The sequence below is a fragment of the Mobula hypostoma genome, chromosome 8 (assembly GCF_963921235.1).
Source record: "Mobula hypostoma chromosome 8, sMobHyp1.1, whole genome shotgun sequence".
In the NCBI taxonomy this organism is placed as follows: domain Eukaryota; kingdom Metazoa; phylum Chordata; class Chondrichthyes; order Myliobatiformes; family Myliobatidae; genus Mobula; species Mobula hypostoma.
Window position 1 is genome coordinate 161,361,548 of NC_086104.1, and position 576,716 is coordinate 161,938,263.

General features: G+C 43.5%; 3 protein-coding genes across 10 annotated transcripts; all 3 read left to right on the top strand.

Annotated features, from left to right (window-relative positions):
- The first annotated feature begins 208 nt into the window (after window positions 1-208).
- On the top strand, window positions 209-113,472 carry LOC134351135 (annexin A4-like). Of its 3 annotated transcripts, none has more exons than XM_063057240.1 (13): window positions 209-313; window positions 31,105-31,154; window positions 45,246-45,333; window positions 47,367-47,461; window positions 52,797-52,910; window positions 64,363-64,453; window positions 74,206-74,285; window positions 81,238-81,294; window positions 82,229-82,322; window positions 95,325-95,420; window positions 95,505-95,563; window positions 98,121-98,243; window positions 112,307-113,472. In XM_063057240.1, exons 2-13 carry the CDS (start codon window positions 31,146-31,148, stop codon window positions 112,361-112,363), a joined length of 963 nt encoding a protein of 320 aa, XP_062913310.1. In that variant the 5' UTR covers window positions 209-313; window positions 31,105-31,145; the 3' UTR covers window positions 112,364-113,472. The 3 variants fall into 3 exon arrangements, with proteins under 3 accessions (XP_062913310.1, XP_062913311.1, XP_062913313.1); XM_063057241.1 differs by lacking the exon at window positions 209-313 and adding an exon at window positions 581-699; XM_063057243.1 differs by lacking the exon at window positions 209-313 and adding an exon at window positions 11,415-11,488.
- A 31,596-nt stretch (window positions 113,473-145,068) lies between these two features.
- gmcl1 (germ cell-less, spermatogenesis associated) lies at window positions 145,069-354,109 on the top strand. 4 transcript variants are annotated; one of them, XM_063057246.1, is made up of 15 exons: window positions 145,069-145,316; window positions 154,296-154,419; window positions 162,656-162,752; window positions 194,106-194,203; window positions 209,806-209,918; window positions 212,723-212,788; window positions 223,678-223,762; window positions 226,794-226,884; window positions 261,115-261,255; window positions 270,883-270,952; window positions 277,220-277,295; window positions 295,770-295,880; window positions 298,878-299,023; window positions 316,178-316,265; window positions 321,554-324,464. In XM_063057246.1, the coding sequence occupies exons 1-15, from the start codon at window positions 145,183-145,185 to the stop codon at window positions 321,560-321,562; spliced, it is 1,449 nt and encodes a 482-aa protein (XP_062913316.1). In that variant the 5' UTR covers window positions 145,069-145,182; the 3' UTR covers window positions 321,563-324,464. The 4 variants fall into 4 exon arrangements, with proteins under 4 accessions (XP_062913316.1, XP_062913317.1, XP_062913314.1 ...); XM_063057244.1 differs by lacking the exon at window positions 321,554-324,464 and adding an exon at window positions 342,531-354,109 and having other exon boundaries at window positions 145,071-145,316; XM_063057247.1 differs by lacking the exons at window positions 316,178-316,265; window positions 321,554-324,464 and adding an exon at window positions 342,531-342,678.
- Window positions 354,110-358,398: 4,289 nt separating this feature from the next.
- On the top strand, window positions 358,399-485,068 carry tgfa (transforming growth factor, alpha). Of its 3 annotated transcripts, none has more exons than XM_063057248.1 (6): window positions 358,399-358,507; window positions 391,040-391,087; window positions 475,186-475,303; window positions 483,012-483,161; window positions 484,112-484,242; window positions 484,706-485,068. In XM_063057248.1, the coding sequence occupies exons 1-6, from the start codon at window positions 358,465-358,467 to the stop codon at window positions 484,711-484,713; spliced, it is 498 nt and encodes a 165-aa protein (XP_062913318.1). In that variant the 5' UTR covers window positions 358,399-358,464; the 3' UTR covers window positions 484,714-485,068. The 3 variants fall into 3 exon arrangements, with proteins under 3 accessions (XP_062913318.1, XP_062913319.1, XP_062913320.1); XM_063057249.1 differs by having other exon boundaries at window positions 484,112-484,215; XM_063057250.1 differs by lacking the exons at window positions 358,399-358,507; window positions 391,040-391,087 and adding an exon at window positions 400,987-402,342.
- Window positions 485,069-576,716: the final 91,648 nt, after the last annotated feature.

Genomic DNA, 576,716 nt, shown 5'->3' on the forward strand with positions numbered 1-576,716 from the left:
TTGGCAATCCCACCTCACAGGCGACTTCTTCCCAGAACCTGGCAAATGCTCTCCTCTAAGGATAAAATAATGTTTCAGTCTGTTCTCCCCTTTTGATTCCCGCGACTTTTACACAAATTACTTTATACAGAATACAGTTTACGTTACAATTGGTTTAAGGGACCAACATACGCTCAATGTGTGTGCTGATTTTTCCTGTCACGCACAGCTTGCTCGTTGGCTCCACGGAGATGTCCCCGCCCAGACTTTGCATATAAAAAGTAGGCAGCCATTTTCATTTAGAAATATTTACAAAGATTTTACATCCACGAAGGTAAGATTTCACTTTTTAGACATTAAAGTTATTAAGCGGTACTGAGGTAGCACAGTAAGCTATTCTGCTCACTCGTGTTTAAAAGTTGATCGGGAAGTTTACACTGTCGATTCGGGTGGGTAACTGGGTGCATTTCAGTGACAAGCAACTCTTTCAGTTGGTTTCACAGAGTTTACTTACTTCAGTCACTGGCGAGTCGTGTCTATTCTAAGTTTTTGGTCCGACTCGCATCCACTCGCTTACAAGCCAGGACGTGTCACCGCGTTGACTGAAGGGACCAGGTCCTCCTACGGAAAAAGTAGATAACTTTGGAACAAATCTGAAATATGGATGGATATAAATATTTCTGGAAAAAATCCTTATCTTTTCGGAATTTGGAATAAATGGTAATTTCTTACTGGGTTAATTTAATGTTTGCTTTCCCGTTGAGGCCAGTTGATTTTACCTGTCGCCCAGGTAATGGGCTTCAGTCCCTAGACTGAGGGTCCCCTGCTCTTCATTTCCCAACGATTACAGAATGATTCTTTAAAAAAATAAACACGCAGGGGAATGGTGAATGAAATGTGTACAGCTAAATTCGAAGATCTGATTACATTGTGTGTGTGTTTTTCCGCCTGCTTCCTGAATTTTCCAGTTAAAGTTGGGATCAGATTGTCCCTGCATTTTAGAATGCTTTATGTGGAACAGTACAAAACAGAGTAAACCCATAAACCTAAAACACAAACAGGAGAAAATCTGCAGATGCTGGAAATCCAGGCAGCACACACAAAATGCTGGAGGAACTCAGCAGGCCAGGCAGCATCTGTGGAAAAGAGTACAGTCGATGTTTCCGGTGGAGACCCTTCAGTAGGACACAGTTCATTTTTCTGTCTGAGACCTTTTGGCAGTGTCCAGTTGAAGGATCTCAGCCCAAAACGTCGGCTCTACGCTTTTTGCATAGATGCTGCCTGGCCTGCTAAATTCTCGAGTGTGTGCTGCAGAGACGCAAGCCTTGTGGCCTACCATGTGCTGGAATAACAAAACTAATCCCTGCTCTCTACACAATGTCCCTATCCCTCCATTTTCAAAGTTTGAAGTAAATTTATTATCAAACTATGTATATACCAACAACCCTGAGATTCATTGTCGTGTGGGCATTCAAGATTCAAGATTCAAAAAACTTTGTCATTCTAACCATACATCAGCTGTGCAGGGCAGAATGAGACAGTGTTTCTCAGGGGCAGTGCAATCATAACATAACAAACACAACACTAAATAATAAACATAACAATAAATAGTAAAACACAACAGCAACATGTCAGTTAAAATCAGTTATATGTGTCCAGTGCGAGTTAAAAGTGTCCAAAGTAGAGTCAGGTGGAGCAGCTATTTAGCAGTCTGACTGCCTGTGGGAGGAAGCTGGTTAGTAGCCTTGTGGTTTTAGTTTTGATGCTCCTGTAACGTTTGCCTGATGGCAGAAGAACAAACAGTTCATGGAGAGGGTGTGAGGGGTCTTTAATGATGTACCGTGTCTTCTGGAGGCATCGACTCTGAAAGAGGTCTCGGACAGAAGGTAGGGAGACCCCAATAACCTTCTCTGCTCCCCTAACCACCCTCTGCAAGGCTTTTTTGTCGACAGCACTGCATCTGGAGTACCAGGTTGTGATACTAAAGGTCAGCACACTCTCAACCACGCCTCTGTAGAATGTAGTTAAGATGTTAGTGGGGAGTGATGCTTGTTTAAGCTTCCTCAGAAAGTGCAAAGTAGAACAAAGAAATACAAAAGAATCAATTTAAAAATAACACACATATTCATGCATATTCATCCACCTTCCTAGGAGCCACTCAATCCCCTCTATTGAATCTGCCTCCTCTACCACTTTTGACAGTCTGTTCCAAACACCCACCATTCTCGGGGGCAGTGGGGGGAGAGTGAACTTGCCCTGCCGTTCCTTTGAACTTGCCACTTCTCACCTTAAATCATACTTTCTGGTGTAACACATTTCCACACTGGGGGAAAAAGATAACCGTCTATCTGCTCTATCTCTGTCTCTCATAATGTGGAAGTACAAAGGGTTCTTGGGGTTCGTGTCCATAGATCCCTCGAAGTTTCCACACAAGTTGATAAGGTGGTTAAGAAGGTGAATGGTGTGTTGGCCGTCATTAATCAGGGGATTGAGTTCAAGAACCACAAGGTAATGTTGTAGCTCTAGAAAACCTCATTATAGGAAGGATGTGGAACCTTTAGAGAGGGTGCAGATGAGATTTTCCAGGAGGCTGCCTGGATTTGAAGGTGTGTCTTGTGAGGATAGGTTGAGTGATAGAGGGATTTTTGGAGCAAAGGAGAGAGGTGACTTGATGGAGGTGTACAAGAGGCAAAGATTGAGCAGATAACCAGAGACTTTTTCTCAGGGTGGAAAGAGTTAATGTGAGGGGGCATAATTTTAAGGTGAATGAAGGAAGGTATGGGGGGGGGGAATATCATCAGTATGTTTTTTTTTCACACAGAGAATAGCAGGTGCATCAAATGCCCTGCCAACTGTGGTGGCTGAGGCAAATGCAGTCGGGACATTTAAGAGACACTTCAACAGACACAACATGATGGGCAAAGGACCTGTACTGTGCTGTAATGTTATGTGTAATCTTACAATCACCCCTCAGTCTCTATTGTTCCATAAAAACAACCCAAGTTTGCCCAACCTCTCCTTACAGCACATACCCTCTTACTCCAGGCAACATCCTGGTGAACTACTGCTGTGCTCACTCTGAAGTCTCAGTATTATTACTATAATGGGGTGACCATAATTGAATGCAGTAGCCCAAACGTAGCCTAACCAGAGCTTTGTAAAGTAGCACCTTCCTAACTCTGAACTCAATGCCTCAACTAATAATAAAGGATTGTAATTATTATTACGATTACGTGATCCTGTATAAAGGGGAATCATGTGCTTGGAGGTGAAGGATCTGGGTGAGTGGCTGAGTACTTTATCAGTATTGACCATGGAAAAGTAAGCGGAGGATAGTGGAGAGAGCTAGTATAAGGTTGAGGAAGAGTTAGTGTCATCCTATAAAGAACATTGTGGAGGCAAAGTCCCAAGGGCTTGATCAAGATCTTTGTTCTGTTGCTTAAAAATGAAAATGAGGATAATCCTGGTCTTGTGTCAGAGGTAGGGAAACTATTAGAGAGGGTACTTGGGGACCAACATATGGCTAAATTTGGGAGTTAGCATGACTTTGTGCAAGGAAATCATATGAAAATTAAATTTCTTGATGAAGGTAGAGCTGTGGATGTTGTCTACATGGATCTTTGCAAGGCATTTGACAAGGTTCCTCATGGTAGGCTCATCCTGAAGATTGAGGTGCATGGGGTCCATGGTGATATGACCATTTGGATTTGGAATTGGCTTGCCCATAGAAGAATGGAGGTAGTGGTCAATGGGACTAATCTGGCTGAAGGTGTGTGACGTGGTATTCTGAAGGGATCTGTACTATGACCTTTGTTTGTGATATATACTCAGTGGCTACTTTATTAGGTGTCTATATATCACACAAGTGAGTGATGATAAACTTGACTCTGATATCGGTGTGTATTATGGACTGAGAGTGGGAAGAGGGCAGGGAGAGGAGAAAGAATGGGAAGCACCAGAGAGTCATTCTGTAAGATGTTATTTGCCTGGTGTCTCAGGGCTGGGTGTTTCTGCACCCACACCATTCCCCACCCCTAGCATTCCTTCTCTGCCTCCTATCCCACACCACCCCCGCAGCATTCCATCCTCACCGTTCCCATTATCCTTTGCTCCCACCAGATTTACAAACTCGCTGTAACTTCATATAACCATATAACAATTACAGCACGGAAACAGGCCCTTCTAGTCCGTGCCGAACGCTTACTTTCACCTAGTCCCATCTACCTGCACTCAGCCTATAACCCCCCATTCCTTTCCTGTCCATATACCTATCTAATTTTTTTTTAAATGACAAAATCGAACCTGCCTCTACCACTTCTACTGGAAGCTCATTCCACACAGCTACTACTCGCAGAGTAAAGAAGTTCCCCCTTGTGTTACCCCTAAACTTTTGCCCCTTAACTCTCAACCCATGTCCTCTTGTTTGAATCTCCCCTACTCTCAATGGAAAAAGCCTATCCACGTCAACTCTATCTATCCCCCTCATAATTTTAAATACCTCTATCAAGTCCCCCCTCAACCTTCTACGCTCCAAAGAATAAAGACCCAACTTGTTCAACCTTTCTCTGTAACTTAGGTGCTAAAACCCAGGTAACATTCTGGTAAATCTCCTCTATACGCTCTCTATTTTGTTGACATCTTTCCTATAATTCGGTGACCAGAACTGTACACAATACTCCAAATTTGGCCTCTCCAGTGCCTTTGTACAATTTCAACATTACATCCTATACTCATCCCAACTCCTATACTCAATGCTCTGATTTATAAAGGCCAGCATACCAAAAGCTTTCTTCACCACCCTATCCATATGAGATTCCACCTTCAGGGATTATGCACCATTATTGCTAGATCCCTCTGTTCTACTGCATTCTTCAATGCCCTACCATTGACCATGTATGTCCTATTTTGATTAGTCCTACCAAAATGTAGCACCTCACACTTATCAGCATTAAACTCCAGCTGCCATCTTTCAGCCCACTCTCCTAACTGGCCTAAATCTCTGTGCAAGTTTTGAAAACCTACCTCATCATCCACACCACCACCTATCTTAGTATCATCTGCATACTTATTAATCCAATTTACCACCCCATCATCCAGATCATTAATGTATATGACAAACAACATTGGACCCAGTGCTGATCCCTGAGGCACACCACTAGTCACTGGCCTCCAACCTGACAAACAGTTATTCACCACTACTCTCTGGCATTTCCCATCCCATTCATGTTAACAAATGCAGTACTGTGCACATTTCTTAGGCACCCTAGCTATATATATGTGTCTTAGACATTTGCACAGTTCTGTACATCTGTACACCTGCTCGTTAATGTAAATAACCAGCCAATCGTGGCAGAGCTTAATGCATAAAAGCACGTAGACATGGTCAAGAGGTTTAGTTGTTTGTTGTTCACACTGAACGTCAGAATGGAGAAGAAATTTGATCTAAGTGGCTTTGACAATGGAATGATTGTTAGTGCTAGATGGGATGCTTTGAGTATCTCAGAAACTGCTGATCTCCTGGGATTGTCACTAACAACAGTCAAGAGTTTATAGAGAATGGTGCGAAGAATAACGAGCATCCAGTGAGCGGCAGGTCTGTGGGTGAAAACACCTGGTTAATGAGAGAGGTTAGAGGAGAAAGACCAAAACAGTTCAAGCTGACAGGAAGGCAACAGTAACTCAAATCACCATGAGTGGAGTACAGAAGAGTATCTCTGAATGCACAACATATCGAACCTTGATGTGGATGGTCTAAACCAGCGGTCCCCAACCACTGGGCCGCGGACCGGTACCAGGCCGCAAAGCATGTGCTACCGGGCCGTGAGGAAACGATATGATTTGGCGCTATGAGTCAGCTGCACCTTTCCTCATTCCCTGTCACGGCCACTGTTGAGCTTGAACGCACGCGAGGTCATGTACCCGCACATCATTTATGTCAGCACGGGAAGGCGATCAACTCCTCGAGCTTGTAAATGACAGCGGGCTGAAAAGTATATTTGACGTAACACCTCTACTGGCATTCCGGATCAAAGTCAAGGCTCAATATCCTGAGATAGCCACAAAAGCACTGAAAACGTTGCTTCCAACATATTTCTGCGAAGCGGAGTTTTCTGCAATGAATGCAACGAAAACGAAATTGCGGAATAGACTGGACATAAGGAACCCCCTTCGAGTATCGCTGTCTCCCATCACCCCTCAATAGGACAGTCTTGTTGCAGGGAAACAAGCCCAGGGCTCCCACTGATTCAGCGATATTGGTGTGTTGCAATAATTTTATATGTTCATACGGGGAAAATATGCACTGTGTGTTTAATATCCAAACGTTACTTAAAATGTTATGATGCTATTGACTTACTTATATAACCTTATAACAATTACAGCATGGAAACAGGCCATCTCGGCCCTTCTAGTCCGTGCCGAACGCTACTCTCACCTCGTCCCACCGACCTGCACTCAGCCCATAACCCTCCGTTCCTTTCCTGTCCATATACCTATCCAATTTTTCTTTAGATGATAATATCGAACCTGTTTCTGCCATTTCTACTGGAAGTTCGTTCAACACTTACTTCAAGCTCCCCTGTCCTCCCCTGACAATTGACTTATCATTGTATTCATGCGAGGAAAATATGCACTGTGTGTTTAATATTAAATTCGTTAGATAAACCCTTTTAGAAACGAAACTGAGTGTATTAGCGACTTATCACCTATATCCAGTTGTGATTAACACCCCCCCCGAACAGAATCGCTAAAAATGATTTGCGGGGGAAAAAGAAATCGGCAAGTGCACTGGTGCCCGCGCAAGGCTTCATGGTCATTGTAGTCTTTCTCTGGGTAAACACAACGTATTTGACTGCTACTCTTGTCCGTTGGCAACCCTAACCCCCCCTCCCCCCCCCCCCCCCCCCCCCCGGTCAGCCGGTCCGCAAGAATATTGTCAATATTAAACCGGTCCGCAGTGCAAAAAAGGTTGGGGACCCCTGGGCTACAGCAATAGACGACCACAAACATAATTTGTGTCCACTGTTTAGGGTCCAGGATGTACCTAATGTGATCATGGAACATATAATGACTTAAATGAAAATATAGATGGGTGGATCAGTAAGTTTGCAGATGATATGAAGTTTGGTGGCATTGTGGATAGTTAGAAAATTGCCAAGAATACAGAGGGATATAGATTAATTGCAGATCTGGGTAAAGAAATAGCAGATAGAGTTGAATCCAGCCAAGTGTGAGTTATCCTTTGGGAGATCACCTGTAAATGGACCCTATACTGTTAATGGCAGGACCTTAACAGTGGATGAAAGGTTACAGTATACTGTATGTCACCTTCTGTCAGTTCCCATTCCACTCACTCACTATCCTGACTAGGAGAAGTGTTGTGGATCCCGGTTGTCCCTTGGTGTAATTATGGAACTGCTTGAAAAGCTGCACCATCAGGATTCCTTTGCCAGAAAAACATTACAACAATTTAAAAACTAAAAGCTTCCTGAAGGTGGTAAGAAATGTGGAATAAATACTGGCCTTGCCAACAATGCCAGATCCCAGAACTAAATTAAAAATTACTTTAAATATTTTTATTCAGTTAGTTGGGATGATAAATTCTGACTGTCCAAAATGTTATAAAACCATGATGGTTGATCTTGCTACAAGAATCAATCATTTCTAATCTAAAAGCTACTTTCCTGTCAACTGACCATACTGCAAAGTGATTGTTTATATCCCATGATTTGCACTAATTGAATAAAGTACATAGAACTCTGTGTGAATCACAGTAACATCTTGAATTACACTGAGGCTACCACCATCTGAACCATTTATAAGGTCTGTTATTTATAGGCCAACATGTATTGACTGCACTCCTCTATTTGGGGTGCTGTGCATTCGTACAGAATTGTGAAGGCACAGTGGGAGTCTCTTGTTGACCTTTGACTTTCATACAGCTGCAATATTTTTATGTACAATACCCTTCAGAAAGGTGCATGGATATAAATGAGTGCATTTAAGAGGTTTGTCATGTGATTGTTTTAGAAATGAGGGGGTTTGTTTTGGTGTAGAAACAAGCTGAGCGAAAAGGCACTTAGGAAATGGACAATTGTGCTTAATCTTCTGGCTGCCTTCCTCTGCTACCTTTCTGCTCTCCGAAACCCCTGTGGTCTTTGGGACATGGGAGGAAATGGTTAGTACCCAGGAAGACCTATGTGGTCATGGATAATGTGTATACTTCAAATGACTGCTGGAGTTCAGGAGTGAAATGATCACATTTAAAATGTGTGGAACAAAGAAATAAAAAATCTCTTCTTAAAAATTGAATGAAATGCCTGTCTGACAAGGTTTATGACTTGTGTTAATACCTTTAGCAAAAATCACTGCTGTATGAGGAGAAGGGAAAGATAAACCATGCCATCAGTTGTCCAATGCTTTGTCTCTTTTACTTGATGATCTTCTTGATCTCATGGTGAAAGATCTGGAGGGTTTAAACTAATTTGGCAGGGGTTGGGAACCAATGTGAAGGAACTCAGGATAGAATGGATGGTAAAAAAGTAAAGACAGCATGCAGTCAGACTGTCAGGAAGGGCAGGCAGGTGATAGGACTTAGTTATAGACAACAGGCTGAGTATCAAATTATTAGGGATGCAAAATCAGAAAGGATAGCAAATTCGGTACTCAAGGTGTTGTATCTGAATGCACATAGTATAAGAAATAAGATGGATGATCTTGTTACAATATTACAGATTGCCAGGTTTGATGGTGTGGCCATCACTGAATTGTGGCTGAAGGATGGTTGTAGTTGGGAGCTGAATGTCCAAGGTTACTCATCCTTATATCGGAGGGACAGGAAGGTAGACAGAGGGGGTGGTGTGGGCTCTACTAGTAAAGAATGGCTTCAAATCAGTAGACAGATGTGACATAGGATCGGAAGATGTTAAATCCTTGTGGGTTGAGTTAGGAAACTGCAAGGGTAAAAGGACGTTGATGGCAGTTTTTCTAGAGGATCCCCAGCAGTGGCTGGGAGGTGGACCACGGGTTACAACAAGAAATCAGAGCATTGAGTTGGGATGTAATGTTGAAATTGTACAAGGCATTGGTGAGGCCAAATTTGTATTGTGTACAGTTTTGGTCACCGAATTATAGGAAAGATGTCAACAAAATAGAGAGAGTACGGAGGAGGTTTACTAAAATTTTACCTGGGTTTCATCACCTAAGTTACAGAGAAAAGTTGAACAAGTTTGGTCTTTATTCTTTGGAATGTAGAAGATTGAGGGGGGACTTGATAGAGGTATTTAAAATTATGAGGGGGATAGATAGAGTCGACGTGGATATGCTTTTTTAATTGAGAGTGGGGGAGATTCAAACAAGAGGACATGAGTTGAGAGTTAGAGCAAAAGTTTAGGGGTAACATGAGGGGGAACTTCTTTACTCAGAGAGTGGTAGCTGTGTGGAACGAGCTTCCAGCAGAAGTGGTGAGGCAGGTTCGATGTTGTCGTTTAAAGTTAAATTTGACAGCTATATGGACAGGAAAGGAATGGAGGGTTATGGGCTGAGTGCAGGTCGGTGGGACTAGGTGAGAGTAAGAGTTCGGCACGTGCTAGAAGGGCCAAGATGGCCTGTTTCCATGCTGTAATTGTTATATGGTTAAATAGAATAGGCAAGTCAAAAGGGCAATGTTATGGTAGTCATGGGAGATTTTAACATTCAGGTCAATTGGGGAAAATCAGGTTGGTAATGGATCTCAATAATGAGTTTGTTGAATGCCTAAGAGATAGCTTTTTAAAGCAGTTTGTCATTGAGCCCACGAGGGGATCAGCTATACTGGATTGGGTGTTATGTAATGAACTGGAGGCGATTAGGGAGCTTAAGGTAAAAGAGCCTTTAGGAACCAGTGATCACAATATGACTGTGTTCAACTTGAAAATTGATAGGGAGAAAGTAAAGTCTGATGAAGCAGTATTTCAGTGGAGTAAGGGAAATTACAGTGGTATGAGAGAGGAGTTGGCCAAAGTAAGTTAGAAGGAGCTGCTGGCAGGATGTCAGCAGAGCAGTAATGGCGTGTGTTTCTAGGGAAAAATGAGGAAGGGGCAGGACATGTGTATTCTAAAAATGAAGAAGTACTCAAATGGTAAATTAGTACAACCGTGGCTGACAAGGAAGTCAAGGCTATTGTAAAATCAAAAGAAAGGGCATACAACAATGCAAAAATTAGTAGGAGGATAGAGGATTGGGAAGTTTTTAAAAACCTACAGAGAGCAACTAAAAAAAATGATTAAAAGGGAAAAGATGAAATATGAAAGTAAGCTAGCAATTAATATCAAAATGGATCGTTAAAATTTTTTCAAGTATGTTAAAAATTAGAGAGAAATGAGAGTGGATATAGGACTACTAGAAAATGAGGCAGGAGAAATAATAACGGGGACAAGAAGGTGGCTGGTGAACTGAGTATTTTAACATAGAACATAGAATAGTACAGCACAGTACAGGCCTTTCGGCCCACAATGTTGTGCCGACCCTCAAACCCTGCCTCCCATATAAGCCCCCAACTTAAATTCCTCCATATACCTGTCCAGTAGTCTCTTAAACTTCACTAGTGTGTCTGCCTCCACCACTGACTCAGGCAGTGCATTCCACGCACCAGCCACTCTCTGAGTAAAAAACCTTCCTCTAATATCCCCCTTGAACTTCCCACCCCTTACCTTAAAGCCATGTCCTCTTGTATTGAGCAGTGGTGCCCTGGGGAAGAGGCGCTGGCTGTCCACTCTATCTATTCCTTTTATTATCTTGTACACCTCTATCATGTCTCCTCTCATCCTCCTTCTCTCCAAAGAGTAAAGCCCTAGCTCCCTTAATCTCTGATCATAATGCATACTCTTTAAACCAGGCAGAATCCTGGTAAATCTCCTCTGCACCTTTTCCAGTGCTTCCATATCCTTCCTATAGTGAGGTGACCAGAACTGGACACAGTACTCCAATTGTGGCCTAACCAGAGTTTTGTAGAGCTGCATCATTACATCGCAACTCTTAAACTCTATCCCTCGACTTATGAAAGCTAACACCCCATAAGCTTTCTTAACTACCCTATCCACCTGTGAGGCAACTTTCAGGGATCTGTGGACATGTACCCCCGGATCCTTCTGCTCCTCCACACTACCAAGTATCCTACCATTTACTTTGTACTCTGCCTTGGAGTTTGTCCTTCCAAAGTGTACCACCTCACACTTCTCCGGGTTGAACTCCATCTGCCACTTCTCAGCCCACTTCTGCATCCTATCAATGTCTCTCTGCAATCTTTGACAATCCTCTACACTATCTACAACACCACCAACCTTTGTGTCGTCTGCAAACTTACCAACCCACCCTTCTACCCCAACATCCAGGTCGTTAATAAAAATTTGCATCGGTCTTCACTGTGGAAGGCAGTAACAGTGTGCCTGATGTTGTAGTGTGTGAAGGAAGAGAAGTGGGTACAGTTACTGTTACAAGAGAGAAGGTGCTCAAAAAGCTGAAAGACCTAAAGGTATGTAAGTCACCCGTACTAGACAAACTGCACCCTAGAGTTCTGAAAGAGGTAGCGTTAAGAGATTATTTGAAGTGATCTTTCAAAAATAATTGGACTCTGGCATGATGCCAGGGGACTGGAAAATTGCAAATGTTACTCCACCCTTTAAGAAAGGAGGAAGACAGCAGAAAAGAAATTATAGACTAGTTAGTCTGACCTCAGTGGTTGGAAAGGTATTAGAGTCCATTATTAAGGAAGAGGTGATAAGAATACTTGGTAACACAGGACAAGATAGTACAAAGTCAGCATGGTTTCCATCAGGGAAAATCCTGCCTGATGAACCTGATGGAATTCTTTGAGAAGATTAAAAGTAGGATAGATAAAGGGGATACAGTGGATGTTGTATATTTGAACTTTCAGAAGGCCTTTGACACAGTGCCACACATAAGACTGCTAACCAAGTGAGAAGCCCATGGTATTACAGGAAAGTTGATAACAGGGTTAGAGCATTAGCCGATTGGTAGGAGGCAGCGAATGGGAATAAAAGAATCCTTTTCTGATTAGCTGCCAGTGACTGTTGGGGTTCTGCAGGGGTCAGTGTTGGGACCACTTCTTTTTATACTGTATATAAATTATTTAGATGATGGAATAGATGGCTTTGTTGCCGAGTTTGCAGATGATACAAAGATTGGTGGAGGGGCAGGTAGTGTTGAGGAAACAGGTGTAGGATACAGAAGGACTTAGACAAATTAGGAGAATGGGCAAGAAAGTGACAAATGAAATACAATGTTGGAAAATGCATGGTCATGCACTTTGGAAGTAAAAATAAATGTGCAGACTATTTTCTAATCGGGGAGAAAATCCAGGAATCTGAGATGCAGAAGGATTTGGGAGACCTTGTGCAGAACACCCTGAAGGTTAACTTGCAGCTTGAGTTGGTGGTGAGGAAGGCAAATGCCATGTTAGCATTCATTTCAAGAGGTCTAGAATACAAGAGTAAGGATGTGATGCTGAGGCTTTATAAGGCACTGGTGAGGCCTCATCTAAGAAAAGATGTGCTGGCATTGGAGAGGGTCCAGAGGAAGTTCACAAGGATGATTCTGGGAATGAAAGGGTTATCATACGAGGAATGTTTCATGGCTCTGGGTCTGTACTGTACTTGCTGGAATTCAGAATGATGAAGGGGGATCTCATTGAAACCTTTTGAATGTTGAAAGGCCTAGGCAGAGTAGATGTGGAAAGGATGTTTCCCATGGTGGGAGAGTTTAGGACAAGAGGGCACAGCCTCAGGATAGAGGGGCGCTCTTTCAGAACAGAGGTGCGGAGAAATTTCTTTCGCCAAAAGGTGGTGAATTTGTGGAATTTGTTGCCACATGCAGCTGTGGAGGCCAGGTCATTGGGTGTATTTAAGGCAGAGATTGATAGGTTCTTGCTTGGACACGGTATCAAAGGTTACGGGGAGAAGGCCGGTAACTGGGGTTGAGGAGGAGATAGAAAAAAAGGATCGGCCATGATTGAATGGCGAAGCAGAGTCGATGGGCCAGATGGACTCATTCTGCTCCTATGTCTTATGGTCTAAAAGCAGGGAACCACGAGTTGAGGATAAAAGGATGTGAATAAAGAGATGAATATAAGACATTCTGCAGATGTTAGAATTCCAGAGTAACACCCACAAAATGGGCACCATAGTATCATAGCAATTAGCATGAAGCTGATACAGCTTGGGGAATTCTGGAGTTCAGAGTTCAGTTCTGGTACCGTCTATAAGGAGTCTCTGTACATCTTCCCTGTGGAATGCGTGGGTTGAGTTAGATATGGCCCTTGTGGCTAAAGGGATCGGGGGTATGGAGGGAAGGCTGGTACAGGGTTCTGAGTTGGATGATCAGCCATGATCATACTGAATGGCGGTGCAGGCTCGAAGGGCCGAATGGCCTACTCCTGCACCTACTATGTTTCTATGTTTTCCCCGGGTTCGGGTTCCTCCCACAGTCCAAAGGTGTACCAGGTAGGTTAATTGGTCATTGTAAAGTGTCTTCTGATTAAGCTAGGGTTAATCAGGGTTATGGAGTTGTTGGGGGCAGTGTGGATCGAAGGGTCTACCTAATCTGTGCTGTATCGCTGAATAAATAAATCGATTAATTAATTAAACTGCTGGCAGAACGAGCAGGTCGGCAGCATCCATGGAAATGAACAGTCGATGTTTTGGGCCAAGACCCTTCTTGAGGACAGGATTAAAAGAAAGTAACTTTTTTAATGAGTATGTTGGTGAAATTAATGGGATGATATGCCAATAAAAAAATTCTCTTAGTCCCAATAACAAAAGCTTTAAATGGTGATTACAGAGATGAGAGAGACAGCGATGGCAGATGCTAGAATCTGAAGCAACAGTCTTTGCTAGAGGAACTCAGTGAGTTGAAACGTGACTGATTCGGGTCAAATTTTGACAGTTCCTTTCCACCCTCAGATGCTGCTCAACTTGCTGAATTCCACCTAATTGTTACTACAGAAATAATGAGTTAGTTTTGATCTTTCAGAGTTTGAATTGTTTTGATTTATAAAGCACCAAACGTTGTAGGAAGCAGAGAGGGGAAAAGGCCAAATTTTTGACAGGTCAGTCTAACATCAGAACAAAGTACTAATGTGTATTCTCATGGTGGGAGGACATGGAATATTGTTGTGTTTTGACAGAATCGCCACTAATATGAAATGGAGTTAGACAAATGTGTAATGAGCACATTGATCAGGAGGAGAGCAATAGCATCTACATACTAAAATATATGTTTTAAAAGTGTCACACAGAATTGGGACTTGTAGGTCTGAGGGCAATACAAGAAGGATTGGTTAATGTACAGCAAACACCAAGTTAACAGATCAGTTCCAATGAACTTCAGTTATTTGCCATCTGTAAATAACTTGGATGGGAAAAGGTTCCAAATTTGCTTATGATGCAAAGGTAGTTGCAAAATGTACCAGGGTTGAAGAGCATATTAGAGCATTGAACAATGCAGCACCAAACAGGGCCACTCACCCTGCTGTGTCTGTGCTGACTATGATGGTTGTCTAAACTAATCAAAACTGCCTGACATGGTCTGTATCCCTGCATTTCGTGTCTGTCTACACGTCATTTAAAAAGTCACTATGATAGCTACTTCCACCACCTCCTTGAGCAGTGCCATCCAGGCACCTGCCCCTCTTTTTTAAAACAAAATCTTGCCTTGCAGATTTCTTTAAACTTTCATTAAACTTGCATTTCTTTTTGCACTATTCAGAATGTATTTCAATCTTTGCACCATTCTGCTGTTTTACACTCATCATAGTCATGTTCTATTTATTCTCTGTATTGTTTTCTCTGCCAACTTCATGTACAAAAAATATTTCATTACACGTCGGTTTATTTAACAATAAACTAACCTTTTGCCTCAAGACTATGATATTCTGACACTTTGTCCCTGGAGAAAGCAGCACTAACTGAGGGACTGGAACCTGAGTCGTAAGTCAGTAAGAGGAGGTATCGAGCAGAAGGTAGAAAATATATCGAGGCTGAAATGTGGACAAGCAGGGCTGGTTATTGAACATGGTGTTACTTTTGATAAACTGAAGCACAATAACCTAATTGAAATATTACAGAAAACTTTAGATCTAGATTCAAAAGACCTCCACATAATCAGAAATCTGTACTGGGAACAAACTGCTGCTGTAAGAATAGATGGAGAGGTGAGTCAGTTTACGAAAATCAAGAGGGGCGTTAGACAAGAGTGTGTTTTCTCCCCTGATTTATTTAATGTGTACAGTGAAGCAATATTACAAAAAATAAGAGACATTTTGGGAATCAAAGTTGGTGATGAAAACATCAATAATTTTAGATATGCAGATGACACTGTGTTAATTGCAAGTATGGAGGAAGAACTACAAAACTTAATTGATATAATTGATAAAGAAAGTGCAAAAATGGGTCTACCTATCAATTGCAAAATGACAGAATGTATGGTGATATCCAAAAAGAAGGAGAATCCTATTTGCAGGCTGAGAATAAATGGGGAAGACATTAAACAAGTACAGAACTTTTGCTACTTAGGAAGCTGGGTGACATCAGATGGCAAGTGCGATTTGGACATCAAAAGAAAAATAGGGATGGCAAAAGTCACCTTTACGAGAATGAAGAGTATACTGACCAATACTGAACTAGGCGTGACAACCCACCTCAGAGAACTGAAATGTTACGTTTACCCAGTTGTGTTATATGGCTCAGAATGTTGGACAATGTCTAGTAACATGAGGAAACGAATTGTAGCAGCAGAGATGTGGTTTTTGAGGAGGATGCAAAGAATATCATGGATGAAATGAATATCTAATGAGGATGTCATGAACAGAGCAAACACAAAAAGGAATAATGTATGAGATCATGAAAAGGCAACGTAACTTCATTGGACATGATTAGGAAAGAGGAGTTAGAATGCACGGTAATTATGGGAAAGATTGAAGGGAAGAAAGCAAGATGAAGGCAAAGACAAATGATGATGGAGACAGCAGCCAGAGAACTGGAAATGAATACCAGTGAATTGATCCACTTGACCCGAAACAGGAGTGTGTGGGCCATGGCAGTCGAAGCTCAAACTGGGCATGGCACCTGATGATGATGATGATGATGATGATGATGATGTTACTTGGTGCACAAACTGTTATAGATAAACTTAGAGCCAGGATTGGTATATGGAACTGATATAGCCATTACAGAAATTTAGCTGAGAGAAGGACAGGACTGGAAGCTCTACGTCCCGGAACAGGAAGGTTTGTAAAAGAGCTGGAGAGGAGGGGCAGGGTTGCACAACCGATCAGGGAGAATGTTTCAGCTGTAGTTAGAGGACATGTTAGAGGGTTCATTCACCACAGCACATGGAATCCATGGAGACTTGCTTGATTGGATTCAGAATTGGCTTGGCTGAGGAGACTGAGGGTAGTGAAGGAAGGTTGTTATTTCTGACAGGAGGGCCGACCCAGTGGTGCTCCTCAAGAATCAGCTCTTTTACAAACCCTACTAACAGATTCAAAACATCTCAATTCTTGGCTGTTGACCTGCCAGTTCTTGCCTTCTCTCAACCAAATCTCTGTAATGGCTACAATATCATAGTTCCTATGACTAATCCTGGCTTTATTCACTGTATTTGTAATAACTCGCACCTCTGCAGTGGTCTGGCTTCCAATTGCGGGGGCTAGACCACTGTACCTTCTGAATACTACTAATGCTGATTCACACATATCGGCTGCTGCAGGCAGCCCCTGCCCACCATGATTTATCCTAGGTGAAGTAAATGGGGAAGAAGGTTAAAGATGGAATATAATGTGAGAAGATTGATTTTGGGTGGGAGAACATATTTTAAAAGACAGTGTGCAATTTTTGATATAAGGGATTGCAATACCTTTGTCCAGAAATCAGATTAAAGTGCAGATGGAGAAAGCATTCAGGATGGTGAAGTGCACATAAGTCCATTGCAAAGTGTGACAAGAATACACATAGATTAAGATGTTAGCTGTCCTGTGCTGGCACCAGTGGGATCAGCAGTTGGTCTGCCACCTGTCTTCAGGAGAGAGAGAGATAAGGAAAACAGTGGAGCAGCATTTGGAGATGTTAATGAAGGGACGGGAGAGAGTAACGGAAGGAGAGAGCTGTCAAGATCGGCTCCCCCTTTGAACCCTGAACTGTTTGAAGTGATGGACAGGCGATACCCCAGCAGGGGGATAAAAAGGGACAGGTTCACTAAGGCAAGACACACACGACACCCGAGGTAACGAGACCCTGGAAGCGGTGCGTCACTCACAAGTCGGTGGGAAGTTTTGGAAGGCCGGTTGCGGGACCAGGCCATAGACGCACAGGGGTGGAAAGGCACAATCGACGGGAACCTGGTGTGTGTCCACCCTTGCCTGGGTGCCGGGTTCACTGCAGAGAAACGATCGTATCTGGAAACGGAGGGGTCACGGTCGGTGACCTCAGATGACATCACAAAGGACTCGCCCGAAAGCTGACTGCGAAGGTCTGTGTGTGGAAGCCGTTTTGAATATTCATTTGTTTTGCTCTCTCTCTCCTTCCCCCCACTGTCTGCGAACTGAACTGAACTAAATTGAACTGAACTTGGTGTCACTTTGAAACTGGTCATTTACCCCTAGACAACGATAGAGCTTGATTGATCCTGTTATCTTAATTCTGTGTACATGTGTGTTTATCATTGCTGAACTGTTGCATTTATTATCCTTTTGATTAGAGTACTGTGTTGCTTGTTTCTTTAATAAAACTTTCTTAGTTCTAGTAATCCAGACTCCAACTGAGTGATCCATTTCTTGCTGGTTTGGCAACCCAGTTACGGGGTACATAACAAAAGCAATAAGAGTGTATAAGAAAGCAGGCCAATGAGTTTGCATATGGCTTCAGTGAGACCAAGGCTGGAGTGCTGGGTGTTCTGAGGTCTCCCCTAAAAAGTAATGTATCTGCTCACAAGGAATGTAATCTAAGGTTTTTCTCTTGGTTTCTTGGGGTGTGAAAGTTCAGCCTGGGATAGGCAAAAATGCCTATTGGAATGCCTATGCCTGGGAAATTTTGCTTTTAGAAGGGTGGTATCACATAGAAAGTGCAGAAAAAAAGATGAAGCTGTTGTCAGGATTTGAGAGACTGAGTTGTAGGGAGAGGTTGGACAGACAAGGACTTCATGGAGTGTAGGAGCATAGGAGATTGTGGAATTAAACTTGGACAAATTTGAAACCATGAATTTTCGGTAGTTGAACCAGGATAGGTCTTGCACAGAAAATGACAGGGATCTGTGGAGTGTTGTAAACCAGAGAAACATGAGTAGACTGGGAGACCGCTTTGCTGAACATCTACGCTCTGTCTGCCAGAGAAAGCAGGATCTCCCAGTGGCCACACATTTTAATTCCACATCCCATTCCCATTCTGACATGTCTATCCACGGCCTCCTCTACTGTAAAGATGAAGCCACACTCAGGTTGGAGGAACAACACCTTATATTCCGTCTGGGTAGCCTCCAACCTGATGGCATGAACATTGACTTCTCTAACTTCCGCTAGGCCCCAACTCCCCCTCGTACCCCAGCTGTTACTCATTTTTATGCACACATTCTTCCTCTCACTCTCCTTTTTCTCCCTCTGTCCCTCTGAATATACCTCTTGCCCATCCTCTGGGTCACCCCCCCCCCGTCTTTCTTCCCGGACCTCCTGTCCCATGATCCTCTCGTATCCCCTTTTGCCTATCACCTGTCCAGCTCTCGGCTCTATCCCTCCCCCTCCTGTCTTCTCCTATCATTTTGCATCTCCCCCTCCCCCTCCAGCTTTCAAATCCCTTACTCACTCTTCCTTCAGTTAGTCCTGACGAAGGGTCTCGGCCTGAAACGTCGACTGCGCCTCTTCCTATAGATGCTGCCTGGCCTGCTGCGTTCACCAGCAACTTTGATGTGTGTTGCTTGAATTTCCAGCATCTGCAGAATTCCTGTTGTAAACATGAGTAGATATGGCAAAGATTGCAAATGACATACTCGGGCCAAAAGCTCTAATTCTGTGACATATAGCTCAATAATTCTGAGTTGTTGAGTGAAAATATCCTCTACTTTGAGACTTTTAAAACCTGGGGTCCAAGTCTCAGAATAACGGTTTGTCAACTGAGACCCAAGACGAAGAGGAATTTATTTAGTAATTGACCCAGATGGCTGGTTTCTTGGTGTTTGAGCACATGTGAGGCTTGAGTGAATAGGTTTCTCATTCCAGGGAAATTGAATATGGAGATAGAGTGGAAAATGAAATGAAAATCAATTATTATCTTTTGGAACAAGCTTGGAGCCAACTGTTAGAATTCTTGAATCTATTGTTGACAGAGCACAGATCCTGGATAATATGACCTTAACGTAGACAATAGTAGCTTTTTAGACTGGTGACTAATTCAGTACTTACAGTAAAGATCGCTGAGCTTAAAAGTGCATGACATTGACTTGAGTGCATTATCTAGCCTAACCATTATCTACAAGGTGTGAAAGAGTTGGCCTTGTTTTACAAGTGAGCCATCAGGATAAAGGAAATGTAAACCTGCTCTTATGTGAGTTTGTAGTGGAGATTTTTTTTTCAATGATCTCCTGCAATAACTGAATATGTGGTTTCCTTAATTTTCACTGTTGACGTGTTGATGGTCACTCTGTAGCATTCCTGAGGTGTATTAGGTCATGATTTTTGGGGATGGGGGGGTCATTACTACCACTTGCAATTTACCAAGTTCCCTATTTTGAAATCCCAGAAATAGGTTTTTTAAAAAAATGCAGAAGTGAGTTTTCCATTTCTCTTGTGGATTTTTGAATATTCTGCAGATGTTCAGCACTGCAGAATGATTAATGTTTTTTTTAATGTTTTGCTGCAGTGAATTGGAAACTTCCATCTTGTATAAGCAAAACATACAAAATGCCACACAAAATACTTCAGCCTAAAACGTCGACTGTACTTTTTTCCACAGATGCTACCTGGCCTGCTGAGTTTCTCCAGCATTTTGTGTGTGTTGCTCTGATTTCCAGCTTCAGCAGATTTTCTCATTTCCATCTAATATAAGCCTTTTGAGATAGAATCTCCCAGGGTTGTGTAACCAATAAAGTGTAATTTCGTACCAACCTGAAAAAAACCTCTGAAATCAGAAAAAGCTTTTAAAGACGATAAAGAAATCAGGACAAACCAGTTTGAAATGTGGGTGGAGAAGTGAAGTCTAATCTAGACTGGTGTAAGGTATTGCATTTTAGTAGATCAGCACCCTAAAAGTGGGAACAGAAGTGAGTAGGGTAAGTAAATAGGGGTTTGGACTGCTTGTTTGTCTTTATAGAATGAAGGGACTTGGGTTAGAAGGGATGGTTTAAAAAAAAAGCAAAGATACTGTGCAACCAGACTGTCAGGAAAGGCAGGCAGATGATAGGATACAATTGCAGCCAGCAGGGTAAGTATCAGTGCATCAGGGATGCAGAATCAAAAAGGGTACCAAATACTGTACTTGAAGTGTAATATCTCAATACATGGAGTAAAGAAATAAAGTTGGGTATGATGTCGTGACCATCACTGAATCATGGCTGAAGGATGGTTGTAGTTGGGAGCTGAATGTTCAAGGTTACACATTATATCGGAGGGATAGGAAGGTGGGCAGAGGGGGTGGCGTGGCTCTGCTGGTGAAGAATTGCATCAAATCAGTAGAAAGGTGTGCCATAGGATCAGAAGATGTTGAATCCTTTGCGTTGAGTTAAAAAACTGCAAGAGTAAAAGGACCCTGATGGCAGTTATATACAGGCCTGCAAACAGTAGCTAGGATGTGGATCACAGATTACAATAGATAACAGAAAAGGTGTATTAAAAGGGCAATACTATGATAGTCATGAGAGACTTTAACATGCAGGTTGATTGGGAAAATCAGGTTGGTAATGGATCTCAGAAGTGAATTTGTTCACTAACTATGAGATGCCTTTTTAGAGCAGTTTGTCATTGATCCTGCTAGGGGATCAGCTATACTGTATTGGGTGTTATGTAATGAACCAGAGGTGATTAGGGAGCTTAAGGTAAAAGAACCCTTAGGAGGCAGTGATCATGATATGATTGAGTTCATCTTGAAATTTGATAGGGAGAAAGTAAAGTATGATGCAGCAGGATTTCAGTGGAGTAAAGGAAATTACAGTGGTATGAGAGAGGAGCTAGCCAAAGTAAATTGGAAGAAGATGCTGGTAGGGATGATAGCAGGGTAATGGCACGAGTTTCTGGGAAAAGTGAGGAAGGGGCAGGATGGATGTATTCCAAAAACACAAACACTCATATGCAAAATAGTACAACCATGGCTGACAAAGGAAATCAAAGCTGACGTAAAAATAAAAGAGAAGGCATATAACAATACAAAAATTAGCGGGAAGATAAAGGGTTTGAAAGCTTTTTTAAAAAAAAACTACAGAACGCAACTAAAAGAATCATTAGGAGGGAAAAGATGAAAAATGAAAGCAGCTTGCAAACAATTTCAAGGTGGATAGAAAAAGCTTTTCCAAGTGTATATTTAAAAAAAGAGAGATGGGTGGATACAGGACCATTGGAAAATGAGGCCAGAGAAATAATAAAGAGGGACAAGGAGATGGCAGATGAACTAACTGAGTATTTTCCATCAGTGCCAGGATCCGCTCAGGGGATCTCCCATCCACTGCTACCAACCTTATAGTTCCCACACCCCGCACTTCCCGTTTCTACCTCCTACCCAAGATCCACAAACCTGCCTGTCCTGGCCGACCTATTGTCTCAGCTTGCTCCTGCCCCACCGAACTCATTTCTGCATACCTCGACACTGTTTTATCCCCCCTTGTTCAATCCCTTCCTACCTATGTTCGTGACACTTCTCACGCTCTTAAACTTTTCAATGATTTTAAGTTCCCTGGCCCCCACCGCTTTATTTTCACCATGGACGTCCAGTCCTTATATACTTCCATCCCCCATCAGGAAGGTCTCAAAGCTCTACGCTTCTTTTTGGATTCCAGACCTAATCAGTTCCCCTCTACCACCACTCTGCTCCGTCTAGCGGAATTAGTCCTTACTCTTAATAATTTCTCCTTTGGCTCCTCCCACTTCCTCCAAACTAAAGGTGTAGCTATGGGCACCCGTATGGGTCCTAGCTATGCCTGCCTTTTTGTTGGGTTTGTGGAACAATCTATGTTCCGTGCCTATTCTGGTATCTGTCCCCCACTTTTCCTTCACTACATCGATGACTCCATTGGCACTGCTTCCTGCACGCATGCAGAACTCGTTGACTTTATTAACTTTGCTTCCAACTTTCACCCTGCCCTCAAGTTTACCTGGTTCATTTCCGACACCTCCCTCCCCTTTCTAGATCTCTGTCTCTGGAGACAGCTTATCCACTGATGTCTACTATAAGCCTACTGACTCTCACAGCTATCTGGACTATTCCTCTTCTCACCCTGTCTCTTGCAAAAACGCCATCCCCTTCTCGCAATTCCTCCGTCTCCGCCGCATCTGCTCTCAGGATGAGGCTTTTCATTCTAGGACGAGGGAGATGTCTTCCTTTTTTAAAGAAAGGGGCTTCCCTTCCTCCACTATCAACTCTGCTCTTAAACGCATCTCCCCCATTTCACGTACATCTGCTCTCACTCCATCCTCCCGCCACCCCACTAGGAATAGGGTTCCCCTGGTCCTCACCTACCACCCCACCAGCCTCCGGGTCCAACATATTATTCTCCGTAACTTCCGCCACCTCCAACGGGATCCCACCACTAAGCACATCTTTCCCTACCCCCTCTCTCTGCATTCCGTTGGGATCGCTCCCTACACAACTCCCTTGTCCATTCGTCCCCCCCATCCCTCCCCACTGATCTCCCTCCTGGCACTTATCCGTGTAAGTGGAACAAGTGCTACACATGCCCTTACACTTCCTCCCTTACCACCATTCAGGGCCCCAAACAGTCCTTCCAGGTGAGGCAACACTTCACCTGTGAGTCGACTGGGGTGATATACTGCGTCCGGTGCTCCCGATGTGGCCTTTTATATATTGGCGAAATCTGACGCAGACTGGGAGACCGCTTTGCTGAACATCTACGCTCTGTCCGCCAGAGAAAGCAGGATCTCCCAGTGGCCACACATTTTAATTCCACATCCCATTCCCATTCTGACATGTCTATCCACGGCCTCCTCTACTGTAAAGATGAAGCCACACTCAGGTTGGAGGAACAACACTTTATATTCCGTCTGGGTAGCCTCCAACCTGATGGCATGAACATCGACTTCTCTAACTTCCGCTAAGGCCCCACCTCCCTCTCGTACCCCATCTGTTACTTAGTTTTATGCACACATTCTTTCTCCTTTTTCTCCCTCTGTCCCTCTGAATATACCTCTTGCCCATCCTCTGGGTCCCCCCCCCCCCGTCTTTCTTCCCGGACCTCCTGTCCCATGATCCTCTCGTATCCCTTTTGCCTATCACCTATCCAGCTCTTGGCTCTATCCCTCCCCCTCCTGTCTTCTCCTGTCATTTTGGATCTCCCCCTCCCCCCCCAACTTTCAAATCCCTTACTCACTCTTCCTTCAGTTAGTCCTGACGAAGGGTCTCAGCCTGAAACGTCGACTGCACCTCTTCCTACAGATGCTGCTTGGCCTGCTGCGTTCACCAGCAACTTTGATGTGTGTTGCTTGATTTTCCATCAGTCTTCACTGTGGAAGACACTAGCAGTGTGCCAGATATTGAAGGTGTGAGGGAAGAGAAGTGAGTGCATTTACCCGAGAGAGAAGGTGCTCAAAAAGCTGAAAGACCGAAAGGTACATAAGACACCTGTGACCAGATGAACTGCACCCTAGGGTTCTGAAAGAGGTAGTGTTAGAGATTGTGGAGGCGTAATAATTATCTTTCAAAAATCATTGGACTCTGTCATGGTGCCAGAGGACTGGAAGATTGAAATGTCACTCCACTCTTTTTAAGAAAGGAGGGAGGCAGCAAAATGGAAATTATAGACCAGTTAGCCCGACCTCACTAGTTGGGAAGAGGTTGGAGTCAATCACTGAGGATGAGGTTATGGAGTACTTGGTGACACAGGACAAAAGAGGACAAAGTCAATACTGTTTTCTTGAGAGGAAAATCTTGCCTGACAAACCTGTTGGAATTCTTTGAGGAGTTTTCAAGTAGTTTAGATAAAGGGGATGCAGTGGATGTTTGGATTTTCAGAAGGCCTTTGACAAGGTGCCACACGTGAGACTGATTACCCAGTTAAGAGCCCATGGTGTTACAGGAAAGCTACCCACATGGTTAGAGCGTTGGCTGATTGGTAGGAGGCAGCGAGTGGGAATAAAAGGATTTTTTTCTGGTTGGCTGCCAGTAACTAGCGGAGTTCTGCAGGGATCGGTGTTGGGACCGCTTCTTTTTTTATGCTGTATATAAATGATTTAATGATGGCTTTGTTGCCAGGTTTGCAGATGATACGAAGATTGGTGGAGGGGTAGGTAGTGTTGAGGAAACAGGTAGGCTGCAGAAGGCTTAGACAGATTAGGAGAATGATCAAGAATGTGGTAAATGAAATACAATATTGGAAAATGCACGGTAATGCACTTTGGTAGAAGAAATAAATGTGCAGGCTACTTTCTAAACAGAGAGAAAATCCAAAAATCTAAGATGTGAAAAGACTTGGGAGTTGTTGTGTAGAACATCCTAAAGATTAACTTGTAGGTTGAGTCAGTGGTGAGGAAGGCAAATGCAATGTTGGCATTCATTGCAAGAGGTCTAGAATACAATATCAGGGATGTGATGCTGAGGCTTTATAAGACACTGGTGAGGCCTCACCTTGAGTATTGTGAACAGTTATGGGCACCTCATCTAAGGAAAAAATGCACTGGCATTGGAAAGGGTCCAGAGGAGGTTTACTAAGATGATTCTGGAAATGAAAAGTTAATATATGAGGAACATTTGATGGCTCTGGGCATGTACTTGCTGGAATTTAGAAGGATGAGGGGGGATCTCATTGAAACCTTTCATATGTTGAAAGGCCTAGACATGGTAGATGTAAAAAAAGTATGTTTCCCATGGTGGGGGGGTCTAGGACAAGAGGGCACTGTCTCAGGATAGAGGGGTGTCCATTTAAAACAGAGATGCAAAGTCATTTCTTTAGCCAGAATGTGGTGAATTGGTGGAATTTATTACCACAGGCAGCTGTGGAGCCCAGGTTATTGGGTGTATTTAAGTTGGAGATTGATGCAGTGTCCAATCAAGAATCTATCAAAGGTTATGGGGAGAAGGCCAGGGAGTGGGGCTGTGGATCAGGCATGATTTAATTGCAGAGTGACTCTATGGCCTATTCTAGTGCTATGCCTTGTGGTCTTTTGGTTAGTTTACCAGTTTGTGATTGCTTTGGGGAAGTAATATATAGATTCAGATCCTAAACTTGCCAGACCCCGGTCTGTTTTCCGGAAAGAATCAGAATTGGGAATTCTGCTGTCAAGCTGCCTCTAATGTTGATCCATCTGGCTCTACAAAATGGAGTGGCTGAACAGTAAGATGTTATTTATTGAATCTTACTCTGGGTATATTAATAGATCATTAATAATCCACAGTTGTGCAGAATTTTCAGGAATATTTTGATAGTGGAAGAGGTCAAATGCTGTTCAAGTAGTTTTAAGGAATTACCACAGCTGAGGTAAGCCAATTGCCTGTGGTACAGTTGAGTTCTATGAGCATAGAAGAGGAGTTCTGTTCCGTTCCGTTTTGTTTGTTTTTTTTTGTGAGGGGAAGGGAGATGTTGGGGGTTGACGATCGTGCTGCCTTCCTTTTCTTTCTTGGTTTCACGGCTACCTGGAGAAGTAGAATTTCAAGTTGTATACTTTGATAACAAATGAACCTTTGAACCTTTTGAGAGCAGGTCACCTCAGCTGGGTGTTTGACTCCTTAAACAATTAATTGATTTAGTTCTATGAAGATGCATATTCTACAAAAGGATTTTCAATCTGTGGTGTGAATCCCATTATAGCTACAGAACAAAGAAGTGACTTTTAAATTCCAATGCCTGATGTTGGCTCGGTCCTTCTAGTTTTCTCTGGCTGTGGGTAGATCATCAAGAGTCAACAAGTGACTTGGTATTCTGTATTCATCAGGGAGAGATGTTCCTTTAGCATCAGGTGCTGTTTAAGGATTTTTGTTTTATCAAGCCTAAAACAGCTTTAAAAAAAACTTGTCTATAAATCTGAAGAAAGCAGTCGGTGTTATCGCTTGCCACTTTTGTAGATGGCGTGAGAACTTCCCTTTCTCTAACGGTTGATACTGACGATCAGTCCGGCTGTTAGGATGTCACCAGCTACTCAAGCAGCTAACGCTAATGCTAACCCTGAAGCAAGAAACAAACATTATGTTCGGCCACCATAGAAAATAAAGAAGATTTAAAGTAAAAACTAACATTTAAAAAAATGACATATTTGCCAATTAACATTTTGAATAATCAAAGATATTGTTAAGAAGCAACTACTTAATAAATGGTTTTTTAAAAATCACTTAATTCATTCAGCAAGGCACCAGATTTTACGAACTTAGTAAATGTGTAACATAAATTCAAATCAGTTTGAATTTTTTTCCTAAGCATGACAGCGAAGGATACATCCTTTAAAGAGTTCCAATGGTTCACTGACAGTGAATTAAACATTTCATTTAAACACTGTCAGCTTTATTTTCTAAAGAAGGAGAATACTAGTGGGTTTTTTTCCTCTTCACACCACTATCCCATTATCACTACTTAACTATGTGAGGTGAACAATCTTACTACTGCAAGACCTTGACAGGCAGTAACGTTGTTGTATATAGTGACTTTGTGTGCCACAGGCTTTATTAAATTGGTGGCTATGGCACAAAGTTGCTCCAAATCCAGCTGATTATCTGTTCTGCATGACTTGGTAGACAGCCCATCCTCTTCTGCATTTAGAAGGCTGGGGATTCACAATAAGATTAAAGTGATGTAATATGGCTTTGGCAATACTGTAGAGTCAGTGTTACCCTGCACAGGGGTTCCCAACCTTTGTTATGCCATGAACCCCTACCATTAACTGAGTGGTCCGTGGACCCTAGGTTAGGAAACCCTGCTCTGCTGGAAGTAGCACTTGTCAAGTGCATTGAAACCAAGAGATTGGCTATCCTCCTCTATTTGAACAAAAGCAAGCATTTTCATGGTGTCACAGCAAATATTTGTCTGGCAGTCAATATCACTTTATAGATGTTGTGTTGACTGCTTAACTTGCCGTTCAGTCGGGAAACATGTGAAGTGATAAACTTTGGAAGGTCAAACTTGAGAGTACAAAGTTATTGCAGGATTTTTAGCAACGTGGAAGAACAGAGAAATCTCAGAGTTCACGTCCATAGATCCTTCAAAGTTGCATGCAAGTTTATACAGTGGTTAAGAAGCAGTATGGCATTCTGGTCTTCATTAGTGGGGAATTGAGTACAAGAGCAATGAGAACTCCAGTTAGACCACACTTAGATCACTGTGCTCAGTTCTGGTCACCTCATTACAGGAAGAATGTAGAAGCTTTAGAGGGTGCAAAGGAGATTTACGAGGTTGCTGCCTGGATGAAGAGGCATGTCTTATTGAGGATAGGTTGAGTGAGCGAGGGCTTTTCTCTTTGGAGTGAAGGAGGATAGTCATAGTCATACTTTATTGATCCCGGGGGAAATTGGTTTTCGTTACAGTTGCACCATAAATAGTTAAATAGTAATATGTAAATTATGCCAGGAAATAAGTCCAGGACCAGCCTATTGGCTAAGGGTGTCTGACCCTCCAAGGGAAGAGTTGTAAAGTTTGATGGCCACAGGCAGGAATGACTTCCTATGATGCTCTGTGTTGCATCTCGGTGGAATGAGTCTCTGGTTGAATGTACTCCTGTGCCCAACCAGTACATTATGTAGTGGATGGGAGACATTGTCCAAGATGGCATGCAACTTGGACAGCATCCTCTTTTCAGACACCACTGTCAGAGAGTCCAGTTCCATCCCCACAACATCACTGGCCTTACGAATGAGTTTGTTGATTCTGTAGGTGTCTGCTACCCTCAGCCTACTGCCCCAGCACACAACAGCAAACATGATCGCACTGGCCACCACAGGTTCTGGGTCTGTACTTGCTGGAATTCAGAAGGATGAGTGGTGACTTGATAAAGGATGATAAGAGGCAGAGACAGAGTGGATAGCCAGAGACTTTTTGCACAGGGTAGGAACAGCTAATATGAGGGGACATAATTTTAAGGTAATTGGAGGATAGCGTAGGGGAGAATGTCAAAAGTTTTTTTTTAAAATACAGAGTGGCAGGTTCATAGAACACATGACTAGGGGTGGTGGTAGAAGCAAATACATTAGGAATGTTTAATAGATTGTTAGAAAGACACATGGATGAAGGAAAAATGGAGAACTATACAAGAAGGAAGGTTCAATTTAATTTGGAGTTGGCTGAAGGTTAGCTCAATATTGTGGACCAAAGGGCCTGTACTATTCTGTGTTCTACTCTAAGGTCAACTGTTCCCTCTATACTTGAGGGGAATCTTTTTATACGGGGGTGGTACGGGAAGTGGTTGAAGCAGGTACATGTAAAAGATCGTTGGATAGGTACATAAGTAGGAAAGGCTTAGCGGGGTATGCACCTAATGTGGGCCTGTATGAGCATGGGCCAGTTGGGTGGAAGGACAAGTTTCCATGCTAAGATTCACTCATGCTGTGCTGAAGGCACACCAACAGATCTACTTTGTTAGGAGTTTGAGAAAGTTGGTAGACTTTCAAAGACTTTAAATTTGTGTGGATGTACAGTGGAGAACATTCTGACTGGCTCTGTCACCTGGTATGGAGGCTCCGATGTGCAGGGCTGCAGGGAGTCGTAAATTCAGCCACTCCATCCCCACCATCAAGGACACCTTCAAGAGCTGGGGCCTCAAGAAGATGGTATCTATCATTAACAACTCACAAAATGCTGGAGGAACACAGCAGGCCAGGCAGCATCTAGGAAAAGCATACAGTCCAAGAATGAAAGGGTTATCATATGAGGAACATTTGATGGCTCTGGGTCTGGAATTCAGAAGGATGGGGGGAGATCTCATTGAAACCCTTTGAATGTTGAAAGGCCTAGACAGAATAGATGTGAAAAGAATGTTTCCCATTGTGGGAGAGTCTGGACAAGAGGGCACAGCTTCAGAATAGAGCGGCGCCCTTTCAAAACAGAGATGGGGAGAGATTTCTTTAGCCAAAGGGTGGTGAATTTGTGGAATTTGTTGCCACATGCAGCTGTAGAGGCCATGTTGGCGTTATTTAAGGCAGAGATTGATAGGTTCATGATTGGATATGGCATCAAAGGTTACTGGGAGAAGGTTGGGAACTGGGGTTGAGGAGGAGATTTAAAAAAAAAGGATCATCCATGATTGAATGGCGGAGCAGACTCAACGGGCCAGATAACCTAATTCTGCTCCTATGTCTTATGGTCTTATGAAACTCTTCGGCAGGATTGGCATCTATCATTAAGAACCTTTACCAACCAGGACATGCTCTCTTCTCATTACTACCATCAAGGAGGAGGTACATTAGCCTGAAGATCCACACTCAATGATTCAAAAACAGTTTCCTCCCCTCTGGTCCATAAACACTACCTCATTTTTTTTTTCAGCCCTGTGTTTCTCTCGTAATTTCTAGTAATAATTTTGCATGTTTGCACTGAACTGCTGCCATAAAACTACAAATGTTATATCATGTAGGTCAGTGAAAATAAACCTGATTCTTCATGATCCTCTATCATGACAAACGAGTGGTTAACAATGGCAAATTATTGACAACATCGCATAGAAGGGGGAGAGGTCATTATAAATTCAGTAAATGATCTAATGTGCAAAGTACTAATGTGCCGTGAGATGGCCAGTATGGAAACTTTGGACCACCACGTATGGAAGTACTGTAATTTACTAATTCAGCTAATGACACCTTCCAGTGTTGCTCCAATCTCTGCAATATCCATGTGCTTATCTGTGAACCTCTTCAATGCCTCTATCATACCTATTCCTACCACCAGCACTGGCAGTGCATTTCAGACACCCACCACTGTGTCTTGTCTTTAAAATTGTACTTGCCTCTTCTTTGAACTGTCTAATACCATAGAGCACTTTAAATATCAACCATGGGGTAAAGATCCGAACTGTCTACTTTATCTATACTGCTTACAATTTGATATATTTCTAACAGTTCTGTCCAACCTCTGCTGCTCCAAAGAAATCACACCTTATTTGTCCAACCTCTCCTTAAAGCATAAACCCTCTAATCCAGACAGTATCTTGTAAACCTTTTCTGCACCCTCTCCATAGCCCTCCACCCACTATCCTTCTATAGTGAGGCCCCCAGAAATGACTGCATTACTCCAGATACCACCTAGCCAGAGTTATTTATAAGCTGCCACATAATTTCCTGAGTCTTGAACTTAATCCCTCTACTAAAAAAAAGCAAGCATGTCATATATTTTCTTTACCACCCTATTGACGTGCATTACATGGCCACTTTCAGGGACCTATGGAGTTAGACCCCAAGGTCCCACTGTACATCAGATCTATAGATGTGGCCCCCATGATTCCTTCATTCATGAATGTTATAGACTTGGACCCCAAGATCCACGTGTACATCAATATTCTCACTCAGTAAAATACTTTGGGAATGTCGCCACTGTTCTGAAGCAGAAATTGTGCAACTTGCTTCTCTGTGTGATGTGGATCAGAATTTTTGCTGATATCAATTGGGGATCAAAATTCGCTAGGAGAGCGCAGATAAATCCACTTCACTTTGAATAGCTCCAAGATATCTTCACATTCCCCTCCCGAGAAGACTGTCAAGTCATTGTCCTGTCTGTTAGAAGCACTGAAAAACACAATTCTGTAAGTTGGCACCTAAGTCTTCAGAGTGGAACATAGAACTTGTAATCTTCTACCCTCAGCTGAAAGTACTGTCCAGTGAGCAACAGATGGCAATGAAAGTCTCCCATTGTCTCACCAATCTACAAGCCTTACCAAACACTGAGAATATAGGTTTTGTTAAAAATTGCTCTTCATTCTGCAGTAAATTTCATTGCTGTGTTTGTTTTCCGCAACAGGTAGATCATTTTCTCCACTTGAAGTGTTGTATTCTGTTCCCATGGCAGCTGTAAGTATTCTGATATTTGAACACCATTGCCCCCCACCCCAGCCTGTATACTGTATTGTCCATTGTCTCCTTGTAAACTAAAGTTGATTGTAATGAGATCGGGAAGACACAAGTGTTTCATTGACTTGATGTCTCACTGTTTAGAGTTTAATCACTTGTTTGGTATGTTGTAAAATACTCTCAGCAGGGAAATCCATTGTTCAAACATGGTACTGGTTGGTGTGGAGCTCCAACCTGCTATTGACTCTTATTAATAAAGTAAATCTTCAACCAGGGTGGTAAGTGACGTACAATGACGATCAATAACTGGGCTGTTAAAGGTTTATGGGTTGTCAAGCCAGTGTATATCCTTAATTTCAAAGAGGATTAGTACATTAATATAACTGTAAAGATTACAGTTTTAAAAATCTGTCTTTGACTATTAAATTTTGATGTGAAGACTTGTTTTATTTTTATTTTTAAATATTAACATAATCTTGGGCCAACAGTTTTGCATGTAGAGTGATACTTTTCCTATCTGTCTCATCGGGACTAGGTTAGATCCTCAAATGTCTTGACACTCAGGAACTTGAATTTACTCACTTTCTCCACTTCTGATTTCTCTGGGGGTTGGTTCATGTTCCCTTGTCTTGCCCTTCTTGAAATCCACAATCATCTGTTCGGTCTCACTGATGAGCCCAAGGTTGTTGCGGTGATATCACTTGACTTGCTGGTATATCTCGCTCCTGTACACCCTCGTGTCTCCATGTCTGATTCTGCTATCAATGATTGCATCAGCAGCAACTTTATAGATGGCATTAAGGTATACCTATCTACACAGTCATGGGTATAGCGAGAGTAGAGTAGTGGGCTAAGCACACACCCCTGAGGTGCACCAGTGTTGATCGTCAGCGAGGAGTAGATATCATTACCAATCCGCACAGATTGTGGTCTTCCAGTTAGGAAGCTGAGGATCCAATTGTAGAGGGAGGTACAGTGGCCCAGGTTCTGCAGCTTAGCGATCAGGACTGTGGGAATGATCATGTTAAATTCTGAGTTATAGTCAATGAACAGCATCCTGACATGGGTGTATTGTCCAGGTGATCTAAGGCTGTGTGAAGAGCCACTGAGATTGTGTCTGCCATAGACCTGTTGTGGCGATGGGTAAATTGCAGTGGCTCCAGATCCTTGCTGAGGCAGGAGTTCATTCTAGCCATGACCAACCTATCAAAGCATTTTATCACTGTAGATGTGAGTGCTACTGGATGGATGATAGATCACACTGCTCTTCTTGGGCACTGGTATAATTGTTGCTATTTCGAAGCAGGTGGGAACTTCTGACTGTAGATGAAAGATTGAAGATATCCCTGAATGCTGCTGCCAGTTGGTTGGCACAAGTTTTCAGAGCCTTACCAGGTACTCGATTGGAGCCTGCCACCTTGCGAGGGTTCACCCTCTGCAAAGACAGCCTGACATTGGCCTCTGAGACAGAGATCACAGGGTCAGTGGGTGCAACAGGGATCTTCACAGCTGCAGGTGTATACTCCCTTTCAAAACAGGCATAGAAGACACTGAGCTCACTGCCATTCATGATGTTGGGTTTCACTTTGTAGGAAGTAATGTCCTGCAAACCCTGCCAGAGTTGGGTGCCAACACACTGCAGGACAAAAGCATGAAAATAAAGTATTATAACTTGCTGGATGAACCATGGCTTTTGGTTTGGGAATGTTCAGCAGTTAGAATATTCTATTTTCATGCTTTTGTCCTGCAGTGTGTGGTCACCTGTTTGATATGTATCTGTTAATGAAGGCTGATACTGACCCTTGTTAAATGACTAATTTGTGTGTCTTGTGTCAGCCTCTCCAGAGAGAAGTCTGATGTGAACTGCAGGTCAAGCTGTCAGTTTTATTAACTATAACACCTGAGTGCAAATCTCTGCTTTATAACTTTAAAAACAGAAACATTATTGTTTCTTTCCAGCTGCTCAGTAAGCAGGGGGTTGCAATTCTATTTGCAAGCCATGCTTTTGGAGTTTCATTCTGAGTTATCAATCAAATTAACTTTGAGTGATATGGAAGCAAGAGATTGTTGAGGAATGGTAGAGAATCTGTTTCTTTGGCTATTTGAGTAATAAAACTGGAATTCCCAGCCCAGAAGGAAGCACATTTAACTCCAAAATGACCTTGATCAGGCCACTGATTTCCATCTGTACAGTCACACCCAATTCCATAGAGCTCCACTGGAGATAAAACACTAATTCATGCCATGTGTTACCTCGATTATTCCACTACTTCTGTCTCCTTGTCCCTGCTTTACTGAGTAGTAGTTTAAGCAGAACCTGTAGTGCAGTCTACTATCAGCAGTTTGCAAACATTCAGTTGCAAAAGGTGCTTGTGAGAAACTTTGAAGCACCATCAGCATCAACGTTCTAACTTTGTTCAGGTGAGCTACAAAACTTTCCTGCTCACAAATTTGCTGATCACTTGTTTGGTTTAATAAGACGGATAAGAGCTGTGCGGTGCTGACCCACTGAGTGCCTATTCTACAATAATCCAATTCACCACTATCGCCCGGCCTAGGCTGATCCCATTGGCCGACGTTGTCTGTCCTACACCGATCCTGCCTGAGAAACTATTTGGATCCACCCAAATTTCACTCAACCCTGCAACATCTGGACAGCAAAGATTTTAGAGAGGGAGGGAGAGCAGCCAGATCTCTTGGGACATATTGGTACAAGTGACAGGGGAAGGAAAAGCAATGAGATTCTGAAGAGAGAATTTAGAGAGCTAGGCAGAAGCTGAGAAGCAGGACTTCCAGGATAGTAATTTCTGGATTGCTGCCTGTGCCATGTGCCAGTGAGGATAGAAACAGGACGATGTGGCAGATAAATACGCAGCTGAGAAGCTGGTGCAGGGGGCAAGGCTTCAGGTTCTTTGATCATTGGGATCTCTTCTGAGGAGTTATGACCTGTACCAAAAGTACAGGTTGCACCTGAACCTGAAGGGGACCAATTCTCATGGGCAGGTTTGTTCAAGCTGATGGGGAGGGTTTAGACTAATTTGGCACAGGGAGTGGGAACAGGAATGAAGGGACTCAGGATAGGATGGAAGGTAAAAAAGCAAAGAAAGCATGCAGATAGGCTATCAGGAAGGGCAGGCAAATAATAGGGAAAAATGCAGCCAGCTGGGTGAGTATCAGTGAATTAGGGGTGAAAAATCAAAAAGGCTAGCAAACACAGTTTTATTTCAATGCATGGAGTACAACAAATAAGGTGGGTGATCTTGTTGCACTACTGTAGATTGTCAGGTATGATGTGGCCATCACTGAATCAAGGCAAAAGGATGGTTGTAGTTGAGAGCCAAATGTCCAAGGTTACAAATTATATCGGAGGGATAAGAAGGTAGGCAGAGAGAGAGCGGTGTTTGCTGGTAAAGAATGGCCTCAAATCAGTAGACAGATGTGACATAGGATTAGAAGATGTTGAATCCCTTTGGGTTGAGTTAAGAAATTGCAAGGGCAAAAGGACTTGCAGTTATATCAGAGATAGATGGCCTAAGTTAGAAGGAGATGAGTTATTAACTTCAAACTTTCTGCATAGTCACTGAGTTGAATTGCACATGCATGTAACGAGAGCTGTATAACTCATCTCCATCTACCTTAGGCCACAAACTTATCAATCACCTCTGCTGTGGACCAATTTCTGGAGGTCCAAGATGCCGACTTCTACAAACGTACAAAGAAGAGATCTGTATGCTCCACGACCGCTGGATTAAGTATGTAAATATAGGAGGGGACTATGTTGAAAAATAAATGTGCTAGGTTTTCTAAAATTGACTCCTTCTACCTTAGGCCATGAACTTATCAATCACTGCTCGTTTTACAGGAAAGTTACTGGCATGGTTGGAGCATTGGCTGATTGGTAGGAGGCAGTGAGTGAAGTAAAAGGATCCTTTTCTGGTTTGCTGCCGATGACTAGTGGTATTCCTCAGGGGTCAGTATTGGGACCACTTCTTTTAATGCTGTATATCATTGATTTGGATGATGGAATAGATGGCTTTGTTGCCAAGTTTGCAGATGATATGAAGATTGGTGGAGGGCAGGTAGTGTTGAGGAAATGGGTAGGCTGCATAAAAACAGATTAGGAGAATGGGCAAGAAATTGGCAAATGAAATACAATGTTGGAAATTACATGGTCGTGCAGACTTCTTTCCAAACCGGGAGAAAATCCAAAAATCTGAGATGCAAAGGGACTTGGATGACCTTGTACAGAACACCCAAAAAGGTTAACTTGCAGGTAGAGTTGGTGGTGAGGAAGGCAAATGCAATGTTAGTATTCATTTCAAGAGGTCTAGCATACAAGAGAGGGATGCAATGCTGAGGCTTTGTAAAGCTCTGGTGAGGCCTCACCTTGAATATTGTGAAGAGTTTTGGGCTCCTTATCTAAGAAAAGATGTGTTGGCGTTGGAGAGGGTCCAGAGGAGGTTCACAAGGAGGATTCTGGGATTGAAATGGTTATCATACAAGGAATGTTTGATGGCTCTGAGTCTGTACTCACTGGAATTTGGAAGGATGGTGGGGAGGATCTCATTGAAAACCTTCTATTATTGAAAGGCCTACACAGAGTAGATGTGAAAAGGATGTTTCCCATGGTGGGAGAGTCTAGCACAAGAGGGCACAGCCTCACGACAGAGGGGCATCAATTTAAAACAGACATGCAGAGAAATTTCTTTCGCCAGAGGGTGATGAATTTGTGGAATGTATTACCACATGCAGCTGTGGAGGCCAGGTCGTTGGGTGTTTTTAAGGCAGAGCTTGATAGGTTCTTGATTGGACATGGCATCAAAGGTTATGAGGAGAAGGCCGCAGAATGGGGTTCAGGAGGGGGAGAAAAGGATCGGCCATGATTGAATAGCAGAGCAGACTCGATGGGCAAATGGCCTAATTCTGCTCCTATGTCTTATGGTTATGGTAATTTGGTCTTGCATCAGATGCTCTTTATTGACAATAGCTCAGCATTCAATACTATCATCCTCTCAAAACTAATCACTAAGGTTCAAGATCTTGGCCTCAATACCTCCTTGTGCAATTTCGATTTCCTCATTTACAGACCCTAGTCAGTTCAGATTGGCAACATCTCCTCCACAATCTCCATCAGCACAGGTGCACCACAATAGATAGATACTTCATTGATTCCTAGGGAAATACAGTCTCACAATAGCATTACAAGTGCACATGTATACAAATATTAGAACAGAAGTAAGAAAGAAAAAATAAATTATCTCAAATAGTATAACAGGAGGGGATCATCACTTCCTCAACTATAGGTTGACTCATTATAGAGCCAAATGGCCGAGGGTAAGAATGACTTTGTATAGTGCTCTTCAGGGCAACACAGCTCTCGTAGTCTATTACTGAAAGTGCTCCTCAGTTCAGCCAAGGAGACATGTAGAGGGTGAGAAACATTGTCCAGAATTGTCAGGATTTTCCATCGGATCCTTTGTTCTACCACAGTCTCCAGTTTGTCCAGTTTGACTCGTATAATGAAGCTAGCCTTTCTAATCAGTTTACAGAGCCTGTTGGCATCTCCAGTGTTGACACCATTGCCCCAGCATGCCACCTTTTAGTAGAATGTACTGGTGACAACAGACTGATGGAACATGTGAAGGAGAGGCCTGCATACTCCAAAGGACCTCAGTCTCCTTAGGAAGTAGTGGCTAGTCTGGTCCCTCTTGTACTCAGCCCCTGTGTTGATGCTCCACTCAAGTCTGTCACCAGGTGCATCCTCAGGTACTTGTAGGTCCTCGCCATCAATAATAACGGAGCAGTGCAGGCATATTCTTAAGTCCATCACCATCTCCTTTGACTTACTGATGCTGAGCTGCAGATGATTCAGCTTGCACCATTTGACGAAGTCCTTCACCAGGGCCCTGTATTCATCCTCACTTCCTCCCTTTATACACCAGCTATTGCTGAGTCATCTGAGAATTTCTGCAGATGACATGACTCAGTGGTGTATCTAAAGTCCAATACAGTCCACTGTGGGCCCCAGTGCTGCTTACAGCCATGTCTGACACACAGCTCTGAAACCACACAAACTGTGGTCTGCCAGTCATGTAGTCCATTATTCAGGATATAATGGAAGTGCCAACCTGCATTGAACGGATCTTTTCACCAGCAATGAGGGCTGTATGGTATTGAAACACTTGAGAAATCAAAAGACATGATCCTCACAGTGCAGCCCTGCTTATCCAAATGGAAGTCAGCTCTGTTCAGCAGGTAGATGATAGCATCGTCAACTCCAGCGTGCTGATAGGCAAACTGCCCGGGATCAAGGGCTGATCTGACCAGGGGTTAGAGGTGAGCCAGGACCAGCCTCTCTAGGGTCTTCATGATGTGTGATGCTATGTGCTTAGCCTCCTGCTCTAGTCGCTCTACACTTGGGACTGTGGGCTAAGCACAGCTCCAATACCATCTTCAGATTTGCTGACAACAATACAGTTGTTGGCCAAATCAAAGTTTGTGAATCAGCAGAGAGGAGGGAGATTGTATGTTTTCTATGTTTCTAAAATCTGGCAGAGTGTGCCACAACAATGTCTTACTCAATGTCAGCAAGACTAAGGAGCTGATTATTGACTTCAGAGGAGGAAACCAGATGTCAATGAATTGGTCCTCATCAGGGGATCATGGATGGAGTGGGTCAGCAACTTTAAATTAGAAACATAGATAACTACAGCACAGTACAGGCCCTTCAGCCCACAAAGCTGTGCGAAACATGTCCCTACCTGAGAACTACCTAGGCTTTACCCATTGTCCTCTTTTTCTAAGCTCCATGTAGCCATCCAGGAGTCTCTTAAAAGACCCTATCGTTTCCGCCTCCGCCGCTGCTGGCAGCCCATTCCACGCACTCACCACCCTCTGTGTAAAAATAAAAACACAACAACAACAACAACTTACCCCTGAGGCCTCCTCTGTACCTGCTTCCAAGCACCTTAAAACTATGCGGTCTCGTGCTAGCCATTTTAGCCCTGGGGAAAAGCCTCTGACTATCCACATGATCAATGCCTCTCATCATCTTATACACCTATATCAGGTCACCTCTCATCCTCTGTCGCTCCAAGGAGAAAAGGCTGAGTTCACTCAACTTATTCTCATAAGACATGCTGCCTAGTCCAGGCAACATCCTTGTAAATCTCCTCTGCACCCTTTCTATGGTTTCCATGTGAGGCGACCAGAACTGAGCACAGTACTCCAAGTGGGGTCTGAACAGGGTCCTATATAGCTGCAACATTACCTCTTGGCTCTTAAACTCAGTCCCACAATTGATGAAGGCCAATACGCCGTACGCCTTCTTAACCACAGAATCAACCTGCGTAGCAGCTTTGAGTGTCCTATGGACTCAGACCCCAAGGTTCCTCTGATCCTCCACACTGCTAAGAGTCTTACCATGAATACTATATTCTGCCATCATATTTGACCTACCAAAATGAACCTCATACTTATCTGGGTTGAACTCCAACTGCCACTTCTCAGCCCAGTTTTGCATCCTATCAATGTCCCACTGTAACCTCTGACAGCCCTCTACACTATCCACACCACCACCAACCTTTGTGTCGTCAGCAAATTTACTAGTCCATCCCTCCACTTCCTCATCCAGGTCATTTATAAAAATTACAAAGAGTAGGGCTCCCAGAACAGATCTCTGAGCCACACCACTGGTCACTGGCCTTCATGCAGAATATGACCCGTCTACAACCGTTCTTTGCCTTCTGTGGGCAAGCCAGTTCTGGATCCACAAAACAATGTCCCCTTGGATCCCATGTCTCCTTACTTTCTCAATAAGCCTTGCATGGGGTACCTTATCAAATGCCTTTTTAAAATCCATATACACTACATCTATGGCTCTACCTTCATCAATGTGTTTAATCACATCCCCAAAATACAATCAGGCTGGTAAGGCACAACCTGCCCTTGACAAAGCCATGCTGACTGTTCCTAATCATATTATGCCTCTGCAAATGTTCATAAATCCCGCCTCTCAGAATCTTCTCCATCAACTTACCAACCACTGAAGTAAGACTCACTGGCCTATAATTTCCTAGGCTATCCCTACTCCCTTTCTTGAATAAGGGAACAACATTCATAACAGTCCAATTCGCCGGAACCTCTCCAGTCCTCATTGATGATGCAAAGATCATCGCCAGAGGCTCAGCAATCTCCTCCCTCGCTTGCTACGGTAGCCTGGGGTATATCCCGTTCGGTCCTGGTAACTTATCCAACTTGATGCTTTCCAAAAGCTCCAGCACATCCTCTTCCTTAATATCTACATGCTCAAGCTTTTCAATCCACTGCAAGTTATCCCTACAATCGTAAAGATCCTTTTCCGTAGTGAATACTGAAGCAAAGTATTCATTAACTACCTCCACTATTTCCTCCGGTTTGATACACATTTTTCCACTGTCACACTTGACTGGTTCTATTCTCTCATGTCTTATCCTCTTGCTCTTCACATACTTATAGAATGCCTTGGGGTTTTCTTTAATCCTGTCTGCCAATGCTTTCTTATGGCCCCTTCTGGCTCTCCGAATTTCATTCTTAATCTCCTTCCTGCTCACCTTATAATCTTCTAGATTCCTATCCTTACCTACTTTATTGAACCTTTCGTAAGCTCTTCTTTTCTTCTTGACTAGATTTACAACAGCCTTTGTACACCACGGATCTTGTACCCTACCATCCTTTCCAGGTCTCATTGGAATGTACCTACACAGAACCACACGCAAATATCCCCTGAACATTTCAGCATCTCTAGGAAGAGGTACAGTCAACATTTCAGGCCGAGACCCTTCGTCAGGACTAACTGAAGGAATAGTTAGTCAGAGATTTGAAAGTGGGAGGAGGAGGGGGAGATCCAAAATGATAGGAGAAGACAGGAGGGGGAGGGATGGAGCCAAGAGCTGGACAGGTGATTGGCAAAGGGGATATGAGAGGATCATGGGACAGGAGGCCCGGGGGGAAAGACAAGTGGGGGGGGGAACCCAGAGGATGGGCAAGGGGTATAGACAGAGGGCCGAGATCCTTTGTCAGGACTAACGTTGATGCTGCCTGGCCTGCTGCGTTCACCAGCAACTTTGATGTGTGTTGCTTGAATTTCCAGCATCTGCAGAATTCCTGTTGTTTGTGAGAGAAAGAATGTGTGTATATAAATAAGTAAGGGATGAGGTACGAGGGGGAGGTGGGGCATTAGCAGAAGTTAAAGAAGTCAATGTTCATGTGATCACTATCTCCAAAATGCTCTCCCACTGAGAGACCTGACACCTGACCAGATTCATTTCCCAATACCAGATCAAGTACAGCCTCTCCTCTTGTAGGCTTATCTACATATTATGTCAAAAAACCTTCCTGAACACACCTAACAAACTCTACTCCATCTAAACCCCTCACTCTAGGGAAATGTCAATCAATATTTGGAAAATTAGAATCTCCCACCACAACAACCCTGTTATTATTACTCCTTTCCAGAATCTGTCTCCCTATCTGCTCCTCGATGTCCCTGTTACTCTTGAATGGCCTATAAAACTATGTAATAGTTTCTTCCCCCAAGTCATCAGACTCCTCAATACCCAGAGCCTGGGCTGATACCAGCCTACTTCCCTCTACTGTGCCTATTGTCTTGTTTATTATTTATTGTAATGCCTGCACTGTTTTGTGCACTTTATGCAGTCTTGGGTAGGTCTGTAGTCTAGTGTAGTTTTGTGTTGTTTTACGTAATTCAGTGTAGTTTTTGTATTGTTCATGTAGCACCGTGGTCCTGAAAAATGTCATCTCATTTTTACTGTGTACTGTACGAGCAGTTGTGGTCGAAATGACATTAAAAAGTGATGACTTGAAAAACACCCAGTAGAGTTATTGACTCCTTCCTATTCCTAACTTCCAACCACAGAGACTCTGCAGACAACCCCTCCATGACTTCTTCCTTTTCTGCAGCTGTGACGCTGTCTCTGATCAACGCCCTCATCTGTTTTGCCTCCCTCCCTATCGTTTCTGAAACATCTAAATTCCTCGGTGTTGTCATTTCGGAAGGCCTGTCCTGGGGCCAGTACACAAGTCCCATTGCGAAGAAATCACAGCATCATCTCTACTTCCTTAGCAGTTTGCGAAGATTTGGCGTGACATCTGAAACTTTGAAAACCTTCTTTAGATGTATGGTGGAGAGTATATTGACTGGATGCATCACGGCCTGGTATGGAAACACCAATGCCTTTGAATAGAAAATCCGACAAAAAAGTAGTGGATGTGGCCTGGTCCATCACAGATAAAGCTCTCCTCACCAATGAGCGCATCTACATGGAGTGTTGTCACAAGAAAGCAGCATTTGTCATCAAGGATTCCAGCACCCAGGCCATGCTTACTTCTCGCTTCTGCCTTCAGGAAGAAGGTACAGGAGCCTCCAGCCACTCCAGCAGGGTCAGAAGCAGTTGTTGCCCGTCAATCAGCAGGCTCGTGAAGCAGAGGGGACAACTTCACTCTGCTTCATTTGCCCCATCACTGAAATGTTCCTACACCTATGGACTCACTTTCAAGGATTCTTCATGTTCTCAATATTTATTGCTTGTTTATATATTATTAATACATTTTTCTATTTTGTTACAGTTCTTTGTCCTTTTCACCTTGGTTGTTTGTCCATCCTGTAGGCTGATGTCTTTCATTGACTGCTTTGTGTTTCTTGCATTTACTGTAAATGCCCACAAGAAAACAAATCTCAGGGTTGCATATGATGACATGTTTTCTATGATAAATTTACTTTGAATTTTGTATCCTATTCACCGGCAAGTGGCCCATCACCTCGAGGATTCAAATTCTGCTTGAGTGCTGTCAGAATGCCTGTCTCCACCACCTTTTCAGACTGCATTCCAGACCTCAACCACCCTCTGGGTAAAAATATTATTTCTCTGATCCCTTCTAAACCTTTTCTTGCCTTCAAAAAACACCATCTGGTCTTGAACATCTCTGCCTGGGAAAAGTTTTCTTGCCTCATTCATTGAAGATCCAGTTTCTAGTGTACTCTAACTGCCACAGTAGCTTTTCCCAGTTTATCAATATTGAAATTGGATTTCTACCAATTCACACAATTACTTTCTGGTGTTATCCTTATCCCGTTTCATAATTGTGTTGAAACATAATGAGTTGTGGTTACTATCCTCAAGATGCCGACATACTGCCTCCTCTTGCCTAGCTCCATTGCACACGATTACTCCAGCAATGTCCCATCCCTACCGAGATTTACTGCGGAAGTTCTGTCAGTAGTGGCTATCTCTTTATGGACAAATCATGACTTCTCCCTGAAAATCTGTCTGTTTCTGGAGATTAGAATTGGGTTTATTTTTATGTCTGAGAATAGTGGTTTATTTTAGTTTTAATGTGAAGATTGGAAGTTGGAATTTGGTGGCACTCATTTTCCCCTGAGCTGCATCTTTCATTTAATGGCTGCGTCTCATTAAACTGCACCACTGTGTAGAATGAGTTTTAAAAAAACACTCAACACTAACACATCCAGCTATTGTTGGGGAATCAGACGTGGCAGACAGCCAGCTGCAGTCTCTAATTCTATCTTTTGTTCTTCTTAACTCTCAAACTTGCACAGGATGAACATAGCATTTTGCACAAAAACAGAGGGGTAGCTGGAAAGATTGCACAGCATTTTGCACTGTAAATTGAGATGATTGCTGTGGCTTAAACAGCTTCATTATGCTGAAATGTCTTTGAAATCATTTCATTCTAGTTCCAAATGAGGACAGACACACTGTGGTGATATTTTCCTTCACTAGTTCATTCACTTACATAAATGAAGGTCAGATACATTATTACAATTCTTGGGGCATTGCATATGTACTGGCCTGACATTTACAAGTACATGACAGGGTTGCAATGATGGGTTCTGTACCTTGCAACTTGGCTGGATTTTAAGTGCTGAGGCATATTTATTATATGGTTAATATATTTCACTGTCCTTGCTCATTCCTGGGTAAATGATACTGGTCAGATGTCTTGTTGAAGATGATGATGTTGGTCAGAATTCCAGTGGAATACCTTAAAACCACCATCTACCTGTCATGGAACACACATAAAATTTGCTGGCGAATGCAGCAGGCCAGGCAGCATCTCTAGGAAGAGGTACAGTCGATGTTTCGGGCCGAGACCCTTCGTCAGGACTAACTGAAAGAAGAGCTAGTAAGAGATTTGAGAGGGGGAGGGGGAGATCCAAAATGATAGGAGAAGACAGGAGGGGGAGGGATGGAGCCAAGAGCTGGACAGGTGATTGGCAAAAGGGATATGAGAGGATCATGGGACAGGAGGCCCAGGGAGAAAGAAAGGGGGGAGGGGGGAAAAACCCAGAGAGAGAAAAAGAATGTGTGTATATAAATAAATAATGGATGGGGTATGAGGGGGAGGTGGGGCATTAGCGGAAGTTTGAGAAGTCAATGTTCTTGCCATTGGGTTGGAGGCTACCCAGATGGAATATAAGGTGATGTTTCTCCAACCTGAGTGTGGCTTCATCTTTACAGTAGAGGAGGCCATGATAGACATATCAGAATGAGAATGGGACATGGAATTAAAATGTGTGGCCACTGGGAGATCCTGCTTTCTCTGGCAGACAGAGCGTAGGTGTGCAGCGAAATGATCTCCCAGTCTGCGTCAGGTGTCGCCAGTATATAGAAGGCCACATTGGGAGCACCGGACGCAGTATATCACCCCAGCCGACTCACAGGTGAAGTTGTTGCCTCACCTGGAAGGACTATCTGGGGCCCTGAATGATGGTGAGGGAGGAAGTGTAAGGGCATGTGTAGCACTTGTTCTGCTGGAGTGATATACTGCGTCCGGTGCTCCCGATGTGGCATTCTATACCTTGGCGAGACCCAACGCAGACCGGGAGATCATTTTGCTGAACACCTACGCTCTGTCCGCCAGAGAAAGCAGGATCTCCCAGTGGCCACACATTCTAATTCCACGTCCCATTCCCATTCTGATATGTCTATCACGGCCTCCTCTACTGTACAGATGAAGCCACACTCAGGTTGGAGGAACAACACCTTATATTCCGTCTGAGTAGACTCCAACCTGATGGCATGAACATTGACTTCTTAAACTTCTGCTAATGCCCCACATCCCCCTCGTACCCCATCCGTTATTTATTTATATACACACATTCTTTTTTTCTCTCTCTGGGCTTTTTCCCCCCTCCCCCTTTTCTTTCTCCCTCGGCCTCCTGTCCCATGATCCTCTCATATCCCTTTTGCCAATCACCTGTCCAGCTCTTGGCTCCATCCCTCCCCCTCCTGTCTTCTCCTATCATTTTGGATCTCCCCCTCCCCCTCCCACTTTCAAATCTTTTACTAGCTCTTCTTTCAGTTAGTCCTGACAAAGGGTCTCAGCCCGAAATGTTGACTGTACCTCTTCCTAGAGATGCTGCCTGGCCTGCTGCGTTCACCAGCAACTTTTATGTGTGTTGCTTGAAATTCCAGCATCTGCAGAATTCTTCGTGTTTGCGTCTACCTCTCATGGGAACATTCTGAAGACTTGACCTACTGTGAAATATTCCACCCTAAAAGGAGCCAGTATATACTGCTGCTTCTCAGTGTTGTTCTTGGCACAGTCATATTGAAAGTTCTCTTGAATCTTGTCTGCATTCAGTGTTGCAAACAGAACTAGTGTTCAAGATACTACTCCAGACTAGTATTGGAAAAGCTGGGTTTTGGTTGGTTCCCCATCATGTCAACCTCTTGCAACCCTCTAAGCCTTCCTGATGACTATGTTCTAATTCTCTCCCATGTACAAACTTCAATTTTAATTGCTTCCTTTGACCACCTGACATTGTAAGGTTTTGAGGAGGATTGTCTCTGTCTCTACATTTTAAAAATGTTTTTCAAAACTGAGAGAAGATTTTATCGATATTATGTTTTGTTTTATATCGTTTCATATTTAGAAAAATGAACTGTATGGTGTTTGGTTAAGAATCCAAAAGATGAAGAATAAGAATAGGCTGGAAGAGCAGATCAGAATGTGATAACAAATTTACTTCTGTCAAATTATGTTAAAAAGACTTTATTTTCTCAACAGGTTGGACAACGAGGCACAGTCAAGGAATTTGCTGGGTTCAATTCCCAGGAAGATGCTGCCAAGTTAAGAAAAGCAATGAAGGGTTTGGGTATGTAGATCAGCGAGGTGTATTTTTAAACACTGCAGTGGTAATCTCTAGGTAGCCACTAAATGGAGGAAAATGTACACTTTTACAATATTTTAGTTCTGGTTGTCCACCCCTCAGCCCACTGATCCAATATCCAATAAAAAAAAATGGTCTTTGCTTTGAATTCTGACACTCCAAAGTTGATACTTTTGGGGGGATTCTTGTTTTATGCTGCCCTTTAACAGAAGAAATATTTCTTCTTTAGCACTTCTAACTAGCCTTGGTGTAATATTATGCCCCATTGTTCTTGACTCTCAACACCAGAGGAATGTTTCTTCCTATCCACCTATTCTGAACTTTTAATCATCTTGGATATCTTAATGATATCTGCAGTTGATCTTCAGTGCTAGTGGGAATAGTAGCTTCAACAGTTTTGCAGTTGTGTTTTTCTGTTGAACCACTAAAACGTGAAATATGACAAACTGAAGCTAGGGCAATGGTTTAACAAGAACTACCTTAGCAGCAATTGCTACATGCTGAGGTCAAATGGAAGCCTGTGGTGAGAGAAGTTGAGAGGTGCTATAAATAGTCAATTTCCACCAAATATTCTGTGGCCAGAGTTTAACCTTTTGCTAAATTAGGACTGACTGCCGTTGTTATCCACTTCGACCTCACTAGCACGTTGTTTTGCTCATGCATGAAATTTTCTAAGTATAAAAACACAGACTTCCACATTCTGTTGAATTCTGTCACAACATGGAAATATTTTATACTTGCTACTCGATGTTGAGCAAAGTTTCAGAATGAGCTATGCAGTTGTGTTGGCTTTGTTCTGGAATCATAAGACCTCTTGAGTAACCTGTATTTTTGTTAAGCTCTCTTATTCTTTAAAGAATTAGGCATCACACAATTATCCATCTCCAAATGCTCTTTGCTAGGCCATTTGAAAAACAGGTGGCTTTGTAGTGTAGTGGTGAAGTGCAAGCAACCAGGTTCAGTTCCTGCCGCCCTCTTGAGGAGTTTGTTTGGATGTTCTCCCCATGTCTGTGTGTGTTTCCTCTGGGTGCTCCACTTTGCTCTCACATCCCAAAGATGTATGGGTTAGCAGGTTAATTGGTCACATGGATTTAATAAGGCCTATTAGTGCTGCATTTCTAAATAAATAAATATTTTTTAAAAAGCCATTCCCATGTGTTCTGTTTCATTGGCACTACGCTGATGCAAGTTTCTTATTCCAGAGATGTTTTCTTGCATCCAAAGTCCCCAGTTACTGAGTAGGATTAAGTCTTGTGTTCAATTCATTAATTCAGGGTTTGGAATCCTGATCTAGGCCACTTTACCTCTCTGGCAGGACTACACTGGAGTTGCCATTGTGGGAGGGCCCAGCACAGTGGATAAGAGCATATTTGAAGGTGAAGAACAAAAAGATTAGAGTGAAGGAAGATTGTGTAAAATTTTAGAAGCTAAAAAATTGGACAGGATCTTTGAGTAATTTGAAGGAAGTAGAAGGCAATTTAAACAAACGCAGGAGAGCTGGAAGAGGCCATGAATTGTCCTTGATGAATATGATTAAGGATAATTTCCAAGACATTTTGTAGAAGGTGTGGTGGGAGAGGGGGACGGTACCTACGGATAAGGTCAAGGGAAGGAACTTGTGCTGTGAACGTACTGGTAAGAGATTGCTAGAAGCAGCAATATGATAGCAACAGCACAGACATTTAGACAGGGCAAGCAGGGAATTGGGATACAGACTTTATGCAGGCATTTGGGATGACTTAGATTGACATCATGGCTAGCACAAATGTGGTGGGCCAAAAGGCCTGATCTTGTGCCTTACCATTCTATTTTCTTCATCTTCATGACTTCCTGGAGTTGAAATCTCCCAAAGAACAGGGATACCCAAAGGTATTGTATGATCCTAGGACTCTGCTCTATGGTCTGTCTCCAACTGACTATTCAAGATTCTTTCATACTTTCTAGAGTTTCCTGGTTCTAAACACAGGATTTAATTTTCTGCTTTTTAGACCATAACACTGAAATTTGACATTGTGTAGGTACTGATGAAGATGCCATCATTGAAGTCTTAGCCAAAAGGACTATCGCTCAGAGGCAGCAGATCAAGCTGGACTTCAAGACAGCTTTCGGCAGGGTATGTTTTCAGCTGCAGTATTTCTGTACCTGACTAACATGTACAGCCTTCAAAGTACCATGAAATACACTAATAGCCGATGTTAATATTGAACACTTTAATCCATTGCAGGCCTTGGAGAGAAGAGTTGCCAGGAAACTGGTTTGCTAGATTTAATGAATTTGAAACTTGGATGAATGACATCCAACCAGCTGAGAATTTATTTGTGATCATTGTGCTTATTTCAACTGTGCAGTGCAAATTTGCTAGTGTAGTCCAAAAGAGCAATTCGAGATGCAATAATGCATCTTAATTTTATTCCAGCTGTTCATGATAGATTATATATTAATAGGCTTGATCTGAAAGGTTTTTTATGACTATTTTCCTGAATATGGTAATTAAATCCTTTCCTTCCTCTCATCCTTTTGAGAAACATCTGATTATACCCATCACAAACAAGACACAGTCTGCTAACGCTGGAAATCTAAGCAATACACACAAAATTTTGGGAGAACTCAGCAGGCCAGGCAGCATCTATGGAAAAGAGTGCAGCTGATATTTCAGGCCGAGACCCTTCATTAGGACTGGAGAAAAAAAGATGAGGAGTCTGTAAGAAGGTGGGGGAGGGGAGGAAGAAACACAAGGAGATAATGTGAAATCAGGAGAGGGAGTAGGAATGAAGTAAGAGCTAGGAAGTTGGTGCGAGATGAAGGCTAGAGAAGGGGGATCTGATAGGAGAGGACAAGGCCAAGAAAGAAAGAAAAGGGGGAGGAGATGGGCAGGTAAGGAGATAAAGTGAGAGAGAGAAATAGGAATGCTGAGGGGTGGGGGGCATTACCGGAAGTTCAAGAAATCAATGTTCATGCCATCAGGTTGGAGACTACCCAGATGGATATAAAGTGTTGCTCCTCTAACCTGAGTGTGTCCTCATCGTGACAGTAGAGGAAGCTATGGACTGACATGTCCGAATGGGAAGTGGAACTACAATGGGTGGCCACGGGGAGATCCCACTTTTTCTGGTGGATGGAGCGTAGGTGCTATGAGAAGCGGTCTCCCGATCTACATCAGGTCTCACACCCACTTATCCTTGTGAGCGGAACAAGTGCTACATCTGCCCCTACACCTCCTCCCTCACTACATTTCAGGGCCCCAAACAGTCCTTACAGCTGAGGTGACACTTCACCTGGGAGTCTGTTAGGGTCATCTACTGTACCTGGTGCTCCATGTGTTGCCTCTTGTATATCGGTGAGACTTGACATAGATTGGGAGACCGCTTCACTGAGTACCTACGGTTTATCCACCAGAATAAGTGGGAACTCCACGTGGCCACCCACTTTAATTCCACTTCCCATTCACATTCTGACGTGGGAGTCCATGGCTTCCTCGACTGCTGCAATAAGGCCACACTCAGGTTGGAGGAGCAACACCTTGGGTATCCTCCAACCTGATGGCATGAACATTGATTTCTCGAACTTCTGATAATGCCCCCCTGCTTTAATCTTTCTCCATTCCTATTTCCCTCTCTCACCTTGTCTCCATACCTGCCCATCACCTCCCTCTGGTGCTCCTCCCTTTTCTTTCTTCCATGGCCTTCTATCCTCTCCTATCAGATTTCCCCCTTCTCAAGCCCTGCATCTCTTTCACCAAACAACTTCCCAGCTGTTTACTTCAACCCCTGTCCCCTGGTTTCACCGATCACCTTGTGTTTCTTCTGCCCCTCCTCCACCTTCTTACTCTGACTCATCATCTTTTTTTCTCCAGTCCTGATGAAGGGTCACTGCCTGAAATGTCGACTGAACTCTTTACCATAGATGCTGCCTGGCCTGCTGAGCTCCTCCAGTATTGTGTGTGATTTAAACCCATTTTAACTTTACTATTATGGCTTTGTGAAAAGCATAGTTTAAAAAGGCTATTTTCAAGCTCGATGTTAAACTGAGACTCATCTGCTTTCTTGGGTGCATATACAAGACCCTACGGCACTATTTTGAGTTCTTCCTTAACCATTACATGTATTTTAGTTTAAAGAAGGGGTTTATCTGCATGTTATTTTCTTGCCACTGAAGAAATTTTGCTGTGTGATCATTGGTTGAATGCCGATGACGCCACAGGCAATTCACAGAAAGCAGAAAGTTGAACAAAGAGCAGGAACAGGCCTTTGGCCCACCATATCTACACTGACCAGGGTGTCATACGTCTGTACAATAGTAAATTCAAGTTCTGCGCCTCTTCCTTCTAAAATCTGTCAAGTTATTTGGTTGCTGCACTCTGTTCTGACTCTGCTGCCTTCTGCTGAATATTTTTCAAGCAGCTTGTTTGATTATAGAGCTGTATTTAAATTGGACACCAGTGGTTATTGCTGTATATCAATAACTAGAAGGATTAGAACATTTAGCAGGTTGGAGGGTGTAATCTCACAACTCCTTGGTGCTTACAGCTGGAGTTTTGCGTAATTACTCAAACCTTTTTGCCAAATTTTGAGTCAACAGCTTTATTTAAAAGAAAAAGCATTCATACTAAAACACCACACACAAAATGATGGAAGGATACAGCAGGTCAGGCAGCAGCTATGGAACTGAATAACAGTCAGCATTTTAGGCTGAGACTCTTCAATAGAACCGGTTTAGCATCTGCAGAATCTCTTGTGCTCATACCGGAACATCAATATTGTTTATATTTAATACCGACACCTCTTGCCTTATCAGTGTATCCTCTCTTTCTTTCTTCCTTTAAACCCCCCATTTAAGTCTCCGTTTGGTGTCTAGAATCATTTAAGCACAATATAAAGCTGTATGGTTCTTGTGGTAGGTCTACGAACAACATTCATTTCAATCCCTTTCACCTTTCTTTCCACTGCCCTTCAAAAATAATCACTTATGAAATTTCCCATTTTGAAAACCACAGTTAAGTTTGATCCACTCCACTTTTAACAGATTATACCTATTACATTTCCCTTCAATATGCAGCTACAAAAAGTATAGCTACTACACCACCATGTCTTCTCTCTTGCATACCCTCACATCTCCTCTAACTTTCTGTGTTTCAAGAACAATCCCAAACTATACCTTCACACAAAAATTCCTTGAATTGCACTCAAGAACTCTGATAGATCTCTCTATCCAGTGTGTGGAAGGTTTTATTAGTAACCATCTTGCATTTCTAACTTCCTTTACCCCTTCTTCTCACAGTCATCCTGTCATAGCCCGTAAGGTTCAGAAAGTCTCCTCAAATCTCCTCAATGCATTGTTTTTGGCGAAATCTTAGTTATCCAATCTTTCCACAGTAGCGTAGCCGTTAGCGCAATGCTATTATAGCTCGGGGTATCAGAGTTGGGAGTTCAATCCCAGTGTGCTTGTAAGGAGTCTTCCTATGTGCGTGTGGGTTTGCTCTGGGTGCTCATGCTTCCTCCCACAGTCCAAAAGACCTACTGGTTAATAGATTAGTTTGTCATTGTAAATTGTGTTGTGATTAGGCTAGGATTAAATCAGGAGATGCCATCAGTGCAGCTCAAGAGGACAGAAAGGCCTATTCCTTATTGTATCTCTACATAAAACAAAATTTTTGTAACCCCTTTATTATGGCAGCCCTCTAACTAGATTTTGCATTTTAGCAGGTATTCTACACCTTATAGTAAACTTAACTAGACCTGTTCCCATTTCTACAAGTGACTTGAGCGTTGTTTAAGATGCCAACCACAATTGCTGGAGACTGTTTTGCAAATGAGAAACTGTAACTGGATAATGTAATAATCACAAGATGTGGCCAGCATTTATCGTCCTTCCCTAGTTACCCCATGACATGAACTTTCCTCCAGACCACCTTGAGGACTATTAAAGGTAAATAAAATCTTGGATCCAATATAAACCGCAAAAATTGTGGAAGATTTCAGTACTTGATGCTATTTGTTAGTTAATCTGACAATTCCTATCAGGTATTACAGAATTAATTCTTCAATCTAAATTGCTTAAATGCATTAGCTTTTTTTTTAAACATTCACCATTCTGACAGTCACCATCTCTAGATCCTAAGACATAGGAGCAGAATTAGGCAATTTGGCCCATCGAGTCTACTCCACCATTCAATCATGGCTGAGCCCTTTTCCCCTCCTCAGTCCCACTCCACAGTCCTCTCCCCATAACCTTTGATGCTATATCCGATCAAGACCCTATCAAGCTCTGCCTTAAATACACCCAATGACCTGACCGCCACAGCTGCCTGTGGTAATAAATTCCAGAAATTCACCACTCTAGCTAAAGGCATTGCTCCAGATCTCTGTTTCAAATGGACATTCCCCTATCCTGAGGCTATGCCCTCTTATCCTGGACCTCCCCCCCCCCCCCCGCCCACTGTGGGAAACATCCTTTCCACATCTGCTGTCTAGGCCTTTCAACATTCAAAAGGTTGCAAAGAAATTCTCTTCCCCCACCATCCTTCTAACTTCCAGCGAGCACAGACCCAGAGCTATCAAATGTTCCTTGTACGATAACCCTTTCATTCTGGGAATCATCCTTGTGAATCTCCTCTGAACTCTCTCCAATGCCAGCATATCTTTTCTTAGATAAGGAGCCCGATACTCAAGGTGAGGCCTTACTAGTGCCTTATGAAGCCTTAGCATCATATTCCTGCTCTTGTATTCTAGATCTTTTGAAATGAATGCTAACATTGTATTTGCCTTCCTCACCACTGACTCTACTAGACTATTGGTGATGTACTTGGAGAGGTCAAAACATTGTGTCAGAAGTAGCAGTAAGGTATGCGGACAATATGAAGATAGGTGGAGGGGCTGTAGTTTTGAGGAAGTGTTGAATCCTGGCTGCCAGAGGTATGGGGGATTTGAGGTGATCTGGAGTGTCTGTGAAAGTCACTGAAATAATGTAATTATCAATGAGGCAACTATCTTGCATGAAGAAAAATTGCCAAGAAGGATTTTTAAAACTTGTGTGCTTGGGAAATCACCAGGGAAATGTGAGGATGTCCTCATGGGAGGCAGTGATATGGAGAAGTTCAAACTAAGAACTTTATAGAAATTCTGTATGTTTGTGTTATCCTTGCATAGAAAGTTGCACATTGAATTTGAGGACAGGCCCTATCTAATCCCTAGATAATTTAATGTTGGTGCTGGTTGTCTTAGGATAGTTTTCTTTGTACTCTACACCCAGATAATATCCCAACAGCTATGCTCTTGCCAATGGCTCTTGCTTGACTGTTTCAGTTAAATGTTTATTGATTTAATTATTCTCCTCATTTGGCAGGTGTACCTTTTAAAACGTTCATTAAATGATTTTGTTTAAGGTTGGGACTGGAGTTAATTAACTGACTATCTGTTTGGTGTCTTCTCTTTCCCCACTCCCACTTCCAGGACTTGATTAGTGATCTCAAGTCTGAACTATCTGGGAATTTTGAGATGGTAGTTCTTGGACTGATGATGACTCCTGATGTGTATGATGCACATGAACTAAAGAATGCAATAAAGGTTTGTGAACTTGCTCCCTATAAATAGTTGAATCGCTTGGGAGAGGATGATTGCAAATAATGGATGTATAGTTGCCAATGAAATGTATACTATACTTAATAAGTACAACTAAAACAGATGAAAAAATACTGAGGTGGTGTTCATGGGTTCATTGTCCATTCAGAAATCTGATGGCGAGGGAATGAGGTTGTTCCTGAAACATTGAGTGTGTGTCTTCAGGCTCCTCTACCTCCTCTTGATGGTAGCAATAGAAAGAGGGCATGTCTTGGGTGATAGATGCCACTTTATTTTTTAAAGGTATCACCTGTTGAAGGTGTCCTGGATGCTAGGGAGGCAGGTGTCTATAATGGAGCTGGCTGTTCCCTGCATTCTGAGCCCTTGCAATCTGTTCTCATTGTTTAATGAAATTGTTGAAATTATTTAAACATGGGGATTATAAGGTATACAGTCTTGGGTCTGGTTCACTTTCTATACCTAATCCAAGTTGACATTTAGGAATGTTCTTGGTTCCTAGGAGTGAACATCAGTAGCCTGCACTTGTTCACCGTGGTCAGGAAAGCACATCTACTTCCTCAGAAGGTTAAAGAAATTCAGCATGTCCGTCTATACTGTCACTAAATATTACAAACGCACTGTAGAAATCATCAGCCTATGGTGGTTGTCCACATGTCAGACGATGTTGGTAAACCTGTGGGGGAGAGTTTTTAAAGTGGAAAAGGCAGTTCCACTCCCTCAATCTCAGAAATCCAAGTCCAGTGGCACAAAGAGGCATCACAAACTAAGGTCTCCTTAGTTGCTGTGGATAGCCATAACAACTTCTGTGCCTCGTCATGCCCTTCGATCTCTATGTACCTTTGTAGAACTACCTTCCTGGCTGTTGGATCTCACTGTAGTGTAAGGCCACTGGCTACCCTCACCTGAAATCAATCTATATGTTTATGTTAACTGCTCTGCACAAGACAGTAAGAAGCTGTAGAGATGTGAATGCACTTCGGCACATTGTTAAAAACTAGCCTTCCGTCAGTGGACTCTGTAACACTAAAGCAGCCATCATGATCACTTCCCAGACATCCTCTCTTCTCCCCCCTCCCCCAAGGCAAAAGATACGAAAGCCTGAAAGCATTTCTCACCAGGCTGAAGGACAGCTTCCACCCTGTTACTGAATAGACCACAGGATGGATTCATGACCTGGCCATGTCCTGGTTTTGCTCCTCATGGTCTCTCTGCACTGCACCCGCTCTGAAGCACTCCATTTTCCATTCTGTTATAACTTCTCAACTGATGTATTGAAGTAGTAAAGGAACAGCATAAATGGCATGCAAAACTATTTTCCACTGTACCCCATTAAATGTGAGAATAATAATGCAATTTACCACAAGAGCACTAATCAGAAGAAACAACATTAACTTGAAACTTCATCTTCCTGACTAGATGGGTGACCAAAAGATCCTTTCGAACTATTCAGAATTATTAACAATTCAGATATTCAACAAGGGACCATCCATCCTCCTCATTTCTGTTTAAATGGACATCTCTCTACTCTGAGGCTGTGCCCACTGGTCCTAGACTCATGCACTATTGGAAACATCCTCCGCACATCCACTCTATCTTGGCCTTTCAATATTCAACAGGTTCCATTGAGATTCCACCCCCCAACTCTCTTCTAAACTCCAGCGAGTACAGGCCCAGAGACATCAGATGCTCCTCTTATTCTAATCCTCTCATTCCCAGAATCATTCTTGTGAACCTCCTCTGGACCTGCTCCAATATCAGCATATCTTTCCTCAGATAAAGGGCCCAAAACTGCTCACAATACTCCAACTGCAGTCTGACCAATGCCTTATAAAGCCTCTGCATCGCATCCTTGTTCTTGTATTCTCATCCTCAAAGTCCAAAGTAAATTTATTATCAAAGTACATATATGTCTCCATAATGCAACCCTTAGATTCATTTTCTTGGAGCATATTCAAAAAAATCCAATAACCTTAATGGAATCGATGAAAAATTACACCAATAACCAGTGTACCATTGTACCAAAAATGTGCAAGTACAAAAAGAAAGAAAGATGATAATAAAAATAAATAAACAATAAAAATAAATAAACAATAAATATTGAGAACATGAGATGAAGAGTCCTTGAAAGTGAGTCCATAGGTTTTGGGAACAGTTCAGTGATGGGGAAAGTTAAATTGAGTGAAGCTATCTACTGTTGTTCAGGAGCCTGATGATTGAGGGGTAATAACTGTTCCTGAACCTGGTGGTGTGAGTTCTGAGGCTCCTGTACTTTCCTGATGACAGCAGCGAGAAAACTGTATGAACTGGGTGGTGGGGGTCCCTGATATGGATAGTGCTTTAATGTAGATGTGCTCTTATTAGATTGGGCCATATCCACTATATCTTGTTGGATTTTCGATTCAAGGGCATTGGTGTTCTATACCAGGCCATGCTGCAGCCAGTGGATATACTGTCCACTGCACATCTATAGAAGTTGGCTAATCTTTGCAAACGCCTAAGGAAGTAAAAGCGCTTTTGAATTCAGTGCCTCAACTAGTAAAAGCAAGTATGCCATATCTCTTCTTAGCCACCCTATCAGCCTATGAACATAGACCCCAAGATTCCTCTGCTCATCATAATCAATAAGGGTCTTCCCATGAATTGTGTACTGTCTTAGCATTTTATATTCCAAAGTGCAACACTTCACATTTGGCTGGGTTAAACTCCATCTGTCATTTCTCTGCTTATGTATGCAACAGATCTATGTCCTGTGGTATTCTTTGCCAGTCTTGTACTCTATCCACAACACCAATCTTAGTATCATCTGTAAACTTACTAGCCACCCATCTAGGTTTTCATCCTGTCCTTAATGTACATCACAACTGCAGAGGTCTCAGTATAAATCCTTGTGGATACCACCATCACAGACTTCCAGCTAGAATGTGTCCCTTTGACCTCTACCCTCTGTTGCAGTAATTATTAATTCCGTGACATAAACTGTATGTAATGGCATGTGTTGATTTATTACTGTAAGTTATGAAAAATTAATCTTGATGCTATGAAAATATCATGAAGATTAGATTTTGAGACTTTACTAAAGATCATCCTACATAATGACCAAGTTACTCTGAATATATTGAAGAGAATTTTCAACTTCCATTGAGGTGAAGATGATAGCCTGATGCTGACTTGGTCCCTTTCCATTATTTATAGTATTTAGAACACGCACTTGTTAAATAGAAAATTCAAATATTAACAATGTTGGCTGCTTTCCGCTGGCTGGCTGACTGCTTCTCCCTGCTGTTTGTACACAATTTATACTGAGTCATTAGGAAGCCATCTGGGTCTTCAGTAAGAAATCATCATTACAAACTTACTGGTAACCAATGTTTTCAAACTGGGATCCTTGACTTCGGATGTCCTTGACTGTTCAAATATTTGAACATTCTGAGCCTTGTCAGTCTACTATTTCCTGCATTTATTGTTTCTCTTGCTACAGAAGAAATTCTTTTGGAGAAATGCATTAATTCTAGCATTTCCATTTTGGTGAGGTTTGTTGACAACAAAACCAATTATAGGATGAACGTATTTCTCCAAGAAGAATCCTCCAGCAATCTGCTGGAAGAATTTGGGAGGTCACATGTACGACATGACCAGAAACAAAGACCTCTGTGTGGAAAGGGGATCAAAGATGAGTCCACTCATGGATTGTGAAATGGAACAACTGTATCCAGGTTTGGAAGATGCCCCTTCGTTCTGATTAGATGATCCCAATTTCCTCTGGTCAGCTCTTTGCTTATGTGAACAATTGGATGCGGATGCATAGTAAAGTTTTCAAAGTAAATTTATTATCAAAGTACATACCCTGAGATTCATTTTCTCACGAGCATTCACAGTAGATACAAAGAAACTCAATAGAATCAACTTAAAAAACCACACACGACAAAGACTAACAAACAGCAAATGTGCGAAAGATGACAAACTCTGCAAATACAAAAAAGAGAATAATAATAGTAAATAAGCAATAAATAGTTGTAGAGTCCTTAAGAGTGAGCCCATATATTGTGGAATCAGGTCAGTGTTGGAGCAAGTGAAGTTATCCCTTCTAGTTCAGGAGCCTGATGGTTGAGGGGTAATCAACAACATACACTAGAAACCACTGTTGCTCCTGTCAACAGTTGTAGAAATGACACATTTATCCCTTGATCAGCAGTACCACATCAAGGTATGTCGATTTCAGTGCTCTATAATAAACCAGTGAATCAACTATCTTTTCTCTGAAGCTGATAAGGTTGAGTGCTGAGAGGCTGCTTTGGCCAGGAACTGCAACAAGTGCTCGGTAAGAGTGGGGATCAGAGTGTAAGTAGAGACCACCTACTCAATAACAAAACAAACCGTGGAAGCTGCATTACATCTGGTGCCAGTGCTCGCATTCTCTTTGACTTTGATGGTTTCCATGTTTGGTTGAGCTAGGGTTTTTCTCTTTGGAGTGAAAGAGGATGAGAGGTAACCTGATAGAGGTGTAAAAGATAATAAGAGGTATAGATGAGTGGATTGCCAGTGCGGGAATGGCTGATACAAGGGGACATAATTTTATGGTGATGGAAGGGAAGTATAGGGAAAATGTCAGGGGTAGGTTTTTTACAGAGTGAGTGGTGAGTGAGTAGAACGTACTGCCAAGGTAGTGGTAGAGGCAGATACATTTGGGGCATTTAAGAATCTCTTAGATAGACACATGGATGAATGGAAAATGGAGGGTTCTATGGGAGGGAAAGGTTAGATTGATCTTGGAGTAGATTAAAAGCACAAAGTTTCCATACTGTATTACTCTGACTATGAAGGTACTCTACATCCCTTTGTACTTTCAAGGAGTGTCAATTATACAAACATAAGTTAGCTGCACCTGGAGTATTAGGACTCTTTGATTGTCACACTACAGAAACTGTTTGATTTAATAGAGAGAGTGCAAAAAATATTTACAAGGAGATTAATAGGCTGGGTCTATTCTTCTGAATTAGAGGCAGAGAGGTGGTAGAGCAGGGATTCCCAACCTGGGGTCCATGGACCGCTCGATTTAATAGGAGGGGTCCATGGCATAAAAAAGATTGGGAACGCCTGATAGAGAGGCATGAGTAGTGTAGATAGCTGAAGTCGGTTTCCAATAGTAAGAGTGTCTAAATACCACAGGTTTAGAATGGGGGTTCCCAACCTTTTATGCTATGGACCAATACCATTAAGCAGGTTGGGAACCCCTGGTTTAGAATGAGGGGGTGGAGATTTGAAGGGGATCTGAGGGAAAGTGATTGGTATCTGGAATGAGGTGGTCAATGCAGGAGTGATAACATTGAAGAGCCATCTGGACAGGTACTAGAATTAACAGGGCATAGATGTTACATGGAATTGATGCAGGTAACTGGGGTTAGTAAAGATGCATGTGATGTTCAGTACAGACAGAGGGCTGAATAGCCTGTTTCTGTGCTCCATAACTCTATGACCATGACTTCACCTCCCCAGCTCCGTGAGGCTGAGAATTACAATGATTCACAACTCACTGTGAAGAAATATCTTCATATCACATTTTCACCTTGTACTTTAAAATTGGAGCAGTTTGATCTTGTTTGCTTCTCCCTGTTGGACTAATACAGCAAATGAAAACACAAATGTGTTGGGGAGTTCGGCTATGTCACTAAAACCAACTCCACTGAGAATCAGCTGGTATTCTTCCTGAATGGATTATCTCGTGCTCTCTTACCAATCCTGATTGATTATATGTAAATAAATAAAATAGTAGGTGATTGAATCTGAAACAGAAAATGACTGAATGATATTAAAACCACCCTTGTCTTTGCTAATGTTATTCAAGGCTTGTGAAACTGGTATTTGGATTTTGTCCTTTGGTTATTCTGTTCTACGAAAATACTTAGTTCCTTGTTCTTCATAAAAAATCTGCACAACTTCCTCCCCTCCCCCCCATCTTATTCTTCCTCAAATTCACTGTTTACTCAGTGACCAGGATTTCAACTCTGTTCCCACTATTTTGCTAGGAACCTGGTAGTGATGTCTCTGGTTAAATATTACTGATATGTGAATGACATGCCCTTTGCATCTTGAACTGACAGCCTGATTACATCACTGATTGTATGCAACAATGATAAAAAGCTTTTTGTAACAATCCTTGATTGTCTTTTTAAAGGCAGATTTACAAAAAAATTAAACCTAGCTGTCAATGGGGTCATTTATAAAACATATTGCCATTTTCCTTCTGTTTTCTATCATGCACCTAGTTAAGCTAATTTAAAATGTTAGTTATGATTTAGCAACACTTTCTCCTGAGACGTGGATTTTGGGTCTAATTTCAAATGCAGTTTGAAGGCAACTCTGTAATGCAGCACTGAGAGAGTGCCACACTGGTGGAGATGGCTGCCTTTCATACTAAACTAAATAGAACCCTGAACCCTCCCTAATGGAATTACAAATTACTATCATACTATCAGGAAGAACATAGAAGCATAGAAAACCTACTACACAATACAGGCCCTTCGACCCACAAAGCTGTGCTGAACATGTTCCTACCTTAGTACTACCTAGGCTTTACCCATAGCCCTCGATTTTTCTAAGCTCCATGCAGCCATCCAAGAGTCTCTTAAAAGACCCTATCATTTCCACCTGCACCACCACCGCCAGCAGCCCATTCCACACACTCACCACTCTCTGCGTTTAAAAGAAACAACAACAACATACCCCTGACGTCTTCTCTGTATCTACTTCCAAGCACCTTAAAACTATGCCCTCTCGTGCTAGCCATTTTAGTCCTGGGGAAAAGCCTTTGACTATCCACACGATCAATGCCTCTCAATATTTTGTACACCACTATCAGGTCACCTCTCATCCTCCGTCGCTCCAAGGAGAAAAGGCCAAGTTCACTCGACCTGTTCTCATAAGGTATGCTTCCCAATCCAGGCAACATCCTTGTAAGTCTCCTTGCTCCCTTTCTACGGTTTCCACATCCTTCCTGTAGTGAGGCGACCAGAATTGAGCACAGTACTCCAAGTGGGGTCTGACCAGGGTCCTATATAGCTGCAACATTACCTCCCGGCTCTTAAACTCAATCCCATGGTTGATGAAGGCCAATGCACTGTATGCCTTCTGAACCACAGAGCCAACCTGCGCAGCAGCTTGGAGTGTCCTATGGACTCGGACCCCAAGATCCCTCTGATCCTCCACACTGCCAAGAGTCTTACCATTAATGCTATATTCTGCCATCATATTTGACCTACCAAAATGAACCACCTCACACTTATCTGGGTTGAACTCCATCTGCCACTTCTCAGCCCAGTTTTGCATCCTATCAATGTCCCGCTGTAATCTCTGACAGCCCTCCACACTATCCACAACACCCCCAACCTTTGTGTCAGCAACCCATCCCTCCACTTCCTCATCCAGGTCATTTCTAAAAATAACAAAGAGTAGGGGTCCCAGAACAGATTCCTGAGGCACTCCACTGGTCAGCGACTTCCATGCAGAATGTGACCTGTCTACAACTACTCTTTGCCGTCTGTGGGCAAGCCAGTTCTGGATCCACAAAGCAATGTCCCCTCGGATCCCATGCCTCCTTACTTTCTCAATAAGCATTGCATGGGGTACCTAATCAGATGCCTTGCTGAAATCCATATACACTACATCTCCGGCTCTACCTTCATCAATGTGTTTAGTCACATCCTCAAAATTCAATCAGGCTCGTAAGGCACGACCTGCCTTTGACAAAGCCATGTTGACTATTCCTAATCATATTATGCCTGTCCAAATGTTCATAAATCCCACCTCTCAGGATCTTCTCCATCAACTTTCCAACCACTGAAGTAAGACTCACTGGCCTATAAATTTCCTGAGCTATCCCTACTCCCTTTCTTGAATAAGGGAACAACATCCGCAACCCTCCAATCCTCCGGAACCTCCCCTGTCCTCATTGATGATGCAAAGATCATCACTAGAGGCTCAGCAATCTCCTCCCTTGCTTCCCACGGTAGCCTGGGGTACATCCCGTCCGGTCCCGGTGACTTATCCAACTTGATGCTTTCCAAAAGTTCCAGCAGCACATCCTCTTTCAAAATATCTACATTCTCAAGCTTTTCAGTCCACTGCAAGTTATCCCTGCTATCGCCAAGATCCTTTTCCGTAGTGAATACTGAAGCAAAGTATTCATTAAGTACCTCTGCTATTTCCTCCGGTTCCATACAAACTTTTCCACTGTCACACTTGATTGGTCCTATTCTCACACGTCTTATCCTCTTGCTCTTCACATACTTGTAGAACGCCTTGGGGTTTTCCTTAATCTTGTTGGCCAAGGCCTTCTCATTGCCCCTTCTGGCTCTCCTAATTTCAATCTTAAACTCCTTACTGCTAGCCTTATAATCTTCTAGATTCCCATCCTTACCTACTTTTTTGAACCTTTAGTAAGCTCTTTTTTTCTTGACTAGATTTACAACAGCCTTTGACCACCATGGTTCCTGTACCCTACCATCCTTTCCATGTCTCATTGAAATGTACCGACTCAGAACCCCACGTAAATATCCACTGAACATTTGCCACATTTCTTCTGTACGTTTCCCTAAGAGCATCTGTTTCCAATTTATGCTTCCAAGTTCCTACCTGATAGCCTCATATTTCCCCTTACTCCAATTAAATATTTCCCTAACTTGTCTGTTCCTATCCCTCTCCAATGCTATGGTAAAGGAGATAGAATTGTGATCACTAGCTCCAAAATGCTCTCCCACTGAGAGACCTGACACCTGACCAGTTTCATTTCCCAATACCAGATCAAGTACAGCCTCGCCTCTTGTAGGCTTATCTACAGATTGTGTCAAGAAACCTTCCTGAACACACCTAACAAACTCCACCCCATCTAAACCCCTTGCTCTAGGGAGATGCCAATTAATATTTGGAAAATTAAAATCTCCCACACAACAACCCTGTTATTATTACACCTTTCCAGAACCTGACTCCCTATCTGTTCCTAGATGGCCCTGTTACTATTAGGTGGTCGATATATAAAAAAAAACACCCAGTAGAGTTATTGCTAACTTCTGCCCACAGAGATTCTATAGACAACCCCTCCATGACTTCCTCCTTTTCTGCAGCTGTGACACTATCTCTGATCAACAGTGCCATGCCCCCACCTCTTTTGCCTCCCCTTAGCAAATCTCTACGCCAGGATATTGGTCCCCCTGGGATTCAAGTGCAACCCGTCCTTTCTGTACTGGTCACACCTGCTCCAGAAGAGGTCCCAATGATCCAGAAATCTGAATCCCTGCCCCCTACTCCAATCCCTCAGCCATGCATTTATCCTCCACCTCAGTCTATTCCTATACTCACTATCACGTGGCACAGGCAGTAATCCTGAGATTACTATCTTTCAGGTCCTGCTTCTCAACTTCCTTCCTAACTCCCTGTAGTCTGTTTTCAGGACCTCCTCTCTTTTCCTATCTATGTCGTTGGTACCAATCTGTCCCACAACCTCTGGCTGTTCTCCTTCCCACTTCAAGATACCGCGGACGCGATCAGAAACGTCACGGACCCTGGCACCTGGGAGGCAAACTGTCATCTGCATTTCTTTCCTGCGTCCACAGAATCGCCTATCTGAGCCCCTAAGTATAGAGTCTCCTATCAATGCTGCCATCCTCTTCCTTTCCCTACCCTTCTGAACCACAGGGTCAGACTCTGTGCCAGAGATGCAACCACGTTGCTTCCCCCAGGTAGGCTGTCCCCCCCCCCAACAGTACTCAAGCAGGAATCCTTATTGTTAAGGGGGACAGCCACTGGGTTACTCTCTAGTACCTGCTTTTTGCCCTTCCCTCTCCTGACTGTTACCCACTTCTCTGTCTCCTGTGGTCCTGGAGTGCCCACCTGCCTATAGCTCCTCTCTATCACTTTCTCACACTCCCTGACCAGTCAAAGATCATCGAGCCGCTGCTCCAGTTCCCTAACGCGGTCTCTAAGGAACTGCAGCTTGACGCACCTGGTGCAGATGTGGTCATCCGGGAGGCTGGGAGTCTCCAGGACCTCCCACATCTGACACCAAGCACAGAACACCGGCCTCACACACTTACTTCCTGTCTGTATTCTAAACAGATAACCTACCTCGCCTCGACCCCTTATCGCTTAAGCCCCGTTGAGTCAAAGCCTTCCTACTCTGTCTCCCACTACCAACACGCCCGCTCTGTAAATCTGTCTTCTTTGTAAACTCTTCCTGCTGTTCTCACTGGTCGACCTCCATGCGCTTGCGCGGTCGTGCCCCATTCAAACTGCTGAAGAAATAACTGTCACCTTCTAAATTCTGCTCGCTTTTAAACACAATGAAGTGTTTCAAGTTTTCTGGATTGTATTTATCTTTAGCACAGAATTGATTTTTAAATTTAATTATATATTCCTGGTCTTCAAGTTAAAGTTCAGCTTATTGTCATTCAACTGTACACATGTATACTGCCAAATGTACTGCACAAAGCAGTACATATAACTCTCTCTCTCACACACACACACACACACACACACACACACACACACACACACACACACACACACACACACAAAACATCAAGTAATACTACCATATAATTTAACAAACAGTATGGTGTAGTTAAGACAGGAGTTTAAAAAGTAAACTGTATGATGCTGCTGGTGCTTCATACATGATGAAACCTGGCTGGTAACAGGGAGTTCAGTAGTCTTGTGGCGTGGGGGAAAAAGTTATTTCCCATTCTAACAGTTCTTGGCCTAATGCTATGGTTCCACATGCTTGATGGTGGGGTGTCAGAGAGATTGTTGGAAGAATGGGAAGGATCATGCTAAGAGCTCTGTGTACACATAGATATCTCTGATGGGTAGAAGAGAGATTCCAGTTCTTCATTCTTTCCAAAGTACTCCATTCTTTTTAAAGTTCTTTAAAACAGAAATAACTACACATAAATTACAAATTTTTAATCATTAATGATACCATCTGTTATAACTACAAATCTTGGAAATGAATCCCATAAACTCTCAATCTCCATTTTTGTCTCGATAGTTTCTCACTGGCTGTCATTTTAAGAAAATGTAGACCAGTAACACCAAAGGATAAGTCTATGAACTGACCCATTAACACTGGATTTTGCTGATACAAAATGTCAGTCTCAATCCTTGAGCAACAGCCACCATATGCCAGAAATGATTCATTGCGCAAGGAATTTTAAGATACAATGCAATAAGTTCAGATGCCTAATGGGCTGTTCAGTTTTACAGACATTTATTTTGTTGTTTTTATAGACGTAGAAATTTTTCTAACATGATATTAGATACATAACATTTGATGTATTTGTTGTGCTAGCAATAATTTTTATAGTCTTATGGAACAGGAATTAATCCATCATAAATATGATGCGTTTCTATGAAGTACAAAATGATGTGACTCTGTTTTCATCCATAGGGTGCTGGTACAGATGAAGGATGTTTAATTGAAATTTTGGCTTCCCGGAATAATCGTGAAATCCAACAGATTGTTACTACTTACAAGAAGGGTATTTTCTATGTAAAAATTCTTCTGAAATATAGTTAATACTTCCTGCTAAAACCATAGAGTTGGATATTGAGTTGTGACTGAGGCATATCTGTACTGACTTTAAATGATTGACAATTGTTGCATCAAATGAGAAACAGGTTCATCATGTAACATGAAATTTGTTAACTTAGCAGCAGCACTTCAATGCAATACATAATATAGAAGAAGAAGGAAAATAATAATAAATAAGTAAATCAATTCCAGTATATATGTATTGAATAGATTAAACAGATTCAATGTCCATTTAGGAATTGGATGGCAGAGGGGAAGAAGCTGATCCTGGATTGCTGAGTGTGTACCTTCAGGTTTCTGTACCTCCTTCCTGATGGTAACAGTGAGAAAAGGGCATGCCCTGGGTGCTGGAGGTCCTTAATAATGGACGTTGCCTTTCTGTGACACCGTTCCCTGAAGATGTCCTGGGTACTTTGTAGGCTAGTGCCCAAGATGGAGCCGACTAAATTTACAACCTTCTGCAGCTTCTCTCGGTCCTGTGCAGTAGCCCCTCCATACCAGACAGTGATGCAGCCCGTCAGAATGCTCTCCACAGTATATCTATAGATGTTTTTGAGTGTATTTGTTGGCATACTAAATCTCTTCAAACTCCTAATGAAGTATTGCCGCTGTCTTGGCTTTTTTATAACTGCGTCGATATGTTGGGACCAGATTCGGTCCTCAGAGGTATTGACACCCAGGAACTTGAAACTGCTCACTCCCTCCACTTCTGATCCCTCTACAAGGATTGGTTTGTATTCCTTTGTCTTGCCCTTCCTGAAGTCCACAATCAGCTCTTTCATCTTACCGACGTTGAGTCAAAGGTTGTTGCTGTGACACCACTCCACTAGTTGGCATATCTCGCTTCTGTACGCCCTCTCGACTCCATCTGAGATTCTACCAACAATGGTTGTATCATCAGCAAATTTATAAATGATATTTGAGCTATGCCTAGCCACACAGTCATGGGTATATAGAGAGTAGAGCAGTGGGCTAAGCACACACCCGAGGTGCGCCAGTGTTGATCGTCAGTGAGGAGGATATATTATCACCAATCCGCACAGATTGTGGTCTTCCAGTAAGGAAGTCGAGGATCCAATTGCAGAGGGAGGTTCAGAGGCCCAGGTTCTGTAACTTCTTAATCAGGATTGTGGGAATGATGGTATTAAATGCTGAGCTACAGTTGATGAACAGTATCCTGACATAGGTGTTTATATTGTCCAGGTGGTCTAAAGCTGTGTGGAGAGCCATTGAGATTGTATCTGCTGTTGACTATTGTGGCGATAGGCAAATTGCAATGGGTCCAGGTCCTTGCTGAGGCAGGCATTCAGTCTAGTCGTGACCAACCTCTCAAAGTATTTCATGACTGTAGATGTGAGCGCTACCAAGCAATAGTCATTAAGGCAGTTCACATTATTCTTCATAGGCACTCGCACAATTGTTGCCTTTTTTAAGCAAGTGGGAGCTTCTGCCCATAGCAGTGGAGGTTGGAAATGTCCTTGAATACTCCCGCCAGTTGGCTGGCACAGATTTTCAGAGTCTTACCAGGTACTCCGGGGCCTTCCGCCTTGCAAAGGTTAAAGACAGCCTAACATTGGCCTCTGATGGTCATCAGGTGCAGCAGGGATCTTCGCAGCTGTAGTTATAGTCTCCCTTTCAAAGTGGGCGTAGAGGGCATTGAGTGCATTGGGTAGTGAAGCATCACTGCCATTCATGCTATTGGGTTTTGCTTTGTAGGAAGTAATGTCTTGCTAACCTTGCCAGAGTTGCCGTGCATCTGATGTCACCTCCAACCTCATTTGAAATTATCTCTTCGCCCTTGAAATAGCCCTCCACAAATCATACCTGGTTTTCTGGTACAGGCCTGGGACACCAGACTTGAATGCCACAGATTTAGACTTCAGCAGACGACGTACCTCCTGGTTCATCCACGGCTTTTGGTTTGGGAATGTACAGTAAGTCTTTGTAGGCACACACTCATCCACACAGGTTTTAATGAAGTCAGGAACAACTGCAGCATACTCATCCAGGTTCGAAGATGAATCCTTGAACACAGCCCAGTCCACCGATCCAAAGCAGTCCTGTAGGCATTCTTGTGCTTCCCTTGTCCATACCACCTTGGTCCTCACTGCTGGTGCTGCAGTCTTCAGTCTCTGTCTATACGCAGGGAGTAGAACTACAGCCAGGTGATCAGACCTCCCAGTGAGGGTGTGGAATAGCACGGTAGGCATTCTTGATGGTGGTGTAACAATAGTCCAGTGTGTTGTTACCTCTGGTATTGCAAGTGATCTGTTGATGATAATTGCTTAGTGATTTTGTTTTCAGACTGGCCTGGTTAAAATCCCCCAAAACGATGGTAAAGGCATTAGGGTGCGCTGTTTCGTGCATTTTGATCCCACTGCTCAAATCATCTAAAGCCTGATTGACATTGGCCTGAGGTGAAATGTATACGGCTTCCAAAGTGATCTGGGAAATCTCCCGCAGTAGGTAAAATGGACAGCACAACTGCAAGATATTCCAGGTCTGGTGAGCAGAATTGGGACAGCATTGATATATTTGTGCACCAAGAGGAGTTGATCATTAGGCATACTCCTCCTCTTCTGCTTTTGAGAGACTCTTATAGATATATCCTGACGGTGTATAGTAAACTCGTCGATCTGAATCGCTGCATCTGGTGCAGAAGGGGTTAACCAGGATTCTGTGAAACAAAGGACACACACGGTCTTAATGTCTCTCTGGTTCAGCACCCTAGCTCTGAGATCATTGAAACATAGAAACGTAGAAAATAGGTGCAGGAGTAGGCCATTCGGCCCTTCGAACCTGCACCGCCATTCAGTACGATCATGGCTGATCATCCAACTCAGAACCCTATACCTGCCTTCTCTCCATACCCCCTGATCCCTTTAGCCACAAGGGCCATATCTAACTCCCTCTTAAATATAGCCAATGAACTGGCCTCAACTGTTTCATGTGGCAGAGAATTCCACAGATTCACCACACTCTGTGTGAAGAAGTTTTTCCTCATCTCAGTCTTAAAAGGCTTCCCCTTTATCCTCAGACTGTGACCCCTCGTTCTGGACTTCCCCAACATCGGGAACAATCTTCCTGCATCTAGCCTGTCCGCTCCCTTTAGAATTTTATAAATTTCAATCAGATCCCCCCTCAATCTTCTAAATTCCAGAGAGTATAAGCCTAGTTGATCCACTCTTTCATCATATGAAAGTCCTGCCATCCCAGGAATCAATCTGGTGAACCTTCTTTGTACTCCCTCTATAGCAAGAATGTCTTTCCTCAGATTAGGGGACCAAAACTGCACACAATACTCCAGGTGTGGTCTCACCAAGGCCTTGTACAACTGCAGTGGTACCTCCCTGCTCCTGTACTTGAATCCACTTGCTATGAATGCCAGCATACCATTCGTCTTTTTCACCACCTGCTGTACCTGCATGCCCACTTTCAATGACTGGTGTATAATGACACCCAGGTCTCGTTGCACCTCCCCTTTTCCTAATCGGCCACCTTTCAGATAATAATCTGTTTTCCTGTTCTTGCCACCAAAGTGGATAACCTCACATTTATCCACATTAAATTGCATCTGCCATGAATTTGCCAACTCACCTAACCTATCCAAGTCACCCTGCATCCTCTTAGCAACCTCCTCACAGCAAACACTGCCACCTAGCTTTGTGTCATCTGCAAAACTTGGAGATGCTGCATTTAATTCCCTCGTCTTAAGTCATTAATATATATTGTAAACAACTGGGGTCCCAGCACTGAGCCTTGCGGTACCCCACTAGTCACTGCCTGCCATTCTGAAAAGGTCCCGTTTATTCCCACTCTTTGCTTCCTGTCTGCCAACCAATTCTCTATCCACATCAATACCATACCCCCAATACCGTGTGCTTTAAGTTTGCACACTATCTCCTGTGTGGGACCTTGTCAAAAGCCTTTTGAAAATCCAAATATACCACATCCACTGGTTCTCCCCTATCCACTCTACTAGTTACATCCTCAAAAAATTCAATGAGATTCATCAGACATGATTTTCCTTTCACAAATCCATGCTGACTTTGTCCGATCATTTCACCGCTTTCCAAATGTGCTGTTATCACATCTTTGATAACTGACTCCAGCAGTTTCCCCACCACCGATGTTAGGCTAACCGGTCTATAATTCCCCGATTTCTCTCTCCCTCCTTTTTTAAACATTGAAACAATGTTTTGCAATTGATGTTGGGTATTTTTAAAAGGTTTAAAAAGAACACATTTTAAAATTAAATAGTGGGAAATCAATATAAATTGTGCAGTATTTTGACTAGTAACAGAAATATGCAAAAATGTCTTTGTTGACATTAATGATCTCTCTTTGCTCTATAGTCATAGCAAAAGGAGTAGGATAGAAATGGGTATTTCTGCCCAATTTGTCATACCAAATATTTTCTTGCTCGTCTATACAAATCCAGTGTTAGCACTGTACCCTGCTATGCCTTGTCTATTTATATGTCAATCTAAATGTCTCTTTAAACAACGTGGTTGTTTCTGATTTCACCACCTCCTTCAGCAGTGTGTGCCAGAATCAACCACTACTTTATGGCCAAAAAAATCCCTCATGTCCCCTGGTGGTGGGTGCCTGGAATATGCTGCCTGAGGTGGTGATAGAGGTAGATAAGGTAGATACATTAGGGGCTTTGAAGAGACATTTGGATAGGAACATGAATGTGAGGAAAATGGAAGGATATGGACATTGTGTAAGCAGAAGAGATTAGTTCAGCTTAGTTGGCCATTTGATTATTAATTTATTTAGTTGGGATAATATTGCCTGTTTCTGTGCTGCCCTGTTCTATGTTCTGAACATAATCAAGTTAAAGTTTAATTGTCTTTCAACCATACATGAATATCCGTGAATAGTCAAACAAAACAGCATTCCTCTGCCAAGGTGCAAAGCACAGTGCCAACAGTCATACACAGTACAAGGCACATATAACACATAAAACAACAGTAAACATACATTTGCACAAAAATATGCCTCCTTGTTTTTAATACTATTATCAAATGAAAGTTTATCAGCCCTATTGTTTATGCATCTTGTAATTTTATGTCTGTATATTTGCATTCTCCTCCACATTCCACACACCTCCCCAGGAATGCAGGAACCCAGGGATCACAATAGCCAGTATTTATTTCCCTTGGTGAACTGCCACTTTAATTCCAATAGTAACCCATCCATTAAGTTACAATAGAATGGTTTGTTTGGAATTAAATTGGTCCTCTTGAAGATCAGTGTGGTCATCTGTGCATGGAGCTGAAAAAGATGAGAGAGAGCTCAAATGAACTTGCACCTGTATGTCCTCTGGAGAGACACAGGGTCTATGGAACTGAGGCAAATGAGTACTGAGATCATGGACTGTATCCCAGTTACAGAAGAGGAGGTGTTTGTTATCTTGAGGCAAATTGAGGTGGATAAGGGCTGACAAGCTGTTCCCTTGGACCTAGTGGGAGACTAATGCAGAAATGCCTCAGCAAGGACCTGGACTCACTACAATTTGCCTATTGCCACAATAGATCTTTGACAGACACAATCTCGATAGCTCTTCACATGGCCTTGGATCACTTGGACAATACAAACACCTATGTCAGGATGCTGTTATAGCTCAGTATTTAACACCATCATTCCCACAGTCCTGATCAATAAGCTACAGAACCTAGGCCTCTGTACCTCCCTCTGGAATTGGATTCTTGACTTCCTAACCAGAAGACCATAATCTGTGAAGATTGGTTGTAAGATCTCATCCTCGCTGACAATCAACACCAGTACACCTCAGGGATGTGTGCTCTACTTTCTCTACACCCATGACTCTGTGGCTTGGTATAGCTCAAATACTAATTATAAAATTGCTGATAATACAACCATTATTGGTAGAATCTGAGATGGAGATGAGGGCATACAGGAGCAAGAGGTACCAATTAGTTGAGTGGTGTCGCAACAACAACCTTGCATTCAAGGTCAGTAAGACCAAAGAGCTGATTGTGGACTTCAGGAAGGGTGAGACGAAGGAACACAAAGCAATCCTCACAGAGGGATCAGAAGTGAAGAGAGTGAGCAATTTCAAGTTCCTGGGTGTCAAGATCGATGAGGATCTAACCTGGTCCCAACATACTGCTGCAGCTTTAAAGGCAAGACAGAGGCTATATTTCATTAGGAGCTTGAAGAGATTCAATTTGTCACCTAAAACACTGAAGCTTCTATAGATGTACCATGGAGAGCATTCTGACAGGCTGCATCACTGTCTGGTATGGAGTGCTACTTCACAGGACCAAAAAAGGCTACAGAAAGTTGTAAAATTAGTCAGCTCTATCTTGGGTACTAGGCTCTGTAGCATCCAAGACATCTTCAAGGAGCAGTGCCTCAAAAAATGACATTCATTACTAAGGACTCCCATCACCCAGGGCATCCCGCTTCTCATTGTTAATGTCAGGAGGTCCAAAAACCTGATTGCACACACTCAGCGATTCAGGAACAGTTACTTCCCCTCTGCCATACTATTCCTAAATGGACATTGAGCCCATGAAAACTACCTCACTTTTTTCCCTTTTTTTTTAATACATATTATTTCTGTTTTTGTACTAATTTTTAATCTTATATATATTTCCTGTAATTTTAAGGGCCGTGATAGAGTTATTTAAAATGTCTTTAACCATGGGTGAGAGGACTGGTGGATAGCTAACGTTGTTCTATTGACTGAGAAAGGCTCAGAACATAAGCCAGGAAGCTTCAGGTCACTGATCCTGACGTCAGTAAATTATTGGAAGGTAGTGAAGTGACAAAATATATTCAGTGGCCGCTTTGTTGGATGTAGGAATGGAAAGCGATGTTGACTTCTGCCACTAGCCCATCTACTTTAATATTTGACATGTTGTGCATTCAAAGATTCTCTTCTGCACGCCACCACAGTAACACACAGTTATTTGAATTACTAACACCTTCCTGTCAGCTTGAAGCCACCAGGCCATTCTCCTCTGACCCCTCTCATTGACAAGGCATTTTCATCCACAGAGCTGCCACTCACTGGATGTTTTTTGGGGGTTTTTTTTGTACCTTTCTCTGTAAACCTCTGGAGACTGTTGTGGGTGAAAATCCCAGGAGATCAGCAGTTTCTGAGATACTCAAATCACCGCTTCTGACACCAACAATCATTCCACGATTAAAGTCACTTGGATCACATTTCTTCCCATTTGATGTGAACTATAGCTGAACCTCATGACCATGTCTGTATGCTTTTATACATTGAGTTGCTGCCACATGATTGGCTGATTAGATACTTGCATTAACAAGCAGGTGTATCGAATAAAGTGACCATTGAGTGTATAAGTATTTAGATAGGCAGGCCTGATTAGGAATACTCAATGGGGCTTTCTGCATAGTAGGTCTTGTAATCTACGCAATTCTGTAGATTTTTTTGAGGAGGTTTCAAAGAATGTGGTTGAAGGAAAGGCAATGAATGTTATCAACATGGAGTAGTGGATTGTTGCCTCTAGTTGGAAGACTAGTGGTGTGCTGCAGGGATTGGTGCTGAGTCCATTGTTACTGTCATCTATATCAATGATCTAGATGATAATGTAGTAAACTGGATCAACAAATTTGTGGATGACACCATGATTGGGGGTGTAGTCTTCCTTGCTGTCAACTATCAAAGCTTGCAGCAGGATCTGGACCAGCTGGAAAAATGGGCTAAAAAATGGTAGATGGAATTTAATGCAGACAGATGTGAGGTGCTGCACTTTGGGAGGACAAACTAGGGTAGAACTTGCAGGGTGAATGGAAGGCCTGAGGTATGTGGCAGGACAAGGGGATCTGGGAATACAGATATATAATTCCTTAAAAGTGGTGTCACAAGTACACTCAGGCCCCGCTTAACGCTGAGAATGTGTTCCTCGGAAGTGGAAATCAGTGTTATGTAGGGTCATTATAACATTACATAAATGGATATGTGTGCCTGATATGTAAAAATGAAACCTGAGATGTATGACATATTATTTTATTATACACAGTAACTTGTGGAGTAACAAACACACAAATAGGCCTAACCCATACATCAGTGGAGCAGCAACACATCGCAACAGCAGCCGAGGGAAGCGGGTGGTGATTACATTTTAGAGGAGGGACCAGACTCTGGGTCCTCCTCTAACTTTGCCTTCTTCAAGTAGATGTCAAAATTTGACTGCCTTTTTTTAATTTTCCTCTCATGAAGCAGTTCTCAGTAGCAGGAAATCATGTTGAGAATGCCTCTCTTTGTGTTCTTGCTTCCCTTCCAGTAAAGGTCAGTATCAATGAACATCACAAATTTCAAAGAGGTGCCAACATCAACCTGAAGCTGACCAGCTTCCAAATACCATATCACTTGCAGTTTCACATCCATGCTAATGCTTTTCCAAGACATCTTGGATGCACTGCCCTCACTGGAAGTTGCAGGCCGTTTTCCAGACACTATGGTTGAAAATATTGGAATAAATTGGCGAGGGAGCAAGAACATTTACACACGCGGAGGAGGCAGAGATTGATCTAATACGTGATTGGCTCTGAGTGGCTCAGAGCATATGTAAAGCGCTCTCATTGGCTAATTGAATGTTTACTATAATGTCTGTCACTCTTGAGGGAGTGTTAAGTATTGTTTAGAATGAAATTATGGTTTTTTAAAAAAATCAATAAAGAATTGAATAACCGTGCTATAACGAATCAGCACTATGAGGGGTCTGAGTGTAGTTGGGGTGGTAAAGAGAGTTTTTGGTACAATGGCCTTCAGTCCATTGAATGCAGAAGTTAGGAAGTTAAGTTGAAATTGTATAAGGTGTGGGTGAGGCCAAATTTAGAGTACTGTATGCAGTTCTGTTCACCTATCTACAGGACAGATGTTAATGAAAGGGATATCTTATGGAGATGTACAAAATTTGAAGCATATAGATAGGGTAAATACATATTTTTTTCTCCTGAGGTTCATTGAGATGAGAATTAGAGATTATGGTTTTGGCGTGAAAGGTGAAATATATTTAGGGGTATCTAAGAGGGTGGTGAGAATGTGGAATAATCTGAGCGGAAATAGTAGAGAAGGGTTCAATTGCAACATTTAAGAGACATATAGGTACATGGATGTGGGGGGTTTGGAGAGCTATGGTTTGTATGTCGGTAGATTGGATTTAGGATCAAAATGGGTCAGCACAGTGTAGATGGCTAAAAGGGCATGTTTCTGTGTATTAGTGCTGTATGTGACTCTGACCATATCAGTGTAGAACTGGAGTAGTACATTGGTCACACTGGGTAAAGATAGCTGATCTCCGTTCCTGAAATGGAAGGAAGGGTGATTATGAAAATATAAGTTTTGTGGTTACTGTGACTAAGGTCAGTTTTCCGGAATTCCAGATTATTTCAATTCACTGAATTTGCACCCCATGGCTCATGTAGTGAGATTTGATCTTGCATCTCTGGATTGCTGATCCAGGTTAACTACTTTAACTTGGTTTCCTGAAAGAAATAACTGAGCTGAGAGGGTGATAGAAGGATTTGAACGCTTGAATTAAATTTGTTTTAAAGACACGATTTGGTGTTTGATTGGTTGCCCTGAACAATGGTTTCTGTCATTAGGGAAATGGATTTTGTTCTGTTTCCTTTGTTTTTGGCTTCTATATTACTTGTAGTTAACTAATGATTGGAATCTTATTCTTTCAGAATTTGGCAAGAGTCTGGAGGATGATATCTGTGGGGACACTTCTCACATGTTCCAAAGAGTGCTGGTGTCCCTAGCAACGGTAAGGAAGTGATTCTAGTGCTTGCTGTAGTCACTGCTTGCACAGCTGTGTCAATGTTGCTGCTTTGTGAACAACTTCAGAAATTCAAATGTCAGCGTTGAAAAGGTGTTTTCTGGATCCAGTAAAAATATAAATATGTCCACCATGTGATTAACCTCTAACAGGTTTGAAGAAAGCATCGACAAAGGTTTGATTCACAATATGAAAGTTATCTGTTATGTTTTTCTCTTATTTATATTTGCAGACTCTGATCTGAATTGAAAATTGCTCTTTATCACTTTTAGAATTAGTTGCTTTCCAAATTCACAATTCCTATCATATTTATTATTCTGTGTGTCTGATTATCTCCTTGGACTGTTATTAAAGATGCGCTTAAAAACAGAAGATTCTGGAAACACATGGCAAATTCGGCAATATCTGTGGAAGGAGAGAGAGTTAGTATTTCAGGATGATATCAACTGTTTCTCTTTCCACAAACATTCCTGACTTGTTCATTTCCAATATTTTTCAAAATTTATTTCAAGGTTGCAGTATCAGTGTTTTTTTTTTCATTTTTCAATTATTGATGGAAATCATGATGCATGAAGACCAGTGTTGCACCCAAAGCGATCTGTAAGGTCAAATCTTCCAAATTTCCTCCGTTTCCCCTTCCGTATTAGGGAAAGTTGAGCTACAGCTTTGTTACTCTCTGCTCACTAATTCTAACCACAAAGGTTTGAGGATCAGTATGGTTATTCTTGCCCTGACTTTTAACATTTCTTTCTATGTTGCTGACTTGAGTGGAACTAAGTATTTTGCTCAGAGAAAGATGCACACAAGAGACTGCAGATTCTGGAATCTGGAGCAACAAAACAACCTACTAAGGGTCAAGAGACCACACAAAGTGATGAAGGGAGAACAATGGATGTGGTGTACTGTGGGTTTTAGTGAGATGTTCAACAAGGTTCATTAAGGAAGCAAGGGATCCTGGGAAACATGTCTCTGTGCCTCTGTCTCTCACAGATGACTTGGATGAGGAAGCGGAAGGGAGGGTTAGATGACTTGATGTTTGGTGGTGTTGTGGGCAGACTAGAAGGTTGTTGTAGGTTACTATGGAGCATTGAGAGCATAGATAGATACTTGATGATTGATCCCAAAGGAAGTTACAGAGTCACAGTAATATTACAAGTGCACAGATACACAATATGAGAAGAGAACTAAGAAAGAATTTTAAAAAAAAAACAGGTTAACTCAAACAGTCTAACAGGAGGGGGTTATCACTTCCTGGCTATAGGTTGACTCATTATAGAGCCTAATGGCCAAGCATAAGAATGACTGCCTACAGTGCTCTTTGGAACAGCACAGTTGTCCTAGTCTGTTACTGAAAGTGTTCTTCTGTTCAGCCAATTTGGCATGCAGAGGGTGAGAAACGTTGTCCAGAACTGCCTGGATTTTCCGTAGGGTCCAATGTTCTACCACCGCCTCCAGTGCATCCAGTTTGACTCCTGTAATGAAGCCAGACTTTCTAATCAGTTTACTGAGCCTGTTGGCATCTCCATTGTTGATGCTATTGCCCCAGCACACCACTGCATAAAAGATTAAACTGGCAACAACAGACTTGTAGAAGTCATCTGTGAGAGACAAGGGCCTCAGTCTCCTCAGAACGTAGAGAAATCAAAGAATATGATTCTCACCTTGCTGCCCTGCTTATCCAGATGGGAGCTGGCTCTGTTCAGCAGGTAGGTGACAGCATCGTCGACTCCACTGTGCTGCTGGTAGGTGAACTGCCGGGGATCGAGGGCTGATCTGACCAGGTCAGAGGTGAGCTAGGACCAGCCTCTCTAGGGTCTTCATGATGTGTGAGATCAGGGCCACTGGACGATAGTCATTCAAGAGTTTTGGTTGGCCCTTCTTGGGTAATGGGACCACAGATGATGTTTTCCACACAGTCAGGACCCTTTCCAGGCTGAGACTCAGATTGAAAATGCGCTGGAGAACTCCACACAGCTGCTCAGCACATTCCTTCAGGACCTTGGGGTTCACACCATCCGGTTCCAATGCTTTGCTCTGTCTGAGTTTTCCCAGAGCCCTTCTCACCTTCTCAGTAGTGAAGGTGAGTCCATGATGGCTGGGGAGCTGGTGGAAGGTGGGGGCTGGGGGAATTGTAGATCGGAACAATAGCAGTTGATCTGTGGAGGTGTGGATGGTAGATGCAGGGCAAGAAGGGGATGTAGACAGTGGTAGTCTGTGTTGTTCATCCACTTGTTGGATTGGAGAGATGAGGACAGAGGAGGGGAGGCAGTGTTGCTGACAGAGTGTTAGGTGCCTCAGCACCTGGACTGGTGTGCTCAGGGAGGTGTGAACAGGAGGTCAATTGTCAAACCTATTGAAGTGTTGGTTTAACTCATCAGCCAATTCATGGCTGCATTCTGAGGCTCTACAGCTAGGCCTTGCCAAACCTGCTGTGTGCTACTCTACCTGAACTTGTTCTCCAGCTCTCTCCTGTATTCCTCTTAGCCACCTTGATCTTCTCCTTTAGCTCCCTCTGCACATGTTTCAATTTCTCCCTGTCTCCTGATCTAAAGGCTCTCTTTTGTGGTTGAGAAGAGCCTTCAGATCACTGGTGACCCGTGGTTGTTGGTAGGGAAGCAGCGAACAGTCCTTGATGGTATTAAAATGTCCACACAGAAACTGATGTAGCCAGTGATGCAAGCAGTAAGTCCAATAATGTCCTCCCCATTTGGTTCATAAAGCACATTCAAGTCAGTAACCTCAAAACAGCCCTTCAAGGCCCCAATGGTCTCTAGAGACCATTTCTTTACTCTCTTGATGATAGCTAGCTGTTAATGTACTTTGGGTTTATACAAGGGCATGAGTTGAACCAGGTTGTCATCTGATCTTCCAAGTTGGAGGACAGCCATAGAGCTGTATGCATCTTCAATATTTGCATTCAAGGGATACAGTGTTTTATTTTTGCTTGTATGCTGACTGGGGCTGATAAGTGGCAGATGGATTTCAATCTGGAGAAGTGTGAAGTGATGCACTTTGGAAAGTTGACCTTGAATGTGGAGTACAAAGTTAGGATTCTTAGCAATGTGTAGAAAGAAGGGATTTGGGGTACAAGTCCATAGATCCCTTAAAGTTGGCCTTTGTTTGGGGGATTAAATTCAAGAGCTGCGAGTTATTGTTGCAGCTCTATAAAACGCTGGTTGGTCCACCCTTGCGGTATTGTATTCAGTTCTCGGCACCTCAGTATAGGAAATTTGGAAGCGTTCGAGAGGTGTAGAGGAGATTTATCAGGATGCTGCGTGGATTAGGGAAAATGTCTTATGAGAAAAGGTTGAAAGCGTTATGTTTTTGTTTTTGCATTGGAGCAAAGAAGGAAAAGAGTTGGCAATGTATAAGAGGGGAAAAAAAGGCATAGATAGAGTGGGCAGCCATAAGTGCATGGAAGTCACTGCAATCGGGGAGTGGTTGGTACAAGCAGATACATTAGGGATATTTAAGACTCTTTTAGATAGACACGTGGATGCTAGATAACTAAAGGGCTAGATAAGAGGAGAAGGTTAGATTGATCTTGGAGTAGGCTAATAGGTTGGCAAATCATGGCAGAAGGTCCTATTCTATGTTCTGATTGTTGATCACCAGGAGGGAAGAGGAATTGTTGCCTAGACCTATTTCCTCTTCCCCACAAGTATTGCTCAGTCTGTTGAGTTCTCAAGCAGATTATTTGTTACGCCAGCTATTTTTTTTCATAGCACAGAAACAGGCCTTTCGACACATCTAGTCCATGCAGAATTATTAATCTGCCTAATCCCGTCAACATGCATACTCCTGTCATCCATGTACTCATCCAACTTTTTCTTAAATGTTAAAATAGAATCCACATCCATCACTTCCACTAATAGCTCGCTTCACACTCTCACTGCCCTCTGAGTGAAGAAATTCCCCCTCATGTTCCCTTAAACATTTCACCTTTCACCCTTAGCCCATTACCTTTAGTTCTAGTCTCACTCAACCTCAGTGGAAAAAGTTTGCTTGCATTATCTATACCCGTGATAATTTTATATACTTCTATCAAATCTCTCCTCATTCTTCTACACTCCAGAGAATAAAGTCCGAACTTATTCAACCTTTCCCTCAAGTTCTCAAGTCCTGGCAACATCCTTGTGAATTTTCTGTGTACTCTTTCAATCTTATTGACATCTTTCTGGTAGGTAGGTGACTAAATCTGCAAACAATACACCAAATTAGGCCTTACCAATGTTTTGTACAACTTCAATGTAACATCCTAGCTCTTATACTCAGTATTTCATTTTATGAAGGCCAATGTTCCAGAAGGTTTCTTTATGACCCTATCTATCAGTAATGCCTCTTACATAGATTATTGATCTGTATTCCCAGATCCCTCTGTTCTTCTGCAATCGATGCCCTACCCCTCACTGCAAGTCCTATCCTGGTTGGTACTCCAAAAGTACCTCACACTTACCTGCATGAAATTCCATTTTTCCAGCTGGTCGAGATCCTGATGCAAGCTTTGATACTCTTTCTTGCTGTTCACTACACCACCAGTCTTGGTTTCATCTGCAAATTTGTTGATCCAATTTACCATACTATCATCCAGATCATTGCTATACGTAGATGACAAACGGCACCAATCCCTGCGGCACACCGTTAGTCACAGGCCTCTAGTCAGAGAGGCAACCATCTACTACCACTCTCTGGCTTCTTCCATGAAGCCAATGTCGAATCCAATGGACTACCTCACCCAGAATGCTGAGCCACAACTTCCTTGGAGGTGCCTCACTTGTTAAGACCTTTATTCCCACAGCACAGTAATCAACCAAGCAGTCTCCAAAACAGTCCTCTCACGTGAGACAACACTTCACGTGCAAGTCTGTTGTGGTCCTTAATTAAATGCCAAGGGCAAATCATGCTTGACTAATCTATTGGAGTTTTTCGAGGATGTAACCAGGAAGATAGACTTTCAGAAGGCATTTGATAAGGTACCACATAGGAGATTGGTGGGTAAAATCAGAGCTCATGGCATTGGGGGGAGGATATTGGCATGGATAGAAAACTGGCTGGCAGATAGAAAGCAAAGGGTGGCAGTGAATGGGTGTTTCTCGGAATGGCAGGTGGTGACTAGGGGGGTGCCACAGGGCTCGGTATTGGGACCACAGCTGTTTACGATTTACGTCAATGATTTAGAGGAAGGCATTGTGAATAACATCAGCAAGTTTGCTGATGGTACCAAGCTGGGTGGCAGCGTGACGTGATGAGGATGTTAGGAGAATTCAAAGTGACTTGGATAGGCTGGGTGAGTGGGCAGAAACTTGGCAGATGGCGTTTAATGTGAATAATTGTGAGGTTATTCACTTTGTGACCAAGAACAGGAAGGCAGATTATTATCTGAACAGTGTGGAGTTACGTAAGGGTGAAATACAAAGAGATCTAGGAGTACTTGTTCATCAGTCTCTGAAGGTGAATGAGCAAGTGCAGCAGGCAGTGAAGAAGGCTAATGGAATGTTGGCCTTTATTACAAAGGGAATTGAGTACAAGAGCAAGGAAATCCTTTTGCATTTGTACAGGGCCCTGGTGAGACCACACCTGGAGTATTGTGTGCAGTTTTGGTCTCCAGGGTTAAGGAAGGACATCCTGGCTGTGGAGGAGGTGCAGCGTAGGTTCACTAGGTTAATTCCTGGGATGTCCGGACTGTCTTACGCAGAGAGGTTAGAGAGACTGGGCTTGTACATGCTGGAATTAAGGAGATTGAGGGGGGATCTGATTGAGACATGTAAGATTATTAAGGGATTGGACAAGATAGAGGCAGGAAATATGTTCCAGATGCTGGGAGAGTCCAGTACCAGAGGGCATGGTTTAAGAATAAGGGGTAGGTCATTTAGGACAGAGTTGAGGAGGAACTTCTTCTCCCAGAGAGTTGTGGAGGTGTGGAATGCGCTGCCTCAGAAGGCAGTGGAGGTCAATTCTCTGGATGCTTTCAAGAAGGAGCTAGATAGGTATCTTATGGATAGGGGAATCAAGGGTTTTGGGGACAAGGCAGGAACCAGGTATTGATAGTAGATGATCAGCCATGATCTGAGAATGGCGGTGCAGGCTCAAAGGGCCAAATGGTCTACTTCTGCACCTATTGTCTATTGTCTATATTAATTGTATCTGGTGCTCCTGGCGTGGCCTCCTCTACATCAGTGAGATCTGATGTAGGGTGGGGGACTACTTTGTTGAGTACATTTTTTCTGTCCGCTACAAAAGGTGGGATTTCCCAGTAGCAACCCATTTCAAATCGACATCCCATATCCATTCCGAGATGTTGGTCCATGGCCTCCTCTACTACCACAATGAAACCATGCTCAGGTTGGAGGAGCAACATCTGGTGTTTCATCTGGGTAGCCACCAGCCTGATGGTACAAACATCAATTTCTCTGATTTCCAGTCATTTCTCTCCCCTTCACTCTTGTCTCTTTTTCCATTCCCCATTCTGACACCCCTCTCACCCTTTCTCTTCTGTCCTGCCATCACTTCCCTCTGGCGTCCCTTCTCCTTTCCTTTCTTCAATTGTCCACTGTCATGTCCTATCAGATTTCTTCTTTGGCCCTTTACCTCTTCTACTCATTAACTTCCAGCTCTTACTTCGCTACTCCCCTTCCCCCCACCTATCACCTGCCAGCTTGTACTCCTTCCCCTCCTTCACCTAATTTTGGTTTCTTCTTAATTCTATTCCAGTCCTGATCTGCCTGACCTGCTTGAGTTCCTCCAGCATGTTGTGAATGTTGCTCAGGGTTTCCAGCATCTGCAGAATCTCTTGTGTGTTGGTCTTGAGCTATGTTCAGGTCCGGTTTATCAATAGAACTGGAGCAACTGTTACCCTCAACTGAATTGTACATTACCAAAAGTGTCCATTTCATCAAATGTATCCATTTCATTTTATTGAATGTTGGCATTTTTTTTTCAGGGAAACAGAGATGAAGGAAATTATGTTGATGAGCAGCTAGCGAAGAAGGATGCACAGGTCGGTAGTGGTGTTATAGAGTCATTATATCTCTTACATGGCCAGACCCATAGCTAAAACTATTGCTTCAGAACAGGTATGAGTATCTGGAGACCCTCGCCATGTATTTCATCAACATTTTAAGATTAAGCTTGAAGATGAGACCCCCCCCCCCATTATGCCCTCTCTGTGTGAGGTCACTGTGCTGCTGTGATATTATCTCTGATTACTACTGCAATTCCTTTCCCCATCTTACCTCACTCTCTTATCTCTGAAACATTGAACATTTTGTTAAATACTTTGGTAAAACTCATACAGAATACATTAAACATATTACCCTTATTAACCCTTAATATTATATCTTTAATTCAAATTGGTTGTATCTAATCTCATAGGAAATGAATATTATCTGTCCTTGATTGTGCTTTTTCAATGATTTTATGCAAGTTGAACTATATAGTGTGAATTTTATAATATTTCTTTACCACCAATATTGGGCTAACTGTCCTGTTAATATCTGAACTATCACTTTATTTATCAACAATGAAGTATCAGCACTCTTTCAATTTTGAGACTTTGCCAAGAGAAAATGGAAAAATCCTGGTCAAGGATTTCATTATTCCTCTCTCGTTCCTTTAGACCCTAAAAGAGATTTTCTCAGCCCTGATAATTAACTATCATTTAACCATGTTCCTTGTACTATAAAGGTTTCAAATCACCAAGTAATTCTAATTTTAATTTATGATTTAAAAATTGAATTTGTAAAATACCTTGCTATCTACAGCGATTCACAGACATCTGAACGAAGGGGCTTCCAATGTGGTTTTCATGTGTGGGTTCCAATTCACCAGAGTCTAATTCTGGTTTTGGATGTTGTTTGTGGTTAATCGAGTGATTGCTGAAATTTATTTCAAACTCTGTGTAACCTGAATTTGTTCTGTCTTTCCCCGTGTAGTCACTGTATGATGCTGGGGAGAAAAAGTGGGGAACAGATGAAGTTGCGTTCCTGAGCATTCTTTGTACCAGGAACCCATTGCATTTGAGAAAAGGTAAGGGATGTCTGGTTCAACTACTGAACTCTACCCGTTCAACATTCTGGGTTGAGACATCTTTAGGTTTTTCTTAAGACCATGTCACCAATTTTGTTTTTAAAAACTGTGCAGTCATTTCTGTATCACTGAGCCATGTATGTGCAATGTGCTTCAGAAATTCATGGGGTCCAATCCCGTGCCTGACAAATGAACATTAAATTGGGGTTAACATGGCAACACTGAGGACATACTGTGTGGTTTGAACTGATACCTTTCAAAATAAATGATAAACAAGTGCCCTTCTGCCCTTTTAGATACATTTTAAAGAATCCAATATTTTTTCTTTTCAAAAAGTGCTTTGTGTCCTTGCCACTGTTGAGACCATAAGACATGGGAGCAGAATTAGGCCATTTGGTCTCTCGAGTCTGCTGCACCATTTAATCATGGCTGATCCTTTTTTCCCTCCTCAGCTCAACCCCCCAGCCTTCCCCCATAACCTTTGTTGATGCGGGGAATTATAGACTGGTTAGCCTAACGTCGGTGGGGGGAAACTGCTGGAGTCAGTTATCAAAGATGTGATAACAGCACATTTGGAAAGCGGTGAAATCATCGGACAAAGTCAGCATGGATTTGTGAAAGGAAAATCATGTCTGACGAATCTCATAGAATTTTTTGATGATGTAACTAGTAGAGTGGATAGGGGAGAACCAATGGATGTGGTATATTTGGATTTTCAAAAGGCTTTTGACAAGGTCCCACACAGGAGATTAGTGTGCAAACTTAAAGCACACGGTATTGGGGGTAAGTTATTGATGTGGATAGAGAATTGGTTGGCAGACAGGAAGCAAAGAGTGGGAATAAACGGGACCTTTTCAGAATGGCAGGCAGTGACTAGTGGGGTACCGCAAGTCTCAGTGCTGGGACCCCAGTTGTTTACAATATATATTAATGACTTGGATGAGGGAATTAAATGCAGCATCTCCAGGTTTGCGGATGACACGAAGCTGGGTGGCAGTGTTAGCTGTGAGGAGGATGCTAAGAGGATGCAGGGTGACTTGGATAGGTTGGGTGAGTGGGCAAATTCATGGCAGATGCAATTTAATGTGGATAAATGTGAAGTTATCCACTTTGGTGGCAAAAATAGGAAAACAGATTATTATCTGAATGGTGACCGATTAGGAAAAGGGGAGGTGCAACGAGACCTGGGTGCCATTATACACCAGTCATTGAAAGTGGGCATGCAGGTACAGCAGGCGGTGAAAAAGGCGAATGGTATGCTGGCATTTATAGTGAGAGGATTCGAGTACAGGAGCAGGGAGGTACTACTGTAGTTGTACAAGGCCTTGGTGAGACCACACCTGGAGTATTGTGTGCAGTTTTGGTCCCCTAATCTGAGGAAAGACATCCTTGCCATAGAGGGAGTACAAAGAAGGTTCACCAGATTGATTCCTGGGATGGCAGGACTTTCATATGAAGAAAGACTGGATGAACTAGGCTTGTACTCATTGGAATTTAGAAGATTGAGGGGGGATCTGATTGAAACGTATAAAATCCTAAAGGGATTGGACAGCCTAGGCGCAGGAAGATTGATCCCGATGTTGGGGAAGTCCAGAACGAGGATCACAGTTTGAGGATAAGGGGGAAGCCATTTAGGACTGAGATTAGGAAAAACTTCTTCACACAGAGAGTGGTGAATCTGTGGAATTCTCTGCCACAGGAAACAGTTGAGGCCAGTTCATTGGCTATATTTAAGAGGGAGTTAGATATGGCCCTTGTGGCTACGGGGATCAGGGGGTATGGAGGGAAGGCTGGTGCAGGGTTCTGAGTTGGATGATCAGCCATGATCATAATAAATGGCGGTGCAGGCTCGAAGGGCCGAATGGCCTACTCCTGCACCTATTTTCTATGTTTCTATCCTTTTAAATTCCAGTAAGTACAGACCCAGAGCCATCAAATTCCTCATATGATAACCCTTTCATTCTCAGAATCATCCTTGTGAACTTCCTCTGAACCCTCTCTAATACCAACATTTCTTTTCTTAGACGAAGAACCCAAAACTGTTCACAATACTCAAGGTGAGGCCTCACCAGTGCCTTATAAAGCCTCAGCATCACCTCCCTGATCTTGTATTCTAGACCTCTTGAAATCAATGTCAACATTGCATTTGCCTTCGTCACCACCGACTCAACCTGCAAGTTAACCTTTAGGGTGTTCTGCACAAGGACTCCCAAGTCCCTTTGCATCTCAGATTTTTGGATTTCCTCCCTGCTTTAAAAAATAGTCTGCACATTTAGTTCTACTACCAAAATGTATGAGCATGCATTTTCCAACATTGTATTTCATTTGCTACTTTCTTGCCCATTTGATATGCAGCATAAAAAGAAGTGGTCCTAACACCAACCCCTGTGGAAAACCACCAGTCACTGGAGCCAACCAGAAAAGGATCCTTTTGTTCCCACTCACTGCCTCCTTACCAATCAGCCAATACTCTTACCGTCCCAGTAATTTTCTTGTAATACCATGGCTCTTAATTTGGTAAGCAGCCTCATGTGTGGCACTTTGTTAAAGTCCTTCTGAGTGTCCAAATGTACAACATCCACTACATCCCCTTTATCTATCCTACTTGTAATCTCATCAAAGAATTTCAACAGGTTAGTGAAGCAAGGTTTCCTCTTAAGGAAACATGTTGACTTTGTCCTATCTTGTCCTGTGACTCCAAGTACTCCATAACCTTATCCTTAACAATTAGCTGTAACATCTTCCCAACCACTGAGATCAGGCTAACCAGTCTATAATTTTCTTGCTACTGCCTTCCTCCTTTCTTAAAGAGTGGGGTGACACTTGCAGTTTTCCAGTCCTCTGGCACCATGCCAGAGTCCAATGATTTTTGAAAGATTATTACTAATGCCTCCACAATCTCTACTGCTACCTCTTTCAGAAACTTGGGGTGCAGTTCATCTGGTCTGGGTGACTTGTGTACCCTTAGGTCTTTCAGCTTTTTGAGCACCTTCTCTCTTATAACAGTAACTGCTCTCACTTCTCTTCCCTCACACATTACAACATCTGGCACACCGCTGGTATCTTCCTCAGTAAAGACTGATGCAAAATACTCACTAATTCATCTGCCATCTTCTTGTCTCCTGCTTTTATTGCTCTGGCCTCATTTTCTAGTGATCCTATATCCACTCTCATATCTTTTATTCTTTTACATTCTTGAAAAAGCTTTGACTATCCACTTTGATGTTGTTTGCTGGATCGCTTTCATATTTCATCTTTTCCTTCCTAATGATTCTTTTAATTGCTTCTGTAGGTTATAAAAGTTTCCCAACACTCTATCTTCCCACTAATTTTTGCTTTGTTGTATGCCCCTCTTTTGCTTTTACTTTAGCTTTGACTTCCCTCATCAGCCGTGGTTGTACTCTTTAGCTATTTGAGTATTTCTTTATCTTTGGAATACATTTATCCTGCACCTTCCACATTTTTCCCCAGAAACTCTAGCCTTTGCTGCTCTGCTATCATCCCTGCCAGCATCTCCTTCCAATTTACTTTGGGCAACTCCTCTCTCATACTATCATAATTTCCTTTAATCCACTGAAATACCAGTATGTCAGACTTTACTCTCTCCCTACCAAATTTCAAGTTGAACTCAAATCATATTGAGATCACTTGCTCCTAAGGGTTCCTTTACCTTAAGCTCCCTAACTGCCCCAGTTTAATTACATAACTCTCAATCCAATATAGCTGACCCCCTTGTAGACTCAATGATGAACTCATCTAAAAAGCCATCTCACAGGCATTCAACAAACTCATTTCTTGTAGTCTGTGCAGAGAGATCTAACACTTTGAGTACTGTATTTGCTACCCTTTTTGATTCTCATCACTAATGCACTGATTCTCAACCTGCTGGCTGCAATTTTGTCGTATCATCTGACTGCACGCTATATTTGCTTTTTTTTTAAACCATCCATCCTATCCTGAGTCCCTTCGCTCTGGTTCCCACCCCCTGCCAAATTAGTTTAAATCCTCCTCAACAGCTCTAACACACCTGCCTGCGTGAATATTGGTCCCCCTCCGGTTCAGGTGCAACCCATCACTTTGGTACAGGGCATACCTCCCCCAGAAGAAATCCCAATGACCCAAGAACCTGAAGCCCTGCCCCCTGCACCAGCCTCTCAGCCACTCACTTATCGCTAAATCATCCTGTTTCTACCCTCTCTGCTGCATGTCACAGGTAGCAATCCAGAAATTACTACCCTGGAGGTCCTGTTTCTGAACTTCCTGCTTAGCTCTCTCAATTCACTCTTCGGGACCTCTTTGCTTCTCCTTCCTATGTCATTGGTACCAATATGTACCAAGATATCTGGCTGTCTTCCTCCCCCTCCAAATTACTGTGGATACTATCTGAGATGTCCCAGACCCTGGCAACTGGGAGGCAACACACAATCCAGGTATCCCTTTCATGTCCACAGAATGTCCTGTCAGCTCTGGACATGTTGGCATTCCATACAGTGCATGGCTAGTTGCTTGATCTGCTGTGCCATCTCAGGCAACCAGACAAAGCTTCAAGCCAATGCTTTCATTTTGACCACACCTAAATGACTGGCATGTAGCTCCTCCAACACTTTAGCTCTCAGCATGGATAGTACATAAACTCTCAATCCCCACATAAGGCAAACTCTGACGAGGGCAAGTTTATGTCGGTGCTGGTAAAAATAGGGGACTGGAATTTCTGCTACACATCCCAAGCATTTTAAGTTGCCATGTAGACCTGAGACAGTGTGGAGTCTTTTCTGTTTTCCCTTTGGATCATCAATGCCATAATAGAGAGACTTTCTATTTATATTAGGGAGAATACATCAAGAGGAGTGTTCTCTTTTGTAAATTTCCTTTTCCAAAGGTAAATGGGACAATCCATCAGCATTTCCATGATTGATCGCTTAAATTCAATCTTGTTTTTGTGTCCTCCAAGGACCAGAGCCCATCTCTGCATTCATATTGTTGAAGTTAGTGGAATATTTATCTGTGGATTGAAAATAGACATGAGTGGTTGATGATCAGTAATGAGGGTAAACTCTTCCATACTGGGTGAAATGTTTTACACCCCTAACCAGACTCAAGGCCTCTGTCAATCACAAATGTCACCATTTCATTTGTCTTTTTGAAAGCCACTTCACACTGCTTCGTTCATTGCCATTTCTTCCCAATCTGTAGTAATGAGTTCAAGGGATGGAGCACAGTTCAAGTTTAATTGTCATTCAACCATACATGAATACAGCCAATTGAAATAACATTATACTGGGGCCAAGGTGCAAAACATAGTACCAACAGTCATACACAGCACAAGGCACATACAGCACATATAAAATATCAGTAAAATACAGTCACACAAAGAAAAATGTAGTCCAAGACCCCGAGTCCATGAATATTGCAGCAGTTCGCAGTCAATCACAATACGGCTTTTCTTCTGCCGATAGAACACTGGAGCCTGCTCCAACTCCAGCTTGGACACCGCACCACACTGCTCCCAGAATTCTGGTGAAGTATACCAACTCCAACACCTCTCTCCTGGGTGGCTATAAATAGGTGACACTGGGGCTTGAGGTGTAGTCCTCACAACAACTGAGGCCACATCACTCCCCTACTGTATGTTAATAAATCAGTGAATCGGAATTGTAGCATTCCACATTAACAGTGTCCAACAGGGTTTTGCAATCACGAGCAAAGTGACTAAGATGATCATTCACTGTTAGACTGCACACTGTCTTCACACACCAACTCCTCCAAGGCCTCTCTGACGCAGGCACCAAGTCCTGCTCCTTCAGTTTCTCCACCAACAAGCAATTCGCTGATGGGGTAGGCGTGCAGAACTTTTAAGTTCTTAATGTCCAGCAGGGTCTTATGATCATAAAAAAAAATACATTTGCAGAAGACAATAACACCTTTGGTTGGCCCCATAGTAGCTACTGTGACTGTGCACTTTGCCATCTTGCTGGTAGGAACCTGTATAGTAATTGACAAATCTTAAAAAGGTCTGCAACTGTGACACGTCCTTTGGCCTTTGAGCATCCATGATGTACAGGTGCGACCACAATGAGTGATTTTTGATTTAAAAATTTCACACTTGTTACATCTTACTTTGAGCCCATAATCTTCTAATCGTTATAACACAGTCATGAGATTTTGGAAATGTTCCTTGACATCCTTGCTGATAATGCTGATTGCCTGGGTAGTCATGCAACACCTTGTACATAGCATTCTGCTGGAGCGCAGGTCCAGATGCTACTCCAAAAATAAGCCTGTAATAGAGATAAACCCCTTTCTGAGTGTTTATGGTGAGAAACACATTGGACTCTTCTATCTCCGGTAGGCCTCAACTAAATCCACTTTGCTGACGTGATTCCTTCCAGAAAAGTTTGCAAAGGTGCCGTCCAACTTGGCAAAGGGTATTGATGTACTTCCACTACTGGGTTGATTACCACAGATCCTGACAGACCCATCCTTCTTGGCTACAAGGACTGGTGGCATTGCCCATGGACTCCACTCAACCTTGGAAAGAATTCCTTCGGCCTCCATGCCGTCTAGCACATTGGCTACTTTATCGCAGATGGTATAAGGAATCGGATGAGATTGGAAAACCTTGGTGTGGCATTTTCATTTAACACTACTTTATTCTTGATGTGTTTGAATTTTTCCAATGCCATACTGTGGCATCATTTAGTACCTTTCTTAATTTGCTCTCAGTTGACTCTAATGCAGGGGATGTGACATGCAGATAGTAGATAGATCTCCAATCAAATGACAGTTTTCTGAGCCAAACATGTCCCCACAATGCTGGCCCTCCTGTTTTTACTACACACAAGCCCGAGGTGGCTTTTTGGCTGTTGTATTTCACTGTTACGAATGTCATTCCCACAGACATTAGGTTTCTCCAGTATAAGTTCTTGGATAGATATTTGCAGGCTTCAGTCAATATTTTTGAAATGCAGTTCAAATTCATGTTGTGGCACGGGTCGGTATCCGATTCCATTTTAATTAATTTGCCATTCATTTCTGGCATTGGCCAAACTGATTGTCTCGTGTAAGAGAAAATCTGCAGTTGCTGGAAATCCAAGCAGCACACACAAAACTTAGCAGGCTAGGCAGCATCAATGGAAGAAAGTACAGTTGAGGTTTTGGGCCGAAACCCTTCAGCAGGACTGGAGAAGAAAAGCTGAGGAGTAGATTTGAAAGGTGGGGGAAGGGGAGAGAGAAACGCCAGGTGATAGGTGAAACTTGGAGGGGGAGGGATGAAGCAAAGTGCTAGGAAGTTGATTGGTGAAAACATAGAACATAGAATAGTACAGCACAGTACAGGCCCTTCGGCCCACAATGTTGTGCCAACCCTCAAACCCTGCCTCCCATATAAGCCCCCACTTTAAATTCCTCCATATACCTGTCTAGTAGTCCCTTAAACTTCACTAGTGTATCTGCCTCCACCACTGACTCAGGCAGTGCATTCCATGCACCAACCACTCTGAGTAAAAAACCTTCCTCTAATATCCCCCTTGAACTTCCCACCCCTTACCTTAAAGCCATGTCCTCTTGTATTGAGCAGTGGTGCCCTGGGGAAGAGGCGCTGGCTATCCACTCTATCTATTCCTCTTATTATCTTGTACACCTCTATCATGTCTCCTATCATCCTCCTTCTCTCCAAAAAGTAAAGCCCTAGCTCCCTAAAGAGTAAGGAGACCGAAGGATATGGAAGAAAAAAAGGGAGAGGAGCACCAGAGGGAGGGATGAACAGGCAAAGAGATAACATGAGAGAGGAACAAGGGGATAGTAAATGGTGAAGGAGGGGTGGGGGCATTCCTGGAAGTTTGAGAAATCAATATTCATGCCATCAAGTTGGAGGCTACCCAAACGGGATATAAGGTGTTGTTCTTCCAACCTCAGGGTGGCCTTATCCCGACAGTGGAGGAGGCAATGGATGGACATATCGGAAAGGGAATGGGAAGTGGAATTAAAATGAGTGGCCTCTGGCAGATGGAGCGTAATGCTCGGTGAAGCAGTCTCCCAATCTACATCGGGTCTCACCGATATACAAGAGGCCACACCAGGAGCACCGAACATAGTATATGACCCGAACAGACTCGCAGGTGAAATATCGCCTCACCTGGAAGAACTGTTTGGGACCCTGAATGGTAGTGAGGGAGGAGGTGTAGCAGCGGGTGTAGCACTTGTTTGGCTTGCAAGGGTAAGTGCCAGGAGGGAGATCAGTGGGGAGGAACGAATGGACAATGGAGTCACGTAGGGAGCGATCCCTGCGGAAAGCAGAAAGTGTGGCGGGGGGGTAAGGGTCAGATATGTCTGGTGGTGGGATCCAGCTGGAGGTGGCAGAGGTTTCGGAGAATTATGTGCTGGACACGGAGGCTGGTGGGGTGGTAGGTGAGGACAAGAGGAACCCTATCCCTGGTAGCGTGGAAGGAGGGTGGGGTGAGAGCAGGCGTGCATGAAATGGAAGAGATGTGGTTGAGGGCAGCATTGATGGTGGAGGAAGAGAAGTCCCTTTCTTTGAAAAAGGAGGACATCTCCTTCATCCTAGGAAGAAAAGCCTCATTCTGAGAGCAAATATGGCAGATTCTGAGGAATTGAGAGAATGGGGATGACGTTTTTACAAGTAGCGGGGTGGGACGAGGTATCTTCCAGGTAGTTATAATTGATATCAGTGGATAAGCTGTCTTCAGAGATAAAGACAGTGAGATCAAGAAAGGGAAGGGAAGTGTTGGAAATAGACCAGGTGAATCTGAGGGCAGGGTGGAAGTTGGAGGCAAAGTGGATGAAATCGATGAGTTCAGCATGGGTGCAGGAAGCAGCACCAATGTAGTCGTCGATGTAGTATAGGAAGAGTGCGGGACGGTCACCAGTGTAGGCTTGGAACATAGACTGTCCACGTAGCCAAAAAACAGGTAGGCGTAGCTGGGACCCAAGTGAGTGCCCATGGCTACCCTTTTTGTTTGAAGGAGGTGGGAGGATAGTGGTGGTGGAGGAGAACTGGCTGGGGTCTGGTGTCCAGAAATACAGGGAGAGCTCTGAGGCCTTCCTGGTGAGGGATGGAGGTGTATAGGGACTGGACATCCATAGTAAAAATAAGATGATGTGGGCCAGGAAACCTGAAATCCTTGAAAAGATCAAAAGCATGTGAGGCTTCACGGATGTAGGTGGGAAGGAACTGAACTGGGGGGATAAAACAGAGTCAAGGTATGCAGCTATGAGTTCAGTGGAGCAGGAACAAGCTGAAACAATGGCTCAACCTGGACAAGCAGGTTTGTGGATTTTGGTTAGGAGGTAGAAATGGGTGGTGTGGGGTGCGGGAACTATGAGGTTGGTGGCAGTAGATGGGAGATCCCTGGAGTCAATATGGTTGGTGATGGTGTGGGAGACTGCATTGGTGCTGCTTCTTGTACCCATGCTGAACTCGTCAATTTCATCCACTTTGCCTCCAACTTCCACCCTGCCCTCATTTCACCATGTCCATTTCCGACATTTTCCTTCCCTTTCTCGATCTCACTGTCTCTATCTCTGGAGGCAGCTTATCCACCGATGTCTATTATAAACCAACAGATTCTCACAGCTACCTGGGCAATACCTCATCCCATCCTGCTGCTTGTAAAAATACCAACCCCCTTCTTTCAATTCCTCCAACTCTGCCGCATCTGCTCTCAGGATGAGGCTTTTCATTCTAGAGGAGATGAGATGCACTCTTTTTTCAAAGAAAGGGGCTTCCCTTCCTCCACCATCAACACTACCCTTAACCGCATCTTTTCCATTTCACACACGTCTGCTCTTACCCCACCCTCCTGCCGCGCTACCAGGGATAGGGTTCCTCTTGTCCTCACCTACCACCTCACCAGACTCCGCGTCCAGCACAGAATTCTCCGAAACTTCCGCCACCTCCAACTGGATCCCACCACCAAACACATCTTTCCATCCCCCCCCCAATTTCTGCTTTCCACAGGGATCACTCCCTAAGGGACTCCCTTGTCCATTTGTCCCTCCCCACTGATCTCCCTCCTGGCACTTATCCTTGCAAGCAGATCAAGTGCTTCACGTACCCTTACACCTCTGCCCTCACTACCATTCAGGGCCTCAAAGAGTCCTTCCAGGTGAGGCGACACTTCACCTGTGAGTCTGTTGGGGTTGTCTACTGTGTTTGGTGCTCCTGGTGTGGCCTCTTGTATATCATTGAGACTCGATGTAGATTTGGAGAACACATCACCGAGCATTTATGCTCTGTCCGCCAGAACAAGCGGGATCTCCCAATGGTCACCCATTACAATTCCACTTCCTATTCCTATCCTGATATGTCCATTATCATTGTCGGGATAAGGCCACCCTGAGGTTGGAGGAACAACACCTTGTATTCCATTTTGGTAGCCTCCAACCTGATGGCATGAACATCAATTTCTCAAACTTCCCGTAGTTCCTCCCTTTCCCTCCTCCCCCCCACATCATTTCTCATCCCCTTGCCCCTCTCTCATGTTATCTCCTTGCCAACCCATTGCCTCCCTCTGGTGCTTCTCCGCCCCCCTCCCCCATTTTTCTTTCTTCCATGGCCTTATGTCTCTTTCATCAGTTCATTTCCTATCTCTTTGCTTCATCCCTCCCCCTCCAAGTTTCACCTATCATCTGGTGATTCTCGTCCCCTCCCACACTTTTCAAATCTACTCCTCAGCTTTAACTCTCCGGTCCTGCCAAAGGGCTTCGGCCCAAAACATTGACTGTGCTTTCTTCCATAGGTGCTGCCTGGCCTGCTGAGTTCCTCCAGCATTTTGTGTGTGTTGCTTGTCTCATGTCAGTTTTCACACTGTAAATCTCAAGGTTACACAGTCCTGTGTCACTCTGTCAGCTCTCATCATAATTAGATTTTTCATTAATAGTATGCAGATTAGTGCACTTTTTGAAACTGGACTTTATCTTTTTCTCTTCACTGAGCAATCCATTTTTTTGTCTACCTGACACGCAGAAAATGTAACAAAGTAGGACACATACAAAGAGCAAGTTTCATCTTTAAATCTGCATTAGTCTGGTGTATGTGAACCTGTGCCATAACGGTAACATTATTTGTTTAGCCAGGCCATTTTCTGTTGAGATGTTGTAATTTTGTTAACACTGATTTTCATTCCTGACTGTAATTGCATCTCTGATTGTGGTTTCCATTAATACAGCAATTTCAGCTGCTCTTTTAAATGTGAGTTGTGCTTCAGTTAGGAGCCATTTTTGAATGTTTTCTTGTAAGATTCCACAAACTAAACAATCTCTCAGTGCATCATTAAGCTCATTAATGAACTTGGCAATCTCTTCTGTTCAGCCATATACACTGAAATGGACTCCCCTTCCTTCATTCCACCTTTTGAAACCTAAAGCATTCTACAATCAACAGTGATTTCAATTCTAAATGTTCCTGCATTATTTTCACAATATCAGCAAAGCTCATTTTGGCTGGTTTGTTTGCAGCAAATGAACTTCTAAGCAAACTGTATGCTCTTCCACCCATTACACTCAGCAAAGCTGGTGTTTATTTCTCATTGGCTATTCATTTGCTTCAAAATGCTTCTCAATTTGTGCAGTATACAATATCCGGTTATCTCTTATGTAGTCAAACACGTCTATCTTTCTGATGTAGCCAGCCTTTTCTGCTTTCTTTAAATTTATGATTATTGTCACCTCGTTCTCACTGTTTATGGACCTGTGAATTTTGTTCATTTTTTTTTTAACTCTCTATCTCTGTCCCTTCCCAAAGAAGCACATGCTGTACTCTGTTTTTTACTTGACCATTTTTCTCTTCCTTTTGTGAAGAAACAAACATGTTGCGCTTTTTGTTTTAACTTGAATGTCTCGCTGCACTTTGTAATGTTCCATTCAGCTAGGTCTTCTAAGATCTAGTAACAAACTACAACAAATTCAAAGGATCAAATTGCAGTTGTGTTTATTACTTGCAAGGAACATCTACCTCCATCCGTTAAGTTGGTAGGTAGCTTCAGTCTTGTAGCCCAAAACAAACCACTTTTATAGAGACCAGTAATTAGGTTGTTCCATCCCATAATGGTGTTCCTCTGTTATTTGCATCTGTCTCTGGTTCCTGGCATCTACTCTTCAATCAGTCCATTTGACTTTTGAGGCTTCTTTCCCCTTGACAGCTATGTCCTATTTTTCTGTTGTCAAAACATTCCTTATCATAAATACATCCCTCTTCCCACCATAAGACACACACAGAGTTCTTGTAAGCCTCTCTCCAAACAAAACAAACCAGCATAGCACTCTTGGATCACACAGGTTCCATTTTGTCACATTACATTTTACAAAACTGTAAATTCATTCTGAAATATTAAATATAAAATTCTACCCACTGTTTTGCCATTTGGTCAGATTATGACCAATCTTCTACCTCTGTGGTGCTACCTTCCAATATACTAACCAACACCTCCACAAAAAGCAATGTGAAGCTCATCTGTTTTGGTAACATTATTTGAGAGATGAGTATTGACTGGGTCAAGGCAGACAATTGAGTAATATAGAATTCTTCTTTCTTTAGGCATCTGTTAGTCTCGTGAGACCATGGATTTGCGCCTTGGCAAGGTTGTATGGAAGACCAGCAGTTGCCCATGCTGCAAGTCTCCCCTCTTTACGCCACTGATGTTGTGCAAGGGAAGGGCACTAGGGCCGATACAGCTTGGCACCGGTGTCGTCGCAGAGCAATGTGTGATTAAGTGCCTTGCTCAAGGACACAACACACTGCCTCAGCTGAGGTTCGAACTAGTGACCTTTGGTTCATTAGAGCAACACCTTAACCACTTGGCCACGCGCCAACACACAATATAGAATTAGTGAGCCCCTAATGGTGTACAAGTAGTGAAAAGAGAAGCAATTGTACACCTGACCAGAGTAATAGAGAATGGTCTCTGGTGCTGTACAAACCAGGAATTTATTGGACGTATTAATTTTGCTTGTTATCACCAAAGTGTGTATTCTCTCTTTAAACAGTATTTGAAGAGTACAAGAAGATTGCTAAAAAGGACATTGAGGCCAGCATTAAGGGAGAGATGTCAGGCAGCTTGGAAGATGCTTTACTGGCAATTGGTGAGTTCAGTTACCATGCTTTCCCAACCCCTTTTCAGCATGCAGTTTCCTCTGGAATAACTAACTTCTAATCCTCTCTTCCAGTGAAAAACATGAAGAACCAACCTGCTTACTTTGCTGAGAGGCTATACAACTCCATGAAGGTAAATTAACTGCAAATGTAAAGTCCATTGGTAATCACTCCTGTGGAGGTTTTGTGATGTACTTCTGGCAATGGCTGTAGCTGGTTGAGCAAGAGGAGACAGTCTGGCTTTTGGATTTATTCTCCTTAACTCATTTCAATTGCTGAGACAAAAAGTAGTTAATCAACATGTGCTCAAATCAGAAGCCCAAGAGATTCTGCAGATGCTGGAAACCCAGAGGAACACACTTAAAATGCTGGAGGAACTCAGCAGCCCAGGCAGCATTTATGGAGGGGGGAAATAAAGAGATAATACTTCGGGCTGAGACCCTTCCTCAGTCCTGAGCTGCTGAGTTCCTCCAGCATTTTCTGTCTGTTGCTCTGAACTCCAATCAGTATCAGATTTTGACTCTAGTCTAAGTAAGATCAACAATTTCAGATCATATTTTCTCATTTTCATTTCCAGCTGCAGTTATTTTTCCATTTCCTGCAAGACCCAGAACTAATTTAGTTTCCTTGCACCCTACTGTTGCCTTTGATAATCCCAGGTTGTTGAGATGGCACTACTTGTTCAGCCATGATCTCCAATACAAACCATACACTTGTTGATCCCTTGAACTGCATCATGGGGAGGAGAGTACTAAATGTCCCTTGATATATTACAGTAGGATCTAACTGGTGCTGCCTGCCAAGATACTGGGAGATGAGATCTTCCTGCTGGTGCCCTGTGTTTAACGTAAAGCAAGGGCCAGTCATTTTTCCTCTACCCACTGATGTACATACCACTCAATCGATCATAGCTGAGCCTGTCTCTCAGTGCCACCTTCTCTGACACTAACCTTCCCCCTCCCCATTCTTCCCCACCCATCACCTGCAAGGTCTTGCTCCACTCACTTTGCTTCATCTTTTTATCCTGGCCATCTCCCCTCTATCGGTCAGTTCAGAAGAGCCTGCACCCAAAACCTTTAGATAGAGTCAGGCATAAAGATCTTGCCGATTTGTCAATGTAGCGTTACAATTTTTATTTAATATTTCTTGTGTTTATTTAGTGAACTGGGGAACGAAACTTTAAAGGCTGAATGCATTTTCTGTTAGTGTCAAGATTATATATGCCCCCAGATCTGGAAATCTGTGTTCCAGAGATAAATAGAAAGGCAGTCTACTCCTTGCAATACCAAAGTTTTGCCTTGTGTAGTTGATAGCATGAAATGCTTTTCACAGGAAAATACACTACCTGCAGACGTTCCTCTAGTGTTTCTCTGCATGGAGAATTGAGAGCCAATATTGGCAAAAAGATAATTTGCTGCTAATTCCTTGAGAAATAATTTCAGATGCCTTAACTCAAACTTTCCATATAATCATAAATCAAACACACTTAATATTAAGGCATCACAATAACTCCTGTGGCAAAGGTTCCTCAGTGTCCTTATAAAATATGTGAGTTTTGGAAATCATTTTTGATTTGACAATTACATTGTAGACTTAGTAACTTTGATTTTTTTTTGTGAAGAGACGATGATTGGTGTAAGTACCATTTTGCTAAGTACTTACAGACAATTAAGATCATTCTTTTTTGTCACTTTCATCGCCTCCGTCTGTCTAAGTAGAGAATGGATGCTCCCGTTCCGGGGCACAGACCCGGGCGATAAATATGGAGATCCTGGGCTACCCAGACATCAAGGTGTCCCTCTCGGCCTTGCGGATGTGGTCCAAAGGAATGCAAAGCAGTACATTTGGCATCAGCTTGGCTGCAGGAGCTGCTGGGAGGTGACGTGATATGTCATCCAACCACCTTAGGGGCTCCACTCCAGATTTGTGTAGGGTTTACTCCTTAGCCTTCCCTTCTCCCGAAGATACCCACAAGGCAGTGGGATCCGTAACCCTGGATAGGGGCCCATACCGGGTACTGTCAGCCAGAGCCAGCTGAGCCCGGGACTCGTGTAAGGCAGGGTCGTCACGCCCTGTAGTAGTGACATATCACTTTAGTATCAGAAACTTGCACATTGCAGATCATAGTTAATAACTAATTGTTTTTGTATTAAAGGACAAGAAACCACAGAGCATGCAAGTAATGATATATTCACTGTCACACAAATCCAGACTGCTGCAGCATATTGACTAAAACTACCTTATCTAATGTACCATAATCTCTCAGAATCGCATTTATTATCATTGACTTGTATCGAGTCATACAACACCACAGCATTGAAACAGGCCATTTGACCTATCCAGTCTGTGTGAAATGTTACTCTGCCTAGTTCCATTAGCCTGCACTTGTACCATCACTATCTGTACCCCTCCTATCTATGTACCTATCCAAACTTCTCTTAAATGTTGCAATTGAACTCGCATCCACCGACAACTTGTCCCACTTTTGCAGCACCATCTGACTGAAGAAGTTTCCCCTTAAATATTTCACCTTTCACCCTTAACCTATGACCTCTAGTCCAAATCTCACCCAACCTCTGGGTTGAGGCCTGCAACCCAAAGTTGTAATGAAGATTAACTAGTCTAAAATTAGCCTTTTTGTCCCTAAGGAATGAAAATGAATACCTAACTACATGTTTTCTTGATTATAGGGAGTTGGTACAGAAGACAGCACTTTAATTAGGGTGATGGTATCTCGGTGTGAAATTGACATGCTGGACATTAGAGAAGCATTTCAAAGGATGTATGGAAAGTCTTTGTATTCCTTTATCAAGGTTAGTGCCCAACAATAATAGGAAGTATGTCTAAATGAAATGCACTTTTTTGATGAGTAACCAAAATTTAACTCGTATGTAGCCTTTGTTTTCTATAAAATGGTGGATATTTTGCATTTGTAATTTAGTATAAGCCGAACAGAGGCTCTCATGCCTGTAATTCAGTCACTCAATGGACATAATATTTTGTATTCTCAACTTCAGACAGGATGAATTAAATGCTGTGTGACTAGGCACCGTGATAGCATAACAGTTAGCATGAAAATATTATAGCTTGGGGCATTGGAGTTTGGAGTTCAACTCCGGCGCCATTCTGTAAGGATTTTCTGTAATCCTCCCCATGGATTGCGTGAGATTTCCCTTGGTCCTCCAGTTTCCTCCCACAGTCCAAAGACTCGGTGGGTTAATTGGTCATTGTAAATTAGCCCATGAGATGCTGTTCATAGACTTCAGTTCAGCATTCAACACAATCATTCCTCAGCACCTGATTGGAAAGCTGAGCCTACTGGGCCTGAACACCTCCCTCTGCAACTGGATCCTAGACTTCCTGACTGGGAGACCTCAGTCAGTCTGGATCGGGAGCAGCATCTCCAACACCATCACACTGAGCACGGGGGCCCCCCCAGGGCTGTGTGCTCAGTCCACTGCTGTTCACTCTGCTGACCCACAACTGTGCAGCAACACACAGCTTGAATCACATTATCAAGTTCGCCGATGACACGACCATGATGGGTCTCATCAGCAAAAATGACAAGTCAGCATACAGAGAGGAGGTGCAGCAGCTAACAGACTGGTGCAGAGCCAACAACCTGTCTCTGAATATGAACAAAACAAAAGAGATAGTTGTTGACTTCAGGAGAGCACGGAGAGACCACTCTCTGCTGAACATTGACAGCTCCTCCATTGGGATCGTTAAGAGCACCAAATTTCTTTGTGTTCACCTGGCAGAGAATCTCACCTGGTCCCTCAACACCAGCTCCATAGCAAAGAAAGCCCAGCAGCGTCTCTACTTTCTGCGAAGGCTGAGAAAAGTCCATCTCCCACCCGCCCCCCCCGCTCCCATCCTCACCACATTCTACAGAGGTTGTATTGAGAGCATCCTGAGCAGCTGCATCACTGCCTAGTTCGGGAATTGCACTGTCTCGGATCATGACCCTGCAGCAGATAGTGAGGTCAGCTGAGAAGATCATCAGGGTCTCTCTTCCTGCTATTACAGATATTTACACCACACACTGCACCTGCAAAGCTAACAGTATTGTGAAGAATCCCTGGCACCCTTCACACAAACTCTTCTCCCTCCTGCCATCTGGCAAAAGGTACTGAAGCATTCGGGCTCTCACAACCAGACTGTGCAATAGTTTCTTCCCCCAAGCCATCAGACTCCTCAATACCCAGAGTCTAGACTGACATCTACATCATTTATTATTATATTGTAATTTGTCCTCTACTGTGCCTATTGCCTTGTTTATTATTCATTGTACTGCCCTGCACTGTTTTGTGCACTTTATGTAGTCCTGTGTAGGTCTGTAGTCTAGTGCAGTTTTTATGTTGTTTTACGTAATCCAGTGTATCCTTGTGCTGTCTCACATAGTCTAGTGTATTTTTGTGTTGTTTCATGTAGCACCATGGTCCTGGAGGAATGTTGTTTCATTTTTACTGTGCACTGCACCAGCAGCTTATGGTCGAAATGACAATAAACTTGACTTGACTTGAGGTTGTTATAGCTGGGGTTGGTAGTAGGGATAAGCTCCCACCAGCTATTAAATGGACTGAGTGGTCTGTGTCTCAAGTAGCCTCTGACAACCAAGTACAACTTCTCGCCTTCACATATGGTTTAGTTGCTATACCTGGCAAAACCATTTCTACTGACAGGAGAAGAGACAAAAGCTAGGTTATTGGCACCTTAAAGTCAGTCGCTCTGTGCAGATGGAGATCGTCAGCAGTGGTTGGTAGCTCATCTTGGAGAAGGAAAACTCTGATTTCTAACCTCTGCTGCCTTGCGGCTATACCCACTCATGGAGAAGGCTTCGGGAGTAAACCCGAGGGAAAATGTAGAGCTGGAGTCCGTAAGGCAATTCTATGTTGAGTTTACCGATGACTGACAACTCCTGTGACACCATAGGTGCAAAACTGTTTTGGTCTGTACTGTTCATTTGGATTCATCAATGAGAGGAGCTGCCTGCTATGTGGGCAACAGCTTGCTCTCCATATTGTATTGCCCTGGCTTGCATATCACACAGCTGGGATGCAACATCCATGGTCGACCTCACCCAATGGTGGGCGTTAATTCCAGATCAGCAGTTATAATACATGATATATTTTTCTGTGAGGTTTTGTCAAAGAGCTATTCAGGAAGCAGAAGAGGTGGATAACAAGTTCATCTTTCAAAGATCTGGCATCCTTGTATTATAATGTCTAGTCACCCAACGGGAGCTGTGTATCCATTACTGCTGGGAGCTTCACACAAATCTCCACTTGGAGAAGGATGGTAAAAGTTGGCAGTCCAAGGTCAGGTTACACAGAGCAGTGGGCTTTGAATTCTTGGCTCATCAACACCTTTATCAAAGGGCTATGTAGTTATCCTGTCATCTAGGAAATGATGATTCAGTAGGACCATCTGATTTTGGCCTTGGAGTAAAATCTCAATTACACTACATCTACAAGTTTAAGTATGTGAAGGCAGGTGGGTGAAGAGAAGAATAGATATATTTGGAATTAGAATGGAAAACAATCATAATAGTTGATAATCACCAACTAACAATTGAACTGGGTTTGCTTAAAACTTACTAACATGATGGCTTCTTGAATATTAAGTTAATTTTCTTGGTTAGGGAAATCATTTTAAGTTAGAATTGTGTATTATGGTGTATAGTTCATAATTACATCTGTATTGATGTGTACTATTGATATACGATATTTACCACAGTTAACATTAAGTTTGTCAGGATCTAAATCAATTTTGAAAGGCTTAGGCAATTTGGACTTATTGATTTTAAAATGCAATTCCTACTAGAGTGTTCAAATGAGAGGCTTCAAATGTACTGTGTAAATATGACTACCTCCCTCCCCAGGAATGTGATTTGTATCAAAAATGAAATAGTAACACAGGTACAAGACACTAGAGCCTGTAGAATATTTTACACAGGTGCCTGCATCTTGCTGTGGATTTTGTGGGATTTGGTGGCCATTTTGCCCTATGCAATAACCCATAAGCAACATACACTGTTGCTACTTTATTAGGTACACTTTTGCACCTCGTTAATGCAAATACCTAATCCGTCACTCACGTGGCAGCAACTCAGTGGATAAAAAAATGCAGACATGGTCAAGAGGTTCAGTTGTTGTTCAGACCAAACATCAGAATAGGGAAGAAATATGATCTAAGTGACTGTGACCATGGAATGATTGCTGGTGCCAGACAGGGTGATTTGAGTATCTCAGAAATTGCTGATCTCCTGGGATTTTCATGCACAACAGTCTCTGGAGTTTACAGAGAATGGCATGGGAAAGACAAAAGAAAAATACAGTGAGCAGCAGTTCTGTGGGTGATAATGCCCTGTTTATGAGAGGGGTCAGAAAAGAATGATCAGACTCATTCAAGCTGATAGGAAGATGTTAGTGACTCAAATAACCACACATTACAGCAGTGCTATGCAGAAGAGTGCTAAGCGCACAGCAAGTCACACAGTGAAGTGGATGGGCCACAGCAGCATCTGCACCTAAGTTAGTGGCCACTGAGTCTATTTTCCACATTCAGTAGAGGCTTGATCAGGATCTAAGATTATCCTTATCAAATATTAAACTTTTTTGTGATCTCCCGAACCTCGAGCTATAAAGTAGTACATCACAGGTATTGATGTATATATTTCTGTCTGATCAATACCTGGGTCCTGAGTTCTGGAAACCCACCATATTAGAAAGTTGGCTGACTGACAGGAGGCAAATAGTGGGAATAAAGAGGCCTTTTCTGGTTGGCTGCCAGTGAGTAGTGTGTTTCACAGGGGTCTATGTTGGGACTGCTTTATTTTACGTTGTATGGCAAAAATTTAGATGACAGAATTGATGGCCAAGTTTGCGGATGATACAAGGATAGATGAAGGAGCAGGTAGTTTTGAGGCAGTAGAGAGGCTACAGAGGATTAGACAGATTAGGAGAATGGGGAAATGGCAAATGGAATGCAGTGTTGAGAAGTGTATGGTCAGGTTCTTTGGTAGAGGAAAGAAAGGTGTGGTCTATTTTCTAAAAGGGGAGAAAATCAAAGGTGTAAATGAACTTCGGAGTCCTCTTGCAAGATTCCCTTGTTGAATCAGTGGTAAGGAATGTTAGCATTCATTTTGAGAAGACTAGAATATAAATGCAAGAATGTAATGCTGAGCTTTATAAGGAATTGGTCAAACTTTACATGGTCATCCTTGGAGATATGGGGTCCAAGTGCGGACTGGCCAGTGTACTATAAAGCCTCAGCATTATCTCGTTTTTATATTCTGTTCTCCTTGAAATAAATGCCGATATTGCATTTGCTGCTATTACCAGAGGCTCGACCTGTAAATTAATCTTCTGGGCATTTGCACCTCTGATGTTGCATTTTCTGCCTATTTAGATAATAGTCCGCTCTATTGTTCCTTTTACCAAAATACATTATCATACATTTCCTAACACTGTATTCCATCTGCCACTTTTTTGCCCATTCTTCCAATTTGTCAAAGTCCTCCTGCAATTGCATTGCTTCCTCAGCACTAGCTACCCCTCCACCTATCTTCATATCATCCACAAAATTTTCCACAAAGCCATGATGTGCGCAGCACAACTGACAGGTATGTTTACAGACGTTTTTAATTTCCTCTTTCCCAGTGTAGAGTGCCCTCCTGCTTGAAACTATCCACCAGTGTCCCCATACCAAAAAAGACCAAGGTAACATGCCTGAATGACTGGCGTCCTGTTGCACTCACCTCAATAATAAGCAAATGCTTTGAGAGGCTGGTCAAGGATTACATCTGTAGTATCCTACCACCCAATTGTACAATTCGCCTACCAGCACAACAAATTGTCAGACAACACACTAGCCACTGCTCTACATACCATCCTTGCACATCTGGAGAAGAAGGATGCTTATGTGAGAATGTTGTTCTTGGACTACAGTTCAGCATTCAACACCATAATTTCATCCAGGCTTGACAGGAAGCTCAAGGACCGCGGCCTTGACCCTGCCTTGTGCAGCTGGATCCTGTTAGATTGCTGGCAGGTGGTGAGAGTGGGCTCCCTCACTTCCACCCCTCTGACTCTCAACACTGGAGCCCCACAGGGTTGTGTACTAAGTCCCCTCCTTTACTCCCTGTATACCCATGACTGTGTCACCACCCACAGCTCGAATGTACTAATTAAATTTGCTGATGACACTACATTGATTGGCCTAATCTCAAACAATAATGAGATGGCCTACAGGGACGAAGTCATCTCTCTGACACAGTGGTGTCAAGAAAACAACCTCTCCCTCAATGTCGCAAAAACAAAGGAGCTGGTTGTGGATTACAGGAGGAATGGAGACAGGCTAACTCCTATTGACATCAATGAATCTGGGGTTGAGAGGGTGAACAGCTTTAAGTTTCTTAGCATAAACATCACCGAGGATCTCACATGGTCTGTACATACCGGCTGTGTTGTGAAAAAGGCACAACAGCATCTCCTTCATCTCAGACGGTTGAAGAACTTCCTACAGGGGCATAACTGAGAGCATCCTGACTGGCTGCAGCACTGCATATTGGGTGTATTTAAGGCAGAGATTAATAGGTTCTTGAAATGTAAAAGAAGCAAGAGAGGTTTTCAAACTGCTGGAAAACGGTGCCGGAGAGATAGTAATGGGGGACCAGGAAATGATGGATGAACTGAAATATTTTGCATCAGCCTTCACTGTGGTAGACACTAGCAGCATGGTGGGAATTACAGGTATCAGGGGGCATGAACTGTGTGAAGTTCTCATTACTAGAGAGACTAGAGAGAAGGTTCTTGGGAAACTGAAAGGTCTGAAGTACACTTCAGGGTTCTCAGAGAACTAAAGAGATTGGAGGTTTTAGTATTAATCTTCCAAGAATCACTAGGTTCTGGAATTTTTCTGGAGGACTGGAAAATTGTAAATGTCACACCACTCTTCAAGAAGGGAGAGGGGCAGAAGAAGGGAAACTAGATAGGCCAGTTAGTCTGACCTCAGTGGTTGGGAAGATGTTAGTGTCAATTATTAAGGAAGAGGTCTCGGGGGTATTTGGGGGCACTTGATAAAATAAGCTGTAGTCAGCATGCTTTCCTCAATGGAAAATCTCACTTGACAAATCTATTGGAATTCTATGAAGAGATAACAAGCAGAATAGACAAAGGAGAATTGGTTGATACTGCGTACTTGGATTTTCAGAAGGCCTTTGACAAGGTGCCAGAGAAGAGGCTACCTTGCGAGCTATAAGCCCCTGGTATTACAGGAAAGATTCTAGCATGGATAAAGCAGTGGCTGATTTATCAAAGAGTAGGAATAAAGGGAGCTTGTTCTGGTTGGCTGCTGTAACTGGTAGTGTTCCTCAGGAGTCAGTGTTGGGACCGATTCTTGTTATGTTATATGTCAAAGATTTGAATGATGGACAACGTTTGCAGACAATATGAAGGTAGGTGGAGATTCTGGTAGTTTTGAGCAAGTAGAGAGGCTGCAGAAGGACTTAGACAGATTAGGAGAATGGGCAAAGAAATGGCAGATTCAATACTGTCAGGAAGTGTATGGTCATGCACTTTGGTAGAAGAAATGAAAGGGTTGACTATCAAAATCAGAATCAGGTTTATTAGCATCGGCATGTGACATGAAATTTGTTAACTTAGCAGCAGCAGTTCAATGCAATACATAATCTAGCAGAGGGAAAAAAAACAAAACATAATAAACAAGTAAATCAATTATGTACATTGAATAGATTTTTTAAAAACATGCAAAAACAGAAATACTGTCTATTTAAAGCAAAAGTGAGGTAGTGTCCAAAGCTTCAATATCCATTTAGGAATCGGATGGTAGAGGGGAAGAAGCTGTTCCTGAATTTCTGAGTGCTTCAGGCTTCTGTATCTCCTGCCTGATGGTGAGAGTGAGAAAAGGGCATGCCTTGGGTGCTGGATGTCCTTAATAATGGACGCTGCCTTTCTGAGACACTGCTCCCTGAAGATGTCCTGGGTACTTTGTAGGCTAGTACCCAAGATGGAGCTGACTAGATTTACAACCTTCTGCAGCTTCTTTCGGCCCTGTGCAGTAGCCCCTCCACACCAGACAGTGATGCAGCCTGTCAGAATGCTCTCCACGGTAAAACTATAGAAGTTTGAGTGTATTTGTTGACATGCCAAATCTCTTCAAACTCCGAATAAAGTATAGCCGCTGTCTTGCCTTCTTTATGACTACATCGATATTTTCCAAGTGGAGAAAAAATACAAAAACCTGAGGTACAAAGGGACTTGGGAGTCCTTGCGCAGGATTCTCTAAAGGTTAATTTGCAGGTGGAATCTGTGGTGAGGAAAACAATTTCAATGTTGGCATTCATTTCAAGATGTCTAGAATATAAAAGCAAAGATTCAAAGCTGAGACTTTATAAAGCACTGATGAGGCCTCACATGGAGTATTTTGAGCAGTTTTGGGCCCTTTGAAAGGATGTGCTGAAACTGGAGACGTTTCAAACGAGATTCACAAAAATGATTCCAGGATTGAATGGCTTGTCATATGAAGAGTGTTTGATGGCTCTATTCACTAGAATTAAGAAGAATGAGGTGTGACATTATTGAAACCTATTGAGTGGTGAAAGGCCTTGACAGAGTGGATGTGGAGAAGGTTTTTCCCATGGTGGGAGAGTCTAAGACCAGAGGATGCAGCCTCAGAATAGAGGAGCATCCTATTAGAATGGAGATGAGGAGGAATTTCTTTAGCCAGAAAATGGTGAATCTATGAAATTCTTTGCCACAGGCAGCTATGGAAGCCAATCTTTATGTATATTTAAGGCAGAGATTGATAGATACTTGATTGGTCAGGGCATGAAGGGATATGGGGAGAAGGCAGGAGACTGGGGCTGAGAGGAAAATTGGATCAGCCATAATGAAATGGCGGCGTAGACTCAAGGGGTCAAATGGCCTCATTCTGCTCTTCATATCTTACGGTCTTATGGAATTTGACATAGCGAATCAATAATTTCTTCAGTAAAATCAGTATAAATAAGCCAGTTCTAAAATCTGCAGACAAATCAACTCAAACTCCACGTTGTCAACATCGTCCACTTCAGAAACCAGAAAAGGAAACGTGACTATGTACGATTGTGAATTATACTTAACATGCCAATGAGGTAGGGGGTGACAACCTTTAGTGGGCAGTTTAAATTCCTTTCTGCACTAGTAGCAAAAGATGTGTGTGCACACATACCTTAGAGGGGACATCGCTCATCACACATGAAATACCAGTAGCATTATACTGTTTACTTTTAAACTTGTGTCGTAACTATTATTTGTTAAAGTACTAGTGGTAATATCACCTTAGGTGTTAAATGTGTGAGTGGTATGTACTGTGTGCACCTTGGTATAGACTAGAGGAACACTTTTGTTTGGCTGTATACATGTGTACAGTTGAATGACAATCAACTGAACTTGATAATGCGGAATAAAATGTTATAATTACAGAGGAAGTGCAGTGCAGTGGAAAATAAGGAACCAAACCATAATAAGGTAGATTGAAGTCCATCTTCTGTGCTTTCTAGCTTTTTTCTCTTCTGCTTAATGGAAGAGGAGGGTAGAGATTGCCCAGGGTGGGAGTGTTTTTTTTTGGGGGGGGGGTCTGCTTTACTGAAGCAGTGAGAAGTATTGACATAGTCATGGAGTGGAGGCTGGTTTCCATGATGCGCTGAGAAGTGTCTACAACCCCTGCAGTTTCTTCCTGTCTCGGGTAAAGCAGTTGCCATACCAAGCCATGGTGTATCTAGTTACGATGTTTTCTGCAAAGAGCATATAAAAACTGGTGATGGTAAATGGGACAGGCCATATTTCGTCTGCCTCCTGAGAAAGTGGGACACTGGTATACTTTCTTGTGATTTGACTAAGATGGGTTATTAGCAATGTTCATTCCTAGGAATTAAGTCTTACAACTATCAGCTGTGCCATTGATAGAGACCGGAGCATGTGCACTGCCCTCCCCCCTCCCCCCACAACCCCCGAAGTCAATAACCTGTTGTTTTATTTTGTTGACAATGAGGAAAAGATTGTCATGAGACAATGCCGTTAAGCACTCTTATCTGTTCCTTGTAATCTGACTCCTCGAAATTGAGATTTGACCACTACAGTACCGCCATCTGCTAACTTGTAGACAGATTTTGAACAAAATCTGGCCTTGTGAGTGTACAGGGAGCAGAGTAGAGGGTTGACTTATGGGGCACCAGTGTTGAGGATAATCATTGCAGAAATGTTGGTACCTACCCTTGACCTCCTGACGAGAAGATTGCAACCAGTTGTAGAGGAAGTTTCAACACTTGACACTTAGCCATAATTAAACTCCAATGTATTAATATCTACTTTGGGTGGATGTAAAGGATATTGTTCCAAGCAAACTCAGGGATATTCTCTTTAATGTCCCACCAATATTGATTATTTGACCACTTACGAAATTGTACTTAAAAAAAAAACAACAACCTATTTTACAATGATCTGACCAGGGTGCAATCAATGCTGTATCTTTCCTATGACTTGGGTAGTGTCATTTGCTACCTTGGTCAGTTTGATATTAAGCATCAGAGTTGTACAGCACTGAAAACAAGCCACTTGATCCATCTTGTCCATGCCTTTCAAGATGCCCTCCTGAGCTCGACTACTTTTTCTGGATTCGGCCTACGTTCAGAGTACAGGATTAGGTTGCTTGGATTCAGAACTGGTTTGCCCACAGAAGAGAGGGTGTTGGTCAAAGGTACTAATTCTTACTGGAGATCTGTGATTAGTGGTGTTCTGTGGGGATCTGAGCTGGGACCTCTGCTGTTTGTGGTGTATATAAATAACCTGGATAATGATGTAGATGGGTGGGTTAGTAAGTTTGTAAATGATACAAAGACTGATGATGTAGATAGTGTAGAAGGAAGACTGGCAAAGAATACAGTGGGATATACTGTAGATCAGCTGCAGATATGGGCGTAGAAATGGCAAATGGATTTAACCTGGCCAAATGTGATGTTACATCATGGTAGGTCAAACGTTGAGGCAAGACTCTAATGATGAGCAGAGGGATTTTGGGGTCCAAGTTCATAGCTCCCTGAAAGTGGCTACATAAGTTAATGGAGGGGGGTGGTTAAGAAGGCATATGGCATGATGGCTTTTATTAGTCGAGGCATTAAGTTCAAAAGTCAGGAAGTTGTGTTGCAGCTTTATAAAGTTCTAGTTTGGTCGCTTCTGGAGTATTGCATTCAGTTATGGTTACCCCATTATAGGAAGGAAGTCGAGGCTTTGGAGAGAATGCAGAAGAGGTTTACCAGGGTGTTGCCTGGATTAGAGGGAAAGTTTGGATAAACTTGGGTTGCTTTCTCTGAAGTAGTGAAGTTTGAGGGGAGATCTGATGGAGGTTTATAAGATTATGAGGAGCATAGATAGAGTCACCCTTGGGAAACGTGTAGCACCTGTTTAGCCCCACAATCAGGGTCATGTGAAACCATGGGAGCAGGTGGTGGATGGTCATATGAGCAGCTAGTACATATCTCAAGTCCTGGTTATGCGACCACTGACGCCTGACAGAGTATTGATAATGGCTGGGTTCACCCATCTTGTAAAGACACTGCCCAGAAGAAGGCAATGGCAAGCCACTTCTGTAGAAAACTTTGCCAAGAACAATCATGGTCATGAGACCACAAACGTCTATGTCATATGACACGGCTCATGGTGATGATGAGTATGAGTAGAAAGACAATATCTTTTTTGCAAGGGTTGAAATGTCTAATACCAGAGGGCATGCATTTAAGGTGAGAAGGGTTCATTTTAAAAGAGATGTGAGAGGCAAGTTGTTTTTTTTTAGAGTGGTGGGTGCCTGGATTGTGCTGCATGGGGTGGTGGTAGAGGCAGAAACATTGGGAACTTTTAAGAGACATTTAGACGGGCATATGGATGTGAGGAAAATGAAAGGATATGGACACTGTGTATGCAGAAGAGATTAGTTTAGTTGGCCATTTGATTACTAATTAAATTGGATTGGGACAACACTGTTCTATGTTACATTCCTCTAAAACTTTCCTATCCAAGAACTTGTCCAACTATCTTTTAAACATTATAACTTTTCCATTTTCTCTGGTAGCTCATTCCTTGCTCCTGCTTTCTGCTCTTTTAAAGTAACCAGTTCTCGGGTGTGACCTGAGAGCTTTCAGAACTCCACAAGAGAGATTGCTCCAGGAGGTAGTAACCCCTGGGATATAGGCATTATGACAAGTTGGATCTCAGCTGGGTTAATTGTGCAGTCTGAAGCCTGAGAGCAGATCAATACCATTGGGTTCACTGCTGGGGTGAGATTTTCTTGTTGCTCTGCTTGCTACAATTTAGGAAGGATGTAGTGCAGCGGTCCCCAACCACCAGGCCGCAAAGCACGCGCTACTGGGCCGCGAGGAAACGATATGATTTGGCGATGAGTCAGCTGCACCTTTCCTCATTCCCTGTCAAGCCCACTGTTGAGCTTGAACGCTCGCGAAGTCATGACCCACTCGTCATCCATGTCAGCGCGGGAAGATCAACTCCTCGAGCTTGCAAATGACGGTGGGCTGAAAAGTATGTTTGATATAACATCCCTTCCGGCATTCTGGATCAAAGTCAAGGCTAAATATCCTAAGATAGCCACAAAAGCACTGAAAACGTTGCTTTCATTTCCAACATTTTTCTGCGAAGCAGAGTTTTCTGCAATGAATGCAACGGAAACTAAATTGTGGAATAGACCGGACACAAGGAACCCCCTTCGAGTATCGCTGTCTCCCATCACCCCTCGATAGGACCGTCTTGTTGTAGAGAAACAAGCCCAGGGTTCCCACTGATACAGTGATATTGGTGTGTTGCAATGATTTTATATGTTCATACGGGGAAAATATGTGCTGTGTGTTTAATATCCAAATGTTACTTAAAATGTTATGATGCTATTGACTTACTTATGTAACCATATAACAATTACAGCACGGAAACAGGCCATCTCGGCCCTTCTAGCCCGTGCTGAACGCTACTCTCACCTCGTCCCACCGACCTGCACTCAGCCCATAACCCTCCAGTCCTTTCCTGTCCATATACCTATCCAATTTTTCTTTAAATGATAATATCAAACCTGCCTCTACCACTTCTACTGGAAGTTCGTTCAACACTGACTTCAAGCTCCCCTGTCCTCCCCGATAATTGACTTATCACTATATTCATGTGAGGAAAATATGCACTGTGTGTTTAATATTTAGTTAGATAAATCCTTTTAGAAATGAAATTGAGCGTATTAGCCACTTATCACCTATATTCCGGTCGTGATTAACACCCCCCACCCCCCCGAACAGAATCGCCAAAAACTATTTGCAGAAAAAAATGGCACGTACACACATCCGCATGTAACGCATGCGCACTGGTGCTGGCGCAAGGTTTTATGGTCATTGTAGTCTTTCTCGGGGTAAGCGCAACATATTTGACTGCTACTCTTGTCGGTTGGCAACCCTACCCCTCCACCCCCAGGTCAGCCGGTCCGCAAGAATATTGTCAATATTAAACCGGTCCGCAGTGCAAACAAGGTTGGGGACCTCTGATGTAATGTACTGGAGAGAATGAAGAGGTGATTCATCAGGATTTCTGAGATTAGATGGGCTACATTTGCAAGAAGGCTGTGAGGTGTATATAAACAAGAGGACAGAAGGTTAACATACAGAACAGTAGACTTAAAAGAAATTGGGAGAATTTTTTTCACCAAGTTCCCTCACATTGATTTTAGATGAGCACTTGAAACCCACACATAGAAGGTAATAACTGTGCCAGTGGTTAATACGGATACAATAGGCCAAAAGATCTGGTTCCATGCTGCTGTCTCTGTGGTCACTGTCTATTTTCTTCCAAGTATTAATTTTGCTGTTTGTTAGTGCATTAAGACTGGAAGCACTCTACCAATCCAGTTTCCCCTTTCTGTTCTAATTAAAATTGAGCACAGGCTAGTAATCTAATTTGGATAATTCAATTAAAACTCTGGTATCAAATCCATTCTGGCAAGCTTTGGCTAAAACAGGATGAGAAACTATTTGCTTTTACTTTTTTTGCCTGATCAATCACCAGTTATTCCGTGTTTTTACCGAATCACACAGTTGCAATTAGATCAACAGTAATTTTGCAATGCTCTGTCCAGCCTTTTTGAGAAGACGGTAAAATTATGTTGTTTTAAAACGCAGATTTATTTAAAATGACTATTATATTCCTGACAAACCTTACATTTGTTGCAGTTTGTTGAGTACAATTTAATGTGGCCTGCTTCTCTGTGGCTGATCTACAGTGTGCTTGTGCCACCAAGTGCAAGAAACTGGACTGCACAGTCGAGGGCCGAGTTCAAGATGACATTTTTCAGCAAGTTATTGCTGAATTTTCCCATAGCTTTGGCCCTGAAGCCAGTGATATTAAGTATTCTCAGTGCCTTCTAATACCTTTATTTCACTTGATATGTGCAAATTGTTATTATTAAAGAGCAGGTTTGATTCAGTTTTCATGTCTACCTTGGACACTATTGCAGTTTTCTAGGTAATATTTAACCTAAATACAACATCACTCAGGCGGGTGTTGATAATCTTGTATCTGTTTACAGCAACTACGGTTTCTTTACAGCAATGGGTGTGCTTAATGTACATTGAATTCTCTGGTTATGGTACAAGTACTAAAAAGAAAGTTAATGTTTTGTTATCTGCTAATGAGTAGATAAATTGGGATTCAAAAGTAATTGTAGCAATGGGGTCATAAATGCTTTAAGTATAGATATACATGGTGTGGTAGTCTATCTTTTTAAACCTTGTTTCATTACATCTTGAATTATACATTTTTTTTACTTTAAGGGTGACTGTTCTGGAGATTACAAGAAGATCCTCCTTCAATTGTGTGGCGGAGAATAGCTTGAGCAACACCTTGTGCAAATGGAATGCAGTAGTGGCCTTGCCCTACGTTTAATGACTTAATATGCTTATTGGGGTTTAACTCTTTTTGTCTTAATTATGATCTTTAAATATGCTTTTCTAATCAATGCATTTAAATGTGGAAAGCTCTCATGGGATCCTAAGCAGATGCACAATGCACAAATCAACTCCAAGATCTTATTGCAAACCTGGACATGCATTTGAAAATTGTTTGTAAATTGCTATTCTTCAAAGCCCTGGTGCTGATCTGAACGTTGGAAGCTGGGGCATACATTTTGTAGTTTTTAATGGCCTTCCACTGTGGGACTTAACCCAAGAAGGTATAGATCAAACCATAAATGCATTCTACTACAGTGCGAAATAAAAAGCAATAGCTTGAAGAGAATATTATTTGAAACAATAAATTTTAAAGTTAAAATTCAGTGAGGTTGAATTCTGGTTCCTAGTCCAAGGAAATAACACTTGCATCTTCAAATTAATGTTAGAAAATACTGAAGGGGCATCAAGACAGTGCAGCCGTGTTTTAGAAGGCTTGGTTTTGTTATGTTTTCATAAAAACATAGAAAACCTACAGCACAATACAGGGCCTTTGGCCCACAAAGTTGTGCCAAACATGTCCCTACTTTAGAAATTACTAAGGTTACCCATAGCCCTCTATTTTTTCTAAGCTCCGTGGTGGAATCTGGAATCTCCTTAGCTCTAGAGACCTTAATTGGGAGCAGGGTGTGAGAAATTACTAACAATGTACAACTGAGTAATGATAGTATACAAGATGCATGCAACACCATTTGTCAAATTCAAATTGATTATTCGAACACAAATCCATTGTACTGTGGTGGATGAGTGTGTCTCACTGAATAATTTGTCAGGTGCCACTTGTAAATATTTAAATTTTGCATGGGTACCACTTTAAAACTGGAAGCAGAGAGCCATTGCATTTAAAGTACTTATTTGTAATTCAAGGCTGTTCTGTTTAGATAGTATATTCCATTTTAACTGCACTGACATGGTGACCTATTACATTCCTGTTCCAATATGAACACCTGAATAAAATTCTTATGCCAGCATGAGTGTCCATTTCTGATGCTGCAAGGCACAGCAGCTGCTACTTTCCTTCGGGGAGTGTGGATAGCAGTGCTGTGCAGTTTACTAGATTTGTATGCAGACTAAATCAGATTTACTCTTCTTGGGCTTCCAGCTGGGTACAGGTATCGATTATAACCAATGTTGCGATGACGATCTCTGCCGCCTTCTTCAGGGAGGATGCATGAGTATGTGTAGGCCAGTGGTATTTGTAACCCCCGTAGTCTGTCCCTGCTGATTGGTTAGAACCCATTCAGTCCGTTTCCGCTGTCCCACCTTGTTTACAATTGAATTCTAGTTCTTAGAGCAAGACCTTTGTCTTTATTAAAACTCTATTCCTCTCGTTTTATTTCAATGGCTCCTTTACCATTGGCGTGGCAGAATAGTTTTGTGCTATTGAAGTCAATCCTATGGCCATGGTGGGGGTATAAATATCACTGGACTAGACGTACACAGACATCACCCCAGAAGAAGATGACAGCTTGTCATCGATTGTCAGTTATAATCAATACCTGTACCCGGCAGGAAGCCCGAGAAGAATTTATTCATCAGATATAAATTATTAGATCCTTTTTTAAAATTCAGATTTATTTATCACAAGTGTATTGAAACGTACAGTGAAATGCTTTGCTGGTGGTAACACCAACACAACCTATGGATATGCTGGGAGCAGCCAGCAAGTGTTGCCACATATTCTGATGCCAACACAGTATGCCCACAAGGATCAGCAGAACAACCCAAACAACAACAGCAAAATAAACCCCTTTCCTCCCTCCCTCCCCTCCCATCCACTCACCAACTCATACACAGGCCACCTCCAGGCCTTGGACTTCCCCAGTGAACTTCCAGGCATACTCAGGATAGAGGGGCGCCCTTTCATAACAGAGATGCAGAGAAATTTCTTTAGCCAAGGGGTGCTGAATTTGTGGAATTTGTTGCCACATGCAGCTGTGGAGGCTAGGTCATTGGGTGTATTTAAGGCAGAGTTTGATAGGTTCTTGATTGGACATGGTATCAAAGGTTACGGGGAGAAGGCTGGGAACTGGGGTTGAGGAGGAGTTAGAAAAAAAAGGATCAGCCAGGATTGAAGGGCGGAGCAGACTCGAAGGGCCAGATGACCTAAATCTGCTCCTTTGTCTTGTGGTCTTATGCTCACCCAAGCTTTTGACCATTGGGCCTCAACCTCAGGACGAAGTAACACAGGGTTTCAATCATCGGGCCTCAATTTCTGGGAATGCCAACCCAAGACTTTGACCATTAGGCCTCAGCTTCTGGGCTTGCCAACTTCAGTCTTCAACCAATTTTTGGTATTGACCAGAGGACTCACCTACCCGGGGTCTGTCACCAACCCTCATGCCTCCAGACCCACGGAGTTACCAACCTGGGGGAGGGGGGTGGTCACCAACCTTCATGCCTCCTCCCCACACAGATGTCTGATCCCAGGAACTGTCAAACGGAAGGCTCATTTAATGAGTGCTAGTGACATTGCCTCCACCTTCCACTTCCATGATTGTGTAGAAGATTGTGCTCTGAGGCATCACCTTCATTCATTATACTTTCATTTATACATTAGAGCTTTTTTTTGTAATTAGCCTAGTTTGTCAGAAATAAGAGAAATTTGATGAATATTTGAAATATCAAGGTATTAGGAGTTATGGAGAACATGCAGCAAAGAGATAAGACTAGCATATTCTGAATGAAGGGACTGCTAACTTATTCTGACTCTTATTTCCATGTGGTTCAGAAAACATGTCTATTATTAGTCACATGAAGCAATTTTCACATCTTAACCACTTGGCTAAATCTCTTAATTCCTTGATTCTCTCATACACAATACTGTGCAAAAGTCTTAGGCACTTATGTATGAACCGGAGTGACGTGACTCAGAATAGGACAAATGGTAAGAAAGCAAAGTTAGCGTGTAGTCAGACTGTCAGGAAGGGCAGGCAGAAGATAGAAAATATAGCCAGCAGGGTGAGTATCAGTGCATTAGGGATGCAGAGTCAAAAAGAGTAGTCAAGGTGTTATATCTCAGTGCATGGAGAATCAGAAATAAAGTGGGTGACCTCATTGCACTATTACAGGCTGTCAGATATGATGTTGTGACAGTCACTGTGTTATGGCTGAAGGATGGTTGTAGTTGGGAGATAAATGTCCAAGGTTACATGTTGTATTGGAGAGATAGGAAGGTAGGTAAAGAAAGTGGTGTGGTTCTGCTGGTAAAGAATGGCATCAACATTAGTAGACAGATGAGATATAGGAGCGGAAGATGTCGAATCCTTGTGTGTTAAGAAACAATAAGGGTAAAGGACCCTGATGCAGTTATATACAGGCCTCCAAACAGTAGATGGGCTGCGGACCACAGATTACAATGGGACATAGAAAAAGTGTATCAAAAGATCAGTGTTATGATGGTCATGGGAAATTTTAACATGCAGTTCAATTGGAAAAATAAGGTTGGTAATGGATCTCAAGAGAGTGAGTTTGTTGAATGCCTTGGAGATGGCTTTTTAGAGCAATTTGTCATTGAGCCTATGAGGGGATCAGCTATACTGGATTGGGTGTCATGTAATGAACTGGAGGTGATTAGGGAGCTTAAGGTAAAAGAACCCTTAGGAGCTAGTGATCACAATATGATTTGTTCAACTTGAAATTTGACAGGATGAAAGTAAAGTCTGATGTAACTGTATTTCAGTGCAGTAAATGAAATTACAGTGGTATGAGAGAGGAGTTGGCCAAAATAAATTGGGAAGAGTTCCTGGCAGGGATGATAGCAGAACAACAATGGTGAGAGTTTCTGGGAAAAATGAGGAAAGTGCAAGATAGATGTCTTCTAAAAACAAGGAAATACTTAAATGGCAAAATAGTATAACCATGGCTGTAAAAGGAAGTCAAGGCTAATGTAAAAGCAAAAGAAAGGGCATACAATGAAACAAAAATTAGCAGGAAGATGGAGGATTGAGAAGCTTTTAAAAACCTACAGGAAGCAACTAAAAGAATAATTATGAGGGAAAAGATGAAATATGAAAGCATGCAAGCAAACAATATCAAGGTGGATAGTAAAAGGTTTTTCAAGTATGCAAAAAAAAGATAACAGGAGAGACGAGAGTGGATATAGTACCTCTAGAAAATGAGGCAGGAGAAATGATAATGGGGGACGAGATGGCTGATGAACTAAATTAGTATTTTGGATCAGTCTTCACTGTTGAAGACACTAGCAGTGTGCCAGATGCCGAAGGGTGTGAGGGAAGAGAAGTGAGTGCTGTTACTAATATAAGGTAGAAGGTGTTCAAAAAGCTGAAAGACCTAAGGGTATGTAAGTCACCCAGACCAGATGAACTGCACCCTAGGGTTCTGAAAGAGGTAGCGGTAGAGATTGTGGAGGCATGAGTAATGAGCTTTCAAAAATCATTGGACACTGGCATGGTGCCAGAGAACTGGAAAAATGAAAAAGTCACTCCACTCTTGGGGGGAAAAAAGAGAAAGGCAGCAGAAAGGAAGTTATAGACCAGTTAGCCTGACCTCAGTCGTTTGGAAGATGTTGGAGTCAATTGTTAAAGATGAGGCTATGGAGTACTTGGTGACCCAAGATAAGATAGGACAAAGTCAACACTATATCTTGCCACACACATCAAAGTTGCTGGTGACGGCGGCAGGCCAGGCAGCATCTATAGGAAGAGGTACAGTCGACGTTTTGGGCTGAGACCCTTCGTCGGGACTCATACTAGCTCTTCTTTCAGTTAGTCCTGACGAAGGGCCTTGGCCCAAAACGTCAACTGTACCTCTTCCTATAGATGCTGCCTGGCCTGCTGCGTTCACCAGCAACTTTGACGTGTGTTGCTTGAATTTCCAGCATCTGCAGAATTCCTGGTGTTTGCGACTATATCTTGCCTGATGAAACTGTTGGAATTCTTTGAGGAGATTTCAAGTAGGGTAGATAAAGGGTATGCAGTGGATGATGTATATTTGGACATTCAGAAGGCCTTTGACAAGGTGTCACACATGAGGCTGCTTACCAAGTTAAGAGCCTATGGTATTACAGGAAAGTTAATGGCATGGTTAGAGCATTGGCTGATTGGTAGGAGGCAGAGAGTGGGAATAAAAGGATCCTTTCTGGTTGGAGCCAGTGACTAGTAGTGCTCTGCAGGGGTCAGTTTTGGAACCGCTTCTTTTTATGCTGTATATTAATGACTTAGATGTTGCCAAGATTGGAGATGATTCGAAGATTGGTGGAGGGGCAGGTAGTGTTGAGGAAACAGATGGGCTGCAGAAGGATTTAGACAGATTAGGAGAATAGGCAAGAAAGTGGCAAATGAAATACAGTCAACAGGAATTCTGCAGATGCTGGAAATTCAAGCACACACATCAAAGTTGCTGGTGAACGCAGCAGGCCAGGCAGCATCTATAGGAAGAGGTGCAGTCGACATTTCAGGCCGAGACCCTTCGTCACGAAGGGTCTCGGCCTGAAACGTCGACTGCACCTCTTCCTATAAATGAAATACAATGTTGGGAAATGCATGGTCATGCACTTTGGTAGTAGAAATAATTGTGCAGACTATATTCTATATGGGGAGAAAATCCAGAACTGTGAGATGCAAAGGGATTTGGAGTCTTTGTGCAGAACACCCTAAAGGTTAACTTGCAGGTTGAGTCAATGGTGAGGAAGGCAAATGCCATGTTAGCATTCAAAAGGTCTAGAATACAAGAGCAGGGATGTGATGCTGAAGCTTTATGAGGCATTGGTGAGGCCTCACCTTAAGTACTGTGAATGGTCCTAGGCTCCTCATCTAAGAAAAGATGTGCAGGCATTGAAGAGGTTCCAGAGAGGGTTCACAGGGATGCTTTCCTGAGTGAAAGGGCTATCATACAAGGGACGTTTGATGGCTCTGGGTCTGCAGTCACTGGAATTTAGAAGAGTGGGGGAGATTTCATTGAAACCTTTCAAATGTTGAAAGGCCCAGACAGAGTAGATGTGGAAAGGATGTTTCCCATGGTGGAGGAGTCTAGGACAAGCAGGCACCACCTCAAGATAGAGGGGTGTGTATTTGAAACAGAGATGTGGAAAAATTTCTTTAGCCAGAGTGTGGTGAATTTGTTACCACAGGCAGCTGTGGAGGCTAGGTCATTGGGTGTACTTTAGGCAGAGCTTGATAGGTTCTTGATTGGACATAGCATCAAGGGTTACAGGGAGAGGAGCATCAAGGTTAGGGCTATGGGTAGGAGGGGAAAAGAAGAATCAGCCATTGAATGGCAGAGCAGACTCGATGGATAAATAGCCTAATTCTGCTCTTATGTCTTACGGTCTTGTATATAGCTAGAGTGCTTAAGAGTTCTGCACAGTTCTGTATTTTTCAATGTTGAGTGGAGAGTGAGTTTGTAAATCTGACAAGAGCAAAGGATGTTGGGGATGGTGAGGGTGGAGCACCATGGGAGAGGTGGCAGTGAAGGAGTGCTGTGGTGGGAGGTAGCATGATGCAGACACACCCAGCCCTGAGACACCAGGCAAGGTCATTTGATTCCAAACAATTAGTTTATTGACCATTACAGGTTGTCTCTCTGGTGCTTCCCACTCTCGCCCCTCTCCCTTCCTCTGTTCCCAACCATGATTTGCTTCTTCCCACTCCCTTCCCACCCTCAGTCCACAATAGAGACCTATATCAGGATAAGGGTTATCATCTCTCATATATCATGAAATTTGCTTTTTATGCAGCAGTACAGTGTAATTCCTAAAATTACCACATTACGAGAGGCTTTAACAAAAATTCTACTTTATGCTGAAGAAATGAGGAGGACTGATCTGTACATGTAGCTTGACAATTAACCTCACCTCATAATGGGTTTACTATTTAGTGCATAGTTCACACAGCAGAAATACCTCACCCCAGAATCGTTTTAAGTGTCTCAAACACTGCTAATTCCACACAAATGGAAATTGAAGCAGTTTGGCTGAATAGAGGATTGGTTGTCAGTTTGAAGCAATTCACATTCTAAGAACTTCAAACTGGCCACTTAGGAAACATCATCTCAGGATCGGAATCTGAGAAGCAGCATTACAACATGCTCCTACAATTAAACATGCCTCTGTCTGCAGGCTATTATATAAATCAGTGATGTCAGACATTTAACAAAGATCTACCTGAAATCTGGTCACTAAAAAGGCACTTTCCTGCATCCTGCAGAGCCTTTTAATAAATACAGGCCAGGTGTTCCTGTGGGCTGATATTCTAATCAATGGCACTCTGTGTAAACAGCTAGAGAGAACAGATGGTCTGTTAAACAATCACTGACTAGAACAAGAACCACTCGATGGGAATCAAGCCTGATACTAATTCCAATATGCAATTGAAATACAGTTGTTGAAACTCTTATGAAGAGCAGATTTACCATTGCAGTGGTTATTGCCACACCTCACTATCAGGTGTGCGTAAGCATGCCTGATGAAGATCACCAGTGGAATAAAAAACAGGTGGTAAGCCACAACAGCACATTAGTGCAAGGGGTTTAATTTAGTGCCTGCTGAAAAACAAGCAAAAACTGCCTAAAAGTTGTGAAGATAAAAAGTATTTACAAATAGACAAATATTTACAAAAAATTACAAATATACGGAGGCTTTCTCCATGACACACTTTCTTCTTCTTCTTCTATTTCCGGCTGTTTAGACGCATCGAGGCGTATTACAGCCCTCCGCAGGATGTATAATTAATTATAGAACTTCAAGGAACTGAAATTCTCGAGTTCAACCTAGTCTCACGTATAAACTGAATAATAGACTCTTCAATCAGATGTTGATTCTCTTAATGGCCAAACAAAGATTTAATAGAAAACCAAAATAAATTTAAGCCAGATAGCCTCTTGAACAACATGCTTCTTTCAATTTTGTATCGATTACAGCTCAGCAAAACATGTTGGACTGTCTCTGGACTACCAGTCACATAATCCAGTAGGATGTTTTCCTATTATCTTTAAATAATAGTTTAGCCCACAATGCCCCAACCTAAGTCTTGTAAATTTCACCGTATCTCTACGACTTAAAAGGTAACAATCTAAGACCTTTTTAACTAGTGGGTGACTAGAAAAATAATGCCTGCCCCTTAATTCATTTTTCCAATCCTCCTGCTGCTTCTTCTCTATACGTTTTTTAATCCTACTTCTCAATTCTGCTCTGCCTAGGGGAACTCTAATTTCTACTCGCCTGCTCTGTAAGGAAGACTTTGCAATGCCATCCACAATTTCATTTCCTTCCACCCCAGCATGCCCAGGTATCCATAAAAATCTAACTGCACATCCCATCTTCCCTACTCTAAACAACACTAAGAGAATCTCAATAACTATGTCAGGACGAGCTTCTGATTTACTCCCTTTTATAGACTCTAAGGCAGCAGCAGAATCCGAACAGATGATAACCCTATGTGGTCGACAGTCTTCTATCCACCATAAGGCCCAGAGGATTGCTAATAATTCTGTTGCAAAGACAGAAACACCATCTGAAACCCGGTTACCAATCTTAATTCCAAGTTGAGACACATACATCCCAAATCCTGCCCTACTGCTCTCTGGGTCCACTGAGCCATCAGTAAAAATCTTCAAATAAGATCCGCATTTATTATTTAAATATTCATTTGTGATCAACACTGATGAAATTGTACTGCTTCCTCCTTTAAGCTGAAAAAGGAGGAATAGGTCTACTTCTGGTTCTGGAAAGAGCCAAACAGGGATGGGTGGCAAGCAAATTAGGTCAACTATGTCTTCCTCAGTCAGTTTCAATTTCACAGCCCAGTTATTAACCAAATCTAAAAATGGGTATCTTTTAATTTTACTTTGGCGCTCCGACTTCCCCTGCAAGTGAGCAAATGAGGAGGGAGGAGAAGATGGCAGTGCAACGCAGCGCGTGCAGCCGTTCCAAATTGATATCGTATCTGTGAAGTAGGATGCCGTGCACAATCCTGATTTGATGGAGACAGACGTGAAGAAGCACGGAGGAACATCTGGAGTAACTTCTGAAATGCCTGCTTCGCTGCCGCTGCTACTGTGCGATCGAGAATCTCCGGAGGGGGAAGGCCCCAAATCCTCGGCCTTGCCTATTGCCTGTTGCCGGGGCCGGGGTCGAAGTGCTTGGCAGAGATGATGCTCAGTGCTCGGTGTCGGAGAGCTGGTCGGAGGCTCGAAGTTTTCTGACGGACTCGGAGTCGGACTGTGGTCGGATGCTTCCAGGATGCTGCATCGACAAGTTTGCGGTGCTGGAGGTTTACCGTCTGCGTGAGATGATGGGACTTTCGAGAGACTCTGTGACTTCACCATGCCCATGGTCTGTTCTTATCAAGTTACAGTATTGCTTTGCACTGTTGTAACTATATGTTATAATTATGTGGTTTTTATCAGCTTTTCAGTCTTGGTTTGTCATGTGTTTCTGTGATATCATTCCGGAAAAACATTGTATCATTTCTTAATGCATGCATTACTAAATGACAATAAAAGAGGACTGCGTGTCCTCATAATCTAATCTAAATCTAAAAGACACTTTGATGGACAGCTGTGATTCAATCCATTTAGTTTTACCCAAGCAACACACATCAAAGTTGCTGGTGAACGCAGCAGGCCAGGCAGCATTTTTAGGAAGAGGCGCAGTCGACGTTTCAGGCCGAGACCCTTCGTCAGGACTAACTGAAGGAAGAGTGAGTAAGGAATTTGAAAGCTAGAGGGGGAGGGGGAGATGCAAAATGATAGGAGAAGACAGGAGGGGGAGGGATGGAGCCGAGAGCTGGACAGGTGATAGGCAGAAGGGGATACGAGAGGATCATGGGACAGGAGGTCCGGGAAGAAAGACGGGGGGGGGTGACCCAGACGATGGGCAAGAGGTATATTCAGAGGGACAGAGGGAGAAAAAGGAGAGTGAGAGAAAGAATGTGTGCATAAAAAAGAGTAACAGATGGGGTACGAGGGGGAGGTGGGGCCTAGCGGAAGTTAGAGAAGTCAATGTTCATGCCATCAGGTTGGAGGCTACCCATACGGAATATAAGGTGTTGTTCCTCCAACCTGAGTGTGGCTTCATCTTTACAGTAGAGGAGGCCGTGGATAGACATGTCAGAATGGGAATGGGATGTGGAATTAAAATGTGTGGCCACTGGGAGATCCTGCTTTCTCTGGCGGACAGAGCGTAGATGTTCAGCAAAGCGGTCTCCCAGCCTGCGTCGGGTCTCACCAATATATAAAAGGCCACATCGGGAGCACCGGACGCAGTATATCACCCCAGTCGACTCACAGGTGAAGTGATGCCTCACCTGGAAGGACTGTTTGGGGCCCTGAATGGTGGTAAGGGAGGAAGTGTAAGGGCATGTGTAGCACTTGTTCCGCTTACACGGATAAGTGCCAGGAGGGAGATCAGTGGGGAGGGATGGGGGGGACGAATGGACAAGGGAGTTGTGTAGGGAGCGATCCCTGCGGAATGCAGAGAGAGGGGGGGAGGGAAAGATATGCTTAGTGGTGGGATCCCGTTGGAGGTGGCGGAAGTTACGGAGAATAATATGTTGGACCCGGAGGCTGGTGGGGTGGTAGGTGAGGACCAGGGGAACCCTATTCCTAGTGGGGTGGTGGGATTTTTTAAAGAAAGGGGCTTCCCTTCCTCCACTATCAACTCTGCTCTTAAACGCATCTCCCCCATTTCACGTACATCTGCTCTCACTCCATCCTCCCACCACCCCACTAGGAATAGGGTTCCCCTGGTCCTCACCTACCACCCCACCAGCCTCCGGGTCCAACATATTATTCTCCGTAACTTCCGCCACCTCCAACGGGATCCCACCACTAAACATATCTTTCCCTCCCCCCCTCTCTCTCTGCATTCCGCAGGGATCGCTCCCTACACAACTCCCTTGTCCATTCGTCCCCCCCATCCCTCCCCACTGATCTCCCTCCTGGCATTTATCCGTGTAAGCGGAACAAGTGCTACACATGCCCTTACACTTCCTCCCTTACCACCATTCAGGGCCCCAAACAGTCCTTCCAGGTGAGGCATCACTCCACCTGTGTGTCGACTGGGGTGATATACTGCGTCCGGTGCTCCCGATGTGGCCTTTTATATATTGGTGAGACCCGACGCAGGCTGGGAGACCGCTTTGCTGAACATCTACGCTCTGTCCGCCAGAGAAAGCAGGATCTCCCAGTGGCCACACATTTTAATTCCACATCCCATTCCCATTCTGACATGTCTATCCACGGCCTCCTCTACTGTAAAGATGAAGCCACACTCAGGTTGGAGGAACAACACCTTATATTCCGTATGGGTAGCCTCCAACCTGATGGCATGAACATTGACTTCTCTAACTTCCGCTAGGCCCCACCTCCCCCTCGTACCCCAGCTGTTACTCTTTTTTATGCACACATTCTTTCTCTCACTCTCCTTTTTCTCCCTCTGTCCCTCTGAATATACCTCTTGCCCATCGTCTGGGTCACCCCCCCCCCCGTCTTTCTTCCCGGACCTCCTGTCCCATGATCCTCTCGTATCCCCTTCTGCCTATCACCTGTCCAGCTCTCGGCTCCATCCCTCCCCCTCCTGTCTTCTCCTATCATTTTGCATCTCCCCCTCCCCCTCCAGCTTTCAAATCCCTTACTCACTCTTCCTTCAGTTAGTCCTGACGAAGGGTCTCGGCCTGAAACGTCGACTGCGCCTCTTCCTAAAGATGCTGCCTGGCCTGCTGCGTTCACCAGCAACTTTGATGTGTGTTGCTTGAATTTCCAGCATCTGCAGAATTCCTGTTGTTTTAGTTTTACCCAATATTGCAGGCCCAACTGAATTCATCTTAAATGCAGAGACACTTCTTCCATCTGCACACATAATGCCGGGACTGATGTTATTCTAAAAGCTCCACAACAGAGACCCATTGTCTCAGTTTGCTCCTGCCCCACCGAACTCATTTCTGCATACCTCGACACTGTTTTATCCCCCCTTGTTCAATCCCTTCCTACCTATGTTCGTGACACTTCTCACTCTCTGAAACTTTTCGATGATTTTAAGTTCCCTGGCCCCCACCGCTTTATTTTCACCATGGATGTCCAGTCCCTATATACTTCCATCCCCCATCAGGAAGGTCTCAAAGCTCTACGCTTCTTTTTGGATTCCAGACCTAACCAGTTCCCCTTTACCACCACTTTGCTCCGTCTAGCGGAATTAGTCCTTACTCTTAATAATTTCTCCTTTGGCTCCTCCCACTTCCTCCAAACTAAAGGTGTAGCCATGGGCACCCGTATAGGTCCCAGCTGTACCTGCTTTTTTGTTGGCTTTGTGGAACAATCCATGTTCCAAACCTATTCTGGTGTCTGTCCCTCACTTTTCCTTCGCTACATCAACGACTGCATTGGCGCTGCTTCCTGCACACATGCTGAGCTCGATAACTTCATTAACTTTGCCTCCAACTTTCACCCTGCCCTCAAATTTACCTGGTCCATTTCCGACACCTCCCTCCCCTTTCTCGATCTTTCTGTCTCTGTCTCTGGAGACAGCTTATCTACTGATGTCTACTATAAGTCTACTGACTCTCACAGCTATCTGGACTATTCCTCTTCTCACCCTGTCTCTTGCAAAAATTCTATCCCCTTCTCGCAATTCCTCCGTCTCCGCCACATCTGCTCTCAGGATGAGGCTTTTCATTCCAGGACGAGGGAGATGTCCTCCTTTTTTAAAGAAAGGGGCTTCCCTTCCTCCACCATCAACTCTGCTCTCAAACGCATCTCCCCCATTTCACGCACATCTGCTCTATCACTCCATCCTCCCACCACCCCACTAGGAATAGGGTTCCTCTGGTCCTCACCTACTACCCCACCAGCCTCCAGGTCCAACATATAATTCTCCGTAACTTCCGCCACCTCCAACAGGATCCCACCACTAAGCACATCCTTCCCTCCCCCCCACTACTTTCCGCAGGGATTGCTCCCTAAGCGAATCCCTTGTCCATTCGTCCACCCCATTCCTCCCCACCAATCTCTCTCCTGGCACTTATCCTTGTAAGCGGAACAAGCGCTACACATGCCCTTACACTTCCTCCCCCACTACCATTCAGGGCCCCAGATCGTCCTTCCAGGTGAGGCGACACTTTACCTGTGAGTCGGTTGGGGTGATATACTGCGTCCGGTGCTCCCGATGCAGCCTTCTATATATTGGCGAGACCCAACGCAGACTGGGAGACCGTTTCGCTGAACACCTACGCTCTGTCCGCCAGAGAAAGCAGGATCTCCCAGTGGCCACACATTTTAATTCCATGTCCCATTCCCATTTTGATATGTCTATCCAAGGCCTCCTCTACTGTAAAGATGAAGCCACACTCAGGCTGGAGGAACAACACCTTATATTCTGTCTGGGCAGCCTCCAACCTGATGGCATGAACATTGACTTCTCAAACTTTCGTTAATGCCCCACCTCCCCCCATACCCCATCCGTTATTTATATACACACATTCTTTATCTCTCTGTCCTTTTTCTCCCTCTGTCCCTCTGACTATACCCCTTACCCATCCTCTGGTTTCCCCCCACCTTCCCCTTTTCTTTCTCCCTCGGCCTCCTGTCCCATGATCCTCTCATATCCCTTTTGCCAATCACCTGTCCAGCTCTTGGCTCCATCCCTCCCCCTCCTGTCTTCTCCTATCATATCGGATCTCCCCCTCCCCCTCCCACTTTCAAATCTTTTACTAGCTCTTCTTTCAGTTAGTCCTGACGAAGGGTCTCGGCTCGAAATGTCGACTGTACTTCTTCCTAGAGATGCTGCCTGGCCTGCTGCGTTCACCAGCAACTTTTATGTGTGTGGCTTGAAATTCCAGCATCTGCAGCTTTCCTCGTGTTCGCATTTTTAAAAACAACAGAGTCTAAGTGCTTTGGACTGCACAGTGTCTAGTTTTCCAAGCACTGCCGTAGCAGCGGAACCATAAGCAATACAACCATAATATATAACTGATCTAATCATAGCTAGATATATTAAGTACATAGTTTCCCGCCCTGCTCCCCAGTCGCATCCAGCAATACTTCTCATAACAATTAAAACTTTCTCACAATTTCCAATTGTTTTGTCTATATGAACTCTCCAAGTAAGTCTTTCATCAAACCAGACACATAAAAACTTGAATACCTTGACTCTTTCTAGTGGAGAATCATATAGACACAATTCACAATTGGGAATCTTTCTTCTAAAGCCAAAAATCATATATTTGGACTTAGAAGCAGAAATCCTGAAACCCCATTTATTAGCCCAGTTTTCAACTGATCTTAGCGTCTTTTGTACCTGCCTTAATATATACTTGATGTTTCTTCCTCTTTTCCAGATTTCACCATCGTCTGCAAACAATGATTTGCCAAATCCTGTCCCTACCTGATCAAAGATATCATTTATCATGACATTAAAAAGAACTGGACTAATGACACTTCCTTGAAGGGTACCATTACCTATTTTAACTGACTTGGAGCTTGTTCCACCTATTCTTACTTGAATTGTCCTTTCCTTAAGGAAATCTTTGATCCAATTAAACATTCTACCTCTAATTCCCACATCATAGAGTTTAATTAATAAGCCACCCTTCCATAGCGAGTCATATGCTCTTTCAATATCTAGAAATACACTTACCATTACTTCTCTATTTTGAAATGCTTTTTTAATATCATGATCTAAAAGGGCAACAGATTCCATTGTTGATCTTCCAGTTCCAAAACATTTTGATAGGCAGCAAATTGTCCCTTACTTTCCAAAAAATAAACAAGTCTGTTGGTGACCATTCGTTCCATAGTTTTACAAAGCACTGGTGTTCAAGCTATAGGCCGATACGAACTAGGACTAGACGCGTCCTTACCTGGCTTTAAAACTGGAACTACCACCGCATGCTTCCATTCTACTGGTAATTTTCCTTCTTTCCACACTGAATTAAACAATGCTAGAATTTCTATTAATACAGAATTATCTAAATGCTTAAGCAATTCATAACACAGTCCATCCCTACCAGGAGAAGTGTTTGAACCTGATTGGACAGCTTCCTGCAATTCCTGAACGGAGAAAAACAAATTTATGGAGCTATTGTCATCCAAACTCCTGTCCAATTTTGAACTTTCCTTTAACATAATTTCCTTTCTCAAATCACCTAACTCTCCAGAGCAGTGTTATGCTTGGAACACCTCTACAAACATATCAGCCTTTTCCTTATTGGTTACAGCTTCACTATCTCCTTCCAGCAAAGCTGGGATAGATGGTTTCCTATATATCCCTGACATTCTGTGAATGATCATCCATAGCTGCTTTATAGGTGTCTCAGGGCCCAGGCTTCCACAAAATCTTCTCCAACTATCCCTCTTTGCATTTTTAATTACTCTCCTTGCTACTGCTCTTTCCCTTTTATACTCCATAACATTATCTAACACTGGATACTTCCTTAATTTCCTGTAAGCTCTATTTCTGTTTCTCACTGCTATATCACAATTTTTATTCCACCATGGAACTAATGCTCGAGCCTTAAGTACATTCCGTAGCGGAATAGTCAACTGAGCAACTTTATGAATTATAGAACAGAGGGATTCATTCCAATCGTCTATGGAGCCCTCGCTATTAATCTCTTCTATTATATCCACAGCTTTCTCCTGGTACTCATCCCAATGGGCCAAAGAAAAATTATAACTAGCAGACCTCTCCCCAACTTCTACTATCAAATTTCTACCAAATCTACATAATATAGGATAGTGATCACTTCCTAGTGTGTATCTGTCCATAATATCCCATTCCCCAACCCTAGCTAAATTTGAGGAAGTGATAGATAAGTCTAAGTGACTACAAGGATTCTTTACAGTATTAAATCTTGTAGGCCTTCCGTCATTTAGCAGTACCATGTTGTATTTATCTAGAAACTCCTCTATTACCACTCCATTACTATCTTTACTTTCACTACCCCATATAGGATTATGGGCATTGAAATCTCCAACCCAGATTACTGGGGATTTTACCTTATTCATAATTTCATCCAAATCTGATAACATCATATTATCTGGATTATAAAAGTTAATCAAAGTTATTTGACAACGAGAGCTCCAAACCTCCACAGCCACAATTTCAAGGTTAGATTTAAAATCAAGTTTTCTAAACTGGAGTCCTGCTTATATGAAAGTTGCACACCCTCCACCAGATTTACCTGTTCTGTCAGCTCTCAAACTATCATATCCAGGGATCACAAAATCTAAATGAGGCTTTAACCATGTCTCCTGTATACAGATCAAATCAGGCTTGTCTTTAAAAGTTCCAACAAATCTTTTTAATTCTTGACCATTTGCAGATAAACTTCTTGCATTGCATTGTAATATTAAAAACATCCAAATACTAATTATTGGCCTCTTCATCCACATAAAGCTCCTCCATACCCTCTGATCCCGACAACTGGGGAGTATTCAGTGATTGTTTGTCTGTCATATACTCATGTAATTTTTCTGGCGAAATCTGTTTTATATCAAGGAATCTCTCTGCAGCTCCAACAACTACTTTTATCATATCTGACCTCTTGGCTGTAGTTTTAGCCCCAACCAGTACATCAACAATAAAAGCCAAAAAAGATTCTTTAGTCATCAATAACATGCCTGAAGGAACCATAATTGGAGAACTCGGAATGAACTGACTCCCCATCATTCCAATCTTTTCTTTACTTATCCTTTGCTCTCTATCAACTTTCTTTACTGCTTCAGCATATGATATTTTTTGTTGGATACTAACATCCTGAATCTGCTTTGCCTTACTAAAATACTCACATCCTCTGAACGCCGCTATATGGTCCCCTCCACAGTTACTGCATTTAGGTACCGCTGCCTTACTTGCTTTAATATCATGATCCTCTCCACATTTCATACATCTTCTTTTACCTCGACATGAACCAGCAACATGTCCAAATCTCTGGCAATTATAACAGATAAGGAGGCCTAATGTATTCTCTAACTTGACAAGACATGCACCCAAGATAGACTCTAGTTGGAAGAACATCACCTGCAAAAACCAGAAGAACAAGGGAGTCCCAGTTACCACCTTCTCTTGATTTTAATCGTTTGGCTTCAATCACTCGACCACCTTTAATATTGTCCAAAATTTCCTTTTCAGTCATGCCAGACCAAATACCATACACTACCCCCTTAACTCCCTTCCTTTCTTTCAGAGTAATACACTCCACTTTCACAACCAATTTTCCCACCATTTTAGCACTGTTGTATTGGTCGATATCTTTGCAACAAATTTTCAGCAATCCATTAAACAAAATCTTGGCCTGGAATCCTTTACCTATTTGGTTCCCTAATGCTGCTGCCTCTTTCAAAGGATTAAGGGTTCTAAATCCTCCTTCTCCTTCCTTCTGACCTTTAATATTATACAGAACTATAAATTCCTCCAATTCACCCATTTTCCTCAATTTGTTATCCCCCATTACTTCAGATCTTTCACTCGATGCACCCCTTTTTTGGCTACCCTTACTTCTGGAGTATTCCACAGTCTCCTGCCCTCCCCCTTCAATCTCAACCTCCCGCTCTCCCTTTTGCAGCCATAGGCTACAAACTAACCCTTTCCAAACTACTAGGCTCCTCCATGCCAAAGTCCCCACCCACTCAATCAACAGCCCCAACTGCCAGTCTGGCCCAACCCCAACTCAGCCAACAGTTCAACTCTCCCCAGCCCCCCTCAGCCCAGCCAAGAGCAACTCCTGTCACCCACATGACACACTTTGTTGTTAACTTTCCAATATAACTATTCACCAACTGTCAAATCCAACCTCCACACCTCTCAGCAAAGCCAAACTGAGGGTTTAAATCTGCCTGTGTAGGGTGTAGTGTGCCTGCTCCCACTAAACCAGGCATTATTTTATGATGCCCCAAACTGTCCCTTGGGTCTTTTGGGGCTGTTCTGCTGTCTACAAACCGATGTAACGGTGTGAGTGAAAATAAATGAAACTGTTTGGAATGCCTGTGTCCAGAATCCCTTTTTTTATGAGTTATAAACCAGTAGAGTACATTAACTGAAGGGATTGTTTTACTGTTGGCTGTGTAAATGGTAATCTTCCAAGAACTGCAGAATGGGAGGGCAAAGTGCATGAATTTCTGGGGAAATTAGACCAGGGAGAGAATGAGAAGGAATGACTAACCGGGCAAAGGGACAAGGTTAATGGGAGAATTAGTAATGCCAACCTGTTCTGTCACATCACACCCCACCCCCCACCAACTTCTGGATTGCACAAAATGGCTAATTGGGAGAGAGAGTCTGCCATAACATTATGCTATCTTGCCTTATGACGGATGCTGAAGTGGAACGGTTGTAGAGCCAGGTACCATCTCATGATATGTGCATTGTGGTCTTTCATGGAGTGCTTTGTGGTCGGTCACCGGACTCTCCAAGGCCCACAAGAGCCTCCTTCTCAACAGCTTCCTTGTCTCCTGTGGTAGCAGCTTCCAACAAGGTACAATACCAGGTGTTGTTCTCCCTCTTTACCCTGGGCCAGGACTGCTCTAATCCCCATTGCTGAGCCGTTGACTTGGATGGTGAATGGATTCAATAGGTACATTTAATGTCTGAGAAATGTATACAATATGCATTCTTTTTCTTCGCAAACATCCAAGAAAACAGAGGAGTGCCCCAAAGAATGAATGATAATTAAATGTTAGAAATCCAAAGCCCCCTCCCACGCACAAACAACAGCAAAGCAATGACCCCACCCTTCCCCCACCAGCAAAAAAGCATCGGCACCCCCCCCCACCGAGCACTCAAGTGTGCAGCAAAGCAACAACAAAGACGCAGACCCGCAGTAGCCCAAAGACTACCTGTTCACCCAGTATTTGACATACCAGAGGCTCTCTCTCTCTCCCTAATAAGAGAAAAGGAATTTCCCCCATTTCACGGCGAGAGGGAAGACATAACAAAACAACTCACTGGTTTACGGTGTTAAAAGTCTGCTATATTGCTTTTTCCAAGCTCTGTGCCCAAAGAACTCGGGTCTCTGGGCACACAGCCAGCAGCCAGCTCGCTACTTTCGATCTTCCATGTACTCCAATGACACAACAGATAGCAGCACTGGCCTTGAATCATCCCGTCTCCAGAGCTACAAAAATCCAACACCCTGGAGGCGTGCTAGTCTTCCAGACCGCATCCTTGGCATATCGAAAAGCGGCCGGTGGTAAGGCCCTGAGAGCGGGCCCCATTTCCACAAAGAGCTGAAGTCAGCGTGTAACTCCAGGCGAGGGTCTTCGAAAGGGTAAAAAAGAGATATCAAAGATAAAGCTGTTTCCGAAGATACAAGTAAAGGAGTCACTGTTAGGCACTATCATCCTCCTAAGCTTGCTGAAATCTGGGATGATGAGGACCATCTGGAAACACAAAGCGTCCTTCAGAGTCACAAAGGCTTCCTCGCATTCTTTAGACCACCAGACCAGATTCTTTGAGACTTCAATGTTAGTTCTGTTAGGGTAGCTGCCAATATGGCAAACTGAGAGACAAAACAGCAATACCACCCGATTAACCCCAGGAAGGAGTGGACCTATTTCTTCATGTGGGGCCAGGGACTATTTCTGATGGCCCCAACCTTGTTGACCAGTGACTGAACTAGTCCTTGCCCCAGCTGGTAGTCCAGGTACTGTGTCTCAGTGTGGGTACACTCATACTTCTGGATGTTTAGTGTCAAGTCAGCAGCTGCAATCTTCTTCAGGACATCTTCAAGGTGCAGGTGGTCCTCCCAGCTTGTACTGAAGATAACCACATCATCCACGTTGGCTGCAAAATGCTTCCCGCATCCCCTCAGCACACGGTCGATCAGCCGTTGGAAGGTCACTGGGCTCCATGCAGCCTGAACGACGGGACAGTGAAATGAGAGAGGCCAAGGGGAGTGCTGAATGTGGTGTACATGAGAATCCTTTGCCAGTGGGATCTGCCAATAACCCTTGCAGAGGTCAAAGGTGGTTAGAAACTTGGCATGGCCCAACCTTTCCAGCAGCTCATCAATCCACGACATGTGGTAGGCATTGAACTTGGAGGCGGCATTGATTTTTTGGTAGTCAAAGCAAACCCTCAGGGACCCATCAGGCATTGGCGCACTCACCACTAGGCTGCACCACTCACTCTCAGAGGGATCGATGACCGCCAGGTCCAACATGACACGTATCTCAGCTCTGAGAGGTTCCACCAACCTTTCAGGTACTCAGTAAGGTTGTTGCCAGATGGGGGTGTTGTCCTTCAAGCAAATGTTGTGCTCTGGCATTGTTGTTCAGCCAGAGCAGGACTGGAAGAGTTACTGCTGGAAGACTTGGTTCCTGTTGTTGAGGGGTCAGATGGCCCATTTTGGGCTTTGAAGCTCTCTAAGACTTCAGTCTTCCCTCTGCATTCCATCATCATCTTCAGTCATCTCTCCCATATCTTTCTCCACCTGTTGGACCATCCAGGAAAGGTTCGGGCCCTCTCTTTCCTTCCACTTCTTCAGCAGGTTGACAAGATATGTCTGAGAAGCCTTTCCTTCCCCCAGAAGGAGCACTTCATAGATGACTCGACCTTGCTTCCTCAGGCTCCTGCCACTTGGTCAAGAGATTGTTGGTGGAGGTGGGAAGTTGCAGAAGGGCCTTCTGACCAGGGGTGAACTCATGTTGCTATGCCTTATGGTCATATCAACTCTTCTGGTTCTGCCGGGCCCTTTCCAGATTTCACTCCTCCCTAAGTGTCCAGGTGATCCCTTATTTGTAAGACATAAGAGACAATGCCCTCACCTGTGCTGCCTTGGGACTTGTCCTCCCATTGGTGGCAGAGCAAATCGAGGGGTCCCTGGACATCCCACCCATACAGGAGCTCAAATGGGGAGAAGCCGGTCAATACCTAGAGAGAGGAGGAAAGGCAGCCACTTATCCTAGCCTCTTCTTGTGTCAGACACAGACTTCCTCAGTATGTTCTTAAGGGTTTGATTAAACTTTCAACAAGGCTATCAGTTTGGGGATGATACGGTAAGGTGCAGATACCTGAAATACCCAGCTGGTGATGTAATTGAGACACAAGGCATGAGGTAAAGTTGATGCCTTGGTCAATTAAAAACTCTTCAGGGAAACCCACATGGGAGAAGAGTTGTACTGGGACAGCAATGATTTTAGGTGTGGTGATGGAACACAGATGGAATGCCTCAGGGAACCGGTAGTATAGTCACAAATGACCAAAGTATAATGGAAACCAGAGCTGCTTTTCTCTGGAGGGTCTACAATGTTCATAGCAATACATTTGAATGGAGTGATTAAGATGGGCAAAGGTTGTAGTCGGGCTCTGTCAGTGTGTCAGATGTGATGGGTCTTTTGGCACTCAGGACAGGAGATACAATATTGCTGGACATCAGTACACATAGATGGCCAATAGAATCTGTGGCTTACTCTCAGGTAGGTTTTCTGCTGACTCAAATGGCCGGCCCAGTGGATAATGTGAACAAGGTGTAAAACGAGAGGCCTGCAAACAGGTGGGTACTACCAATCGGTTATGAGGGGTACCTGCCAGATACAAGATGCCATTTTCCGACACATAGCTATCTTCACAGCTAAAGAACCCCTTGTCATCCTCCCCTTCACCTGAGTATACAGAAGAGCCAGAGATGGATCTGCTCACTATAGGGCAGCTATGTTTGTGTGGACCTGCCATTGATCTGTGGTGAGATTTATGGTGTTAGATGGGTTGTCAGGTGTACCTAATGCTTTCTCCAGGCGGCATTTCTGACATGATTTATGTGGCCATTTCCTACCCCCCTCAAACAGACTATCAGCCACTGCCAGCAGTGGCCCCACCCCAGCTTTGATTTGCAATCCTGTCAACGCCGAGCAGGAGAAGATTACAGTGGAGTCAACATTACCCAATAAATCTACTAGGACTGGTAAATCTCTGGCGAAGCCACATCTTCTGACAAAGCCAAAATGAGGGTTTAAATCTGCCTGCACAGGATGTAGTGACCTTGAGACCATAAGACATAGGAGCAGAATTAGGCCATCTGGCCCATCCATCGACTCTGCTCCGCCATTCAATCATGGCCGATCCTTTTTTTCTATCTCTTCCTCAACCCCAGTTCCCGGCCTTCTCCATGTAACCTTTTATACCATATCCAAACAAGAACCTATCAATCTCTGCCTAAAATATACCCAACGACCTGGCCTCCACAGGTGCATGTGGCAACAAATTCCACAAATTCACCACCCTTTGGCGTTAGAAATTTCTCTGTATCTCTGTTTTGAAAGGGCGCCTCTCTATCCTGAGGTTGTGCCTTCTTGTCCTAGACTCTCCCACCAGAGGAAACATCCTTTCCACAACTACTCTGTCTAGCCCTTCAACATTTGAAAGGTTTCAATGAGATCCCCCCTCATCCTTCTGAATTCCAGTGAGTACAGACCCAGATCCATCAAACGTTCCTTGTATGATAACCCTTCCATTCTTGGAATCATCCTTGTGAACCTCTTCTGGACCCTTTCCAAAGCCAGCACATCTTTTCTAAGATGAGGGGCCCAAAACTGTTCAAAACTCAAGATGAGGCCTCACCAGTGCTTTACAAAGCCTCAGCATCACATCCTTGCTCTTGTATTCTAGACCTCTTGAAATGAATAAATAAAGGCATCTGTTAGTCTTGCGAGACCATGGACCTGCGCCTGGAAAGTCTTCACTCTCCAGGGTGCAGGCCTGGGCAAGGTTGTATGGAAGACCAGCAGTTGTCCATGCTGCAAGTCTCCCCTGTCCACGACACCAATGTTGTTCAAGGGAAGGGTAAGGGCTGATACAGCTTGGCACCAGTGTCATCACAGAGCACTGTGTGGTTAAGTGCCTTGCTCAAGGGTACAACACATTGCCTTGGCTGGGGCTCGAACTCACAACCTTCAGGTCACTAGTCGAATGCCTTTAACCACTTGGCCACGTGCCCCCACTTAAATGAATGCCCTCACCTAATTCAGATAAGTGTGAGCAATTGCACTTTGGGAGGGAAAACCAAGACTTACGTAGTGAGGAGTGTGGTAGAACAAAAGGGTCTGGGAATACAGATCCATAATTCCTTGAAATTGGTGTCACAGACACGGTTGTGAAGAGAGCTTTTGGCACATTGGCCTTTATAAATCAGAGTATTGAGTAAAGGAGTTGGGATTGAACTTGAATAAGACATTGGTGAGGCCAAATTTGGAATATTGTGTGCAATTCTGGACACCTGCTTACAGGAAAGATATCAATAAGATGAAAAAAGTTACAAGGATGTTGCTGAGATCTGAGTCACAGGGAAATGTTGAATAGATTGGAGAATGAGGGGAGATGCCAGTGAAAGTGGTGGATATAGGTTTGATTACAACATTTAAGAGAAATTTGAATAGGTACATGATTGGGAGGGGTATGGAGGGTAGTAGTCTAGGTATGGGTTAAGGTTGGGGTTAGATGGGACGAGTCATTATAACAATTTGGCACGGACTAGATGGGCCGAAGCACCTATTTCTATGTCATAATGCTCTGTGACTCTATGAACCCCATTATTATTCTCAGATCCTCATCATTCCCCCTTCATTTCCACTACTCACTTACACACTGGGGGCAATTTACAAAGGCCAATTAACCAATCAGACCACATGTCCTTGGGCCCCAGGAGAAAACCAGAACACCCAGAACAGTATGAAAATTTCAAACATAAGGTTGAAGTTAAAGCTGAACTCTTCTGTCTGAGGCAGCAGTTCTAACAGCAGTTCAAAGTTCAAAATAAATTTATAATCAAAGTACATATATGTCACAATAGAATCAATAAAAGACCGCACCCCACAGAATGGACAAACAACCAAGTACACAAAAGACAGTGCAAATACAAAAAAAACAATAAATATCTGGAACATCAGTTGAAGAGTCCTTGAAAGTGAGTCCATAGGTTGTGGAATCAGTTCAGAGTTGTGGTGAATGAAGTTATCCTTTCTGGTTCAGGAGCCTGATGTTTGAGGGGTAATAATTGTTTCTGAACCTGGTGGTTTGGAACCTAAGGCTCCTGTATCTCCTTCATGATGGCAGCATCAAGAACAGAGCATGGCCTGGATGTTGCAAATCCTGGATGTTGGATGGTACTTTCCCGTGACCGTGTTCTTTGTAGATCTGCTTAATGGTGGGAGGGCTTTGTTTGCACCATCTATCTATTAGAATGTAATATTTCCTTGCTTTTACTTGTAGTGTTAATAGAAGCCTAAAATGATTTTGACCCAAGCCTTGATGGCAGCTCTGTCCTCATCGTAAACCACCGGGTTGTTATGTCTCCCGCTTGCTGTGAAAATGGGGGACACCTCCGTATCCTTTATCACGGAGAGAGAGAACCTGTGATTTGTCGATTGCCGGATGAATTGCGATAGTCTTTGGGGTAACTGCAAGATCTGTGTCTTTGCTATCGCCTAGCTTACACTTGTGCTCGGTAGCAGGTGTGCTTTTTTTTTGCTGGGGGTAGGGGGGATTGAGGCTTGCTGCCGATTACACATTGGGGGAGATTTTAGGATTCTCCTGTTTAACTGTCGTTCATTCTTTGGGGCACTTCCCAGTTTTAGAACGTAGAACATAGAACATAGAATAGTACAGTACAGTACAGGCCCTTCAGCCCACAATGTTGTGCCGACCCTTAAACCCTGCCTCCCATATAACCCCCCCACCTTAAATTCTTCCATATACCTGTCTAGTAGTCTCTTAAACTTCACTAGTGTATCTGCCTCTGCCACTTACTCAGGCAGTGCATTCCACGCACCAACCACTCTCTGAGTAAAAAACCTTCCTCTAATATCCCCCTTGAACCTCCCATCCCGTACCTTAAAGCCATGTCCTCTTGTATTGAGCAGTGGTGCCCTGGGGAAGAGACGCTGGCTATCCACTCTATCTATTCCTCTTATTATCTTGTACACCTCTATCATGTCTCCTCTCATCCTCCTTCTCTCCAAAGAGTAAAGCCCTAGTTCCCTTAATCTCTGATCATAATGCATCCTCTCTAAGTGATGTTTTTGTGGATGTTTGCGAAGAAAAAGCATTTCAGGATGTATATTGTGTACATATCTCTGACATTCAATTGAACTTTTCAAACTTTGAATAATCAATTCTTTTAGCTCCTTCGGCTGCTTGATTTTGGTAGCCTCTTTAATACTATTGGCTAGCTTACTTTCGTACTCCATCTTTTCCCTCTTATTGACTTATTTAGTTACCTTCCGCTGATTTTTTAAGGCTTCCCAATCCTCTAACTTCCCACTAATTTTGGTCTATTATATGCTCTCTCTTTGGCTTTTATGTTAGCTTTGACTTCTCTTGTTAGCCATGGTTGTGTCATCTTGCTTTTAGAATACTACTTCCTTTTTGAGATGTAAATATCCTGTGCTTTCCAAATTACTGAAGAAATTTCAGCCATTGCTGCTCTGCTGTCATCCCTGCTCATGTCCTTTTCCAGTCAGCTCTGGCCAACTCCTCTCTCATGTCTCTGTAATTCCCTTTACTCCACTGTAATACTGACACATCTGACTTTAGCTTCTCCTTCTCAAACTTAGGGTGAATTCGATTATATTGTGATCACTTTCTCTGAAGGGTTCTTTTACCTTAAGCTCTCTAATTGATTCTGGTCCGTTGCACAACACCCAGTCCAGAATAGCTGGTACACTCAAGGGCTCAACCACGAACTGTTCTAAAAAGCCATCTCGTAACATTAGAAACAGAAAAACATAGAAAACCTACAGCACACTACAGGCTCTTCAGCCCACAAAGCTGAGCTGAATATGTCCTTTCTGAGAAATTACTTTGGGTTACCCATAGCCCTCTATTTTTCTGAGCTCCATATACCTGTCCAGGAGTCTCTTAAAAGACCCTATTGTATCCGCCTCCACCACCATCGCTGGTAGCCCATTCCATGCACTCACCACCCTCTGTGTAAAAACCTTACCTCTGACTTCTCCTCTGTACCTGCTTCCAAGACCTTAAAAATGTGCTCTCTTGTGCAGGCCATTTCAACCCTGGGAAAAAGCCTCTGACTAGCCATACGATCAATGCCTCTCGTCATCTTATACACCTCTATCAGGTCACCTCTCATCATCCGTCAATCCAAGGAAAAAAGGCAGAGTTCACTCAACCTATTCTCATAAGGCATGCTCCCCAATCCAGGGAAAATTCTTGTAAATCTCCTCTGCACTCTTTCTATGGTTTTCACATTCTTCCTATAGTGAGACGACCAGAACTGAGCACAGTACTCAAAAGTGGAGTCTGATGAGGGTCCTATATAACTGCAACGTTACCTCTCGGCTCCTAAAATCAATCCCATGATTGATGAAGGCCAATGCACCGTATGAATTCTTAACCACACAGTCAACCGGCGCAGCAGCTTTGAATATCCTGTGGACTCAGACCCCAAGATCCCTCTGATCCTCCACACTGCCGAGAGTCTTACCATTAATACTATATTCTGCCATCGTATTTGACCTACCAAAATGAACCACTTCACACTTATCTGGGTTGAACTCCATCTGCCACTTCTCAGTCCAGTTTTGCATCCTATCAATGTCCTGCTGTAACCTCTGACAGCCTTCCACACTATCCACAACACCTCCAACCTTTGTGTCATCAGCAAATTTACTAACCCATCCCTTCACTTCTTCATCCAGATCATTTATAAAAATCACAAAGAGTAGGGGTCCCAAAACAGATCCCTGAGGCACACCACCGGTGACCGACCTCCATGCAGAATATGACTCGTCTACAACCACTCTTTGCCTTCTGTGGGCAAGCCAGTTCTGGATCCACAAAGCAATGTCCCCTTGGATCCCATGCCTCCTTATTTTCTCAATAAGCCTTGAATGGCGTACCTTGTCAAATGCCTTGCTGAAATCCATATACACTTGGAAGGCACGACCTGGCTTTCACAAAGCCATGCTGAGTATTCTTAATCATATTTTGGCTCTCCAAATGTTCATAAATTATGCCTTTCAGGATATTCTCCACCAACTTACCAACCACTGAAGTAAAACTCACTGGTCTATAATTTCCTCGACTATCTCTACTCCCTTTCTTGAATAATGGAACAACACCCGCAACCCTCTAATCCTCCGGAACCTCTCCTGTCCCCATTGATGATGCAAAGATCATCGCCAGAGGCTCAGCAATCTCCTCCCTCGCCTCCCACAGTAGCCTGGGGTACATCTCATCTGGTCCGGGTGACTTATCCAACTTGATGCTATCCAAAAGCTCCTGCACATCCTCTTTCTTAATATCTACATGCTCAAGCTTTTCAGTCCGCTGTAAGTCACCCCTACAATCGCCAAGATCCTTTTCCGTAGTGAATACTGAAGCAAAGTACTCATTAAGTACCTTTGCTATCTCCTCCAGTTCCATACACACTTTTCCACTGTCACACTTGATTGCTCCTATTCTCTCATGTCTTATCCTCTTGCTCTTAACATACTTGTAGAATGCCTTGGGCTTTTCCTTAATCCTGTCCACCTGTCTGCCTTCTCATGGTCCCTTCTGGCTCTCTTAATTTCCTTCTTTAGCTCCTTCCTGCTAGCCTTTACTTCCTGAGAAAACTAAAGAAATTTGGCCTGTCCCATAAAACCCTCACTAATTTTTATAGGTGCCCCATAGAAAGCATTCTTCCAGGGTGCATCACAACCTGGTATGGAAGTTGTTCTGTCCAAGACCGGAAGAAGCTGCAGAAGATCGTGAAATTGGTGCAGCACATCACTCAAACCAATCTTCCGTCTGTGGACTCACTTTACACCGCACGCTGTCGGAGCAGTGCTGCCAGGATCATCAAGGACACGACCCACCCAGCCAACAGACTTTTTGTCCCTCTTCCCTCCAGGAGAAGGTTCAGGAGCTTGAAGACTCATACAGCCAGATTTGGGAACAGCTTCTTTCCAACTGTGATAAGACTGCTGAACGGATCCTGACCCAGATTTGGGCCGTACCCTCCAAATATCCGGACCTGCCTCTCAGTTTTTTTGCACTACCTTACTTCCCATTTTTCTATTTTCTATTTATGATTTATAATTTAAATTTTTAATATTTACTAATTTTAACTATTTTTAATATAGAAACATAGAAACATAGAAAATAGGTGCAGGAGTAGGCCATTCGGCCCTTCGAGCCTGCACCGCCATTTATTATGATCATGGCTGATCATCCAACTCAGAACCCAGCCTTCCCTCCATACCCCCTGACCCCTGTAGCCACAAGGGCCATATCTAACTTCCTTTTAAACATAGCTAATGAACTGGCCTCAACTGTTTCCTGTGGCAGAGAATTCCACAGATTCACCACTCTCTGTGTGAAGAAGTTTTTCCTAACCTCGGTCCTAAAAGGCTTCCCCTCTATCCTCAAACTGTGACCCCTCATTCTAGACCTCCCCAACATCGGGAACAATCTTCCTGCATCTAGCCTGTCCAATCCCTTTAGGATCTTATACGTTTCAATCAGATCCCCCCTCAATCTTCTAAATTCCAACGAGTACAAGCCCAGTTCATCCAGTCTTTCTTCATATGAAAGACCTGCCATCCCAGGAATCAATCTGGTGAACCTTCTTTGTACTCCCTCTATGGCAAAGATGTCTTTCCTCAGATTAGGGGACCAAAACTGCACACAATACTCCAGGTGTGGTCTCACCAAGGCCTTGTACAACTGCAGTAGTACCTCCCTGCTCCTGTACTCGAATCCTCTCGCTATAAATGCCAGCATACCATTCGCCTTTTTCACCGCCTGCTGTACCTGCATGCCCACTTTCAATGACTGGTGTATAATGACACCCAGGTCTCGTTGCACCTCCCCTTTTCCTAATCGGCCACCATTCAGATAATAATCTGTTTTCCTATTTTTGCCACCAAAGTGGATAACTTCACATTTATCCACATTAAATTGCATCTGCCATGAGTTTGCCCACTCACCCAACCTATCCAAGTCACCCTGCATCCTCTTAGCATCCTCCTCACTGCTAACACTGCCACCCAGCTTCGTGTCATCCGCAAACTTGGAGATGCTGCATTTAATTCCCTCATCCAAGTCATTAATATATATTGTAAACAACTGGGGTCCCAGCACTGAGCCTTGCGGTACCCCACTAGTCACCGCCTGCCATTCTGAAAAGGTCCCGTTTATTCCCACTCTTTGCTTCCTGTCTGCTAACCAATTCTCCACCCACACCAATACCTTACCCCCAATACCGTGTGCTTTAAGTTTGCACACTAATCTCCTATGTGGGACCTTGTCAAAAGCCTTTTGAAAATCCAAATATACCACATCCACTGGTTCTCCCCTATCCACTCTACTAGTTACATCCTCAAAAAATTCTATGAGATTCGTCAGACATGATTTTCCTTTCACAAATCCATGCTGACTTTGTCCGATCATTTCACCGCTTTCCAAATGTGCTGTTATCACATCCTTGATAACTGACTCCAGCAGTTTCCCCACCACCGACATCTTTAATATTTTTAATATTTAATATCTGTAATCCAGGGAATGTGAAGCGCAGAATCAAATATCGCTGTGATGATTGTACATTCTAGTACCAATTGTTTGGCGACAATAAAGGATAAAGTATAAAAAAAAGTATAAAAGTATAAAGTAGCCTTATAATCTTCTAGATCTCTATCATTACCTAGCTTTTTGAACCTTTCGTATGCTCTTCTTTTCTTCTTGACTAAATTTAGTCAAGAAATTCTGGAAATTACGCTTGTTGGGATCCATTTTCCCATTCTACCTACATATTGAAATTCCCCATAATTTAGCCCATTGCTCTACTCTCTCTACACCCATGACTGTGCAGTTAGGCATAGCTTAAATGCCATCTACAAATATGCTAATGATACAACCATTGCTGGCAGAATTTCAGATGGTCACAAAAGGCCATATAGGGGTGAGATATACCAGTTACTTGACTGGTGTTGCAATAACAACCTTGCATGGAATGTCAGCAAGACCAAAGAGCTGATTGTGGACTTCAGGAAGGGTAAGATGAGGGAACACAAACCAATCCTCATCAAGGAATCCGAAGTGGAGAGAGTGAGAAATTTCAAGTTCTTTTGTGTCAATATCTCTGAGGATCTAACTTGGACGCAACATATTAATGCAGATATAAAGAAGGAAAAACAGCTGCTATATTTCATTTGGATTTTGAGGAGATTTGGTTCTTGAAAACTTCTACAAATGTACCATGGAGAGCATTTTGACTGCCTGCAGCACCGTCTGGTATGGTCGGTGGCTACTGCATTTGTAAGATTAGTCAGCTCCATCATCAGGTCTTGGACTGAAACGTCAACTGTTTACTAGATTTCCATGGATACTGCCTGGCCTGCTGAGTTCCTCCACCATTTTATGTGTATTGCTTGGATTTCCAGCACCTGCAGATTTTATGATCTTCAAGGAGTGTTGTCTTAGGAAGATGGTTACCATCATTAAGGACCCCCACCACCTAGGAGATGCCCTCATCTCATTGTTACTGCCAGGAAGTAGGGACAGAAACCTAAGGGTGCATGCAGCTTCTTCCCCTTTGCCATCTGATTTTCTAAATGGACATTGAACCCACAAACACTACCTGACTACATTTTTATTTGTTTTTTTTCAGAAACATAGAAAACCTACAGCATAATACCGGCCCTTCGGCCCACAGAGTTGTGCAGAACATGTCCCTACCTTAGAAATTACTGGGCTTACCTATAGCCCTCTATTTTACTAAGTTCTATGTACCTATCCAAAGGTCTCTTAAAAGACCCTATAATATCCGCCTCTACCACCGTTGCCAGCAGCCCATTCCACACACTCACCACTCTCTGAGTAAAACACTTACATCTCCTCTGGACCTACTCCCCAGCACCTTAAACCTGTGTCCTCTTGTGGGAACCATTTCAGCCCTGGGAAAAAGCCTCTGACTATCCACACGATCTATGCCTCTCATCATCTTATACACCTCTATCAAGTCACCTCTCATCCTCTGTCGCTCCAAGGAAAACAGGCTGAGTTCACTCAACCTATTCTCACTAGGCATGCTCCCCAATCCAGGCAACATCCTTGAAAATCTCCTCTGCAACCTTTCCATGGCTTCCACATCCTTCCTGTAGTGAGGCGACCAGAACTGAGCACAGTACTCCAAGTGTGGTCTGACCAGGGTCCTATATGGCTGCAACATTACCTCTTGGCTCCTAAATTCAATTCCATGATTGATGAAGGCCCATACACCGTATGCCTTCTTAACCACAGAGTCAACCTGCGCAGCTGCTTTGAGCGTCCTATGGACTCGGACCCCAAGATCCCTCTGATCCTCCACACTGCCAAGAGTCTTACCATTAATACTATATTCTGCCATCATATTTGACCTACCAAAATGAACCACCTCACGCTTATCTGGGTTGAACTCCATCTGCCACTTCTCAGCCCAGTTTTGCATCCTATCAATGTCCCGCTGTAACCTCTGACATCCCACCACACTATCCACAACACCCCCAACCTTTGTGTCATCAGCAAACTTACTACCTTTTTGCACTACTTATTTTAACTTAACAATTTAAAAGACATTTATATATAATTACTGTAATTCAGTTTTTTTCTCTGTACTCGTTTATCATGTATTTCATTTTACTACTGCGTTAAGTTAACAAATTTCACAACATATGCCGGTAACATTAAACCTGATTCTGATGACTATTGTAACATTGCCCTTTTACCATGCATTTTCTATCCCCCATTGTAATTTGTGGACCACATCTTTCCTACTGTTAGGGGGTCTGTATATAACTACTATCAGGGTCTTTTTACCCTTGCAATTCCTTAGCTCTACCACAATAATTCACACCCTATGTCACCGTGTATCCATGGACATTAAGCTCCCAGCTATAATTTTCTTTCAGTCATGATAAATGCTGAGTTCCTCCAGTGCATTGTGTATTGCTACAGATTTCCAACTGTGCAGTCTTGTCTCTCCTTTCCATTCAAGTTATTTTGCTGAAAGGATTTTTAATGACTGGCACCATGGAAAGGTATAGACTGCCTGCAAACTTGTGAGTGCAGTTTATCTTATACTACCTGTCTTTCGTCTTGCTGCACGCAAGTTTTTACTGCACCTGTGCATGTGGCAATAAACCAGACTTTGATCTAAGTGATACGCCAAGAAAATGAACCCCTCACAGGTGCGGCCACCATTTTTTCTATCGTTATTACAAGATGCAATGGCTTTCTATGTCAAGACTGCACTTAATTCGGAGGATTAAGTGTGGAAACCGAAGGACTTGAATTTAGACTGCTCAACAAAAATTGCTCGCAACCCTCCCCGCTTTAATTAAGTGCGTGGATTTGATTGGTCGAAACAATCTACCGGCGCTCCTTCCCCAGTTGCTCCCAGCATGCCCCGTTTCAAAAATGGCGGCCGCCAGCGGTGTCAACCGTGGAATTTAAACGGACGGGGTGGCGGGAGAGGGAACTAGTAAAGGAGGAACAGTAATTGAGTGAAGAAGCAAACGAGGGGTAGGAGGGAGGAGAGGAGTAAAGGAGTAAAGGGAGTGGGAGGGTGGTAGTGAAAGTGAGGGAGGAATAAGGGAGTGGGGAGGGGAATAAAGGAGAGGGAGGGAATAAAGGAGTGGGGGAGGAAGAGAATAAAGTAGAGGGAGGAATAAAGGGGTGGAGAGGGAGAGAATTAATAGGGGAGGTGAATAAAGGAGAGGGAGTTAATGGGGAGGGGAGAATAAAGGAGTATAAGGAAGGGGGAGGTAGGGCAACTATGGGCGGCCTGGGTAGCCGGTTGTCGATGGGCCGAGCTGCCACCAATGACTGCGAGTGCCAGCGGAGGAAGCGTACACGGCCCGACTGCGACTGTTGGGAGAACGAAGCCGAAGAAACGAGTGCCCCGCGCAGGTCAGCATTCTGATATTCACATCACTCCTGCTGCCCGCTGCCTAACCTGTCAAGTGCGTCGGCTCAGTCCTGTGTTTAACGGATAGAACACTGGAGAAGGATTGGCGTCCTGCAACGTCAATTGGGTAGTGGGACCTCAGGTTGTACTCCCTGAATTGCTTCCAATGCCGCGGGTCAAGGAATACTGGAGTAACATGATGGTTTAGATAAATGCCTGGAGGATGGGCTTCAAGCTCCTGGATCATTGGGACTGTTTTTGATTAAGATGTGCCCTGTACAAATGGAATTTGTTGCCCTTTATTTAACCAGAAGGAGACGGAGCCTTTCTGGGAGGGAAATGGACAATCAACAATGGGGTCCCTAGCCAAAACGGTGAATGACCATTTCTATCCATAAATGCTGCTGCTGATTTGTGAGAACCTCTAGCACAGGGTTCCCTACTTATGGAACCCAGGTTGGGAGCCCCTGTTGCAGCAGTTTGTCTGTTGCGACAAATTCCAGCTTCTGCGGTCCCTTGTGTATCCATTTTCGCCAGGAGTTTTGCAAATGCTGTGTAGGGTGGTTGAAACTGAATTGGAAATGGAAAGGATGTATCATATTGTTTGATGGCAAGGTGCAGTCACCTACCTACAGTAGAGGTGTAAATAAGGTTGAAAGAGTACAGAGAAAATTTACAAAGATGTTTCCGGGTCTGGAGGCCCTGAGTTATACGGAAAGATTGAATAGGTTCGGACTTTATTCCTTGGAGCGTAGAAGATTGAGAGATTTGATAGAGATACACAAAATTATATGGGGTATAGATAGGGAAATGCAAGCAGGCTTTTCTAATGAGGTGGGACTACAATTAGAGGGGTCATCAATTAAGGGTGAAAGATGAAAAGTGTAAGAGGAACACGAAGGAAACTTCTCCACTCAGAGGGTGGTGAGAGTGTGGAGCAAGTTGCCAGCACAGTGGTACATGCGAGCTCGATTTCAACTTTAAAGAGAAGTTTGAAGTTTGGATAGGTATGTCCTCTGTAGGTGGTATGGAGGGCTATGTTCCTGGTGCAGGTTGATGGGAATAAGCAGTTTAAATGCTTTTGACATGTACTAGATGGGCTGAAGGGCCTTTTTTCCTGCTGTACTTCTCTACGACTCTGTGACTAACAAATGAAGTAAATGAACATCCAAGGAATTCAAAGGCACATGTTATGCAAGGTTTATAACTGCTAATGTAGATTAATTCAAATTTTATTAGCATGGAGTTCTACAATATCATGAGACGTGATTGAATGACGAGCAGGACTAGTAACCCAGTATCCTAGAATATAGAATTTTCAGGTAAGACAATAAATAGGAAGTGAGTATTTTACTATTAGTAAAAGAATGCATTATTTTATTAATGGAGGTTATTCTAGAAGGCTCTCTAAAGTAGGCCTTGGGGCAGAGATCAGAAGCCAAAAGACAATTGTCACTTTGCTGGCTTTATATTACAGACATCTTAGCAAGATATAGATATGTAGAGGAATTGATAGGTAGACAGATATGCAATTAAAGTAGCCTTTTTGTATTGGTGGGGTGTCAATTTTCCGAATACTAACTGATTGTGTTAGTACAAGACGCCCTGAGAGTAGTAGTTGAAGGAGTGGGGTGGTTGTTTCTTTCTTCTATAGAAGAAACAGTGCCCCTCATGACTTGATCAACCAATATAACATCATCCCTCAGCCTTCTATGCTCTGTGCAACTCAAACCCTCCAGTCCCAGTAACATCCTTCTGAATCTTTTTTATGCCCTTTTCAGCTTACTGAGATTTCAGTATGCAGGTAGACTGAGTGATGAATACAGGACTGAAGGTGTTATATTTGAATGTACACAGTATACAGAATAATATAGATGATCTTGTAGCACAGTTCCAGATTGGCAGTAGTGGGCATCACTGACACCTGGCTGAAGAAAGATCATAGTTGGGAGCTTAATATCCAAGGATGTATCTTGTATCAAAAATACAGGCAAATAGGCAGGGGGGATGGGGTGGCTCTGTTGGTAAGAAATGAAATCAAATTAGAAAGAGGTGTCATAGGATCAGAAGACGTAGAATCCTTGTGGGTAGAATTTAGAAACTACAAGGGTAGGAAGTCCCTGATGGGAGCTATATACAGGTCCTCAAACAGTAGTCAGGATGTGGGATATAAATTTCAATGGGAAATAGAAAAGCCATGTAATAAAGGCAATTTTACGATAGTCCTCAGAGATTTCAATATACTGGTAGACTGGGAAAATTAAATTGATAAGTGGATCCTAGGTGGGGGAATTTGAAGAATGCCTGCGAGATGGCTTTTTTTTAGAGCAGCTTGTGGCAATTCGGGATTGGGTGTTGTGTAATAAACCTGATTGTAATAGGAAGCTTAAGATAAGTGAACATTGAGAAGGCGATCATAATATGATGGAAATCAACCCCCAGTTTGAGAGGGGGACAATGAAGTCAGATTTATCAGTATTACAGTGGAGTAAAAGGAATTAGAGGCATGAAAGAGGAGCATGCCAAAGTGGATTGGAAGGGGACACTAGCAGGGATGGCAGCAAAAAAGCAATGGCCGGAGTTTCTGGGGACAATTTGGAAGGTGCAGGATAGGTACACACCAAAGATAAAAGAAGTATTCTAAAGAGAGAATGAGGCAACTGTGGCTGACAAGGGAAGTCAAAGGCAGCATAAAAGCAAAAGGGGGGCATACAATATAGCAGAAAATTAGTGGGATGTTAGAGCATTGGGAATCTTAAAATACCAGTAGAAGGCAACTTGGGGAAAAAAAGCTATTAGTAAAGATGAAATATGAAGGTAAGTTAGTTTAAAATATTAAAGGATGCCAAAAATTTTTTTCAGATATATAAAGAGTAAATGAGAAGTGAGTGGATATTGGACCGACCGCTGGAAAATGATGCTGAAGAGGTAGTAACAGACAAATAAATTGCGGCATTAGTAGTGATCTTTGGAATGGTTGTGGAGGACTGGAAAATTGAAGAGTGGGGTAACATTTACAAGAGGGGAGGGAGGCAGAAGAAAGAAAATTAGAGCAAATAGAAAGCAGAGAGTTGGGATACGTGGTTGTTACTCTGTTTGGCAATCAGTGGTGAGCCGTGTGCCACAACTGTTCACGATATACATTAATGATCTGGAAGAGAGGTCCGAGTGTACTCTATCTAAGATTGCTGATGATACTAAACTGAGTGGAAAAGCAAATTGTGCAGAAGATATGGAGAGTCTCTAGAGAGATATAGTTAGGATAAGTGAGTGGGCAAGGGTCTGGCAGATGGAGTACAATGTTGGTAAATGCGAGGAAATCCACATTGGAAAGAAAATTGGAAGAGCAGATTATTATTTAAATGGTTAAAAAAAATTATAGCATGCTGCTGTGCAGAGAGACTTGGGAGTGCTTGTGCAAGAATCACAAAAGGTTGGTATGCAGGTGCAGCAGGCTGTCAAGAAGGCCTGCAAATGCGATGTTGCCCTTCATTGCTAGAGGGAGTGAATTTAAAAGCAGGAAAGTTATGCTACAACCGTACAGGGTACTGGTGAGGGCACACCTAGAGCTGCGTTCAGTTCTGGTCTCCTTACTTGAGGAATGGTATACTGGCTTTGGAGGCAATGCAGAGGAGGTTCACCGGGTTGATCCAGAGATGAAGGGGTTGGACAAAAGAAACGTAGAAAGCCTATAGCACAATACAGGCCCTTCAGCCCACAATGCTGTGCCGACCATGTACTTACTTTGTACCTAGAGTTACTCATAGCCTTCTATTTTTCTCAGCTCCATGTACCTATACAGGAGCCTGTTAAAAGACCCTATTGTATCCATCTCTACCACAGTCACTGGCAGTCCATTCCATGCACTCACCACTCTGCGTTTTTTTTTTAAATAGCTTATCCCTGACATCCCCTCCGTACCTACTTCCAAGCACCTTAAGGAGGAGACTATGAGAAGAGATTGAGCTAGGATGGTACTCGCTGGAATCAGAAAAATATGAGGAGATTTATAGAAGCATATAAAATTATGGAAGAGATTCATAAGGTAGAGGCAGGAAGTTGTTTCTGCTGGTAGGTGAGACTAGGAATAGGGGACATAACCTCACAATTTGGGGGAATAGATTTTGGGCAGAGATGAGGAGGAACTGCTTTTCCCAGAGAGCGGTGAATCTGTAGAATTCTCTGCCCAATGAAGCAGTGGAGGCTACCCCAGTAAATGTATTTAAGATGAGGTTGGATAGATTTTTGCATTGTAGGGGAATTAAGGGTTATGGGGGAAAGGCAGGTAGGTGGAGATGTGTCCATGCCCAGATCAGCCATGATCTTATTGAATGGCGGAGCAGGCTCGATGGGCCAGATGGCCAACTCCTGCTCCTATTTCTTATGTTCTTGTAGGTCAGTTAGCCCGACCTCAATGGTTGGGAATATGTTGGTGTCCATTACTGAGGATGAGGTTTGGGGATACTTGGTGGTGCTCAATAAAATAGGCCAAAGTCAGCATGGTTTCCTAAGGGATAATCTTGCCTGACAACTCTGTTCGAATTCTTTGAAGAACTAACAAGCAGACAAAGGAGAATCGGTACATGAAGATGTAAGAGCCCGTGGTAGGAAAAATACCAGCATGGTTAAAAGATTGACTGCTTGGCAAGAGGCAAAGAGTCAGAATAAAGGGAGCCTGTTTTGGTTGGCTGTCGAAGACAAGTGGTGTTCTGCAGGGTTCAGTATTGGGACTACTTCTTTTCATGCTATATGCCCACAATTTGGATGTTGGAATTGATGGTTTTGTGGCCTAGTTTGCAGACGATAAAAGCTAGGTGGAAGGGCAGGTAGTGTTGAGGAAGCAGGGAGCCTGCAGAGGACTTGGACAGATTGGCTGAATGGGTAAAGAAGTGCTAGATGGAATATAATGTAGTGAAGTGTATGGTCATGCACTTTGGTAGAAGGAATAAAGGCGTAGACCATTTTCTAAATGGAGAGAAAATTCAGAAAGTTAAGTTGCAAGGGGACTTGGCAGTCCTTATGCAGGATTCTCTAAAGATTAACTTGCAGGTTGAGTTGGTGGTAAGGAAGGCAAATGCAATATTAGACTAGAATATAAAAGCAAGGATTGATGCTGAGGCTTTCTAAGCCATTGGTCAGACCACACTTGGAATATTTTGAACAGCTTTGGGCCCCTTATCTAAGAAAAGATGTGCTGGCATTGGAGAGGGTTTAGATGAGGTTTACGAGAATTATTCTGGGAACGGAAGGGTTAATGTATGAGCATTTGATGGCTCCGGGCCTGTACTCACTGGAGTTTAGAAGAATGGGGGAGGGGGGGAGTTTCATTGAATCCTACTGAATATTGAAAGGTCTAGACAGCATTTAACTGGACAGGATGTTTCCTATCATGGGTGAGTCTAGGACCAAAGGGGACAGCTTCAGAATAGAGGAGTGTCCATTTAGAACAGAGATAAGAAGGAATTTCTTTAGCCAGAGGGTGGTGAATCTGTAGAATTCGTTGCCACAGATGGCTGTGGAGGCCATGCCATTAAACAGAGGTTGATAGGGTCAAGGGTTATGGGGAGAAGGCATGAGAAAGTGGTTGAGAGGGATAATAATCAGCCAAGTTGGAATTACGGAGAAGACTTAGTGAGCTGAGTGGCCTAATTCAGCTCCTATGTCTTATGAACACTCACAGGTCTCTCTTTTACTACTTCTGGACCTGACGTATTCCTAGAGCCCTCATGCTTGGAAGTAAATACTGATTAGTTCAGGTTTGTTTTAGGGCTGTCCAAAGGCTTTCTTAAACTTTGCACTCTTCCCTTTAATGTGACATTGTTCTTTATGTGGATCATTCCTTTTAAATCTGACATTGTTATACTTTTCACAAACAATGAAGTATGCACCTAAAATTTGGAAATGTGCAAATAGTTTTGCACGTGCAGAGTTGTTTTGATGCTGGCTTTTAGGCATTTCAGATGATTAAGGTAGAAAGGTGCCTTCCCATCCATGACTAGAATGAACTCCTGCCTCAGCAAGGACCTGGACCCATTGCAATTTGCCTATCACCACAATAGGTAAACAGCAGATGCAATCTCAATTGCTCTTCACACGGCTTTAGACCACCTGGACAACACAAACACCTATGTCAGGATGTTGTTCATCGATTACAGCTCAGTGTTTAATACCATTATTTCCCTCAATCCTGATTGAGAAGTTGCAGAACCTGGGCCTCTGTGTACCTCTCTGCAATTGGATCCTCCACTCCTAACTGGGAGACCACCATCTGTGTGGATTGGTGATAATATCTCCTCCTCGCTGACGATCAACACTGGTGCACCTTGGGTATGTGCTTAGCCCTCTGTAGCCCACTGTTCTACTCTGTCTATACCCATGACTGTGTGACTAGCCATAGCTCAAATACCATCTATAAATTTGCTGACGATACAACCATTGTTGGTAGAATCGCAGCTGGTGATGAGAGTGCATACAGGAATGAGATATACCAACTAGTGGAGTGGTGTCATAGCAACAACCATGGACTCAACGTCAGTAAGATGAAAGAGCTGATTGTGGACTTCAGGAAGGTAAAAAGAAGGAACACATACCAATCCTCATACAGGGATAAGAAGTGGAGAGAGAGTGAGCAGTTTCAAGTTCCTGGGTGTCAAGATCCCTGAGGATCTAATCTGGTCCCAACATATTGATGTAGTTATAAAGAAGGCAAGACAGCGGCTGTACTTCATAAGGAGTTTGAAGAGATTTGGTATGTCAACAAGTACACTCAAAAATTTCTATAGTTGTACTGTGGAGAGCATTCTGACAGGCTGTATCCTGTCTGGTATGAGGGGGGCTATTGCACAGGAGCAAAAGAAGCTGCAGAAGGTTGTAAATTTAGTCGGCTCATCTTGGGTACTAGCCTACAAAATACCCAGGACATCTTCAGGGAGCAGTGTTTCAGAAAGGCAGCGTCCGTTATTGAGGACCTCCAGCACCCAGGGCATGCCCTTTTCTCACTGTTGCCATCAGTTAGGAGGTACAGAAGCCTAAAAGTCACACACTCAGCGATTCAGGAACAGCTTCTTCCCCTCTGCCATCCAATTCCGAAATAGACATTGAACCCTTGGACACTACCTCACTTCTTAATATATATTATTTATGTTTTTTGTATGATTTTTTAATCTATTCAATATATGTATACTGTAATTAATTATTTCATTTTGTTCTTTTTTTTTCCTTCTATATTATGTATTGCATTGAACTGCTGCTGCTAAGTTAACAAATTTCGTGTCAAATGCCCATGATAATAAACCTGATTCTGAGTTAAAATCCCACCTTGGCAAGTAGGAACATTAAATACACCCGAGCAAAAGCGAGATTGTTAACATTTAAAAACAAAATCCACTTTGTCGTTAGTATTCAACCCCAGTGTAGTCTGGCTAAGATATGTCACTTGTCCTGCGTATGTGATACCTTTGTGGCAATTAAAGATGAATAATAAACATCAAAGAGTATTGAAGAAACAAAAGGGCCTTTGTATACAAAGTGACAGTGTCGTTAGGTAAAATGAAGAAGTAGTATACTTCATTATTTGGGGCATAGAGACAAGAGCAATGAAGTACAGGAAGAATGTGATTGCACTGGAAATGGTGCAGAGGGGATTCAAAAGAATGTTGCCTGGATTCTAAGGTTTCAGTTATGAGAGATGGGATGGTTTTGCTCTCCTTAAAGCAGAGGTGACGGATGGGGATCTGTGCTGGAAGTTATGAAAAGCATGAGTAAGTGCTCAGGAAGAAGCTCTTGGTTTAGGCAGAAGAGTCTAAGCCAAAGGGCAAAGAGCTATGGACTCGACTCGCACCCCCCCCCCCGAGCATGGTTGCAATCTGGAATGCACTAACCGAGAAGATATTGGAGTCAGGCACTCACACAACCTTTAAGATACTTCTCAATGAGCCCTTGAATTTCAAGGCATACCAGTCACAAACAAGAGGCAATCTGCAGATGCTGGAAATCCAAGCAACACACAAAATGCTGGAGGAACTCAGCAGGCCAGGTAGTAACCATGGAAAGGAGTACAGTTAACGTTTTGGGCCGAGACCCTTCAGCAAGACTGGAGGGAAAAAAGATGGAGTGGATTTAAAGGGTGGTGGGGGGGGAGGAGGGAGAAACCAAGTGATAGATGAAACCAGGAGGGGGAGGGATGAAGTAAAGAGATGGGAAGTTGGTTGGGAAAGAGATACAGGGCTGGAAAAGGGGGAATCTAATGGAGGACTGAAGGCCACGGAAGAGAGAAAAGGGGGATAAAGTATTGATTTCCCTAGACAGCAGATGAAGAATAACAACTTGCTATTTGGGGTAACTCCCAGCTGGTACCTTGGCAATCCCATGTCTTCCTGCCCCCCTCCCCCATTCCCATTTTAATAACAAAAATCAGGAGAGTGGAGAAAAATTAAGCAGGAACAACTAATATACTTCTAATGCCATCTTTTTGATCTCATTTTGTCTGGGGGGAAAAAGAACCTCAAGATTGGATCACGTTCACTCTGTGGAACTAAGCCCAGCAGTGTGAAGTATGCTGCTTTTATCTCATTTTACACACCAGAAAGCATCAATAGTAAATAAACTTGAGGATTTGCAAATTTAAATTAAAGCAAACATCTGGTTGTGAATTTCATAGCAGCAATTCGGGTTTCCTGGAATATCTGCATTCAAACATTGAATTCTCATGGTTTCTCCTGGGAAGTGGATCGTAAGTTGTGCTGCACAATTTAAGTTGCTGTCTTGATCTCAGTTATGTATATTTGGCAAGAGTCAGAGAATTTACTGCTGGATTGATGGCCTCTACTTTCAGATTCATTCCTCCATCTTCAGACCTGTCCTTAACCTGCCAAAGCAGCACATCAAAAGCTGTGCCAATTACTTAATTTGTCTGCTGCACTATTACAGCATGTTTAATTTTGTTGCTTTTGTTTTAATGCCAAGTTCTGTTGACTTTACAGAAAGAAGCTGAAAAGCACTTCCAAGTATATTTATCAGACTCTTTTCCTCGCTGGAGAAAACAGTGATATCACCATCTGTGCCCTGGGACAAGAATGGCATCTACATAAGATATATCTCTGTCAGGTAGGAGATTGAACCCTTTACTACCCTGCAAAAGATGCTTGTAAAAGTAAAAACACTATTTACCATTTCTTCTATGAGATCTATTTTCACATGCCCACAACTTTTCAATAATTGAGATTCTCCACTCCATCAGATCATAATTGGGAGAACTGTGAGGGTAGATCCTGAGAGAGTCCAGCTTGAGAGTCTAGAGCTAGGAAATGTGGGCTGGGTTGAAGGGGTTGCTCACCTGTAATTTAGATGAGAGAAAAAAATGTTATGTACTCAGAAGCCTGTGAACCTTTAGAATCTTCACTGATCCATCTCATAGGTGACTAGGCTTTCATGAATTTATCTTAAGTATGGTTTAATTAATTTGCCTATCAGTCTTCTCCTTTGGGCCCTTCCACCTGTTCCTATGTTTTCCCTGCTCAGCTTTACAATTCTCTCAGTACCATCTCCAGTGGCAGAAAGACACATGGTGAACAGTTCAAGTCAGTGATGGATAGCAGGTTGTTTGATGTGGAATAGTATGTGCAGTTCTGGTTGCCATATTACAGGGGATGAATGTTATTGAGAGAGTGCTGAAGAGATTCACCAGGGTGTTGGGATGAAATATCTTACTTATGAATATAGGTGACTCCTGTTTCCATCCAGGGGGTCAGTGTGGACATGGAGGATTACAAATACCTGGGGATACGAATTGACAATAAACTGGACTGGTCAAAGAACACTGAGCCTGTCTACAAGAAGGGTCAGAGCTGCCTCTATTTCTTGAGGAGACTGAGGTCCTTTAACATCTGCCGGACGCTGCTGAGGATGTTCTACGGGTCTGTGGTGGCCAGTGCAATCATGTTTGCTGTTGTGTGCTGGGGCAGCAGGCTGAGGGTGGCAGACACCAACAAAATCAACAAACTCATTCGTAAGGCCAGTGATGTTGTGGGGATGGAACTGGAATCTCTCACGGTGGTGTCTGAAAAGAGGATGCTGTCTAAGTTGCATGCCATCTTGGTCAATGTCTCCCATCCACTACATAATGTACTGGGTGGGCACAGGAGTACATTCAGCCAGAGACTCATTCCACCGAGATGCAGCACAGAGCGTCATTGGATGTCATTCCTGCCTGTGGCCATCAAACTTTACAACTCTTCCCTTGGAGGGTCAGACACCCTGAGCCAATAGGCTGGTCCTGGACTTATTTCATAATTTACTGGCATAATTTACATATTACTATTTTAACTATTTATGGTTCTATTGCTATTTATTATTTATGGTGCAACTGTAATGAAAACCAATTTCCCCCGGGATCAATAAAGTATGACTCTGACTACTATGACTAGGTTAGATAGGTTGGACTTGTTTTACTTGCAGCAAATGAGGTGTACAAGTTACAAAGCTATTGATAAGGTAACAACCCCTGTTCAACATCTTCGTCAATATCACTCCACAACTCTATTCATTACATTGGTGCCAGCTGCTTCCTGCACCTGTGCAAAACTCATCAGTTTTATCACCTTTGCTACTAACTACTACTCCTTTTCTCAAATTCATGGACGAATTTGCTCCCTTATCTGGATCTCTGTCTCCATTTCAGGAGACAAACTAATCATTTTCTATAAACCCGTTGAGCTCCACAGCTTCCTAGAATACACTCTTACCGTCTTCTCTCTTGTAAAGATGCCATCCTTCACTCCCCGGTTATAGAAACATAGAAAATAGGTGCAGGAGTAGGCCATTCGGCCCTTCGAGCCTGCACCACCATTCAGTATGATCATGGCTGATCATCCAACTCAGAACCCTGTACCAGCCTTCTCTCCATACCCCCTGATCCCTTTAGCCCCAAGGGCCATATCTAACTCCCTCTTAAATATAGCCAATGAACTGGCCTCAACTGTTTCCTGTGGCAAAGAATTCCACAGATTCACCACTCTCTGTGTGAAGAAGTTTTTCCTCATCTCGGTCCTAAAAGGCTTCCCCTTTATCCATCATATCTGATGTGAAGATAAGGCCCATCATTCCAGAACATCAGATATCATCTTTATCAGAAAACCAGCCTTCTGCTACGGTTGGTGGAGCCCTCACTTTCATTCTTTTTGTTTCTTGGACATCTGCTTTCACCCAGTCTCCCTCCAATTGGAATAGAGATAGAGCTGCCCTACTCTCCTTTCATCTTACCAGTGTCTGCATTCATTGTTTGTCATTTCCAACAGTGCAATGCATTCTCACTACTAGCCACATCTTCTCCCAACCCCTTTCACCTTCTACGGGATCATGCTTTGATCTGATCATCCCTCTCTACCTTTCCCTCCCACGCCAGGAACTTTCCCCTGCCACCTCAGGAGGTGCAACATTTGTTTTTGCATTTCTCTTCTTGTTATTCAGGAATTTAAACAGTGGCCTCCTCTGCAGTAGTGAGACTAAGTGCACGTTAGATTGCTGATTCTCAAAGCACCTGCATTCTGTTTGCAGTGGGCCCTCAAGCTCCCAGTTGCATGCTCTTCCCATTCTCTCAATGATGTGTCCATCCTCAGTCTTTCCTGCTGCAGGAGTGAGGACTGACACAACTTGAGGGACAGTACTTCCTATTCAGCTTGGGTGTTCTATAGTGGCGTGACGTTCATTGTCTTCCAATCTGCCGGGGCCTGCCCAGAGTCCAGAGGATTTTAGTAAATTATCTCCAAAGCCTCTATTATAATTTCTACCATTTCTTTCAGTACCCTGGGATGCATTCCATCAGGACCAGGGGACTTGTCTATCTTCAGGCCCACAAGTTTGCTCAGTACTAAAAAATGCTGGTGAATGCAGCAGGCCGGGCAGCATCTACAGGAAGAGATACAGTTGACGTTTCGGGCCGAGACCCTTTGTCAGGATTAACTCAAAGGAGATAGTAAGAGATCTTTCAGTTAGTCCTGACGAAGGGTCTCAGCCCGAAATGGTTTTCAAATCTCTTACTATCTCTTTCAGTTAGTCCTGACGAAGGGTCTCGGCCCGAAACATTGACTGTACCTCTTCCTATAGATGCTGCCTAGCCTGCTGCGTTCACCAGCATTTTTTATGTGTGTTGCTTGAAATTCCAGCATCCGCAGATTTCCTCATGCTTGCTCAGTACTACTACTTTAGTGATAGCTATCATATCGAGGTCCTCATTGCATTCATAACGTCTTTTTGGCATGTGTCCTCCACCGTGAAGATTGATACACAATAGTCATTCAAAGCCTTGGCCATTTCCTCATTACCCAATATCAATCCCCTCTTCTCATCCTCCAAGGGACCTATGTTCACTTTGGCTACCTTTTTCCGCTTAACATAATTATAAAATCTTTTACTATCCATTTTTATATTTTGTGCTAGTTTATTTTCATAATCTATCTTCCATTTCTTTATTGCTCAGTTAGTGGTTCTTTGCTTTCTAAGGTAAGGACATGTTCGGCACAGCTTCGTGGGCCGAAAGGCCTGTATTGTGCTGTAGTTTTTCTATGTTTCTATGTTTAAAGTTTTCGCAATCTTCCAGTTTCCCACTACTCTTGGCGACTTTGTACGCACAAGCTTTTAGTTTGATGCCTTCCTTATTTCCTTAGTTATCCAAGGCTGGCTCTCCCCACCCTTACCGTCCTTGCTTTTAACTGGAATATACTTTTGTTGAGCACCGTTGATAGATAAATAAATAAATACATACATACATCTCTTTGAAAGTCTTCCATTTTCCTTAACCATCCTACCACATAGCCTGTCTACACTAGCCAAATCCTCCCTCATCCCATTGTAGTCTCCGTTATTTAGGCATAATGCACTGGTTAGAAGCATTTAACCAGTATAGTTGCTACTGTTTTCAAAGGTAATTCAGCACTGATTTCTAAGGGCCAATTATGGATCAGTAACAAATGTTGATTTTCCATATCTCAAGAGAATTAAAGAAAATCTTTCACCTGCATTTCCATATCAATTTTGCAGTAAAATTGATCAGTGAAATCCCTGCAGAAATTCTATCCAAAACAATGTCAGACCATTAAAGAATGTGTGACCTGTACAAAAGGGCCAGTTTCCACTAGAATCCGAGGGGGACCAACATCCTTGTGGGCAGGTTTGCTAGAGCTGTTGGAAATGGTTTAAGCAACCTATTCTCATAAGGCATGCTCTCCAACCAAAGCAACATCCTTGTAAATCTCTTCTGCACTCTCTATAGCATTCACATCCTTCCTGTAATGAGGTGACCAGAACTGAACACAAAGTACTCTCACTAAGATCTTGTATAGCTGTAAGATTACCTCATGGCTCATGAACTCAATCCCATGGTTGATGAAGGCCAACACACCATGCATCTTCTTGGCAACACTGTCAACCTTCACAGCAGCTTTGAGTGTCCTATGGAGACGGACCCCAAGATCTTGCTGATCCTTCACGCTGCCAAGAGTTTTACCATTAATATTATATTCTGGCTTCAAATTTGATCTACCTAAATGAACTACTTCACACTTATCTGGGTTGAACTCCATCTGCCACTTCCCAACCCAGTTCTGCATCCTATTGATGTCCCACTGTACCCTCTGACAACCCTCCAGACTATCCACAACACCTCCAGCATGTGTATCATCGGCAAATTTACTAACCCACCCTTCTACTTCTTCATCCAGGTCATGTATAAAAATCACAAAGAGGAGGGGTCCCAGAACAGATCCCTGCTGAACACCACTGGTCACCGTCCATACAGAATACGAACCATCCACAACCACACTTGGCCTTCTGTGGGCAAGCCAATTCTGGATCCACAAAGCAAGGTCTCCTTGGATCCCATGCCTCATTACTTCCTGAATGAACCTCGTATAGGGAACCTTATCAAATGCCTTACTGAAATCCATATACACTACATCCACTAGTCCAGCCACATCAATGTGTTTTGTTACATCCTCAAAGAATTCAATCAGGTTCCTAAGGCATGACTTGCTCTTGACGAAGATATGCTGACTATCCCTGTGTCTCTCCAAATGCTCATAAGTCCTCCCTCTCAGGATCTTCAACAACTTGCCCACCACTGAATTATGGCTCGTTGGTCTATATTTTCCTGGGTTATCTCTACTCCTTTTTTTTGAACAAGGGAACAATGTTTGCAACCTTCCAATCCTCCTAATACTTCTCCCTTCCCTATTGATGATGCAAAGATCATCGCCAGAGGCTCAGCAGTCTCCTCCCTCGCTTCCTACAGTAGCCTGGGGTATATCTCATCTGGTCCCAACAATTTGTATAACTTTCAAAAGCTCCAGCACATCCTCTTTCTTAATGTCTATACCCTCAAGCATTTCAGTCCACTTTAAGTCATCCCCACAATTGTCAAGGTCCTTTTCCCTTGGGAATATTACAGATTACAAATGTAAAACACAAAACAATTGATTGCATAAGTATTCACCCCCTATCTCTCTCTCCCCCCCGCCCTCCCCCAGTGAAAGATCATTGGTAATGATCTTTCAAGAATTACTAAATTCTGGAATGGTTTTGGAAGACTGGAAAATTGCAAATGTCAGTACATTCTTCAAGATGGGAGAGAGGAAGAAGAAAGGAAACTCTAGGCCAGTTCGTCTGACCTCAGTGGTAGGGAGGATGTTGGAGTGGATTATTAAGGATGAGATCTCAGTGTACTTGGAGACGCATGATAAAATAGGCCAAAGTCAGTATGGGTTCCTTAAGGGAAAATCTTGCCTGACAAATCTGTCTTAATTCAGAGAAATTCAAGAAATAACAAGCAGGATAGACAAAAGAGAATCGGTGGATGTTTTGTACTTAGATTTTCAGAAGGCCTTTGACAAGATGCCACATATGAGGCTGCTTGACAAGCTACGAGACCATAGTATTATAGGAAAGATTGTAGCATAGATAAAGCACTGGCTGTTTGATAGGAGGCAAAGAGTGGGAATAAAGGGAGCCTTTTTTCATTGGCTGTCAGTGTCTAGTAGTGTTCCACAGTGGTCTGTGTTGGGACCGCTTTTTATGTTATATGTCAATGTCTGGATGACGGAATTGATGGCTTTGTTGCAAAATTTCCAGATGGTGTGAAAATTGGTGGAGGGGCAGGTAGTTTTGAGGAAGTAGAGAGGCACAGAAGGACTTAGACAGATTAGGAAAATGGGCAAAAACGTGGCAGATGGAATACAGTGTCGGGAAGCGTATGATCATGTACTTTGGTAGAAGAAGTGAAAGGGTTGACTATTTTCTAAATGAAGAGAAAATACAAAAAAACTGAGGTGCAAAGTGACTTGGGAGCCTTTGTGCAGGATTGTGAAGGTTAATTTGCATGTTGTCTGTGTTGAGGAAGGCAAATGTGATGTTAGTATTCATTTCAAGAAGACTGGAATATGAAAGCAAGGATGCAGTGTTTATAAAGCACTGGTGAGGCCTTACTTCGAGTATTGTGAATAATTTTGGCTCCTTATCTTAGGAAGGATCTGCTGAAACTGGAGAGAGTTCAAAGGAGATTCACGAAAATGATTCCAGGATTGAATGGCTTATCATTTGAAGAGTTTGATGATTCTTGGGCCTGTATTCATTGAAATTCAGAAGAATGAGAGGTGACCTCATTGAAATCTATCAAAAGGCCTTGACGGAGTGGATATGGAGAGTTGTGTCCTTTTTAGAAGAGAGACAAAGAATTTCTTTAGCTAGAGAGTGGTGAATCTGTAGAATTCTTTGCCCGAGACAGTTGTGGGGGGCCAGGTCTTTATGTATATTTAAGGCAGAGGTTGATAGATTCTTGATTAGTCAGGGCATGAAGTTATACAGGGAAAAAGCGGAGGATTGGGATAGAGAAAAATTGGATCAGCCATGATAAAATGGTGGAGCAGATTCAAATGGCCTAATTCTGCTCCTATATGTTGTGATCTTGCGGTCTTGTTATGAGATGAGGAATTCTTAAAGTAAGATCATTGGTTGTAGGAACATTTCACTGATGGGGCAAGTGAGTGTAGTTATCCCCTTCTATTGAAAAGCTTGATCGTTGAGGGGTAGTAACCATTCTTCAACCTGGTGGTGCAAGTCCTGGGGCTCTTGTACCTTCTGCCTGATGGCAGCAGCAAAAAGAGAGCATGAGCTAGATCGTGGGAATCTATGATGCTGCTTTCCTATGATAGTGCTCAGTGATTTGGAGGGCTTTACCCATGATGTAATGGGTTGAATCCACTACCTTCTGTTGGATTTTCTGTTCAAAGGCATTGGTGTTTCCATACCAGGCGTGATGCAGCCAGTCAATATACTCTCCATTACACATCTACAGAAGTTTGTTAAAGTTTTAGATGAGGACTCCTAAGGAAGTACAGGCATGCTTTCTTTGCAATTGCATTTACATGCTGGGTTTAGAACTGGTTCTCTGAAATAGTAACATCCAGGAATTTAAAGTTGTTAACCCTCTCCACCTCTGATCCTCCGATGAGGTCTGACTCATGAACCTTTGGTTTCCCTGTCCTGAAGACTATAATCAGTTCCTTGGTCTTGCTGACATTGAGTGAGAGATTGTTGTTACGATAGCACTCAGCCATATTTTCATACCCTTCTGTATGCTAATTCACCACTACCTTTGATCTGGTGCACAACAGTGGTCTTGTTAGCAAACTTGAATATAGCATTGGAGCTGTGCTTAGCCACACAGTCATAGGTGTAAAGTGACTAGAGCAGGGGGCTATACATACAGCCTAGTGGTGCAACTGTTTTGATGGAGATCGTAAGAGGAGATTTTGTTACTGATAAACCCTAACTGACTAGAGTCTACAAGTAAAGAAATCCAGGATCCAATTGCACAAGGAGGTATTGAGGCTAAGGTCTTGGAGCTGCTTGATTATTTTGAGGGGATGGTCATGTTGAATGCTGAGCTGTGATTAATAAAGAGTATCCTGGAATATGCATCTTTGCTGTCCAGAAGATTATCAGATAAAATATCCAAAAGATGCGTGGTAAATTGTACCCTTAGTCTTGTGTCTTCCCTGTAGCTACTGTCTCCCATCTCACCATGGGACCATTCCAAATTTTATAAGAACAAAATCTATAATTTCAGTGTTTAGCAGTTTCAGATTGGATCAATGTGGTAGGAATGACATACCACCATGGAACTTCACTCTCATCCCAACTTTGCTGCACTGCTCAAGCAGCCTAAAAGATGTGTCATGCTATCTTTCAATTAAGTAATGTCTGCTTCAAGACTGCTTCAGATCTGTTGGGCTGGTGCTGAACAGATTTGTACTGTCACCAATTCAATATTTTATTCATTTATCCTTTACAGTCTGGTTACTTTTCAAGTATGTTCAGCGGATCATGGAAGGAATCAAATATGAACTATATAGAACTTGAGATCCCAGATCAGAACATCGACTCCGAAGGTATGTCATTTTTGTTTTCTTTACAGGGTGTAAAGTAGCAGATGTGAGGATTGATCTGTCATTTAGTGTTACTTCATAGAGTATCCAGTATGCTGCAGAGTAAATGCAGAAAAGAAAGAGTGAAGGGAATCCTTTTCAGATTTTTCCTAAATTCTGATATACAGGGCCTTGTGATCTTCCCTAATAATTTCAGAATGCTGAGAAATGATGTGGGTGTACTGCATTAAAATTGAAGTTCAGATGGAACATAGAGCAGAACTATGATGTTGTGCCGACCTTTTCACCAGATGTAAGATTAATGTAACCTTTCCCTCCATTTTTCTATCATCCATGTGCATATCCAAGAATCTCTTAAATGTTCCTAATGTATCTGCTACCACGCCACGCCACCCCCACCCCCAAACAAGCAAGGCAGTAAGTTCTAAGCACTTGACATTCTCTGGAAAAATAAACCTTCCTCTGACATTCCCCTTGTACTTCCCTCCCAACATCTTAAAAGTTTTCCTGGATTCTATGCTTCCTGAATTTCTGAAAGAGCCTCACACACAAAATGCTGGAGGAACTCGGCAAAGCATCAGTAGAAAAGAGCAAACAGTCGACATTTTGAGCAGAGACCCTTCAACAGGTCCTGAAGAGGTCATGGGGAACCTTGTCTTTCTTTCTTTTTCAATCTTTTTATTAAGTTTCAAGATTAACAAACGTAACAATAATAGTAATGGTACATAGAGATTGGGATTACAATAATAACAGTTAACATATTGAAGATGTTATTATTCCAAATAATAAATGTAGCTTAACCTCCCAATCTCATAGTAACTGACCATGAAAAAGATATTTGATAAAGAAAGAAAAAAGAAACCCCCTAAAACTTAAAAAGAAAGAGTTAAACCAAAAAAAATGAAACAAAAGCTTGGGCTGTCATATTACATCGGCTAAAATTATTATTTGTCGTTAACTCCACTCCTCTATATTTGAACAAAACATTACTACAAAGGGTTTAGAAAGGGTCATCTTACATCATATGAAAATATTGCATAAATGGCCTCCAAGTTTCATCAAATTTAACTGAAGGATCCACAGTACCACTCGTAATTTTTTCCAAGTTTAGGTATGCTATCGTTTGGGAAAACCATTGAAATGTAGTGGGGGGATTAGAATCTTTCCATTTAAATAAAATGGATCTTCGGGCTATTAATGTAACAAATGCAATTAGACGACAAGCTGACAAGGATAAAAGAGTAGAGTCTTATCACTGGTAGTCCAAAAATTGCAGTAATAGGATGAGGTTGAAGATCAATACGCAGTACTACTGAAATAATATCAAAAATATCTTTCCAATATTTTTCTAGAAGAGGACAAGACCAGAACACATGTGTCAAGGAAGCCACCTTAGAATTACATCTATCACAAACAGGAATTATGCGGCAATAAAAACGAGCTAACTTATCCTTGGACATGTGAACCACCTTAAATTGTATCAAGGCATGTCTAGCACACATTGAGGAAGTATTGACTAATTGAAGAATTTTTTCCCATTTCTCTGTAGATAAAGATATTTGAAGTTCTCTTTCCCACTCATACTTAATTTTATCAGATGTACCTAGACATATTTTCGTAATCAAATCATAAATAATTGCTATTAAACTCTTCTGATAGGGGTTTAAAACTAAAATTTTTTCTGTAACTTCAATTTGATGTGATATCAGAAAGGTAGGTAAAGTAGCATTCAAAAAGTTTCTAATCTGTAAATATCTGAAAAAGTGTGATCTAAGCAAATTATATTTATTATACAACTGTTCAAAAGACAAAACAATCATCCATGAATAAATCACGAAAACATGTTATTCTCTTTGTTTTCCGTAGAAGAAAAGCTTGATCAATTCTAGATGGTTGAAAGAAAAAATTAGATATAATAGAACTTGACAGGATAAATTTGTTCAATCCAAAGAATTTACGAAATTGAGACCATATTCGTATTGTATATTTAATTATTGGATTTATCATTTGTTTATTCAATTTAGTAAATGCAAAGGGAAGCGCAGCTCCTAGAATAGAAGCCAGCGAAAAACCCTGTACAGACTCCCGCTCGAGGTTCATCCATCGTGGACATTGAGTTTCATCCAATTCTTGTGTCCACAACGTTAAATATCGAATGTTGATTGCCCAGTAGTAAAATCTAAGATTCCGCAAAGCCAAACTGCCCTTTTATGATTTCTGTAAATATTTCTTACTTAACCTGGGATTTCTATTCTGCCATATATATGAAGAAATTTTTGAATCAACTAGATAACGGGGTGACCTGTTGGGGCACCCTTTGAGAGAAGAGTAGTGCAGTCTGATGTGACCAGAATGAACATTAAATTTTCTTGAATGCTATTGCTATCTCTTTGATTTGGGAATTAAAGAAGAAAAACTCAGCTTATTAAAGAAGAAAGATGCATAGCAAGACAAATATGTGACCAGAATGAACATTAAGTATCCATGAAGTAAATTTGAAGGAATCGGGCTTGCTGGTTCGGGTCTGGAATTAAATGTCCGATGTAATGACGGATTTGGCCTTGAATAACCACAGAAGGATTCCATCAATTCCTAGTTAGAATGACTTCTTTGGCACCAAAGGATGTCATTTGGAAGAGGCAATTGTATTGTCTGATGTTCTTCCTGAACTCGTGTGCTATAGGTTCATCATTGCTGTACAAATTGAGGAGTTCATTAGGTAGAGGCTGCAAATTGCCTATCCTGACCTGTCCCTTCATACATCAGAAATGTGTGGTTTCTCCAGTGAATAGCAAGGTAGGACAGTGAGGGCATACTCTGGTCATCGAACCAACATCAATAGAAATGTGACGGCATGCGAGTCATGCATTTTGCCTTGCTCTTTCTCTGTCGAGGTATTGTCGTCTTCAGCAACTCTGTGCTGCATATTCTCGAGTTGATCTTTCCTTTTCTCCCATGTCTCTTCCTCTCTCCTCCTCCTCTGCCTGTTTTTGTCATTCTGGAGACGCGCAGCCCTTTCATCCTTCGTCTCTTCATCTCTTCTACCATTTGTTCTTTCTCTCTGATTCTGGAGTCGTGCAGCCCTGGCCTGATGGGATTCTTGTTCTCTCCTCTGTCTGTGCCTATTGTTGTCATTTTGGAGACGTGCATGCCTGTCATCCTCTGTCTAGTCTTCTCTCATGTTTTTTTGTCCTGACTCTTTGATCCTGGAGTCGTGCTGCCCTGGCCTCATCCAATTGTTGTTCTCTCCCTCTCCTTGCTGCTTCCCGACAACGTTTGGCATCATCTCTTGACCATAATGCCCCCCTTCTCTTTCCACGTGGCATAATTAGGCTATCCATATATTTTTACCCTAATGTCTGATAGAAGATAGGAAGCAGTAACACCAGAGCCTCAAGCTGCTGAGGCTGGCCGTGCGCATGCATCGGGCTGTGAAGTCCCGATTTCCATGATGGCCGATCGGGTCTCGGGTGAAAGGAAGCCTGTTGATTTTTGGTGAATGAGCAATTTTATACGAATATATAACTCTGAACTTTGCCTGCATTCTGTAAGTTAGCGCATTTTAATTCAATTTAGCCAAAAAAAAAGCCGCTCTAATGCACCGTTTGCGCTAGTTGGAGGTCACAAACAGGCAAACAGACAGACAGAGTATGAGAGTTTTAGTAGTATATAGATAATATGAAAAAAAAATTGGGGATAAAAATTGATACAGCCTGAAATAGATTCAGAAATTTAAGTAAAATAATCATCTTAATAGTATTAATTTGACCAATCAAAGATGAGGACAATGGGGACCATTTAATAAACTGTTGTTTAACATGATCAATTAAGGGTAAAAAATTAACTTTAAATAGATCCTTATGCTTCTTAGTAATTTTAACACCCAAATAAGTAAAATAATCAGTAACTAATCTATAGTTGATTGTCTATAAATTGGAACTAGCATATTTAATGGGAAAAGCACACTCTTATCAAGATTCAGTTTATAACCAGAAAAACTACTAAACTGAGCAAATAGTGTTATTACTGCAGGGATGGATTTCTCTGAGTTAGAGATATATAGTAACAGGTCATCTGTATATAGTGATACTTTATGCGTCCCATTCCCACGAATAATACCAAATATATTAGGTGAATCTCGAATAGCAATTGCCAAAGGCTCCAGGGCAATATCGAAAAGTAAAGGGCTTGAAGGATAGCCCTATCTAGTACCTTGAAAAAGCCTAAAAAATGGGGATCTCTGATTATTGGTAAATACAGCAGTCAGAGGTGTACGATATATCAGTTGAATCCAGGATATAAATTTTGAGCTGAAATTAAATTTCTCAAGTATAGCAAATAAATATTCCCATTCAAGTCTGTTAAATGCCTTCTCGGCGTCAAGCAAAATAACACATTCTGGAGTTTTAACTGAAGTAGTGTATACAATGTTCATGAGCCTCCTAACATTAAAATGTGAGTAACGATTTTTAATAAATCCTGTCTGATCTTTGGAGACAATTTGTGGTAGTACTTTGTATATTCCAATTGCTAATATTTTGGAGAAGATTTTAGAATCCACATTCAACAAAGATATAGGTCTATATGATGCACATTCAGTGGGATCTTTATCTGTTTTAGGAATTAGTGAGATAGATGCTTCATAAAAGGATTGTGGTAATTCACCTACAGATATGGCATCTTTAAAAATTCTACATAGCCAGGTAGAAAGTACATCTGAAAAAGATTTATAAAATTCAACTGTATACCCATCTGGGCTAGGTGCTTTACCAGAAATCATCAAAAAAAATTGCTTTCCTTATTTCCTCTTCAGTAATGGGTGCATCTAATGCTAAACATTTATTGGCTGGTAATTTCGGAATATTTAGTTTCTCTAAAAATTCATGCATTATGGTAGGATCATCAGGAAATTCTGATTGATATAAATTGGTATAAAATTCTTGAAAAGATTTATTAATTTCATCATGGTCAACCGTCAAATTACCATCCCATCTACGAACTTTATTAATCTGAAGTTTCACCAATGCAGCTTTCATTTAATTAGCCAGTAATTTACCCGATTTATCACCATGTATGTAAAATTGACTTAGTTTTAAGTAATTGATTTTCGGTCGAGGCTGTTAATAACAAACTACGTTTCATCTGAAGTTCAACTCTCTCTTTATAAAGCTCCAAATTAGGAACAATAGAATACTTTTTTTTATCAATTTCTTTAATCTTATCAGGGGAACAGTATCAAACGTCTTATTAAGTTATATACACCATATCTGCCACTCTATCTTCTATCTCTCTATCTTCAATTTCAATCAAGCTCATGAGGCATGGCCTACCCTCTCAAAGCAATGGTGACAATCTCTAATCTGACCATGCTTTTCCAAATGCTCTTAAATCCTGTTTTTTTTTAAAGAATCCAATCCAATAAGGATCCAAGGAAACCTAGCAGTATAGATTCCAAATTGCTCACAGAAGACAGGGTGTTTGTAAGTGGAGTGTATTCAGACTACAGATCTGTGACTTGTGTTTCACAGGAATCTGCTTTGGAGCTCTACTCTTTGTGAGTCATATAATGCTCATTTTATAAATGTCTTGTCTAAAGAAGTGGAAGGATGGACTCTGTTTGTAGATGACACAAAGGTTGGCGTTGTTGTGGATAGCTGAGAATATTGTCAGAAGTTGCAATGGGATATTTTTAGGATGCAAAGATGGTCTGAGAAGTGGCAGATGGAGTTCAATCCAGTAAAGTGATGAACTTTGGAAAATTGAATTTTAATGCAGAGTACAAGGTTAATGGTAGGATTTTTAGCATTATGGAGGGATCTTGGGGTTCACATCCATAGATCCCTCAAAGTTGCCATGCAGGTTGATGGGGTGGTTAAAAAATAGGTCGTATAAAATTCCACCTTCCAACCACATTGGATCCTTTCCAGTTTACCTACTGCTCAAACCTGTCCACTGATGACGCCATAGCCTTGGGCCTTCACCCTATCCTCTCCAACCTAGAAAATGATGCCTCATATGCCAGGATGTTGTTTATGAATTTCAGTTCAATATTTACCATGATCATTCCTCAGAGTCTCGTGGGTAAACTGTCCTCATTGCAACTCAACACCCCTTTTTAACTAGATCTTGGACTTCTTGACAGGAAGTCCTGTCAGTCTGAGTTGGCAGCAACATCTCCAGCTCCATCACACTGCTTGCTGCTGTTCACACTGCTGAATCATGACTGCACTGTCAGATCCCGCTCAAGCTGCATCAAGTTTGCTGAGTATACAACAGTATTTGGCTTCATCAGCAGCAATGATGAGTTGGTATTCAGAGAGGAGGTAGAGAGGCTTGTCAAATGGTGTGAGAACAAACTGAGGCTTAACATGGACGAGACAAAATAAATGATTGTGGACTTCAGGAAATCATGGGTTGATCACTCTCCATTGCACATCGATGGCTCTGCTGTGGAGAAAGTGAACAGCACAAAGTTCCTCGGTGGACACATAACAGGTGATCCAACCTGAGCCCACAACACTTGGTTAGTCAAGATTGCACTGCAGCCTCTTTACTTTGAGAAGATTGACTTACTCAAGGCTCCCCGACCCATTCTAATAGCCATCAAAAGTGTCCTGTCTGGTTGCATCATTATGTGCTATGGGAGGGTGCAAGGCTTCAGACTACAAGTTCCTACAGAGGATAGTAAAAAATGCTTATTTATTAATATAATTATTCAGGTTCCTATACCGGCACCTTAGCAATGAGAAGAGGGTGATGAGGGACCTTTTTGATGGATGCTGCCTTTTGAAGGTGCTTTTTAATGCGGGGGAGGTTAGTGCCCATGATGTATCTGCCTATGTCAACAACTTTCCCAGTCCTGTGCAGTGGCCTCTCCATAATAGACTGTGATGCAACCATTTAGAATGCTGTCCTTGGTATATCTGTAGGAATTGTGTCTGTGTTTGGTAACATACCTATTCTCAAACTCCTAATGAAATATAGCCACTGTCATGCCTTCTTTGTAATTGCATCAATATGTTTACCTCAGGTTAAACTGTCAGGGATGTTGACACCCAGGGACTTGAAACTGCTCACCCTTTCAGGATCTGATCCCTCGATGAGGACTGGTGTGTGTTTCCTTGATTTCACCTTCCTGAAGTCCACAATCAATTCCTTGATCTTACTGATGTTGAGTGCAAGGTTGTTGCTGCAGCACCACTCAACCAGCTGATCTATCTGTATGCCTCATCATCACCATCTGAAATTCTGGCAACAGTAGTTGTGTTGTTCACAAATTTATAGTTGGCATTTGAGCTGTACCTAGCCATACAGTTGTGCGTGTGGAGACAGTAGAGCAGTGGGCCAACCATCCTTGAGCTGTGCTAGTGTTCATTGTCAGTGAGGAGGAGATGTTATTTCAAAATCACTCAGACTGATCTCTTGGCGAGCAAGTCAAGGATCCACTTGCAGAGTGAGGTAAAGAGGCCCAGGTTTTGGAGCTTTTTGATTAGAACTAAGAGTATGTTTATGTTGAATGCTGAGCTGTGGTCAATAAACAGCAGCCTGACACAAGTTTTACTGTTGTCCAGGTCAGGGGTCACCAAACTTTTTTGCACCGTAGACCGGTTTAATATTGACAATATTCTTGTGGACCGGCCGACTGGTGGGCAGGGGGAGGTGCAGTTGGTAATCATGAACGGGATATAGGTGATAGGTCAACTATAAGTGGCTAATACACTCAATTTTGTTTCTAAAAGGGTTTATCTAATGAATTTAATATTAAGCGCACAGCGTGTATTTTCCTCGCATGAATATAGTGATAAGTCAATTATAAGTCAATAGCATCATAACATTTTAAGTAACGTTTGGATCTTAAACACACAGTGCATATTTTCCTTGTATGAACATATAAAATCATTGCAACACACCAATATTGCTGAATCAGTGGGAGTCCTGGGCTTGTTTCCCTGCAACAAGATGGTCCTATCGAGGGGTGATGGGAGACAGCGATACTCGAAGGAGGTTCCTTATGGCCAGTCTATTCCGCAATTTAGTTTTCCGTGCATTCATTGCAGAAAACCCCGCTTCGCAGGGATATGATGTTGGAAATGGAAGCAACATTTTCAGTGCTTTCGTGGCTATCTCAGGATATTCAGCCTTGACTTTGATCCAGAATGCCGGCAGAGATGTTATGTCAAACATACTTTTCAGCCCACCATCATTTGCAAGCTCGTGGAGTTGATCTTCTTCCCGCGCTGACATGGATGATTCACCAGGGACATTCACAAATGGGTCACAGTCCTATTCCTTTGCACGTCTTGGGTCATTTGCGGTTGAGAAGTAACGCTCGAATTCTGTCGACAACGAAGATAGGTTATCGTGCACCAGCTGTGAGAAGGACGGTGCAACCTCAGTCTCTCCCAAAATCCCAGCTAATGTTGGGGACATGTCAAATATGCCCCTGTCCACTCACTGTCCCCACAGTTCCAGTTTGGCTTTGAAAGCAGACACTTTATCTGCCAACTTGAAGACAGTTGTCATTCTCCCCTGAAGTGACAAATTGAGTTCATTGAGCAGGTTGAAGATGTCACACAGATAAGCGAGTTTTGCTATCCACTGCTCGTCACTGAAGTGTGCTGCGAGTGGTGACTTTTTTCCTGAAAGAAATCTCTGTAGCTGCTCTCTTAACTCAACAACCCTGGCCAGGACTCTCCCCTTTGATAGCCACCTGACTTTAGTGTGTAATAGAAGACATTTGTGCTCTGCATCCATTTCCTCGCAAAGCTGTTCAAACAGACGTGAGTTAAGGGCTTTTGCTTTGATGTGATTCATAACCTCAACAACATCACTCAATACGCTGTTAAGATCAGGTGACATTTTTCAGCTAGCTAGTGTATGACAGTGTGTAGACTGGCATTCAGGAGCAACCTCTGACTCGGGTAGTGAAACCAGACAGCCGTCCAGTCATAGCTGCAGCCCCGTCTGTGCATATTCCAACACAGAATGACCAGTCCAGTTTGCCTGATGTGTACTCATTCAAAGATTTGAATAGTTCTGACCCAGTTGTGTTAGTTGGCAGTGGCAGTGCACACCATATCCTTGTACACATCGTCTTGCTAATACCCAAGATGGAGCTGACTAGATTTACAATCCTCTGCAGCTTCTTTTGGTCCTGTTCAGTAGCCCCCCGCCCCCATACCAGACAGTGATGCAGCCTGTCAGAATGCTCTCCATGGTACATCTATAGAATTTTTTTAGTTTATTTGTTGACATGTCAAATCTCTTCAAACTCCTGATGAAGTATAGCCGCTGTCTTGCCTCCTTTATAACTACATCAATATGTTGGGACCGGCTTAGATCCTCAGATCTTGACATCCAGGATCTTGAAACTGCTCACTCTCTCTTCACTTCTGATCCCACTGAGAATTGGTATGTGTTCCTTTGTCTTACCTTTCCTGAAGTCCACGATCAGCTCTTTCGTCTTACTGACATTGAGTGCCAGATTGTTGCTGCGGCACCACTCCACTAGTTGGCATGTCTCACTCCTGTATGCTCTCTTGTCACCACCTGAGATTCTACCAACAATGATTGTATCGTCAGCAAATTTATAGATGGTATCTGAGCTATGCCTAGCTACACAGTCATCTGTATAGAGAGTAGAGCAGTGGGCTAAGCACACACCCCTGAGGTGCGCCAGTGTTGATCGTCAGCGAGGAGGATGTGTTATCACCAATCCACACAGATTGTGGTCTTTCGGTTAGGAAGTTGAGGATCTAATTGCAGAAGGAGGTACAGAGTCCCAGGTTCTGCAATTTCTCAATCAAGATTAGAGAACATATCTATAAAACTACAAAACATAGCAGCAGAATTAGACCATTTGTCCCATTGAGTCTGCTCCACCATTCAATCGTGGCTGATCCTTTTCCTCCCCCCCCCCCCCCCGCCATCAGCCTCACTTCCTGGCCTTCTCCCTGTAACCTTTGATGCTGTGTCCAGTGAAGAACCTATCAAGTACTGCTTTAATGTCCTGACCTTCATAGCTGCCTGTGGTAATAAATTCCACAAGTTCATAACCCTCTACACTAAAAAGCGTGGATTGGGACAGGTTGTTCTCTGGCAAAGATGTGATTGGTAGGTGGGAAGCCTTCAAAGGGGAAATTTTGAGAGTGCAGAGTTTGTATGTTCCTGTCAGGATTAAAGGCAAATTGAATAGGAATAAGGAACCTTGGTTCTCAAGGGATATTGCAACTCTGATAAAGAAGAAGAGGGAGTTGTATGAAATGTATAGGAAACGGGGGGTAAATCAGGTGCTTGAGGAGTATAAGAAGTGCAAGAAAATACTTAAGAAAGAAATCAGGAGGGCTAAAAGAGGACATGAGGTTGCCTTGGCAGTCAAAGTGAAGGATAATCCAAAGAGCTTTTACAAGTATATTAAGAGCAAAAGGATTGTAAGGGATAAAATTGGTCCTCTTGAAGATCAGAGTGGTCGGCTTTGTGTGGAACCAAAGGAAATGGGGGAGATCTTAACTAGGTTTTTTGCGTCTGTATTTACTAAGGAAGCTGGCATGAAATCTATGGAATTGAGGGAATCAAGTAGTGAGACCATGGAAACTGTACAGATTGAAAAGGAGGAGGTGCTTGCTGTCTTGAGGAAAATTAAAGTGGATAAATCCCCGGGAGCTGACAGAGTGTTCCCTCGGACCTTGAAGGAGACTAGTGTTGAAATTGCGGGGGCCCTGGCAGAAATATTTAAAATGTCGCTGTCTACAGGTGAGGTGCCGGAGGATTAGAGAGTGGCTCATGTTGTTCCATTGTTTAAAAAAGGATCGAAAAGTAATCCGGGAAATTATAGGCCGGTGAGTTTAATGTCAGTAGTAGGTAAGTTATTGGAGGGAGTACTAAGAGACAGAATCTACAAGCATTTGGATAGACAGGGGCTTATTAGGGAGAATCAACATGGCTTTGTGCGTGGTAGGTCATGTTTGACCAATCTGTTGGAGTTTTTCGAGGAGGTTACCAGGAAAGTGGATGAAGGGAAGGCAGTGGATATTGTCTACATGGACTTCAGTAAGGCCTTTGACAAGGTCCCGCATGGGAGGTTAATTAGGAAAATTCAGTCGCTAGGTATACATGGAGAGGTGGTAAATTGGATTAGACATTGGCTCAATGGAAGAAGCCAGAGAGTGGTGGTAGAGAATTGCTTCTCTGAGTGGAGGCCTGTGACTAGTGGTGTGCCACAGGGATCAGTGCTGGGTCCATTGTTATTTGTCATCTATATCAATGATCTGGATGATAATGTGGTAAATTGGATCAGCAAGTTTGCTGATGATACAAAGATTGGAGGTGTAGTAGACAGTGAGGAAGGTTTTCAGAGCCTGCAGAGGGACTTGGACCATCTGGAAAAATGGGCTGAAAAATGGCAGATGGAGTTTAATACTGACAAGTGTGAGGTATTGCACGTTGGAAGGACAAACCAACGTAGAACATACAGGGTTAATGGTAAGGCACTGAGGAGTGCAGTGGAACAGAGGGATCTGGGAATACAGATACAAAATTCCCTAAAAGTGTCGTCACAGGTAGATAGGGTCGTAAAGAGAGCTTTTGGTACATTGGCCTTTATTAATCGAAGTATTGAGTGTAAGAGCTGGAATGTTATGATGAGGTTGTATAAGGCATTGGTGAGGCCGAATCTGGAGTATTATGTTCAGTTTTGGTCACCAAATTACAGGAAGGATATAAATAAGGTTGAAAGAGTGCAGAGAAGGTTTACAAGGATGTTGCTGGGACTTGAGAAACTCAGTTACAGAGAAAGGTTGAATAGGTTAGGACTTTATTCCCTGGAGCGTAGAAGAATGAGGGGAGATTTGATAGAGGTATATAAAATTATGATGGGTATAGATAGAGTGAATGCAAGCAGGCTTTTTCCACTGAGGCAAGGGGAGAAAAAAACCAGAGGACATGGGTTAAGGGTGAGGGGGGAAAAGTTTAAAGGGAACATTAGGGGGGGCTTCTTCACACAGAGAGTGGTGGGAGTATGGAATGAGCTGCCAGACGAGGTGGTAAATGCGGGTTCTTTTTTAACATTTAAGAATAAATTGGACTGATACATGGATGGGAGGTGTATGGAGGGATATGGTCCGTGTGCAGGTCAGTGGGACTAGGCAGAAAATGGTTCGGCACAGCCAAGAAGGGCCAAAAGGCCTGTTTCTGTGCTGTAGTTTCAATGGTTCTATGGTTCTGGCTGAAGAAATTTCTCTGCATCTCTGTTTTAAATGGATGCCACTCTATGCTGAGGCAGTCCCCTTCTGTCCTAGACTCCCGCACCATGGGAAATATCATTTTCACATGCTACCATGTCTAGGCCTTTCAACATTTAAAAGGTTTCAATGGGATTTCCCCTCATACTTCCAAATTCCAATGAGTACAGATCTGGAGCTATTCTCATCTAATAACATTTTCATTCCTGGAATCATCGTTGTGAACCTCCTCTGAACCCTCTCCAATGCCAACACATCTTTTCTTAGATGAGGAGCCCAAAACTGTTCACGGTACTCAATGTATGGCCTCACTAGTAAATTTATAAAACCTCAGCATCACACCTCTGCTTTTGTATTGTAGACCTCTTGAAATGAATGCTAATATTGCATTTGCCTTCCTCATCACCGACTCAACCTGCAAGTTAACCTTTAGGTTGATCTATACAAGGACTTCCAAGTCCCTTTGCATCTCAGATTTTTGGATTTCTCCCTGTTTACAAAATAATCTGCACATTTATTTCTACTTCCAAAGTGCATGACCATGCATTTACCAATATTGTATTTCATTTGCCACTTTCTTACCTTCTCCTAATCTGTCTAAGTCCTTCTGCAGCCTACCTGTTTCCTCAACATTATCTGCCCCTCCAACAAACTTTGTATCATCTGCAAACTTGGCAACAAAGCCATTTATTCCATCATCGAAATTATTGATTACACCATTAAAAGAAGCAAGAGTGGAGTGACTTCTTCAATTTTTCGGTCCTCTGGCACCATACGAGAGTTCAATGATTTGTCTGTCCTGCTACCTCTTTCAGAATACTGGGGTGAAGTTCATCTGGCCCAGGTGACTTGTGTACCTTTGGGTTTTTCAGCTTTTTGAGCACCCTCTCCCTTGTAATAGTAACTGCACTCACTTCTATTCACACCCTTCAACATCTGGCACACTGCTATAGCCACTTTCATCTCTTTTATTTTTACATACTTGAAAAGCTTTTCCTTTCCACCTTGATGTTGTTTGCAGCTTGCTTTCATATTTCATCTTTTCCCTCATAATGATTCTTTTAGTTGCTGTCTGTAGGGTTTTAAAAGCTTCCCAATTCTGTCTCCCCAATAATTTTTGCTTTGTATGTCCTCTCGTTTGCTTTTATATTTGCTTTAACTTCTCTTCTCAGCCACGGTTGTACTGTTTTGCCATGAGTATTTCTTTGTTTTTGGAATACATCTATCCCCACCTTTCCCATTTTTTCCAGAAATTCACGCCATTGCTGCTCCACTGTCATGCCTGCCAGCATCTCCTTCCAATTTACTGTCGCCAACTTCTCTCTCATACCACTGTTAATTTCCTTTACTCCACGAAAATACTGCTATATCAGACTACTTTCTCCCTATCAAATTTCAAGTTGAACTCAATCATATTGTGTTCACTGCCTCCTGAGGGATTTTTTACCTTAAGCTCCCTAATCACATCTGGTGTATTACATAACCTCCAATCCAGAATAACTGATTCCCTAGCAGGCTGAATGACAAACGGCTCTAAAAAGCTATCTCATACGCATTCATCAAACTCTCTCTTGAGATCCATTACCAGCCTGATTTTTCCCAATCGCCATGCATATTGAAATCTCCCATGACCATCATAGCTTTGCCCTTTTGACACCCCTTTTCTATGTCCCATTGTAATCTGTGGTCCACATCCCAGCTACTGTTGGGAGGCCTGTATATAACTACCTTTAGGGTCTTTTTACCCTTGCAGTTTCTTAACTCAAGCCACAAGGATTCAACATCTTCCAATCCTATGTCTCATCTCTCTACTAATTTTGAATCCATTCTTTCCTGGCAGAGCCATGCCACCTCCTTTGCCTACCTTCCTTTCCCTCCAATGCAACGGGTAACCTAGGAGATTCAGCTCCCAACTACAACCATCCTTCAGCCACAATTTAGTAATGGCCGCAGTGTTATATCCAGACATCCCACCCTGCAAAAACTCATTTCAGGGAGGTAGCACCATCAAATTGCGGGAGACTTCCGGGAGAGGTGGGATGTCTGCAATAGAATAGCTCCTTAGCAGGTAGCCAGCTAGTTTAAATAACGTTAGCTATGCTAATGAATGAATGACACCTGTTAAACTCACCTCAACGTCTTTTACAATCTTAACCTACCATGGGCAATAGAAAAGTCACTGTTGCAAACAGCGCAGCGAGCAACACTGTCATTATTTTTGACCCCTATTAGGCAGGGGTACACCTTAGGGTAGTCTGGGGTGAAGTACGTTTTATATTTTCTTTTTTTGGAACAGTTTCGCGTCGCGCGCGCTCGTTCTCTCTCTCTCTCTCTCTCTCTCTCTCTCTCTCTCTCTCTCTCGCTTGCTCTCTCTCGTGGTCGCTTTCTCGCTCACTCGCGCTCTCTCCCTCTCCGCTCACTCGCTCGCACGCTCTCTTGTTCTCGCTTGCTCTCACGCTTTCTCTCTCCCTCTCTCCCTCCCTCTCTCTCTCCCTCTCTCTCTCCCTCTCTCCCTCTCTCCCTCTCTCCCTCTCTCCCTCTCTCCCTCTCTCCCTCTCTCCCTCTCTCCCTCTCTCCCCCTCTCCCCCTCTCCCCCTCTCCCCCTCCCCCCCTCCCGCGCTTTCTCTCGCGCTTTCTCTGTTGCTTTCTCTCGCTCGCTCTCAAAAAAATTGATTTCCGTGACATTGTATATAATTTGCGGGCATCAGGGAGCCACTATTAATATGCGGGAGAATCCCGGAATTTCTGGGAGAGGTGGGATGTCTGTTATATCTGACAATCCGTAACAGTGCAAAAAGATAATCCACTTCATTTCTTGTACTTCGTGCATTTAGAAACATTGAAGCAATTTGAGTATTATATTTGCTACCCTTTTTGATTCTGCATACCGAATGCACTGATACTCACCCAGCTGGCAGCAATTTTGTCCTATCATTTGCCAGCCCTTCCTGACAGTCTGACTGCATGCTTACTTTGTTTTTTTATCATCTGTCCTATCGTGAGTCCCTATACTCCAGTTCCCACCCCCTGCCAAGTTAGTTTAAACCCTCCCCAATAGCTCTAACAAAGCTGCCTGCGAGATTATTGGTCCCCCTTGGGTTCAGGTGGAATACAACACTTTTGAATAGGTCGTACCTCCCCTAGAAGACATGTCTTATGAGGAAAGGTTGAGTGAGCTCGGGCTTTTCTCTTTGGAACAAAGAATAAGAGGAGACTTGATAGAGGTGTTTAAGATGATAAGAGACATAACTAGAGTGGATGAGAGGGCAGCATAATTTTATCATGATTCGAAGAAAGTATAGTGAGGGGGTTGCCAGAGGTAGGTTTTTTTTTAACAGTTTGATGGGTATTTGGGACATGTTGCCAGGAATGGTGCTAGAGGCAGATACATTAGGGACATATAAGAAACTCTTAGGCACATGAATGATAGAAAAACAGAGTTATGTTGGAGGAAAAGTTACATTGATTTTAGAAGATAAAAGGATGGTCCAACATCGTGAGTTGAAGGGAATGTTCTGTACTGTTCTATGTTCTGTTTATATCAATAGCCCACCATTGATTTAGTACTCACTGAACTGTAAGGGTGAGAAGGTTTTGAGATTGATGTACAAAAGTGATGACTTGGTGCACTAGGTAATCAGCTTTTCAATGTGAAATATGTAAAGCTGTTGGTCATTAATTTATGGTTCTCTTGATTGTATCTATGACATGCCCAGAATTGTCAGAGAATTTGATATGCGGTCTATTAGAACACCTGTGCTAATTTAACAAATTGACACTTTGACTTTGAGGGTCACCCTCGCGTAGTAAAATTCCATGCATCAGCCTGACCAATCTGTATGCTATAGATTTTAAGTTAGCATTTTCCAGCATTTTATTTCCTGAGGTTTTATGCTTCAAGGCAGATTGAATAATTTAGAGTTGCCATAACCATCAAGATATTTAGTACCTGAAGTCAGTGTTAGTTTGTAATAATCAGAGCTTTAAAACTTGTTGCTTTGCACATGTGCCATTTGTTCATGGTGTTGCCATACAAAATAGAATTAGCAGTATAATCAGTATGGCTTCCCAGTTAGTTCAGGACTTAACAAGCACAAATGCACAAGCAATGCAGAAAATTGTCGCCCAGTGCAATAATTTAATGGAGATATTTATGGAGCCACTTCATCTGATACAACCTTAAAGTAACCTGTAGGGATGATTCATAAAATAAATGATACCTTTATTTGTGCCTGAGCTTCTGAGATTGTGTCAAAATGACTTTTTAACTTTAGTCTTCATCTTTCAGTAAATATTGATTCATTACTTCATGTCAGGAAGTTCAGCTGCAGCAGATGGGGCCTCTGTGTGGAGACAGCAAGCATAGCTTTCCAGCTTAAGGTTATGAATCACTATTATGCCTAGGCAATAAGCTGCAGGCTGTTACTAATCAGCAGAATTAACCAGTGTCAGTAAAATCTCTTGCATGTGCCAGCATGTGCTTTCTGGTGGAATGTGGCAGAATACATAGAAACTGTAGTTTCCATTTTAAACACTGTAAGGATAACTATCTTTCATCTTCCCCTGTCAGCCCCCACCAGCAAAGGATCTGAGTCTTCTACTACCAGAACCTTCAACTTTTGACCTTTATCACATTGCCCAGCAACAGAGAATGTGAAAATCTCCTCTGAGTTGAACAATGAATGCCAGCACTGGTGGGTTCTACAACATCACCCCCTCAGCCTCCTGCATTCCAGAAGGAAAAATGTGCAGTCTGACCAGTTTCTCCTTAAAATTCTAGCCCTCTGTTATTACAGGTCCACAATCCCTTATCCGAAATCCTTGGGGCCAGTTGCATTTCGAAATTCAGAGTTTTTCGGATTTCAAACCCCCCACCCCCCCATACCAGAAAACATGTATGCTCAAGTCCCTTATTTAACCTGTTTCAGTATGGTGGACTTTAGGACCCAGCGGCGCACCAAACCTACGCACATCCTCCCGTATACTTTAAACCATCTCTAGATTACTTATAATACCTAATACAATGTAAATAATTGTTATACTGTATTGTTTAGGGAATAATGGCAAGAAGAAATTTTATTTCCAACAAAAGCATTCAACAAAATATAAAAATATACAGCTTCGAACGAACTGAATCAAACACATAGTAAATGACTTATTGGAATAAATGTAGAACGTCACTGTCACTATAAAACTTCAGTAACTTGTCTTTCTGTTTATTTAAATCATATACAGTGGTAGTTCCAACACTATTTTCTTCAGTAAGATGCAGCACAGACACACCATGATCAAGCTTCTGCAATAACTCCACTTTTTGCGTTATTGATAGAGAAGATTCCTTCTCTTTTTCTCATTGTTACCCATAGGGGTATCTGCAGCTCTTTTTGACATTTTCACAGTGAAATTAAACGCGAAGTCAACAGTGAACACAAAATATCAGCGAACAGCAAATGCACATGTAACCAGTACAAGTGCTGAGCCACAACTGACATCTGGCGGCCTCTGCTAGTGCTGCCACGTCGCACCTGAGTGACGTCAGCTGTTGGTGAAAAAAACTTCGGTTTTTGGAGCTTTTTGGATTTCAGAATTGCGGATAAAGGAATGTGCACCTGTAGTAGCATCCTTGTTAAGCTTTCTGCAACCTTTCTAACTTAATAATATTTCTATAGCTAGGCGACTAAAACTACAAATAATTCTCCACGTATGGTCTCATTAACAATGTATACAGTTTTAAAGTGACCTCGACTCTTGTGCTCAATGTGCTGACAAATTGAAGGAAAGCACCTTCTACACCACCCTCCTACTTGCATCACCTCTTCCAGAGAGCTATGTACTTGTACCCCTAGGTTCATCTGTTCCACAATACTTCCAGGGTTCTTCCGTTCAAGTTAGTACATATATCCTGCGAAATTGCAGCACTTCCAGGTTAAAGTCCACATGCCATTCCCTGGCCCACTTTCCCATTTGATCTCAATCCTGTAGATACCTTCGTCACTGTCCACTGTATTAGCAATATTGGTTTCATCTACAAATTACTAATTTAGCCCACTTTCCCATTTGATCTCAATACTGTTGTAACCTTAATTCATTGTCCACTGTATCACCAATGTTGCTGCCATCCACACCTCACCGACCATGCTGTGTACATTCTCATTCAAAACATTAATATAGATGCTGAACGTGGCTAGAGCCAGCATGGATTCCAGCAGCACAGTGCACCACTGGTCACAGACCTCCAAACTGAAAAACAACTCACCACTATCACCCTCTGAATCTTACTACAAAGCCAATTTTAATTACAGTTGGCTAGCTCCAACTGGATCCATTCTGATCCAACCTTCCGAAGCAGCCTACCGTTTGGGTCCTTTTGTAAACCTTGCTAAAGTCTATTTTGATAACATTTAACATCCTGTTCACCTCTTCAAATAAAAACAAAACTATCAAATTTGTGAGACATGATTTCCAATGCACAAAGCCATGGTGACTATCCTTTGGTTTCCAATGGAGGTAGATTCTGTTTCTCAAATCCCATCTAGTAATTTTTGCATGTATACTGTGGAGAGCATTCTGACTGGTTGGATCACCTTCTGCTATGGAGGGGCCACTGCACGGGATCGGAAAGTGTTGCATAAAGTTGTAAACTCAGCCAGCTCCATCATGGGCTCTAACGTCCTCAGCATCGAGGACATCTTCAAAAGTTGATGTTTCTGAAAGGTGCCATCCATCATTAAGGCCCTCCATCCCCAAATCACCCAGGACATGCACTCTTCTCTTTGTTGTATTTAGTGCAGTGCTGTATTTTTTTGGCAATTTACTTAATTGTCAGCAGACATCATTAGTATCTGTTGAGCATCTTGTACTGCCTATGCCTTCTTAACCATTGACTCTTCTGGTGTTGCAAGTGTTCCTTTTCCCTCATTGTCCTCTAGCACACCTGCAATCCTGGATTGCTTTCCATCACCTCTGCATCTTCTGAACTGAGCCCTGTAAGGGCTTTCAAAGGTTCATTACATTCCTCTGTCATTCTACCTTCTTGCTGTACATCTTCCTCCTACCTTTCCTTGATGTGCCTCTTGTTGCTTAGTGTAGTGCAGCGGTCCCCAACTACCGGGCCGCGAGGAAACGATATGATTTGGCGATATGAGTCAGCTGCACCTTTCCTCATTCCCTGTAACGCACTGTTGAGCCATTACGCGCACGTCGTCCATGTCAGCGCGGGAAGGAGATCAACTCCTCAAGCTTGCAAATGATGGCGGGCTGAAAAGTATGTTTGACGTAACATCTCTGCCGGCATTCTGGATCAAAGTCAAGGCTCAATATCCTGAGATAGCCACGGAAGCACCGAAAACGTTGCTTCTGTTTCCAACATATCTGTGCGATGAATGGAACGAAAACTAAATTGCGGAATAGACTGGACATAAGGAACCCCATTCGAGTATTGCTGTCTCCCGTCATCCCTCGATAGGACCGTCTTGTTGTAGGAAAACAAGCCCAGGGCTCCCACTGATTCAGCGATATTGGTGCATTGCAATGATTTTGTATGTTCATACGGCGAAAATATGCGCTGTGTGTTTAATATCCAAACGTTACTTAAAATGTTATGATGCTATTGACTTCCAGAAGGGTTTATTCGTTAGATAAACCCTTCTAGAAACGAAATTGAGTGTATTAGCCACTTCTCACCTATATTCCGGTCGTGATTAACGCCCCCCCACCCCCCGAACAGAATTGCCAAAAACGACTTGTAGAAAAATAATCGGCGCGTGCACGCATGCGCACTGGTGCTCGCGCAAGTCTTCATGGTCATTGTAGTCTTTCTCTGGGTAAACAATGTATTTGACTGCTACTCTTGTCTGTTGGCAACCATAACTACCCCACCCCCGGTCGTCCGGTCCGCAAGAATATTGTCAATATGAAACCGGTCCACACTGCAAACAAGGTTGGGGACCCCTGGTGTAGTGTAACTAGTGACTAGAGATCCTTTGGAAAAGCTGTGATTGCTGCTCTTCTGTTCCTTATTTTATTATCTGAGTTTGCAGGTTAGCCAGGTTTCGTAGAGATGAACAGCCTTTCGGTAGTTTCAGCATTTTCCCTCCTGGTACTGGAGTGTCCTGTAGTTTTGGCAAACTACTAAGTTGATGCCAAGTTTGAAACTAAACAATATTAACCAAAATAGTCTTAGATAAAATAATTCAAAGCTTGCCAGTAATGGTGGAAGCTTCATTATCTGGGCTTCTATATTGTCCTAGAAAATATTCACTTCCGATACACAGACCACATATCCATTTTGCTAATCCCTACATACAAACCACTGGTTAAACAAGTCAAACCAGTTCACTGGAAGATCATATACATTATTGAAGTATTGGTTACGTCCTTTTCCCCGGTATCTTTTGTATGTTCTGTTTCCTCTCCGGGTCTGTGGGTCGCGCCTATTGTCAATCCTCCTTGTTATGGGTTGACTTTAGGATTTATGGAGTCTATTATTAATTTTGTCTCCTGGAATACTAATGGTCTTAATCATCCTATTAAAAGGAAAAAAGTTTTTAAAGTGTTCCGGAGACTTAAAGCACAAATTTTATTTTTACAAGAGACCCATGTACGGAGGGGGGACAGACTACGTTTTTTCAAATTTTGGAAGGGACAACAATTTCATTCGAACTCCAATGCTAAGATTCGAGGCGTCTCTATCTTTATAGACTCCTCAGTTACTTTTATACAACAGGATATTATCTCTGATCCGAATGGTAGATTTTTATTGGTTAGTGGTTTATTATTTAATAAAAAAGTAGTTTTGGTTAATGTTTATGCTCCTAATATGGATTGTCCGGAATTTTATAAATCATTGTTTGATCAGTTTCCGAATTTGAACGAGTTTTCATTGATTTGGGGCGGAGATCTTAATACCTGTTTATCTCCAGCTTTGGACCGTTCGGCTCCTTTACGGACTTTACCTAATAAATCTGCAAATTTGATTAATTTTTTCCTTTCTGATTCTGGGTCGACGGACATTTGGCGTTTTCTGCATCCTCAGGAAAAAGATTTTTCCTTCTTTTCACATGTTCATCATTCCTATTCAAGAATTGATTATTTTTTCATTGATTCTCGTCTCATTTCTTCAGTGATTAAATGTGATTATGATTCTATAACCATTTCGGATCATGCTCCACTTAAGCTTTCTATTAAAATTATGGCCAATATACCAAACAATAGACAATGGCGTTTTAATTCGCTGTTGCTTCAGGACTCGGACTTTGTTAATTTTATGAATGAACAGATTGAGCTTTTTTTTACAATTAACCATACAGAAGATATTTCGGTTAACACTCTTTGGGACACTTTTAAAGCCTATATTCGGGGTCAGATTATTTCGTATTCCGTTGCTTTGAGGAAGAAACAGAAGCAGGAGGAGATGGTAATTGTGGACAAGATTAAAGAAATTGATAAGAAATATGTTATGGCTCCTTCTGAGGAGCTATACAAACAAAGAACTGAACTTCAAATGGAACACAGTTTACTACTCTCGTCCTCGATTGTAAACCAATTAAAGAAAACAAGAAGTGATTTTTATGTTCACAGTGATAAAATTGGCAAGCTGCTGGCTAATCAATTGAAATCTAATTATGTTAAATCTCAAATCAATCAGATTTATAACCAAAATGATCGATTGATATTGGATCATGTGGGGATTAATCAAACCTTTTGTGATTTTTATTCTTCTTTATACCAATCAGAGTCTCCTCGAGATTCTAAATATATGAATGATTTTTTAGATAAGTTAGACTTCCCTCTGATTTCACAGGATATGTCTTCTTTATTAGATACTTCCATTACAATGGATGAGATTAAGAATGTTATTTTTTCTATGAATCTGGGGAAAGCTCCTGGCCCTGATGGGTTTACCGTTGAATTTTATAAATGTTTTGCTTCTTTATTGATTCCTTGGCTCTATAAGGTTTTTGAGGCTTCTTTGAAACTTGGTAAACTTCCGGAATCTTTTAATAGAGCATCAATTTCTTTAATACTAAAGAAGGATAAAGACCCTGCTCAATGTGCATCTTATAGACCAATATCTTTATTAAATGTTGATTCTAAAGTTTTTTCTAAGTTATTAGCAAATAGACTAGAAAAAGTACTTCCTTCTATTATTTCGGAAGACCAAACGGGTTTTATTAAAGGTCGTTACTCTTTTTATAATATTCGTACATTGTTAAATATCGTTTATACTCCCTCACAAAATGTTCCTGAGTGTGTTATTTCTTTAGATGCCGAGAAAGCTTTTGATAGAGTAGAATGGCCTTATTTATTTAAGGTGCTTGAAATGTTTAATTTTAGCTTGAAATTTATATCCTGGATTAAACTGTTATATTACTCCCCTGTAGCCTCGGTTCGTACTAACTCCTTAAACTCACCTTTTTTTCCTCTCTTTCGTGGTACTCGACAAGGCTGTCCTCTTAGTCCCCTATTATTTGATATTGCATTAGAACCTCTTGCAATTGCTATTCGAGAATCTTTAAATATTACTGGGATAACTCGGGGATTAAAGTCCCATAAATTATCACTCTATGCTGATGATTTACTTTTATATATTTCTAATCCTGAGAGATCCATTCCTGCTGTTTTAGAGTTATTAGCACAATTTGGTCTTTTCTCAGGTTATAAATTAAATCTTAGTAAGAGTGAACTTTTTCCGATTAATAAACATCTTCCCTTATATTATAAATTTCCATTTAAATTGATTAATAATTACTTTTCATATCTTGGGATTAAAATTACTTGTAAACATAAAGATTTATTTAAGACTAACTTTTTACCATTAATAGACCATATTACTCAACTTTCATCTAAATGGTTTCCCTTATATTTAACTTTGATTGGTCGTATTAATGCAGTTAAGATGTTTTTTTTGCCAAAATTTTTATATGTGTTTCAGGCATTACCAATTTTCGTTCCTAAATCTTTTTTTGATAAAGTTGACTCTAAAATTTCTTCATTTATTTGGCAGAACAAGAATCCGAGACTGGGTAAAATACATTTACAGAAAGCTAAGAGAGATGGAGGTTTAGCATTACCTAACTTTAGATTTTATTATTGGGCTATTAATATTCGACATATGAAATTTTGGTTACTTGATCGGGACATACTATTTATTCCTAAATGGGTAGCATTGGAATTACAATCTGTTCAGGGTTATACACTTGGTTCTATTTTAGGTTCCTCTCTTCCTTTTGATTCGAAACGTCTTAAGCAGGTCTCTAACCCGATAGTTAAATATGCTTTGCGCATTTGGTTTCAATTCAGAAAATTTTTTGATCTTAATCAATTCGGGTTAGCGATTCCTATTTTAGGTAACATATTTTTTCCTCCCTCTTTTACGGATCGCGCTTTTCAAACTTGGAAGACTAAGGGTATTTTACGGTTTTTGGATTTATTTTTAGATGGTTCCCTTATGTCTTTTGAACAATTATCTAACAAATATAACTTATCAAGAATACATTTTTTTAGATATTTACAAGTTAGAAATTTCCTAAGTACTATACTTACTTCCTTTCCAATGCTTCCTCCTATATATATTTTAGATTCGATAATTAACCTTAATCCATGTCAGAAAGGTGCATCGGCTATGATTTATAATATTATTATGAAACTTAGGAAAGCTCCATTTGATAAGATTAGGGTAGATTGGGAACAGGAATTGGGGCTTACCATTTCTGTGGATGATTGGGGGCAGATTTTACAATTAGTTAATACTTCCTCTATTTGTGCTAAACATTCCCTAATTCAATTTAAAGTGGTTCATAGAGCACATATGTCCAAAGATAAGTTAGCGCGTTTTTACTCGCATATTAATCCTTTCTGTGATAGATGTTCGGGGCAGATAGCCTCTTTAACTCATATGTTTTGGTCTTGCCCTACTTTGGAAACTTTTTGGAGAGATATTTTCAATATTATTTCTAAGGTATTAAATATAGATATCTCTCCTCACCCTATTACTGCTATCTTTGGACTACCTAAAATTTCTAGTAATCTTTCCCCTTCAGCCCGTAGAATGATTGCATTTCTTACTTTAATGGCGAAAAGATGTATTTTACAACATTGGAAAGAGCTTAATGCTCCAACTACCTTTTTTTGGTTTTCTCAGACGATTTTATGTTTGAATCTGGAGAAAATTAGAAGTAACCTTTATGATTCTTCATTTAAATTTGAACAGATTTGGGGACCTTTTATTCGATATTTTCATTTAATGTAATATTTACCCTTCTTGTTTTCTCTTCACTGTTTTAATGGAGGTTGGGATTGAGGACGTGATTTTAAGTTTAACTCTGTTTGGTTTCAAGTTAGCCCATTGCTTTGCTTTGCTTTTAGTTAGTTGCACGGTGGGTTTTTTTTTGGGGTTTTTTTTTTCTTTTTTTCCATTGATATATATAAAATCTAGTATACTATTATGTTATCTTGGTTTCTTATGCTTAAATTACATTGTTTGTAGTATTTTCTTTTTGGTATTGTTATCTTTTGGAATTTTATTATACTTTAACATTGTATTAATGTTTATATGGCTTACCTTTTTTGTATACTTACTCAATAAAAAGATTTAAAAAGAAAGAAAGAAAGGAAGATCAGGACCAGGCTACAGTGTGCCACCTCAGCACTGCAAGACTATTTTGAAGGCTTGGACTGGAGCATACTCAGGGAGGCGACTACCTACAATCATCAAGTCAATGTTGATGAATATGCGAGATCAGTGATTGACTACATAGGAAAATGCATTGAGCATGTTACTGTGTTTTGCCCTTACTAGGGCAAATCAGAAACCATGGCTGACTGCAGAGGTTTGTGCAGTGCTTAGGGATCAGGATGCTGCCTTCAGATGGGGAGACAGGACAATAATAAGGTCAGCAAGAGCTGCATTATCTCATGTCATCACGAAGGGAAAGTGAGAGTACTCACAGAAAATTCAGACATCTTTGTGACAGCAGGGACACGTGACGATGTGGCGAGTTATATAAACCATTACCGATTACAAGTCCACCTGGAATGACAGCGATACCTCCCATCCTGACAGGCTGAATGCCTTCTATGCATGATTTGATGCAACAAATAATTTAACATGGAGGAAAGTTCCCTTTTCCCCTGAGGAACAGACACCTCTTTCGGCAGCTGAGGTGAGGAGGATTCTAGCCACTGTAAACCCATACAAAGCTGTGGGGCTGAATATCAAATCTGGTCAGGTGCTGAGGCATTGTGTGGCCCAGCGAACATAGGTCTTAATGCGCATTTTAAGTATCTCTTTGAAACAGTCCACTGTCCCTGCAGACATTAAGGCAGCTTCCATCATCCTGGTGCCCAAGAGAGGGACAGAAACAATTAATACCCAGTGGCACTGGTTTCAACAGTCAGTGTTTTGAGCAGCTGGTAATGGATCATAAAATCCCACCTTCCAGCTATATTGGACCCTTTCCAGTTCACTGACAGCTCAAACACTCATGATGATATAGCCTCAGCCCTCCATGCCATCTTGTCCAACTAGAAAACGATGACTCGTATGCCAGGATGTAGTTCGTCAACTTCAGTTTGACATTTAGCACAATCATCCCTCAGAAGCTGGTGAGTAACTGTCCCCTTTGGGACTCAACACCCCACTCTGTAACCTGATCTTTGACTTCTTGAGGGAAAGACCACAGTCTATCCAAGTTGACAGATCTAAGCTGGACCCAAAACACCACCTCATTAATCAAGAAGACACAGCAGCGTCTACACTTTCTTAGAAGATTGAGGCATGTAAGGTTCCCTGTCCCCATTCTTAATGACTTTCTACAGGAGTACTATTGAGAGTGTCCTGATTGGCTGGATCGTTGTGTGGTACGGAAGCTGCAAAACAGTTATATAAAGAGTAAAAGGGAGCTGAGAGTTGATATTGGACCACTGGAAAATGATGCTGATGAGGGGGACAGAGAAATTGCAGATGAACTTAATGAGTACTTTGCATCTTCCTTCACTGTGGAAGACACTAGCAGTGTCCCAGAGGTCTATGAGTGTCAGGAAGCAGGAGTGAGTGCCATTGCTATTACAAAGGAAAAAGTGCTGGGCAAACTCAAAAGTCTTAAGGTGGGTTAGTTACCTAGGCCAGATAGACTACATCCCAGAGTCCTGTGAGAGGTTGCTGAAGAGATAACGGGTGCATTGGTCATGATCTTTCAAGAATCACTTATTCTGGCATAGTCCCATAGGATTGGAAGATTGCAAATGTCACTCCACTCTTTAAGAAGGAATGAAGGCTAAAGAAAGGAAATTATAGGCCTAACCTCATTTGTTGGGAAAGTGTTGGGGTCCAATATTAGGGCTGAGGTTTTGAAGTACTTGGAGACTAATGATAAAATAAGTCAAAGTCAGCATGATTTCTGTCAAGGAAATCTTAGACAAATCTGTTGAGGTTCTTCGAGGAAGTAACAAGCAGGGTGGATAAAGAAGAGGCAGCAGATGTAATTTACTTGGATTTTCAAAAGGCATTTGACAAGGTGCCACACATGAGGCTGCTTAACAAGATAAAGTCCTATGGCATTAAAGGAAAGGTATTGGCATTGATAGAGAAATGGCTGACACACAGGAAGCAGCGAATGGGAATAAAAGGGGCATTTTCTGGTTGGCTCTCAGTGACTAGTGGTGTTCCTCAAGTCTGTATTGGGACTGCTACTTTTCACCTTGTTTGTCAGTGATTTGGATAATCGAATTGATTGCTTTGTGGCAAAGTTTGCTTATGATATTAAGATGGGTGGAGGTTAGGTAGTGCTGAGGAAGCAATGCGTTTTGCAGCAGGACTTAGATTGGAAGAATGGGCAAAAAGGTGGCAGATAGAATAGAGTATTGGGAAATGTATGATAATGCATTTTAGTAAAAGGAACAATAGTGCAGACTATTATCTAAATGCGGTCTCGGTTCAAACATAGTGCAGAGGGACTTAGGAGTCCTTGTGTCAGACTCTCAGAAGTTTAACTTACAGATTGAGCCTGTGGTTAAGAAGGCAAATGCAATGTTGGTATTTACTTCAAGGGGAATAAAATATTCATTGGACTCTGGCATAGTGCCAGAGGACTGCAAAATTGGAAATGTCACACCATTAAGAAGGTGGCAAAGTACTGTCATTCTTTGCTATGACAGTAAAGAATATCCTGCCATCACCGAGGTCTCGTCACTAGAACAGCTATTATTTACCTTTTACTAGTGCTGCACACTGCATGCATTTTTGAATTATGTTTTATTTACTTATTTCTGGTAATATGTGCTGTGTGTAATATGTTTTGTAGGTGCATCGTGGTCCAGAGAAACTTCTTTTTATTTGGCTGTATGTACAGTCAGATGACAATAAATTTGAACCAATTAGAAATTGTTCTGACTAAAAACAAAATAATGATTACAGAAACATATTGACTAATCAACTGTCAAAGGGTTTTATCATCCCACTCACTGCAATCTTTATTAGCTCTTCAGCTCATTAAATTTGCTTCATATCACATCAGAGGGTAAAGTTCATCTTTTAAGATAGCTGACTGCAATTGTAATACTGGTCTAAACTAAATGGATCATTCTTGCTGCATCATCAAGTTTACTAAAATTTAAACTAGAATACAAGAACATTTGTACACCAGTAAACTGGGACAATTGAGATTTGTAATGATTGCTTCTGTGCAGGGCACAGATTGTTGCTGAGAAATGCATGCAGATCCTCGCTAATTTAAGAAGAAAGAAGCAACAGCAGCTAGTTCAGCTCCCTAGAGACTGTTTCAGTATTCATCGAGATCATTTGTAATCTGTAACAAATCTGCATCTGCAATTTATTTCCTTTTTCCATCTTTTTATTAGTTTCATAATGATAAACATAATGTCGTATTGATACAAAGTTATTGGGATTACATTGTTGTAGTTAACATATTTAAATATAAACCCAGTTGGCACATGGGTATTAAACCTCCCAATCGTACAAGATACAAATATAATATACAAAAAAAGATAACATGAAAAAGGAAAAGAAAATAACCCAAAAGAAAAACTAATCTAAACAATGCTAACCAACGAAACTGAAGAAAGAAAAAGACATGGGCTGTTGTGTAATGTCAAAAAAAAGAACCATTAGTGTCGTCGACTCTGCTCCCCTCAACATATACTAAAAAGAAATGGAATTGGTTTTGGAAAAGGTCAAATTACATCATATGGAAATGTTGAATAAATTGCCCTCCAAGTCTTTTCGAATTTAATAGAGGGGTCATAAATAACACTTCTAATATTTTCTAATTTTAAACACAACATAGTTTGAGAGAACCAATGAAATGTGGTGGGAGGATTGATATCTTTCCAATTCAGCAAAATGGATCTTCTAGCCATTAATGTAAGAAATGCAATTGTCCGACGAGCTGAAGAGGTTAAATGATTTAGTTCTATCATTGGTAACCCAAAAATTGCGGTAATAGGGTTAGGTTGTAAATCAATACTCAGAACAGTTGAAATAATATCAAAAATATCTTTCCAGTATTTTTCAAAAAAGGACATGACCAAAACATATGAGTTAAAGAAGCTATCTCAGAGTGGGAATTTATTTCCAAATCCCTTTTTTATCCTAAACATTAAACTTTTTAAGATTATGGAACATGAAATGCTAGAGGAACTCAGCAGGCCAGGCAGCATCTATGGAAAAGAGTATGGTCAACGTTTCGGATCAAGACCCTCCAACAGGACTGGAGATTCTTCAGCTTTGTGTGTGTTGCTTGGATTTCCAGCCTCTGCAGATTTTCTCTTGGTGTTTAAGATTATACTGTTTTTCTAGAATTGCCCTTTCAGAGGAAATAGATCTTCTGTGTGTATGCTGCTGAAAAATGAAATTAGCAGGAATATCTGTTTATTGCTTTCAAAGGTCCTGCACATTACTTTACATAACTAATAAAAAAATTATAATCACCCATGGAATAATAGATTCCAAGTGTCATTCATAATTTCTGGTTTGTAATTTCATAACCTTCATGATACCATGACCACTTTATAATTTTAAATATTTCAGTCTACTCATCCCTTGGCTTAAACTTCTGTAAATGTAATGTGAGTATGTCCCCTTCTAACAATTTATACCTTTTAATCTCAGTATCAGAGTTTGGATGGCAGGGTGGAGATGCATCTCCACGAAAGGTGTGTAAGGCACTCCTTTCCTCCATTAGCCTGCGTGTCAACCCTGGGCAAGGTGTAGCACCTACTTAGCCCCCCCCCAAAATCAGGGTCACGTGAAGCCATGGGAGCAGGTGGTGGATGGTAGTATGTGTAGCTGGTGCATATCACAAGTCCTGATTAGATGACCACTGACACCAGGCAGATAATTTCTCCAGAGTACTAATAATGGTTGGGGTCACCGTCTTGTAAAGACACTGTCCAGAAGGTGGCAATGGCAAACCACTTCCATAGAAAAATTTGCTAAGAACAATCATGGTCATGGAAAAACCAGTTGCCCACATCATACAACACAGCACATAACGAATGAACGATCATAGAGTTGTATAGCAAAGAAACAGCCCTTAGGCCTGTCAGATCTATATCGACCTCTATGCCTATCTATAGAAGGCCAATAATACTTGAAAGTTTGTAAAATAACTGTCCAATAGTAAGAGTTGCCCTAGAATCCTTTGTTTGCTTTATCTTGCCTTGGTAAGTTCAGTGACCTTGGTTCCCAGGTTTGAACAGAAAGGCTGTACAAAGGAGAGTTCTGCTTTCAGGGGTCCGGCTCGGCCTGCTGACTGCACTATGTCTGCACAGTCTCTGTCAGCTTAACATCTTGACTTCCTGTCTTTGTGAGCTTTCACACAGGGAAAAGCTGTACAAAGACTCTGCATTCTGTTTAGTTAGCACACACTTTTAACTCTTGCTTTCCTGTAATTTCCGTACACTTATGCTTCCAATTTCAGGGAACTATGTACTTGTAGACAATTGTCTGTCTTTCCTACAGCACTCCCTTGGGCCCTGCCACTCACTTCTTTGTCCTGCCCTGGTCTAACTTTGCATCACTGTGTACTATTTTGTGTTGTCTTTTTCCAATGTTTAATGAGGTAAAGTGTCCAGGTGTTGATACAGTGCTCTAGATAGAATCAGACCTGTTGATGTTAACGAGGTCATGTCCAGATAACTATTCATAATTATCTGTAGCCTTTCAAACATGCCAATACAAGATTCAAGATTGTTTAATATCTTTTCCTGTACACAATGTCACCTTATACACATTTAATCTTCATGGCTTTCAAGAACTTCAGCCCACTAGTTTGTTCAAACTAATTTAGAAGATTTGCTTCATTATAATGAGATGCTTGTTTTGGCTTTTCAGTTTAATAAATCGACAGCCCTGCATAGTTTATCAGGCCCAGAAGAGGGTGCAGCAGTGCAGCATACTTTCAATTGTGAGGGAGTAACTGTCTCTCACTATTCTCTCCTTACTCTTCTACTTGTGCTGCTATTTACTTAGCACATCTTGTAATAACAGGAGCTTGTTGCTGGGGTAACTAATTGCTCCTGGTACTCAGATAAATCACCTTGCAAAAGTCAGACACAAGCACAAGCTGAAAGGTCTGCACCCTGAAATGTCAACTGCTTATTCCTTTCCATAGATACCACCCTGACCTGCTGAGTTCCTCCAGCTTTTTGTGTGTGTAGCAAAAATCAAAGTTGAGATAATTGTCATATGTACGAGTTTAAGTTCTTCACTGTGTCTACAATGATAGATTTGAAGAAATTTGCAGAAGCAGAAGGTTGACATCCTGTCCATCGTGCCTGTTCTATTTGCAAAAGCTAATCAAACCATTCTCAGTTCCTGGCACAGTCCATAACCTTGCACAATACACTACATCATTTGCACATCCAGATGAATCGTGATTAGTATTTTTGTCTCCAGTCGTCAGTAGGCTCTAGAGTGGAAAAATTGATTCCCTAGCACCCCTCCAATCCTTCTGCCCATTACCTTAAATGAGTGCTCCATGCTTATTGAGCTGACAGATAAGGGAAAGAGAATCCAGGATCTGGGAAGGTACTTATCAATCTGTGAAGGTCTACCTATCTTCTGATAAAACTGTTACTGTGTTATTCTCTCCTCCAGCACTACAAGTGACATTTGGCTCATTGTACAGAGACGATGTGTTAATCCAACCCAGTCGAGTGGTAACAATTCTGGCAGCAGCCTGTATGCTACAGCTGGTAAGAATCAAATTAGGAGAATCATTTGGAATTGAAGCAATTTGTGACACCACAATTATCATTTTGCTCCCCCACTTTTCAAATTAATTTAGAAAAAGTTCTCGACAATTCTAAGTATTCAGGTTGCCTCAATTAGAAAATATCTGCATTATTGCTATGGCTTATACAATGAACCCTTGCATATATTCTCAGTCACAAAGTATAATGAATTCTACTCGTATATGGAAGCATTAATAGTAATGTTCCATTTAACCATAATAACTGTATTGAACCTTGTATTCAATTTTATGAATGATGTGTTTGCAGTTCAGTTTGCTATGGAAGACCTGCTTATTGAACTAAAATGTAGATTGTAAACACATATCAGCTTACATGGCAGCTTTGAAACATGCAGAGTTAACATTTTTGATCCCTGATCCCTGACTTTTGTGAAATTTTTTAGTATTATGAAATGGCCTCAGTTGCAGAATTGGATCTGTCTCTGAGCATCATGCTTTAACAACGATGAGAAGGCTTTGGAGAGTCTATGTTATTTCCTAGAATAGACAGGAATGAGGGACTACATGTTCTATGTATGAACCAGAGAAATTATACTAATTCTCATTCAAGCAAGATGACCAAGAAGTAACCTGGTATAGGTGTATAAAATTGTGAATGATTTATCTAATGTAAAGAAAGAGGGAAATTATTTTGAAAGACAGTAACAAAAATGCACAGGTTCGCGATGATGGCAAATGAAATGGAACCGAGGCTAAAGCATGGTCTCCTTGTTTTTCTCCTTTTGCAAAGTTAGACCAGTGAAATGGCAGGCAGAGCAGCAGTATTCCCCTTTTGTAGGATATGAGAAGTCAGGGAGAACTCATGTGTCTGCCTATCCTTCCTCAGAAACTCCCTAAAAGCCATCTCTGCTTGTGCGTCAACTGCCCCATCAAGCCCCGGCAAGACGTGCAACTGGCTACAGTTCTTTGTGGGCCACATTAGGGAACTGGAAGTGGATGAATCAGGATCATTCAGGAGGCTGAAGAGTTGATAAACAAGAGCAATAGTGGCCGTGCGTCTGGCACTGAGTCTGGCCCTGTGGCTCAGAAGAGTAGGGAATGGAAGAGGGTGGTGGCAGTAATAGAAGACTCTATAGTTAGGGGGACAGATAGGTGATTCTGTGGGCGCGAAAAAGAAACACGGATGGTAGTTTGCCTCTCAGGTGCCAGGGTTCATGATGTTTCTGAACACGTCCACAATATCCTGAAAGGGGAGGGTGGTATATATTGGTACCAACGACATGGGTTAGAAAAAGGGAGAAGGTCCTGAAAACAGGGAGTTAGGAAGGAAGCTGAGAAGCAGGACCTTAAGGGTAGTAATCTCAGGATTGCTGCCTGTGCCACGCGACAGTGAGTATAGGAACAAAATGAGGTGGTGAATAAATGCGTAGCTGAAGGATTGGAGCAGGGGCAGGGATTCAGGTTTCTGGATCATTGGGACCTCATCTGGGACAGGTGTGACCTGTACAAAAAGGACGGGTTGAATTTAAATCCGAGGGGGACCAATATTCTGGCAGGGAGGTTTGCTGATGCGATTAGGGAGGGTTTAAACTAGATATGTAGGGGGGTGGTAACCAAAGTGAAGCGGCAGGGGATGGGGCAGTTGACGCACAAGCAGAGATGGCTTTTAGGGAGTTTCTGAGGAAGGATAGGCAGACGACAGAGCAAAGATGCACTCAGCCTGATTGTTTAAGATGCGTCTATTTTAATACAAGGAGTATCATAAACAAGGCAGATGAACTTCGAGCGTGGGTCAATACATGGAACTATGACATTGTGGCCATTACAGAGACTTGGATGTCTCAGGGGCAGGATGGCTGCTGAATGTGCCAGGCTTCAGAAGTTTCAAAAAGAACAGGGAGGGAGGCGAAAGAGGTGGGGGTGTGACATTGCTAATCAGGTATAGTGTCATGGCTGCAGAAAAGGAGGAAGTCATGGAGGGATTATCTACTGAGTCAATGTGGGTGGAAGTCAAAAACAGGAAGGGGGCAATTACTCTACAGGGTGTTTTTTTACAGACCCCCCCAATAATAACAAGGACATCGAGGAGCAGATAAGGAGACAGATTCTGAAACAATACAATAATAATAGGGTTGTTGTGATGGGAGATTTTAACTTTTCTAATATTGACTGGCATCTCCTTAGAGCAAGGGGATTAGCTGGGGTGGAGTTTGTTAGGTATGTTCAGGAAGGTTTCCTGATGCAATATATAGATAAGCCAACTAGAGGAGAGGCTGTACTTGATCTGTTATTGGGAGGTGAACCTGGTCAGATGTCAGTTCTCTTGGTGGGAGAGCATTTTGGAGGTAGTTATCATAACTCTGTCTCCTTTACCATAGTGCTGGAGAGGGATAGGAATAGGCAATTTGGGAAAACTTTTAATTGGGGTAGGGGAAATATGATGCTATTAGGCAGGAATTTGGGAACAGATGTTCTCAGGGAAATGCACAACAGAAACGTTCAGGGAACATTTGCATGGTGTTCTGCATAGGTATATTCCATTGAGGCAGGGAAAGGATGGCAGGGTAAAAGAACCATAGTGTACAAAGAAACACACACAAAAATTGCTGTTGAACGCAGCAGGCCAGGCAGCATCTATAGGAACAGGTACAGTTGACGTTTGGGGCCGAGACCCTTTGTCAGGACTAACTGAAAGAGGAGATAGTAAGAGATTTGAGAGGGGGAGGGGGAGATCCGAGAAGACAGGATGGAGCTAAGAGCTGGAAAGTTGATTGGCAAAGGGATACGAGGCTGGAGAAGGGAGAGGATCATGGGACGGGAGGCCTAGGGAGAAAGAAAGGGGGGGGAGCCCAGAGGATGGGCAAGGAGTTATAGTGAGAGGGACAGAGGGAGAAAAAAGAAAGAGAAAAAAAAAGGAAAAGACAAAACCCAGACTCCAGCACCATCAATGCGGGTTCCAATGACCATGGATACCTTCACAGCGATTGCGCAACCTCCAACTGCGACTCCAGCCTTGAACTCCAGGCCGGGTCTTCACATGCTGCTATTGTGACTCCTGTCTCCCCTTCCCCCACCACCACTCTGCAACCCCGTCTTCCTCATCACCCATCATCTACTCCTGGGCCCTCGGAGGCTCCTTCTTTCTCTCACCCCAACCCTCCCCACTCCACTGACACCACCAGCCTCCCTCCCCCAACCCCCTCTTATCCCAGCTCTCATCCGTGCCGGGTCTTTACCATTCCCTCCAACTGTCTGAGGCAGAATGCTCTGTCCTCAGTAAGGGCCTTACCTTTGTCCCCCTTCACCCACACCTCAGTGAGTTCCATGTTCGCCATGACGCTGAGCTCTTCATCTGCTGGCTCTGTCTTCAAGCCTACTTCTTCGGCAAGGACTCTCCCACCCCCACCAATGTCCCCTTCTCCCGTCTTCAACCCTCCTCCTCTTCATGGACACCTCGCTCTGGTCTTCTGCCTGCTCTGGATCTCTTTATTGCTAACTGCCGACAGGACATCAACCGTCTCGACTTCACCACACCTTGTTCCCATTCCAACCTCACTCCTTCTGAATGCTCTGCTCTCCACTCTTCCGCACTAATCCTAACCTTACTATAAGACCCCGCCGATAAGGGGGTTGCTGTTGTCATCTGGTGTACTGACCTCTACCTTACCAAGGCACAGCGACAAATCGCGGATACCTCCTCTTATTTACTCCTCGTTCATGACCCCACTAGGGAGCACTAAGCCATTGTCTCTCACACCTTCACCAACTTTATCAGCTCAGGGGATCTCCCATCCACTGCTACCAACCTTATAGTTCCCACACCCCGCACTTCCCGTTTCTACCTCCTACCCAAGATCCACAAACCTGCCTGTCCAGGTAGACCCATTGTCTCAGCTTGCTCCTGCCCCACCAAACTCATTTCTGCATACTTTGACACTGTTTTATCCCCCGTTGTTCAATCGCTTCTCACCTATGTTCATGACACCTCTCATGCTGTGAATTTTTTCAATGATTTTAAGTTCCCTGGCCCCCACTGCTTTATTTTCACCATGAATGTCCAGTCCCTGTATACCTTCATCCTGCACCAGGAAGGTCTCAAAGCTCTCCACTTCTTTCTTTCTTTTTAAATCTTTTTATTGAGTAAGTATACAAAAAAGGTAAGCCATATAAACATTAATACAATGTTAAAGTATAATAAAATTCCAAAAGATAACAATACCAAAAAGAAAATACTACAAACAATGTAATTTAAGCATAAGAAACCAAGATAACATAATAGTATACTAGATTTTATATATATCAATGGAAAAAAAGAAAAAAAAACCCCAAAAAAAAACCCACCGTGCAACTAACTAAAAGCAAAGCAAAGCAATGGGCTAACTTGAAACCAAACAGAGTTAAACTTAAAATCACGTCCTCAATCCCGACCTCCATTAAAACAGTGAAAAAAAAACAAGAAGGGTAAATATTACATTAAATGAAAATATCGAATAAAAGGTCCCCAAATCTGTTCAAATTTAAATGAAGAATCATAAAGGTTACTTCTAATTTTCTCCAGATTCAAACATAAAATCGTCTGAGAAAACCAAAAAAAGGTAGTTGGAGCATTAAGCTCTTTCCAATGTTGTAAAATACATCTTTTCGCCATTAAAGTAAGAAATGCAATCATTCTACGGGCTGAAGGGGAAAGATTACTAGAAATTTTAGGTAGTCCAAAGATAGCAGTAATAGGGTGAGGAGAGATATCTATATTTAATACCTTAGAAATAATATTGAAAATATCTCTCCAAAAAGTTTCCAAAGTAGGGCAAGACCAAAACATATGAGTTAAAGAGGCTATCTGCCCCGAACATCTATCACAGAAAGGATTAATATGCGAGTAAAAACGCGCTAACTTATCTTTGGACATATGTGCTCTATGCACCACTTTAAATTGAATTAGGGAATGTTTAGCACAAATAGAAGAAGTATTAACTAATTGTAAAATCTGCCCCCAATCATCCACAGAAATGGTAAGCCCCAATTCCTGTTCCCAATCTACCCTAATCTTATCAAATGGAGCTTTCCTAAGTTTCATAATAATATTATAAATCATAGCCGATGCACCTTTCTGACATGGATTAAGGTTAATTATCGAATCTAAAATATATATAGGAGGAAGCATTGGAAAGGAAGAAAGTATAGTACTTAGGAAATTTCTAACTTGTAAATATCTAAAAAAATGTATTCTTGATAAGTTATATTTATTAGATAATTGTTCAAAAGACATAAGGGAACCATCTAAAAATAAATCCAAAAACCGTAAAATACCCTTAGTCTTCCAAGTTTGAAAAGCGCGATCCGTAAAAGAGGGAGGAAAAAATATGTTACCTAAAATAGGAATCGCTAACCCGAATTGATTAAGATCAAAAAATTTTCTGAATTGAAACCAAATACGCAAAGCATATTTAACGATCGGGTTAGAGACCTGCTTAAGGCGTTTCGAATCAAAAGGAAGAGATGAACCTAAAATAGAACCAAGTGTATAACCCTGAACAGATTGTAATTCCAATGCTACCCATTTAGGAATAGATAGTATATCCCGGTCAAGTAACCAAAATTTCATATGTCGAATATTAATAGCCCAATAATAAAATCTAAAGTTAGGTAATGCTAAACCTCCATCTCTCTTAGCTTTCTGTAAATGTATTTTACCCAGTCTCGGATTCTTATTCTGCCAAATAAATGAAGAAATTTTAGAGTCGACTTTATCAAAAAAAGATTTAGGAACGAAAATTGGTAATGCCTGAAACACATATAAAAATTTTGGCAAAAAAAACATCTTAACTGCATTAATACGACCAATCAAAGTTAAATATAAGGGAAACCATTTAGATGAAAGTTGAGTAATATGGTCTATTAATGGTAAAAAGTTAGTCTTAAATAAATCTTTATGTTTACAAGTAATTTTAATCCCAAGATATGAAAGGTAATTATTAATCAATTTAAATGGAAATTTATAATATAAGGGAAGATGTTTATTAATCGGAAAAAGTTCACTCTTACTAAGATTTAATTTATAACCTGAGAAAAGACCAAATTGTGCTAATAACTCTAAAACAGCAGGAATAGATCTCTCAGGATTAGAAATATATAAAAGTAAATCATCAGCATAAAGTGATAATTTATGGGACTTTAATCCCCGAGTTATCCCAGTAATATTTGAAGATTCTCGAATAGCAATTGCAAGAGGTTCTAATGCAATATCAAATAATAGGGGACTAAGAGGACAGCCTTGTCGAGTACCACGAAAGAGAGGAAAAAAAGGTGAATTTAAAGAGTTAGTACGAACCGAGGCTAGAGGGGAGTGATATAACAGTTTAATCCAGGATATAAATTTCAAGCTAAAATTAAACATTTCAAGCACCTTAAATAAATAAGGCCATTCTACTCTATCAAAAGCTTTCTCGGCATCTAAAGAAATAACACACTCAGGAACATTTTGTGAGGGAGTATAAACGATATTTAACAATGTACGAATATTATAAAAAGAGTAACGACCTTTAATAAAACCCGTTTGGTCTTCCGAAATAATAGAAGGAAGTACTTTTTCTAGTCTATTTGCTAATAACTTAGAAAAAACTTTAGAATCAACATTTAATAAAGATATTGGTCTATAAGATGCACATTGAGCAGGGTCTTTATCCTTCTTTAGTATTAAAGAAATTGATGCTCTATTAAAAGATTCCGGAAGTTTACCAAGTTTCAAAGAAGCCTCAAAAACCTTATAGAACCAAGGAATCAATAAAGAAGCAAAACATTTATAAAATCCAACAGTAAACCCATCAGGGCCAGGAGCTTTCCCCAGATTCATAGAAAAAATAACATTCTTAATCTCATCCATTGTAATGGAAGTATCTAATAAAGAAGACATATCCTGTGAAATCTGAGGAAAGTCTAACTTATCTAAAAAATCATTCATATACTTAGAATCTCGAGGAGACTCTGATTGATATAAAGAAGAATAAAAATCACAAAAGGTTTGATTAATCCCCACATGATCCAATATCAATCGATCATTTTGGTTATAAATCTGATGGATTTGAGATTTAACATAATTAGATTTCAATTGATTAGCCAGCAGCTTGCCAATTTTATCACTGTGAACATAAAAATCACTTCTTGTTTTCTTTAATTGGTTTACAATCGAGGACGAGAGTAGTAAACTGTGTTCCATTTGAAGTTCAGTTCTTTGTTTGTATAGCTCCTCAGAAGGAGCCATAACATATTTCTTATCAATTTCTTTAATCTTGTCCACAATTGCCATCTCCTCCTGCTTCTGTTTCTTCCTCAAAGCAACGGAATACGAAATAATCTGACCCCGAATATAGGCTTTAAAAGTGTCCCAAAGAGTGTTAACCGAAATATCTTCTGTATGGTTAATTGTAAAAAAAAGCTCAATCTGTTCATTCATAAAATTAACAAAGTCCGAGTCCTGAAGCAACAGCGAATTAAAACGCCATTGTCTATTGTTCGGTATATTGGCCATAATTTTAATAGAAAGCTTAAGTGGAGCATGATCCGAAATGGTTATAGAATCATAATCACATTTAATCACTGAAGGAATGAGACGAGAATCAATAAAAAAATAGTCAATTCTTGAATAGGAATGATGAACATGTGAAAAAAAGGAAAAATCTTTTTCCTGAGGATGCAGAAAACGCCAAATGTCCGTCGACCCAGAATCAGAAAGGAAAAAATTAATCAAATTTGCAGATTTATTAGGTAAAGTCCGTAAAGGAGCCGAACGGTCCAAAGCTGGAGATAAACAGGTATTAAGATCTCCGCCCCAAATCAATGAAAACTCGTTCAAATTCGGAAACTGATCAAACAATGATTTATAAAATTCCGGACAATCCATATTAGGAGCATAAACATTAACCAAAACTACTTTTTTATTAAATAGTAAACCACTAACCAATAAAAATCTACCATTCGGATCAGAGATAATATCCTGTTGTATAAAAGTAACTGAGGAATCTATAAAAATAGAGACGCCTCGAATCTTAGCATTGGAGTTCGAATGAAATTGTTGTCCCTTCCAGAATTTGAAAAAACGTAGTCTGTCCCCCCTCCGTACATGGGTCTCTTGTAAAAATAAAATTTGTGCTTTAAGTCTCCGGAACACTTTAAAAACTTTTTTTCTTTTAATAGGATGATTAAGACCATTAGTATTCCAGGAGACAAAATTAATAATAGACTCCATAAATCCTAAAGTCAACCCACAACAAGGAGGATTGACAATAGGCGCGACCCACAAACCCGGAGAGGAAACAGAACATACAAAAGATACCGGGGAAAAGGACGCAACCAGTACTTCAATAATGTATATAGCCCAAAGAAAAACAAACTAAAACGTGAAGCCCCTCCCGCCACCCCCCAGCCCAAGACCCCAAGGCAAAATCTAAAGCAGACCCGCCAGAAAGAAGCAAGCGCTAAAACTACCCCCATGACTTCCGGTATACGCTCCCTAAAAAAAAGGTATAAATATGAAAAGGATCAGCTAATTGTAAAACAGTAAAAAAATAAGTAAAAAAAAGTTAGCTCAATTAGAATACACACAGAACAGAACAAAAGCCGGAAAATATATATTAAAAAAAAACCACAATAAACCTCAAACTCATGAATAGACACAGCAACAAAAAAAAAAATAGGATTATTAACATAAAGTGATTATAAAAAGCAAAACAGAATAAAATTTAAAAAAAACTACAAAATTTAAGGCCGCACAGGAAATACGTAAGATGACAAAAGGGAAGTAACCACCCAGAATCCCCTGGGAAAAGAAAGAAATGACGCAGTTAAAAAGAAAGTTTAGCAGCCATATTAAGAAATCGAAAGTAAACTTTTCTGCCCAAATAGGGCACAGAAAAGTTAAAACCAACCAATTCACAGCCTCCGATCAACGGAGAAAATTAAAAAGAAGGCAATTAAGATGTTGGAGATGAAAGTTGATCCAGATAACTCTGGGCATCCGATGGAGAATCAAAAAAACGAAGGGCTCCATCTAACATGCGAATCCTTAGACGTGCAGGGTACAGCAGCGCTGGTCTTAAATCCATCTTATAGAATTCCGACATCACGGATCTGTAACGGACCCGTTGGTCCCAGATTGGTTTACTGAAATCTTCCACGAATCGGAACTTAAGATCCGAAAAATCAATGAAACCTTTAGATCGAGCGAATCAAAACAGTCTCTCCTTGTCTTGAAAGTAATGAAAACGTAAGATAACATGCCTAGGTCTATCTGACCTAGACGAGTATGATGGGATTCTGTGAACACGATCCAGTAGCGGTGGTTGGTCAGGAAATACAGTAGGGAATGCATCTTTTAAAAGTTGGGAGAAATATTTCATGGGGTTGTTAGCTTCAACGGCTTCCCTGACGCCAATCATTCGTAAATTCTGCCGTCGCATTCTAGATTCCAAGTCAGAGTTTTTAAAAGTCAAAAAGTCAAGTTTCTTCTTCATTACATTAATTGTTTCTTCGATTTTCCCCATCTTAAGCTCACTTTGTTGCGCGGATTTTTGAAGATCAGATATAGCCGACTGATGTTCCGCAATACATGTTTGCATCTTATCAATTAAATCGGCAATTTTCTGGAAATTAGTTGAGATTTCCGTATGAATCAGGTCTTTAACAAAGCCCGCAATTTCCGTACGAATCATCTCCCTAACAGAGGTTGAAATTTCCCTCTGAATTAACTCCGATATCGCTTTCAAAGTCACCGGTGATTCAGTCGGAGGAAGATCCGTAGCTTTCGGTTTAACCGGAGGTTTACCATCCTTGCCGTCTTTCCCGTTCTTAGACATAGCAGATCTAAGTATCATCCAATTGTCAGAGAATTCAGTTTAATTCAAAGTATTGTAAAAATTGATGCCTTAATAGTTAATTAAAGTATAGCTGACCATAGAGAAAAAAACTCAGAGGTAATGGAGCGAGTCAAGAACGCGACTTCACTCCATGAGCGCTACTGGAAGTCTCCTCCACTTCTTTTTGGATTCCAGACCACATCAGTTCCCCTCTATCACCACTCTCCTCCGCCTAGCGGAATTAGTCCTTACTCTTAATAATTTCTCCTTTGGCTCCTCCCACTTCCTCCAAACTAAAGGTGTAGCCATGGGCACCTGTATGGGTCCCAGCTATGCCTGCCTTTTTGTTGGCTTTGTGGAACAATCCATGTTCCAAGCCTATTGTGGTATCTGCCCCCCACTTTTCCTTCGCTATATCGACGACTGCATTGGCGCTGCTTCCTGCACGCATGCTGAGCTCGTTGACTCCAAAAACTTTGCCTCCAACTTTCACCCTGCCCTCAAGTTTACCTGGTCCATTTCTGACACCTCCCCTCCCCTTTCTTGATCTTTCTGTCTTTATCTCTGGAGACAGCTTATCTACTGATGTCTACTATAAGCCTATGGACTCTCACAGCTACCTGGACTATTCCTTTTCCCACCCTGTCTCTTGCAAAAATGCCATCCCCTTCTCGCAATTCCTCCGTCTCTGTCGCATCTGCTCTCAGGATGAGGCTTTTCATTCCAGGACGAAGGAGATGTCCTCCTTTTTTAGAGAAAGGGGCTTCCCTTCCTCCACCATCATCTCTGCTCTCAAATGCATCTCTCCCATTTCACGCACATCTGCTCTCACCCCATCCTCCCGCCACCCCACTAGGAATAGGGTTCCCCTTGTCCTCACCTACCATCCCACCAGCCTCCGGGTCCAACATATAATTCTCCCTAACTTCTGCCACCTTCAACGGGATCCCACCACTAAGCACATCTTTCCCTCCCCCCCCCGCCCCGCTTTCTGCAGGGATCGCTGCCTACGCGACTCCCTTGTCCATTCGTCCCCCCCATCCCTTCCCACCGATCTCCCTCCTGGCACTTATCCTTGTAAGCGGAACAAGTGCTACACATGCCCTTACACTTCCTCCCTCACCACCATTCAGGGCCCCAGACAGTCTTTCCAGACATTTCACCTGTGAGTCGGCTGGGGTGATATACTGCGTCCGGTGCTCCCGATGCGGTCTTTTATATATTGGCGAGACTCGAAGCAGGCTGGGAGACCGTTTCGCTGAACACCTACGCACTGTCTGCCAGAGAAAGCAGGATCTCCCACTGGTCACACATTTTAATTCCACGTCCCATTCCCATTCTGATATATCTATCCATGGCCTCCTCTATTGTCAAGATGAAGCCACACTCAGGTTGGAGGAACAACACTTTATGTTCCATCTGGGTAGCCTCCAACCTGATGGCATGAACATTGACTTCTCTAACTTCTGTTAATGCCCCACCTCCCCTTCGAACCCCATCCCTTATTTATTTATTTATTCACTTTTTTTCCTCTTTTTTTCTCCCTCTGTCCCCCTCACTATAACTCCTTGCCCATCCTCTGGGCTTCCTCCCTCCCTCTTTCTTTCTCCCTAGGCCTCCCCTCCCATGGTCCTCTCCCTTCTCCAGCCTTGTATCCCTTTTGCCAATCAACTTTCCAGCTCTTAGCTCCATCCCTCTCCCTCCTGTCTTCTCCTATCATTTTGGATCTCCCCCTCCCCCTTCCACTTCCAAATCTCTTACTATCTCTTCTTTCAGTTAGTCCTGACAAAGGGTCTCGGCCCGAAACGTCGACTGTACCTGTTCCTATAGATGCTGCCTGGCCTGCTGTGTTCACCAGCATTTTTTTGTGTGTGTTGCTTGCATTTCCAGCATCTGCAGATTTCCTCGTGTGATGGTGTACAAAGGCTGTGGAAAATCTAATTAACAAGAAAAGCTTACGTAAGTTTCAAGAAACTAGGTACTGGTAGAGTTCTGGAGAATTACAAGGTTGCCAGGAAGGAGCTTAGAATGAAATTAGGAGAGCTAGAAGGGGCCATGAGATGGTCTTGGCAAGCAGGATTAAGGAGAACCCAAGGCATCCTACAAGTATGTGAATAGCAAGAGGATGAACCTTGTGAGAAAAGGTCCAATCAGGTATTATAGTGGAAATGGTTGCATTGAGTTGGAGGAGGTAGTGAGGGTACTTAATATTTTGCTTCAGTATTCCCAAGGGACAAGGGCCTTGGCAATTGTGGGGATGACTTGCATCAGACTGAAACGCTCGAGCATATAGGCAGTAAGTAAGAGGATGCGCTGCACCTCTTGAAAAGCATTAAGTTAGATAAGTCACCGGGACTGGACGAGATGTACCCCAGGCTACTGTGGGAAGCAAGGGAGGAGATCGCTGAGCCTCTGGCGATGATTGTTGCATCATCAGTAGGGATGGGAGAAGTACTGGAGGATTAGAAGGTTGCAAATATTAGTTCCCTTGTTCAAGAAAGGGTGTAGAGATAACCTAGGAAATTATAGACCAGCGAGTTTTACTTCAGTAGTGGGAAAGTTGTTGGAGAAGGTCCTGAGAGGCAATATTTATGAGCATTTGGAGAGACAATCTGATTAGGGATAGTCAACATGGCTTTGTCAAGGGCAGGTCATGCCTTATGAGCCTGATTGAATTCTTTGAGGATGTAACAAAACACATTGATGAAGGTAGAGCAGTGCATTTCAGTAAGGCATTTGATAAAGTTCCCCATGCAAGGCTCATTCAGAAAGTGAGGCATGAGATCCAAGGAGACCTTGGTTTGCAAGGAAGGCAAAGGGTGGTTGTAGAAGGTTCGAATTCTGCATGGAGGTCATAAGACCATAAGACATAGGAGCAGGATTAGGCCATTTGGCCCATTGAGTCTGCTCTACCATTCAATCATGGCTGATCTTTTTTTCTATCTCTTCCTTAACCCCAGTTCGCAGCCTTCTCCCTGTAATCTTTGATGTCATGTCCGATCAAGAACCTAGCAATCTCTGCCTTAAATACACCCAGTGACCTGGCCTTCACAGCTGCATGTGGCAACAAATTCCACAAACTCACCACCCTTTTACCAAAGAAATTTCTCCACATCAGTTTTGAAAGGGCGTCCCTCTATGCAGAGGCTGTGCCCTCTTGTCCTAGACTCTCCCACCTAGGGAAACATCGTTTCCACATCTACTATGTCTAGGCCTTTCAACATTTGAAAGGTTTCAATGAGATCCCCCCTTATCCTTCTGAATTGCAGCGAGTACAGACCCAGAGCCATCAAATATTCCTTATATGATAACTCTTTCATTCCTGGAATCATCCTTGACAACCTCCTCTGAACCCTCTCCAATGCCAGCACATCTTTTCTAAGATGAGGGGCCCAAAACTATTCACAGTACTCAAGGTGAGGCCTCACCAGTGCCTTATAAATTCTCAGCATCACATCCTTGCTTTTGTATTCTAGACTCCTTGAAATGAATGCTAACATGGCATGTGCCTTCCTCACCACTGTCTCAATGTGCAAGTTAACCTTCAGGGTCAGTGGACAGTGGTGTTCCACAGTGATCTGTTCTGGGACCCCTCCACTTTGTGAGTTTTATAAATGACCTAGATGAGAAAGTAGAAGGGTGGGTTCGTAAGTTTGCTGATGACACAAAGGCTGGGGGTGTTGTGGATAGTCTGGAGGGTTATCGGAGGTGACAGTGGGACATCAATAGGATGCAAAACCTGGCTGAGAAGTGGCTGATGGAGTTCAACACAGCTAAGTGTCAAGTGGTTCATTTGGTAAGTCAAATTTGAAGACAGAATATAATATTAATGATAAGACTCTTGGCAGTACGGAGGATCAGCGAGATCTTGGGGTCCGGTCCATAGAAGACGTATGGTGTGTTGGTTTCATCAACCATGGGAATGAGTTCAAGAGCCGTGAGGTAATGCTACAGCTATACAAGACCTTAGTTGGACTCTACTTGGAGTACTCTGTTCATTTGTGGTCACCTCATTGCAGGAAGGATGTGGGTACTATAGAGACATTGCAGAGGAGATTTTCAAGGATGTTGCCTGGATTGGGGAGCATACCTTATGAGAATAGGTTGAGTAAACGTGACCTTTCCTCCTTGGAGCGACAGAGGATTAGAGATGACCTGATAGAGGTGTATAAGATGATGAGGAGCGTTGATCGTGTGGATAGCCAGAGGCTATCACAAGGGGGCATAGTTTTAAGGAGCTTGGAAGTAGGTACAAGGGGGATGTCAGAGGTAAATTTTCACACAGAGAGTGGTGGGTGTGTGGGATGCACTGCCAGCAAAGATGGTAGAGGCAGATACAATAGGGTCTTTTAAAAGACTCTTAGATAGGTACATGGAACTTAGAAAAATAGAGGGCTATGCAGTAGGGAAATTCTGGGCAGTTTCTAGAGTAGGTTACATCAGCAGTCCCCAACTACTGGGCCACAAAGCATATGCTACCGGGCCGTGAGGAAACGATATGAGTCAGCTGCACCTTTCCTCATTCCCTGTCACACACTGTTGAACTTGGACATAGGGTTGCCAACTGTCCCATATTTGCCGGGACATCCCGTATATTGGGTTAAATTGGTTTGTCCCGTATTTCCCCCGCTAAGGTACAGCGTTCCTATGAAACCTTTCGTGCCGAAATGGCGTGAAGCGAAGAAGCAATTACCATTAATTTATATGGGAAAAATTTTTGAGCGTTCCCAGACCCAAAAAATAACCTACCAAATCATACCAAATAACACATAAAACCGAAAATAAATAACACTAATATATAGTAAAGCAGGAATGATATGATAAGTACACAGCCTATATAAAGTAGAAATAATGTATATACAGTATAGTCGGGAAGATGAAGGCAAAATCAATTTGTGTGAGGAGAAAAATCAGCACGTAGGCGCATGTGCACATCGCATACGCACGTCACGCATGCGCAGACAGGTGCCTGCGCAAGGCTTCACGGTCATAGTAGTCTTTCCTGGGGTAAAGTGTCCTGGGATTTGACTGCTACTTTTGTCCCTTATTTGGGAGTGAGAAAGTTGGCAATCCTAACTGTAAAAGACATGTTGAGGTGAGTTTAACCCTACTTGAACACCCCGCCCACCCCCGGTCGGCCCGTCTGCAAGAATATTGTGAATATTAAACCAGTCCGCAGTGCAAAAAAGGTTAGTGACCCCTGGGTTACATAGTCGGCACAACGTTGTGAGCCAAAGGGCCTGTGATGTGCTGTAGATGTCTATGTTTCTATAACGATAGGAAGGTTACTAGGGCAGGACAATATATACCACAGATTATATCAGGAAGCAAGAGGAGATGCTGGGCCATTGACAATTATATTTTCATTCTCGCTGGCCACAGGAGTGATACCTGAGGATTAGAGGATGATAAGTGTTCTGTTGTTCAAGAAAGATATTAAGGGTAATCTTGGGATTATAGACCAGTGGTGGCCAAACTTTTGGAAAGGATTCCTAATCAGTTAGAATTTATTTTTCCTAAATGAAGGGGAGTTGGTGTTGAAGATACTTTTGTTAATCAAAGGGTTTAGAGGGTTTGGCGAAAGAGTCAGGAGTTAAGTATGTTCTCATTAAATGGTAATGAGAACACATGGGCAGATTCTTTGGAGGACACCTCTGGTTGTGTTGGGTGACTTCGATCGTGCAGTATTATAGCTCCGAACACGTTATTGCTGCTGTGTTTACATTGCTTTTACTCTCTTTGTTTGCTGAAGGACAGTTTGATTCAACAGTGTGGTGAAACTATGAAGGAAACAATCAGTTCCAAAACTGTTTGTGGCTTCTATGCAGCAGCTGAGACTTATGGCTTGGACTCAGTAATGCAGAAGTGAGTACTGGAAAATATTCTGATATTTGCTTTATAATTATGTCACATTGTTTCCACATCATGGTTGAGAAATCTGCCTTTTGGTTCTGTCAGAGTATCAGCTCAACAACACACACAAAACGCTGGAGGAACTCACCAGGCCAGGCAGCATCTATGGAAAAGAGTAAACAGTTGACGTTTCGGGCCGAGACCCTTCATCAAGACTGGAGGGAAAAATAATGAATTCAGCATAAGAAGGTGGGGAGAGGGAAGGAAGAAATACAAGGTAGTAGTTGATAGGTGAAACTGGGAGAAGGGGAGGGGTGAAGTAAAGAGCTGGGAAGTCGATTGGTGAAAAAGATAAAGGGCTGGAAAAGGCGAATGTGATGGGAGAGGACAGAATGCCATGGAAGAAAGAGAAAGGGGGAGGAGCACCATAGGGAAGTGAGGGGTAGGTAAGGAGATAAGCTGAGAGAGGGAAACGGGAATAGGGAATGGTGAAGGAAGGGGGTGGGGCAATTACTGGAAGTTCGAGAAATCGATGTTCATACCATCAGATTGGAGGCTACCCAAACGCAATATAAGGTGCTGCTCCTCCAACCTGAGTGTGGCCTCATCCTGGCAGTAGAGGCCATGGAGAGACATGTCAGAATTGGAAGTAGAATTAAAATGGGTGGCCACCGGGAGATCCCATTTTTTCTGGTGGATGGAGCATAATCTCCTAATGTACATTGGGTCTCACTGATATACAGGAGGCCACACAGGGAGCACCGGATGATCCCAACAGACTCACAGTTAGAGTGTCGCCTCAAATGGAAGGACGGTTGGGGCCCTTAATGGTAGTGAGGGAGGAAGTGTAGGGGCAGGTCTAGCACTTGTTCCACTTGCAAGGGGTATCAGCTAGTGATTCTACTTATCTCCATACATTCAGTTGTGTCAGCATGAGCTCTAACAGCAGATTTCTCTCCTGTATATATTTTGCTCTCAAGTCAGTGCCAGGGATGGACTTGCTCTGATTTCAGACTTCCCTCTAACTTGAGTTATTACCCCCCAACCATCAGGCTCCTGAACCATTGTGGATAACTTCATTCACCTCAACACTGAACTGATTCCACAACCTACAGAGTCACATTCAAGGACTCTACAACTCGTGTTTTCAGTATTATTTATTTATTCTGTATTTGCACAATCTGTATTCTTTGCACATTGGTTGTTTGTCAGTCCTTGTGTGTAGTGTTTCAATAAATCTATCGTATTTCTTTGTTCTACTGTAAGTACCTGCAACAAAATGAATGTCAGAGTAGTATGTGGTGACATATAGGTACCTGGATAATAAATTTACTTTGAACTTTGAGCAGCTTCTTCTCTTGCAGTAAGAATATGCTCATGACCCTGGCTGATCCTCTGGCCTGTCTTTGCTCAGCGCACTTACTGCTTCCATTGTGTGCAAGGTGTTGGATTGAGTACAGAAGATGTACTTCAGATTTTGTATCACGCTCAACAATACAGCATGGTTCCAACAAATGAATGTTTTGAAATTCAGACTCGTATGAAGGCTTTTTAGGGAACATGATACTATTTTTGAATTATGAATTTTCAGATCATAATCTGATGCCCATAATCTCCTAAATATTTCCTGACACAGTTGCTATTCATCCTTCATCCTTTCCCTCACTCTCCCTTCCATCATTAGTCTGTGGGTTTATTTTCGTTCCAAAGTATTTACATAGCAGTTTGATAGCGTTCTATCCTGTATTTCATAAGGACATAAAATTATGTAGATTATTTGTTGCTTCAAGTTTGTTCTGCCTTTCATCAAGTTCAAAGTTGATCTAGCACCTTAGCACCATTTTCTTCCAGTTTTCGCACATCTCAGTTTTCTGAGCGTTTTGGATCACTATTTTGAAAGAACTTAGACTGAGGTTCCATAACCTTCCAGGAAAGAGAATTCTAAAGAGTTACCACCTTCTGGGAGGAGAATTCCTTCTTCTCATCCCTCAATGAAATCATCTCCCATTCTGATAACTGATGAATCAGTGAAGATTGTGTGGGCGCGTGGCCAAGTGGGTTAAGGCATTGGACAAGCTACCTGAAGGTTGTGAGTTCGAGCCCCAGCCGAGGAAACGTGTTGTGTCTTTGAGCAAGGCACTTAATCACACATTGCTCTGCGTTGACACTGGTGCCAAGCTGTATGGGTCCTAATAGTGTTGTGGAGAGGGGAGACTTACAGCATGGGCAACTGCTGGTCTTCTATACAACCTTGCCCAGGCCTGTGCCCTGGAGAGTGAAGACTTTCCAGGTGCAGATCCATGGTCTCGCAAGACTAACGGATGCCTTAAAAAAAGTGAAGATTCAAATGTGTTGGCTCGTAATAAAAGTGAACAATTAATCAGGGCAGGTAGCAACTGTGAAGTGTTAACCCTCAAAATTTCCCTGATGGTGAGTGCCTATTCGCAGAAAGACCTCAGGTACAAGAGAAATCTTGGACTGTCTTTGAACAAGAGGATCTGTGTCGATACCTGAATCTTTTTACAAATTGTTGATCTCAGTAGAAATCTGGATACAATAGGGGCTTTTAAGAGCCTCTTAGATAGGTACATGGAGCTTAGAAAAATAGAGGTCGATGTCCTAGGGAAATTCTAGACAGACTCAGGAGTAGTTTACATGGTTGGCACAACATTGTGGGCTGAGGGGCCTGTAATGTGCTGTAGATTTCTATGTTCTATGTTATTTTTAGTAATTAGAATAGACTACAAAGCATAAAGGTGCCGGAGCCCCAAAGCCTATCTGGTTTTTGCTAAATTATTGAATTGTTTTAATTACAGGTGTCTTGAGTGGCTTTTGAACAATCTCATGACTCACCAAAGTGTTGAACTCCTGCGAGAACTGAGGTAATTCAGACTTTTTTTCTTTTTTTTTTTGAAGATCCAACCCTTTTATGGACAAAGAACTGTAAAGCATTGCTTGTCATTGAAGTCAAAATCAGATTTATTATCATTGACATATGAGTCTTGTATTTACCCTATTGGTACCCCTCATAATTTTGTATACCTCTTGCAAATCCCCTCTCAATCTTCTACGTTCTAAAGAATACAGCCCTAACCTATTCAGTCTTTCCTCATAACTCGAGTCCTCCAGACTCGGCAGCATCCTTGTAAATTTTCGCTGCACTCTTTCAACTTTGTTAACATCTTTCCTGTAAGTAGGTGAACAAAACTGCATACAAACCTCCAAATTAGGCCTCACCAGTGTCTTATGCAACTTCAACGTAACATTCCATCTTCTGTACTCAATACATTGATTTATGAAGGCCAATGCTTCCTTTACGACCACATCTCCTGTGACACCACTTTGAACAAATTATATACCTGTATAAGCAGATCCCTTTGTTCTACCACACTCCTCATTGTCTTACTGTTCACTGTGTAAGACCTATCCCGACTGGTCCTACTGAAGTGCAAACCTTGCATTTGTGTGCATTAAATTCAGTCTGCTATTTTTCAGCCCATTTTTCCAGCTGATGCAGATATAGATGAAAAACAACAAGGGATCCAGCACCAGTCCCTGTGGCACACCACTAGTAACAGGCCTCCAGTCAGAGAGGCAACCCTGTACTACTACACTGGCTTCTCCCAGGAAGCCAATGTCTAATCCAGTTTACTTAACTCACCCTGAATGCCAGACAACTGAACCTTCTGGACCAGACTCCCATGTGGGACCTTGTCAAATGCCTTACTAATGTCCATGTAGACAGCATCCACTGCTTTGCCTTCATCCACTTTCCTGGTAACTTCCTCAAATCTCTAAGATTGGTTAGACTTGACCTACCATGCTCAAAGCCTGCTGACTATCCTTAATCAGTCCTTGTCTATCGAAATACTTATCTATGCAGTCCCTTTCAATACCTTCGAATACTTTCCCACAACTAATGTCAGACTCACTGGCCTGTACTTGTTTATGTTTAGAGAATTCTTTGAACAGTGAAACAACATTGGCTATCCTCCAATCCTCTAGTACTTCTCCTGTAACTAAGGATGTTTTAAATATCTCTACTAGGGCCCCAGCAATTTCTGCACTTGCCTCCCATAAGGTTCAAGGGAATACTTTGTCAGGCCCTGGGGATTTATCCACCTTAATTTTCCTTAGGGTAGCAAACACCACCTCCTCTGTGATCTGTACAGGGTCCATGCAGTAGATGCACTTTGCCTCATTTCTATAGACCCTGTATCCATCTCCTGAGTAAATATAGATGCAAATAACGTGTTTAAGATCTCCCCTGCCTGTTTTGTCTCCACACATCAATTACCATCCTGATCTTCCACAGGACCAATTTTGCCCCTTGCAATCCTTTTGCTCTTAACATACCTCCAGAATCACTTAAGATACTCCTTCACCTTCTCTGCTGGAGTAATGTCATGCCTTCTTTTAGCCTTCCTGACTTTTTTTCTCAAGTGTTCGCTTGCATTTCTTATACTCCATAAGAACCTCATTTCTTCCTGTTTGCTAACACCTGCTATGTACCTCCTTTTTTCTCTCAATATCTCTTGAAAACCAAGGTTCTCTACTCTTGTTATCTTTGCCTTTTATTCTGACAAGCTTTGTACTCTCAAAATTTAGTTTGAAAGTCCTCCCGCTTTCCAAGTACACCTATGCCAGAAAACGGCCTGTCCCAATCCACACTTGCCAGGTTGTTTCTGATACCATCAAAATTGGCCCTCCTTCAGTTTAGAATTTCAACCCTCGGACCAGGCTTATCATTTTGCATACTTATTTTGAAATTCATGGGATTGTGGCCACTGGAAGCAAAGTGTTCCCCCTACACAATCTGTCACCTGCCCTGTCTCATTCCCTAATAGCAGATCCAGTATCACATGATCTCTCATCGTGACTTAAACGTACTGATGAAGAAAACTTTATTTATTTATTTATTTATACATTATTGTCACCAAACAATTGATACTAGAACGTACAATCATCATAGCGATATTTGATTCTGCGCTTCCCGCTCCCTGGATTACAAATCGATAGTAAATATTAAAAATTTAAGTTATAGATCATAAATAGAAAATAGAAAAATGGGTAATAAGGTAGTGCAAAAAAACCGAGATGCAGGTTCGGATAATTAGAGGGTACGGCCCAGATCCAGATCAGGATCCGTTCAGCAGTCTTATCACAGTTGGAAAGAAGCTGTTCCCAAATCTGGCCGTACGAGTCTTCAAGCTCTTGAGCCTTCTCCCGGAGGGAAGAGGGATGAAAAGTGTGTTGGCTGGGTGGGTCGTGTCCTTGATTATCCTGGCAGCACTGCTCCGACAGCGGGCGGTGTAAAGTGAGTCCAAGGACGGAAGATTGGTTTGTGTGATGTGCTTCGCCGTATTCACGATCTTCTGCAGCTTCTGGTCTTGGACAGGACAACTTCCATACCAGGTTGAAGATACTGAACGTATTTGCCAACTCTATTCCATCTAGTCCTTTTACAGTATGGGATTCTCGGTCAATATCACCTACTATAACAGCCTTATGTTTCTTGCAATAGTCTGCAATCTTATTATAAATTTATTCCTCTAAACCCCTAGGACTGTTGGGTGGTCTGTAATATAGCCCCATTAACGTGGTTATACTTTTCTTATTTCCCACTTCCACCCATAACACCTAGTCTAGTTCTTTAGTCTGTCCTGATAGAGCACTGCCATGATGTTTTCCCTCCTGCTCTCACATTTAAAAAAACAATGGAACCTCAGAATATTGAGGTGTCAGTCCTGTCCCTCCTGCAATAAAGTCTCACTAAAGGCACAATGTCATAATTCCAGGTGCTGAGCCATGCCCTAAACTCATCCACCTTTCCTGCGATACTTCTTGCATTGACGTATACGCAGCTCAGGACACAAGTCACGCTATGCTCAAACTTCAGTGAGTGAGTGGGCCAGTGAAGGAGTGGAGCTTTGAGGCTTTGGCTCGAGAGATTCTGGCAGTTTTGGCAGTTGGACTGTGCAGTCAAGTCAATCAAGATTCTGAATAGCTCAGACTCAGCAGAAAGCAGCTGATTGGGCAATCGAGGTCAGATGACCAAGCAGTCTGAAAAGTTCAAGCAAATGAATAGAGGGGTAGCTCAAGCAGAGCGGCCAGTGAGTGAGTGGGCCAGTGAAGGAGTGGAGCTTTGAGGCTTTGACTCGAGAGGCTTTGACGAGAAGAGGCAGAGGACTTTACAGTGCCTCCTGAGACGGTGATGTGCCTCTCATGTGAGATGTGGCAGTCTTGGGGGGACTCCCCTCTCCCGCAGAGTCACATCTGCCAGACGTGCATGCGGCTGGGTGATCTGGAAGACCATGTAAGGAATCTGGAGCAGCAGCTGGATGACCTTCAACTCATAAAGCAGTCATAGATGCAAGCTACAGGGAGGTAGTCACACCTAGGCTGCCGGAAGCAGGTCACTGGGTGACATTCAGAAGGGAGAAAGCGAAGGTGTGTAGACAGGTAGTGCAGAGCCCCCTTGTAGCCATTCCCCTGAATACTGTTGGCGGGGACGACTGACCAGGTGTGAGCCACGGTGGCAGGGCCCCTGACACTGAGTCTGACCCAGTGGTGCAGAAGGGTGGGACGGAGAAGAGGAGAGCTGTCGTCATTGGAGACTCTATAGTCAGGGGAGTAGACAGGAGATTTTGTGGACGTGAGAAGGACACCCGCATGGTTTGTTGCCTCCCGGGAACCAGAGTCTGAGGTGTCTCTGACCGGGTGCATGACATCCTGGTACGAGAGGGAAAGCAACCAGAAATCGTGATATATGTTGGTACCAACGACATAGGCAGGAAGAGGGATGAGGTCTTGAAGTGTAAGTTTCGGGAACTAGGCAGAAGGCTGAAGAACAGGACCTCAAGGGTGGCGTTCTCAGGATTGCTGCCAGTTCTACATGACAGTGATGGTAAGAATTGGAGGAGACGGCAGTTGAATGTGTGGCTGAGGAGTTGGTGCAGGGGGCAGGATTTAAGATTTTTGGATCATTGGGATCTCTTCTGGGGAAGATGGGACCTGTACAGATTGGATGGGTTGCACCTGATCTCGAGGGGGAGCAATATCCTTACGGGTAGGTTTGCTAGCATGGTTCAGGAGGGTTTAAAATAATATGCAAGCGGGATGGGACCCGCAGCGATAGAGCAGTGAAAGAAGTGCATGGAGTAAAGCCAGATCTAACATATAGAGAGGCTTTGAGGAAAGAGAAGCAGAATAAAGGGTGTAAAGGTAGTAAGGTAGAAGGGCGAAAGTGTGTTTACTTCAATTCAAGAAGCATCAGGAACAAAGGTGATGAACTGAGAGCTTGGATACATTCATGGAATTATGATGTAGTGGCCATTACAGAGACTTGGCTGGAACCAAGGCAGGAATGGATTCTATTCCTGGATTTCAGTGCTTTAAAAGGGATGGGGAGGGGGGAAGGAGAGGAGGGGTGGCATTACTCGTCAGGGATACTATTACAGCTATAGAAGGGGTGGGTAATGTGGCAGGATCCTCTTTTGAGTCAGTATGGGTGGAAGTCAGGAACAGGAGGGGAACAGTTATTCTATTGGGAGTATTCTATAGGCCCCCTGGTAGCAGCAGAGATACCGAGGAGCGGATTGGGAGGCAGATTTTGGAAAGATGCAAAAATAAGAGAGTTGTTATCATGGGTGACTTTAACTTCCCTAATATTGATTGGCACCTGATTAGTTCCAAGGGTTTAGATGGGGCAGAGTTTGTTAAGTGTGTCCAGGACGGATTCCTGTCACAGTATGTGGACAGGCCGACTGGGGGAATGCCATACTAGATCTAGTGTTAGGTAACGAACCGGGTCAGGTCACAGATCTCTCAGTGGGTGAGCATCTGGGGGACAGTGACCACTGCTCCCTGGCCTTTAGCATTATCATGGAAAAGGATAGAATCAGAGAGGACAGGAAAATTTTCAATTGGGGAAGGGCAAATTATGAGGCTATAAGGCTAGAACTTGCAGGTGTGAATTGGGATGATGTTTTTGCAAGGAAATGTACTATGGACATGTGGTCGATGTTTAGGGATCTCTTGCAGGATGTTAGGGGTAAATTTGTCCCGGTGAGGAAGATAAAGAATGGTAGGGTGAAGGAACCATGGGTGACAAGTGAGGTGGAAAATCTAGTCAGGTGGAACAAGGCAGCATACGTGAGGTTTAGGAAGCAAGGATCAGATGGGTCTATTGAGGAATATAGGATAGCAAGAAAGGAGATTAAGAAGGGGGTTGAAAAGAGCAAGAAGGGGGCATGAGAAGGCCTTGGCGAGTAGGGTAAAGAAAAACCCCAAGGCATTCTTCAATTATGTGAAGAACAAAAGGATGACAGGAGTGAAGGTAGGACCGATTAGAGATAAAGGTGGGAAGATGTGCCTGGAGGCTGTGGAAGTGAGCGAGCGAGATCCTCAATGAATACTTCTCTTCGGTATTCACTAATGTGAGGGAACTTGATGACGATGAGGACAATATGAGTGAGGTTGATGTTCTGGAGCATGTTGATATTAAGGGAGAGGAGGTGTTGGAGTTGTTAAAATACATTAGGACAGAGAAGTCCCTGGGGCCTGACGGAATATTCCGCAGGCTGCTCCACGAGGCGAAGGAAGAGATTGCTGAGCCTCTGGTTAGGATCTTTATGTCCTCGTTGTCCACAGGAATGGTACCAGAGGACTGGAAGGAGGTAAATGTTGTCCCCTAGTTCAAAAAAGGTAGTAGGGATAGTCCGGGTAATTATAGACCAGTGAGCCTTACGTCTGTGGTGGGAAAGCTGTTGGAAAATATTCTTAGAGATAGGATCTATGGGGATTTGGAGAACCATGGTCTGATCAGGGACAGTCAGCATGGCTTTGTGAAGGGCAGATCATGTGTAACAAGCCTGATAGAGTTCTTTGAGGAGGTGACCAGGCATATAGATGAGGTAGTGCAGTGGATGTGATCTGTATGGATTTTAGTAAGGCATTTGACAAGGTTCCACACAGAAGGCTTTTTCAGAAAGCCAGAAGGCATGGGATTCAGGGAAGTTTAGCCAGGTGGATTCAGAATAGGCAGAAGGCAGAGGGTTGTGGTGGAGGGAATACATTCGGTTTGGAGGGTTGTGACTAGTGGTGTCTTACAGGGATCGGTTCTGGGACCTCTACTTTTCGTGATTTTTATTAACGACCTGGATGTGGGGGTAGAAGGGTGAGTTGGCAAGTTTACAGATGACACAAAGGTTGGTGATGTTGTAGATAGTGTAGAGGATTGTCGAAGATTGCAGAGAGACATTGATAGGATGCAGAAGTGGGCTGAGAAGTGGCAGATGGAGTTCAACCTGGAGAAGTGTGAGGTGGTACACTTTGGAAGGACAACCTCCAAGGCAGAGTACAAAGTAAATGGCAGGGTACTTGGTAGCATTGAGGAGCTGAGGGATCTGAGGGTACATGTCCACAGATCCCTGAAAGTTGCCTCACAAGTAGATAGCTTATGGGGTGTTAGCTTTCATAAGTCGAGGAATAGAGTTTAAGAGTCGCGAGGTAATGATGCAGCTGTATAAAACTTTGGTTAGGCCTCACTTGGAGTACTGTGTCCAGTTCTGGTCGCCTCACTACAGGAAGGATGTGGAAGCATTGGAAACGGTACAGAGGAGATTTCCCAGGATACTGCCTGGTTTAGAGAGTATACATTATGATCAGAGATGAAGGGAGCTAGGGCTTTACTCTTTGGAGAGAAGGAGGATGAGAGGAGACATGATAGAGGTGTACAAGATATTAAGAGGAATAGATAGAGTGGATAGCCAGCGCCTCTTCCCCAGGGCACCACTGCTCAATACAAGAGGACATGGCTTTAAGGTAAAGGGTGGGAAGATCAAGGGGGATATTAGTGGAAGGTATTTTTACTCAGAGTGGTTGGTGCCCGGAATACACTGCCTGAGTCAATGATGGAGGCAGATACACTAGTGAAATTTAAGAGACTGCTAGACAGGTATATGGACGAATTTAAAGTGGGGGGTTATATGGGAGGCAAGGTTTGAGGGTCAGGACAACATTGTGGGCCGAAGGGCCTGTACTGTGCTGTACTATTCTATGTTCTATGTTCTGATTCCTTACTTTGTCTGCGGTCTTACTAACATCTGCCTCCACAGCCTCTCCACTAACTGTTCTGGCACTCTGGTTCCCATCCCTCTGCAACTCTAGTTTAAACTCCACCAGGCAGCATTAACAAACCTTCCCGTTAGGATATTAGTACCCCACCATTTCAGTGCCACCTTCCCTGGAAGACTGCCTAATGATCCGAAAATATTATGCCCTTCCTCCTACACCAACTCTTTAGCCAAGTGTTAAACCATATTATCTTTCTAGTTCTGGCCTCACAAACACGTGACACAGGTGGCAATCCTGAGATCACAACCCTGGAGGTCTTGCTCTTTAACTTAGCACCTAACTCCCTGAACTCCATGTGCAGAACCTCGTCACTCGTCCTACCCACGTTATTTGTACCTACACGGACTACGACCTCTGGCTGTTCACCCTCCCACTTAAGCATGCTAAGGACTCAATCCAAGAGGTCCTGGATCCTGGCACCCAGGAGGTAATATATCATCTGGGAACCTCAGTCCATTCCCCTAACTAATGAATCCTCTATCACTGTGTGTGCCACTTCTACCCCCCTTCCCTTCTGTATCACAGAGCCAGACTCAGTGCCAGAGACCTGATCACTGTGACTTTTCTCTGTTAGATTTACCCCACCTCCCAACCACAATATCCAAAGGGATATACCTGTTGTTGAGGTGGATGGCCACAGCGGTACTCTGCATTGACTCCTTATCCCCTTTCCCCTTCCTGACTGTCACCCAGTTTCCTGTGTCCTGCACATTGAGTGTTACTACCTCTCTCACTCCCCCGAATGATCCAGAGTTCATCCAGTTCCAGTTCCAACTCGTTAACGCGGATTGTTAGTAGCTGCAGCTGGATGGACTTCTCACAGTTGTAGTCGTAAAGGGTACTGGAGATCTCCCTACCTTCCCACTTCTCAGAAGAGACGCATTCAACTATCCTGTCTGGCATCTCTACTGTCCTAACTGAGCAGATATAAAAAGGAAAGGATGAAAAAAAAATTAATCCTGAGTTTTTCTTTTCTTTGCTTTCTCTGACTGAAGCCTCTCCTTACTGAAGCCTCAGAGGTAAAGCCGCAAGGTCACCACTCTGACTTTGTCCACTGAGAAAGTCAGTACTTGCCCCTGCCTTCCTTTAATTTGCTCTTGCAAATCAATCTGAAGTGTGTATTAGTCACTGGTCAAAGCTCAGTTATGGTGTCGCAATCCACTGCTGCCTTTTTCTACTCAGGTAGGGACCTAAGTGAAATCCCCTGCACTCAAACTTCTGATATCCAGATTGGTCACTGGACTGAACTCAATTACACTGCAGCAATCCACTGCTGCCTTTTTCTACTCAGGTAGTGGACCTGAGTGAAATCCCTCTCTCTCAAACTTCTGATGTCCAGATTGGTCATGGGTAGTCAGACTCCTCCCTTGGAGGGTCAGACACCCTGAGCCGATAGGCTGATGCTGGACTTATTTCATAATTTACTGGCATAACTTACATATTGCTATTTAACTATTTATACTATTTTCTATTACTATTCTATTACTATTTATTATTTCTATGACTATTACTATTTACTAATAGTAATATTACTATTACTATTTCTATTACTGTTTATTATTTATGGTGCAACTGTAATGAAAACCAATTTCCCCCGGGATCAATAAAGTATGACTATGACAAAGGGTCTTTGACTCTTTGAGTCGCATAGAGTCTTGTCATCTTCAGAAGTTTTCTGATGACTCTGCCATAGTTGGATGCATCAGCAAGGGAGATGAGGCTGAGTACAGGGCTACGGTAGGAAACTTTGTCACATGGTGTGAGCAGAATTATCTGTACCTTAATGTGAAAAAGACTAAGGAGCTGGTGGGAGACCTGAGGAGAGCTAAGGTATTGGTGACCCCTGTTTCCATCCAGGGGGTCAGGGTGGACATGGTGGAGGATTACAAATACCTGGGGATATGAATTGACAATAAACTGGACTGGTCAAAGAACACTGAGGCTGTCTACAAGAAGGGTCAGAGCCGTCTCTATTTCTTGAGGAGACTGAGGTCCTTTAACATCTGCCGGACGATGCTGAAGATGTTCTACGAGTCTGTGGTGGCCAGTGCTATCATGTTTGCTGTTGTGTGCTGGGGCAGCAGGCTGAGGGTGACAGACACCAACAGAATCAACAAACTCATTCGTAAGGCCAGTGATGTTGTGGGGATGGAACTGGACTCTCTGACGGTGGTGTCTGAAAAGAGGATGCTGTCCAAGTTGCATGCCATCTTGGTCAATGTCTCCCATCCACTACATAATGTACTGGGTGGGCACAGGAGTACATTCAGCCAGAGACTCATTCCACCGAGATGCAGCACAGAGCGTCGTAGGAAGTCATTCCTGCCTGTGGCCATCAAACTTTACAACTCTTCCCTTGGAGGGTCAAACACCCTGAGCCAATAGGCTGGTCCTGGACTTATTTCATAGTTTACTGGCATAATTTACATATTACTATTTAACTATTTATGGTTTTATTATTACTATTTAATTATTTATGGTGCAACTGTAACGAAAACCAATTTCTCCCGTGTTCAATAAAGTATGACTATGACTAAAGCTCAGTGTTGACTATCTGGCACCGAGTCTGCCTCCACTGCAACTGCCAGATCCACTGAGTTCCTCCAGCAGTTTGTTTTTCACTTATGATTATAGTATTTGCCATCTTGTGTCTCAGTTAATGTAACACTGAAATGGCTGGAATGACTGGAGCAAAGCAACTTGCAAGGAATTTTAATGTAGTTATTTACAATTACTATCAACTAAACATGGAGAAATTGTTTCCACAGTAAAGTCTTTAATCTAGGTACGTAGGTTTAAGCTAACCGCAGAAGTACAAGGAGTAGATGAAAATTTTTTGCACATAGCAATTCAGTTTACATTGAGTGAAAGGCTGTTGGACAGCAACCTACAAAAGGAAATTGAATAAATAAAGTTATAGAGAGTCACAGCATAGGGACAGCATGTTGGGCCCACTGCATCTGTGCCAACCACCATGCCTATCTTTACCAATCCCACTTTTTCAAATATTTGCAAAGGTAACATTTTCAGGATCACAGTGAAAAGAGCAAAGGACTGGGATGAGTTGGAGTGCTTCTTTAAGAAATGGCAATTTGAGCCAATTTCCAATTGTGAAATAAAATTCCATAAAAATATTGCTGATCGATTGCTCAAAACAGATACCAAAATGTATGAAAATATCCCTCTTATTACCAACAAATATGACTGAGAAGCTTCCCCCTTTACCACAGGCTTTGAAATTCTGATGTACAGTGGTTATCATGGGACTGTCATGTTCCTGGTCCTACAGTGGTTACCATAGGACCAGGTGATGTTCCCTGGTCCTTCAGTGGTTACCATGGGACCTATGTTCCCTGGTCCTTCAGTGGTTACCATGGGACTGTGATGTTCCATGGTCTTATCCCTAAACCATTACCATGGAGCTGACACAAGAACTAACCATTATCCTGTTTGTATTTCAGGAGTTCCAACTAAAGCTGTCCTTCATTCAGTACAGCTTTTAGTCCAGTAGAGGATGAAATCAGTTTCTCGATGTTTACTATACACTCAGAAAATAACCAAGCCTCTTATTATTAATATTGCTGTTGGTGGACCATTAGCTCAGATAATGATATATTTTTCTTTCCTCATCCAGCATAGATCTGATGGGGAAGCTGGTGAGCTCTCCAGACCTGTTTGTAATGCAGGTGGAGATGGATGTGTATACTGCACTAAAGAAGGTACATGCTTTTCATCCTTTATATTATGTCTTTAACCAATGCTAGGCAATGAACCAGGTTAGGTGACAGATCTCTCAGTAGGTGAGCATTTTAGAGACAGTGACCACAACTCCCTGAACTTTAGCTTAGCCTTTGACAGGGACAGGAATAGAACGTACCTATTGAATGTTGAAAAGCCTTGATAAAGTGAATGTGGAGAAGATGTTTCCTATACTGGGAGAGTCTAACATCAAAAGACACAACCTATGAATAGAGGGGCGTCCTTTTACAATGGAGATTAGGTGGAATTTCTTTAGCCAGAGAGTGGTGAATCTGTGGAATTCATTGACACAGGCAGCTATGGAGGCCAAGTCATTGGGTATATTTAAGGCAGATGTTGATAGATTCTTGATTAGTCAGGGTATGAAGGGATACATGGAGAAGGCAGGAGGTTGAGACAGAGAGAGAATGTTATCAGCTATGATGAAATGGCGGAACAGACTCACTGGGCTAAGTGGTCTAATTCTGTTCGTATGTCTTGTGGTATAGAAAAGTACTTAATTGGGTGATGGCAAATTATAATTTTATTAGACAGGAATTTAGGAGCATAAATTGAGAACAAATATACTCAGGGAAATGTGCAGTGAAAATACAGGAGTTTAGAAAGCATTTGCATGGAGTTCTGGATAGTTTTCTCGCATTGAGGCAGGGAATGGATGGTAGGGTGAAGGATCCATGGTTGACAAGAGAAGTGGAACACCTCGTCCAGAGGAAGGAGGAAGCGTACTTAAGGTTTAGGAAGCAAGGATCAAACAGGGCTCTTCAGAGGTATAAAATAGCCAGGAAGGAACTTCAGAAATGACTTAAGTGAGTGAGAGGATGACATGAGAAGGCCTTGGTGAGAAGGATTAAGGAAATTCTCAAGGCATTGTACACATTTGTGAAGAACAGGAGTATGATTAAAGTGAGGGTAGAACCACTCGGGGATAGAAGAGAAAACATATATCTAGAGTCAGAGGAGGTTGGGGAGGTTCTTAATGAATATTTTGCTTCAGAATTAATCTGTGAAAGAATCCTGACTGTGTAGAAGTGTAGAAATTTGCTTGGCCACAGAAGACAAAAGATGGTAGTAGATAGAGCATCTTCTGCCTGAAGGTCAGTGGCAAGTGGTGTTCCACAGGGATCATTTGGAACCCTGCTCTTTGTGATTGACAGATTTCAATATTTAAATCCAAGGTTCTTTTAGAAATCAGGAACAAAGCATAAAACTTGTTGCATCACGATTATTTTATCAAGAGTTGATAAAACAAGAGAACAGGAACTGAACGGTGACTGGGGTCTTACTATTGGAAGAAGAGACAAACTAAAGATGACATCTAGCATGAAACAACTACTTTTATACCCAAAAGATTAGAAAATTCCATAGAGAAGAGACAACTGATTAGAAAATACTTATTCAATATTGCCATAAAATCAACCAATGAGAAAATACCAGCCTCTTAATGAATGAACAAAGAAGCTTTAGAATTATACTTTGTATAGCTACTAGAGGCTTATTAGACTGTTATGTATATAAAGACTTCTTAAAATACAAACAGATAATTGATTGTTAAACTGTAAAGAAAGTGGCAATTAAAATTTAACAGTTGGATAAATGACTTGGATAAGGAAGTGGCAGGGTGGGTTAGTAAGTTTGCAGATGGCATAAGTGTGGCAGTGTTGTGGATAATGGAGAAAGTTGTGGAGTGCACCGTGGCTTTGACAGAATGCACAGCTGGTCTGAGAACTGGCAGATGCATTTCGAGTTGGACAGGTTGGTTGGCATGGATGAATTGGGAGAAGAACCTGTTCCCATGCTCTGTTACTCTTTGAAGATTATAACTGCACCTGACCATTACAGAGGAGCAGGTCATAAGGCAATGAGGAAATAGGATTTGGAGTCAGTTAAAATGCCGGCTGAAGGAACTATGGATAAACATTGACATTATAAATACACGAGACAAGCCCAGAACTCTTCACCAAACATACTGCACTGAGGACTGGCCTTTCCTGATCCTTAGTTCCTAAAATTGGTACTCCCTTGGGGAACAATCCAGAGTTTAGAGAGATTTTTTACTTTTTTTGATAGTTTTAATAGCAATGACAAGAATGGCCCAACGGGAAGGCAGGTACTGTATTTTACTGATAGTTACTAACTATTCTGGATCCGATTCATATCTATACTGCTAGGGTTCAGTTATTAGACTGCTCCATTGCCGGGATGAGAAGATAAATCAAAATGTTTGGTGACTGCGGTTCAAAAATTAAGTTACTGATATCCGTTCACCTGCTTGCACACCGTGAGGTGTGGCTTTTAATGGGTGAGAGATTAATTTTTACCAAATTGTTTAAGACAGTGTATCTCAAACACTTCTGTGTAATGATCATCTCCCCCAATCAGAATATTGATTTTAATTCTGGAAACTTCTGTAAAATATTAATAACTGCTGAACAGCTGTTTCACCCCTTTCCTATGCACATTCCTCAACTTGAGGTATTGCATGTACCTGTGGAAACGTATTCATAATGGTAGCAGTCTACCTTGTTTCTACTCCCAGGACAATGGTAGTTTATTGGTGTGGGGTAGATTGTAGGGTTCCAATGAAGACTAGTACCCAAACAGAAATCAAACTGAGCTTCCAGAGTTTATCTACAAGGAGGCTGCAAAGAATACATGGTATAGCAATGGGGAAAATGGCCATCTGTCAAGTTTCAGGCTACGTTCATTATAAAATTTATACTTTATAAAACTGACACAAGCACAACTTTGCGCAACGATCTACATATGCTTAACCTTCCAGTTCATATGTTGCTTCAGCTAAAGTGTAAACAATTTTCAGCATTCAATATCAGCCATTCTCCCTCCATGACAGTCTTTGTTATTGTAACTATGAGGTATAGTTGGCAGAGTAAGTGTGCAAGTAGCTTGTATGGAGTGCAGAGCGAAACCTGCTATATTAGCACCTCAGCACTTTTGATTCTGTATTAATTGAACCTGTAATTTTTTTTGCAGTGGATGTTCCTGCAGCTAGTGCCCTCCTGGAATGGATCCCTGAAACAGTTATTAACTGATGCAGATGCCTGGTTTTCAAAGCACAGAGAAGGTAAGTGGTAACTTCTGCAGTTACATGGAACCAATAACAACTGAGGTGTTAAAGCAGGTGATTGAGAATCAAGCATGTGTCCCGTGAATTCCCTAGGAGGGAGCATGCCCAGCCAGAGGTCATTAAGATCATAAGACATAGGAGCAGATTTAGGCCATTCAGCCCATCGAGTTTGTTCCACAATTCCATCATGGCTGATCCCAGATCACACTCAACCCCATACACCTGCCTTCTCGCGATACCCTTTGATGCCCTGATGGAGCAGGAAATGATCAATTTCCGCCTTAAATGTACCCACGGACTTGGCCTCCTCCACAATCTGTGGCAGAGCATTCCACGGGTTCACTACTCTCTGGCTAAAAAATTCCTTATCTCTGTTCTAAAAGATCACTCCTCAATTTTGAGGCTGTGCCCTCAGATCCATATAGCCTCCACCATAGGAAACATCCTCTCCACATCCACCCTGTCTTGTCCTTTCAACATTCAGTAGATTTCAATGAGATTCCCCCCCGCATTCTTCTAAATTCGAGTGAGTTCAGGCCCAGAACTGCCAAATGCTCCTCATATGTTAATCCCTTCATTCCTGAAACTATTCTCGTGAGCTGCCTCTGGTGTTTGTCGAATGACAACACATCCTTTCTGAGATATGGAGCCCAAGACTGTTGACAATACTGCAAATGTAGCCTGACCAGTGTCTTATAAAGGCTCAGCATTATCTCCTTGCTTTTATATTCTATTCCCCTTGAAATAAATACCAACATTGTATTTGTCTTCTTTACCACAGACTCAACCTGTAAATTAACCTTCAGGGAGTCTTGCGTGAGGACTCCTAAGTCCCTCTGCACGTCTGATGTTTAAACGTTTTCCCCATTTAGATAATAGTCTGACTATTGTTTCTATTACCAAAATGCATTATACATTTCTCAACACTGTATTCCATCTGTCACTTTTTTTGCCCATTCTTCCAATTAATACCAACAACATGGATGAGGCCCTACAGAATGAATATAGAGAGCTAGGCAGAAAGTTAAAATGCAGCTCCTCGAAGATGGCAATATTTATAATCTATCTTGAGTGATATGTTGTTTCGGAGGGATAGGAAGGTCGGCAGAGGGGATGGCGTGGCTCTGCTGGTAAAGAATGCCGTCAAATCAGTTGAAACATTTTACATAGGATCGGATGGTGTCGAATCCTTTTGGGTTGAGTTAAGAAAATGCAAGGGTGGAAAGACCCTGATAGCAGATATATACCTGCCCCCCAGCAGTAGCTGGGATGTGGACCACAGACTACAACAGGAAATAGAAAAGGTGTGTCAAAAGGCCAATGCTATGATAGTGATGGGAGATTTAAACATGCACGACGATTGGGAAAATTGGGTTGGAAATGGATCTCAAGAGAGTGAGTTTGAATGCCTACGAAATGGATTTTTAGAGCAGTTTGTCGTTGAGCCTACTAGGGGATCAGTTATACTGTATTGGGAAACACACACAAAATACTGGAGGAACTCAGCAGGCCAGGCAGCATCTATGGAAAAAAGTACAGTGGACGTTTCGGGTTGAAACCCTTCAGCAGGACTGGAGATAAAAGGCTGAGGAGTAGATTTGAAAGGTGGGGGAAGGGAGAGGAAAACACCAGGTGATAGGTGAAACTTGGAGACGGAGGGATGAAACAGAGCTGGGAAGCTGAAAGAGTTACGGGTTTGGAGAAGGGGAAACTGATAGGAGAGGACAGAAGGCTATGGAAGATAGAAGAAAGTGGCAGGGGGGAAGGAGCACCAAAGGGAGGCGATGGGTGGGCAAATAGATAACATAGTCATAGTCATACTTTATTGATCCCAGGGGAAATTGGTTTTCATTACAGTTGCACTGTAATATGTAAAATTATGCCAGTAAATTATGAAATAAGTCCAGGACCAGCCTATTGGCTCAGGGTGTCTGACCCTCCAAGGGAGGAGTTGTAAAGTTTGATGGTCACAGGCAGGAATGACTTCCTATGACGCTCTGTGTTGCATCTCGGTGGAATGAGTCTCTGGCTGAATGTACTCCTGTGCCCAACCAGTACATTATGTAGTGGATGGGAGACATTGTCCAAGATGGCATGCAACTTAGACAGCATCCTCTTTTCAGACACCACCGTCAGAGAGTCCAGTTCCATCCCCACAACATCACTGGCCTTACGAATGAGTTTGTTGATTCTGTTGGTGTCTGCTACCCTCAGCCTGCTGCCCCAGCACACAACGGCAAACATGATTGCACTGGCCACCACAGACTCGTAGAACATCCTCAGCATCGTACGGCAGATGTTAAAGGACCTCAGTCTCCTCAGGAAATAGAGACGGCTCTGACCCTTCTTGTAGACAGCCTCAGTGTTCTTTGACCAGTCCAGTTTATTGTCAATTTGTATCCCCAGGTATTTGTAATCCTCCACCATGTCCACCCTGACCCCCTGGATGAAAACAGCAGTCACCGGTACTTTAGCTCTCCTCAGGTCTCCCACCAGCTCCTTAGTCTTTTTCACATTAAGCTGCAGATAATTCTGCTCACACCATGTGACAAAGTTTCCTACTGTAGCCCTATACTCAGCCTCATCTCCCTTGCTGATGCATCCAACTAAGGCAGAATCATCAGAAAACTTCTGAAGATGACAAGACTCTGTGCAGTAGTTGAAGTCCGAGGTGTAAATGGTGTAGAGAAAGGGAGACAAGACAGTCCTCTGCGGAGCCCCGGTGCTGCTGATCACTCTGTCAAGCACACGTACTGTGGTCTGCCATGAGACAGGGACAAGGGGATGGGAAATGGTGAGGGTGGGGGGTAGGTGGAGGCCTACTGAAAGTTTGAGAAATCGATGTTCATGCCATCAGGTTGGAGGCTACTGAAATGGAATATAAGGTGTTGTTCCTCCAACTTAGGTGTGACTTTTTTCCTGACAGTGAAGGAGGCCATGAATGGACATAGGGAATGGGAAGTGGAATTAAAATGGGTGGCCACTGGGAGATCCCGCTTGTTCTGGTGGATGGAGTGTAGATGCTCGGTGAAGCGGTCTCCCAATCTACGTTGGGTCTCGGCGATGTACAAGAGGCCACACCAGGCGCACCAAACACAGTACATGACCCCAACAGGCTCACAGGTGAGGTGCTGCCTCACCTGGAAGGACTGTTTGAGGCCCTGAATGGTAGTGAGGACAGATGTGTAGGGGCATATGAAGCACTTGTTCCACTTGCAAGGATAAGTGCCAGGAGGGAGATCAGTGTAGAGGGACGAATGGACAATGGAGTCGCATAGGGAGCGATCCCTGCGGAAAGCAGAAAGTGGGGGGAGAGGGAAAGATGTGTTTGGTGGTGTGATCCAGTTGGAGGTGGCAGAGGTTTCAGGGAATTATCTGCTGGATGTGGAGGCTGGTGGGGTGGTAGGTGAGGACAAGAGGAACCCTATCCCTGGTAGCGTGGCGAGAGGATAGGGTAAGAGCAGACGTGTGAAATGGAAGAGATGCCGTTGAGGGCAGCATTAATGGTGGAGGAAGGGAAGCCCCTTCCTTAGAAAAAGGAGGACATCTTCGTTCTTGAATGAAAAGCCTCATCCTGAGAACAGATGCAGCAGAGACAAAGGAATTGAAAGAAGGAGGGTGACACACATCAAAGTTGCTGGTGAACGCAGCAGGCCAGGCGGCATCTCTAGGAGGAGGTACAGTCGATGTTTCAGGCCGAGACCCTTCGTCAAGACTAACTGAAGGAATAGTAAGAGATTTGAAAGTGGGAGGGGGAGGGGGAGATCCAAAATGATAGGAGAAGACAGGAGGGGGAGGGATGGAGCCAAGAGCTGGACAGGTGATTGGCAAAGGGGATATGAGAGGATCATGGGACAGGAGGTCCGGGGAGAAAGACGGGGTGGGGGGGGAATCAGAGGATGAGCAAGGGGTATAGTCAGAGGGACAGAGGGAGAAAAAGGAGAGTGAGAGAAAGAATGTGTGCATATAAAAAAAAATAACGGATGGGGTACGAGGGGGAGATGGGGCATTAGCGGAAGTTAGAGAAGTCTATGTTCATGCCATCAGGTTGGAGACTACCCAGATGGAATATAAGGTGTTGTTCCTCCAACCTGAGTGTGGCTTCATCTTTACAGTAGAGGAGGCCGTGGATAGATATGTCAGAATGGGAATGGGATGTGGAATTAAAATGTGTGGCCACTGGGAGATCCTGCTTTCTCTGGTGGACAGAGCGTAGACGTTCAGCAAAGCGGTCTCCCAGTCTGCGTCGGTTCTCGCCAATGTATAGAAGGCCACATTGGGAGCACTGGACGCAGTATATCACCCCAGCTGACTCACAGGTGAAGTGTCGCCTCACCTGGAAGGACTGTCTGGGGCCCTGAATGGTGGTAAGGGAGGAAGTGTAAGGGCACGTGTAGCACTTGTTCCGCTTACAAGGATAAGTGCCAGGAGGGAGATCAGTGGGGAGGGATGGGGGGGACGAATGGACAAGGGAGTTGCGTAGGCAGCGATCCCTGCGGAAAGCAGAGAGAGGGGGGGAGGGAAAGATGTGCTTAGTGGTGGGATCCTGTTGGGAGTGGCGGAAGTTACGAAGAATAATATGTTGGACCTGGAGGCTGGTGGGGTGGTAGGTGAGGACCAGGGGAACCCTATTCCTAGTGGGGTGCCGGGAGGATGGAGTGAGAGCAGATGTACGTGAAATGGGGGAGATGCATTTGAGAGCAGAGATGATAGTGGAGGAAGGGAAGCCCCTTTCTTTAAAGAAGGAGGACATCTCCCTCGTCCTGGAATGAAAAGCCTCATCCTGAGAGCAGATGCGGCGGAGACGGAGGAATTGTGAGAAGGGGATGGCATTTTTGCAAGAGACAGGGTGAGAAGAGAAATAGTCCAGATAGCTTTGAGAGTCAGTAGGCTTATAGAAGACATCAGTGGATAAGCTGTCTCCAGAGACAGAGACAGAAAGATCTAGAAAGGGGAGGGAGGTGTCGGAAATGGACCAGGTAAACTTGAGGGCAGGGTGAAAGTTGGAGGCAAAGTTAATGGAGTCAACAAGCTCAGCATGCGTGCAGGAAGCAGCGCCAATGCAGTCGTCGATGTAGCGAAGGAAAAGTGGGGGACAGATAGCAGAATAGGCACGGAACATAGATTGTTCCACAAAGCCAATAAAAAGACAGGCATAGCTAGGACCCATACGGGTGCCCATAGCTACACCTTTAGTTTGGAGGAAGTGGGAGGAGCCAAAGGAGAAATTATTAAGAGTAAGGACTAATTCCGCTAGACGGAGCAGAGTGGTGGTAGAGGGGAACTGATTAAGTCTGGAATCCAAAAAGAAGCGGAGAGCTTTGAGACCTTCCTGATGGGGGATGGAAGTATATAGGGACTGGACATCCATGGTGAAAATAAAGCGGTGGGGGCTAGGGAACTTAAAATCATCGAAAAGTTTAAGAGCGTGAGAAGTGTCATGAACATAGGTAGGAAGGGATTTAATAAGGGGGGATAAAACCGTGTCGAGGTATGCAGAAATGAGTTCGGTGGGGCAGGAGCAAGCTGAGACAATAGGTCTGCCAGGACGGGCAGGTTTGTGGATCTTGGGTAGGAGGTAGAAACGGGAAGTGCGAGGTGTGGGAACTATAAGGTTGGTAGCAGTGGATGGGAGATCCCCTGAGCGGATAAAGTCGGTGATGGTGTGGGAGACAATGGCCTGGTGCTCTTTAGTGGGGTCATGATCGAGGGGTAAATAAGAGGAGGTATCCGCGAGTTGTCGCTGTGCCTCGGCAAGGTAGAAGTCAGAGGAAAGAAGGGGGGTGGCGTTTTTACAAGTAGCAGGGTGGGACGAGGTATAGTCCAGGTAGCTGTGAGAGTCGCAAACGACAGGATTTCTGCAGATGCTGGAAATTCAAGCAACACACATCAAAGTTGCTGGTGAACGCAGCAGGCCAGGCAGCATCTCTAGGAAGAGGTACAGTCGACGTTTCAGGCCGAGACCCTTCGTCAGTCCTGAAACGTCGACTGTACCTCTTCCTAGAGATGCTGCCTGGCCTGCTGCGTTCACCAGCAACTTTGATGTGTGGAGCTGTGAGAGTCCATTGGTTTATAATAGACATCGGCAGATAAACTTTCTCCGGAGATAGAGACAGTGAGCTCGAGAAAGGGGAGGGAAGTGTCGGAAATAGACCAGGAGAATTTGAGGGCAGGGTTGGAGGCAAAGTGAATGAAATCGACGGGCGGGTACAGCATGGGTACAGGAAGCAGCACCAATGCAGTCTCCCACACCATCACCAACCATGTTGACTCTGGGGATCTCCCATCTACTGCCACCAACCTCATAGTTCCCGCACCCCACACCACCCATTTCTACCTCCTACCCAAAATCCACAAACTTGCTTGTCCAGGTAGACCCATTGTTTCAGCTTGTCCCTGCCCCACTGAATTCATATCTGCATACCTCAACTCTGTTTTATCCTCCTAGTTCAGTTCCTTCCCACCTACATCCGTGACGCCTCACACGCTCTTGATCTTTCCAAGGATTTCTTCGTTGAATCTCCCTAACGCAGAGAAATTTCTTTAGCCAGAGGGTGGTGAATTTGTGGAATTTATTTCCACAGGCAGCCGTGGAACCCAGGTCATTGGTTGTACTTAAGGCAGAGTTTGAGAGGTTCTTGATTGGACATGGCATCAATGGTTATGGGGGAGAAGGCTGGGGATCAAGGCTGAGGAGGGGAAAAGGATCAGCCTTGATAATGGCAAGGTCTGCACACCATCGTAGTCTTCAGAGTTAATGCAGTGGAGTTTTCAACATCGCTGCCTCTCCCAGATGAGCTAAATCTTTTTTACGCTCAATTTGATGTTGCCAATACTGAGCCCCTGAAGAGAGCCACTGATGCGATCGAGAGCTGAGGCCGAAGTACGCAAGTGTTTCCAACGAGTGGACAGCGCAAGGCTGTGGGACCAAACTGCATCCCAGGGTGGGTTCTCAGAGTGTGCACGGCACAACTGGCAGGTGTGTTTACAGACATTTTTAATCTCTCCCTCTCCCAGTGCAGAGTGCCCTCCTGCTTCAAAACATCCACCATTGTTCCTGTATCCAAAAAGACCAAAGTAACATGGCTGGACGACTGGTGTCCCGTCACACTCACCTCCATAATAAGCAAATACTTTGAGAGGCTGGTCAAGGACTACATCTGCAGCACGCTACCAGCCACAATCTGGACCCCCTACAATTCGCCAACTGACACAGCTGATCAACAGATGTCACAGTAGCCACAGCTCTACACACTGTCCTTACACATCTGGAGAAGGAGGATGCTTCTGTGAGAATGCTGTTGTTGGACTACAGTTCAGCATTCAACATCATAATTCCCTCCAGGCTCGACAAGAAGCTCAGAGACCTCAGCCTTCACCTTGGCTTGTATAGATGGATCCTGGACTTCCTTTCAGATTACCGGCTTTTGGCAAGAGTGGGCTCCCTCACCTCTGACCCTCAACACAGGTGCCCCTCAGGGCTGTGTACTAAGCCCCCTCCTTTACTCTCTGTGCGCCTATACCTGTGTAGCCACCCACAGCTCTAATCTACTAATTAAATTTGCTGACGACAGCACTGATCTCAAATAATATTGAGGCAGCCTACAGAGAAGAAGTCATCATCCTGACACAGTGGTGTCAAGAAAACAACCTCTCCCTTAATATTGCAAAAACAGGAGCTGGTGTGGACTACAGGAGGAATGGAGACAGACTAACCCCTATTGACATCAGTGGATCTGGGGTTGAGAGGGTGAACAGCTTTAAGTTCCTTAGCATAAACATCACCAAGGATCTCACATGGTCTGTACATACCAGCTGTGTCGTGAAAAAGGCACAACAGCTCCCCTTTCACCTCAGACAGTTGAAGAAGTTTGGTATGGGACCCCAAATCCTAAGAGCTTTCTACAGGGGCACAATTGAGAGCCTCCTGACTGGCTGCATCACTGAATGGTAAGGAAACTGATTTCCCTCAATCGCAGGACTCTGCAGAGAGTGGTGCAGACATCCCAGCGCCTCTGTAGATGTGAACTTCCCACTATTTAGGACATTTACAAAGACAGGTGTGTAAAAGGTGCCCAAAGGATCATTGGGGACCCGAGTCACCTCAACTACAAACTGCTTCAGTTGCTACCGTTCGGGAAATGGTACTGCAGCATAAAAGCCAGGACCATCAGGCTCCGGGACAGCTTCTTACACCAGGCCATCAGACCGATTAATTCATGCTGATACAACTTTATTTCTATGTTATATTGACTGTCCTGTTGTACATACTATTTATTATAAATTACTATAAATTGCACATGTAGACGGAGACATAACGTAGAGATTTTTACTTTTCATGTAGGTGAAGGATGTAAGTAATAAAGTTAATTCAATTCAATGGCGGAGCAGACCCAATGGGCCAAATGGCCTAATTCTGCTCTTGTGCTTTATGGTCTAGTGCCTTACACTTTTGAGGTTAGGAATGGGAGTAAAAGGCAGATTTGTGGCTGAAGAACTGGTGCATGTATGAGGGCTCCTATTCTTGAATCATTAGGGCCTCTTGTGGGGCAAAGGTCACCTGTATAAGAAGAACAAATTGCAGCTGAATTGGAAGAGAATTAATATCCTGATGAAGGGATTTGCTTGTTCCGTTGGACAGGAGGAATAAAAGCCTTAAGTACCACACGACCAGGTTCAGGAACAGTTATTACCCTACAACCATCAGGTCCCACACCAGCAGGTCCAGGAACAGGTATCACCCTACAACCATCAGGTCCCACACCACCAGGTTCAGGAACAGTTATTACCCTACAACCATCAGGTCCCACACCACCAGGTTCAGGAACAGTTATTACCCTACAACCATCAGGTCCCACACCACCAGGTTCAGGAACAGTTATTACCCTACAACCATCAGGTCCCACACCACCAGGTTCAGGAACAGTTATTACCCTACAACCATCAGGTCCCACACCACCAGGTTCAGGAACAGGTATCACCCTATAACCATCAGGCTCTTGAACCAGCGTGGATAGCTTCAATCACCACTGCTCTGAATTGATTGTAGGTTCTATACACTCACTTCCAAGGACTTTTAAAAGTCGTGTTATTTGCACATTTGGTGTTATGGTCATTGGTTGTTTGTCAGTCTTCATTTATATAATTTTTGTAAGTTCTATTATATTTCTTTTTTTTTACTGTAAATGCCTTTAAGAAAATGAATTTTAAGATAGTTTATGCTAACACCCATAAGGTACATCTACCTTGATTATAAGTTTACTTTGAACTCTGATTATATTGCAGTTGTTTATGTCACTGGTGTGGCTTGTACTTGGGGTTCTGTGTACAGTTTTGGTCACCCTGTTTCAGAAAAGGTGTGGTTATAGTGGAAGTAATACAAAAAAGATTTACAAGGATATGCCAGGTCTAGAGGGATAGGTTCTTCAGGCTAGCTCTTCATTCCTTGGAATGTATGAGAATAAGGTGTGACCTTATATAAATCTTTAAAATTATGAGAGGCATAAATATGGTTTATGGTAATAACCTTTTCTCCAGGCTAGGGGGCTATGTTTAGGGTGAGAGGCGAATGATTTAAGAAAGACCTGAGAGGCAACGTTTACACACACAGGGTCATACATCAAAGTTGCTGGTGAACGCAGCAGGCCAAGCAGCATCTGTAGGAAGAGGTGCAGTCGACGTTTCAGGCCGAGACCCTTCGTCAGGATTAACTGAAGGAAGAGTGAGTAAGGGATTTGAAAGTTGGAGGGGGAGGGGGAGATCCAAAATGATAGGAGAAGACAGGAGGGCGAGGGATAGAGCCGAGAGCTGGACAGGTGTGGTGAAGTCAAGACGGTTGATGTCCCGTCGGCAGTTAGCAATAAAGAGATCCAGAGCAGGCAGAAGACCAGACTCTTCCACCCGCTGCTGCGTTCACCAGCAACTTTGACGTATGTTGCTTGAATTTCCAGCATTTGCAGAATTCCTGTTGTTTACACACAGAGGGTAGTGAGTTGCTGGAATAAGCTGCCACAGGAAGTGGTTGAGGCACATAGTTAGAATAATTTTTAGAATTATTTGCATGATACATGGAGGGGAGGGGCTTTGAGGGATATGGGCTAAATACAGGAATTTGGGACTAGTTAGGTGAGCACTGTGCTGAGCATGGACCTGTTGGGCCAATGCACCTGTAACCGTGCCTAATTGCTCAATGACTCTGCAACTACCCTGAAGGGCTTAAACTTGTCTGACGGGAGGGTGGGATCCAAAGTAGTAGTGACGCAAATGAGAAAGTTGAAGCAAATGTAGAAATTACAATAAACAAGTTCGGTAGGTAGAACAAGTAGGCACAGAACAAGGAATAAGGAAGGGCTAATAGAATAAAGTGCAGTTATTTTAATGCAACAAGTTTGTCAGGTAAGGCAGATGAACTCGGGGTATGGATAGGTACATGGAGTATTTCAGAAACGGGACTGGCAGCTCAGTATTCTAGGGTACAGGGTCATGAATTAGAGGAGCAAATGATTATGAAGATCAGAAATATGTAGGCATAATTGCTTTGCAATAGAACCTTCAGCCTGCAATATCTGTCCTGACCATGATTACAAATTAAATTAAACTTATCTGCCAGCACATAATCCATATCCTTCCATTGCATGCATATTGACATGCCCATGTAAATGCTTCCTAAATGTCATTGTTGTGTCTGCTTCCACCATTATTCATATTTCATTGTGATCCACAGGGGTCGGTGTTTGGACCACTTCTTTTTATGCTGTATATAAATGATTTAGATGATGGAATAGATGACTTTGTTGCCAACTTTGCAGATGATACGAAGATTGGTGGAGGAGCTGGTAGTGTTGAGGAAACAGACAGGATGAGAAGGACTTAGACACATTAGGAGAATAGGCAACAAAGTGGCAAATGAAATACAACGTTGGAAAATGCATGGTCACGCACTTTGGTAGTAGAAATAAATGTGTGGACTATTTTCTAAACTGGGAGAGAATCCAAAAATCTGAAATGCAAAGGGACTTGGAAGTCCTTGTGCAGAACAATCTGAAGGTTAACTTGCAGGTGGAGTCGATGGCGAGAAAGGCAAATGCCATGTTAGCATTAATTTCAAGAGGTCTAGAATATAATATCAGGGATGTGATGCTGAGGCTTTATAAGGCACTGGTGAGGCTTCACCTTGAGTACTGTGAACAGTTTTGGGCCCCTCATATTAGAAAAGATGTTTTGGCATTGGAGAGGGTCCACAGGAGGTTCACTAGGCTGATTCCAGTGATGAAAGGGTTATTATACGAGGAACATTTGATGGTTCTGGGTCTGTACTCACTGGAATTCGGAAGGATGAGGGGAGGATCTCCTTGAAACCCTTCGAATATTGAAAGGGCTAGACAGAGTAGATGTGGAAAGGATGTTTCTCATGGTGGGAGAGCCTTGGACAAGAGGGCACAGCCTCTGGATAGAGGGGCCCCTTTCAAAACAGAGATGCGGAGAATTTTCTTTAGCCAAAGGGTGGTGAATTTGTGGAATTTGTTGCCACATGCAGCTGTGGAGGCCAGGTCGTTGGGTGTATTTAAGGCAGAGATTGACAGGTTCTTGATTGGACATGGCGTCAAAGGTTATGGGGGGGGGGATGGCCCGGAACTGGGGCTGAGGTGGGAGGGAAAAAGGGATCAGCCAAGATTGAATGACGGAGCAGACTCAACAGGCCAGATGGCCTAATTCTGCTCCTATGTCTTATGGTCTTATATTTAAGGCACCCAAGATTCTGTTTTTTTAAAAAAAAGTAACAAAGTTCAAAGTACATTTTGTTGTCAAAGTATGTGTACTTTATACAACGAAGAAAGTCTCGATGTCTGATTGATTTAAGAATTGGAAGGGTCAGATTAGGCAGCAGGGTTCCAGCCCTAGAGTGGTCTGAGAGTGAGGAATAACCCCAGTGTTTGAACAATTTAAAAGCTGGGGCAGATATAAAAGGTCAGGGTGTCATGACCAGAGGCTGGGCCGGTCGCTGCTCTGCAACATTTACTCAGTTGCACACTGAACCGAGGCTGTGGCATGCTCCAGCTGCAGTGATGCATGGCTTTGTGTCTTTCGTAAAATTTCAGTTCCGAAGCTGTTTGCATACTTTTATTGTTTGCATGATATGTTTTCTTCTGTCTCTGCTCATTAGGTGATTGACAGTCTTTTTTTAATGGTTTCTTTTGAGGATTCTTTGAGGATATAACGAGTGCAGTGGATAGAGGGGAACAGATGGACGTTATTTACTTGGATTTCCATAAGGCGTTCGATAAAATGCCACATAAAAGACTTATCCGTAAGATAATGATCCATAGAGTTGGAGGTGATGTATTAGCATGGACAGAGGATTGGCTAACTGATAGAAAGCAGAGAGTGAGACGCATGGGTGTTACTCTGGTTGGCAATCAGTGGTGAATGGTGTGCCGCAGGGGTCGGTGCTGGGCCCGCAACTGTTCACGATATGCATTAACGATCTGGAAGAGGGGACCGAGTGTAGTGTATCTAAGTTTGCTGATGATAGTAAATTGAGTGGAAAAGCAAATTGTGCAGAAGATATGGAGAGTCTGCAGAGAGATATAGATAGGTTAAGTGAGTGGGCAAGGGTCTGGCAGATGAAATCGAATGTTTGTAAATGCGGGGTCATCCACTTTGGAAGGAAAAATGAAAGAGCAGATCATTATTTACATAGTTTAAAAAATTGCAGCATGCTTCTGTGCAGAGAGACTTGGGAGTGCTTGTTCATGAATCACAAAAGGTTGGTTTGCAGGTGCCACAGGCTATCAAGAAGGCAAATGGTATGTTGGCCTTCATTGCTGGAGGAGTTGAATTTAAGAGAAGGGAGGTTATGCTGCAACTGTACAGGGCACTGGTGAGGCCGCACCTGGAGTACTGTGTACAGTTCTGGTCTCCTTACTTGAGGAAGGATATTCTGCATTCGGAGGCTGTGCAGAGGAGATTAACCAGGTTGATTCCAGAGATGAGGGGGTTAGACTATGAGGAGAAATTGAGTTGCCTGGGACAGTACTCGCTGGAATTCAGAGGAATGAGAGGAGATCTTTTAGAAACATATAAAATTATGAAAGGGATAGATAAGATAGAGGCAGGAAAGTTGTTTCCGCTGGTAGGTGAGATTAGAACCAGGCGACATAGACTGAAAATTTGGGGGAGTAGATTTAGGACAGAGATGAGGAGGAACTGCTTTTCCCAGAGAGTGGTGAATCTGTGGAATTCTCTGTCCAATGAAGCAGTGGAGGCTACCCCAGTAGATATATTTAAGACGTGGTTGGATAGATCTTTGCATAGTAGGGGGAATTAAGGGTTATGGGGAAAAGGCAGGTAGGTGGAGATGAGTCCATGGCCAGATCAGCCATGATCTTATTGAATAGTGGAGCAGGCATGATGGGCCAGTGGCCTACTCTTGCTCCTATTCCTTATGTTCTTATGTTTCTTTGTTTTGTGGGTGCCCGTGAGGAGACAAATCTCAAGGTTACATAATGTATTATTTTGATAGTAAATGTACTTTGAACCTTGAGATTCATCTCCTTACAGGCAGCCATGAAACAAAGAACCCCAATAGAACCCATTAAAAATAAAAGAAGACTGTCAAACACCCAGTGTGCAGAGACAAAAAAAAAATGTGCAGACAATAAAGCAAGCAAACAACATTCAGAACTGAAGTTCACAATGTCCGGCATCACTGTGATGCCAATCCAGAAATCCACTAGTTGCAGGCCACAGGCTCAGTCTATCGCAGAGACAAGCAAACCCTGTGGAGCAGTGAACCGAACTGGCCAGTCTCTTGCTTCTGACTGTGACAGCTTGACCATTTTAATCTGGCCCAGTGCTTAAATTATCCAAACCTCAGATTGTTCTTCGCTCTCGAATCGGCTCTGCCATCTTGATTCGGCTGGTATCTGACCTTTCTGATTCAGCTCGGCTCTAAAATCAATCAAACCTCGGATCTTTCCTCGCCTTGGCTCTGCCGCGTCAAATTGCCTCCAAGTCCGCTCCAGCAAGTCTGGACTGGACATTCTGCCCCATTGAGACCCCAGCCCACACTGCAATAATGCTAGGTCATACAGGCAATTCAGCTCTACTCCAACAGGGAATCCACAGGCCACTGTTTGCAGCGATAGTTTATGACAAAAATGTGAATAATGAAGTATTTATTTGTTTTCTATGTTTCATTGGACACCATCAAGTAGTCGCTAGGCTTCACCAGCACCACCTTAAATCAGAACATCTGAGCCCTGCACATCTTCAAAATTTCTCCTCTCACCTTAAAGCTATGTTCTCTACTATTGGCATTTCTACATTGGGGAAAAATAACTCTGACTATCTGCTCTATCTATGCCTCTCATAATTTTTGAAACTTCTATAGGGTCTCCCTTGAGTTTGTGATGCTCTAGACAGAAGAATTAGTTTGTCTAACCTCTCGTTATAGCTAATATTTTTGAATCCAGACAGCAATTAGCTGAAACTTTTCTTCATTCTCTCCAAAGCCTCCACATAATACAGTGATCAGATCGCACAGGAACTCCAATGTATCCTGAACAAAGTACAGTACAGCTTTCAGCTGCTGAACCATGAATGTCACATGCCTTCTTTACCATTCTGTCCACTTGTGTTGCCTGTTTCAGGGAGCTTTTTTTTATAAATTATATCTGTTTTCTACTATTTTTAACCTAACTAATTAATATATATCATAATTATATTATAATCCGAAAGTACAGCGTTCCTATGAAACCTTTCGTAAGCTGAAATGGCGTAAAGCGAAGAAACAATTACCATTAATTTATAAGGTAAATTAGACCTTCAGCTTGGTGGTAAGGCTGAGTCCTCTCCGCTCCCAGACGTTCTCACGGAGTCTCCCAAAGGTGGCGCTGACTTTGGCAATCCTGTTGTTGACCTCAGCGTCTATGTTCACTGCGCGAGAGAGTATGCTGCCCAGGTAGGTGAAGTTGTCGGCTGCCTGGAGGTTCTGGCCCTTCACCGTGATGCGCGGCTCCTGGTATGGCTTTCCTGGGGCAGGCTGGTACATAACTTCGGTCTTTTTGGTGCTGGTAGTGAGACCGAAGTTGTCGCAGGCTTGTGAGAAGCAGTCCATTTCACGCTGCATCTCCTGCTCTGTGCTGGCCTTGAGTGCGCAGTCATCAGCAAACAAGAAGTCTCTGATGACAGTCTCTTGCACCTTTGTAACTGCCTGCAGGCGCCTAAGGTTGAACAACCTGCCGTCAGTCCTGTACCTGACGTGGATTCCTTCTTCGTAGTTACGGAAGGCATCTGTCAGCATGGCAGAGAATACCATACTGAACATAGTCAGGGCAAGAACGCAGCCTTGTTTGACGCCATTTGTCACTGGGAAGGCCTCCGACTCGTCGCCGTCATCCAGAACTTTCACCATCATACCGTCGTGGAACTGCCGGACGATTGTGATGAACTTGCTGGGGCAGCCAAACTTCTCCATGATCTTCCACAAGCCTTCTCTGCTGACCGTATCGAAAGCCTTGGTTAGATCGACAAAGGTCACGAAGAGGTCGCTGTGTTGCTCCTGGCATTCTTCCTGGAGTTGGCGCGCAGCAAAAATCATGTCCGCGGTCCCACGTTCAGCACGGAAGCCGCACTGGCTTTCTGGGAGCAGAGCTTGCTCAAGATGTTGGAGAAGGCGGTTGAGCAGGACGCGGGCCAGAATCTTCCCCGCAATGGACGAGAGGGAGATGCCTCGGTGGTTGTCGCAAGACTGGCGGTTGCCTTTCCTCTTGTAGATGTGGACTATGCTGGCATCTTTCAGCTGTTGCGGGACCTGTCCCTTTTTCCACATGGACTGGAAGAGTACAGTCAGCTTTTGCATCATGACAGGGCCTCCTGCTTTGTATACCTCAGCAGGGATTGCATCGGGTCCTGGCGCTTTGCCACAGGAGAGTTGCTTCACTGCCTTCCTGACTTCATCTACTGTGGGGAGGGTGTCAAGGTTCTTGTTGATCTCTACCTGGGGCAGGCGGGCAATGGCCTCGTCGTTGATGTCGGCAGGGCGGTTAAGGACGTTGTTAAAGTGCTTAGCCCACCGATCCAGAATCTGCTTCTTCTCTGTTAGCAGCTAAGTCTCATCTACGTTGAGGAGGGGTGAAGAGCCGGAGGACTGGGGTCCGTATACAGCCTTAAGCGCATCATAGAAGCGCTTTTATGTCGTGGCTGTCTGCATAGCCCTGGATTTCATCGGCCTTTTTGCTGAACCAGCTGTCCTGCATCTCGCAAAGTTTTTTCTGCACCTTTCTTCTTGCGTTGGTAAAGGCATCTTTCTTGGCTAGCAACGTGGGGTCGTTCTAATGCGCTCTGTAATGTTGATGTTTCTCCATTAGTAGTGCCTGTATTTCTTCATCATTCTCATCGAACCAGTCTTGGTTTCTTCGGGTTGCTGGTCCGAGATGTTCGAGGGCAGTAGTGTAGACAGCGTCTCTGAAGGCCGTCCACTGTTCCTCAATGCTGGTCCCGTCATCCTGTGGTGTGTCTGGCAGTCTGCCTTCAAGGTCATTGACGAATTCTTCTGCAACCCTGCTGCTTTTCAGCTTGGAGACATTCAGCCTCTTTGCAGTCTTCAGCCCTTGGGGTCTTCTCATGGGCAGAATGCGAAGCCTGGACCTCGACACAATGAGGCAGTGGTCGGTCCAGCAGTCAGCACCACACATGGCTCTCGTCACTCTGACATCCATCCTGTCCCTCTTCCTGGTGATGATGTAGTCAATCAGATGCCAGTGCTTCGAGCGTGGGTGCATCCATGATGTCTTCTTACAGGTGGGTAGGCGGAACAGGGTGTTGGTGATGACAAGGTCGTGTGTGGCACACGTCTTGAGGAGTGAAGGCCGTTGTTGTTAGACTTGCCAGTGCCATGTCTTCCAATGATCCCTTCCCAGGCTTGGTAGTCTGTCCCTACTCTGGCATTGAAGTCCCCGAGAACAATGAGCTTCCCTGACTGTGGGATTGCTGAGATGAGGGCATCGAGTTCTTCATAGAACCTGTCTTTAATGTCATCTGGGTTGGTCATGGTGGGAGCGTAGGCACTAATCAGCGTAGCACTCTTCTTGTTTGCAAGTGGGAGCTGAAGTGTCATCAGGCGGTCGTTGATGCTCTCTGGGTGCTTGGTGAGTTTACGGGCGAGGTTAGAATTGATGGCAAATCCCACGCCTGCCTCTCGTCGTTCAGCGCTGCTGCGACCGCTCCAGAAGAACGTGTATCCACCACGACGTTCTGTCAGCTGGCCCTTGTCTGCTAGGCGCGTTTCACTGAGAGCTGCTATGTCCACATTGTAGCAAGCTAGCTCTTTTGCAACCAGTGCAGTTCTTCTCTCTGGTCTGTCTGCCTTGATGTTATCTCGCAGAGTTCTCACGTTCCATGTGCCAAGGTTGAGCACCATCACTTTCTTCTTCACTGTTGTAGGTCGACCGCTATGAGGGATCCCCACCAGCCGTGGTAAGCTGGCCAGGGTGAAGTGAAGCAGACTATGTTTGAGGCACCTTTTCCAGCCCCTTCCTTCATGGAGGTGAGCAGAGCGATCCTAAAGAGGGCTGCTCAGACACCCAGGGGGCTGCCGAACTCAACTGCTGCTTTGGTCCAGTAGAGAGTGACCCTATGCCCTGGGCCGCCTGTGTGCACAAGTTTAAAGCAGGCCCTGCCGCCGTTTCTCGGACCTTACTTCACGGAGATAGACGCTAATGGCGGAAGGGAATGCGGCACAGTGTCTAAGGGACAGGAATCTGCTGGAAAAGGATTTTCCAGAGTTACATCTGTCGTTATATCCAGTACTAAGAAAATTTGCCCAGAGTTATATCTGTTGTTTTGGAACGACGTACAGATGTGAACAAGCATTTTCAGCCATTACTGGATGCATAATGTCTTTATTTCGTTCACCACGATCGAAACACTTAATTATGTCCAGTTTTACACTAGACGTAACACCCTTAGGAGCTCTCTTAGGCTTTTCTGACACCTTAGGACATATCTTGCTAACAGATGCACAAAATAAATCGAGATAAAACACAGATGCTCACAGACATGTTTCTAAGCTATGGCGGCTTGATGCTGAGTGTAGTTCCCGGGGAAGGCGCTTGGCGGCGCCACGCTCGCTGCTCGGGGTGTGCACTGCCTTGATAATGGCTCACTGCAAAACCAACGCTGAACGCTATTTTCGCCTTTTGCCTTTTTTTCATAAGAGCAAAAATCCTCGTCGGATTTCTTTCGGTTAGCGAAAACAGGTACTAATATAGGTCTTTCATAAAAGATAGAGAATATATATATATATAGGTGCGTGTGTGTGTATGTATGTACGTTTGTATATATACACACATACACATTTATATGTATGTATGATTTGCACTGAGGACACAAAATGCTACCCTGCATAGCACTGATTCGTTACAATGCCATTAGAGTAAACATTCAATCAACTAATGAGAGTGCTTTACATAGACTCTGAGCCACACACAGCCAATCATGTATTAGTTCACACTCTGCCTCCCTGTGTGTGTAAACATTCTTGCTCCCTCCCCAATTTATTGCATTTTTTTCCACCCAATATGTCTGGAAAACAGCCTGTGAGTGTAGTATATGTGTGATGTCTAGGAAAAGCATTAGCATGGATTTGAAACTCCAAGGACTTCAGGCAGAATCAGCCATCCAAGGCATCGTTGAACTAGTCAGTGAAGTGGGATTAGAGGATGTTAATGATGGCGGTGTTGAACAGTTACTGCATTCTCATGATGAGTGCATTAATAACAAAGAACTTCCAGAATTGACAGAGCAATGCACCCCGGGAGAATCTGAGGACACAGATGGGGAAGAGGAAACACCTGTAAGAAACCTCACCACAAAAATCCTCAGCGCTAGCATCACCATGATCGCATAGATCATGGACCAGTTCATCGATAATGACCCTGACTGGGAGTAAAGTAGGAAGGCAAAGAGAGGTGTTCTCAACATGATCTCCTGCTACGGAGAACTGCTTCATGAGAGGAAACTTAAAAGGCAGTCAAATCTCAATGCTTACTTGAAGTAGAAGCCAAAGTCAGAGGAGGACTGGTCCCTCCTCTAAAATGTACCAACCACCCGCTTCCCTCCGCTGCTGCTGCCTAGGTTAGGCTTATTTGTGTATTTGTTACTCCACAAATTACAGTGTATACATAAAATAGTATATCGTATTTTTTTAATCAGGCACACATGTACATTTATGTAATATTATAATGACCCCACATAGCGCTGATTTACCCCGCGTAACACTCTACCTCCAAGGAAGCATCCTCAAGCATTAAGTGGGGTCTGAGTATACTTATTTATTTATTTCTTGTTTCTATATTATCATGTATTGCATTGTTCTGCTGCTGCTAAGTTCACAAATTTCACGACACATGCTGGTGATAATAAACCTGATTCTGATTCTAAGATGTCCCTGTACATCAGGTAGAAGCAGAAATGGTAGCTGCTTTTTATCTGTCCTTTATTGACAGGAACTGCTATAATGCTAATGGATTATATGGGGCAGAAGCTGTTATGTTTTCTGAAGCAATATGCCAATGGCCTACTAAAGGAAGGGCTTTGCTTGACCTCCTCTTTGTGAGGCTGTGCAAGTGGGTAGTGTGTTGGTGGGGGAGCAATTACCATAATTCTGTTTGTTTTAAAATACTTATGAAAAAAAAATAGGACTTTATATCACTTTGTGATTTGGAAAAGATGCATTCATCATTAAATGGTCTTGCTATTTCTGTGCAATGAAGACAGGAACATGCAGCAGAAGCTAATGTACTTGCCATATGGGAAAGGTGTTTTTATTGCTGCTCAAGCCCGTTGAAGGTAAGCAGACTTCTTACAACAGCAGGCAGACCATCTGTTTTCCTTTGACATTTGAATTACCTATTTGGAATCAGGATCAGAATCAGAATCGGGTTTATTATCACTGACATGTGATGTGAAATTTGTTAACTTAGCAGCAGCAGTTCAATGCAATACGTAATCTAGCAGAGAGAGACTGTGTACATACATCTATTGATGCTTCTGGACACATCTTCAGTGATGTTCCTGGAATCATCGGGTGTTTCGGGTCTTTCAACATCATACAACCTCCTCCAGGTGACCCAGCCGGGGCTGATCAGACCCCAGCTTGTGTCCAGATGGCTAGCAGAGAGAGAAAAAAATAATAAATAAAATAAAACATAATAAACAAGTAAATCAATTACATATATTGAGTAGATTTTTTAAAAATGTGCAAAAATAGAAATACTGTATATTTTTTAAAAAGTGAGGTAGTGTCCAAAGGTTCGATGTCCATTTAGGAATTGGATGGCAGTGGGGAAGAAGCTGTCCTGAATCGCTGAGTGTGTGCCTTCAGGCTTCTGTATCTCCAGCCTGATGGTAACAGTGAGAAAAGAGCATGCCCTGGATGCTGGAGGTCCTTAATAATGGATGGTACGATGTCCTCAGGTTTTAACCTCCAGAGAGCCCAGAAACTATGTACACTGTCACATCCTTCCTGTCTGTATAGAATTTGAATACCTTATTTTCTGATGGCTGAAAGAACTACTTGCCCATTGTAAAATGAAAAGTACATTTAGTGGCCAAACTATTAGATACACCTGTACACCTGCTTGTTAATGCAAGCAATCAGGCAATCATGTGGCAGCAACTCAATGCAGAAAAGCATGCAAACATGGTCAAGAGGTTTAATTATTGTTAAGGTGAAACATCAGAATGAGCATGAAATATGATCTGTGTGACTTTCATCATGGAATGATTGTTGGTGCCAGGCAGGGTTGTTTCAGTATCTCAGAAACTGCTGATCATCTAGCATTTTCACACACAACAGACTCTAGAGTTTACAGAGAATGATGTGAGAAACAAAACATGTCCAGTGAGCAGCAGTTCTGTGGACAAGAATCTTTGTTAATGAGAGAGGTCAGGAGAATGGTAAGACTAGTTGAAAATGACATGAAGGTGACAGTAACTCAAATAACCACGCATTACAGTGGAGTGCAGAAGAACATCTCTGAACAAACCTTGAAGTGGATGGGCTACAGCAATAGAATACCTGTACCATGAACGCACAGGAAGTGACCACTTTAGTAGATACAGGATGTTCTAAATAAAGTGGCCACTAAGTATATATGAAAGCCTGTCGAGTCAATAAATCCACTCTCTCTGCACTAATCCCTACTTCACCATCAAGCCGGCAGACAAAGGGGGTACTTTTGAAGTCTTGCAGACTGACCTTTACCTTGCTGAGGCCAGGCAGCAACTCGGATACCTCCTCTCACTTACCCCTTGAAAAAGACACTACACAGCAGCATCAGGCCATTGTCTCCAGCCCTGTCACCAACCTCATCGACTGGAGATCTCCCCTCCACTGATAGTTCCCTTACCCTGCACTGTTTGGTTCTACCTCTTACCCATTGTTTCTGCCTGCTCCTGCCCCACTGAGCCTCTGCCTCCATACCTCGACTCCATTTTATCCCCCTTGGTTCAGTCCCTTCTCATCGATATCTGCAACATTTCAATTACCTGGCCCTGAGAACTTCTGCTCCACCTGCAACAGACAGAATTTCCCATTGGCCAACCATTTTATTTCCACTGCCTATTCCCATTCCAACATGTTGGTCCATGGCTTCCTCTACTGCCACTTAAAAGGACACAATCAGATTGGAGGAGCAACACCTCATATTCCATCTGTGTAGCCTCCAACCTGATGGCTTGAACCTTGATTTCTCCAGCTTCTGGCGTTTTCTCCATCCACCCCCTTCTTTCTTTTCCAATGCGGGAGGGGGATGGCCTAATTCTGCTCCTGTGTCTTCTGGTCTTAATACTGCACGGTGGGGTTTAAACTAGAGCGGGAGGGGGATGGCCTAATTCTGCTCCTGTGTCTTCTGGTCTTAATACTGCATGGTGGGGTTTAAGCTAGAGCTGGAGGGGGATGGCAACCAGAGTGCCAGAACAGTTAGTGGAGAGGTTGTGGAGGCAGATGTTGGTAAGTCCTCATATAAAGTCAGAAATCAAAAGAGAGAGCATGGCGTGACAGGTGTCCGAACTGTGTACATTTCAATGCAAGAAGTATCAGAAAAGGCAGATTAGCTCGGGGCATGGATCAACATCTGGAATTATGATATTGTAGCCATTAGTGAGACTTGGCTGCAGGAGGTACGGGATTGGCATCTCAATATTCTGGGGTTAGATATGACAGAGTGGGAGTAAATAAAGGAAGAGGGGTGGCATTACTAGTCGTTAAATGTCAAGGCACTGCTCCATCAGGACAGACTGGAGAATTTAACTCGAAGCAAGTTGGGTGGATCTGAGAAATAAGAAAACTATGACCACATTAATGGAGCTGTATTACAGATCACCCAACAGTGTGAGGGATTTAAAGGATCAAATTTGTAAAGGGATCACCCACTGTTGTAAGAAATATAAAGTTATTATAGCAGGTGATTTTAACTTTCTACATATTGACTGGGAATCCCATACTGTAAAAGGACTAGATGGGATAGAGTTTGTCAAACGTGTTCAGGAAAGTTTCCTTCATCAGTACGTAGAAGTCCCAATGAGAGAGTGTGCAATACTGGATCTGCTATTAGGGAATGAGACACAGCAGGTGACAGAGTTTGTGTAGGAGAACACATTGCATCCAGTGATCACAATGCCATTAGTTCAGAGTAAATATGTAAAGAGATAGGTCTGGTTCACGGGTTGAGATTTTAAACTGCAGAAAAGCCAATTTGGATTCTATCAGAAATGATGTGGCAAGTGTAGATTGGGATAAGCTGTTTTATGGCAAAGGTGTACTTGGAAAGTGGGAAGCCTTCAGAAATGAAATTTTGAGAGTACAATGCTTCTCTGTACCTGTCAGAATAAAAAAATAAAGATAAAAAGTGTAGGGAATCTTGATTTTCAAGATATATTGAAGCCCTGTTTAAGAGAAAAAGGGAGGTGTATAGCAGGTATAGACAGGTAAGAACAAATGAGGTGCTTATGAAGTATATGAAATGCCAGAGAACAGTTAAGAAAGAAATCAAGAGGGCTAATAGAAGGCATGAAGTTGCCCTAGCTGTCAAGGTGAAGGAGAATCCTAAGGGATTCTACAGATATGTTAAGAGCAAAAGGATTGCAAGGAACAAAACTGGTTCTCTGGAAAGCCAAAATGGTAATCCATGTGTGGAGTCAAAACAGATGGGGAGATCTTAAATGCATTCTCTGCATCTGTGTTTGCTCAGGAAATGGATACAGAGTTTGTAGAAGTGAGGCAAAGTGGAATCAAATTCATGGACCCTGTACAGATTACAGAGGAGGTGGTGTTTGCTACCCTGAGGCAAATCAGAGTGAGTAAATCCCCAGGGCCTAACAAGGTGTTCCCTCGGACGTGACGGAAAGCAAGGCAGTGTAGGTTCTCTACGTGGACTTTAAGGCATTTGACAAAGTCTCGCATGGGAGGTGGTAAATTGGATTAGACGTTGGCTTCATGGGAGAAGCAAGGGAATGGTAGTAGATGGTTGTTTCTCTGGAGGCCAATGGTGTGCCGCTGGGATCAGTGCTGGGTCCATCGTTGTTTGTCATCTATATCAATGATCTAGATGGTAATGTGGTTAACTGGATCAGCAAATTTGCGGATATCACCAAGATTGGAGGTGCAGTGGACAATGAGGAAGGCTATCATGACTTGCAGAGGGATCTGCATCAGCTGGAAAAATTGGCTGAAAAATGCCAGATGAAACTTAATGCAAACAAGTGGGGTGTAGTAGAACAAAGGGATCTAGGAATACAGGTGTAAAATTTGTTGAAAGTGGTGTCACAGGTAGGTAGCGTTGTAAAGAAAGCTTTTGGCACATTGGCCTTCATAAATCATTGTACTGAGTATAGAAAATGAGATGTTGTGTTGAAATTGAATAAGATATTAATGAGGCCCAATTTGGAGTATTGTGTACAGTTTTGGTCAGCTTCCTATAGGAAAGAATTAAACAAGGTTGATTGCAGAAAAAAAATTTACAAGAATATTGTTGGGTCTGGAAGACCTGAGTTATAAGGAAAGATTTAATAGGTTGTGACTGTATTCTTTAAAATGTAGAAAATTGAGAGGAGAATTGATAGAGATGTACAAAATTATGAGGAGTATAGATAGGGTAAATGCACGCAGGTATTTTGCAGTGAGGTTAAGTGGGACTACAACCATAGGTCATGGGTTAAGAGTGAAAGGTGAGATGTTTAAGGGGAACACGATAGGAAACCTCTTCACTCAAAGGTCATGAGAGTGTGGAATGAGCTACCAGCACAAGTGGCCCATGTGAGATCAATTTGAATATTTAAGAGAAGTTTTGGTAGGTACATGGAAAGGGATATGGAGGGCTATGATCCCGGTGCAGGTCAATGGGAGTAGGCAGATTAAATAGTTTTAGCATGGACTGGTTTGGCTGAAGGGCCTGTTTCTTTGTTGTTCATCTCCATGACTCGTGGCTCTTGAACTCAATCCCTCAACTAATGAAAGCCAACACAACATGTGCATTCTTAACAACCCAATCAACTTGTGTGCAGCTTTGAGGGATCTATGGATGTGGATCCCAAGATCTCCCTGTTCTTTCACACTGCCAAAAATCATGCCATTAACCCTGTAGTCTGCCTTCAAATTGGACCTTGCACTTCATACTTTTCCAGGTTCAAATCCAACTGTCTCTTCTCAGACCAGTTCTGCATTCTTTCAATGCCCCATTATAATCTACGACAATCTTCAACGGTATCCACAACTCCACCAATCTTCATGTCATTTGCAAACTAATTAATCCATTTCCTAATCAAAGTCATTTATTAAAAAAAATCACAAAGAGCAGGGGTCCCAGAAAAGAACCCTGCAGTTACACTTAAACAACAGGAATTCTGCAGATGCTGGAAATTCAAGCAACATACATCAAAGTTGCTGGTGAACGCAGCAGGCCAAGCAGCATCTATAGGAAGAGGCGCAGTCGACGTTTCAGGCCGAGACCCTTCGTCAGGACCCTTCCTGACGAAGGGTCTCGGCCTGAAACGTCGACTGCGCCTCTTCCTATAGATGCTGCTTGGCCTGCTGCGTTCACCAGCAACTTTGATGTATGCTGCAGTTACACTGCTCATTGACCTCCAGGTAGAATGCTCTCCATTTGCTATTACCCTCTCAAGTCAATTATGAATCCAAACAGCCAAGTTTGCCTGGATCCTATGCCTCATAACTTTCTGAATGTGTCTACCATGGAACCTTATCATGCGTCTAACTAAAATCCATATATGCCATATCCAGTGCTCTACCTTTAAATGCATTTTGCCACATCCTCAAAGAATTCATTCAGACTCGTGAGGCATGATTTGCCCCTTACAAAGCCATGCTGACTATCCTTAATTAGACTGTTTTTCCAAATGCTCGTAAATCCTATCTCTAAAAATTTTCTCCAATAACTTGCCCACGACTGAAGTAAGACTCGCTGGTCTTTATTTCCCAGTGTTATCCCTATACTTTCTTAAAGGAATAGTATTCACCACCCTCCAGTCTTCTAGCACCACACCTGTGGCCAGTGATGAGGCTTATACCAGAAAACCAGGTATGATTTGCAGAGGGCTATTTCAAGGGCGAAGAGGAATTCCGAACAAGGTTGAAGGTGACATTGGTTGCACAGCAACTCTGGCAGAGTCTGCAAGACATTACTTCCTACAAAGCAAAACCCAGTAGCATGAATGGCAGTGATGCTTCACTACCAGATGAACTCAATGCCTTCTATGCACACTTTGAAAGGGAGAACACAACTACAGATGTGAAGATCACTGCTGCACCTGATGACCCTGTGATCTCCGTCACAGAGGTCAATGTTAGGCTGTCTTTAAAGAGAGTGAACCCTCTCAAGGTTTAGGTCCTGATGGAGTATCTGGTAAGGCTCTGAAAATCTGTATCAATCAACTAGCGGAAGTACTCAAGGATATTTTCAACCTCTTACTGCTATGGGTGGAAGTTCCCACTTCATTCAAAAAGGCAACAATTATACCAGTGCCTAAGAAGAATAATGTGGGCTGCCTTAATGACTATCGCCTGGTAGCACTCATATTGACAGTGATGAAATGCTTTGAGAGGTTGGTCATGACTAGACTGAATTCCTGCCTCAGCAAGGACTTGGACCTATTGCAATTTGCCTATCACCACAATAGGTCAATATCACTCTCCACACGGCTTTAGACCACCTGGACAACACAAACACCTACGTCATGTTGCTGTTCATCGACTAAAACTCAGCATTTAATACCATCATTCCCACAATCCTGATTGAGAAGTTGCAGAACCTGGGCCTCTGTACCTCCCTTTGCAATTGGATCCTCAACTTTCTAACCGGAAGACCACAATCTGTGAGGATTGGTGTTAGCATATCCTCCTCGCTGAAAATCAACACTGGCACACCTCAGGGGTATGTGCTTAGCCCACTGCTCTACTCTCTCTATACCCATGACTGTGTGGCTAGGCACAGCTCAAATACCATCTATAAATTTGCTGATGATACAACCATTGTTGGTAGAATCTCAGGTGGTGACAAGAGGGCATACAGGAGTGAGATATGCCTACTATCGGAGTGGTGCCGCAGCAGCAACCTGGCTCTCAACGTCAGTAAGAGGAGAGAGCTGATTGTGAACTTCAGGAAGGGTAAGATGAAGGAACACATACCAATCCTCATAGAGGGATCAGAAGTGGAGAGAGTGAGCAGCTTCAAGTTCCTGGGTGGTCAAGATCTCTGAGGATCTAACCTGGTCCAACATATTGATGTAGTTATAAAGAAGGCAGGACAGCAGCTATACTTCATTAGGAGCTTGAAGAGATTTAGTATGTCAACAAATAACCCTCAGAAACTTCTATAGTTGTACCGTGGAGAGCATTCTGACAGGCTGCCTCACTGTCTGATATGGAGAGACTGCTGTCCAGGAGCGAAAGAAGCTGCAGAAGGTTGTAAATCTAATCAGCTCCATCTTGGGTACTAGCCTACAAAGTACCCAGGACATCTTCAGGGAGCAGTGTCTCAGAAAGGCAGCATCCGTTATTAAGGACATCTAGCACCCAGGGCATGCCCTTTTCTCACTCTCACCATCAGGCAGGAGATACAGAAGCCTGAAGGCGCACACTCAGCGATTCAGGAACAGCTTCTTCCCCTCTGCCATCCGATTCCTAAATGGACATTGAATCTTTAGACACCATCTCAATTTTTTTTTAATATATAGTATTTCTGTTTTTGCACATTTTTTCTAATTCTATTCAATATACATATACCGTAATTGATTTGCTTATTTATTATTATTATTTTAAAATTTTATTTATTATTATTATTTTTTTTTCTCTGCTAGATTATGTATTGCATTGAACTGCTGCTGCTAAGTGAACAAATTTCATGTCACATGCCGGTGATGATAAACCTGATTCTAGTTCTGAAGATCATCCCAAAGGCACAGCAGTCTCTGCCCTCACTTCCTGGGGTGTACCTGTACAGCACTGGGGACTGATGTTTTTCAAATGTTCTATCAACATGTTCTAGTATATGAGCCTGTTTTATCCTGACCTTACAAATGTCAAGGTCTCTCTCACTGCTGAAGGAAGGTATTCATTAAGAGCACCCTCCCCCCACCTCTTCTGTCTCCAGACACATTTCCTCTTCTATCCTTGATCAGTCCTACTCTCACTGTAGTCATTCTCTTGTTCCTCACATACTGTTCATGTAGAAAGTCTTGGGTTTTCATTAATCTTGCTCACCAAGGCTGCCTCATGCCCCCATCTAGCTCTCCTAACTCCATTCTTCAGCTCCTTCCTGGCTTCCTTGTATCCTCTATAGAGATTGTCTGATCCTTACTTCCTCATAGTCTCACCACACACTACATCTACTTGTAAACCAACTGCCCCAATTTCTGACCTGTCACTCAGGTTCTCATCTCCCTGCCAAACTAGTTTAAACCCTTCCCCAGCAGTTCCAGCAAACCTGCCCACAAGGACAAGGATATTGGTCCCCCTTGAGTTCAGGTGCAACCTGTCCTATTTTTGTACAGGCCATACCCTTCCCAGAAGAGACCCTAATTATCCACAAATCGGAACCCTTGCCCTCTGCAGCAATTTTTCAACTACACATTCATGTGCCAAATCCTGTTATTCTTACCCTCACTGCAACTTGGCACAGGGAGCAATCCAGAGATTACTACCTTTTGAGGTCCTGTTTTTCAGCTTCCTCCCTAGCTCCCTATATTCTGTATTCAGATCCTCATCCCTTTTCCTACCAATGTCATTGGATACAATATGTACCATGACTTCTAGCTGGCCCTTTTTAGAATGCTGTGGATATGATCTGAGATGCCCTTAACCATGGTACTTGAGAGTCAGTATGCCACCTGAGTGTCTCATTCATGTTCACAGAATATCCTGCCTGCTCCCCTAGCTGTTGAATCCCCTATCACTACTGCACTTCTCTTCAATCTCCCCCTTTCCCTTCTGAGCCACAGAACCAGAGTCAGTGCCAAAGACCTGGTCACTCTGGCTTTTCCCTGACAGGTTGGTTCCCTCCCCCCATCCTCCCCCCAAAAGTATCCAAAGTGACATACCTGTTATTGAGGGCAACGGCCACAGGGGTACTCTGCACTATCTGTTGATTCTCCTTTGCTCTCCTGACAATTCCCCATCCAGCCGCCTCCTGCAACTTAGGGGTGAATGACTTCCTGTGGCTCCTATCTATCATCTCCTCATTCTCCCATATGAGCCAAAAGTCATCCAGCTGCAGTTTCTGTTTGTGAGGATTAGTTATCGGGGAGACTGGAGATCTCCCAATGTTCCCACATCTGACATGAAGAACACACTATTGATCCAAGACCCATACTCACTATACTACCAGGCAAAGATGAAAGAAAACTTACCGGAAAGCTTCTTCAACTTCTGCCTCCCCTTGCCAAAGTTTCGAGCCATTCTAACTCTGTACCATTACCACAATGGCCGCTCCCATAATGGCTGCTCTGCTTAAACCTAACCTCTTTTTATTGGCCTTTGCCAAGTGTCTAATTACCCAATGATCTCAAGAGCACCAAATAATCTAACTGGTCCTGTTGGCATTTTTAATAATCGCGCTGAAAATCCATAGGCCAACGGCTGTGTCAACGCCAAAGAGCGCCGAATGATTGGAAGTTCACAGGTAACCACAGGTAAAGCAAGCAAGAGGGAAGGTAACTATATGTTGTTCTTCTGTGCAAGAGAAAGAGTATGAAATGGACTCACTAGAATTATATGGTGATCTAGCATCTGAAGAATCTCTTGTGTTAGTAAATTCACAGTGCCAACTCTCATACACTTCCTCATACACTGGAATTTATTCAATCGTTGCATCCCACTGAATTTACTTAACTCTTCCCCATTTACTGGTAACCATCTTTAATTACCAAACTTCCTTTTCCTTTCCCATCCACCAAAGAGTGATGTGCCAGAGCCATTTAAGTTTTGACATTCAGTAAAAAAAACAGGTGAAATTTCTCATAGTTGATAAAGTATGGCAAGGCCCCATTAAGAAATAGCTCTTTTCACAGATTCCATAACATTATTGTTTGTCAGCCTCCAGTCTTACCAGCACTTTCACATTGTTTGCCCCATTTGCTTGGCTTTTCGTGGTAACTCAATATATTTAGTCATTTTAAAAGCAAATACCTTCCCCAACATTTATTTGGGTGTAAAAGCAGCATTTTGTTATGCTGTGGTACAATTACAAAGCTGTTAATGTGTTTCAATAAATTAAGGTAGAGCCAGATATCAATGGAATAACTTGCTGGCTAAATCATTTTTTAGTTAGCTCATTATATCCACACCATTTGGTGACAATTTGGAATTGTCAGACTGTATCATTATCCTCCTTATTCATCATATGTATTAAACCTCTCTCCCCTCCCCCAAGATATAGTATGTCTTGGACAAATATGTTAACAACCACAAATTAATACTGCCCCTAGATATCTTCAATACCTAATTAATGGACATTATGACTTCACACATTTCTGGAAGGATACTGTAATTGACAATGTGTTAATGTTAAATAAGGATAGTAATAAGTAAATATAATGCTGCCTCTATTAAACTTGTCCCTTAATTCTCAGAATGGATCTGTCATATGCTAAAGATGAATTTGTGATCTCCCAAGTCATGTCAAGTCAATTCGCTTTTAATTGTCATTTCGACCATAAACTGCTGGTACAGTACACAGTAAAAACGAAACAACGTTCTTCCAGGACCATGATGCTACATGAAACAACACAAAGCTACACTGGACTAAATGAGACAACACAAGGCTACACTAGACTATGTAAGACAACACAAAAACTGCACTAGACTATAGACCTACACAGGACTACATGAAGTGCACAAAACAGTGCAGGGCAGTACAATAATAATAAACAAGACAATAGGCACAGTAGAGGACAAATTACAATATAATAAATGATGTAGATGTCAGTCTAGACTCTGTGTATTGAGGAGCCTGCTGGCTTGGGGGAAGAAACTGTTGCATAGTCTGGTCGTGAGAGCCCGAATGCTTCAGTACCTTTTGCCAGATGGCAGGAGAGAGAAGAGTTTGTATGAGGGGTGCGTGGGGTCCTTCACAATGCTGTTGGCTTTACGGGTGCAGTGTATGGTGTAAATGTCTGTAATGGCAGGAAGAGAGACCCCAATGATCTTCTCAGGCTGACCTCACTATCCGCTGCAGGGTCTTGCGATCTGAGATGGGACAATTTCCGAACCAGGCAGTGATGCAGCTGCTCAGGATGCTCTCAATACAACCTCTGTAGAATGTAGTGAGGATGGGGGGTGGGAGATGGACTTTTCTCAGCCTTCGCAGAAAGTAGAGACGCTGCTGGGCTTTCCTCATTGCAGTCTTTGTATTTTATATGTTTAATTGAATAATACTTTCTTTGTAGCTGCAACATTATATTCTGTATTTTGTTTTTACTACCTCAGTATATTTATGTAAGTCCTGATCTGCCTGGATGGCACACAAAGAATGTTTTCACTGTTTATTGGCCAATAAGCCAATACCAATACTAAAATAACAGTTAAAGAATCCATCATTTTCAGATTGATTATAATCAATGACGGAGTATCTACCATTAAGGTAGTTCATTTTTAGAGCTCAGTGGGTGCAACAGTTGAAACAAAATAAATCTCTTGACTACTTGTCTGTGTGGTTCCCGTACGGGCAGAAATGAATTGCAACAGAGCCTTCCACTAATTGACATCTGAGGAGTCTGCTCAATTCTAGTACTGCTGATGGAATACATAATCAACATAGACTCATCCAGGAAATAGAATTCCTTTTCCTTATCAGTCTACTGTGTCTACATCTGTTCCTCATCGAGCATCCTTCTATTCTACAAGTGGACCTGGTTTCAGTTCTGTAAATATTAAAATAAGAACATAGAATAGGTGAATCTGTACCAAAGCATCACATGTTGTCTAATCTTTTTCTCCCTCATCTGAGATCATCTGTTCATCCCTATAATAGATTGTTATTAATTGCAAATGACTTTCACTTTTCTTGCATTCTTCATACCCATTGCCCCTAATTCAGAATGAAGGAGAAACCATAGAAAAACTACAGCACAGAAACAGGCCTTTTGGCTGTGCCGAACCATTTTCTGACTAGTCCCACTGACCTGCACACGGACCATATCCCTCTATACACCTCCCATTCATGTATCTGTCCAATTTATTCTTAAATGTTAAAAAAGAACCCGCATTTACCACCTCGTCTGGCAGCTCATTCCACACTCCCACCACTCCCTGTGTGAAGAAGCCCCCCCCCCAATGTTCCCTTTAAACATTCCCCCCTTCACCATTAACCCATGTCCTCTTTTTTTCTCCCCTTGCCTCAGTGGAAAAAGCCTGCTTGCATTCACTCTATCTATACCCATCATAATTTTATATACCTCTATCAAATCTCCCCTCATTCTTCTACGCTCCAGGGAATAAAGCCCTAACCTATTCAACCTTTCTCTGTAACTGAGTTTCTCAAGGCCCAGCAACATCCTTGTAAACCTTCTCTGCACTCTTTCAACCTTATTAATATCATTCCTATAATTTGGTGACCAAAACTGAACACAATACTCCAGATTCGGCCTCACCAATGCCTTATACAACCTCATCATAACATTCCAGCTCTTATACTCAGTACTTTGATTAATAAAGGCCAATGTACCAAAAGCTCTCTTTATGACCCTATCTACCTGTGACGCCACTTTTAGGGAATTTTGTATCTGTATTCCCAGATCCCTCTGTTCCACTGCACTCCTCAGTGCCTTACCATTTACCCTGTATGTTCTACCTTGGTTTGTCCTTCCAAAGTGCAATACCTCACACTTGTCTGTATTAAACTCCATCTGCCATTTTTCAGCCCATTTTTCCAGTTGGTCCAAATCCCTCTGCAAGCTTTGAAAACCTTCCTCACTGTCCACTACACCTCCAATCTTTGTATCATCAGCAAATTTGCTGATCCAATTTACCATATTATCATCCAGATCATTGATATAGATGACAAATAACAATAGACCCAGCACTGATCCTTGTGGCACACCACTAGTCACAGGCCCCCACTCTGAAAAGCAATCCTCTACTACCATTCTCTGGCTTCTTCCATTGAGCCAATGTCTAATCCAATTTACCACCTCTCTATGTATACCTAGTGACTGAATTTTCCTAACTAACCTCCCATGCGAGACCTTGTCAAAGGCCTTACTGAAGTCCATGTAGACAACATCCACTGTCTTCCCTTCATCCACTTTCCTGGTATCCTCCTCAAAACTCCAATAGATTGGTCAAACATGACCAACCATGCACAAAGCCATGTTGACTCTCCCTAATAAGTCCATTGTATATTGCACATTGTATAATCGCTGTTGTAAGAACCACGGTAGCCATTTTATTGCCAGCAAGATCCTAGAAGCTGCTGTATAACCTGCTTTTTTTTTGATTGAGGGAAAAAATGCTAACAGGATACCAGTGACAACATAACATTTCTTTAAGATAGTGCCCAGGATCTTGTATTACTACCTAAGAAAGCTGAGTGGGACCTTGGTTTAATGTCTGTCTAAAATTTGGCAACTTAAATAATGTAGTGCTGCATCAGTACCCATTTGGGAAATGTCAGTCTGGTGTTTTATATTTGAATATCTGTAATGGGCTATGGATCCATAATCCTTTGACTTAGAAACAAGAGCATTACCCAATGAGTCACAGCTGAAAATAATGAAAATTACTACCAATATAATGGAATGGAAATCACATAGAAAGAGGTGCTATCCCTATAGATAGTGACTTCAACACAAGCACTCATTGCACCTAATTTTATTTTACTTAAGCTACACTTTTATGATATGAGTTAATTCTCCTTATACTACCTATCACCTGTAGCCTAAAGAGAGGCTATACGTGTCTAATAGTAGAGTAGCTCCATACGTAGGGAAGCTACACTGAAGTTCATTGATTCTCAAGTTACATTTATTCCACCCCACTCCCTTTTCACAAACTCCATTAACCTCCAAGATATTCATATTCCTCCATTTGTGTTTCTTGCCCATGTCGAAATTTAATTGCTCCTCCACTGGGGGAGTGGGGGTGGGTCCATTCCTTCAGATGCCTGAGCCCAAGGCTCTTACATCCCCGTCTTAAGTTTCTTTGCCCCTATACCTCCCTCTTCTTTAAGATTCTCTTCTTTTGACCAGTTTTTGTTACTTGCCTGCATCTATACATATATGTGGTATTTTTATATGAAAGTACTGCTGTGAAGCACTTGGAAAATGTTAGTTATATTAAAGGTTTAATATAAATGGATATATGGTAACATGGTAGAAAATATAATATCATCACAGAAATGACAATATAGCTTGGGGCGTCAAAGTTTGGAGTTCAATTCCAACGTCCGCAATCCAAAGACGTACTGTTCAGTAGGTTAATTGGTCATTGTAAATTGTCCTGTGATTAGGCTGAGGTTAAATAGGTGGGTTGCTGGGCAGCACGGCTGAGTAAGGTGGAAGGCACTATATCTGTAAATAAATAAAAATATTCTCTAGATTTACACTCACATTCTGATCCAGAATTAACAAAGGCTTGGACCAAATGAGGAATATGTTGTAACTGTGATTTAACATTTTGTATGAAATAACAGATTGATTTATTCTTTCACAAAGAAAACTGCAGTTACAACAGCTTCCTGGACACAGAACAAGGACAAAAGTTTGCAAAAGTGTTTTCTCACATCCGGCTGCAATACATCATCAACGACCTGACATCTGCTAAAATTATTGAGCGGGACATGATTATCTCTTCAGGTGAGTAGTGTTGTTTACATAACATGATCCTCTTAGTTTCTATCTGAAGACATTTGTCACCTTAGCACTGACCAGAATAGAAATATTTAAGTAGTTTTCTCAACCGGTATGCCTGGAGTTTACATTTAGAAAATGTTAATATGTTTATGTTTATAGAAATGACTATTAATGACTGCAGTTGGTTTTGTACGAATGATTTATGTTCTGTATCTGTACCCCATTGAATGTATCTAGCTAGAGAAACAAGCCAACTTTTACCCAGAAACTTTCTGATGGTTTGTTAGATCAGTGTACTGACTCTGTACTGTAGTGCTATTGAAGTGGACACCACTATAAATCTAGTTCTTCTGTCAAAATACTGCCAAGAACAATGGTGTAAATACTCTGTCTGTAAATTGTTCTCACATGGCTTTGTACACTAGTAACATCCTGGTGCTGATGAGTGAATAAAACCTCTTGTATGTTTCTTTCAACACACAAAAATTGCTGGTGAATGCAGCAGGCCAGGTAGCATCTCTAGGAAGAGGTGCAGATGACGTTTTGGGCCAAGTCCCTTTGTCAGGACTAACTGAAGGAAGAGCTAGTAAGAGATTTGAGAGGGGGAGGGGGAGATCCAAAATGATAGGAGAAGACGGGGGATGGAGCCAAGAGCTGGACAGGTGATTGGCAAAAGGGATATGAGAGAATCATGGGACAGGAGGCCTAGGGAGAAAGAAAAGGGGGAGGGGGGGAAGCCCAGAGGAAGGGCAAGGGGTATAGTGAGAAGGACAGAGGGAGAAAAAGGAGAGAGCGAAAAAGAATGTGTGTATATAAATAAATAACGGATGGGGTACGAGGGGGGGTGGGGCATTAGCGGAAGTTTGAGAAGTCAATGTTCATGCCATCAAGTTGGAGGCTACCCAGACGGAATATAAGGTGTTGTTCCTCCAGCCTGAGTGTGGCTTCATCTTTACAGTAGAGGAAGCCGTGGATAGACATAGCAGAATGGGAATGGGACCTGGAATTAAAATGTGTGGCCACTGCTTTCTCTGGCGGACAGAGCGTAGGTGTTCAGCGAAACGGTCTCCCAGTCTGCATCGGGTCTCACCAATATATAGAAGGCCGCATTGGGAGCACCGGACGCAGTATATCACCCCAGCCGACTCACAGGTGAAGTGTCACCTCACCTGGAAGGACTGTCTGGGGCCCTGAATGGTAGTGAGGGAGGAAGTGTAAGGGCATGTGTAGCACTTGTTCCACTTGCAAGGATAAGTGCTGGGAGGGATGGGGGGTACGAATGGACAAGGAAGTCGCGTAGGGAGTGATCCCTGTAGAACGTAGAGAGAGGGTGGGAGGGAAAGATGTGCTTAGTAGTGGGATCCCGTTGGAGGTGGTGGAAGTTACGGACAATTATATGTTGTTTCCTCTCTCTCCTTTTTCTCCCTCTGTCCCTCTCACCATTTACCCCTCGCCCATCCTCTGGGCTCCCCCCCCCTTTTCTTTCTCCCTCGGCATCCTGTCCCATCATTCTCTCATATCCCCTTTGCCAATCAACTGTCCAGCTCTTGGTTCTATCCCTCCACCTCCTGTCTTCTCCTATCATTTCGGATCTCCCCCTCTCCTTCCCACTTTCAAATCTCTTACTAGCTCTTCTTTCAGTTAGTCCTGACGAAGGGTCTCGGCCTGAAATGTCGACTGTACTTCTTCCTTGAGATGCTGCCTGGCCTGCTGCATTCACCAGCAACTTTTACGTGTGTTGCTTGAATTTCCAGCATCTGCAGATTTCCTAGTGTATGTTTCTTTTCCTTTTTTAATAATACAAAAGATAGCTGCCATTGGATTGGAAGTTAATGAAAGAGATATACTTGCCCAGGCTATTTTTATTTCTTGTTGAATTGACTTAAAGCTTGTACTCAGTGTTTCTTGCTGGGATTTTTCCTAAAGAGGCCTGCATGCTTCAGAGATTTTCGGTGCTTGTTTGTTGGCCCATACAATGTATTTTTGAAGGCTGTTGTATCCCTGTTCTCCAGGGGCTTTCATTTCCAGAAAGATGTGAACTTCGAAGAACATAGATCAGTACAACACAGGAGCAGTCTTAGACCATATCAACCATAATATCAATTTAGACTAAACTCGTCTACATGCACATGATCAATATTCCTCTATTCTCTGCAAGTTCATGTGACGGTCTAAATGCTGCCTTTTGTAGGTCGTCAGCTGTAGTCCAGGTGAATTCAAGGGATGGGTGGAAGTTGATAGCAAAGGTGATAAAATTGATAAGATGTGTCCCATCTATTCAGTACTACTGAATGAATATTTAGCATTTTCCTTAACACTCACTCTGCTGATGTGGGTGGGATGTTCCTGGTGCCGCTGGTTCCTCCTTGTCTTTCGGTGTCCATGGCTAGATGTGGTAGACTGCACAATTTGAGTCTGATGTGTTTGTCCTGAAATCGCTTAACTGTCTCGATTGCATAGCAATGTCATAACACCCTCATTAAAAATAACGATTAATAAAACTCTTTAGCCAGCCCATAACCAAGTCTTGACCTGTACCCACTGCCATTTGATCATACCGTACACCCACAGAGCTGATTGTGATCTCCTCCCACTTCCGTCCCCAAACTCCCACAACCTGACCTTGGATTCCTGTCCAATATGACATCTAACTTCTAGAACCCGGGAACAAACAGAGGAAAGGCCTTGAGCCTCGTGAAATGTTGCAGCTGCAGCCATTTATGTAAAATGTATTGCCCTGTTGTCTATCACTCATTTAAAGTAGCTTACCCAAAGAAAAGAGTTTCCATAAGACATAGGAACAGAATTAGGCATTTGGCCCATCGAGTCTGCTCTGCCATTCAATCATGGCTGATCCTTTTTTTCCCCTTCTCAGCCCAACCTCCCCGCCTTCTCCCTGTAACCTTTGAGCTGTGTCCAATTAAGAACCTACCAATCTCTGTCTTAAATATACCCAACGACCTGCCCTCCACAGCTGTCTGTGGTAACAAATTCCACAAATTCACCACCCTCTGGCTAAAGAAATTTCTCCACATCTCTGTTTTAAATGGACGTCCCTCCATCCTGAGACTGTGCCCTCTTGTCCTAGACTTCCCCACCATGGGAAACATCCTTTCCACATCTACTCTGTCTAGGCCTTTCAACATTCGAAAGGTTTCAATGAGATCTCCCCTCACCCTTCTAAATTCCAGTGAGTACAGATACAAAGCCATCAAACGTTCCTCATAGGATAATCCTTTCATTCCTGGAATCATCCTTATGAACCTCCTCTGAACTCTCTCCAATGCCACCACATCTTTTCTTAGATGAGGAGCTCAAAACTGTTCACAGTACTCAAGGTAAGACCTCACCAATGCCTTAAAAAGCCTCAGCATCACATCCCTACTCTTGTGTTCTAAACCTCTTGAAATGAATGCTAACATTGCATTTGCCTTCCTCACCACCAACTCTATCTGCAAGTTAACCTTTAGGATGTTCTGGACGAGGACTCCCAAGTCCCTTTGCATTTCAGATTTTCAGATTTTCTCCCAGTTTAGAAAATAGTCTGCACATCTATTTCTACTACCGGTGCATGACTATGTATTTTCCAATTTTGTATTTCATTTGCCACCCTCTTGCCTATTCTCCTAATCTAAGTCCTTCTGCAGTCTACTTTTTTCTTCAAAATTATCTGCTCCTCTACCAATCTTCATATAATTTGCAAACTTGGTAACAAAGCCATTTATTCCATTCTAAACCATAGACAGCATTAAAGAAGTGGTCACTAGCAGCCAACCAGAAAAGGATCCTTTTATTCCCACTTGCTGCCCCCTACTAATCAGTCAATGCACTTACCATGTTAGTAGCTTTCCTGTAATACCATGGACTCTTAACTTGGTAAGCAGCCTCATGTGTGGCACCTTGACAGAGGTGTTCTGAAAGTCCAAATATACAACATCTGCTGCATACACTTCAGCTATCCTATGAGTAATCAAGGAATTCCAACAAGTTCATCAGGCAAGATTTTCCCTTAAGGAAAGGAAACCTGTATGGCTTTACATCAGCTTTGACTTCCTTTGTCAGCCACAGTTATACTCTTTTACCATTTGAGCATTTTTTTTCCCACTCACGCTATTGCTGCTCTGCTGTCATCCCTTTGGGCATCTACTTCCAGTTTACCGTGGCCAACTCCTCTGTCATACCGGTGTAATTTCCTTCACTCCACTGAAATAATGCTACGTCAGACTGTATTTCTCCCTATCAAATTTCAAGTCGAACTCAATCATGTTGTGGTCTGCTAAGGCTTCTTTTACCTTAAGCTTCCTAATCACCATCGGTTAATTACATAACACCCAATCCAGTATAACTGATCCCCTAGTAGGCTCAACGACAAACTGCTCTAAAAAGCCATCTCATAGGCATTTAACAAACTCGCTCCCTAGAGATCCATTTCCAACCTGATTTTCCCCAATCGACATGCATGTTGAAATCTCCCATGACTATCGTAACATTGCCCTTTTGACATGCCTTTTCTATTTCCTATTCTAATCTGTAGTCCATGTCCGAGCTACTGTTGGAAAGCCTGTATATAACTGCCATCAGGGTCCTTTTACCCTTAGTTTCTTAACCTAACCCTCAAGGATTCAACATCTTCCAATCCTATGTCACAACTTTCTACTGATTTGATGTCATTCTTTCCCAGCAGAGCCACACTGCTGACCTTCCTATCCCTCCAATACAATATGTAACCTTGGACATTCAGCTCTCAACTACAACCATCCTTCAGCCACGATTCAGTGATGGCCACAACATCATACCTGACTATCTGTAATAGTGCAACAAGATCATCCACCTTATTTCTAGTGCTCCATGCATTGAGATATAATACTTTGAGTGCTGCATTTGCTACCATTTTTGATTCTGCATCCCTATTGACTGATACTCACCCTGCTGGCTGCAATTATGTCCTATCATCTGCCTGCCCTTCCTGACAGTCTGACTGCAACCCATTTTTGCTTTTTTACCATCCATACTATCCTGAGTCTCTCTACTCCAGTTTTTACCCCCCACCAAATTAGTTTAAATCTTCCTCAACAGCTCTAATACACCTGCGCGCAAGAATATTGGTTCCCCTTGGGTTCAGGTACCTGTCACATTTTTAACAGGTCATACCTCCCACAGAAGAGATCTCAATGATCCAAGAACCTGAAGCCCTGCCCCTGCACCAGTTTCCCAGCCACGCATTGATTTGCCAAATCATTCTGTTTTTACCTTCATTGGCACGTGGCACAGGCAGCAATCCAGAAATTACTATCTGGGAGGTCCTGCTTCTCCTCTTTCTACCTGGTCCTGCTTCTCCTTTTTCTACCTAACTCTAAATTCTCTTTTCAGGACCTCTTTGTTTTTCCTGCCTATGTCATTGGTACCATTATGTACCAAGACATTCGGCTGCTCTCCTTCGCTCTCCAAAATGTTGTGGACACGATCAGAGACATCCTTGATTCTGGCACCTGGGAGGCAACATACCTTTCAGGTGTCCCATTCATATCCACAAAATCTCCTGTCTGTTCCCCTAACTGTTGAGTCCCCCATCACAACCGTCCCCTCTTCTCCCTGTTTCCTTTCTGCACCACGGACCCATACTCAGTGTGAGTAACCTGGTCTCTGTGGCATTCCCCTGGGAGCTCATCCCCCGCAACAGTATCCAAAATGATACACTTATTATTGAGGGGAATGGCCACAGGGGTGCTCTGTGCTAGCTGCCCATTCACATTTCCACTTCTCCTGACAGTCACCCTGCTACTCTTCTCTTGCAACTTCGGGTGACTACTTCTCTGTAACTCGGATCGATTATCTCCTCACTCTCCCGTACAAGCCGAAGGTCATCCAGCTGCTCCTCCAGATCCCTAACACTGTCTTCAATGAGCTGTAGCCAGATGCCCTTCACGCATATCTATTTCCCTTGCAGACTCTGGGTCTCCCAGGACTCCAACATCTGGCATGAAGATCACACAGTTACCATTTACTACACTAGGTACAGCAAGAGAAAAAGGGAACCTTAATGAATACTTGCCCAGAGTCAGCACCTCTTTCAAGCCGAAGTTTCTTTTGAGCCAACTCTCCTACTCTCACCACTGGCTTACTCCCAACAATGGCTGCCCCACTTGTCCCTTCTGTACTTTTAAACCACTTTGACCTATGAGAAACCTTGTTGCTGTGGCCTGCTCCTGCTGCTGATTAGGCCGTTGGAATGAGTCTGAATGCCTGCAAAACTCTCTCTTTAAACAAGTTTCAACAACCTGCAAGAAAACCCGTTGTCGTGGCCTGTTCCTGCTGCTGGTTGAGCTGTTGGAGTCAATTTTCCAGGTGTTTGTCACGTGCATGTTAGACATTTAAATAAATCATTATTACAGTAATTGGTATGGATTACTGAAGTGTAGGTAGAAATAACACTTGAAAGTTGTGGTTTGGTTAGCCATGATAAATCCAAAGTAAAAATATTGCTGGATGTCTACCTGACAAACAGAAGTAACAATACTCCAGAGGTACAGTGCCTATAAAAAGTACTTACAAGTCTTCATGTTTTATTGTTTTACATTGAATCCCAGTGGACTTAATTTGGCTTTTATGACACTGACCAACAGAAAAGACTCTTGTGTCAGAATAAAAACAAATTTCAATAATTTGGTCAAAATTTATTATAATTGTTAAACACAAAATAATTGATTGCATAATTATTAACCCCCCTCAAGTCAGTATTCACCTTTGGCAGCAATTACAGCCTTCAGTTTGTGTAGATAGGTCTCTACCAGCTTTTCACATCTGGACACTGCAATTTGTCTCCATTCTTCTTTACAAAACTGCTCAAGCTCTGTCAGATTGCATGGGGATTGTGAATGAACAGCTCTTTTCAAGTCCAGCTACCATTTCTCAACTGGATTGAGATCTGGATGCTGACTTGGCCACTCCCGGACATTAAGTTTGTTGATTTTAAACCATTCCTGTATTGCTTTGGCTTTATGCTTGAGGTCATTGTCTTGCTGGAAAACAAATGTTCTCCCAAGTTGCAGTTTTCTTGCAGACTGCATCAGGTTTTCCTCCAGGATTTTCCTGTATTTTGCTGCATTCATTTTACCTTCTACCTTCACAGGCCTTCCAGGGCCTCCTGCAATGAAGCATCCCCACAACATGATGCAGCCACCACCATGTTTCACAGAGGAAATAGTGTGTTTTTGATGATGTGCAGTGTTTAGTCTGATGGCTAAAAAGCTCAATTTTGGTTTCATCAGACCATAGAGCCTTCTTCCAGTTGAACTTAGTGTCTCCCACATACATTCTTGCAAACGCTGTCCAAGATTTCATGTGAGGTTTTTTCCCCCCAACAGTGGCTTTTTCTTTGCCATCTATATACTACTAAAACTTTCATGCTCTGTCTGTCTGTTTGTCTGTTTGTGACCTCCAATTAGCGCAAACGGTGCATTACAGCGGCACTTTTTTTTGGCTAAATTGAATTAAAATGCGCTAACTTACAGAATGCAGGCAAAGCTCAGGGTTATGTATTCATATAAAATTGCTCATCTGCAAAAATCAACTGGCTCCCTTTTAACCCGAGAGCCGATCCGCCATCATGGAAATCGGGACGCGACAGCCCGACGCATGCTCACGGCCAGCCTCAGCAGCGACACCTACCGGAGCAAAAGGTCAGGGCAGCTCTATTTCGAGGGGTCACATTCTGTTAATTACCATCAGCATGTGCAGGGTTAGGATGGATCTAACTGCCACCCATCAATAAGAGAAACTTAAATCTTATTGTAATGACGTACTTCGAGACACCCATAAAACCCTTTGCTGCAGTCAAAGGACAGCAGTGACTATATCATGTCCATTTAGGAGAGTGCTAACCACATCAACAAGAATAATCAGCATCCTTTGGTGTTACTGCTTTGTATCTTCTATCCAGCATTAGGGTAAAAACAAAAAGGTCAGCCTAATTATGCCGCGTGGAAAGGGAAGGGGGACATTATGGTCACGAGATGATGCCAAACGTCGTCGGGAAGCGGCAAGGAGAAGGAGAGAACAAGAATCGGATGAGGCCAGGACCGCACAACTCCAGGATCAAAGAGTCAGGACAGAAAAAGATGAGAGAAGAAGAGACAGAGGAGGAGAGGCATGCACGTCTCCAGGATCAGAGACAAACAACAAATAGCAGAAGAGATGAAGAGACAGGAGATGGAAGGACCGCAGCACATCTCCAGAATGATAATGAGAGGCACAAGGGTGGCAGATAAACCAGAAATGATGCCATCAAAAGTGTCCTTCGTTAAAAGAGGAGGAGCTATATTTGCTTTGCTACGCATCGTTCTTCTTTAATAAACTGAGATTTTCCACTTCAGTTTCCAAAGCAAAGCAATACCAATAGCATTCAGGAACATTTAATGTTCATTCTGGTCACATCAGACTGCACTACCCTTCTCTTAAGGGGTGCCCCAACGGGTCACCCCGTTGTCTAGTTCTCCCATAAAGCTGTGACTGGTGAAGCACCAGAGCAACAGTTGTTGTATGCAAAGTCTCTCCCATCTGAGCCACTGAAATTTGTATCTTCTCCAGAGTTATGATAGGTCCCTTGCTGACCTCCCTCACTAGTCCCCTTTTTACACAGTCGCTCAGTTTTTGAGGAAGGCCTGATCCAGGCAGATTTACAGCTGTGCCAAATTCTTTCCTTTTCTTGAAGATTGCCTTAACTGTACTCCAAGCTATATTCAGTGACTTGGAAATTTACTTGTATGCACCTCCTGATTTGTACTTTTCAATAAACTTTTTGTGGAGTTGCTTGGAGTGTCCTTTTGTCTTCATGGTGCAGTTTTTGCTAGGATACTGACCCACCAGCAGTTGGAACCTCCAGATACAGGTTTATTTTTACTACAATCAATTGAAACACCTTGATCTCACAGCCAATCTCCATTTAACTAATTATATGACTTCTAAAGCCAATTGGCTGCACCAGTGATGATTTGGTGTGTCATATTAAAGGGGGTGAATACTTATGCAATCAACCATTTTGTGTTTTATATTTGTAATTAATTTAGATCACTTTGTAGAGATCTGTTTTCACTTTGACACGAAAGAGTCTTTTCCTGTTAATTAGTGTCAAAAAAGCCACTGATTCAATGTTGTAAAATAATAAAACAGGAAAACTTACAAGGGGGTTGAATACTTTTTATAGCGACTGTATGTGAATCCATTTGACAATGACCGAGGGGAATTGTAAATACAGTTTTTATTTTGGGGTACTTAAAAAAAAAGTCTTCTTACTGTAAGAGCTGCCAGACACATTCAAACAGTATCCAAAACATGATTCCCTATGGAATTGTTGCCAACTTAACCTTTTTTTTAATGTTAAACATGAGACAAATTTACCAATTGCTGAACTGCCAGAGAAAGTATTATGTATGATTTTTGCTGAGCGGTCCTGCATTAATATCTCACCACATGTCAACTGAATGCATGTTGGTGCTTCAGTGCAATAAGAACCAGTTTTGAGAACTGCTGTGGAGGGAGTGTAACATTCCTCTTTTTTTCAATCCTGCCTATTCTAATATTGCTGAGCTGTGAAGTCTTTCCATGAATCTAACAACGAGTTCTGCTTCTCAGACTGGCTTGCCGCCGTATACAAGCAGCAGTGGTTTGCTATGCTGAGGACTGAGCAAGACAATGACCTTGGGTAGGTGGTCTGACTTTTATCAAATAATGTTGTTACTTATCTTTTAAATTACAAGTTTTGTGATAGCATGGGTTTTCATTTATTTGGCCAGGATTCAAAGAGAAAGCCACAACCTTAAAGTAGAACAATTAAACTGTATAAAGCTATTAATTCCACCATCCAGAGGACCTTCTTGGAAGCACCAACTGTATTCTTTGCCATAGAATAATACAACAACTCTTTCATGCTTTCCAGAGCAAATCCTTTTGGCCCGTGTTTCACCCATATCCCTGTAATTCAGGGGTTCCTGACCGTTTTTATGCCATGGACTCTTACCAGTAACCAGTAATCTGTGAACCCGAGGTTTAGTACCCCGCTCTAAATCTTTCCTATCAATCTACCTGTTTGAATGTATTCCAAATATTTTTTAGAATATAGGCAACTCCACAGCCAAGAATCATTTAATTTGAATAGACTCAAAGAGGCAACACACATAAAATGCTGGTGGAACGCAGCAGGCCAGACAGCAACCGTAGGAAGAAGCACAGTTGACGTTTCGGGCCTGTCCTGACGAAGGGTCTCGAAACATCATCTGTGCTTCTTCCTATGGATGCTGTCTGGCCTGCTGCATTCCACCAGCATTTTGTGTGTGTTGCTTGAATTTCCAGCATCTGCAGATTTCCTCGTGTTTGAGACTCAAAGAGGAGCTGACTTGACCTTGTGTTTGGTACCAACAACAAAGAATGTACCTAGATTCCTTAAGGCTTAATTCATCTTGTACCAGTAGCTCATTGCAAACCTACTCTAAATCAGACCCAATCATGTTGAAGGGTCTTGGCCAGAAACATCAGCTGTACTCTTTTCCATCGATGCTGCCTGGCCTGCTAAATTCCTCCAGCATTTTGTATGTGTTGCCAGTCTCCAAGATTCCAGTTTCTCAACTTCTATCCCCTTCTATCCTCCCCTCTCCTAAAGATTCTCTGCAACGGAACAATGAGTATGATATCAAATGCCACAGACTTCTTTGCTCAATGTGGAGGCTTATGGCATTGGGTACTTTGTCTATCTTCATCTCAGCACACCATCAAGGGCCTGGGACAAAATTGTCCTGGGCTACACCTACACAGTGGCACTTTAACACACATATTCATCTATTGCCATGATATGATCTTACCAAAGCTTTTCTTTACTACAGTTAGACTTTCTTTCTACAGGAAGAGTTTAGGAGATTATGGACCAAATGCTTGCCCATATTAAATGAGATTATGGCAAATGGGACTAAGCTGGATAAGCATCTTAGTCAGCATGGACCAATTGTGCTGAAGAGCCATACATAGAACATAGAAGTCTACAGCACATTACAGGCCCTTCAGCCCACAATGTTGTGCCATCCATGTAACCTACTCTAGAAACTGCCTAGGATTACCCAACCGCGAAGCCCTCTATTTTTCTAAGCTCCATGTACCTATCCAGGAGTCTCTTAAAAGACCCTATTGTATCTGCCTCCAGCACCGCTGCTGACAGTGCATTCCACGGACCCACCACTCTCTGTGTGGAAAAACTTACCTCTGACATCCCCTCGGTACCTATTTCCAAGCACCTTAAAACTATGCCTCCTCGTGTTAGCAATTTCAGCCCTGGAAAAAAGCCCCTGGCTATCCATACTATCAATGTCCCTCATCATTTAATATACCTCTATCAGGTCACTTCTCATCCTCTGTTGCTCCAAAGAGAAAAGGCCAACTTCACTCAACCTGTTCTCATAAGGTACGTCCTCCAATCCAGGCAATATCCAGAAATAACAGGTTATTTCTTCAGTGGTTTGATTGGGGCATGACTGCGCAAGCGCATGCACGTCAGCCAGTGAGAACAGCGAGAAGAGTTTAAAAGGAGACACCTTACAGAGCGGGAGGCAGAGTAGGAAGGCTTTGGCTCAACGGGGCTTTGGCGATAATGGGTCGAGGCGAGGTAGGTTGCCAATTTAGAATACAGACAGGAAGTATGTGTGTGAGGCCGGTTTTCTCTGCTCGATGTCAGATGTGAGAGGTTCAGGAGACTCCCAGCCTCCCGGACGGCCACATCTGCACCAGCTGCCAGGTGCATCAAGCTGCAGTTTTTTAGGAACCGTGTTAGGGAACTGGAGATGCAGCTTGATGACCTTTGTCTGGTCAGGGAGAGTGAGGAGGTGAAAGAGAGGAGCTATAGGCAGGTGGTCACACCAGGGACTCGGGAGACAGATAAGTGGGTAACAGTCAGGAGAGGGAAGGGCAGGGATCAGAGGCTAGAGAGCACCCCTGTGGCTGTACCCCTTGACAATAAGTACTCTTGCTTGAGTACTGTTGGGATCAGCCTACCTGGGGGAAGCAACAGTGGCTGCACCTCTGGCACAGAGTCTGACCCTGTGGCTCAGAAAGGTAGGGGAAGGAAGAGGATGGCAGCAGTGATAGGGGACTCTATAGTTAGGGGGTCAAACAGTCGATTCTGTGGATGCAGGAACGAAGCACAGATAGTAGTTTGCCTCCCAGGTGCCAGGGTCTGGGATGTTTCTGATCGCATCCAAGATATCCTGAAGTGGGAAGGAGAACAGCCAGAGGTCGTGGTACGTATTTGTACCAACAACATAGGCAGAAAAAGGGAGGAGGTCCTGAAAGCCAATTACAGAGAGTTAGGGAGGAAGTTGAGAAGCAGGACCACAAAGGTAGTAATCTTGGGATTACTGCCTGTGCCACGTGATAGTGAGTATAGGAATAGACTGAGGTGGAGGATAAATGCGTGGCTGAGGGATTGGAGCAGGGGGCAGGGATTCAGATTTCTGGATCATTGGGACCTCTTTTGGGGCAGAAGTGACCTGTTCAAAAAGGATGGTTTGCACTTGAATGTCAGGGAGACCAATATCCTGGTGGGGAGGTTTGCTAAGGCTATTAGGGAGAGTTTAAACTAGAAATGCTGGGGGGTGGGACTAAACTGAAGAGACAGAGGAAGAGGCGGTTGGCTTTCAAATAGAGAAAGCTTGAAGACAGTGCGAGAGGGAGGATAGGCAAGTGATGGAGAAGGGACGTGCTCAGGCCGATGGTTTGAGGTGTGTCTATTTTAGTGCAAGGAGTATTATGAACAAAGCAGATGAGTTTAGAGCGTGGATCAGTATTTGGAGATATGATGTTGTGGCCATTACAGAGACTTGGATGGCTCAGGGGCAGGAATGATTACTTCAAATACCAGGCTTTGGATGTTTCAGAAAGGACAGGGAGGGGGGCAAAAGAGGTGGGGGTGTGGCACTGTTGATCAGAGGTAGTGTCACAGCTGCAGAAAAGGAGGAAGACATGGAGGGATTGTCTATGGAGTCTCTGGGTGGAAGTTAGTAGCAGGAAGGAGTCAATAACTCTACTGGGTGTCTTTTATAGACCACCCAATAGTAACAGGGATATCGAGGAGAAGATAGGGAGACAGACTCTGGAAAGGTGTAATAAAAACAGGGTTGGCATGGTGCGAGATTTTAACTTCCCAAATATGGATTGGCGTGTCCCTAGAGTGAGGGGTTTAGATGGGGTAGAGTTTGTATGGTGTGTTCAAGAAGGTTTCTTGACACAATATGTAGATAAGCCTACAAGAGGAGAGACTGTACTTGATCCGGTATTGGGAAATGAACCTGGTCAGGTGTCAGATCTCTCAGTGGGACAGCATTTTGGAGATAGTGATCATAATTCTATCATCTGTACCATAGCACCGGAATAAGGGGAAATATGAGGCTATCAGGCAGGAACTTGGAAGCATAAATTGGAAACAGATGTTCTCAGGCAAATGTTCAGGGGATATTTGCGTGGAGTTCTGCAAAGGTACACTCCAATGAGACAGGGAAAGAATGGTAGGGTACAGGAACCGTGGTGTACAAAGGCTGTTGTAAATCCAGTCAAGAAGAAAAGTGCTTACGAAAGGTTCAAAAAGCTAGATAATGATAGGGAGCTAGAAGATTATAAGGCTAGCAGGAAGAAGCTCAAGAAAGAAAATAGGAGAGCCAAAAGGGGTCATGAGAAGGCCTTGGTGGACAGGATTAAGGAAAACCCTAAGGCATTCTACAAGTATGTGAAGAGCAAGAGGATAAGACGTGAGAAAATAGGACCAATCAAGTTTGACAGTGGAAAAGTGTGTATGGAACCGGAGGATATAACAGAGGTACTTAATGAGTACTTTGCTTCAGTATTCCGTATGGAAAAGGATCTTGGTGATTGTAGTGATGACTTACAGTGGACTGAAAAGCTTGAGCATGTAGATATTAAGAAAGAAGATGTACAGGAACTTTTGGAAAGCATCAAGTTGGATAAAGTCACCGGGACCAGACGAGATGTACCCCAGACTACTGTGTGAAGCGAGGAAGGAGATTGCTGAGCCTCTGGTGATGATCTTTGTATTATCAATGGGGGTGGGAGAAGTTCTGGAGGATTGGAGGGTTGCAGATGTTGTTCCATTATTCAAGAAAGGGAGTAGAGATAGCCCAGGAAATTATAGACCAGTGAGTCTTACTTCAGTGGTTGGTAAGTTGATAGAGAAGATCCTGAGAGGCAGGACTTATGAACATCTGGAGAGGTATAATGTGATTAGGAATAGTCAGCATGGCTTTGTGAAAGGCAGGTCATGCCTTACGAGCCTGACTGAATTTTTTGAGGATGTGACTAAACAGACTGATGATGTTAGAACAGTAGATGTAGTATATATGGATTTCAGCAAGGCATTCCTGACAAGGTACCCCATGCAAGGCTTATTGAGAAAGTAAGAAGGCCACTTGCATTAACATTAAGTTCTAATTCATTGACTGCAAAAAAAACCTAACAAAGGAACAAATTTTAACTTTTACATCGGTACAATTCAGAAAGTTACAATAAGCTGTAAGTATCTTCCACTTACAAGTGGAAGTCTGACACTAAATACCTATCTTTTCTCTCCTTCAATTTGGAAGTGGTATGCAAGCTGACCTATAGCATCAATTCCAAATTTTCTTCAAACTGTGTCTTCATGCATGAGACATGGTGAAAAAGCAGAGCTTCAAAGTGTAAGGGTACAGGCCATTTGTGTTTTTCATCTGGTGGTGATTCAGTACTGTCAGTGCTTCTACAGCATCATTTTTGGATTCCCACTCCAACAGGCCAGATAAACTCCTGTCAGTTTACCTTTACCACAAAACAGCCTGTCCCAATCCATCAAAATTGGCCTTTTTCCTTCAGTTTAGTATCTCAACCTGTGGACCAGACGTATCTTTTTGTATATTTACTTTGAAACTAATGATTTTGTGATCATTAGATGCAGTGTTCCCCTACACAAACTTTTGTCACCTGCCTTGTCTCATTCCCTTGTAGTAGATGCCTATATCTCATTTTCTTTCATTGGGACTTCTACGTACTGGTGAAGGAAACTTTCCTGAACACATTTGACAAACTTCTATCCCATCTAGTTCTTTTACAGTATGGGATTCCCAGTCTATATGTTGAAAGTTAAAATCACCTACTAAAACAACCTTGTGTTTCTTGCAACAATCTGCGACCTTGCTACAAATTTGTTTCTCTAAATTCCTAGGACAGTTGAATGGTCTGTAATAAAGCCCCATTAAAGTGGTCATACCTTTCTTATTTCTCAGTTCCACCCATAATACCTCACTAGTCAAGTTCTTTAGTCTGTCCTGACGGAGCACTGCCATTACATTTTCACCACCCCTCCTCATTTAATCCCTCCTGCTCCGTCACGTCTAAAACAACAGAACCCCAGAATATTGAGCTGCCACTCCTGCCCCTCCTGCAACCAAGTCGCACTAATGGCTACAATATCATAATTCCAGTTATTGATCCATGGCCTGAGCTCATTCACCTTTCCTATGGTACTTCTTGCATTGAAATATGCGCAACTTGGACACTAGTTGCACCGTGCTCAACTTTTTAATTCCTGACTTTGTCTGAGATCTTATCTGCCTCCACAACCTCTCCACAAACTATTCTGGCACTCTGGTTCCCATTCCCCTCAAATCTAGTCTTGCTAATGTCCTGCTTCAGCCTGGTGTCTGACCTACCTTATATGCACTGTAGTCTTGCTAATGTCCAACTTCAGCCCAGTGTCTGACCAACAGTATATTCAGCATGGTCTTCCTAATGTCCCACTTCAGCGTAGTGTGTGACCAACAGTATATTCACCATAGTCTTGCTAATGTCCCACTTCAGCCCATTTCAGGCTGTTTCACAGTTTGACAATGTGCAACATTTAGCATTGTAAAGAGATTTTAAATAGAGTTTGATCTGGTCCCTCTAGGCCAAAGGAAATAAACAAGGAAATGTTTGAAATGCACAGCATGCGATGTGGAAGAAAACTGGCCAAAGATGGTGATGTAAGTACGAAGGATAAAGAATTCCTCATGTCCCCCCTTGACCTAAAGGTATTTGCTACTAATACCTTTGTGTTTAAATATACCACATTGATCACTGTGATATATTTTAAAAATATTGAACAAACTTGATCTTTTTATGTAAAAAAGAAACACCAAGAAATCCTTTTGAATTAATATCATTAAACAATTGTACTGCACAGTACTCACTGCACCTTATGTTTCAATTCTAAAATTTGGTTCCATTGACTTTCTGTGGAGTTGGCTGTACAGTTGTTATTGTTAGTATGCTTAATCAGATTAGATTTGATAAAGTGAAAATGTGTTTCACTGACTTTCTAGGATTCTTTGATGAACTCCCAGAGAGGATTGACAAAGATAGCACAGTTACGTTTTTGTCTCTCTAGTTTTGAGAGTTTTGATATGGTTTTGAAGTGCAGTCTCTTCCAGAGAGGAAGCAGATGTCTGACAAGCTGGATGGGTAGTTTTGTCATGTGTTTCTTGCACCACTTATGCAGGACTTCTGCACTCCCATTTCACACATCCATAGAGTTGTACAGATAGAAACAGGAACCTTTGCCCCATTTTGTCCATACCAATTGAGAAGCCTACATTTGGCACATATTCTGCCAAACATTTCCTTTCAATGTACTCGCCTAAACAGTTTAAAAATGTTCTTGTATTCACCTCTACCATCGCCTCTTGACAGCTCTATGTGGAAAAGTTTGCCTTTTCAGATCCTTACCAAAATTTTCCCCCCCACCTTAAACTTATACCCTATAGTTTTAGACTTCCTCTCCTGGGGGAAAAAGTCTGTGACTATCTGCTGCATCTATGCCCTTCATAATTTTATATGCCTCTATAAGGTGTCACCCCTCAGTTTCCTAAACTCCAGTGAAAACAGTACCAGCCTTTCCAGGTTCTTATAATTCAAGCCCTGAAGTTCTGTTAACATCCTTGTAATTTTTTTCCCACCCCTTTCTTCTTTCCTGTAGCTAGGTGACCAAATTACACACAATACTCCATGTGTGGCATCTCAAATGTTTTATACAATTGTAACAGGACACCTCAACCCTTGTACAGTGCCCTGACTAATGAAAGCAGCATGTCAAATCTGTATTCGGCAGCCTTTTTAACTGTGTCACTGCTTTCAAGTAATGATAGCAACACACATAAAAGTTGCTGGTGAACGCAGCAGGCCAGGCAGCATCTCTAGGAAGAGGTGCAGTCGACGTTTCAGGCCGAGACCCTTCAAGTAATGATGTTTCATTTACAATAGTAAAATAACAAGGGGGGGGGGGGAAGCTGCTTATTGTGTGTTGTCAGGGCACCATTTGCTCAGTACTACACTAGGTTATGTTGGTTGAGCCTCAGTCAGGTTTAATATCACTACATAAGAACATAAGAAGTAGGAGCAGGAGTCGGCCATCTGGCCTGTCAAGTCTGCTCCGCCATTCAATAAGATCATGGCTAATCTGGCCATGGACTCATCTCCACCTGTCTGCCTTTTCACCATAGCCCTTAATTCCCCTACTATGCAAACATCTATCCAACCTTGTCTTAAATATATTTACTGAGGTAGTCTCCACTGCTTCATTGGGCAGAGAATTCCACAGATGCACCACTCTGGGAAAAGCAGTTCCTCCATCTTCATCCTAAATCTACTCCCCTGAATCTTGAGGCTATGTCCCCTAATTCTAGTCTCACCTACCACTGGAAACAATGTTCCTACCTCTATCTTATCTATCCCTTTCATAATTTTATGTTTCTGTAAGATCTGCTCTCATTCTTCTGAATTCCAGCAAGTACAGTCCCAGGCGACTCAATCTCTCCTCATGGTCTAACCCCCCTCATCTCTGGAATCAACCTGGTGAACCTCCTCTGCATCGCCTCCAAAGCCAGTATAGTCGGCCCTCCGTATCTGCGGATTCAACTAACTGCGGATCGGGATTGAAAAAAACCTGGAAATTCTTTCTCCAGCACTTGTTAGAGCACAGATCCTGACATTAGTATTATTGAGCGTCCTTATTCCCTAAACAGTACAGTGTAACAACTATTTACATAGCATTTCCATTGTATCATGTATTATAAGTACTGTCATCTAGAGATGATTAAAAGTATTACTCATTTGAGCATTGTTCACCTTGCATCTCATTCGTTCGCTACTTGTGTTGTGAGCGAGAGGAAGGAGTTTAAGGCTAGTAAGGGATGGCTGGCTGACTATGTAAAGCGCTACAGCCTCAAGAACTTAACGATCACAGGAGAATCGGCATCGGCTGATGTCGAGGCAGCATCAGCATTCCCAGAAGAGCTACTATAGTTGTGTCTGTACTGAACGTGTACAGACTTTTTTCTTGTCATTATTCCCTAAACAATACAGTATAACAACTATTTACATAGCATTTACATTGTATTAGGTATTATAAGTAATCTAGAGATGATTTAAAGTATACGGGAGGATGTGCGTAGGATATATGCAAATACTGTGCCATCTTATATAAGGGACTTGAGCATCTGCAGGGGGTCCCAGAACCAAACCCCCGCGGATATGGAGGGCCGACTGTATACCTTTCTTTGAGTAAAGAGACCAGAACTGCAGGCAGTACTCCAGATGCACTTCACCAGTACCCCTGCTCTTAAATTCAACCCCTCCAGCAATGAAGGTCAACATTCCATTTGCCTTCGTGATAGCCTGCTGCTCCTGCAAACTAACCTTTTGTGATTCATGAACAAGCACTCCCAAGTCCCTCTGCACAGCAACAGGTTGCAATTTTTTACCATTTAAATGATAATCTGCTCTTTCATTTTTTTCCTTCCAAAATGGATGACCTCTCATTTACCAACATTGTACTCCATCTGCCAGACCCTTGCCCATTCACATAACCTATCTATACCTCTCTGCAGACTCTCCATATCTTCTGCACAATTTGCTTTTCCACTCAATTTAGTATCATCAGCAAACTTAGATACACTACATTGGTCCCCTCTTCCAGATCATTAATGTATATCGTGGACAGTTGCGACCCCTGTGGCACACCACTCACCACTGATTGCCAACCAGGTTAACACCCATTTATCCCAACTCTCTGCTTTCTATTAGGTAACTAATCTTCTATCCTTGCTAATACATCACCTCCAACTCTATGCATCCTTATCTTATGGATAAGTTTTTTATGTGGCACCTTATCAAACACTTTCTGGAAATCGAAGTAAATAGCATCCATCTGTTCCCCTCTATCCACTGGGCTCATTATATCCTCAAAGAACTCTAGTAAGGACATGAATAGCTGAATTCATGCTATGTCTGCCTGATGGATCTATTTCTTTCCAGATGCCTCGCTATTTCTTCTTTAATGATAGCTTCAAACATTTTCCCAACTACACATGTTAAACTAATTGGCCTATAGTTACCTGTCTTTTGCCTACATCCTTTTTTGAACAGTGGCCTAACTTTTGCTATCTTCCAATCCGCTGGAACCTGTCCAGAGAATTGACTTATCTATCTTCAGGCCCACAAGTTTGCTCAGCACTACCTCTTTAGTGATAGCTATTGTATCAAGGTCCTCATCTCCCATCACATCCATAGTCTCTCTCTTTGGCATGTTAGATGTGAAGACCAGCATAAAATAGTCATTCATAGCCTTGGTCATTTCCTCATTACCCAATATCAATTCCTCCTTCTCGTCCTCCAGGGGACCTACATTCACTTTAGCCAGCCTTTTCTGCTTCATGTAATTATAAAAACTTTTACAATTTGTTTTTATATTTTGTACTAGTTTATTTTCATATACTAGCTTCCCTTTCTTTATTCCTCGTGTAGTGGTACTTTGTTGCTTTTTAAAGGTTTCCCAATCTTCCAGTTTCCCACTACTCTTGATGATTTTGTATGCACAAGCTTTTAGTTTGATGCCTTCTTTTATTTCCTTAGTTATCCAAGGCTGTCTCTCCCCACCCTTACTGTCCTTGCTTTTCACTGGAATATACTTTTGTTGAGCTCTGTGAAAAATCTCTTTGAAAGTCTTCCACTGTTTCTCAACTGTCCCACCAAATAGCCTGTGTTCCCAGTCTACACTGGCCAACTCCTCCCTCATCCCATTGTAGTCTCCACTGTTTAGGCAGAATACACCGGTTTTAGATTGAACTATTGCACCCTCCAGTTGTATGAGAAATTCACTCATACTGTGATCACTCTTTCCAAGAGGATCCCTTACTACAAAATCACAAATTTTACCTGTTTCATTGCACAGGACCAGATGTAAGATAACACGTTACCTTGCAGATTCAGTAACATCCTGTTCAAGAAAGCCATCATGGATGCATTTTATGAAGTTCTCCTCAAGGCTGCCTTGACCAACTTGATTCACCCAATCTGTGCGCAAGTTAAAGTCCCCCATGATGACTGCTGTTCCATTCTTACATTCTGTTTGTTGCCTGTGCCACTGTAATGTTATTATTCGGTGGCCGATAGACAAATCCCACCAGTGATTTTTTTCACTTTACTATTCCTAATCTGTGCCTGGATGGATTCACCATTCTGCACCTTAGGTCTTATATCGTCTCTCAGTATCACCCTGATCTAACCTTTAATTAAACGCACTACCACACCTTACTTACCTGCCTGCCTCTCCTTCTATATTATCTGATATCCTTGGATATTTAATTCCCAGTCCTCTCCACCCTGCCACCACGTCTCTGTAATGGCCACTAAATCATACCTCTTTTTACTGATTTGAGCCACAAGTTCTCTGACCTTGTTTTGAATACAACGTGCTTGTAAAATCTTGTAATCTTTTACTTTTTTTCACTTGACTTTCCTTCAGGCCATTCTTACTTTTTTAATCTTTTGTTTTTTCTTTATCTTTGTCCACACTTTTCTTTTTTACTTTATCCATACTTATTCAATCTGTTGAACCGACCCCCCCCCCACTACTTAGTTTAAAGCCCATTCCACAGCCCTAGTTATGTGATTCACTAGGATCCAGGTCCCATCAGGGTTCAGGTGGAGTCCGTCCCATTGGTACAGCTCCCTCCTTCCCCAATACTGGTGCCAATTTCCCATGAATTCAAACCCACTTCTCCCACACCAATCCTTGAGCCATGCATTTAGCTCTCTAACCTTCTTGATCCTATGCCAACACAAGGAAATCTGCAGATGCTGGAATTTCAAGCAACACACATAAATGTTGCTGGTGAATGCAGCAGGTCAGGCAGCATCTCTAGGAAGAGGTACAGTTGATGTTTTGGGCCGAGACCCTTCATCAGGGGATCCTATGCCAGTTTGCATGTGGCTCAGGTAGTAATCCAGAATTAATATCTTTTTGGTCTGTTTTTTAATGTAGTCCCTAGCTGCTCAAACTCCCTCAACAGAACCCCTTTCCTCATTCTACCTGTGTCGTTGGTACCCACTTGGACCACAACTGGATCTTTCCCCTCCCACTACAAATTCCTCTGCAGGTCAGATAAAATGTCCTGAACCCGGGCACCAAGCAGGCAACACAGCCTTCAGGATGCTCTATCCTAGCAACAGAGAACTCTGTCTATTCCCCTGACAATACTGTCCCCAATTACCACTACATTTCTCATCTTTCCCCCTTCTTCAATGGCTTCCTAAACTATGGTGCTTCAGTTAGGTTGCTCATCCTACTGCCAGCACTGTCATCCACGCAGGCTCCTCCAGCACTGTCTCTTGGATCCCACTACCTGCCTCACTTGTCCCTGACCACAGACTGAATTTGAGGCAGCTAATCTAATGGGTGTGACTACCTGCTGAAACAGAGAATCCAGGTAACTCTCTCCCCACCCCCCCCCGCCCCCGATGTGCAACAGCGTTTGAAGCTCAGATTCCAGGTCATCAAATTTGAGCCTGAGTTCCTCGAGCAGGTAACACTTACTGCAGATGTGGTCACCAGGAACCACAATGGGGTCCAACAGTTCCCACATCATGCAGCTACAGCACACCACCTGATCCTGCATTATCCCTTTATTTAATTAGCTGCAATTTAGTGACTTTTTATTCAACCACTACAAAAGCCTACAGTCGACCTTCACTAATCTGACAACCTGTAATCCGGTTCCTTCGATAATCTGGCACTGATTTCAAATTTTTTGCGCAACTGTAATTTTAAATTTCCCAGGCCACCGTACCAATCTGCTGCGCATTATTTTGGTTGCGCTAGATCTGCTCACGTGTTGACACGCTCTTGTAAGCACAGACAGGCAATTCTTGCTTGTTTTCCTGCATTTATTAATATCATTTGCATGAGGTGTGGCCACCTGGCACCCGCCCATCTCATCCGCCAGCGGCGGGGGATCTGGCACACGCTGGGTTGATCCGCCTTCTTGCCCGCCTGCCGGCAGTCACGCACTGCCCTCTGGCATCGCCTGGCTGGCACTCTGTTCTCTGCTACCTACGACCTCAGATCAGACGTGGCGACCCGCTGAATTTAAGCATATTACTAAGCGGAGGAAAAAAAACTAACGAGGATTCCCTCATTAACTGCGAGTGAAGAGGGAAGAGCCCAGCGCTGACTCCCCGGCCACTTGGTGGTCACATGAAATGTGGCGTATAGAAGATCTCCTTTCTCCGACTTCTGTTTCTGCTCACCCAGATGTGCTGCCACCAACATCAACAAGTTTTGAAGAAACTGTCGTTCCAGTTTCAGCACTAGTTCCTGATGCTTCACTCATTTTTCAAGATTAAGATGTTGATGATCCTGACAACCCCACACTTGCAGACATATAACTTTGCCTGAAGGTATATTAAACATCTCACTTTAGAAGCAGAAGTACTCAACTGTTCTGTATAAGTTAATTCCTGTACATTCACCAGTATCCTTTATTTTATCTGTGCCTGTGCAGTATATTATTTTATTAAAATTTCACTTGCTACTCATTTAATACTTCTGTTTCATTATTATCTAACTTGTACTGATTTACATGATATTTTAAAGGTATGATGAGGCGGTTAGCTATTGCTTAATGTAATCCTTCTGTAATTTGGCATTTTCACTAATCTGGCACTCCTCAGGTCCCAATGGTGCCGGATTATAGAAGGTCGACCTGTACTTACCTGTGTCTCTTTGCCATAGCCTCGTCAAAGTTCCCACACACAATGGCCGCCCTGCATTGACACTGCTTTACTTTTATTTGCTCCTGCTAATGAATCACGAATTGATTGGTCTGTTGCTGATGCGCCGAACCCCGCAAAACGCTCTTTTAAAAAATTTTTTCTCTTCTCCCTGACCTGTGCGAAGCTTGCTCTCTCTGTGAATTGATTGATCCAGTGCTAATGCAAATTATATGTTATGAAATCTGTGTTGAAACAGCCGTACATTGTAATACGTAATAATAAAAACTATAAGTTACATATATAGTACAGAAATAGAAAAAGAAATATTGAGGCAGTGTTCATGGGTTTATTGTCCATTCAGCAATCTGTTGGCAGAGGGGAGAAACTGTTCCTAAATTGTTGTGTGTGTGTTTTCAGACTGCTGGACCACTTCCTTAATAGTAGCAATGAGAAGAGAGCATATTTTGGGTGATCCTTAATGATGGATGCCACCTTTTTGAGGCATCACCTTTTGAAAGTGTCCTGGATGCTGAGGAGGCTAGTTACCAGGAAAGCCGATGAAGGCACGACTGTGGATGTTTTCCCGATGGACTTTAACAAAGCATTTGATAAGATTGTGCATGGAAGGTTGGGCAAGAAGTTTCAGTCACTTGGCATTCAAGATGAGGTAGTAAATTGGATAAAACATTGGCTTTGTGGGAGAAACCAGAGAGCAGTAATAAATGGTTGCCTCTCTGACTAGTGGTGTGCCATAGGGATTGGTACTGGGTCCTTTGTTATTTGTCACCTACATCAGTGATTTGAATTATAACGTGGTTAACTGGATCAACAAATTTGTGGAGAACAGCAAGACTGTTTAATGTTATTTCCAGTACATGTGTCAGGGTAGCGAAAAAATTGTTAGTCCAGATCTGATGCAGCACAAAAAAATGACAAAGAACATAATTTAAAAAAACACAATAAATACATTGATTGTATAAGAATTAGGCCACTCAGCCTATTGAGTAAGCTCCAGAGATCAAGACAACTAAGAGGTGGTCGCAGAAGGCAGAGGAATGTTTACAGGATAGCTTTGAGTCAGTGGGCATGGCCATGTTCAGGAACTCATCTGAGGACCTGAATGACCACACCAAGGTTGTTACAGACTTTATTAAAACAGCTGTGGATGAGTGTGTCCCCACGAAATCATTCAGGCTTTAAAAAGAAACATAGAAAACCTGCAGCATAATATAGGCCCTTCAGCCCACAATGCTTATGTACTTACTTTAGAAGTTACCTACTGTTACCCATAGCCCTCTATTTGTCTAAGCTCCATGTACCTATCCAAGAGTCTCTTAAAAGACCCTATTGTATCCACCTCCTCCACCATCGCAGCCCATAGCAGCCCATTCCACGCACTCACCAGTCTCTGTAAAAAAAAAAAAACTTACCCCTGACATCTCCTCTGTACCTACTTTCAAGCTCCTTAAAACTGTGCCCTCTTGTGTTAGCCATTTCAGCCCTGGGAAAAAGCCTCTGACTATTCACACAATCAATGCCTCTCATCATCTTATACACCTCAATCAGGTTACCTCCATTCTCTGTCGCTCCAAGGAGAAAAGATCAAGTTCACTCAACCTATTCTCATAAGGCATGCTCCCCAATCTGGGCCACATCCTTGTAAATCTCCTCTGCACCCTGTCTATAGTTTCCACATCCTTCCTGTAGTGAGGTGACCAGAAGGTCTGACCAGGGCCCTATACAGCTGTAACATTACCTCTCAGCCCTTGATCTCAATCCCACAGTTGATGAAGGCCAATACACCTTATGCCTTCTTAACCACACAGTCAACCTGTGCAGCACTTTGAGTGTCCTATGGACCCAGACCCCAAGATCCCTCTGATCTTCTACACTGCCAAGAGTCTTACCATTAATATTATATTCTGCCATCATATTTGACCTACCAAAATGAGCCACCTCACGCTTATCTGGGTTGAACTCCATCTGCCACTTCTCAGCCCAGTTTTGCATCCTATCAATGTCCCGCTGTAACCTCTGACATTCCACCACACTATCCACAACACCCCCAACCTTTGTGTCATCAGCAAATTTACTAATCCATCCCTCCATTTCCTCCTCCGGGTCATTTATAAAAATCACGAAGAGAAGGGATCTCAGAACAGATCCCTAAGGTACACCACTGATCACCGACCTCCATGCAGAATATGACCTGTCTACAACCACTCTTTGCCTTCCGTGGGCAAGCCAATTCTGAATCCACAAAGCAATGTGCCCTTGTATCCCGTGCCTCCTTACTTTCTCAATAAGCCTTGAATGGGGTACCTTGTCATTAGCCTTATTTTTCAAATGTACGTAGAAACATCAAACATCAAAATATATAGTGAAATACATCACCTGTTTCAATGACCAACACAGTTTGAAGATGTGCTGGGGCAAGCCCGCGAGTGCCGCCACAGTTCCAGCATCAATATAGTATGCCCACAACTTACCATCCTGATCCCTAATAAGACCATAAGATATAGAAGCAGAATTAGGCTATTTGGCCCTTCGAGGCTCCTCCACCATTTCATCCATTTTCTGTTTCAGCCCCAAAATCCTGACTCCCACTCCACCACCCCCGTATCCTTCATGCTCTGACAAATCAAGAATCTATCAACCTCTGCCTTAAGTACACTCTGACCCTGCTTAATGCTGAGGATGCATTCCTTGGAGGTGGAGTGCTATGTAAATCATCGCTATGCAGGGTCATTATAACATAATGAAAATGGACGTGTGTGCCTAATTTAAAAGAAAAACACACGATATATGATATTTTATGCATACACAGTCATTTGTGGAGTAACAAACGTGCAAATAGGCCTAACCCGTACATCAGCAAAGCAGCTGAGGGAAGCGGGTGGTGGGACCAGGCTATGGGTGCTCCTCTAACCTTGGTTTCTTCTTCAAGAAGGCATTGAGATTTGACTTAAGTTTCTTCTCGTGAAGCAGTTCTCAGTAGCAGGAAATCATGTTGAGAGCACTTCTCTTTGGCTTATTGTTTCAGTCCCAGTCAGGGTCTTTATCGACGAACTGGTCCATGATTTGTGTGATCGTAGTGATGCTAGTGCTGTGGAATTTTGTGGTGAGGTTTCTTGATGCTGTTTCCTCTTCTCCATCTATGCTCCATCCTCTTCACCCAGGATGTGTTGGTCTGCCAGTTCTCGAAGTTCTCGGTTATTAAGGCGCTCACCATGAGAATGCAATAACTATTCAACATCGTCATCATTAACGTCCTCTATTCCCGCTTCACTGGCCAGTTCAGCGATGTCTTGGATGACTGGTTCTGGCTGAAATTCTAGGAGTTTCACATCCATGCTAATGCTTTTCCTAGACATATCAGATGCACTACCCTCACTGGAAGTTGCAGGCCATTTTCCAGACATGATGGGTGGAAAAAAATTGGAAGAAATTGTTGAGAGAGCAAGAATGTTTACATATGCAGGGGAGGCAGAGCATGAACTAATATGTGATTGGCTGTGAGCATATGTAAAGCGCTCTCATTGGCTAATTGAATGTTTAGTGTAATGGCAGCCGCTCTTGAGAAGTTTTAAATGTTGTTTAGAATGGATTTTTGTTACTTTAAAAAATTTCAATGAATTAAGTAACTACGTTGAACAAATCAGCACCATGCGCGGTCTGAGTGTGTACTAAAAGACTTGGCCTTCACAACTGCCTGCGGCAACAAATTCCAGAGGTTCACCACTCTCCACGTCCACTCTAAATAGGCCTGCTGATGTTTGGAAAGTTTTACCACCCTTTGTTTTAAACTCCGAGTATAGGCCCAGAGCCATCAAACACTCCTCATATGTTATTAACACTTTCAGTCCTGGGATCCTGCTCATAAACCTCCTCTGCACCTCTACTTCCTTAGGAGTTTGAGGAAATTCAACATGATATCTAGAACGTTGACAAACTGCTATGGATGCATAGTGGAGAGTATACTGACTGCTTCATACCATTCCCTGGTATGGAATCACCACTGTCCTTGAACGGAAAATCCTACAAAAATAAGTTAAATCTTGCAACACAGGGAACAGCATAGCTTCGCTTCCAGCTGAGCTCAATGCCTTCTGTGCTCACTTTGATCACCAGAACAGGGAGGAACCATCGCGCACCCCGTGTCTCTTGATGATCCTTTGGTCTCAGTACCTGAAGATGACATGTGGCTTGCCTTTAAGAGAGTGAATCCAAGGAAAGCATCCAGTCTAGATGGAATACCCGGCCAAGTACTAAAGACCCGTGCTGACCAAAAAGTTGGTGTATCCACAGATATCTTCAACCTCTCGCTTCAGCAGTGTTTGGTACCTACCTGCTTGAAGCAGGCTTCAGTTGTACCAGTGAAGAAGAACATGGTAACCTGTCTAAATGACTATCACCCAGTGGCACTTACATCCACAGTGATGAAGTATTTTGAGAGACTGGTGTTGAAATGCATCAGCTCCTGCTGAGTGCTGCCTTGGATTCGCTCCAGTTCACCTCCTGAAACATCTGCTGTAGACCTGTTGCTATCTCATAGGCTCTTCACACAACTCCACATCTGGATAGCAAAAATGCATACATCAGGGTGCTCTTTATCAACTACAGCTCAGCATTTAACACCAACATCCCTCAAAACTGATCAGTAAATTCTAAGACCTGGGCCTCAATGCCCCTTGTGAAATTGGATCCCGGATTTCCTCATTTATAGACCCCAGTCAGTTTGGGCTGGCAGAAATATCTTCTCCACAATCTTCATCTGCACAGGAACACTGCAGGGATGTGTGCTTAGCCATTCTACTCGCTTTACACCAATGACTGTGTGGCAAAGTACAGCTCCAACACCATATACAAGTTTGCTGATGACACCACTATTATGGGCTGTATCAAAGGGCGTGATGAATCAGCATATAAGGAGGGAGATTGAAAATTTGGCTGAGTGGTGTAATAACGACAACCTCTCACTCAATGTTAATAAGGTCAACGAACTGATTCTTCAGAAGAGGAAAACCAGAGGTCCATGAGCCGGTAATCATTGGTGGATCAGAGCTGGAGAGGGTCAGTAACTTTAAATTCCTGGGTGTCACTATCCCAGAGGACCTGTCCTGAACCCATCTTATAATTATTCTGAAGAAAGCACGACAGCGTCTCTACTTTCTCAGGAGTCTGCGGAGATTCAGTACTTCATCGAAAACTTCAGCAAACTTCTATAGATGTGTAGTGTAAAGTGTGCTGACTGGCTGCATTATGGCCTGGTATGGGAACACCAATGCATATGAGTGGAAAATCCTACAAAAAGTAGTGGATTTGGCCCAGTGTATCATGGGTAAAACTCTCCCAACCATTGAGCACATATACGTAAAGTGTTGGCGTAGCAAAGCAGCATCCATCGTTAAAGATACTCACCACCCAGGCAATGCTGTTTCTTGCTGCTGCCATCAGGGAGAAATTACAATTGCCTCAGGACTCGTACCACCAGGTTCAAGAACAGTTACTACCCCTCAGCTATCAGGCTCTTGGGAATAACTACACTAATTTAAGAGCTCTTTTGTCTTGTTATTTCATGTTCGTTATTTATAACTGCATTTGCACCATTTGCTGTCCATTGTTTACAGTTACTGTTCTACAGGCTTGCTAAATATGCCCATAGTAAAAGAATCTCAGGGTTGTATATGGTGATGTGCATGTACTCTGATAATAAATTTTACTTTGAACTTTGTACTTTGAATTTTGTGTTGCTATTTATTATTATTGTTATTTATTTCTTTTTGTATTTGCACAATTTGTTGTCTTCTGCACTTTGGTTAAATGCCCACGTTAGGCAGTCTTTCATTGATTCTGTTATGGTTATTAATTTATAGATTGACTGAGAATACCCACAAGAAAATGAATCTCAGGGGTGTATGTGGTGACATATATGTACTTTGATAATAAATTTATTTTAAACTTTGACCTTCTAATGTCAGTACATCCTTTCTTAGATATGGAGCCTAAAGCTGCTTATAATACTCCAAATGCCTTTAGAATCTTAGCATTACATCCTTGCTTTTATACATGTCCATAGTTGATATCAGGCACAGGAGTGTCTATACATAACTGACTGACAGGAAATGATAAAGTAGTGGTGGTAGGGTGGGTTCGTGAATGGAGGTGTTGATCAGCTTTACTGCTTGGGGAAAGTAGTTATTTTTAAATTTAGTGGTCCTGCCATGGATGCTGTGTAGCTTCTTCCGCGATCGAAGTCCATGATATTGCTGTCTTCTTTCTGGCACCGTTCTGTACAATGGCATGCAAAAGTTTGCCCCCCCCCCCCCCCCGGTCAAAATTTCTGTTACTGTGAATAGTTAAGTGAGTAGAAGATGAATTGATAACCAAAAGTCATAAAGTTCAAGATGAAACATTCTTTTCACCATTTTAAGCAAGATTAGTGTATTATTTTTGTTTTGTACAATTTTAGAGTGGAAAAAAGGAAAGGAGCACCATGCAAAAGTTGGGCACCTCAAGAGATTTGAGCTCTCAGATAACTTTTCCAAGGTCTCAGACCTTAATTAGCCTGTTAGGGTTATGGCTTGTTCACAGTCATCGTTAGGAAAGGCTAGGTGATGCAAATTTCAAAGCTTTATAAATACCCTGACTCCTCAAATCTTGTCCCAACAATCAGCAGCCACAGGCTCCTCTAAGCAGCTGCCTAGCACTCTGAAAATTAAAATAAATGATGCCCACAAAGCAGGAGAAGGCTATAAGAAGATAGCAAAGCGTTTTCAGGTAGCCGTTTCCTCAGTTTGTAATGTAATTAAGAAATGGCAGGTAGGGCCAGCTGGTGGCGCAATGACATAAGCACCAGACTCTTGAACGGAGAGGAGACTCCTCTCCCTCTCCCTCTCCCTCTCCCTCTCCCTCTCCCTCTCCCTCTCCCTCTCCCTCTCCCTCTCCCTCTCCCTCTCCCTCTCCCCCTCCCTCTCCCCCTCCCTCTCCCCCTCCCTCTCCCCCTCCCTCTCCCCCTCCCTCTCCCCCTCCCCCTCCCCCTCCCCCTCCCCCTCCCCCTCCCCCTCCCCCTCTATCCCCCTCCCCCTCTATCCCCTCCCCCTCTCCCCCTCTCCCCCTCCCCTCACCCTCCCCCCTCACCCTCCCCCTCCCCTCTCCCTCTCCCTCCCCTCTCCCTCTCCCTCCCCTCTCCCTCTCCCTCCCCTCCCCTCTCCTCTCCCCTCTCCTCTCCCCTCCCCTCTAATCAAGATTAGAGAACATATCTATAAAACTACAAGACATAGCAGCAGAATTAGACCATTTGTCCCATTGAGTCTGCTCCACCATTCAATCGTGGCTGATACTTTTCCTACCCCCCCCCCCGCCCCCAGCCTCACTTCCTGGCCTTCTCCCTGTAACCTTTGATGCTGTGTCCAATGAAGAACCTATCAAGTACTGCTTTAATGTCCTGACCTTCATAGCTGCCTGTGGTAATAAATTCCACAAGTTCATAACCCTCTACACTAAAAAGCGTGGATTGGGACAGGTTGTTCTCTGGCAAAGATGTGATTGGTAGGTGGGTCAGCCTTCAAAGGGGAAATTTTGAGAGTGCAGAGTTTGTATGTTCCTGTCAGGATTAAAGGCAAATTGAATAGGAATAAGGAACCTTGGTTCTCAAGGGATATTGCAACTCTAATAAAAAAGAAGAGGGAGTTGTATGAAATGTATAGGAAATGGGGGTAAATCAGGTGCTTGAGTATAAGAAGTGCAAGAAAATACGTAAGAAAGAAATCAGGAGGGCAAAAAGAAGACATGAGGTTGCCTTGGCAGTCAAAGTGAAGGATAATCCAAAGAGCTTTTACAAGTATATTAAAAGCAAAAGGATTGTAAGGGATAAAATTGGTCCTCTTGAAGATCAGAGTGGTCGGCTTTGTGCGGAACCAAAGGAAATGGGGGAGATCTTAAATAGGTTTTTTGCGTCTGTATTTACTAAGGAAGCTGGCATGAAATCTATGGAATTGAGGGAATCAAGTAGTGAGACCATGGAAACTGTACAGATTGAAAAGGAGGAGGTGCTTGCTGTCTTGAGGAAAATTAAAGTGGATAAATCCCCGGGACCTGACAGGGTGTTCCCTCGGACCTTGAAGGAGACTAGTGTTGAAATTGCGGGGGCCCTGGCAGAAATATTTAAAATGTCACTGTCTACGGGTGAAGTGCCGGAGGATTGGAGAGTGGCTCATGTTGTTCCGTTGTTTAAAAAAGGATCGAAAAGTAATCCAGGAAATTATAGGCCGGTGAGATTAACGTCAGTAGTAGGTAAGTTATTGGAGGGAGTACTAGGAGACAGAATCTACAAGCATTTGGATAGACAGGGGCTTATTAGGGAGAGTCAACATGGCTTTGTGCGTGGTAGGTCATGTTTGACCAATCTGTTGGAGTTTTTCGAGGAGGTTACCAGGAAAGTGGATGAAGGGAAGGCAGTGGATATTGTCTACATGGACTTCAGTAAGGCCTTTGACAAGGTCCCGCATGGGAGGTTAATTAGGAAAATTCAGTCGCTAGGTATACATGGAGAGGTGGTAAATTGGATTAGACATTGGCTCAATGGAAGAAGCCAGAGAGTGGTGGTAGAGAATTGCTTCTCTGAGTGGAGGCCTGTGACTAGTGGTGTGCCACAGGGATCAGTGCTGGGTCCATTGTTATTTGTCATCTATATCAATGATCTGGATGATAATGTGGTAAATTGGATCAGCAAGTTTGCTGATGATACAAAGATTGGAGATGTAGTAGACAGTGAGGAAGATTTTCAGAGCCTGCAGAGGGACTTGGACCAGCTGGAAAAATGGGCTGAAAAATGGCAGATGGAGTTTAATACTGACAAGTGTAAGGTATTGCACGTTGGAAGGACAAACCAACGTAGAACATACAGGGTTAATGGTAAGGCACTGAGGAGTGCAGTGGAACAGAGGGATCTGGGAATACAGATACAAAATTTCCTAAAAGTGTCGTCACAGGTAGATAGGGTCGTAAAGAGAGCTTTTGGTACATTGGCCTTTATTAATCTAAGTATTGAGTATAAGAGCTGGAATGTTATGATGAGGTTGTATAAGGCATTGGTGAGGCCGAATCTGGAGTATTGTGTTCAGTTTTGGTCACCAAATTACAGGAAGGATATAAATAAGGTTGAAAGAGTGCAGAGAAGGTTTACAAGGATGTTGCCGGGACTTGAGAAACTCAGTTACAGAGAAAGGGTGAATAGGTTAGGACTTTATTCCCTGGAGTGTAGAAGAATGAGGGGAGATTTGATAGAGGTATATAAAATTATGATGGGTATAGATAGAGTGAATGCAAGCAGGCTTTTTCCACTGAGGCAAGGGGAGAAAAAAACCAGAGGACATGGGTTAAGGGTGAGGGGGGAAAAGTTTAAAGGGAACATTAGGGGGGGCTTCTTCACACAGAGAGTGGTGGGAGTATGGAATGTGCTGCCAGACGAGGTGGTAAATGCGGGTTCTTTTTTAACATTTAAGAATAAATTGGACAGATACATGGATGGGAGGTGTATGGAGGGATATGGTCCGTGTGCAGGTCAGTGGGACTAGTCAGAAAATGGTTCGGCACAGCCAAGAAGGGCCAAAAGGCCTGTTTCTGTGCTGTAGTTTCTATGGTTTCTATGGAAGAATGGGCGAAAATCCCCCAAACAAGAATGGAAAGACTCTTAGCTGGCTACAGAAAGCGTTTACAAGCTGTGATACTTGCCAAAGGGGGTGTTATTAAGTACTGATAGGGTGCCCAAACTTTTGCTTCGGGCCCTTTTCTTTTTTTGTTATTTTGAAACTATAAAAGTTGGGAATAAAAAAGTAATCTTGCTTAAAATATTAAAGAAATGTGTCATCCTTAACTTTATGCCTTTTGGAAATCAGGTCATCTTTTACTCGCTTAGCTATTCATAGTAACAGAAATTTTGACCAGGGGTGCCCAAACTTTTGCATGACACTGTATATATTTTTTTGATGTCGGGTGGATTGGTGCTGGTGATGCGTTGGGCAGTTCTGATTACCCATTGGGTCTCACTGATATACAAGCCACACTGGGAGTACCAGATACAATAGATGAAACCAACAGGTTCACAGGTAAAGTGTCACCTCACATGGAAGTACTGTATGGGCCCTGAATAGTAGTGAGGGAGGAGGTGTAGGATCATGCGTAGAACTTCTGCTTACAAAGATAAGTGCCAGGAAGGAGCTCAGTGGGGTGGGATGAATGGACAAGAGAGTCGTGTAGCAAGCAATTCCAGCGGAAAGCAGAAAGTGGGGAGGAGGGAGGATTTGCTTGGTGGTGGGATCCCATCGGAGATGGTGGAAATTACAGAGAATTATATGCTGGATGTGGAGGCTGGTGGGGTGGTAGCTGGGGGCAAGAGTAACGCTCTCCCTGGTGGGGTGGCGGGAGGATGAGGTAAGGGCAGATGTGCGTGAAATGGAAGTGATGCGATTGAGAGCAGCGTTAATGGTGGAGGAAGGGAAGCCCCTTTCTTTGAAAAATGAGGACATCTCCTTAATTCTGGAATGAAAAGCCTCATCTTGAGAGCAGATGTGGTGAGGCGGAGGAATTGAGAGAAGGAAGGTTATGGCATTTTTACAACTAACAGGATGGGAAGAGGGTGGTTCAGGTAGCTGTGAGAGTCAGTGATTTTGTAATAGATGTCAGTGGATAAGCTGTCTCCAGAGACAGAGAGATCCGACACCTCCCTCCCCTTTCTTGATCTCTCTGTCTTTATTTCTGTGACTCCATCAGACTATATCTGTGCTGTACTGCTGTCTGTTAAGGGACTGAATCTGTGCTGTACAAGTCTGAGACTCTCAGGGACCATAAGACCATGAGATATAGGAGCAGAAGTAGGGCATTTGGCCCATCGAGTCTGCTTCACCATTCAATCATGGCTGATCTAATTCTTCCAGTCATCCCCACTCCTCTGCCTTCTCCCCGTACCCTTTGATGCCCTGGCTAATTAAGAATCTATCTATCTCTGCCTTAAATGCACCCAATGACTTGGCCTCCACACCGCTCGTGGCAACAAATTCCACAGATTTACCACCCTCTGACTAAAGTAATTTCTCCACATCTCTGTTCTAAATGGACATCCTTCAATCTTGAAGTTGTGCCCTCTTGTCCTAGACTCCCCTACCATGGGAAATAACTTTGCCATATCTAATCTGTTCAGGCCGTTTAACATTCAGAATGTTTCTATGAGATCCCCCTGCATTCTCCTGAACTCCAGATAATACAGCCCAAGAGCTGCCAAATCTTCCTCATATGGTAATCCTTTCATTCCTGGAATCATTCTCGTTAAAGTACCAAATACTGGTCTTAAGGTGTTATACTTAAATGCACGCAGCATAAGGAATAAGGTGGATGATCTTGTCGTACAGTTACAGATTGGCAGGAATGATATTGTGGCCATCACTGAGACGTGGCTGAAGGATGCATGTCTCTGGGAGCTGAACGTCCAAGGATACACGGTGTATCAGAAGGATAGGAAGGTAGGCAGAGGAAAATAGAGGGCTGCGCGATAAGGTAATTCTAATCAGTTTCTAGAGTAGGTTACGTGGTTAGCATAACATTGTGGGCCGAAGGGCCTGTAACATGCTGTAGAGTTCTATGTTCCTTCCGAAATCCCTGTATTCTTTTTTCAGGACCTCATCCCTTTTTCTACCTATGTCATTGGTACTAATTTGTACCACGATTCCTGGCTGCTCATGCTCCCTTTTCAGGATATTGTGGACACATTCAGAAAATCATGGAACCCGCCCCTAGAGGGCTAACTACTATCCATGTTTCCTTTTCATGTCCACAGAATCGCCAATATGTCCACCTAACTGTAGAATCCACTATTACTGCTGCCATCCTTTTCAGTTCCCTAACCTTCAGTGCCACAGAGCTAGACTCAATGCCTGAGGCATGGCCACTGTTGCTTCCTCCGGATAGGTTTTTCCCCCACCCCCCCAACAGTACTCAAAATAGAGTACTTATTGTTGAGCAGGGCGGCCACAGGGGTGCTCTCCATTATCTGGCATTCACCCTTCCCTTTCCTGACAGTTACTCATTTATCTGTTTCCTGTAGCCTTGGGGTGCCTGACTCCCTGTAGTTCCTATCACTGTTTCAGTTTCCCAAACAAGCTGAAGTTCATCGAGGTGCATCTCCAGTTCCCTAATGCAGTCTCTAAGGAGCTGCATCTCGATGCACCTAGTGTAGATGTGGCCATTGGGGAGGCTGGAAGTCTCCTACAAATCCCACATCTGACACCCAGAACAGAACACTGGCCCTGGAGACATACCCCTGATTCTCTCGAGTTATTTAAGAAATAAGCAATGAACTTATCCACTTACCTTGCCTCCGCCTGTTCTCACCAAAGCCCTGTTGAGCCAAAGCCTTAGTACTCTGACTCAGACTACTCTGATGATTACCACTCCACTGGGCAGTACCTCTCTTTTATAGAGCCTGGGTTTGTAAAGCTCTTCGCTGGACCTGCACGAAAATGCTTCTGCTGCGTCTGCCCAGTACTTCAATCTACGATGCCGCCCTTCTCTGCGACTCTAATGGATTGTATCTTGCCAACATACACAATGGTGTGACCTCCTGTATATTGGTGAAACTGGTCGTAGACTGGGAGACTGCTTCGCTGAGCACCAATGCTCTGTCAGCTAGGAGAAGCGAGAGCTCCCAGTGGCCACCCATTTTAATTCCTCTTCCCGTTCCCATTCTGATATGTCAATCCGTGACCTCCTTTACTGTTGCAATGAGACCACACTCAGACTGGAGGAACACCACCTAATATTTCGTGTGGGTCGCCTCCATCGATTTCTCGAACTTCCAGTCGTGGCCCCCCTCCTTCACCATTTCCCATCTCCTTTTCCCTTCCCCACCTTATCTCCTTGCCTGCCTCCCTCTGGTGCTTCTTCCCTTTTTCTTTCTTCCATAGCCTTCTGTCCTCTCCTATTAGATTCTCCCATCTCCAGCTCTGTATCTCCTTCGCCAATCAACTTCCCAGCTCTTTACTTCACCTCTCCCTCTCCCAGTTTCACCTATCACCTTGTATTTCTCCTTTCCGCGCCCCCCCCCCCCCACCTTTTAAATCTACTCCTCTTCTTTTTTTCTCCAGACCTGCTGAAGGGTCTCGGCCCAAAACATAAGCTGTACTCTTTTCCACAGAAGCTGTATGGCCTGCTGAGTTCTTCCAGCATTTTGTGTGTGTTGCTTGGATTTCCAGCATCTGCAGATTTTCTCATGTTTGTGCCTGTATCTGTGCCATTCTGCTCAGTGACTCCAAGGAACTGTACCTGTGCTATACTGCCCTGTGACTCTGTAAGGGACTGTACCTGTGCTATTCTGCTCTGTCACTCGAGGGAACTATATCTGTGCTGTATGCCAGAGTCTCTTAAGGAACTGTATATGTGCTGTCCTGCTCTGTGACTCCAAGGGACTGTAAGGACTGTATCTGTGCTGGATTGCTCTATGACTCTATGGATTGTATCTGTGCTGTGTGGCTCTGTGACTCCGGGGGACTGTACCTGTGCTATGCAGCTCTGTGACTCAAAAGGACTGTATTTGCATTGTATTGCTCTGTGATTCTAGCAAACTGTATCTGTGCTGTACAGCGCTGTAACTCTAAGGGACTGTATTTGTGCTATACTGCTCTATGACTAGGGGATTGTGTCTGTGCTGTACTGTTATGTGAGTCTCAGGGACTGTATCTGTGCCGTTCTGCAATGTGACTCTCAGGGACTGTATCTGTGCCATTCTGCAATGTGAGTCTCAGGGACTGTATCTGTGCCGTTCTGCAATGTGAGTCTCAGGGACTGTATCTGTGCCGTTCTGCAATGTGAGTCTCAGGGACTGTATCTGTGCCGTTCTGCAATGTGAGTCTCAGGGACTGTATCTGTGCCGTTCTGCAATGTGAGTCTCAGGGACTGTATCTGTGCCGTTCTGCAATGTGAGTCTCAGGGACTGTATCTGTGCCGTTCTGCAATGTGAGTCTCAGGGACTGTATCTGTGCCATTCTGCAATGTGAGTCTCAGGGACTGTATCTGTGCCGTTCTGCAATGTGAGTCTCAGGGACTGTATCTGTGCCGTTCTGCAATGTGACTCTCAGGGACTGTATCTGTGCCGTTCTGCAATGTGAGTCTCAGGGACTGTATCTGTGCCGTTCTGCAATGTGAGTCTCAGGGACTGTATCTGTGCCGTTCTGCAATGTGAGTCTCATGGACTGTATCTGTGCCATTCTGCTATGTGAGTCTCAGGGACTGTATCTGTGCCATTCTGCTATGTGAGTCTAAGAGAAGGAGCAGGTCAGCCATAATCATGTTGTTTCCCAGGACGGGCTTGAGGGTATGAGTGGCCTAATCTTATTATTTCCTTATGTTCTTTTCTATTTGCAGAGCAACTGTAAATGCTTATTTGTTCTTCATCAGTGGTGGCATTGAAGAACCAATGAACTATTTTAACGCACTGACGAATTTTTTTCTTTTCTTCCTCCCAGTACTGCTGGCGGTGGACTGGTTTCAGCTTTGGGTTTGACCTGCTAGTTACATATACAAATCGGTTTATCATATTCAAGAGGAACACCCTGAGCCAGTCCTGCAGTGGCGCTGTGAGCCTGCTGCCTCGCAGAAACATAGCCTACAGGTAAGTTTCAGATAAGCTCGGCACGGACTTGAAGGGCCGAGATGGCCCGTTTCTGTAAACAACAGGAATTCTGCAGATGCTGGAAATTCAAGCAACACACATCAAAGTTGCTGGTGAACGCAGCAGGCCAAGCAGCATCTATAGGAAGAGGCGCAGTCGACGTTTCAGGCCGAGACCCTTCGTCAGGACTTCTGTGCTGTAATTGTTATATGGTTATATGGTAAGGGTTTGACAGAAGCAACCACAGCTTATTCAGGAAGTATGGTAGTGATGGTGGAGTCTGTTACCATTGCAGGTATATAATGTATGTACCTTTCACAATTGCTGCTGATATCTGATTCAGATCAAAATGCAATCGCTTGTTGGAGGGGGAGAAGGAAGGTTCCTGGTGAGAGCAGTTTGCATATTGATCAATATGATTTAAAGATAAGAGGACTTGTGTTTAAATAAAGACTCTTGGGAAGATTTATTGAGGATTAAAAGAAGAAAAATGACCATTACAAATATGCTAGTGATTGACAGCATGAGGAAGCATATAAAATATCAGGCTCAGACAATATATTTTATCTCTAAATCATCTCAGCTAAAATTGGAGTGAAATGCTATGCTTAAGTGTCTTAAAACACGTCTCTGAAAATGCTACAAGGATGATATTGAATTTGCATTGTAAAATACACAGCAATTCCAACCTGTTTGCCACCGTACTATGTTTAAAGTTCATGTTTCTCTCTGACAATGAACTCTCAAGCAGGCTGCCAGACTACCAAAGTGAACATGTAGAAAAAGGTGTGCTGTTTTCAGCTAGTATGATATTTTCAGATTTTGTTGCCAAGGGGCCAAATTCAATTGCAAGATAGAAGGGAGTCAGTCATAGATTCATAGGAAGTACCAGAGGATCTTGTTCAAAAGCCATTTCTGCTGATTCTGTGGCTATGACTGGAGTAAAGAAATGAGTGCAGTCCCAGTCAATTGTATTATGGCAGAGAGTAAGTGTGATCAGCCATGACAGAATCTACAGGCAAGTTGAGAAGAACAATGAGATAGGTGCCTTTGTGAAGTAATCACATGAGCTGACATTAGCTATTTTGGTACTGAGGAATTGTTAGTCAGAGGGATTCAGGAGTAGAACAACAGGAATTCTGCAGATGCTGGAAATTCAAGCAACACACATCAAAGTTGCTGGTGAACGCAGCAGGCCAGGCAGCATCTCTAGGAAGGGGTACAGTCGACGTTTCAGGCCGAGACCCTTCGTCAGGACTAACTGAAGGAAGAGTTAGTAAGAGATTTGAGAGGGGGAGGGGGAGATCCAAAATGATAGGAGAAGACAGGAGGGGGAGGGATGGAGCCAAGAGCTGGACAGGTGATTGGCAAAGGGGATATGAGAGGATCAGGTCATGATCAGACCTCACTTATTGAGAAATAATTTCCAACACAATCGTCTCCTAACATACCTGATACACTCATGAGTATTTTATTTTGATAAATTCTTTCAATTTGGTGGACCTTAAATGACTTCAACCTGATTTATATGAACATTATGGACTAGCTGTAGCTCGCACCTGATAGTTGTAGCACTTCCCTGATCTATAGGAACATTATGGAGTAGCTGTAATTAAAAAGTCTAATTAGTTGTCTCAATGAGAGACGAAGAATGATGATTTAATTATTCACTGCAAAATAGAATTTTACTTACAAAGCACAGCAAAATGTTGATAGAGCAGCAAGTTGGGTTAGTGAAATTATTTGGAGAGTTTCTGACTGTAGAACAGCACTTTCTCATAAATCATAGTTGCATTAGAAGCTGAAACCCTAATGGGTCCAAATAATATTAGATTAGATTAGATTAGATTCATCTTTATTGTCATTGTGCCGAGTACAGATACAAAGCCAATAAAATACAGTTAGCATCTAACCAGAAATGCAAAGAATAGTGTTATTTACAAAATAACTGCGAATAAAAAGTAAGTGCTACAGCACACAAATATAAAAGTACTGAGACAGTACAATATGGGTGCAGTACTGCTTAGTGCTGTGATGTGAGGTTCAGCAGGGTCACAGCCTCGGGGAAGAAGCTCTTCCTGTGCCTGCTGGTGCAGGAGCGGAGGCTCCTGTAGTGTCTGTTGGATGGGAGGAGAGTAAAAAGTCCATGGTTAGGGTGAGATGCATCTTTGATAATGCTTTTCGCCCTGCCCGGGCAGTGATTATGGTAGATGTTCTCAATGGTAGGCAATTGGGTGCTGATAATCTGCTGGGCAGTTTTCACCACATGCTGGAGTGCTTTGCAGTCTGATACGGGACAATTGCCATACCACACTGAGACATAGGTGGTGAGTATGCTCTCAACGGTACAGCGGTACAGTCCGTCAGTATCCTGGGACAGAGGTGAGCTTTCTTGATGTTCCGCAGGAAATAAAGGCACTATTGCGCCTTTTTGATCAGGATGGAGGAGTTCAGGGACCAGGTGGGATCCTTGAAAATGTGGACACCAAGGGATTTGAAGCTTGATACACGCTCCACTACAGCTCCGTTGATGTAGATGGGGACATGAGGATGGCTCCTAGCATGGCTAAAGTCCACAATGATGTCCTTGGTCTTCTGGATGTTAAGGGCCAGGTTGTTCTTGGCACACCACGCGGCCAGGTGCTGGACCTCATCCCTGTAGGCCGTCTCGTCATTCCTCTGATCAGGCCAACCACCGTGGTGTCATCTGCGAACTTGATTATGGAGTTAGAACCATGTACAGAAACGCGGTCATAGGTGAAAAAGGAGTACAGAAGAGGGCTCAACACACAGCCTTGAGGCACGCCGGTGTTCAGGGCGAGAGTGGAGGAGGAGAGGTTGTCTAACTTAACTGATTGGGATCTGTTAGTCAGAAAGTCCAAGGTCCAATTGCAGAGGGATTAGCTGATACCAAGCTGGCGAAGTTTAGCGATCACGATATAAATGTGCAAACTCTAGTCCAATAAACATTGTCACATGGCTGGGGGATGACATCTGCTAGATTATCCAAATCCATCTTAAACCAAGGATTTTGTCCTTTTTCTCTTGTACAATAGTGTGCAAGGCAGTGCATTCAAAATAAGTTTTTATTGAAGCCAGTTTCAGTGCAGATCTGCTACTGTATACTTAGTGCATAACAAATGGCAGATTTCTCCTCCCATATCTGCTGTAGAGTCATTGAGTTGTATAGTCAGCAAATGACTCTTCAGCCCACCTTGTCCATGCTGACCTTTGTGTCCTTCTACTCTGATCTTGTTTGCCTGCATTGGATCATATCCCTCTCAGTCTCATCTATTTAAGTGCCTGTCTAAATACTTAGTTATCAGCAATGATTTCTACAACCTCTCCTACCAAGAAATTCCAGATCTCAACTATTATTTTATGTAAAAAACACTTTCCCTAAAATCTTCTTTAAAACTCCTTTCTCTCACCTTAAATCTGTGCCCTAAAGACAAGAGAATCAGTAGATGCTGGAAGTCCAGAACAACATGTACAAAATGCTGGAGGAACTCAACAGGTCAGGCAGCATCTATGGAGAGGTGTAAACAATCAACATTTCAGCCTGAGGCTCTTCATCATAGGTTTAAATAACACATAATGTTGGAGGAGCTCAGCAGGTCAGGCAGCATCTATGGAGAGGTATAAACAATCAACATTTCAGCCTGAGGCTGATCATCATAGGTTTAAATAACACATAATGATGGAGGAGCTCAGCAGGTCAGGCAGCATCTATGGAGAGGAATCAACAGTTGACCTGAATAAACATCTTATCCCGAAACATTGACTGTTGTGCTTTTAAAGGATAGAAAGTGATGAAAGTATGTGGTCTATCAGCGGCATCTCACAGGTCAGCGGTGCTTATTTAAAAAGGGAGCTTCAAGAGTGTTTGTCCATTGTACGTGGCCTGTCGGCAGCGTCAACAGAGCTCTACGCACTATATAAAAGTACAGAAGAGATGAGCGGGGCTACCATTGTCAGGAGTAGGCCAGTGGCGAGAGTAGAAATGACAGGCTTTGGCTCAAACAAGGCTTCAGCTCGGAAGAGGCATCAGCTCTGTGTAAAACATTTGTTAAGGTTTCCTTTTTGTTTTTCTCCCCTCCCTTACTGTAGCATTTAAATGGCTGTGGTGTGCTCTTTGTGCCGGATGTTGGAGAACTGGGAGATCCGGAATCTCCCGGGGAACTACATCTGCGTGAAGACCATGTTAGGGATCTAGACCAGCAATTGGATGACCTTCAGCTTGTACGGGAGAGCGAGGATATAATCGATCAAAGTTACAGAGAAGTGTCACCCCAAAGTTGCAGGAGGCAAGTAACTGGGTGACCGTCAGGTGAAATGGAAATAGGCAGTTAGAGCAGGGCACCGCTGTGGCCATTCCCCTCAAAAACAAGTCTACAGCTTTGGATACTTTTGTAGGGGATGACCTCCTGGGAGAATGCCACTGGGATTACAGGCACTGAGCATGGATCTGTGGTACAGAAGGGAGAGAGAGAGAAAAAGGGAGCGTAGTGATAGGGGACTCGATAGTGAGGGGAATAGACAAGAGATTCTGTGGACGTCAACGTGTCACCTGGATGGTATGTATGTTTGCTCCCAGATGTCAGGGTCAGAGATGTCTCATCGCGTCCACAGCATCTTGGAAAGGGAGGGGGAGCAGCCAGATGTCTTGGTACTGTGACAATAAACCAAGTTATCAGAAGATTGATGCTAATGAGAGAGAGAGAGAAGTGAGACAATGGAGAAACATTCAAAATGCTAATAAGAGAGAAGAGAAAGATTAACGAGAAAGAAACACATTTCAGAATTTTGACAGACCGGTTGCTTTGAACCTGAACTGTTTGAATTTTGATGGACAGGCGATACCCCAGCAGGGGGATAAAAAGAACAGGTTCACTAAGGCACGAGACACACCACGAGATCACGAGATAACGAGACCCTGGAAGAGCGGTGTGCCCCCACAAGTCGGTGAGAGTTTGGAGGTCTTGTCGCGGGAACCGACCATAGACGCACAGGGTGAAAAGGGTACGATCAGTGGGAATCTGGTGTGTGTGTCCACCCTTGCCTGGGTGCTGGGTTCACTGCGGAAGAACGGTCGTATCCAGAACGGAGGGGTCACAGTCGGTGACCACAGAAGACATAAAAAGGGTCCGCCCGAAAGCCAACTGCAAAGAACATCAAAGGTCTGCTGAATCAGATTTGCATATCTCTCTCTCTCTCTCTCTCTCTCTCTCTCTCTCTCTCTCTCTCTCCCCCGCCCCCACGGCACAACAGCGATTACTGCGAACTGTACTAAGCTGAACTGAACTCTGCGTCACTTGAGACTGATCATTTTACCCCTAGACTGCGATAGAGCTTGATTGATTCCTATTACCCTAGTTCTGTGTACATGTGTGTTTTATCATTGCTAACCTGTTGCATTTATATCCTTACGATTAGAGTACTGTGTTACTTATTTCGTTAATAAAACTTTATTAGTTTCTGTTAAATCAGACTCCAACTAAGTGGTCCATTTCTGCTGGTTTGGCAACCCAGTTACGGGGTACGTAACAGTACACATTGGTACGTATTGGTACCAATGACATAGGAAGGAAAAGCAATGAGGTCCTGAAAAGAGAATATAGAAAGCTAGGTAGAAAGTTGAGAAGCAGGACCTCCCAGGTAGTAATATCTGGATTACTGCCTGTGCCAAGCTCTGCCATTCAATCATGGCTGATCCGTTTTTTTTATCTCCTCCTTGACCCCAGTTCCTGGCCTTTTCCCCGTAACCTTTGAAGCCATGTCCAGTCAAGAACCTATCAAACTCTGCCTTAAATACACCCAATGACCTGGCCTCCACAGCTGCATGTGGCAACAAATTCCACAAATTCACCACCCTTTGGCGTAAGAAATTTCTCCGCATCTCTATTTTGAAAAGGCACCCCTCTATCCTGAGGCTGTGCCCTCTTGTCCTAGACTCTCCCACCATGGGAAATATCCTTTCCACATCTACTCTGTCTAGGCCTTCCAACATTCGAAAGGTTTAAATGAGATCCCCTCTCATCCTTCTGAATTCCAACGACTACAGACCCAGATCCATCAAATGATAGGCAGCATCTCTTGGAAGAGGTGCAGTCAACGTTTCAGGCCGAGACCTTTCGTCAGGACTTAGGACATCCTAGAGATGCTGCCTGGCCTGCTGCGTTCACCAGCAACTTTTATGTGTGTTGCTTGAATTTCCAGCATCTGCAGAATTCCTGTTGTTGTTTGTTGTTTGCCATCAAATGATCCTCGTATGATAGCCCTTTCATCACTGGAATCAGCCTTATGAACCTCCTGTGGACCCTCTCCAATGCCAGCACAACTTTTCTAAGATGAGGGACCCAAAACTGTTCACAATACTCAAGGTGAGGACTCACCAGTGCCTTATAAAGCCTCAGCATCACGTCCTTGCTCTTGTATTCTAGACCTCTTGAAATGAATGCCAACGTGGCATTTGCCTTCCTCACCACCGACTCAACCTGCAAGTTAACCTTTAGGGCTCCCAAGTCCCTCTACATCTCAGATTCCTGGATTTTCTCCCCGTTTAGAAAATAGCCTACATATTTATTTCTACTACCAAAGTGCATGACCATGCATTTTCCAACATTATATTTCATTTGCCACTTCCTTGTCCATTCTCCTAATCTGCCTAAGTCTTTCTGCATCCTACCTGTTTCCTCAACACTACCTGCCCATCCACCAATCTTTGTATCATCTGCAAACTTGGCAACAAAGCCTTTTGTTCCGTCATCTAAATCATTTATTTACAACATAAAAAGAAGTGGTCCCAACACCAACCTCTGTGGAACACAACTAGTCACTGGCAGCCAACCAGAAAAGGATCCTTTTACTCCCACTCGCTGTCTCCTACTGATCAGCCAATGCTCTAACCCTGTTAATAACTTTCCTGTAATACCATCGGCTCTTAACTTGGTAAGCAGCCTTATGTGTGGCACCTTGTCAAAAGCCTTCTGAAAGTTCAAATCTACAACATCCACTGCATCCCTTTTATCCTACTTGTAACCTCCTCAAAGAATTCCAACAGGTTTGTCAGGCAGAATTTTCCCTGAAGAAAACCACGCTGACTTTGTACTATCTTGTCGTGTGTCACCAAGTACTCCATCACCTCATCCTTAACAATTGACTCTAACATCTTCCCAACTACTGAGGTCAGGCTAACTGGTCTATAATTTCCTTCCTGCTGCCTTCCTCCTTTCTTAAAGAGTGGAGTAACATTGTCAATTTTCCAGTCCTCTGGCACCATGCCAGTGTTCAATGATTTTTGATGGAGACAGACGTGAGAAGCAGAGGAACATCTGGAGAAATTTCTAAAATGCCCGGTTTGCTGCCGCTGCTACTGTGCGATCGAGAATCTCCAGAGGGAAGGCCCCAAAATCCCCGGCTTTGCCTGCTGCTGGCGACCGAGGCTGAGGTCGAAGCGTTCGGCAGAGATGGTGCTTGGTACTTGGTGTCGGAGGGCTGATTGGAGCTCGAAGTTTTGGACGACTCAGAGTTGGACTGTGGTCGGGCATGGCAGGGAGAGTTTTCTTCCTTCTCCCATCTGCGTGAGATGTGGGACTTTCGAGAGACTTTGAACTTTTTTACTGTGCCATGGCCTGCTTTTCATCGTTATGGTATTGTTGCACTGTTGTAACTATATGTTATAATTATGTGTTTTTTGTTTGTTTTTCAGTCTTAGTCTGTCCTGTGTTTCTGTGATATCACACCGGAGGAATATTGTATCATTTCTTAAAGCATGCATTACTAAGTGACAATAAAAGAGGACTGCGTGTCCTCATAATCTAATCTAATCTAATCGCTGGTCCCTTGTTGCCTCTGGTTCATTACATAACACTCAATCCAGTGTAGCTGATCCCCTCGTGGGCTCAACGACAAACTGCTCTAAAAAGCCATCTCTTTGGCATTCAACTAACTCACTTTCTTGAGATCCATTACCAACCTGATTTTCCCAATCAACCTGCATGTTAAAATCTCCCATGACTACCATAAGATTGCCCTTTTGACTCTCTTTTTCTATTTTCTGTTGTAATCTGTGGTCCACCTCCCAGCCACTGTTGACTGTATATAACTGCTATCAACGTCCTTTTACCCTTGCAGTTTCTTAACTCAACCCACAAGGATTCAATGTCTTGTTATATGGAGCTCAGAAAAATTAGGGGGCTATGGTAATTTATCAGGTAAGGACATGTTTGGCACAGCTTTGTGGACCGAAGGACCTGTGTTGTGCTGTAGGTTTTTTTATGTTTCTATCTTCCGATCCTATGTCACATCTTTCTACTGACTTAATGCCATTTTTACCACCCCGTCTGCCTACCTTTCTATCCCTCCGATATAATGTGTAACCTTGAACATTCAGCTCCCAACTACAACCACCCTTCAGCCATGATTCAGTGATGCCTCAACGTCATACCTGGCAATCTGTAATATTGCAACAAGATCATCCATCTTATTTCTGATACTACATGCATTTAGTTAAACACTTTGAGTACCATATTTGCTATCCTTTCTGATTTTGCATCCCTAATCATTTGATACTCAGCCTGTTGGCTGCAACTAAGTCCCATCACCTGCCTGCCCTTCCTGACGATCCGACTCCCTTCACTCCGGTTCGCACACCCTTCTTGAAAAACGAGGACATGTGCAATGCCCTAGAATAGAAGGCCTATAGGAGGGATGGGTTAGTAAATCTGCTGATGACACAAATGTTGGGGATGTTGTGGATAGTGTGGAGGGCTATCAGACGTTGCAGCGGGACACTGATAGGATGCCAAACTGGGCTGAGAAGTGGCAGATGGAGTTCCACCCAGATATGTGTGAAGTGGTTCATTTTGGTAGGTCAAATATAATGGGAGAATATAGCATTAATGGTAAGACTCTTGTCAGTGTGGAGGATCAGAGGGATCTTGGGGTCTGAGTCCAGAGGACACTCAAAGCTGCTGCGCCGATTGACTCTGTGGTTAAGAAGGCATACGGTGTATTGGCCTTCATCAATCGTGGGATTGAGTTTAGAAGCTAAGAGGTAATGTTGCAGCTATACAGGGCCCTGGTCAGACCCCACTTTTTAGATTATGAGGACACTCAGTCCTCATTTATTGTCATTTAGAAATGCATACATGCATTAAGAAATGATACAGTGTTCCTCCAGAGTGATATCACAAAAAAACAGGACGAACCAAAGACTAATACTGACAAGACCACATAATTATAACATGTAGTTACAGCAGTGCAAAGCAATACCATAATTTGATAAAGAGCAGACCATGGGCACAGTTAAAAAAAAGTCTCAAAGTTCTGATCGACTCCTAATAGTCCCCAATAGCAGGCAGCAAAAGGGAGAAACTCTCCCTGCCATAAACCTCCAGGCGCCAACAACTGCTGATGCAGCACCCTGGAAGCACTGGACCACAGCCGACTCTCGAGTCAGTCTGAAAACTTTGAGCCTCCGACACCGAGCACCATCTCTGCCGAGTGCCTCAACCCTGCTCCAGCCGCCGAGCAAAAAGCAAAGCCGAGGACTTGGGGCCTTCTCCTCCGGAGACTCTGGATCACACAGGAGCAGCGGCAGCAAAAAAGACATTTCAGAAGTTTTTCCAGATGTTCCTCCGTTCTCTCACATCTGTCTCCATCAAATCAGGATTGTGCACAGCACCCTACTTGACAGATTACAGATATCATTCACTGGAGTGGCCGTGCAAGCTGCGTCATGCTGCCATCTTCTCCTCTTCTTGGAGTACTGTGCTAATTTCTGGTTGCCTCACTGTAGGAAGGATGTGGAAACTATAGAAAGGGTGCAGAGGAGATTTACAAGGATGTTGCCTGGATTGGGGAGCATGCCTTATGAGAATAGATTGAGTGAACTCGGCCTTTTCTCCTTGGAGCGACGGAGGATGAGAGGTGACCTGATAGAGGTGTATAAGGTGATGAGAGGCATTGATCATGTGGATAGTCAGAGGCTTTTTCCCAGGGCTGAAATGGCTAGCACGAGAAGGCACAGTTTTAAGGTGCTTGGAAGTAGGTACAGAGGAGACATCAGGGGTAAGTTTTTTATGCAGAGAGTGGTGAGTGCGTGGAATGAGCTGCTGGTGACAGTGGTTGAGGCGGAAACAACAGGGTCTTTTAAGCGACTCCTGGATAGGTACATGGAGCTAAGAAAAATAGAGAGCTATGGGTAGCCCTAGGTAATTTCTAAGGTGAGGACATATTCAGCACAGGTTTGTGGGTCGAAGGGCCTGTATTGTGCTGTAGATTTTCTACGTTCTATCCTAAGAGCAAATGTAGTAAAGAAACTGAGAGAAAAGGATGTACATCCTTAAGAGATATGGTGGGAAGAATGTTTGTGGATGGGTACTGTTTGAATACTTGCAAAAAGAAGCAGAGGCCTTTAAGAAGTTGCTGAAGGGGGATGGAGATATATAAAGACTCTGTTATCTAAAGTGAAGCCAAGGCTGTGGCAGCAACAAATTGGAAGTTGCCAGAATGGTGGCAAGCATGCGAGAGCCTACCATGGCAATCCTGGTAAAGCCTCTATTGAGGATTATTTTCTCTGCAACAGAGCGGGGGAAGTCAGTGGGGGTTGGTGAAGACGCAGCAGTAGGGAAAAGTATAGGGTCAGATAGTTGGCTTTCAGGCTTCATCCCAAATAGGAAGTCAGTTATTAATCAAGGGCTATATTGACAATAGTACAGTGTTGTGGCACTAACTATAGTTGGAAAAAAGTAATGCCTGTTTCATGATTTTTTTTTAAAAAAGTAGGTTGATGTATTGTAGTATCCGTTCTCTTAATCTACTGCTAATTTGGCTTCCAAAGAGGAAGCATTGCATTGTCGACAATAAATGCAAACAATGCATTGGGAAACCGGTATTTTCAATTCAATCTTTATCATAAATGGCACATTGAGATTGTTGAACCTGAGGCTTTATCGCCTCTCTGCAATGTTTCACTGCTAAGGCTAACATAATGGCTTCTCTGTAGCGGTAAGCGTAGTGGTAAGCGTAAAGGAGGGGGGCTGGCGGTTCTGGTAAATAACAGATGGTGCAATCCTGGACATATTACGATCAAGGAATGGGTCTGTAGCCTGGATTTTGAACTTTTTGCTGTTGGACTCCGGCCATATTATTTGCCAAGGGAAATCTCGCATGCAATTGTGGTTGTTGTGTACATCCCCCCCTCTGCCAACCCGACGTCAGCATGTAACATCATTTACACCATCATACCCAGACTACAAACCCAGCACCCGAGTGCCCTCATTACCGTCTCGGGTGACTTCAACCAGGTTACCACGGCTAGAGCACTGCCCAACTTCACGCAGTATGTGAGCTGTACAACCAGAGGACTCTGGATTTGATGTACGCTAATGTTAAGGATGCATACAGCTCCTCTCCCCTCCCCCCACTGGGAAGGTCAGATCACAACCTGGTGCATCTAAAACCCTGCTACGTGCCTCTGGTGAAGAGTAAACCTGCAACCTTGAGGACAGTGAGGAAATGGTCGAAGGAGGCTTATGAGGCGCTCCAGGGTTGTTTTGAGGTGACAGACTGGCAGGCAGTCTGTGAGCCACATGGAGAGGATATTGATGGGCTCACAGAGTGCATCACTGATTATATCAACTTCTGTGTGGACTGAAATGTTCCGACAAGAACTGTCCTTTGTTATTCAAATAACAAGCCTTGGGTGACAAAGGACATTAAGGACATCCTGAACGCTAAAAAGAAGGTGTTTAGAGATGGAAATAGGGAGGAGCTGAGGGCAATACAGAGTGACCTGAAAGCCAGGATCAGGGAGGCTAAAGACAGGTACAGGAGGAAGCTTGAGTGGAAACTCCAGCAGAACAACATGAGAGAGGTCTGGAGGGGGATGAGGACCATCACTGGGTTCCGGCAAACTAGCAACAGAGGAGCGGAAGGCAGTGTGGACAGGGCCAATGAACTTAACCTGTTCTTTAACAGATTTGACAATGTGGCCCCTGCCCATCCCACACATGAGCCATCTGTTGTCCGCCCCCAACCAACACATATTCCACTCTACCTTCCTACCCCTCCTCACAGTCCCCCACCTTGCTTTCATGACTATACCCCTTCGCCACACGAAACCACAGCTGTGGGCTTCACAGCTGTACAGGTGAGAAAACAGCTGAAACGTCTCAACCCAAGCAAGGCTGCAGGACCGGATGGTGTCAGTACCAGGGTGCTCAAAGCTTGTGCTCCTCAGCTATGTGGAGTACTTCGCCATGTATTCAACCTGAGCCTGAGGGTCCAGAGGGTTCCTGTATTGTGGAAGACGTCCTGCCTCGTCCCTGTGCTGAAGACACCGCGCCCCAGCGGCATCAATGACTACAGACCAGTGGCATTGACCTCCCACATCATGAAGACCCTGGAGAGACTTGTCCTGGAGCTGCTCCGGCCTATGGTCAGGCCACACTTAGATCCCCTCCAGTTAGCCTACCAGCCCCGACTAGGAGTTGAGGATGCCATCGTCTTCCTGCTGAACTGTGTCTACGCCCCCCTGGACAAGCCAGCGAGCACTGTGAGGGTCATGTTTTTTGACTTCTCCAGTGTGTTCAACACCGTCCGCCCTGCTCTGCTGGGGGAGAAGCTGACAGCGATGCAGGTGGATGCTTCCCTGGTATCATGGATTCCCGATTACTTGACTGGCAGACCACAGTACGTGTGCTTGCAACGCTGTGTGTCCGACAGAGTGATCAGCAGCACTGGGGCTCCACAGGGGACTGTCTTGTCTCCCTTTCTCTTCACCATTTACACCTTGGACTCCAACTACTGCACAGAGTCTTGTCATCTTCAGAAGTTTTCGGATGACTCTGCCATAGTTGGATGCATCAGCAAGGGAGATGAGGCTGAGTACAGGGCTATGGTAGGAAACTTTGTCACATGGTGTGAGCAGAATTATCTGCAGCTTAATGTGAAAAAGACTAAGGAGCTGGTGGTAGACCTGAGGAAAGCTAAGGTACCGGTGACCCCTGTTTCCATCCAGGGGGTCAGGGTGGACATGGTGGAGGATTACAAATACCTGGGGATATGAATTGACAATAAACTGGACTGGTCAAAGAACACTGAGGCTGTCTACAAGGAGGGCCAGAGCCGTCTCTATTTCCTGAGGAGACTGAGGTCCTTTAACATCTGCCGGACGATGCTGAGGATGTTCTACGGGTCTGTGGTGGCCAGTGCTATCATGTTTGCTGTTGTGTGCTGGGGCAGCAGGCTGAGGGTGGCGGACACCAACAGAATCAACAAACTCATTCGTAAGGCCAGTGATGTTGTGGGGATGGAACTGGACTCTCTCACGGTGGTGTCTGAAAAGAGGATGCTGTCTAAGTTGCACGCCATCTTGGTCAATGTCTCCCATCCACTACATAATGTACTGGGTGAGCACAGGAGTACATTCAGCCAGAGACTCATTCCACCGGGATGCAGCACAGAGTGTCGTAGGAAGTCATTCCTGCCTGTGGCCATCAAACTTTACAACTCCTCCCTTGGAGGGTCAGACACCCTGAGCCAATAGGCTGGTCCTGGACTTATTTCATAATTTACTGGCATAATTTACATATTACTATTTAACTATTTATGGTTCTATTACTATTTATTATTTTTGGTGCAACTGTAACGAAAACCAATTTCCCCCGGGATCAATAAAGTATGACTATGTAATGTTCCACTGCTAAGGTAATGGTTTCTCTGTAGCAGCAATATTTGGGTTCTGACTAGAGACAATGGGGCATGTTAGCCAATGAGCGGGATGTTCTTTCTTGTGTGTCTGGGGGCAGCGATTTCGCGGTCTTTTGCCAGGCAGAGATGAGGAGAGAAGACGTGAATGAAGAAAGTTGGTAGACCGCCAGACGAAGTGGACTTGGAGTGGGGGTCCGAAGGTCAGCGACAATCGGAGGAGGTTGATGGGGGATGAGTGGCCTTGTCAGTGGGCTTCAACGTTGTGCATCAGACTGTTTCATGAGAATGGGCCCAATTCCTGAAGACATAGTGGAACCTTGCTCCAAGAGTGTTGCTACAGGTAGAGAGCATAAATACCCTCTCTGATCATCTCAACAAAAAATAGAGGGGGGCTCGTCTTACAAGACTGTTGGGGACCCTGAGCAATCAGGTCATCGGGCTGGGCACCCCTGGCTATCTGGTCCATTCTCATCTGATCCATCTCAGCCGCCTGAATGACGCCTCTGCACTGCAAACAATTAAGCTGCCTCTCTAGCCGAAAAGTAAAAGCAGAAAGCATCTCCCCCTTCTCCTGACACATGTTCTGAAACCCCACCATGAGCACCATTTGAGCAGCGGTCGAAAAGGGTATTTAGGCTATCTGTATAACACTCTTGGGCATGGTTCCACCTAGCCTTCAGGAATTGGGCCCATTCCCATGAAACAGTCTAATGCGCAACGTTGGAGCTCATTAATAAGGCCGTTCATCCCCCATCGACTTCCTCCGATTGTCGCTGACCTTCGGACTCTCGCTCCAAGTCCACTCCATCCAGCAGTCTACCAGCTCTCTCCATTCACATCTTCTCTCCTCATCTCCCCCTGGCAAAAGACCGTGAAATCGCTGCTCCCAGACACACAAGAAAGAACAACATCCCGCAGTAGGAGTTCTGGAAGGATGTGGAAGCTATGGAGACGGTGCAGAGGAGATTTACCAGGATGTTGCCTGGATTGGAAAACATGTCTTATGAGGCAAGGTTAGCAGAGCTGGGACTTTTCTCTTTGGAGTGTAGAAGGATGAGAGGGGACTTGATCGAGGTCTACAAAATTATGAGAGGCATAGGTTGAGTGGATAGCCAGTACCTGTTTCCCAGAGCACGAATAGCAAACACCGGAGGACATATGTACAAAGTTAAGGGAGGGAAGTTTAGGGGAGACATCAGGGGTAAGTTTTTTACACAGAGTGTTGTGCGTGCCTGGAATGACTTGCCAGGGATGGTGGTGGAGGCTAAAACATTAGGGGTATTTAAAAGCCTCTTGGACAGGCACATAGATGAAAGAAAAATAGAGGGTTACAGGGTAGTGTGGGCTTAGTACGTTTTTTTTAAGGAATATATGGGTTGGCACAACATCGAGGGCCGAAGGACCTGTACTGTGCTGTAGTATTCTAGTGTCTAGTATCCACACGATCAATGCGCTCCTGTGCTCAATACTTTGAATTATGAAGGCCAAAGTGCCAAAAGCTTTTTTCACAACCCTAATTACCTGTGTCGCCACTTTCAATTAAGGACCTGTATTTCCTGATCCTTTGTTCTAATACACTGTTCGGTGCCCTACTGTTCACTTTGTAAGACCTATCCCGGTTGGTCCTACCGAAGTGCAACACTTGCAGTTGTCTGCATTAAATTGCATCTGCCATTTTTCAGCCCATTTTTCCAGCTGGTCTAGATGCCACTGAAAGCACTGATAGTCTTCCTCACTGTTCACTATGTTGTTGATGTCATCCACAAACTTGCTAATCCAGTTAATCACATCATCATCCAGATCATTGAACAACAAAGGACCCAACCGTGATCCCTGCGGCACTCCACTAGTCACAAGCCTCCAGTCAGAGAGGCAACCACCTACTACCCCATTTTGAATGGCGAGCAACCAACCTCCCATGTGGAACCTTGACAAGTGCCTTGCTAAAGTCCATGTAGACAACATCAACTGCCTTGCTTTCATCAACTTTCCTGGTAACTTCCTCGTAAAACTCTAAAAGGTTGGTTAGACACGATCTATCAGGCATGAAGCCATGCTGACTATCCATAATCAGTCTATGTCTATATAAATACTCCTATATCCAGTCCCTTAGAATACCTTCCAGTAACTTTTCCACTATTGATGTCAGGCTTATTGGCCGATAATTTCCAGGTTAATATCCTTAGAGCTTTACTTAACCATCAGAACAACATTAGCTATCCTCCAGTTCTCCCATACCTCAGCTGTCACTAAGGCTTAATTAAATATCGCTGCTAGGGCCTGTGCAGTTTCTGCACTTGTCTCCCACAAGGTTAATGGAACACCTTGTCAAGCCCTGATTTGTCTCAATACAGCAAACACTTCCTCCTCTGTAATGTGTACAGGGTCCATGAAGTCGATGCTACTTTACCTCACTTCTATAGACTGTGTCCATCTCTGGAGTAAACACAGATGTAAAAAATCCATTTTAAGATCTCCCATATTTCTTGGCTGCATGCACAGATTACCATTCTGATCTTCCAGAGGACCAATTTTGTTCCTTGTTATCCTCAGGATCCTCCTTCACCCTCGTCTGCTAGGACAACTTCATGCTTTCTTTTCGCCCTCCTGATTTCTTTCTTAAGTGTTCCCTTGCATTTCTTATACTCCATAAGCACCTCATTTGTTCCTACCTGCCTATACCTCCTTTTTTTTTTTCTTAACCAGGGCCTTATTATCTCTTGAAAGCCAAGAGATAGTTCATGAAGGTGTTGTCAGAACTATGAAATTTCAGTTAAGAAAGATTGAATATGCTTGCTTTCATTGAAACAAAAGAATCTAAGTTGTATATGAAATTATCTGAGACCCAGACAAAGTGAATCAAAGGGACAGCCTACTTCCCTTATTGGAAAGCTAATATCTAGAGGACATAATTTAAGGGAACTTAAGGAAATAAGATTTCATTCAAAGAGTAGTTGCAATTTGGAGCCCACTGCAGTAGCTTGGTGGCTATTAAAGCTTGAGAAGTTCCTAAGTTCAGAGTTCAATTCCAGTTCAGTTTCTGTACATCCTCCCTGTGAATTGCGTGTGTTTTCTACAGGTTCTCTGGTTTCATCCAAACCAGGTAGATTTGGTCGTTGTAAATTGTTTCATGATTAGGATAGGGTTAATTGGGTTTGTTGGAGGTTGCTGGGGCGGTGTGGTTCGAAGGGCAGAAAGGACCTACTCCACGCTGTATCGCTAAACAAAAAAAAAAGTATAGAGTGTTGCCCTTCATCACTGTTTTAAAAAATTACCCTAATGAGAACTGGTGTGGTAATCTGTGCCCATAAACAGAGAGCTGGGATTAGACTAAATAGTTCTTTTTATGGCTTCATCCGAAGTAGATTCAAAAGAAAGTACTTTTGGAACTGATGTTACCTTGATTTTATTTTATATAAATCCTATTGTTTGCAGATTAAGACTGGCGTCATTTGACAGCAATGGGAAAGTGATCTGTAGTCGATCAGCAGGTTACCAGATTCTGTCACTGGAGAAAGACCAGGTACGGTACTATGAACCCATCAATTCGTAGTAGAAAAATGCATGTGCTGTATTCACAGGGAGTACTCTGACTTATTTTAAAACCCCCTGTTCTAAAGGATCAGCATGTCAGAGATCATCTGTGTTAACACTGAAACCAGGAACTCAATTTGTAAATAATCAGCCAATTTAAAGCAGTGAAGCTCTTTAGAAGTTTTTAGACTGACAGCTCCTAATTTCTTATTGTTTTGAATAATCCATGACATTATTACCATAAAGGTATGTAGGGTAACATAGTAGGTGGAAATGTATGTAATTCACAACCAACGACATTGAGTTGATGTTTCACTTTAAGAGGCTGGTCTGACGTGATGACTTAATTACGTAAAAGGTTTTAGCACACTTTGTGTTCAGATTTTGGAGTTTAGTAGATGTGTTACAGTCCTTTTCTTCAACATAAAACGCCTCACGCGGTTTTATTTGCAAAAACCTATATTGGTAATCCCAATGCTTTAGGATGATACCAGAGTTATTGAACATGTTGGCCAACGCAGTTACTTTGAAACTGCCAGAGTTTTGGGAGCAAAATGCCATAGCTTGGTTTGTACAAGGCGAGGCCCAATTCATGCTGCGAGAACTCACCACCAACGACAGCAAATTTTTTTTATGATGGTAGTGTTGCTCAGTAATTCCACAGCCATGAAGTGGTGAGTCTACTAGAACACCTGCCTGCACATAATAAATACTGGTTGCTGAAAACTCCTCTTTTATAGACTTTTAGACTGTCAGAGTCTGAGCGCGCCAAACTGATGCTCCATTTGCTTGGCCTCGATGATGGTACTAAGCCTTTGGAGCTAATGGGCTGCTGTTGTTTCTCCTCGGAAGTCACTATCCTCATTTTATTTCTAAAGAACTCTTCATGCAGCAAATACCTGATCCAGTTTGCATAGCCCTCGCTAATACATCCATGAAGGACAACAGGGAGCTTGCTAAAATGGCTGAGAGTCTACACTCAGCCAGGCAGAGATGCCTAATTCCTCATTTCCCTGCCTGAATAAGTCTCAGCAAGGCCTCCAACATGCGCATGCAAATCAGAATACTAACTAATGCTCTAAAACAGACTACACTGAGTCTGTGTTTTCATCATGCCCATTTTGGTATGGATGCTAGAAAGTCCTGAATGCCTTGCAGCTTCAACAGAATCAGAATCAGCTCTGTTATCACCGGCATGTGATGTGAAATTTGTAAAGGTAGTAAGGTAGAAGGGCTGAAGTGTGTGTACCTCAATGCAAGAAGCATCAGGAACAAAGGTGATGAACTGAGAGCTTGGATACATACATGGAATCATGATGTAGTGGCCATTAAAGAGACTTGGCTGGGACCAGGGCAGGAATGGATTCTCAATACTCCAGGATTTCAGTGCTTTAAAAGGGATGGGGGGGGTGGGGGAAGGAGAGGAGGGGCGGCATTACTGGTCAGGGATACTATTACAGCTACGGAAAGGGAGGGTAATGTAGCAGGATCCTCTTTTGAGTCAGTATGGGTGGAAGTCAGGAACAGGAAGGGAGCAGTTACTCTATTGGGGGTATTCTATAGGCCCCCTGATAGCAGCAGAGATACAGAGGAGCAGATTGGGAGGCAGATTTTGGAAAGGTGCAAAAATAAGAGGGTTGTTATCATGGGTGACCTTAACTTCCCTAATATTGATTGGCACCTGATTAGTTACAAGGGTTTAGATGGGGCAGAGTTTGTTAAGTGTGTCCAGGACGGATTCCTGTCACAGTATGTGGACAGACCGACTAGGGGGAATGCCATGCTGGATCTGGTACTAGGTAATGAACTGGGTCAGGTCAGTGGGTGAGCATCTGGGGGACAGTGACCACCACTCCCTGGCCTTTAGCATTATCATGGAAAAGGATAGAATCAGAGAGGACAGGAAAATTTTTAATTGGGGAAGGGCAAATTATGAGGCTATAAGGCTAGAACTTGCGGGTGTGAATTGGGATGATGTTTTTGCAGGGAAATGTACTATGGACATGTGGTCGATGTTTAGGGATCTCTCGCAGGATGTTAGGGATAAATTTGTCCTGGTGAGGAAGATAAAGAATGGTAGGGTGAAGAAACCATGGGTGACAAGTGAGGTGGAAAATCTAGTCAGGTGGAAGAAGGCAGCAAACGTGAGGTCTAGGAAGCAAGGATCAGATGGATCTATTGAGGAATATAGGGAAGCAAGAAAGGAGCTTAAGAAGGGGCTGAGGAGAGCAAGAAGGGGGCATGAGAAGGCCTTGGCGAGTAGGGTAAGGGAAAACCCTAAGGCATTCTTCAATTATGTGAAGAAAAAATGGATGACAGGAGTGAAGGTAGGACCGATTAAAGATAAAGGTGGAAAGATGTGTCTGGAGGCTGTGGAAGTGAGCGAGGTCCTCAATGAATATTTCTCTTTGGTATTCACCAATGAGAGGGAACTTGATGATGGTGAGGACAATATGAGTGAGGTTGATGTTCTGGAGCATGTTGATATTAAGGGAGAGGAGGTGTTGCAGTTGTTAAAATACATTAGGACAGATAAGTCCCTGGGGCCTGACGGAATATTCCCCAGGCTGCTCCACGAGGCGAAGGAAGAGATTGCTGAGCCTCTGGCTAGGATCTTTATGTCCTCGTTGTCCACGGGAATGGTACCAGAGGATTAGAGGGGAGGCAAATGTTGGCCCCTTGTCCAAAAAAAGGTAGTAAGGATAGTCCGGGTAATTATAGACCAGTGAGCCTTATGTCTGTGGTGGGAAAGCTGTTGGAAAAGATTCTTAGAGATAGGATCTGTGGGCATTTAGAGAATCATGGTCTGATCAGGGACAGTCAGCATTGCTTTGTGAAGGGCAGATCGTGTCTAACAAGCCTGATGGAGTTATTTGAGGAGGTGACCAGGCATATAGATGAGGGTAGTGCAGTGGATGTGATCTATATGGATTTTAGTAAGGCATTTGACAAGGTTCCACACGGTCGGCTTATTCAGAAAGTCAGAAGGCATGGGATCCAGGGAAGTTTGGCCAGGTGGATTCAGAATTGGCTTGCCTGCAGAAGGCAGAGGGTGATGGTAGAGGGAGTACATTCAGATTGGAGGATTGTGACTAGTGGTGTCCCACAAGGATCTGTTCTGGGACCTCTACTTTTCGTGATTTTTATTAACGACCTGGATGTGGGGATAGAAGGGTGGGTTGGCAAGTTTGCAGACGACACAAAGATTGATGGTGTTGTAGATAGTGTAGAGGATTGTCAAAGATTGCAGAGAGACATTGATAGGATGCAGAAGTGGGCTGAGAAGTGCCAGATGGAGTTTAACCCGGTGAAGTGTGAGGTGGTACACTTTGGACGGACAAATTCCAAGGCAGATTACAAAGTAAATGACAGAATACTTGGTAGTGTGGAGGAGCAGAGGAATCTGGGGGTACATTTCCACAGATCCCTGAAAGTTGCCTCACAGGTGGATAGCGTAGTTAAGAAAGCTTATGGGGTGTTGGCTTTCATAAGTCGAGGGCTAGAGTTTTAGAGTCGCGATGTAATGATGCAGCTCTATAAAACTCTAGTTAGGCCACACTTAGAGTACTGCGTCCAGTTCTGGTCGCCTCACTATAGGAAGGATGTGAAGGGAAAACCAATTTCCCCCGGGATCAATAAAATATGATTATGTGGAAGCATTGGAAAGGGTACAGAGGAGATTTACCAGAATGCTGCCTGGTTTAGAGTATGCATTATGATCAGAGATTAAGGGAGCTAGGGTTTACTCTTTGGAGAGAAGGAGGATGAGAGGAGACATGATAGAGGTGTACAAGATAATAAGAGGAATAGATAGAGTGGATAGCCAGAGCCTCTTCCCCAGGGCACCATTGCTCAAAACAAGAGGACATGGCTTTAAGGTAATGGGTGGGAAGTATAAGATATTAGAGGAAGGTTTTTTACTCAGAGAGTGGTTGGTGCGTGGAATGCTCTGCCTGAGTCAGTGGTGGAGGCAGATACACTAGTGAAATTTAAGAGACTACTAGACAGGTATATGGAGGAATTTAAGGTGGGAGCTTATATGGGAGGCAGGGTTTGATGGTCGGCACAACATTGTGGGCCGAAGGGCTTGTAATGTGCTGTACTGTTCTATGTTCTAACTTAGCAGCAGCAGTTCAATGCAATACATAATCTAGCAGAGAGAGACGAAAAAAAAAATAAAATAAAACATAATAATAAATAAGTAAATCAATTGCGTGCATTGAATAGATTATTAAAATATGTGCAGAAACAGAAATACTGTAGATTTTAAAAAGTGAGGTAGTGTCCAAAACTTCGAAGTCCATTCGGGAATCGGATGGCAGAGGGGAAGAAGCTGTTCCTGAATCGCTAAGTCGGTGCCTTCAAACTTCTGTATCTGCTACCTGATGGTAACAGTGAGAAAAGGGCATGCCCTGGCTGCTCGAGGTCTTTAATGATGGACACTGCCTTTCTGAGACACCGCTCCCTGAAGCTGTCCTGGGTTCTTTGTAGGCTAGTGCCCAAGATGGAGCTGAGTAGACTTACAACCTTCTGCAGCTTCTTTCGGTCCTGTGCAGTAGCCCCTCCATACCGGATAGTGATGCAGCCCGTCAGAATGCTCTCCACAGTACAACTATAGAAGTTTTTGAGTGTATTTGTTGACATGCCAAATTGCTTCAAACTCCTAATAAAGTTTAGCCACTGTCTTGCCTTCTTTATGACTACATCAATGTGTTGGGACCAGGTTAGATCCTCAGGGATCTTGACACCCAGGAACTTGAAGCTGCTCACTATCTCTACTTCTGATACCTCTATGAGGATTAGTATGTGTTCCTTCGTCTTAACCTTCCTGAAATCCACAGTCAGCTCTTTCATCTTACTGACGTTGAGTGCCAGGTTGTTTCTGCAGCACCACTCCACTAGTTGGCATATCTCACTCCTGTACACCCTCTCATCACCACCTGAGATTCTACCAACAATGGTTGTATCGTCAGCAAATTTATCGATGGTATTTGAGCTACACCTTGCCACAGAGTCATGTGTATACAGAGAGTAGAGCAGTGGGCTAAGCACACACCCCTGAGGTACACCAGTGTTGATCGTCAGCGTAGAGGATATGTTATCACCAATCCGCGCAGACTGTGGTCTTCTGGTTAGAAAGCTGAGGATCCAATTGCAGAGGGAGGTACAGAGGCCCAGGTTCTGCAACTTCTCAGTCAGGATTGTGGGAATGATGGTAGTAAATGCTGAGCTATAGTCGATGAACAGCATCCTGACGTAGGTGTTTGTGTTGTCTAGGTGTTCTAAAGCCGTGTGAAGAGCCATGGAGATTGCATCTGCCGTTGACCTATTGAGACGATAGGCAAATTGCAATGGGTCCAGCTATATCCTGGCATGTCCGGGTATGTCTAGAGAAGATAGGCACGTAGAGGAAAATTCACGGCCAGCGCATCAGGACATTGGAAGTCTTTGAGCATCCCTGTGAATGCCAGGGTCATCTACTGTTCATTACGGACAACCTTTCAATATAATGTTTCCTGTGTGACATGGGTGTTTAGGTGAGTGTGCAGCTGGCATCGCCTATTGGTGAGAAGGCAAAGAGTGATGAAACCTGGCTGAAGGCAAGGTCCAGATTTATGGAACACAACGGGTGACACTCTGCTTCAGTGGACAATGTTACACATGGAACTTCATCCTAGCTAAACGGGCTAGACTTCTGCTCAGTGCAGAATTCCTGAGTGCCCAAGGACTGTTAGTTGACCTTAAGAACTGCTGGCTTTTGGATGTCAAGGACTTTGGGCCGTTATCCTGCTCCCCCAGTAGGAACCCCACAACAGCTCTGTCATGCGCATGCAGCACTGCATGCAAGTTTACTCAACTGCTGTGCGAATTCCCAAATCTTACTTAGCCCTCATTCTCCACAACAGTCACAAAACATCGGGTTGAGTGCCACTTTTCTGCAACTGGCCTGCCAGACCATGTCTGTGCATGTAGACTGGACCCAGACAAGCTGGCAAAGTGAAGGGTGAGCTTGCCAACAAGACTTGGCATAGTCCTGGGCTTTGCCCCTCCATATGGTGCCTATGTCCGATAGTGGTTGCTGCCCATGTGGCGATTACTGACGCCTTAACAAGGCCACCACCCTGATCCTTACGTGATCCCATGCATCCAAGACTTTGCAGCACATTTATCTGGAAAGTTAATTTTTCCAAAGTCAATTTAGTTAGGGGCTACCATCAGGTGCCTGTGTGCTCAAAGGATATTTCCAAGCAGCTGTGAAAACCCCATTTGACCTCTTTGAATTTCTGTGCATGCCATTTGGGCTGAAAAATGCAACACTGACTTTCCAATGGATAATGGACTCTGTATTAAAAGCTGAATTTTTATTTTTGTTTACCTGGATGATATACTTATTATCAGTACATCCAAATCCGAATCCGTATCCTATCTCTGCAAACTTTCCAAGTGCTTAAGCCAATATGGGCTGATTATTACCCTGCTAAATGCCAATTTGGGTTGTCAGCCATCGCATCTCCACAGAAGGTGCAAAATCACTCCCATCAAAAGCAGTCGCTGTTACAGATTTCCCACCGCGCCACACAACTGAAAAAAACAGCAGGAGTTTTTAGATAGGGTTCATTTCTATCACCACTTCATTCCACAAGATGCCGAACTTATGTGCCCTCTGTATAGTGTGCTTAAAGGTAATACCCCAGTCAAGTGCTTGGCTGGCCAGCGGACATGACCAGAGCATTGATGATACCAAATGAGCTCTTTCTAACACAACCCACTCACCAACGCACCTATAACCATTATTACTGGCATTTCAGACTATGCTGTGGACGCTGTGTACGAACAATTGGTTGGAGGCGTGTGGCAGCCGCTCGCCTTCTTCAGCTGGCAGCTCAGTTCCCCCTGAAAGGAAGTATATCACGCTTAACCTTGATCTATTTGTCTGTCTGTTCTTTTTGTTTTCTTTTAAAGGGTCGCCATTTCAAAGCGTTTGTTGACCACAAACTCCTCATGCATGTGATCCTCAAATATCAGACCCTTGCCATCAGCAACGCCACCTGGCCTACATATCCAAGTTCACAACTGACATACAACACATCAAGGGGAGAAATAATGCCATGGCTGATCGCCTTTCATGGCCAGCCATACACACAGGGGGTGGCTATGTTGGCATGGCAGCCAACCAAGCTACTGACCCAGAAGTCCAAGCTTACAAGCAGCAGTCATGGGCTTACGGTTAGCTAATATTAAATTAGAGGAAGCAGGGGTTTCTCTTCTTTGCAGTATCTCAACCGATTGCCGTTGCCCCATCGTGCCCGCAAATCAGAGGCAGACTGTTTTTGACTCCATACGTGGCCTTGCATCTGGGACAGAAGGCCTCACAGAAAATGGTTGCACTAAAGTTTGTATGGCATGGCCTTTGAAAGGAAGTATGTGATTATTGCCTGTGAGCAGTGCCAGCGGGCAAAAATTAACTGTCAAGTTGAGGTGATATTGGCACCTTTTGAGATCCCTAAGTGACGGTTTGACCATGTCAATGTGAACCTTGTTGGTCCTCTTTCCCACCCCCACCCCCCCCACTGCGGTTTCACGCACCTCCTTACTGTGGTGGAATGTACCACCAGGTGGCTAGAGGTCGTCCCCCTAGCATCGATGACAGGCGCAGATGTGGCTCAGGTGTTCAATACCTGGGTAGCTCCATTTGGGAACCCATCTGCTATTTTCTTTGACTGCAGTCCCCAATTCATATCATATCGGGGGTGCAATGGCCCAGAACCTCGGTGTTAGGCTGCTTCACACCATGGCATATCACCTGCAGTCTAATGCCCTATACGAGCAGTTTCACCGCTCCTTAAAGGCTGCTGTGAGGGCTTCACTGACCGATGAGTGTTGGCATAATATTATCCTATGGGTCCTGCTGAGGCTCAGAACAGCTCCAAAAGGGAACCTACAGTCGTCCGTGGACATCGTATACAGACAGCTGTTACGAGTTACAGGTGATAAGATAGGTAAACTTGAATATATTTCGGTAGATTGTCTTAAACCAGCCCATCAAGATTTGGAGGATTCTGCTACCATGCCCCTGGCATCACAACATGACTATGAGTGTCACGAGCCAGAGGCATCTCCTGTTCCTTCACACTTGTAACATGGGACCCAAGTTGGGCGGCTCATCTGAGCTCCAGACAGACTCACAGTGCCAGTTTTTGTGAATTCTGGGAGTGTGGGGGGGGGGGACTGTGTAGGCTAATGTAATTGTTTGGAAATGTACGTAATTCACAACCACCGACATTGAGTTGGGGTTTCATTTTAAGAGGCTAGGCTGACGTGATAACATAATTACGTTAAGGTTTTTAGTACACTCATGTTCAGGTTTTGGTGTTCAATAAATGTGTTACAGTTTTATCGTAAGCATAAAATGCCTTACGCTGTTTTATTTGTGAAAACCTACAATAAAACGTACGAGCAGAATTAGACCATTTAGCTCATAGATCCTGCTCCATCATTCAATCATGGCTGATTTATTATCCCTGTAAACTCCATTCTCCTGCCTTTTCCCTATATCTTTTGACACCCTTACTAATCAAGAAACTATCACCCTCCACTTTAAGTATACCCAATAGCTTGGTTTATACAGCTGCCACTGGCAATAAATTCCAAAATTCACTACCCTCTGGCAAAAGAAATCCTCCTCTCTTCTGATGTGAGAGCATCCTTAAGGAGGGTGAACACATGGAAAGGATCCAGCCCAGACTAGGTAACCGGCTGAGTGGTAAAGACCTGTGCTGATCTACGGGCAGGAGTGTTCACTGATATCTTTAAACACTCACTTCAGCAATCTGAGGTACCGACCTGCTTCAAACAAGTTTCAATTATACAGGTGCCTAAGAAGAAAGTCGTAACTAGCCTCAATGACTATTGTCCATTAGCACTTACATCCACTGGGATGAAGTGCTTTGACAGGTTGGTCAAGAAACATATCAGCTCCCGCCTGAGAAGCAACTTGGATCTGCACCATTTTGCCTGCCATCACAACAGCAGATGTAATTTAATTGGCTCTTCACTCAACCCTGGAACATCTGGTCAATGAAGATGCATACAGGTTTCCCCCGCCATCCAAAGGTAGAGCATTCCTATGAAACGGTTCATAAGCCGGAATGTCGTAAAGCGAAGAAGTAATTACCATTTATTTATATAGGAAAATTTTGTGAGCGTTTGCAGACCCAAAAATAACCTACCAAATCATGCCAAATAACACATAAGACCTAAAGTAACAATAACATATAGTAAAAGCAGGAATGATATGATAAATACACAGCCTATAGAAAGTAGAAATACTTTTCCACAATCATTGCCTGCACTGCTGTCCATAGCGAAAATCTCACGCAAGCGCCGTCGGCAGAAACACGGCACAAGCGCTCTTGGCAGAAAATCTCACACAAGTGCTGTTGGCAACAACACTCTTTCCAGTAACCTTTAAGCTATGAAGCTGCCAAATCATACCAAATAACACATAAAAATACACTGCCGATATAAAGTAGAAATAATGTATGTGCAGTGTCGGCCCAGATCAGAGGCGATTGCCGATTGCGTCACCTCTGATCTGGGCCGACATTTATGTGCCGGGCAGCACCTAATTAATTAGTATGTTTATTTTGGCTTTATTCTTAAAGATGTGCTGTGTGCCTCCTGACTATCGCTGCATTCTCTGTGAATCGGTATCTGTCGGCGGCCTGGGGGTTGGGGTGGTGGGACACTGGTGTGTCATCTCATCGCTGTCTGTTTCCGTTAGGGCAGGCAGCTCATCTTCTCCTATGACTGCCCGCCTCGATGTCAAAGTTCGAGGTTCGTCGTCTGCTGTGGCTAATGTGGAAGGCTTGCTTGACTGCTGAGCCTCGCGCATTTTTCTATCATACAGTTCTTTGTAAGCACTCAAACTATCCTGCAAATATCCCCTAAACCGACATAATCTTTCAAAATTAAAGTCGTACTTTATCATTGCAGCAAAAATCTCACGCAGTTGCTTCACATTCAGTTCACTATTGCATTTGGTTTCGATTGCTATCCTTTCCTCTTCCAATTGCATCAGCTCTTCATCTATCAGTTCTTGGTCATGAGATGCCAAAACCTCTTCAACATCTTCTTCGTCAACTTCCACAAGCCAAACTCAGTTAGTCCTTACTTCGTTCACCACTATCAAAACGCTTAATTATGTCTAGTTTTACGCTAAGTGTAACACCCTTACGAGCTTTTTCAGGCTTTTCCGATACCTTAGAACTTATCTTGCAAATGGATGCTCACAGGCACGTGTTTAAGCAATGCCGGCGAGAATGCCGTTCCGAATCCGGGAGAGAGCGGCTGCTCGGGGCACGCTGCTTTTTTTCGTAACAGTGAAAACACCTGTTAGCGAAAACAGGGAACTAATGTAGGTCTTTCGTAACAGTGAGGTTTCGTAAAGCAAACGTTCGAAAAGCGGGGGACACCTGTACATCAGGATGCTCTTCATTGACTACAGCTCAGCATTCAATGCTATCATCCCCTCAAAAGTAATCAATAAGCTGCAAGTCCTTGGTCTCAAAGCCTCCTTATGCAATTGATTTCCTCACATGCCACCCCAGTCAGTTCGGATTGGCGATAACATCTCCTTTACAATCTCCAACAGTACCGGTGCACCACGAGACAAGGCTGTGTGCTTAGTCCACTGCTCTACTACTTGCTTTATACTTGCGTCTGTGAGGCTAAACACAGCTCCAATGCCATATTCGTTTGCCAGTGACACTACTCAAATGCTGAATCAAAGATGGTGACGAATCAGCATATATGAGGGGGATTGAAATCTGAATAGGTGGTGCTACAACAACCTCTCACTCAATGTCAGTGAGACCTAGGGCTGATTATTGAATTCAGGAGGAGAAAACCCAAGGTTCATGAGCCAGTCCTCATTGAGGGAATCATAGGGAGAGAGGCTCAACAACTTTAAATTATTAACGCAAACAACAGGAATTCTGCAGATGCTGGAAATTCAAGCAACACACATCAAAGTTGCTGGTGAACGCAGCAGGCCAAGCAGCATCTATAGGAAGAGGCGCAGTCGACGTTTCAGGCCGAGACCCTTCGTCAGGACTCGGGTCTCGGCCTGAAACGTCGACTGCGCCTCTTCTTATAGATGCTGCTTGGCCTGCTGCGTTCACCAGCAACTTTGATGTGTGTAACTTTAAATTATTTGTTTTTTTTTTCATTTTTGAGGATCTATCCTAGGTCAAGGATGCAAGTGTCATTATGGAAAAAAAGCACAGCAGCTCCTCTAATTTCTGAGAAGTTTACAAAGGTTCATGTCTTCAAAAACTATGACAAACTTCTATAAATGTGCGGTGGAGAATAGATTGATTGGTTGCATCATAGCCTGGTATAGAAAAGCAAATGCCCTTTAACTGGAAAAACCTCCAAAAAGTAGTGGATACAGTCCAGTCCATCACAGGTAAAAACCCTTCCAACCCTGCACCAGAGATTACAATGGGAAATAGAAAATGTGTGTCAAAAAGGCAATGGTATGATAATCATGGGAGATTTCAACATGCACGTCAATTGGAAAAGCAGGTTGGAAATTGATCTCGAGAGTGAGTTTGTTGAATGCCTACAAGATGGCTTAGAGCAGTTTGTCACTGACCCTAATAGGGGATCAGCTATACTGGAATGGGTGTTATATAAGGAACCAGGTGATTAGGGAACTAAGATAAAAGAACCCTTAGGAGGCAGTGATCACAATATGATGGAGTTCAACTTGAAAATTTGATAGGGAGAAAGTAAAGTCTGACATAGCAGTATTTCAGTGGAGTAAAGGAAATTACAGTGGTATGAGAGAGGAGCTGGCCAAAGTAAATTGGAGGGAGATGTTGGCAGGGATGACAGCAGAGTGGCAATGGTGTGTGTTTCTGGGAAAAATGAAGGCGTAGGTTAGATAGATGTATTCCAAAAACAAATGGCAAAATAGTACAACCGTAGCTGACAAGGGAAGTCAAAGCTAATGTAAAAGCCAAAGAGAGGGAATATAACAAAGCAAAAATTAGCAGGGAGACAGAGGATTGGGAAGCTTTTAAAAACCTACGGAGAGCAACTAAGAGTCATTAGGAGGGAAAAGATGAAATATGAAATCAAGCTAGCAAACAATATCAAAGTGGATAGTAAAAGCCTTTTCAAGTATGTAAAAAATAAAAGATGAGAGTGGGTATAAGACCACTAGGAAATGAGGCTGGAGAAACAATAACGGGGGACAAGGAGATGGCAGATGTACCAAGTGAGTATTTTGCATCAGTCTTCACTGGAAGACACTAGCAGTGTGCCAGATTTTGAAGGGTGTGAGGGAAGAGAAGTGAGTGCAGTTACTATTCCAAGGGAGAAGGTGCTCAAAAAGATGAGACGTAAGGTACATAAGTCACCCGGACCAGATGAACTTCCCCCTAGGATTCTTAAAGAGGTAGCGATAGAGACTGTGGAGGCATTAGTAATGATCTTTCAGAAGTCATTGGACTCTAGCACGGTGCCAGAGGATTGGAAAATTGCAAATGTCACTCCACTTTTTGAGAAAGGAGAAAGCAGCATAAAGGAAAATATAGACCAGTTAGTCTGACCTCAGTGGTTGGGAGGATGTTGGAGTCAATTGTTAAGGATGAGGTTATGGAGTAACTTGGTGAGGCAAGACAAGATAGGACAAAGTCAGCGTGGTTTCCTTAAGGGAAAATCTTGCCTGATGAACCTGTTGCAATTCTTTGAGGGGATTACAAGTAGGATAGAGGAGATGCAGTGGATATTGTATATCTGAACTTTCAGAAGACCCTTGACAAGATGCCAAATGTGACTGCTTACCAAATTAAGAGTCAATGGTACTGCAGGAAAGTTACTGGCATGGTTAGAACATTGGCTGATTGGTATGAGGCAGCAAGTGGGAATCAAAGGATTTGCACAAGAAGGGCCAAAAGGCCTGTTTCTGTGCTGTAGTTTCTATGGTTCTATCCTTGTCTGGTTGGCTGCCAGTGACTAGTGGTGTTCCGCAGGGGTCGGTGTTGGAACTGCTTTTTATGCTGTATAACAATGGTTTAGATGATGGTATAAATGGCTTTGTTGCCAAGTTTGCAGATCATATAAAGGTTGGTTGAGGAAACAGGAAGGCTGCAGAAGGACTTGGAAAGATTAGAAGAATGGACAAGAAAGTGGCAAATGAAATACAATCGCAAACACAAGGAAATCTGCAGATGCTGGAAATTCAAGCCTGACGAAGGGTCTTGGCCCGAAACGTCGACTGTACCTCTTCCTAGAGATGCTGCTTGGCCTGCTGCGTTCACCAGCAACTTTTATGCGTGTTGCTACACATAAAAAATGCTGGTGAACGCAGCAGGCCAGGCAGCATCTATAGGAAGAGGTACAGTCGACGTTTCGTCAGGACTAACTCCCTAACCCTAATGGAATGCAATATTGGGAAATGATTGGTCATGCAATTTGGTAGAAGAAATAAATGTGCAGACTTTTTTTCTAAATGGGGAGAAAATCCAAAATCTTATATGCGAAGGGACTTGGGAGTCCTTGGGCAGAACAACCTAAAGGTTAACTTGCAGATAGAGTCAGTGGTGACAAAGGCAAATGCAATGTTAGCATTCATTTCAAGAGATCCAGAGACTTGTTTTGGAGCCGCTCCGGCCTGTGGTTTGGCCACACTTAGATCCCCTCCAGTTTGCCTACCAGCCCCGACTAGGAGTTGAGGATGCCATCGTCTACCTGCTGAACTGTGTCTACGCCCACCTGGACAAGCCAGCGAGCACTGTGAGGGTCATGTTTTTTGACTTCTCCAGTGTGTTCGACACCATCCGCCCTGCTCTGCTGGGGGAGAAGCTGAGAGCGATGCAGGTGGATGCTTTCCTGGTGTCATGGATTCTTGATTACTTGACTGGCAGACCACAGTACGTGTGCTTGTAACACTGTGTGTCCGACAGAGTAATCAGCAGCACTGGGGCTCCACAGGGGACTGTCTTGTCTCCCTTTCTCTTCACCATTTACACCTCGGACTTCAAATACTGCACAGAGTCTTGTCATCTTCAAAAGTTTTCTGATGACTCTGCCATAGTTGGATGCATCAGCAAGGGAGATGAGGCTGAGTACAGGGCTATGGTAGGAAACTTTGTCACATGGTGTGAGCAGAATTATCTGCAGCTTAATGTGAAGAAGACTAAGGAGCTGGTGGTAGACCTGAGGAAAGCTAAGGTACCGGTGACCCCTGTTTCCATCCAGGGTGTCAGGGTGGACATGGTGGAGGATTACAAATACCTGGGGATACGAATTGACAATAAACTGGACTGGTCAAAGAACACTGAGGCTGTCTACAAGAAGGGTCAGAGCCGTCTCTATTTCCTGAGGAGACTGAGGTCCTTTAACATCTGTTGGACGATGCCAAGGATGTTCTACGCGTCTATGGTGGCCAATGCGATGATGTTTGCTGTTGTGTGCTGGGGCAGCAGGCTGAGGGTAATAGACACCAGCAGAATCAACAAACTCATTCGTAAGGCCAGTGATGTTGTGGGGATGGAACTGGACTCTCTGACGGTGGTGTCTGAAAAGAGGATGCTGTCCAAGTTGCATGCCATCTTGGACAATGTCTCCCATCCACTACATAATGTACTGGGTGGGCACAGGAGTACATTTAGCCAGAGACTCATTCCTCCGAGGTGCAGCACAGAGCGTCATAGGAAGTCATTCCTGCCTGTGGCCATCAAACTTTACAACTCCTCCCTTGGAGGGTCAGACACCCTGAGCCAATAGGCTGGTCCTGGACTTATTTCATAATTTCCTGGCATAAATTACATATTACTATTTAATTATTTATGGTTTATTACTATTTAATTATTTTTGGTGCAACTGTAACAAAAACCAATTTCCCCTGGGATCAATAAAGTATGACTATGAATATAAGAGCAGGGATGTGATGCTGTGGCTTCATAAGGCATTGGTGAGGCCTCACCTTGAGTATTGTGAACAACAGCTTTGGGCTCGTCATCTAAGAAAAAGATGTGCTGGCATTGGAGAGGGGTCAGAGGAGGTTCAGGGATAATTCTGGGAATGAAAGGGTTATCGTAAGAGAAACATTTGACCACTCTGAGTCTGTACTCGCAGGAATTTAGAAGGATTGGTGGGGGGGGAGATCTCAATGAAACCTTTCAAATCTTGAAGGGCCTAAACAGAGTAGATGTGGAAAGGGTGTTTCCCATGGTGTGGGAGTCTAGGACAAGAGGGCACATCCTCAGGATAGAGGGGCATCCATTTAAATAGAGATGCGGAGAGATTTCTGTAGCCAGGGGGTGGTAAGTGTGGAATGTATTACCATAGGCAGCTGTGGAGACCAGATCGTTGGGTGTATTTGAGACAGAGCTTGACAAGTTCTTGATTGGACATGGCATCAAAGATTATGGGGAAAAGGTCGGGGAGTGGGGCTGAGGAAGGGGAAGAAATGATCAGCCATGATTTGATGGCGGAGCAGAGTCAATGGGTCAAAAGACCTAATTCTGCTCCTATGTCTTATGATATTACACGGAATGCTGTTGCAGGAAAGCAGCATCCATCGTCAAGGACACCCTCCATCCAGGCCATGCTCTCTTTTCGCTGCTGCCATCAAGGAGAAGGTGCAGGAGCCTCAGGACCCACACAACCAGGATCAGGGACAGTTATTATTGCTCAGCCGTCAGTGTCTTGATCCAGAGGGGATAACTTCAATTAATTCCTCTCTCCCCATCACGAACTGTAACCACAACCTATGGACTCTTTATCTCATGTTCTTGATATATATTGCTTATTTATTTATTACTATAATAATTATTATTTCCTGTTTTCTATCTTTTTGTATTTGCACAGTTTGTTGTCTTTTGCACTTTGGTTCTTTGTCCTTCCTGTTGGATGCGGTCTTTCATTAATTCTATTGTTTTTCTTATATTTACTGTGAGTGCCCACAAGGAAATGAATTTTAGGGTTGTATATACTGTCATATGTGTACTTTGATAATAAATATACTTTGAACTTTGAAAGGGATATCTTTTTATTTCAAGGGTGTGCCCTCTGGTCCTAGTTCTCTCACTATAGAAAACGTACTCTCCACATTCACTCTATCTGAGCCTTTTAATATTTGATAAGTTTCAATATGATTAACCCTCACTCTTCTAAATAACAGTGAGTACAGGCCCAGAACCATCAAAGGATTCTCATACGTTAACCATTTCATTTCAGGAATCATTCTGATAGCCCACTTCTGAACTCTCTCCAACACCAGCGCATCCTTTCTTAGAGAGGGGCTCAAAACTGCTGACAATACTCCAAGTGTGGTCTGACCAGTGCTTGTTAAAGGTTCATCCTTGCTGTCCTCTCAAAATGAATGCTAACATTGTATTTGCCTTTCTTGCCACCTGCTCAGTTTTAGACTACACTCTTTCAAAGTCTCTAAAATTTAATTTCTTCCTTCCAACATTTTTGCTCCTTTTTATTCCATTTTTCATTACTTTCTTCCTGTGTCCAAATCCCTCTACCAAGTCCCTAATCCCACTCTCTGCTCCCTGCATCATGTCTCTGATGCTAGAATCCAAACTGTTGCATGTCTATCCACAAGGCTTTGTCTTCCATCTACCCACACAGTTGGGTTTAGTTCACTGTCCAGCCACCACCAGCCCCTGTTAAATCCTTGCCCACCAATGTCCTTCCTGAAATCTCTTCAATTGCTTCAAGTGCTAGTGAACTTGGCAAATCCAAATCATGATGGAAGCCACCATGCACAAAATTTTTGTTGTGCTTTTATTGGTGCAGATCAATTCCTAGGTCTCCATGTGCTGTTTAAATACTTGACTTCAAGATGCTGACTTTATTATTTGTGATGAAGTGTAATTCCTGGTATATATAATCCAAACAGCTTTAATCTTATTTTGTCTTGGTAGCCTTCAGTCAGTTCTGACCAACAGTGAAGCCGTGAAACATGATCAAGCTGGGGTGATTAGAAGCTTGATTAAAATGTTCAGGTTTCTTATCATTCTGTCTGATCACCTGGCTCTACTTCTACTCCCTGAGTATAGGCAGAGACTGAAGTCTTCAGCACCAACAGTGAGGACAAAGAAGGTCTGGACAAAGGAGGTGCAGGAGCGCTTACAGGACTGCTTTGAATCATAGTCATAGTCATATTTTATTGATCCCGGGGGAAATTGGTTTTCGTTACAGTTGCACTATAAGTAATAAATAGTAATAAAACCATAAATAGTTAAATAGTAATATGTAAATTATGCTAGGAAATAAGTCCAGGACCAGCCTATTGGCTCAGGGTGTCTGACCCTCCAAGGGAGGAGTTGTAAAGTTTGATGGCCACAGGCAGGAATGACTTCCTATGACGCTCTGTGCTGCATCTCGGTGGAATGAGTCTCTGGCTGTATGTACTCCTGTGCCCACCCATTACATTATGTAGTGGATGGGAAACCTTGACCAAGATGGCATGCAACTTAGACAGCATTCTCTTTTCAGACACCACCGTGAGAGAGTCCAGTTCTGTCCCCACAACATCACTGGCCTTATGAATGAGTTTGTTGATTCTGTTGATGTCTGCTACCCTCAGCCTGCTGCCCCAGCACACAACAGCAAACATGATAGCACTGGCCATCACAGACTCATAGAACATCCTCAGCATCGTCCAGCAGATGTTAAAGGACCTCAGTCTCCTCAGGAAATAGAGACGGCTCTGACCCTTCTTGTAGACAGCCTCAGTGTTCTTTGACCAGTCCAGTTTATTGTCAATTCATATCCCCAGGTATTTGTAATCCTCCACCATGTCCACACTGACCCCACTGGATGGAAACAGGGGTCACCGGTACCTTAGCTCTCCTCAGGTCTACCACCAGCTCCTCTTTTACTCATTAAGCCGCAGATAATTCTGCTCACATCATGTGACAAAGTTTCCTACCGTAGCCCTGTACTCAGCCTCATCTCCCTTGCTGATGCATCCAACTATGGCAGAGTCATCCGAAAACTTCTGAAGATGACAAGACACTGTGCAGTAGTTGAAGTCCGAGGTGTAAATGGTGAAGAGAAAGGGAGACAAGACAGTCCCCTGTGGAGCCCCAGTGCTGCTGATCACTCTGTCGGACACACACTGTTGCAAACACATGTACCGTGGTCTGCCAGACAGGTAATCAAGAATCCATGACATCAATGAATTAGACTGCATTCAGGGATTCATCTTTGAGTCTGAGTGAGTATGCCATAGCTGTCACTGACTTCATTAAAACCTATGTGGATGAGTGTGTGCCTATGAGAACTTACTGTACGTACCCAAATCAAAAGCCAAGGATGAACGAGGAGGTTTGTAGTCTGCTTAGGGCTAGATCAGTGGCTTTCAAGTCTGGCAACCCAGGACTGCACAACAAATAAAACCCAACTTCATGAATGGCTGTGATGCTTCACTACCAGATGAGCTTGACGCTTTGTATACTCACTTTGAAATGAAAAATAAAACTAGCTATGAGGATCCCTGCAGCACCTCATGACTCTATGATCTCTTTCTCAGAGATTGACTTTAGGTTATCTTTCAAGAGGGTGAACCCTCGCAAGGTGACAAGCCTCAACAGAGTATCTTGTAAAGCTCTGCAAACCTGTGCCAACCAACTGACGGGGGTGTTCCAAGACACTTTCAATCTCTCATTTCTACAGTCGGAAGTTCCCAAAAGGGCAACAGTTAAACCAGTGCCCAAGAAGAACAGGGTGAGCTGGCTTAATGACTATCGTCCAGTATCAGTCACATCTACAGTTATGAAGTGCTTTGAGAGGTTGGTCATGGCTAGAATCAACTCCTAACTTAGCAAGGACCTGGGCTCACTACAATTTGCCTATCGTCATAATAGGTCTACGGTGGAGATGATCTCATTGGCTCTCCACATACCCTTGGATCAACTGGACAAAACAACTTCCAATGTCAGAATGCTGTTTATTCACTACAACTCAGCGTTTTAACACCAACATTCCTCCAGTTCTGATCAAAAAACCCTTGAGAACCTGGGCCTTTGTACCTCCCTCTGCAAATAGATCCTCAACTTTCTAACTGGAAGACGACAATCAGTGCAGATTGTAAATAACATCTCCACCTCAATGACAATCAGCACTGGTGCACCTCAGGGATGTGTGCATAGCCCACTCTTCTAGTCTCTCTGCACCTATGACTGTGTGACTAGGCACAACTCAAACTGCATCTATAAATTTGCTGGCGATACAACCATTTCTGGCAGTATGTTGGATGGTGACGGAGGGCGTACAGGAGCGAGACGTATCAGCTAGTTGAGTGGTGTTGCAGCAACGAACTTGCACTCAACATTCATGAACTTCAGAAAGTGTAAGACGAGGGAACAGACACCAGTCCTCATAGAGGGATCAGAAGTGGAAAGGGTGAACATTTTCAAGTTCCTGGGTGTGAATATCTCTGAGGATCTAACTAGGACCCAACATATCGATGCAGCTGCAAAAAAGACACAATGACAGTTATATTTCATTAGGATTTTGAGAAGATTTGGTATAAGACCATAAGATATAGGAGTAGAAATTTCATATGTCACCCAAAACACAGAAATTTCTACAGATGTACCATTGAGAGTATTCTAACTGGCTGCATTACCGTAAGGTTTGGGGAGGGCTACTACACAGGATCAAAGTAAGCTACAGAAACTTAAGTTAGCTCCATCATCATAGGCACTAGCCTCCATTGTATCCAGGACATCTTCAAGGAGCGTTGCCTCACAAAGGTGCTGTCCATCATTAAGGACCTCCATCACCCAGGAAATGGCCTCTTCTCATTGCTGCCATCAGGAAGGAGGTGCAGAAGCCTGAAGGCACACACTCATTGATTCAAGAACAGCTTCTTCCCTTCTGCCGTCCAGTTTCTGAATGGACATCGAACACTACCTGACTTTTTTTTTCTGTTATTATGTATTATATTGTATGCTGCTGCAATGTTAAATTTCACGACATATGCTCGTGTTATTAAACCTAATTCTGATTCTTCACAGTGTGGTTATATATTTATTGCATCAGCAGGACGTTGAAGCTAACAGTGAAATATTCCCACGTAATTCAGCTGTAAAAATGGTATCCTGGGAAGCACTTGGTTGCAGACAAACTAACCAACTTGAAGTCTAGGAATCACTTGTTGTTTTCAACCTGTATTTCTTATCAAATCAAAGCTGACATTTCTATTTAGGATTATTAGTGCTCTGAAAGTAGAATTGATCCTTAGAAGTAGATAATACAGTGATTATTCACATAATTTTTTCAGTGAGAGTTAAGACACTTTAATGGGGAAAAAAACTTGGACAGATAGATTATTTAATTGCTGGATATGGAATTCAATTAAACAGTGTATGTAATAACCTTGTTTAATATTGAGACAAGCCAAAGGTGTACTCTGTGGAGAATTGCTTCAGTGGTTGAAGCAGGAATAAACCCTCAAACCTCAGGGTTGTTTACCTGTTCAATAGAATCATGGCTGATCTAAATATAACCTCAGGCTACATGCCTATCTACTCACAGTAACCTTCAGCCAGTTGCTTTTCGAGCATCTACCTATCTCTCTTAAAAATATTCAAAGACTTTTCTTCCATTTTGGTGGGACTTCCAAAGACCTGCAACTCTGTGACGATGAAATTCACCTTATTTCTGACTCTACTGGACAAATTACTTCTAAATAGTAACCCTTAATTTTAGATTGTTCTACAAGAGGAATCATCCACCAGTATCTAATCCAAAATATCGACTGTCCATTTCTCTCCATAAACGCTGCTTGACCTGCTGAGCTCCTCAAGTATTTTGTGAGTTGCTCCAGATTTCCAGAATCTGCAGTGTTCTTTGTGTCCTCTCAGGATTTTATATGATTAATTTAAATATCCTGATATTCTTAGAATCATAGAACTACACCACAGAAAGAGGCCCTTTGGCCCATCTAGTCCATGCCAAAACAATTTAAGTTGACTACTGTTGACCTGTAACGGGACCATAGTCCTCCATATACTTCCCATCCATGTGTACCATTCCAAATTTCTCTTAAATGTTGAAAGTGAACTGCACCCACCATTTCTGCTGCAGCTCATTCCACACTCACCGCCCTCAGAGTTAAGGATCTTCCCTCGTGTTCCCCTTAAATATTTCATCGTTCACTCTTAATCCATGATTTTTAGTTTATAATCTCACCCAACCTCAGTGGGAAAAGCCTGCTTACATTTACCCTATCTATACCCCCCATAATTTTTTTATACCTCCGTCAACTTTCCCCGCATTTTTCTACACTCCAAGAAATAAGTCCTGACCTACTCAGCCTTTCCATGTAACTCAGTCCACAAGTCCTAGCAACATCCTTGTAAATTTCCTCTGCACTCTTTCAATCTTATTGATATCTTTCCAGCAGGTAGGTGACCAAAACTGAACACAATATTCCAAATTAGGCCTCACCATTAGTCATTGGACTAATTGGACATTAGTCATTGAAGCAGGTTGTCACGTTCTTCTTGGGCACCACTATGATTGAAGCCTGCTTGAAGCAGGTAGGTACCTCAGATTGCCAAAGCGAAAGTTTGAAAGTCTCTGTAAGTACTTGAATATGAGTTAGCACAGTGCTTATTAGTACAGGTCATCAGTACTCGGGCTGGTATGTTGTCTAGGCGAGATGGTTTCTGTGAATACACCTTCCAGAAAGATGCCTTCACATTAACCTCAGAGAATGAAATCACAGGGTCATCAGGGGCCGTGGAGATTCATGAAGAAATCTTCATGTTCTGTCAGTCAAAGTGAGCATAAAATTGATTGAGCTCATCGGGGAGTGAAACCTCAGTCCCATTCATGTTGCTTGGTTTTGCTTTGTAGGAGGTGATGGTATTCAAGCCCTGCCACAGTTAGACCATAAGATATAGGAGCAGAATTAGGCTATTTGGCCCATTTCATTGTGGCTGATCCATTTTCCCTCAAAGCTGTCAATTTCAATATTCCAAGTCATAGACATATAATTAAAAAGAAGCAGCCTCAACACAGACCCCTGTGGAACACCACTAGTCACCAGTAAACAACCAGGAAAGGCTCCCTTTATTTTAACCACTCTTTGCCTCCTGGCAATCAGCCAATGCTCTATCTATGCTACATTTTTCCTATAATACCATGGACTGTTAACTTGTTAAGCAGCCTCATGTGCAGTGCTCATCAAAGGCCTTCTGAAAATCCAATTATACAGCATCCACCAATTCTCCTTTGTCTATCAAAGAATTCCAACAGATTTGTCAGACACGATTTTTCCTTGAGGAAACCATACTAACTATGGCCTATTTTATCATACACTTCCAAGTACCCCAAAACCATATCCTTAACAATTGATTTCAACATCTTCACAACCACTGAGGCCAGACTAACTACCCTATAATTTTCTTTCTTCCGCCTCTCTCCCTTCTTGAAGAGTGGAGTAATACTTGCAATTTTCCAGTCCTCTGGAACCATTCTAGAATCGTGTCATTTTTGCAAGATCATAACTAATCCTTCCACAATCTCTTCAGCCACCTCCTTCAGAACCCTGGATTGTATACCATCTCATCCTTATCTTTCAGTTTCCCAAGAATCTTCGCCCAAGTAATGACAACTTCACACACTTCTGCTCACTGACACTCTGGAACTTCTAGCAAACTAGTAGTGTCTTCCACAGTGAAGTCTGAGGCAAAACTAATTTCCCTCGGGATCAATAAAGTATGACTATGACTAAAATACTTATTCAGGTCATCTATTATTTCCCTGACCCCTATTACTACCTCTCCAGCATCATTTTCCAGTAGTCCAATATCCACTCTCACCTCTCTTTCATATTTTATGCATCTGAAGAAAGTTTCGGTATTCTCTTTAATATTGTTGTCTGGCTTGCCTTTGCATTCCATCTTTTCCTTCTAAATGACATTTTTAATTGCCTTCAGGTGGTTTTTAAAAGCTTCCCAATCCTCTAATTTTCCAATACTCTTTGCTGTATTATATGCCCTCTCTTTGGCTTTTATGTTGGCTTTGACATTTCTTGTCAGCCACGGTTGTGTCATCTTGCCTTTAGAATATTTCTTCCCTTTGGGCATGTATATATCCTGTGCCTTCCAAGTTGCTTCCAGAATTTTCAGCCATTGCTGCTCTGCTATCATCCCTGCCAGTGTTCTTTTCCAATCAATTTTGGCCAAATCCTTTCTCATGCCTCTGTAACACACATCAAAGTTGCTGGTGAACGCAGCAGGCCAGGCAGCATCTGTAGGAAGAGGTGCAGTCGACGTTTCAGGCCGAGACCCTTCGTCAGGACTAACTGAAGGAAGAGTGAGTAAGGGATTTGAAAGTTGGAAGGGGAGGGGGAGGGATAGAACCAAGAGCTGGACAGGTGATAGGCAAAAGGGGATACGAGAGGATCATGGGACAGGAGGTCCGGGAAGAAAGACAATGGGGGGGGGGACCCAGAGGATGGGCAAGAGGTATATTCAGAGGGACAGAGGGAGAAAAAGGAGAGTGAGAGAAAGAATGTGTGCATAAAAATAAGTAACACTGGGGTACGAGGGGGAGGTGGGGCCTTAGCGGAAGTTAGAGAAGTCGATGTTCATGCCATCAGGTTGGAGGCTACCCAGACGGAATATAAGGTGTTGTTCCTCCAACCTGAGTGTGGCTTCATCTTTACAGTAGAGGAGGCCGTGGATAGACATGTCAGAATGGGAATGGGATGTGGAATTAAAATGTGTGGCCACTGGGAGATCCTGCTTTCTCTGGCGGACAGAGCGTAGATGTTCAGCAAAGCGGTCTCCCAGTCTGCATCGGGTCTCGCCAATATATAAAAGGCCACATCGGGAGCACCGGACGCAGTATATCACCCCAGTCGACTCACAGGTGAAGTGTTGCCTCATGCCTCGGTAATTCCCTTTTCTCCAATGTAATACTGATACATCTGACTTAGCTTCTCCTTCTGAAATTGCGGGATGAATTCAATCATGTTATAAGACCATAAGCTATAGGAGCAGAATTAGGCCATTTGGCGCATCGAGTCTGCTCCACAATTTCGTCATGGCTGATCCAATTTCCCTCTCAGCTCCAATCTCCTGGCTTCTCCCCGTATCCCTTCATGCCCTGAGCACTTGCCCTAGAATACTATGATCACTTGCTCTAAGGAGTCCTCTACTGTAATCAGTTCCAGTTCATTGCACAACACCCAATCCAGAATAGCTGATCCTCCAGCAGGCTCATTCATGAGCTGCTCTAAAAAGCCATCTTGTAGGCATGCTAGAAATTCCCCCATTTGGAATCTAGCACCAACCTGATTTTCCCAATTTATCTGCATATTGAAATCGCCCATGACTCTAGTAACATTGCTCTTTTGGCATGCATTTTCTACCTCCCATTGTCTTTACTACTATTTGGGGATATGTATATAACTCCCATCAAGGTCTTTTTACCCTTGCAGTTCCTTAGCTCTACCCACAGCGTCTGAGCAGCTTCTGACCCTACGTCACCTCTTTCTACTGATTTGATTTCATTTTTTTACCAATGGAGCCAAGCCACCCCGTCTACCTTTCGATACAATGTGTATCCTCGAATAAGCTCCCAGCTATAATCTTCTTTCAGCCATGATTCAGTGATGTCCATAACATTACACCTGCCAGTCTCTGTGCTATAAGTTCATCTTGTTGAGCATCCCTCTGTGATTCAAGTTTAGTCCGAATTGCCACTTTGCGCACGAGATGGCTTTCCGGTTTCTGATTAATGAAGAGTCTTGATTGACTTTCTGAGGTACACTTTAACCCTGGCTGCCAAATTGATCTCATGCCCTCTTTTTTCCCTCCTGCTTTCCTACTTAAGTTCTTAAATTTTGAACTTGCTCTCTCTCACCTTAAATGCATGCCATCTAGTTTAAACATTTCAACCCTGGGATAAACATACAAACTTAAACATATAAACTGTCTACCTGTATCTCTCATAATCTTATGTACTGAGGGGAGACCTGTCTCCCCTCAGCCTCTGACCTCTCCTTGTAGCACACTTAACCTCTAATCCAGGCAGTATCCTGGTATACCCCTTCTGTATTCTCACCAAAGCCTCCACATCCTTCCCAGATGGGCCAAGCAGAATTGAATGCAATAGTCCAGATATAGCCTCACCAGAGTTTTATAAAGTGCAACATAATTTCCTGACTGTTGAACTTATTCCCTCAACTTATAAAAGGAATTATGCCATATGCCTTCTTTACCGTCCTATGAACATGTGTAACCTCTTTCAGGATGTATGCTCTATCTGCCATTTCCCTACCCATATCTGCAAGCAATCTATATCCCACTGTCATTTGGCAATCGTCTACACTCTCCACGACACCACTTACTCTTTGTAATGTCTGCAAACCCACCCATCCATATTTTATCTATATCACAAATTACAGAGGTCCCATTGTGGATCCGTGTGAAACACTACTGGTCACAGACATCAAGCCAGAATAAGTCCCATTGACAACTACTATCTGTCTTGTATGAGCAAGTCAGTTCTGAATCCAAGTGACCAAGTCATGGAGTGTCAGACTATATCTAGAGCACAGAACAGCTCACAATACCACACCTTAGGAGAACTGTGTGTGAACTCCAAGAATTAAAATTATGAGGTATTGTGTCTCCTGGAATTTAATAAAGTAATAGGTAATGACAATATTTAAATATTGTGGAGACTTGATAGACCTTCCTTTGTTGGTTTAGGAGTACAGATCTAGAGGGCATTGTCTATAAGTCGCAGCCCAGCTTCTAAAGAGCAATATAAAGGAACATTCTACCCCGTGAGAGTAATAGATCAATGAAGCTCCCAGCTGTAAAGAGCACTTTATGCTGTCACGTTATTTTTTCAATCTGATATTGAACTATTTTGCTGGCATATGATATTACAGTTAACAGGGGAAAGGTAGATTTATGAAGTGTGGTCACGGATCTCGTTCAGTTATGGAGCAAAGGCGGGGGGGTTCATGGTCTCCTCTTGCTCCTCTAATTCTGTAAGAGGGAGGGAACTGCAGAAAGACACTTTGAAGGGTATGGTGTGCAGATGACTTGTCCCAAACTAATAACTCATTGCAAAAACACAAGCCCTATATGGCCAGGCAATTTGTAATTTAGGATCTATTTACTTTTTACAGTTTCCCCTTTTGTCTTTAGTTTGTCCAAATTAACTCTCATGCTTTTATTTCTTACAGGAACAGATTGTGTTGAATCTGGACAGCAGACTTCTGATGTTCCCGCTCTACATTTGCTGCAATTTCCTTTATACGTCACCAGAGACAAAACCTGAGATTGACGATCAGCCACCAAACAGTGAGAGCTGAAAATGAGATGGCACTGATGTCTCTGCCCAAGAGATAAATCACATTTCTCCAGGAGTAGTTCTTGGTCATTTTAACCATTTCTGGGGACAAAATGTGTACCTGTTCATTGCATCAGTCTGGGGTACTACACGTAAAGGAATAAAAAGAAACTAAAACTTCACAAGTACAAATGGAAAGAAACTGCTGCATCTACCTTCCTCGCTGTGCATTTTGTTTCAGAGAAACAGCTGTGTTCTGGAATTGAAAGCTCGAAATGTTCAGTTAAGAATGTTTTAGATGGGATAAACATGCTCCAAACCGAATTGTTCTTGCTTCCCTGATTGCAGGCTGCTGTGTACTGTACGACTGATTTTGAAGAGTACTCAAGCAAGTAGCCAGGTCTGTATGAGCAGTTGCTATCCAAAGCGACAAAAAACCTCGAACAGTAATGCAGACTTACCTTCTCCCTTTTCCCAGGATATACCTGTACATTCGATGTTCATTCAGTCAATGCTGCTGTTATGGAGCATGGAAGTGGGTTCTTCAGCCTAACATCCATGCTGACCAAGGTACCTACCTGAGTTAGTTCCATTTGCCTGTATTTGGCCCGTATCCATTTAACGTTTTCTCTTCTTGTACCTGTCCAAATGTAATTGTACATCCCTCTGCCATGTCTTCTTCCACCATATTTTGTGTGAAAAAGTTGCCTTTCAGATCCTCTTTAATATTGTCCCCTCTCACCTTAATTATTTACCCTCTAGTTTTAGACTCCTCTATCCTGGGAAGAAGAGTTTGGCCATCCACTTTATCTATGCCCAAAGTTTAGAAGTATCTTCTGTAAGTTTTAGTTAATGAGTCAAATTAGAGCAGAGGCTCCAGACTCAGATATGGGGCTGACTGATCACTCCTCATCCCGTCCTGGAGACAGGGATCTTTCTGTGATATCTGCGTACTTAACCATGTCTGGCACAAGACTGTTAATGATGTTACAGAGGAGACCAGAACAGTTTGCATGTGAAACTTTAAAGCAGAAACAGAACAGCAAGAACAAACAATTGGATAGCTCTACTTTGTCCCAACCTGAAGAATCAACAACCAAACTGCTTTCCTTCCTCCCTATCCCAAAGGACAAACAATCAAACACCTCTCGTTCCTCCCCATCGCAAAGAAAATTGGTCAGCAAAAATAACAGCCAAACAGCCCTCATTCCTCCCCATTCCAAAGAACCAGCAACCGAACATCTCTCCTCCCTCCCCATTCCAAAGAGCAAGCAACCAAGTAGCTCTCCTTCCTCCCATCCCAAACAAAACGGATCAGGAAGAAGAAACATTCAGCTTGTGCCTTTTCAAATTGGACTTTTTAGCTGCTAGAACAATGGTACCCTCAACAGGCAGGAAACTGTAATTACGACTGTGTATTCTACAAAAAACTGTCTGTCACAATACAGCAGTTTTACCTATTAGCAAATCTAAAGGTAGTCTAGTTAACCTTGCTTCACTTAAAACTGAATCACTGCTTGTCCTATTTGGAGTCTGAATTCCTGTTTGAATGAGAAATGGAGGAGCAGAAAGAGAATGAGCCAGGTGTTTCATTCTTTGATGGTGTATTGTATTTTGCAGTGTTAAACACTGCATTTGGCAATCATTAAACATGTCAACCAAACAAAAAAAATTGCAGATGCTGGAAATTTGAAATAAAACCTGAAAATGCTTTTCACCACAGATGCATAGCGGTTAGCTTGAGATGTTCCAGAGATCAGAGTTCAATTCTGGCACCTTACTGTAAGGAGTCTGTATGTCCTACCCAAGGGATGTGTGGTTTTATCCAGGTGCTCCGGTTTCCTCCCACAGTCCAAAGGTGTACTGCATAGGTTAATTGGTTATTGTAGATTGTCCCATGATTCGATTGGGAGTAATTGGATTTGTCAGTGTTGCTGGGCTGGCGTGGCTCGTGGCTCGTAGGGCCAGAAGAGCCTACTCTGTGCTGTATTGCTAAATAAATAAATACTCAGCAAATTAGGCAGCATCTATGGAGGAATTTCAGAAAGATTCACTTCCTTCTTTAACAGCTGCTATCTGCTGATTATTTTCAGCTTACTGTTTTTTACACCAATATTTGTTATTTTCCTAATGAAAGGATTTAAATCAGTCACCCATCTTGAGAAGTAGATATGCAAGTTCATCTTTCGGTACCCACTGTCATGGCTGCAATGCCGTAATCCCACTTTATAATCACAAGAGCCCCAGCACTTGAATGAGTTAAACCTCTGCAGTGTGGAACAACACTGCCAATCTAAGACAGCCTCCAACTGCAAGCTGGAACGTCGAGCTACACACACAAAATTCTGGAAGAACTCAGAAGGCCAGGCAGCATTTATGGAAAAGAGTATAGTCAATGTTTTGGGCTGAGGCCCTTTATCAACTGGTGCTGTCTGTCCTGCTGAGTTCCTCCAGCATTTTGTGTGTGTTGCTTGGATTTCCAGCATCCACAGATTTTCTCTTGTTTGTGATTGGAACATGGGTCTCCTCACTTCTTAGTACTCTGTAGCCTCAGTATGTTTAATTTAGTAACATGGGTTGTAGGTGTTCACCCTTCTGAGGAATGGCCCTGATTTTACTACAGCTTGTACTTATATTGCACCTTGAAGTGAGGAAAACATCAGAAATTCTTTCAGGGCAAGATCATTAAATAAAACTTTGCGCCAAGCCACATAAGGAATTATTAAGACCCATTTGTGCACTTCAGCCCTAATCACTGGATGTTGTAATAAAGTTTTTCCTCATGTAATTTTTGGTTCTTCAGCCCATTACTTTAATTTTATTTTAATCTTTCTGTTAATGAGGCCAGTTTCTCTTTCACTGTACTGTTTCAATAGCTTTTATGATCTTAAACACTTTGATCAGAACTTCATGTGACTTTCTCCAGAGCCCTTATCACCTGCTAATAGTGAAGGTGAGTCTGTGATGACTGCGGAGTTGGTGTAAGGTGCGGTCTGGAAGAGGTGAAAATTGGGACGATAGGAGATGGTATGTGGAGGTGTGGACGATAGGTGCAGGGCAAGGAGTGAACGTAGACAGTGGTAGCCGGTGTTGTTCGTGCACATGTTGAACTGGAGGAGGGAGGAGGGGAGGCATTGATGCTGAGGGAGCGTTGGGTGCCTCGAAACCTGGTGTGCTGAGGGGAGTATGAACAGGAGAGCAATTGTCAAACCTATTGAAGAATTGGTTTAACTCATTAGCCCATGCATAGCTGCATTCCGAGGCTCTATAGCTAGGCTGATTGAAGCCAGTGATGTTCTTAATACTCTGGCCAAGCTTGTTTCCCAGCTCTTTCCTGTATTCCTCTTTAGCCACCTTGATCTTCTCCTTTAGCTCCTTTAATGTGTAAGGATGTGTATTTTCATGTAAGAAGTTTATGTGCCCTTGTGCTTGACATCCAGTAAGTCAGAAACTTGATCTAAATTATCACAGGTAATATGTCTGATATGTCACAGAAAGCAAGCAACTTTTAGTAACATCAACAGTAGAATTTGAATGTTATTTGGGTGGTGAGGAAAATCCTTCCTGCAATTTGGAAAAGGAAATCTCTGATAATCTGACCCAAACTGGAATCCTATTACCACTGCTACAAATGTTGTCAGCAGGTCCCCACAAAATTAGGTGATCAGAAATGCCAATTGTTTTTTTTCACAAATATTTGAGACATGAAAAGAGAGAGAATCTGGAAAAAGATACTGATAAAGAGACGGCATCCATAAAAAAATATTCACAGGGTGTGTTTAAGAGGGCATCACCCTCTGTAAGTGCCACTACTGTAGCCATGTGCCCCTCCAGGAGAGAATACAAAAGCCACGCATCTACTCACTTAGTTGGCAGAGCTGCCTCTGACATCTGCAATGCAGCAATGTCATATGGGATATACCAGTGGAAGCTGCTTGCTTGATTTTGAGGCAAGGCTGACAAGAATGCGATGGCCCTGACTTCCGGCGTGAGAGCATTACAGTCACTTGTATTCAGTTGAGTACACTACAGTAGCAAACAGGCACTAATGTCTGCAGTGTTCTCACAGTACTTGTGAACTTGACTGTGTTAATTCAAGAAATGTGGCACTCCCTCGGTATTAGAGTATTAGCCAGGATTTTTATGCCCATGTCTCAAATGATGTAAATCATTGACCAAACTTTTCTCTTACTTCTCATTATGTGGTGCATGTTACAAAGAACTGCAAGATCTCGGTGCCCCTGCAGATGACAGTATTGAGCAATATGTCCTCACTGAAACATCAGAGAGCAACAAAATGCAAGTTTGCTTTCAGACAAAGATAATGAATATTTTGGTCTTCATGTGCAAGTAGACATACTGCAATGTCATGTATAAAGAAATATCTCTTTCCATACATCTTTCAAAGTCAGGCTTCAATGGATTCAAAGTTCATGGAGATGTATGAAGTAAATTAATGATAAAAATACATACAGTATATGTCAGCATATACAACCCTGAGATTCATTTTCTTGTGAGAATTCACAGTAAATATGAAGAGACATAATAGAAAAACTGCACACAACAAAGGCGGACAAACAGCCAATGTGTAAAAGGAGACAAACTACGCAAATACAAAATAGAAAGAACACAAAATAATAATAAACAGCACTGCAACATGCCTTTTGACTATTGAACATTCCTCTCCAACGATCCCATTTTCCTGTAGGCCTGATGTCTTGTGTCTTATCAATTAGGTGGTGTAAGAGTCTCCGTCTTCATAGCTCCATCAAACATTGACCTGAGCGTAAAGTCCAGGCCAACATTCCTGGTGCAATAGGTACACTGCTGGAACTGCCAGTAGAGGTTTCATAAAACTGTAATGAACAAGATGGCTTGCTAACTTGTGTCCCAGACAGAGAGAGTGTTAGAGTGTCTGTGTGTGTCTCTCTTTCTCAGCCCTCTCTCTCTCTCACCCTCTCTCCTTTCTTTCTCTCTCTCTCCTCTCTCACACTCTCTCCCTCCCTCCCTCTCCCTCTTCCTCTCTCTCTCTCTCTCTCTCTCTCTCTCTCACTCAATGCTGCCAGAGTCTTGGAATTTGGGCTGGGTTTAATGGGCACAGTTTGTCAGTTGGACTCTACAGTTCATGTTATATGTGTTTTTGCATGTTGGGTGTTTGTTTATTTTTGTGCTCGTCTGTGGGAAGATGAATCTCAGGGTGGAATACTGCATACATACTTTGTTAATAAATGTACTTTGAATCTTTGAATATAGATAACCAGGTTGAAAATTATCTGGTTGCTTAATATAGTTAAGGAAGTTTGCAGTGTAGAAATTGTTCCATTCCCTTTTTTACAACAGTGATGATACTTCAAGATGCATTTTGAAGGTTGTAAGGAAAGTCAGGACATCCTGAGGTAGCAAAGGGCATTACAGAAATGCAGAGGTTATCCTTATTTACTTAGTAGCAGAACTTAACTTCCTGATCTCAAATGTAACCTGAGACATCAGAGCTTAAAAGAATATCTTTTCAAACTGGCAGTGCAACAAAATTCAAATTGACCAACAATCCAGAATTGTTTAGAAATTGGAGAATACAGTGGTTACTGGTTTTTCGCCTTTTCCTTCCCACCCTCCCCCCACCTTCTTTATAGGGCCTCTGCCCCTTCCCTCTTCAGTCCTGATGAGGGGTTCTGGCCCGAAACATTGACTGATCGTTTCCGCGGATGCTGCCCGACCTGCTGAGTTCCTCCAGCATGTTGTAAGTGTTGCTTTGACCCCAGCATCTGCAGAGTATTTTGTGCTCCCTGTCTACCTGAGCAGGTTACCACAATAATTTGTTTTAACCACCATGTTAAGATGAAGTCCCCAAGTTTCCTTAGCACGTTAGAAACATAATTCAAGATTTCATAGTTTGATCTTACCAATCAGAAAGTTTCTGAAAGTGTTTGGCAAGGTAAACGTTACTCGACATTGACAATGGCAGATCATGCCTTACAAACCTACTTTGTAATTGAATTCTCAGTGGGTGAGCATCTGGGGGACAGTGACCACCGCTCCCATGGAAAAGGATAGAATCAGGGAGGACAGGAAAATTTTTAATTGGGGAAGGGCAAATTATGAGGCTATAAGGCTAGAACTTGCAGGTGTGAATTGGAATGATGTTTTTGCAGGGAAATGTACTATGGACATGTGGTTGATGTTTAGAGTTCTGCAGGATGTTAGGGATAAATTTGTCCCGGTGAGGAAGATAAAGAATGGTAGGGTGAAGGAACCATTGGTGACAAGTGAGGTGGAAAATCTAGTCAGGTGGAAGAAGGCAGCATACATGAGGTTTAGGAAGCAAGGATCAGATGGGTCAATTGAAGAATATAGGGAAGCAAGAAAGGAGCTTAAGAAGGGACTGAGAAGAGCAAGAAGGGGGCAAGAGAAGGCCTTGGCGAGTAGGGTAAAGGAAAACCCCAAGGCATTCTTCAATTTTGTGAAGAACAAAAGGATGGCAGGAGTGAAGGTAGGACCGATTAGAGATAAAGGTGGGAAGATATGCCTGGAGGCTGTGGAAGTGAGCGAGGTCCTCAATGAATACTTCTCTTCGGTATTCACCAATGAGAGGGAACTTGACGATGGTGAGGACAATATGAGTGAGGTTGATGTTCTGGAGCATGTTGATATTAAGGGAAAGGGGGTGTTGGAGTTATTAAAATACATTAGGACGGATAAGTCCCCGGGGCCTTGTCAGTGTTAGTCTTTGGTTTGTCCTGTTTTTTTTGTGATATCACTCTGGAGGAACATTGTATCATTTCTTAATGCATGCATGCAATTCTAAATGACAATAAACGAGGACTGAGTGTCCTCATAATCTAAAAAAATGTGGGTAAGCTAGCCAATAATATAAGAGTATACTAAACATTTTTTTCAGCTATATAAAGAGTAAAAGAGCCATGAGTAGATATCGGACCACTGGAAAATTACACTGTAGAGGTAGTAATGTGGGACAAAGAAATGGCAGATGAACTTAAGTATTTCGTGTCAATCTTCACTATGGAAGACACAAGCAGTATGCTAGAAATGTAAGAGTGTCAGGGGGCAGAAGAGAGTGTAGTTGCTATTACTAAGGAGAAAGTGCTTGAGGACCAGTTCACAAGGTACAGGATAGATATGTCCCATTTAATTGGAGTAAGGGGAATTATGTGGCTATCAGGCAGGAACTTGGAAACTTAAATTTGGAACAGATATTCTCAGGGAAAGGTACAGAAGAAATGTGGCAAATATTCAGGGGATATTTGTGTGGAGTTCTGCATAGGTACGTTCCAATGAGACAGGGAAGTTATGGTAGGGTACAGGAACTGTGTACAAAGGCTGTAGTAAATATAGTCAAGAAGAAAAGAAAAGCTTACGAAAGGTTCAGAGAGCTAGGTAATGTTAGACATCAGAAGATTATAAAGCTAACAGGAAGGAGCTTAAGCAGGAAATTAAGAGAGCCAGAAGAGCCCATGAGAAGGCCTTGGCAGGCAGGATTAAGGAAAACCCCAAGGCATTCTACAGGAATATGAAGAGCAAGAGGATAAGACATGAAAGAATAGGACCTATCAAGTGTGACAGTGGGAAAGTGTGTTTGGGACCGGAAGAAATAGCAGAGGTACTTAATGAATACTTAACTTCAGTATTCACTATGGAAGTGGATCTTGGTGATTGTAGTGATGACTTGCTGCGGACTGAAAAGCTTGAGAGTGTAGCTATTAAGAAAGAGGATGTGCTGGAGCTTTTGGAAAGCATCAAGTTGGATAAGTCGCCGGGACCGGATGAGATGTACCCCAGGCTACTGTGGGAAGGGAGGGAGGAGATTGCTGAGCCTCTGGAGATGATCTTTGCATCATCAATGGGGACGGGAGAGTTTCCGGAGGATTGGAGGGTAGCGGATGTTGTCCCTTTATTCAAGAAAGGGAGTAAAGATAGCCCAGGAAATTATAGACTAGTGAGTCTTACTTCAATGGTTGGTAAGTTGATGGAGAAGATCCTAAGAGGCAGGATTTATGAATGTTTGGAGAGGTATAATATGATTAGGAATAGTCAGCATGGCTTGTCAAGAGCAGGTCGTGCTTTACGAGCCTGATTGAACTTTTTGAGGATGTGACTAAACACATTGATGAAGGAAAAGCAGTAGATGTAGTGTATATGGATTTCAGCAAGGCATTTGATAAGGTACCCCATGCAAGGCTTATTGAGAAAGTAAGGAGGCATGGGATCCAAGGGGACATTGCTTTGTGGATCTAGAGCTGGCTTGCCGACAGAAGGCAAAGAGTGGTTGTTTCAGCATGGAAACTGCTATTAGTATACAAGATATTAAGAGGAATAGCTAGAGTGGATAGCCAGCGCCTCTTCCCCAGGGCACCACTGCTCAATACAAGAGGACATGGCTTTAAGGTAAGGGGTGGGAAGTTCAAGGGGGATATTAGAGGAAGGTTTTTTACTCAGAGAGTGGTTTGTGCGTGGAATACACTGCCTGAGTCAATGGTGCAGACAGATACACTAGTGAAGTTTAAGTGACTTCTAGACAGGTATATGGAGGAATTTAAGGTGTGGGAGGCAGGGTTTGAGGGTCGGCACAACAATGTGGGCCGAAGGGCCTGTACTGTGCTGTACTATTCTATGTTCTATGTTCTATGGACAAGATGGGCCAAAGGGCCTAATTCTGTGCTGTACATCTGTAGAACTCTATGACTATGAAAGGAAAGAGGAAGATGGCACAGTACGAAGGTGGATGGAGGGAGGGGAGGACAAGCTAGAAGGTGACAGTTGAAGCTGGGTGGGAGAGGAAGGGGAATAACGTAAGAAGCTGGGGGGTGATAAGTGGAAAAGATAAAGGGCTGGCAAAGAAGGAATCTGATTGTAGACAAGATTGAACCATGTGAGAAAGGGAAGGAAGAGAGGCACTGGGGGAGGTGGTAGGCAGCTGAAGAGAAGAGGAGATGTGAGAGTGTAGCCTGAGCGGAGAATTGAAGAAAAGGGAAGAGGGATGGAGAAAATTTACCAGAAGCTAGAAAAATCGATGTTCATGCCATCAAGATGGACGCTACCCAGACAGAATATGAGGTGTTACTCATCCAGCCTGTGAGTGGCCTCATCATGTGAGTACAGGAGGCCATGGAGTGACATGTCAGAATGGGAATGGGGACTGGAATTGGAATGTTTTGCCACAGGCAAATCCTGCTTTTTGCAGATGGAGCGAAGATGCTCGACAAAGCGGCCCCGCTATCTATATCAGGGCTCATCAATGTAGAGGAAGCTGCATCAAGAGCACTGGATACAGTAGACAACTTCAACAGATTCACAGGTGAAGTGTTACTTCACCTGGAAAGAATGTTTGAGGCCCTGAATAGAAGTGAGGGAGGAGGTGAATGGGCGGGTATAGCATTTCATCGGCCTGCAGGGATAAGTGCCAGGAAAGAGATTAATGCAGCAGGTTGGGGGTGGGTGTCCAGGAAATGGAGAAGATGCAGGTGAAGAAGCATAAATAGTAGAGGAAGAGAAAACCTGTTCTTTGAAGAAGAAAATGAAAGCCTCATCCTGGGAACAGATGCAGTAAAGACAAAGGAACCGAGACAAGGGCATTCATATGGAAGACAGTGTGAGAAAAGATATAATCAAGATAGCAGTTTGAATCTCAAAGGAGAGAAAATCTGCAGATTCTGGAAATCCAAGCAACACACACAAAATGCTGGAAGAGCTCTGCAGGCCAGGCAGCATCGATAGAAAAGAGTAAACAGTTGGCATTTCAGGCCGAGACCCTTCAGTGTAGCAAGGTGAATTGATGGGATTATAAAAAGATTTCTGTAGACAGTTTGTCTCCAGTGAGGTTGCAGAGAAGTTGAACAAGTGGAAAGAGGTATCAAAAATGGACAAAATAAATTTAAGGGCAGGGTGGAAGTTGAAAGCTCAGTATGGGTGCATGAAACAGCACCAATGCAATTGTCAGTGTAGTGTGGAAAGACTTGGGGACCATTACAAGGGAGGACTTGGAAAATGGACTGTTCTACGTAGCCAACAAAAAGGCAGGCATAGTTCGGGCCATGCAGGTGTGCATGGTTACTCCTTGAGTTTAGAGAAAGTGGGAAAAGCCAAAAGAGGTATTTGTTGAGTGTGAGGACTAGTTCTGCCAGATGAAGCAGGGTGATGATGAAGACGAACTGGGTGGTCTGTTGGCAAGAAGTGAAGAGCATTAAGTCCTTCTTGATGGGGATAGAAGTGTATAGGGACTGGATATCCATGATGAAAGTGAAATGATCAAGGCTAGGGAATTGTATGTTGTTGAGATCGAGAGCATGTGAAGTGTCACAGATGATGGTGGGAAGGGACTGAATCGAGGACCCGTTTATTGTTGTTAGCATTAAAATTGGTGAAACAAAACAGCCAACAGAGACAAGGGAAAAATAGTTATATGGAAAATTCCCATTGGAAACAAATATCTGAGTGCAGCTGAGGGATTTGGGTTGACAGATGTGTTGTTCACAAAAAGGATAATTGGACAAAGGGGAAACAAAAGATTTGGGTCTATTTCCAAGCAGAAGGAACTAAATATGAGCAAGGTTAAATTGTTTAGCACCAGGGTTGGAATGCACCCAATCTCCCTTCATACTATAATAATGATGAGGAGACCATCAAGAGGATGCAACTGGGCTCACTGGGACTAGAACTGTGAGGTTATACTCAACAGGAAAAGAAACTGGATGTCAAAGTGGTACAGCTGGTAGCACTTTAGACTCACAAGTCCAATGGTATGGATTCCGTACTGATCTTCTGCACTCTGTGTGTGGAGTCTGCAAATTCTCCCTGTGTCCTCTGAGTACTCCAATTTCCTCCCACCTTCCAAAGATTTGCAAGTTGGTAGGTTAATTGGCCTCAGTAAATGCTCCTAATGTGTTGGTGTGCGATAGATTCTGGGAGGAGTTGCCGGGTGTCCAGGAAGAATAAAATTTGCTGTGTGTACGATTAATGTATATGGATACTTGATATTTGGTGTGAATGCAATGGTTTCAATGGTGGAGGCAGATACACTAGTGAAATTTAAGAGACTACTAGATAGGTATATGGAGGAATTTAAGGTGGGGGTTATATAGGAGGCAGGGTTATATAGGAGGCAGGGTTTAAGGGTCGGCACAACATTGTGGGCCGAAGGGCCTGTACTGTGCGGTAATATTCTATGTTCTATGTTTCTCTGCTTTATGACTATCTCTATAAATTACTCAGGGAGAACCAACAGGGAGAATGTGCAAGCATCACACAATACAAAGTCAAGATTTAACTTGTGTTGTTGGAGTGTGAGACAGCAGAACTACCTACTACCTGCTGTGAATCAAGTACACAGAAAGTCACCATACACCAGACTTACAGAGGACAAAGTGGAACAGAGTCTTCACACTTATAGCCCAATCACATAACTGAGAAGCAACACACATCAAAGTTGCTGGTGAACGCAGCAGGCCTAGCAGCATCTATAGGAAGAGGCGCAGTCGACGTTTCAGGCCGAGACCCTTCGTCAGGACTAACTGAAGGAAGAGTGAGTAAGGGATTTGAAAGCTGGAGGGGGAGGGGGAGATGCAAAATGATAGGAGAAGACAGGAGGGGGAGGGATAGAGCCGAGAGCTGGACAGGTGATAGGCAAAAGGGGATACGAGAGGATCATGGGACAGGAGGTCCGTGAAGAAAGACGGGGGGGGGTGACCCAGAGGATGGGCAAGAAGTATATTCAGAGGGGCAGAGGGAGAAAAAGGAGAGTGAGAGAAAGAATGTGTGCATAAAAATGAGTAGCAGATGGGGTACGAGGGGGAGGTGGAGCCTAGCGGAAGTTAGAGAAGTCAATGTTCATGCCATCAGGTTGGAGGCTACCCAGACGGAATATAAGGTGTTGTTCCTCCAACCTGAGTGTGGCTTCATCTTTACAGTAGAGGAGGCCGTGGATAGATATGTCAGAATGGGAATGGGATGTGGAATTAAAATGTGTGGCCACTGGGAGATCCTGCTTTCTCTGGCGGACAGAGCGTAGATGTTCAGCAAAGCGGTCTCCCTGTCTGCGTCGGGTCTCACCAATATATAAAAGGCCACATCGGGAGCACCGGACGCAGTATATCACCCCATCCCCCTCCCCCTCCAGCTTTCAAATCCCTTACTCACTCTTCCTTCAGTTAGTCCTGACGAAGGGTCTCGGCCTGAAACGTCGACTGCGCCTCTTCCTATAGATGCTGCTTGGCCTGCTGCGTTCACCAGCAACTTTGATGTGTGTTGCTTGAATTTCCAGCATCTGCAGAATTCCTGTTGTTTGCACATAACTGAGAAGGTCAGAAATCTAAAGAATTGTAGGCTGACTTTTAAAGGACTGAGCTCAGGACTGGAAAAAAAGGCTGTGACTCAAATCTAATTTGGAATTATTTCAAAGGACTAGCAATTCTGTAATTCTGCATCTTCCTACAGCTGTTATTTGTGTGACAACAGAGTGAATTTATCATGAAAGTAGTATCAATATTCTGCTGGTTACATTATCAGTCATATAATCCTGCTATCTGTGCAGATGATCAGAAAATGTGGTTTCATATCCTACTGGGGCTACTGGGGGAATTTAAGTTCAGTTAATAAATAAAATAAAAGCTAATGCTTGTTGTCAAATTCCCTAATGTTTTATAAAAGTAGTGTTGAAAAGGAATTCACTGTCTGCATCTGACTGGGTTGTATGTGATTCTGATCCACAGCAAAGTAGTTGCTGATTTCCCTCTGAAACAGGATGAACAGATAATTAAGAGCAAATGATAGCCTTGCCAGTAATGTCTGCATTTCAGCCTAAGAATGAAGAACTGCTCCATGTCTTGTCAAGGTCACCAAACTGAAATTCCCTAGCCCTGTGGTCCCTTCCCAAGCATCTTCTCCTTACTTAACTATCAGAGGATATCAGTGAAACTCAGCCAATGGAGATGAGGGTCATATTAGATTTGATGGGCTGAACAGTCTCCTCCTGTCCAAGATATTTTTGCATTTATTATCATATGTATGAATCATCCTCTTGGTACTCAGCCTAGAATTTAAGAGCTTTTTGTGTTCACTCTATTGCATCCCAAGGCATCTGTTGTAAAGGACAAAGTTTGTCACATCGTTAATAAATTTCAAAATGCTTCATATCCATTGTGTTCCTTTCAAGTGGTAGTCACTACTGCTGTTAGCAAACATTCACGCTAATTGACACCAAACAAGAAGCAATAATCTCTGATACTGTTGGTTGATAGAAGAATGTTGGCCAAGATTATGTTTACATTCTCTTCCATATAAGGCCTCAGTGCAACATGTTTCAAAGATGGTATCTGTGATAATGGCGCATCAGATCAGGACTGTGCTGTTTACTTCAGCATTGGCGCCTCTAAGAGATGCAACACCTCATACCAAGCCTCATACAAACACCAGTGTGGGCAGGCAAGTAGCCACACAATTCACTGATGCCAGCATCTTCTCACACACTGGGAGTCAATGCATCAGTCGTGGATAGTACTCTTATCTCTGAGGCTTAGTTCAAAGTTAAAAATAGATCTATTATCAAACTACATATATATTACCGCATACAACCTTGATATTCATTTTCTTGAGGGTATACTCAAGAAATCCATCATAGAATAATAACCAGAATAGACTCAGTGAAAGACGCTATCAAATGGGCATAGAACCAAAGTGCAAAAGACAGCAAACTCTGCAAATACAAAAAGAAAGAAGACCTAATAATAATAATAAGTGTGCAATAAACATGGAGAACATGAGATGAAGAGACCTTGAAAGTGAGTCCACAGGTTGTGGGACCAGTTCAGTGATGGGGCTAGTGAAGTTGGGTGAAGTTATCCTCTCTGGTTCAAGAGCCTGATGGTCGAGGGGTAATAACTGTTCCTAAACATGGTGGTGTGGGACCTGATGTTTGAGGGGTAATAACTGTTCCCGAACCTGGTGGTGTGAGTCCTCAGGGTCTCGTACTTTCTTCCTGATGGCAGCAGTGAGGGATGAAAGAGGGATGGAGGGAAAGATGTGCTCAAGCTTTCTGCTTTCCGCAGGGATCGCTCCCTACGTGACTCCCTTGTCCATTCGTTCCCCCCATCCCTTCCCACCGATTTCCCACCTGGCACTTATCCTTGTAAGCGGAACAAGTGCTACACATGCCCTTACACTTCCTCCCTTACCACCATTCAGGGCTCCAGACAGTCCTTCCAGGTGAGGCAACACTTCACCTGTGAGTTGGCTGGGGTGATATACTGCGTCCGATGCTCCTGGTGTGACCTCCTATATATTGGTGAGACCCGACGCAGGCTGGGAGACCGTTTCACTGAACACCTACACTCTGTCCGTCAGAGAAAGCAGGATCTCCCAGTGGCCACACATTTTAATTCCACTTCCCATTCCCATTCTGATATGTCCATCCACAGCCTCCTGTACTGTCAAGATGAAGCCATACTCAGATTGGAGGAACAACACCTTATATTCCGTCTGGGTAGCCTCCAACCTGATGGCATGAACACTGACTTCTCTAACTTACGTTAATGCCCCTCCTCCCATTCGTACCCCATCCTTCCTTCCTTTCTTTATTTATTTAATCAATCAATCAATCAATCAATCTCTTTTTTTTCTCCCTCTGTCCCTCTCACTATAACTCCTTGCCCATCCTCTGGGCTCCCCTCCCTCTATCTTTCTCCCTAGGCCTCCCATCCCATGATCCTCTCCCTTCTCCAGCCTTGTATCCCTTTTGCCAATCAACTTTCCAGCTCTTGGCTCCATCCCTCCCCCTCCTGTCTTCTCCTATCATTTTCGATCTCCCTCTATCCCTCCCACTTTCAAGTCTCTTACTATCTCTTCTTTAAATTAGTCCTGATGAAGGGTCTCAGCCCGTTACATCAAACTGCCTGGCCTGCTGTGTTCCACCAGCATTTTGTGTGTGTTGTTTGAATTTCCAGCATCTGCAGGTTTCCTCGTGTTTGCAGATACAACAGTGCTGTTTAAGAGACTATTAGATAAGCTTATGAATATGCATAAATTGGAGGGATATGGATGAGAATTAAATTAGGGCAGTGCAGCTGAAAGGCTGGAAGAGCTAATCTGTGCTGTACCTCTAAAATTAAATAAAATGTGCAGGCAGAAGAAAATTAATCTAATTTTGGTAATATTGTGGGCCGAAGGGTTTGTTGCTGTGCTGTTCTGTTAGTTGTTCTCTGTTCTAAGGGAGTACTATCTTCTAGGTGAAATTTTAAAACAGTTTGTTGTCTCAGGTGAAACTACACCAAGACTCTCTTCAGATCCAGGGTGTAATGTCTCTTTCACAACCAGCATCTTTAAACGCAGACCAGGTGATTGCTCTTGTGGGAGCTAATTGTGTATGAATTGCCTACCAAGTTTCCAGTATTTTACAGTGACACCCTATATATGTTACTGCAGTTATACAGCTATGGGCATTTCACGAGGTATATACTGTTTTTAATTTTCTTTTGGAAGATAATAACGACGGCACCAGTATCTCCGCATATTTACATTCAAATGAGCCACTGAATCAGCAAAGATAGAAGTATTCATATTTAAATTTAGGTCAAACATTATAATTACAACGTGGTTAAACATAACAATTCTTTCAAGCGTATTTAAGAAACCAAGAAAAACAAATGTGTGTTTTAATGATACGCCGACTGTTGATTCCTGGCAGGAGGGTAATACGGCTTTAAGAGTTTGCGGAAAGGTCCTCCCTTTTGCCTGGAGGGTCACATTCACTCTCCGTCTCTGCCTGACGACAGCCCAACCCACGAACACTGCAATCGCAGAGTGTACACACAACTACAAGTATGATGTGGAGTGCCATTGGGGAAGTGATTATCATACTTTCAGGTAAGAATTCAACCACTTTCTTTTTCCCTTCTAAGAATTACAGAAATATTTTATTTTCTGCTGTCTATTTTTTAAGTGCTGGAATCCTTAGACCTGTTTGGTTTCGCTGTTATTTGCCACACTGCGAGTCTGTACCTGTTCATGTTCCGCTGCTAATCCAGAAGATGCTACTTCAGGCCAAAAGAATTCTTGCTTTCTGCCCTGTATACAGTCTCGATCCGATTGTCCAGTCGCACTGTAACAATCTGTGAGTCTGTGACTCCGGTTGATTTCTAAAGGATTTTAAAAAAACATCCGAATTCACCATTTTATAGTAAAAAAAGAGTCCCAACCTTTAGGCAAGTGACTCCAGGTTTTCTAATTAAAAACTGAAGGCAGATTTGGCTGAGCTGTTGAGTGCCGGTTTTTCAGAGCAGGTTGGCTGAAACAGCGGGTAGAGTTGATCAGAGCTCCGGGCTATCGTCTTACTGAAGAGTGGAACACCATATTCCATGGACCGCGGAGACTGAGCAACGTTAAAACTGATTTTATAGTAAGGATTTTTTTTTTTTAACCAGAAAGCTCCAAATTCGATTGATACTTCACCTATCGGTCACTGCAGTGCCAGTGTTTAAAGTTACGAGCTGTTAGTGAGGCTGAAGGTAGTTTTAATTTGAATCGCTTCGAATTCAATTAAGAGACTTCAAATTACTACATTGACCTGGGACAAGGTTCAAACTAGTAACCCCTGTTAAACCTGGAGGGGCCACAGCATACTGGCTTCAAAAACTCCACAGTGAAGGAGTTGGTTTGAAAATGTGTTGCGAGAAGGGCATCAAAGGTAAATTAACCGAGCCTAATGATAGAGAGAATAATTGTACTTGATCATCAGTCCTCCGGTGATATTGTCAACAGGGCGAAGCTTCAGAAGTTGCCCCTTGAAACATAAAATCTTGCATATATTTGCATCTCGTTATGTCCGAAACTTGAGAATTCCTGGTGTCCTTTTGAAGTGCGGCCTCTGCTGTAATGCAAGAATCATTGCTGCCAAATTGAGCATAGCAAGCTCCCACAAACTTCACTATCACTGGAGTGGTTATGAATATTGATCCGTCAGCAGTCTGTACTTCATTCAATTTCCCGGGGTTGGGGAGTGAAGAACCAGAGGGCATCGGTTCCAGATGAGAGGGGAGAGAATTAATAAGAACCAAAGGATGATCAGTATGTGGAATGATATTACAACATTACATTGACAGGCACACGTATAAGACAGGTTTAGAGGAATATGGGACAAACACAGGCGAATGTGACTGGATTAAATGGGAATCTTGGTTAATTGGTCCTAATGGTGTGTTTCTGTACTAAATTAATGTAAGAGTAGATTAGCTATGATGTAATCTAAATCTTAAAATAATGACACAAACGCGAGGGGCTGAATGGTCTCCTTGTTATTCATGCAATTGATGGACCAGATGAGCTTTGCATGTCCAAAATCCCCTCATGGCAATTTTTGGGATGGCATCGGTGAGGCTTGTGACTGCTGCCCATTCCTAATGGCCTTTTGGCCCTTCTTGGCTGTGCCGAACCATTTTCTGCCTAGTCCCACTGACCTGCACACGGACCATATCCCTCCATACACCTCCCATCCATGTATCTGTCCAATTTATTCTTAAATGTTAAAAAAGAACCCGCATTTACCACCTCGACTGGCAGCTCATTCCACAATCCCACCACTCTCTGTGTGAAGAAGCCCCCCCCTAATGTTCCCTTTAAATTTTTCCCCCCTCACCCTTAACCCATATCCTCTGGTTTTTTTTCTCCTCTTGCCTCAGTGGAAAAAGCCTGCTTGCATTCACTGTATCTATACCCATCATAATTTTATATACCTTTATCAAATCTCCCCTCATTCTTCTACGCTCCAGGGAATAAAGTCCTAACCTATTCAACCTTTCTCTGTAACTGAGTTTCTCAAGTCCCGGCAACAACCTTGTAAACCTTCTCTGCACTCTTTCAACCTTATTTATATCCTTCCTGTAATTTGGTGACCAAAACTGAATGCAATACTCTAGATTCGGCCTCACCAATGCCTTATACAACCATAATGTTATCATAACATTCCAGCTCTTATACTCAATAGTTCGATTAATAAAGGCCAATGTACCAAAAGCTCTCTTTACAACCCTATCTACCTGTGACACCACTTTTAGGGAATTTTGTATCTGTATTCCCAGATCCCTCTGTTCCACTGCACTCCTCAGTGCCTTACCATTAACCCTGTATGTTCTTTCTTGGTTTGTCCTTCCAACGTGCGATACCTCACACTTGTCTGCATTAAACTCCATCTGCCATTTTTCAGCCCATTTTTCCAGATGGTCCAAGTCCCTCTGCAGGCTCTGAAAACCTTCCTCACTGTCTACTACACCTCCAATCTTTGTATCATCAGCAAATTTGCTGATCCAATTTACCACATTATCATCCAGATCATTGATATAGATGACAAATAACAATGGACCCAGCACTGATCCCTGTGGCACACCACTAGTCACAGGCCTCCACTCGGAGAAGCAATTCTCTACTACCACTCTTTGGCTTCTTCCATTGAGCCAATGTCTGATCCAATTTACCACCTCTCCATGTATACCTAGCGACTGAATTTTCCTAACTAACCTCCCATGCGGGACCTTGTCAAAGGCCTTACTGAAGTCCATGTAGATAATATCCACTGCCTTCCCTTCATCCACTTCCCTGGTAACCTCCTCGAAAAACTCCAGTAGATTGGTTAAACATGACCTACCACGCACAAAGCCATGTTGACTCTCCCTAATAAGTCCCTGTCTATCCAAATGCTTGTAGATTCTGTCTCTCAGCACTCCCTCCAATAACTTACCTACTACCGACAGTAAACTTACCAGCCTATAATTTCCCGGATTACTTTTCGATCCTTTTTTAAACAACGGAACAACATGAGCCACTCTCTAATCCTCCGGCACCTCACCTGTAGACAGCGACATTTTAAATATTTCTGTCAGGGCCCCTGCAATTTCAACACCAGTCTCCTTCAAGGTCCGAGGGAACACCCTGTCAGGTCCCGGGGATTTATCCACTTTAATTTTCCTCAAGACAGCAAGGACCTCCTCCTTTTCGATCTGTACAGTTTCCATGATCTCACTACTTGTTTTCCCTAATTCCATAGACTTCATGCCAGTTTCCTTAGTAAATACAGACACAAAAAACCTATTTAAGATCTCCCCCATTTCCTTTGGTTCCGCACATAGCCGACCACTCTGATCTTCAAGAGGACCAATTTTATCCCTTACAATCCTTTTGCTCTTAATATACCTGTAAAAGCTCTTTGGATTATCCTTCACTTTGACTGCCAATGCAACCTCATGTCTTCTTTTAGCACTTCTGATTTCTTAAGTATTTTCTTGCACTTCTTATACTCCTCAAGCACCTTATTTACTCCCTGCTTCCTATACATGTCATACAACTCCCTCTTCTTCTTTATCAGAGTTGCAATATCCCTTGAGAACCAAGGTTCCTTATTCCTATTCACTTTGCCTTTAATCCTGACAGGAACATACAAATTCTGCACTCTCAAAATTTCTCCTTTGAAGGCTTTCCACCTACCAATCACATCCTTGCCAGAGAACAACCTGTCCCAATCCACGCATTTTAGATCCTTTCTCATTTCTTCAAACTTGGCCGCCTTCCAGTTAAGAACCTTAACCCTTGGACCAGATCTATCCTTGTCCAGGATCAAGTTGAAACTAATGGTGTTATGATCACTGGAACCAAAGTGCTCCCCTACACAGACTTCCGTCACCTGTCCTAACTCGTTTCCTAACAGGAGATCCAATATTGCATCCCCTCTAGTTGGTCCCTCTACATATTGATTTAGAAAACTTTCCTGAACACATTTTACAAACTCTAAACCATCTAGACCCCTAACATAATGGGAGTCCCAATCAATATATGGAAAATTAAAATCCCCTACCACTGCAACTTTGTTTCCTGCAGTTGCTTGCTATTTCCCTGCAGATTTGCTCTTCCAATTCTCATTGACTATTGGGTGGTCTGTAATACAATCCCACTAATGTGGCCATACCTTTCCTGTTTCTCAGCTCCACCCATAAGGATTCAGTAGACAAGCCCTCTAATCTGTCCTGCCTGAGCACTGCTGTAATATTTTCCCTAACAAGCAATGCTTCTCCCCCACCTTTCATTCCTCTGCCTCGATCACATCTGAAATATTGGAACCCATCGGAAACATCGGAGAGTTCAATAATTCTACGATTTTGACCCAGTAATAATGATAGACATTCCGGAGGACTGGAAAGTCGCAAATGTAGTTCCGATGTTTAAGAAAGGAGGGAGGCAGCAAAAAGAAAGTTACAGACCCATTAGTCTGACATCAGTAGTTGAAAAGCGATTGGAGTCGATCCTCAAGGACGAGGTTATGAAATACCTCGAGGTGCATGACAAGATAGGCCCAAGCCAGCATGGTTTCATGAAGGGAAGATCCTGCCTCACCAACCTATTGGAATTTTTTGAGGTAATCTCAAATACGATTGACAAGGGAGAGGCTGTGGATGTTGTGTATTTGGATTTTCTAAAGGCCTTCAATAAGGTGCTGCATGTGAGGCTGCTTAATAAGATGAGAGCCCATGGAATTACAGGAAAGTAATTCCTGTAATGAGTGGAATGGGTGGAGTATTGGCTGATAGGCAGAAAGCAAAGGGTGGGAATAAAGGGATCCTATTCTGATTGGTTGCCGGTTACTAGTGGTGTTCTGCGAGGGTCGGTGTTGAGGCCACTTCTTTTTACAATGTATATCAATGATTTAGATTATGGATTAAATGGTTTTGTGGCTAAATTTGTGGATGACAGCAAGACAGGTGGAGGAGCAGGAAGTGTTGAAGAAACGGAAAGGTTGCAGAGAGACTTGGTCAGTTTAGGAGAGTGGGCAAGAAAATGGCAGATGAGATACAATGTTGAGAAATGTACGGTTGTACATTTTGGAAGAAGAAGAAATAATCGGGCAGATTATTATTTAGATGGGGAGAAAATTCAAAAATCGGAAGTGCAAAGGGACTTTGGGGTCCTCATGCAAGATACCCTAAAGGTTAACCACCAGGTTGGATGGGCAGTAAGGAAAGTGAATGCTATGTTGGCATTCATTTTAAGAGGAATAATGTATAAGAGTAAGGAGGTGTTGATGAGACTCTATGGGGCACTGGTGAGACCTCATTTAGAATGCTGTGTGCAGTTTTGGGCCCCCTATCTTAGAAGGGATGTACTGATGTTGGAGAGAGTTCAGAGAAGATTTACGAGGATGATTCCTGGAATGCAGGGGCTAACATATGAGGAGCATTTGTCGGCTGTTGGACTGTATTCATTAGAGTATAGAAGAATGAGAGGGGATCTCATAGAAACATTTCGAATGTTGAAAGGATTGGACAGAATAGATGTGGAAAGGCTGTTTCCCTTGGTGGGTGAGTCCAGGACAAGAGGCCACAGTCTTAAAATTAGAGGCGAGGAGAATTTTTTTTAGCCAGAGGGTCGTGGATCTATGGAATTGGTTGCCACATACAGCTGTGGAGGCCCGATCATTGAGGGTGTTTAAGGAGGAGATTGATAGGTATCTAATTAGTCAGGGTATCAAGGGATATGGGGAAAAAGCTGGAAATTGGAACTAGATGGGAGAATAGTATAGCTCATGGTGGAGTGGCGGAGCAGACTCGATGGGCAGAATGGCCTACTTCTGCTCCTTTGTCTTGTGATTTCCCGGTCAGGATATTGATGTGTTTTTTTTTTAAGTACAGGATGTGCAGGGTAAGGTGGAATGATTTTGATGATCAGGCAAAGGTGGTCAAAAGATTCTCTTCCTTTATGGCCTTGATGTATTTTAAACCAGAAGTACAGTTTATGTTGAGATCACACATATGGTCGGTTCCCCCTGTACTATCATTCGGTGACAAAACACCAGTTCCCAACTCATTCCTTAATTGAATTCACGTCTTGCGTTTACAGCCTGCACAGCGATCGGAACTAAGCATTGGAGTTACAGCCTGGGGTGCTGTTCATTTCCGCATGGTTATGCTGAAGGCAGATGAGTCAGATAGAATATTGATTATTTTTAAAAATGAATATATAGTTCAAGGCAGAAGTAAGACGTAATTCAAGTTGGCAACTTTGATCCTATGTCAGGAAGGCAGCCTCTTGCGAATTGTGCTTTCATTTAAATTAAACTGAGAGTTGAGTTTGTAAAGTGAGGTATAATCGGTTCTGACTGTATTCCTGTCACACAGAGTTAGATTTGTTCCCTCCAGCATCTCTCTGCACACTTACTATCAACTGAGGGCTCTGTGTTAACCCTTCAAGATCTGAATTGGTTATTTTTCCAATCAAAGTATCTTGCAACCTGATCATTTGCTAAGTGTTGAGGGATAAATATTGATACAAATCAATTTTTCTTTCATTGGTGTTGGGAATTAGTATATATCACCTGATTGGAATCTTGGTTTCATATCTCACGTGCAAAAATCTGGCTGCTGCGATGCTGCCCCCACCCATGGGTGCTGCGGCTCCCCCGTCACTCCCCCACCACCACCGCCACTGCCCCCCCGAACGTTGCAGCTCCCCACCCGCTGCCCCCCACGCAGTGTTGCAGCTCCCTTCCCCCCCCACCGCCAGACAGGCCAGGACTCTTTCCTGGATTGAAGGAGGCTAAGGGATGGCTTTATGGAAGTTTATAAAATCATATGATGGACAGGCACATTTTTTACAAAGGGTATAGGAATCAAAAATGAGATTGTGTAGGTTTAAAGTGCGTGCAGAAAGATCTAAAAGGAATCTGAGGGGCATTTTTCAAACACAATGGGTGGTGCACATATGGAATGAGTTGCCAGAGGGAGTGATTGAGGGAAGTGTAATGTTTAGGGGACTTTGGAGCAGATACGTAGATAGGAAGTGGTCTATCTCAGGAAGGCAATATGGTCAGCACGGATGAATTGTGCCAAAGGGCCTTTTTCCCACACTGTTTTCCTTCATGGTGATTCTCAGTCCTTCCTCCTGCACACAGGATGTTGGCAGTGAGGAATTCTCAACTTTCCACCCTTCCTCCAGTTCAAGGTGAGGGAATTCTCTGCACTGTCTGAGTGTTTTTGCCCGTCTCCAGACATCTACCTCTCTGCTACCCAACAAAGTGTTGTTGAACCGCTAACACATTCTCCCCCTCCCTCTCCCTCTCCCCCTCCCCCCTTATTTTTCATCCAGGCCTTTGAGCCAACATTTTTGGTTCAAACTTTCCTGGGCTGGGCAGCAGGGAGAACCATAATCATTTTAAGATTGTGGTTTCCTCTTGAAGTTTTGAAAGGTGCTATGCCTGTTGCTTCCTGTCCCCCAGCCTACTCCCCACGCCAGTGAAACAAAGGCCAACGAAAGCAGCAACAAACTGGACCACATTTGCTGTTGCAACTCTTCCAGAACAAGAGCCAGATTCATTAGTATGCACTCTTCTCTCTTCTTTGCACAGATATTTTTACAAGTAAACAAGGGATTTAATTTTGTTTGAGTAAATTGGTAGCTTAGTCTCCCTGCTAATCTCCCCTAATCTGTGCTAAAGATGTTGCAGGGAATCCTGGCATAATATGAAAAGACGGGCTTTAGCTATGGAAGACAGAAACTCCCAGATGCTCTTTCTTGTTGTGTTCGGATTGCAGATCCATCTCATGCAAACATTTTTCATTATAGACTTCTCTTTAAAACTGATCCGTTAAGGGCTTGTGAAATATCTTGAAACACTGATGCATGTATGGTTAAACCTAGTAGTTGCCAAACAGAATGTAGGTTGAAGTCAGTGTGTTGAAATTAGAACTCAGTGTGGTTCATGACAATCGGTGGCTGAACATGGTCTGCTAAATCGCGAGAGATGAATGATAGGGTGCTGTATACCGGTGGGTGGTGAGGCCCCAGTCAAATCCCTGCATGTACAGTAGTTCTAATCGCCACACAACAGAAAAGCTCAGGCAGATACATCTGGTGTCAGGAAGAGATTGACAAAGTAGGGGTTTCTTTCTCACAGGTAAGAAGAAATTAGAGTCATAGAATCATAGAAAAGTACAGCAGAGAAATAGGCCCTTCAGCGCATCTGGCCTGTGCCGAACAACTTTAAACTGCCTGCTTCCATCAACCTGCACCGGAACCATAGCCCTCCATGCCACTACAATACGTGTACTGACTCAAACTTCTTTTAAGTGTTGAAATCAAGCTGGCGTGCACCAGGTCGGAGGAGGCGCGGCAGGTGAAGCTAATTACTCAAATTACCAGCTAATATAAGCAAGGCTCGCTCTCGGGGAGCGGCCTTGTCGAGGGAAGTGCGAGTCTTTGGCTCAGGAGTCTTCGGCGAGGAGGCTGAGAGTGGAGACTACGCCACAGTTGGAGAGGGTGAGAAGTGGTGAAGAGATGACCGCTAGGCTGATTCAGTGTGCTGCGTGCATGATGTGGGAAGTCAGGGAGACTGATGGTGCCTCTGGCTCCTACACCTGCGGAAAACGTGTCCAGATTCAGCTTCTGAAGGACCGTGTTGCAGCACTGGAGAGGAAACTGGATGACATTAGGTTCATCTGGGAGAACGAGAGTTTTCTGAACAAGACCTACAGTGAGGTCGTTACACCCAGGATACAGGAAGAGAGAAAGAGGACGACGATGAGCAAGGAAAGGATGCTTGAAGTACAGGAGACCCCGGGAGATGTGCCTCTCGTAAACAGGTTCTCCCTCTTGGAAGCTGTCGGGACAGAAGACAGTGCCAGTCTGAGAGGCAGACGGGTCTGCTAGTCAACAATTGGCGCTGAGGCAAAGCTGAGGAGACAGATGTCAGGCAGAGCCGTGGTAGTAGGGGACTCCATAGTGAGAGGTACAGAAAGGGGTTTCTGCGGCAACAGGCGGGATTTAAGGATGGTGTGTTGCCTCCCTGGTGCCGGGATCCAGGATGTCACGGACTGATTGCAGGGAATCTTCAAGAGTGAAGGTGAACATCCGGAAGTGGCGGTGTATGTTGGCACAAGTGACGTGGGAAAGAACAGGAAAGACATTCTACGGCGTGACTTCAGAGAATTCGGAAGAAGGCTGAAAAGCAGGACTTCCAGGGTGGTTATCTCCGGTTTGCTTCCAGTTCCCCGTGCTGGAGTGGTCAAGAACAGGGAGATAATGGATCTGAATGTGTGGCTGAGGAACTGGTGCAGGAAGCAAGGATTTACATTCTTGGACCACTGGGGTATGTTTCGGGGTAAGGATGAATTGTACAAAAAGGACGGGTTGCACCTTAATAAGCGGGGCACCAGCATTCTGGCAGGCAGGTTTGCCTCTACAACACGGGTGTGTTTAAACTAAGTAGTGGGGGGACGGGGTAGGGGACGAACTGGAAACATAAGGATGGAGATAAAGGGAAAGTGAGAATAAGAAAAGTTAAGAAAGACAGCAGAATCAACAGAGCAGAAAGCTGAAGAAGGGATCGTACAGTATGGCCAAGTGAAATAGGAATTGATAGTCATAGTCATACTTTATTGATCCCGGGGGAAATTGGTTTTCGTTACAGTTGCACCATGAATAATAAATAGTAATAGAACCATAAATAGTTAAATAGTAATATGTAAATTATGCCAGTAAATTATGAAATAAGTCCAGGACCAGCCTATTGGCTCAGGGTGTCTGACCCTCCAAGGGAGGAGTTGTAAAGTTTGATGGCCACAGGCAGGAATGACTTCCTATGACGCTCTGTGTTGCATCTCGGTGGAATGAGTCTCTGGCTGAATGTACTCCTGTGCTCACCCAGTACATTATGTAGTGGATGGGAGACATTGTCCAAGATGGCATGCAACTTAGACAGCATTCTCTTTTCAGACATCACCATCAGAGAGTCCAGTTCCATCCCCACAACATCACTGGCCTTACGAATGAGTTTGTTGATTCTGTTGGAGTCTGCCACCCTCAGCCTGCTGCCCCAGCACACAACAGCAAACATGATAGCACTGGCCACCACAGACTCGTAGAACATCCACTGCGTCGTCCGACAGATGTTAAATGACCTCAGTCTCCTTAGGAAATAGAGACGGCTCTGACCCTTCTTGTAGACAGCCTCAGTGTTCTTTGACCAGTCCAGTTTATGGTCAATTCGTATCCCCAGGTATTTGTAATCCTCCACCATGTCCACACTGACCCACTGGATGGAAGCAGGGGTCACCGGTATCTTAGCTCTCCTCAGGTCTCCCACCAGCTCCTTAGTCTTTTTCACATTAAGCTGCAGATAATTCTGCTCACACCATGTGACAAAGTTTCCTACCGTAGCCCTGTACTCAGCCTCATCTCCCTTGCTGATGCGTCCAACTATGGCAGAGTCATCTGGGATTTGATATGGGAGGTGAGGGGAGTAATGAATTAAAAGTATTATATATGAAAACATGGAGTATAAGAAATAAAGTGGACTAGCTTGAGGCTCAGTTGGAAATTGGTAAGTATGATGTTGTGGGAATAACAGAGACATGGCTTCAAGTGGACAGGGCCTGGGAAATGAATATTCAAGGATATATGTCCTATCGAAAGGACAGACTGATGGGCAGAAGGGGTGGGGTGGCTCTGTTGGTGAGGAATGATATTCAGTCCCTTGCGAGGGAGGCATAGAATCAGGAGATGTTGAGTCAGTATGGATAAAACTGAGAAATTCTAAGGGTAGAAAGACCCTAATGGGAGTTATCTACAGGCCCCCAAACAGTAGTCTGGATGTAGGGTGTAAGTTGAATCAAGAGTTAAAATTGGCATATCGCAAAGGTAATGCTACAGTTGTTATGGGGGACTTCAACATGCAGGTAGACTGGAGGAATCAGGTTGGTACTAGACCACAAGAAAGGGAATTTGTGGAGTCCCTCCGAGATGGATTCTTAGAACAACTTGTACTGGAGCCTACCAGAGAGAACACAATTCTAGATACACACATCAAAGTTGCTGGTGAATGCAGCAGGCCAGGCAGCATCTCTAGGAAGAGGTACAGTCAACGTTTCAGGCCGAGACCCTTCGTCAGGACTAACTGAAGGAAGAGTTAGTAAGAGATTTGGATTCTAGATTTAGTATTGTGCAATGAACCGGATTTGATCAGGGACCTCAAGGTAAAGGAGCCATTAGGAGGTAGTGACCATAATATGATAAGTTTTATTCTACAATTTGAGAGGGAGAAGGGACTCGGAAGTGTCAGTATTACGGTTGAACAAAGGGAACTATGGTGCTATGAGGGAGGAGCTGGCCAAAGTTCAATGGAGCAATACCCTAGCAGGGATGACAGTGGAACAGCAATGGCAAGTGTTTCTGGGAATAATGTGGAAGGTGCAGGATCAGTTCGTTCCAAAGAGGAAGAAAGATCCTAACAGGAGTAAGGGGATGCCGTGGCTGACAAAGGAAGTATTGGACAGTATAAAAATAAAAGAGAAGAAGTATAACATAGCAAAGACGAGTGGGAAGCCGGCGGATTGGGAAACTTTTAAAGAGCAACACAAAGTAACTAAAAAGGCAATACGCGGAGAAAAAAATCAGGTACGAAGGTAAACTAGCCAAGAATATAAAGGAGGACAGTAAAAGCTTCTTTAGGTATGTGAAAAGGAAAAAAATGGTTAAGACCAAAATTAGGCCCTTGAAGACAGAAGCGGGTGAATTTATTATGGGGAACAAGGAAATGGCAGACAAGTTGAACAGGTACTTTGGATCTGTCTTCACTAGGTAAGACACAAACAATCTCCCAGATGTAATAGTGGCCAAAGGACCTAGGGTAATGGATGAATTGAAGGAAATTTATATTAGGCAGGAAATGGTGTTGGATAGGCTGTTGGGTCTGAAGGCTGATAAGTCCCTGGGACCTGATGGTCTGCATCCCAGGGTACTTAAGGAGGTGGCTTTAGAAATCGTGGACGCATTGGTAATCATTTTCCAATGTTCTATAGATTCAGGATCAGTTCCTGTGGATTGGAGGGTGGCTAATGTTGTCCCTCTCTTCAAGAAGGGAGGAAGGGAGAAAACAGGGAATTATAGACTGGTTAGCCTGATGCCGATGGTGGGAAAGATGCTGGAGTCAATTATAAAAGATGAAATTACGACACATCTGGATAGTAGTAACAGGATTGGTCCGAGTCAGCAAGGATTTACGAAGGGGAAATTGTGCTTGACTAATCTTATGGAATTTTTTGAGGACGTAACTATGAAAATGGACAAGGGAGAGCCAGTGGATGTAGTGTACCTAGACTTTCAGAAAGCCTTTGATAAAGTCCCACATAGGAGATTAGTGGGCAAAATTAGGGCACATGGTATTGGGGGCAGAGTACTGACATGGATTGAAAATTGGCTGGCTGACAGAAAACAAAGAGTAGCGATTAACGGGTCCCTTTCGGAATGGTAGGCGGTGACCAGTGGGGTACCGCAGGGTTCAGTGCTGGGACCACAGCTGTTTACAATATATATTAATGATTTAGATGAGGGAATTAAAAGTAACATTAGCAAATTTGCCGATGACACAAAGCTGGGTGGCAGTGTGAAATGTGAGGAGGATGTTATGAGAATGTAGGGTGATTTGGACAGGCTGGGTGAGTGTGCAGATGCATGGCAGATGCAGTTTAATGTAGATAAATGTGACGTTATCCACTTTGGTGGGAAGAACAGGAAGGCAGATTATTATCTAAATGGAGTCAAGTTAGGAAAAAGGGAAGCACAATGAGATCTAGGTATTCTTGTACATCAGTCACTGAAAGCAAGCATGCAAGTACAGCAGGCAGTGAAGAAAGCTAATGGCATGCTGGCCTTCATAACAAGGGGAATTGAGTACAAGAGCAAAGAGGTCCTTCTGCAGCTGTACAGGGCCCTGGTGAGACCACACCTGGAGTACTGTGTGCAGTTTTGGTCTCCAAATTTGAGGAAGGACATTCTTGTTATTGAGGGAGTGCAGCGTAGGTTCACAAGGTTAATTCCTGGGATGGCGGGTCTGACATATGTCGAAAGATTGGAGCGACTGGAATTTAGAAGGCTGAGAGGGGATCTTATTGAAACATATAAGATTATTAAGGGCTGCAGGCAGGAAGCATGTTCCCGCTGATGGGTGACTCTAGAACCAGAGGCCACAGTTTAAGAATTAGGGGTAGGCCATTTAGAACGGAGTTGAGGAAAAACTTTTTCACCCAGAGAGTGATGGATATATGGAATGCTGTGCCCTAGAAGGCTGTGGAGGCCAAGTCTCTGGATGCTTTCAAAAAGGAGATGGATAGAGCTCTTAAAGGTAGCAGAATCAAAGGTTATGGGGATAAGGCAGGAACTGGATACTGATAGTGGATGATCAGAGTGAATGGCGGTGCTGGCTCGAAGGGCCGAATGGCCTACTCCTGCACCTATTGTCTATTTGTATTGGCAGCTCATTACACATTCTCACCACCTCTGAGTGGAAGAAGTTTCCCCTCATATTCTACATAGAAACATGGAAAACCTACAGCACACTACAAGCCCTTTGACCACAGTGCTGTGCCGAACATTTGTTTACTTTAGAAATTACCTAGGGTTACCAATAGCCCTCCATTTTTCTAAGCTCCATGTACCTATCCAGGAGCATCTTCAAAGGCCCTGTTGTATCCACCTCCACCACTGTCGCCAGCGGCCCATTCCATGCACTCACCTCTCCCTGCATTAAAAAAAACTTGCCCCTGACATCTTCACTGTACTTCCTTCCAAGCTCAGTAAAACTGTATCCTCTCATGTTAGCCATTTCAGCCCTAGGAAAAAGCCTCTGACTATCAACATGATCAATGCCTCTCACCTACGTTAGGATGCTGTTCATCAACTATAGCTCAGCATTTAATGGCATAATTCCCACAATCCTGAATGAGAAGTTACAGAACCGGGGCCTCTGTACCTCCCTCTGCAATTGGATCCTTGACTTCCTAATTGGAAGACCACAATCTGTGCGGATTGGTAATAACATATACTCCTTGCTGACGATCTACACTGGCGCACCTTGGTGTGTGCTTAGCCCACTGTTCTACTCTATATCTACACATGACAGTGTGGCTAGGTATAGCTCAAATACCATCTATAAATTTGCTGACAATACAGCCATTGTTGGTAGAATCTCAGGTGGTGACGAGAGGGTGTACAGGAGTGAGATATGCCAACTAGTGGAATGGTGCTGCAGCAACATCCTGGCACTCAACGTCAGTAAGACGAAAGAGCTGATTGTGGATTTCAGGAAGGTTAAGACGAAGGAACACATAACAATCCTCATAGAGGGTTCAGAAGTGGAGAGAGTGAGCAGTTTCAAGTTCCTGGGTGTCAAGGTCTCTGAGGTTCTAACCTGGTTCCAACATATTAATGTAGTTATAAAGAAGGCAAGACGGTGGCTATACTTTATTAGGAGTTTGAAGAGATTTGGCATGTCAACAAATACACTCAAACTTCTATAGTTGTACGGTGGAGAGCATTCTGACAGGCTGCATCACTGTCTGGTATGGAGGGGCTACTGCACAGGACTGAAAGAAGCTGCGGAAGGTTGTAAGTCTAGTCAGCTCCATCTTGGATACTAGCCTACAAAGTACTCAGGACATTTTCAGGGAGTGCTGTCTCAGAAAGACAAAGAGAAGTGGTCCCAAAGATCCAGAAATCTGAATCCTTGCCCCCTGCTCCAATCCCTCAACCCTTCATTCATCCTCCATCTCACTCTATTCCTACACTCATTGTCGCGTGGCACAGGCAGTAATCCCAAGATTACTACTTTGAGGTCTTGCTTCTCAGCTTTTTTCCTAACTCCCTGTAGTCTGTTTTCAGGACTTCCTCCCTTTTCCTACCTATGTCATTGGTACCAATATGTACCATGACCTCTGGCTGTTCACCTTCCCACTTCCGGATATTGTGGACACGATCAGAAACATCCCAGACCCTGGCACCTGGGAGGCAAACTACCATTCATGTTTCTTTCCTTCATCCACAGAATCGCCTGTCTGACCCCCTAACTCTAAAGTCCCCTATCACTGCTGCAATCCTCTTCCTTTCCCTACCCTTCTGAGCCACAGGGCCAGACTCTGTGCCAGAGGCACTGCCACTGTTGCTTCCCCCAATAAAGTCGTTTCCCTGCCCCCCCCACCCCCAACAGTACTCAAACAGGAGTACTTATTGTAAAGGGGGACAGCTACAGGTGTACTCTCCAGTATCTGACTTTTGCCCTTCCCCCTCCTGACTGTGACGTACTTATCTGTCTCCCAATGCCCCAGTGTGACTACTTGCCTATAGCTCCTCTGTCACCTCCTCACTTTCCCTGACCAGATGTAAGTCATTGAGCTGCATGTCCAGTTCCCTAATGTGGTCTCTAAGGAGCTGTAGCTCGATGCACCTAGCACTGATGTGGCCGTCCAGGAAGCTGGGAGTCTCCTGGACATCCCACATCTGAGATCCAGTACAGAACACTGGCCTCACAGACATACTTCCTATTCCTATTCTTAACAAGTAACTTACCTCGCCTTGACCCATTATTCCTGAAGCCCCAATGAGCCAAAGCCCTTCTACTCTGACTCCCTCGGCTCTGACTCCCCGTACTCTATTGCTCGCTCTATAAAGCTGTCTTCTTTTTAAATCCTCTCCGCCAGTTTAACTCACTGACGTCCACATGCTTGCACAGTTGTGCCTCGATCAAAATATTCTCCTTAAACTTTTCATCTTTCAGCCTTAACCCATGACCTCTAATTGTGGTTCCACACAATCTCAGTGGAATGACCTGCTTGCATTGACCCTATATATGCCCCTCATAATTTTGTATACCGCTATCAAATCTCCCCTCAATCTTCTACGTTCCAGGTATTACGATTCGAACCAATTCAATCTTTCCTTATAACACAGGTCCTCCAGACCCAGCAACATCCTTGTAAATTTTCTCTGTACTCTTTCAACCTTATTTATATCTTTCCAGTAGGTACGTAACCAAAACTGCAAACAATACATTGCAACAAGTCATCTGATAAGGTATCCCATGCAAGGCTTATTGAGAAAGTAAGAAGGCATGGGATCCAAAGAGACATTGCTTTGTGGATCCAAGACTGGCTTGCAGTCAGAAGGTAAAGAGTGGTTGTAGATGGGTCATATTCTGCATGGAGGTTGGTGATCAATGTTGTGCCTTAAGGATCTTTTCTGGGATCCCTTCTCTTTGTGAATTTTATAAAATCACCTGGATGAGGAAGTGGAGGGATGGGTTAGTAAATTTGCTGATGACACAAAGGTTGGTGATGTTGTGGATAGTGTGGAGGGCTATCAGAAATTACAGCGGGACATTGATAGGATGCAAAACTGGGCTGAGAAGTGGCAAATGGAGTTCAACCCAGATAAGTGAGAGGTGGTTCATTTTGGGAGGCCAAATATGAAGGCAGAATATAGTATTAAAAAGCGAGCAGATTAACGGAGCGGGCGACGGAGTAGTGGGAGACACAGTAGGAAGGCTTTGGCTCGAGATGCTTAGGTGAGCAGAGGCTGAGGATGAGCTTGTTCCCAATGAGGTAAGGCTGGGTAAGTTTCTTTAATTAATCTAATTACCTTAGAAGTAGGTAATGGAGGCAGCAGTTAGGACAGTTGAGTGCTCCGTTTGCAGGATGTGGAAAGTCAGGGACAGCACAATCGTCCCTGATGACTATACCTGTAAAAGGTGCATCCAGCTGCAGCTCCTGACAAACCGAGTTAGGGAACTGGAACTGGAGCTGGAGCTGGATGAACTTCAGATCATTCGGGAGGCAGGGAGTTAGGTGCAAAGTCGAACGTCAGGACCTCCAGGGTTGCAATCTCAGGATTGCTACCCATGCCACGTGCTAGTGAAGCAAGAAATAGGAAGATAATGCAGCTAAATACGTGGCTAAAGAGATGGTACAGGAGGGAGGCCTTCATGTTTCTGGACAATTGGGCCTTGTTCCAGGGAAGGTGGGACCTGTTCCGATGGGACAGGTTTCACTTGAACTGGAGGGGAACTAACATCCTTGCGGGAAGGTTTGCTAGTGCTGCTCTGGGAGGTTTAAACTAGATTTGCAGGGTGTTAGAGCAGATAGTGAGGTGGAGGAGAAAAAAAGGTCATGCGAGAACTGCGAGTATAGTGCATGGAGTAAAGCCAGATCTAACATATAGAGAGACTTTGAGGAAAGAGAAGCAGAATAAATGGTGTAAAGACAGTAAGGTAGAAGGGCTGAAGTGAGTGTACTTCAATGCAAGAAGCATCAGGAACAAAGGTGATGAACTGAGAGCTTGGATACATACATAGAATTATGATGTAGTGGCCATTACAGAGACTTGGCTGGCACCAGGGCAGGAATGGATTCTCAATATTCCTGGATTTCAGTGTTTTAAAAGGGATAGAGAGGGGGGAAAAAGGGGAGAAGGGGTGGCATTACTGGTCAGGGATACTATTACAGCCACAGAAAGGGTGGGTAGTGTAGCAGGATCCTATTTTGAGTCAGTATGAGTGGAAGTCAGGAACATGAAGGGAGCAGTTACTCTGTTGGGAGTATTCTGTAGGCCCCCTGGTAGCAGCAGAGATACAGAGGAGCAGATTGGGAGGCAGATTTTGGAAAGGTGCAAAAATAAGAGGGTTGTTATCATGAGTGACTTTAACTTCCCTAATACTGATTGGCACCTGATTAGTTCCAGGAGTTTAGATGGGGCAGAATTTGTTAAGTGTGTCCAGGATGGATTTCTGTTACAGAATGTTGACAGGCCGACTAGGGGGAATGCCATACTAGATCTAATGTTAGGTAACAAACCGGGTCAGGTCACAGATCTTCCAGTGGGTGAGCATCTGGGGGACATTGACCACTGCTCCCTGGCCTTTAACATTATCATGGAAAAGGACAGAATCAGAGAGGACAGGAAAATTTTTAATTGGGGAAAGGCAAATTATGAGGCTATAAGGCTAGAACTTGCGGGTGTGAATTGGGATGATGTTTTTGCAGGGAAATGTACTATGGACATGTGGTCGATGTTTAGGGATCTCTTGCAGGATGTTAGGGATAAATTTGTCCCGGTGAGGAAGATAAAGAATGGTAGGGTGAAGGAACCGCGAGTGATAAGTGAGGTGGAGAAACTAGTAAGGTGAAAGAAGGCAGCATACATGAGGTTTAGGAAGCAAGGATCAGATGGGTCTATTGAGGAATACAGGGTAGCAAGAAAGGAGCTTAAGGGGCTGAGGAGAGCAAGAAGGAGGCATGAAAAGGCCTTGGCGAGTAGGGTAAAGGAAAACCCTAAGGCATTCTTCAATTATGTGAAGAACAAAAGGATGACAGGAGTGAAGATAGGACCGATTAGAGATAAAAGTTAGTAGATGTGCCTGGAGGCTGTGGAAGTGAGCGAGGTCCTCAATGAATACTTCTCTTCGGTAGTCACCAGTGAGAGGGAACTTGATGATGGTGAGGACAATATGAGTGAGGTTGATGTTCTGGAGCATGTTGATATTAAGGGAGAAGAAGTGTTGGAGTTATTAAAATACGTTAGGATGGGTAAGTCCCCGGGGCCTGACAGAATGTTCCCTAGGCTGGCTCCACAAGGCGAGGGAAGAGATTGCTGAGCCTCTGGCTAGGATCTTTATGTCCTCGTTGTCTATGGGATAGGTACCAGAGGACTGGAGGGAGGCGAATGTTGTCCCCTTGTTCAAAAAAGGTAGTAGGGATAGTCCGGGTAATTATAGACCAGTGAGCCTTACGTCTGGTGGTGGGAAAGCTGTTGGAAAAGATTCTTAGAGATGGGATCTATGGGCATTTAGAGAATCATGATTTGATCCGGGACAGTCAGCATGGCTTTGTGAAGGGCAGATCGTGTGTAACAAGCCTGATAGATTTCTTTGAGGAGGTAACTAGGCATATAGATGAGGGTAGTGCAGTGGATGTGATCTACATGGATTTTAGTAAGGCATTTGACAAGGTTCCACACGGTAGGCTTATTCAGAAAGTTAGAAGGCATGGGATCCAGGGAAGTTTGGCCAGGTGGATTCAGAATTGGCTTGCCTGCAGAAAGCAAAGGGTCATGGTGGAGGGAGTACATTCGGATTGGAGGGTTGTGACTAGCGGTGTCCCACAAGGATCTGTTCTGGGACCTCTACTTTTCGTGATTTTTATTAACAACCTGGATGTGGGGGTAGAAGGGTGGGTTGACAAGTTTGCAGACGACACAAAAGTTGGTGGTATTTTGGATAGTGTAGAGGATTGTCGAAGATTGCAGAGAGACGTTGATAGGATGCAGAAGTGGGCTGAGAAGTGGCAGATGGAGTTCAACCCGAAGAAGTGTGACGTGGTACACGTTGGAAGGACAAACTCCAAGGCAGAGTACAAAGTAAATGGCAGGATACTTGGTAGTGTGGAGGAGCAGAGGGTTCTGGGGGTACATGTCCACAGATCCCTGAAAGTTGCCTCACAGGTAGGTAGGGTAGTTAAAAGAAAGCTTATGGAGTGTTAGCTTTCATAAATCGAGGGATAGAGTTTAAGAGTCGCGAGGTAACGATGCAGCTTTATAAAAGTCTGATTAGGCCACACTTGGAGTACTGTGTCCATTTCTGGTCGCCTCACTATAGGAAGGATGTGGAAGCATTGGAAAGGGTACAGAGGAGATCTACCAGGATGCTGCTTGGTTTAGAGAGTATGCATTATAATCAGAGATTAAGGGCTCTCGGGTTTTACTCTTTGGAGAGAAGGAGGATGAGAGGGGACATAATAGAGGTGTACAAGATAATAAGAGGAATAGATGGAGTGGACAGCCAGTACCTCTTCCCCAGTGCACCACTGCTCAATACAAGAGGACATGGCTTTAAGGTAAGAGGTGAAAGTTCAAGGGGGATATTAGAGGAAGGTTTTTTTTACTCAGAGAGTGGTTGGTGCCTGGAATACACTGCCTGAGTCAGTGGTGGAGACAGTTACACTAGTGAAATTTAAGAGACTACTCTACAAGTATATGGAGGAAATTAAGGTGGGATTTATATGGGAGGCAGGGTTTTAGGGTTGGCACAACGTTGTGGGCTGAAGGACCTGTACTGTGCTGTACTATTCTATGTTCTATGACTGTTGGCAGTGTGGAGGATCAGAGGGATCTTTGGGTCCGAGTACATAGGACACTCAAAGCTGCTGCGCAAGTTGACCCAGTGGTTAAGAAGGCATACAGTGCATTGGCCTTCATCAACTGTGGGATTGAGTTCAAGAGCCGAGAGGTAATGTTACAGCTGTATAGGACCCTGGTCAGGCCCCAGTTGGAGTACTGTGCTCAGTTCTGGTCACCTCACTACAGGAAGGATGTGGAAACTATAGAAAGGGTGCAGAGGAAATTTACAAGGATTTTACTTGGATTGGGGAGCATGCCATATGAGAATAGGTTGAGTGAACTCGGCCTTTTCTCCTTGGAGCGGTGGAGGATGAGAGGTGACCTGACAGAGGTGTACAAGGTGATGAGAGGCATTGATCGTGTAGATCGTCAGAGACTTTTTCCCAGGGCTGAAATGGCTAGAACGAGAGTGCACAGTTTTAAGTTGCTTGAAAGTAAGTCCAGAGGAGATGTCAGGGGTAAGTTTTTTACGCAGAGAGTGGTGAGTGCGTGGAATGGGCTGCCGGCGACGGTGGTTGAGCTGGATGCGATAGGGTCTTTTAAGAGACTCCTGAACAGGTACATGGAGCTCAGAAAAATAGAGGGCGATGGGTAACCCTAGGTAATTCCTAAGCTAAGGACATGTTCGGCACAGCTTTGTGGGCCAAAGGGCCTGTATTGTGTTGTAGGTTTTCTATGTTTCTACAATGCTCCAAATTCGGCTTCACCAACGTCTTATACAACTTCAGCATAACATCCTATTTCCCATACTCAATACATCGATTTATGAAGGCCAATGTGCCAAAAGCTTTCTTTAAGACCACATGTGACGCTACTTTCAATGGATTATGGACCTGTATCCCCATTTTCTCTTCGCTGAAGGGTGACGAATCAGCAAGAGGGATTCATTAAAAAGGGCCAATAAATATACCTTGAGTGCAAGCAGAGCTGCATTTCTTTGAACAGCCAGTCTTTAGAGTGGCTTTGGCTTTTTAGGCTGAGGTGAGGTAAAGTATCTTGTAAGTTACTCTCACTGTTCTTATTTGTTCATTCCTCATCTGTTAGTACATAGTAGGTTAATGAGAATAACTCCAGGGGCAGTGTTTTGTACTCTGTGTGGATTGTGGGAAGTCTGGGACACCTCCAGTCTCCCAGATAAACACAGCTGCACCAGTGCAGTGAGTTGCAGCTCCTGAGAGAGCATATTAAGAAACTGGAGCTGCATCTGAATACCTTCTACTCATTCTGGGTGTGATAGAGACACCTGGATGGTATGTTGCCTCCCTGGTGCCAGGATCAGGGATGTCTCAGATCCAGTCCATGGTATTCTCAAGGGCAAGGGTGAGTAGCTAGAATTTTTGGTACATATTGGCACCAATGACATAGGTAGACAAGGTGAGGAGGTCCTGAAGAGAGATTTTAGGGAGCTAGGTAGAAAGTTCAGAAACAGAACTGCCAGGGTAGTAATCTCTGGTTTGCTGCCTGTGTCACATCCCAATGAGGGTAAGAATAGTATGATTTGGCAGGTGAATGCGTGGCTGAGGAACTGGTTCAGGAGGCAGGGGTTCATGTTTATGGATCGTTGGGATCTCTTCTGGGGAAAGTATGGCCTGTACAAAAGGGATAGGTTACACCTGAACCCAAGGGGATCCAAAATCTTTATGGGCAGATTGGCTACAGTTGTTTGGGTGGGTTTAAACTAATTTGGCAGTGGGATGGGAATCGGAGTGATAGTGCTGAAGATGAGGCTGTTGGTTTACAGACAAGAGGCAATGTGTAATCAGACTCCTAGCGAGGAGAGGCTGATGATAGGGAAAAATTGCAGTCAACAGGATGAGTTGCAATGTAAAAGATGGACAAATTCAAAAGGGTGAATACAGGACTGAAGGTGTTATATTTAAATGCACGCAGTGTACAGAATAAGGTCGATGATCTTGTTGCACAGTTACAGATTGGCATGTATAATATAGTTATCACTGAATCATGGCTGAAAGAAGATTATAGTTGGGAGTGTTGGGAGTTTAACGTTGAAGGATACAATTGTATCAAAAGGGCAGGCAGGAATGCAGAGGGGGTGACATTGCTCTGTTTCACAGAAATGAACTCAGATCATTAGAAAGAGGTGATGTGGAATCATTCTGGGTAGAGTGAAGGAACTGCTAGGGTTAAAACACCTTGATAGGAGCTAGAGATAGAGCCCCAAACAGTCGAAAAGATGAGGTCTATAAATTACAACGGGACATAGAAAATGCATGTCAAAAGGGCAGTTTTATGATTGTGGTAAACCATGTATATATGTTGTAACTCGGTTACCTGTCTGGACACACCCCTCTGCTGACTGTCCCTGTGGCTCCTCCCACAGAGTCCTGTATAAAGGTGTTGGCCTTGCCCCTCCCCCTCAGTCCAGGGGCAGACACTCACTGTGGAGGTCGTATTGTACAGTGAATAAAAGCCTTTCAGTATTTTACCAAACCTCAGTCTTTTGGAGTAATTGAAGGTGCTTCAATTTTATTCGCTGTACGTTTTAAAACATGGGACAGCCCTGAGACCAGAAAAATTAGACCTCAATCCGCAAACACCTGAAGCTGGAAACGCTTTCGAACTCTGGCTGGCCTGATTCAAAGCGTATCTAGAGGAGATTAAAGCGACCGACCCCGTAGCGAAGCGCAGAGTTCTACTCTCCAGGGTCAGTCCACGGGTCTATTCGCTGATCAGAGACCAGCCGAACTACGACGGCGCAATGAACGCACTCAAAAGACAATACCTGCGGCCGATAAACAGCGTCTATGCTCGGCGCCGTTTAGCGACATGGCAACAACGGTCCGGGGAATCGAGTGCTGAGTTCGTCCAGGCCCTACGGATGCTCGTGCGAGCCTGCAATTGCCAGGAGCTGACGGCGGCGCAGCATGCAGAACTCCTAGTGAGAGACACCTTCGTCACGGGGACCAGGTCAGTGTACGTGCGCCAGCGGCTGCTGGAAAAAGCTGATCTTACCCTAAGGATGTGATAACAGCACATTTGGAAAGCGGAGAAATGATCGGACAAAGTCAGCATGGATTTGTGAAAGGAAAATCATGTCTGACGAATCTCATAGAATTTTTTGAGGATGTAACTAGTAGAATGGATAGGGGAGAACCAGTGGATGTGGTATATTTGGATTTTCAAAAGGCTTTTGACAAGGTCCCACACAGGAGATTAGTGTGCAAACTTAAAGCACACGGTATTGGGGGTAAGGTATTGGTGTGGGTGGAGAATTGGTTAGCAGACAGGAAGCAAAGAGTGGGAATAAACGGGACCTTTTCAGAATGGCAGGTGGTGACTAGTGGGGTACTGCAAGGCTCAGTGCTGGGACCCCAGTTGTTTACAATATATATTAATGACTTGGATGAGGGAATTAAATGCAGCATCTCCAAGTTTGCGGATGACACGAAGCTGGGCGGCAGTGTTAGCAGTGAGGAGGATGCTAAGAGGATGCAGGGTGACTTGGATAGGTTGGGTGAGTGGGCAAACTCATGGCAGATGCAATTTAATGTGGATAAATGTGAAGTTATCCACTTTGGTGGCAAAAATAGGAAAACAGATTATTATCTGAATGGTGGCCGATTAGGAAAAGGGGAGGTGCAACGAGACCTGGGTGTCATTATACACCAGTCATTGAAAGTGGGCATGCAGGTACAGCAGGCGGTGAAAAAGGCGAATGGTATGCTGGCATTTATAGCGAGAGGATTCGAGTACAGGAGCAGGGAGGTACTACTGCAGTTGTACAAGGCCTTGGTGAGACCACACCTGGAGTATTGTGTGCAGTTTTGGTCCCCTAATCTGAGGAAAGACATCTTTGCCATAGAGGGAGTACAAAGAAGGTTCACCAGATTGATTCCTGGGATGGCAGGACTTTCATATGAAGAAAGACTGGATGAACTGGGCTTGTACTCGTTGGAATTTAGAAGATTGAGGGGGGATCTGATTGAAACGTATAAGATCCTAAAGGGATTGGACAGGCTAGATGCAGGAAGATTGTTCCCGATGTTGGGGAAGTCCAGAACGAGGGGTCACAGTTTGAGGATAGAGGGGAAGCCTTTTAGGACCGAGATTAGGAAAAACTTCTTCACACAGAGAGTGGTGAATCTGTGGAATTCTCTGCCACAGCAAACTGTTGAGGCCAGTTCATTGGCTATGTTTAAGAGGGAGTTAGATATGGCCCTTGTGGCTACAGGGGTCAGGGGGTATGGAGGGAAGGCTGGGGCGGGGTTCTGAGTTGGATGATCAGCCATGATCATAATAAATGGCGGTGCAGGCTCGAAGGGCCGAATGGCCTACTCCTGCACCTATTTTCTATGTTTCTATGTTTCTAAATTCGGCGATGGAGCTGGCTGATACGTTGGAGGCCGCTCTGCATAACTCCGAGGCTCTCCAGGCACGCAATCCCCCAATGGCCTCGTGGGTGCCGCAGACCCCGCAACCTGCCGGCGAATCGACCTCGGCTGCAGCCAGTCGTGAGTCTGCGAAGTGCTACTTCTGCGGACTGGAGATGCACCCCTGGAAACGCTGCCCGGCCCGACAAGCTACCTGTTCCAGTTGCGGAAAGAAGGGCCACTTCGCCAAGGTCTGTAAGTCAAAACCGCGAGTGGGATCGAGCAGCACTGTGTGCAAGACGTGGGGGCCGCCATCTTGCCTGCCGCCATCTTCCCTGCAAGCCACCACCACGTGCGAGACATGGGGGCGGCCATCTTGGTTGGCGCCACCTCCCACCGCCTACGACCAACGGGTGCTCACGGGGCACCCCACCACGCCGGACCAAGACAGCGACCCCACCCTGGCTTCCGTGACCCTCGACCAAAGCGCTCCCCACCAGCTCACAAGGTCAATGATGGACATCCTGGTGGAGGGGCACAGGACAAGCTGCCTGTTTGACACAGGCAGCACGGAGAGTTTTATCCACCCGGCCACGGTGCAGCATTGTGGACTCATGATACCTCCTGTAAGTCGGAGGGTCACCATGGCCTCCGGGTCACATACAACAGACATCCGGGGGGGTTGTGTAGCGACACTAGTGGTGCAGGGCACAGAATATCGGGACTTTACATTACTGGTCTTGCCTCAACTGTGTGCCCCTGTGCTGTTGGGGTTGGACTTCCAGAGCCACCTGAAAAGCGTGACAATGAAGTATGATGGGCCCCTCCCGCCAATTACTGTCATAAATCCCCTGTTTTGTAGAGATATGTCACGTACCCCGCTACTGACCACACACACACACCGACCCGCGCATCCCACCCAACATCATGCCAACTGCCACACTACCGACACCACTTGCGGCCTCTCCACCCTCAGGATCCCTCCCCCACTGCTGTTTGCCAACCTGACCCCCGACTGTAAACCTGAGGCAACTAAAAGCAGGAGGTACAGCGCGGGGGACAGAGCTTTCATTAAGTCGGGGGTGCAGCGGCTGCTCAGGGAGGGGGTCATTGAGGCAAGCACAAGTCCTTGGAGGGCGCAGGTGGTGGTTGTTCGGAACGGGGAGAAGAATAGGATGGTCGTGGACTATAGCCAGACCATCAATAGGTTCACGCAGCTCGACGCGTACCCTCTGCCCCGCATCGCGGATATGGTCAATCAGATAGCACAGTACAAGGTGTACTCGACCATAGACCTAAAATCCGCTTACCATCAGCTCCCCATCCGCCGGGAGGACCACCCTTACACTGCCTTCGAGGCGGACGGCAGGCTTTATCGATTCCTGTGCGTCCCCTTTGGTGTCACGAATGGTGTATCTGTCTTCCAGAGGGCAATGGACCGGATGGTGGACCAGTGCCAACTGAAGGCCACGATCCCATATCTGGATAACATCACCATCTGCGGACATGACCAGCAGGATCATGACAACAACCTCCAAAAATTTCTCCAAGTGGCCAAATCTTTCAACCTCACCTATAACAAGGACAAGTGTGTATTTGGGACCACCCAACTTCCTATCCTTGGGTGTGTCGTGGAGAATGGAGTCATTGGCCCTGACCCCGACCGTATGCGCCCCCTGTTGGAACTCCCTCTTCTCAATACCCTCAGAGCCCTCAAAAGGTGCCTGGGCTTCTTTTCATATTACGCCCAATGGGTCTCTAACTATGCAGACAAGGCCCGCCCCCTGGTCAAGTCCACCACATTCCCCCTCTCTGCCGAGGCCCATGCGGCCTTCAACCGCATAAAAGGGGACATTGCCAAAGCAGCAATGCATGTGGTGGATGAGGCCATTCCCTTCCAAGTAGAGAGTGACGCCTCCGACTTTGCGCTGGCTGCTACCCTCAACCAGGCAGGAAGACCAGTGGCGTTCTTCTCCCGTACCCTTCAAGGCCCTGAAATTCGGCACGCTGCAGTAGAGAAAGAGGCCCAGGCCATAGTGGAAGCTATAAGGCACTGGAGGCACTATCTTGCCAGCAAAAGGTTTACCCTGCTAACTGACCAGCGCTCAGTCGCATTCATGTTTAATAATCAGCAGCGGAGCAAAATCAAAAATGATAAAATTCTGAGGTGGAGAATTGAACTCTCCACCTACAACTATGACATCATGTACAGGCCTGGGAAGCTCAACGAGCCCTCCGATGCCCTATCCCGGGGAACATGCGCCAGCGTGCAGATCGACCGGCTATACGCCCTACATGTAGACCTTTGCCACCCAGGAGTCACCCGGCTTTTCCACTTCGTGAAAGCCCGGAACCTGCCTTACTCCCTTGAGGAGATCAGGATGATGACCAGGGACTGCCAAGTCTGCGCAGAGTGCAAACCGCACTTCTACTGACCCGAAAAGGCACCACTCATCAAGGCCACCCGCCCCTTTGAGCGACTGAGTGTTGACTTTAAGGGCCCCCTTCCCTCCACCGACCGCAATGTGTACTTTCTTAACGTAATTGACGAGTACTCGCGGTTCCCCTTCGCCATCCCCTGCCCCGACACCACTACCACGACAGTTATAAAAGCCCTGCGCAAGCTCTTCACTCTGTTCGGATACCCATGCTATATCCACAGTGACAGAGGGTCCTCGTTTATGAGTGACGAGCTGCGCCAATATCTACTGGCTAGGGGAATTGCATCCAGTAGGACCACGAGCTATAATCCCCGGGGGAATGGACAGGTGGAGAAGGAGAACGGCAGTGTGGAAAGCCACACTCTTAGCCCTCAGGTCAAAGAGACTGCCGGTCTCCCGCTGGCAGGAGGTCCTTCCCGAGGCACTCCACTCCATCCGCTCCCTGTTATGCACGGCCATCAATGCCACCCCTCATGAGCGGCTCTTTTCCCAGAAAGTCGACCACTGGGACCACCCTACCAACTTGGCTGACATCCCCGGGGCCAGTGCTGCTCCAGAAACATGTGAAGAGCAATAAATACTCCCCGATAGTTGAGAGGGTTCACTTACTTCATGGGAACCCCCAGTATGCCTATGTGGTTTTACCTGATGGGCGGGAGGACACGGTCTCCATCCACGACCTGGCGCCCGCAGGAGCTCCGGGCCCCTACCCTGAACACTCCGTGGTGACTATTGACCCCGTACCCACCAATGTATGTACCTACGAGACACCGTGCACCCCAAACCCTATACAGACACCACATGACACTCCCATACCGGGCGCGACGCACACGCACGAGGGATTACCGACGCCTAACGTGCTGGCACCTGAAGTCAGGCCGGAGCCAGCACAACCGCCATCGCCGCTGCTACGTAGATCACAGCGACGGACTCGACCGCCTGATAGACTTAACCTGTAAATATACTTCTTGTAAATATTGTCAGTCACTTCACCCCGCGGGACTCCTTTATTAAAAAAAAAAGGAGGGGTGAATGTGGTAAACCATGTATATATGTTGTAACTCGGTTACCTGTCTGGACACACCCCTCTGCTGACTGTCCCTGTGGCTCCTCCCACAGAATCCTGTATAAAGGTGTTTGCCTTGCCCCTCCCCCTCAGTCCGGGGGCAGACACTCACTGTGGAGGTCATATTGTACAGCGAATAAAAGCCTTTCAGTATTTTACCAAACCTCAGTCTTTTGGAGTAATTGAAGGTGCTTCAATGATATTCATGGGGGACTTCAATATGCAGGTAGATTGGGAAAATCAGGTTGGTGCTGGATTCCAAGAGAGGGGATCTCCAGAATGCCTACGAGTTGGCTTTTTTGAGCAGCTCGTGGTTGAGCACACTAGGGGATCAGCTTTTCTGTATTGGGTGTTGTGCAATGAACCAGAATTGATTAGAATTGAATTGAATTGACTTTATTACTTACATCCTTCACATATATGAGAAATAAAAATCTTTACGTAACATCTGTCTAAATGTGCAATTTACAGTAATGTGTAATAAATGGTATGTATAACAGCACAGTCAGTATAACATGGAAATATAATTGTATCAGCATGAATTAATCAGTCTGATGGCCTGGTGGAAGAAGCTGTCCCGGAGCCTGTTGATCCTGGCTTTTATGCTGCGGTACCATTTCCTGGATGGTAGCAGCTGGAACAGTTTGTGGTTGGGGTGACTCGGGTCCCCAATGATCCTTCGGGCGCTCTTTACACACCTGTTTTTGTAAATATCCTGAATAGAGCTTACGATAAAAGAACACTTAGGGGAAAGTGATCAAGTTCACCTTTAAATTTGAGAAGGAAGAGCCAAAGTCAGATGTATCAGTATTACATTGGGTAAAGGGAATTACAGAGGCTTGAGAGAGGAGTTGGCTAGTATTGATTGGAAAAGAACACTGGTAGGGATGACTGCAGAGCAGCAGTGGCTGGACTTTCTAGAAACAATTTGGAAGGCCTAATTCTGCTCCTCTGTCTAATGGGGGGGGGGAACGGGAGGTGGGGAAAGTAGGAGTTTGGGGCTGAGAGGGTAAATGGATTAGGCATGATGAAATAGCAGAGCAGACTCAATAGGCCAAATGGCCTAGTTCCACTCATCTATCTTGGCTCTTATCCCTTTGTTCTACCACTGACTGTGTAAGACTTAGCTTGTTGATCCTACCAAACTACAAAACCTCGCATTGTCTGCATTAAATTCCATCCGCCATTTTTCAGCCCATTTTTCCAGCTGATGAGGATCCCACTGGAAGCTATGATAGCCTTCCTCACTGTCCACTACACCCCTAATCAAACTTAACCAACTATCATCCAGAACCTTGATATAGATGACAAACAACAAAGGACCCAGCACCAATCCCCATGGGACTCCACTCTTCACATGCTTCTAGTCAGAGAGGAAACCATCTATTACCACTCTCTAGCTTCTCTCACAAACCCAATATTTAATCTAATTTACTCCCTCATCCTGAATGTCGAGCGACTGAACCTTCTTGATCAGCTTTCCATGCGGGACCTTGTCACATGCTTTGCTAAAGTCCATGTCGACAACATCAACCTTCCTAGTAACTTCCTCGAAAAACTCTCTCAGGTTGGTTAGACACGACCTACTATGTATGATGCCATGATGACTATTCCTAATCAGTCCATGTCTATCCATATGCTCATATATGTGGGCCCTTAGAATACCTTCCAAAACTTTCCCATTATGATGTCAGGCTCACTGGCCTATGATTTCCTGTTTCTTTTTTTTTAAAGAGCCTTTCCTAAACAGAGGTACAACCTTAGCTATCCTCCAATGCTCTTCTCCTCAGCTGTCTCTTCAATGATTTAAATATCTCCACCAGAACCCTGGCAATTTCTGCACTTGCCTCCCACAGGGTCTGAGGGAACACCTTGTCAGGCCCTGGGGATTTATCCACCCTAATATGCTTCTAGACAACAAACACCTTCTCCTCTTAATCGGTATAGGGTCCATGAAATTGAAGCTGCTTTGCCTCATTTCGAGAGACTTCTGTGTCCATCTCCTGAGTAAATGCAGATGCAGAAGCACATTTAAGATCTCCCCCCTCTCATTTGGCTCCACACATGGATTATCATTCTGATCTTCCAGAGGGCCAATTTTGTCCCTTGCAATTGTAACACGCTGTAATGTTCCACTGCTAAGGTAATGATTTCTCTGTAGCAGCAATGTTTGGGTTCTGACTAGAGATAACGAGGCATGTTAGCCAATGAGCGGGATGTTCTTTCTTGTGTGTCTGGGAGCCGGGAATTTGCGGTCTTTTGCCGGAGAGAGTTGAGGAGAGAAGACGTGAGTGGAGTGAGTTGGTAGTCCACCGGACGAAGTGGACTTGGAGCGAGGGTCCGGAGGTCAGCGACGATTGGAGGAGGGGTCGATGGTGGACGAACGGCCTTGTCAGTGAGCTCCAACCTTGCGCATTAGACTGTTTCATGAGAATGGGCCCCTTTTTTTTTGTTTTCTTTACTAACCATACAGTTAAATTAAAAATTATAAAGCTCAATCGTTTAATTGTACTGTTTGTTATTTTGTGGTGCTGATTTGTAACGGGGACACATCGCACAGCAGCCTCCTAAATGAGATTTCTTAAGTTTGGCCGGGCCGGGGTCTATCATCCCCTATATTAAGCTGCTAGCCGAAGTGAGAGTTGCACAATCATTTTACAAACATATTTGTAGAAAATCTTAGGATTTTCCTTCACCTTGTCTGTTAGGGCAACAGCTGAACTGCAGGGGTACCAATATCCCAGTGGGAAGGTTTGTTAATGCTGCATGGTGGGGTTGAAACTAGAGTTGCAGGGGGATAGGAACCAGAGTGCCAGAATAGTTAGTGGAAATGTTCGTAAGACCTCAGACAAAATCAAGAAGCAAAAGTTTGAGCATGGCGCAACTATTGTCCTGAGCTGCATATATTTCAGTGCAAGAAATATCATAATAGGAAAGTCAGATGAGCTCAGGGCATGAATCAGCACTTGGAATTATGATATTGTAACCATTAGTGAAACTTAATTGCAGAAGGAACAGGTCTTGCAGCTCGGTATTCCAGGGTTTTGTTGTTTTAGACATGTCAGAGTGGGAGGGGTGACGTTAAATGTCACAGCTGTGCTCCATCAGGACAAACTGGAGAACTCGACTAGTGAGGCAATATGGGAGGAAATGAGAAATAAGAAAGGTATGACCATGATAATAGGGTTATAGTACAGACTACCCAACAGTCCTAGGGATTCAGAGGAAGAAATTTCTAAAGAGATCACAGACTGTTGCAAGAAACATAAGGTTGTTATCATATTAACTTTCCACATATTAAGACCATGAGACACAGGAGTAGAATTAGGCCATTTGGCCCAGTGAGTCTGTTCCTGCCATTCTATCATGGCTGATCCTGTTTTTTTATGACTGGGAATCCCATATTGTAAAAGGACTAGATGGGGTAGAGTTTGTCAAAGGATAGTCGGCATGGCTTTGTGCTTGCAAGGTCATGTCTAACCAATCTTACATAGTTTTTCGAGGAAGTTACCAGGAAAGTCAATGAAAGCAAGGTAGTGGATATTGTCTAGTTGGACTTTAGCAAGGCATTTGCAGGTCAGAACGGTATTCCTTAGAATGTAGAAGATTGAGAGTAGATTTGATAGAGATATACAAGATTATGAGGAGTATAGAACGGGTAAATGCAAGCAGGCTTTTTCCACTGAGGTTGGGTGGGACTACAACCAGAGGTCATAGCTTAAGGGTGAAATGTAAGGTTTAAGGGGAACATGAGGGGAAACTTCTTCACTTAGAGGGTCATGAGACTGTGGAATTAGTTGTCAGGACAATTGGGGCATGTAAGTTTGACCAAGTTTTATGAGCAGTTTGGATAGATACGTTTAGTATGGACTAGATGGGCTGAAGAACCTGTTTCTGTGCTGTACTTTTCAATGACTCTATTTCTATCCCTGTCACTGTCTGAATGCATCCTTTCCCTCTGAGCCTCAGGATCAGAATCGGAATCAGGTTTGATATCATAGACAAATGTTGTTAAATTTGTTGTTTTGCAGCAGCAATACAATGCAATACTTAATAATAAAAACTATAGATTAAAATAAGTATATATGAAAAAGAAAGTTAAATAAGTAATGCAAAGAGAGAGGGAAAGATAAAATATCGAGGTAGTGTTCATGGATTAATTGTCCATGTCTGAGTTGGATGATCAACCATGATCATACTGAATGGCGGTGCAGGCTCGAAGGGCTGAATGGCCTACTCCTGCACCTATTGTCTATGTTTCTATGTCCATTTAGAAGTCTGTCAGCAGAGGGGAAGAAGCTGTTCCTGAAATGTTAAGTGTGTGCTTTCAGCCTCCTGTACCTTCTCCTTGATAGTACCAATGAGAAGGGGGCTTCTCCTGGGTGATGGGGTCCTGAATGTCTCAGAGCCAGTTCCAGATTGAACTAGGGGGAAAAAAATCTGTATTAACAGCTGTAACATATTCAATTAACCAAGTGAAATATTTTTGTCTTTGCTCGGTGTTGTTTGGAAAATACAGAGACATGAAAATACAGATGTTCTTTTCAACGACACAAAAATGTATTCCTGTTTTCTCCTTTATGACTAGGTGCTGTTTTTTTTGTCTGCCACGCTCTGGAAAATGCAACTTTGACTGGTGAGTAGGCAGATTGTACAATTAATATTTATTTTTAGTTTTCTTGGGAATATTTGCAAATGTTGAATTTCTCAACTGTTTCAGGTGAGCAGTGTAAAATCCCAAGGGCGTTTGAGCCTGTTACATGACGGACCCAACCAGCATAGATCCGTTCACCGCCTGCCCCCCCACAACACTGTGGATCCCTTTGCCCCCTCCCCTGAGGATCCATTTGTACCATCCCCTGGGGATCTGTTCTGTTCACCCCCCTTCCTCCTACAGATCTGCTGATGTCCACCTTCCAGGGAAGGTGGGATGGTTTGCTCCTGAACTGGAGGAAGACCGATATCCTCGTGAGAAGGCTTATTATATGGCTTGTCATATGAAGAGCATTTGATGACCCTGGGCCTGCATGAAGAATGAGGGGTGACCTCATTGAAACCTATCGAATGATGAAAGGCCTTGACAGAGTGGATGTGGAGAGGGTGTTTCATATGGTGGGAAAGCCTTAAGACCAGAGGACATAGCCTCAGAATAGAGGGGCGTCCTTTTAGAACAGCAACAAGGAGGAAATTCTTTAGCCAGAAAGTGGTAAATCTGTGGAATTCTTTGCCACAGGCAGCTGTGGAGGCCAAGTTTTTATTTATATTTCAGGCAGAGGTTGGTAGATTCCTGATTGGTCAAACATGAAGGAATAAGGAGAGAAGGCAGGAGATTGGAGCTGAGAGAAAAATGAATCGGCCATAATGAAATGGCAGAGCAGACTTGATAAGCCAAGTGGCCAAATCCTGCTCCTATGTGTTATAGTCTCCCGCGGATCGCCTTGCGCCCTCCCCCTCCCGCAGATCGGCTAGCGCCCCACAACCGTAGAACTGTTCACCTCCTCCCACATATCTGTTAATATGTGATAGTTGTTAGTGTTATTCCTGTGCCACTTGGTTAGCTGCTCCCACATGGAAGGAGTTCACGTATTGTAGAAGCAGGGTTGTTAGTGAAGTTCAGTTCATTATCCTGCATACTGGCATCCTGGTGTACTCATCATTATCCCTCAATAATGAACGTGGTGTCAGAAGTGGTTGATCAATGATGAATTGGTGCTACAGACTGAGTGAGATCCCCAAATACCTATGAAAAATATCCAAAGACATATCAACCTAAATTGCCTGTGCTAGTTTGCTAACTGTATGCACCATGAGGCATAAGCTGAGAAGGGGAAGTTAGGCAAGGCCTTCAACCTACACTCAAAAGTGGATGCATAGTAATAATCTGTGGCCACTATCTGGGGAAGTGCACAGAGACACAGACACAGCAGAGAAGTCAGTCAAACTCTCAAGGAGAGCAAAGAAGACTTTTGTAGACCAAATAAATAAACAAATGAACAGGAAAATGGAGCAAATACCTGCAGTACCTATAGTTCCCTCTAAGGTGTGCGCACGCGCACACACATTTTTCAACCAGCGCACAAAGGAAATTAATGTGCACACAGAAGGTTAGTTACCTAAAATAGTGTCGTAATTAGTATTTATACTTATTGAAAATAATCTTTTATCTAACTGTTTCTGTTAACTAGTTAGTCGGTTTTTCAAATACCACAATGCAAGTTGCTAATTTACGTCATCTCACCTTTCCTGTTTCGGTTTGTACAGCTGCATCACGGCGGCAGCCATGTTTGCAGCCATCCAAACCGATTTCAAACTTTGCTCAAATGGTGGCATTTGTACTTCAAAATGAACAGTTTTGCGACCTTGCACAGTTGATGGACATTGGGGGAACCTTTCTTGCGTCTAGTGCAGACTGTGAGCAAGGTTTTAATCTAATGAATCAACTCAAAAACAAGCTGAGAAACCATTTAGGTCAGTGGTCCCGATCCTCCGGGCCGTGGACCGATAGATTGCTGCAGAGAATGCAAGGTGCAGCAGTAGTCAGAACGCACTCAGCACATCTTTAAGAAAAAAGCTGAAATAAACAAGCTAATTAATTAGATGCCGCCTGGCACGTAAATGTTGGGTTCTTCTTGGCAATGTATCGGTCTGCGGCCCGGAGGTTGGGGACCACTGTTTTAGGTGAATGTCATTTGGATATGTTAATGAGAATCAAAAGCTATCAATTGGATGGAAGTTCTATTAGTCTAGATAGAGTTTACAAAGAATGGGTAAATGCCAAAGACAGGAGAGAGAAAAAATAACTGAGTGACTTAATTATGTATGTTATTTTGTTATTTTGTGCAGTTTTATGTCGAATATTTTGTAAACCTACATAAACTGTGCCATGTGTGCATTCAGTGCGCACATACTTTTGTCACAGGAAAAAAATTTGCACAACAGAAGATTTTTGCGCACACTGACTTCTAAAAATTAGAGGGAACATTGGCAGTATCTATATCGACTTGCCTATTAAAGCTGCCCGAGACTATTGATTTCTCTAAACCAAGGGACTTGGGAAGATGGCTCTGACCTTTTGAGAGATTTAGAGTTACAGGCAATCTCACTCAGGCTTCTGAGGAGCATCAGTTAAACACACTGATATACTGCATGGGTGACAAAGTAGATGACTTCATGGGTGGATTAGGACAAACAGATGCTAAGAAAAAGGAGTACAAAACAGTGCAGGATAAATTCAAAGAATATTTCACAGGAAAGTGAAATGTGATATATGAGGGCAAAATTCAACTCCAAAAAACAGGAGCCAAATGAAAGTGTAAATGACTTCATCACAGCATTGTATGCCTTGTTAGATAACTGTGCATATGGAAACCTGAGAGATGAGCTCATTAGAGACAGGAATGTCACTGGTCAACTGGACACCAAATTGTCAGAGATACTTCAGTTGTAGGCAAATCTCACACTCAAGAAAGCTATTACTATGGTCAGGCAGAGTAAGAATGTTCGTCAGCAAAAGGGAGAACTCAGAAAACGATGCTGAGGTAAAGCTAGAAGCTCTACAAAAAGGGTACAAAGAAGGTGCAGTCAGATAGATTATAGAAAAAGGTGACAGTAGAGCTCAGCTCAAACAAAACAGCCAAGTGAAACAAAGAGCAGATAAAATGTCCATCTGCAGGAGATGCTGCAAGTCTCCATTCCACATCAAAGTGCTCTGTCCAGCAAAAGCAGTGAACTGCCACAGTGCGATGAAGTAGGCCGTTATAAAAGCCAGTGTCACTCAAAAACATTTCTTCAGGAGGTCAATGAAGACCATCATTCAGATGAAGAGAGAGCTTTCCTTGGGGCTCTAGATTCAAACAAAAGCTGGTGTACTGTGGTTCAGTTGCAAAATGAAGCAGGCATTCCAAATGGACACTGCGGCAGATGACAGAGCCATCCCCGAATGTCTGTTCACAAAACTAGTGAAGAAAATAGGTATTACGCTAAACCCAACAAGGAAGGTGTTCATGGGGCCAGGGAAACATAAGCTCAGTGTGAAAGAAATGTTTACTATTTCCATCCATAAAGATGAGAATCAGTTAAAAGAGGATGTCTATGTTGTTCAGAATCTCTTCTCAACACTACTGGGACAACATGCCATCAAGAAGCTGAACTTCATTCCAAGATTGGATTTGTTAAACAATGTTTGGTGGCAGAAGTACCTGGAGTTGTTCACAGGCCTTGGGGATACTGAAAGAAGAGTATGTTATCTAACTGACGCCAGGTGTGACACTCTACTCTCTGCCACAGTGAAGCATATACCTGTCTATTGATGAACAAATTCAAAGCTGAACTTGATAGAATTGAGGTTTTTGACATCATAGCTGGAGTGGACAAGGAAATCTGTAACTGACTTTGTAAACAAACTATCAGCAATTATCCACTATCATCAGACTGGCCACTGCTCCAATACTCCAAGTAAGGCCTCAGCAGTGAGCACGGTTAGACCCCTTATTTAGAAAGGATGTGCTGAAACAGGAGAGGATTCAAAGGAGGTTCACAAAAATGATTCCAGGATTGATCGGCTTGTCATATGAAGAGTGTTTGATGGCTCTGGGCCTTTATTCACGAGAATTCAGAAGAGTGAGGGGTGACTTAATTGAAACCTATGGAATGGTGAAAGACCTTGATAGAGTGGATTTGGAGAAGGTATTTCCAATGGTGGAAGAGTTGAAGACTAGAGGTCAGAGCCTCAGAAAAGAGGGGTGTCGTTTTAGAACCGAAATGAGGAGCAATTTTTTTAGCCAGGAGTGATGAACTTGTGGAATTCTTTGCCATAGGCAGCTGTGAAGGCCAAGTCTTATATATGGGAAAGGTTCTGGAGGATTGGAAGGTTGCAGATGTTGTTCCTTTATTCAAGAAAGGGAGTAGAGATAGCCCAGGAAATTATAGACCAGTGATTCTTACTTCAGTGGTTGGTAAGTTGATGGAAATGATCTTGAGAGGCAGGATTTATGAACGTTTGGAGAGGCATAATATGATTAGGAATAATCAGCATGGCTTTGTTAAAGGGAGGTCGTGCCTTATGAGCCTGATTGAATTTTTTGAGGATGTGACTAAACATATTGATGAAGGTAGAGCAGTAGATGTAATGTATATGGATTTCAGCAAGGCATTTGATAAGTTACCCAATGGAAGGTTTATTGAGAAAGTAAGGAGGCATGGGATCCAAGGGGACCTTGCTTTTTGGATCCAGGAATGGCTTGCCCATAGAAGGCAAAGAGTGGTTGTTGACGGGTCATATTCTGCATGGAGGTCAGTGACCAGTGGTGTGCTTCAGGGATCTGTTCTGGGACCCCTTTTAGTGATTTTTATAAATGACCTAGATGAGGAAGTGGAGGGATGGGTTAGTAAATTTGCTGATGACACAAAGATTGGGGCTGTTGTGGGTAGTGTGGAGGGCTGTCAGAGGTTACAGCAGGACATCGATAGGATGCAAAACTGGGCTGAGAAGTGGCAGATGGAGTTCAACTCAGATAACTAAAATTGCTGGGGGGTAGGAACCGAATTGAAGTGACAGAGGAAGAGGCGGACGGCTCACAAATAGAGAAAGCTTGGAGACAGTGCAAGAGGGAGGATAGGCAGGTGATAGGGAAGGGATGCGCTCAGACTGATGGTTTGAGGTGTGTCTATTTTAATGCAAGGAGTATTATGAACAAAGCGGATGAACTTAGAGTATGGATCAGTACTTGGAGGTATGATGATGTGGCCATTACAAGCCTGATAGAGTTCTTTGAGGAGGTGACCAGGCATATAGATGAGGGTAGTGCAGTGGATGTGATCTATATGGATTTTAGTAAGGCATTTGACAAGGTTCCACATGGTAGGCTTATTCAGAAAGTCAGAAGGCATGGGATCCAGGGAAGTTTGGCCAGGTGGATTCAGAATTGGCTTGCCTGCAGAAGGCAGAGGGTGATGGTAGAGGGAGTACATTCAGATTGGAGGATTGTGACTAGTGGTGTCCCACAAGGATCTGTTCTGGGACCTCTACTTTTCGTGATTTTTATTAACGACCTGGATGTGGGGGTAGAAGGGTGGGTTGGCAAGTTTGCAGACGACACAAAGATTGATGGTGTTGTAGATAGTGTAGAGGATTGTCAAAGATTGCAGAGAGACATTGATAGGATGCAGAAGTGGACTGAGAAGTGGCAGATGCAGTTCAACCCGGAGAAGTGTGAGGTGGTACACTTTGGAAGGACAAACTCCAAGGCAGAGTACAAAGTAAATGACAGGATACTTGGTAGTGTGGAGGAGCAGAGGGATCTTGGGGTACATGTCCACAGATCCCTGAAAGTTGCCTCACGGGTGCTTAGGGTAGTTAAGAAAGCTTATGGGTGTTAGCTTTCATAAGTCGAGGGATATAGTTTAAGAGTCGTGATGTAATGATGCAGCGCTATAAAACTCTGGTTAGGCCACACTTGGAGTACTGTGTCCAGTTCTGGTCGCCTCACTATAGGAAGGATGTGGAAGCATTGGAAAGGGTACAGAGGAGATTCACCAGGATGCTGCCTGGTTTAGAGAGTATGCATTATGATCAGAGATTAAGGGAGCTAGGGCTTTACTCTTTGGAGAGAAGGAGGATGAGAGGAGACATGATAGAGGTGTACAAGATAATAAGAGGAATAGATAGAGTGGATAGCCAGCATCTCTTCCCCAGGGCACCACTGCTCAATACAAGAGGATATGGCTTTAAGGTATGGGGTGGGAAGTTCAAGGGGGATATTAGAGGAAGGTTTTTTACTCAGAGAGTGGTTGGAGCGTGGAATGCACTGCCTGAGTCAGTGGTGGAGGCAGATTCACTAGTGAAGTTTAAGAGACTACTAGACAGGTATATGGAGGAATTTAAGGTGGGGGCTTATATGGGAGGCAGAGTTTGAGGGTCGGCACAACTTTGTGGGCCAAAGGGCCTGTACTGTACTATTCTATGTTCTATTACAGCGACTTGGAAGACTCAGGGGCAGGAATGCTTACTTCGAGTGCCAGGCTTGAGATGTTTCAGAAAGGATAGGGAGGGAGGCAAAAGAGGTGGGGGCGTTGCACCATTGATCAGAGATAGTGTCACGGCTGCAGAGTCTCTGTGGGTGGAAGTTAGGAACAGGATGGGGTCAATAACTCTACTGGGCGCTTTTTATAGACCGCCCAATAGTAACAGGGACATCGAGGAGCAGATAGGGAGACAGATTCTGGAAAGGTGTAATAATAACAGCGTTGTTGTGGTTGGAGATTTTAATTTCCCAGATATCGATTGGCGTCTCCTTAGAGTGAGGGGTTTAGATGGGGTGGAGTTTGTTAGGTGTGTTCTGGAAGGTTTCTTGACACAATATGTAGATAAGTCTACAAGAGGAGAGGCTGTACTTGATCTGGTAATGGGAAATGAATCTGGTCAGATGTCAGGTCTCTCAGTGGGAGAGCATTTTGGAGATAGTGATCACAATTCTATCTCCTTTACCATAGCATTGGAGAGGGATAGGAACAGACAAGTTAGGAAAGTGTTTAATTGGAGTAAGGGGAAATATGAGGCTATCAGGCAGGAACTTGGAAGCATAAATTGGAAATGGATGTTCTCAGGGAAACATATGGAAGAAATGTGGCAAATGTTCAGGGGATATTTGTGTGGGGTTCTGCATAAGTACATTCCAATGAGACAGGGAAAGGATGGTATGGTAGAGGAACCATGATGTACAAAGGCTGTTGAAAATCTTGTCGAAAAGAAGAGCTTACGAAAGGTTCAAAAAACTAGGTAATGATAGAGATCTAGAAGATGAGGCTAGCAGGAAAGAGCTTAAGAATGAAATTAGGAGAGCCAGAAGGGGCGATGAGAAGGACTTGGTGGATAGAATTAAGGAAAACCTTAAGGTATTCTGCAAGTATGTAAAGAGCAAGAGGATAAGACATGAGAGAATAGGACCAAACAAGTGTGACAGTGGAAAAGTGTGTATGGAACCGGGGGAGATAGCAGAGGTACTTAATGAATACTTTGCTTCAGTATTCACTGCAGAAAAGAACCTTGGCGATTGTAGGGATAATTTTCAGCAGATTGAAAAGGTTGAGCATATAGACATTAAGAAAGAGGATGTGCTGGAGCTTTCGGAAAGCATCAAGTTGGATAAGTCTTCAGGACCGGATGAGGTGTAGCCCAGGCTACTGTGGGAAGCGAGGGAGGAGATTGCTGAGCCTCTGGTGATGATCTTTGCATCATCAATGGGGATGGGAGAGGTTCTGGAGGATTGGCGGGTTGTGGATGTTGTTCCATTATTCAAGAAAGGGAGTAGAGATAGCCCAGGAAATTATAGACCAGTGAGTCTTACTTCAATGGTTGGTAAGTTGATAGAGAAGATCCTGAGAGGCAGGATTTATGAACATCTGGAGAGGCATAGTATGATTGGGAATAGTCAGCATGGCTTTGTCAAAGGCCTGTCATGCCTGACGAGCCTGATTGAATTTTTTGAGGATGTGACTAAACACATTGATGAAGGTAGAGCAGTAGTTGTACTGTATATGGATTTCAGCAAGGCATTTGATAAGGTAACCCATGCAAGGCTTTTTGAGAAAGTAAGGAGGCATGGGATCCAAGGGGACATTGCTTTGTGGATCCAGAACTAGCTTGCCCAAAGAAGGCAAAGTGTGGTTGTAGACAGGTCATATTCTGCATGGAGGTCGGTGACCAGTGGTGTGCCTCAGGGATCTGTTCTGGGACCCCTACTCTTTGTGATTTTAATAAATGACCTGGATGAGGAAGTGGAGGGTTGGGTTAATAAATTTGGTGATGACACAAAATTTGGGGCTGTTGTGGATCATGTGGAGGGCTGACAGAGTTTACAGCGGGACATTGATAGGATGCAAAACTGGGCTGAGAAGTGGCAGATGGAATTCAACCCAGATAAGTGTGAGCTGGTCCGTTTTGGTTGGTAAAATATGACAGCAGAATATAGTATTAATGGTACGACTCTTGGCAGTGTGGAGGATCTGAGGGATCTTGGGGTCTGAGTCCATAGGATACTCAAAGCTGCTTCATAGGTTGACTCTGTGGTTAAGAAAGCATATGGTGCATTGGCCTTCATCAACCGTGGAATTGAGTTTAAGACCTGAGATGTAATATTACAGCTGTATAGGACCCTGGTCAGACCCCACTTGGAGTACTGTGCTCACCTCTGGTCACCTCACTACAGGAAGGATGTGGAAACTATGGAAAGGGTACAGAGGAGATTTAAAAGGATGTTGCCTGGATTGGGGGCATGCCTTACGAGAATAAGTTTAATGAATTTGGCCTTTTCTTCTTGGAGTGACAGAGGATGAGAGGTGACCTGATAGGGGTGTATAAGATGATAAGAGACATTGATTGTGTGGATAGTCAGAGGTTTTTTCTAAGGGCTGAAATGGCTAGCACGAGAGGGCACAGTTTGAAGGTGCTTGGAAGTAGGTACAGAGGAGGTGTCAGGGGTAAGTCTTACACAGGGTGGTGAGCACGTGGAATGGGCTGCCAGCAGCGGTGGTGGAGGCGGATACGATAGGATTTTTTAAGAGACTCCTGCATAGGTACATGGAGCTTAGAAAAATAGAGGGCTGTGGGTAACCCTCAGTAATTTCTAAAGTAAGTTCATGTTTGGCACAGCATTGTGGGCCAAAGGGCCTGTATTGTGCTGTAGTTTTTCTGTGTTTCTAAGGTGCAGGATACAGTGGCTTATCTAAGGTATGGCAGGTATGGCACGTGCCTTGGGCCCCACTTGAAGGGGGCGCCACTGAGCAGTTTCTATTGAAGTCCGACAAATCATCCTTGGATAGTGAAAAAAGAATTTTCTTCAGACGTACGATCTGTCTTTGATTATCAGGGGTGAGAAGCACTAGGGTGGCCTTATTTCAGAGCATTGTGTAAGAAGACCATGAAACGTTTCTTCACGAAGAAGAAGGAAAGTGGAGCTGAAGAACAGAAGAGACGAAAGTTGGAAGTGGAGGAAGCCAAGAAGTCGAGCAAGTTCTTCATGCCCTTCCTTGAAAAGCCCGGAATAAGTAGTTTGACACATTCCATGGAGTTGTCTGCACCTGCTACAAGTTTATTAGAATCCAAAGGTGGATCAAGTATAAATGCTTCACAAGCTGAAGAGGAAGTCAGGTCAGATAAATCGGAGTATGATGAGATTAAGAGTGAGGCTGTCACAGAGAACGTGGACACGGCAGGAGGGGAAGACGATGGTGGTGGTGGTGATGTTGAGTTTATTGATGAGATTTTACCTGACGAGATTGAACCTGACGACACTGAACCTAGTGAACTGGATGGTGTCAAAGAGCCTCGAACTGTCATACCAGAAGTGATTGAACAGCATGACATCGGACTTGAGTTTGACAAGGATACTGGAAAAGCAATTTTGCCTGACACGTTGAGAACAGAAATAATAAAGCTGGGTTCAAAGTATTTCCAGAACTGTGAGGGGCCTTTCCTACCAAAAAATAACTGCTCAATGAACAAAACTTGGTTCAAGAGGAAATTGGGAAATGGTCGTGATGAGGAAGTGACTCGCTCGGGGCTGGTCTATTCCCCTTCTAAAAAGTCTGCATTTTGTATCTGTTGTCTTCTCTATTCCCGGTCAGACCATCAATCCTCATTGGAGCAGGAAGGTGGATTCAACCAGTGGAAAACACCTGAAAGGATTAGTGTTCATGAAAATGCCAAAAATCATCAGGAACGCTTCACACAGTGGAAAGAAACGGAAAAAAATTTAACTGGAAACAGAGGAGTTATTGACGTGATATTTCAGTCACAGATCGAGAAGGAAAAGCAGAAGTGGCGTGATATCTTGACAAGAATCCTTCACTGCATAAAATTCCTTGAGACTCAGAACCTGGCTTTGCGACGACAGCTAGACGATGACTCCAATGTGGGAAATTTCCTTGGCTTACTGAAACTACTGGCCATCTTTGACCCTATCATAAAAGAACACTTCACTCATTTGGAAAGTCATCCTGGATCCACATCTTATCTTTCACTGGGTGTCCAGAATGAATTCATCCACATGATCGCATCCACTGTTAACCAGAGTTTACTGAGAAGCATTCATAAAGCCAAATACTATGGTCTCATGTTTGACTCGACTACTGATCAGGCACACCTCACTACTACTGAGCAGATGTCAGAAGTAGTGAGGTATGTGGAAGTTGATTTTGAGAGGAAAACAGTCCATATTAGAGTGTCCTTCCTTGGTTTTATCCAGATAAGACAGAAGGATGCTGAGAGCTTGGTTGAAGACATCTTGAAACAGCTAGAGAAGGACGAAATAGAGCTACAAGATTGTCAGTCACAGTGCTATGACAACGCTGCTGTATGGCTGGACACAGAAGTGGTGTTCATCAAAGAATAAGTGAGTAAAACAACCTGGCAGTGTTTGTAAATTGCGACAATCACCCACTCAACTTGGTGGGTGTACGTGCAGCCAAGCAGGATACAATGATGGTCACGTTTTTTGGAACCATCGAAGCTCTCTACGTGTTTTTCTCTCGTTCAGCACAACACTGGGAATAACTCAAAAACACCGTGCCTGTGGTTGTTAAGTCGGAGTCCAAAACCAGATGGAGTGCAAGGACAGAAGCAGTGAAGCCCGTCAACAAGTACCTTGAGGAAATGGGAAGAGTCATGAAGGGAACACTCGACCGTCTTCACAGAGAAATGGACGAAAGGTTCGCTCATTTGCACAACACTGACGCTAAGTTTGGGTTCCTTCTCGATGTCGAGGGACTGTGTTATGGTGCTGACAGTAACAACCTAAAGAAGAAGTGCGAAAATTTGGGCAAATTGTACAGCTTTGATGTTGATGGACAGCAGCTATATGAAGACATTTTGGATTGTAGAATGTTGCTATCAAGGTGGGTCAACATAAAAATATCAAGACCTGAAGAGCTTATTGAATATATTGTTCAGTATGGAGATGAGAGTGCCTTCCCCAGTCTTCTCATTGCTATTCAGATAATGCTAACCATCACAGTTTCTATCGCCAGCTGTGAGAGATCATTCAGCAAGTTAAAACTAATATTTTCATATTTGAGAGCCTCCATGGGTTAAGGCAGACTCTGTGATCTTGCTCTGCTGAGTGTAGAAAGAGAAGAAACTGAAAGAACTGACTTTGATCACATCATAGACCAATTTGCATCAGTGAAAGCAAGGTAGGCGCAGTTATAATTTTCATGTAGTGCCATAATTTGTTAATTAAAAGATTAAAGAGCTTGACTTGTATTTTTGAGCTGATGTTATGGTAAAGTTATCTAAAAGATGGGTGTCAGATGTTTGGACAATTTCAGTGCTTGCCATAGGCACTATTTTCCATAGATACACCCCTGGCAGGATAGATATGTTCCACAGAAGAAGAAATTCTCAAATGGCAAGTTTAAGCAAATGTGACTGACAAGGGAAATTAAGGATTCCTTAAAAACTAAGATAAGTGCATATAAGGTAGCAAAGGTGAGTGAGAAGTAGGATGATTGGGAAGTTTTTAAAATCCAACAAAAGACAATAAGAAAAGATATAAGAAGGGGAAAGATGTAATATGAGGACAAACTAGCCAGTAATATAAAGTAGTATACTAAATTTTTCAGTTATATAAAGAGTAAAAAGGAGATGAGAGTTGTTACTGGATCACTGGAAAATGATGGTGAGGCAATAATGGGGGCAAAGAAATTTCAGATGAACTTAATGAGTACTTTGCGTCAGTCTTCAATGTTGAGGACACTAGAAGTGTGCCAGAGCTCCGTGAGTGTCAGGCAGCAGGAGTGAAGTGAGAGCCATTGCTATTACAAAGGAAAAAGTGCTAGGCAAACTCAAAGGACTCAAGGTGGATAAGTCACCTGGACCATATGGACTACATCCGAGAGTCCTGAGGGAGGTTGCTGGAAAGATAATGGATGCATTGGTCATGATCCTTCAAGAATCACTTGATTCTGACATGGTCACAGAGGACTGGAAGATTACAAATGTCACTCCACTCTTTAAGAAGGGAGTAAGGCAAAAGAAAGGAGATTATAGGCCAAGTTAGCCTAACCTAGGTGGTTGGGAAAATGCAAACAACAGGAATTCTGCAGATGCTGGAAATTCAAGCAACACACATCAAAGTTGCTGGTGAACGCAGCAGGCCAAGCAGCATCTATAGGAAGAGGCGCAGTCGACGTTTCAGGCCGAGACCCTTCGTCAGGACTAACTGAAGGAAGAGTGAGTAAGGGATTTGAAAGCTGGAGGGGGAGGGGGAGATGCAAAATGATAGGAGAAGACAGGAGGGGGAGGGATAGAGCCGAGAGCTGGACAGGTGATAGGCAAAAGGGGATACGAGAGGATCATGGGACAGGAAGTCCGGGAAGAAAGACGGGGGGGGGGTGACCCAGAGGATGGGCAAGAGGTATATTCAGAGGGACAGAGGGAGAAAAAGGAGAGTGAGAGAAAGAATGTGTGCATCTGTCCCTCTGAATATACCTCTTGCCCATCCTCTGGGTCACCCCCCCCCGTCTTTCTTCCCGGACCTCCTGTCCCATGATCCTCTCGTATCCCCTTTTGCCTATCACCTGTCCAGCTCTCGGCTCTATCCCTCCCCCTCCTGTCTTCTCCTATCATTTTGCATCTCCCCCTCCCCCTCCAGCTTTCAAATCCCTTACTCACTCTTCCTTCAGTTAGTCCTGACGAAGGGTCTCGGCCTGAAACGTCGACTGCGCCTCTTCCTATAGATGCTGCTTGGCCTGCTGCGTTCACCAGCAACTTTGATGTGTGTTGGTTGGGAAAATGTTGGAGTCTATTATTAAGGATGATGTTTTCGGGGTACTTGGAGACTAATGATAAAATAAGTCAAAGTCAACATGGTGTCTGGAAAGGGAAATTTTGCTTTACAAATCTGTTACAGTTCTTCGAGGAAGTAACAAGCAGGGTGAACAAAGGAATGGCAGAGAATGTCATTAACTTGGATTTTTAGTAGGCATTTGATGAGGGGCATGAGACAACTTAACAATATAAAATCCTATGATGTTACAGGAAAGATACTGGCATGGATAGAGGAATGGTTGACAGGCAGGAGACAGCGAGTGGGAATAAAGGGGGCCTTTTTTGGTGGCTGCCAGTGACTAGTGGTATCCCTCAGGTGTCAGTAATGGGGTCGCTACTTTTCACATTGTTTGTCAATGATTTAGATAATGGAATTGATGACTTTGTGAGAACGTTTGCAGATGATACGAAGATAGGTGGAGGGGTAGGTAGTGCTGAGGAAGCAATGCATTTGCAGCAGGACAAATTGTAAGAATGGGTAAAAAAATAGCAGATAGAATACAATGTTGGGAAATGTATGATAATGCATTTTGGTAAAAGGAACAAAAGTGCAGACTATTATCTAATTTGGGAGAAAATGCAATATCAGAGGTGCAGAGGGACTTAGGCATCCTCATGCAAGAGTCCAGAAGGCTAATTTACAGGTTGAGTCTGTGGTAAAGAAGGCAAATGCAATGTTGGCATTTCCTTCAAGGGGAATAGAATATAAATGGAAGGAGATAATACTGAGGCTTTATAAGACACTAGTTAGACCACACTTAAGATTATTGTCTATTGTCAACAGTTTTGGGCCCCTTCTCCCAGAATGGCTATATTGTCATTGGAGAAGGTCCAGAGGAGGTTCAAGAGGATGATTTCAGGAATGAAGGGGGTATGAGAAGCGTTTGGCAATTTTGGGCCTGTACAGACTGGAATTTAGAAGAATATGGGGGGGATCTCATTGAAACCTACTAAATGTGGAGTGGACTAGGTAGGGTGGATGTAGAGGGGATGTTTCCTACAGTGGGGCTATCCAGAACTAGAGAACACAGACTCCTAGTTGAGTGGTGACCTTTTAGAACCAAAGTAAGGAGGAATTTTTTTTTTTAGCCAGTGACTGGTGAATCTGTGGAATGCTGTGCCACAGACTGTGGTGGAGGCTAAGTCCGTGGGTATATTTAAAGCAGATCTTGATAGTTTCCTGATTGGTCAGGGCATCAAAGGATATGGTGAGAAGGCAGTTGTATGGGGTTGAGTGGGATCGGAGATCAGCCATGATGAGATGGCAGAGCAGACTCCATGAGTTGAATGGCCTAATTCTGCTCCCATGTTTTATGGTCTTATGGTGTTAAATGTTGAGCGACAGTCAAAAAACAGCATCCTGAGTTGGGTATTTGCATTGCCCGGGTGATCGCAGACTGCTGGGAGAGCCGATGAGATCACATTTGCTTTAGACCTTTTGTGAAAGGCGAATTGCAGTGGATCCAGGTCCTTCCTGAGACAGATGTTGATTCTAACCATGACCATATCACCAACGATGTGAGTGCTACTTGGGCACCGGTATAATTGTTGTCCTTTTGAAGCAGGTGGGAATTCAGAATCAGGTTTATTATCACCGGCATGTGACGTGAAATTTATTAACTTAGCAGCAGCAGTTCAATGCAGTACATAATCTAGCGGAGAGAGAAAAGATAGTAATAAATAAAATAAAGCATAATAATAAATAAATAAATAAAATGCATATATTGAATAGATTTTTAAAAAGTGCGAAGACAGAAATGCTGTATATTTTTTTAAAAACATGAGGTAGTGTTCAAGGGTTCAGTGTTCATTTAGGAATCAGATGGCAGAGGGGAAGAAGCTGTTCCTGAATCACTGAGTGTGTGCCTTCAGGTTTCTGTACCTCCTACCTGATGGAAACAGTGAGAAAAGAGCTTGCCCTGGGTGCTGGAGGTCCTTAATAACGGACGCTGCCTTTCTGAGACTCCACTCCCTGAAAATGTCCTGGGTACTTTGTAGGCTAGTGCCCAAGATGGAGCTGACTGGATTTATAACCTTCTACGGCTTCTTTTGGTCCTGTGCAGTAGCCCCTCCATACCAGACAGTGATGCAGCCTGTCAGAATGCTCTCCACGGTACAACTATAGAAGTTGCTGAGTGTATTTGTTGACATGCCAAATCCCTTCAAACTCCTAATAAAGTACAGGTTTCCCCCGCCATCCGAAGGTGGAGTGTTCCTATGAAACGGTTCGTAAGCCGAAATGTCGTAAAGCGAAGAAGCAATTACCATTTATTTATATGAGAAAATTTTGTGAGCGTTCGCAGACCCAAAAATAACCTACCAAATCGTACCAAATAACACATAAAACCTAAAATAACAGTAACATATAGTAAAAGCAGGAATGATATGATAAGTACACAGCCTATATAAAGTAGAAATACTTTTCCACAATCATTACCGAACTGTTCTCCGGAGCGAAAATTTCACGCAAATGCCGTCGGCAGAAAATCTCACGCAAGCGCTGTTGGCAAAAACATGCGCAAGCGCTCACCAGTAACCTTTAAGCTATGAAGCTGCCAAATCATACCAAATAACACGTAAAAATACACAGCCTATATAATGTATGTACAGTGTAGTATCACTTACCGCAATTGGGACAGCGCAGAGCACACTGATGATGGTGTGTTAGACTGAGTCGTCGGAATTTGGGTGGTGCAGTGGCACCCATCCTCCAGGCCGCTGAGCGATACATTGCTGCGAAGAACGCAGGGGTCCAGCGGTAGCCGGGAGGTACACAGCACATCTTTAAGAAAAAAGCCGAAACAAACATGCTAATTCATTAGGTGCCGCCCGTAATTGTCGGCGCAGATCAGTGCCGATTTCCGATTGCGTCGTCTCTGATCTGGGCTGAAAATTACGTGTCGGCGGCACCTAATTAATTAGAATGTTTATTTCCACTTTTTTCTTAAAGATGTGCTGTGTGCCTCCCGGCTACCTTTGCATTCTCCGCGAATCGGTATCTGTCCGTGGCCTGGGAGTTGGGGTGGTGGGACACTGGGGTGTCATCTCGTCGCCTATTTCCATTAGAGCAGGCAGCTCATCTTCTCTTATGACTGCCCACCTCGATGTCGAAGGTCGAGGTTCATCGTCTGCTGTGGGTGATGTGGAAGGTTTGCTTGACTGCTCAGCCTCGCGTATTTTTCTATCACACAGTTCTTTAATAAGGACCCAAACCATCCTGCAAATATCCCCTAAACCGACGTACCTTTCAAAATTAAAGTCGTACTTTATCATTACTCATTCGGTTTCGATTGTTATCTTTTTTTCTTCCAATTGCATCAGCTCTTCATCTGTCAGTTCTTGGTGATGGGATGCCAAAACCTCTTCAACATCATCTTCGTCAACTTCCACAAGCCAAACTCACGTTGTCCTTACTTCGTTCACCACGATCAAAATGCTTAATTATGTCTAGTTTTACCGTAAGTGTAACACCCTTATGAGCTCTTTCAGGCTTTTCTGATACCATAGAACTCATCTTGCAAATGACTGTTCACAGGCTCGTGTTTAAGCAATGCCGGCAAGAATCCGGGGGAGAGCGGCTGCTCGGGGCGCACTGCCTTTTATCGTGCGCTGAATTCTTTTTTCGTAACAGTGAAAACACCTTCTGAAAGCGAAAATAGGGTACTAATATAGGTCTTTCGTAACAGTGAGGTTTCGTAAAGCGAACGTTCGAAAAGTGGGGGACGGCTGTATATCCGCTGTCTTGCCTTCTTTATAACTGCATCAATATGTTGGGGTCAGGTTAGATCCTCAGAGAACTTGACACCCAGGAACTTGAAGCTGCTCACTCTCTCCACTTCTGATCCCTCTATGAGGATTAGTATGTGTTCCTTCGTTTTACCCTTCCTGAAGTCCACAATCAGCTCTTTTGTCTTACTGACATGACTGTCAGGTTGTTGCTGTGGCACCATTCCACTAGTTGGCATATCTCACTCCTGTATGCCCTCTTGCTACCAACAATGGCTGTATCATCAGCAAATTTATAGATGGTATTTGAGCTATGCCTAGCCACACAGTCATGTGTATATAGAGAGTAGAGCAGTGGATTAAGCACGCCCCTAGGTGCGCCAGTGTTGATCATTTGCAATGAGGATACGTTATCACCAATCCATACAAACTGTGGTCTTCCAGTTAGGAAGTTGAGGATCCAATTGCAGAGGAAGGTACAGAGGCCCAGGTTCTGCAATTTCTCATTCAGGATTGTGGGAACGATGGTATTACATGCTGAGTTATAGTTGATGAACAGCATCCTGATGTAGGTGTTTATGTTGTCCAGGTGGTCTAAAGCCATGTGGAGAGCCACTGAGATTGCGCCTACCGTCCTATTGTGGTGATAGGCAAATTGCAATGGGTCCAGGTCTTTGTTGAGGCACGAGTTCAGTCTAGTTATAACCAACCTCTCAAAGCATTTCATTACTGTCGATGTGAGTGCTACTGGGCAATAGTCATTAAGGCAGCCCACATTATTCTTCTTAGGCATTGGTATAATTGTTGCCTTTCTGCAGCAAGTGGGAACTTCTGCCCGTAGCAGTGAGAGGTTGAAAATGTCTTTGAATACTCCCACTAGTTGCTTGGCACAGGTTTTCAGAGCCTTACCAGGTATTCCATCTGGACCTTCCACCTTGCGAGGGTTCACCCTCTTTAAAGACAGTCTAACATCGGCCTCTGAGATGGAGGTCACAGGGTCATCAGGTGCAGCAGGGATCTTCACAGCTGTAGTTGTGTCCTCCCTTTCAAAGTGGGCATAGAAGGCATTGAGTTCATGAATGGCAGCAATGCTTCACTACCAGTCGAGCTCAATGCCTTTTATGCTCGCTTGGAAAGAGAATAAAACCACAGCTAGGGGGATCCCTTTAGCAACCCAATTCATACTATTGGGTTTCACCTTGTAGGAAGTAATGTCTTGTAGACCCCGCCAGAGTTGCCGTGCATCTGATATCACCTCCAACCTCATTCAAAATTGTCTCTTCGCCCTTGAAATAGGAATCATATCTGGTTTTCTGGTACAGGCCTGGGTTTCCAGACTTGAATGCCACAGATGTAGCCTTCAGCAGACGATGTACCTCCCCTGGTTCATCCACGGCTTTTGGTTTGGGAACTTCTGACTGTAGCAGTGAGAGACTGAAAATGTCTTTGAATACACCCACCTGTTGATTTGCACAGGTTTTCAGAGCCTTCCCGGGTACTCCATTTAGCCCCGCTGCCTTGCCAGGGTTCACCCTCCTGAAAGACAGCCTGACATCAGCCTCCAGGACAGAGATCACAGGGTCATCAGATGCTGCAGGATGCTTCTAGCTGTGGTTTTATTCCCTTCCAAAGTGAGCATAAAAGGTATTGAGCTCGACTAGTGGTGAAGCATCGCTGCTATTCATGATGTTGGGTTTTGTTTTGTAGGAAGTAATAGCCTACAAACCCCACCAGAGTTGACGTGCATCTGATGTCGCCTCCAATCTCTCCCAGAATTGTTTCTTGGCTCATGAAATAGCTGTCCGCAAGTTATACCTGTTTTTTTTTATATACAGATCTGGATCGCCAGGCTTAAATGCCACAGATCCAGCCCTCAGCAGACCGTGAACCTACTGGTTCATCCGCCGCTTTTGGTTTGGCAATGTACAGTAAGTTCCTGTCGGTACACACTCATCCACACAGGTTTTAATGAAGTTGGTGACAACTGTGGCATACTCATCCAAATCCGAAGATGACTTCCTGAACAGAGTCCAGTCCACTGATTCAAAGCAGTCCCGTAAGCACTGCCTCCCTGGTCCAAACCTTCTTGGTCCTCACTACTGGTGCTGCAGTCTTCAGTCTCTGCCTATAGATGTATAGCCATGTGATCAGACTTATCAAAGTGTGAGCACTGTAAGCACTCTGTAAGTGGTCCAATGTGTTATTTCCTCTGGAACTACAGGTGATTTGTTGATAAAGTCACTGAAGAATTATTATCAAGCTGCTTTGTTAAAATATCCCAAAATGACAGGAAGGGCAGCAGGATGAGCTGCTTCATGCCTGTAGATTACACTGCTCAGTTTGTTTCAGAGCCTGTTTGACATTAGCAGACATCCCACCCTGCAAAAACTCATTTCAGGGAAATAGAACCACCACCCCCGCCCCCCGCAACCCCATATCCCACCCCCCCCCACCTGGTCGACCTCCAAGGGTATATGTATACAGGACATTTGATTATGAAAGAATACAACAATTTATTTGATCATATTGAAACTATGTATATATATTCCTTGTTGAGTATTTTGTTAGCAATCTCAATACTAATAGCTAAATGCTAATGCAAATAGCTTTTCTATTTCTTTTGCAAACTTTCCTTGTACTGTGATGTGGCTTGCTTGGCAGATTTGAGCATTTTGCCGGAAGTCTCAACCTCATAGCAGTCTGTGTCGATGAATTTGTTAATTTTGCAAGACATCAGATTCACAAGATTCACAATTATGTTATATTATATTATCATGGAGTCTTTTTTTTATTCTATTACAACTGTAAGCAAGTCTATAGGCAGTTTGGCCTCATCACGTAGGACATCAATAGAGTAGCTCCTTAGCAGCTAGCCAGCTAGTTTAAATAACGTTAGCTATGCTAATGAACGAATGACACCTGTTAAACTCACCTCAACATGTCTTTTACAGTCACTTAACCCACCATGGGCAATAGAAAAGTCACTGTTGCAAACAGTGCAGAGAGCAACACTGTCATTATTTTTGACCCCTATTAGGCAGGGGTACACTTTGGTGTAGTCTGGGGTGAAGTACGTTTTATATATTTTTTTGGAACACTCTGCCCAGGCGCTGCAGGACACTAAACTGAACTGATGGACAGTGAAAGAGAGAGAGAGGTGACTGTAAAGCCCACCCACAGAGAAAACCGATAGGTCTACTTAGCACAAAGAGAGACCAATCACGATTCACTAATTCATTTTCTTTCTCTCGCGCTCTCTCTCATGCTCTCACTCAAAAAAAAATCAATTTCCAGGATATTGTATATGATTTGCGGGTGTCAGGCAGCCACTATCGATATGCGGGAGACTCCCAGAACTTGCGGGAGAGGGGGATGTCTACATTAGCTCGGTGGAATGTACCGCCTACGGAAAAGATCACTGAGATCTCCCGTGGCAGGCAGAATAATTGGTGAAAAAAGAGGAAAACAGAGACCATTAAAACAGTTATAATGTTGGTGATTCTTTTTATGTTTATGTAAGGAACCTAAGTTACGTGCTCTGGGTAAAATGAACAGAATCACTCAATTGCAGTAACTACAATTTCAATGCAGTTCTATAGACAAGAAGTACCTACCTAGTTTTTATTTTTTCCAAGAAGGGGCGATGTAATGGTAGTAATGGGCTATTCCTAAACCACTTGGTTAGCCACCCCCACATGCCAGGAGTTTACATACTGCACAAGCAGGATGATCAATAAAGTTCAGTTGAATATCCTGTTGCATTCTGTGCTATTCCTCAGTAATGAACACAACACCCCTCAGTCCCTCCGTGGATCTATTCATGCCCCTGTTGTTCTGTTCACTTACCACCCCCCCCCGCGATCCATTCACCCCTTCCATGAATCTATTCACGCCCCACACACATCCATTCACACCACCCTTCTAACCAGCTCTGTGTTGTCATTATTTTGTTCATCTTGTGTCAAGAGTATCAGCAAGGGCAACTCTATTACCTGATCATTGTTAAGTAGTGTTGGAGACTTCCCCTATACGATTGAATCTCAGTGAATGGGGCCTCCTTGGAAATCGGCAGCAACTTGAGCTTGGATCTCCTGATTGATCTTGGAGCACGGGGATTTCTTATTCTGTTCTGTGTTTAATGTTTCATCGGTAAATCAATGCAACCATTGCCCAGATTATACATTGCTCTTCAGTTTAAATGGCGGTGCTGAGTTGTCTTTGGAGTGGGGCTTGAATCCATAACCACTTGAACTCAGGGTGTGCTGAGTGAAAGCTGATGTAACAGTGGCTTAAAGCTGTCCTATTACCATAGAACCATAGAAACTACAGCACAGAAACAGGCCCTTTGGCCCTTCTTGGCTGTGCCGAACCATTTTCTGCCTAGTCCCACTGACCTGCACACGGACCATATCCCTCCATACACCTCCCATCCATGTATCTGTCCAGTTTATTCTTAAATGTTAAAAAAGAACCCGCATTTACCACCTCGTCTGGCAGCTCATTCCATACTCCCACCACTCTCTGTGTGAAGAAGCCCCCCCCAATGTTCCCTTTAAACTTTCCCCCCTCACCCTTAACCCATGTCCTCTGGTTTTTTTCTCCCCTTGCCTCAGTGGAAAAAGCCTGCTTGCATTCACTCTATCTATACCCATCATAATTTTATATACCTCTATCAAATCTCCCCTCATTCTTCTACGCTCCAGGGAATAAAGTCCTAACCTACTCAACCTTTCTCTGTAACTGAGTTTCTCAAGTCCTGGCAACATCCTTGTAAACCTTCTCTGCACTCTTTCAACCTTATTTATATCCTTCCTGTAATTTGGTGACCAAAACTGAACACAATACTCCAGATTCGGCCTCACCAATGCCTTATACAACCTCATCATAACATTCCAGCTCTTATACGCAATACTATGATTAATAAAGGCCAGTGCGGCATCATCATTACCGGTGATGATTTCATCTTGTTAGGAAATTGAATTTTTGAGGTTATTGCAGCTGCTGAATGATGCAACAAAGAGACCACCAGGGAAATTCAGAATGTTCCTCCCTGAAACTTGACTAAGATTGGTTTTCTACAAGCTTGTGCTTCTTTTGAGGTTTAACTAACTGATTGTTGAGACACTTCGCTGCCAAGGCACTGAGTCAGTCATAACCTAAACAGGTCGAATCATATCGGATTTTTAATTCTCTCCTGAGCTAGAACAAATCAAGTGACTTTATTGTCGATCTCTCTGTCTTTGCATAAATAATCCCTCTTTATTAAGGAAAGATTGACATCAAAATACTTCTTCCTTCTAACTAGGATGCCAATTTTAAACATGATTCTATTCAACCTGTAACAGAATATAAATGTGTATTTCTGAGATTTTAGTTCACAAGACCTCTGAATACACTTTAATGAGTTATTTTCCGGGGCAACACATGCTTCCTGTTGTCTGACGATCTGGAAAGCACTTTAATCAAAATCCTTTCTGATAGAATTGTTCAGTTGATTGAAAAGTCGCAACAAGGTAGAGATGCAGACTGATTCCATCAAGTTTAAAATATTGATCCATTTATTGAAATTATTCTGTGCCTGTCACCTCTCCCATTCCCTGAAACCCCGTGCAGATGAAGAAAATATGGATGTCCTCCCACCACTCAAATCTTCATTTCCCTTTGGCCTCCCTTCTCCAACACAGATCACCATGCCCCATTGCCCTCCCACCACACAGATCTCCATGCCCCTTAGTTCTCCATCCTACCACACAGATCTCCATGTCCCCTTGCCCTCACACCACACAGATCTCCATGTCCCTTTGCTCTCCACCACACAGATCTCCATGTCCCTTTACCCTCCTTCCCACCACACAGATCTCCATGTCCCCTTGCCCTCCCACCACACAGATCTCCATGTCCCTTTGCCCTCCCACCACACAGATCTCCATGTCCCCTTGCCCTCCCATTACATTGATCTCCATGTCATTCGGTTCTCACCTCTTCAGGATTTCCAGTTTGAATGCTCCATCACAAAAACTGTTCCTTCAAAGTTTAAAGTTCAAAGTCAACTTATTTTCAATGTACATATGTCACTGTATGCAACCCTGAGATTCATATTCTAGCATTCAATCACAGTAAATACAAGAAACACATTAGAATCAATGAAAGACTGCACCTAACAGGATGGGCATACTACCAATGTGCAAAAAGAAAACAAACTGTGGAAATACAAAAATAAAAAAGAAATAATAATAATAAACAAATAAGTTATAGATATTGAGAACATGAGATGAAGAGACCCTGTCAGTGAGTCCATAGGTTGTAGGAACAGTCCAGTGATGGGTGAGTGAAGTTGAGTAAACTTTTCCCCTCTGGTTCAAGAGCCTGGTGATTGTAGGGTAATACTGTTCCCAAACCTGATGGTTGGATCCTGAGGCTCCTATACCTCCTTGATGGCAGCAGTGAGAAGAGAGCATGGCCTGGATGGTGGTTGTCCTTGATGTTGGATGCTGCCTTCCTGCAACAGCGCTTCATGTAGATGTGCTCACCACTGAGGATCTTACTCAGGAACTTCCTCTCTCAATCTCATTCCCCATGTTAAACTTTTTGCACAACCCTTTGGCCTGTCATAATCAACACTCATTTATACTACCTCATCCTGATCTATTCTTTCACCTCCACCTCCACCTCCACTTCAGATCTCCTGCCACACACATTACACGAGGGTCAAATCTCAGATGTCAGTATAACTAACTGCTTCTCTCCCTCGGTCACAAAAGATTCAGTTAGATCTTGGTCCTATGTGACATTTTAGCTGTGAATTCCTGACACAGGCTCAGGCATGGGAAGTGGATGGGTGCTAAACGGCTCCCTCTGGGGTTATAAACTGTGAACTTTCCCACCTGAGAAATTTGTTAATCCAAAACTGAGTATTCTACCACTTGGCAGTACTTGAGCGTGAGAATGTCTTATGATGGAAGAAGGTACATTGAATAATTTTATTCTTTTGAAATCTTGTGATATAAAGACTTCTATTTCAATATTAACCTTCACCACGTCTGAGTCGTAAAGCTGGTGAGCAGCCTCACCACTGACTCATAGGAGGCACAGCAGTTATTTTGTGCAATGTAAAATCCCACAAATAATAATATGATCACAACTAAGTGAAGAGACACCAATGCATTGGCTGGAACACTTGGGGGGAAAAAGCCCTGATCCCTTCCCAGACTGGCTGTAATAACGTGGGGAACAGACTTTCTGGGAGAGAGGAAAATATTTGAGAGGAATATGACAGATGCTTGAAAGTGTGGGCAACAGGAAACAACTCATTACTGAGATGATGGTGCTTTACCCACTTGTCTGTGATAATTTGTTGAATGCAATAGGAAATTGCTCCACACAAGAAGGGGAACTGCTGGTTAAAGGCATAGATGTCTACAATTGATTGCGGAGTGTTTCAATACCTGGCCTGGGCACAGCTGCATTCCTGTGATGTGTGACTAGAAAGTTGAAAGACTAGTATTATCTTCACTCTTTTTATCAATTCCAATCTATCCCAATGCAGTGCCATCTGTAAACACGGAACCCCTCTCATGCTGGTTAATAACTACAGCACTTCCAAACTCAGTAACGCTCTTTGCTTTATTCATCAAAAAGACTTACATTTCTGTGGCCCCTTTCAGGGCACGCCTACATTCAGTGGATTCTGGTTAATTGGGGCATTGTTTAATTGGGGTAAAAGCAACACTCGCAACACGCTGGAGGAACTCAGCAGGTCAGGCAGCATCCGTGGAAACGATCAGTCAACGTTTCGGGCCGGAACCCTTAATCAGGACTGAAGAGGGAAGGGGCAGAGGCCCTATAAAGAAGGTGGGGGGAGGGTGGGAAGGAGAAGGCTGGTAGGTTCCAGGTGCAAAACCAGGAAGGGGAAAGTTAAAGGGGTGGGGGAGAGGAAGCAGGGAGGGGATAGGCAGGAAAGGTGAAGAAGGAATAGGGGAAAGCACAATGGGTAGTAGAAGGAGGCGGAACCATGAGGGAGATGATAGGCAGCTGGGGGAGGGGTAGAGTGACATAGGGATAGGGGCAGGGAGGGGGGAGGGAATTACTGGAAGTTGGAGAATTCTATGTTCATACCAAGGGTCTGGAGACTACCTAGACAGTAGATAAGGTGCTCATACCCTCCCCCAGCTGCCCATCACCTCCCTCGTGGTTCCGCCTCCTTCTACTACCCATTGTGTTTTCCCCTATTCCTTCTTCACCTTTCCTGCCTATCACCTCCCTGCTTCCCCTCCCCCACCCCTTTATCTTTCCCCTTACTGGTTTTTTACCTGGAACCTACTACCCTTCTCCTTCCCACCCTCCCCCCCACCTTTATAGGGCCTCTGCCCCTTCCCTCTACAGTCCTGACGAAGGGTTCCGGCCCGAAACGTCGACTGATCGTTTCCACGGATGCTGCCTGACCTGCTGAGTTCCTCCAGCGTGTTGTGAGTGTTGCTTTGACCCCAGCATCTGCAGAATATTTAGTGTTTAATTGGGGTAGCTGTTTATTTGGGACAACTCCTAAAGAACAGAAACAAGTAAGTCATGCAAAAAGAAGTCGTGTTCATGGGTTCAATGTGCATTCAGAAATCTGATGGCAAACGGAAAGAAGCTTTTCCTGAATCATTAAGTGTGTGCCTTCAGCCTCCTATACCTCCTCCCTAATGGTAACAATGAGAAGAGGGTATGTCCTGGGTGATGGGGGTCCTTAATGAAGGATGCAGCATTTTTGAGGCATCGCTCTTTAAAATGTCCTGGATGCTAAGGAAGCTCGTGCCCATGATGGAGCTGACTAAGTTCACAACTGTACGCAGCTTCTTTTGACCCTGTGCAGTAGCAACCCCCCCGCCACCCGCCCCCGTATCAGTCAGTGATGCAGCCAGTTAGAATGCTCTTCACAGTCCATCCATAAAAATTTGTGAGAATCTTTGCTGACATTCCACATCTCCTCAAACTCCTAATGATATATAGCCATTGTCATGCCTTCACTGTAACTGCATCAATATATTAGACCCAAGATAGATCCTCAGAGATGTTGGCATCTAGGGCCTTGAAATGGCTCACTCTTTCTACTGATCCCTCTATGAGGATTGGTGTGTGTTACTTGTCTTACCCTTTCTGAAGTCTGCAATCAGTTCTTTGATCTTACTGATGTGGAATGCAAGTTTGCTGCTGCAACACCACTCAACCAGCAGATCTACCTCACTCCTGTACACCTTCTCATCACCTAACCCCTAACCCCCAACCCCCAAACCCCAACCCCAACCCCTAACCCTGTACGCCTTCTCATCACCATCTGAAATTCTGCCAACAATAGTTGTGTCATCAGCGAAGTTATAGATGACATCTCAGCAATGCCTAGCCACACAGTCATGCTGTACACATCCTTTTTGTGTTCAAAAAGCAGTGATTTTTGTCACTGATAGTTAGTGAGTTGTAAACAGTAAGACAATTCAAAACCTCTTTTGCTCACTGTGGTTTCAAGCATTCAGGCTTGGAGAAGCCAGAAAAGGTCGGGAGTGAAAATGAAATGATGTCACTACTTCAACCAGTTAGGACCTGGGAAGAATTTGAAGTTATCAACAATCATCTTAAATTTATAATTAAATTGAAGATTTGGAGGATGCAATTGTCGAAAGCACTGCCTGAAGGCAGTCCATTATTTGTTCTAGATTTTCTTCATTTGAAGTACAAAGCTCAAAATAAAATTTATTATCAGAGTACATAAATGTCATCACATACAACCTTGAGATTATTTTTCCTGTGGGCATACTTAGCAAATCTGTAGAACAGTAACTGTAAACAGGATCAACGAACAACAAGCTGTGCACATGCAGATATAAATTTACACGATCAAAAGAATGCAGCGGCAGTGCACACCGGATGAATTCTAGATAACTATTAGGAACTAATCCAGTTTTATAGTACTGTGCAACACACACAAAAGTTACTGGTGAACGCAGCAGGCCAGGCAGCATCTGTAGGAAGAGGTTCAGTCGACGTTTCAGGCCGAGACCCTTCGTCAGGACTAACTGAAGGAAGAGTGAGTAAGGGATTTGAAAGCTGGAGGGGGAGGGGGAGATGCAAAATGATAGGAGAAGACAGGAGGGGGAGGGATAGAGCCGAGAGCTGGACAGGTGATAGGCAAAAGGGGATACGAGAGGATCATGGGACAGGAGGTCCAGGAAGAAAGACAAGGGGGGGGTGGGGTGGGGGGGGGTGGCGGGGGGGAACCCAGAGGATGGGCAAGGGGTATATTCAGAGGGAGAAAAAGGAGAGTGAGAGAAAGAATGTGTGTATAAAAATAAGTAACAGATGGGGTACGAGGGGGAGGTGGGGCATTAGCGGAAGTTAGAGAAGTCGATGTTCATGCCATCAGGTTGGAGGCTACCCAGACGGAATATAAGGTGTTGTTCCTCCAACCCGAGTGTGGCTTCATCTTTACAATAGAGGAGGCCATGGATAGACATGTCAGAATGGGAATGGGATGTGGGATTAAAATGTGTGGCCACTGGGAGATCCTGCTTTCTCTGGCGGACAGAGCGTAGATGTTCAGCAAAGCGGTCTCCCAGTCTGCGTCGGGTCTCACCAATATATAAAAGGCCACATCGGGAGCACCGGATGCAGTATATCACCCCAGTCGACTCACAGGTGAAGTATTGCCTCACCTGGAAGGACTGTTTGGGGCCCTGAATGGTGGTAAGGGAGGAAGTGTAAGGGCATGTGTAGCACTTGTTCCGCTTACACGGATAAGTGCCAGGAGGGAGATCAGTGGGGAGGGATGGGGGGGACGAATGGACAAGGGAGTTGTGTAGGGAGCGATCCCTGCGGAATGCAGAGAGAGGGGGGAAGGGAAAGATGTGCTTAGTGGTGGGATCCCGTTGGAGGTGGCGGGAGTTACGGAGAATAATATGTTGGACCCGGAGGCTGGTGGGGTGGTAGGTGAGGACCAGGGGAACCCTATTCCTAGTGGGGTGGCGGGAGGATGGAGTGAGAGCAGATGTACGTGAAATGGGGGAGATGCGTTTAAGAGCAGAGTTGATAGTGGAGGAAGGGAAGCCCCTTTCTTTAAAAAAGGAAGACATCTCCCTCGTCCTAGAATGAAAAGCCTCATCCTGAGAGCAGATGTGGCGGAGACGGAGGAATTGCGAGAAGGGGATGGCGTTTTTGCAAGAGACAGGGTGAGAAAAGGAATAGTCCAGATAGCTGTGAGAGTCAGTAGGCTTATAGTAGACATCAGTGGATAAGCTGTCTCCAGAGACAGACAGAAAGATCTAGAAAGGGGAGGGAGGTTTCTGAAATGGACCAGGTAAACTTGAGGGCAGGGTGAAAGTTGGAGGCAAAGTTAATAAAGTCAACGAGTTCTGCATGCGTGCAGGAAGCAGTGCCAATGCAGTCGTCGATGTTGCGAAGGAAAAGTGGGGGACAGATACCAGAATAGGCACGGAACGTAGATTGTTCCACAAAGCCAACAAAAAGGCAGGCATAGCTAGGACCCATACGGGTGGCCATAGCTACACCTTTAGTTTGTTTGCGTTTATAGTACTGTGGTAGTTTTGGTAGTGTTCCAACTCATTCTGTACTTCATTTAAATACATAATTTGTTACTTAGTTAAACAGGTTTCTTTTTTATACCCTTTTAACTATTTGCACGAGACTTTGGCTAATTGGGGCAGCTGCTTAATTAGTCCAAAGTGTACTCCTGATGTATCCCAATTAACCAGAATCCACTGTACTTCGAATACTTTTGAATCTCCCCACTCTCATAATGTAAGAAACACAGCAGCCAGTATTCCTGGATGGTATGTTCTCTCCTGGGTGCCAGAGTCCAGGACATCTCAGATCAAGTCCCCAGCATTCTGAAGTGGGAGGGTGAACAGCCAGATGTTGTCCATGTCGGTACCAATGACAGTTAGGAAGCATGGTGAAGTTCTGCAAAAAGAATTCAGGGAGTTAGATGCTAAGTTAAAGGGCAGGAACCCGAGGGTTGTGATCTCAGGACTGCTAACTCATGCCATGTGCTAGTGAAATAGGAAATTATACAGTTTAACATGTGCCTAAGGAGTTGGTGTAGGAGGGATAGCATAAGATTTTGGGATCATTGGGCTCTCTTCCAGGGAATGTGGGACCTGTACAGAAGAGACAAAAGGGGACTATTCTAAAGGGAATGGTTACTAGTGCTGCATGGTAGGGCTCAAACTAGAGTTGAGGGGAATGGGAACCAGAATGCCAGAACAGTTAGTGGAAAGGTTGTTGAGACAGATGTTGGTAAGACCTCAGACAAAATCAGGAATCAAAAGGTTGAGCATGGTGTGACTAAACTACTGAGCTGCATACATTTCTCATGCAAGAAGTATTATATGAAAGATGGATGAGCTCAGGGCATGAATCAACATCTGGAATTATGATATTGTCATTGCTGAGACTTGGTTGCAGGAGGAGCAGGACTGGCAACTCAGTATTGTTTTAGATGAAGTAGAGCAAGAGGGATTAAAGGAGAAGGGATGGCATTACTAGTCAGGGAAAATATCATGGCAGTGCTCTGCTGGGGCAGACTGGGAAACTTGTCTAGTGAAGCATTATGTGTGGGGCTGAGGAATAAGAAAGGTATGACCATTTTAATGGGGCTATATTAAAGATCACCCAACAGTCCCAGGGATTTAGAGGAACAAAATTGTAGAGAGACTGCAGACTGTTACAAGAAACATAAGGTTATTATAGTAGGTGATTTTAACTTTCCACATATTGACTGGGACTCCCATACTGTAAAAGGACTAGATAACAAGGGTTGGCCTTATCAAGAGCAATGACGAGATGGAGTATAGAGAGGAAGTTGAGCAGCGGTGGATTAGTGTGAGAAGAACAACATAAGCTTGAACATGGAAAAGACAAAGCAAATAATTGTGGACATCAGGAAGGTGCAGACAAACCATCCCACTCTGTGAATACGTTAGGCCTTCATTCCTTAGAATGTAGAAGACTGAGAGGAGATTTGATAGAGGTAAACAAAATGCTGAGTGGTATAGATAAGGTAAATGCAAACAGGCTTTTTCCACTGAGATTGTTTGGAACTGCAACCAAAGGTCATAGGTTAATGATGAAAGGTGAAAAGTTTAAGGGGAATAGAAACGTAGAAAACCTACTGCATAATGCAGGCCACTCGGCCCACAAAGCTGTGACGAATATGTCCTTACCTTAGAAATTACCTAGGGTTACCCATAGCCCTCTATTTTTCTGAGCTCCATGTACCTGTCCAGGAGTCTCTTAAAAAAAACCTATTGTATCTGCCTCCACCATCATCATCAGCAGCCTATTCCACGCACACACCACTCTCTGTGTAAGGAAAAAAAACAATTTACCCCTGACATCTCCTCTGTACCTACTCCCAAGCACCTAAAAATGTGCCTTCTCATGCTAGCCATTCCAGCCCTGGGAAAAAGCCTCTGACTATCCACACAGTCAATGCCTCTCATCATCTTATACACCTCTATCAGGTCACCCCTCATCCTCTGTTGCTCCAAGGAAAAAAGGCTGAGTTCACTCAACCTATTCTCATAAGGCGTGCTCCCCGATCCAGGCAACATCCTTGTAAATCTCCTCTGATCCCTTTCTATAGTTTCCACATCATTCCTGTAGGGAGGCGACCAGAACTGAGCACAGTACTCCATGTGGGGTCTGATCAGGGTCCTATATAGCTGCAACATTACCTCTTGGCTCCTAAACTCAATCCCACAATTGATGAAGGCCAATGCACCGTATGCTTTCTTAACCACAGAGTCAACCTGCGCAGCAGCTTTGAGTGTCCCGTGGACTCGGACCCCAAGATCCCTCTGATCCTCCACACTGCCAAGAGTCTTAACATTAATACTATATTCTGCCATCTTATTTGACCTATCAAAATGAACCATTTCACACTTATCTGGGTTGAACTCCATCTCCCACTTCTCAGCCCAGTTTTGCATCAGTCCTCCACACTACCCACAACACCCCTAACCTTTGGGTCATCAGCAAACTTACTAACCCATCCCTCCACTTCTTCATCCAGGTTATTTATAAAAATCATGAAGAGAAGGGATCCCAGAACAGACCCCTGAGGCACACCACTGGTGACCAAACTCCATGCAGAATATGACCCGTCTACAACCACTCTTTGCCTTCTGTGGGCAAGCCAGTTCTAGATCCACAAAGCATATGAGGGGAAACTTCTTCATGCAAAGGGTCATGAGCGTGTGGAACAAGCTGCCAGCACAAGTGGTGCATGTGAGCTTGATTTCAATATTTAAGCAAAGTTTAATAGGTATATGGTTGGTATTGGTACAGAAGGCTATGTTCCTGGTGCAAGTCAATGGGAGTAAGCAGTTTAAATGGTTTCAGCAGGAATAGGTTTCTGTACTGTACTTTTTTTATGACTCGAAGTCTCCATGGCTCTATGTGTATAGAGAATACCCACAAACAGCAGCATGACAATGATCTGAAACACTTGTTAATTTCGGGATCAATATTGGCTCTGAACACCATATGGACTCTCCTGATGGTGTCTGTGAAATATATGGAAGCAGAAATGACTTTAGTTTACATTCTCACCCCTTTATTTATATGCCATATCCTGCAGCATTCTGTATCTTGGGTGTGTCTGGTTCGGCTATGAATACCATGCTACCCTCCATTGTAATAGTCAAAGCAGCAGAAACATTGCTTCATCAGTCCAGGGATGTATTGTTGCTTATAGAACTGTAGAAAGGCATTGGCCTGGTATGACTGAACAAGTTACCAATGACTTAACTTAACATGCGAGTGAATCATGAGTAGCAGAGTGAGACATGCGTTGCTAGCTTGGCTGGAGTTTGCCTTCTGCAAAGTGACAGCAAAAGGGGAGTCGCCTACCACAAATAATTACCTTTGCTTGTCAGGATTACACAATGTTTGGATTTTACAAATGCAGAATATCAAATGATCGATTAATATTTTTGTTTTTGGTGATTTTATAATTGGTCCAGTGATGTACGAATATGGCACAGGAAAACACATAGACCATCTGGCAGATCCTAACTCTACCAAATAATGCCTTTCAGCAGAAAATCCTACAGTGGATTTGGCCCAGCACAAAGGGGAAGACTGACTTCTCCTTTCTGCGCACACACACACGGCTCCTCCAAGGAGAGAGTAAGGAGCACCAAGTTTACATAATGGACAATCTCTCCTGGTTCCTCAACACCATCTCTTTAGTCAAGAAAGTACAGCAGCATTTCTACTTTCTGAGGAGATTAGGGGAGGGAGAATCCCCCACCCCCATTCTAACCAGTTTACACAGGAGCACCATTGAGAATGTTCTGATCAGCTGCATCACCATTTTACCACAAGACCCTACAAAGGATTGTGAGGACACCTTGGAGGATAATCAGGGTCTCTCTTCCATCCATCTGAAATATTTATCAAGAGTGTTGTGTACACAGGGCCCTTAGCGTTGTCAAGGATCTTTCCCATCCGTCCCACAATCTCTTTGACACTCTACCATTAAGCAAGAGGTATCGTAGCATTACGACAAGGACTGTTAGGATGGGAACCCGAGGTTGTGAGACTACTGAGCTCCTTGCCAATACTCATATCTTGTCATTTATACTGTTTACTTTTTAACTTGTGTCATAAGTCAAGTCGTCACTTTTTATTGTCATTTTGACCATAACTGCTGGTACAGTACACAGTAAAAATGAGACAATGTTTTTCAGGACCATGATGCTACATGAACAATACAAAAACTACACTGAACTACGTAAAACAACAGAAAACTACACTAGACTACAGACCGACCCAGGACTGCATAAAGTGCACAAAACAGTGCAGGCATTACAATAAATAATAAACAAGACAATATGCACAGTAGAGGGCAGTAGGTTGGTGTCAGTCCAGGCTCTGGGTATTGAGGAGTCTGATGGCTTGGGGGAAGAAACTGTTACATAGTCTGGTCGTGAGAGCCCGAATACTTCAGTGCCTTTTGCCAGATGGCAGGAGGGAGAAGAGTTTGTATGAGGGGTGCGTGGGATCCTTCATAATGCTGTTTGCTTTATGGATGCAGTGTGTGGTGTAAATGTCTGTAATGACAGGAAGAGAGACCCACATGATCTTCTCAGCTGACCTCACTATCCGCTGCAGGGTCTTGTGATCTGAGATGGGACAATTTCCGAACCAGGCAGTGATGCAGCTGCTCAGGATGCTCTCAATACATCCTCTGTAGAATGTGGTGAGGATGGGGGGTGGGAGATAGACTTTTCTCAGCCTTCGCAGAAAGTAGAGACGCTGCTGGGCTTTCTTTGCTATGGAGCTGGTGTTGAGGGACCAGGTGAGATTCCTCGCCAGGTGAACACCAAGAAATTTGGTGCTCTTAACGATCTCTATGGAGGAGTCGTCAATGTTCAATGGAGAGAGGTCCCTCCGTGTCCTCCAGAAGTCAACAACCATCTCTTTTGTTTATTTCACATTCAGAGACAGTTGTTGGCTCTGCACCAGTCTGTTAGCCGCTGCACTTCCTCTCTGTATGCTGACTCATTGTTCTTGCTGTGAGACCCACCACGGTCGTGTCATCGGCGAACTTGATGATGTGGTTCGAGCTGTGTGTTGCAGCACAGTCGTGGGTCAGCAGAGTGAACAGCAGTGGACTGAGCACACAGCCCTGGGGGGCCCCCGTGCTCAGTGTGATGGTGTTGGAGATGCTGCTTCCAATCCGGACTGACTGAGGTCTCCTCGTCAGGAAGTCTAGGATCTAGTTACAGAGGGAGATGTTCAGGCCCAGTAGGCTCAGCTTTCCAATCAGTTTCTGAAGAATGATTGTGTTGAATGCTGAACTGAAGTCTATGAACAGCATTTGTACGTACATGTCTTTTTTGTCCAGGTGGGTTAGGGCCAGGTGGAGGGTGATGACAATGGCATCGTCTGTTGAACGGTTGGGACGGTACATGAACTGCAGGGGGTCCAGTGAGGGAGGCAGCAGGGTCTTGATGTGCCTTATGACGAGCCTCTCGAAACACTTCACGATGATGGATGTGAATGTGACGGGACAGTCGTCGTTGAGGCAGGACGCTGAAGACTTCTTCGGCACAGGGACGATGGTGGCGGCCTTGAAGCACGTAGGAACGATGGCGCTGCTCAGGGAGATGTTGAAGATGTCAGTGAGAATCTCAGCTAGCTGGTCTGCACATCCTCTAAGCACTCTGCCAGGAATATTGTCTGGTTCAGCAGCCTTCCGTGGGTTGACCCTGCACAGGGTTCTCCTTATGCTAAAAATGTCAATCTTCTGGGATAAATCTTATTACTTGTTAATTTATAAGAAAGGGTTACCATATGAGGAACATCTGGCAGCTCTTGAGCTGTATTCTCTGGAGTTCAGGAGAATGAGGGGGATCTCATAGAAACATTCCGGATGTTAAAAGGCCTGAACAGATTGGATATGGCAAAGTTATTTCACGTGGTAGGGGAGTCCAGGACAAGAGGGCACGCCTTCAGGATTGAAGGACCTCCATTTAGAACAGAGATGCAGAGAAATTACTTTAGTCAGAGGGTGGTAAATCTTTGGAATTTGTTGTCACGAACGGCCATGGAGGCCAAGTCATTGGGTGCATCTAAGGCAGAGGTAGACAGGTTCTTGATTAGCCAGGACATCAAAGGGTATGGGGAGAAGTCAGGGGAGTGGGGATGACTGGAAAAATTGGATCAGCCCATGATTGAATGGTGGAGCAGTCCCAATGAGCCAAATGGCCTACTTCTGCTCCTATACCTTATGGTCTTATATATGATAATACGACTTTACGTGTTGTGTGTGTGAGTTATATGTACTGTGTTGTGCACCTTGGACCAGAAGAATGTTGTTTTGTTTGTCAGTATACATGTTTATGGTAGAATGACTAAGCTTGAATTCAACAAAAACTCTGCTGCATAAGTCCCAACTGCACCGAGCCCTAACTCACCCTGGTTAAGATTTCCAGTGTTTCCCTATCTCTGTAATCTCTCCCATCCCTACAACCTACTGATCTGTGCACACTGCAAATTCTGACCACCTGCTGTCCCATGAGTTGAATCGCTCAGCCACTGGCAGCCATACCTTCAGCTGCTTGGGATTTAAGCACTAGTGTTCCCTCTTCAAATGTCTTTATCTCCCGCTTTCTGCTGCTGACGACACAGTATTGTTGGCTGAATCAAAGGTGATGATGAAGGAGGGAAGTTGAAAATCTGGTTGAATGGCACCACAATAACAACCATGCAGTCAATATCAGCAAAACTAAAGAGCTGATCATCAATTACAGGAGGTTGAAGCTAGAGATTAATGAGCCCAGTTCTTGTTAGGGAAACCCAGGTGGAGAGAAACCATAGAAACTACAGCACAGAAGCAGGCCTTTTGGCCCTTCTTGGCTATGTCAAACCATTTTCTGCCTAGTCCCACTGACCTGCACACGGACCATATCCCTCCATACACCTCCCATCCATGTATCTGTCCAATTTATTCTTAAATGTTAAAAAAGAACCCGCATTTACCACCTCATCTGGCAGCTCATTCCATACTCCCACCACTTTCCGTGTGAAGAGGCCCCCCCCCAATGTTCCCTTTAAATTTTTCCCCCCTCACCCTTAACCCATGTCCTCTAGTTTTTTTTCTCCCCTTGCCTCAGTGGAAAAAGCCTGCTTGCATTCACTCTATCTATACCCATCATAATTTTATATACCTCTATCAAATCTCCCCTCATTCTTCTACGCTCCAGGAAATAAAGTCCTAACCTATTCAACCTTTCTCTGTAACTGAGTTTCTCAATTCCCGGCAACATCCTTGTAAACCTTCTCTGCACTCTTTCAACCTTATTTGTATCCTTCCTGTAATTTGGTGACCAAAACTGAACACAATACTCCAGATTTGGCCTCACCAATGCCTTATACAACCTCATCATAACATTCCAGCTCTTATACTCAATACTTTGATTAATAAAGGCCAATGTACCAAAGGCTCTCTTTACAACCCTATCCACCTGTGACGCCACCTTTAGGGAATTTTGTATCTGTATTCCCAGATCCCTCTGTTCCACGCACTCTCCAGTGCCATACCATTAACCCTGTATGTTCTACCTTGGTTTGTCCTTCCAACATGCAATACCTCACACTTGTCTGTATTAAACTCTATCTGCCATTTTTCAGCCCATTTTTCCAACTGGTCCAAGTCCCTCTGCATGCTCTGAAAACCTTCCTCACTGTCTACTACACCTCCAATCTTTGTATCATCAGCAAATTTGCTGATCCAATTTACCACATTATCATCCAGATCATTGATATAGATGACAAATACAATGGACCCAGCACTGATCCCTGTGGCACACCACTAGTCACAGGCCTCCACTCGGAGAAGCAATTCTCTACTACCACTCTTTGGCTTCTTCCATTGAGCCAATGTCTAATCCAATTTACCACCTCTCCATGTATACCTAGCGACTGAATTTTCCTAACTAACCTCCCATGCGGGACCTTGTCAAAGGCCTTACTGAAGTCCATGTAGACAATATCCACTGCCTTCCCTTCATCCACTTTCCTGGTAACCTCCTCGAAAAACTCCAATAGATTGGTCAAACATGACCTGCCACGCACAAAGCCATGTTGACTCTCCCTAATAAGTCCCTGTCTATCCAAATGCTTGTAGATTCTGTCTCTTAGTACTCCCTCCAATAATTTACGTACTACCGACGTTAAACTTACTGGCCTATAATTTCCCGGATTACTTTTCGATCCTTTTTTAAACAACGGAACAACATGAGCCACTCTCCAATCCTCCGGCACCTCACCTGTAGACAGCGATATTTTAAATATTTCTGCCAGGGTCCCTGCAATTTCAACACTAGTTTCCTTCAAGGTCCGAGGAAACACCCTGTCAGGTCCCAGGGATTTATCCACTTTAATTTTCCTCAAGACAACAAGGACCTCCTCCTTTTCGATCTGTACAGTTTCCATGATCTCACTACTTGTTTCCCTTTATTCCATAGACTTCTTGCCAGTTTCCTTAGTAAATACAGACGCAAAAGACCTATTTAAGATCTCCCCCATTTCCTTTGGTTCCGCACATAGCCGACCACTCTGATCTTCAAGAGGACCAATTTTATCCCTTACAATCCTTTTGCTCTTAATATACCTGTAAAAGCTCTTTGGATTATCCTTCACTTTGACTGCCAATGCAACCTCATGTCTTCTTTTAGCCCTCCTGATTTCTTTCTTAAGTACTTTCTTGCACTTCTTATACTCCTCAAGCACCTTATTTACTCCCTGCTTCCTATACATGTCATACAACTCCCTCTTCCTCTTTATCAGAGTTGCAATATCCCTTGAGAACCAAGGTTCCTTATTCGCAGGGATCGCTCCCTGCACAACTCCCTTGTCCATTCGTCCCTCCCATCCCTCCCCACTGATCTCCCTCCTGGCACTTATCCGTGTAAGCGGAACAAGTGCTACACATGCCCTTACACTTCTTCCCTTACCACCATTCAGGGCCCCAAACAGTCCTTCCAGGTGAGGCAACACTTCACCTGTGAGTCGACTGGGGTGATATACTGCGTCTGGTGCTCCCGATGTGGCCTTTTATATATTGGCGAGACCCGACGCAGACTGGGAGACCGCTTTGCTGAACATCTACGCTCTGTCCGCCAGAGAAAGCAGGATCTCCCAGTGGCCACACATTTTAATTCCACATCCCATTCCCATTCTGACATGTCTATCCACGGCCTCCTCTACTGTAAAGATGAAGCCACCCTCAGGTTAGAGGAACAACACCTTATATTCCGTCTGGGTAGCCTCCAACCTGATGGCATGAACATCGACTTCTCTAACTTCCGCTAAGGCCCCACCTCCCCCTCGTACCCCATCTGTTACTCATTTTTATGCACACATTCTTTCTCTCACTCTCCTTTTTCTCCCTCTGTCCCTCTGAATATACCTCTTGCCCATCCTCTGGGTCCCCCCCCCCTTGTCTTTCTTCCCGGACCTCCTGTCCCATGATCCTCTCGTATCCCCTTTTGCCTATCACCTGTCCAGCTCTTGGCTCTATCCCTCCCCCTCCTGTCTTCTCCTATCATTTTGGATCTCTCCCTCCCCCTCCAACTTTCAAATCCCTTACTCACTCTTCCTTCAGTTAGTCCTGACGAAGGGTCTTGGCCTGAAACGTCGACTGCACCTCTTCCTACAGATGCTGCTTGGCCTGCTGCATTCACCAGCAACTTTGATTTGTGTTGCTTGAATTTCCAGCATCTGCAGAATTCCTGTTGTTTTCCTTATTCCTATTCACTTTGCCTTTAATTCTGACAGGAGAGGGGCATTAGTTTTACATTCCTTAGGGTTAACTTATCAGAAAATCTGGCCTGGGACCAGTACAGCAATGTTGTTACAAAGAAGACACAACAGCACCTCTATTTTAGTAGAAATTTGTGTGTATTCAACATGCCACCAAAAACTTTGGCAAACTTCTATAGAAGCACGATGGAGAGTATCATAAAACCATAGGACATAGGAGCAGAATTAGGCAATTTGGGCCATCAACTGATCTTTTTTTGCTCCTCCTCAACCCCATTTCCCAGCCTTTTTCCCATAACATTTGATGCCATATCCAATCATGAACCTATCAATCTCTGCCTTAAATACACCCAATGACCTGGCCTCCACAGCTGCACGTGGCAACAAATTCCACAAATTCACCATCCTCTGGCCAAAGAAATTTCTCCACATCTCTGTTTTGAATGGATGCCCCTCTATTCTGAGGCTGCGCCCTCTTGTCCTTGACTCTCCCACCATGGGAAACATCCTTTCCACATCTACTCTGTCAAGTCCTTTCAACATTCAAAAGGTTTCAATGAGATCCCCCATCATCCTTCTAAGTTCTAACAAGCCATCAAACATTCCCCATATGATAACCCTTTCATTCCTGAAATCATCCTTGTGATTCTAGTCTGGACCCTCTCCAATGCCAGCACATCTCTTTTAGGATGAGGAGCCCGAAACTGAACACAATACTCAAGGTGAGGTCTCACCAGTGCCTTATAAAGCCTCAGCATCACATCTCTGCTCTTGTATTCTCGACCTCTTGAAATGAATGATAACATTGCATTTGCCGCCTTCACCACCAACTCAACCTGCAAGTTAACCTTTAGGATTTTCTGCGCAAGGACTCTCGAGTCCCTTTGCATCTCAGATTTTTAATTTTTTTGCTTGTTTAGAAAATAGTCCACACATTTATTTCTACTACCGAAGTGCATGGCCATGCATTTTCCAACATTATATTTCATTTTCCACTTCCTTGCCCTGACTGGTTGCATCATGGCCTGGTAAGGAAATATCAATGTTCAGGAATGGGATATGCTGTAAAGAGTGATGGATACAGCCCAGTCCATCACAGCCAAAGGTCTTCCCACCATTGAGTACATTTACATGGAACACTACCATAAGAAAACAGTATCCATCATCAAAGACCTCCACCATCCAAGCCCCCACCTCTTCTTGTACTATCATTGAGCTGAAGGTATAAGATTAGTTTTCCATAAAATTCTATTTTATTTCTTTATTTATCACAAATGCCTGCAAGAAAATGAATATCGAAATAGTATATGGTAACATATATGTACTTTGATAGTAAATTTACATTGAATTTTCAACCCACACACTTCTCCTTTCAAATGTTCCCTAGCCTTTGATCTTTTGACTGAATTTACATGGCTCAACACATTTCTGTAGAGCAACTGTGTCCCTATGAAGCATCTTGTAATGTGTTTGTTGTGTTAAAGATGGCGTTGTCCGGACATCTGTGCACAGATCTCAGCCTGTGGAAATCATTGTTCTTGCCAATTGTTGAACATGGTTTACAGCAGTGTTTCATAACCGTTTTTTGAGCCCAATACCCCCCTAAAGCACTTTCATACTTGCCCATGCCCCCCCCCAAAACACCTTCATACTTGCCACTGTCTCCATTATAGCATCTTCATACTTGCCAGCGCTCCTCTTAGACACAATATACTTTCTGGTGCCCCCATTGTGTAAAAACATGTCTACCATATGCTAACATGAGAAAAATAAGCACCACACATAAAAGTTGCTGGTGAACGCAGCAGGCCAGGCAACGTCTCTAGGAAGAGGTACGGTTGACATTTCGGGCCAAGATTCTTTGTCAGGACTAAATGAAAGAAGAGCTAATAAGAGACTTGAAAGTGGGACGGGGAGATCCGAAATAATAGGAGAAGACAGGAGGGGGAGGGATGGAGCCAAGAGCTGGGCAGTTGATTGGCAAAAAGGGTATGAGAGGATCATGGGACAGGAGGCCTAGGGAGAAAGAAAAGGCACTTCTGATAGAGCAGGCATTATTTTATGAGTTTACACCAATTGTATGAGATTTTCCACACGTTGCTATCATTTTGGAAATGTTATAAGGAGCAATGAGATCACTATCAAGGTCATTTTTAGCTTTCTTGACCAATGACTCAAATGTGCAATGATTTTCAAGTGCTTCTTTTATCTTCTGGAACTGAGTAATACCATAAGTAGCCTTTTCAGGGTGTCTTTCACAAAAGTGTTCCTGCAATCTTGTTGGTTTTATGGCTTCATTAGGCAGTACAGTATTATAAGTAAGACACATGGGGCATTGCTGATCTAACCAGAATGTAATATTGTATTGATGCACTTTCTATAGTTTCTGTTTCTTAGCAGGATTAGAATTCAAGGCTTTACTGCCTTCAGACGTAGAGATCGCACTGTACATATTTAACCATCATTAATGGGGCTAAATTAAAATAAAAAATTAACACAAACTGAGAATGCCTAACGGATGTTGACAATGATAGCGAGTTGATATGGATGGAATGATGGTCGTGGCACCCAAAAGAACGGTGAGGCGAAGATGAAAACGATCACAACATGAAAATTACATTGACAAGGGATTCAGATTGGAATCAGAATGTTAGTCAGAATAGAGCTGATGTTCAGCAAGTACAATTGACCAATCACGTAAGGTCTCATAATCCCCAAAGATGGTTCTTGACTGCACATATGAAGCGAAGGTCACTTTGAACACCTTAAGAGGAATCCTTGGAGTCGGCAGGTTCACTGATTGGCCCTATTTCACCATTTGGTTCCGGCCAGCACTGTGTCTTTGCGTGACCTGTTTCCCATAGATCTGTACAGAAAGTTGAGAGGGTGTACTTGCTGCGTTCCAGTGCTTCATCTTGTTTTTTGGAAGTGCCTGCTCTACTAATGGTCGGTCAGGTTTCGTGCCTCAAGTTAGGGTGCTGCTTACCGCATCCCCCCAAGAATTTTGAATGGCCTCCCCCAACAACTTCTATTTTCCCCTAACACCCCCTTAGGACACGACCACCCCTGGTTTACAGTCATGCACAGGCTTCTATCCTATAGCACTAATGGTGAATATTGGCACATTTTTAACCATAGGAGCATCACAGTTCACCCAAATTTCTTCCAAGAACCTGGGTTACTGGTAGGAGGAGCCACTGGATAACAATCCAAAGAAAATGTTCAGAATGCCCTCTGAGCAACACACACAAAATACTGGAGGAACTCAGCAGGCCAGGCAGCTGAGTTCTATGGAAAAAAGAAAAAAATAAAGAGCTGTGAAATAATGTTGCAGCTCTATAAAATTCTGGTTAGGCCACATTCGAAATATTGTGTTCCATATTGGTCGCCTTATTATAGGAAGAATGTGGAAGCTGTAGAGAGGGTGCAGAGGAGATTTACCAGGATGTTGCCTGGATTAGAGAGCATGTGAGCATGAGGAAAGTCTGACCAAGCCTTTGTCTTTGGAATGAGGGTGGATGAGAGGTGATTTGATAGAGGTATACGAGATGATAAGAGGCATGGATAGAATAGAGATCCACTGACAAAAAAAATACCCCTGGGCAAAAATTGTTAATACAAGAGGGCCTTACAATTACCTTACAATTAAGGTAATTGGAGGAAAGTATAGGGGATAGATGTTGAAGCACAGAGTGGTAAGTGCATGGAATGCACGGCTAGAGGCAGATACGTCTCACTTTCAAGAACTGTATAACTTATGTTCTCAGTATTTTTTTTATTTTCACCATTTGTGTTCTTTTGTACATTTGTTTGTCAGAATTTGTTTACGTGTAGATTTCATAAATTCTTTTGTATTTCTTATTTTCCTGTAAATGCCTGCAAAGAAATGAATCTCAATGTAACTAATGGTGGCATATTCGTACTTTGATAGTAAATTTACTTGACTTTGACTTTACATTAGATTCAATTAAGAGACTCTTAGATAGGCATGTGAGTGGAAAAAAAATGGGTTATTTTTTGAGGAAATGGTTATGTTGATCTTGAAGTAGGTTAAAAGGTCAGGAAATATTGTGGGCTGAAGGGACTGTATTGTGTTGTACTGTTCTATGTTCTTGAACTTACTGGGCTGGTTAATCTTGTACTAATAAGGCACAAGATGGATTTTTGTCTATTTATTGACCAACATACCAGCATAAACTTGAAATGTGTAATTTGTGAAATACCAGCAAACTTGTGGTGAGCAGACTCATGAAACTGGATGCATTAATCTGGAAGCAGACTTGAATGTCCAGAAATCCCAGTGTATGTTGGCAACAGATCAAGTGTTTGAAAAGCCAAATCCCACAACTGCTGCAGGTCAGAATGCATTAAGAGAGCTAATGTTTCAGGTTAATGATCTTTGATCAGACATGTGGTGCTCTCTGTGGCAACTGCCCAAGCCTAGTTAACTTCTTCTAGGAAGAAGCAGGGGTTACTGTAGGGTAAACACGAGGAATTCTGTAGATGCTGGAAATTCAAGCAACACACATCAAAGTTGCTGGTGAACGCAGCAGGCCAGGCAGCATCTCTAGGAAGAGGTACAGTCGACGTTTCGGGTTACTGTGGGAGTGTAGGTAGGTTGGGGCTGGGGGTGGTTGCGAGAGTGATGGAAAAGAGTTTGGCTCCGTGGTATGTCCCAAAGTCCTTCACCAGCGAAACCCACATTTTTTTTGTTAGGAGCTGTGGGAACTAATGGCTCAGAGATGGAGAACAGGGACTGGATAAACACTGCCACTTCTCCCAGGATGGGACTAATGAAAAAGTAAAGTTAAGATGATCTTCATTTCTCTGACTTGTATTTTCTTACAACTCTGACTCAACGTGCTCCAGACGCAAGACCATAACACCATAAGGTATGGAGCAGAATTAGGCTATTTGGCCATCATGCCTGCTCTGCTATTTCGTCATGGCTAATCCAATTTTCCTCCCAGCCCCAATTTCCTGCCTTCTCCCTGTTTCCCTTCATGCCCTAACCAATCAAGAATCTATCAACTTCTGCTTTAATAGTGGAGAAATTACTTCAGTCAGAGGGTGGTAGATCTGGAATTTGTTGCCACAAGTGGCTGTGGAGGCCAAATCATTGGGTGCATTTAAGGCAGAGATAGATAGGTTCTTGATTAACCAGGGTCTCAAAGGGTATGGGGAGAAGGCAGGGAAGTGGGGATGACTGGAAGAATTGGATTAGCCCATGATTGAATGGCGGAGCAGATTCGAGGGGCCGAATGACTTACTTCTGATCCTATATCTTATGGTCTTAAATATGCATAAAGGCTTGGCATCCACAGCTGCCTGTGGTCAAGAATTCCACAGATTCACCATTCCTTAGCTAACTAAATTACTCCCCATCTCCTTTCTAATAGGACACCCTATTGGGGAGTGCTATTGGGGAGGCTTTAAACTAGATTTGCAGGGGGATGGGAACCAGAGTGCCGGAGCTGACAGTGTGGCTGGGGTGAAAATAAATGATGTTGAAAGTTTAAGCAAATCCGCTGATAGAAAGTTTGTGAGTGGTGGTAAAAATCTTCTGAGGTGTATATATTTCAATGCTAGGAGTATTGCGGGGAAGGCGGATGAGTTGAGGGCGTGGATTGACACGTGGAATTATGATGTTGTAGCAATTAGTGAAACTTGGCTACAGGAGGGGCAGGACTGGCAGCTTAATATTCCAGGGTTCCGATGTTTCAGATGTGATCGAGGCAGAGGAATGAAAGGTGGGGGAGTAACATTGCTTATTAGAGAAAATATTACAGCAGTGCTCAGGCAGGACAGATTAGAGGGCTTGTCTACTGAGTCCTTATGGGTGGAGCTGAGAAACAGGAAAGGTATGGCCACATTAGTGGGATTGTATTACAGACCACCCAATAGTCAACGAGACTTGGAAGAGCAAATCTGCAGAAAGATAGCAGGCAACTGCAGGAAACATAAAGTTGTGGTGGTAGGGGATTTTAATTTTCCATACATTGATTGGGGCTCCCATACTTTTAGGGGTCTAGGTGGTTTAGAGTTTGTAAAATGTGTTCAGGAAAGTTTTCTAAATCAGTATATAGAGGGATCAACTAGAGGGGATGCAATATTGGATCTCCTGTTAGGAAACGAATTAGGGCAAATGACAGAAGTCTGTGTAGGGGAGCACTTTGGTTCCAGTGATCATAACACCATTAGTTTCAATTTGATCAAGGACAAGGATAGATCTGGTCCTAGGGTTGAGGTTCTGAACTGGAAGAAGGCCAAATTTGAAGAAATGAGAAAGGATCTAAAAAGCGTGGATTGGGACAGGTTGTCTGGCAAAGATGTGATTGGTAGGTGGGAAGCCTTCAAAAGGGAAATTTTGAGAGTGCAGAGTTTGTATGTTCCTGTCAGGATTAAAGGCAAATTGAATAGGAATAAGGAACCTTGGTTCTCAAGGGATATTGCAACTCTGATAAAGAAGAAGAGGGAGTTGTATGAAATGTATAGGAAACGGGGTAAATCAGGTGCTTGAGGAGTATAAGAAGTGCAAGAAAATACTTAAGAAAGAAATCAGGAGAGCTAAAAGAAGACATGAGGTTGCCTTGGCAGTCAAAGTGAAGGATAATCCAAAGAGCTTTTACAAGTATATTAAGAGCAAAAGGATTGTAAGGGATAAAATTGGTCCTCTGGAAGATCAGAGTGGTCGGCTTTGTGCGGAACCAAAGGAAATGGGGGAGATCTTAAATAGGTTTTTTTGCGTCTGTATTTACTAAGGAAGCTGGCATGAAATCCATGGAATTGAGGGAATCAAGTAGTGAGACCATGGAAACTGTACAGATTGAAAAGGAGGAGGTGCTTGCTGTCTTGAGGAAAATTAAAGTGGATAAATCCCCAGGACCTGACAGAGTGTTCCCTCGGACCTTGAAGGAGACTAGTGTTGAAATTGCGGGGGCCCTGGCAGAAATATTTAAAATGTCGCTGTCTACGGGTGAAGTGCCGGAGGATTGGAGAGTGGCTCATGTTGTTCCGTTGTTTAAAAAAGGATTGAAAAGTAATTCGGGAAATTATAAGCCGGTGAGTTTAACGCAGTAGTAGGTAAGTTATTGGAGGGAGTACTAAGAGACAGAATCTACAAGCATTTGGATAGACAGGGGCTTATTAGGGAGAGTCAACATTGCTTTGTGCGTGGTAGGTCATGTTTGACCAATCTATTGGAGTTTTTCGAGGAGGTTACCAGGAAAGTGGATGAAGGGAAGGCAGTGGATATTGTCTACATGGACTCCAGTAAGGCCTTTGACAAGGTCCCGCATGGGAGGTTAGTTAGGAAAATTCAGTCGCTAGGTATACATGGAGAGGTGGTAAATTGGATTAGACATTGGCTCAATGGAAGAAGCCAGAGAGTGGTGGTAGAGAATTGCTTCTCTGAGTGGAGGCCTGTGACTAGTGGTGTGCCACAGGGATCAGTGCTGGGTCCATTGTTATTTGTCATCTATATCAATGATCTGGATGATAATGTGGTAAATTGGATCAGCAAGTTTGCTGATGATACAAAGATTGGAGGTGTAGTAGACAGTGAGGAAGGTTTTCAGAGCCTGCAGAGGACTTGGACCATCTGGAAAAATGGGCTGAAAAATGGCAGATGGAGTTTAATACTGACAAGTGTGAGGTATTGCACGTTGGAAGGACAAACCAACGTAGAACATACAGGGTTAATGGTAAGGCACTGAGGAGTGCAGTGGAACAGAGGGATCTGGGAATACAGATACAAAATTCCCTAAAAGTGTCGTCACAGGTAGATAGGGTCGTAAAGAGAGCTTTTAGTACATTGGCCTTTATTAATCGAAGTATTGAATATAAGAGCTGGAATGTTATGATGAGGTTGTATGAGGCATCGGTGAGGCTGAATCTGGAGTATTGTGTTCAGTTTTGGTCACCAAATTACAGGAAGGATACAAATAAGGTTGAAAGAGTGCAGAGAAGGTTTACAAGGATGTTGCCGGGAATTGAGAAACTCAGTTACAGAGAAAGGTTGAATAGGTTAGGACTTTATTTCCTGGAGCTTAGAAGAATGAGGGGAGATTTGATAGAGGTATATAAAATTATGATGGGTATAGATAGAGTGAATGCAAGCAGGCTTTTTCCACTGAGGCAAGGGGAGAAAAAAAACCAGAGGACATGGGTTAAGGGTGAGGGGGGAAAAGTTTAAAGGGAACATTAGGGGGGGCTTCTTCACACAGAGAGTGGTGGGAGTATGGAATGAGCTGCCAGACGAGGTGGTAAATGCGGGTTCTTTTTTAACATTTAAGAATAAATTGGACAGATACATGGATGGGAGGTGTATGGAGGGATATGGTCCGTGTGCAGGTCAGTGGGACTAGGCAGAAAATGGTTCGGCACAGCCAAGAAGGGCCAAAGGGCCTGTTTCTGTGCTGTAGTTTCTATGGTTCTATGACACCCCTCTATTCTGAGGCTGTGTCCTCTGGTCTTAGACTCTCCCATCATAGGAAACTTCTTCTCCGCATCCACTCTGTCAAGGCCTTTCACCAATCGATAGGTTTCAATGAGGTCACCCCTCATTCTTCTGAATTCCAGTGAATACAGGGCCAGAGCCATCAGATGCTCTGAATATAACAAGCCATTCAATCCTGGAGTAATTTTTGTAAACCTCCTTTGGACGCTCTCCAGTTTCTGCACATCCTTAACAAGGGAAAATCTGCAGATGCTGGAAATTCAAGTAACGCACCAAAATGCTGAAGGAACTCAGCAGGCCAGGAAGAATTTATGGAAAGGAATACAGTTAAAATTTTGGGCCGGGACGCTACTCCCTCCAGCATTTTGTATGTGTTGTTCAGCATGTCCTTTCTAAGATAAGGGGCCCAAACCTGCTCACAAACTCCAAGTGAGGCCTCACCAGCCCTTTATAAAGTCTCAACATTACATCCTTCCTTTTATTGAAACATAGAAAACCTGCAGCACAATACAGGCCCTTCGGCCCACGATGCTGTGCCGAACATGTACTTATTTTAGAAATTACCTTGAGTTACCCATAGCCTTTTATTTTCTAAGCTCCATGTACCTATCCAGGAGTCTTTTAAAAGTCCCTATCATATCCACCTCCACCACTGTCGCTGGCAGCCCATTCTACACACTCACCTCTCTCTGTGTAAAAAAAAAAATTGCACCGACATCTCCTCTGTACCTACTCCCAAGCACCTTAAAACTGTGCCCTCTCATGTTAGCCATTTCAGCCCTGGGAAAAAGCCTCTGACTATCCACACAATCAATGCGTCTCATCATCTTATACACCTCTATCAGGTCCCCTCTCATCCTCCATCACACCAAGGAGAAAAGGCCAAGTTCACTCAACCTATTTTCATAGCGCATACTCCCCAATCCAGGCAACATCCTTGTAAATCTCCTCTGCATCCTTTCTGTTGTTTCCACTTCCTTCCTGTAGTGAGGTGACCAGAACTGAGCACAGTACTCCAAGTGGGGTCTGACCAAAGTCCTGCAACATTACCTCTCAGCTCCTAAACTCAATCCCACAATTGATGAAGGCCAATGCACCGTATGCTTTCTTATCCACAGAGTCAACCAAGATCCCTCTGATCCTCCACATTGGCTTTTATATTCTAGTCCTCCTGAAAATAAATGCTGACATTGCATTTGCCTTACCACAGACTCAACCTGCAAATTAAGCTTTAGGGAATCCTGCAGAAGTACTCCCAAGTCCCTTTGCACCTCAGTTTTGTGTATTTTCTCTCCATTTAGAAAATAGTCAACTGTTTCATTTCTCCTGCCAAAGTGCATGAGCATACACTTCCCGACACTGTCTTCCATCTGCTATTTTTTTGCCCATTCACCTCATCTGTCTCAGTCCTTCTGTAGCCTCCCTACTTTCTCAAAACTCTCTGCCCCTTGACTTATCTTCATATCATCTGCAAACTTTGCAACAGGGCCATCAATTCCATCATCCAAATCATTGAAATATAACATAAAAAGAATCAGTCCCAACACAGACCCCTGTGGAATACCACTAGTCATTGGCAGCCAGACAGAAAAAGCTCCCTCTACTCTTAAAAGGCTTTATCCATGCTAGAACCTTTCCTGTAATATCATGGACTTGTAGCTTGTTACACAGCCTCATTTGTGGCACCCTCGCCAAAGGTTTTCTGAAAATCCAAGAACGCAACATCAACTATGTCTATCTTGCTTATAATTTCTTCAAAGAATTCCAACAGATTTGTCAGGGAAGATTTTCCCTTGAGGAAAACAAGCTGACTATAGCCTATTTTACAATGTGCCCAGAAGAATCCTGAGACCTCTTCCTTAATAGTCAATTCCAACATCTTCCCAACCACTGAGGTGAGACTAACTGGCCTATAGTTTCCTTTCTTCTGCCTCTCTCCCTTCTTGAAGAGAGGAGTGACATTTGCACTTTTCCATTCTTCCATTCCAAAATCTAGTGATTCTTGAAACATCATTACTAATGCCTGCGTAATCTCTTCACCCACCTCTTTCAGAACTCTGGGGTGTACACCATCTGGTTCAGATGACTTACCTACCTTCAGACCTTTCAGTTTCCCCAAACCCTTCTCTCTAATTATGGTAACTTCACTCATTTCATGCCCCTGGCACCTCTAAATTTTTTTCTCAATTATATGCCCTTTCTCTGTCTTTTATGTTGGCTTCCGCTTCTCTTTTTGCCACTGTTGTGCTATCCTTCATTTAGAATACTTCTTCCTCTTTGGCATATATATATATATCCTGTGCCTTCCTAATTGCTTCCAGAAATTTCAGCCATTGTTGCTCTGCCATCATCCCTGCTAGTGTTCTTTTCCTATCAACTCTGGCCAACTCCTCTCTCATGCCTCTGTAATTCACTGTATTCCACTGTAATACTCATACATCTGACATTAGTTTCTCCTTCTCAAATTTCAGGGTGAATTCAATCATATTATGATCACTTGCCCCTAAGGGTTCTTTTACCTTAAGATCTCTATTCAGTTCTGGTTCATCATACAACACCCAGTCCAGAATAGCTGATCCTCCAGTAGGCTCAGCCATGAGCTGCTTTGGAAATTCCCCCTCTTGGAATCCAGCAACCAGCCTGATTTTCCCAATCTACCTGCAAATTGAAGTCCCGGATGACTATTGTAACTTTCTCCTTTTGCCATGCATTTTCTGTCTCCCGTTTGTATTTTGTAGGCCATGTCCTAACTGCCTTTTGGGGGCCTGTATACAAACCCCACCAGGATTTTTTTACCCTTGCGGTTATTTAGCTTTATCCACAATGATTCAACATCTCCTGACCCTATGTCACCTCTTCCTAAAGATTTTATTTTATTTTTTACCAACAGAGCAACGCCGCCCCTGCCCACCTGCCTTCCTACAATATGTATCCTTGGAAATTAAGCTCCCAGCTATAATCTTTCAGCCATGATTCAGTGATGCATACAACATCATACCTGCCAATATGAAACTACAGGTTCATCTACCTTATTCTGTATACTGCACGCATTCAGATATCATGCCTTCAGTCCTGTATTCACCTTTTTTGGATTTTGTCACACCACGCTAAACCTTTTGATTCCTAACTTTGTCTGAGGTCTTACCAACATCTGCTTCCGCATCCCCTCCACTAACTGTTCTGGTGCTGTACTTTGGTTCTCATCCTTTAATTCTAGTTTAACCCCCACCGAGTAGCATTAGTAAACCTTGCTAGGATATTAGTTCCCCTCCAGTTCAGATGTAAACCATGAGAGGGGATCTTATAGAAACATAAAAAATTCTGAAAGGGATAGATAAGATAGAAGTAGGGAAGTTGTTTCCATTGGTAGGTGAGACTAGAACTGCGGACATTGCTTCAAGATTCAGAGGAGAAGATTTATGATGGAGATGAGGAGAAACTGTTTTTCCCAGAGAGTGGTGAACCTGTGGAATTCTCTGCCCAGGGAAGCAGTTGAGGCTTCTTCACTAAATATATTTAAGATACAGTTAGATAGATTTTTGCATAGTGGGGAAGTTGAGGGTTATGGGGAAAAGGCAGGTAGATGGAGCTGAGTTTACAGACAGATCAGCCATGATCTTATTAAATGGCAGGCAGGCTCGATGGGCCGGATGGCCTACTCCTGCTCCTATTTCTTATGTTCTTATCCCTTCTGTATAGGTCCAATCTTCCCTAGAAGAGAGACCAATGATTCAAAAATCTTATGCCCTCCTTCCTACACCAACTCCTTCGCCACGTGTTAAACTGTATAAACTTCCTAGTTCTAGCCTCACTAGCACATGGCATGGGTAGCAATCCTGAGATCACAAACTGGGAGGTCTGCTCTTTAACTTAGCATCTAACTCCATGAACTCCCTATGCAGGATCTCATCACTCATCCTAGCCACGTCACTGCTACCTACATGTACCACGGCTTCTGGCTGTTCACACTCCCACTTAAGAATGCTGAGGACTTGACCCGACCGAGGAGACAAAGTACCATCCGGGAATCTCGTTCTCGCCTAGAACCTCCTCTCTGTTCCCTAAACTAACGAATCCCCTATCACTACAGCATGGCACTTCTGCCACTTCCCTTTCTGAGTCACAGAGGCAGACGCAGTGCCAGAGACGTTCCTCTGTTAGGTCATCCTCCTCACACCTCCAACAGTATCCAAAGTGATATACCTGTTGTTGAGGGGGATGGCCACTGGGGTACTCTGCACTGACTCCATAACCCCTTTCCCCTTCCTGACTGTCACCCAGTTTACTGTATTCTGCACTTTGGGTGTAACTACCTCTAGGTCAAAATCAACATGGTTTCTGTAAAGGCAAATCTTGCCTGACAAATCTATTAGAGTTCTTTGAGGAAGTATCAAGCAGGGTGGATAAAGGAGAGGTAGTAGATGTCACTTACTTGGATTTTCAAAAGGCATTTGATAAGGTGCCACACATGAGGCTGCTTAACAAGATAAATCCCATGGCATTACAGGAAAGATACTGGCATGGGTAGAGGAATGGCTGACAGGCAGGACGCAATGAGTGAGAATAAAGGAGGTCTTTTCTTCTTGGCTGCCAGTGACTAGTGGTGTTCCTCAGGGGTCAGTATTGGGACCGCTACTTTTCACATTTGTCAATGATTTAGGTAATGGAATTGATGAATTTGTCACAAAGTTTGCAGATAATATAAAGATAGGTGGAGGGGTAGGTAGTGCTGAGGAAGCAATGTGATTGCAGAAGGAGTTAGACAAATTGGAAGAATTTGCAAAAAAGTGGCAGATGGAATACAGTGTTGGGAAATGTGTGATTATGCATTTTGGTAAAAGGACCAAAAGTGCAGACTATTATCTGAATGGGGAAAAGGTTCAAACATCATAGGTGCGGAGATACTTGGGAGTTCTCAGGCAAGACTCCCAGAAGGTTAACTTATCGGTTGAGTTTGTGGTAAAGAAGGCAAATGCTATGTTGGCACTTATTTCAAGGGGAATAGAATATTAAAAACAAGGAGATAATGCTGAGGATTTATAAGACAATAGTCAGGCTGCGCTTGGAGTATTGTCAAGTTTTGGGTCCATATTTCAGAAAGGGTGTGTTGTCATTTGAGAAAGTCCAGAGGAGATTCACAAGGATAATTCTGGGAATGAAGGGGTTAACATATGAGGCAAGTTGGGCAGCTTTGGGCCTAGAACTTATAAGAATGCAGGAGGATCTCATTGAAACCTATCAAATGTTGAAAGGACTAGATAATGTGGACGTGGAGAGGATGTTTCCTGTGGTAGTGTTGTCTAGAACTAGAAGGTGCAGCCTCAAAATTGAGGGGCGACCCTTTTGAACACACCCAGAGTGTAGTATATCTGTGGAATGCTCTGCCACAGACAGCTGTGGGAGCCAAGACCTTGTGTATATTTAAAGGAAAATTTGATAATCTCCTGATCGGTCAGGGCATCAATGGTTATGGCAAGAAGGCAGATGTATGGGGTTGAGAGGTATCCAGGATCAGCCATGACGGAATGGTGGAGTAGACTCAATGGGCTTAATGGCCTAATTCTGCTCTTATGTCTTATAGTTTTACGGTCTTAAACAACTGACACAGTGGCACTGTGGTGCCCCACTGTCTCAGAAAAAACTGATGTAATGTCTGCACGGTACCCCACTGCCTCAGAGCTCCAGTGATGCATAGGGTTACCAACTTTCTCACTCCCAAATAAGGGACAAAAGTAGCAGTCAAATACAGGACACTTGTGTTTACCCTGAGAAAGACTACCATGACCATGAAGCCTTGCGTGGGCACCTGTGTACGCATGCATGATGTGCTCATGCGTGTATGTGCCAATTTTTTTTTCTACAAATCAGTTTTGGCTTAATCTTCCCCATTCTATTAAGTGGAACTACACTGTACATACATTATTTCTACTTTATATAGGCTGTGTATTTATCATATCATGCCTGCTTTTACTATATATTAGTGTTATTTTAAGTTTTATGTGTTATTTGGTATGATTTGGTAGTTTATTTTTTGGGTCTGGCAACGCTCAAAAATTTTCCCATATAAATGGTAATTGCTTCTTCGCTTTACGCCATTTCGGCACGAAAGGTTTCATAGGAACGCTTGACCTTAGCGGGGAAAATACTGGACAAGGGCAGTCACGTATGGGACAAACCAACTTAGCCCAACGTACGGGATGTCCCAGCTAGTATGGGACAGTTGGCAACCCTAGGGTGCCGGTTTTATCCTAGCTGTCAGCATGGAGTTTGACATTCTCCCTGTGACTATGTAGAGTATATTTCTTCTGTGCTTAGGGTCATAGAGTCATAGAAAAGTACACCACAGAAAGAGGCCCTTCGGCCCTCCTGGTTTGTGCTGAGCCATTTAAACTGCCCATTTCGATCAACCTGCACCGGGACTGTAGCCCTCTACACCCTTACCATCCATGTACCTATCCAACATTCTCTTAAATGCTGAAATCAAGCTTGCATGTACCACTTGCACTGGTAGCTCGTTCCACACTCCCACAACCCTCTGAGTGAAGATGTTTCCCCTTATGTTCCTGTTAAACTTTTCACCTTTCACCCTTAACCCATGACCTTTAGTTGTAGTCCCACCCAACCAATGTGGAAAAAACCTGCTTACATTTATCCTATCTATTCCCCTAATAATAGGGGTGCTTTGGATTACTCTTACCTCTGAAATTATGCAAGTTGGCAGATTAATTTATTGTTGCAAATTTCCTCACATGTGGAATGAGTGGTAGAATCTATGGTAGTTGATGGAAATAAGGGGAGTACAGAGTGGAATTCGTTAATTCTTAGTATAAATGGGTGTTTGATGCTTGGCATTCGTCTGCTGGGCTAATGGGATGGTTTCTGCTCTATAGCTCTGACTATAGAGCTATAAAGTTGTCATTGCCAGGAGGGTGCTGGGATGGATTGTGGGGATAAGCTCCCACTCACTATTAAATACTCCCTATGGTGTGCATCTGAAATAGCCTCTGACAATCAAGTCCAGCTCCTGGTTGTCACATGAGGCTTAGCTACTAAGCAGAGTAAAACCATTTGTACTGACAGGAGAAGGGCAAAGGCTGGTTGCTGGGCACCTTGAAACCATTTGCTTTGGGCAGATGGGGCAAATCAACGTAGACAGCTAGGAAGCAGCAGCTATGGTTGATCCTGATCAATGGAGGTCTCACTGCTGTGACTGTAAAATCCCTGAGGCTGTGTAAAAGCTGCACCAGATATTCCTCACTTACCCCTTCATTGTGTGTTTGTTTCATTCCTGTTACATGTATCTCAGTGGCTCCCCAACGGGACAAAGACCCACGCCTTCACTGCTCTGGGTAAAAATGTGTCTGCTGAACTAATGTATTTATTAGTGGTAGTCTCTTATGTGAAGGAGAGTTTTAAGTATGCTGTGACTGAAGTATGATCTGTGTGCATCTTTAACCATTTGGAGCTAACTGTCAGATTATTGTTGATGACAAGAGTGGTGGTGGGAAGCTATTAAGTTTTGATAGATCCAGCAAAGAAAAGGGATATGGCAACAGCTGTGAAGCAGAGCAACTGCAAAAAGTTCTGTCCTTTTGTACCAGTCAGGCTGAATCATTTCAGCCACTAATTCTAGAATTCTAAACCATGGCCTTTGGGAATTGGTGGTGGAATTTTATCTCAGAGAAATTTTAACCTGTAAGTATTTGCATCACTTCAGGGATTGAGGATGGTGGGAGCGGTCACTATCGTGCAGTTACTGTGATATGTGAGTTAGAGTGGGGTTGGGGGAGAGGTCACTATCGTGCAGTTACTGTGATATGTGAGTTAGAGTGGAGTTGGGGGAGAGGTCACTATCGTGCAGTTACTGTGATATGTGAGTTAGAGTGGGGTTGGGGGAGAGGGAGAGGTCACTATCGTGCAGTTACTGTGATATGTGAGTTAGAGTGGGGTTGGGGGAGAGGTCACTATCGTGCAGTTACTGTGATATGTGAGTTAGATTTAGTGCTACTCTCATTTTCCTTATCCTTCTCCTTCTCAGATGACACCAAAGCTATTGGTGTGGTGGCCAGAGAAGGAGTTTGTCTGAGATTAATACAGGATCTAAGAATAGCTTAAATAGGAATGGCGGATGGAATTTAACTCAGACAAGTGTCAGTTGATGCAGTTTAGAGAGTTAAAGCAGGACTTGCAGAAAGAATCACAGGCCTCTGGGACTGTTGGTAGAATGGAGAGGCCTGGAGATACAAGTAAATAGTTCCCTGAAATTAGTGACAGGTAGTTAGTGTGGTTAACAGAGAACATTACAGCACAGTATAGGCATATTGGCCCACAATGCTGTGCCAACATTTTAACCTACTCTAAGATCAATCTAATTTTTTCCATCTACATAGCCCTCCATTTTTCTTTCATCCATCTGCCTATCTAAGAGTCTCTTAAATGTCCCTAATGTATCTGCCTCTACCAGCACCCCTGCAGGCTGTTCCACACACCCACCAATCTCTGTGTAAAACATTTACCTCTGATTTCACCCATACACTTTTCTCCAATCACGTTAAGATTATGCCCCCTTATATTAGCCATTTCAGCACTGGGAAAACACTCTGCTGTCTGCTCAATCTATACTTCCTGTACACCCTTACAGGAATGCATGACTGAGAAATGTGTGGCTGAGGAACTGGTGCAGGGAGCAGGGATTGAGATTCATGGATCATTGGGATCTCTTCTGGAGAAGGTATGAGGTGTACAAGAGGGATGGGTTACATCTAAACTAGAGGGGCTCCAATATCCTTATGGGCACGTTGCCGTGAGTTGTTCAGGAGGGTTTAAACTACAAACGTAATTTGGCGGGGGTGCGGGGTAGGAACCGGAGCAATAATGCTGAAGATATGGCAGCTGGTCTACAACCAGAGGTAATGAGTAGTGAGGAGAGGCTGTTGATTGGGGAAAATTGCAATCACCAGGTTGAGTTGCCACATAAAAGGTGAACAAAGTTGCAAAGGGTGAATACAGGACTAGAGGTTTCATATTTGAATGTGTGAAGTATATGGAATAAGGTAGATGAACTTGTAGCACAGTTATAGATTAGCGTGTATGATGTTGTAGGCATCAATGAATCATGGCTGAATAAAGATTATACTGTGGCGACCCACTTTCTGGCACCCACAAACCGGCTCATGAAACAGCGCACGCAGGCAGAGGGCCGGCAGCAAAAAGGGCGCCAGGCCATCTTCACCAGCAGGGGGGAAATCCCGCGCGCAGAAAGGGTCTGGGAATATGCATTCCCCACAGTAGTCCCGCCCAGGGAGGGCGGGAACGGGAAGGCTTTAAAGCGGGCCGCGAAGTTTGAATAAATCTCTTTCATCGCAACTCTAACTCACCGACTCCATGTGGTTATTCTAGCGCTGTGTGTAGCACATCGCTACAATACCTGGGAACCTAATGTCCAAGGATACACATTGTATCAAAAGGACAGGCAGGAAGATAGAGAAAGTAGCGTTGCTCTGTTAATAAAAAAAAATGTAATCAAATCATGAAAAGGAGGTGACATATGGTCAGAAGGTGTTAAATCATTGTGGATGGACCTAAGGAACTGAAAGGGTGAAAAGACCCTGATGGGAGTTGTATACAGACACCCAAACAGTCGTAAGGTTGACATCTAGAAATTGCAATGAGAGATGGTTAACACATGTCAAAAGGGTAATGGAACAAACAGGCCTCCATCAGTCAAAGTTGACCATGGATATTGCGTCCTAGCCATCTAGATACGCAAGCCTGGGCAGTGTGATAGGGAGAGCAACAGCTTGCTTATGTAGCAAGCTCTCCCTCTCAACACATCTGATAACCCAAAGGAATGCCAGAGACCAATACAGTTTGGTACTAGTAATGTCGCAGGAGTTGCCAGTCAACAGTGAACTCAATGTAGGACTGCCTTAGGGACGCCAGCTACAGATTTTTCCCCGGGGTTTAACTACTGAAGCCTTCCCCATGAGGGGGGATAGGCGCAAGGCAACGGAGGTTTGAGGTCAGAGTTTTCCGTCTCTTAGATGAGCTGCCAACCTTGGCTGACGAGCCTCAAATGCCCAAAGTGACTGGTTTTAAGGTGCCAGTAACCCACTTTTGCACCTTCTAATGTCAGTAGAAATGGTGCTGCCGGGCTTAGTAGCTAAGCCACATGTGAAGGCCAGGAGCAGGACTTGGTTGTCAGAGGCTATTTGAGGTGCATATTATTGGAAGTATTTAATAGCTAGTGGGAGCTTGTCCCCATTACCACTCCCTGCTATAACAATCTTAAGGAACCAGTGTTACAATAGTCATGGGGGATTTTAATATGCAGGTAGATTGGGAAAATCAGGTTGCTGCTGGATTTCAAACTTTTTAGAGCAACTTGTGGATGAGCCCTATAGGGGATCATCTGTTCTGGATTGGGTATTATGCAATGAACCAGAATTGATTAGGGATCTTAAGGTAAAAGAATCCTTAGGAGGTGTGATCATAATATGATTGAATTCATCCTGAAATGTGAGGAGGAGAAGCTAAAGTCAGATGGATCAGTATTACAGTGGAGTAAAGGGAATTATAGAGGCATTAGAGAGAAGATGGCAAGAATCGATTGGAAAAGAACACAAGCAGGGAAGACAGCAGAGCAATAATGGCTGGAATTTCTAGAAGCAGTTTGGAAGGCACAGATATATATATGACAGAGGAAGAAGTATTCTAAAGGAACACTCACAACACGCTGGAGGAACTCAGCAGATCGGGCAGCATCCATGGAAAAGATCGGTCGACGTTTCGGGCCGGAACCCTTCATCAGGACTGTAGAGGGAAGGGGCAGAGGCCCTTTAAAGAAGGTGGGGGGAGGGTGGGAAGGAGAAGGCTGGTAGGTTCCTGGTGAAAGATAAAGGGGTGGGGGAGTGGAAGCAGGGAGGTGATAGGCAGGAAAGGTGAAGAAGGAATAGGGGAAAACACAATGGGTAGTAGAAGGAGGCGGAACCAAGAAGGAGGTGGTAGGCAGCTGGGGGAGGGGGCAGAGTGACATAGGGATAGAGGAAGGGAGGGGGAGGGAATTACCGGAAGTTGGAGAATTCTATGTTCATACCAAGGGTCTGGAGACTACCTAGACTGTATATGAGGTGTTGCTCCTCCAACCTGAGTTTAGCCTCATCATGGCAGTAGAGGAGGCCATGGATGGACATACCTGAATGGGAGTGGGAAGCAGAGTTGAAATGGGTGGCTACTGGGAGATCCTGTCTGTTGTGGCGGACGGAGCGGAGGTGCTCGATGAAGCGGTCCCCCAATCTGCGTCGGGTTTCACCGATGTAGAGGAGGCCGCACTGGGAGCACCGGATGCAATAGATGACCCCAACAGACTCACAAGTGAAGTGTTGCCTCACTTGGAAGGACTGTTTGGGGCCCTGAATGGTGGCAAGAGAGAAGGAAAAATGACACAACCATGGCTAACAAGAAAAGTCAAAGCCAACATAGAAGCTTAAGAGAGGGAATATACTAGAGCAAAAATTAGTGGAAATTTAGAGGAATGGGAAACTTTTAAGAACCAACAGAAGGTAGCTAAAAAAAAAACATTAAGAAGGCAAAGATGGAATATGAAAGAAAGCTAGCTCATAACATAAAAGAGGATTCCAAAAGTTTCTTCAGATACATAATGTGAAAGAAAGGCAGGAGTGGATATCAGACCGCTGGAAAATGATGTTGGAGAGGTGGTTATGGGGGTCAAGGAAATAGTGGACGAACTGAGTAAGTATTTTGAATCTGCCTTCACTGTGGATGACACTAGCAGTATGGTGGAAATTTCAGGTGTCGGGGTCATGAAGTACAAATCTCCTGATTTGTACTTTTCTATAACCTTTTTGTGGAGTTGCTTGGAGTGTTCTTTTGTCTTCATGGTGTAGTTTTTGCCAGGATACTGACCCACCAGCAGATGGACTTTCCAGAGTCAGATGTATTTTTACTACAATCAGTTGAAACACCTTGAATGCACACAGGTCTCCAAAAACAGATCTCCGTTTAACTAATTATGTGACTTCTCAAACCAACTGGCTGCACCAGTGAGTCTTTTTCGGTTGATCAGTGTCAAAAAGCCAAATTAAATCACTGTTATTCAATGTTGTAAAACAATAAAACATGAAAACTTCCAAGGGTGGTGAATAATTTTTATAGGCACCATACAACTACTTTCATCCCAAAGTCATTACACAATAGCATTATCTGATTAAGCCTACATAGCAATATTTATGTAAATCTCCAGAAAGCCATAATATTAAACCCCACTAGAATAGTCTGAAAGTTCCTGTTAATTGAGAAATGAGTGTGCGTGACTGTGACCGTACCTCAGGTTTTACCAGCTTGAGCTGAGAAAAAAATTAATAAAAGTTTTTAGATTATGAAGACACTCAGTCCTCTTTTATTGTCATTTAATAATGCATGCATTAAGAAATGATACAATATTTCCTCCGGTGTGATATCACAAAACACAGGGCAGACCAAGACTGAAAAAACTGACAAAACCACATAATTATAACTTATAGTTACAACAGTGCACAATACCATAACTTGATGAAGAAGTCCATGAGCACAGTAAAAGTTCAAAGTCTCTCAAATGTCCCACATCTCACGCAGACGGGAGAAGGAAGAAAAACTCCCTCTGCCATTCCCGACCACAATCCGTCTCTGAGTCGTTGGAAAACTTCGAGCCTCCAAATCAGCTCTCCGACACCGAGTACTGAGCACCATCTCTGTCCGAACGATTCGATCTCAATCTCGGTCGCCAACAGCAGGCAAAGCCGGGGATTTTGAGCCTTCCCTCCGGAAGATTCTCAATCGCGCAGTAACAACAGCAGCGAACCAGCGTTTCAGAAATTTCTCCAGATGTTCCTCTGTGCTTTCACATAGTCATAGTAGTCATAGTCATACTTTATTGATCCCAGGGGAAAATGGTTTTTGTTACAGTTGCACCATAAGTAATAAATAGTAATAGAAATAGTAATAGTAATACTACTATTAGTAAATAGTAATAGTCATGGAAATAATAAATAGTAATAGAATAGTAATAGAAAATAGTAATAAACAGTTAAATAGTAATATGTAAATTATGCTAGTAAATTATGAAATAAGTCCAGGACCAGCCTATCGGCTCAGGGTGTCTGACCCTCCAAGGGAGGAGTTGTAAAGTTTGATGGCCACAGGCAGGAATGACTTCCTATGACGCTCTGTGCTGCATCTCGGTGGAATGAATTTGTATCCCCAGGTATTTGTAATCCCTGGATGGAAACAGAGGTCACCGGTACTCTCCATCAAATCAGAATTTGCCCACCCAGTACATTGTGTAGTTGATGGGAGACATTGACCAAGATGGCATGCAACTTAGACAGCATCCTCTTTTCAGACACCACCATGAGAGAGTCCAGTTCCATCCCCACAACATCACTGGCCTTACGAATGAGTTTGTTGATTCTGTTGGTGTCTGCTACCCTCAGCATGCTGCCCGAGCACACAACAGCAAACATGATAGCACTGGCCACCACAGACTCGTAGAACATCCTCAGCATCGTCTGGCAGATGTTAAAGGACCTCAGTCTTCTCAGGAAATAGAGATGGCTCTGACCCTTCTTGTAGACAGCCTCAGTGTTCTCAGACCAGCCCCGTTTATTGTCAATTTGTATCTCCAGGTATTTGTAATCCCTGGATGGAAACAGAGGTCACCGGTACTCTCCATCAAATCAGAATTGTCCACGGCCCTATTTAACGGATACAATATCATTTTTCACCGGAGGGCTGCACACATGCGGTGTGCTGCTCTCTCTCCTCCCTCTTAAAAAAGTACAACAATAATAATAACCTCATTTATAGAGCATTCTTCATACTTTGTAGTTCAATTGCATTGACGTTATTACTTACATCCTTCAAATACACAAGGAGTAAAAATCTTTATATTACATCTCTGTTTAAATGTGCAATGTGCCATTATAGTAATTTATAATAAATATTATGTAAAACAGGATAGTCAATATAATATAGAAACACAGTAGAGTCAGCATGAATTAATCAGTCTGATGGCCTGGTGGAAGAAGCTGTCCGGGAGCCTTTTGGTCCTGGCTTTAATGCTGTGGTACCGTTTTCTGAATGGTAGCAGCTGGAACAGTTTGTGGTTGGGGTGACTCAGGTCCCTAATGTTCCTTCGGGCCCTTTCTATACACCTGTCTTTTTAAATGTCCTGAATAGTAGGAAGTTCACATCTACAGATGCATTGGGCTGTCCACTCCACTCTCTGCAGAGTCCTGTGATTGAGGGAAGTACAGTTCCCATACCAGACAGTGATGCAGCCAGTCAGGATGCTCTCAGTCGTGCCCCCATAGAAAGTTCTTAGGATTTGGGGGTCATACCAAACTTCTTCAACCTTCTGAGGTGAAAGAGATGCTGTTGTGACTTTTTCACCACACAGCCAGTATGTACAGACCACGTGAGATCCTCGGTGATGTTTATGCCAAGGAACCTACAGCTGTTCACCCTCTCAACCCCAGATCCATTGATGTCTATAGGGGTTAGTCTGTCTCTATTCCTCCTGTAGTTCACAACCAGCTCCTTTGTTTCTGCGATGTTGAGGGAGAGGTTTGTTGTGTCAGGGTGATGACTTCCACTCTGTAGGCTGCCTCATTATTATTTGAGATTAGGCCAAACAGTGTAGTGTCATCAGCAAATTTGGTTAGCAGATTGGAGCTGTGGATGGCGACACAGTCATGTGTTTACAGAGAGTAAAGGAGGGGTGTAGTACACAGCCCTGAGGGGCACCTGTGTTGAAGGGCAGAGGTGAGGGAGCCCACTCTTACCACCTGCCGTCAATCTGACAGAAAGTACAAGATCCAGCTACAAAAGGCAGGGTGCAGGTTGAGGTCTCTGAGCTTCGTGTTGAGCCTGGAGGGAATTGTGGTGTCAAATGCTGAACTGTAGTCCAAGAACAGCATTCTTACATAAGCATCCCTCTTCTCCAGATGTGTAACGACAGTGTATAGTGCTGTGGCAAAGTGCTTTACAATGAGATAAGATGCAAATAATGAAAATAAAATAAAAATGAAAATCAACGACAAAAAGATGTTAGTTAAGAGCCAGGTTACATAGATTTTGTGGTGACATTTGTGAATGAAATCACCAGAGAAAATAACTGGTAGATACAAAGCAGCTTCCTTATTCGACAAAGCAAGGTACAGCAGGCATCATATGGAGATGCTTTGGCTGGAAAGGTCTGCTGGCCCAACGTGGGGCTCGATATTTTATGTGCTAAACACAAAAGACAATTCCACATTTACAAAGTATAGACAATGCTTTCTTTTGAAGCTAGATACAAACTTCACACCTCCTGATTCACATCCATCCCACAGACGCCAGCATCATCTAGACTTGAATTCACAGCTTTTTAGGAATGCATTGTTCCAAATTCAATCGACAATACATTTTCAAGGAACAGAAGACTGGTAGCCAAAGCCATTTGCTAAATGTAAATGACCTAAACCCAAAAATCACTATAACAGTCCCTCCTCTTGGCCCACCTGGACAAAAATAAATTTGTACCAGGAAAGGCCAACGTAGGAGGATCTACTCAAATAGGGCAGCAAAAACACCCTGTCTCGAAAATCCCCCCCCCCCGCCAATTTTGTGTGCCTCAATATCTACCCTAGCATTCCCTAATCATTACGAGACTGCATCCCTATAGTTTTAGATATTGAATTCCACAGTTTGGGAGTGTAATTCAAAAAAGATTGCTTAAGTTAAGAGATCAGCAGAAGAAGACCTGAGAGCTCGATCACGAATATAAAATGAAAACGATTCTGTAAGTACTCAGGTCATAGACCATTAAGAACTTTAAAAGCAATTAAGGGAATTTCAAAATAAATTCTAAAAGATACTGGAAGCCAATGCAGAGTAGCTAGGACTGAGCATTATGTGCTGTCATCCTGGTTTTAGTTAAAAGTCTAGCAGCGGCATACTGAATGAGTTGAAGTTTGTCCAAACACGAGGAAATCTGCAGTTACTGAAATTTCAAGCAACACACATAAAAGTTGTTGGTGAACGCAGCGGGCAAGGCAGCATCTCTAGGAAGAGGTACATTCCTCTTTTGTCAATTTGCTTTGGAAGGCCAGTAAGAAGTGCATTGTGATAACTAGTCTATTCAAAGTAAAGACAAGAATTAGATTTTCAGCATCAGTACATGGTAGAAATAGATGGATCTTTGCAGTATTTAAGTGTAGAAATGCTGCTCTGGTCACTTTCTTACCAAAGAACCATAGAAACTACAGCACAGAAACAGGCCCTTTGGCCCTTCTTGGCTGTGCCGAACCATTTTCTGCCTAGTCCCACTGACCTGCACACGGACCATATCCCTCCATACACCTCCCATCCATGTATCTGTCCAATTTATTCTTAAATGTTAAAAAAGAACCCGCATTTACCACCTCATCTGGCAGCTCATTCCATACTCCCACCATTCTCTGTGTGAAGAAGCCCCCCCTAATGTTCCCTTTAAACTTTTCCCCCCTCACCCTTAACCCATGTCCTCTGGTTTTTTTCTCCCCTTGCCTCAGTGGAAAAAGCCTGCTTGCATTCACTCTATCTATACCCATCATAATTTTATATACCTCTATCAAATCTCCCCTCATTCTTCTACGCTCCAGGGAATAAAGTCCTAACCTATTCAACCTTTCTCTGTAACTGAGTTTCTCAAGTCCCGGCAACATCCTTGTAAACCTTCTCTGCACTCTTTCAACCTTATTTATATCCTTCCTGTAATTTGGTGACCAAAACTGAACACAATACTCCAGATTCGGCCTCACCAATGCCTTATACAACCTCATCATAACATTCCAGCTCTTATACTCAATACTTTGATTAACAAAGGCCAATGTACGAAAAGCTCTCTTTACGACCCTATCTACCTGTGATGACACTTTTAGGGAATTTTGTATCTGTATTCCCAGATCCCTCTGTTCCACTGCACTCCTCAGTGCCTTACCATTAACCCTGTATGTTCTATGTTGGTTTGTCCTTCCAACGTGCAATACCTCACACTTGTCAGTATTAAACTCCATCTGCCATTTTTCAGCCCATTTTTCCAGATGGTCCAAGTCCCTCTGCAGGCTCTGAAAACCTTCCTCACTGTCTACTACACCTCCAATCTTTGTATCATCAGCAAACTTGCTGATCCAATTTACCACATTATCATCCAGATCATTGATATAGATGACAAATAACAATGGACCCAGCACTGATCCCTGTGGCACACCACTAGTCACAGGCCTCCACTCAAGAGAAGCAATTCTCTACCACCACTCTCTGGCTTCTTCCATCGAGCCAATGTCTAATCCAATTTACCACCTCTCCATGTATACCTAGCGACTGAATTTTCCTAACTAACCTCCCATGCGGGACCTTGTCAAAGGCCTTACTGAAGTCCATGTAGACAATATCCACTGCCTTCCCTTCATCCACTTTCCTGGTAAACTCCTCGAAAAACTCTAACAGATTGGTCAAACATGACCTACCACGCACAAAGCCATGTTGACTCTCCCTAATAAGCCCCTGTCTATCCAAATGCTTGTAGATTCTGTCTCTTAGTACTCCCTCCAATAACTTACCTACTACTGACGTTAAACTCACCGGCCTATAATTTCCCGGATTACTTTTCGATCCTTTTTTAAACAACGGAACAACATGAGCCACTCTCCAATCCTCCGGCACTTCACCCGTAGACAGCGACATTTTAAATATCTCTGCCTGGGCCCCCGCAATTTCAACACTAGTCTCCTTCAAGGTCCGAGGGAACACTTTGTCAGGTCCCGGGGATTTATCCACTTTAATTTTCCTCAAGACAGCAAGCACCTCCTCCTTTTCAATCTGTACAGTTTCCATGGTCTCACTACTTGATTCCCTCAATTCCATAGATTTCATTCCAGCTTCCTTAGTAAATACAGACGCAAAAAACCTATTTAAGATCTCCCCCATTTCCTTTGGTTCCGCACAAAGCTGCCACTCTGATCTTCAAGAGGACCAATTTTATCCCTTACAATCCTTTTGCTCTTAATATACTTGTAAAAGCTCTTTGGATTATCCTTCACTTTGACTGCCAAGGCAACCTCATGTCTTCTTTTAGCCCTCCTGATTTCTTTCTTAAGTATTTTCTTGCACTTCTTATACTCCTCAAGCACCTGATTTACCCCGTTTCCTATACATTTCATACAACTCCCTCTTCTTCTTTATCAGAGTTGCAATATCCCTTGAGAACCAAGGTTCCTTATTCCTATCATTCCTTCTCCTATCATTTTGCATCTCCCCCTCCCCCTCCAGCTTTCAAATCCCTTACTCACTCTTCCTTCAGTTAGTCCTGACGAAGGGTCTCGGCCTGAAACGTCGACTGCGCCTCTTCCTATAGATGCTGCCTGGCCTGCTGCGTTCACCAGCAACTTTGATGTGTGTTGCTTGAATTTCCAGCATCTGCAGAATTCCTGTTGTTTTCCTTATTCCTATTCAATTTGCCTTTAATCCTGACAGGAACATACAAACTCTGCACTCTCAAAATTTCCCCTTTGAAGACTTCCCACCTACCAATCACATCTTTGCCAGAGAACAACCTGTTCCAATCCACACTTTTTAGATCCTTTCTCATTTCTTCAAATTTGGCCTTCTTCCAGTTCAGAACCTCAACCCTAGGACCAGATCTATCCTTGTCCTTGATCAAATTGAAACTAATGGTGTTATGATCACTGGAACCAAAGTGTTCCCCTACACAGACTTCTGTCATTTGCCCTAATTTGTTTCCTAACAGGAGATCCAATATTGCATCCCCTCTAGTTGGTCCCTCTATATATTGATTTAGAAAACTTTCCTGAACACATTTTACAAACTGTAAACCATCTAGACCCCTAACAGTATGGGAGTCCCAATCAATGTATGGAAAATTAAAATCCCCTACCACCACAACTTTATGTTTCCTGCAGTTGCCTGCTATCTCTCTGCAGATTTGCTCTTCCAAGTCTCGTTGACTATTGGGTGGTCTGTAATACAATCCCACTAATGTGGCCATACCTTTCCTGTTTCTCAGCTCCACCCATAAGGACTCAGTAGACAAGCCCTCTAATCTGTCCTGCCTGAGCACTGCTGTAATATTTTCCCTAACAAGCAATGCTACTCCCCCACCTTTCATTCCTCTGCCTCGATCACATCTGAAACATCGGAACCCTGGAATATTAAGCTGCCAGTCCTGCCCCTCCTGTAGCCAAGTTTCACTAATTGCTACAACATCATAATTCCACGTGTCAATCCACGCCCTCAGCTCATCCGCCTTCCCCGCAATACTTCTAGCATTGAAATATATACACCTCAGAAGATTTTTACCACCACTCACAACCTTTCTGTCACAATCTTTCTTATGTGGGATTTAAAATTCAGAGCTTAATCAAGGGTAATACCGAGGCTAGTTGCTTCTGAATTTACAAGGGGAGATATTCCCAAGTTTAAAAAAGAGTTTGTCTCTTTAAGCTTTGTGACCAAGCCAAGTTATCTTAATTTTATCATCATTTAATTTTAGGAAATTATTGCTCATCCATTTGTTTATTGCAGTCATACCAGAATTTAAAGAAGATAGGGTATTATCATCATCAGGCTCAACTGAGAACTACTATTGTATAACACACACAAAATGCTGGAGGAACTCGCAGGCCTGGCAGCATCTGGAATAGAGTAAGCAGTTGTGTTTCAGCCAAGACCTTTCATCAAGACGCGGGTGAAAAAAAATTGTGTATCATCTGCATAATCATGCATCTCTTATGGCATCCCTAAGGGGAGTATGTATACAGCAAAGTGTGGGGGACAATGACAGCTTCCCTGAGGAACACCAAAAGATCTTTTAGAAAATACATCTCGAAGAGAATGTTGTGGTCAATTATGTTGAAGATCTAGTAGAATTAAAACTAAGACCTTGGCATCCATGCTGAGCTAATTGTCATTGACAATTTTGGTAAGGCCTATTTCCCCGCTGTGGTTTGTTCTAAAACCTGACTGAAATTTTTTTAGGATATTATTCTCATTCAGAAAAATATTGAGTTGCTTGAAAGGTACTTTCTCAAGAATCTTGCCCAAGAAGGGAAGATTTGATATAGGCCTGTAGTTAGCAAGTGCCTCACTATCAAGATTTGGCTTTTTAAGTAGGGGTTTGACAAGCACAGTTTTGAAAGCATCTGGAAAAAAAATCCAGTTTCAAGAGATGTGTTCATAATTTTCCTAACAGAATTGAAAATACTATTAAAAGCGGCCTTAAAAATGTAGTAGGGAGAGGGTCAAGATAGCTGAGTATTTTTTACAATCTTATACAGTTCTGAATTGGAAATATTTGTAAATTTTGACACAGTTGCTATCTTTAAACAAGGTTGGCTATAGAAGTTACCAGGATCTGTAGCTATATTCTCCCTAATGGAAGTAATTTTATTGATTAAAAAATATTGCAAGTTCCTCACATCAGCAAATGCTTGACTAAGGACATTATAAACTGGGGCAGGGTTCAACAGTTAGTTACACACATCAAAGTTGCTGGTGAACGCAGCAGGCCAAGCAGCATCTATAGGAAGAGGCGCAGTCGACGTTTCAGGCCGAGACCCTTCGTCAGGACTCGGCCTGAAACGTCGACTGCGCCTCTTCCTATAGATGCTGCTTGGCCTGCTGCGTTCACCAGCAACTTTGATGTGTGTTGCTTGAATTTCCAGCATCTGCAGAATTCCTGTTGTCAACAGTTAGTTTATAGCTGAGAAAAAAAATTATTGAATTGCCTATATTTTGTGTAATAATCTTGGTAAAATGAGCTCTTCTTGCAAAGTGTTTCGCTGCATTAAAGGAGCCTAGTTTTTTTCTTGAAAATGTTATTGTGGTCCAGTTTTCCTCCATTTTCCCTCAGCTACTCTGCATGAAGTCTTGAATTCACAGATAGAATTGTTTAACGGTGACAACGTTTTACTAAGTGATTTCCTTTTAACTCTAAGTGGGCCTGGGCAGGAGGGCATCAAAAAGTACACAAAAAATGATCAGAGATAATGATATTGGACACAGAGATATTAATAGTATTGAACCCTTTTGCCATTACTAAAACAAGTTTATTTCCAAGTCAATGGGTGACATACTGGGTAGGATATAGGCTGTCTAGTAACTCATGAATTCAGCTGCCATGGAGTTCACATTTAAGAGATCATTAATATGAATATTGAAATCACCAGTGATGACAATCTTGTCATTCAATATAATAGAGGATGAGAATTCTGTGAATTTCTTAGAGAAAGCAGGTATTGGATTTAGGAGGGCGATAAGTGATAATGCAGAGTACAAGCTGGCAGTTAGCAGGTGAAACCGGGTATGGGGGAAGGTGGGTGGGTGGGGGAGCAGTGATGAAGTAAGAAGGTGATAGGTGGCGGAGGTAAAGGGCTGAAAATGAAGAAATCTGACAGGAGAGGACAGTGGATCATGGGAGAAGGGAAGGAGGGTTAGATTGATCTTAGATCACAACATTATGGGCCAAAGAGCCTATACTGTGCTGTATATGTTCTATACCCACCACCCTCTATGTGAAAACAGTTGCTGTTCAGGGGGCTGCTAAACTTTTCCCTCTCTATCTAAACCCTATAGATTCAGATTCCTGTATGTTGGAAATAAATTGTGACCAATTAAGTTTTCTGTTCCCCTCATGACTTTATAAACTACTAAGGTCAATAGATGGTTTTTCATCCTCATGAGTTGGAAGGTTGGGTTCAATTTCCCATTTCAAACATGCCTCTGTAATGGTGACTGGAATTCTGGATTAGGTTGATTTCTGGTTTGAATCTCTTTATTCAGTGGAAATTGATCACATGGGTTGTGGAGCCAATCATAAAGGACTAGTTTTAAAAATAGTTCTGGCCAGTAAGCAACTTGCATGTCAGGACCTGTCAGATTATTAATTAGCCTACAAACCCTCTCTCTTTTCTTTCCTTATTACACCAGGGCACGATTGTAAAGGTCTAGAAAGATCAATCTACCTTCATGTTCATGTATACAGCGGCATAATTGTCTGCCTGGAGACTTTCTCTGTGGTGAGCAGCCCTGTGTACTGTGTACAGTCTGCTAAAAATGATATAAGTATGAAATGCAGACCCAGAGGAGGAAAAACTGGCAGTTCTGGAAATCTCTTTGGTGCAGGAGAAAGCTGAGAGCTAGTTGACAGCTATCTTTGTGATTTTCCACTTGCAAGTTCGAAAGAGAACTGTAATGACATGAGAAACTTCCTAATCCATGAGGAATGTGAAATTGTTCACATGGAGAATGAACGAGGGAGAAAGCAAACAGAGGTTTGAGGGAAGACTGGATTAGCACAGGTGACAGAAAGCAATAGAGATTAGAGATTACAATAGAGGTGGTTGAGAGAGGAAACACCAGCACAGAGTAGAGGAGCTGAATTGCCTGTCTCCTGTGTTGCATTGATGGTAAATTAAAATAGCATTTTTTTGATCCCTTTCTTCAATGCTTGCTGTTACTCAGACAAACCTTTCTGTTAAAACTGATTTTTCCTCTGCACTCCAAAGCGTAAACAAATTAAAAGTTTCGATCCATGTTCATAAGGAGAAAGCATAATCGGTGGAAAGTGGAGAAGGTTTTGTGGGTTATGATGTTCCTTTTCAGACAAAATAAGAAAATGTCCCACTGGATATAGGATTAATGAAAGCTCTGCCTGAATGCAAACCTAATCCTTCGACAGGGGCAATCCTGCTCTCCTTTAGATTCTTAAATCTTTGATTCAACACTATCTGGAGGCAAACTGGAAAACAAAGTATTTTATATGATTGATGTAAGCTCAACTTTGGGATAGATCCAGTCGTGTAATCCTTCGTGTCCTGCCAGAAGCCGGCAGTCATTTTATTTCTTTTTGAGTTTGTGGCCTCGAGGGTCCGCTGTCAAGGCCAGCATTTGTTATCCATCCTGAATTGCCCTTGATGGGACATTTGAGTCAAATATTTTCTCAAGTTCAAATCACTTTTTCTTCCAAAGCTCAGTACAAGTAGCAGCAGGGAGGAACAGAGTGGGTTGAAGTTCTGACACTGATCCCAAGGAAGCGAAAGGAATTGACTACAGATTACTGTGAATGATACTAGGATTTAAGGGGATGCATAATCATGTCCTGACTGTAGGGCAATGACCTAGGCAGTGTTTTTCAAATCTATTTTATTTGGTTAGTGGACATGGAACAATAGGAAAAGACTATCGGAAATAGGAAAAGTAGGAAAAGTAGTAAATAGGAAAAGTAGTAGTAGTCATACTTTATTGATCCCGGGGGAAATTGGTTTTCATTACAGTTGCACCATAAATAATAAATAGTAATAGAACCATAAATAGTTAAATAGTAATATGTAAATTATGCCAGTAAATTATGAAATAAGTCCAGGACCAGCCTATTGGCTCAGGGTGTCTGACCCTCCAAGGGAGGAGTTGTAAAGTTTGATGGCCACAGGCAGGAATGACTTCCTATGACACTCTGTGTTGCATCTCGGTGGAATGAGTCTTTGGCTGAATGTACTGCCGTGCCCACCCAGTACATTATGTAGTGGATGGGAGACATTGACCAAGACATTGACATAGGAGGAGAATTAGGCCATTTGGTCAATTGAGTCCACTCAGCCATTCGATCATGTCTCATTTATTTTGTCCTCTCAACCTCATTCTCCTGCTTTCTCCACATAATGCCCTTACTATTCAAGAACCTATCAATCTCCACTTTAAATATACCCAATTATTAGCTTCCACAGCTGCTCATTGCAATGAATTTCACAGAAACACCCCTCCCCCGCTAAAGAAATTTCTTCTGTTCTAATGTTAAAGAACCTTAGCATTAGAGTTGACAACTTAAGCAGGAAATCAGGAAGTGCTTCTTTGCACAAAAGGGAAAAATTCTGTGGCTGGTGTGCTCCCTTGAAAACTGAAGTTGACCTGTGTAAGTTGTTTAATGGTGTTGAGGTGTGTTACTGCTGAGCTACAAATCTCCATGATCTCACTGAATAATCGAACAGACTCTTCCTCTGGGGAATGTTACATTATTTCAAGGAAATTATTGTCAGAATATGATCAAGAATGGGGGGTGGGGTGGAATGGTATCTGGACATGGTGCTCTTAAAGGCCATCATTTCCTGTGTGTGAAACCAGAGGAGATAGCTGAAATTGTTTATGTCAGTTCCTCCTTGGTGTTTACTAAGGAGAATTTCATGGATGCCAAAAAAGTGAGGATAATAAGGATGAACCATGAAATTTGAATTCTGCTGAGGACCAGACCAGAGGCGTTCAAGGCTAGTGACCAAGAAAGTTACAAGAGGTCCAGATATGATATCTGGAAAGCCATTACATGGGTGAAATGACAATTCTGGACCAAACTTGAATCAATGAAGGATTCTCAACAGCTGTGGCAGGGCTTGAATATTATCACCTCTAATAAAGTTAAATCACGGGACATAGGCAATAGCAAGGCTTCATATCCAGATGACCTCAATGCCTTCTACACTCACTGTGACTTTCAAAACATGAAGGACCTCTCACAAACTCCCACATCCGCCCCCCCCACCCCCCCGATGATCCTATAACTTCATTCTCTGAAGCCAACATGCGAGCAGCCTTCGAACCCAGAAAAGCATCTGGTCTAGATGGGGTACATGGCCAAGTACCAAAGACCTGTGCTTCACCTGTGAGTCGGCTGGGGTGATATACTGCGTCCGGTGCTCCTGATGTGACCTTTTATATATTGGCGAGACCCGGCGCAGACTGGGAGACCGCTTTGCTGAACACCTACGCTCTGTCCGCCAGAGAAAGCAGGATCTCCCAGTGGCCGCACATTTTAATTCCACATCCCATTCCCATTCTGACATGTCTATCCACGGCCTCCTCTACTGTAAAGATGAAGCCACACTCAGGTTGGAGGAACAACACCTTATATTCCGTCTGGGTAGCCTCCAACCTGATGGCATGAACATCGACTTCTCTAACTTCCGCTAATGCCCCACCTCCCCCTTGTACCCCATCTGTTACTTATTTTTATACACACATTCTTTCTCTCACTCTCCTGTTTCTCCATCTGTCCCTCTGAATATACCCCTTGCCCATCCTCTGGGTTCCCCCCCCCACCCCGCTCCTTGTCTTTCTTCCCGGACCTCCTGTCTCATGATCCTCTCATATCCCTTTTGCCAATCACCTGTCCAGCTCTTGGCTCCATCCCTCCCCCTCCTGTCTTCTCCTATCATTTTGGATCTCCCCCTCCCCCTCCAACTTTCAAATCTCTTACTCACTGTTCCTTCAGTTAGTCCTGACGAAGGGTCTCGGCCTGAAACGTCGACTGTACCTCTTCCTAGAGATGCTGCCTGGCCTGTTGCGCTCACCAGCAACTTTGATGTGTGTTGCCTGACCAACTAACTGATATGTTCACACAGATCTTTAAACTCTCACTTCGGCAGTGTGTGATACTCATCTGCTTCAAACAGGCTTCAATTATACTAGTGCCCAAGAAGAACTTGTCTCAGTGACTTTCCTCAGTAGTACTCACATCCACAGTGATGAAGTATGCTGAGAGGTTGGTGATGAACCATATCAACTCCTACCTGAGGAGTGACTTAGATCCACTCGAATTTGTGTATTGGAGTAACAGCTCAACAGCAGATGCCATCTCATTGGATCTTCACTCAATCCTGGAACATCTGGACAGCAAAGATACATACGTCAGGATGCTATTCATCAACTATAGCTCAGCATTCAACAGAGTCATAGCATGTTAGAGTCATAAAGAAGTACAGCATGGAAAAAGGCCTTTCAGCTCATCAAATCCATGCCAAAACTATTTAAGCTGCCTACTCACATCAACCTGCACCGGGACCAGTGCCCTCTATATCCTTACTATTCAAGTACCTATCCAAACTTCTCTTAAACGTTGAAATCGGGCTCTTGTGCTCCACTTGTACTGCCAGCTCATTCAGCCTCTGAGTGAAGAAGTTTCCCCTCATGTTCCCCTTAAACTTTTCACCTTTCATCCTTAATCCATGACCTATGGTTATAGTCCCACCTAACTTCAATGGGAAAAGCCTGCTTGCATTTAAACCCCTCATAATTTTGTATATCTCTATCAAATCTCCTCTCAGTTTTCTACGTTCTAAGGAATACAGTCCTAACGTATTCAATCCTTCCTTATAATTTAGGTCCTCCAGACCTGGCAACATCCTTGTAAATTTTCACTGTACTCTAAGGAATACAATCCGAGCATATTCAACCTTTCCTTGTAACGCAGGTCCTCTGGACCTGGCAACATCCTAATAAATTTTCTCTGTACTGTTTCAACCTTATTTACATCTTTCCTGTGGGTAGGTGAGCAAAACTGCACACAATACTCCAAATTAGACCTCACCAATGTCCTGTACAACTTCAGCATAACATCCCATCTCCTGTACTTAACCCATTGATTTATGAAGGCCAATGTGCCAATAGATTTCTTTATGACCCTATCTAACTGTGACACCACTTTCAATGAACTATAGACCTGCATTCCCAGATTCCTTTGTTCTCCTACACTCCTCAGTGCCTACTGTTTAATGAGAAAGACCTACCCTGGTTGGTCCTACCGAAGTGCAAAACCTCACACTTGTCTCCATTAAATTCCATCTGCCATTTTTCTGTCTTTTTTTCCAGTTGATCCATTTCCCTCTGCAAGCCATTATAGCCTTCCTCACTGTCCACAACACCCCCAATCTTAGTGTCATGTGTAAATTTGCTGATCCAGTTAATCACATTACCATTCAGATCATTGATAAAGGTGACAAACAATAATAGACCCAGCACCGATCCATACAGAACATCACTAGTGTCAGGCCTTCAGTTTGGATCAGTAACACCATCTCTTCCATGATCTCCATCAGCACTGGTACACCACAAGGCTGTATGCATAGTCCCTTGCTCTACTCACTTCACACTTATGACTGTGTGGTCCCAATGTCATATTCAGGTTTGTTGATGACACCACAGTCGTAGGCCTAATCAAAGATGTTGAATTAACATATAGGAGGGAGACTGAAAATCTGGCTGAGTGGTGGCATAACAACCTCTCACTCAACGTTGGCAAGACCAAGGAACTGATTGCAGACTTCAGTAGAAGTTAACCAAAGATCCGTAAGCCAGTTCTCATCAGAGGATCAGAAGTGGAGAGGGTTAGCAACTTTAAACTCCCAGGTGTTATTATTTCCGAGGACCTGTCCTGGACCCAGCACATAAGTGTAATTATGAAGAAAGCATGGCAGTGCCTCTACTTCCTTAGGAGTTTGCGGAGATTTAGCATGAAGTGGGCAATAAATTGACTGACTGCATCACAGAAATGTATGGAAACACCAATGCCCTTGAATGAAAAATCCTACAAAAAGTAGTGGATACAGCCCAGTCCATCACAGGTAAACCCCTCCCAACCACTGAGCACATCTTCATGAAACACTGTTGCTGGAAAGCAGCATCCATTAACCAGGACTGCTCTCTTCTTGCTGCTGCCATCAGGAAGAAGGTACAAGAACCTCAGGATTCACACCACCAGGTTCAGGAACAGTTACTACTCCTGAACCATCAGGCTCTTAAACCAATGGGTATGACTTCACTCAATTCACTTGACCCATCATTGAAATATTCCCACAACCTATAGACTCACTTTCTAGGTCTCTCCACATCATGTTCTCAATATTTACTGATTATTTCTTCTCATTGATTTGCACAGTTTGTTGTCTTCTACACTCTGGTTGAATGCCCTAATTGGGCAGTCTTTCATTGATTCTGTTATGGTTATTAATCTAATATAGATTTATTGAGTATGTCAACAAGAAAATGAATCTCAGGGTAGTGTATGGTGATATATATGTACTTGGATAATAAAAGTTACTTTGAACTTTCAGCTTTAATAAGGAGTGAGGTCTTGGGAGATGTGCATATTATGAGGAAGGAGTTATTTGCGGCTTGAAGAGGATGACGTGCAGCAAATCCCTAGATCCTGACCAGATACACCTCCAGACCTTATAGGAGGCCTGTGAAGAAATGACAGATACCTTGGTAGAGATATTTGCTTCATTGTTAGCCACTGGTGAAGATCTAGAAAACTGGAGAATGGCTAATATTGTTCCATTGTTCAAGAAGGGTAACAAGGACAGGCCTGAGAACTACCAGCTGGTGAGCCTGATGTCAGTTGTAAGGAGGTTACTGGAGGGGATTATCAGGGATGAGATCTACTATCACTTGGATAGTCAAGAACTGATCAGGGATAGTCAGCATGGTTTTCTATGTGTGGAGGTTATGACTAACAAATCTTTTGGAGTTTATTGAAGAGGTAACTAAGGGGTTAGATGAAGGGCAATGGATATGACCAGTCTAGACATTAGTAATGCCTTTGACAAGGCGCCATATCGCAGGCTGATCATGGAGGTTTTGTTGCATGGGATCCAGGAAATACTAGGGAAGTGGATTCAGAATTGGCACGATGATAGAAGCAGGTGATGATTGAAGACTGATTCTCCAACTGGAGGCCTGTGATTAGTGGGGTGCCCCAGTGTGTTGAAATCTCTGTTATTTATTATTTATGTAAGTGGTTTGGAAAAATGTACATTTATATGTATATACATTACAATATTAGCAAGTTTGGATCCTAAATTTGGGGTCTTGTTGATAGTAAAGCAGTTATAATGAATTGCGAAGAGATCTTGAACAGTTACAGACTTGGACTGAGGAATGGCAAATAGATTTCAACTTGGGTATCTTTTGGGCATTCAAACCAGGGTAGGATGTGTACATTGAAAATCAGGGTACTTATGAGTGTTGTGGAACAAAGGGACCTGGGAGTACAGGTGCACAATTTGCTGAAAGCAGCTGCACAGATAGATAAGAGTGGAAAAGAAGGTGGTTAGCATGCTGGCCTTCATCAGTCAGCGTATTTAGTTTAGGAGCAGGGTCATTATGTTGTGGCGACCCACTTTCTAGCACACACGAACCGGCGCGCGCCGGCAGAGAGGCTGGCCCCACAAAGGGCGCCAGGCCATCTTCACCAGCAGGGGGAAAATCCCGTGCGTGGAAAGGGTCTGCGATTATGCATTCCCCACAGCAGTCCCGCCCAGGGAGGACGGGAACGGGAAGGCTTTAAAGCAGGCCACGAAGTTTGAATAAATCTCTTTTATTGCAACTCTAACTCACTGACTCCGTGTGGTTATTCTAGCGCTGTGTGCAGCACACCGCTACAATTGGTGACCCCGACGGCCCAAACGATATTTGGGCCAGAGATGACTGACGCCGCATCTGTTCATGCAGTTTCGTTACAACTTCCAAGCTTTTGGGCGCTGCGACCCCATCTGTGGTTTGAACAAGCAGAAGCACAATTCCACATTCAGCAGATAACCTCAGAGTCCACTCGTTACTACTACGTGCTGAGCTCCCTTGACCAGGAGACTGCTGCACAAGTTGAGGAGTTTATACAGTCGCCCCCGGAGGACAGCAAATACACAGCATTCAAAGCCCTGCTCATAAGGACTTTTGGACTCTCAGGGCGCGAACGAGCTGCCTGCTTGCTGCACCTGGATGGTTTGGGAGACAGGTCACCATCGGCATTAATGAACGAAATGCTGGCCCTGGCTGAAGGACACAAACCCTGCCTCATGCTTGAACAGGCGTTCCTAGAGCAACTGCCCGAGCACATATGCCTGCTGCCCTCCGACGCAGATTTCAGCGACCCCCAGGATTTGGCAGCCCGGCAGATGTGCTGTGGAAGGCCAAGAAGGAGAGAGGGGCATCCGTCGCACAGATCACCAAGCTGCGTGCCCAACGACAGACCAGACCAGGCCCGGCAGCAGAGTCCAACGAACAATGGTGCTTCTACCACCAGCGGTGGGGCACAGAGGCCCGCCACTGTAGACCACTCTGCAAATTCCTGGGAAACGCCATGACCCAGCCGCCGCCGATCACTACGGCAGCTGGCCATCAGGACAGCCTCCTGTATGTCTGGGACAAGTAGTCGGGACGCCGCTTTTTGGTCGATACCGGAGCGGAGATCAGCGTCTTACCTCCAATGAGTTATGATACCCGCAACAGAGAACCGGGACCCACCCTGAGGGCCGCTAATGGCAGCACAATACGAACCTACGGCACCCGCACGGTGCGGCTACAGTTCAGCTCCAGCCGGTTCACGTGGGACTTCACACTGGCCGCCGTGGCCCAACTATTCCTGGGGGCGGATTTTCTGCGAGCCCACAGCCTGCTGGTCGACCTGCAAGGGAAGCGATTAGTCCATGCCAAGACTTTTCAAACGTTCTCCCTGGGTGAAGCAAAGTTGCCAGCCCCACACCTGGACTCCATCACGCTGTCCGACAATGAATTCACCAGGGTCCTGGCGGATTTCCCATCAGTACTGACACCGCAGTTCACGGCAGCCATGCCCAGACACTGAGTACAGCACCACATCCCGACCCAGGGACCACCCCTCCACACCCGAACTCGAAGGCGCCCCCCCCCCCCGGGACAAACTCCGACTGGCGAAGGAGGAGTTCAAGAAGATGGAGGAATTGGGGATCATATGACGGTCCGACAGCCCATGGGCCTCCCCGCTGCACATGGTGCCCAAGGCAACAGGGGGCTGGAGACCATGCGGTGATTACCGCAGACTGAACGAGGCTACAACGCCAGACCACAACTCTGTGCCACACATTCAAGACTTCGCAGCAAACCTACACAGCGCAAGGATCTTTTCCAAGGTAGACCTCATCCGGGGATACCATCAAATCCTGGTACATCCGGACGACATCCCCAAAACAGCACTCATCACCCTGTTTGGACTTTTTGAATTCCTCTGAATGCCATTCGGTCTAAAGAATGCTGCACAGACGTTCCAGCGGCTAATGGACGCGGTGGGACGCGACCTGGACTTTGCATTCATCTATTTGGACGACATCCTCATAGCAAGCAGTAGTCGGCAGGAGCATCTGTCCCACCTCCGCCAGCTCTACTCCCGCCTGAGTGAATTCGGCCTTACAAACAACCCGGCCAAATGCCGGTTTGGACTCGACACCATAAACTTCCTGGGCCACAGGATTACTAAAGACGGGGCAACCCCTCTGCCCTCCAAGGTAGACGCGGTCCGCCACTTCCCCTGACCCAATACAATCAAAGGCCTGCAGGAATTCGTGGGTATGGTGAATTTCTACCACTGTTTCCTCCCCTCAGCAGCCCGAACCATGCGCCCCCTGTTCACTCTGATGTCAGGTAAGGGCAAGGACATTACCTGGGACGAAGAGGCCGCAGCTGCTTTCGTTAAAACCAAAGAAGCCTTGGCAAACACTGCGATGCTAGTGCACCCCAGAACGGGTGTTCCTACTGCCCTCACGGTGGACGCATCCAACACAGCTGTCGGTGGAGTGCTGGAACAACTCATGGAGGGTCGCTGGCAACCCCTGGCATTCTTCAGCAAACACCTACGACCACCTGAACTCAAATACAGTGCTTTCGACCGGGAGCTATTGGCACCATACCTGGCAATCCGGCATTTCAGATACTTCTTAGAAGGTAGGCCCTTCACCGCGTTCACAGACCACAAACCGCTTACCTTTGCGTTCACGAAGGTGTCCGACCCCTGGTCGTCCCGCCAGCAGCGACATCTGTCCTACATCTCCTAGTACACGACAGACATCTGGCATGTCTCTGGAAAGTACAACGTCGTGGTGGATGCACTTTCCAGACCGACCATACAGGCCCTGTCCAGCACTGGCGGAGGAACAGCGGGCAGACGATGAGATCCCTAGTTACAGGACTGCAGTCTCTGGTTTGCAGCTCCAAGACCTCCCCATAGGCCCAGGTGAGAGGACCCTATTGTGTGACGTAGCTACCGGCCAACCCCGCCCCGTCGTCCCAGCAGCCTGGCGGCGGCGAGTTTTCAAGCCCATTCACAACTTAGCACACCCCTCCATCAGGACAACCGTCCGGCTGGTCGCCAACAGGTTCGTGTGGCATGGACTTCGTAAGCAGGTCAGTGAATGGGCCAAAACGTGCATGCAGTGCCAAACGGCCAAGGTACAGCGGCATACCAAGGCTCCGCCGCAGCAGTTCAAACCCACCTGCCGGAGGTTCAACCACATTCATGTGGATATCATGGGGCCCCTGCCAGTGTCACGAGGAGCGCAGTGCCTCCTAACTATGATAGACTGGTTCACCAGATGGCCAGAGGCAGTCCCGCTCACCGAAACCACCTCCGAATCCTGCGCCCGAGCACTGATCGGAACCTGGGTAGCACGCTTCAGGGTACCAGCCCACATTACCTCCGACAGGGGCGCCCAGTTCACCTCCAGCATGTGGTCAGCTATGGCCAACCTTATAGGATCACAGCTACACCACACAATTGCCTACCACCCACAGTCGAACGGACTAGTGGAGCGTTTCCACTGTCACCTGAAGTCGGCTCTCATGGCCCGCCTGGAAGGGCCTAACTGGGTGGACGAACTTCCCTGGGTCCTGCTCGGAATCTGCACGGCGCCCAAAGAGGATGTGCACACCTCGTCAGCCGAATTGGTGTACGGAGAAGTGTGAGGTGGTACACTTTGGAAGGACAAACTCCAAGGCAGAGTACAAAGTAAATGGTAGGATACTTGGTAGTGTGGAGGAGCAGAGGGATCTAGGGGTACATGTCCACAGATCCCTGAAAGTTGCCTCACAGGTAGATAGGGTAGTTAAGAAAGCTTATGGGGTGTTAGCCTTCATAATAGGGATAGAGTTTAAGAGTCGCGATGTAATGATGCAGCTCTATAAAACTCTGGTTAGGCCACACTTGGAGTACTGTGTCCAGTTCTGGTCGCCTCACTATAGAAAGGCTGTGGAAGCATTGGAAAGGGTACAGAGGAGATTTACCAGGATGCTGCCTGGTTTAGAGAGTATGCATTATGATCAGAGATTAAGAGAGCAAGGGCTTTACTCTTTGGAGAGAAGGAGGATGAGAGGAGACATCATAGAGGTATACAAGATACTAAGAGGAATAGATAGAGTGGATAGCCAGCGCTTCTTCCCCAGGGCACCACTGCTCAATACAAGAGGACATGGCTTTAAGGTAAGGGGTGGGAAGTTCAAGGGGGATATTAGAGGAAGGTTTTTTAGTCAGAGAGTGGTTGGTGCGTGGAATGCACTGCCTGAGTAAGTGGTGGAGGCAGATACACTAGTGAAATCTTCTTTTTCAATCTTTTTATTAATTTCAAAATACAGAAACAAAACATAGCAATAATACAAATAGTAGGAGATATATTGTACACTTAAAAAAAGTAATTGCAAAACCAAGTAGTGTAAATTAACAATGCTCCCAAACATGTAGAACTAACCACGGATAATACAAAGCAAAAAAAAAACTGGAAAAAAAACATGAAAAAGAAAAAAAAACAAAACAAAAAAAAAGCAAACCCCATCCCCAAAGAAAAACAAAATTAATCAACTAAACTAAAAGACTTGGGCAAAACTAGCAACTTAAAAATGGAAAAGAAGAAAACCTTAGCGTCGACAACTCCATTCCCTACTGGCCATCAGTAAGACGTAAGAGCTGATTGTGGACTTCAGGAGGTGAAATTTAAGAGACTGCTAGACAGGTATATGGAGGAATTTAAGGTGTGGGGTTATATGGGAGGCAGGGTTTAAGGGTTGGCACAACATTGTGAGCCGAAGGGCCTGTACTGTGCTGTACTGCTTTATGTTCTATGAAATGCTTTGAGAGGTTGGTCATGACTGGACTGAACTCCTGCCTTAGCAAGGACCTGGACCCATTGCAATTTGCCTATCACCACAATAGATCAACGGCAGATGCAATCTCAATGGCTCTCCTCACGGCTTTAGACCACCCGGACAACACAAAAATCTTCGTCAGGATGCTGTACATCAACTACAGCTCAGCATTTAATACCATCATTCCCACAATCCTGATTAAGAAGTTGCAGAACCTGGGCTTCTGTACCTCCCTCTGCAACTGGATCCTCGACTTCCTAACCAGAAGACCACAATCTGTGCGGATTGGTGATAACACATCTTCCTCGCTGACAATCAACACTGGTGCACCTCAGGGGTTTGTGCTTAGTCCACTGCTCTACTCTCTATATAAACATGACTATGTGGCCAGGCATAGCTGAAATACCATCTATAAATTTGCTGTCAATACAACTATTGTTGGTAGAATCTCAGGTGGTGATGAGAGGGTGTACAGGAGTGAGATATGCCAACCAGTGGATTGGTGCCGCAGCAACAACCTGGCTCTCAACATCAGTAAGACGTAAGAGCTGATTGTGGACTTCAGGAAGGGTAAGACGAAGGAACACATACCAATTCTCATAGAGGGATCAGAAGTGGAGAGAGTGAGCGGTTTCACATTCCTGGGTGTCGAGATCTCTGAAGATCTAACCTGATCCCAACATATTGATGTAGGTATAAAGAAGCCAAGACAGCAGCTCTACTTTATTATGGGTTTGAAGAGATTTGGCATGTCAACAAATACTCTCAAAAACTTCTATAGTTGTACTGTGGAGAGCATTCTGACAGGCTGCATCACTGTCTGGTATGGAGGGGCTACTGCACAGGGCCGAAAGAAGCTGCAGAAGGTTGTAAATGCAGTCAGCTCCATCTTGGGTACCAGCCTTTCGGAGTCTCAGAAAGGCAGCGTCCATTATTAAGGACCTCCAGCACCCCAGGGCAAGCCCTTTTCTCACTGTTACCATCAGGTAGGAGATACAGAAGCCTGAAGGCACACACTCAGCGATTCAGCAAAAGCTTCTTCCTCTCTGCCATCCAATTCCTAAATGGACATTGAATCTTTGGATACTTCCTCATTTCTTTTAATATACAGTATTTCTGTTTTTGCACATTTAAAAAAAAATCTATTTAATATACATGATTGATTACTTATTTATTATTATTATTATTTTTATTTTTTCTCTCTCTGCTAGATTATGAATTGCATTGAACTGCTGCTGCTAAGTTAACAAATTTCACATCACATGCCGGTGATAATAAACTTGATTCTGATTCTGATTCTGAAGTGACTTATGAGATGCTGCCTGGACTAGAGGGTCTAAATTATAGAGAGGTTGGCCACTTTGCATCTTTATTCCTTGGAGCACAGGAGAATGATGAGTGACCCCATAAAAGTTTATAAAATCATGAGGGGTGTGGATATGGTGGGTGTTCATAGTCTTTCCCCAGGGCTTAGGTAGTCTAAAGGGCACAGATACAAAAGACGAGGGGAGAAATTTAAAAGAAACCTGATAGATAACTTCTTTACTCAGAGAGTAGTGAGTACCTGGAATGAGCTGCCAAAGGAAGTTGTTGAGGCAGATACAGTTGCAATATTTAAAAGGTATTTGGATAGGTACATGGAACGGTGAGGCTTGGAGGGTTATGGGTCAACCATGGGCAATTGGGACTGGCAAGGATAATGTTTTGATCGGCATAGAGTAGATGGGCTGAAGAGTTTGGTTCCTTGCTGAATTACTCTGACTCTAAGACCTTGAAATTGTGAAATTCATCATGTAAATATTACCATACACAGAGTTCAAATGAAATTACTTCTGTACTTCTCTGTCATCAGTTCACCTCAAATAAGTAAAAACTGTAGTATAGGTGAATTCAAGTTGAAGTTCATTGTAATAGGCATACACACAAGATATGAATGCCATGAAAATTTGTCTTGCAGCAGCTGCATGATACTATGAGGATAAAAATAAATTTAAAATATAAACTTAATAAGCATAAATTATACTTACACGTGAAAAATAAACAATGACACTATTTCAGGATAGAGAGAAAAAGAACACAGTCCAAAGTACTGTTAAGGGTTTTCAGGTTGTTTGAAATACCTGAGGTAAGGATTAGAACTGAAGATGCTCTTCCTGGCCAGAGCTGATACTCTTCCTGTTTTTATCAAAGCGCTTTGAAAAAGAGTTTGGCTTAGGGAATAGAAATCCTATAAGACTTCAAAGGTTTGGAGTTTTTGTAAATCTACTCCACCTCTTGATTATGAGCCAACCACCGGTATATCAAAGGCTGAGGAATTGTGTTTGGGCACTAGGGAGTAGCAGTATGGAGCTGACACCTACAGGAGCAGATGTTGGATGGCAGTGTGTCCCTGAATAAACCACTGTGCACACACAATGGCATCTCAAAGTTCAACAGGTGTATGTTTAAGTGTCAGATGATCTTGGCAATCATCATTGGAATATCAAGTATTAACATTTGACTGTGACCCAGATATACTGTATCTGGAACTAGCTGAACAAGGTTGATCAGTGTGGAGAAAGTATAACATTAGCATAGAGTAGCTCTACTACCCCGACACAACAAAAGAAAACCAAGTCCAGACTGTTCTGCTGTTCAATCTTTGTGGTAATATGACTTGCAAAAGAGGTGCCTGAATAGTATGTAAGAGTAAAATAGGATCTGGGTCAGCACATTTGCCTAAACCCCTTGGATATCCTCGAACTCCTTGTTGCTGAGTCAGAAGGCTGCCTAGTCATGTTCACTACTGTACAGTGCAATCCTCATAGGTCATGGAACAGTATGGCACAGAATCATGCCCTTCGGCCCATCAAGCCTGTGCCAAACATGATGCCCAAAAAAGCCTAATATCTTTTGCCTACTATTGATCCCTATCCCTAGGTGTATTGTTGATGCAGTGCTGGAATGATATCAGTCAGATGTTAAAGTGAGGCCCTACCTGGCTTCTTTAACCCGTGAGTGGGTGGAAGTCAACTCTCAATGGCATTTGAGGAATTGGAGAGTGCTCCCTATTTTCCAGAGCGGCAAGTAAAGGAGGTGGAGAGTAAGATTCTAGAAATTAGAAAGTGCTAGAAATATTGAACAGGTCAGGCAGAGAGAAGCAGTAATGTCTAAGGGCAATGGTGTTTCATCAGAACTAGGAAAAGTTAAAAAATGAAGGTGTTTGAAGTTGCAGAGATGGGATGGGGTGTGGAGTTCAATGTTTAAGAAGGAGACCATGAAATGGAATGATACAAGAACTGCTGGTGTCAGGAAGCTCAGCTGCCAAAGGGTTTCAGTATCTGTTTTATCCAGCTGGTGAAAGTACCCAGAGCAACCAGGGTTAACGTCTTATACAATGGATGGTGTTTATATTAATGAGATCTTCTTTGGCACTTTGTTAAAGGGTTGGCTCAGATTTGTTTTATATATTAAATGAAACTGAAGCCTGAAGGGTACTAAGCCTTATTGTTTATGTGCAGGACAATGGCAACTCATTGCAAACTACTCTTTGCAGACCTATAGACCCATTAATTACTTTGTTACAATAATTTGTTGACCTTCCGCTTTTCCCAAGGTCCTCCTGTTGCTGCTGCAGTCCGATCACATTTTGATGATTGTCCAGACACACATCGACAGTTCTGCTTTCATGGGACCTGCCGCTTCTTGGTCCAAGAGTCTGCTCCAGCATGTGTGTAAGTTCCTTTGGTCAGGTAACTCCTGAGATAATTCTACCAACCCTATTTTCAATGTCAAACTGTAGACCCCTGAAATCTGTATGGCAGTGCAATGTGTGATCTAGCAGTGACCTTTCCTAATGACAGTGGAAGGAATTGTTCCATTGTTCAAGGACGATTCTGAGAAAAACCTGGGAAATGACAGGCCAGTGAGCCTGACATCAGCAGTGGGTAAATTATTGGAAGGCATACTATGGGACATACATATAAGTATTCGGACAGACAGAGACTGATTAGGTATAGTTAACGTGTCTTTGTGTGTGGTAGGTCATGTCTAACCAATCTTACTGAGTTTTTCAAGGAAGTTACCAGGAAAGCTGATGAAGGCAAGGCAATGGATATTGTCTACCATGGATTTTAGCAAGACCTTTGACGGGGTGCTGTGGTGTGCTACAGGGATCTGTGCTGGATCTGTTGTAGCTTATCATCGACATAATGATCTGGATGATAATATGGTTAACTGGATCAACAAATTTGCACATAACACCAATATTGGAGGTGTAGTGGACAGTGAGGAAGGCTATCAAAGCTTGCATTAGGGTCTGAACAAGCTGAAAAAAATTAGCTGAAAAATAGCAGATGGAATTTACAGCAGACAAGTGTGAGGTGTTGCACTTTGGGATGACCAACCAGTGTAGGTCTTACACAGTGAGCAGTGCAGTGGATCAGAGGTATCTGGGAATATAGATCCATAATTCTGTGAAAGTGGCATCACAGGTAGATAGGGTTTAAAAGAAAGCTTTAGGCACATTGTCCTTCATAGATCAAATTATTGAGATCAGAAGTTGGGATGCTATGTTGAAGTTGTATAAGATGCTGGTGAGGCCTAATTTGGAGTATTGTTTTGGTCACCTACCTACAGAAAAGATGACAATATGATTGAGAGTGCGGAGAACATTTACAAGGATGTTGCCAGAACTTGAGGACATGAATTATAGGGAAAGATTGAATAGGTTGAATATACCCCAGACCATAGAAGAATGGGGGAGATTTGATAGAACTATGCAAAATTATGAGGGGTATAGATAGGGTAAATGCAATCAGGCTTTTTTCCTCTGAGGTTGGGTGAGACTAGAACTAGAGGTTAAGGATGAAGGGAGAAATGTTTAAGGAAGACATCTTCACTCAGAGGGTGGTGAGAATGTGGAGTGCAGAGCAAGCGGCCAGCAGAAATGGTAGATGTGGGTTTGATTTCAGTACTTAAGAGAAATTTGGATACATACCTGGATAGGATGGCTATGGAGGCTGTGGTCCGGGTGCAGGTTGATGAAACTGGGCAAATTAATGGTTCAGCATGGACTGGGTGGGCTGAAAGAAGCCCTGTTTCTGTGCTGTAGTGTAAAATGACTGCATGAACCAAAGCAGGAAATAGTCCTCAGAAATTCTTTACCATTCAGTACAATGATGGGTTATCCCCTAGCTCACCCACTTTGCCTGCTTATCCCCTTATTCCTAATTCCTTTAGTGTCCGTAAGTCAGTTGATCTTAATTTTGAATTGTCACGGACCCCGTGTCGGGGATAAAGAACCAGCAGAGATGGAAAACACTTTGGAGTCTCATATTGCTATAAACTAATAATATTTATTAGTAACTATGCAATACAGTAATATAAATGTAAATAAATCAAACAGGTGAGCAATGATTATATATAAAAGTAAGTGTGGAATATATATGTATGAAAAAACCAAGCTTCTTTAAGTCTAGGGGTAAAAAGATACAGTCTTACGATGTTGAGTAAAGTTCAGTTCAGTTCAGTTCGTGGTATTTAGTTGAGTAGTGATGGAGAGAGAGACAGAGAGTGAGTTGAGTCTTCAGGTGAGCTGATGCCGTCGATCTTCTCGTCGTCCTCCGAAATCCTTTACAAGTCACCGACTGTGACTTTAACCAGGGGGACCGGTCTTCTGTGGTGCAGCTATCACCCAGGCGAGGGTGGACACATAGACAACTCCCCACCAGTCAACCCCTTCTTCACCGATGGAATAGCAATTTGGATTGATCCGCCTGATCGATCCTCCAAAACCCACTTTCTCTGCGGGCACAACAGTGTCCAGATCATGTGTCCTGAGGTCTGTTGAAATTGCGGGGGCCCTAGCAGAAATATTTAAAATGTCGCTGTCTACGGGTGAAGTGCCGGAGGATTGGAGAGTGGCTCATGTTGTTCCGTTGTTTAAAAAAGGATCGAAAAGTAAACCGGGAAATTATAGGCCGGTGAGTTTAACGTCAGTAGTAGGTAAGTTATTGGAGGGAGTACTAAGAGTCAGAATCTACAAGCATTTAGATAGACAGGGGCTTATTAGGGAGAGTCAACATGGCTTTGTGCGTGGTGGGTCATGTTTGACCAATCTGTTGGAGTTTTTCGAGGAGGTTACCAGGAAAGTGGATGAAGGGAAGGCAGTGGATATTGTCTACATGGACTTCAGTAAGGCCTTTGACAAGGTCCCGCATGGGAGGTTAGTTAGGAAAATTCAGTCGCTAGGTATACATGGAGAGGTGGTAAATTGGATTAGACATTGGCTCGATGGAAGAAGCCAGAGAGTGGTGGTAGAGAATTGCTTCTCTGAGTGGAGGCCTGTGACTAGTGGTGTGCCACAGGGATCAGTGCTGGGTCCATTGTTATTTGTCATCTATATCAAAAATCTGGATGATAATGTGGTAAATTGGATCAGCAAGTTTGCTGATGATACAAAGATTGGAGGTGTAGTAGACAGTGAGGAAGGTTTTCAGAGCCTGCAGAGGGACTTGGACCATCTGGAAAAATGGGCTGAAAAATGGCAGATGGAGTTTAATACTGACAAGTGTGAGGTATTGCACGTTGGAAGGACAAACCAACGTAGAACATACAGGGTTAATGGTAAGGCACTGAGGAGTGCAGTGGAACAGAGGGATCTGGGAATACAGATACAAAATTCCCTAAAAGTGTCGTCACAGGTAGATAGGGTCATAAAGAGAGCTTTTGGTACATTGGCCTTTATTAATCGAAGTATTGAGTATAAGAGCTGGAATGTTATGATGAGGTTGTATAAGGCATCGGTGAGGCTGAATCTGGAGTATTGTGTTCAGTTTTGGTCACCAAATTACAGGAAGGATATAAATAAGGTTGAAAGAGTGCAGAGAAGGTTTACAAGGATGTTGCCGGGACTTGAGAAACTCAGTTACAGAGAAAGGTTGAATAGGTTAGGACTTTATTCCCTGGAGTGTAGAAGAATGAGGGGAGATTTGATAGAGGTATATAAAATTATGATGGGTATAGATAGAGTGAATGCAAGCAGGCTTTTTCCACTGAGGCAAGGGGAGAAAAAAACCAGAGGACATGGGTTAAGGGTGAGGGGGGAAAAGTTTAAAGGGAACATTAGGGGGGGCTTCTTCACACAGAGAGTGGTGGGAGTATGGAATGAGCTGCCAGACGAGGTGGTAAATGCGGGTTCTTTTTTAACATTTAAGAATAAATTGGACAGATACATGGATGGGAGGTGTAAGGAGGGATATGGTCCGTGTGCAGGTCAGTGGGACTAGGCAGAAAATGGTTCGGCACAGCCAAGAAGGGCCAAAGGGCCTGTTTCTGTGCTGTAGTTTCTATGGTTCTATGGTATCATCTGACCTCCCATTTATTTCACCAGGTTGAGCATCACCTGTCACTCAAGGAGTCCCTCCCTCCTTTGTCTGTAAAGGAGTGCACAAGCAGGCAACAAGTCCTTGGAAGTAACATCAACAACCAGCTGAAAATCATAACATCGAGTGTCTACCGCCTTCGGTCACCATAGCAACCTTTGAGCTGCTCGGTGCTGTCTCTAACTCCAAACTCAGTAAAAATCCAAAGTTACTTCCAATGCCTTAGAGTGACAGTCGAACCGTTAATCTTTGTCTCTCTCTCTCTCTCTTTTCAAAAGCAACATATCAGTGGTAAATAACTGTCTCTCTCTCCTTTCCAAACAAACCATCAATGATAAATGTCTCCCTCCAAAGAGTTAATAGGGGCACTCCTGGATCCCCTCACAGAATGTACTTGACAAATGTGCTTTATAGCTCTGTGGGAGAAAATCCCCTAAGATTTAAAAACCTATGATTTAAGAAAATTTCTCCTCATCTCCATTCTTAACAGTCTGACCCTTATCCTTAGACTCTGCCACATTGTTCTAGACTTTCCTACTCCTGTCAGTTCCCCTGACAGTTACTCTATCAATCCATCTCAAAATCTTATACATCTGAACAGCTCCACCTATTATTCTTGCAAATGGTGCAAAAAGCAAACTGCTGGAACCAGTGGGTCAAATAGCAACTCTGAGAGCAAAAGGATAATTGACATTTTGGGTGAAAACTCTGCATAGGCATTAAAATGCCCTAGGCAAGTAGGATTAAGAAGAATCCCAAGGCATTTTATGCATACATTAAAAACAAGAGGGCTGTTTTTTTTAAAACAACATCCATCCTGGAGAGAGTAGGATCCCTCAAAATATTCAGGATATGGACCAGTTGGAAATGTGGATGTAGAAATAGCAGATAGAGTTTAATCCAGACAAGTGTAAGGTGTTGTACTTTGGGAGGTCAAACTATACAATATTGTCAGGGCTTTGAGGGACTGCAATGTACAAACAGATCTTGGGGTGAAAGTCCATAGCTCCCTGAAAGCGGCGACACAAGTACATCAGCTGGTAAAGAAAATATACGGCATACTTGCCTACAGTGTCGGGCTGTAGTATAAAACTTTGGTTAGGCCACATTTGGAGTAATGTATGGCGTTTCAGATCACCGCATTACAGGAAGGATTAGATTATGAGGACACACAGTCCTCTTTTATTGTCACTTACTAATGCATGCATTAAGAAATGATACAATATCCCTCCGGTGTGATATCACAGAAACACAGGACAGACCAAGACTGAAAAACTGACAAAAACCACATCATTATAACATATAGTTACAACAGTGCAAACAATACCATAACTTGAAGAACAGGCCATGGGCACAGTAAAAAAAAGTTCAAAGTCTCTCGAAAGTCCCACATCTCACGCAGACGGGAGAAGGAAGAAAACTCTCCCTGCCATGCCTGACCACAGTCTGACTCTGAGTCGTCCGAAAGCTTCAAGCCTCCGACCAGCCCCCCGACACCGAGTACCGAGCACCATCTTTGCCGAACGCTTTGACCCCAGCCCCGGTCGCCAGCAGCAGGCAAAGCCGGGGATTTTGGGGCCTTCCCTCCAGAGATTCTCGATCACACAGTACAGGTTTCCCTCGCCATGCAAAGGTAGAGCGTTCCTATGAAACGGTTCGTAAGCCGGAATGTCGTAAAGTGAAGAAGCAATTACCATTTATTTATATGGGAAAAATTTGTGAGCGTTCGCAGACCCAAAAATAACCTACCAAATCATGCCAAATAACAAATAAAACTTAAAATAACAGTAACATATAGTAAAAGCAGGAATGATATGATAAATACACAGCCTATATAAAGTAGAAATACTTTTCCACAATCATTGCTGCACTGTCCACCATAGCGAAAATCTGACGCAAGCGCTCTCGGCAGAAACACAGCGCAAACGCTCTCCAGTAACCTTTAAGCTATGAAGCTGCCAAACCATACCAAATAACACATAAAAATACACAGCCGATATATAGTAGAAATAATGTATGTACAGCATAGTATCACTCACTGGAATCGGGAAGACAGCTTGTCGAGCACACTGATGATGGTGTGTTAGGCTGAGTAGTCGGAGTTTGGGTGGTGCAGTGGCCCCCACCCTCCAGGCCGCCAACCGATACCAATTCGCAAAGCAGGCAGGGGTGCAGCGGTAGCCGGGAAGCATCCAGCACATCATTAAGAAAAAAGCCAAAGTAAACATGCTAATTAATTAGGTGCTGCCCGGCACGTAAATGTCGGCCCAGATCAGAGGCGATTGCCAATTGCGTCGCCTCTGATCTGGGCCAACAATTACGTGCTGGGCAGCACCTAATTAATTAGCATGTTTATTTCGGCTTTTTCTTAAAAATGTGCTGAGTGCGTTCCAACTACCGCTGCATTCTCTGCGAATCGGTATCTGTCCGCAGCCTGTTCGCTACTGCATTCAGTTTCGATTGTTATCCTTTCCTCTTCCAATTGCATCAGCTCTTCATCTATCAGTTCTTGGTCATGGGATGTCAAAACCTCTTCAACATCATCTTCGTCAACTTCCACAAGCCAAACTCACTTTGTCCTTACTTTGTTCACCACGATCGAAACGCTTAATTATGTCTAATTTTATGCTAAGTGTAACACCCTTACGAGCTCTTTTAGGCTTTTCCGATACCTTAGAACTCATCTTTCTAACGGCTACTCACAGGCACGTGTTTAAGCAATGCCAGCTAGAATGCCATTTCGAATCCGGGGGAGAGCGGCTGCTCGGGGCGCGCGCTGATTTTTTTCACGTGCTGCTTTTCTGTAACAGTGAAAACACCTTCTGTTAGTGAAAACAGGGAACTAATGTAGGTCTTTCGTAGCAGTGAGGTTTTGTAAAGCGAGCGTTCAAAAAGCGGGGGACACCTGTAGCAGCAGCAACAAACCGGGCATTTCAGAAGTTTTCTCCAGATGTTCCTCTGTGCTTCTCACGTCTGTCTCCATCAAATCAGAATTGTGCATGGCATCCTACTTACAAATACAATACCATTTCACCAGAGAGCTGCGTGTGCTGCGTCACACCGCCACCTTCTCCTCCCGCCATGTGTTGAAGAGATTAACCAAGGTGTTTCCTGGATTAGAGGATATGTGCTATTAGAAGAGGAGGGTAAACTTGGATTTGTTTTTCTTTGCAGCATTGGAGACTGAAGAGAGACCTAATAACAGTATAAAAAATTATGAAACGTGTAGACAGGGTAGGTAGTCGGAGTCTTTACCCCAGAGTGGAAATGTCAGATACTAGAGGCAATAACTTTACAGTGAGAGGAGGAAAGCTTAAAAGAGATTTCTGAGGTTGGTTTTTATGCAGGTAGGGGATGCCATCACAAGTTGTCAGAGGAAGGCAAAGAAACAGGACCTCTGGCCCAATTGGTCCATGAGCTACACAGTGTAAAAATAGGACCTTTGGCTGAACTGGTCCATGAGGTATACAGTGTGAAAATAGGACCTCTGGCCCAAATGGTCCATGAGTTATACAGTGTGAAAATAGGACCTCAGGCCCAACTGGTCCATGAGATATACAATGTGAAAATAGGACCTCTGGCCCAAATGGTCCATGAGTTATACAGTGTGAAAATAGGACCTCAGGCCCAACTGGTCCATGAGATATACAGTGTGAAAATAGGACCTCTGGTCCAAATGGTCCATGAGATATACAGTGTGAAAATAGGACCTCTGGTCCAAATGGTCCATGAGATATACAGTGTGAAAATAGGACCTCTGGCCCAAATGGTCCATGCCAACTAATTTGCCTAGCTGAGTTAATACTACTTGCCTGCAGTTATGTTAGGAATGTTTAGGAGAAATTTAGACAGGGACACGAGGAGGTCAAGAATGGAGGAATATAGCCTATGTGCAGGCAGATGGGGTAGTTTAAATTGGCATCACAGTCAACACAAACATGAACTGAAGTAGCTGTTCCTATGTTGTACATATATTCTCTGCCTAGTGCTCTAGATTTGTTGGAAATAGGCCAAATTGTCTCCTTTTGAACTGTCTGATATCAGGTATGTTTTGCAGGTGTCACCCTGGCTTCATTGGGACACGGTGTGAACATGCTGACATTCTTGCTGTGGTGGCTGTCAGACAAAAGCAACAAGCAATCACTACATTAGTTGTAGTGTCGGTCGTTGTCTCCGTCCTCCTGGTTGCAGCCTGTGTCTTACTACAGTAAGTTGTATATTTTGTCTGTCCCTGAGGGAGTAGGTGGTTTGGGAATGGAGTTCACCGCCTGACGCCAAACACAAGATAGTTAGCAAGTTGTTTCATGAGTGGATGAACTTGCAATTCTCTCAGATATCTTGTAGTATTTTACATTTGAAAAGAATCCATGCAATGCTGTGAAATATGAAATCCATGTCAGCTGTGAAACTGAGACTATGAAAGATGTGTGAAGGGGAAGTTCTTTTTCTTATTTCTTTAGTGATATTTTCCTCCCTGGTCTCTACAACATTTTCCTCTCTTTTTTTCTGTCCTTTCCCCCTCTCTGCTTGCCCAACAACAGCCTGCAATCATTTAATGACCTTAACACAGTAGGAAGCTACCAGGGGGCTTTGGGGAAATGCTACAAGAAGAAAATGGACACCAGTTTATTTTGAGATATTGAAGGTGCAGGTTGTAGATTTTGAGAAGCACCATGAAGGGAAAGGAGGGGATGTTAAAAAAAAGGAGTACAGGATCCTTACAGAATATTAAAGGTTCCATTGAATCTCCTTCCAATGATGCCTTGTACCTCTGGCTGGTAAAAATCAATTTTTAGAGTAAGTGAAATTTAGAGTAATTGAGTATTTGTGATTTTTGTGGAAGAGAGTTTAAGACTTAAATTCCACTTAAAAATAATTTACTTTTCCCTCATTTTTTGATTCTATTTTATATCATGCCCCTCAAATCTTCAGTTCCACCACTTGCAGCAATGTTGTTCATCATCTGAAGACACAAGAAACGTTGCTGTTTGTGGGAGCCTTCATTAATTGGCAACCAGTTTTTTAAGTTACCGCAGTGCTGATTCCTCAAAATGATTTCACTGGCAGTAAAACACTTTGAGTGGTTCTGGAAAGGCTGATCTTTTTGAGCTAATGTCCGCTTTGCTCTGACAGACCTCTCTGTTCACTTTCTGCCAGTTGCTGTGGGAAGCGGAAGAAGTGTGAGTTCTGCCGAAGAATGCTCGCTGGGCCTGAAGCCAGCCTGTTGAAGAGTGGGTCACCAAGCATCCATGGAGACACAGGCAAAGACTTTGATCATGTTATTGGTGGTTAGTAAACTTGCTAGCAGCAGAGCTTAGTCAGTAGCACCCTCTTCTCAAGCCAGAATCATGCAAATTCAAATCTATTTCTGCAGACAAGAACAGAATATTTATTCTGACAATTCCTAGCTCTATTGCCTTTCAACAGTACAAGTGACATTAAACCATTTGTCCTCTCATGGGTATAAAATATCTCACCATCCTAGCTAATATTTTTCCTCGGGCATAACTTCTAAAGCAAAATATTTGCAGGATCAGACTGTTAATTGTTAGACCTTGCTGTGATCTGAATAGCTGCCATGATCCTCGCATTAATGACTGCACTTCTAAGCAGACATCTTACACTGACAAGTTCTTTGAGATGTACTAATAAAGAGGTGAAAGACAGACAAAGTGTAACTATTTTATGTCGATTAGGACTGTGGTCCCAATCCATGTTCCAATGATTTACTTGTGTTTCGGTTTTGTCTAGGGGTGTAAGAATTGATGGTATTTCGATGGCCTCTTCTGATCTCTGCATCTCTTCACTGCCATAGACAATAATGGGCTCCCAGCCTTCATGTTCCTGCCAGATCCAGGATCATCTCACCTTAGACTTAGGGACCACATCTGTTGAGCACAGAAGAAAATATTTTGTATTATATTGAAGTTCCATTATTTTTTTGTTTGTTCTATCACTTAATTTATAGAAACACTAGAGCTAAAACAAGAATATCTTCTCTTCAAATTTTACAGATTTTAAGCAGAACCCATTGATAAATAGCTGTGAGATTGTATGATTATTTAAGAACCAGAAAGAGTTCAAATTATATGTAAAACTATTTAAACACCTTACGCGTGAAAATAAACTTTTTTTTTACTATGTGTGTCTACTGTATGATGTCACTTAGTTAATCACAGAAGGAGGCCATGACCCAGCCCTGGGTCTTTGACCTTGTATTATTGAGAGTTACCATGAAATGAGCTCACACTCCTCTTCCAGATCAAAACTTCTCCTCACCCCTTCTAATTATTTTAAAATTATTACCAATTTATTTTGAAACTATTTTTCTGATTACTGGCCTTGCTCTCGGTACAAACAGTTTTACAAAAGGTCAGCCCTGGATTCTCCTTCAGTCATCCAAGGATGGTCGGATGCCACCAGAATGTAATCTGACTGAGGTTTATATAATATTTCTGCATTCCGTTGTTTTAGACAGGACAGAGTAGAAGAGATTAAAAGAGGAGAGGTGGCATGACTAGTCAGAGAAAACGTCACAGCAGTGCTCAGTTAGGACAGACTGAAGAACTTGCTTAGTGAGGTGTTATGGGTGGAACTGAGGAAAAAGGAAGTTATGACCATGTTAGTAGAGCCATATTACAGGCCACCCAACAGTTCGCAGGACTTAGAGGAAAAAAAATTGCAGAGAAACTGCAGACTGCTGCAAGAAATATAAAGTTGTTATACTAGATTTTAACTTTCCACATATTGACTGGGATTCTCATATTGTAAAAAGACTAGATGGGATAGAGTTTGTAAAATGTGGTCAGGAAAGTTTCCTTAATCAGTACATAGAAGTCCAACAAGAGAATGTGTGATACTTGATCTGCTATTAGGGGATGAGGTGGAGCAAGTGACAGAAGTTTGTGTAGGGGAACACTTTTGCATAATGCCATTAGTTTCAAAGTAAATATGGAAAAAGATAGGTCTGGTCCACCGGTTGAGATCCTAAATTGGAGAAAGGCTAATTTTGATGGTTGAAAAAGGATCTGGCAAATATAGATTGCAACAGGCTGTTTTCTGTAAAGGCGTACTTGGTAAGTTGAAGAGCTTCAAAAGTAAAATTTTGAGAGTACAAAGTGTGTACATGCCTGTCAGAATAAAAGGTAAAGATAACAGGTTTAGGGATCCTTGGTTTTCAAGAGACATTGAGGCAAAAAGGAGGTGCATAGCAGGTATAGGTAGGTAGGAACATATGAAGTACTCATGGAGTATCAGAAATGCAAGAGAACACTTAGGAACGAATTCAGGGTAGCTAAAAGAAGGCATGACGTTGCGCGAGCAGACAAGGTGAAGGAGGGTCCAAAGGAATTCTACAGATATGTTAAGAATAATAGGATTGTAAGGAACAAAGTTGGTCCTCTGGAAGATCAGAAAAGTAATTGATGTGTGGAGCTGAAGAAGAAGGGGGAGATCTTAAATGGATTTTTTGCAAGTGTATTTACTCAGGAAATGGACACATAGTTGATAGAAGTGAAGCAAAGCAGCATCAACTCCATGAGCCCTATAAAGATTACAGAGGAGGAGGTGTTTCCTGTCTTCAGGCAAATTATGGCAGATAAATCCCGAGGGCCTATGAAAGACGTGCAGAAATTGCAGGGGCCCGAGCAGAAATATTTAAATCATCCTTTGCAACAGGTGAGATACTGGAGGACTGGAGAATAGCTAATGATGTTCTGCTGTTTAAGAAAGGCTTTAAAAATAAAGCAGGAAATTATAGGCTGCTGAGCCTGACATCAGTAGTGGGAGACTTATTAGAAGGTATTCTAAGGGACTGAATATATGAGTATTTGAATAGACATAGACTGATTTGAAATAGTCAGCATGGCTTCATATGTGATAGGTCATGCCTAACCAATTATATAGAGTTTTTCGAGGAACTTACCAGGAAGGTTAATGAAGTTAAGGCAGTGAATGTTGTCTACATGGGGTTTAGCAATGCATTTGACAAGGTCCCACATGGGATGTTGGTCAAGAAGGGGCATTCGTTTGGCATTCAGGGCGAGGTAGTAAATTGGATTAGACATTGACTTTGTGTGAGAAGCCAGAGAGTGTTAGTAGAGGGTTGCCTGTTTGACTGGAGGCCTGTAACTAATGAAGTACCGCAAGGGTTGGTGCTGGGTCGATCATTGATTGTCATCTATATCAATGATCTAGATCAGTGGCCCCCAACCTCCGGGCCGTGGACCCATACTGGACTGCGAAGCATGCAGGGGTGCAGTGGTAGCAGGGACACACCCAGCACATCTTTAAGAAAAAAGCTGAAATAAACAAGTTAATTACTTAGGTGCCGCCTGGCACATAAATGTCAGCCCAGATCAGAGGTGATTGCCGATTTCACTTGCTCTATGCAATCTGCAATCGCCTCTGATCTGGGCTGTCATTTACTTGCCAGGCAGCACCTAAGTAATTAACTTGTTTATTTTGGCTTTTTTCTTAGAGATGTGCTAGGTGCATCCCAGCTACCGCTGTACCGCTGCATTCTTTGCGGCCCGGTATCGGTTCGCGACCCGGAGGTTGGGGGCCACTGATCTAGATGATAATCTGGTGAACTGGATCAGCAGATCTGCATATGATACCAAGATTGGGGGTGTAGTGGACAGTATGGAAGACTACCAGAGCTTGCTGCGGGATCTGGACCAGATGGAAAAATGAATGGCAGATTGAATTTAATGCACACAAGTGCAAGGTATTGCACTTCAGTAGGGCCAGTCAGGGTAGGTCTTACAGGGTGAAGAGTAGAACATAGGAATCTGGGAACACGGGTCTACAATTAACTGAAAGTGGCATCACAGATAGGTAGGATCACATTGGCTTCATAAATCAAAGTACTGAGTACAGGAGATGGGCCGTTATGCTGAAGTTGTATAAGATATTGGTGAGCCCTAATTTGGAATATCATGTGCAGTCTTGGTCACCTGCCTCCCAGAAAGATGTAAGCAAGGTTGAAAGATTACAGAGAAAATTTACAAGGATGTTGCCATGACTGGAAGACATGAGTTATAAGGAAAGATTGAGTAAGTTAGGACTTTTTTCATATGAATGTAGAAGATAGAGAGGAAAATTATGAAGGTTGTTTCTTTGCTGTACTCTGACTGATCTATCCCACTCCATGAATCATTTTAGCTTCTGAATCAGGTTCTGAATTCATCTTTCACTCCAAGGTTTAAGCACAAAATTCAGAAAAGGATATAACAATCCTGCAGATTAGAACAAAGGGAACCATTTAAACATTTAAATAAGGTGTGAGGAATTTATTTTTCTCTGTTTAATTTGCATATAGATTATTTCATCACACCAGTATACCAGCATTTTTGAATGGCTGGTAAAGGCATACCGTATATCAAAAATTCTATTCTTACCACAGTGGACACTCACGGATATGTTCACTATGATAGGTGCCATAGCATCTGTTATGCACCTGGCCCTGACTTACCTAGTAAACAAGGATACTTATATCCGAATGCTGTTTCAGGATTTCAGTTTAGCATTCAGCACCACTGTCCTACAGACCTTGGTGAACAAACTCCTATTCCTTGGTCTAAATACACCATTGCGCAATTGGATGTTGGACTTCCTAAACAACAGACCTCAGATAGTCAGAATGCATAAGCTCTCCTCCCTCCCCACCTTCCTCAACACGGGTGGCACCCAGGTCTGTGTGCTGAGCCCATTGTTGTCCACTTTGCTCACAAGACTACCTGGTCAAACACCCAAGTTCGCTGATGACACAACAGTGGTGGGCTCATTGCCTCCAACAATGTGAAGGCTGAAGTAAAGCAGGTGGAAGAGCTCAAAGCTTGGTGGCAGGAAACTAACTGCTTCCTCAAAGTTCATAAAACCATAAGAGATAGGTGCAGAATTAGGCCATTTGATCCATCAAGTCTACTCTGCTATTTCTTCATGGATGATCTGATTTTCCTCTCAGACCCAATCTCTTGCCTTTTCCCTGTATCCCTTCACTCTTTGACCAATCAAGAGTCTATCAACCTTTGCCTTAAAGTCAGAAGTATCAGTATTACGGTGAAGTAAAGGGTTCTGAAAGAGGTGGCTGAAGAGATTATGGAGACATTAATAATAATCTTTCAGGAATGTTCCTGAATACCTGAAAATTGCAAATGTCACTCCACTCTTCAAGAATGGAGAGAGGTAGAAGAAAGGAAATTATAGGCCAGTTAGTCTGACCTCAGTGGTTGGGATGATGTTGGACTCAATTGCTAAGAGTGGGGTTTTGGGGTATTTGGAGACACATGATAAAATAGGTTTCCTTAGGGGAAAATCTTGCCTGTCAAATCTGTTGGAATTCTTCAAAGGAATAACAAGCAGGATAGACAAGGGAGAATCGGTTGATGTCGTGTACTTGGATTTTTAGAAGGCCTTTGACAAGGTGCCATACATGAAGCTGTTCAACAAGCTATGAGTCCATGGTATTACAGGAACGATTCTAACATGGATAATGCAGTGGCTGATTGGCAGGAGACAAATAGTGGGAATAAAAGGAGCCTTTTCTCATTGGCTACCAGTGACTAGTGGTGTTCCAAAGAGGTCTGTGTTGAGACAGATTCTTTTTATGTTATATATCAACGAATTGGATGATGGTTTTGATGGCTCCATTGCAAAGATTGCAGGTGGTATGAAGATAGCTGGAAGAGCAGGTAGTTTTGAGGAAGTAGGCCACAGAAGAACCTAAACAGATTAGGAGAATGGGCAAAGAAGTGGCAGATGGAATACAGTGTCGGCAACTGTATGGTCATACACTTTGGTAGAAGAAATGAAAGCGTTGAGTATTTTCTAATTGAAGAGAAAATACTAAAATCTGACATGGAAAGGGACTTGGAAGTCCTTATGCAGGATTCCCTAAAGGTTAATTTGCATGTTGAGTCTGTGGTGAGGAAGGCAAATGCGATGTGAGCATTCATTTCAAGAGGACTAGAATATAATGGTCATAGATATAGTCATAGTCATACTTTATTAATCCTGGGGGAAATTGGTTTTCGTTACAGTTGCTCCATAAATAATAAATAGTAATAGAACCATAAATAGTTAAATAGTAATATGTAAATTATGCCAGTAAACTATGAAATAAGTCCAGGACCAGCCTATTGGCTCAGGATGTCTGACCCTCCAAGGGAGGAGTTGTAAAGTTTGATGGCCACAGGCAGGAATGACTTCCAGGAACGCTCAGTGCTGCATCTCGGTGGAATGAGTCTCTGGCTGAATGTACTCCTGTGCCCACCCAGTACATTATGTAGTGGATGGGAGGCATAGACAAAGATGGCATGCTACTTAGACAGCATCCTCTTTTCAGACACCACCGTGAGAGAGTCCAGTTCCATCCCCACAACATCACTGGCCTTACGAATGAGTTTGTTGATTCTGTTGGTGTCCACCACCCTCAGCCTGCTGCCCAAGCACACAACAGCAAACATGATAGCACTGGCCACCACAGACACGTAGAACATCCTCAGCAGCGTCCGGCAGATGTTAAAGGACCTCAGTCTCCTCAGGAAATAGAGACGGCTCTGGCCCTCCTTGTAGACAGCCTCAGTGTTCTTTGACCAGTCCAGTTTATTGTCAATTCATATCCCCAGGTATTTGTAATCCTCCACCATGTCCACCCTGACCCCCTGGATGGAAACAGGGGTCACCGGTACCTTAGCTCTCCTCAGCTCTACCACCAGCTCCTTAAAGCAAGAATTTTAATGTTGAAGGGTCCTGCTGAAGTGTCTCAGCCCGAATCATTGACTGTACTCTTTTCCATTGCCTGGCCTGCTGAGTTCCTCCAGCATTTTGTGTGTGTTACTTGGATTTCCAGCACCTGCAGATTTTCTTTTGTTCGTGATGTAATTTTGAGACCTTATAAAGCGCTGGTGAGGCCTCATTTGGAGTATTATGTACAGTTTTGTGCTCCTTATCTTCAAAAGGAAACGGGAGAGGGTTCAAAGTAGTTTCCTGAAAATGATTCCAGGTTTGAGCAGCTTGTCATATGAAGAGCATTTGATGGCTGTAGGCCTGTATTCACTGGAATGCAGAAGAATGAGGGGTGACCTCATTAAAACCTATTAAATGATGAGAGGCCTTGATAGAGTGGATGTGGAACAGATTTTTCCTATGGTTGGAAAAATCAAAGGATGATAGATTCTTAAACAAGTGAAAATCTGCAGATGTTGGAAATCTGAGTAACACACATAAAATGCTGGAGGAACCCAGCAGGCCAGACAGCATCATTTTAGGTTTTTGATTGGTCAGGGCATGAAGGGATATGGGGAAAGGCAGGAGTTTGGGGCTGAGACGGAAATGGATCAGCTATGATGAAATGGTCTAATTCTGCTCCTATGTCTTACGGTCTTGTGGTCTTAAATATACAAACACACTTGGCCTCCACAGCTGCCTGGAGCAACGAAATCCACAGATTCACCACTCTCTGGCTGAAGAACGTCCTCCTCATCTCCATTCTAAAAGGATGTTCCTCTATCCTCAGGCTGTGTCCACTGGTCTTAGAATATCAACAAAACAAAGGAGATGGTTATTAACTTTAGGAGATCTTGCACCACTCACACCCCTCTTTACATCCACAGCACAGCAGTAGAAGCTGCAAGCAGTTTCAAACTCCTGGGCATGCACTTCTCACACAACTTCTTATGGTCCCAGAACACATCCTATACAGCCAGGAAAGTTTACCAATGCATCTACTTTCTGAGAAGGCTGAAGTGAGCTGGACTATACACATTCATACTCACATCATTCTACAGATACGCAGTAGAGAGTATCCTAACAAGCTGCATCACTGCATGGTGTGGAAACTGCATTGCGATGGACAGGAAGACTGTGCCCAACACATTGGTGGCACCAGTCTACCCACCATCAAGGACATATATGCAGAGATATGCTGGAAAAGGGCCATGAAGGCACCCACCCTGCTCATTGATTGTTTGTCCCACTCCCGTCAGGGAAGAAGCTATGAATTCTCCACACTAGGATAACCAAACTCAAAAACAGTTACTTTCCCAAAGTAGTAAGGCTGATCAACACCTCCACCCACTAACCCACTTTTCTACACCCCAAACCACCACTACTTTATCATTTCCTGTCAGTCACCTTATGTACAGTTACTCCTGTGCTGAGTGTCATTTTACGGACATATAATTAATTAATGTATATAAGCTATCGGATGTATTTATATTTATTCTGTTTTAATTATCATTATTATGCTACAAACATATTTTTTCTCAGTTCAGGCTGGTAAAACCTGAGGTGCGGGCATAGCCAAATGCTCATTTCTCAATTGCTAGGAACTTTCAGACTACTCTAGTGGTGTTTAGTATTGTAGCTTTTTGAAGATTTACGTAGATATTGCTGTGTAGCCCTAATTGTTTAATGCTGTTGTGCAGTGCCTTTGGGATGATACCAATTCAAATCAGAATCAGGTTTATTATCACCAGCATGTGTCGTGAGATTTGTTAACTTAGCAGCAGCAGTACAGTGCAATATGTAATAATATGGAAATCAATCAATCATCAATCAGAGTGAGTACATATATGTATATTAAATAGTTAGATTAAAAATAGTGCAAAACAGGAATCACGTATATAAATAAAAAGTGAGGTAGTTTTCATGGATTCAATGTCCATTTAGGAATCGGAGGGCAGAGGGGAAGAAGCTGTTCCTGAATCACTGAGTGTGTGCCTTCAGGCTTCTGTATCTCCCTGATGGTAACAATGAAAAGAGGGCATGTCCTGGGTGATGGGTTCTTAATAATGGACACCACCCTTCAGAGGCACCGCCCCTTGAAGATGTCTTCAATACTACTGAGGCTAGTATCCAAGATGGAGCTAATTTTACAACTTTCTGTGGCTTTTTTCAGTCCTGTGCAGTACCCTCTCCATACCAGACAGTGATGCAGCTTGTCAGAAGACTCTCTACAGTACATCTATAGAAGTTTTTGAGTGTTTTAGGTGACAAAGCAAATCTCTTCAAACTCCTAATGAAATATATCCATTGTCTTGCCTTCTTTATTAAAAAGAAAGAAAGAGAAATTGTCTTTAAACTCACGAGAGAGCATAGGCCATCAACTTTTTGCTGTTGATGTTCCTGTAACAGGCAATTTCTTTTTTACGAGGTCAAGTTGCTAGCATGCACGGGAGCCAGCTGGATTCAAACTTGGGACCTTCCACCCCAAAGTCCAGCGCTGATGCCACTACGCCACCAACCGGCTTGCCTTCTTTATCGTTGCATCAAAATGTTGGGACCAGGTTAGATCCTCAGCGATTTTGACACCCTGGAACTTAAAATTGTTCCCTCTCTCCACTTCTGATCCCTCTATGAGGATTAATTTGTGTTCCCTTGTTTTATCCTTTCTGAAGTCCACAAACAGCTCTTTCTTCTTACTGCCATTGATTGCAAGATTGTTGTTGTGACACCATTCAACTAGCTGGTATATCTTGCTCCTATACACTCTCTCTCTGCATCTGAGAATCTACCAACATTGTTTGTATCATCAGCAAATTTATAGATGGCATTTGACCTACACCGAGCCACACAGTAATGGGGATAGAGGGAATAGAGCAGTGGGCTAAGCACACGCTCCTGAGGTTCTCCAGTGTTGATCATCAGTGAGGAGGAGATATTATCACCAACGTGCACGAATTGTGATCTTCCGATTCAGAAATTGAGTAAATATCACTATCGGAACAATGTATACCCGGTTCATGTTCCAAAGTCTTTCAATTTCCTCTTTTAATTCAGCATATTTCTGATATTGTTATTATTTTTATTGTTTTTACTGGTGTGTTTACAGACATTTTTAATCTCTCCCTCTCCCAGTGTAGAGTGCCCTCCTGCTTCAAATTATCCATCATTGTCCCTGTACCAAAAAAAACCTATGTAACATGCCTAAACGACTGGCGTCCTATTGCACTCACCTCAATAATAAGCAGACACGAGAAAATCTGCAGATGCTGGAAATTCAAGCAAAACACACAAAATATGCTGGTGAACGCAGCAGACCAGGCAGCATCTATAGGAAGAGGTACAGTCGACGTTTTGGGCTGGGACCCTTCGTCAGGACTAACTGTACCACCTCCCCCTCGTACCCCATCCCTTATTTATTTATATACACACATTCTTTCTCTACTCTCCTTTTTCTCCCTCTGTCCCTCTGACTATACCCCTTGCCCATCCTCTGGGCTTTTCTCACCCCCTCCCCCTTTTCCTTCTCCCTGGGCCTCCTGTCCCATGATCCTCTCATATCCCTTTTGCCAATCACCTGTCCAGCTCTTGGCTCCATCCCTCCCCCTCCTGTCTTCTCTTATCATTTTGGATCTCCCCCTCCCCCTCCCACTTTTAAATCTCTTACTAGCTCTTTCTTCAGTTAGTCCTGACAAAGGGTCTCGGCCTGAAATGTCGACTGTACCTCTTCCTAGAGATGCTGCCTGGCCTGCTGCATTCACCAGCAACTTTGATGTGTGTTGCTGGAGTATTGTGTGCAGTTTTGGTCCCCTAATCTGAGGAAAGACATTCTTGCCATAGAGGGAGTACAAAGAAGGTTCACCAGATTGATTCCTGGGATGGCAGGACTTTCATATGAAAAAAGACTGGATCAACTAGGCTTGTACTCACTGGAATTTAGAAGATTGAGGGGGGATCTTATTGAAATGTATAAAATTCTAAATGGATTGGACAGGGTAGATGCAGGAAGATTGTTCCCAATGTTGGGGAAATCCAGAACGAGGGGTCAGAGTTTAAGGATAAAGGGGAAGCATCTTAGAATGGAGATCAGGAAAAACTTCTTCACACAGAGAGTGGTGAATCTGTGGAATTCTCTGCCACAGGAAACAGTTGAGGCCAGCTCATTGGCTATATTTAAGAAGGAGTTAGATATGGCCCTTGTGGCTAAAGCGATCAAGGGGGTATGGAGAGAAAGCAAGTATAGGGTTCTGAGTTGGATGATCAGCCATGATCCTACTGAATGGTGGTGCAGGCTCGAAGGGCCAAATGGCCTACTCCTGCACCTATTTTCTATATTTCTATAAACAGCTTTAAGTTCTTAGGCATCCACATCACCGAGAACCTCATATGTTCATATTTTTCATCACCAGATGTGTGATGAAAAAAGCACAACAGTGCCTCCTTCACCTCAGACGGTGGAAGAAGTTTGGTATAGGCCCCCAGATCCTAAGAACTTTCTACAGGAGGTACAATTGAGAGCATCCTGACTGGCTGTATCACTGCTTAGTATGGGAACTGTATTTCCCTTAACCGCAGGACTCTGCAGAGAGTGGTGCGGACAGCCCATTGCATCTGTAGTTGTGAACTTCCCATGATTCAAGACATTTACAAGGACATGTGTGTAAAAGGGGCCCATAGGATCATTGGGACCTGTGTCACCCCAACCACAATCTACTCTAGCTGCTACCATCCGGGAAACAGTACCGTAGCATAAAAGCCAGGACCAATAGGCTTCGGGACAGCTTGTTCCACCAGGCCATCAGACTGATTAATTCATGCTGACACAACTGTATTTCTATGCTATATTGACTGTCCTGTTGTACATACTATTTATTATAAATTACTATAAATTGTACATGTAGACGGAGACGTAACGTAAAGATTTTTACTCCTCATGTATGTGAAAGATGTAAGAAATCAAGTCCATTCAATTCAACTCAATATTATTATTATTATTAATACTAATATTTTTTTTCCTCAGCTCAAGCTGGTAAAACCTGATGTACAGGCATAGCCAAGCACGCTCATTCGTCAATTGCTAGGAACTTTCAGATTGTTCTATTGGTGTTTAGTATTGTGGCTTTTGGAAAATTTACACATTTATTACTGCGTAGCCCTAATTGTTTAATGCTTTTGTGTAGTGGCTTTGGGATGTTGTTGTTGTTATTATTATTATTATTTATTTTTATTGTGTTCTCTGTCTTCTTGTGTTTTTTTCTGCTGCATCAGATTCAGAGTAACAATTATTTTGTTCTCTTTACACTTGTGTACAGGTACTAGAAATGACATTAAACAATCTTGAACCCCTGCACTAAGATAGTACAAGAGAAAGGCATTAACCAAATGAAGGACATAGAGTTACAGTTACAGAGAAAATGAAGTGCAGGCAGATAATAAGTTGCAAGGGCCATGATGAGGTAGATTGTAACGTCAAGAATCCAACGCAGGACAAATTCATGGGATGGAATTTGATGTTCACAAGGAGATCAGGAAACTTGTCGGTCACTAATAAAACAGTTTTATAATAAGGAACAGGAACATCAGTAGGCCACTCAGCCCTTTGAGCTTGTTCCTCAATTATATGTCTAGGATAATCCAGTTTTGAACTTCACATCATTTTCCAAAGATTCAGACTCTCTACAAGAAGAAACACCTTGTCTCTGTCTAACATACACAATCCTCTCTCTGAAGCACCTTCTCTATCAAATTTTCATATGATTTACCAGAATAAAGTTATGGAATTATACATGGAAACACATTCTTTAGCCCAACTCATCCATGCCAAGTTGCCTCCCATTTTGCCTGTTTATGGTCCATATTCCACTAAATATTTTTCTACCCATGAACTCTTCAAAAATATTTTAAACGTAAAAGTACCTACCTCTATCTCTTCCTCTGGCAATTCTTCCCATATTCTGACCACTGATAAACCACCGTTATTAAAGGTTGTCCCTAAGATACCCTTCAAATCTTTACTCCCTCATCTTGGCAGGAGCAGTATTTGGCAGCTTTGGACCTGTACTCACTGGAATTTAGAAGAATGCGGGGAGATCTCATTGAAACCTACCAAATGTTCAAATGGCTAGGTAGGGTGGATGTGGAGAGAATGTTTCCTATTGTGGGGGTATCCAGAACTAGAGGGCACATCCTCAAAACTGAGGTAAGGACAGAAGTGAGGAGGAATTTTTTAAGCCAGAGAGTAGTGAATTTGTGGAATGCTCTGCCACAGACCATGATGGAGGCCAAGTTCGTGGGTATATTTAAGGTGGATGTTGATAGTTTCCTGATCAGTCAGGGTATCAAAGGATATGGCAAGAAGGCAGGTGTATGGGGTTGAAAGGGACCCAGGATCAGCCATGATGGAATGGCAGAGCAGACTCAATGGGCCGAATGACCTAATTCTGCTCCTATGTTTTATAGTTTCATCTTAAATCTTTACCCTTTAGTTTTAGACTCACCTGACCTTAGGTAAAGACTGTGACCTACCACTTTTCCTATTAAGACCATAAGCCATTAGATACAGGAGCAGAATTAGGTCATTTGTGCTATTGCGTCTGCTCTGCCATTTCTTCATGGATGATCCAATTTTTCTCTCAGTCCCAATCTCCTGCTCTCTCCCTGTATCCCTTCATGCCACAACTAATCAAAAATCTATCAGTCTCTACCTTAAATATACCCAATGATGTGGCCTCCACAGCTGCCTGTGGCAACAAGTTCCATACATTCATTTTTCTCTGGCTAGAGAAATTTCTCCTTATCTCCATTCTAAAATGATGCCCCTTTATTCTAAAGGCTGTGTCCTCTGGTCTTAGACTTCCCCACTACAGGAAACATTTCTTCAACATCCACTCTATCGAGGCTCTTCACCATTCAATAGATTTCAATGAGGTCACCCCTCATTCTTCTGAATTCCAGTGAGTGCAGACCCAGAGTTATCAAACGCTCTTCATATAATAAGCCATTCAATCCTGGAATTATTTTTGTGAACCTCCTTTGAACCTGTACCAATGTCAGCACATCCTTTCACAGATAAGGAGCCCAAACTACTCACAGTACTGCAAGTGAGGCCTGACCAGTGCTTTATAAAGCCTCAACATTGCATCCACTAGTCCTCTTGAAATGAATGCTAACATTGCATTTGCCTTCGTCACCACAGACTCAACCTGCAAATTAACCTTTAGGGAATCCTGCAGAAGGACTCCCAAGTCCTTCCTCAAAACTACCTGCCCCTCCACCTATCTTTGTATTATCTGTAAACTTTGCCACAAAGGTATCAATTCCATCATCCTGGTCATTAATATATAATGTAAAACAAAGTGGTTGCATCACTGACCACCGTGGAACAACACTAGTCACTGGCAGCCATCCAGAAATGTCTCTCTCCATTATTAGCCTCCTGCCAATCAGGCACTGCTTCATCCATGCTAGTATATTTACTGTAATACGATAGGCTTGTTAAGCAGCCTCAGGTCAAAGGCCTTCTGAAAATCCAAGTGCCCAACCTCACCCGATTCTCCTTTGTCTATCCTGCTTGTTAATTCTTCAAAGAATTCCAACAGATTTGTCAGGCAAGATTTTCTCTTGAGGAAACCATGCTGACTGTGGCCTACTTTATCATATACCTCTAAGTATCCCAAAACAATCGACTTCAACATCTTCCCAACCACTGAGGTCAGACTAATTGGCCTACAATGTCCTTTCTTCTACTTCTCTCCCTTCTTAAAGAGTAGAGTGACATTTACAATTTTCCAATCCTCCAGAACTATGTTAAAATTTATTGATTCATGAAAATCATTACTAATGCCTCCACAATCTCTTCAGCCACCTCTTTCAGAACCATGGGATGTATACTATCTATTCCAGGTGACTTATCTACCTTCAGATCTTTCAGTTTCGCAAGAACCTTCTCCCTAGTAATGACAACTTCACACACTTCTGCCCCCTGACACTCTCAAACATCTGGCATACTGCTACTGTCTTCCACAGTGAAGACTGATGCAAAATTCTTATTCAGTTCATCCATCATTTCTTTGTCGCCCATTAAACCTTGCCAGCATCATTTTCCAGTGGGCTGATATCTACTCTTGCCTCTCTTTTACACTTCATGTATCTGAAAAAGCTTTTGGTACCCTCTTTAATATTATTGGCTAGTTTAACATATTCCATCTTTTCCTTCTTAATGACTTGTCAGTTGCCTTCTGTTGGTTTTTAAAAGCTTCCCTACTCTCTAATTTCTCAGTAATTTTTGCCATATTATATGCCCACATTTTGGCTCTTATGTTGGCTTTGACTTCTCTTGTCAGCCATGGTTGTGTCATCTTGCCTTTAGAATATTTCTTCCTTTTTGGGACATATATATCCTGCACCTTCCAAATTGCTTCCAGAATTTTCAGCCATTGCTGTTCTGCCATCATCCCTGCCAGTGTTCTTTTCAATCTACTTTGGCTAGCTCCTCTCTGATGCCTTTGTAATTTCCTGTAATACTGATACATTTGACTTCAGCTTATCCTTCTGAAATTTCAGGGTGAGTTCTATCATATTATTATTACTTATCCCTAAGGATTACTTATCCCTAAAGATTCCTTTACCCTAAACTCTCTAATCAATCCCGCTTCATTGCACAACACCTAATCCAGAATCGTTGATCCCCTAGTGGCCTCAACTGTGAGCTACTTTAAAAAGCCATCTCATAGGGATTCTAGAAATTCCCTGATTTAGAATCCAGCACCAACCTAATTTTCCCAAACTACCTGCATATTGAAATCCCACGTGACTATTGTAACATTACTTTATTGGCATGCATTTTCTATTTCCCATTATAATTTATTGGCCACGTCCTTACTATTCTTTGGGGACTTGCATAGTGTTCTTTTCCAATTATTTCTGGCCAACTCCTCTCTCATGCCAACAACAGGAATTCTGCAGATGCTGGAAATTCAAGCAACATACATCAAAGTTGCTGGTGAACGCAGCAGGCCAAGCAGCATCTATAGGAAGAGGCGCAGTCGACGATTCAGGCCGAGACCCTTCGTCAGGACTAACTGAAGGAAGAGTGAGTAAGGGATTTGAAAGCTGGAGGGGGAGGGGGAGATGCAAAATGATAGGAGAGGACAGGAGGGGGAGGGATAGAGCCGAGAGCTGGACAGGTGATAGGCAAAAGGGGATACGAGAGGATCATGGGACAGGAGGTCTGGGAAGAAAGACAAGGGTGGGGGGGGGTGACCCAGAGGATGGGCAAGAGGTATATTCAGAGGGACAGAGGGAGAAAAAGGAGAGTGAGAGAAAGAATGTGTGCATAAAAATGAGTAACAGATGGGGTACGAGGGGGAGGTGGGGCTTTAGCGGAAGTTAGAGAAGATGAAGCCACACTCAGGTTGGAGGAACAACACCTTATATTCCGTCTGGGTAGCCTCCAACCTGATGGCATGAACATCGACTTCTCTAACTTCCGCTAAGGCCCCACCTCCCCCTCGTACCCCATCTGTTACTCATTTTTATGCACACATTCTTTCTCTCACTCTCCTTTTTCTCCCTCTGTCCCTCTGAATATACCTCTTGCTCATCCTCTGGGTCACCCCCCCCCCGTCTTTCTTCCCGGACCTCCTGTCCCATGATCCTCTCGTATCCCCTTTTGCCTATCACCTGTCCAGCTCTCGGCTCTATCCCTCCCCCTCCTGTCTTCTCCTATCATTTTGCATCTCCCCCTCCCCCTCCAGCTTTCAAATCCCTTACTCACTCTTCCTTCAGTTAGTCTTGACGAAGGGTCTCGGCCTGAAACGTCGACTGCGCCTCTTCCTATAGATGCTGCTTGGCCTGCTGCGTTCACCAGCAACTTTGATGTATGTTCCTCTCTCATGCCTCTGTAATTCCCTTTACTCTACTGTAATACTCATACATTTGACTTTAGCTTCTCCTTCTCAAATTCAAGGTGAATTAGTTCATATTATGATCACTTGCTCCTAAGAATTCTTTTACCTTAAGCTCTTTAATCAATTCTGGTTCATGCACAGCACCCAGTCCAGAATATCTGATCCTCCAGTGGACTCAACCACGAGCTGCTCTAAAAAGCCATCTCATAGGCTTTCTAGAAATACCCCTCCTTGGAATCCAGCACTAACCTGATTTTCCCAAACTACCTGCATATTGAGGTCTCCCATGACTATTGTAATATTGCACTTTTGGCATGCATTTTCTTTCTCTCGTTGTAATTTGTAGTCCACATTCTTACTACTATTGGGGGTCTGTGTTTAACTCACATCAGGTTCTCTTTACCCTTGCAGTTCCTTAGCTCTACCCACAACCTCATTGTCCACGGGAATGGTACCGGAGGATTGGAGGGAGGCGAATGTTGTCCCCTTGTTCAAAAAAGGTAGTAGGGATAGTTCGGGTAATTATAGACCAGTGAGCCTTATGTCTGTGGTGGGAAAGCTGTTAGAAAAGATTCTTAGAGATAGGATCTATAGGCATTTAGAGAATCATGGTCTGATCAGGGACAGTCAGCATGGCTTTGTGAAGGGCAGATCGTATCTAACAAGCCTGATAGAGTTCTTTGAGGAGGTGACGAGGCATATAGATGAGAGTAGTGCAGTGGATTTGATCTATATGGACTATAGTAAGGCATTCGACAAGGTTCCACATAGTAGACTTATTCAGAAAGTTAGAAGGCATGGGATCCAGAGAAGTTTGGCCAGGTGGATTCAGAATTGGCTTGCCTGCAGAAAGCAGAGGGTGGTGGTGGAGGGAGTACATTCAGATTGGAGGATTGTGACTAGTGGTGTCCCACAACATCCGTTCTGGGACCTCTACTTTTCGTGATTTTTATTAACGATCTGGATGTGGGGGTAGAAGAGTGTGTTGGCAAGTTTGCAGATGACACAAAGGTTGGTGGTGTTGTAGATAGTGTAGAGGATTGTCAAAGATTGCAGAGAGACATTGATAGGATGCAGAAGTGGGCTGAGAAGTGGCAGATGGAGTTCAACCCGGAGAAGTGTGAGGTGGTACACTTTGAAAGGACAAACTTCAAGGCAGAGTACAAAGTAAATGGCAGGATACTTGGTAGTGTGGAGGAGCAGAGGAATCTTGGGGTACATGTCCACAGATCCCTGAGAGTTGCCTCACAGGTGGATAGGGTAGTTAAGAAAGCTTATGGGGTGTTAGCTTTCATAAGTCGAGGGATAGAGTTTAAGAGTCACGATGTAATGATGCAGCTGTATAAAACTCTGGTTAGGACACACTTGGAGTACTGTGTCCAGTTCTGGTCGCCTCACTATAAGAAGGATGTGGAAGCATTGGAAAGCGTACAGAGGAGATTTACCATGATGCTGCCTGGTTTAGAAAGTATGCATTATGATCAGAGATTAAGGAAGCTAGGGCTTTACTCTTTGGAGAGAAGGAGGATGAGAGGAGACATGATAGAGGTGTACAAGATATTAAGAGGAATAGATAGAGTGGATAGCCAGTGCCTGTTCCCCAGGGCACCACTGCTCAATACAAGAGGACATGGCTTTAAGGGGTGGGAAGTTCAAGGGGGATATTAGAGGAAGGTTTTTTACTCAGAGAGTGGTTTGTGCATGGAATGCACTGCCTGAGTCAGTGGTGGAGGCAGATACACTAGTGAAGTTTAAGAGACTACCAGCAGGTATATGCAGGAATTATAAGGTGGGGGCTTATATGGGAGGCAGGGTTTGAGGGCTGGCACAACATTGTGGGCCGAAGAGCCTGTACTGTGCTGTACTATTCTATGTTCTATGTTCTATGTTCAACAATTTTGCCCCATGTCATCTCTTTTTAATGATTTGGTTTCATGCTTTACCAACAGAGCCTCTCATGATTTCATTAAGCTCGGTAAGGTCACCACTCAGTCTTAATCAACTTATCTCTATTCCAGGGGTTCCCAACCTTTTTTATGCCATTGACCCTTACCAGTAACTGGCAAGTCCATGAACCCCAGGTTGAGAACCCCTGCTCTATTCCTTTGCAGGCCAGTTGTGGTATAAGAACAGAATTAGGCCATTTGGCCTATTGGATCTGCTATTCCATCATGGCTGATTTATTATCCCTGTCAACCCATTCTCCTGCCTTCTCCCCATAACCTTTGATACTGTGATTAATCAAGAACCCATCAAACTCCACTTTAAATATCTTCAATGACTTGGCCTCCACAGCCATCTGTGGTAATAAATTCCACATATTCACCAGCATCTGCCTGAAGAAATTCCTCCTCATCTCTGTTCTAAATGGATGTTCCTCTGTTCTGAGGTGTGCTCTCTGGTCCTAGACGCCCACTCTCGGAAGCATCCTTTCCATATCTACACTATCTACACCTATCAATATTTGATAGATTTAAATGAGAACTCCCCTGATTTTGTGAACTCCAGCAAGTATGGATCCAGAGCTATCAAACTCTAGGAGCATGATAAAGTAGTGGCTAGTATAATGCTTTACAGTACAGGCAACCTGGGTTCAATTACTAGCGCTGCCTGTAAGGAGTTTATACATTCTCCCCATGATAGCATTGGTTTCCTCCAGGTGCTCCAGTTTCCTCCTGCATTTCAACAATTTAGCGGTTGTTAGGTTAATTTGTCATTGTAAATTGTCCTGTGATTAGGCTAGGATTAAATCAGGGGATTGCTGGGCGGCATGGTTTGAAGGGTCAGAAGGGCCTATTGAGCATTGAATCTCAATAGGTAAATAAATAAACACTCCTTATACATTAACCCTTTCATTCTTGTAATCATTCTCACGTACCTCCTCTGGATCCACTCCAATGCCAGTACATCTTTTCTTAAATAAGGGTCTCTAAACTGCTCACAATACTCCAAGTGCGGTCAGACTAATGTGTTATAAATCCTCAGCAATGCATCCTTGTTCTTATGTTCTAGTCCACTTGAAATGAATGCTAATATTACATTTGCCTTCATTATCACCAACTCAACTTGCAAGTTCACCTTTAGAGAATCCTACACAAGGACACCCAAGTCCCATGGCATCTCTGATGTATGAAATTTCTCCCCATTTAGAAAGTAGTCAATGCCTTTATTCCTTCTAACAAACTGCATGAGCATACACTTCCCTACACTACACTTCTTTGCCCATTCTCCAAATCTATCGAAGTCCTCCTGCAGACACCCTGCTTCCTCAATGCTACTTGCCACTCTGCCTATCTTTATATCATAAAACTATAAGACCTTAAGACATAAGAGCAGAATTAGGCCATTTGGCCCATTGAGTCTGCTCCACCATTCAATCATGGCTGATCTTTCTTCCCTCTCCTCAGCCACACTGCCCAGCCTTCTCCCTGTAACCTTTGATGCAATGTCCAATCAAGGACCTATCAAGCTCTGCCTTAAATACACCCAATGACCTGGTCTCCATAGCTGCCTGTGGTAATAAATTCCACAAATTCACCACTCTCTGGCTGAAGAAAATTTCTCTACGTCTCTGTTTTAAATGGACATCCCTCTATCATGAGGCTGTGCCCTCTTGTCCTAGACTCCCTCACCATGGGAAACATCCTTTCCATATCTACTCTGTCTCAGCCTCTCAACATTCGTCTGCAAATCTTTCCACAAAACTATCAATTCCATCATTGAAATCATTGACATACAATGTGAAAAGAAGCTGTCCCAACATTAACCCCTGCAGATCACCACTAGTCAGCAGCAGCCAACCAGAAAAGGCTCCATTTATTGCCACTCTATGCCTCCTGCCACACAGCTAATCTTCTATCTGTGCTATTATTTTTCATGTAATTATATGGGCTCTTAACTTGTTAAGCAGCTTTATGTGTAGCTCCTTGTCAAAGGTCTTCTGAAAATACAAGTAAGCAATATCCACTGACATTCCTTTGTCTATCCTGCTTGTTATTTTCTCGAAGAATTCCAACAGATTTGCCAGGCAAGCCTTCCCCTTAAGGAAACCAAAGATCAAAGGAAATTTTATTACCATAGTACATATATGTCACCATATGATGTGATTCATTTTCCTGCGGACATACTCAGCAAATCTATGGAATAGTAACTATAACATGATTAATGAAAGATCAAGTAGAGTGTAGAAGACAACAAATTGTGCAAATGTAGATATAAATAATCAGCACCAGGTTCATTATCTCCAGCATATGTCGTGAAATTTGTTAACTTAGCAGCAGCAATTCATTGCAATACATAATATAGAAGAAAAATAAATAAATAAATTACAGTATATGTATATTGAATAGATTAAAAATCATGCAAAAACAGGAATAATATAGTATATATTTAAAAAGTGAGGCAGTGTTCACGGGTTCAATGTCCCCTCCCTCATGGTTCCGCCTCCTTCTACTACCCATTGTGTTTTCCCCTTCACCTTTCCTGCCTATCCCCTCCCCCACCCCTCTGTCTTTCCCCTTACTGGTTTTTCACCTGGAACCTACCAGCCTTCTCCTTCCCACCCTCCCCCCACCTTCTTTATAGGGCCCCTGCCCTCTCCCTCTTCAGTCCTGATGAAAGGTCTCGGCCCGAAATGTTGACTGTTTGTTTCCACGGATGCTGCCCGACCTGCTGAGTTCCTCCAGCGTGTTGTGAGTGTTGCTTTGGCTGCAGCATCTGCAGAGAATTTTGTGTTTACAGCCTCATGTGTGGCACCTTGTCAAAGGCCTTCTGAAAGTCCAAATATACAACATCCAGTGCATTCCCTTTATCTATCGTACTTGTAATCTCCTCAAAGAATTCCAACAGGCTCATCAGGCAGAATTTTCCCTGAAGGAAACCATGCTGACTTTGTGCTATCTTGTCCTGTGTCACCAAGTACTCCATTACCTCATCCTTAACAATTGACTTTAACACCTTCCCAACCAAAGAAGTCAGCCTAATTGGTCTATAATTTCCTTTCTGCTGTTTTCCTCCTTTCTTAAAGAGTTGTATGATATTTGCAATTTTCCAGTCCTCTGACACCATGCTAGAGGCCAATGAGTCCAATGGATGCTGCCTTTCTGAGAAACCACTCCTTGAAGATGTCCTGGATACTTTGTAGGTTCTGCAGCTTCTTTCGGTCCTGTGCCGTAGAACCCCCCCGCGCCCCCCCCCATACCAAACAGTGATGCAGTCTATCGGAATTCTCTCCACGGTACATCTATAGAAGTTTTTGAGTGTTCTTATTGACATATTGAATCTCTTTAATCTCCTAATGAAGTAGAGTTGCTGTCTTGCCTTCTTTATAGCTACATCAATACGTTGGGACCAGGTTATGTCCTAAGCGATCTTGACACCCAGGAACTTGAAGTTGTTCACTCTCTCCACTTCTGATCCCTCTATGAGGATTGGTATGTGTTCCTTCGTCTTACCCTTCCTGAACTCCACAATCAGATTTTTTGTCTTACTGATGTTGACTGCAAGATTGTTGCTGCGACACCACTCCACTAGCTGGTATATCTCTATTACTAGTTGATAAGTTTTTATCTGCAAGTTGAGAGGGATAAGGGCAGATCAGAAGTGTCAGTATTGCAGTTGAACAAAGGAGACTATGGAGCCATGAGGGAGGAGCTGGCCAAAGTTGACTGGTAGGATATCCTAGCAGAAAAGACAGTGGAACAGCAATGGCAGGTATTCTTGGGAATAATGCACAAGGTGCAAAATCAGTTCATCACCCGGAGAAGGAAGGATTCAAAGGGGGGAAAGTGGCCACAGTAGTTGACAAAGGAAGTCAGAGATAGTATAGCATTAAAAAAGTATAACAGAGCTCAGGTGAGTGGGAAGACAGATGATTGGGAAATTTTTAAGGAGCAACAGAACTTAACTAAAAAGGCAATACGGGGAGAAAAAATGAGGTATGAACGCAAGCTAGCTAGGAATATAAAGGAGGATAGCAAAAGTTTTTTTTAGGTATGTGAAGAGAAGGAAGATAGTTAAGAACAATGTTGGGCCCTTGAAGAATGAATTGGGAGAAATTGTTATGGGAAACAGAGAAATGACAGGCGAATTTAATAAGTACTTTGGATCTGTCTTCACTAGGGAAGACACAAGCAATCTCCCAGATGTATGGATGGGCCAAGGACATAGGGTAACAGAGGAACTGAAACAGATTGACATTAGGAAGGAAACGGTGATGAGTAGACTGATGGGACTGAAGGCTAACTAATCCTCAGGTCCAGATGGTCTGCATCCTAGGGTACTAAAGGAGGTGGCTCTGGAAATTGCGGATGCATTGGTGATCATTTTCCAATGTTCCTTAGATTCAGGATCAGTTCCTGAGGATTGGCGAATGGCTAATATTATCCCACTTTTTAAGAAAGGAGGGAGGGAGAAAATAGAGAACTATCGCCCTGTTAGCCTAACATCAGTAGGATGCTGAAGTCCATTATTAAAGATGAAATAGCGGCATATCTTGATAGCAGTGATAGGATTGGGCAGAGCCAGCATGGATTTACCAAGGGCAAATCATGCTTGACTAATCTACTGGAGTTTTTCGAGGATGTAACCAGGAAGATAGACGTGGGAGATCCAGTGGATGTGGTGTATCTTGACTTTCAGAAGGCATTCGATAAGGTACCACATAGGAGATTGGTGGGTAAAATCAGAGCTCATGGCATTGGGGGGAGGATATTGACATGGATAGAAAACTGGCTGGCAGATAGAAAGCAAAGGGTAGCAGTGAATGGGTGTTTCTCGGAATGGCAGCTGGTGACTAGTGGGGTGCCACAGACCTCGGTATTGGGACCACAGCTGTTTACGATTTACATCAATGATTTAGAGGAAGGCATTGTGAATAACATCAGCAAGTTTGCTGATGATACTAAGCTGGGTGGCAGTGTGACATGTGATGAGGATGTTAAGAGAATTCAAGGTGACTTGGATAGGCTGGGTGAGTGGGCAGAAACTTGGCAGATGGCGTTTAATGTGAATAAGTGTGAGGTTATTCACTTTGGGAGCAAGAACAGGAAGGCAGATTATTATCTGAACGGTGTGGAGTTAGGTAAGGGTAAAATACAAAGAGATCTAGGAGTACTTGTTCATCAGTTTCTGAAGGTGAATGAGCAAATGCAGCAGGCAGTGAAGAAGGCTAATTGAAGGTTGGCCTTTATTACAAAGGGAATTGAGTACAAGAGCAAGGAAATCCTTTTGCATTTGTACAGTGCCCTGGTGAGACCACACCTGGTGTATTGTGTGCAGATTTGGTCTCCAGGGTTAAGGAAGGACATCCTGGCTGTGGAGGAGGTGCAGCATAGATTCACTAGGTTAATTCCTGGGATGTCCGGACTGTCTTACGCAGAGAGTTTAGAGAGACTGGGCTTGTACACGCTGGAATTAAGGAGATTGAGGGGGGATCTGATTGAGACATATAAGATTATTAAGGGATTGGACAAGATAGAGGCAGGAAATATGTTCCAGATGCTGGGAGAGTCCAGTATCAGAGGGCATGGTTTAAGAATAAGGGGTAGGTCATTTAGGACAGAGTTGTGGAGGTGTGGAACGCGCTGCCTCAGAAGGCAGTGGAGGCCAATTCTCTGGATGCTTTCAAGAAGGAGCTAGATAGGTATCTTATGGATAGGGGAATCAAGGGTTATGGGGACAAGGCAGGAACCGAGTATTGATAGTAGATGGTCAGCCATGATCTCAGAATGGCGGTGCAGGCACGAAGGGCTGAGTGGTCTACTTCTGCACCTATTGTCTATTGTCTATCTCACTCCTTTACGCTCTCTTGTCTCCATCTGAGATTCTACCAACAATGGTTGTATGATCAGCAAATTTATAGATGGTATTTGAGCTATGCCTAACCACACAGTAATGGGTGTAGAGAGAGTAGAGCAGCAGGCTAAGCACGCACCCCTGATGTGCCCCAGTGTTGATCGTCAGTGAAGAAGAGATCTTCTCACCAATCCGCACAGATTGTGGTCTTCTGGTTAGGAAGCTGAGGATTCAATTGCAGAGGGAGGTACAGAGGCCCAGGTTCGGTAACTTCTCTTTTTTTTTTGGCGTGTGCCTTCGTGCGTGTGAGTCTGTGCTTGTGCATCTGTGCCTGTGTGTCTGCGTATGCATGCGTGCGTCCGTGATGATGTCTTTTTCATGGCTTTTACAAGGCGCGGAGCGAGAGAGAGAGACTGTGTGGCACGCCACTCTTCACACAGACATTTTCACAGTATTTTCCCCTTTATTTTACAAGGTTCATTTGCGATCTCGACACTCAATCCAGCACGGATGGAAAGCGTACTCAGGAGCGGACCCGACTGGTTTCAAACCCGGGAACCTTTGTTCCCGGGTCCGGCGCCGATGTCATTGCGCCACCAGCCAGCCGGTTCTGTAACTTTTCAATTAGGACTGTGTGAATGATGGTGTTAAATGCTGAGCTATAGTCAATGAACAGCATCCTGGCATAGGTGTTTGTATTGTCCAGGTGGTCTAAGGCCGTGTGAAGAGCCATTGAGATTGCGTCTGCCGTTGACCTATTGTGGTGACAGGCAAACTGCAATGAGTCCAGATCCTTGCTGAGGCAGGAGTTCAGTCTAGTTATGACCAATCTCTCAAAGCACTTCATCTCTGTAGATGTGCATACTACTAAGCGATAGTCATAAGGCAGCCCACATTATTCTTATATTCTCACATTATAAATATCAATAAATAATGACAACATGAAATAATGAGATAAAAATTCCTTACAGTGAGATCATAGGTTGTGACAACATCTCAAAGGATGGCCAAGTGAGTGTAGATACCTCTTTTGTTCAAGAGCCTGATAATTGAGGAATAGTAACTGTTCTTGAACTTGGTGGTGCAAGTCCTGAGGCTCTTGTACCTTCAGCAGCAAGAAAAGAGCATGGCCTGGGTGATGTGGATCTCTGATGATGGATGCTTCTTTCATATGACAATGTTTCATGTAGATGTGCTCAATGGTTGGGAGGGCTTTACCTATGATGTACAGAACTGAATCTATTATCTTTTGCAGGATTTTCCATTCAAAAGCATTGGTTTTTCCATACCAGGCCATGATGCATCCAATTAATATACTCTCCACTACACATCCATAAACGTTTGTCAAAGCTTTTGATGCCATGCCAAATCTCTGCAGTTTCCTAAGGAAGTAAAGGTACTGTCTTGCTTTCTTTGCAATTGTATTTACATGCTGGTCCAGGACAGCTTCTCTGAAATAGTAACGCCCAGGAATTTAAAGTTGCTAACCGTCTCCACTTCTGATCCTCCGGTGAGGACTCTGGCTTCCCTCTGCTGAAGTCTACAATCAGCTCTTTGGTTTTGCTGACTTTGAGTGAGACGATGTTGTTATGACACCACTAAGTCAAATTTTCAATCTCTCTTCTGTATGCTGATTCATCACTACCTTTCACCTTTAATAAGGCCCCACAATGATGGTGTCATCAGCAAACTTCAATATGGTGTTGGAGCTGTGCTTAACCACACGGTCATAGGTATGAAGTGAGTAGAGCAGGGGGCTAAGTGCACAGCCTTGTTGTGCACCTATGCTGAGGGAGATCGTGGAGGAGATGTTTTTGCCAATCGAAACTGACTGAAGCCTACAAGTGAGGACATCGGGATCCATTTGCTAAGGAGGCATTGAGGCCAAGATCTTGGAACTTATTGATTAGCTTTGAAGGGATGATGGTATTAAATGCTGAGCTGCAATTGGTAGAGAGCATCTGGCTGTATGCATGTTTGCTCTCCAGATGTTGCAGGGCTGTGTGAAGAGGCAATGTGAAGGCACCTGCTGTGGACCTGTTGCCGGTTGGCAAATTGGCGTGGAACCAAGTCGCCTCTCGGATAGGAGCTGATTTGTTTCATCACCAGCCTTTCAAAACATTTCATCACTGTGGATGTAAGTGCAACTGGGCAATAGTCATTGAAGCAACTAAAAGTGAGCCATGTTAACTTTCACCTATTTTATCATGTATCCCAAAACCTCATCTGTAATAACGGACTCCAACATCTTCCCATCCACTGAAGTCAGGCTAACTGGCTTATAATTTCCTTTCTTCTGCCTCCTCCTTTCTTAAAGACTGGAGTAACATTTGCAATTTTCCAATCCCCAGGAACCATTTAAGGCTTTAAGGTAAGGGGTAGGCAGTTCAAGGGGGATATTAGAGGAAGTTTTTTTACTCAGAGAGTGGTTGGTGCGTGGAATGCACTGCCTGAGTCAGTGGTGGAGGCAGATACACTGGTGAAATTTAAAAGACTACTAGACAGCTATATGGAGGAATTTAAGGTGGGGAGGGTTATATGGGAGGCAGGGTTTAAGGGTTGGCGCAACATTGTGGGCCGAAAGGCCTGTACTGTGCTGTACTATTCTATGTTCTATTTTCTAACCATGACACAATCTATTGATTCTTGAAAGATCATTACCATAACCTTTTCAGCTAACTCTTTCAGAAGCCTGGGGTGCAGTCCATTTGGTCCAGATGACTTATCTATCTTCAGACCTTTCAACTTCCCAAGCACCTTCTCCTTAGTAATAGCAACAACACTCACTTCTGCGCCATGGCACTCTTAAGTTTCTGGCATACTATTAATGTCTTTATTTACCAGCACTTTCTGTTCCTGCTTATCTCCTTCCAACCTTCATATTCCTATTCTCCTCACCTTGCAGTTTTTGTCTCAAATATTCTCTGTCTCTGTCAGTCTGTATCTATCTCCCACCTGCCACTGTCCCCCAACCCCAGCCCCACTTCCCTCCATGCCTGCCACAACCTTCCCACCATCATTCAGCTGTCCATTGAAGGCCAATCACCTATCTCACCACTCCACTCCTCCTCTTTATACTGGCCATCTCACCTTCCTGCCCTCAGTCCTGACAGAGGGTCTCAAACTCCTCATCTACTATTTCTTGTGTCTCTTATGGGAGATATTTTTTACTAATTTAAATTTTGTGACAGGGTTACATAATCTTACCTAAGTGAAACCAGGCATTTGACACTACTCACACCTGCCCTGCCCCAACTACATGCTGACATTAATCTTCCACATGAGCCTCCTCTCTCAATTTCCCATCTCAATCTATCAACGTACCCTTTCAACCCTTCCTGACATGAGTTTATCCAGACTCCCTTGAGCATAAATTTGCCTTTTGTCATAAACACACCCTGTGGGATTGAGTTACTCATACTCCCCATTCTGGAGAAAGAAGTTTCTCCTCAATTGTTTATGTGATTGATTAAAGACTGGCTTCTATTGATAGACATAGCTATAGTTACCTTATGATCTGAGACTTTTCTATGCCTATCCTTCTTCATAGCTCAAATTAATTGCATCTTAACTTCAGTTGTATCAGATTTTTCTTAATTATACTTATATTAGTTCAGAATAAGCTTTATCCTATTTTCAGAACCTCATCACCAAATGAAACACATTTTCTTCTGCAGAATCTTTTTGCTCTACAAATTGTCAATACCTTATTAATCCATTCTGAAGAAATGTCGGTTATTTAGTCTCTCTTCCTGGAAAGGTTCTCCACTTCTGCCAAGCCGTGTTCTCAGCTATGCAAACTATGTAAGTAACTGCTGAGGCAAGTGTATAAGAATGGACAACTCTTGCTTCGAAATGACTTAATAGTGCTAATCTCTGTTGCTGATCTTAAACTAAGGACAGCTCAAGTCCAACAATGGGCGATACAGCTCCTCGTAATGATTTAAGGCTGGATTAACATAATTGTTCTATTTTAACATCTGCCATCCTCAGCCAGAAAATTCCACCTGGAAGTCACAGTCAGCTTTTCCAATTGTTTATCATCAGTTAAGGAACCAACTTTAACTTTCATCTTCAACATCTTATACAGTGACTATAAAAAGTATTCAGCCCCCTTGGAAGTTTTTATGTTTTATTGTTTTACAACATTGAATCACAGTGGATTTAATTTGGCTTTTTTTTTTACACTGATCAACAGGAAAAGACTCTTTCATGTCAAAATGAACAAATATAAAGCACGAATTAATTGATTGCATAAGTATTCACCCCCTTTAATATGACACACCAAATCATCACTGGTGCAGCCAGTTGGTTTTAGAAGTCACATAATTAGTTAAGTGGAGATCACCATTTGCAGTCAAGGTGTTTCAATTGATTGTAGTAAAAATACACAGAGATCTGGCAGATCCAACTGCTGGTGAGTCATCAGAACATAGAACTTTCTTCCAGCTGACTTCAGAGTCTCCTGCATGCCTTCTGGCAAACTCTAGCCGAGATTTCATGTGAGTTTTTTCAACAGTGGCTTTCTCTTTGTAACTGTTCCATAAAGTTGCAACTGCTGAAGCACGCAAGCAACAGTTGTTTTATGTGCAATCTCCACCATCGCAGCCACTGAGGCTTGTAACTCTTCCAGAGCTGTCACAGGTCTCTTGGTGGCCTCCCTCACTTGTCCCCTTCTTGCACAGTCACTTAGTTTTTGAGAATGACCAGCTCTATGCAAATTTACAGCTGTGCCATATTCTTTCCATTTCTTAATGATTGACAACTGTACTCCAAGGGATATTCAAGCAACACACACAAAATGCTGGAGGAACTCAGCAGGCCAGGTAGCATCTATGGAAAAAAAGTACAGTCGACATTTTGGGCCGAAGGGCCTTTAATGTGCTGTGGACTTTTTAAACAGATGGATACAGAGTAAGGCAAAGTAGCATCAACCATGGATCCTTTACAGATTACAGAAGAGGTAGTGTTTGCTGCCCTGAGGCAAATTAGGGTGGATAAATCCCTCAGACCCTGTGGGAGGCAAGTGCAGAAATTGCTGGGTTTCTAGCAGAGATAGTTAAATCATTCTTAGCAATAGGTGAGGTACCAGAGGTTCCACAGGATTAAAAGATTGGAGGATAGTTAACATTGTTCCACTCTTTAAGAAAGGCTCTAAAAGTAAACAATAAAATTACAAGAAAGTTGATGATGGCAAAATAGTGGATGTTGTTTACATGGACCTTAGCAAGTCAGTTGACAAGGATCTACGTGGGATGGTTGCAAAAAGGATTAGTCTCTCGGCGTTCAAAATGAGGTAGTAAATTGGATTAGATATTGTCTTTGTGGGAAAAGCCAGAGAGTACTAGTATAAGACCATAAGACCATAAGATATAGGAGCAGAATTAGGCAATAGCCTGTTTGGTTTCTTGGAATGTATGCGGGATGGTTTTTTGAACCAACATGTCGAGGAACCAACTAGAGAGCAGGCTATTCTAGACTGGGCATTGAGCAATGAGGAAGGGTTAATTAGCAATCTTGTCGTGAGAGGCCCCTTGGGTAAGAGTGACCATAATATGGTGGAATTCTTCATTAAGATGGAGAGTGACATAGTTAATTCAGAAACAAAGGTTCTGAACTTAAAGAAGGGTAACTTTGAAGGTATGAGACGTGAATTAGCTAAGATAGACTGGCAAATGACACTTAAAGGGTTGACGGTGGATATGCAATGGCAAGCATTTAAAGATCGCATGGATGAACTACAACAATTGTTCATCCCAGTTTGGCAAAAGAATAAATCAAGGAAGGTAGTTCACCCGTGGCTGACAAGGGAAATTAGGGATAGTATCAATTCCAAAGAAAAAGCATACAAATTAGCCAGAAAAAGTGGCTCACCTGAGGACTGGGAGAAATTCAGAGTTCAGCAGAGGAGGACAAAGGGCTTAATTAGGAAGGGGAAAAAAGATTATGAGAGAAAACTGGCAGGGAACATAAAAACTGACTGTAAAAACTTTTATAGATATGTGAAAAGAAAAAGATTGGTTAAGACAAATGTAGGTCCCCTACAGACAGAAACAGGTGAATTGATTATGGGGAGCAAGGATATGGCAGACCAATTGAATAATTACTTTGGTACTGTCTTCACTAAGGAGGACATAAATAATCTTCTGGAAATAGTAGGGGACAGAGAGTCCAGTGAGATGGAGGAACTGAGGGAAATACATGTTAGTAGGGAAGTGGTGTTAGGTAAATTGAAGGGATTAAAGGCGGATAAATCCCCTGGGCCAGATGGTCTGCATCCCAGAGTGCTTAAGGAAGTAGCCCAAGAAATAGTGGACGCATTAGTGATAATTTTTCAAAACTCTTTATATTCTGGACTAGTTCCTGAGGATGGGAGGGTGGCTAATGTAACCCCACTTTTTAAAAAAGGAGGGAGAGAGAAACCAGGGAATTATAGACCGGTTAGCCTAACGTCGGTGGTGGGGAAACTGCTAGAGTCAGTTATCAAAGGTGTGATAACAGCACACTTGGAAAGCGGTGAAATCATCGGACAAAGTCAGCATGGATTTGTGAAAGGAAAATCATGTCTGACAAATCTCATAGAATTTTTTGAGGATGTAACTAGTAGAGTGGATAGGGGAGAACCAGTGGATGTGGTATATCTGGATTTTCAAAAGGCTTTTGACAAGGTCCCACACAGGAGATTAGTGTGCAAACTTAAAGCACACGGTATTGGGGGTAAGGTATTGATGTGGATAGAAAATTGGTTGGCAGACAGGAAGCAAAGAGTGGGAATAAATGGGACCTTTTCAGAATGGCAGGCAGTGACTAGTGGGGTACCGCAAGGCTCAGTGCTGGGACCCCAGTTGTTTACAATATATATTAATGACTTGGATGAGGGAATTAAATGCAGCATCTCCAAGTTTTGCAGATGACACGAAGCTGGGCGGCAGTGTTAGCTGTGAGGAGGATGCTAAGAGGATGCAGGGTGACTTGGATAGGTTAGGTGAGTGGGCAAATTCATGGCAGATGCAACTTAATGTGGATAAATGTGAAGTTATCCACTTTGGTGGCAAAAATAGGAAAACAGATTATTATCTGAATGGTGGCCGATTAGGAAAAGGGGAGGTGCAACGAGACCTGGGTGTCATTGTACACCAGTCGTTGAAAGTGGGCATGCAGGTACAGCAGGCGGTGAAAAAGGCGAATGGTATGCTGGCATTTATAGCAGGAGGATTCGAGTACAGGAGCAGGGAGGTACTACTGCAGTTGTACAAGGCCTTGGTGAGACCACACCTGGAGTATTGTGTGCAGTTTTGGTCCCCTAATCTGAGGAAAGACATCCTTGCCATAGAGGGAGTACAAAGAAGGTTCACCAGATTGAATTCTGGGATGGCAGGACTTTCATATGATGAAAGACTGGATGAACTAGGCTTATACTCATTGGAATTTAGAAGATTGAGGGGGGATCTGATTGAAACGTATAAAATCCGAAAGGGATTGGACAGGCTAGATGCAGGAAGATTGTTCCCGATGTTGGGGAAGTCCAGAACGAGGGGTCATAGTTTGAGGATAAAGGGGAAGCCTTTTAGGACCGAGATTAGGAAAAACTTCTTCACACAGAGAGTGGTGAATCTGTGGAATTCTCTGCCACAGGAAACAGTTGAGGCCAGTTCATTGGCTATATTTAAGAGGGAGTTAGATATGGCCCTTGTGGCTAAAGGGATCGGGGGTATGGAGGGAAGGCTGGTTGGATGATCAGCCATGATCATACTGAATGGCGGTGCAGGCTCGAAGGGCCGAATGGCCTATTCCTGCACCTATTTTCTGTGTTTCTATGTTTCTATGTTACATTGACTGAGGGATATTCATTAACAAGAAAATTCATCCACTTTAAAAAAAAATTGCAGAATACTTTATTACCACTGAGCAGACAGGTTTAACATTTCTGCCACATCCTCAGCATTGCTGGAATGTCAGCATAGAATTTAGTGCTGGGCTTTCTAAGTGTAGAACGTGAACTTATAATACAAGTGAGCATGCTTCCCACTAAGGAACTGCTGATGCTCTGTTAAATGAAATCAATATTGTAAGTGCAGCCTCTCCCTACTTCAAGTATAACTTCCAATTAAGGATGTCTTTTTTAGAATTTTACAGTGTGCTGAGCTGAATCTGCCCCTAATTGAGTGTTCCCACTGAATGACAAGCAGACAGCATTGCTTCTTCATCAGTCCTAACTTGTCTGTGGTTGGGAACTGTTCACCCTATAAATGTAATCTGCTGTTGTCACCATATGGCAAAAGAGCCAGAAAATGACTACTTGCCACTCCTTTCAGCAGCTGCTGCCTTCTGAATTGCAAACGCCAACATTACTCTCCTCATACAAGGCAGAAGAAACCCACGTAACCTATCACAACTATGCCAAATCTGACAGAGGAATTCCATCAAAACCATTCCCCTTCTTAACTCTCAATGATCGCAACTGGAAGTGCTGTTCTGCATAGGTACGTTCCAATGAGACAGGGAAAGGATGGTAGGGTACAGGAACCGTGGTGTACAAAGGCTGTTGAAAATCTAGTCAAGAAGAAAAGCTTATGAAAGATTCAAAAAACTAACTAATGATAGAGATCCAGAAGATTATAAGGCTAGCAGGAAGGAGCATAAAAATGAAATTAGGAGAGCCAGAGGGGGCCATGAGAAGGCCTTGGCGAGCAGGATTAAGGAAAACCCCCAAGACATTCTACTAGTATGTGAAGAGCAAGAGGATAAGACATGAGAGAATATGACCAATCAAGTGTGACAATGGAAAAGTGTGTATGGAACCGGAGGAGATAGCAGAGATACTTAATGAATACTTTGCTTCAATATTCACTGCGGAAAAGGACCTTGGCGATTGTAGGGATGACTTACAGCAGATGAAAAGATTGAGCATATAGACATTAAGAAAGAGGATGTGCTGGAGCTTTTGGAAAGCATCAAGTTGGATAAGTCTTCGGGACCAGATGAGATATAGCCCAGGCTACTGTGGGTGGCGAGGGAGGAGATTGCTGAGCAATGATCTTTGCATCACCAATGGGGACGGGAAAGGTTCCAACGGATTGAAGGGTTGCAGATGTTGTTCCCTTATGCAAGAAAGGGAGTAGAGATAGCACAGGAAATTATAGACCAGTGAGTCTTACTTCAGTGGTTGGTAAGTTGATGGAAAAGATCCTGAGAGGCAGGATTTATGAACATTTGGAGAGGCATAATATGATTAGAAATAGTCAGCATGTTTTTGTCAAAGGCAGATCGTGCCTTACGAGCCTGATTGAATTTTTTGAGGATGGGACTAAACACGTTGATGAAGGTAGAGCAGTAGATGTAGGTATATAGATTTCAGCAAGGCATTTGATAAGGTACCCCATGGAAGGCTTATTGAGAAAGTAAGGAGGCATGGGATCCAAGGGGACTTTGCTTAGTGGATGCAGAATTGGCTTGCTCACAGGACGCAAAGAGTGGTTGTAGACGGGTCGTATTCTACATGGAGGTTGGTGACCAGTGGTATGCCTCAGAGATCTGTTTTGGGACCCCTATGGGTAACCTTAGGTAATTTCTAAGTAAGTACATGTTTGGCACAGCACTGTGGGCCAAAGGGCCTGTACTGTGCTGTAAGTTTCTATGTTTCTAAAGTCAGAGATAAGGTTTGGAATTCTGGAAAGAAGCACATCAAAGACATGCCTTGCAGGTGTGGGTGAACTTTTCAAATCTTCTCTTTCTCTGTTATCTGAATCAGAATCAAGCTTAATATCACCAGCATGTGATGTGAGATTTGTTAACCTAGCAGCAGCAATACAATGTAATACATGATAATATAGAAAGAAAAAAATAAGTATATCAATTACAATAAGTATATATAGGTATATTGAATATATTAAAAATCGTACAAAAAACAGAAATAAGATATATTTAAAAATGAGGTCGTGTTCATGGATTCAATGTCCATTTAGTAATTGTATGGCTGAGGGGAAGAAGCTGTTCCTGAATCACTGATTGTGTGCCTTCAGGTCTCTGTACCTCCTTCCCGATGGTATACTGCCCGCCAAAGAGCAGATATGAACCTGAGATCAAGACTAGCCCTTTGGCTCCTCAACCAGTCAATATGGTCATGGCTGATTCTATTTTTTTCTGTCTGGTTTCCAATGACTTTATTCTTTTAATATATAAAAATCTATTGAACTCAGATTAAATATATCCAACAATTCTACTCCAGTTCTCTGAGAGTATAGTCCCTACTCTACAGAAATAAAGAGCTTCTCAACACCCATCCTGTCAAATTCTTAGCACAAGAAGCCTTGTAATAGTGTACATAATTATCCAAGAGATATGTGTAAAATCACCTGTCCATCTTTTCTCAGGACCATTCTGTATAAACAACTTTTCCACTCATCCGTGAAAACAATGGAAATAGTGAGAGTTAGCTGATAGACATCTACATGAAGTGTTGTCGCAGGAAAGCAGCACCCATCATTAAGGAACCCTACTGTCCAGGTCATGCTCTCTTCTTGCGGCTGCCATTAGAAAGAAGGTACAGGAGCCTCAAGTCGCACGCCACTAGGTTCAGGAACTGTTATTACCTGTCAACCATCAGGTTCTTGAGCCAGTGGGGACAACTTCACTTGATTGTTTATTTTTTTTCTCTCTCATCTCAAGCTGGTAAAACCTGAGGTATGGGCATAACCAGCCACACTCATTTCTCAAATGTTAGGAACTTTCGGACTATTCTAGTGGTGTTTTGTATTGTGGCTTTCTGAAGATTTACATATATATTGCTGTGTAGACCTAATTGTTCAATACTCTTGTCCAGTGACTTTGAGATGATGCCAGTTGCAGATACTACTACAGGGACAATGTATACCCTGTTAATGATCCATAGTCTTTCAATTTCCTCATGAGTTAAACTGCTGCAGGATCGTTTTTGGTTTCTCTTGGCATTTTCTACATTTATCATCTAGAATTTGTTGGTCTTAAATTATGTACTTCAGATCATCTTTTGTGTTCACTACTGGTTCTCTATTGTCAGAAGGACCTCTTCTGTTTCTGCAAAGAGGTCTCCAACTCGGAGCCAGGAGTTCAACACTTCCTTGTCAGCATCTAGTCTGCTCAGATCATGGCGATATCTTCCATTGAGGGCCATGATTTTTCATTAGTAAACTTTTTATTTCATAATGATAACTTCTGCATTTTTCTGGGTTGTGCTCTCATTTAAGTTTAGTGGTGTGTACTTCTTATCAGAATTGCATATGACCATGTGGAGCAATGATTCCTGTTTTCGTTGATGAAAGTATATTCTAGAAGTCTTAGCTGACAGTTGTGTAAATTTTTTATGTCTCTTATTCCTCTTCCCCCTTCTGTCCTATGTACTGTTAATCTAAACATGTTCGAGTATACATAGTGTTTTCTAAAGTTTGTCACTTCATTTCTCATTTTTCTTTGTAAATTTTCATATCAATTTCAGACCAAGATATTATAACAAAAGAATACATTAATATGAGTATAGCTAAAGTGTTATTTTTACTATTGAGCTCTGTTTGGCAGGTTTCTTAAGCCTTGAAGTAAATTTTGTTGAAAGTTTTCCCTTTATCACACTATATTTTCTTTGCTTGTTGATATCCCAGATACTTATAAATTTCATTTTCATCCTTCAGTTGTATTGTACCCTGTTGCTCTATTTTGTATTCTACTAGCTCTATAGCACATTTCGATATGTTTAATGTTCTGCACTTATCAAGTCCAAAATTCATGTTTATATCTTTTGAAAATAGTTCTACTATTTCCATTCTCCCAGATGACCACATCTGCACTACGTGCACCAAGCTGTAGCTCCTCAGAGAACGTTTTAAGGATTGGAGCTGAAGCTCGATGACCTTCGGCTCATACGTGAAAATAAGAAGGTGATGTATAGGAGCTACAGGAAATTAGGTTATAGGAGACAGGTAACTGGGTGACTCCCAGGAGAAGGAAGGGAAATGCACAGCCAGTGTAGAGTACCCTTGTGAATGCTAAGGATGAGATAGCTGGTTTACAAATGGAGGCAGTGTGTAATGAAACTCCTAGCAAGGAGAGGCTGGTGATTGGGCAAAATTGCAGTCAACAGGATGAGTTGCAATGTAAAAGATGGACAAAATCTGGTTGGAGGCTACACGGTGGAATATAAGGTGTTTGATAAGTTACCACATGCAAGGCTTTTTGAAAAAGTAAGGACGCATGGGATCCAAGGGGACATTGCTTTGTGCATCCAGAACTGGCTTGCCCACAGAAGGCAAAGAGTGGTTGTAGATGGGCCATATTTTGCACAGAGGTCGGTAAGCAGCGGTGTGCCTCAGGGATCTGTTCTGGGACCCCTACTCTTCGTGATTTTTATAAATGACCTGGATGAGGAAGTGGAGGGATGGGTTAGTAAATTTGCTGATGACACAAAGGCTGGGGGTTTTGTGGATAGTATGGAGGGCTGTCAGAGGTTACAGTGGGACATTGATATGATGCAAAACTGGGCTGAGAAGTGGCAGATGGAGTTCAACACAGATAAGTGTGAGGTGGGTCATTTTGGTAGGTCAAATATGATGGCAGAATATAGTATTAATGGTAAGACTCTTGGCAGTGCGGAGGATCAGTGGGATCTTGGGGTCCGAGTCCATAGGACACTCAAAGCTGCTGCACAGGTTGATTCTGTGGTTAAGAAGGCATACGGTGCATTGGCCTTCATCAATTGTGGGATTCAATTTAGGAGCTGAGAGGTAATGTTGCAGCTATATAGGACCCTGGTCAGACCCCAATTGGAGTACTGTGCTCAGTTCTGGTTGCCTCACTACAGGAAGGATGTGGAAACCATAGAAAGGGTGCAGAGGAGATATACAAGGATGTTGCCTGGATTGGGGAGCATGCCTTATGAGAATAGGTTGAGTGAACTCGGCCTTTTCTCCTTGGAGAGACGGAGGATGAGAGATGACCTGATAGAGGTGTATAAGATGATGAGAGGCATTGATCGTGTGGATAGTCAGTGGTTTTTTTCCCAGGACTGAAATGGTTAACACGAGAGGGCACAGTTTTAAGGTGCTTGGAAGTAGGTACAGAGGCGATGTCAGGGGTAAGTTTTTTTACGCAGTGAGTGGTGAGAGTATGGAATGGGCTGCTGGCGACAGTGATGGAAGCTGAAGCGATAGGGTCTTTTAAGAAACTCCTGGTTAGGTACTTGGAGCTTAGAAAAACAGAGGGCTATGGGTAACCCTAGGTAATTAAGGTAAGGACATGTTTGGCACAACTTTGTGGGCAGAAGGGTCTGTATCGTGCTGTAGGTTTTCTATATTTCTATGTTTCTATCATAATGAGATCATATTTTATTCTTGTACACTCTGCTGAGTACATGCTAATTTTGCTCATATTTTCTAAGAAACTGCTTTGTCCCAATAATTTAGAAGATTAAAAGATAAGTTTTAATTGTCACATGTATATTGAAATATGGAAACATACAATGAAATATATCATTTGTGTCAAATCAAATCAGAAAGGATTGTGTTGGGGGCAGCCGGAGAGTATCATTAAGCTCCAGTGCCAACATATCACGCCCACAACTCATTAACCCTAACTGTATATCTTTGGAATGGATGCAGAATCCGGAGCACTCTGAGGAAATCCTTGCAGTCACAGGAAGAACGTACAAACTCATTTAAGACAGCAACGGGAATCAAATGCTGTTCGGTGATTGTTGGCATTGGAAGATTATTGCACTGTTATGTTAACAGGCCACACTTTATTGAAAGATAAAAGCATTGTCAGAAAGAGCAGAGAGAAGAAATAAAACCTTTTTCTAAATGTCTGTTGAAGAGAGATGTAGTCTTCATTCATTGAAAATGACTAAGTTTGTTTTAATAATTTCTTTAAAAGCTTGGGGCTGAAAAGCATGTCTTTTGACCTGACAGATCTGTTACCTTGATTTCTGAGCTGTTCTGATGATTGAATTGGCTAAGAGCATTAAAATGCTTCCACACCAAAGCACAGATAATGTAAGCTTCTTAAAGCCAAGCACAAGCATTAACCCCAAAAAGATGTCTGACCATTCAGTACAATAGACCAAAGACGGTAGAGATTGATTGGGATGTCCAAAGGCAGTATTTAAAGGTTTGCTAAGGCTATTGGGGAGAGTTTAAACTAGAATTGCTGGGGGATGGGAACCAAACTGAAGAGACGGAAGAAGAGGCGGTTGGCTCACAAATAGAGAAAGCTTGGAGAGAGTGCGAGAGGGAGGATAGGCTGGTGATAGAGAAGGGCCGCACTCAGACCGATGGTTTGAGATGTGTCTATTTTAATGCAAGGAGTATTGTGAAGAAAGCAGATGAGCTTAGAGTGTGGACCAGTACCTGGAGATATGATGTGGTGGCCATTGCAGAGACTTGGATGGCTCAGGGACAGGAATGGTTACTTCAAGTGCAAGGTTTTAGGTGTTTCAGAAAGGACAGGGAGGGAGGCAAAAGAGGTGGGAGCGTGGTACTGTTGATCAGAGATAATGTCATGGCTGCAGAAAAAGAGGAAGTCATGGAGGGATTGTCTTCTGAGTCTCTGTAGGTGTAAGTTAGAAACAGGAAGGGGTCAATAACTCTACTCGGTGTTTTTACAGACCACTCAATAGTAACAGGGACATTGAGGAGAAGATAGGGAGACAGATTCTGGAAAGGTGTAATAATAACAGGGTTGCCATGGTGGGAGATTTTAATTTCCCAAATATCGATTGGCATCGCCCAAGAGCAAGGGGTTTATATGGGGTGGAGTTTGTTAGGTGTGTTCAAGAAGGTTTCCTGACACAGTATGTAGATAAACCCACAAGAGGAGAGGCCGTACTTGATCTGGTATTGGGAAATGAACGTGGTCAGGTGTCAGGTCTCTCAGTGGGAGAGCATTTTGGAGATAGTGATCACAATTCTATCTCCTTTACCAAAGCATTGGAGAGGAACAGGAACAGACAAGTTAGGAAAGCGTTTAATTGGAGTAAAGGGAAATATGAGGCCATCAGGCAGGAACTTGGAAGCATAAATTTGGAACAAATGTTCTCAGGGAAATGTATGGTAGAAATGTGGCAAATGTTCAGGGGATATTTGCGTGGTGTTCTGTATAGGTATGTTCCAATGAGACAGGGAAAGGATAGGAGGGTACAGGAACCATGGTGTACAAAGGCTGGTGAAAATCTAGTCAAGAAGAAAAGCTTACGAAAGATTCAAAAAAGTAGGTAATGATAGAGATCTAGAAGATTATAAGGCTAGCAGGAAAGAGTTTAAGAATGAAATTAGGAGAGCCAGAAGGGGCCATGAGAAGGTCTTGGCGGGCAGGATTAAGGAAAACCCCAAGGCATTCTAGAAGTATGTGAAGAGCAAGAGGAAATGATGTGAGAGAATAGGACCAATCAAGCGTGACAGTAGAGAAGTGTGTATGGAACCGGAAGAGAGTTCGGCACAGACTAGAAGGGCCGAGATGGCCTGTTTCCGTGCTGTAATTGTTATATGGTTATATGGTTGTATAGATAGCAGAGGTACTTAATGAGTACTTTGGTCAGTATTCACTACGGAAAAGGATCTTGTCGATTGTAGGGTTGTTAGTAGGATGTGCAGGAGCTTTTGGAAAGCACCAAGTTGGATAAGACACCGGGACCAGACGAGATATACCCCAGGCTATTGTGGGAAGCGAGGAAGGAGATTGCTGAGCCTCTGGTGATGATCCTTGCATCATCAATGGGGATGGGAGAGGTTCTGGAGGATTGGAGGGTTGCAGATGTTGTTGCCTTATTCAAGAAAAGGAGTAGAGATAGCCCAGAAAATTATAGACCAGTGAGTCTTACTTCTGTGGTTGGTAAGTTGATAGAGAAGATCCTAAGAGGCAGGATTTATGAGCATTTGGAGAGGCATAATTTGATTAGGAATAGTCAGCATGGCTTTGTGAAAGGCAGGTCGTGCCTTACGAGACAGATTGAATTTTTTGAGGATGTGACTAAACACATTGATGAAGGTAGAGTGGTAATTGTAGTATATATTTTGGATGTGGTTGAGGGAGATGACCTGAAAGAGGATAACCATGGCGATCGGATCTCTGGCACTGAGCCTGGTCCCGTGGTGCAGAAGGGAAAGAGGAAGATTAGATGAGAGGGGAACTGGTCAAAGTTGACTGGAAAGGGACATTTGCAGGAAGGACAGCAGAGTAGAAATGGCTGGAGTTTCTGCAAAAAATGAGGGAAGTGCAAGACAGGTATATTCCAAATAAGAAGAAATTTTCAAAGGGAAGAAGGACGCTATTGTGGCTCACAAGTGAAATCAGAGCCAAAGTAAAAACAAAAGAGGGGCATACAAGGAAGCCAGAGCTAGTGAGAAGATAAAGGATTGGGAAGCTTTTAAAAACTTCCAGAAGGAAACTAAGAAGGTCACTAGGAAGGAAAAGCTGAATTATGAAATGAAGCTGGCGACTAATATCCAAGAAGATACTGAAAGTATTTTTAAAGTATATAAAGGGTAAAAGAGAGTCGAGGGTAGATATAGGACCAGTACAAAATGACGCTGGAGATATTGTAATGAGAGACACAGAGATGGCAGAGGAACTGAATGCGTATTTTGCATCAGTCTTCACAGTGGAAGACCTCTCCAGTATACTGGACATCCAAGAGTGTCAGGGAAGTGAAGTTTGTACAGTGAAAATTATGACTGAGAAGGTGCTCAGGAAGCTTAATGATCTGAGGGTGGATAAATCTCCTGGACCTGATGGAATGCACCCTCAGGTTCTAAAGGAAGTAGCTGGAGAGATTGCGGAGGCATTAACAATGATCTTTCAAGAATCGATAGATTCTGGCATTGTACTGGATGACTTGAAAATTGCAAATGTTACTCCGCTATTTAAGAAGGGTGGGAGGCAGCAGAAAGGAAACTATAGACCTGTTACCCTGACATCAGTGGTTGGGAAGTTGTTGGAATCGATTGTTAGGGATGAGATTATGGAGTACCTGGAGGCACATGACAAGATTGGCCAAAGCCAGCATGGTTTCCTGAAAGGAAAATCTTGCCTGACAAACCTACTGTAATTCTTTGAGGAAAGTATAAGCAGGGTAGACAAAGGAGATGCAGTAGACGTGGTGTACTTGGATTTTCAGAAGGCCTTTGACAAGGTGCCGCACATACAGCTGTTAAGCAAGATAAGAGCCTTCTGTTTGTGATTTTTATACGTGGCCTGGATGAGGAAGTGGAGGGATGGGTTAGTAAATTTGCTGATGACACAAAGGTTGGGGGTGTTGTGGATAGTATGGAGGTCAGTCAGACGTTACAGAGGGACATCGATAAGATGCAAAAGTGGGCTGAGGAGTGGCAAACGGAGTTCAACCCAGATAAGTGTGAGGTGGTTCATCTTGGTAGGTCAAATATAATGGCAGAATATAGTATTAATGGTAAGACTTGGCAGTGTGGAGGATCGGAGGGATCTTGGGGTCTGAGTCCATAGGACACTCAAAACTGCTGTACAGGTTGACTCTGTAGTTAAGAAGGCATACAGTGCATTGGCCTTCATCAACCGTGGGATTGAATTTAAGAACCTGGAGGTACTGTAACATCTATATAGGACCCTGGTCAGACCCCACTTGGAGTACTGTGCTCAGTTCTGGTCACCTTACTACAGGAAGGATGTGAGGTGATTTACAAGGACGTATTCTGGATTGGGGAGCATGCCTTATGAGAATAGGTGAGTGAACTAGGCCTTTTCTCCTTGGAGCGGGGGAGGATGAGAAGAGACCTGTTTGAGGTGTATAAGATGATGGGAGGCATTGATCGTGTGGATAGATAGTGGGTTTTTCCCAGGGCTAAAATGGCTAGCACGAGAGGGTACAGTTTTAAGGTGCTTGGAAGTTGGTACAGAGGAGATATCAGGGTAAGTTTTTTATGCAGAGGGTGGTGAGTGTGTGGAATAGCCTGCCGGTGACAGTGGTGGAGGTGGATACAATAGGGTCTTTTAAGAGACTGCTGGATAGGTACATAGGGCTTAGAAAAATAGAGGTCTATGGGTAACCCTAGGTAATTTCTAAAGTAAGTACATGTTTGGCACAGGATTGTGGGCCAAAGGGCCTGTATTGTGCTGTAGGTTTTATATGTTTCTAAAATGTACATGCCATTGCATCCATCGTCTATAAAGTTAAAGAATCATAGAAAAGTATGGCAGAGAAACAGACCCTTCAGCCCATCTAGTCCCGGATGGAAATGAAAAGCTCCAAATTCATGTCATAGTCATAGAGTCAAATAAAGAAGTGAAGTACAGAAACAGGTCCCTTGGCCTATCTAGTCCATGCCAAAACCACTTAAACGGCCTACTCCCATCGACCTGCATCAGCCCCATAGTCCTCCATACCCCTACTATCCATGTACCCATCCAAACTTCTCTCAAACGTTGAAATTGTGCTGCAGCTCACTCCACACTCTCAGAACCCTCTGATGATGAGGTCTCTGTTAGTCAGGGCCAACCACGGACGGTGTGTCCTCGCTGTCCAGATACACAAGCCAAGGCTCCATCATATAGAGAGCAAGCTCTTGCTGTTGTGTCTGTGCAACTACATATCAGTTCAATAAAAGCACACATGTGCGAGATGGCTTTAACTGGTGTATTTAGATTGCAGCAAAAGAGAGAGAGAGAAAGAGAGAGAGAGAGAGGGAACAGATGTGCATGTGTAGATAACAGATCAATATGTATGCGCAGACAACAGATCAATACATAGTGCTAAGGAAAGTCATTGCTCTAAAAGAAATAGATCCATACACTTCCTCCCCTTTGGATTAATGCAGCATAAAACTCTATATGTACAAAACATTAAATTTCCCTTTAGATAAACTATATTTCAAATAAATAAGTTTTCACAATAACGGGCCATAACTAACTTCACTATACTAAAGATTCAATCTTTTGGTGTGCTCTGTTTCTTTCAGGATAGCACCTTTGGACCAGTAGAATGGAGGTGCTTTTCTAAGACAACGTTCTTCGTTGCCAGTATCATGTTGCTGTCAGTGACATGATCATCATTGACAGACAAGTCCGGTGGCTGTAATGTGTCAGTCTCTTTGGATGCAATCGACTCAGGTGTTTTCTTCGGTTGAGCATCCACTATCTGGTCCACATTAAGTCTCCATGTATGATCTCCAACAACCACTATGTACGTCAGTGGTCCAGTCCTTGTAGCTATCCTACCAGCTACCCACTTGTCTTCTTGGTAATCAAGCACCAGGACTTCCTGTCCAACCTCAAAGCTCCTTGCTGCTTCACTTGACAACTGGCTGAAATGTTTATTCTACACTTCCCTACGTAAATCTGGTTTCAGAAGGTCTATGTGTGATTTGTTCTCATGAACAGCATTGCTTGATTTGTTGTCGCATGAACAGAGTTCCAAGACACAAAAAGGAAATTGTCCAACTTGTGCTGTAGAGAAATGTCCTCCTTGTCCATAGCTTTAATGGATTTCTTGAAGGTTTGGATAAACCTTTCAGCTAATCCACTTGTAGCTGGGTGATGAGGAGCTGACTTGAAATGACTAACAAGGGAAAATCTGAAGTTGCTGGAAGTCAAGCAATACACACAAAATGCTGGAGGAACTCAGCAGGCCAGGCAGCATCTATGGAAAAGAGTGCAGTCGATGTTTTGGGTGATAGGTGAAACACAAAGGGGGAGGAATGAAGTAAAGAGCTGGAAAGTTGATTGGTGAAAGAGATACAGGGCTGGAGAAGGGGGAGTCTGATAGAAGAGAATAGAAGGGAATTAAAAGTAACATTAGCAAATTTGCCGATGACACAAAGCTGTGTGGCAGTGTGAAATGTGAGGAGGATGTTATGAGAATGCAGGGTGACTTGGACAGGCTGGGTGAGTGGGCAGATGCATGGCAGATGCAGTTTACTGTGGATAAATGTGAGCTCCGCCTTTCAATCATGGTCAATGCTTTTTACCTCTCCTCAGCCATACTCCTCACACTACTCCAAATAACTTTTGATGCCATGTCCAATCAAGAATCTATCAAGCTCGGCCTTAAGTACACCCAACAACCTGACTTCTACATCTGCCTGTGGTAACAAATTCCACAAATTCACCACCATCTGGCTAAAGAAATTTCTCTGCATCTCTGTTTTAAATGGATGCCCTTCTGTCCTGAGCCTGTGCCCTCTTGTCCTAGATTCCCCCACCATGGGAAAAATCCTTTCCACATCTACTCTGTCTAGGCCTTTCAACATTTGAAAGGTCTCAATGAGATCCCCCCTTGTCCTTCTTAATTCCAGCGAGTACAGACCCTGAACTATCAAACGTTCGTCTTATGATTACCTTTTCATTCCCAGAATCATCCTTGCGAACTGCCTCTAAATCCTCTCCAATGCCAGCATATCTCTTCTTAGAGGAGGAGCCCAAAACTGTTCACAATACTCAAGGTGAGGCTTCACTAGAGCCTTATAAAGCCTCAGCATCACATCCCTGCTTTACTATTCTAGACCTCTTGAAATTAATGCTAATTTGGGATTAGCCTTCCTCACCACTGACGCAATCTACAAGTTAACCTTTAGGGTATTCTGCACAGGACTCCCAAGTCCCTTTTCATCTCAGATTTTTGGAATTTCTCCCCAGTTAGAAAATAGTCTGCACATTTATTTCTACTACCAAAGTGCATTACCATGCATTTTCCAACATTGTATTTCATTTGTCACTTTCTTACCCATTCTCCTAATCTGTCCAAGTCCTTCTGCATCCTACCTGTTTCCTCAACACCACCTGCCCCTCCACCAATCTTCATATCATCTGCAGACTTGGCAACAAAGCCATCTATTCCATCATCTAAATCATTTATATACAGCATAAAAAGGAACGGTCTCAACACCGACCCCTGCGGAACACCACTAGCCAATGGCAGCCAACCAGAAAAGGATCCTCTTATTCCCACTCACTGCCTCCTACCAATCAGCCAATGCTCTCCTGTAATACCATGGGCTCTTAACTTGTTCAACAGCCTCATTTGTGGCACCTTGTCAAAGGCCTTTGAAAGTCCAAATATGTAACATCCACTGCATCCCCTTTATCTGTCCTAACTGTCCATAAGACATAGGAGCATAATTAGGCTATCTGGCCCATAGAGTCCGCTCCGCCATTCAATCATGGTTGATGCTTTTTTCTCACTTCCTCAACCCCAGTTCCCAACCTTCTCCTCATCACCTTTGATGCCATGTCCAATCAAAAACCTATCAATCTGTGTCATAAATACACCCAATGACCTGGCCTCCACAAATGAATGTGGCAACAAATCTCATAAATTCACCACCGTTTGGCTAAAGAAATTTCTCCACATCTCTGTTTTGAAAGAGTGATCTTCTATCCTGAGGCTACGCCCTCTTGTCCTAGACTCTCCCACTATGGGAAACACCCCTGCCACATCTACTCTGTCTAGGCCTTTCAACATTCGAAAGGTTTCAATGAGATCCCCATCCCCATCCTTCTGAATTCCAGTGAGTTCAGACCCAGAGCCATCAAACGTTCCTCCATGATAACCCTTTCATTCCTGGAATCACCCTTCTGCATCCTACCTGTTTCTTCAACACTACCTGCCCCTCCACCAATCTTCATATCATCTGCAAACTTGGCAACAAAACCATCTATTCCATCACCTAAATTATTTATATACAGCATAAAAAGAAGTGGTCCCAAAACTGACCTCTACGGAATACCACTGGCAGCCAACCAAAAAAGGATCCTTTTATTCCCACTCACTGCCTCCTACCAATCAGCCAATACTCTAACCATGTTAGTAACTTTCTTGTAATACCATGGGCTCTTAACTTGGTAAGCAGCCTCATGTGTGGCACCTTGTCAAAGGTCTTCTGGAAGCCCAAATATACAACATCGACTGCATCCCTTGTATCTATTCTACCCTCAAAGAATTCCAACAGGCTTGTCAGGCAGGACTTTCCCTGAAGAAAACCATGCTGACTTTGTCCTATCTTGTCCTGTATCACCTAGTACTCCATAACCTCATCATTAACAATTGACTACAACATCTTCTCTACCACTGAGGTCAGGCTAACTGGTGTATAATTTCCTGGAATACCATGGGCTCTTGATTTAGTAAGCAGCCTCATGTGTGTGCCTTGTGAAAGGGTTTCTGAATGCCCAAATACGCAACATCCACTGCATTCCCTTTATCTATCCTATGTGTAATCTCCTCAAAGAATTCCAACAGGTTCATCAGGCAAGACAGTCCCTCAAGGAAACCGTGCTGACTTTGTCCTATCTTGTCCTGTGCCACCAAGTACTCCATGACTTCATCCTTAACAATGGACTACAATATCTTTCCAACCACGGAGGTGGGGCTAACTGGTGTATAATTTCCTTTCTGTTGCCTTCTTCCTTTCTTAAAGAGTGGGGTGACATTTGCAGTTTTCCAGTCCTCTGGCACCATGCCAGCATCCAATGATTTCTTTTTATTTTTAAAATTTTCAAAAAAAAACAATGAAATCAACAAGAACTTACCAGCTCAGACATGTATAAAAATGAAATAAGCAAAAAAAAAAGACATAACATTAGAGGGATGCCTATTGTACAAAGTGCTCAAAAATACTAAACATTAAATCTCAAATGAGGGCCGTGAGAAATCAGCTGGGGGGAAATTGCTCATCTGCCCCCGGCCTCGTCCAGGTACGCAAGAAATGGATCCCAGATAGCCGAAAATTTTTAATTGAATTGGTTCTCAAGAACCTAAGTTTCTCCATCTGTATGACTGAGATCATATCAGCCATCCATCTCCGAAAGGAAGGGGGAGAAGGTAAGTCTCAAGGTAAGTCTTTTGGCAACAATCATCCCCAACATCAGAGATTGTTGTATGACTGCAGGGAAACAAATAGTACATTGCGAGCAGCCAAATATAGTGAGACCAGCTTCCAAGGAGAAGGATCTTTTATAGGCCTTTGAGTACCAGTCGAATATTTTGGACCAAAATCCAGTCAGTAATGGGCAAAACCAAAAGGTCAAAAGGTGTGTGACAACGTGGCTTCCGTCCCTTGGCATCTATCACACATTGACGAGACAGAAGGGTAAATCCTGTGCAATCTAAGTTTTGAGTAAGACACTACATTCAATCTAAGTTAGAGTAAGTAGACACTACATTCAATCTAAGATTTGTAATTTTGAAATCCTTCCAGGGAAACATATGTTTTTTGATATTTTAAAGAACCCTCCTGATTCCAGGCATCTCGTTTCTAAGTTTGTACGTTTGTTTGATAATTGCACTGTAGCGTTTACTGTGAAGATTAGAGACACCTGGAGAGAGGAGTTGGGCATTGAATTATCTGAAGCTGCCTGGGGTAAGTGTTTGTCTATGGTACAGGCTTGCTCTGTCAACAGCAGGCACAAACTGATCCAGTTTAAAGTTGCACACCAACTCCATTACTCTAAACTTAGATTGCACAGCGTCCAATAATCTTTGGAAGATCATTACTAATGCCTCCACAAGCTCTGCCACTACCTCTTTTAGAACCCTAGGGTGCAGTCCATCTGGTCCTAGTGATTTATGTACCCTTAGGTCTTTCAGCTTTTTGAGCACCTTCTCCCTTGTAATAGTAACTGCACTCACTTCTCCTCCCTCACACCCTTCAACATCTGGCACACTGCTAGTGTCTTCCATAGTGAAGACTGAAGGAAAATACTCATTTAATTCATCTACCATCTCCTGGTCCCCCATTATTATTTCTCTGGTCTCATTTTCTAGCAGTCCTATATCCATTCACATCTCTCTTTTATTTTTAAAGTAAAAATCTTTCACTTTGATATTGTTTGCTAGCTTGCTTTCATATTTCATCTTTTCCCTCCTAATGATTCTTTTAATGATATCTCTAAGATAACCTGTGGTGGGAGAGAGAACAGCCAGAGGTCATGGTACATATTGCTACCAATGACATAGGTAGGAAAAGGGAAGAGGTCCTGAAAACAGACTACAGAGAGTTAGGAAGGAAGTTGAGAAGCATGACTGCAAAGGTAGTAATCTTGGGATTACTACCTGTGCCACACGACAGTGAGTATAGGAATAGGATGAGGTGGAGAATAAATGCGTGGCTGAGGGATTGGAGCAGGAGGCAGGGACTTGGATTTCTGGATCCTTGGGACATCTTTTGGGGCAGGTGTGACCTGTACAAAAAGGACAGGTTGCACTTGAATCCCAGGGGACCCAATTATCTTGGCGGGGAGGTTTGCTAAGGCGACTGTGGAGAGTTTAAACTAGAATCGTTGGGGGGTGGGAACTGAACTGAAGAGACTGGGGAAGAGGAGGTTGGCACACAAATAGAGAAAGCTTGTAGACAGTGCGCGAGGGAGGATAGGCTGGTGATAGAGAAGGGAAGTGCTCAGAGAGGGAGGCAAAAGAGGTGGGGGCGTGGTGATCACAATGGAGGGATTGTCTACGGAGACTCTGTGGGTGGAGATTAGGAACAGGAAGGAGTTAATAACTTTACCAGGTGTTTTTTATAGGCTGCCCAATAGTAACAGAGATATCAAGGAGCAGGTAGGAAAACAGATCCTGGAAAGATGTGACGATAACAGAGTTGTCGTGATGGGAGATTTTAACTTCCCAAATATCGATTGGCATCTCCCTAGAGCAAGGGGTTCAGATGGGGTGGAGTTTGTTAGGTGTGTTCAGGAAGGTTTCTTGACACAATATGTAGATAAGCCTACAAGAGGAGAGGCTGCACTTGATTTGGTATTGGGAAATGAACCTGGTCAGGTGTCAGATCTCTCCGTGGGAGAGCATTTTGGAGATAGTGATCATAATTCTGTCTCCTTTACAATAGCATTGGAGAGAGATAGGAACAGACAATTTAGAAAAGCGTTTAATTGCAGTAAGGGGAATTATGAGGCTATCAGGCAAGAAATTGGAGGCTTAAATTGGGAACAGAAGTTCTCAGGGAAAAGTACAGAAGAAATGTGGCAAATATTCATGGGATATTTGTATGGAGTTCTGCATAGGTACATTCCAATGAGACAGGGAAGTTATGATAGGGTACAGGAACCGTGGTGTACAAAGGCTGTAATAAATCTAGTCAAGAAGAAAAGAAAGGCTTACAAAAGGTTCAGAGAGCTAGGTAATGTTAGAGATCTAGAAGATTATAAGGCTAATAGAAAGGGGCTTAAGAAGGAAATTAAGGGAGCCAGAAGGGGCCATGAGAAGGCCTTGGCGGGCAGGATTAAGGAAAACCCCAAGGCATTCAACAAATATGTGAAGAGTAAGAGGATAAGACGTGAAAGAATAGGACCTATCAAGTGTGACAGTGGGAAAGTGTGTCTGGAACTGGAGGAAATAGCAAAGGTACTTAATGAATACTTCACTTCAGTATTCACTATGGAAAAGGATCTTGGTGATTGTAGCGATGACTTGCAGCAGACCGAAAAGCTTGAGCATGTAGATATTAAGAAAGAGGATGTGCTAGAGCTTTTGGAAGGCATCAAGTTAGATTAGTCGCCAGGACCGGATGAGATGTACCCCAGGCTACTGTGGGAGGCGAGGGGGGAGATTGCTGAGCCTCTGGCAATGATCTTTGCATCATCAATGGGGACAGGAAAGGTTCTGGAGGATTGGAGGGTTGCGAATGTTGTTCCTTTATTCAAGAAAGGGAGTAGAGATAGCCCAGGAAATTATAGAGCAGTGAGTCTTTCCTCAGTGGTTAGTAAGTTGATGGAGAAGATCCTGAGAGGCAGGATTTATGAACATTTGGAGAGGTATAATATGATTAAGAGCACTCAGTATGCCTTTGTCAAGGGCAGGTCGTGCCTTATGAGCCTGATTGAATTTTTTTGAGGATATGACTGAACACACTGATGAAGGAAGAGCAGTCGATGTAGTGTATACGGATTTCAGCAAGGCATTTGATAAGTTAGCCCATACAAGGCTTATTGAGAAAGTAAAGAGGCATGGTATCTAAGGGGACATTGCTTTGTGGATCCAGAACTGGCTTGCCCACAGAAGGCAAAGAGTGGTTGTAGACAGGTCATATTCTGCAGGGAGGTTGGTCACCAGTGGGGTGCCTCAGGGATCTGTTCTGGGACCCTTACTCTTCGTGATTTTTATGGATGACCTGGATGAGGAAGCGGAGGGATTGGTTAGTAAGTTCGCTGAGGTTGGAGGTGTTGTGGATAGTCTGGAGGGCTGTCAAAGTTTACAGCGGGACATTGACAGGATGCAAAACTGGGCTGAGAAATGGCAGATGGAGCTCAACACAGATAAGTGTGAAGTGGTTCATTTTGGTAGGTCAAATATGATGGCAGAATATAGTATTAACAGTATGACCCTTGGCAGTGTGGAGGATCAGAGGGATCTTGGGGTCCAAGTCCATAGGACGCTCAAAGCAGCTGCACAGTTTGACCTTGTGGTTAAGAAGGCATACGGTGTATTGGCCTTCATCAATCGTGGAATTGAATTTCGGAGCCAAGAGGTAATCTTGCAGCTATATTGGACCCTGGTCAGACCGCACTTGGAGTACTGTGCTCAGGTCTGCTCGCCTCACTACAGGAAAGATGTGGAAGCCATAGAAAGGGTGCAGAGGAGATTTACAAGGATGTTGCCTGGATTGGGGAGCATGCCTTACGAGAATAGGTTGAGTGGACTTGGCCTTTTCTCCTTGGAGCGACGGAGGATGAGAGGTGACCTGCTAGATGTGCATAAGATGATGAGAGGCATTGATTGTGTGGATAGTCAGAGGCTTTTTCCCAGGGCTGAAATGGTTGCCACAAGGGACACAGGTTTAAGGTGCTGGGAAGTAGGTACAGAGGAGATGTCAGGGATAAGTTTTTTACCCAGAGAGTGGTGAGTGCATGGAATGGGCTGGCGGCAATGGTGGTGGAGGTCTTTTAAGAGACTTTTAGATAGGTACATGGAGCTTAGTAAAATGGAGGGCTATAGATAAGCCTAGTAATTTCTAAGGTAGGGACATGTTCGGCACAATTTTGTGGGCCAAAGGGCTAGTATTGTGCTGTAGGTTTTCTATGTTTCTATGTTAGTTGCTCTGTGTAGGGTTTTAAAAGCTTCCCAATCCTCTGTCTTCCCACTAATTTTTGCTTTGTTGTATGGCCTCTCTTTTGTTTTTACATTAGCTTTGACATCCCTTGTCAGCCACAGTTGTATTATTTTGCCATTTGAGTATTTCTTCAGTTTTTGAATCCATCTATCCTGCACCTTCCTCATTTGTCCCAGAAAGTCACACCTTTACTGCTCTGCGGTCATCCCTGCCAGCATCTTCTTCCAATTTACTTTGGCCAACACTTCACTCATACCACTGTAATTTCCTTTACTCCACTGAAATACTGCTATGTCAGACTTTACAACTATCAGATTTCAAGCTGAACTCAATGATACCGTATCTGTTAAATAGGGGCTGTGGACAATTCTGATTTGATGGAGAACGGATGTGAAAGCACAGAAGAACATCTGGAGAAATTTCTGAAACGCTTGTTTGCTGCTGTCGTTACTGCGTGGTCGGGAATCTTTCAGAGGGTAGGCCTCAAAATCCCCGGCTTTGCCTGCTGTTGGCGACCGAGGTTGAGGTCGAATAGTTCAGACAGAGATGGTGCTCAGTACTCGGTGTCGGACAGCTGATCAGAGCTCGAAGTTTTCAGATGGCTCAGAGTTGGACTGTGGTCGGCATGGCAGGGAGAGTTCTTCCTTCTCCCATCTGCGTGAGATGTGGGATGTTTGAGAGACTTTGAACTTTTTACTGTGCTCATGGACTGTTCTTCATCAAGTTATGGTATTGTTGCACTGTTGTAACTATATGTTATGATTATGTGGTTTTGTCAATTTTTTCAGTCTTGGTCTGTCCTATGTTTTGTGATATCACACCGGAGGAAATATTGTATCATTTCTTAATGCGTGCATTACTAACCAATTTCCCCCTGGGATCAATAAAGTATGATGATGACTATGACTACTAAATGACAATAAAAGAGGACTACGTGTCTTCATAATCTAAAAATCATATTGTGATCACTGACTCCTGAGGGTTCTTTTACCTTAAGCTCCCTAATCACCTCCAGTTCAGACATAACATCCAATCCAGTATAGCTGATCCCCTGTTAGGTTCAATGACAAACTGTTCTAAAAAGCCATCTCATAGGCATTCAACAAACTCACTCTCTTGGGATCCATTTCCAACCTGATTTTCTCCATCAACCTGCATGTTGATATTTCCCAATACATTTCCCTTTCGACACACTTTTTCTAGTTCCTGTTGTAATCTGTGTTCCACACCCCAGCTACTGTCTGGAGGCCTGTATATAATTATCATCAGGGTTCTTTTACTTTTGCATTTTCTTAACTCAACCCACAAGGATTCAAAATCTTCCGATCCTATGTCACAGGTTTCTACTGATTTGATATTATTCTTTACCAGCAGAGCCATGCCGCCATCTCTGCCGACCTTCCTGTCCTTCCAATATAATGTGTAACCTTGGACATTCAACTCCCAACTACAACCATCCTTCAGTCACGATTCAGTGATGGCAACATCATCATCCCCAAGTGCAAAAAGATCATCCACCTTATTTCTTATACTCTGTGCATTGAGATATAACACTTTGAGTGCTGCATTTGCTACCCTTTTTGAATCTGTATCCCTAATGTACTGATATGCATCTTGCAGGCTGCAATTATGTCCTATGATCAGCCTGCCCTTCCTGACAGTCTCATTGCATGTTATCTTTGGTTTTTTACCATCTGTCCTATCCTGAGTCCCTTCACTCCGATTCCCATCGCCCTGCCAAAATGGTTTAAACCCTCCTCAACAGCTCTAACAAACCTGCCTGTGAGAATATTGGTCTCCTTTGGCTTCAGATGAAACCTGTCCCTTTTGTACAGATCATTCCTCCCACAGAAGAGATCTCAATGATCCAAGAACCTGAAGCTCTGCCCCTGTACCAGCTTTCAGCCACACATTTATCTGCCAAATCATCCTGTTTCTACCCTCACTGGCGCTTGACACAGGCAGCAATCCAGAAATTACTACCCAGGAGGCCCCGCTTCTTAGCTTTCTACCTAGCTCTCTAAATTCTCTTTTCAGGCCCTCTTTGCTTTTCCTTTCTATGTCATTGTAGCATTATGTACCAAGACATCTGGCTGCTCTCCCACCCTCTCCAAAATGCTGTGGATGCGATCTGAGATGTCCCTGACCCGGGCACCTGGGAGGCAACATACCATCCGGGTGTCCTCTTCACGTACACAGAATATGCTGTTTGTTCCTCTGACTATTGAGTCCCCTGTCACTACCGCTACCCTCTTCTCCCTCTTTCACTTCTGCTCCACTGACCTATGCTCAGTGCCAGTAACCCAGTCTCTGTGGCATTCCCCTGGAAGGTCATCCCTCACAACAGGATCCAAAGCGGTATACTTATTTTTGAGGGGAATGATCACAGGGGTGCTTTGTGCTAACTGCCTATTCACTTTTCCATTTCTCCTGACAGTCATCCAGCTACTCACCTCCTGCAACTTTAGGGTGACTACTTCCCTGTAACTCTGATTGATTATCTCCTCACTCTCCCATCCAAGCCAAAGATCATCAAGTAGCTGCTCCAGATCCCTAACGCAGTCTTCAAGGAGCTGCAACTAATTACACTTCATGCAGATCCAATTCCCTGGGAGACTCTGGGTCTCCCAGGACTCCAACATCTGGCATGAAGAACATACAACGACCATTTACTACACTAAGTACAGCGAGAGAGAAAAAAAGGGAACCTTAACAGAAACTTACCCAGAGCCAACACCTTTTTCGAGCTGAAGTCTCCTTTGAGCCAAAGCCTGATACTCATACTCTCACAGCTGGCCTACACCCAACAATGGCTGCCACGACAATGACCCCACCACTTGTCCCTTCTGTACTTTTAAACAAGCGTCGCTAACCTGTGAGAAACCTTATCGCTGTGGCCTGTCTCTCCCATTGATTGGACCATTGAAATAAGCTTGAAAGCCCATAAAGCTCTCCTTTTAAACAATCGTCACCAACATGCGAGTTTCGGGAACTAGGCAGAAGGCTGAAGAACAGGACCTCAAGGGTGGCATTCTCAGGATTGCTGCCAGTGCTACATGACAGTGATGGTAAGAATTGGAGGAGATGGCAGTTGAATGTGTGGCTGAGGAGTTGGTGCAGGGAGCAGGGTTTTAGATTTTTAGATCATTGGGATCTCTTCTGGGAAAGGTGGGACCTGTACAGATTCGATGGCTTGCACCTGAACTCGAGGGGGAGCAATATCCTTGCAGATAGGTTTGCTAGCATGGTTCGGGAGGGTTTAAACTAATTTGCGAGGGGGATGGGACCCAGAGCGATAGAGCAGTGAAAGAAGTGCATGGAGTAAAGCCAGATCTAACATACAGAGAGGCTTTGAGGAAAGAGAAGCAGAATAAACGGTGTAAAGACAGAAAGGTAGAAGGGCTGAAATGTGTGTACCTCAATGCAAGAAGCATCAGGAACAAAGTGATGAACTGAGAGCTTGGATACATACATATGATGTAGTGGCCATTACAGAGACTTGGCTGGCACCAGGGCAGGAATGGATTCTCAATATTCCTGGATTTCAGTGCTTTAAAAGGGATAGAGAGGGCGGAAAAAGGGGAGGAAGGGTGGCATTACTGGTCAGGGATACTATTACAGCTACAGAAAGGGTGAGTAATGTAGCAGGATCCTCATTCGAGTCAATATGGGTGGAAGTCAGGAACAGGAAGGGGGCAGTTACTCTATTGGGGGTATTCTGTAGGCCCCCTGGTAGCAGCAGAGATACAGAGGAGCAGATTGGGAGGCATATTTTGGAAAGGTGAAAAAATAACAGGGTTGTTATCATGGGTGACTTTAACTTCCCTAATATTGATTGGCACCTGATTAGTTCCAAGGGTTTAGATGGGGCAGAGTTTGTTAAGTGTGTCCAGGACCGATTCCTGTCACAGTATGTGGACAGGCCGAACGGGGGATTGCCATACTAGATCTAGTACTAGGTAATGAACCGAGTCAGATCACAGATCTCTCAGTGGGTGAGCATCTGGGGGACAGTAACCACCGCTCGCTGGCCTTTAGCATTATCATGGAAAAGGATAGAATCAAAGAGGACAGGAAAATTTTTAATTGGGGAAAGGCAAATTATGAGGCTATAAGGCTAGAACTTGCAGGTGTGAATTGGGATGATGTTTTTGCAGGGAAATGTACTATGGACATGTGGTCAATGTTTAGAGATCTCTTGCGGGATGTTAGGGATAAATTTGTCCCGGTGAGGAAGATAAAGAAAGGTAGGGTGAAGGAACCATGGGTGACAGGTGAGGTGGAGAATCTAGTCAGGTGGAATAAGGCAGCATACATGAGGTTTAGGAAGCAAGGATCAGATGGCTCTATTGAGGAATATAGGGAAGCAAGAAAGGAGCTTAAGAAGGGGCTGAGAAGAGCAAGAAGGGGGCATGAGAAGGCCTCGGCGAGTAGGGTAAAGAAAAACCCCAAGGCATTCTTCAATTATGTGAAGAACAAAAGGATGACAGGAGTGATGGTAGGACCAATTAGAGATAAAGGTGGGAAGATGTGCCTGGAGGCTGTGGAAGTGAGCGAGGTCCTCAATGAATATTTCTCTTCGGTATTCACCAATGAGAGGGAACTTGATGATGGTGAGGACAATATGAGTGAGGTTGATTTTCTGGAGCATGTTGATATTAAGGGAGAGGAGGTGTTGGAGTTGTTAGAATACATTAGGACAGATAAGTCCCCGGGGCCTGACGGAATATTTCCCAGGCTGCTCCATGAGGTGAGAGAAGAGATTGCTGAGCCTCTGGCTAGGATCTTTATGTCCTTGTTGTCCATGGGAATGGTACTGGAGGACTGGAGGGAGGCGAATGTTGTCCTCTTGTTCAAGACAGGTAGTAGGGATAGTCCGGGTAATTATAGACCAGTGAGCCTTACGTCTGTGGTGGAAAAGCTGTTGGAAAAGATTCTTAGAGATAGGATCTATAGGCACTTAGAGAATCATGGTCTGATCAGGGACAGTCAGCATGGCTTTGTGAAGAGCAGATCGTGTCTAACAGGCCTGATAGAGTTCTTTGAGGAGGTGACCAGGCATATAGATGAGGGTAGTGCAGTGGATGTGATCTATATGGATTTTAGTAAGGCATTTGTCAAGGTTCCACACGGTAGGCTTATTCAGAAAGTTAGAAGGCATGGCATCCAGGGAAGTTTGGCCAGGTGGATTCAGAATTGGCTTGCCTGCAGAAGGCAGAGGGTGGTGGTGGAGGGAGTATATTCAGATTGGAGGATTGTGACTAGTGGTTTTCGTGATTTTTATTAACGACCTGGATGTGGGGGTAGAAGGGTGGGTTGGCAAGTTTGCAGACGACACAAAGGTTGGTGGTGTTGTAGATAGTGTAGAGGATTGTCAAAGGTTGCAGAGAGACATTGATAAGATGCGGAAGTAGGCTGAGAAGTGGCAGATGGAGTTCAACCCGGAGAAGTGTGAGGTGGTACACTTTGGAAGGACAAACCCAAAGGCAGAGTACAAAGTAAATGGCAGGATACTTGGTAGTGTGGAGGAGCAGAGGAATCTTGGGGTACATGTCCACACATCCCTGAGAGTTGCCTCACAGGTGGATAGGGTAGTTAAGAAAGCTTATGGGGTGTTAGCTTTCATAAGTCGAGGGATAGAGTTTAAGAGTCGCGATGTAATGATGCAGCCCTATAAAACTCTGGTTAGGACACACTTGGAGTACTGTGTCCAGTTCTGGTCGCCTCACTATAAGAAGGATGTGGAAGCATTGGAAAGGGTACAGAGGAGATTTACCAGGATGCTGCCTGGTTTAGAAAGTATGCATTATGATCAGAGATTAAGGGAGCTAGGGCTTTACTCTTTGGAGAGAAGGAGGATGAGAGGAGACATGATAGAGGTGTACAAGATAATAAGAGGAATAGATAGAGTGGATAGCCAGCGCCTCTTCCCCAGGGCACCACTGCTCAATACAAGAGGCCATGGCTTTAAGGTAAGGAGTGGGAAGTTCAAGGGGGATATTAGAGGAAGGTTTTTTACTCAGAGAGTGGTTGGTGCGTGGAATGCACTGCCTGAGTCAGTGGTGGAGGCAGATACACTAGTGAAGTTTAAGAGACTACTAGACAGGTATATGACAGGAAGCAAAAAGTACAAAGGAGATAAGTAAAAGTGGCAGGCCGACAAATCCAGGGCAAGCATTAAAAAGGGCCACTTTTCAACATAATTGTATAAGGGCTAAGAGAGTTGTAAAAGAACGCCTGAAGGCTTTATGTGTCAATGCAAGGAGCATTCGTAATAAGGTGGATGAATTGAAAGTGCAGATTGTTATTAATGATTATGATATAGTTGGGATCACAGAGACATGGCTCCAGGGTGACCAGGGATGGGAGCTCAACATTCAGGGATATTCAATATTCAGGAGGGATAGACATGAAGGAAGGGGAGGTGGGGTGGCGTTGCTGGTTAAAGAAGAGATTAACGCAATAGAAAGGAAGGACATAAGCCGGGAAGATGTGGAATCGATATGGGTAGAGCTGCGTAACACCAAGGGGCAGAAGACGCTGGTGGGAGTTTTGTACAGGCCACCTAACAGTAGTAGTGAGGTCGGAGATGGTATTAAACAGGAAATTAGAAATGTGTGCAATAAAGGAACAGCAGTTATAATGGGTGACTTCAATCTACATGTAGACTGGGTGAACCAAATTGGTAAAGGTGCTGAGGAAGAGGATTTCTTGGAATGTATGCGGGATGGTTTTTTGAACCAACATGTCGAGGAACCAACTAGAGAGCAGGCTATTCTGGACTGGGTTTTGAGCAATGAGGAAGGGTTAATTAGTGATCTTGTCGTGAGAGGCCCCTTGGGTAAGAGTGACCATAACATGGTGGAATTCTTCATTAAGATGGAGAGTGACATAGTTAATTCAGAAACAAAGGTTCTGAACTTAAAGAGGGGTAACTTTGAAGGTATGAGACGTGAATTAGCTAAGATAGACTGGCAAATGACACTTAAAGGATTGACGGTGGATATGCAATGGCAAGCATTTAAAGGTTGCATGGATGAACTACAACAACTGTTCATCCCAGTTTGGCAAAAGAATAAATCAAGGAAGGTAGTGCACCCGTGGCTGACAAGAGAAATTAGGGATAGTATCAATTCCAAAGAAGAAGCATACAAATTAGCCAGAGAAAGTGGCTCACCTGAGGACTGGGAGAAATTCAGAGTTCAGCAGAGGAGGACAAAGGGCTTAATTAGGAAGGGGAAAAAAGATTATGAGAGAAAACTGGCAGGGAACATAAAAACGGACTGTAAAAGCTTTTATAGATATGTAAAAAGGAAAAGACTGGTAAAGACAAATGTAGGTCCCCTACAGACAGAAACAGGTGAATTGATTATGGGAAGCAAGGACATGGCAGACCAATTGAATAATTACTTTGGTTCTGCCTTCACTAAGGAGGACATAAATAATCTTCCAGAAATAGTAAGGGACAGAGGGTCCAGTGAGATGGAGGAACTGAGCGAAATACATGTTAGTAGGGAAGTGGTGTTAGGTAAATTGAAGGGATTGAAGGCAGATAAATCCCCAGGGCCAGATGGTCTGCATCCTAGAGTGCTTAAGGAAGTAGCCCAAGAAATAGTGGATGCATTAGTGATAATTTTTCAAAACTCGTTAGATTCTGGACTAGTTCCTGAGGATTGGAGGGTGGCTAATGTAACCCCACTTTTTAAAAAAAGAGGGAGACAGAAACCGGGGAATTATAGACCGGTTAGCCTAACATCGGTGGTGGGGAAACTGCTGGAGTCAGTTATCAAGGATGTGATAACAGCACATTTAGAAAGTGGTGAAATGATCGGACAAAGTCAGCATGGATTTGTGAAAGGAAAATCATGTCTGACGAATCCCATAGAATTTTTTGAGGATGTAACTAGTAGAGTGGATAGGGGAGAACCAGTGGATGTGGTATATTTGGATTTTCAAAAGGCTTTTGACAAGGTCCCACACAGGAGATTAGTGTGCAAACTTAGAGCACACGGTATTGGGGGTAAGGTATTGGTGTGGGTGGAGAATTGGTTAGCAGACAGGAAGCAAAGAGTGGGAATAAACGGGACCTTTTCAGAATGGCAGGCAGTGACTAGTGGGGTACCGCAAGGCTCAGTGCTGGGACCCCAGTTGTTTACAATATATATTAATGACTTGGATGAGGGAATTAAATGCAGCATCTCCAAGTTCGCGGATGACACGAAGCTGGGCGGCAGTGTTAGCAGTGAGGAGGATGCTAAGAGGATGCAGGGTGACTTGGATAGGTTGGGTGAGTGGGCAAACTCATGGCAGATGCAATTTAATGTGGATAAATGTGAAGTTATCCACTTTGGTGGCAAAAATAGGAAAACAGATTATTATCTGAATGGTGGCCGATTAGGAAAAGGGGAGGTGCAACGAGACCTGGGTGTCGTTATACACCAGTCATTGAAAGTGGGCATGCAGGTACAGCAGGCGGTGAAAAAGGCGAATGGTATGCTGGCATTTATAGCGAGAGGATTCGAGTACAGGAGCAGGGAGGTACTACTGCAGTTGTACAAGGCCTTGGTGAGACCACACCTGGAGTATTGTGTGCAGTTTTGGTCCCCTAATCTGAGGAAAGACATCTTTGCCATAGAGGGAGTACAAAGAAGGTTCACCAGATTGATTCCTGGGATGGCAGGACTTTCATATGAAGAAAGACTGGATGAACTGGGCTTGTACTCGTTGGAATTTAGAAGATTGAAGGGGGATCTGATTGAAACGTATAAAATCCTAAAGGGATTGGACAGGCTAGATGCAGGAAGATTGTTCCCGATGTTGGGGAAGTCCAGAACGAGGGGTCACAGTTTGAGGATAGAGGGGAAGCCTTTTAGGACCGAGATTAGGAAAAACTTCTTCACACAGAGAGTGGTGAATCTGTGGAATTCTCTGCCACAGGAAACAGTTGAGGCAAGTTCATTGGCTATATTTAAGAGGGAGTTAGATATGGCCCTTGTGGCTACGGGGGTCAGGAGGTATGGAGGGAAGGCTGGGGCGGGGTTCTGAGTTGGATGATCAGCCATGATCATAATAAATGGCGGTGCAGGCTCGAAGGGCCGAATGGCCTACTCCTGCACCTATTTTCTATGTTTCTATGTTTCTATGTTTCTATGTTTCTATATGGAGGAATTTAAGATGGGGGCTTATATGGGAGGCGGAGTTTGAGGGTCGGCACAACATTGTGGGCTGAAGGGCCTATACTGTGCTGTACTATTCTATGTTCTATGTTCTATGTTCTATGCGAGAAACCTTGTCATTGTGGCCTGTCCTGCCACTGATTGGACTTTCAGAATATTATTGGCGAGCTTACCTTCCTATTCAATCTTTTACTTCTTTATGACCTTTTAGTTGCCTTCTGTTGGTTCTTAAAAGTTTCTCATTCCTCTAGCTTCCCATTAATGTTTACATAGAACATAGAATAGTACAGCACAGTACAGGCCTTTTGGCCCACAATGTTGTGCCGACCCTCAAACTCCGCCTCCCATATAAGCCCGCACCTTAGATTCCTCCATATACCTGTCTAGTAGTCCCTTAAACTTCACTAGTGTATCTGCCTCCACCACTGACTCAGGCAGTGCATTCCACGCACCAACTACTCTCTGAGTAAAAAACCTTCCTCTAATATCCCAATTGAACTTCCCACCCTTTACCTTAAAGCCATGTCCTCTTGTATTGAGCAGTGGTGCCCTGGGGAAGAGGCGCTGGCTATCCACTCTATCTATTCCTCTTATTATCTTGTACACCTCTATCATGTCTCCTCTCATCCTCCTTCTCTCCAAAGAGTAAAGCCCTAGCTCCCTTAATCTCTGATCATAATGCATACTTTCTAAACCAGGCAGCATCCTGGTAAATCTCCTCTGTACCCTTTCCAAAGCTTCAACATCCTTCCTATAGTGAGGTGACCAGAACTGGACACAGTACCCCAAGTGTGGCCTAACCAGAGCTTTATAGAGCTGCATCATTACATCGCGACTCTTCAACTCTATCCCTCGACTTTTGAAAGCTAACACCCCATAAGCTTTCTTAACTACCCTATCCACCTGTGAGGCAACTCTCAGGGATCTGTGGACATGTACCCCGAGATCGCTCTGTTCCTCCACACTACCAAGTATCCTGCCATTTACTTTGTACTCTGCCTTGGAGTTTGTCCTTCCAAAGTGTACCACCTCACACTTCTCCGGGTTGAACTCCATCTGCCACTTCTCAGCCCACTTCTGCATCCTAACAATGTCTCTCTGCAACCTTTGACAATCCTCTACACTATCTACAACACCACCAACCTTTGTGTCGTCTGCAAACTTGCCAACCCACCCTTCTACCCCCACATCCAGGTCGTTAATAAAAATCACGAAAAGTAGAGGTCCCAGAACAGATGTTGTGGGACACCACTAGTCACAATCCTCCAATCTGAATGTACTCCCTCCACTACCACCCTCTGCCTTCTGCAGGCAAGCCAATTCTGAATCCACCTGGCCAAACTTCCCTGGATCCCATGCCTTCTAACTTTCTGAATAAGCCTACCGTGTGGAACCTTGTCAAATGCCTTACTAAAATCCATATAGATCACATCCACTGTACTACCCTCATCAATATGCCTGGTCACCTCCTCAAAGAACTCTATCAGGCTTGTTAGACACGATCTGCCCTTCACAAAGCCATGCTGACTGTCCCTGATCAGACCATGATTCTCTAAATGCCTATAGATCCTATCTCTAAGAATCTTTTCCAACAGCTTTCCCACCACAGACATAAGGCTTACTGGTCTATAATTACCCGGACTATCTCCACTAGCTTTTTTGAACAAAGGAACAACATTCGCCTCCCTCCAATCCTCCGGTACCATTCCCGTGGACAACGAGGACATAAAGATCCTAGCCAGAGGCTCAGCAATCTCTTCTCTCACCTCGTGGAGCAGCCTGGGGAATATTCCGTCAGGCCCCGGGGACTTATCTGTCCTAATGTATTTTCACAACTCCAACACCTCCTCTCCCTTAATATCAGCATGCTCCAGAACATCAACCTCACTCATATTGTCCTCACCATCATCAAGTTCCCTCTCACTGGTGACTACCGAAGAGAAGTATTCATTGAGGACCTCGCTCACTTCCACAGCCTCCAGGCACATCTTCCCACCTTTATCTCTAATCGGCCCTACCTTCACTCCTGTCATCCTTTTTTTCTTCACATAATTGAAGAATGCCTTGGGGTGTTCCTTTACCCTACTCGCCAAGGCCTTCTCATGCCCCCTTCTTGCTCTTCCCAGCCCCTTCTTATGCTCCTTTCTTGCTTCCCTATATTCCTCAATAGAGCCATCTGATCCTTGCTTCCTAAACCTCATGTATGCTGCCTTCTTCCACCTGACTAGATTTTCCACCTTACTTGTCACCCAAGGTTCCTTCACCCTACCTTTCTTTATCTTCCTCACCGGGACAAATTTATCCCTTACATCCCGCAAGAGATCTCTAAACATTGACCACATGTCCATAGTACATTTCCCTGCAAAAACATCATCCCAATTCACACTCACAAGTTCTAGCCTTATAGCCTCATAATTTGCCTTTCCCCAATTAAAAATTTTCCTGTCCTCTTTGATTCTATCCTTTTCCATGATAATTATAAAGGCCAGGGAGCGGTGGTCACTGTCCCCCAGATGCTCACCCACTGAGTGATCTGTGATCTGACCCGGTTCATTACCTAGTACTAGATCTAGTATGGAATTCCCCCTGGTCGGCCTGTCCACATACTGCGACAGGAATCCATCCTGGACACACTTAACAAATTCTGCCCCAACTAAACCCTTGGGACTAATCAGGTGCCAATCAATATTAGGGAAGTTAAAGTCACCCATGATAACAACCCTGTTATTTTTGCACCTTTCCAAAATCTGCCTCCCAATCTGCTCCTCTGTATCTCTGCTGCTACCAGAGGGGCTATAGAATACCCCCAGTAGAGTGACTGCTGCCTTCCTGTTCCTGACTTCCACCCATATTGACTCAAAAGAGGATCCTGCCACATTTGCTTGATTTATGCCCTCTTTTTGGCTTTTATTTTGGCCTTGACTTCTCATGTCAGGCATAACCCCTCTCACGAAGATTGGTGGAGGGGCAGGTAGTGTTGAAGAAACAACAAGGCTGGAGAAGGACTTAGACAGATTAGGAGAATGGGCAAGAAAGTGGCAAATGTAATACAATGTTGGAAAATGCATGGTCGTGCACTTTGGTGGTAGAAATAAATGTGCAGATTATTTTCTAAATGGGAAGAAAGCCTAAGCATCTGAGATGAAAAGGAACTTAGTAGTCCTTGTGAAGAACACCCTGAAGGTTAACTTGCAGCTTGAGTCAGAGGTGAGGAAGACAAATGCAATGTTCACATTTATTTCAAGAGGTCTAGAAAACAAGAGCAGGAATGTGATGCCAAGGCTTTATAAGGGCACCTTGAGTATTGTGAACTGTTTTCGGTTCCTCATCTAGGAAGTGTTACATAGAGACATAGAAAATAGGTGCAGGAGTAGGCCATTCGACCCTTCAAGCCTGCACCACCATTTATTATGATCATGGCTGATCATCCAACTCAGAACCCTGCACCAGCCTTCCCTCCATACCCCCTGATCCCCGTAGCCACAAGGGCAATATCTAACTCCCTCTTAAATATAGCCAATGAACCGGCCTCAACTTTCCTGTGGCAGAGAATTCCACAGATTCACCACTCTCTGTGTGAAGAAGTTTTTCCTAATCTCAGTCCTAAAAGGCTTCCCCTTTATCCTCAAACTGTGACCCCTCGTTCTGGACTTCCCCAACATCGGGAACAATCTTCCTGCACCTAGCCTGTCCAATCCCTTTAGGATTTTATACGTTTCAATCAGATTCCCCCCTCAATCTTCTAAATTCCAACGAGTACAAGCCTAGTTCATCCAGTCTTTCTTCATATGAAAGTCCTGCCATCCCAGGAATCAATCTGGTGAACCTTCTTTGTACTCCCTCTATGGCAAGGATGTCTTTCCTCAGATTAGGGGACCAAACCTGCACACAATACTCCAGGTGTGGTCTCACCAAGGCCTTGTACAACTGCAGGAGTACCTCCCTGCTCCTGTACTCGAATCCTCTCGCTATAAATGCCAGCATACCATTCGCCTTTTTCACCGCATGTCAACCAGGGAAACAGATACTCTGTGTCCACTCTATCTATGCCTCTCGTAATCTTGTAAACATGTATCGGATCTCCTCTTAGCCTCTGATGCTCCAGAGAAAACCTCTCATAAAGCACATGCTGTTAGCTCCAGGCAGCATCCTGGTAAACCTCCCCTGCACCTCTCCAAAGCCTTCCTTAGTTGGGATGACCAGAACTGTATGTAATACTCCAGATATGGCCCAACCAGAATTTCATAAAGTTGTATCATAACCTCCTGACTTTTGAACTCAGTGCCTTAACTAACAAAAGTAAGCATTCCATAAGCCTTCTTAACCATCTTATCGATCTGTGTAGCCACTTTTAAGGAGCTATGAACTTGGATCCCAAGATCCCCCTGCTCAGCAACACTGTTAAGGACCTTGCCTTTAACAAAGTACTGTCTCCTTGCATTTACCCTACTGAGGTGCAACACTTCACATTTATCTGGGTTAAATTCTAGCTGCCATTTCTGAGACCGTATCTACAAATGATCTAGATCATGCTGATTTCTTTGCCTGTCTTCTACACTATCGCCAACTCCACCAATCTTGGTATCATCCACAAATTTACTAACCCACCCATCTACATTTTCATCCAGGTCATTGATATACATTACAAATAGCAGAGGTCCCAGCACAGATGCCAGTGAAAACTCCACTAATTACAGACGTCCAGCTTGAGTAAGTCCCTTCAACCATTACCCCCCATCTTCTCTCTGCAAGCCAGTTCTGAATCCAAACAGCTAATTTACTGCAGATCCCATAATATTCTGAATTAGGCTCCCATATTTGTCAAACGCCTTACTAAAATCCAGGTAGAGAACATCCACTGCCCTACACTCATCAATCTTTTTCATTTCCTTGTCAAAAACCTCTATCAAGTTGGTAAAACATGACCTGGCATGCACAAAGCCATGCTGCCTCTCCCTAATTAGGCCATAGATTTCCAAATGCTCATATATCCTGTTCCTAAGAATTTTCTCCAGCAATTTCCCTATGACTGACATGAGACTCACCGGTCTATAGTCCCCATAACTTTCCTTTGCACCCTTCTTAAGTGTTGATGATGAGATGATGAGGCCTCTGTCGGTCAGGGTCGACTGTGGATGTTACAGTCCTAACTGCCTAGATATGCAAGCCAGGGCATAACGATATGGAGAGCAAGCTGTTGCCAATGTAGCAAACTCCCCTTCTCCATGCATCTGATGAACCCAAAGGAATGCAGGGACCGATACAGTTTGGCACCGGCAGCATCATAGGAGTTGCCAGTCTACATTAAACTCGGCACAGGACTGTCTTTAGGGACTCCAGCTGCAGATTTTTCCCTCTGGGTTTACTCCCAAAGCCTTCCCCATGAGTGAGTATAGCTGCAAGGCAGCAGATGTTTGAGATCAGTTTTCTTCTCCTGGATGACGAGCTCCATCTACCCAAAGTGACTGGTTTTAAGGCACCAGTAACCTGCCTTTGCCCCTTCACCTATCAGTAGAAATGGTTCCACCGGGCTTAGAAGCTAAGCCACACATGAAGGCCATGAGCTTGACTTGGTCGTCAGCGGTTATTTGAGGTGTACACGATTGGGAGCATTTAATAGGTAGTGGGAACTTATCCACACCACACCCAGCTTCTCAAATAGAGGTACAACATTAACCATTTGCCAGTCCTCAGGGACCTCACCTGTGGCTAGAGAGGACACAAAGATACTGGTCAAGGGCCCTGAAATCTCTTCTCTTGCCTCTTTCAATAACCTGGGGAAAATCCCATCAGGCCCTTGAGATTTATCCACCTTAATACTCATTAGGAGGCCCAACACTTTCTCCTCCTTGAACTCTAAATGCCTTAATTTATTTATACACTCAGCACTGATCTTCTGATCCTCCATATCTTTTTGTAAATATTGAAGCAAAATACTCATTAAGTACCTCACTCACATTCTCTGCATCCAAGCAAATGTTCCCCCTTTTATTCTCTCCCTAGTTATTCTCTTACTCTTGATGTACAGTATGGACAGAATACCTTAATCGTACCTGCCAAGTATTTTACATGGCCCCTCCCGGCTTTCCTAATTCCTTTCTTTACTGCATTTCCAGCTTCTTCTCATCTGCTTTGTTTGATCCTGAAGCTTCCAAAGCTTTACATACTTTTCATTTTTTCTTCTTGACTAAATTCATCATCTCTCTGGACATCCAAGTTTCGCTTATCTCTCCATCCTCGTTCTTCCCTCTAACCAGAACATATTTTTCCTGTACTCTGTGCAATTGATCTTTAAGCACCCTCTACATGTCTGATGTGGACTTGGCAGAGGAAAAGTGTACCCAATTAATGCTTCTTAGCTCCTGCCTAATGCCCTCGTAATTTGTCCTACTCCAATTTAAAAATCTCCAACAAGGACCATACCTATCCTTGTCTATAGCTATCATAATGTTTATTGGACAACCTCAATCCAGAATAGTTGATCCCCTCGTGGGCTCAGCCATGAGCTGCCCTAGAAAGACAACTCATAGACATTGTAGAAATTCCCCCTGTTGGAATCCAGCACCAACCTAATTTTCCCAATCTACCTGCATTTTGAAATCCCCCATTGCCCTTTTGATATGCAGTTTCTGTCTTCCGTTGTAATTTGTTGACCACATCTTTACCACTTTTTGGAGTTTTCCGTATAACTCCCATCAGGGTCTTTGTACCCTTGCAGTTTCTTTAGCTCTACCCACAGCAACTCGACACCTTCTGATCCTATGTCACCTTTTTCTAATAATTTCATTTCATTTTATACTAACAATCACCCCCACCCCCTCACCCTGCCAGCCTGTCCTTTCAATACAATATAAATCTTTGGACGTTAAGCTCCCAGCTATAATCTTCTTTTAACCACGATTCAGTGATGCCCGCAAAGTCATAGATGCCAATCTGTAAGTGTACTGCATTTATCTACCTTATTCTGTATAGTACATGCATTCAAGTATAACACCTTCAGTCCTGTATTCATCACTTTTTTCAATTTTGTCCTCCTTTTACATTACAGCACATCCTGTTGACTGCAATTTTATGGTTTCATCCAAAAAAAGTGTGGGGTGAGGAACTAAGTAGACAAATAGCCCAGCTCCTGCGTTTTTCTTTCGATTAGTTTCTGGAGTTACAAAACATAACAACCAGAAATGAATAGCAAATGTTTTGAATGTTCCATGGTAATTCAATTACTTTACATTAAAGACATTATATAAATAATGTGATTGAATAGCAGTGCTGTATTGTGGCTCTTTCATTTTTATGCTTGGAGAGTGAGACTTAACCCAAGGTACACAAAGTCCAATATTACTTAGTGTTTGGCAGTCCTGCTTGGGGAATTCCAAGCATTCTTTTTCATTCATAGCTTCCATTAATCAGCTGGTGGGTGTGTCTGTGTGTATGAATGCCTGTGGTTGAACTCTGCAGCATTCCAGTTCATTGTGAAATCAAGCCTTCTCTGAGGTAATAGCAGCAACAAGGTGGAGCCCATACAAGAGAAAGTCTGCAGATGCTGGAAATCCTAGCAACACACATAAAATGCTGGAGGAACTCAGCAGGCCAGGAAAAAAGTATAGTCAACGTTTCAGGCGAAACCCTTTGGCAGGACTGGAGAAATAAAGCTGAGGAGTAGATTTAAAAGATGGGGGGGGGTGGGGGAGAGAAACACCAGGTGATAGGTGAAACCCAGAGGGGGAGGGATGAGGTAAGGAGCTAGGAAGGTGACTGATGATAAAGATAGATGGCCATGGAACAAAGTAAAAGGGGGTGGGGAGGAGCACCAGAGAGAGGCAATGGGTGGGCAAGGAGATGAGGTGAGAGAGGGAAAAGGGAATGGGAAATGGTGAAAGTGGGGGGGGGGGGGGCGCACATTACCAGAAGTTTGAGAAATTGATATTCATGCCATCAGGTTGAAGGCTACCCAAATAGAATATAAGGTGTTGTTCCTCCAACCTAAGTGTGGCCTCATCACAACAGTGGATGAGGCCATGGATGGACATATCAGAATGGGAATGGGAAGTGGAATTAAAATGAGTGGCCACTGGGAGATCCTGCGTTTTCTGATGGATGGAGTATAGGTGCTCGGCAAAGTGGTCTCCCAACCTACGTTTGGTCTCACCGATATACAGGAGGCCACACCGGGAGGACTGAACACAGTAAATGACCCTAACAGACTCACAGGTGAAGTGTTACCTCACCTGTAAGGACTATTTAGGGCCCTGAATGGTAGTGAGGTAGCAGATGAAGGGGCAGGTTAGCATTTGTTCCGCTTGCAAGGATAACTGCCAGGAGGGAGATCAGTGGGGTGGGATGGACGGACAAGGGAGTCGCGTAGGGAGCGATCCCTGTGGAAAGTAGAAAGGCAGAACCCATGGCACTGCAAATATGTTAAAAGAACTGTAGAGAGGAGGCAGAGTTAAGATGGAGTTAAGCGGTGACTCCTTTGCTTGCATCTTCAGAAACAGCTTTATTTCCATCTTTAATATATTTATTTTTTCCTTTCCAGGTTCTTTTGAAGACCCTGTCCTGGAGTTACATGCTGACCCGTTCTCGGGGTTTCAGGACCGGTCGATGTTCGGCCCACCAAGGTGTAGGCCTGAGAGATGGCCTAGTGTTTGGAAGCCTAAGATCACGGGGCTCTGGAGACAGGCGGATCGAGGGTCGGAGTTACGGCAGGAGATTCCTGTGTCATCGGGGAGGCCAGAAAATCTTTCGCAGTGGGCCCGAAGACCCGAGATTTTTGCGATCTTCGGACACAGAGCTCGTAAAAAGTGACGAAACAGACTTTTTAACATCGTAAACCAGCGGGTTGTTGTTATGTCTCCTGCTCATTGTGAAAATGGGGGACACCTCCCTCTCCCTTACTAGGGAGAGAGAGAACCTGTGGGTCACTGAATGCCAGATGAATTGCAATAGTCTTTGAGGTAACTGCAAGGTCTGTGTCTTTGCTATCACTTAGCTCGTGCTTGTGCTCAGTAGCGGGTGTGCTTTTTGTTTTGACGGTGGGGGGAGGGGGTTGTTGCTCGACGCTGCTTACGTGCGGGAGGAAGAAGCTGGGGGAGGACCTTGGGGTTCTCATGTTTAACTGTCATTCATTCTTTGGGGCACTTCTCTGTTTTCGTGGATTTTATACGAAGAGAAAGCATTTCAAGATGTATATTGTATACATTTCTCTGACATTAAATTGAACCTTTGAACCTTTGAGAGATTAAAACTAAAGCTGAAACATATTAGGGCAACTTTTTAAAAGACTATTGTACAGGTAAAAAGAGATAGAGAGGTAGAAAGATTTAGGGAGGTGCCTCCAGACTTGGTGATTCCATGTGTTTTAAGAAACATGAAGAAAGAACATAAGGCCTGCGTTGCCGAAGAGCAGAAGTTGCAGAGGTTTAATGAGCTGAAAGAGCTAAGGAAAGAATGAAGGCATCACTATTTTAAAGAAAGAATGAGAATTCTAAAATTAAGGTACTGCTCAACTGGGAGGTAGTGATGCTCAACAAGTCCAAGGTGACGGGTGAAATAAACTTCGTCAGAACGGAAGATAGACAGCATTATACAGTGATATGCAAAAGTTTGGGCACCCCTGCTCAAAATTTCTGTTACTGTGAATAGCTAAGCAAGAAAAAGATGAACTGATTTCCAAAAGGCATAAAGTTAAAGATGACACATTTCTTTAATATTTTAAGCAAGAAAACTTTTTTTAATTTCCACCTTTAACGGTTTCAAAATAACAAAAAACGAAAAGGGCCTGAAGCAAAATTTTGGGCACCCTGCATGGCAGTACTTAGTAACACCCCCTTTGGCAAGTATCACAACTTCTAAACGCTTTTTGTAGCCAGCTAAGAGTCTTTCAATTCTCGTTTGGGGGATTTTCACCCATTCTTCCTTGCAAAAGGCTTCTAGTTCTGTGAGATTCTTGGGCTGTCTTCCATGCACTGCTCTTTTGAGGTCTATCCACAGATTCTCAATGATGTTTAGGTCAGGGGACTGTGAGGGCCGTGGCAAAACCTTCAGCTTGCGCCTCTTGAGGTAGTCCATTGTGGATTTTGAGGTGTGTTTAGGATCATTATCCTGTTGTAGAAGCTATCCTCTTTTCATCTTTGGCTTTTTTACAGACGGTGGGATGTTTGCTTCCAGAATTTGCCGGTATTTAATTGAATTCATTCTTTCCTCTACCAGTGAAATGTTCCCTGTGCCACTGGCTGCAACACAAGCCCAAAGCATGATCGATCCATCCCCATGCTTAACAGTTGGAAAGGGGTACTTTTCATGAAATTCTGCACCCTTTTTTCTCCAAACACACCTCTGCTCATTGCAGCCAAAAAGTTCTATTCAAAAAGTTCAAAGGAACATCTAAACAAGCCTGATGCATTTTGGAAACAAATCCTGTGGACTGATGAAGTTAAAATAGATGCAAAGGTATGTTTGGAGAAAAAAGGGTGCAGAATTTCATCGGTCCCCCTCATACCCCATCCGTTATTTATTTATATACACACATTCTTTCTCTCTCTCTCCTTTTTCTCCCTCTGTCCCTCTGACTATACCCCTTGCCCATCCTCTGGGTATTTTCACCCCCTCCTCCTTTCCCTTCTCCCTGGGCCTCCATGATCCTCTCATATCCCTTTTGCCAATCACCTGTCCAGCTCTTGGCTCCATCCCTCCCCCTCCTGTCTTCTCTTATCATTTTGGATCTCCCCCTCCCCCTCCCACTTTCAAATCTCTTACTAGCTCTTCCTTCAGTTAGTCCTGACGAAGGGTCTTGGCCTGAAATGTCGACTGTACCTCTTCCTAGAGATGCTGCCTGGCCTGCTGCGTTCACCAGCAACTTTGATGTGTGTTGCTTGAATTTCCAGCATCTGCAGAATTCCTCGTGTTAGCCTGTAGCTGCGTGTTTTGGGATATTAGACTTTCAAGCTGTCTCTCCAACTCTTCGATTCGTCTCTCATATGATTCGGCGGCATCCCCCATTAAAGAAACACGCTTACTGACTTCGGTTAGAGCCGCTGTTAGGTTCATGATTGACTTATTATCCTCTGCATGTCTTCCGTCTACCAAACTGTACAGCTTGTTTACCGCCACAAGGACTTCTTCAATGGTAGGTGGGACCGGGGACCTAGCAGCATTGGCTTTAGCTTCTCCTGGGCCCACTAGCTTCGTGGAGCCCTCGCCAGAATCTTATACTCCTACGCCCTTTCCTTGTTTCTTCCCTTTACCTGGCTTCGTCATTTCATTCAGCCCATTACAACTCACTTAAAAAATACGAATTACCTGCTATTTGGGTGAGGCAAAAGGTGAAGGTAGGCGCAGTTCCCGGGACACATGTCTACTCCATACCAAGACCCCACGTAACCCCACTGTGGACTGAAAAGCTTGAGCATGTAGATATTAAGAAAGAGGATGTGCTGGAGCTTTTGGAAAGCAACAAGTTGGATAAGTCACCGGGACCAGATGAGATGTACCCCAGGCTACTGTGGGAGGCAAGGGAGGAAATTGCTCAGCCTCTGGCGATGATCTTTGAATCATCAATGGGTATGGGAGAGGTTCCGGAGGACTGGAGGGTTGCAGATGTTGTTTCTTTATTCAAGAAAGGGAGTAGAGATAGCCCAGGAAATTATAGACCAGTGAGTCTTACCTCAGTGGTTGGTAAGTTGATGGAGAAGATCCTGAGAGGCAGGATTTACGAACATTTGGAGAGGTATAATATGATTAGGAGTAGTCAGCATGGCTTTGTCAAGGGCTGGTCATGCCTTACGAGCCTGATTGAACTTTGAGGATGTGACTGAACACATTGATGACGGAAGAGCAGTAAATGTAGTGTATATGGATTTCAGCAAGGCATTTGATAAGGTACTCATGCCAGGCTTATTGAGAAAGTAAGGAGGCATGGTATCCAAGGGGACATTGTTTTGTGGATCCAGAACTGGCTTGCCCACAGAAGGCAAAGAGTCGTTGTAGACGGGTCATATTCTGCATGGAAGTCGGTCACCAGTGGATTGCCTGAGTGATCTGTTCTGGGACCCTTACTCTTCGTGATTTTTATAAATGACCTGGATGAGGAAGAGGAGGGATGGGTAGGTAAGTTTGCTGATGACACAAAGGTTGGAGGTGTTGTGGATAGTGTGGAGGGCTATCAGAGTTTACAGCGGGACATTGATAGAATGCAAAACTGGGCTGAGAAGTGGAAGATGGAGTTAAACCCAGATAAGTGTGAAGTGGTTCATTTTGGTAGGTCAAATATGATGGCAGAATATAGCATTAATGGTAAGACTCCTGGCAGTGTGGAGGATCAGAGGGATCTTGGGGTCTGAGTCCATAGGACACTCAAAGCAGCTGCGCAAGTTGACTCTGTGGTTAAGAAGGTGTACGGTGTATTGGCCTTCATCAATCATGGAATTGAATTTAGGAGCTGAGAGGTAATGCTGCAGCTATATAGGACCCTGGTCAGACCCCACTTGGAGTACTGTGCTCAGTTCTGGTCACCTCACTACAGGAAGGATGTGGAAGCCGTAGAAAAGGTGCAGAGGAGGTTTACAAGGATGTTGCCTGGATTGGGGAGCATGCCTTATGAGAACAGGTTGAGTGAACTCGGCCTTTTCTCCTTGGAGCAACGGAGGATGAGAGGTGACCTGATAGAGGTGTACAAGATGATGAGAGGCATTGATCGTGTGGATAGTCAGAGGCTTTTTCCCAGGGCTGAAATGGTTGCCACAGGAGGACACAGGTTTAAGGTGCTGGGGAGTAGGTACAGAGGAGATGTCAGGGGTAAGTTTTTTACTCAGAAGGTGGTGAGTGCATGGAATGGGCTGTCAGCAACTGTGGTGGAGGCAGATATGATAGGGTTTTTTAAGAGACTTTTAGATAGGTACATGGGCCTTCATAAAATAGAGGGCTATAGGTAAGCCTAGTAATTTCTAAGGTAGGAACATGTTCTGCACAACTCTGTGGGCTGAAGGGCCTGTATTTTGTTGTAGGTTTTGTATGTTTCTAAACTGAGTTTTTCTTCTTGAATTTCCAAAGCACATCACATCAGACTGCACTACCTTTCTCTGAAAGGGTGCCCCAACGGGTCACCTGGTTGTCTAGTTTCTAACTAAAACTAATGGCAAAAAGGATGAACACGTAATTATGTTCATTCACTTCTACTATGCCCAAACCCATATGACAAATTAGAGTAACCACACAAAATACAATAGAGACAGAAAATAGAAACATGGCTCCTAACACCCTCCATAGATGCTGCCTGTCTTACTGAGTTTCTCCAGCATTTTGTGCATTGTTCATTGATATCTGCTGGCCTATAGTGCCATCTTGTGGTAACTAATAGATCTATGAGGACAACTGAGCTACACTCTAAGTATTGTTGGCCATCTTTCCTCTACATGGCTGATTCAATTTTCTTCTCTGCCCCAGTCTCCTGCCTTCTCCCCGTATCCCTTCATGTACCAACCAATCTAGAATCTATCAACCTCTGCCTTAAATATACATAAAGACCTGGCGTCTACAACTGCCTGACGGGAAAAATTCCACAGATTCACCACTCTCTGGTAAAGAAATTCCATTCTAAAAAGACACCCCACTATTCTGAGGTAGTGTTCTCTGGTCCTAGACTGTCTCACCATTCTCTCCACATCCACTCTATCAAGGCCTTTTACCATTCGATAGGTTTCAATTAGGTCACCTTTATTCTTCTGAATTCAACTGAATAGACGCCCAGAGCCATCAAACACTCTTCAAATGACAAGCCATTCGGTCCCAAAACTGCTCACAATACTCCAAATGAGACCTGCCAATGCTTTCTAAGGTCTCAACATTACATTTTTGCTTTTATATTCTAGTCCTCTTGAAAAAAATGCCAACATTGCATTTGCATTCCTCACCATAGACTCAACTTTCAAATTTACTTGTACAGAAGTGATCATACACTTCCCAATACTGATTCCATCAAAGTGCCATCAATTCCATCATCCAAACCATTCTCACGTAAAAAGAATTAGTCCCAACACAGACCACTGTGGAGCACCACTAGTCACAGGCAGCCAACCAGAAAAGGCTTCCTCCACTACTTGCCTCCTGCCATTCAGCCACTGCTTTATCCATACTACAATCCTTCCTGTAGTACCATAGGCTCGTAGCTTGTTAAGCAGCCTCATGTGTGGCACCTTGTCAAAGGCCTACTGAAAATCCAAGTACACAACATCAACCAATTCTCCTTTGTCTATCCTGCTTGTTATTTCTTCAAAGAATTCCAACAGATTTGTAGGGAAGACTTTTCCTTGAGGAAACCATTCTGACTATGGCCTATTTTATCATGTGCCTCTGAGTAGCCTGAGACGTGTTAAGGATAATTTTGCCTGACATATCTGTTAGAATTCTTCAAGGAAGAGAAGCAGATTGGACAAAGGAGAGGCAGTGGATGTCATTCACTTGGATTTTCAGAAGGCACTTGATAAGGTGCTACACATGAGCCTGCTAAACAAGATAAAATCCCATGGCATTACAGGAAAGATATTTGAATGGATAGAGGAATGGCTGACAGTCAGGAGGCAGCAAGTGGGAATAAAGGGAGCCTTTTAAGGTTGGTTGCCAGTGACTATTGGCATTCCTCAGGGATCAGTATTGGGATGGCTATTTTTCATATTATTTCTCAGTGATTTAGATAATGGAATTGATGGTTTTGTGGCAAAGTTTGCAGATGATATGAAGATAGGTGGAGGGGTAGGTAGTGCTGAGGAAGCAATGCAATTGCAGCAGGACTTGGACAAATTGGAAGAACAGGCAAAAGAGAGGAAATAGTGTTGGGAAATGTATGATATGCATTTTAGTGAAAGGAACAATAATGGGGACTATTATCTAAATGGGGAGAAGTTTCAAACATCAGAGGTGCAGAGGGTATTAGGAGTCCTTGTGCATGACTCCCAGAAGGCTAATTTGCAGGTTGAGTCTGTGGTTAATAAGACAAATGCTATGTTGGCATTTATTTCAAGGGGAATAGAATATAAAAGCAAGGAGATAATGCTGAAGCTTTGTAAGACACCAGTCAAGCTGCACTTGGAGTATGTCAACAGTTTTGGGCCCCATATCTCAGAAAGGATTTGTTGTCATTGGAGAGAATCCAGAGGAGTTTCACGAGGATGATTCTGGGTGTGAAGGAATTAACATATGACAAGCATTTGGCAGCTTTGGACCTGTACTCACAGGAATTTAGAAGAATGCGGGGTTGGGGAGGGAGCTCATTGAAACCTACTGAATGTTGAAAGGACTTGATAGGGTGGATGTGGAGAGGATGTTTTCTATGGTGGGAGTGTCCAAAACTAGAAGGCACAGCTTCAAAATTGAGTTGTGACTTTTTAGAACAGAGGTAAGGAGGAATTTTTTTTAGCCAGACAGTGATGAAACTGTGGAATGCTCTGCAGTTGAGGTCAAGTCTGTGGGTGTATTTAGGGCAGAAGTTGATCGTTTCCTGATCGGTCAGGGCATCAAAGGATATGGTGAGAAGGCAGGTGTATGGGGTTGAGTGGGATCTGGGATCAGCCATGATGGAATAGCAGAGCAGACTTGATGGACTGAATGGTCTAATTCTGCTCCTATGTCTTATGGACCTCATCCTTAATAATTAACTTTAACATCTTCCCAACCACTGAGAGTGGACTAACTGGCTTATAGTTTCCTTTCTTCTGCCTCCTTCCCTTCATGAAGAATGGAATGACATTTGTAATTTTCCAGTCCTCCAGAACGATGCCAGAATCTAGTGACTCTTGAAAGATTATTACTAATACCTCCACAACCTCTCTAGCCACCTCTTTCAGAACCCTGAGATGTACTTATCTACCCAGGTGACTTATCTACCTTCAGACCTTTCAGTTTCTCAAGAATCTTCTCTCTAGTTATCATAACTTCACACACCTCATGCCCCCAACACTGGGTACTTCCACCATTCTGCTAGTGTCTTCCACAGATACAAAATACTTATTAGTTCATCTGCCTGTTTGTTGTACCCTATTACTACCTCTCCAGCATCACTTTCCAGTTATCCAACATCCACCCTCACCTCTCTTTCACTCTTTATATATCTGAAGAAATTTTTGATGTCCTCTTTGGTATCAATAGCCAGCTTACTTTTATATTCCATCTCTACCTTCTTAATGTCTTTTCTGTTGCCTTCTGTTGGATTTTAAAAGCTTCCTAATCCTCTATCTTCCCACTAATGTTTGCTCAATTCTATGCCCTTTCTTTGGCTTTGATGTTGTTTTGACTTTGCTTGTTAGTCATGGTTGTGTCATCTTTCCTTTTGAATACTTCCTCCTCTTTGGGATGTATATATCCTGTGCCTTCCAAATTGCTTCCAGAAATTCCAACCATTGCGGCTCTGCTGTCATCCCCACCAGTGTGCTTTTCCAATCAATTCTGGCCAACTCCTCTCTCATGCCTCTGTAATTCCCTTTACTCTACTGTAATACTCACATATCTGACTTTAGCTTCTCCTTCTCAAATTCAGGGTGAATTAGTTGATATTATGATCACTTTCCCCTAAGGATTCTTTTACCTTAAGCTCCTTAATCAATTCTGGTTCATTGCACAGCACCCAATCTGGAATAGCTGATCCATTAGTGGGCTCAACCACAAGCTGCTCTAAAAAGCCATCTCATAGGCTCTCTAGAAATTCCCCCTCTTGGAATCCAGCACTAACCTGATTTTCCCAAACTATCTGCATTTTGAAGTCTCCCATGACAATTGTAACATTGCACTTTCGGCATGTGTTTTCTATATCCCGTTGCCACATCCTTACTACTCTTTGGAGGTCTGTATACAACACCCAACAGGGTTTTTTTTTACCTTTGCAGTTCCTTCGCCCTATCCACAATGATTCAATGCCTTCTGACCCTATGTCACCTCTTTCTAATGATTTGAATCTATTTTTTTAACCAACAGAGCAATGCCGTCTTTCTACCTTTCTGCCTGAATTTTCGATACAACATGTATCCCTGGACATTAAATTCCCAGCTGTGGTCATTCAGCCATGATTCAGTGATGCCAATAACATCATACCTGCCAATCTGCAACTATGCTGCAAGTTCATCTACCTTATTCTGTAAACTGCACACATACAGATACAACACCTTCAATCCTATAAGAACAGAAGAAATGGGAGCAGGAGTAGACCATCCGGCCAATCAAGCCTGCCCCGCTATACAATAAGATCATGGGTGATCTGTCATAAACTCAGCTCCATCTAACTGCCTCTTCCCCATAACCCTTAATTCCCCTACTATGTAAAAATCTATCTAACTGTATCTTAGATATATTTAGTGAAGAAGCCTGAACTGCTTTCCTGGGCAGAGAATTCCACAGATTCACCACTCTCTGGGAAAAACAGTATCTCCTCATCTCTATCCTAAATCTTCTCCCCTGAATTTTGAGGCAATGTCCCCTAGTTCTAGTCTCACTTACCAATGGAAACAACTTTCCTACTTCTATCTTAGCTATCCTTTTCAAAATTCTGTATGTTTCTATAAGATCCCCTCTCATTCTTCTGAATTCCAGAGAGTATAGTCCCAGGTGACTCAATCTCTCCTCATAGGTTAACCCTTTCATTTCTGGAATCAACCTGGTGAACCTCCTCTGCACTGCTTCAAAAGCCAGTATATCCTTCCTCTAGTATGGAGACCAGAACTGCACACAGTACTCCAAGTGCGGCATCACCAGTACCTTGTATAGTTGCAGCATAACCTCCCTGCTCTTGAATTCAATCCCTCTAGCAATGAAGGCCAACATTCCATTTGCCTTCTTAATAACCTGTTGCACCTGCAAGCCAACTTTTTGCAATTCATGCACAAGCACTCCCGAGTCCCTCTGCACAGCAGCATGCTGCAATCCTTCACCATTTAAATAATAATCTGCCTTTCTATTATTCTTTCCAAAGTGGATGATCTCACATTTACCAACATTGTATTCCATCTGCCAGACCTTGGTCCACTCACTTAACTAATCTATATCCCTCTGCAGACTCTTCACATCCTCTGTACAAATTGCTTTTCCACTCAGCTTAGTGTCATCGCAAATTTTGCTATGCTACACTCAGTCCCGTCTTCCAAATCATCAATGTAAATGGTAAACAGCTGCGGGCCCAGCACTGACCCCTGTGGCACCCCACTCACCACTAACTGCCAACCAGAGAAACACCCATTTATACCAACTCTCTGCCTTCTTTTGGTTAACCAATCCACTATCCATGCCAATACACTTCCTCCGACTCCATGCATCCGTATCTTATTTATAAGTTTCTGTATGGTACCTTATCGAATGCCTCCTGGAAATCCAAATATATGACATCCACCTGTTCCCCTCTATCCACTGCACTCATTATGTCCTCAAAGACCTCCAGTAAGTTTGTCAAACTGGACCTGCCCTTCCTGAATCCATGTTGCATCTGTCTAATTGAATCACTCCTTTCTAAACCTCCACTGTGAAGACCAACACAAAATAGTCATTCAATGCCTCAGCCATTTCCTTATTACCCAATATCAATTTCCCCTTCTCGTCTTCCAAGGGACCTACATTGACTTTAGTCACCCTCTTCCGCTTCATATATTTATAAAAACTTTTGCTATCTGTTTTTATATTTTGTGCTAATTTACTTTCATACTCTATCTTCCCTTTCCTTATTCACCCTTCTTGATTTTGTTGCACCATGCTCAATCTTTTGATTCCTAACTTTGTCTGAGCTCTTACCAACATCTGCCTCCACAACTTCTCCACTAACTGTTCAGGCATTCTGGTTCCCATCTCCCTGCAATTCTAGTTTAAATCCCACCGTGCAGCATTAACAAACCTTCCTACTAGGATATTCGTCCCCGACGACATCTGAAGGCACTTGAAAAGTTCCATCAATGCTGTCTTCAAAACATCTTAAATATCAGCTGGGAAGATAGAAGAACCAACATCAGTGTGCTAAGTGAAGCAAAAACGACAAGCATTAAAGCCTATGTCATCAAGGACCAACTAAGATGGCGTGGTCATGTTGTTCGGATGAAAGACAAACGTCTGCCGAAACAAATCTTCTACTCCCAGCTTAAAGAAGGGAAATGTAAAAGAGGCGGACAACAGAAGAGATTCAAAGACGTCTTAAAAGCCAACATGAAGAAATAGAAACATAGAAAATAGGTGCAGGAGTAGGCCATTCGGCCCTTCGAGCCTGCACCGCCATTTATTATAGAAACATAGAAACATAGAAACATAGAAAATAGGTGCAGGAGTAGGCCATTCGGCCCTTCGAGCCTGCACCGCCATTTATTATGATCATGGCTGATCATCCAACTCAGAACCCAGCCTTCCCTCCATACCCCCTGACCCCTGTAGCCACAAGGGCCATATCTAACTTCCTTTTAAACATAGCTAATGAACTGGCCTCAACAGTTTGCTGTGGCAGAGAATTCCACAGATTCACCACTCTCTGTGTGAAGAAGTTTTTCCTAACCTCGGTCCTAAAAGGCTTCCCCTCTATCCTCAAACTGTGACCCCTCGTTCTAGACCTCCCCAACATCGGGAACAATCTTCCTGCATCTAGCCTGTCCAATCCCTTTAGGATCTTATACGTTTCAATCAGATCCCCCCTCAATGTAACATCCACATCAACAATTGGGAAACCAATGCCAAGGACAGGAAACTCTGGCAAGCCATTATCCAAGAAGGAACAGCAACTTTTGAAGCCAACAGATGTGCAGAATTAGAAGAAAAGGGAAGAAAATGGAAAGAGAGGCATCAACAACCAAAGCCTGATCTGCCCTCTGGAACTACCTGTCCTGAATGCAGAAGAACTTTCAAAGCCAAGATTGGACTCATAAGCCACTTGAGAGACCATAAGTAGATCAACAGAACGAAGACCATCATCCTTGACCGCAAGGGATAGCCATGACGATGAGTCCCCCTCCAGTTCAGGTGCAAACCATCCCTTCTGTACAGATTCCATCTTTCCTGGAATAGAGCCCAATGATCCAAAAATCTTATGCCCTCTCTCTAACACCAACCCATTAGCTACATATGAAACTGTACAATCTTCCTAGTTCTAGTCTCACTAGCATGCAGCAGGCATAGCAATCCTGAGATCACAACCCTAGAGGTCCTGCCCTTTAACTTAGCACCTAACTCCATGAACTCCCAATGCAGAATTTCTTCACTCATTATACCCATGTCATTGGTGCCTACGTGGACCACAACTTCTGGCTGTTCACCCTCCCACTTAAGAATGCAGAAGACTCGACCCAACATATCCCGGACCCTGGCACCCAGGAGGCAACATACCATCCAGGAATTTCATTCTCACCACAGAACCTCCTGTCAGTTCTCCTAACTAATGAAAATCTCCTATCACCACATTATGCCTCTTCTTCCCCCCTTCCTTCTGATTCATAGAGGCAGACTCAGTTCCAGAGACCCAACCACTGTGACTTTCCTCTGTTAGGTCATCTCCCCCACCCCCCACCCCCAAACAGCATCCAAAAGGGGATAGTCACTTGGGAACTCTGCACTGGCTCCTTAATCCCTTTCCCCTTCCTGACTGTTACTCAGTTTCCTGTGTCCTTCACCTTGGGTGTAACTACCTCTCTATGCGTCCTATCTATCAGACCCCTAAATGATTCAGAGTTCATCCATTCCCAGTTCCAAGTCCTTAACACAGTTTGTTAGAAGCTGCAGCTGGATGCACTTCTCTTTTCTTTTCAAATCTTTTTATTATTATTATCCAAAATTAACAAGAGTACATCGAAGCAGGCAACACTTACAATGTCTCATGAGAAAAAAAACATTGCTTCAAAGATTGAAAAAAATTTTGGTGACAAAAAAAGAGAAAAAAAACCCTACTAAAGCAAAGAAAAGTGAGAAAAAAAAACATTAGGTGTTCAACTCCCGAGCCATGCATCATACGAAAAGCTTCTAAAGATAAACATCAACCACCAGCAAGAAAAAAAAATGTACCAAAAGTTTACAATTAGATCGTGGAGGAAATCTATCAATTAACTCAAATGATAGTAATGAGCGAATGAATCCCATCGTTTCTCAAAATCAAACATAGGTTCAAAGGTTCGACTTCTAATTTTCTCCAAACTAAGACACAGCATCACTTGAGAGAACCATTGTGACAAAATAGGAGGCACGTATCCTTCCACTTCAACAAAATGGCCCTCCTAGCTATCAATGTAACAAATGCAATAATATGTTGGTCAGACAAAGAGATACCACGGATATTTTGAGGAATTATTCCAAAAAGCACAGTTAATTTATTAGGTTGTAAATTAATTTTAAGTGCTTTAGAAATTGTAGAAAAAACTGACTTCCAGAACCGTTCCAGTATAGAACAAGACCAAAACATGTGTGTCAGTACAGCTGCCTCAGTTTTACATCTATCACAATAATTATTAACATTAGGAAACATTTTAGACAATCTCTCCTTCGTCAAATAGTAACAATGTACAATTTTAAATTGAATCAGTGAATGACTAGCACAGATCGAAGAGGAGTTAACCAACTTCAGAATCCGCGTCCAGTCCTCCATCATAAAAGTCAAATTAAGTTCCTTATCCCAATCTTGTTTAATCTTAAATAAAGGACGCTTATCCCATTGTAACAGTAAATTATAAATTCTTTCAATGGAACCCTTCATCAAAGGGTTCATACTCGTAATAGTATCTAACAGGTCAGCATCCAATATGTAAGGAAAAGGATGCACTTCTCATAGGTCAGGAATGCTGGAGGACTCCCTGACTTCCCACATCCCGCAAGAGGAGCATTGCACTGTCCTAGCTGAGCAGATATAAAGAAGAGCATAAAAAACTTGAGCTTTTCTTTCCTTTGCTTTCTCTGACTGAAGCCTCATTTCACTGAAGTCTTGAAGAGCTAAAGCCTAAAGATCACCAGTCTATGTCCACTCAGACGGTGGCTGCTGCACTTGCCCCTGCCTTCATGACCTCAGTCACAGGGTACTTTCTTCATGGTGATTATGTTCTCAGCTAGTCACCATATTCTTTCAAAATTTAGGCCACTTCTACACCACTGCACCCCCCCCCCCCACCGCATCTCTCATGTTCAGCACTACCCTATTAATATAGTGGAAACGGGTGGTAGAGTAATAGTGGGCTAGCACAGAATCAGATATAGACCCTTTTGCACACCACTTCTATGCCACCTGTTTCCCTATCAACACTAATCCCACACACCTGCATTAGGTCAGAAGCCTATGCCTTGGTGATTTAAGTGTGATTAAGTACATTTTTAATCCTCAAACTGGCTGCAAGATCAGGAGAATAAAAATGTGATGAGTGACGAACCTTGATTGGTGATTTAAGCCATTCAACTGTCAACCTCACATGATCACTTCACTCTTGGCCACTATGAATTTGCTCTATTTGCAATTACATCTTCCAGTAAACTTAACTACAGAAAAAGTCTAAGTGATTATAACAAGAATACTGGAGTACTGTCTGGATCAGAGAGTATTATCTATAAAGAGAGGGGCAAAGTTGAACTGCTTTCTCTGCAGCCTGGAAGACTAAGGAGTGACTTAATAGAAATATCTTAAATTATGTGAGATAGAGATAGAGTCTTTTGACCAGGATGCAAATGTTAAAAGCTGGAGGATGTATTTACAAAGTTCAAAGTAAATTTATTGTCCAAGTGCAATGTGTTACCATATAGACCTGAGATTCATTTTCTTGCATGTACAAGAAAAAAATACAATATAATTTTATGAAAACGTATACATAAAGAGTCAGAGTGACAAACACCAATCTGCAGAAAAAAACAAATAAATACTGAAAACATGAGTTGTAAAGTCTCCTTGAAAGTGAGCCTGCAGATCATAAAATCAGTTCAGTTTTGGTGAGTGAAGTTATCCACTCTGGGATTTTCCTTGTTTGCAGTGGATGACTATGATTATTTGTGTTCTTCATCATGCCCTTTGCTCTCCATGAAGCATTGCAGACCCACCTTCCTGGCCATTGCATCGCACTGTAGATTTCAACCATCCAGTATGCCATGGCTGACTTCATGTGCTAGGATAGAGATTAAGGGAGCTAGGGCTTTACTCTTCAGAGAGAAGGAGGATGAGAGGAGACATGATAGAGGTATACAAGATATTAAGAGGAATAGATAGAGTGGACAGCCAGCGCCTCTTCCCCAGGGTGCCACTGCTTAGTACAAGAGGACATGGCTTTAAGGTAAGGGGTGGGTGTCGTACTCAATCGGACCCAATGCAATAGCAATAGTACCGCAAATACACTGACACATGTAATTCTTTTCAAACCTTTATTCTCTACTCATAGCATGCTACGGGGGGAGTCACAGACTGTTCTCCCAAAGGAGCCAGTCCGGAGACTGCCCCCGAATTACACAGTTCTCCACAATTTATAACATTGATCAGGTAGCAGGAAATCTTACGAATACAAGTTTAGACAATATTAGAATCATTTCAATCACATGCTAAGATACAATTAGATGTAAGATAATTATTGGTCAGTTAGTTATTATTATTTTAAGCCAAAGCTAGCCCATCAGTTCCTCATTCGGACCCTTCCCCTTTTCTTGAACATTCTAGCCCCTACACTATTCTTCCCATATTTAGCTATACCTTGAACTGCTTCTGCAAGATCAGTTAGTTCCTTATTTGAGCCCTTGCCTAGCTTTAGACAATAATGACTAGTGCGTCACCGACTGCTGGGTAAAGCTTCTTTCTAACTTGTCCGAACTTGTCCAAAGCAGTTAGCTAAGGCGCTTACAAGGTGATTGATCATTAATTAATCATTGTCCTCTGTTTTTCCCCCTATTTACCTATCCCTTCATTCTATCAGTGGGGAGTTCAAGGGGGATATTAGAGGAAGGTTTTTTACTCAGAGAGTGGTTGGTGCGTGGAATGCACTGCCTGAGTCAGTGGTGGAGGCAGATACACTAGTGAAATTTAAGAGATTGCTAGACAGGTATATGGAGGAATTTAAGGTGGGGAGGGGTTATATGGGAGGTAGGGTTTAAGGGTCAGCACAACATTGTGGGCCGAAGGGCCTGTACTGTGCTGTACTATTCTGTGTTCTATGTACCTATTTCACTGGGTAATGAGGCCCTCCGGCTACCTTCACCTGGTTTACCCATCTGTTGAAGAGGTGTACTGGGGTATGGCTGCTGTTACATGCAAACAGCTACCTGGAGTCAAAACAGAGAACTAAGTGTCAGCTGGGGACTAAAGGTGAGCGAGCAGAATGGAAACAAGCCCCTTCACCAGTGGTGCTATCCCTCCCTATACCCCAGGGGACTGATGGTTGTAAAATAAAAAATGTTTCTGAAGCTGGTGGTGTGGGACCTGAAGCTCCTATACCTCCCTCCTGATGGCAGCAGCAAGAAGAGGGCATTGTCCTCTATAAAGTGGACAGGAGATATACATTTCTTTTTTAAACACAGAGAGTGGTAGGTACTTGGTACAACCTTCTGGGGATGTGGTGAAAGCAGTTACACTTGCAAAATTTAAGTGCACTTAGACAGACATATGGATAGGAAGGAATAGAGGGATACAGATCACATGGAAGAAGATGGCATTATAGTTTAAAATGGCATCATAGTTGCCACATATAGCATATTCCTATGCTGTCTGTTTGTCTTATGAGTAATACTGTAAGGATTGTAACTTTGATTCTACCTTTGATTGGACAGTGGTGCAGAGCACACAGGTCCAGGGCGAAACTTCAAAAAACTCAGTCTCCATAAAAGCGAGGTACCGTTGAGCAGAGCAGTTATCTTCCAGTGGTCTGAGTCAAAGTGGCAAGGCTTTGGCTCAACAGGCTTCGGCAAGAACAGGTAGGGGTGAGGTAAATAAGTAAGTTTATTTCTTATTTCTTTTTCTTAATTAACTCTTTAAAAATAGTGGGTATGTCTTCAGGACCAGTGTTCTGATCCGGATGTCAGATGTGGGATTTCCAGGAGACTTCAAGCCTCCCCGATGGCCACATCTGCACCAGGTGCATTGAGATGCAGCTCCTTAGAGACCGTATTAGGGAACTGGAGATGCAGCTAAAATACCTTTGGCTTGTTAGAGGAAGTGAGGAGGTAACAGACAGGAGCTACCAGGAGGTAGTCACCCCAAGGCTGCAGGAGACAGATAAATGGGTGACTGTCAAGAGAGGGAAAGGAAAACATCAGATAGTGGAGAGCACCCCTGTGGCTGCCTCCTTCAACAATAAGTACTCCATTTTGAGTACTGTTGTGGAGGATTACTTACATGGGGGAAGCAACAGTGGCCGTGCCTCTGGCACTGAGTCCGGCCCTGTGGCTCAGAAGGGTAGGGAACAGAAGAGGATGTCAGCAGTGATAAGGGACTCTATGGTTAGGGGGACAGATAGGTGATTCTGTGAATGCAAAAGAAACACAAATGGTAGTTTGCCTCCCAGGTGCCAGGGTCTGCGATGTTTCTGAATGCGTCCACAATATCCTGAAAAGGGAGGCTGAGCAGTCAGAAGTCATAGTACATACTGGCACCAATGACATGAGTAGAAAAATGGAGGAGGTCTTGAAATCAGAATACAGGGAGTTAGGTAGGAGTTGAGAATCAGAACCTCAAGAGTAGTAATCTCGGGATTGCTGCCTGTATCATGCAACCATGAAGATAGGAATAGAATGAAGTGGCAGATAAATGCATGGCTGAAGAATTGAATCAGGGTAGGGAATCAGATTTCTGGATCACTGGGACTTCTTCTGCAGCGGGTGTGACCTGTACAAAAGGGATGGGTTGCACTTGAATCTGACCAATAATCTTGCAGGTAAGTTTGCTAGGGCTGCTGGAAGTGGTTTAAACTAATATGGCAGGAGGATGGGAACCAGTATGATAGAGCTGAGGATAAGCCAGCAAATTTACAAGTAGATGATGGGTATAATATGAGTGTAAGGAAGGACAAGCCAATGATTGGGTTATTTCTTCAGCAGTTTGATCAAGGCATGGCTGCACAAGCGCGTGGACGTCAGCCAGTTAGAACAGCGAGAAGAGCTTAAAATAAGACAGCTTTATAGAGCAGGCGAGAAAGTAGAGGGAGACAAAGTAGGAAGGCTTTGGTTCAACGGGGCTTTGGTGATAACGGGTCGAAGCCAGGTAGGTTGCCTGTGTAGAATACAGACAGGAAGTATGTGTGTGAGGCCGGTGTTCTATGCTCAGTGTCAGATGTGGGAAGTCCTGGAGATTTTCAACCTCCTGGATGGCCACATCTGCGCCAGCTGTGTCGAGCTGCAGCTCCTTAGGGACTGCATTAGGGAACTGGAAATGCAACTCGATGATCTTCGTCTGGTCAGGGAGAGTGAGGAGGTGATAGATAGGAGCTATAGGCAGGTAGTCACACCAGGGCCTCGGGAGACAGATAAGCGGGTAACAGTCAGGAGGGGGAAGGGCAAGAGGCAGTTGCTGGAGAGTATCCCTGTGGCTGTTCCCCCTTAACAATGTACTCCTATTTGAGTACTGTTGGAGGGGACAGCCTACCTGGGGGAAGCAACAGTCTGGCCCCATGGCTCAGAAGAGTAGGGTAGGGAAAGGAACAGAATGGCAGCAGTGATAGGGGACTCTATAGTTTGGGGGTCAGACGATTCTCTGGATGCAGGAAAGAAACATGGATGGTAGTTTGCCTCCAGGTGCCAGGGTACGGGATGTTTCTGATCATGTTCACGATATCCTAAAGTGGGAATGTTACATACCTCAAGGAGCTCTTGTGACTTTCTTGTGAGAATGATGTAATGGTCTTTTGGAGGTCACCTGATGTAATTTTCCCGCCGATATGAGGTCATGTGATGACATGTTCACCACGGGTATAAAAGGGAAGACTCCTGGTGACGCAGTTAGTTTTCCAGCTAGAACATTAGTCAGTGTCTCCGTTCCGTTGCGTATTTGTTTTATGATGCAGTTTCATTTTTAAAACAGAGTGTTACGTTCTATTGTAATGTACAATAGTGCTGGATTGGCAGTTTACCCATTTCTGCCAGATTTGTTGATGTACCTTTTCAGTAGTATTGGAGAGTGAAGACTTTATTGAAGTACAGGATATGAAGGATTAAGAGAAGTCGGTAATGTTCGGCAGTTTAATAAAGGATCGACCTTATTGAGTCTTCGTTGAAGAAGTTGCGACCTGCATCGAAGATAACTCCTGCCAAAAGAGAAAGGTAGTTCATGCAGAATTTGCTCGCCAGAAGAAAGGTCGGTTGTTTTAAGCCTTTTATTTCCTTCATCGTGAATCCTTTTGGACAGAACCAGCAGGAAAGTCGCGTCTATGAAGACATCCTTCTCCAGAGAAGTCTCTCCCAATTGAATGTATAAATCTGTTGGACTTTCGAATTTACCATTTTAAGAACTGTATTTGACTTTATCGCTTTAAGAACTGTTGTCGCATTTATCGCTTTAAGAACCAGTACTGAATGGCGACTTGTTGAACAGCTGCATAGCGGTTAACTTGCGGTTAAGGTTTTCGTTTGTTTTTTTTATTGTTTATCCGTGTTTAATAAATGTTTGGTTGTTTTTATATAACCTGACTCAGTTGATATTCATTGTAGTCGGTTACGTAACAGGAAGGAGAACAGCCAGAGTGTCATGGTCCGGTCCGAGAAGTCCATATTCCGGTTCACGGTCCGGTCCATTAACCCTTGCTCCAGGTTTTCCTGTCTACCCTGTTTCTATTCTTGTTGAGCTCTAATTGAGGCAGCTGATGCACGTTGGGGCTGGCTGCATAAATACCTTCAGAGACCAGTGCATGGCTGCTGGATTGTTCTTGTCCTTACTCCTTGTATCCCTTCCTCTGCCTTCTGTTTCCTCACCTGAAGCCTTGCTGGTAACTCTCGCCTCGCCTGAAGTTCTCGTTTCGCCTTGCATTGCCTGAAGCCTTGCCTGGTCTTGCTGGTAACTCTCGCCTCATCTCACCTGCAGTTTTGTCCTGGAGCCACCCCATACTTAGCTCCCTTCCTGTCCCTTGCCTCCGCCGGGTAAGTCTGGCCATCTTGCCATTACCCTGCAGTTGATTCTGTCCCTTCCTGTTCCTAGCCTCCGTCGGGTAAGCCAGGCCATATTGCCGTTACCTATGGTTGGTTCTGTCCCTTCCTAACCCTTGCCTCCGTTGGGTAAGCCAGGCCGTCTTGCCGTTACCCGTGGTTGGTTCTGTCCCTTCCTGTCCCTTGTCTCTGTCGGGTGGAGTTCCGCGCCCTGCCCAGGAGGAGCCTCTAGCCTCTAGCCTCCAGTCTCCAGCCAAGCCTCCAGCCTCCTGCCGAGCCTTGCCTCAAGCCTCCAGCCTCCTGCCGAGCCTTGCCTCAAGCCTCCAGCCTCCTGCCGAGCCTTGCCTCAAGCCTCCAGCCTCCTGCCGAGCCTTGCCTCAAGTCTCCAGCCTCCTGCCGAGCCTTGCCTCAAGTCTCCAGCCTCCTGCCGAGCCTTGCCTCAAGTCTCCAGCCTCCTGCCGAGCCTTGCCTCAAGTCTCCAGCCTCCTGCCGAGCCTTGCCTCGTCTCCAGCCTCCTTCCAAGCCTCGCCTCAAGTCTCCATCCTCCTTCCAAGCCTCGCCTCAAGTCTCTAGCCTCTAGCCTGAAGCCTGAAGACTCCAGCCTCCTGCCTCGCCTTGCTTCTAGCCTGAAGACTCCATCCTCCTGCCTCCTGCCAAGCCTTGCCTCAAGTCTCTAGCCTCTAGCCTGAAGACTCCAGCCTCCTGACGAGCCTCGCCTCTAGTCTCTAGCCTCAAGCCTGAAGACTCCAGCCTCCTGCCTCCTGCCAAGCCTTGCCTCAGGTCTCTAGCCTCTAGCCTCAAGCCTGAAGATTCTAGCCTCATCCTGCCTGCCAGCCCAGCCTTGTCCTTGCCTCGTTCTGGGATCCGAGCCAGAGGCAAGACCCAGGTACTGAGTCCTTGTCCAGTCTCCGGCTCGGAGTCCAAGCCCGGGCTCCTAGCTCTCTTGTCCAGTCCTATTCCGGGTTCCTGGTTTTCGTGTCCATGTCCTTGCCCTCACCCTGTATCCTAGTCCTGACCCTAGTACTTCAGTGTCTGTGTCTTGCACTTGGGCTTGTTCCCAGCCACCGCCTTACGACAGAACAGTCCAGCCACCCATGGACCCAGCGACACAGGCACTGTCATTTTCCTCTTGCCACCCGGGGTTCCTTTCTGTTAAATACCCTCCCACCTGCCCGGGTCGTCCATAGTCTGGATACCCTGTTTGGTCGCCAAGAGGCTCCCGTAGAGGGGGGGATTCTGTCATGGTCCGGTCCGTGAAGCCCGTATTCCCGTTCACAGTCCGGTCCATCGACCCTTGCTCCAGGTTTTCCTGTCTACCCTGTTTCTGTTCTTGTTGAGCTCTAATTGAGGCAGCTGACGCTTGTTGGAGCTGCCTGCATAAATACCTTCAGAGACCAGGGCGTGGCTGCTGGATTGTTCTTGTCCTTACTCCTTGTATTCCTCCCTCTGCCTTCTGTTTCCTCGCCTGAAGTTTTGCCGGTAACTCTCGCCTCGCCTGAAGTTCTCGTTTAACCTTGCATTGCCTGAAGCCTTGCCTGAAGCCTTGCCTGGTCTTGCTGGTAACTCGCGTCTCGTCTCGCCTGCAGTCTTGTCCTGGAGCCACCCCGTACCTAGCTCCCTTCCTGTCCCTTGCCTCCACTGGGTAAGTCTGGCCGTCTTGCCATTACCCTGTGGTTGATTCTGTCCCTTCCTGTCCCTAGCCTCTGTCAGGTAAGCCAAGCCGTATTGCCGTTACCTACGGTTGGTTCTGTCCCTTCCTGTCCCTTGCCTCCGTCGGGTAAGCCAGGCTGTATTGCTATTATCTACGGGTGGTTCTGTCCCTTCCTAATCCTTGCCTCTGTCAGGTAAGCCAGGCTGTCTTGCCGTTACCTGCGGTTGGTTCTGTCCCTTCCTGTCCCCCGTCTCCGCCGGGTGGAGTTCCATGCCCTGCCCAGGAAGAGCCTCTAGCCTCCAGTCTCCAGCCAAGCCTCTAGCCTCCTGCCTCCTGCTAAGCCTCAAGTCTCCAGCCTCCAGCCAAGCCTCGCCTCAAGTCTCCAGCCTCCAGCCAAGCCTCACCTCAAGTCTCTAGCCTCTAGCCTGAAGACTCCTGCCTCCTGCCGAGCTTCGCCGCTAGTCTCTAGCCTCTAGCCTGAAGACTCCAGGTTCCTGCCTCCTGCCAAGCCTCACCTCAAGTCTCTAGCCTCTAGCCTCAAGCCTGAAGACTCCAGCCTCCTGCCTCCTGCCAAGCCTTGCCTCTAGTCTCTAGCCTCAAGCCTGAAGACTCCAGCCTCGTCCTGCCTGCCAACCAAGCCTCGTCCTTGCCTCGTTCTGGGGTCCGAGCCAGAGGCAAGACCCAGGTACTGGGTCCTTGTCCAGTCTCTAGCTCGGAGTCCAAGCCCGGGCTCCTAGCTCTCTTGTCTAGTCCTGTACCGGGTTCCCGGTTTTCGTGTCCATGTCCTTGCCCTCACCCTGTATCCTAGTCCTGTCCCTAGTACTTCAGTTTCTGTGTCTTGCACTTGGGCCCATTCCCAGCCACCGCCTTATGACACAGAGGACATGGTACGTATTGGTACCAATGACGTAGGTAGGAAAAGGGAGGAGGTCCTGAAAACAGACTACAAGGAGTTAGGAAGGAAGTGGAGAAGCAGGACCACAAACATAGTAATCTCGGGATTACTGCCTGTGCCACATGACAATGAGTATAGGAATAGAGTGAGATGGAGGATAAATGCGTGGCTGAGGGATTGGAGCAGGGGGAAAGGATTCAGGTTTCTGGATCATTGGGACTTCTTCTGGGGCAGGCGTGACCTGTACAAAAAAGATGGGTTGCACTTGAATCCCAGGGGGACCAATATCCTGTGGGTAGGTTTGCTACGGCTATTGTGGAGCACTTAAACTAGAATTGCTGGGGGGTAGGAAACAAACTGAAGAGATGAAGGAAGAGGCAGTTGGCTCAAAAATAGAGAAGGCTTGGAGACAGTGCGAGAGGGAGGATAGGCAGGTGATAGAGAAGGGACATGCTCAGAACAATGGTTTGAGATGTGTCTATTTTAATGCAAGGAGTATTATGAACAAAGCAGATGAGCTTAGAGCGTGGATCAATACTTAGAGCTACCATGTTGTGGCCATTACAGAGACTTGGATGGCTCATGGGCAGGAATGATTACTTCAAGTGCCAAGCTTTGTATGTTTCAGAAAGGACAGGGAGGGAGGCAAAAGAGGTGGGGGCATGGCACTGTTGATCAGAGATAGTGTCATGGTTGCAGAAAAGGAAGAAGTCGTCTACGGAGTATCTGTGGGTGGAAGTCAGAAACAGGAAGGGGTCAATACTCTATTGGGAGTTTTTTATAGACCACCCAATACTAACAGAAACATCGAGGAGCAGAAAAGGAGACAGATTCTGGAAAGGTGTAATAATAACGAGGTTGTCATGGTGGGAAATTTTAATTTCCCAAATATCAATTGGCATCTCCCTAGAGCAAGTGGTTTAGAAGGGGTGGAGTTTGTTTGGTGTGTTCCGGAAGGTTTCATGACACAATATGTAGATAAGACTACAAGAGGAGAGGTTGTACTTGATCTGGTATTGGGAAATGAACCTGGTCAGGTGTCAGGTCTCTCAGTGGGAGAGCATTTTGGAGATGGTGATCACAATTCTATCTCCTTTACCATAGCATTGGAGAGGGATAGGAACAGAGAAGTTAGGAAAGCATTTAATTGGAATAAAGGAAAATATGAAGCTATCAGGCAAGAACTTGGAAGCATAAATTGGGCCCAGATGTTCTCAGGGAAATGTACAGAAGAAATGTGGCAAATGTTCAGGGAATATTTGTGTGGAGCTCTGCATAGGTACATTCCAATGATACAGGGAAAGGATGGTAGGGTACAGGAACTGTAGTGTACAAAGGCTGTTGTAAATCCAGTCAGGAAGAAAAGAAAAGCTTACGAAAGGTTAAAAAAAAACTACGTAATGATAGAGATCTAGATTATAAGGCTAGCAGGGAGGAGTTTCAGAATGAAATTAGGAGAGCCAGAACAGGCCATGAGTAGGCCTTGGTAGACAGGATTCAGGAAAACCCCAAGGCATTCTACAAGTAAGTGAAAAGCAAGAGGA

Bases quoted from the DNA above. Each gene is read 5' to 3' on its own strand.
- LOC134351135 (XM_063057240.1), top strand. The intron at 47,462-52,796 runs GTATGTTTTCAG...TCCCACTTCCAG, and splicing joins TCAAGACAGCTTTCGGCAGG to GACTTGATTAGTGATCTCAA. The intron at 95,564-98,120 runs GTAAATTAACTG...TCTTGATTATAG, and splicing joins GGCTATACAACTCCATGAAG to GGAGTTGGTACAGAAGACAG.
- gmcl1 (XM_063057244.1), top strand. From the start codon at position 145,183: ATGGGCGGCCTGGGTAGCCGGTTGTCGATGGGCCGAGCTGCCACCAAT. The intron at 145,317-154,295 runs GTCAGCATTCTG...TTGACTTTACAG, and splicing joins GAAACGAGTGCCCCGCGCAG to AAAGAAGCTGAAAAGCACTT. The intron at 295,881-298,877 runs GTAGGCAGAGGA...TCTTCCTCCCAG, and splicing joins TGTATCAGAAGGATAGGAAG to TACTGCTGGCGGTGGACTGG.
- tgfa (XM_063057248.1), top strand. From the start codon at position 358,465: ATGATGTGGAGTGCCATTGGGGAAGTGATTATCATACTTTCAG. The intron at 358,508-391,039 runs GTAAGAATTCAA...CTTTATGACTAG, and splicing joins AGTGATTATCATACTTTCAG to GTGCTGTTTTTTTTGTCTGC. The intron at 483,162-484,111 runs GTAAGTTGTATA...ACTTTCTGCCAG, and splicing joins GCAGCCTGTGTCTTACTACA to TTGCTGTGGGAAGCGGAAGA.